Source organism: Haliotis rufescens, unplaced genomic scaffold (assembly GCF_023055435.1).
Source record: "Haliotis rufescens isolate VD_foot unplaced genomic scaffold, xgHalRufe1.0.p SCAF_17, whole genome shotgun sequence".
In the NCBI taxonomy this organism is placed as follows: domain Eukaryota; kingdom Metazoa; phylum Mollusca; class Gastropoda; order Lepetellida; family Haliotidae; genus Haliotis; species Haliotis rufescens.
Window position 1 is genome coordinate 17,663,952 of NW_025963857.1, and position 554,056 is coordinate 18,218,007.

General features: G+C 40.4%; 11 protein-coding genes and 1 long non-coding RNA gene across 33 annotated transcripts; 5 read left to right on the plus strand and 7 right to left on the minus strand.

The window, feature by feature from the left end:
* The first annotated feature begins 265 nt into the window (after positions 1-265).
* On the plus strand, positions 266-67,573 carry LOC124137979. Of its 6 annotated transcripts, none has more exons than XM_046504457.2 (15): positions 266-585; positions 13,684-13,762; positions 43,565-43,643; positions 48,250-48,433; positions 49,389-49,452; positions 49,790-49,865; positions 50,671-50,766; positions 51,170-51,313; positions 51,769-51,912; positions 54,117-54,250; positions 57,150-57,255; positions 58,777-59,362; positions 61,696-61,797; positions 63,545-63,651; positions 64,879-67,573. In XM_046504457.2, exons 2-15 carry the CDS (start codon positions 13,704-13,706, stop codon positions 64,981-64,983), a joined length of 1,986 nt encoding a protein of 661 aa, XP_046360413.2. In that variant the 5' UTR covers positions 266-585; positions 13,684-13,703; the 3' UTR covers positions 64,984-67,573. The 6 variants fall into 6 exon arrangements, with proteins under 6 accessions (XP_046360413.2, XP_046360414.2, XP_046360415.2 ...); XM_046504455.2 differs by lacking the exon at positions 266-585 and adding an exon at positions 12,829-13,032; XM_046504458.2 differs by lacking the exon at positions 13,684-13,762 and having other exon boundaries at positions 270-585.
* A 2,014-nt stretch (positions 67,574-69,587) lies between these two features.
* Positions 69,588-80,529, minus strand: LOC124137981 (39S ribosomal protein L3, mitochondrial-like). The gene is made up of 9 exons (XM_046504460.2): positions 80,430-80,529; positions 78,947-79,153; positions 78,163-78,253; positions 75,985-76,113; positions 75,023-75,122; positions 73,243-73,303; positions 72,292-72,403; positions 71,672-71,749; positions 69,588-70,044 (listed from the first exon to the last, which is right to left on the minus strand). Exons 1-9 carry the CDS (start codon positions 80,516-80,518, stop codon positions 69,781-69,783), a joined length of 1,131 nt encoding a protein of 376 aa, XP_046360416.2. The 5' UTR covers positions 80,519-80,529; the 3' UTR covers positions 69,588-69,780.
* A 369-nt stretch (positions 80,530-80,898) lies between these two features.
* On the plus strand, positions 80,899-100,274 carry LOC124137982 (unconventional prefoldin RPB5 interactor-like). Of its 2 annotated transcripts, none has more exons than XM_048397654.1 (10): positions 80,899-80,975; positions 81,974-82,088; positions 82,813-82,891; positions 84,548-84,683; positions 85,088-85,179; positions 87,770-87,833; positions 88,757-88,916; positions 89,626-89,872; positions 91,959-92,174; positions 99,612-100,274. In XM_048397654.1, the coding sequence occupies exons 2-10, from the start codon at positions 82,009-82,011 to the stop codon at positions 99,744-99,746; spliced, it is 1,209 nt and encodes a 402-aa protein (XP_048253611.1). In that variant the 5' UTR covers positions 80,899-80,975; positions 81,974-82,008; the 3' UTR covers positions 99,747-100,274. The 2 variants fall into 2 exon arrangements, with proteins under 2 accessions (XP_048253611.1, XP_048253612.1); XM_048397655.1 differs by lacking the exon at positions 80,899-80,975 and adding an exon at positions 81,193-81,211.
* Positions 100,275-129,351: 29,077 nt separating this feature from the next.
* Positions 129,352-133,548, minus strand: LOC125381128 (early nodulin-75-like). Its single transcript, XM_048397358.1, has 4 exons — positions 133,539-133,548; positions 133,156-133,187; positions 130,171-130,275; positions 129,352-130,065 (listed from the first exon to the last, which is right to left on the minus strand). The coding sequence occupies exons 1-4, from the start codon at positions 133,546-133,548 to the stop codon at positions 129,352-129,354; spliced, it is 861 nt and encodes a 286-aa protein (XP_048253315.1).
* A 48,886-nt stretch (positions 133,549-182,434) lies between these two features.
* LOC124137983 (G1/S-specific cyclin-E-like) lies at positions 182,435-197,313 on the minus strand. 10 transcript variants are annotated; one of them, XM_046504468.2, is made up of 10 exons: positions 197,217-197,313; positions 194,588-194,629; positions 194,350-194,437; positions 194,172-194,225; positions 190,212-190,229; positions 185,750-186,061; positions 185,014-185,403; positions 184,692-184,803; positions 184,415-184,572; positions 182,435-184,190 (listed from the first exon to the last, which is right to left on the minus strand). In XM_046504468.2, the coding sequence occupies exons 2-10, from the start codon at positions 194,599-194,601 to the stop codon at positions 184,047-184,049; spliced, it is 1,290 nt and encodes a 429-aa protein (XP_046360424.1). In that variant the 5' UTR covers positions 194,602-194,629; positions 197,217-197,313; the 3' UTR covers positions 182,435-184,046. The 10 variants fall into 10 exon arrangements, with proteins under 10 accessions (XP_046360424.1, XP_046360421.1, XP_046360422.1 ...); XM_046504465.2 differs by lacking the exon at positions 197,217-197,313 and adding an exon at positions 196,281-196,536; XM_046504466.2 differs by lacking the exon at positions 197,217-197,313 and adding an exon at positions 195,440-195,673.
* Positions 195,765-220,485, plus strand: LOC124137984 (uncharacterized protein F13E9.13, mitochondrial-like). Its single transcript, XM_046504474.2, has 6 exons — positions 195,765-195,859; positions 197,381-197,463; positions 198,318-198,504; positions 203,861-204,011; positions 206,814-206,941; positions 216,067-220,485. The coding sequence occupies exons 1-6, from the start codon at positions 195,772-195,774 to the stop codon at positions 216,285-216,287; spliced, it is 858 nt and encodes a 285-aa protein (XP_046360430.1). The 5' UTR covers positions 195,765-195,771; the 3' UTR covers positions 216,288-220,485.
* Positions 220,486-231,579: 11,094 nt separating this feature from the next.
* Positions 231,580-234,992, minus strand: LOC125381172. Of its 3 annotated transcripts, none has more exons than XR_007221741.1 (3): positions 234,657-234,992; positions 234,568-234,595; positions 231,580-234,489 (listed from the first exon to the last, which is right to left on the minus strand). It is a non-coding gene; the product is annotated as an uncharacterized LOC125381172 (long non-coding RNA). The 3 variants fall into 3 exon arrangements; XR_007221740.1 differs by having other exon boundaries at positions 231,580-234,266; positions 234,429-234,489; positions 234,568-234,992; XR_007221739.1 differs by having other exon boundaries at positions 234,568-234,992.
* A 27-nt stretch (positions 234,993-235,019) lies between these two features.
* Positions 235,020-438,305, minus strand: LOC124137985. 5 transcript variants are annotated; one of them, XM_046504481.2, is made up of 11 exons: positions 438,003-438,305; positions 380,026-380,134; positions 355,941-356,029; positions 308,927-308,991; positions 276,263-276,457; positions 266,718-266,900; positions 262,010-262,123; positions 256,616-256,695; positions 253,699-253,816; positions 247,796-247,845; positions 235,020-237,240 (listed from the first exon to the last, which is right to left on the minus strand). In XM_046504481.2, exons 6-11 carry the CDS (start codon positions 266,840-266,842, stop codon positions 236,558-236,560), a joined length of 1,170 nt encoding a protein of 389 aa, XP_046360437.1. In that variant the 5' UTR covers positions 266,843-266,900; positions 276,263-276,457; positions 308,927-308,991; positions 355,941-356,029; positions 380,026-380,134; positions 438,003-438,305; the 3' UTR covers positions 235,020-236,557. The 5 variants fall into 5 exon arrangements, with proteins under 5 accessions (XP_046360437.1, XP_046360431.1, XP_046360432.1 ...); XM_046504475.2 differs by having other exon boundaries at positions 256,601-256,695; positions 438,003-438,304; XM_046504476.2 differs by lacking the exon at positions 438,003-438,305 and adding an exon at positions 424,439-424,462 and having other exon boundaries at positions 256,601-256,695.
* A 69,549-nt stretch (positions 438,306-507,854) lies between these two features.
* On the minus strand, positions 507,855-515,472 carry LOC124138034. Its single transcript, XM_046504545.2, has 5 exons — positions 515,248-515,472; positions 514,473-514,542; positions 512,575-512,625; positions 511,010-511,153; positions 507,855-510,398 (listed from the first exon to the last, which is right to left on the minus strand). The coding sequence occupies exons 1-5, from the start codon at positions 515,416-515,418 to the stop codon at positions 510,349-510,351; spliced, it is 486 nt and encodes a 161-aa protein (XP_046360501.1). The 5' UTR covers positions 515,419-515,472; the 3' UTR covers positions 507,855-510,348.
* Positions 515,473-517,129: 1,657 nt separating this feature from the next.
* LOC125381129 (collagen alpha-2(IX) chain-like) lies at positions 517,130-522,481 on the plus strand. The gene is made up of 3 exons (XM_048397359.1): positions 517,130-517,167; positions 519,172-519,199; positions 519,797-522,481. The coding sequence occupies exons 1-3, from the start codon at positions 517,130-517,132 to the stop codon at positions 522,479-522,481; spliced, it is 2,751 nt and encodes a 916-aa protein (XP_048253316.1).
* On the plus strand, positions 518,923-525,943 carry LOC124137986 (E3 ubiquitin-protein ligase Midline-1-like). The gene is made up of 3 exons (XM_046504482.2): positions 518,923-519,056; positions 522,873-523,169; positions 523,526-525,943. Exons 2-3 carry the CDS (start codon positions 522,878-522,880, stop codon positions 525,175-525,177), a joined length of 1,944 nt encoding a protein of 647 aa, XP_046360438.2. The 5' UTR covers positions 518,923-519,056; positions 522,873-522,877; the 3' UTR covers positions 525,178-525,943.
* Positions 525,944-529,951: 4,008 nt separating this feature from the next.
* Positions 529,952-537,669, minus strand: LOC124137989. Its single transcript, XM_048397656.1, has 7 exons — positions 537,571-537,669; positions 536,698-536,796; positions 535,405-535,475; positions 533,342-533,482; positions 532,841-532,955; positions 531,925-531,997; positions 529,952-530,914 (listed from the first exon to the last, which is right to left on the minus strand). Exons 1-7 carry the CDS (start codon positions 537,586-537,588, stop codon positions 530,757-530,759), a joined length of 675 nt encoding a protein of 224 aa, XP_048253613.1. The 5' UTR covers positions 537,589-537,669; the 3' UTR covers positions 529,952-530,756.
* Positions 537,670-554,056: the final 16,387 nt, after the last annotated feature.

The following is a 554,056-nucleotide window of genomic DNA, read 5'->3' on the forward strand; positions in this document are numbered from 1 at the left end:
ATGATGACCAGTGGGCATTTCGGTTGCATTCTCATCTCCCTGGGGAGTATACAAAATACATAAATTTGTATATTTTGAAAGGATTTGATAGCATTTGCTGAATATTAATTCTTCCATTTATTTCTACTGGCAATGAGCCAAAGGTATTCTGAAAAATTCAAACTTCCTTTTTTTATAAGAATATCGATGTGTCATTGAAATTTCTAAAGAATTTTTATTGGGGTATCAACTTTTCACAATAAAATTCTCAAATCACCTAGATCATATTTCTGACCCAGCCGTAATTGCTTTCCCCAGATTCTGATATTTCAGGAAGATAACGTTTAAGTCTCCCGATCCGTCCCTGAATGTTATCTCAGCTTTGTTAAGTTTCGATTACAGGTAAGCAACATGGCGGACAGCCATTAGGCAAACAGTGTGCAGGAGGAGCATGTGTTGAGAGTGGCTGGGTGCACAGGATTAACTTTGATTGACAGGCTGTTTGGGAGGAACGGTGGAAGAGGTTGTTGTTTAATCTAATTGTTGATGACTGGTTTGTGGGAATGGTGTAGAGTCTCATGGTGGTGTTGGGATGGATGTTGAAGAGTAAGTACAAGCTTTGTTGTAGAAGGTGTATATTTTATGTTATTGTTGAAACTCTACTTTGGTAGAAAGAATAAAAGCTCAAGCAAAAAGGGGAAAAAGCTCACGGGCCAGCAGTTTTTCATGTGAAAAAGATCATATTAAAAACCTGTTTATGAAATTCAAAGGTAAAACCTTGGTCTTACAATTCAAAAGTAGTACCTCTCACAAGGTTTCTATGAGATAGCAGAGACCATATAATAGATTATATTATATTGTCTCTGGAGATAGTAAGACATCTACAATACAGTAGGCAAAAGTGGCACTTGGTTACAAAGGCCAGTGATCACATGCACACAATATTATCCCGTTTTGAACACAATTATCCCGTGTCACAACCTTGTGTATTTTTACATATCCAGTTAAGACAGCATGTAGTGACCACAATGTTCATTCATTCATTTATTCATTCATTCATTCATTCATTCATTCATTCATTCATTCATTCATTCATTCATTCATTCATTCATTCATAGCCCCATAATAATTCAGTTACCCTTTAAATACCATCGGTAATTGTGTGTAAGGACTAGAGAACTATGAAGCTCTTTACAAACTATTAAATAAATAATGCTGAGTATAGGACATGTACAGTTATGACAACTTAGCATTATATGAACGAGTATTTAGGGCTCGGGATCACATAGAATTGACTAGCCTTTCCAATAATTTTCCTAATCTCTATATAACATATTAATGTTTTATATTTGACTTGGTTATGAGAGCTAGTTCTTGATGACAATTATTTTCTCTCCTGTGGCAACTAAATTAGAATTGGTGCCAAGCAACAGTCTGGAGCTTGGTGACTTGGTTGATTGCGTGTCATTTTTCCCAATGGTGGTCATCATGTCACCATTTTGTCTACTCCAGACTTGATTGTTTACAGGCTGTCATCATATAGCGCGAATAAATGCTGAGTGTGGCAAACACACACACACACACACACACACACACACACACACACACACACACACACACACACACACACACACACACACACACACACACACACACACACACACACATGCACACGCTTGCACACATGCAGGCATGCACGCACGCACGCACACTCCAATTATTTTTTAGTTCTTTATGTACCATAAAATATTGTGTATTTGACATGTGATGTGTAAGGCCTATAGGTATTTTGAAGGAGTCGATTTTACTGCTGGCCTGTTGGCCCGTGGCCAGTTATAATTATGAAAGGCTTCCTGAAATGTAAAGTTGATGGCCCGTCTGGCTCGTCAAAAATTCATACCTGCTCTGTGATATTATTTTGAATGGCGGTGCTCATGAATCATGTAATTTTGATGAGAAAATATTTAGGGGGGATGAGGTCATGTGAATGGTTATCTCAAAGATGATCTCGGTAGAATGACACATACTGGCAGCCATTTTGTAATGTTCAGTACAACAACTACATGGTTTTTTGCTCATAATATCGCCACGAAATGAGGCAAATGGAAGCCAAGATTTAATCTCAGAGTGTAGGAAATAACGTTTTAGAGGTGAGGAGTTCTGAAATGTTCTGAGGCCCCCTGGGTAACTCAGTCATAGCCACCAACATTTAAATTCTTTGGGGCCAGTTAGTTGGAGAAGGGCCAGTACCCGGGTAACTTTTGAAAGGAGCCAGCCCTGCTGGTTACATATTATATATGTTATATCTACCCCTGTTGTTTTGTTATGAAGGCTTGTCCCCACTTAGAAACAACTGTCTCTTCCCTCCTATAGAAATATGAAGCTGCTTTCTCAATATTATTGCTTGATTTAACAAGTTATATCACAAAAGGACCTCCAGGTTGATGATTATTACAGAAATAAAAATACAATTTAATATCATGGCTTTGAAGTTTAAGATAATTGGGTATTTGATTAACTATTATTAAGCATGAGTCGCCACTTGACATGACTAGCCCCTACAATAATGTTCTAGCCCTTTAAATACTGAACTACTGAGTGGGTGAGTATTATTTTACGCCACTTTTAGCAATATTCCAGCAATATCAGCAATGGGTTTCACACACTAAACCCGGTATTAAAATATTAAAATGTATGAGTATGACTTGACTATGAGCTTTGGAACGTTGTTTTCGAGATGGAAAAATGAATTTATCCGAGTGAATATGCTTGATGAAAATGGTCAGGTCATTTTAAGGATAGAGTAAATAAGTGGTTAGACTAGCTTGTTAAATAACCTTTGGGATAATGGTGTGGGTGTGGCACTTGGAGCCTGAAATGTAGTCAAGGACTGATAAGGCAATAATCAATTAATTAGTAGATTTTCATCCAAACCCACCTCATTACCAAACATCCCCATGAAGACCCGGGTTGGAATAGGTCTTCAGCAACCCATGCTTGCAGTAAGAGGCGAAAATGTTTGTTGTAAGAGGCAACTAATGAGATCGGGTGGTCAGGCTCACAGATTTGGTTGATGCATGTCATCTTATCCCAACTGAGTAGATTGATGCTTGAGGTGTCAATCTTTGGATTGTCTGGTCCAGACTTGATTATTTACAGACCACCGTCATATAGCTGGAATATTGCTGAGTGCGGCGTTAAACAACACTGCTGGCCTCACTTATTGTCCCTGTCATGGACTGAATATGACATTTTATCAGGGACGAGTTGAAATTTACTACCCGGATACCCGACTCCCTACTACCCGACCCTACCCGGGTACCCACTGTAAGTCTCAAGAAATGGGTACAAAATGTCTGATTGAGAATCATTTTACCGCAGCCCTGGAAAAAAACTATGTTGATACATGTATCAAATGATCAGATCATGTGTTCACTGAAGTTGACTGAAGCTTTATCTTCACTGAAACATATAAAAGTCAAAGGAATGTGTGCATCAGAAAGAAATGAGAGCATTAGCAACTTGTAGTGTAACCACTGAACTATAGTAAGCTTTTGTCATTAAATAATATCACGTGACTAACCACGGGACTGGGTAGTCTAGTGGGTACCCAGGTCCTACTCAGTACCCACCCAACCTGAGTACCAGAGTTACCTATCCCAGCCCTACCACTTTGTTCTTTCTTCGTTTACTTGATGAAGTACACCACATACTAGTCCTACCTAACATTCATGCTTTATTGGACTCACATCCTATGGCAGTTACCTTGATGCCTTGAACATGTTGAATAGTTTGTATAAAAAAAGTAAATTATAAAAATTTAATGCCTCCAGCATCATATATTTTAAAGATATTGATGAAAATCCCAATGTGGCCAAGTGGGTTAAAGTGCTTCAGCCTGCTGTACAGAGTTAGCCAGGAACCACTGATCACTGTTCTTGGTTTGTTAGTACCAACAACCAGTAGATCCTGGCAAGGTAAGGGACTTAACTCTGTAGGTAAGTGCTGCAAGATTGTTATGGGGGGTTTCATACCTGTGACAGGCACACTGGGAAAACCATTATTCCATACAAAATAGGTTTTTAAATTTACAGGTCCATATTGCATTCAATCCAATAATTTTAGACTAAATTTTAAATATTTTTGTTGTTCTGATACTCAGTGCAATATGGGTCAACTGTTAAACTGTGACACCTTAGTTACCGGTATAATTAGAAATTGAATAGGGAAATTTATAAAACACAAATTTTCCATCATTTTAAAGTGCTAAGTCTAGTATATCCTAAAATGTTCTGATATGTCCATGACAAAGAAAAGCCATCAAAATCTAAAAATAATGACAGATTATGTTAAGTATCTATATATAGTATTCTCTACACATTCTTCCTCTTAGATACACTCTCCTATATATTCCCCAGCTACGGTTGTACTGTCTGAAAGCTAGGCACTCTATCGAGATTAAAACACTTTACAATGGTCTCTGCAAACACCAGCCAACCTCCAGCCCCTCACTACGTTTGTGGGGTGGCCCCTCTCCCACCCAGGGTAACACTCCAAGACCTTTACAAATTACAATTATCTCATAGATCACTCTCATTGGTCCCTTCAATAGCATTTCACTAACGGTAAATATGGGGATATATCCTCCAGTACATATCCTGGCGTAGTTCCTGGAAGTCTGGTTCCAATGTGTGATCGATGGAATTGGATATTTATTTGTCAGTGTAGATTAATTAAAACAATTAATGACAAAGTGAACTGGTGAACTTTATTTATTCAGCTTGTGACATATAGTCAGTGCTGTCTTGTCCGTGATTCAGTGTGTGAGTGTCGGACTCGATCTGACCAGATGATTCTGATGATCATGAGCATCATGAGGATTCGAGGATATGTCTTTGATAAAACTGACCGTTTATGTTTAGTTTTGAAGAAATCAGTACTTTCGAGCGACATTCAATGAGGATATCTTGATTAACGGTGGATGAAATTAATTGGAGGTTTCCGCCTGGCACCATTACATCGGGAAGATTAGACAGTTTACTGTAACATTCCAGGAGGAGGAATCAAAACTAACAGTTTTTACAACATGTTCTCAACGAGGTAAGATTTCAAGATTGTTTTGAGGGGATTTTGCATAAACGTCTCCTTCCTCAAAGACTGATGTTTTATTCAGTGGCACATTGCTAATCTGTATATTACAATTCTGAAAATGTCACCTGGATTACTGAAAGATTGGCCTGTAGCCTATTTTCAACATTCTCTATTTCTCTGGTCGATTTTGCCGTGATATATTCCAGCTACAATGCGAGGTCAGGAACCCCTCACCCCCACCTTATGAAAGGCTCTACATTTGACCTCTATGTAAGTAGGGATGGCAGGAATGTTTGTAAATAATTGAGTCTGGACCAGACAATCCAGTGATTGACATCATGATCATAGATCCAAAATAATTTTTTTTAAAACTCAACAAATTATGAAAATTAAATTCACTAGTTTCATAATAAATAATAATTGATCAGATAGTTATATATAGTCTCTGGTCACTGCAAACCTCTTCTGAAGAGAACCAAGACTTCACAGAAGAAAATACTTTAAACATTTTTAGTAAAATAGGTTACAAACATAAACTTGTCCAGATGTACAATGAACACTTTTTATAACCAGACAGTGTAATTACAAGATTAATTTGCGTCAACGGATTTATTGACATAGTGTTACGTGCTCACAGTAATGTCTTTGTGTTGGGGAAAAAACATGAAAACTCTGTTACCCTGTGTATAGGACAACCCCCCCTTGAAATCCCACTAATTCTCGTTATGAAAGACTGACCTTATACACAGCGATATATGATGCACAGGGTGCTGTAGAAATATTAAATCCTGCACTTTGAAGTTTCCTTCCATTTTAGGAGCGGTGGGGTAGCCTAGTGGTAAAAGCATTAGCTCATCAGGCCGAAGAACCTGGTTCGATTTCCCACATGGGTACAATGTGTGAAGCCTATTTCAGGTGTCCCCCGCCATGATATTAATGGAATATTGCTGAAAGTGGCGCACTCACTCACTCACTCACTCACTCACTCACTCACTCACTCACTCACTCACTCACTCCATTTTATATTTTCCCAATAAACCAACAAACCAAAACAATTTTATGTCAATTGAAATAAAAAATTAATAAGCTCATCAACATTATTTCTATTTTGACTGACCCAAGCTAATTGTTAGCAAATATCCATAAACAATTAATAAACAAGTGTACCCACGTGATAAACACTTGATCTTTCTACCTGCAACGGGGTGGTCAGGTAGCCTAGTGGTTTAAGCGGAAGGCCTGGGTTCGATTCCCAACATGGGTACAATTTGTGAAACCCATTTTTTGGTGTCTTCTTGCCATGATCTTTCTGGAATATTGCTAAAAAGAGGCGTAAAACTATACTCACTCACTCACTTCTACCTTCAACACAGAACTGAACAGTTACTGTCACTCAATCTGTGCAGTACAAATTCAATTTGCAGGCACCTTTTGGTGCTAAGTACAAATAGTATTGTATAGTATACAAAATGTATTGGAAGTAGTTGGGAAAGTTAACACTAAAACATCTGAATGAAAGATTTGTATTCACTGCCCTCGGCTAACTTTTGTGCACTGTTTGATTCACCCTTTCAAACTACAGACTGAGTACTGTGACCTCCCCAGTGACAAAGCTGTGACAACTGCCAGTGTAAGTAACTTGATATAGACTCCCTGTTCTACTCTCAAACTGATCTTGGCTCATGTAGATTGTTACTCAGTCCTGGATTGTTCAGTTCACTGGTGTGTCTTTGTTCCCATTTAAAGGCAATAAGATCAAATATTTAACAAAACTGTATTATTTTACAAAAATGACAACATGAAAATAAAGAATTTGAAATTATATTTTTTATTCTTATCCAAATATGCATAATATGGCATCCTAATTGCAAAAGTGAGTGAGTGAGTGAGCATGGTTTTACGCCGCTTTTACCAATATTCCAGCAATATCACGGCGGGGGACACTAGAAATGGGCTTCACACATTGTACCCATTTTGGGAATCGAACCAGGGTCTTTGGCGCGACGAGCGAACGCTTTAACCACTAGGCTACTACACCTCCCCATAATTGCAAAGGATTGGGAGTGGATCCAAATAATGTGTCCTTTGGTATGCAAATATATCATTAACACCAAAGTCTTTGTCCATGGCTGAATTTCTTTTGTCAAAACAAAAAATATAATTGAACAGTCTAATTGTATTTTGATTTTGATTTCAATCACAGGTTTTGAGACAAAAATCTATACATCACTTAATAAAACAGAAAGATAAAGTGAGGTCAGCTGGCATGAAAATCTAGATTCATAAAGCTGCCCCCAAAAATGCTTTTAATGTAATTTTAATTTTAATTCTAATTGTTTTTGTCTTATGAAACAACTGTTTAAAAAAAAAAGATTTTCCAAATTGTTGCCGTTTGAACCATAACAAATTTCAAATATATCTTTTCAAAAGATTACACAGCCTTAGTTTACAATATGGATTGAGTACTGGAACCTGTTTGACCATAACAATGACTGAATTCCAGACTTGTTTGACCTCTGCCATGAATTCAATAAAGAAAACGAATAGTGAGTGGTTGTCCGTGTACTCTGTCCTTGATGATTTACTCACAGGGTATCACACACAGTTTAAAATCTAGTTTATCATTTGTACTACCTTCACAAGACTTTTGTAACCCTATTTCGTACAATAAATACTTTTAAATCCTTGTTTATCACTTGCTACAGCCTTCTGAAGGGAGGGTTGTGATATGGTTCGCAAATGGGCTGTATGTGATAGTCTTTGTAATCTTGCTGTACAAACATTAGGCTTAGGCAATGCTTGTTTAATTTTATGGTTTACAGTTTTATTGCTAACCAAATAAATTGTTAGAAGCTCAATGTTATATTTTATTTAAAAGTTATTTGGGTTGCTCGTGTATTTGGAAAAAATTAGTTACTTGAGTGTGTTTCGGTATATGGTCTCTGGTTTCGGTATCATTAATATGTTGTTTGGAATAAAAATGTATTTTGCAAGCATTTGGCATGTTTTTGACTACTTTAAGTTTGAAGAATGATTTTGGATGATAAATAGAATCTCACACAGGTTTCTATGGACATCAAACATACCAACACAAGTTGATAAAAGTTTAAAACTCTGGGGCGATTTTTGTTTGTTCAGTTTTTGACAGGAGTAGTCGCAGGCTATGAGGGTAAGAGGTACAGCTAACAAGCTTCAGTGGCAGAGAGATTAGTGATGTCGTTTGTTTGTGATGTCATGGTAACTGATGATGTCATAGTAGTCTCCAAGCATTGTTTCAGTTTCATTGTTGCGATATCTCCTTGGAGATATATATGCCTTGATCTCACCCATATCTTATGTTGAGGCCAGTTTTGGATGTATATTAATTCTGTTTTGTGCAGATGTTTATTTCAACAGCCATGGATGTGTCTATGTTTACTTCTGTTAGAAGGCTTTGTGCTCTTAAGTTAAGAAATGAGGGGCGCAGCCCCTAGTGGTTTATGCTCCCTTTTTTATTTAAGAATTGACATTCACTTTGTTGCTCAGACATTCATACAGTTTTGCCCTCACTCTATGAAAGTTCATACTCCAATGAACTCACACAAAGTGAAAGTCAGTTTGTATAATGTTTTATATCACTATTTTGTACCTTAAAAGATCTAAATCTGGATATATACACAATACTTCATACGTGTGACTTCATGTTTACACTGACAGCCATACAACAACCAGCTGTATCGCGAAATAAAATAGTTCCTGAAAACGAGAGGTGACATGAGCTTATGTATGCTCTACAGGAACAACTTTTGTAGTTTCTTTACATCAAATGTATTCAATAATATCCTCATCAGATGAGAAATGTCTGTAAAGAACTACTTAGTAAGTCAGTCACAATGACCGCGCATCGTAATACATTACATCAAGTACAAGATGTCAAAGTGGCTGACACGATAAACGTGACGGGAGAGATTTCCGAAGTTGTTAATTAACCTGTGACAGTTACATGTTTTAGTCATCATTGATCAATTGGCCGATCATTGAAAGATAACATTGAACATAGACACTAAGGTAAATTTATATATTGCTGTAGACTGTCACTGTCAGTCTAGACACGGATTGAGTTGATAGATACTATGATAGTTTGGATGTGCATTTCTTAATTTTGTTCACTTGGATGGGCCGTCACGAGGATATTCATGAACAATCACGCTGTCAAACTCTCTGACGTTTCTCAATGTATACTGAAATGCTGGGTTCACGATTAAAGGGTCAAAATGATCTGTGTGCATTCGTGCTAGGGAATTCCCAGGGGTTTCCCCAGGAATGTGGAAGTAGTCCGACAGTGTTTATGTCATTTCAAAAACATGGTCTAGTGAAAAATGTATGAATGTAAAATTGTTTTGTTCATACACTTATGAATGTCCATTTTGCAGCAATGTGATCGACCTCTTGTCCAATGGAAAAGACGTACATCGCGTAAACTTCAAATTAAAAAATTATTGTCCTATAAACAATGACCACGAGTCATTTATTTCTCATGTAAGATATCAACAATATGTACAGCCTCTTTAAAAATCTTAATAAAATGTACAAGCTTTCAAAATATTTATCAGATTTAAATGATGATGACTCTCTGAATAGAATCAAACCTCAGAAATGTCAGACAAGTCTATTTTACGAACAGGTGGGTTAAGTTTGGTATTCTCTCAATCCTCACATCGATTATCTGTACCTTTTCTCCTAATACGGATTATCATATCTCTCCCACTTTTGGAAGTGATTATTCGGCCACTGCATTTTATCTCCGTAGCCCAGCAACATCTAAGGCGAACTACTTACTAGACACTTCCCTCTCAAAAATAATGTTGTCCAATATATGATGAGTAGTTAGTGCATATTTGAATCTCAAGAAATGATGTTAATGCTTTATCGTGAAATAAACTACACTTTTTTTTCATTGTTCTTTGCGATTTATCGTGTAGCTTTCTTATATATGTTTTTAAAAACTATACATGCTTTTGATCAATAATTAATTAGAAACTTATTTTGTATTATATTTATAGTTGTATTGTGTCTTTTGTTTTTCTAATCCATTTTGATAGAGTGTTATGGAAAATAAGAATAAGTCTAAACTATTTTCATTATTGTTCTGAATGTTGCTTTTGGTCAAATCCTAGACTGACATATACAGGTAGTCTATGAAATCTTTTGTTTCCCAAAATTTCTCTTTTAATGGTGACATTTTAGGTAGTAAAACCCGTCAAGATCCGGGGTAGAATAGGTTTTCAGGAACCCATGCTTGCTGTAAAAGGTGACTGTGCTTGTCGTAAGAGACGACTAACGGGATCGGGTGGTCAGGCTCGCTGACTTGGTGATGCATGTCATCGTATGCCAATTGCAAGGATCAATGCTCGTGGTATCAATCACTGGAGACCACCATCATATAGCTGGAATATTGCTGACTGCGGCATTAAACAACAACAAATCTTTAAATGGTTTTCAACTACTGATTTGTGTTAAGCTAGCTAAACATGTCTGTTTTTATCATCCCGAAAGTATTTTAATTATTTTTTATAGATATTCCTTAGGCATGGTGCAGGACTAGACAAATCTGTAAACCAACAAATAAAAAGGTGTTGCCTTACTTTATATTTTGTATAGCTGGGTGGATCAGGAATAGTTCATAGAAGTTGTCAATCCAATAAAGGAAGGTAGATTTGGAGAGTTCAGATTAATAATGCATGATGTAGACATAGGGACTCTTGTACCTTATATGTGTCACTGATTCTGACTCACTGTATACAGACAGAACTTTATTTTTTGTAATATCGTTGGATAGGATTTCTTGGTTGTGTAATTCAAAAGAATGTTTAATGTCTTGTCTGTAACTAACCTAAGATATTGCAGAAGGCTGTGTAAATAAGGTTCGTTTAAAGTCCAACCAATGTATTGTCTAATTTTTGGAAGGCCGTACCCTAAAGTTGAGTACATGTTACAAAAAACAGATGCTGTATTAATTGAGAAAGTCATTTTTTAATTGTATTTGTGCTAAAACTTGTATTTCAAAGATTTTCTTTTTGAAACTAACATCAAATCAGCCGAAACATATTTTATCTCGCCTCCTATCACTCAGCATATTAATTACAAAAATCTGTCATTCAAGAAATAGAATTGGTTTGGCCTAATGAATAAATCAGTAAGCGCATAAGAGGAATTAAATTTGGTGTAATACAAAACATTGATGATTCATTCTACAAGTTTCTACAAACTGTTCAGGGGTGAGGTGAAGTGGGGTTGTGTTCAAGATTGTTTCAAGTGTGTGTGGCTGCTTATACTAATCCGGAGTATTGACAGTTTTATAGTGCCAGCCCACTGAGATACTATGTTGCAGTTAAAAAGTGGATGCCCCACTTGCACTTGAATGGCGATGTGTGTGTGTGGCTGCTTGGACTAGTCCAGAACAATGCCGATTTATAGTGCTATCCCACTGAGATACCATGCCACAGTTTAACATGAATACCCCACTCAGACATAGTATACTGACTCTGAGCCGACCAGTCCTTGTTTTATCCACCTAATGCCGAGCGCCAGGCAGGGTAACAATAATTGCCATCTTTAAATATCTTTTGATTTGATGGGGCTGGTGATCAAAACTCTGACCTTCCATTCTCTGGGCAAAAGCTCTGTCCACTAGACCAGAGAGGCGGAAAGGATGTCCTGTTATGAACTTAATCTATTCATCCCTCAGCAGCAATATTAAATGAAACTGTCATTTGACTTAAAAACTGGTTGGTAAAGTCAAATCTGAGTTAATTATCAGGGAGTCTGGCTTCATCTTTAAAAAAAATAAATAAAATATAGCATCACTGTTCAGAGAAAATTGCATATCTTGAAGCAGTGACCAAAAAATATTCAGTCTCTAACAAAAATCAAAGCACCACCTGCTCAAAAGTCCAGTTTCAACTCTTGCCTAACTAGACTTGAATTTCTGGGTTCGATCGTAGCGCCATCAGTTGCTATTACAAGTTATGTCCCTTCTATGTCCCTCCTATTGACCAATCAGTTTCCACCTCTGATATCACTTACATTTGTAACAAACAAAATGGTGGCGCCCAGTAAAGATGATCTGATCGTTAATCAAGATCTATTTGTAATAGGGCATGTCTTGCTTCGCAAAGTGCATCAAATCACATGAACGCCTTGATTAAAAACAAGAAAAGATTGGGAAAACATCTGTTGACACTAAGTTGACGGCATAATTCTAGCCTAGTTCGGCAAGGGTGGAAACTTGACTTTAAAAGTCAGTTAACTCCCTTGCCTCGGGAAGATGCCACCTGCTAATATTAAATGGTGGGTTTCTTTACAATGTCAAGAGTTACCTACATTTCCATGGCTTCGCTCGTTATTCATATCAACAAACATTATTCATATCAACAAAAGATTCATATCAACGAACATTATTCATATCAACAAACATTATTCATATTAAGGAAACAAGTACACGTGTGTATTAAAAAAACACTTTAACAGCAAGTGCCCTGACTCAATCTATCACTCAAGATAAACATGACTGGTTTATGAAAGCAGTGTTTATGTTTTATAGGCTAACATTTACCTGTGTATACCTATGTGGTATCAGAGATACTTCTAATCAAGCCCCGGACACGTCAGAGTGTAAGGGGTATGTTTTCAGTGTTTTATTTGGGTGCCATGCATCTGTGTGGGTGATTTATCTCTGTCAAGCTCTTGAGCGTTGTTAATGTAGATAGACCTCTGGTTCGTGTCGTGAAAACCTAGGCCAGTTATTTGCATATTGAAAGGAAGGTGTCGTGGATTATCTCCTAAGCAATGGAACTGTGTATGCTGGGTTAACACACAATGTTGGCTGTGGTTCTCACTCCGTGTGGGTGATTATTGAAGAGTGGCTAGATTTGAATGATTATTACGTATGACATCTCTGTCCATTGACTCAGCTGTGTGTATGTAAGTGAGACATTGATTTGTGAATAGTTTATTTCAATAATTTGTCGATAAATCAAGTTTCAGCTGAATCAGGTTTTGTATTCAAATGAATTATTTGTATGTATGTAAGTGAAAAGTTGGTTTGTGAATATTTTATTTCAATAATTTGTGGACAAATCATGTTTCCCTTGAATTTGTTTTTTGTATTTATCAATTGATTGATTTGTGTGGTATGGAAATGAAAAGTTGGTTTGTGAAGAATATATTTTAATATTTTTTGATGAATCACATTTCACTTAAATGAAGTGTATTTATTGGTGACTTTTTACTTTTAACATGTAATTGTTTTAAGAATAATGGTATTATTTATTCATTAATATTTTTTATTTTTCTGTGTTTTGGTTTTGAAATGAATTGTTGAAGTATTGTGGGGGGAATGTTTGATCAACATTTATAACAATTTAGAAATAGGTAATTATGATATATATCATGAGTCATAGTAAGTTTATAGAAATTGATTTCAGCCAATAATCTAAAGGCTTTTATGACTTTAGGTGGAATAAAATCTTTGGGAAAATTTGAATTTTTTAGTCTTTTGGTTTTTACATATGCAAATGAACAGAGGACCTTCCCCGATGTGTGTTATGTTCAATTGAGTGAGTGTTTGTGTAGAGTGTCAGCCATCTTAAAAAATGGAGGAAGCGGACTACCCTTGCGATCATTCCACCAACAAACTGCTCATTGGGCAGAGGTGAGTATTCCCCGCAGTTTATTTTGGTTTGTCAGGGGTGGGGTTGGTTTAACATTGCTTTAAACATTTTTTATGTCATGTCACAGCATGTCAGCTTTTTTGTTGAAGGAAAGGCAAAAATTACACCTGTCTTAGATGTTTATAATTTTGTTGAAACAAACATGTATGATTCTTGCCAAAATCAATAATTAGTGAGGGTACACCAAATATCAGCTACCTATATGTATTCATAGGTAATGGAGGAGTGTTTATAGACTTGTAAGGGCGTTAAGGTAGCCTAGTGGTTAAAGCATTTGCTAGTCACACCGAAGACCCAGGTTTGATTCCCAACATGGGTACAATGTGTGAAGCCCATTTCTGGTGTCCCCCACTGTGTTATTGCTGGAATGTTGCTAAAAGCGGCGTAAAACCATACTCACTCACCCACTACAGACTAGTTAAGTGAAAGAAGTCAATTTTAAAATTCAGTGAAGCCTTGATTATAGCTTGGTGTAAGATTGAGTGAGTATGGTTTTAAGCCGCTTTTAGCAATGTTCCGTCAATATCACAGGCAGGGGACATCAGAAATGGACTCCACACATTGTACCCAACTGTGGAATTGAACCCAGGCCTACAGCGTGATGAGTGAACGCTTTAACCACTAGGCTACCCCACTGCCCCCTTGTTGTAAGAACTAACTAATGTGAGGCTGCTGTGGTCATGATGTCTTACCTCGTTTATTGTGTCACTTACACAATACATAGAGGATATTTCGTGCGTGTAGTGAAATATCATGTTTCTTTCGTCGGGTGACAGGAGTGAGTGAGTGAGGATGGTTTTACGCCACCTTTAGCAATATTCCAGCAATATCACGATGGGGGGACACCAAATGTGGGGAATTGAACCCAGGTCTTCGAAGTGACAAGCTAACGCTATAACCACTAAGCTACCCCACCTCCCCCCAAGTGACAGGAAGGAAGACATGCTGGTCAAGAAATGAACAGCATTGATTGACAAGTTAAATGAGAAATTATAAGTTTATGACGAAACATTTTCAAGAGAATAACAAACAGAAAGAAGTGATATTAACTCCATAAATGACCATCTGTCATTATATTTTGCCTTGTCAATGTGGAACTGACGTTAACAAGGAAGTCAGCAGTTTGTGTACGGGCCAGGCACTTTTGATAAAGGGAGACAATTTGCGGGAAGGTAACTCTTGTATGACAATAGTTCCGTCACAGTATTATGTTCACTGCAGGGAAATATCAAGTGTTATGTTCACTGCAGGGAAATATCAAGTGTTATGTTCACTGCAGGGAAATATCAAGTGTTATGCTCACTGCTATGAAATATCAAGTTTTATGTTCACTGCAGGGAAATATCAAGTGTTATGTTCACTGCAGGGAAATATCAAGTGTTATGCTCACTGCAGGGAAATATCAAGTGTTATGTTCACTGCAGGGAAATATCAAGTGTTATGTTCACTGCAGGGAAATATCAAGCGTTATGTTCACTGCAGGGAAATATCAAGTGTTATGCTCACTGCAGGGAAATATCAAGTGTTATGTTCACTACAGGGAAATATCAAGTGTTATGCTCACTGCTATGAAATATCAAGTGTTATGCTCACTCCAGGGAAATATCAAGTGTTATGTTCACTGCAGGGAAATATCAAGTGTTATGTTCACTGCAGGGAAATATCAAGTTTTATGTTCACTGCTATGAAATATCAAGTGTTATGCTCACTGCAGGGAAATATCAAGTGTTATGCTCACTGCTATGAAATATCAAGTGTTATGCTCACTGCAGGGAAATATCAAGTGTTATGTTCACTGCAGTAAAATATCAAGTGTTTTGCTCACTGCAGGGAAATATCAAGTGTTATGCTCACTGCGGGGAAATATCAAGTGTTATGCTCACTGCGGGGAAATATCAAGTGTTATGCTCACTGCTATGAAATATCAAGTGTTATGTTCACTGCTGTGAAAATATCATTTTTCTCAATTGCTTTCTTTCACTCTTAAAGTCTGTAATATTGCATAGAACTGCCATGTCTCTCTTGTTTCCTCAGTTATAAGATAATCCCACATGGCCTGCTCAGAGGCCAGTATTCAGCCTCAAAACTGCAGCAAGGTCATTAAAAAATTGAATTAAAAGGTACCCAATTTATGTTAAAAACTAATCACTAATTTTATGGCTTGTAGAAATAAACTGTATTTCACAGCTAACAGGAGATTATATTGAAAAATAAAAGTGCAAAAGATATTCTGCGACTTAGTCTTGTATTGAAGCTGCAAAACTTATTGAACGCCCCTCGTATATTGTTTAATGGCAAAAATTATCAAGAACTCTAACTATAAGTCACTAATGTTTGCATTCCTTCTGACATTTATATGTTTGAATAAAGATAAAACTTCAGTCAACTTCAGCGTATGCATGACCAGGTCGTTTAATATGTGTATCTAAATACACTTTGCCAGGGCTAAAGTCAAACTATTCCCAATCGGACAATTTGTACCTATCTCTTGAGACCTACAGTGGGTACCCGGGTAGGGTCTGGTAATAGGGGGGTGGGTACCCAGGTAGTAGATTTGGACTCGTCCCAGCCCAAGGCAACTAACAACATGTCTCAGTGATCTCTCTGCCCTGCAGTTGAAGAAGAGCTGTAAAATCCCTTTCCCACCGGCGATCAGTCTTGGATAAGGCTTGGTCCAATTCCATACCGTGTGATAGTCAATCTTCTACAAAGGGAAGAGAAAAAACATAACATGTTGCAAGCATTGTTTGAAATTAAAATTGTGACAAATTTATTCCTACTTCCTGTCACAGACAGTTGAAGATATAACACACATCAACTTTCAATGTACAACCATGTATATATACATAAGGCATTCTTGAATTTTTAAATTAACAGTATTTGTGTTTTATTAAAATTATTTATCTAATGACTGTCAAACCAAAGAAGATTCTTTATATAAATATTCCATAGAATGCTGATATTCCATAGAATATTTATTGAGTTCTTTTGCATAACTGCTCAGTGGCCTTTCTACATTTGCCTCATTGAGGCGTCATTTCCTTATGGCTCTCCCACCAAAGGGAAAGAACTCCATGTTGTCTGTCATATACTGGAGGTGGGGATATGGTATGTACATCTTTCTGTGTCGACATACGCGCAGGGTGTTGACAGATGTTGCTGATGTTGACAGATGCTGCTGCTGCTGCTGTTGACAGACATTGCTGATGTTGTCAGATGCTGCTGTTGCTGTTGACAGACATTGCTGATGTTGTCAGATGCTGCTGTTGCTGTTGACAGACATTGCTGATGTTGTCAGATGCTGCTGCTGCTGTTGACAGACATTGCTGATGTTGTCAGATGATGCTGCTGCTGTTGACAGACATTGCTGATGTTGTCAGATGCTGCTGCTGCTGTTGACAGACATTGCTGATGTTGTCAGATGCTGCTGTTGCTGTTGACAGTCATTGCTGATGTTGTCAGATGCTGTTGATGTTGACAGACATTGCTGATGTTGTCAGATGCTGTCGCTGTTGACAGACATTGCTGATATTGACAGGCGATGTTGCTGATGTCTGATGTTGCTGTTCACAGATGTTGCTGATGTCAGACAATTGTTGATGTTTATGCTGATGTTGTCAGATGCTGTTGATGTTGACAGACATTGCTGATGTTGTCAGATGCTGTTGCTTTTGACAAACATTGCTGATGTTGTCAGATGCTGTTGATGTTGACAGACATTGCTGATATTGTCAGATGCTGTTGATGTTGACAGACATTGCTGATATTGTCAGATGCTGTTGATGTTGACAGACATTGCTGATATTGTCAGATGCTGTTGATGTTGACAGGCAATGTTGCTGATGTTGTCAGATGCTGTTGCTGATGTTGTCAGATTTCCTTGATCTTACCCCAATTTTGATATCACAATTTTCTTTAATATTACAAGTTGCTGTATTCATGTCCCTGTTATTTTGACATGTGAGGACCACTGGCTGACCGATACTGGTGCCAAGCAGCGTTAAATTCCGGCTTCTCCGAAACCTTTAACGACTTGATCTGCATAATAGCGCTCTCCATCTTATGTTTTGTTAATATATCTCCAAATTTGGGCGGTTCCGACACTCTCAAAGACCCAATTTGCATAATGGTAGACTCCATCTTTGCTTCTGGGCAGTCATTGTTTCTAGGCACCTTGTGTTGTTCATTCCATCTGGCACCAGCTGTAATGGCAGAGTGGTGGGGGCTGGGCAGCGGCATTCTTGGTCCTTGGTTAGACAAAGTTCGGGAATGCCAGTATGGGTCATATTCACTAAGAACCAGGTCGGCATCTTCAGGTTCCGGAGTTTGGGCTTCTGGTTTGTCTGTGCCAACTATTTCAAAACAGTCCTCCAACAGCTTGGACTCAGTGGACGCCATGTTACTGATGCTTGCAGACAAATATATCACTGGTGGGTATTGTGTAGCTGCACTGGTGTTTATGGTGTAGTTGCTCAATACTGTTTTAGAACGTGTGTTTCTGGCATATGATGGATGTTGTACTGGGAATGTTGATAATTCCAGTGTTGAGTGACCAAGACAGTATTTGGTATTACCTCATCTGAAGGAATAAAGGTTGTAATCTGATCGTGTTTAATTGTTTCAACTGAACTGAATATGTACCACAGAGATTTGGTGTAGTGGGGTCAGTCAGTCAGTCAGAAGAAACTGGTTCACTTGTCACTGAAGAAACTGATTCACTTGTCACTGAAGAAACTGGTTCACTTGTCACTTAAAAAAACTGGTTCTCTTGTCACTGAAGAAACTGGTTCACTTGTCACTTAAAAAAACTGGTTCTCTTGTACCTGAAGAAACTGATTCACTTGTTTCTGGAGTAACTGGTTAACATGTCCCTTAAGAAACTAATCACTTGTCTCTCACAAAGCAGTTCATTCACTAAAGAAACCAAACGGTGTCACTTTTGATGAATTTGTGTGTAACAAACTTCTGGGTATATCAAGAACACACATGTCCTGTGCAGCCTCCACGAGTCAGTCATTTACACGCCATGTATGGGTGCAGGTAGTCTGCACAATGCATAGAGAGAGGTAGAACTGTCAACATGACAACACTATTCACCTCTGTAAACACACGTCTCTGTGAAATCTAATGTAAAATGATGACACAGTTACTGGTGTGACTGTGAGGCTTGTGACACAGCAGAAGATCAGCTCAAGCTCGCCCTTCACAGCAGGCCAAGCCCGAGGCTAATGATGTAACATGGGCTGAAGCTTGGACCTACTCACCCTCAACTGTTGGGAGTGAGGCTCGGCTATCTTTCAGACCCAGAGCATGTGTATAACAATCAGCAGTGTTTAAAATACCCACCTGCGGACAGTCTGAGACAGTCTATTTTGCTGATGGAAGGTCAGCTTTGAAAAGTTGCACCCAGATGGTCAGGAGTAAAAAGTTATTAAGTTGACAATCCACCAGTTTATTGTTTTTTCTGACAACTGACATTAAACAGTACTAATCTTGTTTTCCCTTTTGTTCCTTTTTTTTGTTAGTCTGGTCTGTTGCCAGTCCAGTTGTCTGACTGAACGTTTGGGGAATTTTATACACTTCAACCAGGCACTTTCCATTGTCAGCCTCTTCTCAGCACAAGCGGCCTGTAGGCCTCCTTTTCAGGTCAAGGAATTTAGAGACTTAGGGGCTCCTTTATACTCATGGGTTGCTTTGTAGAAGTTTTTTTTATATATACTTATATGTAACTTTTTTTGAGGACTAAACCCTGGTCTGGGTGTGAGTGTCTTTTAATCTGTAACAGAAAGGAGCCCAGAGTATCTATTCATTAACTGAAGAAATATAGACTTACCAAAGTACTTTAGACATGCTTGGGAGGTATCAGATATTTTTGTTCCAGGGTCTGTGACAGCCGGTAGATTTAATTACGCTGAATTTGATTTGAACCTGATGCGCTCTATAAGGTTTTTTATAAACTAGGTTATTTCTAACGTTAAGTTTGAAGGATCGGTTTATCACATCTATCACAAGCCTTTGAATGATAAAATAATTTATACAATTGAAGTGGAGTAAAATCTACACCAAACCCCACAGCCCAGTATTGTTGTCTGTAATGGCAATATTCCATTTGCAGGGGATTTGTCCCATGTTCATCGAGATCTGTAAGCATGAATATTTATGACAACTACAGGTCAGTTATAGAATCACACTTCACAGAGAATCACACTGACCCAACACCTCTTCTTCCCACTTCACCCCTCTCAGCTGACTTCCTGACAATGACTGACAGTCTTAACAGCTGATTGTCATGTATCTGGGTCAGAAACATCAGTTGCATGCTAAACACATTACAAGACAGTAAATTCTTCCATCAATTGACAGACATAACTCAGCAGACTTGATGAATCTCCTTCAGTGAGAAGGGCATGGGAGATCCATTTTCTGTACAGAGTTGCCTCCCTTAGCCAGCAAGGATATGCTTTTCATGGGTTTGAATCCTAGATTGTTTTAAGCAATCAGCTACTGTGATTAAAGCAGATGTTTTATACATGTGTGACTTCTCTCATATATGTGAGGCGTAACATTTTGCAGTGCGGAGTGATTTACCCTTGTCTGTCAGGATCATCTTCCCGAGGCAAGAGAGTTAACTGACTTTAAAAGTCCAGTTTCCACCCTTGCCCACCTAGGCTGGAATTCCTGGGCTTGATAGTAGCGCCACCAGTGGCTATTACCAGTTATGTCCCTTCTAAACCTCTCCTATGGACCAATCAGATTCCACCTCTCGTATCACTTGCGTTTGCTTCACACAAAATGGTGGCGCCCAGTCAGGACGATCTGATGGATAATCAAAGTTCTATATCGTGATAAAACGGGTCTTACATCGCGAAATGCACGTGAGCACCTTGATTATAAACATGAAAAGATTTGGAAAATATCTGCTGACAACGAGTTGGCGGTGTATATGCTTTGCAAATCCTGCAATCGACCGAAAATGCACGACAGTTTACTAACTGGATTTCGATTTCAGTGGGCGATTTTGATTGGACTATGCATAGACTCGTCCAGCCAAAATTTAACTCCATAATACCAGCCTTGTTCGGCAAGGGTGGAAACTGGACTTGTTTACTCTCCTGCCTCGGGAAGATGGTCAGGATGTGCTGATTGTGTGTCTAAATTCCAAATTTACCACATTTGTGGTCCTTGGTGTGTCATCTACCTACCTGTACCAATGGGATTCACGGAAGTGGTAATTGTCTATGACCTTATGCCAATTTGGAATTTCCTTCTACATTATTCTGACACACTGTGATAGAACTGAAATATGTCGCCCACCCACCCAGCCACACACTGAATATGAAATATGCATCACACTGTCTAGATTCCAGGAAAACAATTTCATATTACTGATGAAAAAACAATAGGGAAATAAATTGACCCATATGAAATTATATATTATTTTTATTGATGAACTGAAATAAAAGCTTTTAAGAAATATGAATGAAAAGATCTTTTTTTTTCTTTTTTTGGGTGTGTGTGTGTGGTGTGTGTGTGTGTGGGGGGGGGGGGGGGGGGGAGGGGACAAATTTAGTGGAGAAGAATTGTTTAAGTATTTTACCTATTGACTTTTGCTCAAGATAAACTAAAAAACTATGAATATAGCTTAGATGATGTAGAAATTCACATTCTGCTGTAGGCTGAAAACTGGAAAACAGCACAGTCAGAACTGACCTGACCACTAACAGTATCAGTATTAATATTTCCTTGACCTCAGCATGACCTCTCTGTGAGCCAGCAAAATATTTGACAGTGTTAAGTTACCTCATAGATCAAGCAAATGTTTGTTGTACAGTGTGTGCTCATGAAAACTATTATGGGTGTGTTTGCTCATGGTGATTAACAAAAGACGACCAGTTGGGTTATGTTTACCATGAGATGTTTTTTGGTTTTTTGTTTAACGCCATACTCAGCAATATTCCAGCTATATGACGGCTGTCTGTATATAATAATCGAGTCTCGACCAGTCGTAAGAGACGACGACTAACAGGATCGGGTGGTCAGGTTCACTGACTTGGTTGATGCATGTCATTGTATCCCAATTGGGTGGGGCGATGTCAATCACTGGATTGTCTGGTCCAGACTCAATTATTTAAAGACTGCTGTCATATAGCTGGAATATTGCAGCGATAAACAACAAATAAACAAACAGATTATCGGCTAATAAAAACTTATTGTTTTGAAGGAAATCTTTTGTACTGCAAATCTATCTCACCGGTGAAGATCCGGGTTAGAATTGGTCTTCAACAACCCATGATTGTCTCACCCATGAAGACTGACTAATGGGTGGTCAGGTTCACTCAATTGGTTGATGCATGGCATTGTATCCCAATTGCATAGATCGATGCTCATCAGTAGATGACAATTGCTGGATTTTCTGGTCCAGATTCAATTATATACAGAGCGCAATCATATGGCTGGAATATCGCTGAGTAGGACGTGTGGACTGTGAGTATGGACAGTATAGTCACTTATGGTGAAGATGAAATGGGGTTTAATGTGGTGTTCAAGACTATTGCACTTGCATGGCGATGTGTGTGTGTGGCTGCTTGGACTAGTCCAGAACAATGCCGATTTATAGTACTATCCCACTGGGATACCATGCCGCAGTTTAACATGAATACCCCACTCAGACACAGTATACTGACTCTGAGCCGACCAGTCCTTGTTTTAGCCCCTGAATGCTGAATGCTAGGCAGGGTAACAACAAGTACCATCTTTTAACATCTTTTGGTATGACACGACCAGGGATCGAACCTCCGACTTCTGCTACCCAGGCGGATGCTCTACCACTAGACCACAAAGGCGGCCCAGTCACTTATAGACATCTCATCAATTGAAATTGCAGCCAGTATTTTGAGAGCCAGATTCAAGAGTATAAACCACCCAAAAGGTATAAAAACCATGGGATAAAACCAGGGGGCGTCAGACACAAGGTTTTATCCCTTGAATTTGGGTTATAAATCTCATAAACACATGAGGGTAAGTGTTTTATCCTACACATAAATAATAACTGAATGGGTGAGCCCTGAAAACAAATGTGTCATGCAAACGGATCCAGATGCGGGGTCCAGGGCATCCAGACCCCCCTCCCTCCCTCCACCCCCTTTTAAAACCAAATGTAGTATGTTGTAGGCAGTATGATTGACTGAGAGAGAATTTTGATATTTTGGACCTCTCCCTTTTAAAAATGTTGGATCCCTTGCTACCTGAACTGGCTGGATGCACTGATAACAAATGTGTCCTGCAAAAGGAATTTGAAATGCTTTAGAGAAAAAAGTGGTGTTTCTTGGGCTGGTGACCGAGAAAAGTTTCTGTCTCACACCAAAATCTTAGGTCCCCCTCCCCCTCCCCCTCCCCCTCCCCCTACCCTACCCAGAATATTACCTTTTTGCTTTTTTGTGCTTTTATTAAAACTGAGACATTGTACAGTAGGAGTATTACTAAATATAAGAAAGCTATGTGATAAATCACAGAGCACAGTGACGAACAAAATGTGGTTTATTTCATGATAAAACATTGTTCTATCATGACGTCATTTCTGGAGATTCGAACATAGGCCCCTCATGGTTTATTCTCCTTGCATTGTTTTATAGAAGGATAAACAACGACCATGAATCGTTTATTTCTTAAATAACATATAAGACACGTTTCAGTGTATAAGTATTACTCCATACACAGAATATTACTTGTAACTCTTGGTACACTTCCCGTACTTGAGCCTGGAATTTGCTTCCAGGGAAACAGTTCAAGCATTGCTGGAGTCTTCTGCAACAACTCCTCAGTTTATTTGTAACAAGAGACGATATAAGGCTTACACAAACTAATTCCATATGACAGAAATACTGTGACAGTTGCCTTCAGGCAGAGCTTACACTATCATAGCACAGAATCATTCAAGCAACTTAACATACCGAAAACATCATTGAATATATACACATACTGAGCAGTACAGGCATAAGCTGGGAGACGCTTCTAATGGTTTATTAATGCAATTTTAGTCATTCGCCATGGAAAGGAATCTCAATCCCTGTAGACGATAAAAGCTTTTTCACAAAGAAAAGCAATTCATAGATTGTTCAGAGTGAATTTCATCTTGATTATTCTGTTGTCACCTGAACTTGTCGTGTCCTACAAGATATGGCTTACCAGGATGTCTCCGGGGAAATTTATCTCTGAGTCTGTCAATCAGGTCTGATATGGACAACTCGAGGATTGTGATTCGATGAATTTCTGATTTGGATCAAGTTGGTTCAAAGAATTTATGTGATTCTACAGACTGATTTTTGTGGTTTTTGTAATTTTGGATCTGTGGAACAAATGGACAAGGCTTATATATGTCGAGTGAAATATGTGCCTGTCAATCAACCATGGTATCTACATCTGAAGAATTTGGACAAGATTAAAACAGTGTGGATTTGGATGTGATACGAAAGAAACACACTGTTTCTCACAGAGAGATGGTCTTTCTATACAGTCGTCCAGATTGGCTTGAAGTCAGCTTTGTCTACAATCGAGCCCCATTGATACGTGAATGAAAGGTCATAAAACTACAAGTCCATTTTGAAGCCGCTATCAACAATGCCTTGTATTGAAGAGGAAATGATCCTTTCGCTTGTCAATATGGTTCTGAATAAGTTTCAGAGATCGGTTCATGTTCGGAGCGTTTGTGGAGAGAGGGAGTGAGATTGTTGTCCTCTGTTGACAGGTAGACAAGATTCATATTGATTTGGTGGCATGTACTAGACGTTTACTGTTGGCGTTTATTGCGCCGATTTGTGACCAGGATCTGTCAGAGGCATCTGTTATCTCATGGATTTATTTTGCTGAGGGGTCAGTGGGATGCTGTGTCCATTGAAGACGTAACTGATTGACAAAGAGGATATGTCCGTTATTGATTTCCCCAAAGTCTTGGTTCGCTTGGGTGTTTTTTGATGGTCCATTTTGTACTTCTTTTTATCAGTGTTTATTTCGTTTCATTAGGATTGCTGTTTTAGTTTTTAAATAGTTTGAGTAACAATAATAACGTTCTTATATCATGGTTAAGTCATTTCAATTGTTTTAAAATCTCAGTTATTACATGTTAAATCATTTACGTTTCGATCTGTATTTAAGATGATCAATTTGGAAAGTTTAGTAAGACGTTTTTTAATTTAATTTCTCATATATGAAAACTGAAAAATATTGAAGATTGATACAATTTTGATTTATCAATTTATTCTATATCATATGGATAATTATACAAATTTACATTCATCAATTTATTTTCACATCCATTTATGAATTAGTGGTTGCAATTGAGATGAGTGTAGAAATGTTTGCATAGAGTGATAGGGAAGGGCAGACTTTGAGTTCCAATCACGCCATTTGCTTGCTGATAAACCAGTCTTCAGGTGATAACATTTTCAACAATAAAGATTAATGAGGAATTTGCTTTCCCTGTACCTCCATATTTGTTCCCGCCAGCCACGTACATCGTGTTCCCATAATCTACAGTCATGTCCTAGGTAAGGATATGTCAGAAATCTACATGGCCACTGACTTATGAATGATTTCATGGATTAAACATATGAATATCGGCCTGTCAAATGTGAAATAGGTGAGATTTGTGTTCTGTCGAAGATGCAATCAGTGTAATGATAAATCGTGCCGTCTTCTTGATCCGCACCGTGTTTGCCTTGGATACTGTTCAACACAGAAGATTATGACCGATTCCAAGCTGAAAACTGCGTCATTATGGGCCAAAGCTGTGTCCAAGTCGCGAGAACGTCGGAACAGTACGGTGACACCAGGGGGCAGCATGCTGAGGACGAGGATGAGCCTCCATTCCGTTGCCACTACGCTGTTAGAAACCAAGAAATTAACTGAAAGGTATTTTGTAATGTTTCGTTTGTGTGACAATATACATTTCATGACAGCCTACCTGTAAAAGTTTTTTGTAAATGTGTGTCTTGCATGGTGATGTTTCTATTGCTTCGTTGCACCTGTCATCGTGGTCATAGATACGTGCATCCCTCACATTAAATAGTTCCGACAGATTCTGTGGAGGACCAGCACTGTGTAGTTAAAACTATTTGTAGTTCCGAGTCAGGTTTAAAGCATATCTATTTTTCATTGGTCTCTACAGAAGTTAAAACTAAAGGGCAGGAAAAGTGGGAACTACAATTTGAAAACTTAGGTTGGAACAATATTTCTAATAAGATATTCAGTACAACACACAATGTAAAACTGTGTTGGTTTCAATACCAAATTACCCATAGAATTCTTACCACTAATATTTTTCTGTATATACTTAATCATGTTCAGAATGATCTGTGCCTCTTCTGTCACAATGAACGCTTTAACCACTAGGCTACCCGACTGCCCCTATATGTAAATAAATGGCAGTTAACAAGGCTATGAAACATAAACTTGTCATAACTGCTTTATGTTATAGATACTACACATTTATTTATCTTAGATTCTAAACAAAGTGCCCCTGGCAGGCAAATTAGGATAAAACATTATGTTTTTCAAAATTGGGATTTTTTCAAGTTCTTATTTTCCTCAATTCTGAGGTATTTTAAATTGCATTCAATACAACATTGCATTACTAAGCCTTAAGCCCACTTCTCTTTAGTGGACCTGTTATCTGTGAAATACAAGTCACCTCTACAAGCTGTCACATTAGTTGTGACTGTATCAACAGGAAATGGCATTTTTCGGGGAATGGAATGTACATTTGCTGCAGACTGGGGAAGGGGGGGGGGGGGGGGGGCGGGAATCGCTGAGCAGGGTGAGATAAATCCCTGGTGTGGATCCTCTTTTTTGATGACAGTGCACAGGTAATCTAGTTGGTCACATTGCGTCAACTCGCAGTGCACAGTTGTGTCCCTTACCTGCGGGGATCCATGTCCCTGGGTTTGAATCCCATGTTTGCCCGGATTATGACTGGAGTTACCAGCTCCATGCCCTGGGATTTACGAAGTAGTCAACATCAATGACCTGCATCAATTTAGCCTTTCCTCACTGTGGTGTAATTGAGAAAATTCAGAACCTAATGCACTCTCTCGTTCTTGACGATACATTGACTCTGGCCGGCTTGACTTAAGCTTGACTCTTTTAACTGAAGGGGCTAGACCTATCTGTTTTTATATTTATGTGCTTTCTAGCCCAAAATGCAGGGGACACAGAAATATAAAGTATAAAATCTAAGAACTGGGGTGGTGGTGGAGTTGGTGGCAGTATTTGAAATGCCTATGGGCAAGTGCTTATTTCAAACACTGGGTGGAGGGGGGTTGATTGGCCGATAGTATTGTGGTAATAAACCCTAGCTATGTGATTGCAACCTGCCGTTGGTTTGGTTCACATTTTCAAACTGTGATTATCTGGTTCACATTTTCAAACTGATTATCTGGTTCACATTTTCAAACTGATTATCTGGTTCACATTTTCAAACTGTGATTATCTGGTTCACATTTTCAAACTGATTATCTGGTTCACATATCTGGTCAACATTTTCAAACTGATTATCTGGTTCACATTTTCAAACTGATTATCTGGTCAACATTTTCAAACTGTGATTATCTGGTTCACATTTTCAAACTGATTATCTGGTTCACATTTTCAAACTGTGATTATCTGGTTCACATTTTCAAACTGTGATTATCTTATACATAGAGCTCCAGATAAGTCGTGTATTGGCGAGGTGACTAACGGGATCATTTGGTCAGGCTCGCTGACTTGGTTGATGCATGTCATAGTATTCCAATTACGAAGATGGATGCTCATGATATCAATTACTGGATTGTCTGATCCAGACTTGATTATTTACAGACCACTGTCTATTGACCTTGAATATTGCTGAGTGCGGTGTCAAACAAAAAAACAACAAAGAAACAAATTTTCAGCTGACGTACCTGTATCTTTGTTTACTACAGAACAGTTAAAGCATCACAATTACATTGTGTAGTGCATAAAAGTGCTACATCTTATAATTACTATAACACAGAATAATAGCTAATGATCTGATTGGTTGAAAAACTGCTTTTTGTCATTGTTTTGAAAATAAAATAATTTTTAATTTATTATTAAACCTGTTGAAGTGAGTCATAAATTGTCACACACAGGAATAAGTGCTGTTTTACTTTTTTTGTTATGAAGGTTTTTTAAGAGTTCGAGTTTGATTAATGGCTATAGAAATCTCAAACTAACACTTTGGGAACTATGGTCCTATTGAGTGTTATAGACGAGATAGTTACAAGCATGTTTAGACATATACGCTTTGCTGGTTGTAAATATATTCTGTCAACCCTTTCTCCATTCAGTCACTGATCTCCTCATGTAGAGGCACATGGCTGGGACATTTATTGCCTAAGACCCTCTAGGGTTCAGGATCTCATTAATTTTGAATGTAATAAAAAACACTAAATAAGTTTTTTAGAGACGAGAAAAGACATTTAATTAAATCATTTTCACTTTTGAAGTGTTTAGGAAGGGAAGTGTGTACATGAGCAAGTGTTTTCACTGAGGCCTTTTGTAAAAGATACTTCAGTGTTTTAATAACTTAATGGTTATGGTTTTAGATCTGTTTTATACTTCTTTACACTGCAATGCAGGTTTGATTTTGTTAAGTTGATAAAGAAGGTAGACTTGTGTCATTAAGGAAATCTGGTTGTGACTTTGATGATTTTATCGTGTTTGGCCGGCTGGGTTGTTTTCTTGGGTGAACTCTTATGGATATATTTATATATTTTTTATACAATATAAAATATATATATTAAGTTTAGTTTCTTTCAATAGTGGTTGTCAGTCACATTCAACTGAATACCTCAGCTAGATTATGACACCATCATTGGGTTTTAGAGATGAACACACAGGATTCAAACACAGACAATGTGCATAGCAAGCTGACACCATGCCTACTGTGCCACAGTACGACACCCATATGTACTCTGACTGTAGACCCTGGCTTTTCCAGTTACTGTACAGCATTCATTCCAGTTGCCCACGTGTGTACCCTTCTGCCTTGCCCGGGTCAAACATGGGGTCCATTCTCACAACAATGTCAAGGAAACAAAGGCAACCACTTTCTTAGAATAAACGTTAAAGATGATGCTAGTAAAAGCAGAGCTGTTATAGGTTCTCCCTTCAAGTTGTTGGGGCACGTCTGGCCATCCACTTCTGAATGGGGACACGTTTTCTCAAAAACTATTTAAGTTGAGAAATGAAATTTTACACACTGATGTTACTGGTCATCATCTTAAATTAAAAATTAAAAATTGGTGTCGTAAATTCATGTTTTACAGAGTTATGGCCCTTGTTCCATGCTTTTCAAATTTGTGCATACTGCGTGAAATGAAGAACAAGTTTTTTCAAAAACAACTGAAGTTAGATGAATGAAAGTTTGCAAGATCACCTAAGTGATACTTGTCAAGACTGAGTTTAAAAATTGTTGCCATATGTTAATTTGTTTCCAGAGTTATATGCCTTGTTACATCTTTTTAGATTTTATACATCCTGTCTTCAATGGGGACAAATTTCCTGAGAAACTATACACATGTATATATATGCTTCTAAGAGATACTTATCAAGACTGAGCTATGAAATTGGTGACGTGAAATTTCTTTTTACAAAGTTACGGCCCTTGATCCATGCTATTTTAGTATAGTAGCTGCATAGTAGCTGCAACAGGGACAAGTTTTCTCAGAAAATACGGAACTTACGTAAATGATACTTTGCATACTTATCTAAGAGATACTTGTCAGGACTGAGTTTGATTGATTCCATAATTAATTTTTTCCAGATTTATTCTCCCTTTCTCCATGTATATTCACGAACAAACAAACAAAATTCTAATCTACCCCACGGCTTGGGATAGTGATACTGCTGTTTTCTTGTTTTTTCCAAATTTGAGTTCCATTAGGTAAAAAATACAAAGTTGAAATAAAGGTCAAAAGTACGCAATAATAGTCAAATGTTACAAATAAAGAATGAATGTTACAAATGAAGGTAATTATTTACATTCGAATAATGAACTCGAAATACAAAACAAATACCAATGAACGACTTGCAAAAAAAAAGATGTCATATGTATAAAAGAATAATGTGTATTAAAGAATGTCACTGCACAAAAAGGGCACTTATTTAAGGGACACATTGACGCCAGATGGTGCTGCAATTTGTAAAACATTTAGTTAAGTTAGCTTGTTCTGCCGTGCTCTTGTATATGATAATACATGCTGAAATGACCAATGTATCACGTTCTGTGCTCTCAGTGTGTGTGCGTTTTTGCGTGCGTGCGTTTTTGCGTTTTTGCGTTTTTGCGTGCGTGCCTGTGTGCATGTGCGCTTGTATATATTTCGCTTGAAACCTGAAATAACCACATGTTGAATATACGACTCAGAAGAAGTTAAAGAACACCCCATTCACAGATTAACTTAAGTAATCGGAAAGAATAGGGAGTTCCTTAACTTCTTTTGAGTAGTATATATTGGTAGCCGATAGACTGACATAATTAGTTGAAACACGATACTGAGATAACATGTGCCTGACACACCTGGGATGTCGTAATGGCTACCTGCCTCTACAGGTAAATTTGCATTGTCTCATAATCCATTAAGCAGTATAATTGCTATGGGAAGGTTGGGGAGAGTTCACAGATGCTATCGACTCCCAATGGCGGTATAAATATCTGTCTGTGGTAGTCGTGGTGCTGTGTCACAGAAGATGTGAGTATCGTATTCTGATATCATAGTACATGTATATACTTATCTCCATCAGTAAAAACTTGAACCTTTTGTATACTGATACATATATGTCTATTTTACAGGTGTAAATACAGTGTTAACTCCTTAAAACTGATAAATGTTCAGGTGGTTCTCAAGTCTCAAACCAGGACTTAAGTGGTGCCATTTGTGATTATGAATATTATTCCATTATTATTTTTGGACCAGAATTCATTTCTAAAATATTATTATTTAACAATCTTTCATAGCAAGTTTTCTAATTTATGATCAAATTGTTATGATACATATTTAATAAATAAATTTATTAATTTAATAAATATCCATGTTTTGTTGAAGTTTCTAAAGACTTCACAAAACATGTCTTTTTGCTTTACAAACTACAGCGAATGAGGCAAACAAATTGTTTAAATAGTATTTGAAATTACAACAGTCAGTGATGGGAGTTTGGTTGACAGGTACTCACGAACACAACAGTATAGACTATAGTTTGTGTTGCTTTGAAAACAACTTGCACGAAATACAGTGTTCACAATGATAGTAAACACACCCTCCCAAACAGGTAGGCGTCACTCCTACTGTAGAATTGATTGTAAATTCATGCCATTTCTCTTCTATTAAACCATACCTGATAGATCAATTCCAAATCCAGTATTCGGTAATATATATTTCGATATCAAAGATTGAAACCATTGTCAGAGGCTTGTTGCTAGCTATTCCAATCGTAAGTAGTTTTATGGAAAGTAGGATCTGGGAATAATGATATGTATTGAGGAAAGTAATATTTTACCAATGGTAGATGAATCCTTTATACAAACAGTGAATGGCATTGTGTCAGGCAAATGTATGATTCCTTTCATGTGGAGATTGGTTTTGTTGGAGTTCATATCTATCAGAAAGTTTAATAACTTTGCATATAGCAACAGAATGAGAGACTCTGTGATGTAGAAACAAGATAAACACTGACTGCATTGGTTGGCATTGACTAGAGATTTTATTGGAGGATTATCTCAGACACTGTATCAACCAATGAGCTTGTGCTGTGTACTGATATTTGCTATCATTAGAAGGCATGATAAATCAAAGTTCACTGATATACATGTGTATACTTAAATCAAACCAATTTGATATCTGTTGATTATTTGGTCAATTTGCCAAAAGGAAGTAGGCAAATTATAACAATAATTTGTGTGAGCGTTTATTTGAAATGAATTTAATATAAAATTAACATGGTAAATAAGTTTAATTATTTTTACCACAACACTCATTGAATATAAGTATATAAATCATAGAAACCACTCAATGTTACTGAAACAGAATATTTTAAGAAATGTTTGTTTGTTGTTTGACGCCGCACTGAGCAATATTCCACCTATATGACGTCAGTCTGTTACTAATTGAGTCTGGACTGGACAATCCAGTGATTGACAACGAGGACATCGATCCTTGCAATTGGGATACGTAGACATGCACCGACCAAGTCAGCAAGCCTGACCACCGGATCTGGAATCTGTTTTGTTGGATAAGTTGGAGTTATTCTCTGGCGTTGATGTTATATATTTCTAAGCCTTAAATGATGGACATTATAAAACTCGTACTATGATAATAATTTGGATGTTAACTGGTAGGGAGATTATTTCACTAAATGCTTCATGTTTCTGGTTATTGATGCTCTCTAGGGGGCACAGGTGGCCCAGTCGTCTAAGGCGCCGCGATTCGCTGTGCAGAGTTGCGTCCCTTGGGCATGCCAGAAACCTATGATTGTGGGTTCGAATCCCGGTTCGCCCTGATTATGTTTCTAGGTTTGTCAGCACCATACCCGTGCTCGTGGGTTTCACCGAAGTGGTAAACGTCTGAGACCTGCATCACTTTGGGCTTTCCTCCCACATTAAGCTGACACGCCGTGATATAACTGGAATACTGTTAAAAGCGGCGTTAAACCCAACTCACTCACTCACTCACTCACTCACTCACTCACTCAATGTTGATGCTCTCTGACGTTGATGTTTTAAGTTTACGTTTGTTTTCCTAACCCATCCTTGGGTAGGTAAAAATTAAAATAAACTTTGTTGGTCTTATAGTACTGTTAATTTTGTATACTATTTTGCGTAATGTTTTTTTAAAAAGTTTTAGTGGGCTGACTGTGTTCAATCTTTATTATTTTTGTCATAGTATGTAACTGTATTCAGTCAGAAAAGATTTTTTTCTTTTACAAGATTTGCAGTGACCAAATTATGCAACACAATTGATTCATTATCAGTTAAATTGTTGTAGTGAAATATTTTTATTTTTCAAAATCATTAAACATTGAACTCTCAGGGCAATACAAATAATTTTGCTCTATTTTTATTTGTATTTTTTTAGTGTATCTTTTGGCATTGGTTAGTCTAATCTGTAAAAAAACACATTGTTACCTTAAAAGGGTTTCACTGAATACTGTTTTCCTGGTAAAGTATATTTAAGTGTCAGTGGAAACTCCTTCAATTTTGCCCTCTGTATTCAGTGTTCTACCATAACATTGAATTCTGATTGGTTAAAATGAGGTTCCTTTTGATACCTTTAAATTAAGCCTTTGCACACATTTAAAGTGTGTATGAATACATCAATAGTGTACATTTAAAGTGTGTATGAATACATCAATAGTGTACATTTAAAGTGTGTATGAATACATCAATAGTGTACATTTAAAGTGTGTATGAATACATCAATAGTGTACATTTAAAGTGTGTATGAATACATCAATAGTGTACATTTAAAGGAAACAATTACTCACTTGTTTTGGTAATGTGATGTAATAAAACAATTTTGGGATGAAGTGTCATTGTGGATCGACCAGTGCTTTCATGTTTATAATATGACATTTTGTGCAGAATTGATACTTTTTGGAGTTAAAGAGAACATAAAAACAGATAAAGTGTTTGATTTACTTTTACTAATTGCCAAACACTATATTTATAGATGCAAATTCCAAAATACAAAACCTTATTTTCATGTTTATAAAAAGGAAGCTTTTTCACGATACAACATTGAAAAAGATATTGCTTTCAAGACAGGTAATCAACAGAAATTCTATGGTGCTTGGATGCTGTATCATCAACTTTTCGAAAATGAGGAGAAGCTTTCAATTTAATTTTAGTTTTGTACTTAAGATTTTAATGTTTGAGACCATGTACTTTCCTAAACTGCAATATGATATATAAACAAGAGTGAATGTGTGAGTGAGAAGTATGTTATTTTCTGTATAAAAAAAAACAACAAAGCAAGATGTACTGATAAGTTGTGCTTTATGTCATGGGCTTTCTGCTACCCTGGGCGGAAGCCCATTTATGTAACAGGTGTGTCTTTCTAAAAACAATAAAGGAAAAAAAAAAAAAAATAGTGTACATTTAAAGTGCTCGGTTCCAAATGAGAAATAATAGGTATCAAATCTAAGTCGACCTAAAATTTCAAAACACAGTAGGTTTTTCTCCCAGTTGACATGGGTAAAGCCAGACGTCAAGGCCCATGTTGTGTATCAGGACTAGGTGTGTCAGATGTGTGAGCAGGCACAGTGAATGTGAAATGGTTATTTGATTGCATGATTTCAAAGTTGATTGAAAGGCATGGCCTGAGGTATTTTACCTACAGATCTGTCTTTATTCATAGGTGAATCGTCTGTCATAGGCGCCGGGTGGTACCCCTTTTGAATACACTGCAGACACTTGCATGAAAAATGGGAGATCAAAGTACACAACATGCACATTATGTTTATTCCATGATTGTGCTCCGAGTACCATTAAGAAGTGAAATGAACTTTTGTCATGTTAAAGCCGGCCGTTGATGGGACTTAAGTTTACAGGTCTGGATGTTTATGACAAGTTTGTGTGCACTGAGGGTCAAGATGGGGAACCCTACTCTTAATTCCTAAATTTTAGATTGTCATGATGTTGTATTTTTGTTGTCATTTATCATTTGTATTTATTGTTTTATCAATGTTATACAGTTTTAAAATAATATTGATGAAATTTTAATATGAATTTAGAATTGTAGATTGGGTGCCCCATGGAGAGCCTCATGAGAAATAGGTAGTCACTGGTTTCAAAAGCCGACTCACATTGATAAATAAGCATGGGCTCTCGCAGAAGATTTTCCTCGTTTGATGCCTTGTCTGTATTGAAAACGGCTAAATCATGGTAAATAATTATTATGTATATTTCTCTTGAGATTCTTGAGAAATATTATTCTTATCTTTATTGCAGAATACATATCATAAAATAACTTCATCAATTCTCATGTATTTGTATTATGGTTCTACACAATGCTCTCTGATGAAATGTTGACATTGAACAAACTTTCATCCAGGATATATTTTTATCCTTGGTTATGGATGGTTTCACAGATTGTATCAGGTATATAGACCATCATGAATGTTTGTTGATATGAGATATATCAACACTCGTCCATAAATGTTTAAAACTCCGAGGCTTGGCAAGGAATTTTAAACTTTTATTGACAAATGTTGATATATTTGATATAAAAGGACATGAGGGTAAGACTCTATTTATCTTCCAAAATTGTTTTCCAACTTTTTCAGTTTGTAAACAGTAATACGCTGTGCCCTGAGTGTAAATAGGTCTGCCATTATAAACCAGCTTTATTGGCAGAGATATTAAAAGCACTCCAATCTGAGATTTTTTTCCAGTTGGCTCCTGGCAATATTTTTCTCGGTGCCATTTAAAACTTTAAGGAGACACATTAAAATTTTAGGAGCCACATTGTTTTAGTCTTACAAAGAATTAATTATTTAAGAAATTATTATTAAATAAGACAAGACAAGGTTTGAAAATATTCCAATTGTTCTAATGTGTCTGAACAACAAACTTTGAAAACTTGCTGCAATAAAGACAAGTCATTGAACAATTAACCTTGTCGAAAGACCATCACTGGAATTCTTGAGGCAATTACCTGAAACAATACTGCTGCTGCCATTTCACTTTATTCCAATGTTTGTTTTTTGTATTCGCTGGGATTTCCGATTCATTTGTTGCTATCAGACACATTCATAGCAGATGAAGTAATTATGGTAGTCTCCATCCCAATGCTAAACTGTCTGATTCCACTATGCTGACCTACATCTGCATCTAATAAAAGCCTTTAGGACTGCTGGGGGTAATGTCACCATTGATGGACAGGTTGTCTTAGCAATGGCTCTTGAAAACATGGCGAAATAGTCTTTTATGATTTGATGATGTCGCCATTTTGAAAGTAAACAGAAATGTGCACATGACCAGAAATACCTAAACTTGTAGCATTACAGACGATGTCATCAGAAGAAATAGGCTTCAGTATCGCTGTAAGGAGTTACACTACATCCTAAACAGGGAAGTCATGATGTTGATACAGGCAAGCGATGTTCTGCTCCAGTTTCTTTCAATATGTGAAATATTTTTGTTGCCAAGCTAATTTCATTAATGGGATCCAACTGGCAACCAAACAATAAATACAGGTCACAAAATGGAAAGGTCGCAATTGTGACCAAATTGGTCGCTACTTGGAGGGCTGATTTAGTGATGTCATTTGATTGTGATGTGATTGGACTGATGATAGTCTGCAAAGCATTGTTATATAATTTCATAAGAGTGATATCTCCAAGAAGATATCCCTTGACGTCACACAAGCGATATCTCCAAGAAGATATCCCTTGACGTCACCCAAGCGATATCTCCTGGGGAAGCCAGATCTGGATGATAAATGTAAATTATCGCTTGACTCAGAAATAAAAAGACACTGTTTCACTTCATATACTGTTATGTCTGATTCTTGTTTAAACAGCACTTTGCAATATTCAAGGTACATGACAGCAGCTTGTAAGTTATAAGGTCTGGACCACAGTTCAGTGATTGATATCATGAACAGCTATTCTTGTCTTCAGGGTGAGACGCCATCATCCAAGTCACCGAGTCTGATCACCCAATCCGTTAGATCACCTCAAGTTGATGGGGGGGAGTCTGACCATCCGATCCATAAGATGACCTCAACAAGCATAGGTTTGGGGGGGAGTCTGACCACCCAATCCGTTAGATCACCTCAACAAGCATAAGTTTGGGGGGGGAGTCTGACCACCCGATCCATTAGATCACCTCAACAAGCATTAGTTGGTGGGGAGTCTGATCACCCAATCCGTTAGGTGACCTCAACAAGCACAAGTTGGTGGGGAGTCTGACCACCCGATCCGTTAGGTGACCTCAAGTTGGGGGGGGGAGTCTGACCACCCGATCCGTAAGATGATCTCAACAAGCATAAGTTTGGGGGGTAGTCTGACCACCCAATCCGTTAGGTGACCTCAACAAGCATTAGTTGGTGGGGAGTCTGACCACCCGATCCGTTAGGTGACCTCAAGTTGGGGGGGGAGTCTGACCACCCGATCCGTTAGATGACCTCAACAAGCATAAGTTGGGGGGGGAGTCTGACCACCCGATCCGTTAGATCACCTCAACAAGCATAAGTTTGGGGGGGAATCTGACCACCCGATCCATTAGATGACCTCAACAAGCATAAGTTGGGGGGGGGGGAGTCTGACCACCCGATCTGAAAGATGACCTCAACAAGCATAAGTTTGGGGGGGAGTCTGACCACCCAATCCGTTAGATCACCTCAACAAGCATAAGTTTGGGGGGGAATCTGACCACCCGATCCATTAGATGACCTCAACAAGCATAAGTTGGGGGGGGGGGAGTCTGACCACCCGATCTGAAAGATGACCTCAACAAGCATAAGTTTGGGGGGGAGTCTGACCACCCGATCCGTTAGATCACCTCAACAAGCATTAGTTGGTGGGGAGTCTGACCACCCAATCCGTAAGATGATCTCAACAAGCATAAGTTTGGGGGGGAGTCTGACCACCCAATCCGTTAGGTGACCTCAACAAGCATTAGTTGGTGGGGAGTCTGACCACCCAATCCATTAGGTGACCTCAAGTTGGTGGGGAGTCTGACCACCCAATCCGTTAGGTGACCTCAACAAGCATTAGTTGGTGGGGAGTCTGACCACCCGATCCGTTAGGTGACCTCAACAAGCATTAGTTGGTGGGGAGTCTGACCACCCGATCCGTTAGGTGACCTCAAGTTGGGGGGGGAGTCTGACCACCCGATCCGTTAGATCACCTCAACAAGCATAAGTTTGGGGGGGAGTCTGACCACCCAATCCGTTAGATCACCTCAACAAGCATAAGTTTGGGGGGGGAGTCTGACCACCCAATCCGTTAGATCACCTCAACAAGCATAAGTTTGGGGGGGAGTCTGACCACCCGATCCATTAGATGACCTCAACAAGCATAAGTTGGGGGGGGGGGGGCGGGGGGAGTCTGACCACCTGATCCGAAAGATGACCTCAACAAGCATAAGTTTGGGGGGGAGTCTGACCACCCAATCCGTAAGATGATCTCAACAAGCATAAGTTTGGGGGGGAGTCTGACCACCCAATCCGTTAGGTGACCTCAACAAGCATTAGTTGGTGGGGAGTCTGATCACACAATCCATTAGGTGACCTCAACAAGCATTAGTTGGTGGGGAGTCTGACCACCCGATCCGTTAGGTGACCTCAAGTTGGGGGGGGAGTCTGACCACCCGATCCGTTAGATGACCTCAACAAGCATAAGTTTGGGGGGGAGTCTGACCACCCGATCCGTTAGATCACCTCAACAAGCATAAGTTGGGGGGGGGGGGGGAGTCTGACCACCCGATCCGAAAGATGACCTCAACAAGCATTAGTTGGTGGGCAGTCTGATCACACAATCCGTTAGGTGACCTCAACAAGCATTAGTTGGTGGGGAGTCTGACCACCCGGTCCGTTAGGTGACCTCAAGTTGGGGGGGGAGTCTGACCACCCGATCCGTAAGATGACCTCAACAAGCATAAGTTTGGGGGGGAGTCTGACCACCCAATCCGTTAGGTGACCTCAACAAGCATTAGTTGGTGGGGAGTCTGACCGCCTAATCCGTAACACCTCACTTACTCATTCCTTTCACACAAAAAATGCTGCTTATAGAAATGAAAAGCAAATCACATTTCTCAATACAAAAAAGACAAGAACAAAATAGCAGACAGTCCACACGGTCCAAGAATTAAGACAGATTTTTATGTTTTATACATTTATTTCAGACTATTAAGTGGCTAGAGTATACTGGGTATATCAGTGCAACAGCCAAATCAATTGTTTCTTTTATATTGTTTAAGGTATATAACTCCCTTTTGTTGACTCAGATAATATAGGCTTAGGCACTGGTGTGATTTAGGTATTAAAGTAAGCTATACATAGCATGTTAATCACAGTTTATTAGGCATTAGGTTCTATTCAGACCAGCCTACTCAGAGTGTTTTCTGTGATAGTGAATTATCATTATACACAGATATGCAGGTTGATCAGCATTGTGATTTTATATGATCTCCCTATTAATATTTCCCTTACACTGCACATACTGGGTAATAAGCTAATATCTTGCATTTCCTATTAAGTAAATGTGATATACACTACCTGGTCGTGTATGAAGAGCTTATAAGAAAATCCTTTCTCCTTCGCTGGACAATACTTCTTTTCACTTCATGGTGCTGGACCAAGGCTAATTGTGATAGTGTCCTGTAAGTGAATGGGCAGTGTTTATGCTGGGCCTGTTGCTCTGTGTAGGTTGTGGGGCAGTTAATGTTTATAAAGTTTTAACATAAACATTACTGTGTGGGAATAACATCCGACATTACTGGGTATTAACATAGTCAATAGATGTGTTGTAACGTAGATGGGCTGGTTTATTTGCAGTTACTGTTAATAAAACAGGGCAGAGAGAACACCCTTGCTGAACTCAGTTTGTGGATTTCTGAAGAGTTGGTCTTGGGGAATACTGGATGGATTATTTAAGTTCATTAAACAAGTTGTTTTTTAACGTTGAGTTGGACATATGTGGACCATTCACTAATGGATAAGTACACAACAGAAATGGGAAATCTCAAGTTTTCGTGCGGAGGTGAAGAATGTGTTGTATTTGTGAACTAGTTGTCCAGTTTTGTTTTGCTGACTAGATGCACTGCAGCTAAGACAATGATTTGTCTAAATCATTGTGATTTTCCTGCAAAGTATATGTTTGGTGTGAAAGTTGAAAGTTATTGACTGATAACGGACTTGGTGATAAAATTCGTCTTCTGGGTGATTTTGAACCTGGCTTATTAAAAAAAACAGTATTATTCAAGAAAATAACCCCAAAGATTTTCAAAATGTTGGGTACAAATAAATGTGTAACTCGCAAAGTCTCTCGGACACATCTACAACATCCGACAGCGGCAGAAATTGTTGCAGCAGCCAATACTGAGAGGTAAGGTGAGCTCGGGTGAAGGAGTCATGACTTTCTGTGGATGTCTATATGGAAGTTTATGTCAGTATGGTTTGTATCAAGAGCACAGAATATGAAAAGACTTACAGCTGATTGTACTGTGCTGCTATGGATTTATCAATAAATTGCAAGTGTTTCCATGGCATCTGATTGGCTAATCAAGTTAATTTGTGTGTTTATATTTCTATTAAACTAAAAATAAATTATGCCCACTCACTGACTACTATTGCCGTTTTTGTTGCATTATTGCCCTGAAAGGTGTCACTGAGTTTGTATCAGGGTCTGACTGAATTATCACTCTGTGAAGTTATTCTTGACTTATTTATTCATGAAAATTGACTTCAATATGTTTTTTTGTTTCTAGTGTTTTTTACGCTAAACCTCCATAAACACAGAAATGTATTGCAAATATTTTAGTTTTGCAATGAATGCACATTTTTTAAATTGACAATGAGTGTGTTAAGACATGTGACAATGGCCTGACTGTTACAGTTGAATGTTAAATGATTAACATTGTAAAAATACAAGTTTCTATTTCTTCAACTGTAACGTATATATATGTTGGTATATTCAATATATGTGTCAGATTAGGTTGGAATACAGTGAACTTGATTCCTTTTATTTGGAGATATACCATATATACAATGGATGATTTGTCTTGTTTGTAAATACAGTATAATGCTCGCTTGTCTTACCGCATCACATATCATATGTATATCAATTTTTATCACATATCATACGTATATCAATGTTTCTACTTGTCACAACTGGGGGCTACAGATTGACCCATTAGAAATCTCTGCCAATGTGTGCTTTAGGATTTAATAATAATAATAATAATAATAATAATAAGCCATTTATCTTGTGCATATTTCCACACCACACCGGGGAAGCTCAAAGGGCTATTATTACCCCAGTCACTGGATCAGTGTGCACTCAACAATCATTCTCAGCTTCCTGGGGAGTATTCAACCCATGCTCCCTGTTAAAGTCTGGAAAGTTAACAACCTCATCCTACAGCACACTTCTACATCTCTGATTGGCTACAAATCATAAAATATTTTTTTAAATGTCAGTACAACTTCAGGGATAGACATAAATGGTTTTTGAAGTGTATCCAGGGCAGTCGTAGAGATGTTTTCGTATGCCCTTTTGAAATTCAGTCTGCAAATAAGAATAATAATTTTGATCAATGACAAATATAGGTTATTTGAAATGTTCGTCTTTTATTTTTCCAATCAATGCTGTTCTTCACTCAAGGTCACAAATTGGTCACTATGGTAACAGAAGGACACATCAATCCATCATAACCATTTCAATTTTAAAATTTCTGGTTGTCAGCCTTTGAACTCAGTGAATGTTATCGCATCTACAGGCGAGATAAGCAGTGGTAATTTAGAAAATTTGCCTTCCTTTCCATTGAAACTGATAATACCCTTTTCAGGTTCGGAATTCCGATGTTTACTTTGTATTATTGTATTGATATGTTCCTGTTTATTCATGTCCATGCGTTTGACCAGTTTACTTGTGAGAAAGTATAGTTATCACTGTTTTCATACAATAAACATCTTAACAAGGTATAAATAAAAATGATTTCCAATAGGGCTGGGACGAGTCCAGATTCACTACCCGGGTACCCACCACCCTATTACCTGACCCTACCGACCCGTGAAGATCCGGGGTAGAATAGGTCTTCAGCAACCCATGCTTGTCGTAAAAGGCGACTAACGGGATCGGGTGGTCAGGCTCGCTGACTTGGTTGATGCATGTCATCGATCCCAATTGCGTGGATCGATGTTCATGATGTAAATCACTGGATTGTCTGGTCCAGACTCAATTATTTACAGACTGCCGTCATATAGCTGGAATATTGCTGAGTGCGGCGTAAAATAACAAACCAAACCAAACCAAAACCTGACCCTACCAGTGTACCCGCTGTAGGTCTCATGAGATAGGTACAAACTGTCTGATTGAGAAGAGTTTGACCGTAGACTGTGTCAAAATGTGATTAGGCACACATATAAAACAATCTGGTTGTGCATACACTGAAGATGACTGAAATTTTTATCTTAATTCAAACATATAAAAGTCTGAAGGATTGGGTGCATAGTCAGAAAGAAATGCAAACATTAGTGACTTGTAGTGTAACCATAGAGTTCTAGATAATTTTTGTTATTAAACAATATATCATGTGACTAACCACTGGACCAGGTAGTCCTGTGGGTACCTGGGTCCTACTCAGTACCCACCCGACCCGAGTACCCGAGTTACCCGTCCCAACCCTAGTTTCCAAGTGTGCCCTGTAGACGTGATGGACTCACCTGAACCATGCATTAATGATTGTATCTGTGCCATCCACAGTCTATTACATGGAATTGACCTTGCCAATCTCATTTACCGTATTCGACGTAATAAGCGCCCAGGGCATCTCCAAATTAGAAATAGGGGGCTCTTATTAGAATATTACTTTGAAAGAGTTGAAAGATAAATTTCGTGGTTTATGCTGACAGCCTGAACTGTTTATATACGACAGATATATTTTCCAGAATTTAATTGCCCATAATTAAGGGTGCATATAACACACGAGTGCATATTATACACAAATAAAAAAGTCTTGTGTACATTGATCAATCGGAAGGGGTGCTAATTGGGATCGTTCACTTGCCAATATATTAGCAAATAACGCTGTGGGCGCTTATTAGAGCCATGCGCTTATTACGTCGAATACGGTATATCAGATCTTAGTTCTCGCTACCACTAAACAAAGATCTGATAACATCCCATTACAGGTTATGTTGGACCAACCTTTCAAGAAACTTTGACCAACCAGTGGAATGACTGACAAGAAGTTGACTTTAGCCAATCAGAAGGCAGCTTACATCACATGTTTCAAACTGGCGACTATATGCTTTGAAACATATGTTCACAAGTTCTCATTTAAAATTTTGAAAACTGGACAAGAGAATATTCTGGAATGGCTAATAGATGGCCTAGATTGTATGGATTAAGGCGTAAAACCCATATCTGTTGTTCAGAATACCCTGTGTTAAATTTGCGAGGTTGCATGATTAGAAAACACTTTCCGAATGTCTCTTTCCTGATCTGGTAAGCAATGCTGGACAGATGAAAGGTTGGTCTGACGTGACCTGTAATTGGAGGTCCTCGAACTTTGTTAAGCGGTAGCAAGAACTAAGATCTGATTTTAATGCGATTAAAACCTTGCAATCTCTTAATCACTTTGAAATTTTCAAACTTTGAATAATGATTTTTGAACGATGAAAAACAGTTAAAAGTTAAACAAGATGGCAGCTCCCTGGCTAGTCTGTCTTACAGACCCTGATACAAATACATATCACATACAGCCCATGCAAGTCTATAATGTTTGGCAAGTCTAGATCACTGCAGTATCAGGGTCTGTACAAATCTGCTGAATTCACAAGTGAGCACAGAGCTTGTAATTATCAGTAAATCTCTAGCTGTAAATCTTCTGAAAATGAAGAGAGTCACTGGGCTCCCTTTTATTATATTTTTATTAAGATAACTGAACAACTGTTTTTTCTGTACGATATGTTCATTTCAGAGACTAGTTGTTAGTCTACTCCCAGGCCAGCACTGCTGTTAGATCTTGTTGATGTCTGTGTTGATGTGAATGTGTCTCCTTGCAGGGAGAAGGAGCTGAAGGTGAAGCAAGATGAGCTGGACAACATCAGGGGGAAGTACAACGCGGAGAGAGAGGAGAGGAAGGTAGGAGGACGTGACAGACATGTTGGACACTAAAGGACACAGGGACAAGAGGGCTGGGATGGGGCATGGGACTGTTGGATATGGGGGACACTAGGAGACAGGACTAGGGGACACCAGGACAAGAGGGCTGGGATGGGGCACGGGACTGTAGGATATGGGGGACACTAGAAGACAGGACTAGGGGACAGCAGGACACTGGAGGACACAAGGACAAGAGGGCTGGGATGGGGCACGGGACTGTTGGATATGGGGGACACTAGAAGACAGGACTAGGGGACAGCAGGACACTGGAGGACACAAGGACAAGAGGGCTGGGATGGGGCACGGGACTGTTGGATATGGGGGACACTAGAAGACAGGACTAGGGGACAGCAGGACACTGGAGGACACAAGGACAAGAGGGCTGGGATGGGGCACGGGACAGTAGGATATGGGGGACACTAGGAGACAGGACTAGGGGACACCAGGACATTGGGGGGGGGGGGGGGGGTACACTTGTACATTGGGTGACACTAGGACATTGGGGGGACACTTGGATATTGAGGGACACTAGGACATTGGGGGGACACTAGGACATTGGGGGCATTGGGGGGACACTAGGACATACGGGGACACTTGGACATTGGGGGACACTAGGACATTGGGGAAGGGACATTAGGGAACACTAGGACATTGGGTGACACTAGGACATTTGGGTCACTGGGACATTGGGGGGGACACTAGGACATTGAGGGAACACTAGGACATTGGGGGGACACTAGCACATTGGGGGACACTAGGACATTGGGGGGGACACTAGTACATTGGGTGACACTAGGACATTGGGGGGACACTTGGACATTGATGGACACTATGGCATTGGGGGGACACTAGGACATACGGGGACACTTGGACATTGATGGACACTAGGGCATTGGGGGGACACTAGGACATACGGGGACACTAGGACATTGAGGGAACACTAGGACATTGGGGGACACTAGCACATTGGGGGACACTAGGACATTGGGTGACACTAGGACATTAGGGGGACACTTGGACATTGGGGGACACTAGGACATTGGGGAAGGGACAATAGGACATTCGGGTGACACTAGGACATTGGGGGATACTAGGACATTTGGGTCACTGGGACATTGGGGGGGACACTAGGACATGGGAGAACACTTGGACAAGGGGGACATTGGGGGGGGGGGGCACTAGGACATGGGGGACATTGGGGGGGACACTAGGACATTGGGGGACACTAGGACATTGGGGGACACAAGGACATTGGGGGACACTAGGACATTCGTGGATACTTGGATATTGGGGGGGGACACTGGGTCATTGGGGAACTCTGGGACATTGGGGGACACTAGGACATTTGGGGACACAAGGACATTGGGGGACACTAGGACAATGGGGGAAAACTAGGACATTGGGGGACACTTGGACATTGGGGGAACACTAGGACATTGGTGGGACACTAGGACATTGGGGGGACACTAGGACATTGGGGGACACTAGGACATTTGGGTACACTGGGACACTAGGACATTGGGGAACACTATGACATTGGGGGGACACTTGGACATTGGGGGGACACTTGGACATTGGGGGAACACTTGGACATTGGGGGGACACTTGGACATTGGGGGGACACTAGGACATTGGGGAACACTATGACATTGGGGGGACACTTGGACATTGGGGGAACACTAGGACATTGGTAGGACACTAGGACATTGGGGGAACACTAGGACATTGGGGGACACTAGGACATTTGGGTACACTGGGACACTAGGACATTGGGGAACACTATGACATTGGGGGGACACTTGGACATTGGGGGAACACTAGGACATTGGTAGGACACTAGGACATTGGGGGACACTAGGACATTGGGGAACACTATGACATTGGGGGGACACTTGGACATTGGGGGAACACTAGGACATTGGTAGGACACTAGGACATTGGGGGACACTAGGACATTGGGGAACACTATGACATTGGGGGAACACTAGGACATTGGGGAACACTAGGACATTGGTAGGACAGTGGGGGAACACTAGGACATTGGGGAACACTAGGACATTGGGGGACACTAGGACATTGGGGAACACTAGGACATTGGGGAACACTAGGACATTGGGGGGACACTAGGACATTGGTAGGACACTAGGACATTGGGGGACACTAGGACATTGGGGAACACTAGGACATTGGGGGGACACTAGGACATTGGTAGGACACTAGGACATTGGGGGACACTAGGACATTGGGGAACACTAGGACATTGGGGAACACTAGGACATTGGGGGGACACTAGGACATTGGTAGGACACTAGGACATTGGGGGACACTAGGACATTGGGGAACACTAGGACATTGGGGGGACACTAGGACATTGGTAGGACACTAGGACATTGGGGGACACTAGGACATTGGGGAACACTAGGACATTGGGGGGACACTAGGACATTGGGGAACACTAGGACATTGGGGGGACACTAGGACATTGGGGGGACACTAGGACATGAGAACAATCTTTCTGCAATCTTACATGAACATTCTAATGTGGTCGCAGACTAAGATCACTATGTGGAACAGCGCCAAGAATATTATTTTTGTTCCAGTTCAGTGTATTATTTTGTTTCTATTTTTACCCTCCAGGGACCAGTGCAATGTCGGCTAATCCTTCTTAGGAAGCTGGACCAGCCCAGCCTGGCGTAATTAGGGTGTCTGACACTAAGACTTTGACAGGGGGGTCCTGACGGGATGGGTAACGAGGGGAGGGGGTACAAGTCAGATCCAGCCTAGGTAAGAAGCTTAGCTGGATAACCATCAGTCTCAGGTGATTTAATTCTACCTAGAACACATCCCGGTGAACAGGCTGCTGCTGACAATTACAAATATGGAGGAATCAATTATGATCACCGTGATATTACTGGAATATTGTTAAAAGCAGTGTAAACACTCGCTCACTCACTCGCTCGCTCACTCACTCACTCACTCACTCACTCACTCACTCACTCACTCACTCACTCACTCACTCACTCGTTATATACCACCCTGATGCAAGGCAGCAAAAAATTATTATGACTTTATTAAAATGCAAACAAATATGGTTTATGATAAAACAAATTTCTCCAAATGTTTAATATACATGGGCATGTTTAAAAGAATATACACATTAATGGATTCAATTCACTTGTCGTAAGAGGCGATTGGGTGGTCAGGCTCGCTCACTTGGTTGATGCATGTCAGCAATCCCAATTACATGGATCAATGCTCATGATGTCTATCACTGGATTGTCTGGTCCATACTCGATTATTTATAGACCGACGTCATAATAGCTGGAATATTGCTGAGTGTTGCGTTAAACAGCAAACAAACAAACATTATTGCTGTAAACTTTAGAACAAAGTTACTCACATGTCTGACATGGTTTTGATTAAAATAAATCATCATTTGCATAATGTTCCCCAAGTCAACAAAGGTAAACAACCCAAACAAGTGAGTATGTTTTGTTGTGATTGAGTGGGTGGTTGGTGAGTGAGTGGGTGGTTGGTTGGGTTGGTGATTGAGTTGGTGGTTGGTGATTGAATGGGTGGTTAATTGGGTTGGTTATTGAGTGAGTGGTTGGTTAGGTTGGTGATTGAGTGGGTGGTTGATTGGGTTGGTGAGTGAGTGGGTGGTTGATGATTGAATGGTTGGTTGGTTGGGTTGGTGAGTGAGTGGGTGGTTGATGATTGAATGGGTGGTTGGTTGGGTTGGTGAGTGAGTGGGTGGTTGATGATTGAATGGTTGGTTGGTTGGGTTGGTGAGTGAGTGGGTGGTTGATGATTGAATGGGTGGTTGGTTGGGTTGGTGAGTGAGTGGGTGGTTGATGATTGAATGGTTGGTTGGTTGGGTTGGTGAGTGAGTGGGTGGTTGATGATTGAATTGTTGGTTGGTTGGGTTGGTGAGTGAGTGGGTGGTTGATGATTGAATGGTTGGTTGGTTGGGTTGGTGAGTGAGTGGGTGGTTGGTGATTGAATGGTTGGTTGGTTGGGTTGGTGAGTGAGTGGGTGGTTGATGATTGAATGGGTGGTTGGTTGGGTTGGTGAGTGAGTGGGTGGTTGGTGATTGAATGGTTGGTTGGTTGGGTTGGTGAGTGAGTGGGTGGTTGGTGATTGAATGGGTGGTTGGTTGGGTTGGTGAGTGAGGTAGGTGTGTGGGCAGATGGCTGAATGAGTGGGTAGGTGAGTGAGTGAAATTTATAGTCAGTAAGTCAGACATAATGGCAGTATGTCAGCTATATCAGCTGTGTCATAGAGATGATACCGGTTGACATATAAGGTGTCTGAAAAATGGAAAATTGCACACAATCTGCACATGAGCTGACTGCCCTCCACCCCTACCCCAACCACACCTTGCACACATACACAATAACAAAGATTATCAAGGCTCTCTAGCTCCCCTGAATTATTTTGAAATAACGGTGGTCATGTTAAAATTTGAATCAGATCTAGAGCAACTTTAAGCAATACTATAAGTAGGATCATTCCTACAAAGTTTCAGTCCTAAATGTTGTAGCTAAAAGTGCTAACCAAAACAAATGTGACTTGTTGTTGACAGAAGCTGCAGCAGGACTATGACCGTCTGCTGGCCAGCCAGGGGGACGCCAGTCAGAAACTGGTCCTGGCTAACGAGTCACTGGACAAGTTACGTCTGGAAACCAAGAAGAAGAACGATCAGGCGGAGAAACAACAGCGCGCCGTGAGTGTCATGGAGGACCGAATGCGCAACCTGGAAATACGAGGTATCCACTTGAGTTTGTCAGACATACAGACCCTGAAACAAATATATCCAATAAAGCAAGTCTATATCAGTTGCCAAGTCTCGATAACTGCAAAATTGGCTCCTTTTTATTATATTTTTTAAAGATAATATAACAACTGGTTATTTTTCCGTAAGATATGTTCATTTCAGAGACTAGATGTTAATCTACACTTGAATCAATGTCACATCAAGGTCGCTAAAGTTTTAGGCGACACTTTTTTTACAAAATTTTGTGGGAACAAAATCAATTGAGAAATCACTAGTTGTTAACTTCACCATCTCTGTTATATTCATTTTCACCACACAACAAGCTGTAAGACCCTATGTACTGGACTCATAGGATAGTGATGAGTCTAGTCTGTACTGAAAACATATTACCAATGTGACCTATCAGTGAGCCCTATTAAACAGGCATTTCACTCATTGGACCAGAAAGGATATCTGTTACAGCCCTACATTTGGAGACCAGACCCTTTAGCTCGCCAACTAATAGCAGCAAAATATGTTTTTCCTGTTTTCTGGAACATAACTTATCAAATCCAAGGCCCTTCCCACTATAGAAAATTATTTTTTCCTGTATTTCCTGGAACAATTATTTTTTTAACAAAACACAGGCCTCTCCCACTAAACAGTTCAAAAGAAAAAAAAAATTCCTGTATTTTCTGGACCATTTTTTAAAACAAGTCACAGGCCCCTCATACAATAAAAATAATTTTTCCTGTATTTTCTGGAACATTTTTTTAACAAGTCACAGGCCCCTCCCACTAAAGAAAATTATTTTTTCCTGTATTTTCTGGAACATTTTTTTAACAAGTCACAGGCCCCTCCCACTAAATAAAATGGTTGGTCCTAGGTTCTCCCCAGAATGTGAACCTCACTGAGACGATAGGTTCGCTGGGTTCTAACATTATAAACATGTCTCTGACTTTCCACAGCATCTGAGGTAGAGAAGGCAGAGTTGACTCTGGAGTCTACAAGGAAGAATCTCGAGGCATCAGTGTGAGTTGGAGAAGTTTTTGTGTGTGTGTTATAAATTGTTAATTTACTTATGGCTATGTGTAAAGAGAGAAGTGAACAGCACCTTATATGTCATACTGTGTGACCTCACCCAGTTTGAGCCCACAGTCATAGATTTCTGGCATGCCGAAGGGATGCAACTCTGCACAGCAATTTGTGTTACCTTAGACAAATGGGCCACCCGTGCCCCTGAAAGATCTCTTAAAAATGTCTGAATCAATCACACATACGTCCTTGATTAAATCAGCATCTTGAATGGGGGAAAATGTCAAGTGTCTTTCATCTTCTTGTAGATTCAGTATCAAATTGTTTCTTTCAGGGCTGAATGTCGATCTAAAGACACAGAAATTAGAAAAATGGTTACCCAGTGCGAAGAAAGAGATATGAAACTGCATGTAAGTCTTTGGGAAATATGTCGTCATATATTTGATAGATTATTCAATGTATAGTCACTGATCATGATGGAATGACAAAGAGTGTAGCCTTCCTTCGGCCAGATTATTCATTTCATTAAAAATTGTATTGCTGTGTAGCATGTCACTCATGCTAGCAACCACTGAGTCAGACTCAACTATTTACAGCCAATGAAAAGATCTCACTCACACATTATTAGTTATGGTGTCTTTGGTTGCCAAATATGGTGTCATATTAGGTGAGAAGAAAAATATTTTTCTGCTAACCTAATATGACACTGTATACGGCAACTAAAGACACCATAACAAACTTATTATGCCAAAAAGCTTACACTATCTGGTATCCCTATCGCACATATCATGTCAAAATGAAAACTTAACGCTTACAACCTAAGACATTAAGGGTCAAAGGGAGACTACTCTTCAAACTTCAGAGGCCAAACCTTGATGATAATTTTAACTTTATATAATCTTTATTGAAGTCATGAACGTAGACCAAAAAATCATTAATGTCCTTGCACATCAAAATTAATGATATTAAAACACAAAAAAGTGTCGAATAACAAATTTCTGTGCCAGAATATCCAAGTGAAATATGTGAGTTGGGTGTTGGAAAATCCAAAATGGCTGTTACTGACGGTATACAGTCTCATATTAGGTCAGTAACAACCATCTTGGATTTTTACTGATGGTACACGGGCTCATATGGGGTTAGTAGTTCTGCTCTCTGATTGGTCAAACTCCCTTTGAGGCATAATAAAGTGTGATATACCACTGTGTATTTCAGACAGCTAATGAGAAGATCTCAACTCTGGAGAGGAAGATGAACGATCTCAAGCTGCAGGTCCGTCATGAACTCATGAAGAACGAGAACATAGAGAAGGTGAGGGTCTTTCAAACACATCTGAGTCATACAGCAGCATTTTGATGATTGTCACAAGGGATTTTCAGACATGTTGAAGCTGTATTATTGAAATAATAATAATAATCATCACAAATCTGCTTCCTGTAAGCGATCCATGTTTTCATGTGTAACCCATTCCGGATTTTGTATTGACACGCCACATGGCTAAAGTAAAGGAGGTCACTCTATCTTATGAGATGCCTTGTCTTATTTCATGATCTACGAGACATTATAACAGTTATTGAGTATGTTTTGATGAGTGTCACCACAGATGTACACAGACAAACAATACTACCCTCAGTGTATCATTGTATTGCCAACTGTAGATGTTGGCTGCTGAATCGCTGAAGATATAGGAGTAACTCTAACTTGTCCTATTCAGGGCCTTGAGACGATTCCACGTCTGAAGGATGATATCTTGGATCGTGACAAGCGTATCAAACAGTTGGTAAAGGAGGTGGAGGAAAAAACAGCCTTGATGACAGCAGCCAGGAAGGCTGTCCGGGACTACAAGGATAAGCTCAGGGTAAGTTGACACAGTTGTAATGACAAGGCAAGGGGAGGGAGGAAGAAAGAACAGCCTCTTTAAGGATGTTGATAAAAAGATTTATAAATTTTAACCCCTATTTAAATAATGATGACGTCCTCAATAGAATCCGACATCGGCAACGTCCAGCAAATCTATTTTATTGCATATTCTCAACATCCTCACGTCGATTACCTGTACCTTTTCTCCCAATACCGATTGTTATATCTTTTCCCACGTTTATCCTATGGGGAACAACTCACTAAACACTCCCATAACTAAACAAAAATAACGTCATCAAATTGCGAGCATATGTTCGAATCTCCAGAAATGACATCATGAGAAACACTGCTTTATCGTGAAATAAACCACTCTTTGTTCTTCATTGTTCGTTGCGATTTATTGTGTAGCTATCTTTTAAGAAAATAACACATTTATGTCTTGGCTCTGTGCAGGATGCTGACAAGAAGCTGGAGGCATCCAGGGACCTGGACCTGGAGCTGAAGCTGGCCCAGTGTGAAGTGTCCACGCTCAAGAAACTCATGTCTGGCAAAGACACCTTGGTCTTGCAGAAGTGCCAGGCTCTGGACCTAGCTAAGGTGAGTGAGGGGTGTGACGCTGTGGGTTACATATAGTACATCCTAGCATGTGGGATCAATGTTATAGTGTGTGAGTGAGTGAGGGGTTTGACGCTGTGGGTTACATCAGTTACATCCCAGCATGTCGGATCAATGTTATAGTGGGTGAGTGAGTGAGTGAATGAGTTGGGTGTGACACTGTGGGTTACATCAGTTACATCCTAACATGTCGGATCAGTGTTATAGTGTGTGAGTGAGTGAGGGTTGTGACGCTGTGGGTTACATCTGTTACATCCTAGCATGTCGGATCAGTGTTATAGTGTGTGAGGGATGTGACACTGTGGGTTACATCTGTTACATCCTAGCATGTCGGATCAGTGTTATAGTGTGTGAGTTGGGTGTGAAGCTGTGGGTTACATCTGTTACATCCTAGCATGTTGGATCAATGTTATAGTGTGTGAGTGAGTTGGGTGTGATGCTGTGGGTTACATCAGTTACATCCCAGCATGTCGGATCAATGTTATAGTGGGTGAGTGAGTGAGTGAATGAGTTGGGTGTGACACTGTGGGTTACATCAGTTACATCCTAGCATGTCGGATCAGTGTTATAGTGTGTGAGTGAGTGAGGGTTGTGACGCTGTGGGTTACATCTGTTACATCCTAGCATGTCGGATCAGTGTTATAGTGTGTGAGGGATGTGACACTGTGGGTTACATCTGTTACATCCTAGCATGTCGGATCAGTGTTATAGTGTGTGAGTTGGGTGTGAAGCTGTGGGTTACATCTGTTACATCCTAGCATGTTGGATCAATGTTATAGTGTGTGAGTGAGTTGGGTGTGATGCTGTGGGTTACATCAGTTACATACTAGCATGTCGGATCAATGTTATAGTGTGTGAGTGAGTGAGTGAGGGGTGTGACGCTGTGGGTTAAATCTGTTACATCTTAGCATGTTGGATCAATGTTATAGTGTTGAGTGAGTGAGGGGTGTGATGCTGTGGGTTACATCAGTTACATCCTAGCATGTCGGATCAATGTTATAGTGTGTGAGTGAGTGAGGGGTGTGACACTGTGGGTTACGTCAGTTACATCCTAGCATGTCGGATCAATGTTATAGTGTGTGAGTGAGTGAGGGGTGTGACACTGTGGGTTACATCAGTTACATCCTAGCATGTCGGATCAATGTTATAGTGTGTGAGTAAGTGAGTGAGTGAGGGGTGTGACGCTGTGGGTTACATCTGTTACATCTTAGCATGTTGGATCAATGTTATAGTGTTGAGTGAGTGAGGGGTGTGACGCTGTGGGTTACATCAGTTACATCCTAGCATGTCGGATCAATGTTATAATGTGTGAGTAAGTGAGTGAGTGAGGGGTGTGACGCTGTGGGTTACATCAGTTACATCCTAGCATGTCGGATCAATGTTATAGTGTGTGAGTGAGGGGTGTGATGCTGTGGGTTACATCAGTTACATCCTAGCATGTTGGATCAATGTTATAGTGTGTGAGTGAGGGGTGTGATGCTGTGGGTTACATCAGTTACATCCTAGCATATCGGATCAATGTTATAGTTTGTGAGTGAGTGAGGGGTGTGATGCTGTGGGTTACATCTGTTACATCCTAGCATATCGGATCAATGTTATAGTTTGTGAGTGAGTGAGTGAGTTGGGTGTGACGCTGTGCATTTTTCATTGACATCATGGCGTGTCAGATCAATGTGGGAGGAAATCCCGAAGCAATGGGCACTTGTGAGCACAGCTAGGGTGCTGACAAACCAAGGATTGAAATAAAGGATGTATTGGGTTTTGAGTGAGTGAGTTGGGTTTAACGCTGCTTTGAACAGTATTCCAGTTATATCACGGCATGTCGGATTAATGTGGGAGGAAAGCCCAAAGTGATGCAGGTCTCAGACGTTTACCACTTTGGTGAAACCCACGAGCACGGGTATGGTGCTGAAAAACATAGAACCATAATCAGGGCAAATCAGGATTCAAACCCACGATCATGTTTCTGGCATCCCAAGGGATGCAACTCTGCACAGCAAAATTGCAGCACCTTAGACAACTGGGCCACCCATGCTCCCTATTGGGTTTTGAACCCATTCACTCACTCACACATCTCATACCCCTCTCAAATCAAGATAGTTGGGTGGGTGTAATGCTGTGGGTACTTCAGTTACATTGTGGTGTGGGAATGACCTGAAGCTGTCATGTTGCTGACTGTGTTGCAGGAGGTGATTGACTCTCTGAACACATCCTCTGTGGACCCCGAGAAGCTGGGCAGGATACAGAAGGTGCTTGAGAGGCTGTGCAGCACTGCAAACCCCAGCAGGGAGGGGGACACGCCCAGGGAGGGGGACACCAGGTGAGGAGGGGGACACACATGCGGAGGGGGACACGCCCAGGGAGGGGGACACCAGGTGAGGAGGGGACACACATGGGGAGGGGGACACACCCAGGGAGGGGGACACCAGGTGAGGAGGGGACACCAGGTGAGGAGGGGGACACCAGCTGAGGAGGGAACACACATGGGGAGGGGGACACCAGGTGAGGAGGGAACACACATGGGGAGGGGGACACCAGGTGAGGAGGGAACACACATGGGGAGGGGGACACCAGGTGAGGAGGGGGACACACATGGGGAGGGGGACACCAGGTGAGGAGGGGACACACATGGGGAGGGGGACACCAGGTGAGGAGGGGGACACCAGGTGAGGAGGGGACACACATGGGGAGGGGGACACCAGGTGAGGAGGGGGACACCAGGTGAGGAGGGGACACACATGGGGAGGGGACACCAGGTGAGGAGGGAACACACATGGGGAGGGGGACACCAGGTGAGGAGGGGACACACATGGGGAGGGGACACCAGGTGAGGAGGGAACACACATGGGGAGGGGGACACGCCCAGGGATGGGGCTACCAGGTGAGGAGGGGACACACATGAGGAGGGGGACACCAGGTGAGGAGGGGACACACATGGGGAGGGGACACCAGGTGAGGAGGGAACACACATGGGGAGGGGGACACCAGGTGAGGAGGGAACACACATGGGGAGGGGGACACCAGGTGAGGAGGGGACACACATGGGGAGGGGGACACCAGGTGAGGAGGGGACACACATGGGGAGGGGGACACCAGGTGAGGAGGGGGACACACATGGGGAGGGGGACACCAGGTGAGGAGGGGACACACCAAGGGAAGGGGCTACCAGGTGAGGAGGGGACACACCAAGGGAAGGGGCTACCAGGTGAGGAGGGGGACACACATGGGGAGGGGGACACGCCCAGGGAGGGGGACACCAGGTGAGGAGGGAACACTCATGGGGAGGGGGACACCAGGTGAGGAGGGGACACACCCAGGGAAGGGGCTACCAGGTGAGGAGGGGGACACACATGGGGAGGGGGACACTTCCCGGGAGGGGGACACCAGGTGAGGAGGGGACACACATGGGGAGGGGGACACCAGGTGAGGAGGGGGACACCAGGTGAGGAGGGGACACACATGGGGAGGGGGACACAAGGTGAGGAGGGGACACACATGGGGAGGGGGACACAAGGTGAGGAGGGGGACACCAGGTTAGGAGGGGACACACATGGGGAGGGGAACACACATGAGGAGGGGGACACCAGGTGAGGAGGGGACACACATGAGGAGGGGGACACCAGGTGAGGAGGGGGACACACATGGGGAGGGGGACACGCCCAGGGAAGGGGCTACCAGGTGAGGAGGGGACACACATGGGGAGGGGGACACCAGGTGAGGAGGGGGACATGCCCAGGGAGGGGGCTTCCAGGTGGGGAGGGGGACACCAGGTGAGGAGGGAACACACATGGGGAGGGGGACACACCCAGGGATGGGGCTACCAGGTGAGGAGGGAACACACATGGGGAGGGGGACACCAGGTGAGGAGGGAACACACATGGGGAGGGGGACACACCCAGGGATGGGGCTACCAGGTGAGGAGGGAACACACATGGGGAGGGGGGATACTAGGTGAGGAGGGGGACTTGACCATGGAAGGGGTCAGCATTGATTTTCTGCATAAATTCTGAAGACTTAAACCAAACATTAAATTCTAATGAACAAATTGATGTCAACATTAAGAGGAACATGCCAAAGTTAATCAGTCTATCAATTCCAGAGAAGAGCTTTACAGAGCCTATTTGTCTTTGAGAGCATTTAAGAGCATGGTCACAACATCTCAAAATTTTAGTCATCGTGAATAACGGAACATACATGTTGAGCCCCACTACAAACTACCTGTATACCAAATTTCATTACTTTTATTTAACAGAAATGGCCATAAATGTTTTTAGCTTTCAGTGTGGTCAAAGTGCAAGAGTCAAATTAACCTAAAGATTCAAATATCACAACAAAACAACATACATGTTGATCACCACTACTAACTACAAATGTACCAAATTTATTATCCCCCGCCCAACAAAGTTGGCGGGGGATATAGAAACGGGCTCCGTCCATCCGTCCGTCCGTCACGTTTCGTTTCCGGAGCATAACTCATAAACCGTTCAATATTTTTTCATCAAACTTTGCAGGTCTGTCAGGTACATGCTGAACTGGTGCCTTTTGCTATTTAGAAAAAAAAAATTTTTAATTTTTTTTACGTTTCCATTGCAGCAAGATGGACTTCGGTTCCAAACTCTTCTTTTTTTTACAATTTCCATGACAAGTTCCATCTCGGTCAAAAAAGGTTAGGGTTAGTTTAGATTTAATTATGTCATAAATTCTGCAACAGGGACGGGGGATATAGCCACATTAGTGGCAAACTCTTGTTCCATTTTGGGGGCGGCCGGGTAGCCTAGTGGTTAAAGCGTTCGCTCGTCACGCCGAAGACCCGGGTTTGAATCCCCACATGGGTACAATGTGTGAAGCCCATTTCTGGTGTCCCCCGCTGTGATATTGCTGGAATATTGCTAAAAACGGCGTAAAACAAAACTCACTCACTCACTTGTTCCATTTTGAAAAAAAATGAGTAAGTCCATAAATATGTTTTTCAACATTTCTGCCATGGCGGCCATATTGAAAATCAGATTAGAACTTCTTGAACACAGTGGGGTGTCACCATTGGTTGCTCCAGTCGTTTCTGAGGAGATGGTTATGACTGATGACACGCGCTGGACAACCAGGCCACGACATAAACTGACTTGACATTCAGACACTTGAACTAACAAAAGAAGGCGTTTGAATGTGAGAAATGCAAAGTAAAATATGTAAATATAATTTAATATTTGCATTGGTTTCAGCCTCCAAGCCGAGTCCTCCATTTCCTCCAACATGGCTACGTCAGATCGCAGTGGAGGGAGCAAGTCTCGTATGGGGCTTCTGAGGCCGTCTTCCTCACCCCACATGGTGCGTATGTCCCCTGACATCTGGTTCCTTCCTGTACAATTAATGTTCCGGAGGATCATGTAAACTCCTGCTAATGAGGGGTGGTCTGGTAGCCTAGTGGTTAAAGCGTTTGCTTGTCACGCCGAAGACCCGGATTCGATTGCCGACATGGGTACAATGTGTGAAGCCCATATCTGGTGTCCCCCGCCGTGATATTGCTGGAATATTGCTAAAAGCGGCGTAAAACCATACTCACTCACTCACTCACTCCTGCCAATGATGTGAGGAAGATGGAGCAGTGTGTCTTTGTGTCGTGTAACCATGTGAACAGATGAGCCTCCACCCAGGGAGCGTTTATTTTAGACATTAATCAGGGGTGCCTTCCTCACTCAACACCTTCCTGATCCCGAGAAAAGGTCTTCAGCAACCCATGCTTGCCCTTAAAGGCAACTATGCTTGTTGTATGAGGCGATTAACAGGATCAGGTGGTCAGGCTCGCTGACTTGGTTGATACATGCCATCGTATACAGGTTGAGTGGATCGATGCTCATGATGTCAATCACTGGATTGTCTGGTCCAGATTCGATTATTTACAGATTGTCATCATATGGCTGGAATATCGCTGAACAAACAAACAAATCTTCCCTATCACAAGCAAATTTCACCTTTATATGTTCATCGTGCAAGAATTTGGTTTTATATTTCCATCTTATATCAAATGGAGGACGTTTGTGTTTACTCTTTAAACAACATGTTTATGTCATGACCTGTTGACTTTCTACTTGTGGCTGTGCTGCTCATGAAGATATCCGTTTGTTAGGTCAATTTGAAAAAGTCTTCTATTGTTACTGACGTGAAACTCAATTCACTCACTCACTCTAACATGAAACGCAACTCACTCACTCACTCTAACATGAAACCCAACTCACTCACTCACTCTAACATGAAACTCAATTCACTCACTCACTCTTACATGAAACCCAGTTCTCTCACTCACTCTTAACATGAAACGCAACTCACTCACTCACTCTAACATGAAACGCAACTCACTCACTCACTCTAACATGAAACCCAATTCTCTCACTCACTCTTAACATGAAACCAAATTCACTCACTCACTCTTACATGAAACGCAACTCACTCACTCACTCTAACATGAAACGCAACTCACTCACTCTAACATGAAACCCAATTCACTCACTCACTCTTAACATGCAACCCAATTCACTCACTCACTCTAACATGAAACCAAATTCACTCACTCACTCTTAACATGAAACCAAATTCACTCACTCTAACAAAAACCCAATTCACTCTCACTCTAACATGAAACCAAATTAACTCACACACTCTTAACATGAAACCCAATTCACTCACTCACTCTAACATGAAACCCAATTCACTCACTCACTCTAACATGAAACCCAATTCACTCACTCACTCTTAACATGAAACCCAATTCACTCACTCTTAACATGAAACCAAATTCACTCTAACATGAAACCAAATTCACTCACTCACTCACTCACTTTAACTCCACAGAGTGATTCCAACAAGGAGAATATGATCAACGTGAACGTCCCTCCATACTCCATGGACAACGGCCATGCCGATCACTCCGAGCGAACATCCCCATTCCTTGACAGACCCAAACACCACCGAGGCAACATGCCCACCCGACCAAAAACAGCCCACATCAGGAGGAGTGCTTCTTTCCACAATCCAGGGTTCCATCCCCCAAGTTCAAGGTCAACATCTTTTCGATCTTCTGCAAACACAAGCGCCGAAGGCAGGTGTAATGGACACCTATACAAATCTGAAACTCGGACTGGTTATAAGTTCCAGCCCTCACTTGACTACAGTATAGGAGTGTCGGAATCCAAGCGGAAGCAGACGCGACCATATTCGGCCATGTTGAGTTCTCCAACGGAGGATTCAGACAGTGACACGGGATGGGGTGTTCCGGACAACACAGAGCTGTTGCAGAGGTTGAGTCATGAGCAGAGGGTGGCTCTGTCCAACATGACGGCCGCGGACAAGGACAAGCTGCTGATGGAGGTCATCAGCATCGGGGACCGAGTGTCCATCAGCGTGTCGCAGAAAGCTCCCCGGTATGGCAGGAAGAAAGGTATGGGAGAAGCCTGTCATTTCATGAAATTATCATGGATTGTGTCATCGATGTGATAAACTTGGTATCATGGTCCGATATACCGTATATCGCTGTGTAAAAGGTGCGTTTTTCATACGTAGAATTAGGCGGCTTTCAAGGGGAGTCATCTTATACACAGGGTTGAAGAGTTTTGATGGTTTTTTTTTTGCAACACAAAGACATTACTGTGAATACATAAGACCGGAAATACCATGTCAACAAATCTGTACTGAAGTACGCAAACTTATCATGTAATTACACTGTGTGATTATAAAATATGTTCATTGTATATCTGGACTTATGTTTGTAATCTATTTTATTAATTTTATTATAAATTTCATTCAATATTGTTTAAATTCATTTTGGCGAAATTGATCAGAAGATGGCACAACACGCCGTTATTTACAGCAACCATGGACATATTACCGCTATTGACGCCTTGAAACATACATTAGTGGATAGAGAATGGATATATATATTAGCCATACATTGACTTGCTGAAAGTCATATTTGTCATAGTTTGACTATTATATGTCAACGTAAAGTTTTTGCTAGCACGGGAGCATCGATGGTGATTGGTCAAATTGTCCGCTATGTATATGTATATGCAAATGAGGTACCGAGTAGGAACGATTTTAATTAAAGGGGAAGTGTACACGCAAAAATCACTTTCTTTCTTTTTCTAAACAAAACGCAATTTTAGAATTAATTAGTATCTGTGTTTGAAAATATACCCTCATTTTTTTCACAGTGAACGTAGGAAGCTCACAATAGTGTGAAAATGATATGCCGTTATGAGGCCTTCGTTTTTCGAGCTAAACAGGCCTGAGTTATCCCCCTTAGATTATGACGTAATTGGTGCCAATTCAACTGGGTCCCTGTCTATTCTCAACGCAAAAGATATCAAGTACCAGTTTGCGGTAAAACAACATGGCCTACGACACACTCCGGCGCAGTGGTGACTCAGCATAACACTATGCTGGCTGGCATCTGAGACGCTAGAATCACACACCTGGACCTACACCACGTGAAGCGGCTCTAACAAAGCATGATGACGTCATAATGTTTATCAATTGGCACCAATGACGTCATATTGCAAGGGGCATAAGCCATGGTGTTTTTGTTGTGGAAATAGAACACTTGGTAAATGTGAAAAATATAAATCGTTTTAATGCGAAAAATATGTTAATTAATTGTGATATTTTTATATTTTTGTCTATGACACTTCTATGTTAACACTTTTAATGTGGAAAAAGTACAAGAAAAATAGGTTCATTTCCGTGTGAACTTGCCCTTTAAGTGCCCACTTGCTCAGTTAGCTGTTGCCAACTGCTCCCAAGTTTAGATCTGTGTTTTTCAATAAATGGATGTTTCTGTACACAAACATGGCTTAAACTCATTTGGCACTATTTGATATTAGGGGCGGTTTACTCAAGCATTTTATTCATACACAGTTTCTGTAATTACTTCAGTGAGTGAAATCAATTACCATATTTGATGTAATAAGCGCTCTGCTCTAATAAGCGCCCACGGCGATATTTGCTAATATATTGGCTAATGAACAATCCCAATTAGCACCCCTTCCGATTTATCAATGTACACAAGACTTATTTATTTGTGTATAATACGCACTCATGTGTTATATGCACCCTTAATTATGGGCAATTAAATTCAGGAAAAACATATCTGTCGTATATAAACAGTCAGGCTGTCAGCATAAACCACGAAATTTATCTTTCAACTGTTTTTTCCACAAAAATGATATCCTAATAAGAGCCCCCTATTTCTAATTTTGCCCTGGGCGCTTATTACGTTGAATACGGTATTTCAAGAATGACATTATATAATGGTAGGATTATTATTATTATAGAAACACACATGCGTAATAATCTTTTTTTCTTTACGTCTAAATTTGTTTTTCGTTTCTGTTATAAGATCTTGTAAGTATTACTGTCAGAACAATAGAGGTCAAGGATAGCCCCATCGTCTAAAGTGTAGCAATTTTGTTGTGCAGAGTTGGGTCCTCCTCTGATCGTGGGTTTGAATCCCACTTTCACCATGATTATTATTCTTGGTTTGCCACGATCATACTGTTGCTTGTCGGTTTCACAAAATGGCTGAACATCCAGGACCTGAATCATGTCTCGGCACAAATAATCAAATCCTTCCATGTCCCGAGATGGCAATAATTTCTACAACATCACAAAAGCCTGTAAAAACTTGACTCACTCTCAAATGATTGTAGGATGATTGAGTTGGAAGTTTTAATTTATGTATGCATGGTACCATAATATTACAAGTGTTGTTTGCAGTGAAGCCGATCGTGTACACCGGCATGGTCAAGTACCGAGGAAACCTGGACAAGGAGTTCTATGACGCTCGGATGTATGCTGGCCTCAAGCTGGACGAACCCAGTAAGATGTCATGTCACCTTGCCAATACTTTAAAAAAAATATAGCTTGTTGACAAACAGGTGTTGAAAATATAAAAATGGGAAACAGTTTTTTTAAACCACTATCGTATATTTGATATATGACAATATGATAATAAAGTAGTTTTTTAAAAGATAAAGGTGAAAAAGAAGTCAATTTTTGGCTCCCCTGATTAAAGTCAAGTGTAATGGTGCATCATTTTTTGTCCGGTTGTCCATGCATCTTTAACTTAAATTTTCAACATATCCTCTGAAATTACAAGCCCTCAGGAGCTGAGACTTTCTCTGAATGATCCGACCCGTGAAGATTCCGGGGTAGAATAGGTCTTCAGCAACCCATACTTGCCGTAAAAGGAGACTATGCTTGTCGTAAAAGGCGACTAACGGGATATGGTGGTCAGGCTCGCTGACTTGGTTGATACATGTCATCGATCCCAACTGCGTGGATCGATGCTCATGATGTCAATCACTGGATTTCCTGGTCCAGACTCGATTATTTACAGACCGCCGTCATATAGCTGTAATATTGCTGAGTGCTGCGTTAAACAACAAACCAACAACAAAAAATGATCCCAGGTATGGCGTCTCACAGAATTTCCATATGATTTAAACATGGCCACTATGGTAGACATATTGAAAATGTCATTTGGCCACGACTCAGCCATTTCTGCATGTATCATTATGAAATATCATATGGACCAAGTATGTGGTAGGCAGAATACCTTACAATATGTTTTTACCATACAGTTTTTATCATGCTGTGACCTTTGACCTTCAGGGACACATTTTCTTGTATTAGTACATTTTTTACATCTCTGAAGACCCATGAAAATCCGGAGTAGAATAGGTTTTCAGCAACCCATGCTTGTTATAACAGGCGACTGTGCTTGTCGTAACAGGTGACTAAAGGGATCGGGTGGTCAGGCTGGCTGACTTGGTTGATGCATGTCATCATATCCCAATTGCATGGATCGATGATCATGATATCAATCACTGGATTGTCAAGTCCAGTCTCGATTATTTACAGACCTCCATCATACAGCTGGAATATTGCTGAGTGTGGCGTTTAACAACAAGCAAACAAACAAATAAACAAACAAACAAACATCTCTGAAACTACAAAGCTTATGGAGCTGAAACTTTGATTGAATTATGCCAGCTATGGGGTCTCTAAAATGTGCTCACAGAATTCCTATACAATTTAACATGTCACTGAATATTATGGGTACAATGTGTGAAGCCCATTTCTGATGTCCGCCGCCATGATATTGCTGGAATATTTCTAAAAGCGGCGTAAAAACATACTCACTCACTCACTCACTGAATATTTTTTCATAAGGCAGGTGAGCTACTGAACCTATGCCTCTATCTTCTCTTGTTTCTTTAAAATTAAAAGTTTCCAGTTATATGTTTATCTAAATGTCATGCATAATCATAATACTATGTAAGCTGTAAATAGTATACATTGGGCCAAATCTGAAACATTATCCAGTAGACATGTGATGTATAGAGTGCCAAAGGTCACCAGACATTCATTGCAAGAGTGAGTGAGGGAGTTGTGTTTAACGCCGCTTTTAACAGTATTCCAGTCATATCACGGCGTGTCAGCTTAATGTGGGAGGAAAGCCCCAAGAGATGCAGGTCTTAGACGTTTACCGTTTCGGTGAAACCCACGAACACAAACCTAGAAACATAACATTCATTGCAAGAGTTTGTCTGCTATCTTGTAGTTGGCGATTCCGACGGAACGTACAAGGGGAAACGGTACATGTTTACTCCAGCAGAACATGGCAAGTTCATCAAGATGAGGGACATCTCATTAATTCTCAATGTTCAGGTAGGTTTTCGTCTTCACAGGTATGAGTGGTGGTATGCAGACATTAAGGTTCAGTGCAGAGTTGCCTCCCTTAAGCATGCCAGAAATCTGGGACTGTGGGCGTGAATCTGCCATGATGATGGTTCTTTTTGGTTTGTCGTGTTTCACCACCGTGGTATTGTACTGGTAGCTGGACACAGTGTTCCCGCTGGCTTTGGAAACTGACAGTCCTCATGGACTCAACTCTAAAAATTACCAGTTCCCCTTAATTGTTTTTCAGTCCCAACATATAACAAACAAAAAACGTATGAAAAAAACTCTTGTTTTTATTCTTTCAACATCATGTTCAATGCAAAGACGTCATCTCTGAGGTAACTTAGTTAGATCTACACGTCATTCACACAAAGTTCAGTCACAATTTTCTCTCTCTTTTTTTAAAAGATTCCAAGACTTAAGTTACTACAAAAATATATTTAACCTCGAAGCAAAGCCAAATGTTATTTCCTTGCACTAAAAATTGACAAGGGGACACCCTGATGGTAATGCCCAAGCTGACTTCATTCGCAAAATATGCTTATATGAATATTGTTGATGTTTTCTTCAACAACAAAGATTTATTAGGTAAAATGCATAGAATTATCATTAAACCGCCCGCACGTTATCAGAAATGAGCGGGCCACTGTAACTTGATAATGCCCTCATATTGCTTGCATTATCAAGCCCGTTGTTAGGTGACATCATAGGGTAGAGAAAGTGACGTCACGTATTATAGTGACGTCTGTTAATCACCAAGACTGGCCCCTTGATTGATCGAGTCACCTTGTCCGACAAGGATAGATTTCTCTTACCAACATGTTTTAACCTGACATTGTAACAGAATTAAAACAAATTAAAAATTATAGAAAACAGCTGTTCGATTGAACTTATGCTGTCATGTGACTTTCATTGATTTGGAAAAAGCATGCAGCGTTTTGTTTGAAGCGTGGTATAAGGAATTAATTTTGCCCCTCAGAAATCCACGTGCAGATTGTCTTGTTAGTGGTAGGGTATAAGGAATTTATTCTCCCAAAGAGAAATTATTTCCCTCTAAGGTGGGATATATAGTATTTTGTCAAGATCATGTGGACCAATCGGATCTCACATTTCTGACATGGAGGTATGATAATACTCTGTGTGAGGTACTTGGTATCAGCCTGTAGTCAGTAGACACAGTTTACACTTAGACTAAGCAGGCTGTCTGTGTTTCAGACCGGCCACTACATGCCCCTGGGCCGGATGCTGCTCCTGCACCTGGTGAAGAAAGCTCAGGAGGGCGGGGACACAGAGTCCAGTCACAGTCTCAACAGTTCCTAGAGAACAAGGAACAGGAACGCCCTCTTGGCTGACCAGGAACGGATCTGTGTGTGATGCCTGTCGGGAATACGGAACTGTGTGTGTGTGTAATGTCTTTCGAGCACCATGTATTTCTGAATATGACGTCTGCATAGGACCATGACGTCTGTGCAGGCAACAGATCTCTGGATGTTACATTGGGCTACTGAACTATGCATGTTATGTTTTTCAAGCACCATGGATTTCTGATTATTACGTCTGCATAGGACCATTGCACTCTGAATATGACGTCTGTACAGGCAACAGATCTCGGGATGTAACGTAGGACTACTGAACTATGTGTGTTATGTTTTTCTAGCACCATGGATTTCTGCCTAGGACCATTGCACTCTGAATATGACGTCTGCCTAGGACCATTGCACTCTGAATATGACATCTACCTGTAGATCTCTGAATGTAATACCTGTGCCGGACCATTGATCTGTGTGTGATGTCTGTCAGGACTACTGATTGATGTGACGTCTGTGCATCAACTCCACATGAAGCTGTGATACATATTAACTCTGTTGGATACCTCAACTGTATATATGACATCGTAAGTGGTAAACTTATACCTTGTGCTTACCATACTTACTTGGTACTTGGTAGATAACACCGATTCCTCAAAACTCCATTCCTGTGATGGGTCCATCGACACTGGTGTCATCCTGGATTACTTGTCATTTTCAAATGTTTCTCCATGACATGCGAGCGAGTTTCGTTTAATGCCACTTTGAACAGTATTCCAGTTCTATCACGCGTGTCAGTGTAATGTGGGATGAAAGCCTGCAGGTCATGGACGCTTACTACTTGTGTGAGACCATGAACAATACTATGGTGATGACAGAGAAAGAAATATAATCAGGGTGATCTCGGATTTGATGCCAAGATTATAAGTTCTGTCATGCCAAGATAAGCAATACGAATAATATCTCACAGTAGAATAAATTATACAACCGTCCAAGCCATGTGATAACTTCTGAAGGATGGAAATGATACACGGATACACAGCAGCATCTTGGCATCATGAGATCATCATGTGATGATCATTGGAACAAAAAAACATCACCGCCGTTTTTTCTTTCTTTCTAATACTCACTGTCACAGCATGCATGGTTACAGGCTAAGGTGGATGTTGCCCAAGGTATCTCCAGGTATGGATCCGTAAGCAAGGGAGTAATCATTGCTTTAGTTACGTCTTGACATATGTATTGACATACTTCTGTTACAATTGTGACAAGCGGGGTATGAAGTCTTGAAGCTACCACGAGGAATCATACAAACCTGTCTTTGGATGGGAGAGTTCAGTTTTGAAGTTCAGTCACCAAGTCTGAATGGGATAATTTATTTATTTTTGTTGTTGTTGAAATGATGTATGATAAGAAATGTGATATTTTTTTATTCCATCCAAATGTGTACACATATTTATGATATACATGTAGATCTATTATTATCTTTTACATGTACAGATTGAACAGGCCAGTTGACAAATTGGAAACTAAGCTTTAATTTCAATTTGAATTGAATATGTATTTTTTTTAAGTGCCACTAGGTATGCTCCATTGGGGACATTATTACATTGCTACACTGGCATTTCACACAGAAGAAGACTTGAACTGACCAAACACAGACTGTGTTTGGTGTTTAACACTGCACTCGGCAATATTCCAGCTATATGAACGCAGCCTGTAAATAATCAAGTCACCAAGACGACCCTTTGATCCATCAGTCAACTTATCTGACAAGGATAGATTTCTCATGACCTATTAATCCCCCCCCCCGGGATGGGATATACGATGTTGTATAATGCTGGGAATGAGGGTGTATGTGGCAATTATGCCCCAATGACCATCAAAAAGTTGCAATTTAGGCAAGAATGTATTTTACTGGACACCTTCCGTCATTTTGGTAAGGAATATGCACAAGCTCCTAAGTATCAGTTTCGAAGTTTTAAAGACACCTTGCTAATACAACACAGGGTTTTAGTGGGCATGCCCCCCACAAAAGCTTGAATTAAAAGCTTTTGCAAGTAAATTTAAATGTTAGATTTGGTAACCAAGGTTATTGAATAATATGGATGTCACAGCTTGTGTCGTCGCACGCTGTTGTGGAACATCTATTTTCGAGTACTTTTTTTCGATGTTGATGTCCCCTTTTTCGATGTTTATGCATAGCTTTGATATTCAGTTTCCAGGTTGAATGATATTAAACCATACAAATGCATGCAGTCATTTTTCTGCTTGCTTTTTTAAATAGCTATGTCGCGTGCGGCCACTTTGGTAGCATTGAACAAACATGGTGGGTTGTTGTCCGGTAAAATGCATGTGTACTGCAAAAACATCCATGTAGGAGATTCATTTGCGTGAGGGTCATTTAAGAATATTTACATTGTGTTAATATTTACACCATTCAAATGTACTACATAACAAAGTGGCAGGGTCAGTTGGAGTTATTTCCCCCTGGTAAAATGCTTACTGACCCAGTGACATGTAAATATATGTAGTTTTAACACTTGTCTTTAAACCTGTATTTTCTTCAAAACACTGCTGAATAAAATCAGTGTGAGAATTTATTTGTTGTTGTGTATTGGTGGTCAGAGGTTTAACAAAATGAGTTGAAGGTGAGGTGAGGTGAAATTGGGTTTAACTCGCGTCCGAGATTATTGCACTTATATAGCGACGTGCATGCGTGTGTGTGTGTGTGTGTGTGTGTTTTTGTTGTTGCTTGTACTAGTACAGACTGATGCCGAATTATAGTGCTAGCTCACTGAGATACCATGCCGCAGTTTAACATGAATACCCCACTCAGACACAGTATACTGACTCCGAGCCGACCAGTCCTTGTTTTAGCCCCTTAATGCCGAGTGCCAGACAGGGTAACAACAAGTACCATCTTTTAACGTCTTTTGGTATGACACGGCCGGGGATCGAACCCCGGACCTTCCGCTCTCCGAGCGGACGCTCTACCACAAGACCACGGAGGCGGCTAGTCATGTTGAAAGCCGTGAACATGACACTTAGACCCTTGAAGCATGGTGGGTCTTTTAGTGAGTGAGTGAGTTGGGTTTAATGCCGCTTTTAACATTATTCCAGTTATATCGTGGTGTGTCAGCTTAATGTGGGAGGAAAGCCCAAAGTGATGCAGGTCTCAGACGTTTACCACTTATGTGAAACCCACGAGCACGGGTATGGTGCTGACTCCATTGGAATCCACAGTCATAGGTTTCTGGCGTGCCCAAGGGACGCAACTCTGCACAGCGATGGTGGGTCTTATAAAATCACAACAAAACCATATTTATTCTGTTCTTTACTGGCTATCAATCCCCAATGTACAGCATAGCACTAATAACAGGCCTACCAAAGACAGTCAGCGGAGAGAGCAACCAAACTATTGAATAAGTACACATTGTAAATAGAAATAACCACGTAAGATACAATCCCCCCTAAAGTGTGCATAGGAATGATTAAAACTCGCCACATTTTCAATGGTTGGTTGGTTGGTTGGTTGTTTTACGCCGTACTCAGCAATATTACAGCTATATGACGGCGGTCTGTAAAATAATCGAGTCTGGACCAGACAATCCAGTGATTGATATAATGAGCATCGATCAACGCAATTGGGATCGATGACTTGCATCAACCAAGTCAGCGAGCCTGACCACCTGATCCCGTTAGTCGACTTTTACGATAAGCATAGTCGCCTTTTATGGCAACCATCGGTTGCTGAAGACCTATTCTACCCTGGAATCTTCAAGGGTCACATTTTCAATGGAACCAAACACAGAAGATCATTCAGATGCAACAAATGTGCCAGGGACTTATTCCCCTAAAGTGGACATCATAAGGATTTGTGTCTTGTTTGAAATTTGGATGGCTATTTCTGTTTAAAGTGAGTACATATTTCACAGTTTGGTTACTCTCTGCTGGTTTTCTTTGGTAGGCCTAAAATAGTTCAAAAGCAACCAACTGTCTTCAGTATGGCAGTATGACTCTCTAAGATCAGTATATGATCGTGAGTTTGTCAGAACTACTTTGACTTCCATCCAGTGAGTCTGCGGCAGGATTCATGTCATCGTCGTCGTCCTCCACTGAAGAAACATGCCCACTGTTAAATGCACCACATCTTCTTGAGGCAAGGGCGTTACCTGACTACAAAAGTCCAGTTTCCACCCTTGCCGAACTAGGCTGGAATTTCCAGGCTCGATCATAGCACCACCAGTGGCTATTATGAGTTATGTCCCTTCTTTGTCCCTCCTATTTAGCCAATATCAGATTCCACCTCTCGTATCACTTGCATTTGCTTCATACATAATGGTGGCGCCCATTCAAGACTATCTGATCGATAATCAAGACCTAAGTTGTAACAAAACGGGTCATACCTTGAGAAGTGCCTCAAATCATGTGAGCACCTTGATTAAAAACATGAAAAGATTCACAAAATATCTGTCAACGCCCACACGTCGGTACACATGCAAATCCTTCAGTCAACCGAAATCTGCACGTTGAAATCCATGTTGTTTATGAACTGGTTGTCTTGTTTGCTCTGTGATTTTGATTGGACTATGCATAGACTCGTTCATCCAGCCAAAATGTAACTCCGGAATTCCAGCCTAGTTTGACAAGGGTGGAAACTGGACTTTTAGTCAGTCAACGCCCTTGCCTCGGGAAGATGAATGCGCCACTGATACAATTAGTCCAACCGTATTAATGTTTGTACATGTTCACTTGTACCAATATCTTCATATCACATAAACACATCCACACACACACATTGAAAAGTCTATCGTTTCTTCACAACCTCTTCCTCGGGTTCATACTGTATAGAGGGTAATTTGAAGTTGAAAAGGTTGTCGTGAAAATACTCCTCCGAGATGGGTTGGTCGGAGTCCTCAGGGAACCACGTGGGCATTGGGGGCGGGGCATCCTGGCTGGGCTGACGGAGGGGCAGCACAGTATCCATGACCCTGACGAAGGTGTGGTTCTCCCCCGGGATGCAGGAGCTCTGCACGTACAAGATGTTGTACTTTGTGTTGATTCGCCATATCTGAAAAAATAAGTGTTTGTTTGTTTGCTTGTTTAAAGCCGCACTTGGCAATATTCCAGCTATATGGTGGCAGTCTGTAAAATAATCGATTCTGGACCAGACAATCCCGTGATTGATATCATGAGCCTTGATCTACACAATTGGGATACGATGACATGCATCAACCAAGTCAGCGAGCCTGACCACCTGATCCCATTAGTCGCCTCTTACGACAAGCATAGTCGCCTTTTTATGGCGAACATGAAGGAGTGGGGCTATCTAATCATCACTTCGACACAAACAGTCTCCATTTTATAATAGTTAGGATGGTTTTACACTGCTTTTAGCATATTCCAGCAATATCATGGTGGGGACACCATAAATGGGCTTCAAACATAGCACCCATGTGGGAATCTAACTTGGGTCTTTGGAATGATGAGCAAACACTTTAACCCCATCGCCCCCATTTTAATATAATAAGTGAATATAAATGTCTCAAATAACAACCAAAATATAATGTGAAACATTGTTCCAGAAAAGTGATGAAATGGAGTCCCTGATTCCAGTGGTTTTTTTTGCATGACAGGGTGGAAGAAAAAGAAATCTCACATTTTTATAATTATTTTTAAAATTCACATGGGAAACAGAGATTGTCAATGTATCATACATTTTTGAGTAAACCACATAGAGACATCCTGTGATCGTTATTGTGAGCATTGATCCACGTCATCAGGTACGAGGAAACTCTATCAACCCAGTCACAGAGCCTGACTAACGGATCCCTTTGATCACCTCATACGACGAGCATAGGTCACTGGGAACCTATTTTGTTCGTTTGTTTGTTTGTTGTTTAACGCAGCACTCAACGATATTCCAGCTACTTGACGGCGGTCTGCAAATAATCGTGTCTGGACCAGACATCATGAGCTTTGACCTACACAACTGAGATACGATGACATGCATCAACCAAGTCAGTGAGCCTGACGACCTGATCCCGTTAGTCGCCTCTTACGACAAGCATAGTCACCTTTTACGGCAAGCATGGGTTGCTGAAGACCTATTCCAACACAGAATCCCCAAAGGGTCCAGAGCTCCAGATAAGCTTTTGGTGTTGTGGGTATTTTACCGATGCATTTTAAAATCATTGGGTATCAGTAATTCTATCTGGGTATTCAAATTTCTGTTACCCACCAGTATTTACACATGTGGGTATTTAAGTTAAATATTTAAAAACACTATTCATCTAGTCCCTGCAAACTGGTGTCGTGTGGGTTCGAGAGCTTTATAGGACTCAAAAATAGTGCGATACTTCCACAAGAAAGTGTGATGGCAAATGATCATGATGTAACTGTCATCGTGGAGTTTGGCAAGGTTGACGGAATGTCCGTATATAATTTCAACATAAGCTGCTGATTTGCTAATCGAATACACAGGGTAACTTCACAATATTTTGATGATAGGCACAAGTTTTATTTTTGTAGCGTATCTGTAATCTTCTTTGCGTATTTGATATGCTTGAATTTTATTTCACTGCGTGTTTCTGCATTTCTGATGCGTATTTTACGCAGGTACGCAGCTTATCTGGAGCTCTGGGGTCATTTATAAATGAATGTCCTTCCCTGTGATGAGAGATGTTGAACAGTCTCACCCTGAGGCCCTTGAGAGCTTTCCAGTCGTTCCCCATGTGTCCCGGCATCTTCTTGCCCTTCCAGATACCTCCCTTGTCCTGGAAACAAAAACCTCCATTACTGGGCCATTCCAGACACAAGGTCACTCCATGAATGCAATTTTATCATAGTCTGCAATATCATCATAATAAGGGTTATTGACATGAGTTAACTGGCAAAAAGACCACACATTGGTGTTTATGGTAAATAACGAAGAGCTTCCTTCAATAAATCAATATTGAAAATGGATTACAATCGGAATTGGAAATTGAACCGTTCAACAAGTCAAACTAAGTAACTTTCTTGTTTTGAAGTAAACATGGTAAAGCCTACTTATATCATAAATAATATATTATGACTATTGAAAAAAAAGGTGTAGGATTCATAATTTTGTTCGCTTTTTTGTTAAGAGTTTTTTAAAAGAAATTAATCTTAAACATGTTAAACATATATAAAGTAAAAACAGGTAACATTCCGTGAAATTTATATCTCTTCCCATAAATATATCAATAAAAAAACAATTTCTACTCCCCTGTTGATATGAAAAAATGTATACCAGGACAGGCAGAATTCTGTGCATGTTTGAAACTCAGCTACCTACCCCACCACCTCCTATAGACCCCATCCGTCTGTGGGCCTTTGTGACCCCGTGGGTCTGGCTCTGTCCCTTGAAGCCCCATCTCTTCACAACCCCCTGGAACCCGTGATCCACCCTGAAACACAACCAGTGAGATACAGTAGTGCAGTGTGTGACACTTTCACCATCTTCTCAGCTCATCACTCAACGGGGAGATCTCATCAGTTCATCAATAGTTGCAATCTTGTCAGTTCACCTCTCACTGGGGTAATCTGACTCATACCACCCTCACCCACCAAAGACCAATCAGAATGCAGGATTCTAATATGTCATGGTAGAATTACCCGGAAAGCAAAATAATCTAAAGTTTAATACAGTAACTACAACTTTTTAATTTTCAAATTTTTTGGAAATATTTCTTTAACGCCGCACTCAGCAATATTCCAGCTATATGACGGCGGTCTGTAAATAATCGAGTCTGGAGTCTGATTCCAGTTGGTTTTTTTGCATGACAGGGTGGAAGAAAAAGAAATCTCACATTTTTATAATTATTTTTAAAATTCACATGGGAAACAGAGATTGTCAATGTATCATACATTATTGAGCAAACCACATAGAGACATCCTGTGATTGATATTGTGAGCATCGATCCACGTCATCGGGTACGGGGAAACTCTATCAACCCAGTCACGGAGCCTGACTAACGGATCCATTTGACCACCTCATACGATGAGCATAGGTCACTGGGAACCTCTTTTGTTCGTTTGTTTGTTGTTTAACGCAGCACTCAACGATATTCCAGCTACTTGACGGCGGTCTGCAAATAATCGTGTCTGGACCAGACAATCCAGTGATTGACATCATGAGCCTTGATCTACACAACTGGGATACGATGACATGCATCAACCAAGTCAGCGAGCCTGTTCACCCGATCCCGTTAGTCACCTCTTGCGACAAGTGTAGTTACTTGCTTACGTTTTTGCCTGGCAGTCAACATAGTCCCCAACTCGGAAGTGCATGACACTCAAGGGGGTCCCTGAAACAGACCACAAACTAAGGGTGAGTGAGTGAATAGGAATCTATATACCAGTTAGCACATGAGCCACTGTGGCACTAATACCAGGGCTGGGACAGGAACTCAGGTACTCGGATCGTATGGGTCCTGAGTAGGACCCGGACACCCACAGGACTACCCGGACCCGTGGTTAGTCACATGATAATTAATTATATTGTTCAGTGATGATAATAGTCAAACTCAATTGTTACACTACAAGTCACTAATGTTCACATTTCTTTCTGACTATGCACGCTTTCCTTCTGACTTTATATGTGAGTAAAGATACAGCTTCTGTCAACATCAGCATGTGCATGACCAGATCGTTTTATATGTGTATCCAAGTAATTTTGCAAGGGCTCCAGTGAAGCAATTCTCAATAGGACATTTGGTACCCTATTGAGACCTATGGCAGGTGCCAAGGTAGAGAAGGCTAATAGGGGATCGTTACTGGGGAAGTAAATTTGGACTTGTCCCAGCCCTTACTGATATGTAGTGATTTTCGGTTCAATGCTGCTTTGAACACTATCTCAGCTATACAAAGGTGTCAGCTCCAGAACTGAAACAGTTGGAGACATTTAACACTCTGATGAAATTTTGTTGTTGTTTGTTTGTTTGTTGTTTAACGCTGCACTCAGCAATATTCCAACTATATGACGGCAGTCTATAATAATTGAGTCTGGGCCAGACAATCCAGAGATTGACATCACGAGCATCAATCCATGCAATTAGGATACGATGAGATGCATCAACCAAGTCAGCAAAGCCTGACCACCCGATCCCGTTAGTCGCCTCATACGACAAGCATGATCACCTGTTACAGCAAGCATGGGTTGATGAAGACCCCTAATGAAATCTACAAGCAAAGGTATGGTGCTGACTGATCAGTGATCATAACTGGAATGAATCTGGAGTTCAAACCCATAATCAGCAGATCCTGGTACAGATAAGGGATGCAACTCTGCAGTAATAGGTAGGTGGTAAACAAGAAACATCTGAGAAAATTTTCCAATGCTGAGCCTTTTTTATATAGGGAAGTTTTACGCATTGAAACAATACCAAACCAAGAATAGGCTTATAGGTGTGTGCGAGTCTGCTTGTACTAGTCCGGACAGTGTCATATAGTGCTAGCCCACTGAGATACCATGCCGCAGTTTAACATGAATACACCACTCCAACACAGCATACTGACTCCGAGCCGACCATTCCTTGTTTAATCCCCTTAAGCTTACGGTTAACAGCAAGTACCATCTTTTTACGTCTCATCGTTTTACACCTCAAGGGATAGAAACACCGACCCTCCGTTTACCGGAAGACGCTCTCCACAAGACCAGGGGGTTGTATTCTATCTTAAGAACAGATCAGGTACTTACTTCCATGTTTCTTGGCCTATTGTCACCTTTAGATCATCCAACCAGGGCTGCTAGTGAGTGAGTATGGTTTTACGCCGCTTTTAGTCATATTCCAGGAATATCACGGCGGGGGACACCAGAAATGGGCTTCACACATTGTACCCATGTCGGGAATCGAACCCGGGTCTTTGGCGTGACAAGCGAACGCTTTAACCACTAGGCTACCCCACCGCCCCACCAGGGCTGCTAAATAACATTTGTAGCTCATATCAAACTTTTGAGCTTCCTCCTTGACAATATTTGTTCCTGCTCAAAACGTGTTACCATGACAAGAAGGACAATTACATACCTGGCTGAACTTTGGCATTTTCTGTAACAAGGAATCTGGTGAGTCTGCGTTTGGGTGGGACACCTGCCTCTGCGAACAGGTTGTTGTAGTCCTTTGAGAACTGAGGATAAAACAATACAGACTATTGGTCCTGCATGCTGCTTCACATGAACGAGTGACCCGTGAAGACCAGACAATTCAGTGATTGACATCATGAGTATTGATCTACCAAATTGGGCAGGCATTACAAATTTTGTAGGAGTTTCAGATTGGACAGGATTAAAGGCTATGCAGAAGTCAGATATATTCCAGCTATACCATGGCAGCCTCTAAATAAATAAGTCAGCAAACCAATGGTTGATATCATGAGCATTTGTCAACACCCTCAGGGCATGATGACTCACAGCCAGCCAGGTCACACAAACCAACCGATCCCCGATAGTCAGCAATATTCAAGATGCCGTAGTGCGTGAGTATGGATCTGTGCCGCTCTTACCAATATTCCATCAGTATCACAACAGGTGACACCAGAAATGGGCTTCACACATTGTACCTGGGCTGGGAATCCAACCCAGGCCTTTGGGTTAACACTTTAACCACTAGGCTATCCTACCACTCAAGATATGACAAAACCTACGCATCTCCTTTGGCAAGTGACTTTGTTCGAAATGTGCCTCTGTTCACCCAGCAGTGAATGGGTACCCAGGAGGATGAGATGGCAATGTGGTTGTTAACCTTCCAGCACCTCACAGGCAGCTTGGGTTGTATACTCCCCAGGGAGCTGAGAATGAATTTTGAGTGCACACTGATCCAATGACAGGGGTAAAAATAGTGCTTTGAGCATGCCCCTGAGTGGTCTGGAAATATGTGCAATATAAATGGCCTATTATTATTATTATTATTATTATTATTATATAACCATACATATATCTGACACAATACATGACACAATACTTGACAAGTGCAAATGAGACGTGCAGTACCTCACTGGGATCACAGCTGAGAGCGCCGACAACAACGACACCATACTTGTTCTTCCTCCATGGCTTCCATCCAGCGGAAACCTGGTATTTTTCTGGAGGCGTGTAGCGGATCACATGGTTGTCAAGTACCTGGTCAAATTACATACATTAAGGTTGGGACAGTACACCTAAGTCCAGACTTGCACGATACCACATGCAGAGAAATAATTTGTACATGACAATAATACAAAGATAATCCTAATGGTCAGAATGAATGGAAGGGAACATTCACCTGTGCCTAGATTGCTAAAATCAAGCAAAAACATTATTAAGTGTAAATTTTATCAACGCAAGGTGCAATATATAGAGTTCCAACTTATGTTGATAATGAATTGTCAACAAAATATTTTTGTTTCTCAATATTTGTGAGGAGGCTATTAAAGGTCTACATCTACCGAGGTGATGTGAGGTGAAATGGGGTTTAAAACCGCGTCCAAGGTTATTGCACTTATATAGCGACATGCATGTACGTGTGGCAGCTTGTACTAGTCAGGACTGATGCTGATTTATAGTGCTAGCCCACTGACCATACTGCAGTTTAACATGAATACCCCACTCAGACACATTATACTGACTCCGAGCCGACCAGTCCTTGTTTTAGTCCCTTAATGCCGAGCTCCAGAAAGGGTAACAACAAGTACAATCTTTTAACATCTTTTGGTTTAACGCGGCCGGGGATCGAACCCCGGACCTTCCTCTCTCTGGGCGGACGCTCTACCACAAGACCACAGAGGCAATCATCTACAAAGGCATAAAAATAAACCGAGTTCTGGTTCCTAATTCTCCAACACACTTTGTCTCTAACCATCATAATGACCATGTTGGCATATGAAACAAATGCTAAATCTGATTGCATGACACAAAAAATGAACCAGCCCTGAAGGTTTAGCAGAAACTGGTCGATGGAAACCTATCTCTCTTTAGCCGGTGGGCTACATGGAACACAAAAACTCTCCAACTTAATTATCACAGGACGTAATGTGACTGAAGTATCACGATATGTGTTGAGATGTGTGTCGATACGTGAGGTAGGCGTGGTGTCACAGCCCTTCTGGAAACTACTTTGTTTCCCCATGTATGACAGAGCTCCAAATAAGCTGAGTATCTGCGTAAAATACACATCAGAAATGCAGAAATACGCAGTAAAATAAAATCCAAGCGTATCAAATACGCAACGAACATTACAGATACGCTACAAAAATAAAACTTGTGCGTATCATCAAAATATTGTGAAGTAACCCTGCGTATTCGATTAGCAAATCAGCAACTTATTTTGAAATTATAAACAGACATTCCGTCGACCTTGCCAAACTCCAAGATGACAGTTACATCATGATCATTTGCCATCACACTTTCTTGTGGAAGTATCGTGGTATTTTTGAGTCCTATAAAGCCCTCGAACCCACACGACACCAGTTTGCAGGGACTAGATGAATAGTGTTTTTAAATATTTAACTTAAATACCCACATGTGTAAAAACTAGTGGGTAACAGAAATTTGAATACCCAGATAGAATAACTGATACCCAATGATTTTAAAATGCATGGGTAAAATACCCACAACACCAAAAGCTTATCTGGAGCTCTGGTATGAGCTGGTGTGAAAGCTTTAACCACTAGGCTACCCCACCGCCCAAAATCAGCTGGAGTGAATGCTTTGACCACTTGGCTACCTCACTTCCATCCGCTCTACCTTCTGACACTGGCTTGACTCCATCGAAATGCTAGAAAATGTATTTTTACAGGCCATAGGTGAGTGAGTGAGTTGGGTTTAACGCCACTTTTAACAGTATTCCAGTTATATCACGGCGTGTCAGCTTAATGTGGGAGGAAAGCCCAAGTGATGCAGGTCTCACATGTTTACCACTTCAGTGAAACCCACGAGCACGGGTATGGTGGTGACAAACCTAGACACAAAATCGGGGCGAACCAGGATTCGAACCCAAATTCATAGGTTTTTATGCATGCCCAAGGGAAGCAACTCTACACAGCGAATCGCGGTATAGGCCTCAGGGCATCCATCCACATTATTGTGTGTGCTCAGATTTAGCTTCTATTAATATTTTATGATTGTGTATTTTGTCTCCAGTTTGTTGGTAAACCAAGAAAAAGGTGTCACCTAAACACCCAAAGAGATCACCTGTAGCATGGTGGTGAATATCTTCTGTCCATCTGTAGTCCACTGGGGTACCACTCCTATCTTCAATGCCAAAACACCTGTCCGGAAAGTCCTGAAACATATGTCCACAAACTTATGGAATTGAAATAACAATTAACATTACCAATACCATCAATACAATTTAGAAGTTCCTTTCTTCAAAGTTTTGGCAAACATTGAAAAACTTTTTTTCAGCGTATCATGATGATCATGACATTGTTTTCGGCGTTAGAAATTTATGGAGTCATTGAAGCTTCCTGCCACATTAACTGAATCTGACCTCTTCATCATTACACAGTATTAACATTGTCCCGTGAAGATCCGGGTTAGAATTGGTCTTCAGCAACCCATGCTTGTTGTAAGAGGCGACTAACGGGATCGGTTGATCAGGTTGATTGTCACTGGATTGTCTGGTCCAGACTCGATTATTTACAGACTGCTGTCGTACAGCTGGAATATTGCTGAGTACAGAGTTAAACAACAAACAAAACAAAAAGTATTAACATTGGTGTAGGATTCTGACAAGGAACCCTTTGGCTTTAATGTCCATGTTTGCAGCACTCTCGCTCTGATGACCCCTGGATAACCCCTTATTAATCCTTGCTTGATATTCCAGTATCATATCCTGGTTTGTGGCATTTAACAAAGTGTTAAACATCCATGACTTGTACCATTTCCAGTTTTCCACCAACATGAAGCTGCCACATTTTGTTTTTAGTGAAACTCTGTTTCCAAGTTCACTTACTCCACTATAGATGCTATTTACCTTTTTGTGTACTCTTCCCGATCCCAGGGCTCGTCTCGGAGTGGACTTCTGCTGGTTTTGAACACATCTACAGCCAACTCTTGCAGGAAGTCCCTGTTTTCTCGGGTCAAATCTCGGCTTCGTTGTCTTGGTTCCACTTGAACAAACCAGGCTGGTGGAACGGATGTACGTTTCCGTCCTCTTGCTGGTTGATGATTCACAAGGACTCTGGCAAACACGAGAACAAATGTTATGTTTGATTTATGGTAGGATTCAGTTTGTTTGTTTAGCGAAACACTCCAAACAGATCACCAGTGATAGAAATTGGGGTACTTTTCCAATATTCTTTGCCAAACTAGTTGTAGTATCATAAGGACTAGTAGATATTTGCCACCTGTACAGGTCTTGCTATATGTAATCATCATAAGGATGAGTGGACTAAAAATGTTCACCTTGGTGACCATGTAAACAATCGACTACCAGCAAGGCAAATCAGTAACTGAAAGAATGAATGTCCTGCTCTATCGGGATACAATAACACGGATTCCGGGAATACACCAAGTCATAAAAACCAACCACGCCATAGAATTGTTTTGCCTCTAACAACAAGCATAGGTTGTTGGTGACCTATTCTAAGCCTGAATCCCCAGACAGTTTACAACTACAAAAAATATAATTGTTGCAAGGTATACATTGAAGGATTTATTACATTTATCATGTTTATTAGATTTAATATTATGTAGTATTTTGGAAGGTACTGAGGACTTATTCTAACCCGGGATCCCTATGGATTTGTGGTAGGATTCAAATGGGATAGCTAACAGAAACAAAACAACCTAAATCAATCAAATATCATCAGCCGCAAGTAATGACATACATTGATTTTAACCATACAATATTAAATCCAGGGTACCTAATCATGCTTATGTCTCTTAGAGTTATAAACATGGTAATAGTTGAACTAATGCCTAAGTGTGAGTATGTTGGTTGTCTAATGCCACACTCAGCTTGCTCAGCAATATTCCAGCTATATGGCTGTGGTCTGAAAATAATGAAGTCTGCAGACAATCCAGTGACTGACATCATGAGCATCGTTCTAGGCACTTAGGATACGATGACATGTGTTGCAGGGCGTGGAGTCATCCCAAAGATGACATCCTTACCATGTCAGATTGCTGACGGGGTGAACCTCTTTGGTCATGTGGACAAGGCGTCCGACCTCTGATCAGAAGGTCCGTGGTTCGAATCCCATCACGGGACTCGGAAATTTTATGGCCGCTACACATGCATCAACCATGTGAGCGAGCTCGATCACCCGATCCCGTAAGTCGCATCTTACGACACGCATGGGTGACTGGGTACCTATGTTCCTCCCCTGAATACCGAAAAGTGGCATGTTTTGGGTCAAGACTCAACAAAGAATCGTGTTTATCCACAAAATATCGACGGTTAAAAAAATTCCGCATCTTCAAGATGGACGGATTTATAAGACGTTGACCAATACCTTGAAATTGACACATTTTCCTTCAGAAGGCAATTATTTACACAATTTGATGCACGGCACAGTAAACTTCCATATCTTGCGGAGGCCATGCTTAAATATCGCTTATAAACAATGTCAATTCAAATTATCCTCTAAAAATTACACTATATGTGTAAACAATTTCCAATAAATGTAAAATAAAATATGTTAAACTATATTTACAAAAGAAACGTTATCTCATTGTAAATTTGACATTTGTTGATATTTGAAATGGTTGTAAGCGATAAATTCAAACGGAAATGAATATGATTTTAAAATAAGGAATAAACCGGAACATCATTGCATGTTATCATTCCATTATGTATCCGCAAATGACAATAATTTTAGGAAAGTGAAATACTTTTATATCTTATATATGCCGATATCATAAGACATTTCCACATTTTATATAAAATCACGACAACTGTCAAACAATTAAACCTGGATCTGCGCGGAATAGGTCCGTCCGTAAAATATAAGTAACCACGTGCGAATGGTACTTCCTGTTTACGATTCAGACGTGCTTTGGTGGGTAAAGGCTTTCTTTAATAAATATATGCTGACAAGCGAATATAACACAAACACCCATAGCATATGTATGTTTTCACTTGCAAACTATTGGTGAGTTCGGATTTGCAGTTGTCAATGAGATTTTGACGATCATGATTGCAGTTTCATTGACTCCTCGAGTGACCCTTTGAGGCACGGGATTTGAGTGGACGCATGGTCAGTTTTGGCTGTTGCAAAAGTCGAACTGAGGACAAGTAGGGAATCACTTTCCCTTTGAGTTTACTTTCTTAACACTCACCATTTATATCAGTGTCAGTGTGTAAATATGGAGCTGAAAAAAGATACAAAATCCACTGATAATCAAGGCACAATGTTGCCTAAACCTGTCATCAGTAAATTTTGTTTGTTTGTTCTTTAACGCCGCACTCAGCAATATTCCAGCTATATGACAACAGTCTGTAAAATAATCGAGTCTGGACCAGACAATCCAGTGATTGACATCATGAGTCTTGGCCCACGCAAGTGAGATCAATGACATGCATCAACCAAGTCAGCGAGCATGACCAACCGACCCCGTTAGTTGTCTTTTACGACAACCATAGTTGCCTTTTACGGGAAGCATGGGGGTTGCTAAAGACCTATTCTACCCCGTATCTTCACAGGTCCATCAGTAAATATAACAATGCATTCAACATCAGTAAATATAACAATGCATTGAACAAGGATTTGTGAGTCACACTTAAATCTTGTTCTTTTTGCAGTTGTACATTCTAATCATGGTCTCTAGCTCTGGTTTAATATCACTTTATGACCAATGATTGAAAGTCGTATTCATTTGAAAAATTTACATAGGGCCAATTACTTATTTTGATAATTATTGTTACTGTTTTGATTTTGATTTAGATTGCCATTTTGTCATTGGCTGTTTTGATTTCCCATTTTGATTACCATATCAACAATAACATTTGTGGTTATGAATATTTTAAGTTTACCCAAACCCTCTACCTTTTGTTCAGCATCTTCCAGCCTCCCATGACAAGATCAGTCGAGTATGGAGGCAACTCATCTGGCAAGGCTACGACAAGAGCAAGATAAAGCTATAGAGGAGACAGAGAATAAAATAGCACAATGGTAAGTGTCAAACAAGGGTATGCATGTGTTACAGTGTAAAACTCAATTTGGAAAGATTTATGAATTTTCTTTGGTGATATGCCAAGAACTGGGAGGCGAAATAATAATGAAAACAATGTTGTCATGACGAATTTGGGGTACATTTCTAAAAATCATGGTTATGGTCATGATTGATGGAGGAATTGACAGACACCCGTAACTACTCTTGATGCTCTGTAGCAGTGTATAAAATTCCCAGATTCCTAAATTCTTCAGACAAACGGACAAAGTTACCAGGTCATATGAATTGTTGCCAATCCAGAATTTGATAGACGAACGAACAAAAGTAACAAAAGCTTAAACATGAGAATAGTACTGTTTAAATGTTAGTTCTCAGAAAATAACAATAAACTGATGGATTGTCAACTTAGTAACTTTAACTCTTTGAAATTTTATTCATCAGCAATGTGTTTGAACTTTTACAGTTAAATTACCTCTTACATTGGACTGAACTAGAATGCTTAGGTTATTTAGGGAATACAATACTAGCCTGACCATCGGGCTAACAACTTTCTAAAACTGACCGTCCGTCAGCAAAATAGACCATCTCGGACTGTCGGGCAGGGGGGGTATTTTTGACATTGACCAGGTACAAAGAATATTATTGTGCATCACTCAGTATTTTCTTTGTCTGCGTCCATTCTCAACATTTGTGCGTACTGGACATGTATATTGTTATCCCTAGGCAGCAGTACCAGTCAGACTATGAAGCCCTACACCGGAGACTCAGGACTCTCCCAGACAAAGTGGAACATGACGTCATGGTATGCACAGATCCCAGTTACCATGGTTACAGGGATGTAACCTAACCTGAAACATGTACTTGCCCCAATAGTGAGAACACTATTAGGCTCGCTCTCTTTTGTGATCAAGCAACTTACTCAGGGTATTTATGACTATAGGTGAGGTGAAATGGGGTTTAACGTCGTGTCCAAGATTATTGTACTTATATAGCGACGTGCATGCACGTGTGTGTGTGTGGCTGCTTGTACTAGACCGGACTGATGCCGATTTATAGTGCTAGCACACTGAGATACCATGCTGCAGTTTAACATGAATACCCCACTCAGACACATTATACTGACTCTGAGCCGACCAGTCCTTGTTTTAGCCCCTTAATGCCGAGCGCCAGACAGGTTAACAACAAGTACCATCTTTTAACGTCTTTTGGTATGACGCAGTCAGGGATCGAACCCCGGACCTTCCACTCTACGGGCGGACGCTCTACCACTAGACCACGGAGACGGTCATTTATGACTATAGACACAGCTGCATATATGGAATTACCCATAATGCTTAAGGGTTACTTAGCTCTTTACAGGTGTTTATTATCAGGTTTACCTTGACTTACAAAAGTGGGGGTCCAGGGAACCCCCAATTATCAATTTTAAGGGTCCTTGCAGGCAATATGAAGGTCCTGTAAAGTACTGAAATGGTGTTGTGTACTGAGCATTTAGATAATTACTTTAGAGCCTGGAATGAATCAATGATCATGTGGACAGTGGTCATGAATGATGGATGAACTAACGGTGTGTTGTTGGTATAAGTAATTTTATTTTACACAATAATTTTATTCTTTGTCAATTCTCTACATTTGTGCATCTCGTAAAAACGGGATTATGACTGATTACCCCATTAATATCCATGTTAAAACGATGCTCCAAGTTTCTGAAATAAGGGACACATAATTTTAATAACTGGCAGGTCCGTCGTTTAGGGGCCCCTTGCAATCTGAATCACTTAGGATGTGCATATTTTTCAATATGTTTGATAAGTTGTTGATCAATATCACTCAGTTGTTAATGATCATTGGTTTATAGAAGATGTGGAAAGAATCAAATTGGTACTTGTTAATATGTTACAGTCATTGTTCGGTGATACAGTATGTACAAGTTGCTTGAGGAAGTGTATACATGTGTTTAGATAGCCATTGTCATGTTTCAACTGCAGAGGAGATAGACTGTCCTTTGGGACAGCCTTGTAAAAAAAAATGGGCTTCTGTGTAAGGGAGATAACTCCATGAAATGTTTTGTCAGCGTTGAATTGATGTCAGGAAAGCACTATTCCTTGCTAAGTGGATGCAGCTGATCTGATGTGTTGTTTTATTGCAGACAATGCAGACAATTGTTTAATTGTTTAATTGTTTAAATCTTAGTTTCGACTTTGGGGAAAAGTTTCATCTTTATCTTGTGTCATACAGACCCTGAAACAAAACTAACCGAAATCCCCAAGCAAGTCTACAATTCATTTGGCAAGTCTAGATTTCTTCATTTAATGAGTTGATTCTCTGGGCTCCTCCCTGTTATATATGTAAAGAAAGAAAAAAACCCAAGAGTTCTCACAATATTTTCATTTCAGAGACAACGTGTAAGTCAACCATGTTTAGGTTCACTGTTCACGAAATTGTTGAATGTTGGCAGGTGCCCTTTGGTTCCCTGGCCTTCATGCCTGGCCGACTGGTCCACACTAATGAGGTGATGGTGCTGCTTGGAGACAACTGGTTTGTGGAGAGATCGGCCAAACAAGCTGCAGAAATTGTCTCCAGGAGGATCAAAGGTAGATAACTGCACATGGAATGAATCTTTTTTTTTTACTGTATCTGTTATCTATGTGTTACGTAAAGATCCCACTAGAATCCACATATGGCCTAAAATCAGCACCATCAAACCATGAATAAATCAACATATGCTTGCGGTTTTTGAAAGGTGACTACGCTTGTCGTAAAAGGCGACTAACGGGATTGGGTGATCAGGCTCGCTGATTTGCATGTCATTGATCCCAATTGCGTGGGTCGATGATCATGATATTAATCACTGGATTGTCTGGTCCAGACTTGATTATTTACAGACCGCCGTCATATAGCTGGAATATTGCTGAGTGCAGTGTTAAACAACAAACCATCCAACCAACCATATATTAAAAAACATGAATAATGGAGTAAGAAAACACGTTTGTTGCAGCCGTGGAGGAGAACCTGGAGAAGTTGAGGGAGGAGAAGAGACTGTTGACACCACGCCAGGTGTTCACACAGGAGCTGGAGGACATGGCTCAGGTGGGATCATGTTTTCGGACATCATTCATTTTCGGACATCAAATTTTTTCGGATGGACATGGTTATCGCGATTACTCATGCTATAACAAAAGGTGTGGCGTCACACACAGACAATGTAAATACTAAAATGAAGGCATGTTTTTAAAATAATGTCGTCTTTTGTAAGTGAAAGAGAGGTTTTTCAGTTGTTCTTGTGATCAACAAGAAAATTACGAATGTTTCTTTAGTGTTGGAAAACCCATGACGGGGATACAGGTGTTCACTGGACACCACCTCTGAAGTGAAGTTGATAGAGCGTCTGTCTGGTGGTTTAATCCCCAGCCATGTCATACAAACAGACTATGACAGATGGTACTTGATGTTGTCCTGCCTGGCATTCAGCACTGAAGAATAAAACAAGAATGAATGCACCTCACTATATACGGTCGAACCCTGTTCTCTCGAACCTAGCAGGACCGTGTTGTAACTTCTAGATATCCACACAATCAAGATAACAAGGCCTGAACATCCAGACAGATCATGCAAGAGTTATTGATCCATAGCAATACGATTGCATACACCAAAAATTAAGAAAACAACACTTGAATGCGATGACAAATTGAAATGTATTTTGGCGGCAATGATTAATAAATTTATAGTTGTGACAAATTATATACAGTGTACATGTGCCTTATTAGGCATAGTGGCAATCACTATGTATTTTGTGTCTCGAATTCGAGATAAGCGGGCACAATTTATATGTATTTATATAGTGAGGCGGTCGGGACCAGAGAATAGGTCCAAGATATCGGTACATTCGAGATAATGGTGTTTGAGAAAATGAGGTTTGACTGTATGTGCACTAAACTTGCATGCAAGATTAAAAAACATTTCACCTTCGCTTATGTGGGTGTCATGTGTTTACTGGGTGCCTTGAGTCAGATTAGTGTACAGGTGTTGACTGGAGGACATGGCTCAGGTGAGTGTTCACTGAAGGACATTGCTCAGGTGAGTGAACAGGTGTTCACTGGAGGACATGGCTCAGGTGAGTGTACAGGTGTTCACTGGAGGACATGGCTCAGGTGAGTGTAGAGGTGTTCACTGGAGGACATGGCTCAGGTGAGTGAACAGGTGTTCACAGGAGGACATGGCTCAGGTGAGTGTACAGGTGTTCACTGGAGGACATGGCTCAGGTGAGTGAACAGGTGTTCACAGGAGGACATAGCTCAGGTGAGTGTACAGGTGTTCACAGGAGGACATAGCTCAGGTGAGTGTACAGGTGTTCACTGGAGGACATAGCTCAGGTGAGTGAACAGGTTTTCACAGGAGGACATAGCTCAGGTGAGTGTACAGGTGTTCACAGGAGGACATAGCTCAGGTGAGTGTACAGGTGTTCACAGGAGGACATGGCTCAGGTGAGTGTACAGGTGTTCACAGGAGGACATAGCTCAGGTGAGTGTACAGGTGTTCACAGGAGGACATAGCTCAGGTGAGTGTACAGGTGTTCACAGGAGGACATGGCTCAGGTGAGTGTACAGGTGTTCACAGGAGGACATGGCTCAGGTGAGTGTACAGGTGTTCACAGGAGGACATAGCTCAGGTGAGTGTACAGGTGTTCACTGAAGGACATAGCTCAGGTGAGTGAACAGGTGTTCACAGGAGGACATGGCTCAGGTGAGTGTACAGGTGTTCACAGGAGGACATGGCTCAGGTGAGTGTACAGGTGTTCACAGGAGGACATGGCTCAGGTGAGTGTACAGGTGTTCACTGGAGGACATGGCTCAGGTGAGTGTACAGGTGTTCACAGGAGGACATGGCTCAGGTGAGTGTACAGGTGTTCACAGGAGGACATGGCTCAGGTGAGTGTACAGGTGTTCACAGGAGGACATGGCTCAGGTGAGTGTACAGGTGTTCACTGGAGGACATGGCTCAGGTGAGTGTACAGGTGTTCACAGGAGGACATGGCTCAGGTGAGTGTACAGGTGTTCACTGGAGGACATGGCTCAGGTGAGTGTACAGGTGTTCACTGGAGGACATGGCTCAGGTGAGTGTACAGGTGTTCACTGAAGGACATAGCTCAGGTGAGTGTACAGGTGTTCACTGAAGGACATAGCTCAGGTGAGTGAACAGGTGTTCACAGGAGGACATGGCTCAGGTGAGTGTACAGGTGTTCACTGGAGGACATGGCTCAGGTGAGTGTACAGGTGTTCACTGAAGGACATAGCTCAGGTGAGTGTACAGGTGTTCACAGGAGGACATAGCTCAGGTGAGTGTACAGGTGTTCACTGAAGGACATGGCTCAGGTGAACAGGATCCTTCTTGTATGACATGATCTTTGGCTAAGAAATGTGCGTGTTGCACTCCTGCTAAGCTGTGTGGATCTAGTGTTGACTGATGCCAAGCTGATTGTAACCATGGGTTACAAAAGATCACTGCAACATTGTTTTGGTGATGATGGTTAATAGTCAATGAAATACACTTGGTGCAAAATGAAACTACTAATCTTTATTACTCATCTGTATCGTGTATTTTGTGTGAAAAATTGAAATGAAAAATGCTGGTAAAACCCTGGAATGTGAATAGTGCCAGTAATAGTTTCAACTCTTTTCAGGGCTCCTCAGACATAAAGGAAATTGTAGAAAAGTATGATTCTGACACAGAAAAAGAATGGAGAGGTAACATATGCCTTTTTTATTTACTAAGGGTGTGAGGTATTATCGGTATATTGGTAAATTGAGGTTCATTCTTTCCAAGATGGATGCGTATTTATTGACTGAGTAAACATCATATTGTACCAGCATCTTGTTTTGTTCAATTTATAAACTTCAACTCATACCTTAATGTATCAGATTGCTGCTGAATTCAAAATTTATAATTAAACAATATATTGTGATACGTATCGCGATACATCCTTGTGCATCGCAAAATATTGTGATACACTTTAAACCTCCAATATCCATCCCCATTACTTACTGTGTCTTCTATGTGTTGTATTACATTTGTGGTCACTTTCTTTTGAGGAACGGACATGTTTTTCATTGTTAGCATTGAAAGCTTGATGTATGTTCCTTAAAAAACATACTTAATGCGGCATCATTACTTGAAGAGACATAAAATGTCTGCATGCTCCCCCACTGTGTGGTCAAGGGGACATAACTCTTCACACCATGTCTCCATTGCGTGTATGTGCCTAAAGTTGAACTGTTTGTTGTTTAGTGGAATCATCTCCAGTGGCTAGTGACAGTAATGTGGTCACACACTACACATATCTTAGTTCACAAGGAGAACAATTTACGGTGGGTCCAGATTAACCATTAGGAGAGAAACAAAATCAACAAACATTCTAGATTTCAGTGCCCTTCTAAAGCCGCACTGTAATATTCCAACTAGAGGATGGTGGTCTGTAAATGTTAAGTCTGGACCAGACAAGTCAGTGATCGTCATGAACATCGATCCATGCAATTAGGATACAATGACATGCATCAACCAAGTCAGCGAGCCTAACCACCGATCCCGTTAGTCGACTCTAATGACAAGCATGGGTTGCTGAAGACCAGTTGTGTTGTATTCATGATTTTGTAATGAATTTATGTTGTAGTGCAACATAAGAAGAATGTTCGAGTTTATCGAGAAAAGTTGAAAAAGGACAAATCTACACCAAAGCCTGAGAAGAAAGATGAGCCAGTGAGTGATGAGGCGTTGTGGGCGAGGTTGGACGAACTCGAGAAGCTAGAAGCAGAACAGCATGAGTTTGACAAGTAAGCATTCTGCCTCTTTAGATGATTTTTGAACTAACAGGACTGCCATCATGGTCTAGTGGTAGAGCATCCGCCCAAAGAGGGAAGGTCCAGGGTCATACCAAAAGGCATTAAAATATGGTACTTTTTGTTACCCTGTCTGGTGCTCGGCATTAAGGGGCTAAAACAAGGACTGGTCGGCTCGGAGTCAGTATACTGTGTCTGAGTGGGGTATTCATGTTAAACCGCGGCATGGTATCTCAGTGAGCTAGCACCATAAATTGGCATCAATCCGAACTAGTACAAGCAGCCACGCACACAAACACGTGCATGCACGTCGCTATATAAGTGCAATAACCTTGGACACGACGTTAAATCCCATTTCACCTCACCTTGAGCTAACATATCTAATTGGTGTATTTTACAATGATATGACTATATCAACAAATGCTACTGCTGGAAAAGTTTCAGAAAAAAATTGCATGGACACCAGCTTTTGCGTGCAACTGAAAATCCATTGGGTCAGAGTGGAGGAGTTTTGACGTCGTGCAGAGTGTATGCTCAATGTGAAGTCATCTGTGTGCCCATGAGCAAATCTTCAACCCATTGCACGGATTATTCAGATCTGCTGGTTCAGATGTCATGCCAGGAATTTCCTAAGGTTGTTTGGCAGTTCTATAAGCGTAAATTTGTTTCTCTGTTCTACATAATCCTGAATTTGTTTCCTCAGAATGGACAACGATGTGGAAGAGGCAGGTGTCACAACCAAAGGGAGACAACCTAGTCCTCCCCCAGCAGAGCAGCAGCGTCGGGTGTCGTGGGCAGATGAAGCAAGGCATGATGGGAGTGACACGGAAAGTGACGAGGAGGAAGAGGAAGAGAGTACATCGGCTAGTGACTACGACACTGACACGGAGGAGGAGATGGCCCGGAAACAGATGTCTCGCATAACATTTACTCATTCTAGTCCACAGAAGGTATTTCTGGCAGGGTCTGTCTATATCTGAGTCTTAGGGCTCCTTTATGCCCCGGAATATTGTCACCTACCTACAACAAATATATGTCAGGCTAAGTGAAAACGTGTGATGATTAGTAATGTCTATCCTAGTACAGTTTGTTTTTGTTTGTTTGTTGTTTAACGCCACACTCAGCAATATTACAGCTATATGACGGCGGTCTGTAAATAATTGAGTCTGGACCAGACAATCCAGTGATTGACGTCATGAGCATCGATCCACGCAATTGGGATACAATGACATGCATCAACCAAGTCAGCGAGCCTGACCACCCGATCCCGTAAGTCGCCTCTTACGACAAACATAGTCGCCTTTAAAGGCAAGCATGGGTTGCTGAAGACCTATTCTACCCCGGATCTTCACGGGTCGGTCGTACAGTGCACTTCACTGACAGAAAATACAAACTAGCACACAAAAACAAGATTTATCCAGAACCTGAAAGAACATAAAGAAGCAATGAACAATGGTATAGTCTGGAAGGTAATTTAAGGTACCAACGTTTACTACAATATCTGAAAAACTATTGGACCTACTCCAGTCAAAGTTGGTATGAGATTGAGACGCCCAACGCTCATCTAGGCCATCTATAAGCCATTCCAGAATGTTGTTTTGGTCAGTTTAAAATTTTTTAATCAAGAATGCGTAAAAAGAAATATGTTTCGAAGCGTAATGGCCAGTTTGAAACTAGTGCCGTAAAGCTCGAGATAGCTGCCTTCTGATTGGCAAATGTCGATTTCTTGTCAGTCATTTTGCGAAAGGTCGTTCTGACGTGACCCGTAATGGGATGTCCTCAGATCTTTGGTTAGCGGTAGCGAAAACTAAGATCTGATTTTAATGAGTTTGAAACATGCAGGGGAAGTGTTTTTTTTCAGGTTCATAACAAATTACAAATGAAAGTTCGCATGAAGTATGTATCACAAAATATGGATTATTATTGTAATAAATTTCTATACAAGATTCAGGCCAATACCCATCACTAACCTTAACACTGCGCTGGTCTGAAGCCCTGTGCCATTGGATAATGGCAACTTTCTTGACCGAGAGAAATATCAGCAATGGACAGTCTCAAGATTCCTTGTGATTCTCATTAGAGTAGTAATGATAAATTATGTATCCTAACCTTGTGTATTTTGATCCTTGGTTTTCGTGACCAGTGTCTAATAACTGCCTGCCCGCCGGCCCATGGCTGGTGACTTTTCTGTCGGGCTGTCTGAAATTTTACTTCACCTCCCCGAATACTTTCATATTCAGTTTTATCATAACTTCTGTGTAGATTTTCTAGTAATTGTTTGCATTATTTCAGTTGAATAAAGACGTGATTTGTCTCATAATTTTTAACCCGTGAAAATTCCGGGATAGAATAGGTCCTCAGCATCCCATACTTGTCCTAAAAGGCGACTAACGGGATCGGGTGGTCAGGCTCGCTGACTTGGTTGATACAAGTCATCGGTCCAAATTAAGTGGATCGATGCTCATGATATTAATCACTGGATTGTCTGGTCCAGACTCGATTATTTACAGACCGCCGTCATATAGCTGGAATATTGCTGAGTGCGGTGTTAAACAACAAACCAACCAAATCATATTTTTCACGATTTTTCAATATTAATAATGTCTTTATGTGAGCAGGTATCTTTGATGATGGGTAGGAAACATTTATGGGTCACCTTTCCGACTGTCTTGTTGTGTTTTAAGATTATTTCAAAAACTGCCTGTGACCAAGGCTTTAACGACAGTGGTGAACGTCTGAGACATGCAAACTTCGCTTTCCTTCCATGTTAACTGTAACATTGTGATACACCCGAGGGGCGATCGGGTAGCCTAGTGGTTAAAGCGTTAGCTCGTCACGCCGAAGACCCGGGTTCGATTCCCGACATGGGTACAATGTGTGAAGCCCATTTCTGGTGTCCCCCACCTTGATATTTCTGGAATATTGCTAAAAGCGGCGTAAAACCACACTCACTCACTCACTCACTGATACACCTGAAATAGTGATCACAGTGAAATTAAACTCTACTCACAATACAATGTTGACCTTTACTTTCAGTCTTCATCCGAGGACAGAAATACCTCCAACACAGAAGACAGCGGTGAGGTCCCCGAGATTCAGAGTCCCAGTGATATCTATAAACAATTCCTAGAGACTCCGCAGCCAAAGTCAATTTTAAAGAAGAAGAAGACCAAAGACAGAACAATGCAGGAAAGAAAGGCAGCTGAGCTAGAGAGGGAGAAGGCAAAAGCCAAAGCTGCTGAAGACCTAAAGGTCAGTTTATCCCAGTCAGCAATATTACTGGTACTTCTTAGGGGTGTGGACCCGTGAAGATTCCGGGGTAGAATAGGTCTTCAGCAACCTATACTTGCCTTAAAAGGCAACTATGCTTGTCGTAAGAGGCGACTAACGGGATCGGGTGGTCAGGCTTGCTGACTTGGTTGATACATGTCATCGATCCCAGACTCAATTATTTACAGACCGCCGTCATATAGCTGGAATGTTGCTGAGTGCGGCGTTAAACAACAAACCAACCAATCTTAGGGGTGTGGGGGCACGGGTGGCCCTGTCATCTGAAGTGACGCAATTCGCTGTAAGGAGTTGCGTACCTTGAGCACACCATAAACCTATCATCCAGGGGTGGAGTCCCTGTTCACCCTGATAATCTTTCTAGCTTTCCTGTCCTCGTGGGTTTCACCAATATGGTAAGCGTCTGAGACCTGCATCACTTCATTCTTTCCTCCTGCATTTAGTTGACATGCCGTGATATTACTGGAATACTAATGGCGTTAAACACTTCTCACTCATTCACTCTTAAGAATGTGTGTGTTTTGGGGGGTGGGGGCTCCAGACATTTAAGTACAAAATGTTGTACAAAATCAAAGTTCTGACAGATTTGTCATATTTTTTTTCAGAATCTACTTTTCAAAAAAGAAAAGTCTGTATAGACATTTTAGGAACCATTCATAATTCATGAGGGGCAGTTGGCCTTGTGGTTCAAGTGTTTGCTCATCAAGTGAGTGAGTGAGTTTTAACAGTATTCCAGTTATATCACAGCGTGTCAACTTAATGTGGGAGGAAAGCCCGAAGTGAAGCAGGTCTCAGACGTTTACCGCTTCGGTGAAACCCACGAGCACAGGTATGGTGCTGAAAGACCTAGAAACATAATCGGGGCGAACTGGGATTCAAACACACAATCATAGGTTTCTGGCGTGCCCAAGGGACGCAACTCTGCACAGCGAATCACGGCGCCTTAGACGACAGGGCCACCCGTGCCCCCGCTCGTCAAGCAATTCCTGACATGGGTTTAATGTGTGAAGCCCATTTCTGGTGTCATCTTCCATGATATTGCAGGAATATTGCTAAAAGTGGCGTAAAAACACACTCACTCACTCACTCACTCACTCACTCACTCACTCACTCACTCACTCACTCACTCACTCACTCACTCACTCACTCACTCACTCACTCACTCACTCACTCACTCACTCACTCACTCACTCACTCACTCACTCACTCACTCACTCACTCACTCACTCACTCACTCACTCACTCACTCACTCACTCACTCACTCACTCACTCACTCACTCACTCACTCACTCACTCACTCACTCACTCACTCACTCACTCACTCACTCACTCACTCACTCACTCACTCACTCACTCACTCACTCACTCACTCACTCACTCACTCACTCACTCACTCACTCACTCACTCACTCACTCACTCACTCACTCACTCACTCACTCACTCACTCACTCACTCACTCACTCACTCACTCACTCACTCACTCACTCACTCACTCACTCACTCACTCACTCACTCACTCCAATGTAACATGTCAGTTACAAGCTGCCAGATGTAATCAAATAGTAAGAACAGCTCTTACCATTTGCAGTCAGAACTTCCAGAAATGGTAAATATTGCTCCAACCTTTTACGGTGTGTTCAGGTATTTTGTTGCAGAATGCACCAGAAAATCCTCACCACCGCACCTACCCTTAACTCATGACTAGACCCGTATGTTCCATGCTGTTTAATGCCATACTTATAAGTGTATGATTTGTTTGTTTGTTGTTTGACGCCGCACTCAGCAATATTTCAGCTATATGATGGCGGTCTGTAAATAATCGAGTCTGGACCAGACAGTCCAGTGATTGACATCATGATCATTCATCAACGCAATTGGGATACGATGACATGCATCAACCAAGTCAGAGAGCCTGACAACCCGATCCTGTAAGTCGCCTTTTACGGCAAGCATGGGTTGCTAAAGATCTATTCTACCCCGATTTTCTCTGACATACTGGACACGATGTACTCTCTGATGGCTGTAGGGCTGATATGGTTTTGTAGGGAGGTACCTAGGGCCTGGTAATAACATTATTCTATTTTTTAGACCTTCGTAATTACCATAATTAAGGGTGAGAATCTTCCGTGGATCCGAGAATTTCTGTGAATTTTAGTGACCACAAACTTGTTAAAAATCTGATGGCTTCTCCCAGAAACACGCCCAAGTTATGGACCACGCTCCATTGCAAGTAAGTTTTATCTGAAAAGAAAAATATCCAATCTCATCCCTGCATACTGCGACGTGATTCAGTCACACTGTCAGCCATATATGCCAGGCAAGTATTTCTCAGAATGTTTTTTCAAGGGAGACAACTCCTCAAACCAGAACTCAACCAGATTATATGAAGCGTCATAAAATCAAAATCTCTCCTTTCATGTGCACAAAGACTACCTGAAGCGTCATAAAATCAAAATCTCTCCTTTCATGTGCACGAAGACTACATAAAATCCTCCCCTTGATCTTGCAGGGAGATAACCCTTCATACCAGATTTCTTCTGACAGTACCAGATTTATCCAAACAACATGAAGTGTCATTAAATCTCACTCCTTGCCTTGCCAACCAGAATCATTTGGGTCGGACAATCTAAACTATTCCCATTTTGGTCTGCTTTTTATAATGGAGAAAACAAAATGGTAGTCAAAAGTCGGAAAAGGTTTTAGTTGTGTTTCAGTGAGGAGTAGGTGCATCCTGTTGTATTTAAAGCCTGTTTCTGACTGTAATAAACTAAGGATACCAGTTAAATATCAAGATTCCACAAATGAGGTTTATGGTAAAATCAGTTTTGAACTGATTCATGAAGTTTTCACACCTTAATAACAATCATAACTTCATTAAAGTTTTATTAAATATATATTCATATTTCATAAGTTGTCAATTGAACCACTCCACCTCTTTAATAGTGTATACTAGCATTCACATGTACTTGCATTTATCTAGTGGTGGTACAGTGGTATGGGTAGAACAATTATACATGTTTTTGCACACAGAACCCATGATAAATATTGCAGAGTTATCCCCCTTTGACCTGAATGCTGATAAAGAGTCTTTATGTGCCACCACTTTTCGATTTGAGGTTGGAATTGAATTCAGTTTCTTGGTTTTACTGATACAGAGATCTTTCTGCCTATGAAGGCTATTTTGGTACTTTCTTTAAACCAAGAATATTCTTCACTTTTTGTCTTTCCTGGGATTGGCATCAAATGTGGTTGTTGTGGGCACTGAGTCTATGAGAGATTTGTGTGTAGATGAAAGTCATTGTGATTACTTCAGTCAAACAGACTGCTGTTGAGACATCTATACCTTAGATTCAGTTTTGTTTTTATCTCTGTTTCATGTATGTCTTGTGTACATAGTAGAAAAAACCCATGGGTAAAATAGGTCTATAGCAAAACCCATGCTTCTTGTAAGTGGTGACTAACGGGATCGGGTGGTCTGGCTCACTAGCTTGGTTGATGCAGGTCATTGCTTCCCACTTGAATGGATCGATGCTCATGATGTCAATCACTAGATTGTCTGGCCCAGACTTGATTATTTACAGACCGCTGTCATATAGCTGGAATATTGCTGAATGCTGTGTTAAACAACAAACAAACAAACATAGTCGGGTAGACCTAACAAGAATTGTATTCCTGAAGCAGAGGGAGTGAGACTGGTTTTACATCACTGTTAGTAATACTCCAGCCATAGTCCCTTGGGGATTCTGGGTTTCACACATTGTACACTTGTAGGGAATTGAACCCAGGTCTTCAGCGTGAAGGGCCAACGCTTTACCAACTGGGCTACCTCACTGCCCCTGCTGAGCTGCTGCTATTTGATTGCATGGTTCTGTCCCTTTGTTGTGTCAGGATCTGCTGGTAGTAGGTTCAAAGCCTAGATTTATCCTGGTTCTTTTACTCGGTTTGACAGAATCGTACCTTTGTCACTTTCGCTTTTCTCTAACATTAATCTGCTAGCTTTAATGTCACTGAAACACTGTTCAAAGCAGTGTAAGATCAAACTCATTCAGGTGTATGTTCTGTCAGTGTATACCTTACACTATAAAACATCCTTTTATCGAAAAACAAATCTTCACATTGCTCTTCACAAGTAACTGGGGGGCACGGGTGGCCCAGTCGTCTAAGGCGCCGCGATTCGCTGTGCAGAGTTGCGTCCCTTGGGCACGCCAGAAACCTATGATTGTGGGTTTGAATCCCGGTTCGCCCCGATTATGTTTCTAGGTTTGTCAGCACCATACCCGTGCTCGTGGGTTTCACCGAAGTGGTAAACGTCTGAGACCTGCATCACTTCGGGCTTTCCTCCCACATTAAGCTGACTCGCCGTGATATGACTGGAATACTGTTAAAAGCGGCGTTAAACCCAACTCACTCACTCACTCACTCACAAGTAACTGTTTGATGGGCATTCTAGAAGTTGGTGAGTAAGTAAGAAAACATAAAACTTTATGGATAACAATTTATGGTTTATTGTAACGTGACTATGCACAATAAACCAGAAATTGTTATTCATATTTTTGTACATTTTCTTATTGCCTCACAAATAGGTATTTCATTTGGGTAAAATATATTTATTGTAACATTTATTAAACATTACACATAAGAAAAATGGCTGCAATATTGCTTATGCGGCATTATGCAATAGTCCCTCACTCAAAAACGATGCCAGTACAAAAAAACAAAACCAGCTGTGATAGAATTTGAATTTGAGGAACTCTTAGAACTCCTGTTTGGATCTAGTTTGGTCAGTTTATTTCAAAAGTCCTCAAGGCACAGACTTGCTTTTTGGACCCGTACTCTAATCCATTGTTGTCACTGTCTTAATCCTGGTATTGTAGACAGCCTGCTGCAACTTGATTGTCTAATTGCAGTCTTTATTATGAGGATTACCGCTCCTGCATGTTTACAATGCATTCACCAGCAGCTCATAATTGCCTGACAACTTCTTCTGTGTTTAATCACCTCAGGCTATAGCCTCCAATCAAACTGAGACATTTTTTTAAAAAGTTATTAATCTGTAACATTGCCTTAAGGAAAATAGCATCTTCTTTTTGTTGTGCAGATGTAGTGGTCAGACGTATGTGTTTTGAGGTGGGGAGATTTAGCCAGGTGTGACAGTGTGTTTATTGCGTGGACAGGGGGGTCATAGATGATGAATGGGGTAATGTTTTGTCTTTTTTATGTGACTGGCGGTTTTATTGGCTCCGAGGTCTGCCATCTGTGACATTAGGTAACTGTAAATGATATTTGACATTGAACTGTATCTTGAAAAGAGGGAGACAGGTTATGGTGGCAAATAGAGATTAGCCTCGGAGTGTGTGTCTGTCTGTGTGTGTGTGTGGGGGGGGGGGGATGATTGACACAGCAACATAGGGATGTTGCCAACATAAAAAAAAAAAACGTGAAAAAAATGTTACATGCAATGGGATATTCAGCAAAATATGAATATACAGTTCTAAGACCGATCCCACTGGCCCATTCACCCGTATAATAAAAGAACAGTCTGAAAAAAATATATTTTGGTCTGATATACTGCTGAATCAGCAAAAAAATAACCTTTGTGAAAAGACTTAATAGCTACTTGAGCCGACTTTGCACAAGGATAAAAATTAAATATTGACAGTATTGTTTGACATGTTTAATAGAGAATGAACTGCTTTTAAGCATCTCTGTGTTTGTCACATTATGAAATAAATTTTTATTTCAAGAGGGTATCTCGCAGGACACTAAGCTCAGGTCAGCCCTGGCAGCAATGTTTTACAGTAAGCCTCATGACCTATTGTCTGAGAACATAGTTACTAAAAAAACAAAAATAACAACTGAATTTAAGTTTTTGTACGAGTTATTTCAGAACAAGAAAGGCAACAGCCCAAAGTTCACTATACGTGGAATTTATATGACATGTTCAGTTTTGACATCTGTCATTTTTTCATAATTATTAGGTTTTTTTCCATAAATGCTTTCTTGCAAACTATACAAACAATAGAAAGTGCAAGCTTAGCATGCGGTAAAAGTCGAGGTATTCGTACATGTGATGATCATGTCATTATGTGTTGCTACTGGTGGCAATAAAATGGAATTTGTTTTGTAGATGTACAGACATTGCAGGCTCAGGTTATCTGGGAATAATTTTAACGTCTGGCATTTTTATGTTAAGAATATAATTATTTTATAGCATGTGTTCTCTTGTTCGATGAACCTGAAGCTATTTGCTGATATACATGTTGGTAATTATGCTTGAGACAAGGAGATTACCCGTAGACTGGGGCCTGTCTCATACACTGGTCATTAACTGTCTGTAGGAGAGAAAGAGCATCAGATACAAACATAACAGTTAATTAGCTATCTATTTGCCACAAGGCAAAGACGGCTTGATTGAATATAGTCTTAATTATATCTGATCATTTTGTGTTGAAGGCAGTCTGGAAAAAGAAATATGCCCACATTTGTTTATTTCCTCACAAGATGTTTGAGGTCATATTTGTTGTTTATTAAATTAACCAATTGATTTATCCCCCCCCCCCCCCCCCCCCCCAAAAAAAAGAACTAAAAAAATATATATATATATAATAAATAAATAATTCACTATTGGTATTTTTCAACTATAACAATCCAAAACTTAGGGGAGATTTAATGTATGACATTGTTTTGGCCATGTGGACTAGACCGCCTCTGCGTTCTAGTTGTAGAGTGTCTGACCCGAGAGGGGAAGGTCAGGGGTTTGATCCCCGGCCGCATCATACCAAAAGACGTTAAAAGATAGTACTTGTTGTTACTCTGTCTGGTGCTCAGTATTAAGGTGCTAAAACAAGGACTGGTCGGCTTAGAGTCAGTATACTGTGTCGTCTGTTAAACTGAGGCATGGTATCTCAGCGTGCTAGCACTATAAATCGGCATTAATCCGAACTAGTACAAGCAGCCACACACACACACACACACACACACACACACACACACACACACACACACACACACACACACACACACACACACACACACACACACACACACACACACACACACACACACACGTACATGCACATCGCTATATAAGTGCAATAATCTTGGATGCAACGTTAAACCCTATTTCACCTCACCTCACCATGTGGACCATTGTTTTCGGTCCCTTTAGCATGTTGACCAATAGCCAAATTACAATTGAAGATATTTCATGTAATATACTTGCATCTTTTACACAACTGAACCACAGATAAGCAGTGGAGATGTTTGACCTTAACAGTCCCTTTGCGAAGTGTATTTCGGATATTGTATACATGACTGACGTTGCTCAAAGACCACTAGTAAGACAGGTCTTGAATATAAGCATTCTTATTCATTTTGAAATATATCTTCTTTTTTTCAGAACGCCTTCACTGGCACAGTGGTAGAAAACCCCACTCGTGGTGCCGGTACCGCGGAAACATGCACAGCACCACCAACACGACCCGTGTCTAAGTTCCGTGCCCAGAGACAGCAGCAAGGTGGCGCCAAGAGGTAGCACACGGTCCAAGACAATCGGTGATGCTGTAACATGGGAATGTGAAAACGAACAGTGACATGTCTCAGGTACAACTTGTTGCTGATGAATAACTCGTAAGAACGTGGTGATTCTGTTCTTGATGTGGTTGTCAGTTGTTCCTATTGGATGCTTGGACACTTCAAGATGTTTCTTAAGGATTGTTGATAGAAGATAACTCCCGAAACTGAACGTGTTATAGCACTTTTGGGAAAGGAATTTATTTTACAATTACTCAGTGACTAATGAAATACCAAGGACATTCCCTTGTCCTTAATTGTTGAACAATTTGAAGAAGATTGAAGAAGTTCTTTTCTTGATACTGCTGTTGTTATCATTTATAGTTATTTTTTAATTGAATCGGATGCCGCTGCTGGGGATTCTGGGATAGAATTGGTCCCGCCACCTTTGAAACCAGCATTTGTTTGAGATTTTATGCTGTAATAGTTATTACTATGATAACATACAAATGCCCAGTATATGAAAAATGAATAAAGGAATGAAACATAAGATATGTTTGTGTTCAGTGTCATGACACTTGATGACATACGATATCAGTAAGATCTGGGATTGACACAGAATTGCAGGCCTAGTTTTTAATATATGTTGTATATACTGGTGGAAATAACTAAGGGAACAGTGTAAGGGCACGGTTTCATCTACATGACATCCTGTACCTCGGTGGTGACTGAGGCCATGCATTTAAATTTTATGTTTCACGGATGGATTCCAGCTTTTCAACAAAAGGTCAGTCGTAATAAAAATAAATATAAATAGCTATGTCAGTCATGCTAGGAGCCAGTGAGGTCTAAAGTAATGGTAAGGCACATTTATTCACTCATTTGAAAATTCATAAATAGGAATTTGTTTATAAATGCATCTTGTTAATTTCTACCATACACAGTAACTTAATTCTTCATAATTGAGGATTTGTGGCTGGTTTAGACTTGGCGCATGGAAATACACCCTAGACTTCAACTTTGCTCATAAATATTCTCATGGCCTAAAGTTATGAAAGGTATATGAAATAGTAAGCCTTCTGTTTATTTAGTGCAGTTAAGGCATTGTTTCTGTACATTTTATTGGACTATTATGTACTTAGTGCAATTTCCAGGTTTGTGTTTTAACTTACCTTATTGTTAAATGTTCATGCCTTTGTAAAGTAAACTAGCCCTACCTAGTATAATACTGCTGTATTATGAGTTATTGTGTAAATTAAGGAAATTCAAAAGCCGTATACTCAATGAAATCCTTTTTATCTGTTACAGTCAATCTAATGTTTGTACATGAGACACAAGAATAAGAAAAGAATAAAGAATCAAGATTAGTGTTTGGAACTTCATGTTGTAATCAACATAGCATGAAGGTTAACTGTCTTGTTTTGTAGGTATGGATTTCAGTAGAATACAGAAGTAACCATTCTTCAAGTTTATATTTGTAGGATAAAGCACATCTGAAGGTTTTTATGATATTTAAAACCTGCATCCTCAGGATAAAACCGAGGGGCTGACGCCCTAGGGTAAGAATTTTAAATATCATACAAATCCAAGGGGAAGTGTTTTATCTACTGACTGAGTAAGGTTTTACGCCGCTTTTAGCAATATTCCAGCAATATCACGGCGGGGGACACCAGAAATGGGCTTCACACATTGTACCCATGTCGGGAATCGAACCCGGGTCTTCGGCGTGACGAGCGAACGCTTTAACCACCAGGCTACCCGACCGCCCCTGTGTTTTATCTAACTTATGAACCAAAAAAAAAGAAACTTAAAACAACATTTATCAACATGTTTATGTTTCAAACATACTTTCCATGAACCTTTGGAAATAGGCGTAAAATATCTGTTGCTGGCGTAAGTTTCTTGAAAAAGACATTCTAAAGAGCATTGCAATGATGCAGTACAGATGGTGGTAAATATACCCTGCTTCATTAGGGTCCTAGCACCTATACTGAACCATCACACTGAAAACAGAAGTTGAATTCCCTAAGTCACATCACATAATGAGTTGGAATTGGTCTTCATCAACTCATGCTTGTGTAAGAGGCGACTAACAGGATCGGGTGGTCATTCTCGCTGACTTGGTTGATGCATGTCATCGTATCCCAATTGCATGGATCGATGCTCATGATGTCAACCACTGGATTGTCTGGTCATGACTCGATTGTTTACAGACTGTTGTCATATAGCTGGAATATTGCTGAGTGTGGTGTTAAACAAGAAACAAACAAACAAATAAGAGACTTATAATTATAGTATGGCATTAAACAGCATGGAACATACAGGTCTGGTCATGAGTTAAGGGTAGGCGCGGTGATGAGGATTTTCTGGTGCATTCTGCAACAAAATACCTGAACACACCGTAAAAGGTTGGAGCAGTATTTACCATTTCGGGAAGTTCTGACTGCAAAGTCAAGAGCTGTTCTTACTATTTGGTTACATCTGGCAGCTTGTAACTGACATGTTACATTGTAACTCTAGTTTACAGGGACCTGTCTTAACGAGTGTGGTGTTAAACAAGAAACAAATATATTAAATTGCAGAAGTTGTTGGTTTTTGATTCCTTGAAGGAAGAGTTCATGGATAAATACTTCTGTAAGTGTGACAATCTAATGTTAGAAATTAAGGGTTGTTGTGGGGTTCTTGAGGTTTGTTGCTATTATATATGACTCTAAGGACACTCTAAATATTTTACCTTTAAAATTAAGTTATTTCGAGGTTCCCAGTGCAGGCCAGCCTGTTATCAGGACAGCGGGAACCATCAAACATTCTGACTGCAGACTATGATGACAGAAGTCCTAACAAGGACAGACTGATCCCAGGTTACATCTCGTTGTGTCACATGGCAGCTGCGAGCTCCGTGGTACTGTTAGCTGAAGTGTACAGTGGTAGTGGTATTAATGCCAGCCATGTTACTGTTAGAAGGCTATAAACCTTGTATCACCTGCCACCACTAGTACTGTTATACAAGGTAGACAGATATTAATGCCAGTATTGTTACTGTTAGAAGGCTATAACCTTGTATCACCCGACACCAGTGATACTGTTATACAAGGTAGACAGATATTAACAGAGCTCCGGATAAGCTGCGTATCTGCGTAAAATATGCATCAGAAATGCAGAAATATGCAGTACCGGTAAAATAAAATCCAAGCGTATCAAATACGCAACGAACATTACAGATACGCTACAAGGTCGATAGATATTAATGCCAGTATTGTTACTGTTAGAAGGCTATTACCTTGTATCACCCGACACCAGTGATACTGTTATACAAGGTAAACAGATATTAATGCCAGTATTGTTACTGTTAGAAGACTATAACCTTGTATCACCCGACACCAGTGATACTGTTATACAAGGTAAACAGATATTAATGCCAGTATTGTTACTGTTAGAGGGCTATAACCTTGTCTTACCTGACACCAGTGTTACTGCTATACAAAGTAGACAGAAGTACCCGGTAAAGAATTTATGGATGTCTACTTTTTATTATGAGGAACATGTTTCGGAGTATATACTTACTCCTCCATCAAGTGATGAAGGAGTAAGTCTATACTCCGAATCTTGTTCCTCATAATAAAGAAGTGGACATCCGTAAATTCTCTTCCTTATGTGTATCACTTCTAAATGCCTTTCAAAGACAGAGATATCAACATCCACTTGACAGAGCTAGGAAGCTATAACCTCGTATCACCTGCCACCAGTAGTACTGTTATACAAGCTAGACAGAGATATGCCAGCCTTGATACTGTTAGGAAGCTATTAGCTTGTGTTGTACATGTATCACCTGGTAGCACCTGCCACCTCTAGTAGTGTTGTACAATGTTGCCAAGGTATTAGTGTCAGCCCAGTTCTAGGTACTGTTAGTTTCCTGTATACATCCTCCACACCTACTGATGATGTAGACTTACATACTGACGAGGTGTATGGCTGTTTAGTGCAGGATGTTTGGGTCCTGTAGAAGCTGGTTACAGGGTTTGTTTGTGATTGACACGAGACAGCTTTGTTGAAGCCGTTCACTGATTCAGTTTGTCAGAGACCATATTCCAGTATATGGTCTCTGAGTTTGTGGTGATGATTTGGTAACAGTCATAATTCGGAGGAAATAATTTCCTTGAAACAACAAGGAAAAGTGAGAACTTTTCTTATATATCAGTCTTGAGTAGACACTTTGATGTCAATCACTGGATTGTCTTGTCCAGACTCGATCATTTACCGACCGCTGTCATATATTAAATTTTATGTTTAACGGACGTATTTAAGCTTTTTCACACAAGGTTGGTCAAAATAAAAATAAATATCAATAGCTATGACAATCATTTATATATTTGTATGAAAGTCATTCTACCGTGGAGTTAAAACTGCAGGTGGCTTCTTGAATCACTGATAGTGATGTAGACTTTGAATTTATGTATAACATTTGTTATTGTATAAGAGGGTCTATATTACTAGTGGGAGACATAAAAGATAAAAATACTTTTAAGTTTCATTAATTTCTTTTCATGCTGCTGTTCAGTAGGGGCGGTGGGTCCTTTATACGAAAAATAAATAATGTGGCCTTAGCTGGAGCAGTGTTTTGTTTGAATCATTTTGATGTTTCGTCCCCCGGTGCGGATCCTGGGTTAGAATTGGTCCTCACCAACCTGTGCTTGTTGGGTTGTCAGGCTCTGTGATTTGGTTCATTGTGAGTCATCGTACCCTGCCGATGAGGATTGTGGATGATAATATCAATCACAGGATTGTCTGGTCCAGACTCAGTCAGTTACAGTCCACCGTGCAGCAAACGAAACAAAGGCTACCAGACTTTATGTATCCTGCAGAATTGTATTCAGTTGTGTCTTGGACATTCTTTCATGTAGTGTCCGAAAGGAAAATAATTTAAGATTGTTTTAATGTGTTAATAGAAAGGAGGAGAATACGGAAGAAACCTAGATTTCTTAATTATTATGGACTTAGAATTGTTTGTGTATTTTTGTTGAAGAGTCTTTTTGAGTTTTGTATAATCTAAACATGGACTTTTTGTAGCTAAAATTACTAGAACAAAGTAAACTTGACTGCTTTCAGACTTTGACTAGTGCCTCAAAGACTTCAACAGAATGTTGGTGAACATTCAGGCCACTTTGAGACAGACAGTTTTATTGCATAGTTGAAGTATTACACAGGAGAAGAAACTAAATCTGTCCATACTGAGACCAAGCTTGGACCAGACTGGAACAACAATGCATGCATGTAGACACTACCCCAGACTGCATTGTCTAACCTGACATAAGGCTAGGCTGAGAGTCGTGGGTAAAGACACCTATTGAAGAGAAAGGCCATGAAAGTGATCTAACATATGAGGCGATGTATAGGAATGAATGCATCAATTGTTAGGTTGATCTGAATACAAGAAAGCTTCCAAATCTCACACTCTGTACCTTCATGTGAGGGAGATACATAACAAGTTGGATAACATGCGACGAAGTCACTATTCAGAGATAGATGCCACAGGGTATGGCTTTGAAGAAAGGGACGGTACTGAGCGTGGATAGAACCTTTCCAGATGAATTACGTCCGTTACCCACTGTTGAACAATACCCAACATGCTTAGCACACATGGTATAACACCAGCCCCAGTCTAATCAGTTTTAATGAATCCTAATCCACAAAGGTTCTGGTGAAAATTGGCGGGAAATTTCTTTTGAGCAGACGACACATCTCAGCTGGAAATGGATGCTTTTGTGGAGAACAATGTTCTCTAGGTGTATAACACTTTGACTGTTTAATCAGCCTAATGTTTGCTAATCTACACTCAGTAGCAGTTAGGGAATCTTTTTGGCGGGAAATTCTTTTAAAGCAGACGACGTTTTTCTGAAAGAAGAGGAACACCTTTGTGAAAGATCATTGGTCTATGATGGTGGTACATAACACTAGGGACAATCTAATCAGGCTTAATCAGTTTTAATCCTTATTGGGAGGGGTAGTTTGGAAGAAATTCATTGAAGCAAATAACATTACTTTTAATTGTAGAGTCACTGTTGTGTTTACCAGTGGTTGGTCCTTGACAGTTACCATCAGTGGTCATTTGGGGAGGATGTATTGAAAATTGGGTACATTTTGAAGCAAAGTCTTTCATTATCTCACTGTGGGGACATTGTGTACAGAGTTAATGAGGATTTATCAGGATGACAGTGGGTGAACTGTCGGCCATGGATGAACATAGTCAATATGAAAGATTAAATAGTTATGTACATGAAGAAAATAAACTTTTAAGGTAATATTTAATTAACACAGATGTAACAAACAATTTACTTACCTTGGCTTCTATCCACATACTGGTAAGACTTAATGTCTTTTCTATTTTTAACCAACACACTTTTGGATAATGAAAAGAAACGTCTTCACAATATTTTTGGAATAATGGTTTGAAATCAATATTTAGCATTAGTGAGAGAATATGTCATGATGTTTTAGGTCAGACCAACTTAATCATAGATTAATTTATGAAAAGGCAGGAAACTCAGAATGTTACAGTGCTTGAGATTAATGTCCCGAAGAGATCTTCTTTACATGCAGCTTAGAACAAAAATAAGAGCAAAACAATGTTCGAGACAAGAATATTTTTTATCAAATACGGCATTTGTTTTTCATATATTTTACCATTGAAAGAATTTGGATTGGCTCATCCGTTAGACAAGAAGATGAACCGGTCTGGACTGAAGTGATATACAGGGATGTCCCTGTATGCTGTACCTTTAGGAGTACAACAACAGACTACGGACACACCCAAATACAGACAATCATAGTGGTCCCAATAGATCAATATTGCACTGATAGGGCGAGGCATTGGTTCACTTTCGTCACAAGAATCTAAAGGTCTGATTTAAACAACACCTCCTTTAATGTGTTTTACACCCTTTTACAGTTACTGGTATATGGAGACAGACATAACATAATGATTAATCAAAGGTTAGGTTTCAGTGCTTCCATCTCAGGGTGAGATTTCCCCTTGACAAGACCTGCCTGGTGCAGGATAAGGTAATATTCATTGAAATACTTTCCAGTAAAAAAACTGGCGCAGGTTAAAATCAACTTGTTTATAAGCAGACTGCACTATGAACAGGCAGTAAAATATTCCACAAAGAGTATATATACTGCTCAAAAGAAGTTAAGGATCACCCGATTCTTTCATAATGGTAAAGTTAATCTGTCATGACATGAGAGATTAACTATATGAAAGAATCAGGTGATCCTTAACTTCTTTTGAGTAGTATATATTATAGGCAATAAAAATTGCTTGCTTCCAATGTATGCCATGTATACAAGATCTAAACAAATTGAAATAAAATTACTTTTATTTCGCATGATGTTCATGTTTCCATCCTGTTCATGTACACACAGATCGCCAATCTTCTCCATACACGCGTTAGCCAAATATGTTTTATTGATAATATGGTAATAATCCTGAGTGAGTGAGTGAGTGAGTGAGTGAGTGAGTGAGTGAGGAGGGTTTTACATCACTTTTAGCAGTATTCCAGCAATATCACGGTGGGGGACACCAGAAATGGGCTTCACGCATTGTACCAATGTCGGGAATCGAAACCCGGGTCTTCAGCATGACGAGCAAACGTTTGAACCACTTGGCTACCCGACCGCCCCTTGTTGAAGTGTAAATGTACTGGTTCCAGGACAGTCACTGCTTAGTGGAATACTAAACAGATGCAGTTGAGATAAAAACACGAAATTGTATCTAGGTTTGTTTCAGTAAGAGTGACATAATATAATACCATCACATAAAGTACAATACCACGTAATATATATTCCTGTGACAAAACTAAATATTTGATTACTTCACTCGAAACTAATTTCCTGAATACCGTATTCGACATAATAAGCACCCAGGGCACTCTCAAAATTAGAAATAGGGGGCTCTTATTAGAATATTATTCTAGTGAAAAACAACAGAGTTGAAAGATCGTAAATTTCGTGGTCTATGCTGACAGCTTGAAATGTTTATATATGACTGATATATTTTTCCAGAATTTAATTTCCCATGATTAAGGATGCATATAACACATGTATTATACGAGAATAAATGAGTCTTGTGCACATTGATCAATTGGAAGGGGTGATAATGGTATTGTTCACTACCCAATATATTATCAAATATCGCCATGGGCGCTTATTAGAGCGGGGCGCTTATTACGTTGAATACGGTAAAACTAGCCCACACACCATGTGCTAATTACTACCACAGATGTGTTAATACCAAAACTAACCAAGAAGGTGGTGTAAATTCCACCTTATTGAATCGATAATCAAATGTTGACAAAATACCAAATTGCATCCACTTAAGCCATTTATCTTCAGCTAACCTGTTTGTGTATATAATTACGTGTGAATCATGCACTGTGGCTATTTATTTGTCATACATCAACAGCAAATACATACACAGACATACTAATCAGCCAGGGCGACTACGAACACGGATCTATCAATCAAATCTAACAGGGCTTGAGGGTCACTTACAACGTTTCTTACCTGGTAAGAAGGCCCATTGTCCTCTTGTTAAGGTCATCGGTGTCAAATTGGTTTGGAATGACCTGATATATACATCAAAGCCACACTGGCCAGTGGCTAGTTGTGTAAGGGGCAGTAACAGTAGGTATGGATTATTGCTTCTGAGAGAGAGGGGCTGGGAGGGCAGAGATGAAAAGGTGGATTAATTAATTGTGTTAGGTGGTGGTGAATTTTTAATCAGTTTTGCTGACACCCCACCCCCCACCCAAATTAGCATCTTTTTCATATAAAAAAATGCCAGATTGTAATATCTGGACATTTGAGATATAACAAAAACAGTTGCTTTCGTCTTTGACAAGTGACATTATTGACAATAACAACTCAGTTTCTGTACATCTAAATATTTCATAATATTTCTTCCCATTGACAATAATTCCGATTTAAGATTTATTTTTTCTTTGCCAGCCCTGATATATACCCGTCAAAATAAGTTAAAGAAAACCCAAAAGTGGATGTGGCTTTAACCTTAAAATGTGTTTAAATAGTAAATGATAATGATGATTTTTTAATTTGATTTTATATTTCCAAAAGAATGTTTTGAAAAAAAATAATTGTATTCACAATAACAGATAGAAATGTGACATGTTATGATGTCCCATCCAGACCCAGACAGTTCAGCATGTTGTATTTATGAACGTTTGAAAAGATGAAAACGACTTGCTTTTGAAATTTGCCTTCAAATAAAATACAACTTTGTGATCTACTTAATCTTGTCCAACTACTATAAAATGAAAAAAAATATCATTTGAACTGAAAATAAGAGTTTTAGAAGTCTATGAAAAAAGAAAGCATTCTGTATGACTTTGTACCTAAAGCTGTTCAATCTGAAGAGATTCTCTACCTAAAGTGATATAGGGCTACGACCTGTAGAAGTCCAGTGGTTAATTCTGCCCACTAATGCATTTTTAATGGAGTATTGAGGCCATATAGGTTTTATTTTGTAACAAAACATTTTCAAAAGTAATTAACACAAATTTAAAATTGTGTGTTTTGTTTGAAATCAACTTTTGTTTTTAACCTTGTACCAACACCATTTTGTGTGTAATTAATTAATTAATTAATTAACTCTTTTTCATAATATTTTTTATTAAGGAACTTAACCTCACATCAACTCTGTTAACATTCGGTTTTTCTTTTAGTTTGTCTGTGGCTGAAGATTCATGATGACAGGGTTAACAGTTTTTGTATAAGAACTCCTTTAAATACTGTCACAGCTACGTATTGGGGTAGATCCTTATACCATTGTCAAGGATATTTTACCGAAATATTGCTATTACAGTATTAAAGACGTTATCTATAATTGTGTCTACTTTCTCATCGGTCAACTTCTAAGAAATGTGTGTCAAACAGTTGATTCATGATGACACAAAAATATACAAAGATAAAAGAAAGAATATGTTCAACAAACAGAAATGTATGATTATGCTCTTGTTGTTTGAGCAGTTCAGTAAACATAGAGTGAGGACAGTTTGTTGTATGGGCTGACTTACATGGAACCTGTTAATTGATAAATGAGGGTTTGATTGATTGGATTAATTGGCAGTTTAGGCAAGTGCTTGAATATTGATGAGTATGTTTTTGATGGCTTAAGCAATAAGAGGGTTACATAACACCATTGCTTCAGGGAGTACATGCTGGCTGGCTGACTTGTATAGACATTGCAGTGAACATTGATGACTGGTCTTTATAGCTACAGGTGTTCCAGCTTGTAGATTTCATGTGAGGAGGACGATCGTTTGATTTGTTGATGAATTTCACTGATTGACACTCTGGACTTTGATATTGACGAGATGGTATTCGGTGCAGGGATCTCTGTCGTTGGCATGACAGGAGGGTAGCTATTGACATGGGGATGAATTTGTTCGTATTATAGGTTTAACTTGGCAGTATGGCAGAACCCATTTGAGGTGAAAGATTTAGAAACTGACTTGTGATATATTTGGTGATACAAGAAGTGATATATGATTTGAAATCAATAATACAGATTTATTAGTCTTAGACAGTCAAACAGTAGCAAGAGTATCATGTTATTTTACCAGATAAAACAATGCATTGCCATACAGTTATGTAGTGTTGTTAGAGTGAGTGAGTATGGTTTTACAACGCTTTCAGCAATATCAAGGCCAGGGGGTACACCAGAATGGGCTTCACATATTGTAGCCATGTGGGGAATCGAAACCCAGGTCTTCGGCATGACAAGCAAACGCTTTAACTGACAGGCTACACCACTGCCCCCAGTTTTGTTAGAAACAGAATACATTTACCATGTTTACTGTCAATGATTCAAGACATACTCTTTCTTTCTCTAAAATAAAGACATTTTTTCTTTTCTTTCACAACATACTTGAAATTATACAGGACTTCCTGAGGAAATTAAGTCTTTGAATGGCATTTAGAAGTGATACACGTAAGAGAGACTATGGATGTCAGCTCCTTTCTTATGAGGAACGCAGCGTTTCGAAGTATTTGCTTACTTCATCAGGTCTTCCTCATAATAAAGAAGTTGATCCATAAATTTTCTCTGAGGAAATTATTTTTGTTCAGTATTTTCTCAAAGAAGTTATCTTATAAAAGAAATGCCCAGTATATCACTGCTGAGGACCTATCTAACGTGGAATAGCCACAGTTCTATCTTACAGTGTAGGCTGGTAGAGCATCCGCATGGAGAGCGGAAGGTCTGGGGTTCGATCACCGGCCGCGTCATACCAAAAGACGTTAAAAGATGGTACTTGTTGTTAACCTGTCTGGCGCTCGGCATTAAGGGGCTAAAACAAGGACTGGTCGGCTCGGAGTCAGTTTACTGTGTCTGAGTGGGGTATTCATGTTAAACTGCGGCATGGTATCTCAGTGGGCTAGCACTATAAATCGGCATCAGTCCAGACTAGTACAAGCAGCCACACACACACACATACATGCACGTCGCTATATAAGTGCAATAATCTTGGATGCGACGTTAACCCAAATTCACCTCACCTCACCTACAGTGTAGGCATTGATGCTTATGACCCAACAAGAAGTTTGGTCTGTGCATGTTGTGTTTGGTAGATTCTACAACATGGTGAATACTTTGTCAGTCATCTGAATAATCGTGATAGACCCGGCCCAGAATTTGCTCAAATTCTTAATGAAGATTGTCCCAATCATAAAACAATTTAACATTTTATTTTGCCGGAGCATCTGTGAACCCAAGTGGCTCCAGATGCCACCATCTCTTTAGGACAAGCCCAGCTTTTCGGCATTAGAGTTACAGCCATTGATAATCCTCAGCTACAGCAAAAGAACAGGACCTAAGAAAGTACAAAAATGTCCCTAAGACAATTTCTCCGCCCATCTGATGATTTTACAACAGGAAGAGTTTAATCAAAGGACAGGGATGTTGTAAAACCTTGTACAACATTGTAAAGTTTCCTGAAACAGATGTGGTGATGTGTTCTTCAAAAGATGCTGCAAGTGTTGACCAGCCCTTTCTTACTAACAAGCCATAAACATTAATCCATCTATGGCTGTTGGGGGAGGCTGCTGTAGGCGGAACCTATCAAGTGATCCAAATGTCATGGTGACTGCTTCTTATCTTTGATCTATATGAGTATATTGGTGTGACTTGTGTTCTCCAGGTTGGGGTATTAGTGTGGGAGGGTGATGCAATTGCAGTGTGCCTGTCACAGGGTGGTCAGGTGTGATGGAGTTGTCTCCCTTTACCTATTGGCCTCCCATTCCCACTCAGTTGGGCAAGGGTGATTTTTGTTACAGACAGACAATTATTGTGGTCACTGTTTCATGGCATACAATTTCTTTTGTAAACCAAGTGAAGATATTATGGTTCCAGTGATTTCTAGAACACTTATTTCCCCTAAGAAATCAACATCTAAGGGACTGGTAATTTTTATAGGGGGTGGGATGGAAAAGGGAAATTGGTCTTAGGACTGTATGAGATTTTGTCGACACCTCTCATATGATTTTTACATGACACCATACTCCACCCTCCACCCTCCACCCCCACCCCACCCCTCTTCTCCCCATTCCCCCCCAAACATGTAACACCCCCTCTCCCCCAATTATAATGACCAATCCTAAATAATGTTCAAGTTTGTGTTTTTCTATTTGATAAAATAGGACTTTGTTACTTTTTTTCAGTTAAAAGATTATCTCCCTTTGATTGTATTGCTCACTCCAGACTTGCGCACAAACAAGTCTGACAGGTTCAACAACACGGATACAATGTTTAAAATGGTTAAATTAAAGTACTTTTTAGTATATTTGGATGTAAAATCTCAAAGACCTTCTGTTGATGAAGCTGCATATTGCATTTAGATACTATTAAAAGGTTTAGATTATTTAAATTTGTTTTCATTGTATGAACAATTGCAGTGTGTCAATAGTACCATCAATTAGGGATTTCAGTGGCACATCGCGATATTGATTCATTTTTCATGTTGTTACTGTATCAATGCAAATTTATGAATATCAATATAAAATTAATAATTTAGCACCACAGAAACGTTTACATTTGAGATTACCATGGGTAAGATGGACAAAAATAAGATGGCCGAAATTCAATTTAAGAGGTTTTATTGATCATATTTCCGGGGTAGAATAAGTCTTCACCAACCTATGCCTGCCATAAAAGACCATGCTTGTTGTAAGGGGTGGTCAGGCTCGCTGACTTGGTTGATGCATATCATCGTTTCCCAATTGTGTGGATCGATGCTCATGATATCGATCACTGGATTGTTGATTAATTGTAGGTCTCCATAGGACATTTTTATCTATACAAATGCAAAATAAAAAAATAAATTTTTATTTGATATATCAGGATACAATTGAGTTGATCGATACTGGAATTTTTAATCAGTGACACTCCTACCATTAAGTGCCACATCCCTACCAGATAGGGTGGGGTCGGGTAACTAGGGTACTCGTGGTTGGTCACGTGATATATTAATATATATATGGGATATATATATATATATGACAAAAAGTATCTAAAACTCTATGATTACACTACAAGTCACTAATGTTCCCATTTCTTTCTGACTATGCACACTTTCCTTCTGACTTTCATATGTTTGAATGAAAGACTTCATGCAGTGAACTTCAGTGTATGCATGACCATATCGTTTTATATGTGTATCTAAATACATTTTGCCAGGGCTATGGTCAAACGCTTCCCAATCGGACAGTTTGTACCTATCTCTTGATACCTACAGTTGGTACCCTCGGGTCGGGGGTCGGGTAATAGGGGGATGGGTACCCGGGTATTAATTTGGACTCGTCCCAGCCCAACTACCAGACCTGGATTTCAGTGGTCTTTCAAGAAACCTATTGTTGTAAATATAAGATTTCTACTTATTTACACTTTTGAACATGTCATTGAAGAAGACTCATTGACTTCATTTTGAAATGTTTCGTCAGGTAATGCCAGTCATAACAAGACAGATAGTATGTATAATTCCTACGAATACTAAACCTCTATTGCACCATTGACAGGAACCCTGTATTTCGTCTGTTATCACACTATAAACATATTCAGATTTTCAACAGAAGTCCTCTCCACTGTCAACTATCCATAACCAGTTGAGACACTAATAGTATCTCCCTTCCCAAGCCTCATGCATTATGTAATGTTCAACCATAACCACGCTAATATTATTTATGTGAGTTTCTGCATCAGATATTTAAGTATCATCCATCCAAATGTTACCCTTTCTATCTGGCATAAACAGACAATATTATGCAAATAAATTCATAATGTCAAGATTCCTGTTATCTAAAGATGCAGTGATACAAACAAATAATCTGATGTTGCAGAAACAATATCTGATAGTAACCATGGTAACCTTAATAAAAACACAATATTGTGCAAGATTAGGCATTTAACAGACATAATACAAATTTGTGAGTTTTTTATCCAAATGTGATGTTTGTTACATAAGACGAAATAATCAGATACTCGATGGTGCAACGTTGGAAAATCCAAGAAACTTTCTCACAGTTTACGTGAGTTTTATATATATGTTATGCATCAGTTTGTAGAGTAATGATACAGTGGTTGTTAGAGGCGGGGCATTGTGTATACTGAGTGCACTTGGATGAATCATTAATACAATAAATACGGTTGTAATTGTACACTGTAATAGTTCACAGACCCAGTAAAACGTGGTGACATTTCCAAATGAGAACTGAGAGATAGCTAGTTTCTTTGGCAGCTCTGCTCTTGGACGACAAATTACGAATCAAAATTAAAAATGTTGTTACAGGGATGGTTGTTTTCATAAAATATAGAATGTGAATGTCTGGTATAGGTGAGGTGAAATGGGGTTTAACGTAGCGTCCAAGATTATTGCACTTATATAGCGACGTGCATGTACGTGTGTGTGTTTGTGTGGCTGCTTGTACTAGTCCGGACTGATGCCGATTTATAGTGCTAGCCCACTGAGATACCATGCCGCAGTTTAACATGAATACCCCACTCAGACACAGTATACTGACTACGAGCCGACCAGTCCTTGTTTTAGCCCCTTAATGCCGAGCGCCAGACAGGGTAACAACAAGTACCATCTTTTAACGTCTTTTGGTATGATGCGGTCGGGGATCGAACCCCGGACCTTCCGCTCTCCGGGCGGACGCTCTACCACTAGACCACAGAGGCGGTCGATTGTCTGGTATATATATGAGGGGCTTGGGTAGTTCTAAGATGTCACAGTTCACTGCCCCCATGATTAGAATAGGTACCCAACCATGCTTGTTCGTAAGAGGAGAGTGGTCAGGCTAAGTGACATGGCTGATTCCGTGTCAAAGTAGCCGAACGACATGGACTGTGACTCACAATATCAGTCACTGGTTTGTCTGGTCCAGACTCGATTATTTACAGGCTGCCGTCATATTGCTGCGTTAAACAACAAACAAACAATTCACTGTGCACAGTTGCGTCTGATGGCCTTGCCGTCGTCTGTCGATCTGTCGTCTGGGTTCAAATCCCAGATTTTCCCTGATCATGATCCTTGGTTTGTCAGCACCTTACTTGTTGGTGTTAAACATCTATGAACTGAGAGGGGGCACAGGTGGCCCAGTTGTCTGTGCTGCAATTTGCTGTGCAGAGTTGCATCCGTTAGGCATGCAAGAAATCTATGATCGTAGGTTTGAATCCCGGTTCGCCCCAATTCACCAAAGTGGTAAACATCTAAGACCTGCATCACTTTGGGCTTTCCTCTCACATCAAACTGACACTCTGTGATATAACTGGAATACTGTTCACAGTGGCGTTAAACCACTTCACTCACTCATTCACTCTCTGCCCTTAGTCACATCTTCATCCCTACCTTAGGGGGCGGTCGGGTAGCCTAGTGGTTAAAGCGTTCGATCGTCACGCCGAAGACTGGGTTCAATTCCCGACATGGGCACAATGTGTGAAGCCCATTTCTGGTGTCCCCAGCCGTGATATTGCTGGAATATTGCTAAAAGCGGCGTAAAATCATACTCACTCTCACACTCACTCATCCCTACCGTAGCCTAATTGAAATGGTTTTCAAAGCAACATTAATATAAGCCACAACTCAGGAACTCACAAATTATATATTTCAACACACAGTTTTGCAGGAGAGCTAGAGTTGTGAGGTGTCTTTTATCCACCACTGAAATTAATGTCTGATAAAAAAATTAAAATTTCCATAAGGATAAATTATTAGAGTAGGAACATTTATTGCAACATTTAAGGTAAAGTCACTCTGACAAGAGACATTAATAAGTTCTACAATTATCATTCCTCAAATCTCTAGCTCTCAGCTTGATCTAGAATGTAGGTCATTGGACCAGCACTTCCAGAGAACAATGGCCTTTTGAATATTGCCGTTTATCTGACTAAGAAATTAAAATATGTTTTGTGTCATCAGATGATACAGATATTCAATTCAGTGCAGCTTACATGAAATATTTTATGTGTTACTCAATTTCAAAATAATATGACTCAAAATAAAGACAACAATTCAGATACAATGAAAGTTTGTATTTTGGACAGTCAGTGTTGCATGTTTGTTTGCCGCACTCAGCAATATTCCAGCTATATGATGCTGGTCTGTAAATAACTAGTCTGGACCAGACAATCCAGTGATTGACATTATGAGCATCGATCCAGGCAAGTGGGATACAGACCACCCGACCCCGTTAGTCGCCTCTTATGACAAGCATAGTTTCGTCTTACAACAATCATGGGTTGCTGAAGACCAATTCTAACCCAGGTCTTCATGGAGGGAGACAAGCATGGGTTGCTGAAGACCTATTCTAACCCGGGTCTTCATAGGGGGTGACAAGCATGGGTTGCTGAAGACCAATTCTTACCCGGATCTTCATGGGGGGAGACAAGCATGGGTTGCTGAAGACCTATTCTAACCCAGGTCTTCATGGGGGGAGACAAGCATGGGTTGCTGAAGACCTATTCTAACCCGGGTCTTCATGGGGGGAGACAAGCATGGGTTGCTGAAGACAGATTCTAACCCGGATCTTCATGGGGGGAGACAAGCATGGGTTGCTGAAGACCTATTCTAACCCAGGTTTTCATGGGGGGAGACAAGCATGGGTTGCTGAAGACCTATTCTAACCCGGGTCTTCATGGGGGGAGACAAGCATGGGTTGCTGAAGACCTATTCTAACCCGGGTCTTCATGGGGGGAGACAAGCATGGGTTGCTGAAGACCTATTCTAACCCAGGTCTTCATGGGGGGAGACAAGCATGGGTTGCTGAAGACCTATTCTAACCCGGGTCTTCATGGGGGGAGACAAGCATGGGTTGCTGAAGACCTATTCTAACCCGGGTCTTCATGGGGGGAGACAATCATGGGTTGCTGAAGACCAATTCTAACCCAGGTCTTCATGGAGGGAGACAAGCATGGGTTGCTGAAGACCTATTCTAACCCGGGTCTTCATAGGGGGTGACAAGCATGGGTTGCTGAAGACCAATTCTTACCCGGATCTTCATGGGGGGAGACAAGCATGGGTTGCTGAAGACAGATTCTAACCCGGATCTTCATGGGGGGAGACAAGCATGGGTTGCTGAAGACCTATTCTAACCCAGGTCTTCATGGGGGGAGACAAGCATGGGTTGCTGAAGACCTATTCTAACCCGGGTCTTCATGGGGGGAGACAAGCATGGGTTGCTGAAGACCTATTCTAACCCGGGTCTTCATGGGGGGAGACAAGCATGGGTTGCTGAAGACCTATTCTAACCCAGGTCCATGGGGGGAGACAAGCATGGGTTGCTGAAGACCTATTCTAACCCAGGTCTTCATGGGGGGAGACAAGCAGGGGTTGCTGAAAACCTATTCTAACCCGGGTCTTCATGGGGGGAGACAAGCATGGGTTGCTGAAGACCTATTCTAACCCAGGTCTTCATGGGGGGAGACAAGCATGGGTTGCTGAAGACCTATTCTAACCCAGGTCTTCATGGGGGGAGACAAGCATGGGTTGCTGAAGACCTATTCTAACCCAGGTCTTCATGGGGGGAGACAAGCATGGGTTGCTGAAGACCTATTCTAATCCAGGTCTTCATGGGGGGAGACAAGCATGGGTTGCTGAAGACCTATTCTAACCCAGGTCTTCATGGGGGGAGACAAGCATGGGTTGCTGAAGACCTATTCTAACCCAGGTCTTCATGGGGGGAGACAAGCATGGGTTGCTGAAGACCTATTCTAACCTGGGTCTTCATGGGGCCAGAGACAAGCATGGGTTGCTGAAGACCTAATCTAGCCTGGGTTTTAGAGGTTCAGTGTTAATCTGAAAAGACAGATGTTGTTATGATATTGTTTAACTTGTCATTACTTCTGTTTTAAGAGGCCTTTGGATCATGTTGTGTTGAAATGATACATGCCAGGAATATTTGTCTTCAGATGTCCAGTATACATTGATTCACTCTTTATTAGGCTGTAGGCTAGACCAGTGATTAAAATATTCACATGTCACACCTAAGACCCGAGTTTGATGCCCCACATATGTGGTGCCAATGTGAAGCCAATTGTTGGTGCTTCCCCCCCTACCAGGATACCGGTGTAAACCCCCTCCATGGTGTCGTGGGTAACGGAAGGTAAGTGGTTTGATATCTGGCTGCATCAGGCGTCAGACCGATAGATGTTGAAAGATGATACATATATATACTTTTAAGGACTTTGTGCTTTTACATGTAATCAGAAAATGTTCATGCCTCCTAGGCCATAAGACCAGATATTTTATATTATAGATGTTAATGTTTTGTTTTGAACTGTCATGTAATATATGGGGCCATGTGTGGCCCAGGCATCTATGGCGCTGCATTTCTCTGTACAGAGTTGCCTCCCTTGGGTATGCAAGAACCTATTATTCTGGGTTCAAATTCTGGTCCATGCTGAATATATTTCTAGGTTTGTCAACACCCTACTGTTACATGTGCTCATGGGTTTCACCAAAAAGAAAAACGTCTAAACCTGCTTCACTTGGGGCTTTCCTCTCACAGACTACTGACATGCCGTGATATAACTGGAATACTGTTAAAAGCGGCATTAAACCCAAATCACTCACTCATGCAATGTTTTACCCATAAATAACAATATCTGCTTCTCATCTTCTGCAGTACAGAAACTTTGTTACTACCTATACCTTATCTAATCCTTGTCTGCTAGTCCGACTTAAGACACCTCTCCCAGTATCTTTGTGTGCACAGAGTAAAGAACTGTTCCCCACCCCACACCCACACACTAATTCCCACCCCACACACACTCCCTAGTTCCCACCCTATCTATGTGTATATAATATATTATCAAGGAGTTGCCACTGATACAACCTTGTTCATCTCATTCAAAAAACAAAGGACATCAAGGGAGATAATCCCTGTTTTGACAGGGCTTTACTTAAGCTGGGATACATTTTTAATTGAAAGCACTTCTTATCACCTCTGTAATCCTTGATTGTGACAAACAATATACCTATGGTGTGTTATCCACACAAATCATCCTAAAACCGAAGATAAAGCAGTATGTATGTCAACATATTGCTTGGGTCTTTCAGATTAAAAAGCATCTGAATGAGCTTGTTGATCTTTAAGATGATGTAGTAATTAAGGATTTTCTCTTATCTTATCCCTGGGGAGCCCCAGGGGCTTCCAGTGACTGGGGTTCCCATCCCTGATGTAATGAGGGTGGGGTGTAGAGAGGAGGGGTGATGATGGCTGGGGTCTTGAGGGAGGGGGACGTATATACTTATATAACCTACAGGCAGTTTCTTGGTCAGTATGCCAAAAGAAAAATAAATATGCTTTTCACTTTTCATCTTTTTCACATGAATGTTTCAGAAAAATAAGACATTCACATGCACATTTTCAATCAACCATTTAAAAAAATAATTTTTTTAATATTTTTTATTTCTTATTTTTCAATAAAAAAAATAATATGATTAGTAAGGCCATATTACTCTTCACTATAAGGTGAACCTATTAATGTTAATTTTGACTCCAATGGCGATATAGAGGTTCAACTCTACTGAACCAGAGACCATAAACTATTTTTATCGGGAATATTTTTCGGGATATTTTTATGCAATTGTGTGCTCAAACTTTTCATGATCCTTAACTCTTTTTGTTCAGTATACAACAAAACACTGATTCTCCCTCACACATTTTGTGTACAACCATCGTAAACTTTACAACCCCTCATGTGCGTTTTACAATCTTGGGAAAGGATTCTGATGACTTTAGGAGCCATCTGAGAAAATAGATTAGCTGTTTGCAGGGCTAATTAGTCATGATAGAACTGGAATCTAATTAGAATTTATGGCCGTGGTAGTCTTGGGAAAGTTGACAAAATGTGCCTGTCCATGTTTTGGTAGACTATCTGTAATCTGAATTACAGAGCATGAAATTGACTGGATGGTGGCCAGTGTGTTAGTGTGGCCTGGCCTCAGTGGGACCAGTGGGGCCCAGCTGGGAGTCGGTAGGGGTCCATCCTGCCCCTGTCTCCACACTGGGGCTTGGCTCAGACATGTACAGAGGTGGTTAAAAGACGTTTAAAGATGGTACTTATTGTTACCCTGTCTGGTGCTCGGCATTAAGGGGCTGAAACGAGGACTGGTCGGCTCGGAGTATTCTGTGGCTGAGTGGGGTATTCATGTTAAACTCGGCATGGTTTCTCAGTGAGCTATCACTATAAATCGGCATCAGTCCGGACGTCATGCACGTCGCTATATAAGTGCAATAATCTTGGATGCGACATTAAACCCTATTTCACCTCACCTCACCATGTGGACCATTGTTTTCAGCCCCTTTAGCATGTTGACCAATAGCCAAATTAGAGTTGAAGATATTTCATGTAATATACTTGCATCTTTTACACAACTGAGCCACAGACAAGCAGTGGAGATGTTTGACCTTAACAGTCCTTGAATCTACTTGAATCAGTGGCACCAAGTGTCTAGTGGAAATAGGGGTAGATACGCCAGTCTGATAGACCCTGCTCCAACAGGTACTGGCTTACTGGGGGTGGGGGAGCAGGGTAATTACAGGAGTCGGGGGTCGACTGGGAACGTGATACATGGGGTGGGGATTTGGGGGGATCCATAATACTACCTGCCCTCAGATACACAGCCCATGTTGATAGTGTCGTAGATTAACATCTAGTTTCTGTAAAGAACATATTTTATGGATAAAAACGGTTGTTAAATTATAGTTCTGAAATATGATAAAAAGGAGTCCAGAGACTCTCTTCATTCCTGATACTGCAGTAATCTAGACTTGCGAAATATTATAGACTTGCATGGGCTGTATTGGATATATTTGTTTCAGGGTCTGTATGACAGTGAGTGAGTGAGTGAGTATGGTTTTACGCCGCTTTTAGCAATATTCCAGCAATATCACGGCCGGGGACACCAGAAATTGGCTTCACACATTGTACCCATGTCAGGAATCGAACCCAGGTCTTCAGCGTGACGAGCAAACGCTTTAACACCTAGGCTACCCGACTGCCCCCTGTATGACGGACTAGTTGTGTAGTTATAGGGGTGTTTGGTAATAAACTGACGTGGATACAGGAGTTAGGGGGAGGCCTGGTGGTACGGAGATGAGTCGGTGTTAGTTTCCTGGGGTAGGGGAGGTGAGTGAGTGAGTATGGTTTTACGCCGCTTTTAGCAATATTCCAGCAATATCACAGCGGGGGACACCAGAAATGGGAATTGAACCTGGGTCTTCGGCGTGACGAACGAACGCTGTAACCACTAGGCTACCCGACCGCCCCGTAGGGGAGGTGAGTTGGTCGATCCTGTGTCTGGGGCCCTGAGGAGGTAAACATCCAACTATATGATGGCGTTCTGTAAAAAAATCAAATCTGGACCAAACAATACTGTGATATTCATGTTATGAGCCGGTCCCAAACATTGGGCTTCATTGACAACCAAATCACCAAGTCTGATCCATTAAGTCACCTATAATAACCGACCCGTGAAGATCCCGGGTAGAATAGGTCTTCAGCAACCCATGCTTGCCGTAAGAGGCGACTATGCTTGTCGTAAGAGGCGACTAACGGGATTGGGTGGTCAGGATCACTGACTTGGTTGATGCATGTCATCGTATCCAAATTGCGTAGATTGATGCTCATGATGTCAATCTCTTGTTTGTCTGGTCCAGACTCTATCATTAACAGACTACCATCATATAGCTGGAATATTGCTGAGTGTGGTGTTCAACAACAGAAGAACAAACAAACCTCTTACAACCAGCATAGGTTGTTGGGTATCAATTATAACACAGAGCCGCCTCAGGTTTGCATGACAGTTAATGAACACGGATGCCTTGAACAGTTAGCTTAGATGAAAATATAAATAATATAACGCTTCCGCCTCACATTTGAAAAAAAATGGATTTAATTTAAGATTTAATTTACTGTGGCCTTCCTGATGCACATGTGTACTATCAGCTGGACTGAACAGTATCTGGAGTTTCTAATAACCCTGCTATACCAGATAAAAAATAAAACTTTCAGTATGGAAGGGTGACTCCATATACACTGCATTTGTGGTAAATGTCCTTATTGTTCCATGGTAAAGCATACGCTTGTCAAGTCAAAGACTGGGTTCAATTCCCCACATGGGTACAGTGCGTGAAGCCCGTTTCTGGTGTCCTTCATGATATTGCTGGACTATTGCTGAAAGCGGCGTAAAACAATACTCACTCACCTGTTCATATTGAAACCAGGGTGGTCGGGTAGCAGAGTGGTTAAAGCGTTCACTCGTCACGCCGAAGACTGAGTTCGATTCCTGACATGGGTACAATGTGTGAAGCCCATTATTGGTGTCCCCGGCCGTGATATTGCTGGAATATTGCTAAAAGCGGCGTAAAACCATACTCACTCACTCACTCATATTGAAACCAGATCCTGTATTTCCCTGTATCATGTGCCAGCATAGCCTAACTTGCTCTACAACTAGTTCAGTAGACTAACACTTAGTCTCTGAAATTATATAATTTGAGATGAAAGAAAAATCTAGATTTGCTTCGTTTAAGACTATATCATTACAGAAGGGGCTAGGCGGAAGGAAAAATAATATGATTCAGGGACTGTGAGACAGGCTACTACTTCTCACAAGGACCACGTTCACAAAGGTCTTAGTACTATACTTAGGGGGGGGGGGGGGGTCGGGTAGCCTAGTGGTTAAAGCATTCACTCGTCACGCCAAAGACCCTGGTTCGAATCCCGACATGGGTACAATGTGTGATGGAATATTGCTAAAAGCGGCATAAAACCATACTCACTCACTCACACTAGTACTACTTAGTGCAACTGCTGTGACTCCTATATTCTTTAATACTAAACTTATGATGGTTGCCAAGATTATTTTGTGGAACAAGGTCTAAGCTAAGTATCGATGTAACAATCGTCTTAACGCTAAGATCACATGTGAGTTGTTCTGCCCAAGGCCTTGTTACGAAGAACTGATTTTTTCACTACGACTGCTGTAAGAAAGTTAAACTGTGGATTTTCAACATTTGTACATCTAAAAACTTGTGAAATGAGCCCTGGTATCCTGTGGACTTAAGACAGTCTTAATGCTAAGATAGCTTTGTGAAACTGAACCTGTGTGAACTGTTCTGCTGAGGTATACTTTGGTATTTTATTAATAGTCGCAACTCCCATACACTAACAAGACTTACGATAGTTTTAGTACTAAGATAGATTTGTGAAACTGAGCCCGTGTGATCTGTTCTGCTGAGGTATACTTTGGTATTTTATTAATTGTCACAACTCCCATACACTAACAAGACTTACGATAGTTTTAGTACTAAGATAGATTTGTGAAACTGAACCCGTGTGATCTGTTCTGCTGAGGTATACTTTGGTATTTTATTAATTGTCACAACTCCCATACACTAACAGGACTTACGATAGTTTTAGTACTAAGATAGATTTGTGAAACTGAACCCGTGTGATCTGTTTTGCTGAGGTATACTTTGGTATTTTATTAATTGTCGCAACTCCCATACACTAACAGGACTTACGATAGTTTTAGTACTAAGATAGATTTGTGAAACTGAGCCCGTGTGATCTGTTCTGCTGAGGTATACTTTGGTATTTTATTAATTGTCACAACTCCCATACACTAACAAGACTTACGATAGTTTTAGTACTAAGATAGATTTTTGAAACTGAACCCGTGTGATCTGTTCTGCTGAGGTATACTTTGGTATTTTATTAATTGTCACAACTCCCATACACTAACAAGACTTACGATAGTTTTAGTACTAAGATAGATTTGTGTAACTGAACCCGTGTGATCTGTTTTGCTGAGGTATACTTTGGTATTTTATTAATTGTCGCAACTCCCATACACTAACAGGACTTACGATAGTTTTAGTACTAAGATAGATTTGTGAAACTGAGCCCGTGTGATCTGTTCTGCCGAGGTATACTTTGGTATTTTTTAATTGTCACAAATCCCATACACTAACACGACTTGCTATAGTTTTAGGGTAAGATAGATTTGTGAAACTGGGCACAGACTTCTCAATGAAGGACCCAATGGTAACAAAGATACATTGTTGTTTTGAAGATCACTTTATTCATCTGGGGATTATATGACCCTCAGTTTGGAGGCCTTAACCCTGTGGTGGGATGGGGGTGGGGCAGTGGGGTGGAAGGCAGCACTGCAGTCTTTGTCCCAGTGTCGATACAGGGAGATGCATTACCCCATGAGGTATATATTAGGGATTTAACCCACATAAGGGTTAATGTTTCCAAGGCTTCATCTTAAGTATAGAGTACAATACAGGTGGGTCTATATGGGGGCATTAATGAAGTTTGATTGGCCGAGTCATCTGAGACTGAAGTCTGATTGGCCGAGTCATCTGAGACTCCCAGTCTTGGGACTCCACCCCCTATCAGGAGTTTGGCCTGGTGTGGATATCTATGACATTGATCCTTCTTCAAAGAAGAAGCTTGAATAGGAGGAAGCTAGATCTAAAGCCTGGGTTAATCACAACAATGACAGAGTGAATGCTGCCAGTCTCATATATTTTATTTTATTTTTAGTGACTTTTGACTTTTTCATAAAGTTTAAGAAAGATAGATTCTAATATCGTTTTGTAGCCATTTAGATTCTGCAGCATCAATGAAGACGGAGGCATTGCATCTGTACCGAAACTTTGCATTGAAAAAATAAAGAAGATGAAATCCATGTCAACTCTGTTTTCAGTGAAGTCTTGTCACAGTGTAGGTAGGGTGAGGTGAAATTGGGTTTAACGTCGTGCCCAGGATTATTGCACTTATATAGTGACGTGCATGCACGTGTTTGCGTGGCTGCTTGTACTAGTCTGGACTGATGCCAATTTATAGTGCTAGCTCACTGAGATACCATGCCGCAGTTTAACATGAATACCCTACTCAGACACAGTATACTGAATCCGAGCGGACCAGTCCTTGTTTTAGCCCCTTAATACCGAGCGCCAGACAGGGTAACAACAAGTACCATCTTTTAACATCTTTTGGTATGACGTGGCTGGGGATCGAACCCCGGACATTCCGCTCTCCGGGCGGACGCTCTACCACAAGACCACGGAGGCAGACGTGTAGGTCGGACTCAGAGCATGACTAAACGATTGACCTGTTTTAGATGAAGGTCAAGAGAGAAAATAATTGGATCACCTGCATTAGAGTTAAATCAGGACCAAAGGGAGATGTGAAACACTCAAAGAAAAACGGATGGCCTTGAACCATAATTAATAAATTATTAGATTTTCAACCCTGTCCCCCTGTCTACCAAACACCTTACCTCATATAGTTTTATTGTTTCAAAGTACCTACAGAGGGAAGACATTTTGTTCTTTCTGTACTTCATGAGATACGATAGAGACCTATCACATAGACCCGTGAAGATTCTGGGGTAGAATAGGTCTTCAGCAACCCATGCTTGCCTTAAAAGGTGACTATGCTTGTCGTAAGAGGCGACTAACGGGATCGGGTGGTCAGGCTCGCTGACTGGGTTGATGCATGTCATCGATCCCAATTGCATGGATTGATGCTCATGATATTAATAACTGGATTGTCTGGTCCAGTGGCTCTACCACCGGACCACGGAGACCATCTCTATAACTAGGTCTGACAACCCCAGGCGCTCTACCACTGGACCACGGTGGCGGTCACAAAGCGACCTTGATGTAACCTCTGTACTTTAACATTGGTTTATGGTAGTCATGGTGCTAGGATCTCTTAGAACAGGGCCCGGATGTTTTGGCCAAAGCCCTAAAGAACATTGAGAAAGATGATGGTGAACAGTGATCAACAATTTAATTAACTATGTGTCTCTGATCCCGACACCTATAAATCTATATGGTCATTTTGTAAACAGAACTGTCCAGTCTAACAGGATCCACACTACATCATTAACTGTAACTGTTAATACACTTCAGTCTTCCAAATGTTACAAGAAATGAAGAGATCTGAGTTTGTAAAACAAATAAACCGCACCCAACAGGAATGGCGATATTTTACAAGAATTCTATGAAAGAGAAGTCCGAAGGTCCAATTCATCATTCCCTTAAACCAGTAGCCAGCACAGTTCGGACAGAATCCATCCATAAATGGTGTCTCAGATAAACAAATTAGTGTAAAGTTGAAAACTATAGGAACATCTAAGCAAGCATCTTCTCTTTAACCCCGATTTCAATTAATCCCAAGACAATCTCCTATCTTAATTAAGGAGGACAATTCCCCCCAGATTCTGATCAAAGCTGAATAATTGTCTGGACAAGTATTTGATGGTGTGACGTAACCATTGCACCATGTCTCAGATAGAGTGTGGCGGCTCAATTAGCTGTGAAATGACTTCATCAGCTTCTCCAGCAGCATCAAGAGGAGCTGAGGATGTGGACGGCAATCTGATGCAACGGGGGATAATAAACTCCCGGATTCATTAGACCGGCGGCCATCACATCCTCCCTGGACCTGATACACGAGATATGTGGTTATCATGATCTATTGGGTATAAGCCCGTGGGAGAAGGTGTTGTCTGTATATAAGCCTTTATGTGAAGCTGGTCATGGAGTGATTGGTATTTCGGGGATTTATCTGGACCTGCTCAGAGGCCGATATTCGGACCCATGCCTGAAACAAATGTCAGTAAAAAGTCACAAATAGGAATACAAAAATTGCAAAGTTGTGTTATTATAGTAATACTTAATGGTATTGCTTTGCAGACAGTTTTAAAAAAGAACGCCTGCCCACAGGCCAGTGGCAGGTAAATTTTGTGTCAGGCCTGCAGTTTCTAAGTTATGCGAGTCCTTATGGCCTGCAGTAAATTTCTGTGTCAATTGATTTGTCTCTATAAGCTGTAGTTTTTCGAATGAGGGCCTGAAGAGTTTAGTCAGGCCCTGGAGTTTCTTAAGTATGTGGGTCCTGATGGCAGCCTGGTAATTTGTATTGTTTCAAACACGAAATACAGAGGTGACTTGCATTTCAGTGACAACAGGACCAATAAACAAGAAGAGGCTTTACTGTTTTATATTTTTTTATTGAATGAAATATTAAAATACCCCTTAATTTAAGAAAATAAGGTCTTTTATAAAAGTCCCAATTTAAGTCCTCAGCAATATACCAGCTATATGTATGCATGACCAGATTGTTTTATACGTGTATCTAAATAGTATTTGACGGGGTTCCAGTAAAACAATTCCTAATCGGACATTTTGTACCCAACTTTGATGCCCAGAAAATTCCATTTGGAATCGGCATTCCCATAAACCAATTTTATCATCAGAGGATTTGGAAGAATTTGTAGATGCATAAGGTAGCATCATTCTCAAGAACCCGACATGGGTACAATGTGTGAAGCCCATTACTGGTGTCCCCCGCCATGATATTGCTGGAATATTGCTAAAAGCGGCGTAAAACAAAATTCACTCACTCATTCTCAAGAAAACATATTATTCTAAGGAATATTCCCATGTAAGGAGCCATCTGAAGATTCTTGGTTGGGATGGAAGCCAACTTAATAACATTTTTTGTAATCACAATGGCTGCAGATTATGCACTAGGTCTGCAAACACCAAATTATTGTCTTTAGTGGAAGACGTAGAGCAGGACATTGCTTTGTGTCCATCAGTAACTAGTGAGATACCATCAGCGGCCACCTGTTGGCGGGGGGGGGGGGGGGAGAGAGCCAGGGAGGCTGTGGAACACTGGCCATCATAATAGACAGTGATGCAACCCAAATCATTAAGTCATAAATCTGTGAAAGGATTAGCCCCATGTCTCTCAGCGGTGCAATTGGGCAGAACACCAACTTGATGTGGTTTGGTTGTCCTTGTGAAGTGATGTGATGGGAGGATGTGTTGTGGGATACCAGGATGTATGGATGAGATATGAGATAGAACCAGGGATGTGCGTGTGTGTGTGTGTGTGTGTGTGTGTGTGTGTGTGTGTGTGTGTGTGTGTGTGTGTGTGTGTGTGTGTGTGTGTGTGTGTGTGTGTGTGTGTGCATGTGTGTGTGTGCATGTGTGTGTGTGTTTGTGTTGTGTAATATCTGTCTGAAATGTGGCTGAAGACAAATGCTGACCATGCTAGGAAATATTATTTGTCACATATACAATCTCACACTGTTTCTGTTTTGTAAGTATAATATATTTACTCACTCACTTGCTCACTCACTCGCCCACTCACTCACTCACTCACTCACTCATATGGCCCACTCACTCACTCACTCACTCACTCACTCACTCACTCACTCACTCATGGCTGTAGTTACAGTACTGATGTTGGTCCAACACAATTCTGTCCCTCATCTTGGCAGATCCAACTTTGTCTCCTCGCACTTGTAGGCTTAGACTAACACTTACTCAATGAAATCATTTCTTTACAACAATTATAATTGTTGTCCTCAAAAGAACTTTTTCTCTTCTGCTGTTTTGGTTTAGTTTGATCTAGACTTGCCTAGCCTTTGAGTAAAAGCAAATATCTAAAAAATCTATGTTCCACAGTCATGGCGCAGGACTATGGTAAGCTGTGTGAGCCCACTGTCTATGTCCATTACTATAATATGAAATCAATATTGTTTAAAACTGGCATAAAGTGTCTAGTTACATAGCTGATCAAGTGGAACAAACAGATTGAAGACGATGAATGTTTCAGAACTCACACAAAATTCTGACCTTTCCCATGTTCATCAAATCATGTCCTCTGTGGAAGAATTTCCAGTTTTCATCATCAAAGAGTCCAGCTAAGCGATGACATCATAGAACAACGAGGCAACCAGGGAGTGAATCTTGCAATCAACCTGTTACATACTATCCATGTCCCCACCATTAAAATATCTCACCCCACAAACTGAGATGCTGGCACTTGTTTACACTTGGACCACTTCAAAGACATACTTGTGGAGAGATGGAACTCCCGGAGGATGAGGGTAACAGTTTCTGGCAGCCCCCAACATTCCTCCACCCTTGTCCTGGTGGGGTGGGGAGAGGGGGTGATGTAATCAGATGCAAATCCAACACTGATGTTGTCAGCAGGTCATCCTCATCCTTGGATGCTTTTAATGCTTGAATTTATTTTGAGGGGGGACACAGGTGGAGGGGTGGGTGAGAACTTTCTTGTGGAGACCTGGGAAGGGGTGGGGGAGGTATTCAAGGAGAGCCTTCTTCTTGAGGTGCTCGGAAGGTGGGAATTCTTCTTGAGGTGCTGGGAAGGTGGGATTTCTTCTTGAGGTGCTCGAAAGGTGGGAATTCTTCTTGAGGTGCTCTGAAGGTGGGAATTCTTCTTGAGGTGCACGGAGGGGGGGAATTCTTCTCCTTGAGGTGCTCGGAGGGGGGGAATTCTTCTCCTTGAGGTGCTGGGAAGGTGGGAATTCTTCTTGAGGTGCTCGGAAGGTGGGAATTCTTCTTGAGGTGCTGGGAAGGTGGGATTTCTTCTTGAGGTGCCCGAAAGGTGGGAATTCTTCTTGAGGTGCTCGGAAGGTGGGAATTCTTCTGAGGTGCACGGAGGGGGGGAATTCTTCTCCTTGAGGTGCTCGGAGGGGGGGAATTCTTCTCCTTGAGGTGCTGGGAAGGTGGGAATTCTTCTTGAGGTGCTGGGAAGGTGGGAATTCTTCTTGAGGTGCTGGGAAGGTGGGAATTCTTCTTGAGGTGCTCGAAAGGTGGGAATTCTTCTTGAGGTGCTCAGAGGGGGGGAATTCTTCTCCTTGAGGTGCTCGGAGGGGGGGAATTCTTCTCCTTGAGGTGCTGGGAAGGTGGAAATTCTTCTTGAGGTGCTGGGAAGGTGGGAATTCTTCTTGAGGTGCTGGGAAGATGGGGATTCTTCTTGAGGTGCTGGGAAGGTGGGGATTCTTCTTCTTGAGGTGTTAGTTAGGGGATACACAGATTGAGGTGTGGGTGAGAACTTTCTTCTGGAGACCCTGGGACAGGGGGGAGTATTCAAGGAGAGCCTTCTTCTTGAGGTATTGGTTAATGGGGGACACAGGCTGAGGAAGAGTTGAATGGTGGTCAGGTGAAAATGTTCTTGAAATGCTGAAAGAATTTAATTTGTTTTTGGTCTGTGGTGACCCTTGGGCCCCAAATTCATGTCTGTGAACCCCAAACAGCAAAACTGAGAATCCCCATGACTTCAAAATAGAAGGTAGCCCCAGGTAAATCTGCATTATGTAACATTGGCCATTTCTAGGAATTGACCTTAGCTCAATCAATTCATTGTCTCATGTTCGTGAAACACTGACTTTCAGATTCATCACTTTTTATCTCACATTTTTTCATTTCATGACTTGATGGACTGAAACGTAGTTTGATCCCAATTTACGAGGTATGCTACCCTCTTTAACTTGGATTCCTTGTTTTATTCACTGCTCAAAATACAAATTGGGACAACCCTTTTTCCACGGTTTCTGAAATGGTTTCACTTCCAGGCCATCATGCATAATTCATAACTTGAACTGATGAAACAATCCTTAATTGAAACTATTTCTTGTTAGATGTAACATACTCCTCTCGAAGCACAATTAAAGAACAGTTGCCGGGGTCTCATCTACTCATTGCACCCCTAGGGGTAGTGTGACCTCGAGGTCAAGGTGGTGAGGGATGTCGACTAAACCAATTGACTTTTAATCAGGAATGATGCAAGTAAGGAAATCCCGGTGATCTCTTGCTGCTGAGAAAAAGACTGTTTGGTTTGGATAGTGTATCATTTCGCCTCTAGGTGTCGCCACTTGTCATGCCCCCATCTTTAATTTTCTGCTTCATTATGACTCGATGATGTCATCCAGTATCTCCCACTTTGATCTCAGTTAAGCAACATCATGCCTTCCGACAAAACGAATCCTTGAATGGGGTCAACACCGACAATTTCAGGGGTCGGTTTTCAATGACGTATTATGAGACATCACCTCAAGTGTTAAGTAGTTGAGGTGGTTAAAGTGTTACAGTGTTGACGATCATGGATCTGAATCAGAAATAACATCGTCCCAATTTTCGGGGTCAGACTAGGGGTCACTCGGTCCCTAAGTTAACCTAATTCTTTGTTATTGTAGAGGACCCTGTTTGTAGCTATAGGATTAGATCAGACATAACACAATTTCAGTGTTGAAGGTCTCATACAGGCTCACCGGACTATTACAAACCAGATTTGTTCCATATGTAATCGTTTCAAGCTGTAATAGAAGTTTAATCTCAGAATTGCATAGCCCAATTTACTAGGCTTGCTTTCCTCTTTGACAAGGATTTGTTCAGTTTTCTTCACTGCTTAAATTGGGAATTGGGATAACCCAATTTCCATGGTATCTGAAATCTTGAAACTACCAGGCCATCATTGCCTTAAAGATGGCTCCCACTTCTCATTACTCAAGTTAAAGTAGTGTAGTCCCTGTTTTATAGTTCATAAGAAGGTTTATCTAAATTAATCGCGTCATCTCATATTTCATCATTCAACCTTTGAAGTTTTCATTTTTCTACTAGATCACATTCTGTGTAGTGTTTCCATTATTGGTAGGATTAGAACATTGTTGTAAGCTTTGTTATCGGGAGATGTGACAATGGGGTAATTTCTTGTTTGAACTTCTGTTAATCCCATGCTCCTTGGTGTATTGAAGGCCGGGAAGCCATCTTGCCATCTCTGTGTTCAGTAATTGACTTCCCTCAGATACAGAAGGAGATATACCATCAACAGAGGGACTGTTATCCCATCTTAAGAAAAAAACAATTTACGTTTACTTAAAAAGATATTGAGAATGTCAACAATAATGTATTCAGGTTGACATGTAGTGACCTCCTCTCTATCTTTTTTGGTTTGTTACATGTCATATAAAAATCTTGAAGAAATAATGACCAACCATGTGATAAGGGACCTTATGGGTGAAAAATCACATTTTGACTTTTCATTATATTTTAGAACTACAGAATACAAAAATACAAATCACAAGGTTCAATTCATATTTATTACAGAGATACATGACATCGCACATGGCTATCTTCACTGAAGAAGGTGACGTCAAATGTCTTTATGCCATGACAGTACAATTGTATCCTAGCACCCATTTTCTCCAGGTGGGTCACAAGTTAATTATTCAGCAAATAATCTACGACCTACAAGGATTATCGGTAAATATTGAGTTCCAAGCCTTCTGTGGAATTAACAATGAAATATATATCATTATCAAACCTAATAGTTAATTCATTTATTAATGGAGATATTTGTAATTTATTTTAGTATGTTCTTCTAAACATTGAACTTATGTGTGATTTGGTTACTTTTCAATAAAAGTGACTGTTTTGTTGATGAGCTGTGTTTGCTCATTACTGGTCCATCGACATAGGGGAGTGATATTTAGGTAATTTAAGATGTGCTTCTGTGTTGGTCCTACATGAATTGTGTTCCAACCCAAGACATTTCATATCCTGAGTTGCCAGTGAGCAATTAGTCCTGTGCTGTCCTGTGGGATGGATGGATGGATGGATGATAGATATTTATTCACTAAAAATCTAGGCTAGTCTAGATTAAACTAAACTAAGTCTAGTTTCTTTGATTCCACTATGAAAACTGCAGAAGAGGAAAGGTTCTTTTGAAGAAAAAAAAATACAATTATTCTAAAGAAATTTTTTCATAGTCCAAGCATTGGTGTGATTAGCGATGTTGACATGCAAAAGGCTCGGGATCAATCTTTGGGTGCAGTCCTAGGTAAGTGTCTCACATTTGAGCATGGAGTCGTTTAGTTACATTAACACAGATTGCTTTGTGCATCTTTGTCCTGCTCAGTTGTATGACATCATGTTCACAGACAAAAAAGATCTTTCTGTGTCCAATGGCAGATTAATTACCAATTACCTCATTTGATTTAAGGACCTTCCCTATCTACTGCTTCATCAGCCATCATGACCTTAAACTGATCTGAGAACATCACAATGCAACATTATACAACATTACAGTTTCCTAAACATCAGATCATTGCTGGATCAAGCACCCACCCTTACCCACAGAACCCAAAATACCAAACCATTTTAATAACCCCTACCCCAAAATAAATATACACTTGCTAATTTCAGTCCATTACCTTACCATTGTACCATAAATTAATCCAATTTCAGAGGGAGAGTGTGCCATCTTACTACCTATCTAGCTCCCTTCCTACATGGTGGTCTTTGGTCTAGGGATACGCTGTTATCCCTGCTTACAAATTATCCCTCTTTTAGGGGTCAATTTGAGGGTCAATTACCAGCTACCTATCTCCTCCTAACTTACCTGGGCTCATCATGACCTTTGATCTCCCACTGATGACTCTGCTAGTTCTGATGTCATTGGTCCACCTTTTACAGTTAGATGCGTTATGTCCTGTTATATCATAGGTCAACATTCAATGGTGATCACTTGACCCCTGGTGTAATCCCACCCTTACAAAACAACCGAACGGAAGGTGTTGATTGTCTTTCATCTTGTATGTACTAAATACACGTATCCACCCACAACACATTTATGACCTTGAAGTCACCTCCAAGACGCTTGGTGTTTGGAATCTGGGTGTGTGATGTGATTACAGATGTAACGATATACTGGAGCAGTGTTAGTGACTGGGACTTTTCAGCAAGACATTTTATAAAATTGGATTAAATCAGTTCTTTGGGCTACACATCCAAATAACATATCAGTAGGCGAAAGTAGAAAATGCTAGAGACTGACTGACCAATTAATTCCTTTGGGGTGTGTGTGGGGGTGTGGGGTGTGCATGTGTGTGAAGGGGGACCCTTTGTGCATTTCTAAGTGAATTTTTCAGAAAGCACTTCAAAACATATTTTTGTTCTATGAAAGGAGCAAATCAGTTTGTTTGGACCTATTATACATTATTTTTCATAACTTAATGTTGTTACGATTAATTAATTCCCATTTTTTAATGAATAATATTTTTCTTGCATTTATAGAAACAGATAATTTATTGTTCAAAAACAAATCCCAGGTCACACCTCAGAAAATAAAGGTCAGCCCCTAACTTAAATACATTTTTCCCACCTTCTTACCTGCGTCTATACAACCTGGTTGAACCTTTTCTTTTAGCTTGTTTGTTATGAAGGAAGTTCGTTGTTTCAGGCCACCAGAAGATTTGTCAGTTCATGTATTGTCATTGAAGTGTGGTCGGCCTGTATGGATGTTTCTAGCTGCACTTGGTTATTTCATGCATGCTCACAAGTACAGGGGGCATTGTGGGAAATATTATTTCAGTGACAACTCGTCACTTCCTGTGCGCTTGTCCTGGAGCAAGCAGCTGACGGCGTGCCACGGGAACATAGAACCCTGCAAGAATAGGACCATTCAATACATTCTTGTGGATTACAAGAGGAGACCTGTCATCTCTTGTGGTGGGTGGGCTTGTGAGAATAGGCAAAAACCATGGCAGGCTTTCAGGCATGGGGTTTTATTATTTACTGTCCGTCGTGCTACAGTGCTACATATTTGAATTATGTGACATTAAACAACAAAAAACAAAACAAAACAAAACAACAAAATTTTTCCAAATGTATAAATATTAAGGTTTTCTCCACACCCACAGCCACACCCACACCCACAACCACAACCACACCCAAATGGTTCTCATTTACTCACATCAATACTCATCTCACTCACTCACTCACTCACTCACTCACTCACTCACTCACTCACTCACTCACTCACTCACCCACCCACCCACCCACTCACTCACTTACTCACTCACCCACCCACCCACCCAGTCACTCACTCACTCACTCACCCACCCACCCACTCACTCACTCACTCACTGTTGAAAGACAAGACAGATTAATTATAGTCATATAAAAAAATCAGGTGTTCTTAAACTTCTGTTGAGTAGTATATTTACCCTACATGTTAAACATTGACACATATTCCACCAGGACTATACACACCATCCATCCATCCTCCTCATCTCTATGAAACATCCACACATGTTCCAGATGACCACAGAACCCCAACACCATCATTTACTCCATAACAATTAATTCTAAGCCCCTATTCTCACAAGTGTGACATCTTATCTCTCAGTTGTCCCGTGCAAGGTACCCCCTCAGATCTACTGACCACCCCCAGAGACATATCCTGGTGTAACAAGTGCCCAACTTAACCGTGACAGCCCAACTGTTTCCCCCGGGGCATCTACTCGCCTCATTTCTCCGGGGTAGTCTTCAATTGATGTCCAATCGCTTGTAAGACAAATGGGATTTATATCCCCTCCGATAACTCTGTACGTACCAATGATCACTCGACTTCCTGTCCTTTGAATTGCAGGTGAAGTATAGATCTCATTGTATTTCTAGTTATGGTGGAATTTGTGCTTGTAGGTGCCTAGATTGGAGTCGGGCAACCATTGGAACATTGCATCAACATCAACATTGCATGGTGTTCATATTGATGTTGTAGGCATATGGGCTAGACTAACATTTAGCCTATGAAATCTTATATCACACAATACTCTTCAAGCCTGTAAAATTAAAGGGGTGGTGGGGTAGCCTTGTGGTCAAAGCAGTTGCTCGTCACGTCCAAGACCCAGGTTCGATTACCCACATGGGTGAAGCCCATTTCTGGTGTCTGCCGCCATAATATTGCTGGAATATTGCTAAAAGCAGCATTAAACTGTACTTACTCACTCCAAGTGTGGGACCTGTGAAGATCCGGGTTAGAATAGGCCTTCAACAATCCATGCTTACCGTAATAGGCGACAATGCTTGTCGTAAGAGACGACTTACGGGATCAGGTTGTCAGGCTCGCTGGCTTGGTTGATGCATGTCATCGATCCCAATTGCATAGATCGAAGCTCATGATATCAATCACTGGATTGTCTGGTCCAGACTCGATTAATTACAGATCGCCGTCATATAGCTGGAATATTGCTGAGTGCGGCATTAAACAATAAACAAACAAACAAACAACAAACAAAACAAGCATGAGATACTGGGGAACTATTCATGGAAAAGGTAAAGAGTTAAAGTCATTTTCTTTCACAAAAACTCTTTGTCAGTTTTAGAAGGTAATCTGTATATGCAGGTAGGCAGTGTCATCATTAGACTAACAGTTGTTTAATTATCTCAATAAAATGTAATAAAAAGACGACCAGAGACTCTCTTGATTTATGTTCGAGCCCTCCTTGAGGTAACTAAGAGGATGGCTGATCTAGTCTTGGGCTATATTGGATATATTTGTTTCAGGGTCTGCATAACGGACTGTTATCACAGCAGTCTGTAAAATTTATTCTTTGGCGAGTCAGACCGACAGTTGCAAGCAGTGATTCCTACCATCAGGGTACAAAGCCACACACTGAGACAGATCACAATGTGCGGGACCCGTGAAGATCCGGGGTAGAATAGGTCTTCAACAACTCATGCTTGTCGTAAAAGGCGACTATGCTTGTCGTATGCGACGACTAAAGGGATCGGGTTGTCAGGCTCGCTGACTTGGTTGATGCATGTCATCGATCCCAATCGCGTGGATCGATGCTCATGATATTAATCACTGGATTTTCTGGTCCAGACTTGATTATTTACAGACCGCCGTCATAAAGCTGGAATATTGCTGAGTGAGGCGTTAAACAACAAACAAACAAACAAAACCTGTTTCCTGATTATAGTCGTCACTTAGGACAAGAAGGATGAACTGGGACATTTTCTGACCAGGAATCCCCACCAGTCAGTAACTGATGCATAGAAATCTTCATTAGTATACTGGTCAGACCTAGTTATAGAGCAGCCTCCGTGCTCTAGTGGAAGAGCGTCCGCCCAGAGAGAGGAAGGTCCAGGATTCGATCCCCGGCCGGGGAACTATTCATGGAAAAGGTAAAGAGTTAAAGTCATTTTCTTTCACAAAAACTCTTTGTCAGTTTTAGAAGGTAATCTGTATATGCAGGTAGGCAGTGTCATCATTAGACTAACAGTTGTTTAATTATCTCAATAAAATGTAATAAAAAGACGACCAGAGACTCTCTTGATTTATGTTCGAGCCCTCCTTGAGGTAACTAAGAGGATGGCTGATCTAGTCTTGGGCTATATTGGATATATTTGTTTCAGGGTCTGCATAACGGACTGTTATCACAGCAGTCTGTAAAATTTATTCTTTGGCGAGTCAGACCGACAGTTGCAAGCAGTGATTCCTACCATCAGGGTACAAAGCCACACACTGAGACAGATCACAATGTGCGGGACCCGTGAAGATCCGGGGTAGAATAGGTCTTCAACAACTCATGCTTGTCGTAAAAGGCGACTATGCTTGTCGTATGCGACGACTAAAGGGATCGGGTTGTCAGGCTCGCTGACTTGGTTGATGCATGTCATCGATCCCAATCGCGTGGATCGATGCTCATGATATTAATCACTGGATTTTCTGGTCCAGACTTGATTATTTACAGACCGCCGTCATAAAGCTGGAAGGATGAACTGGGACATTTTCTGACCAGGAATCCCCACCAGTCAGTAACTGATGCATAGAAATCTTCATTTGTATACTGGTCAGACCTAGTTATAGAGCAGCCTCCGTGCTCTAGTGGAAGAGCGTCCGCCCAGAGAGAGGAAGGTCCAGGATTCGATCCCCGGCCGCGTCATACCCAACGGCGTTAAAAGATGGTACTTGTTGTTACCTTCCCTGTCTGGCACTTGGCATTAAGGTCGGCTTGGAGTCAGTATACTGTGTCTGAGTGGGGTATCTATGTTAAACTGCGGCATGATATCTCAGTGGGCTAGCACTATAAAATTGACCTTAGTCCAGACTAGTACAAGCAGAGACACACACACACACATAACATCACATGATAAGTGCAATAATCTTGGACGCAACGTTAAACCCCTTTAATCTGACCTCACCTCACGTGGTTATAGAAACTCATTTCACAAAAGATTTAAATAAAATATTCAAATTTTAAAGAACAATTCAAGACAATTTTTTCCTTTCAAAAGAGTTGCCAAACAACTATTCTTTAGCTCAATACACATTAGTCGTCTCTCAGATCGAATGGATGTTTTGACCAGTAATCATCACAGGGTCATGGAGGTCATTGTTCATGCATAGAAATCTTCATTGATATACATGTGAAACCTAATTAAAGAAACCCAGTTTACGATTTTTTTAAAACAAGACAGGCAGGTTTCTATTACTATCAGTCATTCTGACTGGGATATTGCTGAGTGTGGCGTTCAACCATTCAACCAGTCACATAAATACATTTGTTCAAGACAAATACGCTTGCCTTAACCTGACCTCTCCAAGTCATGTGACCTGAAAAGGTTAAAGTTTGATGAGCATCTCATTACACAATGCCCATAAATGGATGTTACATCATCACTATGGGGAGTGTGGAGGTAGAGACTTTGATAAGTCCTCCATCTACTCCGGTGATGCAAGTCAGTATTGTCACAGAGAGAAGGTAAACAAGACCCGTCCTAGAGCATCCCTTAAGGATGTCCCCCCAAGGAGGTCCCCCTCACCCCTAACTCAATATGAGGGTGGGGTCAATATGTGGGACAATCAGCCTTCCTATATGCAAACAGTGCTAGAAGATACTGATCTTGTGGTCAGAACATGGGTTAGTCCTGGAAGGACACATTACTGGGGAAAACCAGCACCATACAAAATATTAAAAATTGTAGTGACTGGAATATAAGTAAGGTAAACTACAGTTAAAACGAACTCAAAGGGACCACTAATTTAAGTTCATAATAACCGTAGTTCGTTATAAGCATGTAACAGCATATATACAACAAATGGCTGGGACTACAAAATAAGCTTGTTATATCGGTCAGTTCATTATAAGCGTGTTTGTTATAAACGTAGTTTACTGTATATATAAAAAAAAATTACTAAAAGCCTAGGCAAGACTAGATCAAACTAAACCAAGTCTAGTTCCTTGATAAAACTTTTGAAGAGGAAAGGTTCTTTTGAAGAAAATACATCGTAATTATTTAAAAAAAATGTTTTCATTGACTTAATGTTAGTCTATAAATTTAGGTATAAATGTATGTAAATTTATATCTGCATTTATTGACAATTATTTATATTTGGGCATTGATTAAGTTCAATTAGGACGATCTAAAACATTGAGGAACAAAGGTTATGACAATCTTAATCATTGTGAAGAAAGGGTTGTGACAATATAAGACAATCTCAGGTGAGGAATGGTTTATGACAATATAAGACAATCTCAGGTGAGAAATAGGTTATGACAATCTCGGGTGAGAAATAGGTTATGACAATCTCAGATGAGAAATAGGTTATGACAATCTCAGACAATCTCAGATGAGAAACGGGTTATGACAATATCAGACAATCTCAGATGAGAAACAGGTTATGACAATATCAGACAATCTCAGATGAGAAACGGGTTATGACAATATCAGACAATCTCAGATGAGAAACGGGTTATGACAATATCAGACAATCTCAGATGAGAACAAGTTATGACAATATAAGACAATATCAGATGAGAAACAGGTTATGACAATATCAGACAATTTCAGATGAGAAACAGGTTATGACAATGTAAGACAATCTCATATGAGAAACGGGTTATGACAATATCAGACAATCTCAGATGAGAAACGGGTTATGACAATATCAGACAATCTCAGATGAGAAACGGGTTATGACAATATCAGACAATTTCAGATGAGAAACGGGTTATGACAATATCAGACAATCTCAGATGAGAAATGGGTTTTGACAATAGAGGACAATCTCAGGTGAGAAATGGGTTACAACAATTTTAAATTGAGAAGCAATGGTCATGACAGTATCAGATTGAGATAAAATTATAGTGATCTCAGATTGGGAAATGTGTTTATATGAAATCTGTCAGGACAATCTAAGGGATGGATGCAAGATTTGTGATGATTCGAAACTAAGAAACAGGTTATAACAATCTAAGATCAGGAAACAAGGGCCATAAATAACAATCTCATATTGAGAAACAAGGGTTATTGGGTATTTTCAAATTTTACATGTTATAAAATATTTTGTGAAACAATACTTCTCGGTATAGAATAAAGTGTTGTAATTCGGAGATTGAGATCGCAGTGCATCGCTGAATTGTTTCAGCTGTGATAGTTTACCGCTACATTCGCTCTTATCATGCTATAGCCTATAGCTCCACAGTATAAGGGGACTATCAGCTGAACAATCATGGGAGGGTGCTCCTCGTAGGGGCCTGTATGTACACAACTGATCAACGACAAGGTATTATAAGGGCCCTTTATGACTCACAGCCTCGGCAAAAATTTAAAGAAATTTGCAAAACATTTTGCAATTGTTATAAACATGTCGTTGATATGTTCTTAAGAATGAGAAACTAGTCTTTGTTTCTTTCGCCTGCATGTTGTGAACATATAACACTACAAGAATCAAGAATATTTGAGTGTACAAAAACGCCCACTTGGGACCTGGTACAAAAATAGAGTATTTATATGGTGTAGAGATGAGAACATGATATTTAAACACGACATAAATGCATGAAAACATGATGGAAATAGAAATACAGATGATAGAACCCTATCCATGTGTATGATTAAAACAAGTTTTTAAGTTATTGGCAACGTTCATCAGGGTATATTTGGGAGATAAACGTATCTGATTATGCTTTGGGCACAGATTTTAAGGGCAGATACAGACTTATCCAATTTGGGGCCTAATGTTGGTTTTACCTGAAACATGGCCCAGTTGTCTAAGGTGCCGCGATTCGCTGTGCAGAGATGCGTCCCTTGGCACGCCAGAAACCTATGATTGTGGGTTCGAATCCCGGTTCGCCCCGATTATGTTTCTAGCACCATACCCATGCTCGTGGGTTTCACCAAGTGGTAAACGTCTGAGGCCTGCATCACTTCGGGCTTTCCTCCCACATCAAGCTGACACGCCGTGATATAACTGGAATACTGTTAAAAGCGGCGTTAAACCCAACTCACTCACTCACTTACTTTCCTGAAACATGTGAAATACAGTGCCACCCCTGCCCCGCATTCTTTTGGAAGGTTCATGATTTGTTTTTACATGTATATGTAAGATCGCAATGGCTGGTTTTAGAGGTTTTCAAGAAGCTGTTTTTAATGTACTATACAAGAATAGCAAAGGACCACCAAGATCTTACATTTTACAATAGTTCATCTGTCACGTCATGAAAGAATAGGGTCGTCCTTATCTCTTTTTTAGTAGTATATATGAATGTATCAAACGTTTGACCCAAACTGATTTTCATTGGAGGTGTTGATAAAGACAACAGACATGAGTAAAACAATCTTCTTGGTTCAAAAGTGGTTGACGGGTAGCCTAGTGGTTAAAGCATTTGCTCGTCATGCCAAAGACCCGGGTTCGATTCCCAACATGGGTACAATGTGTGAAGCCAATTTCTGGTGTCCCCTGCTGTGATATTGCTGAAATATTGCTAAAAGCGGCATAAAAATACCCGCACACTCACTCTTGGGTCAAAAGATTTTCTGATAATATGGACATAATCATCTTCTTCGTCATACTGGTTTCCTTGAACATACCCGAAGTGAAAAAGTAAGGGAAAAAATGCCCTTTGTCAACCATCTGAACATGTCTGATAAGTTTCATTATCCATATTACAAAATGTTCCGCAATTCCCTGCTGTGATATTGCTGAAATATTGCTAAAAGCGGCGTAAAAATACCCACCCACTCACTCTTGGGTCAAAAGATTTTCTGATAATATGGACATAATCATCTTCTTCGTCATACTGGTTTCCTTGAACATACCCGAAGTGAAAAAGTAAGGGAAAAAATGCCCTTTGTCAACCATCTGAACATGTCTGATAAGTTTCATTATCCATATTACAAAATGTTCCGCAATTTTAAAATTTCCAGCTGACCAAAAAGGGCCCTTACCCCACCTGATACCATGATAAAACTCTGGCATTTCTTGTACCTCGTCCCCGCCCTCTCACCTCACACAGGTAAACATGTATCTGGGTCATGCCAACATGTTACGTAACGGGACAGCCATCTTGTCCCAGGAAGGGCTCAGTTAAATCAGGTGTAGTCCAGATAGGGATCTGTCATAATAGGGACCTACCCTCATACCGCTTGACCTAATTTGTAAGGTAAACATAATAAATCTATACCTCTGACCTGGCTGAAAGTGTAAACATTGGACAGCTCTGTTCTGTCCACCTTAGGGCATTTGGCTTAACTGACATTCCTGCGTCTCTGTACATTTCCTATTTTCCCACGAATCTGCAATTTATGCCTGTAATCCTTTTACTTTGATGCTTTTGGGCCTTCATTAAGATTTGAGCTGGAGTTAGGGACCAACCCTTTGTTATTCTTGGGGGTGGGGGAATTATTCGAAAAACTTATCTGTTTTCAAAAATGCTACGGAAAAAATATAGTGTTACAGATAATTAGGAGATAAACCTACTGTGTTTTGAAATTTGATGTAGTCCCACTGTAGAATAGAAACCTCTTTTTAATCAATCAGAATCAAGCATTCAACAATGTCATGGTAGAATGTAAATTGTTCAATGAACATGTTGGATATTCTGAAACAAAGACCAACTCTGTGGTCTTGTGGATGGAGCATCTTGCCTTGAGAATGGAGGGTCAGGGGTTTCATCCCTGGCAGCATACTACCATATGGGTAAATATGGTACTTGTTGTTTCCCTGCCTGGCACTCGGCATTACGGGTATTGGTCAGCTCGGAGTCAGTATATTGTGTCTGAGTTGGATATTCATTTCAACTGCAGCACGGTATCAGTGATAACACTGTAAAATTGGCATTAGTCTGGTCTAGTACAAGCAGCCACACATACACACATGCATGCATGTTGCTATAGAAGTGCAATAATCTTGACCTCGTTATTAAACTCGATTTCACCTCACCTCTAAAAAATAATGTTCAGATTGAAAAAAGATTGTCCCATACAAAAATCTTTAATTGTTGGTCCATTACTTGGAGGAGAATGAGGTGGAGGAGTAAAAACTTGAAGATGATTGTGGTCATGTTCTTTAGTCTGCAGTACATGTGACATTGCACCAAGACATGCCAATCATCAGAAACACCTATGGGGATCCTGGGTTAGAATGGTCCCTGTAATGTTTTGTTTGTTTGTTAGTTCTTTAACACCACACTCAGTAATATTCCAGCTATATGACAGTGGTCTGTAAATAATCAAGTCTGGACCAGACAAACCAGTGATTGATATCATGAGCATCGATCCCTGCAATTGGGATACGATGACATGCATCAACCAAGTCAGCGAGCCTGACCACTCGATCCCGTTAGTTGCCTCATACGACAAGCATTGTCGCCTTTTACGGCAAGCATGGGTTGCTGAAAACCTATTTTACCCCGGATCTTCACCCCCTGTAATGTATGCTTGTCTAAAGAACTGACTCAATGTATTGGTGGTCAGACTAGGTGACTTGCTTCATAGTGCGTCATCATGACGGCAGAGAAGTTGCTCATGCAATTTGTCATTGGTTTGCCTCATCCAGACTCAGGTATTCGAGGACCGCCTCCGTGGTCTAGTTGTAGAGCGTCCGCCTGGAGGATGGAAGGCCCGGGGTTCGATCCCCGGCTGCGTCATACCAAAAGACGTTAAAAGATGATACTTGTCGTTACCCTGTCTGGCGCTCGGCATTAAGGGGCTAAAACAAGGACTGGTCGGCTCGGAGTCAGTATACACCTCACTTCAGGTATTCGAAGGCTGCCATCATTTCTGTCGGGCAGAAGAAAGTATGCACCCATTTTTCATGGTGGCTAAAAATGAAACAAACAAGAAATGGTTATTCGATGATGAAGTATTTGATATGGGTATCATAGTTTGCAGTGTTTCAGCAACTGTTTTCAACCTAGTAACGGCATGATAGCATTAAGACATTTGGTCAAATCCAATTTTCAAGTGTATATTTTCTTTTGCTCGTCTGTATATGTGGAATATTCAAATTCAAACATCTAGAATACCTGGTTGTATAGGTGTTCTTCAGTGTGTCCTTAAGTAGTTAACAACCAACGAGCTTCTTGGACTTGCAGATTAAATTAATTATTCTCACGCCTCAGGCAGTCATTTGAAATCAAACCAACCATTCATAATGTATGACAGTGTTTTTGAATATCCCTATTTTTGTAATATAGTGAAGATTTCTCCCTAAACAAGTGTTGTCTTATAAATACCAAAATAATGATCCTAAAGATAACCCCAAACAACTTCAAAAATTGCAATAATGGCATCCCCATATCTTGCTAGACAAATTCAGAGACCGTAAATAAAATTATTTATGGCCTCTGATAAGATAAATCTCATCATCACCCTCCAAGCATAAATAACGAATGATCCCTTTTGACCTCCATTTTGCTCCCAAAAGCATCTTCAGTGACAACCTACAACCTGAATACCCCCCAACTTAACCTAGAGGTTCACAGGCTCTTTACCCCAACTGACAAACAAGTTTTCTTAACAGGGATTTTCCCATGGGTGCCATCTTGGGCTGCAGGTGAATGGTGGAACCTCCCTCAAGGTCACAGGTGTCGGACCTGTGGTCTCGGTCCCGCGAGGGGTCAGCCAGTTGTAAGGGCCGCATTGTTGGCACAGACAAAAGGGGCAGGTAATCCACGTTTGTCTTCAATGGGTGACATAACACCTCCCATCCTTTTCATGTGTGCAAGAAATATGGCGGGGATGTGCAGTACTCGGTTGTATTCCTCTGTAATGTTGCTGACTGTCACTGGCCGATCTTGATCCGTCCGCGGTGATTTAGTTTCGTGTTTGGTCTGATTGTTAGGGTTGTTTTGGAGGGGTTTTGAGCTTGTTTAGAATGCTGGATACTGCTTGTGAGGTTTGTTGGCATTTTAATGGGTTTGTGAGTCAGGAGAATAACATGGTATTCAGATGTTGGCATAATCCCTTTGATCTTTAATCACAGAACAGAAGATCTGGATTGTCGGCAGTACTCACAGATTCAGTTGGTACCTGGCTCCGAGATTGGAGAAGTGGAATAAAGATGTATTTTTACTTGTGTTTAAGGTTTTGTCAGTTGGGAAGTTTTATAGGGGGCAATTGTAAATAAGGATGATATATCTGGGTGATACAGCTGGGACGAGTCCAAATTTACTACCCAGGTACCCACCCCACTATTACCCAACCCGACCCTACCAGATACCAGCTGTAGGTCTCAAGAGGTATCTACAAAGTGTCCAATTGGGAACAGTTTGACCACAGCCCTGGCAAAATGTATATAGATACACCTATAAAACAATCTGGTCATGCATACACTGAAGTTGACTGAAGTTTTATCTTTATTCGAACATATATAAGTCAGAAGGTTTGTATGCATAGTCAAGAAATGCTGACATTAGTGACTTGTAGTGTAACCATAGAGTTCTAGATATTTTTTGTCATTGAACAATATATTACGTGACTAACCATGGGTCCAGGTAGTCCAGTGATTGACATCATGAGCATTGATCCATGCAATTGGGATACGATGACATGTTTCAACCAAGTCAGCGAGTCTGACCACCCGATCCTGTTAGTCGTCCCATACGACAAGCATAGTCACCTTTTATGGCAAACTGAAGACCTGTTCTACCCCGGATCTTCATGGTTCTTGGAGGAAGTAGGATGGTGAGGACATTTTAGTCATGCGTAGGTCACCAGTTCAAGGAATAACCAATGTCCTTCAGTCACTCATAATCACTATAGACAGTACATGGGTACAATTTGTGAAGCCCATTTCTTGTGTCTCCGCCATGATATTGCTGGAATATTGCTAAAAGCGGCGTAAAACCATACTCACTCACTCACTCACTCTATTGTAACTGTTTCCTGTATAATGCAGGCGTGATATGCAGGATTGACCCTAGTACCACTTTATCACCACCAACCCGGCATTTGTGTATAGCACATCATCACACGTGTATATCACGTCACATGAGTATATCACATCCTCTAGTGGGTGTGTGTAATTATCACCTGGTAGTGCCAGATTGTTGAACACACATGTGACACCTCTGTAGTGTATGCACACCATCTCTGTCAATGATACCAGGAATACCTACCCGGATACTTCTCTAATTTGCTTCTTATCTGTTATCTCACCTCAGTCTCCCATGATGCATTGTGTCTGTTTCCTGTGTGGAGATATGTTGTGCTTGTAACAATAAAACTATCAATACAATACATAAGTCAATGTCGGATAAAAAATTATCAATAACTGGTTAATGATATTCACCTTAATAAGCACCTGGGCACTTAGAAAAATGACAAAAGGGATGTTTCTTAAATCCACACACAATGAGAGAATTTTATAGTCAAAGGTCGAGAGATAGAAAATAAACTTATTTCAAATTTTGATAACAGTTACTAGGCAGTCATATACCCCTCTATAGGACTGGGACGAGTCCAAATGGCCTACCCGTGCACCCGACCACCTATTGCCCAACCCTACCCGGGTAGGTCTCAAGTTGATTACAAAATGTTCATTTGGGAATTGTTTTACCGGTACTCTGGTAAAAAGTATTTAGATATAGTATAAAATGATCTGATCATGCATACACTGAAATTGACTGAAGCTTTGTCTTTGCTCAAACATATAAAGTTAGAAGGAATGTGTGCATTGTCAAAAAGAAATGGGAACCAGTGTATTTTGTTACCATGGAAGTTGATTGTTTTGTCTTTAAACAATATATCACGTGACTTACCACGGTCCGTTTAGTCCTGTGGGTACCTGGGTCCAACTCAGTACCCACCCGCCCCGAGTAACCGAGTTACCTGTCCAAGCCCTACCCTCATACACTGCAAAACTAACTGAAATAGTCGTACAACAGTTGCATTATTATCCCAATAGTTAAAAAGATAGTTAAAAGGATATGGTACATCTGTGTGTCAAAGGAAAAGTATTTTATGTAGCTGCCTGTCAGCTTCTGTTATTGTTCTGCATGCTAAATACCATATTCGACGTAATAAGCGCCCAGGGCGCTTTCAAAATTAGAAATAGGGTGCTCTTATCAGAATATTATTTTGGTGGAAAAAACAGAGTTGAAAGATAAATTTTGTGGCTTATGCTGATGGCCTGACTGTTTATACGACAGATAGATTTTTCCAGGATTTAATTGCCCATAATTAAGAGTGCATATAACACACGAGTGCGTATTATACACGAATAAATAGGTCTTGTGTACATTGATCAGTCGGAAGGGGTGCTAATTGGGATTGTTTACTTGCCAATATATTAGCAAATATCGCCGCGGGTGCTTATTAGAGCGGGGCGCTTATTACGTCGAATATGGTCTGTCTGTCAGTCCTACTTGTCACATATGTTTGTGGCCTCCTGGTGCTATCTTACATATCTGTCACATGTGTGCGTCACACGATACATATCTAACATCCTGCTGTACTGAGTGTGGTACATGCGTGTTTATACAGGCCTTGGTGTTGTCACACATTGTGTCACGCCTGCTTTTCACACGCTATATATCTAACATCCTGCTCTTGTTGGCCAAACACATGTTATCCTGACAGACAGATTATCACGGGTTGTCTCGGCATAGTGTTCCTCCAACATCTGTGAATACATGCAGTCGTTGTGATGCATGTCTTTTTTCACTCTAGTAATGAAATGAGGACGTGTATAACTCAAAGAAGTAAGTGCAGGAACTTGGTGCGAACCCTACCATTGCCTGATATTGAAGCTATGTATATATTTAGTTAGTTTGTTGTTTAACACTGCACTCAGCAATATTCCGGCTATATGACAGTGGTCTGTAAATAATCGAGTCTGGACCAGACAATCCAGTGGTTGACATCATGAGCATCAATCCACACAACTGGGATACGATAACATGCATAAACCAAGCCAGCGAGCCCGACCACCCGATCCTGTTAGTTGCCTGTTAAGACAAGCATAGTCGCCTTTTTCGGCAAGCATGGGTTGCAGAAGACCTATTCTACCCCACATCTTCATGGATTCCCCCTTGCTGGAATCACATGACATACCATCCCAAACTCGGGGATGGTGCTCTGACACATTGAATACCCTGGCTAGAGATGATTGGGATTCTCCTTCCAATCATCCAAGGATGTTTTGGCAAGCGAGAACCACTCACACTGTAGGCCCATTCATGATGTTCCACGCGCATCAATCCCCTGGTTCATACGTGGCCTGGAGCCGTGAAGATCCGGGGTAGAATAGGTCTTCAGCAACCCATGCTTGCCGTAAAAGGCGACTATGCTTGTCGTAAAAGGTGACTAACGGGATCGGCTCGCTGACTTGGTTGATGCATGTCATCGATCCCAATTGCGTGGATTGATGCTCATGATATTAATCACTGGATTGTCTGGTCCAGACTCGATTATTTACAGACCGCTGTCTTATAGCTGGAATATTGCTGAGTGCGGCGTTAAACAACAAACAAACCAACCAACCATACGTGGCCTGACTTTGATGTATTGTTACCTTTGGTTGATGCATTTGGTCATTGTTGTGTTTTCATGATCCAACAACGACATTTTTTATTTGGTACCAAATGACATCATAAGCATATTCACATATGTAAATGATTTTTGTTTACATTATAATACCCCATGGTTTCACATAATCTCTGTGAGTAAGTGAGTGGGTGAGTGAGTATGGTTTTACGCTGCTTTTAGCAATATTCCAGCAATATCATGATGGGGGACACCTGAAATGGGCGTCACACATTGAACCCATGTTGGGATTCGAACCCGGGGCTTCGGTGGACAAGCGAAAGCTTTAACCACCAGGCTGCCCCTTCTCCCCACATAGTTAGGAGATACAGGGATATGTATGTATATTATTATTACCTTTTCTTTCTTTGAGGTTTCTACATTCAAGCCTTGATTCTTTAACAGTCTGAAAGGTTTTTCTTAGAACCGAGACCCGTGAAGATCCCAGGTAGAATAGGTCTTCAGTTACCCATTCTTGCCGTAAAAGGCGACTATGCTTGTTGGAAGAGGCGACTAACGGGATCGGATGTTCAGGCTCACTGACTTGGTTGATGCATGTAATCGTATCCCAATTGTGTGGATCGATGCTCATGATATCAGTCACTGGATCGTCTGGTCCAGATTGGATTATATACAGACCGCCGCCATATTGGAATATTGCTGAGTGTGGCGTTAAACAACAAACGAACAAAGTCTTAGAACGAACTGTGACCAAGCTCTTGCCATGACCACCTGCTCAACAAGTAGAGTGAGTGAGTGAGTATGGTTTTACGCCGCTTTTAGCAATATTCCAGCAATATCACGGCGGAGGACACCAGAAATGGGCTTCACACATTGTACCCATGTCCGGAATCGAACCCGGGTCTTAGGTGTGACGAGCGAACGCTTTAACCACTAGGCTACCCGACCGCCCCTCAACAAGTAGATGCCCTACATCCAGACAGTGAGTGTTCCCAGAGCTGTCACCACTCGCCCCTTTCCGTAACCTGCAAGAAGACTCGTCCACCTATCGATGCAGATTATGTGCGAAAATGCGACAAACCAATCAGAATGCACGTTTGATTTCAAGTTGTTCATCAAAGAATCCCTCAGAAATAATTTTTGATTTTACATATGTCTTGCATCTAAAAATATACCCAAGACACAGTTAAATGTGTTCAATCATACTGTATATTTCCGCATGTCCAGATGTGCTTTAAATTGCATCTGAAATATATGTAATATATGGGGAAATATATGTGAACCATTACGCAACGAGTTGACAATTGTTTTAGGTATGCCCGTTTGTGCTAAGACGGAACCCGGTTGCAAAAATGGCTATGAGAGGGGCATGAGTCGCTATTCGGCTTGTCCCTTCAAGAACCTGCTTCCCATCCAGACTTTGTCCAGAACCTCACAGATAAGAACATTCTCAGAGGAATTGCTGCCAGATATGCAAATGAAGCACCTATTCCTGGGCTACTCCTGATTGACTCAGATAGCTAAGTAATTGCCCTGCGTTACAAGAGGGCTCAAGTTTAAAGAGCACATTAGACCCATTCTTCCTGCAATTATTGGCATTTATCTACTGCTTTATCTACAGCCAGGATTTGGCCTCTGGGTCTGATGGGACAACAAAATTTGGTGTTGTCTTAGTCATTGTCATTTTGGTCAGATGATGTCGGGTTTTTGAATGGGCATTTTTATTTGGTGTGTGATCTTTGGTCTTGTTAGGGTACCCTTTAGAAGACGGATTATGCTTTGATATATGTGGTGTGGAAGATATTATGTAAGGTTATTCAGTTTGAATAGTAGTCCAATTGTAGGTTTGAGGCTGATATGGGTAAAGATTGGCATCACATTTTGAGTCATTTTGGCAATAATATATGTTCAGGTGAAATGTTGGCTTTGAACTTTGAGAATGTTTGAATTATGAATGTCATTGTATTATTTTGGAAAAGCAGGAAATATGGGATTTTTTAATAGCAATTCAAATTAATTATGATGAGGAAAAATATGGTATTCATTATGGGAAACATGTAGCATTCATGATGAGAAATATGTAGTATTCATGATGAGAAATATGTAGTATTCATGATGAGAAATATGTAGTATTCATGATGAGAAATATGTAGTATTCATGGCGAGAAACACGATGTGGAGTGCGTTGTGAAACACAAGCAGGCAATTGTTTTGTCTTGGAAATGATACATTTAGACCCACATTAAGACTGTACCCTTCATTCACCTCACCCTCTACCCTTCACACCCCTTCCCATACCCCCCGCTTTGGTTTTCTGTTACAGTATTAGAATAAAATGAATATATTTCCTCCCAGACAGTGTTATGCAATCAATATCATAATCATATATATCATGTATCGCGATGCTATTCTTATCATGAACACACAATACCATTTAGAAAGCGGTCAATGTATCAAATGTTGTATTTGGGATAACAAATCCCGGACGGGACTCAACCCCCCAAAAGTACGAGAATCTGTACTTTACTAAGAAAGTTTTTACCAATATATAACATTTGTTATATTCTTGTCAGGACAATTTATTATTTCGGCCTATTCTGTATGTTACAGATTTTAACATTAAACTGATTAGGTGGAGCTATTAGCTAGCACAGACACAAACACAGACTGTTATGTAAGGCTATATCAGTGAAGAGATTTTAACCGAGACTGCAATTGCCTACTATAATTGCGTTACCTTTAAATTCAGCTTGTCAGGCATAAAGATGAAAGATGGTATGTTTTTCTTACATCGAGTTACACCGCAGTCAAGTTCCGGATGCTGTTTGGCAGTTATTGATAGATCTGTGCTGTAACCATGTAACTAAGAATAACAGGTAGGTCTCTAAGAAAATAAGATCTTGTAATTGCAATTGATTTTTCCTGAAATAAGTTGGTTTCAAAATAAAAAATCAGTGAATTCAATTCGTGGGTCAAATGTTTCTCCAGTAATTGCAATTAATGTTTGTATAAAATTTGATGTTTATCAAGCCAGGATGATTTGTATTTGAGATCAAATTCTCACTTCAATTTTTGTACGCTTATGTAACATTACAGTGAAGCTCAAAATAACTTTACCTGAAATTGCAATTAATGCTGAATTTGAATTCACCAATGTTCGGTGATGTGTTGAGCTGATTCAGAATAGATGTGATGTTTAATGAGGTATTTTGCAAGAGCTTACCTGTACATACAGCAGGAGTGAAAGCAGAGATTAGGATGGCAATTGCAATTAATGGCTGTCGGGTCCCACCTAGGGGAACGGAGGGTCAAGGCAATTGTTCATGTGGCAGGTGAAAAAGGTTGACATTTCCTGAGTAAGTGTGAGAAAATGTTAGAGAATTCTCCTTTTCATTAAGAGGTTGTATTAAAACTGAAAAAGCCTTGGTGGAGTTTTGTGACCTTAGCAACGGCAGTAAGGTTAGGTTATATTTTTGCGATGAGATAATAGCAATATCAATTAAAAGTGATTTTAAGAAAAATCATGGTTCATTCTTTTTCTATTTCTATGGCAAATTGTTGAAATGATTTCACTGATTAAATACAAGTTACATGTTGGTATGTAGGTTTTGTGGCAATGGGTCATATGCCATGATGCAGGAAGCCAAATGAATGTTGTGAAGGTTGATTTGAGGTCATTTTGAAAATCAAGACTTTTGAGGTATTACTTTAAAAGATATAAACAGAAAGTGTTTATTAAAGCATATTCTTATTCAAATATTGAAATGCCCCCACCCACCCCAGCACCCCCACCCCCGAAAAAAATCAAACTATTAAAATGTATTATTGGTCGGTGGCTGCACATTGAATCTGCACATGCGGACTCTACAAAAATATGTTATTTTTCTGCCATTAGTTCATAATGTAATAAAAACATTATTTCAAAACCTTCAAGCATACATGTCCACCTACAATTCATCAGACATTATCATCTCATGGCTGGTCACAAATTTAATTAAATTGCCTTTTAAAAGGAGACCAATGAATCTCTTCATATCTGAAGAAATCTAGACTTGCCAAAGTAATGTAGCCTGATAGTTTGTTTCATGCTCTGTATAAGAGACTAATGCTTAGTTTCTGATATATCTGATATATAACGATATAATTTTAATAGAAACAAACAAGTATATTTTAATAATACATCATAAACTGAACAGGGGCACTGGGTGAGATTGGACATCTAGACTAGGACCAAACATTACGTCAAGGGCTGTGCAGAAGTGACTATGAGACAGGCTAGAGAGACAACAGGTGTTTCAAGATCTGGTTGTAATGGCAGACAGTTTGGGACCCTCATCAGCAATAGAAACTAACCTTTTCAGTCCACTAGTTTTGTTTGTTTGTTTGTTGTTTAACGCCGCACTCAGCAATATTCCAGCTATATGACGGCGGTCTGTAAATAATCGAGTCTGGACCCCACAACCCAGTGATTGACATCATGAGCATCGATCCACGCAATTGGGAAATGATGACATGCATCAACCAAGTCAGCGAGCCTGACCACCCGATCCTGTTAGTCGCCTCTTACGACAAGAATAGTCATCTTTTACTGCAAGTATGTGTTGCTGGAGACCTATTCAACCCCGGATCTTCACAGGTCTAGTCCACAAGTCATTTTAATGATAACATAGTGCAAAACCCTTAAAAATGGCAAATTTCTACTAGTCCTCATGATACCATAACTATTGGGCAGTTTGGCAAGGGCTACAGGACTAGTGCCAATTTCTACCGCTGCTCATGAAGTAGGACAGACAGGATTCCCAGCCATGCTATAACACCCTGGGGCCGGCTGCTGCAGTGGCTGTTGATGGCTGCGGATGATCCCGGCTGACGTTTATGTGGAACAGTCCCCGCCATATCAGCGTTGGTCATCTTCATGTGGGCAATGGTCAGTGTCGACAAGATTACAGCCACCTCCGTAGCCTGCATACATCATCGGGTCCTTATAATTATTGTCAAGACATGCTTCACTTGGGCAGCCATTGATAGGGATAATAAAGTGGACCAGTAATTACGAGATATAGTCTGGAAGGTAATTTAAGGTACTGACGTATTCTACAATATCTGAAAAACTATTGGACCTACTCCAGTCAAAGTTGGTATGAGATTATTAAACAGTCATACATAACTGGATATTACATTTAAAGACAATCGGTCAATCGGTGCATGAATAAAAAATCTGTCTATTTAGCTATCACTATATTTCATCAACAACCAGACCTGTTCGTCACGGGTGGAACGAGCATTCATTGTAACAGCCATCTGAATAATGCTACCCCTGTGTCACAGGGCCATATGACACAGTTGAACCAATCAACTCAACTCGAAAGGTTGCGCGGGAATCATGCACGTTGAGACGCCCAACGCTAACACCGTATTCATGCGTGCGTGATTCCCGTGCAACCTTTCGAGTTGAGTTGATTGGTCCAACTGTGTCATATGGCCCTGTGACACAGGGGTAGCATTATGCAGATGGCTGTTACAATGAATGCTCGTTCCACCAGATTGTACCCATGTCGGAAGAGAATGAACAGAATTTAAGATCAACAAAAAAAACTTTATCGATAGAGTTTATTTATGAAAAATGATTGCAATACTATACATGAAGGCTGGACATTTGCAATGATATGTATAGGTTAGCGCCCTCCTCATGGGTGTGATGGACTTTGATTGATTTCGTGTCATAGTGCCTCGTTGGTTCGGATTGTTGACCACAATATTGCTCACTGGATTGTTTGGTCCAGATTTGATTATTTCAGGCCGCCGTCATTTAGCTGGAATATTGCTGTGTACAGCATGAGTTAAATGTGTCAGTAGAGGGTGTACAGGATTTTACGAGTTGAATAGACTTGGATTCTAATGTATCTTGGTCTAATGTAAACAAGGTCAGTTATGGATTTGAACCCACAGCCATAAGTTCCTGGCATGACAAAGGGATGCAACTCTGCACGGAAAATTACAGTGCCTTAAACTGCAACAGCCATTGTTTTTTATCACAGACTTTTAAGACTTTTGTGAGGATTTCTGGTGCAGACAAGCCCAGGCCGATGTTCCATCTTTGTTCTACAGGGAGTTTTATTTAACATGCCAAGAGACAGCAGGAAATGTAATAAAACAGTTTTTTGTTTTGATATCATTTAAAAATAATGTTTTTCAATTGTGAAAGCTGAATTGGCACATTAACACTGGAAGGGAAATAAAGAGTTTTCCTCTTATTGTGTCCATTGTTAGTTTGAAAAATCTTCCTTCCACGTTCTCAGCAGTTTTATACAGAATAATGATGTCTCATTTCCTGTACAATTAAGATGAATTACGCTGGATCTGGGCAGGGCTCTGACAGGTGATTATTACTGTAGTGGGCCAGAGTTGATTGGCACAGGTATAACATTGATCATAATACACGTCCAGGTAGATCTTTATGGTGACGAATGACCACTGACCTGGAACTCACTTAAGCCGTGGATTAATGTGGATTAATGATGGCACCGCCACAAAGGCAAATCCTTGTTTTTGTGATTTTTTTCTGTGATTGTAGGTCATCAGTAAATACCTGTCACAGCGTCCTGTAAGATATAGTCTCTCTTATCGGCTCTGGAACAAAAGTATACCTAACTCCTAACCCAGTTTACAATCTTTCTAAAAGACTGCCCAGAGAGAAGAAAGTCGGGGGTTCGATCCCCGGTTGTGTCATACCAAAATATGTTAAAAGATGGTAACAGGTCTTCAGCAACCCATGCTTGTCGTAAAAGGTGACTATGCTTGTCGTAACAGGTGACTAACGGGATCGGGTGGTCAGGCTTGCTGACTTGGTTGATATAAGGGTAACGCTATTTTTCAGGGCATTATCATTTGCAGAAGCCTGAGGTCTTCCAGTTGAAAAGACCGAGGGCTTCTGCAAATGATAATGTCCTGAAAAATAGCGTTACCGTTATAATAGCTAAAATGGATGGAATTTGTTATCAAATAAAAAGAAACAACAATATAGAAGTCATAGAACAAACCAGATGACGTCACTATTGAATGTGACGTCACCTATCCCTATCCTATGACGTCACCTAACAATGGGTGTGATAATGGCCCGTCGTCAAGCAATATGAGGGCATTATCAAGTTACAGTGGCCTGCTCATTTTTGATAACATGCAGGCGGTTTAATGATAATTCTATCTATTTTAGGTATAATGCATGTCATTGTATCCCAAGTGTGTGTTTTGATGCTCATGATGTCAGTCACTGGATTGTCTGGTCCAGACTCGATTATTTACAGACCGCCATCATATAGCTAGAATATTGCCGAGTATGGCGTTCAACAACAAACAAACAAACAAACTTGTTGTTACCCTGCCTCGTGCTCGGCATTAAGGGGCTAAAACAAGGACAGGTCGGCTCGGAGTCAGTATATTGTGTCTGAGAAGGATATTCATGTTAAACTGTGGCATGGTATTTCAGTGGACTAATACAAGCAGTCACACACACACGTGCATGCACATCACTATATAAGTGTAGTAGTTTTAGTCACAACATTAAACCCCATTTCACCTCACCTACAATGCTTAAGCAAGTCTATATTTCTTACCTTTCAAGCACGGCTCTTTATATTATATAATATATGACATTTTTACCATGAAAAAAAAAATGTTCAGAGACTTAAGGTTAGTCTATGTAACTTGTAAATCATGCTTATTGTATGCAGCATCAGCTGTGGCGTCGGGTGGCCAAGTGGATCAAGTGCTTGCTGGTCACACTTGGTCCAGGGTTTGATTCCATATGGGAAATATATGAAGCCGATGCATGGAGTGCACAAAATATCTGCCTGCCCGCTAGCCTGTGTCATGAAACAAAATCGATGAGGCTAAATATTCTAAAATGTCCTGAAATTATAATGGTGATTTTTTTGGGTACACCTGTTAGGTCATCAAAATAGTAGAGTTCTCCCATTTCTCTAGATAAAAAAAATAAAACAAAACGAAACATTGATATCCATAAGAATCGAGCTGTGAGGTGAAAGTTACCACCCTTTATGTTGTTTGAGTGACTGGAACACTGTGTATGACATGTTTTGATTGGTTGTAGATCGTAGTTTCACCATAACAAGCAGTGTCACGTAACAATCTTTGACTGACCACATCAAATATTGCGAGAAGATGGTTAATTTTGCCTCTGTTTTGACTAAATGTCAACAACGCAACATGCATACCTTTTTTAAAGGCGGGAAACCTGCCCCTATCTTACGCGAAATATGAAGAGAAATGGGAGCTGGCAACATGTTGATACTATTTCCCACACTACATGCTTGGTGTCCCCTGCACAGATGGCTGGATTATGCTGTTCAACATTTAGTTTTGAAAATTAGGTGACTGGTCATTTATCAAAGGGGAGGTGTGGATTGGTGAGATGAAGATCGGTCATTAAAAAATGACGCAGCGAAAGAGGGAGGGGTTGCCAAAATTCATCACAACTATGAAGGGGGGAGGGAAAATGAAAAAATGACTTCTAATTTTTAAAATAAAAATATTATTAATTTGCACATTATTTAGGGACTGGTTATTTATTATAAGGGGGGTTATGAAAGAATCTCTAATGGAGGTCCTTGGTTAAGGTTTGCTGCTGATCCATAAAACAATACTCATTCACTTTATTCCTCATGACAGATCACCATCTGAAAAATACTATCATGAAAGTGTATCCCGGGGATAAGCCGACCCCTTTCCACCGATTTTTTTTTCTGGTCCTCAAAATTCGGCATATCTGCGGACATATACGGTACAAGGCAGATGACAGTCTTATTTAATGGGGGACTTTCCTCCTGGTCTGTGATCACTCACTATAGCTGTTAGATCCTTCACTCCTTCACGCCACCCGTGAAGATCCGGGGTAGAACAGGTCTTCAGCAACCCACGCTTGCCTTAAAAGGCGTCTATGCTTGTCGTAAGAGGCGACTAACAGGATCGGTGGTAAGGCTCAGTGACATGGTTGATACATGTCATCTATCCCAACATTGTAGATTGATGCTCATGTCAGTGACTGGATTGTCTGGTCCAGATTCAACTATTTACGGATCCCCTGTCATATAGCTGGAATATTGCTGGGTGCGGCATTAAACAAAGAAACAAAAAACATCCTTTACTCAAACACCCACGTTGTGATATATATAGCTGTTGTACATATAGCTGTTATCTCCTTCCCTCACCCATGTGATACAGCTATTATATCCTTCACTCACTCACTCACTCACACATCCACCCACCCCTATCAGTAGCGCTCTGACATGAGAAATGTACACGCTCATCAATAACACTGACAGAACCAGTTTCAAGTGTGATGAACGACTTCACACCAGTGTTGATAGCACCGAGCATGTTATGTGCAAGCTTGATATGCTCGGTCAGGATAATGATAGATTGTACGGCCACAATAATGTAATCATTAGATTTTCATTCGAGTCGAGAGGCTTTTTATTTTGTATAAGAAACATTTGTATAAATAAATGTGGCTGCTGTAATTTACATGGTTTGTTTGTTTGTTTGTTTGTTTGTTTGTTTGTTGTTTAAAGCCACAATACAGTATTCCAGCTATACGTCGGTGGTCTGTAAATAATCAAGTCGTCGTGATGCATGTCTTTTTTAACTCGAGTAATGAAATGAGGTCGTGTACACCTCATGGAAGTCAATGGAGTCCAACTTCGTGCATGAACTTTGTGCGAACCCTGCCATTGCCTTATATTGAAGTTATGTATATATTTAGTTTGTTTTTTGTTTAACACTGCACTCAGCAATATTCCAGCTACATGACGGCAGTCTGTAGATAATAGAGTCTGGACCAGACAATGCAGTGATTGACATCATGAGCATCGATCTACGCAATTGTGATATGATGACATGCATCAACCAAGTCAGCGAACCTGACCACCTGATCCTGTTTGTCACCTCTTACGGCATACATAGTCACCTTTTACGGCAAGAATGGGTGGCTGAAGACCTATTCTACCCCAGATCTTCACGGGTCGTGATTTACATGAAGCATGGAAGTCTGGGAGTAGTGTATTCTGTATTTCATCAAGTGAAGTAAGACGGGATTTTTTTCATCTGTAGGTTCTTTTGGACACTAATATAATGTTCGGTGTTGGTGGGGTGGGGAAGGGAGGTGTGTGAGGTGTTGGTGGGGTGGGGAAGGTAGGTGTGTGAGGTGTTGGTGGGGTGGGGAAGGGAGGTGTTGGTGGGGTGGGGAAGGGAGGTGTGCGAGGTGTTGATGGGGTGGGGAAGGGAGGTGTGTGAGGTGTTGGTGGGGTGGGGAAGGGAGATGTGTGAGGTGTTGGTGGGGTGGGGAAGGTAGGTGTGTGAGGTGTTGGTGGGGTGGGGAAGGGAGGTGTTGGTGGGGTGGGGAAGGGAGGTGTGCGAGGTGTTGATGGGGTTTGGGAAGGGAGGTGTGTGAGGTGTTGGTGGGGTGGGGAAGGGAGGTGTGTGAGGTGTTGGTGGGGTGGGGAAGGGAGTAGTGTGAGGTGTTGGTGGGGTGGGGAAGGGAGGTGTGTGAGGTGTTGGTGGGGTGGAGGGAGGTGTTGGTAGGGTGGGGAAGGGAGGTGTGTGAGGTGTTGGTGGGGTGGGGAAGGGAGGTGTGTGAGGTGTTGGTGGGGTGGGGAAGGGAGGTGTGTGAGGTGTTGGTGGGGTGGGGAAGGGAGGTGTTGGTAGGGTGGGGAAGGGAGGTGTTGGTGGGGTGGGGAAGGGAGGTGTGTGAGGTGTTGGTGGGGTGGGGAAGCGAGGTGTTGGTGGGGTGGGGAAGGGAGGTGTGTGAGGTGTTGGTGGGGTGGGGAAGGGAGGTGTGTGAGGTGTTGGTGGGGTGGGGAAGGGAGGTGTGTGAGGTGTTGGTGGGGTGGGAAGGGAGGTGTGTGAGGTGTTGGTGCGGTGTAGGGAGGTGTTGGTGGGGTGGGGAAGGGAGGTGTGTGAGGTGTTGGTGGGGTGGGGAAGGGAGGTGTTGGTAGGGTGGGGAAGGGAGGTGTTGGTGGGGTGGGGAAGGGAGGTGTGTGAGGTGTTGGTGGGGTGGGGAAGCGAGGTGTTGGTGGGGTGGGGAAGGGAGGTGTGTGAGGTGTTGGTGGGGTGGGGAAGGGAGGTGTGTGAGGTGTTGGTGGGGTGGGGAAGGGAGGTGTGTGAGGTGTTGGTGCGGTGTAGGGAGGTGTTGGTAGGGTGGGGAAGGGAGGTGTGTGAGGTGTTGGTGGGGTGGGGAAGGGAGGTGTGTGAGGTGTTGGTGGGGTGGGGAAGGGAGGTGTGTGAGGTGTTGGTGGGGTGGGGAAGGGAGGTGTGTGAGGTGTTGGTGGGGTGGAGGGAGGTGTTGGTAGGGTGGGGAAGGGAGGTGTGTGAGGTGTTGGTGGGGTGGAGGGAGGTATTGGTGGGATGGGGAAGGGAGGTGTGTGAGGTGTTGGTGGGGTGGGGAAGGTAGGTGTGTGAGGTGTTGGTGGGGTGGGGAAGGGAGGTGTGTGAGGTGATTGGTGGGGTGGGGAAGGGAGGTGTTGGTGGGGTGGGGAAGGGAGGTGTTGGTGGGGTGGGGAAGGGAGGTGTGTGAGGTGTTGGTGGGGTGGGGAAGGTAGGTGTGTGAGGTGTTGGTGGGGTGGGGAAGGGAGGTGTGTGAGGTGATTGGTGGGGTGGGGAAGGGAGGTGTTGGTGGGATGGGGAAGGGAGGTGTGTGAGGTGTTGGTGGGATGGGGAAGGGAGGTGTGTGAGGTGTTGGTGGGGTGGGGAAGGTAGGTGTGTGAGGTGTTGGTGGGATGGGGAAGGGAGGTGTGTGAGGTGTTGGTAGGGTGGGGAAGGGAGGTGTGTGAGGTGTTGGTGGGGTGGAGGGAGGTATTGGTGGGATGGGGAAGGGAGGTGTGTGAGGTGTTGGTGGGGTGGGGAAGGTAGGTGTGTGAGGTGTTGGTGGGGTGGGGAAGGGAGGTGTGTGAGGTGATTGGTGGGGTGGGGAAGGGAGGTGTTGGTGGGGTGGGGAAGGGAGGTGTTGGTGGGGTGGGGAAGGGAGGTGTTGGTGGGGTGGGGAAGGGAGGTGTTGGTGGGGTGGGGAAGTGAGGTGGGGGTAGATAATACTCCCCTTAGATTGAGGGCTTTTATTTTTCTGACATCAGAAAGGAGCTAAACCTGATACCCTGGAACATTCAAAGATGTCAAGTTTTGTCCATATCAGTTTCATATCTTTTTTGACATATCTTTTTAGTCAAGACCGGTATGACAAGAGGCTGGAGTATTGTTGTCAGCTTTGAACTGAGATTCATTCTTGAAAAAATCTAGCCTAGGACAGGTTTGTGGCAACACGACTTGATGGAGTAAGCATATACTCCGATACATTGTGTTCCTCATAATTAGGGCTGGGATGAGTCCAAATTTACCACCCGGGTACCCGACCCCCTATTACCCTATGCTACCCGGGTACCCGCTGTAGGTCTCAAAAGTTGGGAACAAAATGTCTGATTGGGAATTGTTTTGCTGCAGCCCTGGCAAAAACTATTAGATACATGTATCAAACAATCAGAACATGCATATCTGAAGTTGACTGAAGCTCTATCTTTTCTCAGGCATATTCAAGTCAAAAAGAAATGCAATCATTAGTGACTTGCAGTGTAACCACTGAACTATAGTGAGTTTTTGGTATTAAATAATATCACGTGACTAACCATGGTGGGGTTGTAATTGTGGGTACAGGGGTCCCACTCAGTACCCACCTGACCTGAGTTACCCTTCCCAGCCCTAATATCCATTACTTCTCTCTAACTTAACATGGTGTGTGTCTTGGTGTATGGGGGGCGGTCGGGTAGCCTAGTGGTTACAGCATTCGCTCGTCACGCCGAAGACCCGGGTTCGATTCCCGACATGGGTACAATGTGTGAAGCCCATTTCTGGTGTCCACCGCCGTGATATTGCTGGAATATTGCTAAAAGCGGCGTAAAACCATACTCACTCACTCACTCACTTGGTGTATGGTGGAATCGGCAAAACTGAGCCCAGACTTTTCTGCATCGTTTCCAATAATAGGCCAAATTTACGGTCACAAATTTACTTAGTTTAACATAAAATAAACTCGGACTAATCCTTTAGTTCTGATTCCAGACAGACCTTGTGGAACAAAGGACCAATAAATATATGATGGAGTTGAAGTTCCTTAATCCGGATTAACTTCTCACACAACTCACTTGTACGCAGGAATGCTGTTTCATCAGTCAGTGATTGTGTCCTAAGAGTTTGGGCCAAATAACTTTGTACTGTGTTACGTAACACAACTCAAAACCTTACAATCCTTCCGGTTGACTTGATTCGCTGGACCAAAATGGTGGGAGACTTCAATTTTAAATCACTAGAAAGCTCATTTTCATCTCCAATATGCAAATTTAATTCTATTTTGTACAGGCACTGATACTAAAGTTCCCAGTATGTTATTACACGGTTTACCATAACAACCAGAAGTACGGCACCTAGGGTGAGGGAGCTCATTACAGCACACATCAGACATATTGCTCCATCTCAGTAAACCCCTGTCATGTCTGCGTTAGACAGAAGTAGTTGTGTAGGTAGCATCAGTTTTACTGTTATAGGAACATTAGTTGGCAGGGTATTACTCCTGACTGTGTTGCAAATAGCGGGGTAGACACAGGGTGCCGTTCTGGGGCCATAATTATTTCATTTGTTAGATTATAGATCCAAAGGTGCTTTTTTTTACCAAAATGGATTTTTCCTTCCAAAATTTACATTTATTCTTTTCAGCTGACTCATCAGACTTCAAAATTATTTGGTGATTACTCAGTGTTTTGGGGAAAAATTCAACAACACTAAGACAATCCTTGATATATGTCATATCTTGCTACATTGACAGATCCACATGCAAACATATTGTGTATTCATAGCTTTCGGCCATGGGAGCCGTGCCAATTTACACTTGTCTGAGGGGTACTCAAAGTACGTGATCTAGACTACCAGTTGTCGGATTTTCATATTTGTGGAAGCCTCGGTAGCTGAGTGGGTTAGATCGCTGACTTTGTGTGCTGGCGATTAGGTGCCTCACTCTGGCAAGTGTGGGTTCGAATCCCGTACGGGACTCAACCCATAAAAGTACGAGAATCTGTACTTTACTAAGAAAGTGTTAACCCAAATATAACATTTGTTACGTTAAACGCATTTTGGTTGTAACAGATTCCATTCATAATAATATATTTCTGCACTTTAACTTTGATACACAGAGTCAGCTGAACTTAATTCCTGAACTGAAACAACAGTTTGCACACTTATGTAGTTTGAAAATGGAAGGGCCGCCTCCGTGGTCTTGTGGTAGAGCGTCCTCCCAGAGAGCGGAAGGTCCGGGGTTCGATCCCCGGCCTCGTCATACCAAAAGCCGTTAAAAGATGGTACTTGTTGTTACCCTGTCTGGCGCTCGGCATAAAGGGGCTAAAACAAGGACTGGTCGGCTCGTAGTCAGTATACTGTGTCTGAGTGGGGTATTCATGTTAAACTGCGGCATGGTATCTCAGTGAGCTAGCACTATAAATCGGCAACAGTCCGGACTAGTACAAGCAGCCACGCAAACACGTGCATGCACGGCGCTATATACGTGCAATAATCTTGGACGTGACGTGCCACCCAATTTCACCTCACCTCACCTTGAAAATAGAAGTTCCGTGACTGCCACTTTGTTCTTCTTCCTCGGACAACAGCTGTCTTGACAATCCACCCAGCTAAAATGAAACCTGGAACTTGTCATCAGTTGAATGTTAGGAAAGCTTTGTCAAGAAAAGTTGTTATCATGAGTTTAAAAAAATATGTCTTCATTGTAAAATGAATGGGAATGTTTACCAGCCGAGAAATCTTTTTTATTAAAAACATGAACAGAATTCTTATTCTTTTATCAACCTTTTGTAAATTTTTAAATGAGATTCACATGTATACATATATACTGATACGCATGCTTAGTTTGTTTGTTGTTTAACGCCGCACTCAGCAATATTCCAGCTATATGATGGTGGTCTGTACATAATCGAGTCTGGACCAGACAATCCAGTGATTGACATCATGAGCATCGATCTACACATGATGACATGCATCAGCCAAGTCAGCGAGGCTGACCGGCCGCCTCTTACTATATGCATGCGTGTGGTTGAAGCCCAGAAATCATATTTATTCACTACATGAAACACAGAATTCTTATTCTTTTATTAAACTTTTGTAAATTTTAGATGAGATTGACATATACAGATACATAGTCATGTGCATGTATGTATGCAGATTGGGTGAGTCGTGGCCAGGGATCGAACCACTGACCTCCCGCTCTCCAGGCAGACACACTGTGCACCAGTCCCTTCTTCAGAACTGAATGTGAGGCAATGAGCTAACTGTAGTGTGGGTGGCAAGCTATTAATGGGGGAGGAGCATGGAATGGCCATGAAATTGACACTTTATGAGCTTAATGGACAGCTTGATGATGAAATATACGTGTCTGATGAGAGCAGTAGGGCTCCTACTGTCCATCGCTTGACAGGGCTTGCTCTTTGATTAAAGTGTTGGAAAAACAAAAAGTATTGGTTCAGTTGGGGGAAATTTGGAAAGGGAGACTACTCAGATTACTACCTGATAACTTAGATGAGTTTTATTTAGAGTTTTAAATGTTTTATTTCTGTTTTATGTTCTATTTGTCTCTTGGAATGTGATTAGAAGGAGATTGCAGTTTTTATAATGGGACAAAAGTAGAGATGAAAGAAACTCAAATACCAGCACTCATACAATGGTTTGTTCAAGAGAAAACTGCAAAAGAAATGATGTTATGAGATAGATATTAAGATCTTTATACACTTTGGAATACTATTAAGATCCCTTGTTTATATTTTAAAGGAAACATGCTTCCTTTTAGGGCGATCAATATGTTAGTTTTTCTCATCTATCGACAGGCCTAAATTAACGTCTCACTGAAAAATGTATGTACCGTATACGACATAATAAGCGCCCATGGCGATATTTGTTTCTATATTGGCTAGTGAACAATCCCAGTTAGCACCCCTTCCGATTGATCAATGTACACAATACTTATTTATTCGTGTATAATATGCACTGGTGTGTTATATGCACCCTTAATTATGGGCAATTTAATTCTGGAAAAATAGAACTGTTTCAGGCTGTCAGCATAAACCATGAAATTTATCTTTCAACTCTGTTGTTTTTCACCAAAATAATATTCTAATAAGAGCCCCCTATTTCAAATGTTTTGCATACTCCTATTTGTCATCTACACCTTGCCCTGGAAGCAGAATTAACAAACTTTGCGTTTCGTAAAAAGATCCGTGCTGTAGTTAGTCCTAAAGGAAATTTAATGAATGGAACTGACCCAATCTGGACCCTCGACCTTTTTCTCGAGTTGGACCAAAGCCACCATGATTGTCTCTGTTTTATGCCACAAGCATAACTTTGTTGCACTTCACAAACGATAAAACAGTCATCTTCATTTGAAAGCAGTGTTTTTGTCGACATACTGCAAATTACTGTTTTTTTAAAGAAAAGAAACAATACTTTTAAAAAACACAAACAATGATCACCCTAGATCTATTTGTAGATAGGCTGACATTGGAAGAGCATATAAATTGATTTTTTCTGGCCTAATCTGGATAATGCTAAAAGGTAATGTACTAAGTGTTGTTTTTCTGAAATGTTTTTTAACCATTGTTTCTTCTTTTTAAAGTTTATTTCAAGAGTATGTTTATATGGAAAATATTCTCAAATCAACCCTCCTATCATTTGTAATTCTATTCATTTTGCTTGATGCCTACTGGCATTTATACCAAAAAGAGCCATAATGGGCGAAAAGTATATTAATAAAAAATGTTTTATTTATTCACATAATGCATACATAATTATACATGCCTCCAAGCTTATTTCACAATAAAAGTTAACAATGAGAATTAATCTTTGTTATTCCCGTCCTCATAACCACACAATTGGACATTAACCCTTAACGTGACGGCTATAATTAATTTCTTAATATAAAACTTGGCACTGACAACTTCACACAACAATTAATTATGCATTCTCCACTCAAATAATCAAAATTAAAATCTGACACCGATGCCCTCATATAGCCATAACCTAAATAACCTTAAACTGTCATGCTCAAAATGATCACCAATCAGTGACTGCTCCCTTCACCCCAGGCCAGTCCCCCCGAATATCTCCACATGGTCCAAAATGTACGACTGACATGCTGCCAGTCAACATAACTCCACACCCAAAATACCCGAACACTAAACTGGGCCAGCAACCCTGCTATTTGCGGGTGGACAATATATGGTTTCCTGCTTAAATTAAATGGCCGTCAGTTTGATTCAAGACCATTGAGACTGTAATTATTTCTCTATTATGGCCTTGGACGGTCATTCTGAGCGGAGCTGGCCTGTCCTGACCACCGTGGCTGTTGAAGATCGTTGACCCCACCCCACCTGTGCTAGGTGAGGGAGAGACAGCTGCAGCAGCTGATTAGAATACAGCTTTAACGGAGAAATATAATTGGAATCATTATCCGAAATAATCTTAGAAATTTACTGTTAGAGAGATGCCATGAATATATAATTAGGGACATTTAACGGATTGATGAATTTTGACGTGGATCAGTTTGATTGAATTTCAGTTTGTAAAGGTCTTAAGGAATACGGACTGTGTATGTTAATCAATGTTCAAAATGTGAAGATTGGGTTTCAACTTTTTAAAAATAAAGCATGGATTATGGGAATACAAATTTAAAGTATATTCAAAATGTCAGGATTTAGAAAAGCCTTTTGTATGTGACTATTGCACGTTCCTTGAAATTGTTTTGATAGTAGCTAAAGACAAATTTAATTTCTTGTTAAAAAAAACCCAACAAAGTAACAACGAAGAAAATATGCTCCTTTTGAACTTTTTTTTTGTCTTGTGTTTTTATTATAAGTTATATTTAAAGAGAAATTTAAACTTTAAATCAACAGGACAACATTGTTTTCTGTTTCAATTTGTATCTGGGCCCCTTGACAGACAATCTGTACAACAAAACGTTACTTGGCTGAAAAGAGTCCCGAAACACTGCAAACTTAAGTTCCAAAAAACAAAAATGATATCAAATACATCACCATAGAATAACCAATTGTTACTTGTTTCCTTTTAGCCACCATTAGATATGGGTATGTACTTTCTTTTGCCTGGCAGTTCATAACTGAGCCGGCCTAATTGATAACTTCACTCGTCAGTTAGAAGACTTCTTTCTTCTGTATTGTTCTCATTTAGAAATATTTCACGAAAGATTTAATGAGGAAAATATATAATTATCTTTTTCTAAGCCAGTATCTTTATCGCCATCAACCAGTGTTCCGGTTGAGTGGTTGTGTCAAAATGCAATAATGACCCACATATCGATCATCACTTATTCATTGTTGGGTTTCAGCAATAGTTTTGTGTTTTATTTTCAAAGCCAGCTGGAAAACCTTTAGAAACTTTCAGCACATCCTGAACGGAAAGTAGCTGTCATAAAAATTTAAAGACTTCTCAGTTTCGAATTTATACAACCATTAATGTGCCATTGTTGACACCTCTTGAATACTTTCCAAAATCACAACAAGAAATACAGTTCTCAGAAAGTGTTGTGTTTTCTGTAAAATATATATACATGTATAATATCAGATTTCTCTCACCTGTGTATCACCTGTTCCTCAGACATACCTGTACAAGCACACTTTGCCTGTCTGTCAAGTAATGTGACCCACATTCTATTTACCTGTGATGTGAACATTATTTATTTATGAATAAATTAGCCTAATAATGAGTTTGGTTAAAAGGCTTCTGAATGCATGACACCTTTCCAGTATTAAATATGGATGTAGTTCAGTTGAAGATAAAAAGATAATGGTTGACTTCTTTGATAGGCATTTAGAAGTTGGAGTACTAAGTAAGGATAAGAATTTATGGATAAACAACTTCTTTATTACAATTACCGTATTCGACGTAATAAGCGCCCAGGGCGCTCTCAAAATTAGAAATAGCAGGCTCTTATTAGAATATTATTTTGGTGGAAAAAACAGAGTTGAAAGATAAATTTTGTGGTTTATGCTGACGGCCTGAACTGTTTATATACGACAGATATATTTTTCCAGAATTTAATTGCCCATATTTAAGGGTTCATATAACACACGAGTGCGTATTACACACGAATGAATAAGTCGTGTGTACATTGATCAATCGGAAGGGGTGCTAATTTGGATTGTTCACTTGCCAATATATAAGTAAATATCGCCGCGGGCGCTTATTACGTCGAATACGGTAAGAGCGACGTTTCGGTATAGGTTCTAATCTCAACCATCAACCCACTCAACAACCTTGAGTTATTTCCAACTTCATAGATAAGCCGAGGATAAGCCTCAATGGTGATTTGTCAAATTGTTCCCTGCGAAAAAGGACAATTCACAAAAGTGCTACCGCATAACCCTGGTTTGGGTTATAATTATTTTGAAGTTATATAGTAAAACCTGCAATTAAAATAACACAATATCACAATATATTTTTCGTTGTAAAAAGTAATTTAAGACACTTTTTTTTCTGATCATTGAATGAAAATTCTTTTCCGCCAATTATTGCGTATTTTTAACGTAATCACCGGTAGATTGGGAGAATATGTGTGTACAGCTGATTGCTACTTCCAGGTTAGTTTATGAGACAGTGTACACACAGTGTTCTTTATCCCTGCACATAAAACAATGCTTAGCATAACAAGAAATACAATCGTAATGTTAAATCATCATGTCTAGTGATGTTTAATAGCTAATTTCACATTTTCATTGACAAAGTTTGTTATAGCGTTGTTCATTCACCTGAAGCGATACGATGTAGTTTTTTAACCAGCAGAAAAAGAGTTTGATGAAAGTGTAACCAATACATAAGCCCCTTTCTACAGAATCATTTTTCTGATACTCAAAATTCAGCTTATCTACAGTCATATATGGTAGTTTATCTCCCTATTTAACGTAGTGTAAGCTATGCTATTGTAACCTGAGGCACAATCTTTTTATGCCGACATGTAAGTTTGCATTTATAGTGATAAAAACTATACTGTTTTCCTCTATTTTTAATAGGGCCACCGGGGCGGTTGGGTAGCCTAGTGGTTAAAGCGTTTGCTCGTCACGCCGAAGACCCGGGTTTGATTCCCGACGTGGGTACAATGTGTGAAGCCCATTTCCGGTCTCCGTGATATTGCTGGAATATTGCTAAAAGCGGCATAAAACCATACTCACTCACTAGTAGGGCCACCAGATCAAAATGTTGAATACTTATTACCTGGTACTGTTCTACAGTTTTAGGGCGGACTGAAGCAGAAATAGTTTAATATATGCAATATTACCGGATGTCTGTACAATGCTGTCGGTGCACATGGCTTTGAGTTCAGAATGTTAAAATCAGCCATGTGATAACAACAGTGAGGTAGTGTTACAATACACAGAGATTACCGTATTCGACGTAATAAGCGCCCAGGGCGCACTCAAAATTAGAAATAGGGGGCTCTTATTAGAATATTATTTTGGTTGAAAAAAGAGAGTTGAACGATAAATTTCGTGGTTTATGCTGACACACTGAAATGTTTATATGCGACAGATACATTTTTCCAGAATTTAACTGCCCATAATTAAGAATGCATATAACACACGAGTGCGTGTTATACGCGAATAAATAAGTCTTGTGTACATTGATCAATCCGAAGGGGTGCTAATTGGGATTGTTCACTAGCCAATAATATATTAGCAAATATCGCTGTGGGCGCTTATTAGAACGTGGCACTTATTACGTCTAATACGGTAATATATGAGCATGTGTGTCATATTGATTTTACGAAACGAGTGTCAGAATGGTTGTATTTCCCAAGTGAAAGCAAGGCTTATACCTGAATTCTTACAAAAGTTTCGTAAAATCAGCATGACACACAGGCACGTGTAATAATTTCTTTATTTCTGTTTTTTAAAATCCTTTTGAGCTCCCTTTTCGAAAAAAGCACTGATCACGGCCACCGTTTTAGAAAACCACATTTGTCGAATGACATCCACAATCTTTATGTACGACTTAGTTTCTAGTCTGTCGTCAAATCGACCTTATATCACAATACGATTTGAATTATGTCAACAATGACATCTGGGTGACAAATATAATACTGATCCTCGTAAGAGATACTTGCACTAGTGCACATGCAAGTGTTATGAACTGGGTTATTTCTAACCCTATGTAATAAAAATAAATATTTGACACAAATAGGAAATGAACTTTAATATAACTATCCAGAAATGATTTACACATATTTAGGAGTTCTCATCACTGAAATAAAGAATAGTAACAATTATCCAACTTGGCAACCCGTTAATCTGATGTTTCTATAACAATGAACTATAACTGAAGGTAGGTATTTAATTACTGAACTGCTCCAGGCTGTGCGTGTACACTAAATAGCCCTGCATCTTAATGGAGTTTTAATGACGCAATCCGTCTCAGACATTACCTGTGTAAGAAGTCTACACAACATGTCTCATTTCCTGTGACCAAAGAAATGTAATCATAACTGTAATTTAATTAAATTTGCCTGAAAGCCAATTCCGATTTAATAGTGACTTGTTTGTATGTGGCTGCCCCTTTCATGTTAAAACTGTTGATGTTTTATTGGAGTGTCTGTAGGTAGTGAAGCAGTTACGTCATCAGTAATTATTTCTTCATGTGTCAATAACTGTAATGAAATGTAAATCTTAAACAGACAACTGGGCAATCAGTGAGGTGGGTTATGTAATGTACAATAGCAAGTCGTGTAGTTCTCTGATAGGGGAGCAAGATCCACTTTTCTGGGAGTAGGAAATGGGAAAATAAGTTTTTGATAATTTCAAGGGTTACAAGATTGGGGTTTTGACAATTTGAAACCTATATTGACATGCTTTTTGACAATTTAAGAGCTGTATTAGCATACTTTTTCATAATTTGAAACCTATATTGACATACCTTTTCATAATTTGAAACCTATATTGACATTCCTTTTCATCATTTGAAACCTATATTGACATACTTTTTCATAATTTGAAACCTATATTGACATACTTTTTCATAATTTGAAACCTATATTGACATACTTTTTCATAATTTGAAACCTATATTGATACTTACTTTGATAATTTCCAGGGTAGATCAGGGTTTTGATAATTTGAAAGCTATATGACGTGCTCTTTGACAATTTAAAAGTATATTGGCACACTTTTTGATAATTTGAAAGCTGTATTGGCATACTTTGATTATTTGAAACCTATATTGGCATACTTTGATAATTTGAAACCTATATTGACATACTTTGATAATTTGAAACCTATATGACGAGCTCTTTGACAATTTAAAAGTATATTGGCATACTTTGATTATTTGAAACCTATATTGGCATACTTTGATAATTTGAAACCCATATTGGCATACTTTGATATTTTGAAAGCTGTATTGGCATACTTTGAAACCTATATTGGCATACTTTGATAATTTGAAACCTACATTGACATACTTTGATAATTTGAAACCTATATTGGCTTAATTTGATCATTTGAAATGTATATTAGCATATTTTGATAATTTGAAACCTACATTGACATACTTTGATAATTTGAAACCTATATTGGCATACATTTTAATTTATTCAAAACTAGTCAGCGCTACAGCAACTATATGAAATCAGCATCGGAATAACTATAAAAAAAATAATTATTAAGTAATAAAATGATTTAATAGATCATATGTTTGTCAAACTTTACGCTTATGACTCTAATCCAGGTTCCACTTTAACATAGACTTACGTAATTATGCTAAGATCATTTGTGAAGCAAGACCAACATGGTTGTTCTCCAGAGAGTGATGTCTTATTGCTAAGATCACTTTGTGGTGTGTTACCCTTTGCATGCATCATGAGGATCTGGGAACCTGGAACTGGGAACTGGGAAATAAGTTGGTTTGGTTTGTTGTTTAACGCCACAGCAATCTTCCAGCAGTATGACAGTGGTCTGTAAATAATCAAGTCTGGACCAGACAATCCAGTGATTCACATTATAAGCATGGATGCCCGTTACTGGGATACGATGTCATGTATCAACCAAGTCAGCGTGCCTGACCACCCGATCCTGTAAGTCACTTCTTACGACATAGTTGCCTCTTACGGCAAGCATGGGTTGCTGAAGGACTATTCTACCCCAGATCTTCAATTACGTGTTTTGATGCTCATGATGTCAGTCACTGGATTGTCTAGTCCAGATTTGATTATTTACAGACCGCCGTCATATAGCTTGAATATTGCAGAGTGCAGCGTTATACAATAAACAAGTCAGCAAGTATTTATGATGGCTTTATAGTTCTAGCCCACTGAGATACCAGGCTGCAGTTTAACATGAACAGCCCACTCAGAAACAGTTTACTAATTCCGAGCCAACGAGTGTTTTATCCCCTTATTCGGAGTGCCAGGCAGGGTAATAACAAGTACCATCTTTTAACGCCTTTTGAAATGAGGAATCGAACCTACGACCTTGAATTGCTCTCCCAGCAGACACTCTATCCACTAGACCACAGAGGTGTTGAAAATGATAAAGAACATAATAATATATGTATATCAGGACACAGGAGCAAATGTGACTCAATAGGCTTAGGACATTTTTTTATGTTAACATTAAAAATTGTAAATGTGAAGATTCCGGGGTAGAATGGGTCTTCATCAACCCATGCTTGCCGTAAAAGGCGACTGTGCTTGTCGTAAAAGGCGACTAACGGGATCGGGTGGTCAGGCTCGCTGACTTGGTTGATACATGTCATCGATCTCAATTGCGTGGATTGATGCTCATGATGTCAATCACTGGATTGTCTGGTCCAGACTCGATTATTTTACAGACTGACGTCATATAGTTGGAACATTGCTGAGTGCAGTGTTAAACAAACAAACAAACAAACCAGAAAATAAATAAATTACACAATTACATGAGCGTTTTCCCAGAACCGATTTCACCAAAATGCCAAACTTCATATCCAAGCTTAAATCATTAATCACCTTTTCATTGTATATATCAAACTATTACATAGTAATTATCAGCTTACATAGCAAACAAAGGATTAAGTCCACATCATCACATGTGTGATACCATGTCGAGGAGTGTCAACATTGCCTGGTGTTTTCACACTAATGGGCCCAGTGTTGTCACAACAATAACTCACCTTTGTCAGTAATTAAAAGAGTTATCAGCGAGGCGGTGTTGACAAGATGTTTTGTTAACAAAGGAGGTGTTGCATATGGGGTGGTATCTTTGTGTGGTACTACAGCTGATGATGGTGCTAATGGGAGATTTGGGATCGTCTTTTGATGTTAGTTGCTGATTTTGATAAGGTGTTACTCAAGTTGTTTCAGCTAAATTGTTATATATACATTGATAATGGATACTTGAGGCTGTGGCAACTTGGAATAATTTATGGAAATTGTTTTCAGGCTAATTAATTGATATAAAATCTCTATTATGAGAAGAAAATTTAAAAAAAATAACTCACAAAACTATAAAGCACTAGACATTTTTCTAATAGAAAAACAGGCCTACTCGGCCATATTTAAAAAACAAAAATACAAAAACAACACAACAAACAAGCTACCATTAAAACATAAATCATAAATCTATAAAAACACCTCACAAACCCCTTTAGTTCCCTCCTGAATTAACATGGCATATTTCAAAATTCCAAATTTCCGTCAAAATGAATTAACCGATCATAAAACTCCTCCAGGTTGCTGTACCTTGCGTACATACCCTTCTTGACCACATCACTAAATGGCCTGGCCCGTGCACGAAATACGCATATGTCGGGAAGCACATGTTAAAACTCAAACTAAGTGAGAAAACTAAAGAAAAAATTGGTTCAAAAAGTTGTTTGGCCAGGTGATCTGATATAGTTTGTGAGTGGTGAGTGTTTCAGTATTCCGGTTGTATCATGGCAACTGTAAACAAGTTTATGTTGAACAACCAGTGGTTGATATAGTGAGCCATGTTCTTGTTTGTTCTGTTTATAGGGGATTACCGTGGCCAGAGGCTGCAGACAGTACAGTTAATAAATTTTTATTACAAAAATGTAGTTTTTAGATTTTTATAATTTAAATCCTTCAAAGATTGTCAGGAAGATAAATCTAAATAATTTTTATTTTATCTTCTGTTTCTTTTTTGCCTTAACCCATTCATTTATGTGAATAAGGGCCGAGTTCATGATTTTATTTTTAATTTATTTATTTTTATAAAATGAAGTAGGAGGGATTTTTAAAATTTATTTTTTAAACAGACTGTACAAGGCATGTGTTTACAGTGTCTGTATGTCCAGCTGAACTTACAATATATATCCATATGAAATAATCATTTTTTTTAAATCATTATCTTTTATTATTAATGACCAGTTTGTATTTTTGTTTAAATAATGCAGGAAAACCCACCATGTTCTTGTACCAATGCCAGAGGCAGTGTTTAAAACATCTGCCTGCCCGACAGTCCGAGACAATCTACTTTGTTGTCGGACGGTCAGTTTTGAAAAGTTGCATGCCCGATTGTCTGGCGAGTGATATATTCCCTAAATTACCTAAGCATTCAATGCTATGTTTTAATGCTATGTAAGAGGTAAATTTACTGTTAACATTAAACACATTATTGATGAATAAAATTTCAGTGAGTTGAAGTTACTATGGGTATGTTGACAATCCACCAGTTTATTGTTTTTTTCTGAGAACTAACATTAAACAGGACTAGTCTTGTTTACCCTTTTGTTACTTTTGTTTTGTTAGGCTAGAAAAATCTGGACTGACAACATTTTATCTGGTCTGGTAACTTTGCAAAGTATTTTATACATTGCAGTGAGGTATGTTGGTAGCACTTTGTTCAAAATGAGATCAATGTTAATGTAGATTCAGTAAACTATGTTTAAAATAAACACGCTTATATTGAACTTACGAATATATAACAAACTAGTTTTGGGTCCATTTGCTGTATATGCTTTTAATGAACGTTGGGTATAAAGAACTAAAATTTGTGGTCCCTTTTAGTTTATAACCGTAGTCTCCTGTATTCCCAAAAGATGCATGGACGTTCAGGACATATTACAATATAGAAGGGATGCTTTATAGTCCAGGTGTAGCTGCTTGCAGTTGGTCCCCCTGGGTACATCTCTATACAGGGTCATCAGGAATGTATAATAATAAAAAATTTAAAAAAATAAAATAAAATAAAATAATAATAATAATAAAAAAATAAAAAAATAAATAAATAAAAAATAAAAAAAAATAAAAAAAGGCTTCATATTATGCATTTTTCAACACCTCTCAGGGGCATGCTCAAAGCACTATTATTACCCTGGTCACTGGATCAGTGTGCACTCAAGAATCATTCTCAGCTCCCTGGGGAGTATACAACCCAATCTGCCTGTTAGGTGATAGAAGGTTATCAACCACATTGCCATCTCATCCTACCGGGTACCCATTCACAGCTGGGTGAACAGAGGCACATTTTGAACAAAGTCACTGGCCCAAGCAGATGCCACTTGTGTTACATGTGCTTCAGTGAGGGGCAGGACTGAAGCCCTAGAAACTCTCAGGAGCCAGTGCCAGTGCCTTTTTCAAGCCAGCTCTTGACTCAACTCTTGCCTTTATTGATACTACAGTTTAATGCTTTCTCACAGTCCCTGGACCATATTATACTCATTTCCTCCCAGCCCTTTCTGTAATGCTACAGAGCTACATTAAGCAAGTCTAGATTTTCCCTGGGTTCTGAATCTCTCATCTCACTAGGGTGCCTAGTCTGTCATACAGACCCTGAAACAAATATATCCAATAGAGCCCATGCAAGTCTATAATATTCACCAAGTCTAGGTTACTGCAGTGTCTGAAAATGAAGAGAGTCTCTGGGCTCCTTTTTATTATATTTCATAACTATAATTTAAAAACTGTTTTTATGTGTACAATATGTTCATTTCAGAGACTAGATGTTAGTCTATGGGACTCCTTTTGAATTTAAATGGAGTTATTTTGCTATCAAAATTATATATTTTCAGAGACTACATAAAGATAAAGAATATTCTGCACTATTCTGTTTGTCATGAGCCACAGGTAAGAATATAAGCTGTTGCATGCCCACATAGTTTATACATTTGAGACGCTTATAGTTTTCTTGTACAGTTATGGTCAATAAATCCCACCCTGCCTACATGTATAATAAGTGATATCCACAACATATTAATACTTTGTTAATTTTCTGTTTGTTTTTGTTAGGTCTGGACCGCCTCCGTGGTCTAGTGATAGAGCATCCGCCCAGAGAGCGGAAGGTCCGGGGTTCAATCCCTGACCGCATCATACCAAAAGACGTTAAAAGATGGTACTTGTTGTTACCCTGTCTGGCGTTTGGCACTAAGGGTCTAAAACAAGGACTGGTCGGATCGGAGTCAGTATACTGTGTCTGAGTGGGGTATTCATGTTAAACTACGGCATGGTATCTTAGTGAGCTAGCACTATAAATCGGCATCAGTCCGGACAAGTACAAGCAACCACGCACGCACACATGCTTTTTGGTTCATGCTCTAAATACATAGAGATGTAATTTTGAAGGTGATGCAGAACCATTGAATTTTGATTAAGTACCTTTACAATCAAATTTATCACATTTTCAACGTCTCAGGAAACTATGTTAAGCCCATGAAATTCTTCAGCGACTGTGTCCTTAGAAATTGATTCACATTCTTTCATAAGGTTTCTTGGGTCATTCAAATATTCATTCAACAGCCAATGAATGTGCAATGCCATTTTCTACCATAAAACCTTAAATCAAAATCATGTCAAGCTTAATCTCCCTTTAAATCCACCCATACACAGTAAAAACCAGAAAAATTAATGAAAATACAATCATTTCCATGTAAATCACAACTGGGTCAAGTCGACCCTTATACCAGCCAGAGAGTTAATCCCCACTCTATTTTCTCAAGTAAAAGTGACCACAACTACAATGGTCTATCTCTGAGAATCTCAACTGACCACTGTGTATAGCCAGCCTACCCTATCTTGACCATAGAGACCTCTGGCCGGAGTGGTCAAACAATACAGACATGATGGTCAGCCTCGACCCTTGCATACAAAAGTAAGGGCCGAGTTTCATCATGGCTTGACATCATGTGACCTCTGACCCATTGACCATGACCAGGGGTCATTCAGCCTCCACAAGACCAGTCGCAAATCCTAAAATGGGATGGTTGTTTTCTTTTTCAATGAAGTGTGAAGGGTCGGACCTGGTGACTTTCAGTGCAAGATTCTCGTTAGAAACTCTAGATGCCTGGCTTTAAGGCTTTGAAGCTTTAATATATATCTAAATTTCTTTGTCTGTGACTGCTTTTGTTAAAGGGCTATTTGTTATTGTGTAAGGTGTCACTTATGTAAAGACGATGATTTATGCTTAATGCTCTGAAAAGTATGAAAGGAAAATGGATCATTTCAAACTGATTGAGATTAAAAGTTTGGACACAGTAGCATCCGTCTTTAGAGAATGATTAAAAGACATTTAGAACAAGTTGAACTGGTTGTTGTTGAAAACTTATCCAAGAGTGCATTTTAAATTAGGTAATTATTTCCTTGTAGCCTTCATTCAGAGGGTCCAACAAATCTATGTTTTTGTGGCCAACGATACCAATGTCACAGAATTTCACTGGTTCTGACATGAGTAATGGGTAAAAAATAGCAATGTTCTCGCTTTTGTATTGCAGATATTTCATTAGTCTCTGTTCTTTCAATCTGTCTAAGATTAACAAGCACAGAACCAGTCTACAGGCGTTGAGTGAATGTTGTTTTAGGCAGGTGTCGGCAGCTTCTGTAACATGGCAGCTTGTACAACACTCAAGTCTGGGCCAGACAATCCAGTGATAGGGACTGACCATGTGATATTTGACCTGAGGTTACGGTTGATGTTGCGTTGTGCAGTGGGTGATGGCGTGTGGTGTGGCATGGCGTGGCGTGGTGCCGTGTGGTATAAGAGTTGTTTTAGAGAAAATATTATAACTCCCCACCCCCAGTGTGATCTTGACCACTCCCTCCAATGTAGTCATGGAATGTCGGAGAAACCATTCTAAACCAGGTTCCCCATCCCTCAGTGTTAGAACATGACCAGACAAGCCAAACATTACTTCAACTAACATCTGCTTAATGTGAAAGACATCTCTCAGTGAGATCTGTAAAAAACATTTGAATAATACCAACATTGTGTCAGCTTCGACTTCACTTCCCCACATCATGATCCCAAGATGAACAAGATTTACAACCCCCCATACCCAACTCTCAAACAGCCAAGATGCTGCCACCAAGCTCAGTATAAACAGATTTTCAACCAACCTTGAAACTATCTTGATGAAATCAGAATCAGAGCTAATTAATTTAGTTAATTACCAAATTACATCTCTACAGATGCAAACCATATGTTAGAAACACAAGGATTGTCATGATATCCACTCCCAGCATCCGACCAATCATTGCCCCATTACAATCAGGCAACGATAAGCAAATGGACCTAATGTTTCCGTGCAACTTGTTGTGTCATGAGTAGTAGGAGACAAAGTCGTCATGGACAGCGTGTTTGTTCAAGGGCAGGGAGATGGTTGAAGGTCAACATTACAGACAGAGCATCCTGTCTAGTGGTCAGTTGTGAGTTTGTTCTTCATTGTTACCGACAATACTTTTAACTCAGTTGGTAATGTTCGTTTACGGTCAAAGTCCCTTGTAAACATTTCAAGAAAAACAAGAATGTTTCTGACTTAGGGGATATTCTGGAAAAACGGGAATGCTGGTTTATGTAACAGGGTATGGTGGCTGGAGCTGGGGTCCATTCTTCACAGACTGGTGATGCTGCAACAGACTGGACAAGAAGTCTATCCAGTGTCCATTGTGTTTGTCTAAGACTCTCCTGGTAAACAAACACATCCTCAGAGCAAAACTTGGAGCGGATACGAAAAAAGGAAAGAATACAATCATCAGCATCAGAGAATAACCAGTTTTGATTTTCTGTTGAAGTGGATTCCATTGGGGTTCAAAGGCAAAATAGCAGCGAAAATTATGTGAATGGATCAGAAAATCCAGGTGTTTGCCAAAAACAATTAGCAAACGCAGCCTGGCTTTTAAGGAAACACATAAACTCCTGGCTACTTGAATCTTTTTTCTTACTTATTCAGCTGGAATTATGTGGTTTGGGTTTGTCATTAGGGGTTTGTTTGTTGTTTAATGCCTCGCTCAGCAATATTCCAGCAGTCTGTAAGTAATCGAGTCTGGACCAGACAATCCAGTGATTGACATCATGAGTATCGATCCACGCAATTGGGATACAATGACATGCATCAACCAAGTAAGCAACCTGACCACCCAATCCCGTTATTTGCCTCTTACTACAAGCATAGTCGACCTTTAACGGTAAGCATGGGTTGCTGAAGACCTATTCTACCCCGGATCTTCACAGGTCTGCACAGGGGTGCGCAGGTTGATGCGAGGCATCTCGGTTGTCCATGACCTGAAGGCAATACCTCTGTGATATGTTGAGATATCAATAGTTTAACTCCATACCACACTACACTATCCATACTAACCATAGACATCAGGGCTGGGATTAGTCCAATTTACTACCTGGGTACCTGACCCTACGTATACGTGCTGTAGGTCTCAAGAGTTTGGTACAAAATGTCAGATTAGGAATTGTTTTACCGTACCCCTGGCAAAAATGTATTTGGATACATCTATGAAATGATCTGGTCATGCATACACTGAAGTTGACGGAAGGTGTGTCTTAACTCAAAACATAAAATAGTCAGAAAGTTATCCGAACACTAAAGATTTGTAGGTAGCCATGATTTTTTCCTATTAAACAATCCTGTGACTAACCACGGGTCAGGGTAGTCCTGTGGGTACCCAGGTCCTACTCAGTACCCACCTGATCCAAGTACCTGAGCTACCTGTCCCAGGCCTGATAGACATAATAAAATGTAAAAAGCATTGATAATAATTTGCTTTTTCGGTATTGGAACGCACCCCACTTTTTTAAGCATAAAATTTATCCATATTGTACGCTAATAGTATATGTCTAACAATGCAATGACTATCTCATTTGGTGATACAAAATTTCAACAAAATCAATGTGAATGTGAATTGCCCAATCACAAAATGAAGGTCCTCTTCTTTAAAAATAACCTCTATCCGCACTTGTGTTTGAAACTATCTCCCGTACTTTATTGGGAAAAACATCAAGAGTTGCCTCTATTTCTTTTACTTGACAATAACGAATCTAGCCTTGCTTCAAGGTCCATGGATGTGTAGTAATTCCAACCTCCCAACAGGCAAGTCTAGATGTGTGGACAGTACAAGGACTCTATTATTTACATGATCTATAAATTTTGATTTAAACTAATAATTATTGCCTGAGAGACTTGTGCAAGTCTATAATGAATGCTAGACACAATCCTCTTCCAGATATTCTTGTGTGCCCAACCTGTACTGTTTGAGGACTTTAAGCAGACGGTACACTACATGACCTTTAGTTTAAAGCAAATTATTGTCAGATATTTTTTCTTCACTTCATATTCTTGGGAAGTGGATCAGTGATCAAAGTGATAAAAAGTTGACAAGAAAACGCCTTGGAAGCACTTGTCACATGATCACAAGGGTTGTGTGCAGCCGTCTCTGACCAATGTGTCAGAAGTCATTGGGAACCTTTCTTTCATATTGCAGGCGTGCTTGTACCCCGTTTGTTTGGTGCACTGGTCAGCACTGGTCAGCCTTGTGTGGACTCTGTATGTGGACTGTAGTACAAGCTGAGAGATACACATCAATGATCGAGAATGTGATTAAATAAAATAGTTTCTAATTTGTTGTATGCTTGAATTATTTTCACCCATGCGTCTTTGGTTACAACTAACACATTAATAGCCATAAACTGTAATGTCAGAACCCAGGAACATTTTGAGGGCTATTGCAGATTTGATGCAACTGCCTTACAAATTGTTCTAATTCATTAAAAAATTCACTGAATAAAAGAACATCAGTATTTAATGTTTTACCAACTTACATCATTTATTTTACAGCTGTAAAAGGATGCGGTAGGATAAACACCCTTAACTAGTGTTTTCTCTCTCTACCTTGCACTTGTTTGGCCTTCGGACTTGATCCAGTACATAAGAATGGCTAAACATTAGGGTCAAAACGATACATTAGGAGCAGGTGCTTCCTGAGTTTTCATGCGACGATACGATACACCATACATATCGATACAAGACGATACACTTGCTAAAATAAATTATTTACAACTCATTTTTGTCCCCCAAACGTTTTTGTCAGTCGAATACTGCAAAATGTGTTGTAATTAGCTTTCAAAATCGACTACTAAAAATAGCCACTACGAACATGTGTCTACACCTTGCCTTTCCCTTTGAACCTGCTCTGAATTTTTTATAGTCAAGAAGTTTCCATGAGATATTTAAAAAAAAGATTCACAGCTATTCAATACAATTACTGAGCCTTGAAATAATTTAAGAAACAGGTTAATACACGTACAACAGAAGAAATACAAGTTTCATGTGTGAACATCTTTAAAAAAGATAATTCACATGGGTCTCAATTCCATGCTGTAATGGATGTTTTGCTAACATCTTAAGCCAACACAACCTGTGACTTTAATTATGGCACTTTTATCACCAGGTAGAGTAAACACAATTTATGCAATAATTGCATTTGGATGACTTCAAGAACAAGAGCATTTATGTAACAAAACCTGCCATCATTAAAATGTGTTACACAACAATGCAACTCTACCCCAGTATCGCAATGTTTGAACACATAGATGGTTTGATGGAGATTAAGAAATTACTAGATTCCCTCAAGACTCATCCGGATGTTCCAGATTAAATTTCTAAGCATTTTCTCCATGTGTCCTCTTGTCCTAATGTGAAGACTTGCTGGGAGGATGGCGTAACAAGATTGGAGGATGGACATCAGACTGGGGTGGTCATATCACCATGGTAACTCACCCCCTACAGGGAGGCACAACCAAGGGCTCTTTGTCCAGAGACAACTGATGGCTAGCCAAGGCTGGGAGAAACATTGCTGTGGCATGTGAGGGAATAAGGCCATGTTGGATAGATTTATGAGTTCAGGACCTTGAGAAGGAAGTGGTGATTGTCACAAAGAAAACCCAAGTCTGAAGCTGTTCATACAGTCATTTCTCCATGACAAAAAAATGTCTTTGCTAAAATGTTATTTCAGGGTTGGAGTTCAGGGGGTCAGACTAAAAACAGTTTTAAAAAATCATCTTTGTTCTTTGACAGGCTTTGGCTCATATTCATGAGCCTACAGTGTTACAGAATGAAGAGTGTAAGTTATGAGGTCCTTTCAGAAAGTTCAAAGAGTACTAGTCCTGGCGAGTTTTCACTTGTCACGGACCTGTGGACAATAAGTGACAATGGCGATATGCATCATCAGAATCCCAGATAAGAAGCACAAGGACTCCCTCAGTTTCTTACACTGTGCGAAACTGAACCTTGCATATTGTTTCATTCGGAGTCATGTGAAGGGACAGTCCTCTGAATCATTCATCCATAGCTTGACGAAGCCATAGCTACAGGGTACAGATTAATGCAAGACAAACAAGCAGATTATAAATTATTCACTTTTATTTCATCTGATAAATTTACATAGCTTACATCCTTGGTTGAAATCTTTAAAATAAGTCATTTAAAATAAGTAACATATAAATTCATTCCAGAAATGCATTTATGACTTATGATAAAGACAACACCTTGCGGCTGCAACTAAAATAACAATTAACTAGTATGTACATGACACATGTTTGTAACACTGAAGAAATACTTGCCTTTATGCTTTGGTAAGCTTTTACACACATAAAACTGGTGCAACCCTAAATATGCTATTACGTAAAATGTTCACATGGGCTGACCATCAACAAAATAATCTTTTTTCATGAATAAAAAGAAGTGATTTCTTCATTTGATCAACAGTATGGGATGATGGATGTTGTAGGCACCAGTATCTCATCATATTTATAATTATGCAAAACGAAAATCTATCCTCAGTCGTGGAGTGTTTCATAAACAAAATTAATTTTTATGCATTTGCAAAATAAATTTCATTTTGCCACAAAGACCTGATATTTTTAAAAAAATTTGAGATACAAGAATTATGAATCATTTGAATGCATCCTTGCAAAGATTGAGATCATATTTATTTGTGATACTTTCACAGAAAGATACTACTTTCCATGCTAACATGGCTAATGTTTTTGGAAAAAACAATAAAAACTTTTATATTTTTTTTCTCCCTTTTAGTATTACTATACAATAGTATCAGTACTATTATGTACAGTGAATAATTCATCATGAACTATTCATGAAATTAAGTTAATTCATGTATAATAATATCCGACTTAAATACTTCATCATAGCATACAGTCACTATCTAAGATGTTAAATAGTTGAAAAAAAATAAATAACTTTATTTAAGTTAATCCCTCTATTTGGTGTTGTAGGTATATAATCACACATGAAGAAAACATATTGCAGTATTGAGTTCATGCTGCTTGGCAGTGGTTTGATGGTAATGAATGATTTTTTTCGTTGACACAAAAATAACATTGAAGTAGAAAAATATTGAGCACTATTGCATTTTGCGAGTCAAAATGGAAAATTATCTTTTTGGTCATATTCTGAACACATTGGAAATGTCAAGATTTGTATTCAAACTGCCCTAGCTTCTGACTAGTTCATGCGCGTTTATTGCGTAGGTTTGAACACGCCATGCCTGAAGTTGTCAGGCAGTAGAACCAGTTATTACTGGCGGAGACTAGTTGAACGTTCATTGCGTTCATTTTCACACTGAACACTGTCCATTCACATTTGACACTCGTTCATATCATAACATCCTCTGCTTCATCAAGTCAATATCTTGAAGTGCATCATCATTAATCTCCACACGATGTGGAGAACCCATGATTGCATATACCCCATAACCCCATCTCGGGGCGTTTCACAGAATCTGGCGCTGTTGTCACGAAGGAAACAGTCGTCTGTGGCAGTCAATCACACCGGTTTGCCACGAGCCGACATGCAGGAGGCAATGCCGGCGTAGCTGTGAGTTTGGACTAACGTCTTTGTTAGTTGTGGTTCACATTAGCTGTTAGGGAAACAGCATCAGTTTATGCACTGTTAGGGAAACAGCATCAGTTTGTACACAATGTAGATGGTGTTGTTCTCATGCTACATCCCCCTGTTTGTGGAGAGGTAGAGGCTTCTCATCACTGTTAGGGGGCGTCAGTAGCGTAATAACTTGAGATGTTATGTCTGGCGATCTACGGGCTGCATTCATTACCTCTTCCTGGCGACTTTGAGCTTTTTCCTGAAATATGAACATCAATATTAACTCAAAGTCTGTATAAAATCTAAGCAAAATAATACTAATTGTTTTAAGCTGAAAAAATAAAAAATTTTTTTTATCCTTATTGTTGTTCATCACACTGACATACAGTAGATTCTAGAAGCTTTCTTTATGTACTGAAATGTCTTATTGAGGCAACAGCGACTATTTTTGCAAGACTTGTACATTGTAAACACTATACTAACCAGTAATGTGAGATCTATGTTGTGAATCTGGATATTATGACAGTCTTCAGACGGGACTGTGGGAAAGAACTTGATTTCGACAGGCCCATCTTCCCTGACTGTGACAGCGAAAGGCGACATCCACTGCACACAGGGCAGAATATCCTGCCAGCTCAAGCCTGGAACACAAAAATGCCAAAACCATAAATAAAACGCTTCCAATGCAGAGTTAATACATTTCAGTTGCAGCATCCGCGCTATATGAATATTTAGATGTTGATATTTAATATGTACACACCTGAGACGGCAAGAGCAACATCTTGTGAGGTCATGTGATAGAGGGCTGATGCAGCAAGAACGCTGTACGTGAACTGCAAACAACCGAGGTCCAACATGCACACGTCCAACAGCTGAAATAAATAAAGACCTTTCATTAACTACATGTCCAAAAGAAATACACCTGAAGACATGAAACTCAACCTAAAAATATTTAATAAGAATTAAAAAATGACATTAAATTTTGGTTGATCATCATATCTTGAAACTGTTTGATATTGTTAGGAAGGGTCATTGCTGATATATCACAAATATATCCTACGCTTGAACGCTTGAACACTTACCCTTGCAATTTGGACGAAGGCATGGCCTGAGAACTGAGGGAAGACAAAGCCATCTTCTGCCTTGACTATCTGTTCCATGTTAGCGACCTGTAGGTACACAGACAGCCATGCGTTGCAGGTCATGGGGGACAGGTCCCAATTCAGGGCCTTCAGCATGATCAACTCCTGGTCAAGGATCTCCTCCTCCGTGCATGCACCGTCCGTAACATAGGCAAACTCGGTCAGTTTGGGTGGGTAGATCTCCTCTAGCTTGGCAGCGATGAAGAGAGATGTGATTCCCAATAACTGGAGGTTGTGTTTCATGACATTACGCTTCTGGGAGAGGTAGCGGTCGATGAAGTCAATGGCGAGGTAGAATGTCTCACGGTGAAGCCTGTACACCTCACACACCTGAAATATACAACAGCTGTTGTAAAATCTGAACTGAGTTTCCGAACAGTTTAATTCCATAAGGCCTAAATTCCTTTAATGATTCATTGATTATCTGAAGCAAATTTCTCATCCATCACATGTTTCAAACCATTTCTTAAACATGACCAAGAATGTAGCCACTAGACCAAAGCCTGTATATAGTAAAACTGTTTTCAGTCAGGCAAGTACAGCTAAGGTCAATGTTTAGGATCCAGAAGAATATCAAGTTTGCCATGTTATTAACTTTTCAAAAATGTTAATGTAAACACAATTCTTTACATGTCTAGTAACTAGACAAATGAACAAGATGAGAACGAAAGCTCACCTCAACTAGCCAGTCGAGCAGGATGGCCCTCATCCTTGGCTGCAGAGCTGGATGCCTGTCGAACATGTTCTGGTCTCGGACGTACAGAACCTCTTTCTTAAGCATCAACTGCCACACCTCCTTTGAATCCGCCCATGTGAACTTGGGAAGGGGAGATGATCGTGACGACACTGGTGTAAAATAGTTCTGGAACCGGAATTGTGTTCCGATGAATTTTGCCGGCGTAATTTCCGGTTCTGGTGTGACTGTTGTGCTGGGGATGATGGTGCATGACGTCACGGACGAATCCTCTGAGATGGGAATCCACTGATTCTAAAACAGCAATGGAAATAATTTTGAATCATAATGCATAATTAACTTTCAGACAGTCCTAATTCTCGTTACAATGGCGAAATATTTGCAGGATGACACAGAACAGATCACACAGAGACCCTGTTTCAATGGCCACAGTATTTCATCACAATTTGACCAGTGCATCGCTCACCATATGGTCAGTATCTAAGAAGTCAGTGGCTATCGCTTGAGGGCAGCCTCCCTACTACTGAGCTGGCCAACCTGAGACGACCACCTGCTGCAGGCTGACCAGCTTGCCTCGCTGACCAGGTGGTGGACAAGAAACAATGGCAGCTTGAGGGGGATGGGTAGCATGTCAGACCAGGAGGCCAAATCATTTCATAAAATCAAGTCTCTAACCTTTCCTATGATAACAAAATCAATTGGCACTTGTCCTTGCCCCAATAGTTAAGGCATCATATTGATGGTTTGCTATGTTATAATTTTAAGGGCTAGTGGTCTAAAATGGGATGTTGTGACTGAAATTGAAAACCATCTTGAGAAAGAAATGGTTCATTTTCCTCCCGAGGATTCATCCTTGAAAGTTTCAACGAAGTTTACTTGATGATTCACATCTATGCACATAAAACCCATGGCATGATTATATTTTATCAAAGAACAGAATAAATATAATTCAGCAAGCTCAACATTTCTGGAGAACATGATTCAATGCATCAGTAGAGAAAAAACATTAATGTTACAAATGAATTTGGTGATGTTTGAGCCTCCTGCCCAGCCATGCATGACAAGAATGTTCCTAGTCGTGGGAAACGCAGTGTGAGATATAATGTGGGTACTGTGTCCCATTGATGACTAACTGTACCCTAACCCAGTAAATACACCGACACCGATCTCATGACGTTGTGCTCTTCATAACAGAGATATAGGCATGGCTTACACAGGAGGGTGTTGAATTCGACTTTGCTGTGTTCATGAGAACTGGATAAAAAAATTTGACCTAAAATTTCATCCTTGACCAGGTTCTCGAACAGGAAATATTTACACACTGATATTGATCAAACGAAGAAAAGGTAATAAGTACTACTAATTTTAAGAACACCTGATCCTTTGATTTTTCTATGGCGTGCCATGTAATATATACTACTAAGAAAAAGAACACCCGGTTAGTAATATGAAAGAATTGAGTGTAACTTATTTCTTGAGAAGTTCATAATATAGAAACTGACAATGAAAATTGATGTAAATGTCTCAACAAAAAACAAACCATTTGAAAACTTGACCAGATAACTAGCACACCTATGAGTAACTCCTGTTTAATGCAAGGCATGTGCACACCTATAAACCACATGTGACATGAAATCAAAGACCAACCTCATCTGGGGTATCTGCACAGGGGCAGGATGTGGCTGTGTAGTAAACCATGGTCCTTGTGAAGGTATTTGTAATCCACTGCTAGATTTGGAACTTGAGAGACTACCTCTCACAACTGAAGCTCAGTCACAACTGACCACTGACCTAGGTCCCAGCCCCTTTATACCCCTCCAGACCACATGGTCAAAGAATGCCCTGACACTAATAACAATTGATGGGGGGAGAGGACAGCCCTGCAGTGCTCAAGTCTCCCGCTGTGTAGACCTGCTGACCACCTGCTGATGAGGCCAGGGATTGGATCAGTCACACTTCACTGACCCTGGTCACACTTCACTGACCAGTGGCTAGGCAGGTGCTTGTGGAGGCGGAGCTTGGGAAGTGGTCAAAGAGGATGTAATGTGAACCAATAGGATGCTAACATGATGAGGAAATTGGAGGAAGAATATTTGGTAATAGTGAGAAAAGGGGCGGAGTTTGAGATACAGACATGGGCATGTGGGGGCTGAGGCTAGAGGCTTTGTTTATCTAGTTGGGGATAAGCTGATGAGAATGGGATGGATGAGGTGTAGTATGAATAACTGTACACTTCCTGCTGCTGGGGACTGCTGGTTCCTCACCTGGGATGTGGGACATTGTTGAGTAATAACACAAGTGTGACTTGCACTGCATGGTGACAGCACATGCTTGGTGACAATCATTACTAATAATTTGGGGCATAATGCATTTCAACACTTTGATTATCACAACTTTATTGAAATAGATCAATATTGTGGCAGTGTTGGAAATTGTGTCATAGATCATCACCTATGCTTCTAGCAGTAAGTGATGGCAGTTAACACAATCATCTCACGGATGTAATAAAGGTCACAGTAGGGAATTTGTAACAGGACTTGGTAAAATATAATGTCACCAATGGCTTACATTTTTATTGATCATAAATGATAAAAACAAAGCATTAAGTGAAATTGTTGATTAAATATTTGGAATATTAAAATATAAAGAAATGTTTAGTGCTACACCAAAACAGTCAAGCCCTGAAGTATACAAATTAGACCTAGTATTCCTGTATACATTTTTATTAGCAAAACTAGATAGAAAGTGTTTTATTAGACTAGGGGCTATGACCTGATTATAAAATTATTCAAATTGATAGAATGGGAACTAGCTATAGCCTATTTTACATAAAAAGAATACAGTAAGGACAAAGCAAATGAATTTTACACTTCACAAAGACCAACACAGAAAAACAGAAGTTGAAGCAACAGCTGTCTGATACTGGATTACATCTACATCCTACTCCTCCCAGACAACGACCACAGCAATAAAACAGATCTACCCTTGGAAGATCAAAGGCCAGACAATCATTGTTACCTAACATTGTCTAGAGGGCCAAGTGGATGTTGTCAGTGGGTACACTGGGATGAGGACTTTATTGATAATGTCTATGTACATGAAGTAGGTAAGGAGGGGAAGTTGGCTGGACACAGGGGTCGGACAGATTGGTCAGCTACTGGACAGGTGGGGCAGGCTGATTGTCATGCTTCGCTGAGTTCACTTCAAAGGAATTCTGGAGTAATTTACAAGATAAAAGTACTGTTAGGCACCCCTTTATACTGTTATATGGTATATTTGGTGAGATTTCAGGGTAGTCTTTAACAGTAGATGCTGATATCAGGAGATTGAAGGCTACACAAAGGAATAGCTTATTGTTTCAGTTTAATGTGTGGGTACCAGGGAAGACTTCCTTCTGATGTAAAACTATATCTTAAAAAGGAGTTTGTTATGCTTGAAAGTAAACAGATATTTACAAATAGAGAAAATCAACAAACATCTAAAAATGATAGTTGAAATTATTGTCACATTAATGATTCAATGACCCAAATCTAATGTTGATTTTGTAAGTGTACATGACTATGATAGGAAGACTTCCTCATCCCTAAACTAGGCCAAAGAAAATCTGAAATGGGGTGTTGGGGTAAGATTGTATTCTCTAGGACAGCCTGGTTCCAAACTGGGATTAACAAATAATTATCCAATGTGGAGCTCTAGAAAATAACATGAATGTCAACTGTCATACCATGAATGTTAAGAAATGTAATATTCAAGTGGTCCGTAGATTCAATACTGTAAGAACAGCAAGGAACTAAAGATGTTTTTATGTTCAAACTCGGTTGTACTTTGTCAATGACCAGCAGCAATATTATACTAAGGAAACTGTGACAATGACTCAGCATCCAATTATTTCTCTCAAGGCAGAAATTATTTCTCATTCATTTCTGTATTTCCTGAGGCTATAAAACAACTGTAGCAGACCCGTTCTACTGCAAACACAATTACAAGGTACATGGGACATTGTCTACAAGATGACCTCAAGTGACCACTACAGGGGTCAGAAAGACTAACAATAAGAAACATGCATTTTCTTGTATACAATAGGTCAACATTGTAACAGAACTGCTACGATTTAAGGGATTAGGAAAAGACGAATGTTTTATTTGTGCAGGATTTAAGCTTTGTAGCATTTGTCACAAAACAGTGAATTTATTTTCAAAAGAAATATAGTAGCAGAGACAGGTTAATGCAAGCATGGTGTCAAAATGGTGCAAATAAGTTGCATAAAATGAACTTATCCAAATCACAGAAAAGTGCTCTATTATAAAACCATTGGTTTCTTGAAAAGCAGGTTAGTCAAACTTGCAATGTGTCGAGAAAATGAAAATGAAAATGAACTGAATCAAGGCAGAGGCAAATATTTCATATATTTCTCAAACTAAAGTATAAACAGCCTAGTTAATACCTCATTGGCATGATCATTCTGAAATAAAATTAATTCCTTATAGAAAATTGTCTGAAACATTTCATTAAATGTGCGGATACCACAATAAAGTGCCTTGTCAGCATTTATCATCCATTAACACAAACCAATAAAACTTTATTAAACAGTGACAAGTTTGGTCCAAGGCGCCAACTGTCACCATGCTGGACACAGCTGGAGCCGACACTCTACCCTTCCTGTTTGATTACCCCCCAACTGGAGCCAGAGACCCCCCTCCCTCATCCCCCAGACCTCCTATGGAGACTCCTCCTATTCCCTCTAGTCTTAACCGTAAGCTGTAGTGTCATAATCCTTTATTCCTTATTAGCCAACAACAACAAGCCTCGGTGTGTGACAGGGAAGATAATCCTCTCATTAACAGTACAGTTAATTGACCTCAGCTAGCAAATTAAAGATAGCAGTTTATATGGAGTGTCACTGTGCCTTGAATGAATCAGTGCCACAAGATAGAGCAGTGTCGATTACTACTGTTATGGGAGCAGGCTGAGGTAATATGGATGAAGTTGCGATTAATTACTCAAACAGCATCTTCTTGTTAGTTGACTGGACTGGTTGATGGTGACGTAGCATTTGTCTTCATACTGATTTATTCCAATGATGGTCTCTTTCTTTTAATATGATCAATTGCCATGCAATGGACAAGGTAAAACATTAGTCTATTAGAAAATGGAAGCAGAGGTAAGTTAAATTCATTAAGGACATTCTTTAAGGACTGTTATTATTAGGTACATCACAACTCATTTTTAATGACTAGTGAAGATAAAAATTAATTTTAAAACCTAAAAACAAAAAGGGGAGGCTGATGTAAAATTTGAAATGTTAATTTTCTTAGGCATTGATTTGAATGCCATCCTTTTGTTTCAAATTCATTGTCCAACATAAAGTCGATAATAAGTCATTGAAAGTTCTAAAGCTCTTTCAAAATCACTGGTCCATGAGATTATTCTGCCTTATTTCAATTTAGGGATACATGTTCCGTGTTAGGGATATGAACCCTTTGCAGGTTTAGAACTAAATTTAAAGCTTTACTAGCCCAGGTAAAGATGTCAAAACAATGGGGAAAATTGTAAATTTGTTCTAGCCCACAGGAATTGTTCTAGCGTTAATTTCTAACCCTGCTTAGATTTCAAAATGAATCCCACTGGTACAGTTGTCACAATTTCAGAATTGTTGAATGTAATGTTTTGAAAAGTACAATTCTTAAGAAGACAGTGCAGGTGATTGATGGAGTCGACTGACTGTGTAGAGCAACCAATCTGTTTGACAAGACTTGTGTTCCACATTTCCTCCTTGAACTACTTAAACATAGAAACCTAATCCCAACTCCAAAAACATGTACACAGAAATGTCATCTACCCCCAACAGTTTCTTCCACTGACAGAATAAAGAAACCCCCATTTTCCCCATTGATGCTTGCCTAGACCAGACTGTAATTGACACATCCCAAACTAAAAGCATCATCTATCTCCACCCAACTTCAATCACTGTCACAGCCAGATGGAAGACGCACATTACCAATGAAATAGACAACAGTGACATCTGATATTCACAACCAACAACCTGTAATTAACAACAGGGAATAAAGAGAAATAAATGTTGGCTCTCATTACTTGAGGTGGGATAACAAAGTTATGTCACCTCCGGCCAGTGGCCAGTGATTGGTCAGTGTAATGGTCAAGGAATTCAGGAGTCAATCATGTGGTGGACGTGACCCGGTGTTATGTCACTGACCTACTGACACTGGGGTTAAAGATCCTGACTGCAAAGACAACATTAACATCCCCGATGCAATAAAGACATGGCCATGCTCTTAAAGCTAAGAAACTTAAGACTTCCAACCTGTCTTTTATTAGAGAAATAGCAAGCAAAATGACATTAGATATCTTACAGCATGTTTTAAATGGGAAACAACAATGAAAGGAAATGTGTTTGGTGCAACAATGATCGATTCTCTTACATCATAACGGCTCATCAGTGACCCTGAGCTGAGAAAAACAAGTTTATGAGAACTCTCATAAATATTTTACACTTTGCAGAACTTAAAACTGTAATACAACAATCCAAAACACAAGTCCTGTTTTAAAACGCTGACACTTGAATTAAAAAGGAAATCAAACTAAATTATTAATCAACTACCACAAAACACCATTGCTGACAACCCACTCAAACAAAGCCAATATTCCAGGTGTTAAATATGCATGAACTCCAGTGACGGTCCACCCCACCACCACAAACCCCCTGCACCTGGTTGTCGGGGTACCAACCTTTACCACTACATCAGATGCTGATGAGCAGATGACTGTATAGAAATGTGGCCAATATCCAGTAAACTATCCTATATCTAACAATACCAGGAGTGTGTGCCGGCTACCTCAAAGGCTGACGAGGGGGGAGGGCCACAATGCAATGGGGGTATGGAAATGACAACACCTGTTCCTTGACCAAAGTTTTTCCTTCCAGAGTTCAGAGCTTTATGATAAAAGATCAAACTAAATAAAAGAAAGATCAAATTCCCTCAGTCTGAGCAGACAGCAGAGCCACGCGCCATCTAATTTTCAATGAAAAGATTATAATACAGGGAGGCTGTACCGTTGAGCCGAGTAGGGGCAGGTAATGGCTCATTTGCATACAGCTGGGGTCAGGCAGATGTAGAGGAATGCCCTACCCCCACCCCCTCAGCTGTGGCGTGTGCTAACAAAGCTAAATCAATGAACCGTAAACAGTCAATTCAGCAAAAAAATACATCAAACAGATATTTTTATGGCATTATAAATCCCATTTGATGGTTTGGAGCCATATTGTAACCAAAATTATGATTAGGAATTATACACTTTTTACTAAAGTCCAGAAGAGGCTGCATTTTTTTAGTTACCAGAATGAAAACAGTGTCTTGTGGTGACGGAATGCCACCATGAGAAATATAAACGCAAGTTCTTTACTTTTACATCAAGTTGACAAACAGATAATATATATATGTATAAACCTACCCTTTAAATATATTGACATTTTCATTAGGCCTAGATCTAACTGTATTCCATGTCATAATATAATTTGCATATCAAAAACAGTATTTACCTTTGAAGAAATCATTAATGTTAAAATATTCAAACTGCGTTCCTAATAAATATATATTTGTTTTGTTACATGGAAAATAGTGACATTGAAAAAATGAACTTTCATGCTTCTGTAAAATGTAATGAGGTCATAATAATGACAAAAACAGTTATCAACCTGTATTAGCCAAAATCTTGTGTAAGGGATATTAGATTACCATAAATGATTTGAAATTAATTGAAATTTCCAACAATATACAACAGCAACTGATTGCTATTTGTGTTCCTTCACTTGGTTGCAATTGACAAGTGTGTGAGATCCCCTGAAGATGATATCAACACGTCGCTAAACAGCTGTTGAAACTGACAGTCCGTGATACGCGATGACATTTCGCGCCTTACATACCAGGAACCTTCAAGATGAATACATTCTCAGTCTCCAAGTATTTTTATCATTTACACGATATACATATAGATACAAGATATGTGCACTATCTGTTTACAGTTGTTATTGACATGCATGCTTATTTCGCGGGATGTTGGATCTGATTGGATGATGCTGTGTCAACTAAGGACTCATGAATATTCATCAGTAACAAAGATGGAGGACAAGTTTTCTAATGAATGAACCAGGGAAAAAATATTCAGAAAAAATAGAAGAAACGTTGCACAAAATGAGAGCATAAAACAAAAGATAACTGTGCATATAATCTAAAACATATAGAAATTTCACTCCTCAAATGTTCACACGAAAAATATCCCCGCGAAATTTTGCGCGGGGGTCTAAAGGGAGGATATGGCGCGAATCTGTCACTTCTGCCTTTCGATTGAGTCGAAGTTTAGATCAATTTCACAACATGCAACTCACCTGAATCCTAAACTGTTGTCTCCGTTTGTTCACAGCTATATCCCTATCATCGTCCTGCAACATAAGTTAAAACTGGGGGTTCTAAAGGGTCTAAAACTTAGCGTAAACTGGGTCACCTCAAACAAAGAGGGGTGAAAAGGAGAAGTTTCAAGTCCATCATAAAATGTTATAAACATACCTCCATAGCTTTCCTTTTCCTACAGATGTTGGGTTTTGACACTACACTCTCGTTATCCTGTGTTTTTGGTCGATTTTGGAGTCTTGCACTGCAAATAAAAGACATATGAAGTTGACTTCTGCTTCGATGTGCGACCGGTGTCGGACAGCTCACAACATCCCAGTCCTACGTCACGATCAGTAGGTCTTATTGTCAATATCCGAAGGATGAAATACAATATTACAAAAATAATTCTTACCTTTTTCTAGACATTTTCTAAGCCTCAGATATCTGATGTTATCTGAAATGACAGAAAATATGAAGTATATTCTCCGAGCACTTTATCAACGAAGTCCAAGTTGTCATTTCGTAACTTCAACGAATCCATTTTTTTTGTTCACACATTATGATCATTCTGGTAAAATACGACTGCACATAAATTACACGAATTTATAATATAACTGTATCAAAAGGATCTTGTCCAATGATGAGAAGGCGGGCTCGCTGAAAGAAATGAACTCCATGCCCTATTTCGACATTAGGCTACAAAACACACGTTCGACGTACCGGCCCTCCTGCATAAAATAAAACCCCATTGATGGAAATTTTACCCAGATAGGTATACGTAATCCTGATTGATGTTGTCTTAGCTGAGGGACCAATCACCCTTGTTAATTACACTATAGCTTAAAATTGAGGAGCTACCTACAACACGTCTGGCTCTCCTGCCAGCTTGCATTGACTGAGGTGTCACGTCCCGCGCAAACCCATGTTACCACGCAGGGACATTGCGCATGCATCTTTCCCACACAAACAAAACTTTCATTAAATATGTTAAAAATATAGGCCTGATTTGTTTTGACATCAATCTATATGTGATACTGACCAATAAATGGGCCAGTCTTTGAGTTTGTAGAAAGAAATTCGATGATAACTTTTCCACCCTCCGACGAGAAAAATGAACTTCCGAGAGACAACGGCGCGAAAAACAAGATTCACAACTTAACGAAGTTAAAATAACGAAGTTCATGAGATAGGAAATCTTAGATATACCTGTAGTAAACTTCCAGTGGTCTGGAAAGACAAAACAAGACTCGAAACACAAGCTTACATGGATTTCATTCATTCACCACATGGCCACAGAAAGTTGTAAACAAATCGACTCGATGAGGAAAAAAGTTTCATAATTTCTTTATAAACGGGGTAAATGTGGCTTTATGTATATCAATTTGTAGCTAATGACGAGAGGAAGTTAATGGAATAAGTGAAACATGTAAGCGGTATTCAAAATCATGACTTTCGGAGGAAAATTTAGACATAAACACGCTAATGTCATCGAAGAGAGAAATGTGCTTCCGCTCAGTTACGCATGCGTGGGTATTTGAGCATCTTGATTGGTTGATGGGGACGCCACCTCCCTGACAACGTCACATGTTTGAGAAAATGGCGACGTGTATGGAAAAATTTGTCGGCGTTTTCAAGCAGAAATCTACTGCTATTATTGGCATGATTCATCTAAAGCCTTTGCCAGGTGTCTTGAGAGTATATGTTTATTTATGCATGCTGAAATAAATGCACTTTATTGCACGCGTCACCAAAGCATGTGCAGGTGCCCGTTTCGATTCACACCTACTCACTCTGCAGTTCTGTCAAATAGAATGATAGCTGGTGACAAGCCAGTTCTTGTCCATATCAAGGACTGTGATAGGTCCAATAGTGTAATCAATACATTCCACTCTCAACTGCTGAATGGTGTTGACCCACACATAGGACATTTTGAACGTTACAATGTCCCGTTTGAAGCAGACATTTTGTAATAAAACCAAGAACGACCCACCTAACAATCTAATGCAAGGGTGTAAGGGCGAATAATGTAATGTATATATATTAACAATACCATTGAAACATAAACCTACCAAAGTCATTATGATGTATGAAAAGATAATTCTTACCTTGCACAGTCTTAGTAATGTACGTATAGGTAAATCCAATCAAACCAGGTAAGCCTAAATTCTTAGTAGATCTAAATGAAATGCAGAGCTATGTACACCTCCTAGCCAAGTTGTCCACATGTGGTCTGTCAAAGTATTTGGCGGATTTTCTGCTTTAGGTACATATGATTGGCTCAGAAATAATTCATGCAAATGTAGTCAAACATTGTGTCACATGGGGTCTATTTTTACCTATGCCCATTGTAGATCATGTGGGCAGGGCCTGTGTTCATAGAGTAAAAATCTCATTGAGAAGATCTTTTCAATATTGACCAGCTGATTGGTTGTCTTTTCCAGTCTCCAATGTGGCATGCACCATTAATTATATCCCATAAATACTTAGCAGTGCTAGATTGGATATTCCCGCTATATGTTTGGCATGCCCAGGCTTGCTGCTATGTGTTTATTGATGTGATATTGCTTGATCGTCTCCATGTGGTTTTGCTATTTATAAACTGTAAACAGGAGTGAAATTGCTTCATTGATTTACAAATACGTTGACGTGCGGTAGATTTGATATCACGGTGTGAATGAGCCATGAATGTTTGGAAAATGTAATACAATTCTCTTCACACATTTGTGCATGTAATTTTTAGTATGGAGAAGGATGTCAGCATTAATTTGTTATGGAATAAAGCCATATTCATGTAGGTGAATTTACACTTAACAGTATTTTATTTAGGCTGATATCTCAGGTGATTTGAACAGTATGACCAGAATTAAAATAAGATGCAGTTTAAGAAGATGCAAAATTTAATTAAAACCTTGTATTGCATAAGGTGAAATGGAGGATTTCAAATCCAAACATTAATGCATAATACATTTACAATTCAAAACTGACCATTGAATATTCTCAAAAAAGTCCAATAAGATGAGAAATCCCATTTTGTGTCTTACCTATACGACTGTGTACCTGTGTGACTGTATGGCCGTACGACTAGGATGTTTCTGAGGAAGTCACCTTCTGCTCCTTATATTGTACACTGTTAGAATGAGATCAGCCTCTTCCCTGTGATGTCTGAGTGTGTTTATCCATGGACTTACTGCCACTGTCTTTATAGGAACCCCCAGATACCAGTACTCAATGAAGGAGATCCTTAACTCGGCCCTAAATGAGGCAAAGCTTTACAAGGATGTGGGAGTGGTAAGCTGGTGTTTTCTTTGTCCATTGTTTTAAACACTCTGGTTAATCCTGCTTGAGGCTATGTTCAATTAAAAGAGTTACATATGTCTCAGGTTAAACAAATATTTATGCATGGGAAGACATTTGAAAATGTTGATTTCCAATGTTTTCATTGCTTAAAGACTCAGAGTGTGAAAGTTAAAACTCTGTGTGGAGATGCAAACTTTGATGTGTCACTATTTGCAGGTTTCTAAGATTTATTCACAATTCATAATGGCAATGACACTAGTCAATGTCCTGTTTATCTAATGTGTACTGTTTGACTAATGTGTACTGTTTGACCAATTTTATATTTAATACTTTGTGTTAATGTTTTAAGATTTATTTTGAAGGTATTTTCTCGTGTGTACTTACATATGATTATATGCTAACTGTATGTTTTTATGTAAAAGAACCTTATAAATTACACTGAATTCATGAAAAAAATGGGAATTATCTAGAATTCCAAAATAATTCCCTTGGCCGGCAAACTTGGACAAAACGTTTTGTTCAAAATTGGAATATGTTTATAGTTCTTGTGTTTAAATAAATTCAGAGATTGTTTAAATTTTGCATTCAATGTGGTAATGAAAAACTGAACATGAACCCCTACTTCTTTATTTGCCATACAAAAGTTTCTCTGCTGAACCATAGCATTAGGAAAAACTGTAGCAACTTGAATTGAGAAATTTGTAATTGCCAGTTAAGAATTTTAACTGACAGCTCCTGTAGACTTGGAGCCGAATATCGGTCACCATATGTCTTTCCTACCTTCTGACTTCTTAGTACAACTCAGGTGTTAATCATGGTCTGTACGTGATTACTGAATATTACAGGACGGTATAATGCTGGAGAACATGCATGATGTTCCGTATATGCATACAAGTCAGGTGGGGCCAGAGATCACCGCTGCCATGTCGGTCATCTGTGCGGAGGTGAGGAGGGTGTTCTACCCCGGTCCTGTGGGGGTGCAGGTCTTGGCTGGCGCCAACAAGCAGGCTCTTGCTATAGCTAAAGCAGCAGGTAGGTCTACTTTTCAAAGAATTGTGAAAGATTATTTTCGTTAGAATATATATGTGTTGATAATTTATGATGAATAAGATCTCAAACATATTCAGAACATTGAACCCTTGTTAATCCAGATCATACAGTTGCCAATAAAATTGTCTAGACAAAATGTTCCTGGATGAATGAAATATTGTTACAGAAGAACGTCCTTTGTGTACAAGAAGACATTCTTAGGGAAATCATCTGACAAATGGGATTTCCGAACTAACCAGATCCGGACTAAAGTAGTCCGTTTCACTGTTCCTGTTTGTGATATTTCTTTCACATATGTCTTGACACATATGTTTTTTTAAGCACAGATGAGCAGGATTTACTGTTTTTCTTTAAGCCAGAGTGGGTTTTAGTTCACTGGACTGAAATAATTATAAACTTTCTTTTTTCTTCTGTAATTAGCCTGTCATATGACGGGAGTATAGGTTTTGTGACTTGTGGTCAAAGGGAGATAATTCTATTCCTATTTGCTATGACAGGAGCAGGGTACGGGTCCATATTTACTACCTGGGTACCCCACCCAGGTAACCACTGTAGGTCTCAAAAGATGGGTACACAATGTCTGATTGGGAAGTGTTTTTAGCCGCAGCTCTTGCAAACACTATTTAGATACATGTAATAAACGTTACCTGCACATTCAGGTTGGCTGAAGCCTTATAATTACTCTCTTATATATAAGAGTCAGAAGGAATGTGTGCATTGTCAGAAAGAAATGCAAACATTAGTGACTTGTAGTGTAACAATGGAGTTTTTTTCTTATTATCATTAAACAATATATCACATGACTAACCACGGGTCTGGGTAGTCCTGTGGGTACCCGGGTCATACTCCAGATTGACCTGAGTACCCGAGTCACCCATCCCAGCCCCAGACTTAGAGTAGGGGCCTTGTGACTGGTGGTCAAAGGGAGGTAATTCATGTTTTTGTTCTTATTTGCGTTCAGCAAATTCATTGTTCATTTTTCCATTCTTTTTGTGTAAGAATAAGATGTTCAGAAGTTTTACACTACTGATGAGGTTGTACTTAAAATGATATGTAGATAATTGAAATATGATACCCTTGTCTGCATGATCTTTCCAATGCCTCATGGTGTAAGGGAGACAACTCTGTGATTTGGTTAATAGGCTTATGATTTTTTATCAGGTTTCAGAGAAATTTGAAAACTCAACACTTCCCAGGAGCCCCATATATATCATGTGTACGGCTACCCACCCTTTTGGCACCCTTGATTCAGGGTATATTTAAAGGGTATTTTTGACTTAACAGTGTGGTAAGCGGGATGCCAATAAAATCATATTGATAACGCAGATTCAGCATGTTAACAAATAATAATAGTGTATGTAACACTTATTTTTTTATGAAATGTTTTCAGTAATTTAACTTTAAATTGCACCCTTTCCTCAATGTTGTTCAGATTTGTCTGAAGTAGCATTTTGTGTTCATGGGAGGGTGGGTTGACATCCTCATGAATCATCCCTCATCCTCATTATCTATCATTTTGATCTATACATGACCTTACAATACTGGGGCGGTCGGGTAGCTTAGTGGTTAATGCATTTGCTCTTCATGCCGAAGACCCGGGTTCGATTCCCCACATGGGTACAATGTGTGAAGCTCATTTCCGGTGTCCCCTGCCACGACATTGCTGGAATATTGCTATAAGCGGCGTAAAACCATACCCACTCATTTCACTCACCCTTATAAATACAATACCCCTTTTTCGTACACCGGATGCCACAGTGCAGTAGGCCGGATGCCGAGCCCTGTTGAGTGGTATTCAAGATGCTGCAGTGCTGTAAGCGTGTTGCCATGACATGAGACCCGTGAAGATTCGGGGTAGAATAGGTCTTCAGCAACCCCTGCTTGCCGTAAAAGGTGACTATGCTTGTCGTAAAAGGCGACTAACGGGATCGGGTGGTCAGGCTTCCTGACTGGGTTGATGCATGTCATCGATCCCAATTGCGTGGATCGATGCTCATGATATCAATCACTGGATTGTCTGATCCAGACTCGATTATTTACAGACCGCCGTCATATAGCTGGAATAGTGCTGAGTGCAGCGTTAAACAACAAACCAACCAACCAACCAAACCAAGGCATGACATGCTTATCTTGTATGCAGATGCCAATATTTCAAGGATATAATATATTTGTTCTTGCAAAGAGTAAAAGTCATGAACATATTTAGCACTAAGCTTATTACCAAGCATGGTCATGCATTCTATGTGTACATCCCAGTCTAATTTACTTGTTTTGTTGTTTGTTTGTTTGTTGTTTAACGCCGCGCTCTGGACCAAGTCTGGACCAGATGATCTAGTGATTGACATCATGAGCATCGATCCACTCAATTGGGATATAATGACATGCATCAACCAAGTCAGCGAGCCTGACCACCCGATCCTATCAGTCGCCTCTAACGACAAGCATAGTCACCATTTACGGCAAGCATGGGCTACTGAAGCCCGATGCTACCCTGGCTCATCACGTACACTGATATAGAGTTCTTCTTAAATTCAATGCGGAGACAAAATAAGTGGTATGCTGGGTTGCCTTGGGAAGGGGGATAGACACCCTCAATACTTGCCTCAGAGAGGTAAATACTTGTTGCATTCATCCTTTGAACTTTGAACAAGACAGAGCAGCCACTGAGCGCATGGTCAAAGGGAGGTAATCCACTGCTAGATACATCTTGGGTGTGAATAAATCTTTCAATGAACTAAGCTCGCTATTTATAAATTCTTCCTTTCAGAGTAACATCTTGGGATAACATTAGCATCTAGCCTTGATGTTTCCACAGATTAATGTGATGTCTTAATATAAAGTAAATATATACTGTAAAGATTGCAGTGCTATACAGCAGTACATTATTGAAAGAAATATGAGTACCTATAGTATTTGTATTTGTAACACTTGAGTAAAATACGGAATAATGTAGGTTACTATTTGACATTTTTTGAGATTTTTATTTTGTGAATAGTTTTATATTGTGTTTCCTGTTCACAGCATCAGAAAAGCAAACACTCAGTTGAGGAGGTTGCGAATTGAAGCACTCATAAAATATCCCCATATTTGTGTTGAGGCTGGTAAAAATACCTGCTGTGTTTTAGCAATACTCCAGCACAGATCTCAAAGTTACCCCCCTTTCATAGCTGTCCCTCTATCTGCCCTGTGATTATAAGCCATTGTATAGTCTGGAAGGGAATTTAAGGTACCAACGTTTACTACAATATCTGAAAAACTATCGGACCTACTCCAGTCAAAGTTGGTATGAGATTACTAAACAGTCATACATAACTGGATATTACATTTAAAGACAATCGGTCAATCGGTGCATGAATAAAAAATCTGTCTATTTAGCTATCACTATATTTCATCAACAACCAGACCTGTTCGTCATGGGTGGAACGAGCATTCATTGAAACAGCCATCTGCATAATGCTACCCCTGCGTCACAGGGTCATATGACGCCCATATGACAGTCGAAAGGTTGCACGGGAATCACGCACGCACGAATACGGTGTTAGCGTTGGGCGTCTCAACGTGTGTTACCTTTACCAAATTACCCTCCAGACTATACTTCCCGGTATAAAGAAGAGGTGGCGAGATGTTTGTTACCATGCAAAGGCTTATGAAATAATCCTCTTTGTTTCTTGCCCCTAATATTGCGCTTCTCTCTAAAATATTTTACATGTTTTTAAGCACTATTTAAGAAATGGCTTTGTTCAACTTTTTCACTTTTTTCATGTTCTTTTTCATCATTCCTGGCTTGAGTGGTGCCCACTTTCAACAATGCTCATCTCTCTTAAGTTGGGGATGATTTTTTGAGCGTTTTAAGACAATCACGTACACTATTAAGTTCTTTCCTGGCATGGTAAAAAGTACAAGAATGTTTTTTTTAAAGTGTAATTGGTAGATTGTAGTGCACATTTATGACCTGTAATTATCAAGTGGAACATATGCCCCAAATTGTTTTGCCATGTTTATAAGTAGCAGGAAGAGTGACGGTACTTTATTGGGATATAAACATCAAAGTGTGAGAACAAAGGGTGAGGTGAAGTTGAGAGTTGTTGTTCTTGCAACTGTTTTATGCTGATAATGCATTGTCATGAGGTCTCTATCTGTCTAGTGGTAGAGCGTGCGCCCGGAGAGCGGAGGTCTGCAGTTTGATCCCCGGCCGCGCCATACCAAAGGATGTTAAAAGATGGTACTTGTTGTTACCCTGTCTGGTGCTCGGCATTAAGGGGCTAAAACAAGGACTGGTCGGCTCGGAGTCAGTATACTGTGTCTTAGTGGGGTATTCATGTTAAACTGCGGGTGGTATCTCAGTGTGCTAGCACCATGAATTGGCATCGGTCCGGACTATTTCAAGCATCTTTCATCTTTCCTCCTACATTAGTGAGTGAGTGAGTGAGTTTGGTTTTTACGCCGCTTTTAGCAATATTCCAGCAATATCACGGCAGGGGACACCAGAAATGGGCTTCACACATTGTACCCATGTCAGGATTTGAACCCGGGTCTTCGGCGTGACAAGCGAACGCTTTAACCACTAGGCTACCCGACCGCCCCTCCTCCTACATTAGGCTGTATGCCATGATATATATGAAATACTACACTCGTCATGCTGAAGATTGGGTTTGATTCCCCACATGGGTACAATGTGTGAAGCCTATTTCTGGTGTCACCAACCATGATATTGCTGGAATATTGCTAAAAGCGGAGTAAAGCCATACTCATTCACTCACTCTCTTTTGTACCATACCCGGGCTCATTGGTTTCACCAAATTGGTAAACGCCTAAGTCCTGCATAACTTTGCGCTTTCCTCCCACATTAAGTTGACACGCTGTGATATAAATAGAATACTGACAAAAGTGGCATTAAAGCCAACTCAGACTTGGAATCAGGTTGTCAGACTCGGTGACTTTGTGGAATACATGTCATCGTGCCCCAGTGGTGTGTGATTGTCTCATCACTGGATTGTCTGATCCAGATGCAGATTATTTACATGCCGCCCTGAAATAGCTGGAATATTGTTGTCTGTGGCATTAATCACCATTCCCTCAGTCAGGATAAGGGGCGTTGGGGTAGCCTCGTGGTTTAAGCGTTTGCTCGTAACACTGAAGACCCGGGTTCGATTCCCCACATGGGTACAATGTGTGAAGCCCATTTCACTTCACTTCACTTCACTTCACTCACTCACTCACTCACTCACTCACTCACTCACTCACTCACTCACTCACTCACTCACTCACTCACTCACTCACTCACTCACTCACTCATGCAGATAGTTGTTCTGTACTCATCATCTTTAAACTTTCTCAGAGTTGCAGTTTGTGAGAGCTGAGGGTTTTGTTTTCTCGCACGTCGCTGACGAGGGCCTGATGAACGCTTGTGCAGGGGAAGTGCTCCGATATCGCAAACATATCGACGCCGACAATGTCCTTGTGTTCACAGACATCAAGAAGAAACATAGGTAAAATCTGCCATCTTTTCCCACATCACATCATAATAGTAGGTAAACTTTCTCTTGAAATGTTTTATGGTTGAAAGTCTGCTGAAAGTATGACTTGATTTCTTGTCCAGATGGTAGATTACAGACATGCAAGCCATTAAAATCCATTCTGAAAAAATGAAGACAATCAGTTTCTGAAGAATGACTTCTGAAAAATAGCTTTAGGCAGCAACATTTTTTAGTGGTTAAACTATATTTTGCCTGGTGTGAGAGTTGTCCTTCTTTGTCTTATGCAGAAATGTGTAGCTGATGTGAAGTGTACAGAGTAGTGTTGCATGTAGGCAGTTTTCCTTCAGTATTTTAAATATCAGATGTCAAGAATGGATATCAGTGTCGGTATTCTTATTCCTTTTCAAAGTATATGCGACATGAAAATGTGCTGTTTCCCTTTTGTGTTTCATCAGTCACCATAAAATAGAAACACTCTGGTTTTCATTGAGATGAAAGTTAAAACCAGTCTGATACTTGGCCAGTAAAGAGAAGCTGTGCTCAACTGGTTTACTAGGATGTTAGTTATAAAAAAAACTTTAAGAGGGCTTTTTGTACAAATTAAACTAAAGGCCACACATATATTTAGGTTTAAAAATGAAATGTATACGAAAAAGCATATTGTCTTTTTTTATTGTCAAAAAAAGCAGTTGAAATTTGTTTAAGACTTGCTAGACATTGTCGAGTTGACTTTTTGGTGAGTGTCAGAGTATGAGATGCCATATTTTTATTCAGTTTTAATGATATTAAATGTCTGTTTTCTATTTACAAATCATTAGGTGATATAAATTAATAACTGGTTTCTCATTCCTGTCCGGGGGGCACAGGTGGCCCAGTCGTCTAAGGCGCCGCGATTTGCTGTACAGAGTTGCGTCCCTTGGGCACGCCAGAAACCTATGATTGTGGGTTTGAATCCCGGTTCGCCCCGATTATGGTTCTAGGTTTGTCAGCACCATACCCGTGCTCGTGGGTTTCACCGAAGTGGTAAACGTCTGAGACCTGCATCACTTCGGGCTTTTCTCCCACATTAAGCTGACACGCCGTGATATAACTGGAATAATGTTAAAAGCGGCATTAAACCCAACCCACTCACTCACTCATTCCTGTCCGACTTTCTCAAAACTCCTTGACTCAGCACATTTTATTTTGTCTTTGTCCTACTCAGATTATCACCCACAAAACTGGACACTTACATTCTTGTGTACAACTTTGAATATTCAGAACAGGAGGACGACCCATCAACATCTGGGGTAGAATAGGTCTTCAGCAACTCATGCTTGCAGTAAAAGGCGACTTTGCTTGTCGTAAAAGGCGACTAACGGGATTGGATGGTCAGACTTGCTGACTTGGTTGCGTGGATCGATGCTCATGATATCAATCACTGGATTGTCTGGTCCAGACTCAATTACTTACAGACCGCCGTCATATAGCTGGAATATTGCTCAATGCGGCTAACAAACAACAGCTACAACAACAACAACAACAACAACAACAGAACAGGAGAACAGATTTTTTCGAGTATTACGCACAGCAAAAACTACATTGCACTGCATCAGGTGAACTAACAGAAGATGACAAACTTGGTCAATAAAAACGTGACATTTGCAATAAAACATCACATGATGATTTACAATTTCAATTATACTTCCAGTTCTGTTCGGCATTGTTTATATGCAGAGATTAAGATCACTGTGTGCATATATCTCCTAAACCAAGCTAGAAAAAGCAATCAGCTGTTCACACATTTTCTCCCAGATCTACTGGTGATTCAATAAAAAAAATCCAATAAAATAACTTAAAAGTACTTTGATGCAATGATTGGAAGAGATTGTATGTGATGCTATTATTTCACCTGGAATAACACATTCCAATACCATGTTATGTTAGTTGTAGAGATTGTTACGCATATTTAAACTGATATTTTAACCATAGGCTTAGCACTTTGTATGTAGCCACATATGTTTTATGTTTGGACAAAAGCAGCAATGATGAAGCCCTGTCTGAATGATGACATTATGGCCTGAGTGTAATTAAATCCCCAGCCTAATGTGTACAATGGGTGGAAGGTGACCAGACTAACCCTTGTCCATCAGCCAGGCTGTTATTCAGGAAAGCTTTTACACGCCAATCATCCATGGAAGTGGCCATTTGTAGCTGCAATGTGTCATGACAAGAGTTCACTCAGAAAGCAAGTGAAGAAGATATGGAATATGAGTCCCCTGTGTCTATTAACTTTGCATACATTTCATCGTCGTTCATCTAGGCAAATCTTGGGGGTGGTTATTGGTAACAGGAGATGAAGAAAATCCGATCTCCCAACTATCTATACTCCGACAATATTAGACATAGTGGCAGATTGGATGTCTATTTAAAGATATTTACTCCAATATTGGCCAGTGATTATGTGGGTATCAATGAGACATAAGATGTGTCAAGCCCAAATCTAGTCTTCCCTGCCTTGATATTGCTGGAATATTGTTAAAAACTCACTCACTCACTCACTCACTCACTCACTCACTCACTCACCCACTCACTCTCTCACTCACCCACCCACCCACCCACTCACTCACTCACTCACTCACTCACTCAGGGATCAAATGCACATGGTTACAATGTGTAACCTGATTGTGTGTCATCATGCCCTGATGACACGAATCTTTGCTCATGGTATCACTCACTCACTTTGTCCATCACGTATTGAAGATGAACACCACTGTTGTATTGTTGAGAGGAACGTATGACAACACTGACCCACTGTGTGTGTCCCTATTCCAGTGCCCATGCTATCACTGATGATGTCAGCATTGTCGAGACGGCCAAGGCAGCGGAGTTCTTCCTCAGCGATGGCGTCGTGGTTACAGGCGGCGCTACAGGAATGGCTGCCAGCACTCAGGAAGTGGCAGGTGGGATACAGACACATTTTGTATTGTTGGTCAATATTTGTGGAGGTTATATTTGCAGTCGTGTTGTTAAATGTACATATTTACATTAGTTCCATGTTAAGTGACCACCTCCATGGTGTAGTGGATAGAGTGTCTGCCTGGAGAGAGGAAGGGAAGTGGTTCCATCCCCAGATTCGTCATACCAAAATAAATGAAAAGATGGTACTTGTTGTGATCCTGATCCTGCCTGGCGCTCAGCATTAGGAGGCTAAAGCAAGGGGTATACTTTAAAGCCCACTGGGAATGACAAGTTTTAAAGTGTGTGAGAAACATTTAGTTGATTTCACATTTTTCATCTTTCCGCTACTTGCAAGTTTTTGAACAGGATCAATGCTGGAAGGAAGTCGAAAATGAGTGCAGACAATTCGGATTTTGGAGAAAACCTGACATTGAACTAGTCTTTAACCCGTGATGCATCTTCCCTCATATATCCTTGCCTACATTTCAACTATACAAAGGGGCGGTCGGGTAGCCTAGTGGTTAAAGCGTTCGCTTGTCACGCCGAATTCCCGACATGGGTACAATGTGTGAAGCCCATTTCTGGTGTACCCCGCCGTGATATTGCAGGAATATACTCACTCACTCATTCAACTATACAAAAATAAGAATTTGTGTCAAAGATTTTCTCATTGTCAAATGTCGGGGAATACATCTTCTCGAGGCAAGGGAGGTAACTGTCTATTAAAGTCCAGTTTCAACCCTTGCCGAACTCAGCTGGAATTATGGTGTTATAGTTTGGTTAGACTAACGAGGATATGCATAGTCCAATCAAAGTCATGTAACAAAATCGACATCCGGTTCGTAAACTGCCCAGCAGATTTCAGTCAATTGCAGTATTTGCAAAACATGTGTACAATCAACTCGGCGTCGACAGATATTTTTAATCAAGGTGCTCACCTGATTTGATGTACTTCGTGAAGTAAGAACGGTTTTATCACAATATAGATTTTGATTATCGATTTGATCCTCTTGACTGGCCCTGCCATTTTGTTTGAAGCAAGTGCAAGCGATATGAGAGATGGTATCTTATTGGTCAATAGGAGGGACATAGAAGAGACACATCTCGTAATAGCCACTGGTGGCGCTATGATTGAGCCATGAAATTCCAGCCTAGTTCGGCAAGTGTGGAAACTGGACAGTTATAGTCAGTTAACGCCCTTGCCTCAGGAAGATGTGTTTTCTCGAATATGCAACGATATTGACAATTGTAGGCACAACACAAGCTACAGATAAATGTTTTTGGCTCACAGTTTTACCATCTACATGATAAGATTAACAAAAGTTTCATGAAGTAATGGACCAAACCCCTTAAAACTTGAAATGGAAAGCGTTTCTGAGAATTTGTAGAACTGACAAATTGTAATTGGGACAAAAGGCTGTACCCAGTGGGACACACTACCTCATTTCTGAGGGGTCAACCGTATAACACTTGCAGAATACCCACAGCATCTTGCTGTGGGACTTGTAATGAAATACCGGGAAGTAGCCAGGTAATTTATTCATAGCTCTTTCTCCATGTGTGATTTTGTCTATATTACTAGTACTTCACACTACAAAACTGGGTCCAATCTTGATATTAATTTATTGTTTTGAAACCGTAGGGTAAGTAATTAACATCAAAATTAAATTTCAAAAGCATATTTTGGTAAGTGATATGTTGGGCCCTAAAAATTAATCAGGTTTTCATAACATTATTTATTTCAAATATGTGTTGGAAGGCATTATATTTTTTATACTGTTATTTTTTATGTAAATTGTTCAGGGTAAAAAACTGAAGAAGCTTTGCCAACTCTGATGTTCATTAAGAATTGACTTTCACTTTGTGTGAGTTCATTGGAGTATGAGCCTTCATAGAGTGAGGGCCAAACTGTATGAACGTCGGAGCTTGGCCCTCACTCTCTTAAGGTTTATACTCCAATGAACTGACACAAAGTGAAAGTCAATTCTTATAATTTTTTATCACAATTTCTTACCTCAGAGGTTGTAGGCCGAGATGTATACACAATTTTATTTGGTACGTGTGACTTCAGGTTTACAGACAGCCATACAACAACCAGTTCTATCCCGGAATAAAATAGTTCCTTAAAAAGAGAGGTGACATGAGCGTATGTATGCACAACTTGCTCTTCAGAAACATCTTATACAACACGTCTTCAAATAATATCACCATCAGATGAGAAAGGTCTGTTAAGAACTACCTCAGTAAGTCAGTCACAATGACAGCACGTCGTAATACATTTACATCAAGTTCAAGACGTCAAAATGGCTGACACGATAAATGTGACGGGAGAGATTTCCGAAGTTGTTAATGAACCTGTGGCGGTTACATATTTTAAGTCATCATTGATCAATTGGCTGATCATTGAAAGGTGATTAAAGATGTGTCAAATAGATACTAAGGTAAATTCATAGATTGCATTAGACTGTCACTGTCAGCCAAGACGCGGATCGAGTCGATACTATGATAGTTTGGATGTGCATTTCTTTGTTTTGTTCACTAGAATGGGTCGAAGCGAGGATATTCGTGAACGATCATGCAGTCAAACTCTCTGACATTTCTCAATGTATACTGAAATGTTGAGTTCACGATTAAAGCGTCTAAATGATCAGAAACAACGCTTCTGTTTGTATCCGTGTGGAAGAAGTCCGTCAGTGTTTACATCATTTCAAGAATACAGTATTATGAAAAACATATGAACGTCAAATTGTGTCGTTCATACACTTATGAATGTAAATTAGGCGGTCATGTGACTGTCCTCTTGTCCAATGGGATAGACGTATTTCGTGTAAACACATGAAAATGTAATAACAGTTTGACCTTCACTCTATGAAGGCTCATGCTCTAATGGACTCACAATATATCAAAATCAATCCTTAAATATTAATTCGTTCGCTTGTCGGTTTACATAATTGAATATATTTATAAGTCGAGCTTCAGTGGCTGAATATTAATGGCTGTGAATCAAGCTGTTTTAATTACATTAGGATGGCCTTTTTTAAAGTATTAGCATAAGAATTTTAATATGAATTTATGTAACTGTCATCTTTCACCATATTAGCTTAATTTCAAATAGTCGTAAATTTCAAAATTATCAATTAAATTGATAGAATTTTCATTTATGACCTATTGAATACAAACAGATGTTGATAAGATGATCTATTCTTTGAGATCATATTTATGCAAATTGCACATCAGGACTGGAAATTCTATGCATTTATGAAATTGCTTGTACCTCACTTAAAAGTGTACTTGATTGTGTTGAATTTTTCCCAAAGCAACACGTTATTGTTCCTGCATGAAGTGAAAATAATTTGCATAATATTTTATAGTATAGCCCATGCTTGTCCCCCATGAAGATCCGGATAAGAATAGGACTTCAGCAACCCATGCTTGTCCCCCCCCCGATCCGGGTTAGAATAGGGCTTCAGCAACCCATGCTTATCCCCAGTGAAGATTGGGGTTAGCATAGGAATTCAGCAACCCATGCTTGTCCCCCATGAAGATCGGGGTTAGCCTTAGGCTTCAGCAGCCCATGCTTGTCCCCTGTGAAGATCCAGGTTAGAATAGGGCTTCAGCAGCCCATGCTTGTCCCCCATGAAGATCGGGGTTAGCATCGGGCTTCAGCAGCCCATGCTTGCTGTAAAAGGCGACTATGCTTGTTGTAAAAGGCAAATTACGGGATCAGGTGGTCGGGCTTGCTGACTAGGTTGATGCATGTCATCTTTTCCCAGTTGCATAGATCGATAATCATGATATCAATCACTTGATTGCCTGGTCCAGACTCAATTATTTACAGACCGCCCTCATATACCATATTGCTGACTGCAGCATTAAATAACAACAACAACACTACCTAGTCCACTTTTATCCCAATAAAATCAGGTCCGACTGAAACCTTACTCATTCAAGACTGATAAACCTTAGGAAGCAATTCTTCTAGTCATGTCGTACATGGTAAACTTGTGTCATATATGAAGTGACGCATGAACCTTTAGTTGCAAATATGTTGCAGTGTGATACTGTTTCAGGCATTTTCAAAGACTTGTGTTGTTTACCATTTCTGTTTATTTCTTATTCACTGGGGACCGCCTCCGTGGTCTAGTGGTAGAGCGTCCACCCGGAGAGCGGAAGGTCCGGAGTTCGATCCCCGGCCGAGTCATACCAAAAGACGTTAAAAGATGGTACTTGTTGTTACCCTCTCTGGCGCTCAGCATTAAGGGGCTAAAACAAGCATTGCTCGGCTCGGAGTCAGTATACTGTGTCTGAGTGGGTATTCATGTTAAACTGCGGCATGGTATCTCAGTGAGCTAGCACTATAAATCGGCATCAGTCCGGACTAGTACAAGCAGCTACACACACACACACGAACATGCAAGTCGCTATATAAGTGCGATAATCTTGGACGCGACGTTAAACCCCATTTCACCTCACCTTATTCACTGGGTGTTTCAGAGTCGTATTGGTTTCAGTTGGAGTAGTAACACAAAGCTCTCTTTAGTTCTGCTGATCTAGAACTTGACGTCAGTTTGTCTACTTGCATGTTGTTAATTTAATTTCTCATCTGACCCGTGAAGATCCAGGGTTGAATAGGTCTTCAGCAACCCATGCTTGCCGTAAAAGGCGACTATGCTTGTCGTAGGAGGCGACTAACGGGATCAGGTGGTCAGACTCACTGACTTGGTTGATGCATGTCATTCTATCCCAGTTGCGTAGATTGATAACCATGATGTCAATCACTCAACTGTCTAGTCCAGACTCGATTATTTATTGACCACAGTCATATAGCTGGAATATTGCAGCATTAAACAATAAACAAACTACTTCAGATTTTCATATAGCAGCTTCGGTAATCATTTTCAGTGATAGAAACAAACTGTTTTAGTCCACTAGTTCTTATAATGATAACATGTAGCAAAACCCTTAAAGTGGGCAAATGTCTACTAGTCCTTATGATACTTCAACTATTGGGCAGTTTGGCAAGGACTATAGGACTAGCTACAATTTCTAACACTGATTGTTCTTGTTTAAATTCAAACCTTATTTTACCATTGTTCTGCATCAAAGAGATACTGAACTATTTTGGGTCCGGTCATATGAGATGCTCTTGCTGTCTGCTCCTTGGTAATTGGCTCCTGCTGTGACAAAATCTGATAATAGATGTAACGACGTTCACACTGTTAAGTTCTTTGACATGTATTGCGTTTAATCTCTTAATTCAAGCAGTGAATTATTCAGAATGTGCTTCAGTTATTTGAAAATAGATGTGCGATTGGTTCACTGACTGTCTAAGTGAGCGTTATCATCGGTTTTGATGGTGTCAGAATCAGTATCTGGAAATAACTGCTTGCAGCCATTATCCTCAGCATCTGGGTTACAGGAACTCTTCTGACTAATGAGTCTGCTATTAAATATGGAATCTAAGTAGATCTTAATTGTCTCGCACGCATGAGGCCTTGTAACATTAACAGGTAGATTTATGTTGGATGACTAGTCTAGATGCTGTACCTACAGGAGATATTGTTATAGATCTTGGGGTAAACGATGTAACAAATGTTGTTGGTATGGAAACAGCGTATAATGTATTAATGGAGTTTTGTTTTGAAATCTATGTTTGATTATTTAGATTATAAATCATTAGGGTAATTTGATTTCATCATGGACGAAAACTAACTTCCTAAAAGCGATTGTGTTTCCCTGCTGCTGTCAACTATTTTCAAGATATATTGACTGGTGTATCTTGAAACACTCAAGATTTTCCTGAATATGCAAAAAGTCAACTCAGATGACATCATTTGATAGTTTGGCTGATCTCGATGAGGTAGTTTCACGAATGCAGTCAGCAAAACGAGGACAGATCAAAATCCCAGACTACACATCTTCCCACATGTGAAATGCTTTTTACATATTTGATAAACAAGTGCTAAAATAGTTATGAATTAAATGTTCTTAAATGAATGTTATCAAATGTTATTAATTGAATGCTATGAAGTGCTCACCGCTAAAAGAAATCAATGCTGCAAGTTACGTGTATTGTATTTTGTGTTTTCCAAGATGGCGGACGTTTCAGAGCGCAAACATATTTAGTGAACAACATATATAACAAAATGATTTCTCGGGTCACTTGTAGTTCATTATATCCATGTTATACTGTATTCCAGGTGTATAGTGAATTGTTTATACAGTAGAACATGGATATTACAAGGGAGAAATTGGTTCGTTAGATACGCTGTTCGTTATATACTTTTTCGCTTGGAAACTTCCGCCATCTTGGCTAAAACAAAACACAATACACTACATGTATATAATATACTGAGCCGCAAAAAAAACGTCACCATGGATAGATATATGAGAAACCTTATTTGTCCAAACATTGTAAACATACTTTGAGAATGAAACTTGGCAAAACTGATCATTAAAGTGCCAAATGTTCTTAAAGTGAAACACAACACTAGTCTCTGAGGAAAGGGTATCACAAGTCAGTATCTCGTGTGTCCGTCATGTGCATTGATGACTGCCGTGTAACGTTGATACATGGAATGGATGAGGCGGTTGATGAAGGCCATAGGCACTTGAGCCCACACTCTGAGGAACGCCTGACGCAGTTCAACTTGCAGTTGTCGGCCTTGGTCGGACGTCATGCAGCAGTCTTTGAATCTCGTCCCACAGGTTCTCAATGGGATTGAAATCGGGACTGAGGGCAGGCCACTGCATGGTTCTGATGCCATTCTGCTGGAGGGAGTCTCTTGATGCTCTCGCAGTGTGGGCACGGGCATTATCATGCTGAAACTCATGGTTGCGGCGACGTGCCAAATGAGGTATGGCATGTGTTCTCAAGACTTGATCAATGTACCGAGCTGCAGTGACACCATTGCCTCTCCCTGGACCGATGTTCTGGAAGACCACAGGGCTGACCCTCTGTGCAAGGCCAATTCCACCCCACACCATGATGCTTGGACCACCGCACGAGTCTCTCTCAACAACACAAGCATCCGAATAATGTTCCCCACGGCGTCGCCAGACTCTCTCTCTCTGCAATCTGCTGTTGAAAAACAGTAATGGCTCTAGTCTGAGAAGAGGACTCTTCTCCACTGCTGGTGGCACCAATGCTGGTGCTGTGTTGCCCACTGAAGACGGTCCTGACGATGACGTGGTGTCAGAATGGGTCCTCGATATGGCCTGTGACAGTCGAGGTGTCTGCTCGTTAATCGTTGCTGGTGTGTCCCCATGGTCTGTCGAGCAGTTTCCGCAGCAGTAACAATGCGATCTTGAAGATGCTGTCGCACAATCTGACAATCCTTGGTCTTCCACTACGTGGTCGGTCATCTGTAGTTTTGGTGGTCTGGTACTGTTGCTGGAGCCTTTTATATGGTCCTTACGTGGACTTGAAATACATTGGCTACTTGCCGGGCGGTTTGTCCAGCTTGCAATCGTCCAAGGGCTTGGTGTCGCTGATTTCTTGTCAATCTTGGCATGTGGTAGCGATTCAATAACGAATGAATGTTATCCGATCTGGGTGGATTTATATAGGGAAAAGAACGGGGGAACGCATGTGCATTTCAATTTGTATGCAACTCACGTGCATCAGGTTACGATGGCCATTGCTTTGATGCGTTTGGGTGATCGGTTTTATTGTCATCCGCTTTTTTTTTTATCATCTAATTTCATTTTTCTGGACAAGGTAATGTTAAATTTTAGAAACTTTGACAAAAATTACCCAGATATTAAAATGACAACTTTGCATGCATTGTTACTTGGGGTGACATTTCTTTTGCGGTTCAGTACATATTCCTACATGCACAATTCAAATACAGTAGAACATGGATATAACAAACTACAAGGGATTGGAGAAATCAGTTTGTTATATATGTTGTTTGTTACATACATTTTCACTCGGAAACGTCCGCGATCTTGGCTGAAACAAAACATGCTACACATACATGTTTGTACACGTTTCCTCCCCCATCTACTGGTGATTCAGTTAAGAAGTACCCAATGATACAACATTTTGATGCAATGGTCAGAAGAAATTGTATCTGAAATTATTATTTTATCAGAGTAATATATTCCAATATCGTGTTATTTTAGTTACAGCTTTCACTATATATATTTCAGTTTATAAGAACCATAAGCGTAGCACTTTGGTGCAGGTGATTGCTATTGCCGGATATTGCTACGTATGGAACAATTTGACCAGTCACAGTAGGGACTTCCCGCGCTCCATGTATTTCGATTGCGAAAATGTCATGTTAACATTGAATAGTCAAACTGCCTCAAATATGACTTTTAACGAGTCAAAGTATGGTATTAATGATATATGTATCCATTCTCTTGCAACTAAAGTTTGTTTCAAGGCATTTAAGGTTTCATGAGTCCAATTTCTTGGACAGGTAAGAGTAACATAATACAAGTTTATCAAGGTTGAATCGTGACTAGTGATTGTGTTGATTCGCCGCTGATTGCGTACAGCCAATTGTCAGTGACACTTGACACTGAGAGATTTCTCAGTTCGCTATACACGTCACTAATTAGTGGTAGATGGGCTTGTTGGTGATCAGATATCAGTTCACTGTATACGTTTGTTTGCTGTAGAGAGTTTGTTATGTACGTAAATTTTATATGATATTATTTAGGTGATAAATCGGGATTTTTTAATAGTTTGTTGTATCCGTTTGTTCACTCTATCCATGTTCATTATATCCATGTCTACTTTATTTCAGGTGTACAGTGTATTGTTTATATTACAGGTGTGTTGATTGGTGTATAGTGTATTGTGTATATTCCAGATGTATAGTGTATTGTTTATATTCCAGGTGTATGGTGTATTGTTTATATCCCAGGTGTATAGTGTATTGTTTATATTCCAGGTGTATAGTGTATTGTTTATATTCCAGGTGTATAGTGTATTGTTTATATCCCAGGTGTATAGTGTATTGTTTATATTCCAGGTGTATAGTGTATTGTTTATATTCCAGGTGTGCTGATTGGTGGTGTATAGTGTATTGTTTATATTCCAGGTGTATAGTGTATTGTTTATATTCCAGGTGTGCTGACTGATGGCGTATATAGTGTATTGTTTATATTCCAGGTGTGCTGACTGGTGTCGACATCCCAGTGCTCGTGGGTTCAGGAGTGACAACCGCCAACATTGCACAGTACAAGTCAGCTCACGGGCTGATCGTCGGTTCGCACTTTAAACGAGATGGACACTGGGCCAATGAAATTGATCAAGAGCGATTGAAAAAATTCATGGAACAAGTGAAAGCTGTTCGAGAAAACAAGTTACTTCAGTCTACCATGATTATTTGAAAACAATTCCAACCATGTTTATTGGATTGCACACGGTGAGGAATGATCTTCAGGGATCTTCAGGGATTGCAAGTTGGGATCACGCGGATAGTCATTATCAGCAAGCCTATTAGTACGCCTCCATGTGGAGCAGTAGATGCTTGTCAGACGCTGTTAGCAGTAGCAAGTTAATCACATTTTTTATTGGTGCAGCATTCATCTATCATGAAGATCTCACAAAATAATGTCACTGATCTATATCTTGTTTCTATTATCATTCATATGCACACATGTTTAAACCCTCACTTCTGAGGGATTTGTGGGTGAATGAAGCCCCAGTCTGTTGCAAATTAAAATAGATACTGCTTGTCACTTATTTCCAACTTTTATGGTCGTCGGATCTTTAAAATAGTTTTTTTTTTAAATATCTCGCCTGGGGTTGGGGCGGGATGGTGATGATGAGTGAGTGAGTGGGAGTATGGGTGGGTGTTTGGGTGAATGAGTGAGTTAGTGTGTTTGGTTTAACATGGCTTTGACCAGTAGTTCAGTGATATCACAGTGTGTCAGCTTGATGTTGGAGGAAGGCCTAAAGGTGACTGTCAGGACACCAACACACAGCTACTGCTGATTGCCACCTCATGAAAATCCGATCTTTCACTCCCATAGGACACCTCCCTGTGCCAGGATGTGAGGACGCTGCCATAGAAGGTCACTCGAGGGGAACCCTGAGTGACCTTTGACCATCCAATCTAAATTAAGGAGGATTGGGTTCAATCTAGGTGTCAGCTTTCTCAAATAATTCGCATTCACCACCTCCATTGAGAAATTATTTATTTGTTACAACAGAAAGACCCCACACAACACAGATTCTCCTTTGATGTTGTTCCCTGGGGGGTGCAGATGCCAGGGTGCAGCCCCTGATGTAATCCGCGGCCGAAAATTCAAAATAATGTGGGCAATTTTTCTAGATTCTGAAACCAAATTTTGATAATTCAGCACACAATTCTACAAACTTTAAAGCTTAATTTTCGTGAATTTCATAGTTTTGCACCCGTTTCACTTGTGACACTCATTTTTATGATAAACTTATCCGCGGCAGGAATAGCTTGTTGAAGTAAATCTGGAGATCACTATTATTAACTTAGAGACTTTTGGCAAGCAATAATGCAAAAGTCAACTTCACTTTAAAACAAAATTAGGAGTTAAATATCTGACTGAGATTGTTGCTGTGACCAGAACAGCAACATGGAACTTAGATCTAATAAATCATAAGATTCTGTGAATAGCTTTAATATTGCTGACAATAGATTAAATCTGCAAACACTCATTCGCTTCAGAAGTTCTGAACCAGAAAAACTAGTGACTGAGAGCATGATCATCGAACAATCATCAGGGCATGGTGACACTGAGCCTGACCACCCAATCCTCTTATGGTCAGTTGTTACGACAAGTAAAGAAGTTTTTTCATCCCAGAATATGGAGCACGGGTGGCAAAGTTGCGGGGGCGCCACATTACGGTGTGAAGAGTTGCGTCCCTTGGGCATGCCACAAACCTGGGATCATGGGTTCGAATCCCGGTTCGTCCGATTTTGTTTCTAGGTTTGTCAGCACCATATCCATGCTTGTGGGTTTCACCAAAGTGGTAAACATCTGAGACCTGCATCACTTCAGTCTTTCCTCCCACATTAAGCTGACACGCCGTGATATAACTGGAACACTTCAAAGCGGCCTTAAACCCAACTCACTCATCCCAGAATTCCCATGTTCTTTTCAGGAGCTTCAGTATTTCTTCACTAGAAAAAATTCACAATATTGAAACCAGTGACAAAGCGGCACATCTTACAAATTAGGTACTTTGATATTAGTTCTGTTATTTACAGGCATCACACGTTGAATCTGCTATAGTTTGGATTTCTGAACTATTTTGAAAGTCACTTCAATGTATCTTCACAAGTCTATTTAAAAGTCACTTCAATGTATCTTCACAAGTCTATTTAAAAATCACTTCAATATGTCTTCTCAAGACTGTTTAAAAGTCACTTCAATGTGTCTTCACAAGACTGTTTAAAAGTCACTTCAATGTGTCTTCACAAGACTGTTTAAAAGTCACTTCAATGTATCTTTACAAGATTGTTTAAAAGTCACTTCAATATGTCTTCACAAGACAGGGCAAGATATGCCAAAGGGACTCTTTTTTAATCAAATTATCCAGTTTGTCAACATCCCCTTGTCCACAATATTCTGTAGTCACTTCCTATCTTTCTTAATTCAATTCTAAATCTTTTGAACCTTTGTTAACAAGCTTAAATTTCATCATTTATGAACATTGCCCCTTTGACAAACATACAATACATCTTTAACAATGGCTGTCCCAGCTATTTCTTGTAATGAGATCTGTCATATTTGTGATCATGATTATTCAGAGTAATTACACAGATAGTTATTTATGTCCATTGTTCATAATTCATGATGTTCAGATTGATGCTGTTTGTGACATAAATGAAGCTGGGAATTTATTGCTCAATAACATGTAGCCATTAGCGCTGACGAGACCTCGGCACTGAATGAATCCCAAATTGGAACGTTGCAGTTAAGTTAGCCTGGAAATGCCACTCGTGTTCTTTTATTAAGAATATCATTGTTGAGGAAAGGTTTCATGCATGGTTTATCTGTTAAGATACAATAGAACTTTAATGTGGACCTCACCGATCAGGAAGTGTTGTATTGGGTATGTTATTGCAGTCAGACCACACAGGCCCTGGACTGTATTCATGCAGGAACGGGAATACGGTGATTCCACTGTGGAATAATATTCGGTGCACAGATTCACTGACATATTTTATTTGTTAGTATCTTAGAAATATCTTCAACCACACTGATCATGCTGATACAAATTAGGTGACAAACATGGGTTTTCAGATTTGCCGGCTGGGTGTAGCCAAGTTATGCTTGATATTTTGTGCAATTGATCACTCATAACTGTTCTGACATGGATACTTTGATGACATTTAACTCCCATCGTCTTCTAAGAAAGGCTGGCATTTTAACTGAGTATCGTCTTCGTAAGTCAAATGAAGCATGGGATTTTATAAGGAATTGTTTTTCAAGTTAAGGTTACAACTTTTCACACTATTTTCTGCAACATATTCACTCACTCGCTCACCTTGCTTGCTCGCTCACCTAACTCACTCACTCACTCACTCACTCACTCACTCACTCACTCACTCTCTTACTTGGCTGTAGTTACAGTACTGGTGTTGGTCAAACACAGTTCTGTCCCTCATCTTGGCTGAGATATCAGCAGATGGATATCCAAATTCGTCTCCTCATATTGGCAGGCTGTGTGAACCCAACTCATTGTAGTCACTGTCAGGAGGTTGGTATTTTTCTGGACTGTATGCCAATAACATGCATACAGTAATGTCATACAATTTTACTGCCAGCTGAAATTAATGCCAGATGCCTCTCTCAAGGTCTGTTGGATCTTGTAATTAAGTTTTGTGTAATTTGTTCCCCAAACAAAAGACATATGGTTTAATTGGTATGACGGTATACCAATCAATGGACCTGCACTGAGCAGAACATATTAATTGAACAGCGCCAGGCAACTGATAGCTTACGTTAAAATTTACATCGTTATTGCCGAATACCTAACATGGGCCCTGTTGCTATTACACAGACTTTGTGTTGATAATAACTTTGTCCGTTTTGTCAATATTCCTGATGAAACTATAGAATTGTCTTGTTGAAAGCTATTTTCCTACTCAAAATTCATTAGTGGATTGTATGACATTGCATGATAGGTCACAATGCTTTGAATACCCAGTTGAGCTGGGTACAATGTTCCTTGTGACTAGTTATCAGATTGAGATCAACAAGGGGAATATTTTAATAGCTGTGTGCTTAACAAACTAAATCAATTGTAAGAGAATATTTCTCATTCGCACTGACATCAAATGGCTGTTTTATTTTAGTATCAATTATTATTCTTGTTGATTTTTGTGACATTTTTAACTTATGTTTTGATATGTTGTAAGGATCAGCTGAAAATGTTCACTGTTTACAATCTGTGTTTTATATATGACAGTTGTAATATCTAAACATTATACATGTAGTCCTTTTATGAACTATGTACATCTTTACACAGGTCGTTTTGTTAAGAATATTGATGTCATATTCTGTGATTTTTCATCTTACCATATTTGTAATAAATTGTCATGACAAACTGTTTTGTTGGTGTTATGACAAACAGATCGGTGACAGGTCTGTAGATGTATGTCTGGTTCTATCCGAGCTGTATCCAGAGAACCTGTAAACTTAAATCCATTCTGCAAAGCCAGTGATTTTTTGCTTGTGCAAGGACTTTGGTTTTCTGATTATTGAACTACCAAAAGGTCCATATGACCAAGCAATCGAACTAGGGCTGGGTTCAAAGTTCAAATTTACTACCCTGGTACCTGACACCTATTTCCCAGCCCTACCTGGGTACCCACTATAGGTCAAGAGTTGGGGGGCGGTTGGGTAGCCTAGTGGTTAAAGCGTTCGCTCGTCACTGCGAAGACCCGGGTTTGATTCCTGACATGGGTACAATGTGTGAAGCCCATTTCTGGTGTCCCCCGCCGGGATATTGCTGGAATATTGCTAAAAGCGGCGTAAAACCATACTCACTGACTCACTCAAGAGTTGTGTTCAAAATTTCCGAATGGGAATTGTTTTTCCACAGCCCTGGTAAAAACTATTTTGATATTTGTTTAAAACGATCTGATCATGCATACACTGAGGTTGATAGACGCTTTATCCTTACTCGAACATGTAAAAGTCAGAATGAATGCTTGCATATTTAGAATGAAATGTAAACATTAGCTATACTTGTAGTGTAGCCATGGGGTTTTATTGTTAATGTCATTAAACAGTATATCACGTGACTAACCACTAAAGGACATTAAAAGATGGTACTTGCTGTTAACCTGTCTGGTGTTCGGCATTGAGGGGCTAAAACAAGGACTGGTCGGCTCGGAGTCCGTATACTGTATCTGAGTGGGGTATTCATGTTAAACTGTGGCATGGTATCTCAGTGGGCTAGCACTATAATCAGCATCAGTCCGGACTAGTACAAGCAGCCACACAAACACACGTGCATGCATATCACTATAGAAGTGCAATAATCTTGGACATGACGTTAAACTCAATTTCACCTCACCTCACCTCACCTCACCTCATATGACTTGGAGAAAAACATAATAGGAGTGAGGCCAGTGTTTGAAAAATAAAGTGCAGAAGTAAGCATTTGTGTTTGTTAGGTGTGAGCTAGTTTTATTGAACTTATCATTGAAAGACAACATTCCAGCTAAGGCCGGCGATCTGTAAATAATCGAATCTGGACCAGACAATCCAGTGATTGACATCATGAGCATCGATCTATGCATTTGAAATTGGGATACCATGACATACATCAACCAAAACAGCAAGTCTGACCACCCGATCCTGTTAGTCGCCTCTTACGACAAGCACGGGTTGCTGAAGATTAATTATAACTTGGATCAGGGTGTAAATGTATGTTAGTATATCACAACGCATGTCCGGGAGTGATTATCAGCAGGTGTTATAGTGGACTTAGTCAGGTTATATTAATTATTTATGGTTGGGTTGGTGATCACTTTAAAAATAGGATATCCTGACGAATCATTTTGAGCATTTTAAAAAAAAATGTAATCACTCTTAGTCTTAATGGTATTGGAGAAATTCATGGCCCTCGTTGGGATTTTTTAAGAAAATTAATTATCTCCTCAAAATCATCATCAGCCTGTATCATCAATCATGACAATTGCCCGGAGGGAATGAGAGAGCTGGGTAAGTATGATTATATTGCCGTGGAAATAACACCTTGCATGAAGGAAGCGGGAATGAGATTGTACATCATGACATGCAATATTACAGCCGACACATTGTGACCTCTTTGTAACTGGGGGGCATGGGTGGCCCAGTCGTCTAAGGCGCGCAGTTCGTTGTGCAGGGTTGCATTCTTTTGGCACGCCAGACACCTATGATTGTGGGTTCGAATCCCAGTTTGTCCCAATTATGTTTCTCATACACCATACCCACATGATATTATATAAGCGCAAGGGTGTTGAACACGACATGAAACCCCATTTCACCTCTTCCGCCGCCTTCCACATCAAGCTGGCACTCAATAGTCTGACATCAGAAATGGGTCCTCAAACTTCAAGTAATAAAATAGTAATGTCGCATTTGTGGCCAACCTGCACAAGCACAGCAGTAGTAAGTGGTATAAAGAGAGACTGTGTGTAATAATTATTACATGTACTAGAGAGCTGTGATGAGCCGGGGTAGAAAAGGTCTTCAGCAGCCAGGCTTGTCCCCCGTGAAGATCCGGGGTAGAACAGGTCTTCAGCAGCCCATGCTTGTCCCTAGTGAAGATCCGGGGTAGAACAGGTCTTCAGCAGCCCATGCTTGTCCCTAGTGAAGATCCGGGTTAGAATAGGTCTCGAGTAGCCCAGGCTTGTCCCCATTTAAGATCCGGGTTAGAATAGGTCTCCAGTAGCCCAGGCTTGTCCCCAGTGAAGATCCAGGGTGGAATAGGTCTCCAGTAGCCCAGGCTTGTCCCCAGTGAAGATCCATGGTGGAATAGGTCTCCAGTAGCCCAGGCTTGTCCCCAGTGAAGATCCGGGTTAGAATAGGTCTCGAGTAGCCCAGGCTTGTCCCCAGTGAAGACCTGGGGTAGAATAGATCTTCAGCAGCCCGGGCTTGTCCCCAGTGAAGATCCGGGGTAGAATAGGTCTTCAGCAGCCCATGCTTGTCCCCCGTGAAGATACGGGTTATCATAGGCCTTCAGCAGCCCATGCTTGTCCACCGTGAAGATACGGGTTAGAATAGGTTTTCAGCAACCCAGGCTTGTCACCAGTGAAGACCTGGGGTAGAATAGGTCTTCAGCAGCCCGGGCTTGTCCCCAGTGAAGATCCGGGGTAGAATAGGTCTTCAGCAGCCCATGTTTGTCCCCAGTGAAGATCCTGGGTGGAATAGGTCTCCAGTAGCCCAGGCTTGTCCCCAGTGAAGATCCGGGTTAGAATAGGTCTCGAGTAGCCCAGGCTTGTCCCCAGTGAAGACCTGGGGTAGAATAGATCTTCAGCAGCCCGGGCTTGTCCCCAGTGAAGATCCGGGGTAGAATAGGTCTTCAGCAGGCCATGCTTGTCCCCCGTGAAGATACGGGTTATCATAGGCCTTCAGCAGCCCATGCTTGTCCACCGTGAAGATACGGGTTAGAATAGGTCTTCAGCAACCCAGGCTTGTCACCAGTGAAGACCTGGGGTAGAATAGGTCTTCAGCAGCCCGGGCTTGTCCCCAGTGAAGATCCGGGGTAGAATAGGTCTTCAGCAGCCCATGTTTGTCCCCAGTGAAGATCCTGGGTGGAATAGGTCTCCAGTAGCCCAGGCTTGTCCCCAGTGAAGATCCGGGTTAGAATAGGTCTCGAGTAGCCCAGGCTTGTCCCCAGTGAAGACCTGGGGTAGAATAGATCTTCAGCAGCCCGGGCTTGTCCCCAGTGAAGATCCGGGGTAGAATAGGTCTTCAGCAGCCCATGCTTGTCCCCCGTGAAGATACGGGTTATCATAGGCCTTCAGCAGCCCATGCTTGTCCACCGTGAAGATACGGGTTAGAATAGGTCTTCAGCAACCCAGGCTTGTCACCAGTGAAGACCTGGGGTAGAATAGGTCTTCAGCAGCCCGGGCTTGTCCCCAGTGAAGATCCGGGGTAGAATAGGTCTTCAGCAGCCCATGTTTGTCCCCAGTGAAGATCCTGGGTGGAATAGGTCTCCAGTAGCCCAGGCTTGTCCCCAGTGAAGATCCGGGTTAGAATAGGTCTCGAGTAGCGCAGGCTTGTCCCCAGTGAAGACCTGGGGTAGAATAGATCTTCAGCAGCCCGGGCTTGCCCCCAGTGAAGATCCGGGGTAGAATAGGTCTTCAGCAGCCCATGCTTGTCCCCCGTGAAGATACGGGTTATCATAGGCCTTCAGCAGCCCATGCTTGTCCACCGTGAAGATACGGGTTAGAATAGGTCTTCAGCAACCCAGGCTTGTCACCAGTGAAGACCTGGGGTAGAATAGGTCTTCAGCAGCCCGGGCTTGTCCCCAGTGAAGATCCGGGGTAGAATAGGCCTTCAGCAGCCCATGCTTGTCCACCGTGAAGATACGGGTTAGAATAGGTCTTCAGCAACCCATGTTTGTCCCCAGTGAAGATCCGAGTTAGAATAGGTCTTCAGCAGCCCAGGCCGTAAAAGGCGACTATGCTTGTTGTAAGTGACGACTAATAGGATCGGGTGGTCAGGCTCGCTGACTTGGTTAATGACATGGTTAATGCTCATGATGTCAATCACTGGATTGTCTGTTCCAGTCTTGATTATTTACAGACTGCCATCATATAGCTGGAATATTGCTGAGGGCAGTGTTCAACAACAAACAAACAAAACATGTTCTATTTGGTGGGGAAGATGGTGTTAGTACGCCCAGACTTTTGACAAATAAATCAGGTAGTCCACATGGGCCAGTATGTGGCACTACAGTAATGAAATATATCAACAACTCGTTAACAAGCCACTATCCTTCGTAACCAGAATTCCAAATGTGAGCATTTCCGTCTGAATATTGGCGTTAATGTTCATGTATGAGAACAACACTGTTTCTCTCAGCTGATCATAGATTAATTGTTAGAGAAGGAAGCATGAATGTGTTTTCTATAGATATCATGTTAGGTATTACTTTCAGACTGCTTTTCAGCCATTTTCATGTTGTAATACAATGAGAGCTGTCTTTCTGCAACAAAGGCCATCAGTTCCGCGAACAAGAAGACTGTCGGAATCAATAGCAAGTCAGCGTTGGGTGAAATTAGAATCGGGCTTAATTCCAAACTAGTCAAGGATGAAAAGGATAGAGGAGCAATAGTATAGTCTTCAGGAACAGCCATGATAAAACAAGGCCGCTTGATTGGCTTAAAACTTTATTAACCTGGCAGGACAATGGGTCTACGATCAGTGTTCCAGAGAATTGGCCAGTAAAACAGGTGTCACGATATCATATCATATGATAGCGAGGTGATGTAGAATATGTGTATGGTGGTGATTAATGGGTTTTGTGCATGATTTTATTGATTGGTATTGACTAACTAACAATGAAACTCTAAGTTGGGCTTTTATTCTGGTTTGAAGTCATCTATATGTTTGAAAGCTGTTAACTGTTATTGAACCAGGAGATAAATTGATTTACGGTAATTGGATGCTCTGGTGAATATTTACGATATTTATTGCAACTACAATTTATCTCTATAATTATTTGGCTTGTAAATATTATACCTTATAAAAGGTTTAAATAATTATTCCTGTTGTTGCGATATTGGTTTGCAAGAGTGGTTCGTCTAGTGCTCTCTGTTTGTATAGGGTTATAAGAGTGTTTGTTTGTAACACTTTGTGTTTACACTGACATAAAGTGTGTCAAAACTATAACATTGTCTTGTACCTTGGCACTATGCTTCTGTATTTGGATTTAAAACGGTGTACATATTTCATTACCTTGGCATATGGAAGATTTAATAATTGTATTAGTCAGACAATTTTTTGTTATTGAGAACCGGGGCGATCAGGTAGCCAAGTGGTTAAAGCTTTCGCTCATCACGCCATAGACCCTGGTTCGATTTCCGACATGGGTACAATGTGTGAAGCCCATTTCTGGTGTTCCCCACCATGATATTGCTGGAATATTGCTAAAAGCGGCGTAAAACCACACTCACTTATTAGGTACCAGTATTGAGGTAAGCTTTGTTTTATTTAATTGATACTTATATTGTCAATACTGCATGACATTGAAGGAAGCACTATGATTCACCAGGATTTCCGTGCAGCTTAACTGGATTTTTCTGTCATTATGAAGTTATCTTAAATATATATTAGACAAGAGCTATTTAAATTGGTTTTAGTGATCTTAACATACCTGAAGGCAGGAGGGAAAAAATAAATCTAAAGCTCAATAGTAACAAATGTTATATTTGGGATAACACTTTCTTTGTAAAGTACAGATTCTCGTACTTTTTTTGGTTTGAGTCCCGTCCGGGATTCGAACCCACCCTTGCCAGAGTGAGGCACCTAATTGCCAGCACACAAAGTCAGCGATCTAACCCACTCAGCCATAATTAAGTAATAATTATAACACACATAGTCTCTTTTTATACCATTTACTACAGCAATATTCTAACTATATTACATCAGTCTGTAAATAATTGAGTCTGGACCAGACAACCCAGAGATTGACATCATGAGCATAGGTCAATGCAATTGGGATACAATGATATGCATCGACCTAGTCAGCGAGCCTGACCACCCGATCCTGTTAGTCGCCTCTTCCGACAAGCTGAAGACCTATTCTACTCGGATCTTCGGATCTTCATGGTTTGCCAGTTTGTTGTTTAACTGTTGCAACACTGCAGTTTTTACACAACAGACATCCACACTGCTTGGTCATCAACTTACACATTGCATGCATAGCTGGCTGATGGAGTGAGTGAGTGAGTGAGTGAGTTTGATTTTACGCCGCTTTTAGCAATATTCCAGCAATATCACGGAAGGGGACACCAGAAATGGGCTTCACACATTGTACCCATGTCGGGAATCAAACCCGTGTCTTCGGCGTGACGAGCGAACGCTTTAACCACTAGGCTACCCGACCGCCCCGCTGGCTGATGGAGGGCAAACATTACATGTTAAAGATGTTGGCAAATACCATGTTATTCCTCATGCCAACATCTTACTGCATATGAAATATAATACAGAAATTATAAAGTAGTGAGCAAATTTCCAAATACAGTTGCTGAATTATTCAGTTTTCACATTCGTAAAATGTTTCGAAAATTCAAAACATCACTTTTAAATGATTAATAAAAAGTTGCAGAAATTATAAAGTAGTGAGCAAATTTCCAAATACAGTTGCTGATTTATTCAGGTTTCACATTCGTAAAATGTTTCGAAAATTCAAAACATCACTTTTCAATGATTAATAAAAGGTTAAAACGACTCAATTTAGTTCCAGATCAAGAAAAAGAAACTCCTCCCCACACCAATACATGCTGTGGATCCACTCCTTCACAAGTAAAAAAAACAAAAAAACACAAATTTCTGGTTCAGTTGTACGTTCATGTTAGCTCAATTATACTGACATAACCCATGTTCAGTCAACACTGAATTTCATACAATATTTAGTGTATGAAATGGCCGATCAGAAAAAACAACCGACAACCCTTCCCAAGAGAGCTTCTCTATAATATTCTCCAGCATTTGAGCATATTAAAACAAAATTAAACATTGGAAAATCCTTTTATGTTATCATTGGTTCCTTCATGCAGTCACCTGGGAAAGCTTTCATTATTTTATACAATGTAGGCATCCCTGAAAGTTCTCTATAGAAATCAATACTATCTTGTCGGGGCCATTGTGTCTGGCACAATAGAAGGCTGTTATGAGGTTGTGCTATGTCTGTGGTGGAGGGCTGTATATTATTTTGATATGGATTTCAAGTAGATCCTCTCTCTGCACATATTTTCAATCCCGTGGGAGTCAAGTTCGAGTAAATATGATTCCTTTGTATACTGACAATATAAAAGGAGATTGAAAGCAGATCTTGTCAAGTAATCAATACACTAATTGTCGTCTAAATTGAACACATTTTTTTTAATTAAGGTTGTGACAGTTTCTTACAAACTTATATTGTAAAGAGACAGTTTTTCTTTTTTTACATTACAACTGTTCATTTGCTGTTTGAAACAACTTTATCTTTGCTATTAGTGCTGGTGAAATTGTCAGCCCTGCTCTAATCTAAAAGCAACCACATCTTTTCGACTTGTCAAATGGACAAGAGTAAGATATACGGCCTTGGAATAAAAAATGTCAAAAAAAGAGAAAAAAGAAAAGAAAAAAAGAAAGATATACAGCCTTGTCGTACATTTGAGTGCAACTTTAAAACAATCTCATTAAAATGAGATCTTTTAAAAGTTAAAGATCCAATTTTAGGCCTGATAGGTATTTTAAGTTGGATTACGAGAGTGACCTGAGAGTTGAAAAAAATAAAATGACTTTTGTCAAATATTTTTGGCCGGCGCTGTGTCACAATTAGGTGAAACAGAATTTGTGAATAATATGTATAAAAATCTATATTTGAACAATAGACACAATCAATGATCGCTTGGTATTGTTTTGCAATCATACGGTGATGATGTCGGCACCATACCTGTGCTCATGGGTTTCACCAAAGTGATAAGTGTCTGAAACCTGTATCACTTTGGCCTTTCCTTCCAGATTAAGTTGACACTCTGAGACAAAACTGGAATACTATTTAAAGTGGCATGAAACCCAAGTCCTTATTCACGCAAAGGGATAATGTCAAATTTGTTCATATGTCGGCCTGCAAGCACTTCCTTTGTGTAAAGCTCTCCACCCCAACCAAATTTGAAGTGGTGAATGTGGTTTGTTTGTTTGTTTGTTGTTTACCGCCGCACTCAGCAATGTTCCAGCTATATGATGGCGGGCTGAAAAATATTCGAGTCTCGAACAGACAGTCCAGTGATTGACATCATGAGCATCAATCCAAGTAATTGGGATACGATGACATGCATCAACAAAGTCAGCAAGCCTGACCACCTGATCCCGTTTCGACAAGCATAGTCGTCTTTTACAGCAAGCATGGGTTGCTGATGGTGAATGTGGTAGGAACCCTTTATATCTATATACAAAAACCTTAGGTCACTACCCATATCAACCAGTGAAGTGAGTTAGTGAGTTTGATCCAGCAATATCACGGCGGGGTACACCAGAAATTGGCTTCACACATTGTACCCATGTCGGGAATCGAACCCGGTTCTTCAGCGTGACGATAGAACGCTTTAACCACCAGGGTACCCGACTGCCCCTAACCCGTGAAGATCCGGGGTAGGATAGCTCTTCAGCAACCTATGCTTGCCGTAAAAGGCGACTATGCTTGTCATATTAAGAGGCGACTAACGGGATCGGGTGGTCAGGCTTGCTGACTTGGTTGATGTATGTCATCGATGCAAATTGCGTGAATCGATGCTCATGATATCAATCACTGGATTGACTCGATTATTTACAGTCCGCTGTCATATAGCTGGAATATTGCTGAGTGCGGCGTTAAAAAACACAAACCAACCAACCAACTACCATTATCACGTTAACCCAGTGCAATGAGTGGGGAATGGAAGATTAAGAGGGCATTGAGAGAGAAATTCTTATTTTCAATCGGCTTTGGCTATATATGGGAACAACTGCATTAAAGTCATGCAATTTTTACTGGTATCAAAATTACGGTCTTAAACATTCGTATTAACAGAAGTGGCATGATCAATTTAAAAAACTATTGTCATATTCAATGTTCACGACATCTTCATGTACAGAAATATATTGTTTAACAATAACGAAATATATAAGTGGTTCTTGACCAGTTTGTATGTTTTTCCTACCAACTATGTGTAAAACCCTTAAAGAACACTTCATATAGATCAAAGTATAAGACTATGTAAGACATGTTATATTGGTTACATAAAAAAGTACAAAGTTATTTGGTAGTGCTTACAATCGTTAAGTAGATACCGGTACCTATTAAATATTCTGTAAAACCCATAAAGTACAAATGTAGTACATGCATTATAATGTCAACAAAGAGTGTAATTTTATCCAAAAACACATTGCACATCTATCATGCAGTATCTCTGCGCTGCTTCGTGATAAAAATGTGTATAATTGATACTATCTTTTGCTGTTACGATACATCACAGGTCAGCACATGTAGCAAGGGCCCTTGGCCTCACTCTTCATGAAATAAAGAATTGATTGATGGGGTGATGGATTTTTTATATATCTGTGCTGATGGATTTGTGTTTAGCGATGTTAATGATGGGTAGTACAGCGTATCGGTTGGGATGTCATCAATCATTTGACATTAAGGACTCTGTCCCGAACCAATCAATCATAGACTACTGTTTGCTGTAGATTCAATGAAAGGACCTGTTCTGAAAAAATAATAATTTAAATTCTAAGACTCTTGGTCCTAAATGTAAAATAGTTGATTGGTTGCTCATTGCTGATTGTTTTTGTGTAGTTGTGTACAAACACAGGGAATTAACTGTTGACATGTTTTGTTTGTTTGTTGTTTATTGGCACATTCAGCTATATTCTAGCTATATGACGGCGGTTTGTAAATATCAAGTCTGGACCAGACAATCAAGTGATTGACATGAGCATCGATCCACGCAATTGTGAGTCAGCAAGCCTGACCACCCGATACCGTAAGTCGCCTTTTGCGACAAGCGTAGTTGACCATTTTGAATATACATTTGATAACCACTTGGCATTTTTCTCAATAATTGATCATGTAGTTACAATTAATCTGTGCATTAGTGCATGATGGTACTCATCAATTATAATCTATTTTTGAAACATCACAGTTTTGGGAGTGCCATTTTGTTTAATGTCCAATATATTCACACAGTGAATGCATAACTATTTGTATCATAACATATTGATATAGTCGGAAAGCGAACAGACACTGCCTTCAGTAGAGATTTCTTATGATAATTGGGGCGGTCGGGTAGCCTAGTGGTTAAAGCGTTCGCTCGTCACGCCGAAGACCCAGGTTCGATTCCCGACATGGGTACAATGTGTGAAGCCCATTTCTGGTGTGCCCCGCCGTGATATTGATGGAATATTGCTAAAAGCGGCGTAAAACCATACTCACTCACTCTTATGATAATTATCCCTTCTATTTGTACTAAACAAGACTTTTCCGCATTCTATCAAATTTGACACGATCTGAATGTATTGGTGTCTGTTATGGAAATCTCAATTTCAAACCAGTTCACCATAGCAACATCATAACTACCTTGTTCAATGTTTAACCTGGAATAAAAACCATTTTAGCTTTAACCCCTTTGTTTGTAGTGACCATGATGATTTGAAGTACTTGGGACAAAACATTCTTACATTTGGTCCACAGTGTTGTTTTAGGGAACATGAGATCAATTTACAAACTAAATGCTGAAGAACCTTATCTGGGTAAATCCATCCAAGCTTTAAAACAAGTTTTCAGCAAAGATGTCAACAGCGTTATTGATAAGGTTGCTGGAGTGGAATGACTTGCAAGGAAGTCTCCATAATGACCATGTAGGATGTTCTGTCAGCGGCTCCAAGGTGTATTAACACAAGAACATTGAGAATCTGAGGAAGAATAAATCAAAGCAACTCAATGAAGTGATAAAACACTGCACCTTTAATGATTTTTAAAGCCGATCAGTACAAAGATAGGCAGTTTGCAGATTAAATATTTAATCAACATGATCAATTGCACAGGAAAAGATATTGCACGAGATCTTACTGTGACCTTAGAGGTCAAAGATCCAAAAGTAATTAACATGATGAACACATGCACAGTTGTCAAGATGAAAAGAAACAAAATAAACGATCGCATTGTAGTTCAGTCGAGTCATTGCATACCCTTTGTCACAAATAATATCCAGTTTAACAGGATTATAATTTAAGGGTCCATCTTCTGATACAGTTCCAGTATGCAACAGAAAACATAGTATTCACTACATACCTGCATTTATTTATTAATTTTGTAAAATATATTTCGGTTGACAAGCTGAGAGAATTTATTAGGAATGATGTTATGTGTACATGGTGTGATGTTTAGAATTTATGGAAATATTAAAACATTAATATGTTACTCAAAAAGCACCTTTGTGACATAACACTTAAAATTAAATTTTCCTTCATCAGCTGTGTCTAAAACAGATATGCAAAAATAATGCCATGGTACTGTAGCTCACCTGGATATGTCATCTTCAGTTAACAATGACAGCCACGAAACAACAGTAGCTGTCTGCTTTGCTATTCAAATATTTTCTGCAGAAATTCAAAGGCCAAAAGAATTAACAAATATGAAACAAGGAACCAAATTTCCACAATGCAAACAGGATGAATGAATGTACTATTTTAAAGCCTTATTTTCCTTTTAAGGAGATTACTTTCAATACGAATTATTTCACAAAAACACAGCGAAATCCCAATGATATGAACACCATATGATTTTTATTACTTTTTAAACCCACAACTAACTACATACATACCAAATTTCTGTACATTTAGATAAGAAATAGCCGAGAAATGGAGATAAACAGGTTTTACAATATGGCTGCAGTGGCGGCCATGTAGAAAATCGGATTAAAACCTTTTGAACAAATTGAGGCGTCATCATTGGTGGGTACAAGTAGGTGAAGTTTCAGCTTCATTGGTCCAGTGGTTTATGATAAAATGTTTACACTGCCCGACAGACGACCGAGGCTGGGTGCCAGACAAACAGGTCAGGACATAAGATCACTGGACTTTCAGTCAGGTGAGCTAAAAACTAAGAAAGAGTAAGATGAAAAATGGATATGAACAAAGAAACATACGAATGGAATCAACTGTACTTCAATGGTTCTGTAGATGATGTTTTCGTTAAAATCAAAGGCAATTTTACCCAAATATGTTGATCAATTCACCTGGAATGTTTGTGTTTTTATACACACATATTTGGGCTCTCTGTCACCATGTGCAACAGCCACACACATTTGTTCAAAGATCATGCACACTTTGAATGATTAGCCTTGGTGCGCCATCATGACTGCGTGTCATTTAATTCCATGTCCAGTTGAACATTCTCAAGGTAACAATTCAACATTGATGATAGTTTCATTTCAAATTACAGTGAAACAACATTACAGTCCTCCCTCAATGAATGAAATGCAAAAATAAACCAATAAATATCACATCCTTGTGGTAACCATGGTAACAATGTAAACACAAACCTATCATCATCATCATCATCATCATCAATGAAGTAAAGAATGTTTTGCTGTTTCATAAATACAAATGAAATAAATACATAGTTTTTTTTTATACATTATCACATTGTGTGGCATATTTTTCTTTAAAGATCCTCAAGAAAGGTTTCAGCTGAATAAGTATACCGTTGTTTTTTTCAAAACTAACAATCTAACAAATAAATCTTTAACAAGAGATTTGCTTGTAACAAAATAACACAAATGTTTTCTGTTCTACAAATGATATATCTAACAATACCTATCACTACTAATGTACAACAAATTCTATGATGAGCAAAAAAATAATTTTTTTTGCAACAGAAGCATATCAGTAGTATAAAATATCGAGAACTTCAGCATTGGCAATCATATCTGATCACAGTTCTCCACCGCACTGCAGGACATCCCTGCACGGAATATGTCGGTAGGCACCTAGGGCTGGTTTCCATAGTTACAGTCGCATCATGGTACAGTTCACTTTCACAATGCTTTCTTAATAAACACATCAGTAACTTGAAATCATTCATCATGTGGTCCAGATACATTTTCAGGTGAGGGTTGAGTATCTGCTTGTGTAATGAAAAATTCTGGAGTAGACAAGCGGAAGATCCATCGGATGCTATAGGTCATAAATGACCTGTACAGTCACTGACACAGTCGTCATCACCTGCAGTCACTGACACAGTCATCATCACCTGCACAGTCACTGACAGTTGTCATCACCTGCAGTCACTGACACAGTCGTCATCAACTGTAGTCACTGACAGTCATTATCACCTGCAGTCACTGACAGTCGTCATCACCTGCACAGTCACTGACAGTCGTCATCACCTGCAGTCACTGACACAGTCGTCATCAACTGTAGTCACTGACAGTCGTTATCACCTGCAGTCACTGACAGTCGTCATCACCTGCACAGTCACTGACAGTTGTCATCACCTGCAGTCACTGACACAGTCATCATCAACTGTAGTCACTGACAGTCGTTATCACCTGCAGTCACTGACAGTCGTCATCACCTGCACAGTCACTGACAGTCGTCATCACTTGCACAGTCACTGACAGTTGTCATCACCTGTAGTCACTGACAGTCGTTATCACCTGCAGTCACTGACAGTTGTCATCACCTGCACAGTCACTGACAGTCGTCATCACCTGTAGTCACTGACAGTCGTCATCACCTGCAGTCACTAACACAGTCGTCATTACCTGCACAGTCACTGACAGTTGTCATCACCTGCAGTCACTGACACAGTGGTCATCACCTGCACGGATAATGATGACACAGTCATCATCACCTTCACAGCTGTCATCACCTGCACAGTCACTGACACAGCCGTCATCACCTGCACAGTCACTGACACAGTCGTCATCACCTGCACAGTCACTGACAGTCGTCATCACCTGTACAGTCACTGACAGTGGTTATCACCTGCACGGATAATGATGACACAGTCGTTATCACCTGCACAGTCACTGACACAGTCGTCATCACCTGCAGTCACTGACAGTCGTCATCACCTGCAGTCACTGACAGTCGTTATCACCTGCACAGTCAATGACACAGTCATCATCACCTGCACGGATAATGATGACACAGTCGTCATCACCTGCACAGTCACTGACACAGTCGTCATCACCTGCACGGATAATGAAGACACAGTCGTTATCACCTGCACAGTAACTGACACAGTCGTCATCACCTGCACAGTCACTGACAGTCGTCACCATCTGCACAATCACTGACACAGTCGTCATCACCTGCACGGATAATGATGACACAGTTGTGATCTCCCTCACAAGAAATGACACACTTCGAAGTCTAGAATCTTACTTTCAGCTATGATGTGACATCTGCAGTACGCACACGGCATCATATCATACTACCAAGCTGTGACAAACATTTTCCCTATTTGGCAAAACTGAACAAATAAATAAGATTTTTGGCTTTTCATGCTGTATTACAAGGAAAGATTCTGTTTAGAAACAAAACATTTATGGATTGCATTTACTTTTAAGCAGACTTCTAATCGAATGAATACAGTCAAAAGATTGAGAGGCTCATAGCAGCTTAAAACAGTAGATTGGTTAAGAACCCACGACCAGCGTATCCTCACACCAACAAGGGATGCAACTCTGCAAATAAATGTGACACCTTAGACCACTGGGCCATCTATGATTAGGAAGAAAATGAGAAATGTTATACGGTTATTAATCCTTCTTGGCATGAATGCTAAGGAAGGAGTTATTTCTTCTGTTAACGTGTAAAAATAGATTACAGTACTAAAATCAAATGCCTTGCAACATTTTGTTGCTTCTGTCACAAACGTATGCAGGTGCTCTTGGACTCCTATGTACATCAAGACTTCCTGAAGGTTCGAAAAACATGTAACTTACAAACAGAATACAAACCAATAAAAGCACAGATACACTTGAATTCTGCATACAGATGATAAAATAAATCTATACACTCAGCAGAAGTCTTTCTCTTCAGAATCATGGCACATGGTGTCACCATGTAGAGCATACATCCTATCTGGGAGAGGCAAGGAGTGGATACATTCACCATGCTGTGATGCTGTATAGATGATAGTCATGGTGTAATGCGTCTTGAAGTATATATACAGATTCCAAGATGGAAGGGAGACTCTTGGACATGTGATAGAGATGGTGTCATTATGTTCATTGGAAGAGGAAGAGCTGCCATCTCTTGCTGAATAAGCTTGGAATTCATTTTATTATTTTAATGACAAGAATTGATAACACATTTCGTCAGAGTGATTTTGCTGGAGGCCATTTTTTATGATTTTTAACAACTTTTGACAAGGCATTTTTCAATATTATGCTACCAAATTTGAAAATAAATGAGTCAATCACTCGTATAATGAACTGTCCGGGAGTCCTATTTCACTGAACAGAATTTTCATTTTGTGAGGTATTCAATTATGGAAATCATCTGAGTGACTATGAATATAATTTGCATCAGAATGACAATATTATTGATATTTGTACATCTAAGTACATCAAGTAGCTGATAATGTATAAAAAGCCATGACACCACTTCCCAAAGCTACAGGATCACAATTTCAGATAATGATCACAGGTCTGTTGAAGAACCTTGGTGATAATTGATGACAGTCACTTCCTCACAGTGAGACAGACATTGTGCACCATGACTATCGAACTACAGAAGTCTATGATACAATATACACATGGGCAGCCCTTGCTCCCAGCTCATTAGGTATTAGTGCCTATTCCTGATGACTACATAGGGGCTACGGTGGCTGAGGAAGGACTGTACATAGAGTTACAGTGATCAGTACCTTTCAACATATTCACACATCTCACAGCGCCTACACCCCAGGGCTAGCAGCTCTGTGCCTCGAGGTGTCCGTTCATTGTCACTTGGGTTTGGCTAGGCTCTACTATACACTTGTCGTTAGCATTCGCATTCTGTGAAGCAGCTTCTGATAAGTCCACAAGTTTCTGATACTCATGACAGTCCACATCACTGAGAGTGTCTGGTTCAATAAGCTGATCATAATTTGAGCAATCAGTGTTTGATTTGCAGTCAGAACTAGCACAAACTGTTTCCGGCCCAGTAGGCACACTAGCACCCTCTTCACATGGCCCACTTTCTTGCATATCCACACTGTCCTTCTCAGGGGCAATGTTATAATAAATCCTATCACTATCTTCCACAGTGCACTGTAAAGTGTCTGTCTCCGTGACAAGAATTTTGGCAGTGCCACTCAGCACTTCCTGTACATCACAGTGCTGGGACACGAAATCAGGGTCCTCACTAGTTAGCGGGGGTGCTGTGGCTCGGTTAAATGCATCTCCTGCACAAGGGGGGTCTACTCCCAATTCTTGAGCACGTTTTATCTTTTCACTAAAGAGATCAGCGTATCTTGGGAGACCATCACTGTCTTTCCCCAATTCGCGCTTACAGTCACGGATTTCCTCGTACTCTGATTCGCAGACCTTGTTGTTGGTCTCGTCTACACACGTCCCTCTGTTGCCCTGGAGCTCTGCTGCCTCATCAATATCTAAAACAGAGATCATTGAAAATTAAGTTTGGGTATGGTTTGCTCCAAGAGAAAGGCAATGAATCTTCTGAGAGGGAACAGATGGTCAGGAGGAAGGGAAAGAAAACAGACAGTACGCAAAGGTGAAGCAAAACCTAAATTCCAGTCACCATTACAAAAGAAATTCAAGGCCATCTTGGATTATTGTCAAGACACCATTTTTTTTACTGATTTGAGACAACTTATTTCTTTTCAACGTTTCAATCTAGCTCATGCTAAAAATTCAAGGCCATCTTGGGTTGTTTTCAAGACACCATTTTTTTTATTGATTTGAGATAACTTATTTCTTTTCAACGTTTCGATCTAGCTCATGCCAAACAGTGGCTTAAACTAAGTCTGCAAATGTTAAAATGATACATTATCGGTTCCTTAGATGAATGTACTGAAGGAAACACACTTAGGATCCAAGGACCCCTTTATCACTAACGGTGCTAAATATACACAAACTTTTATGTAACTTCTAGAGGTAATTGTAACTGTACATTTACATCATTTTGAAATTGTTATTTATGAAGGGCTTTTTCATGCCATCTAGTCTTTATTCAATGACTTTTCAAAGTATTTTCAAATTTATGGCCCTTTTAAACAAAAATTCTAAGTCAAGGGCTTTCCCTTGCAAGATGCTTTGCTTAATGGAACCTCCTCATACATCAGAAGAAGGCTGTTAATGCAAACGTAAGAGGACATCTTAGCAATAACACACAGTCTGAATACATGACACATTTTTGTGGATAGCAACTTCTTTTATTTTATATAGTTATCTTTGTACCCTAATCCTATATCTATGTCATTGGCTTTGTCATTATGCTGTTATCTGTACATTCATCCCACCTGGTGTTGTCATAATATATATATATATAATACTCTATGCACTTACTAAGCATTCACCTGATGAAGGAGCAACAAGTAGCTCTGAAACGTCATATAAAGAATAAAAGAAGTTCTTATCCATAAAAAAGCATAATGTATTCATGCTCTACCAACTTCTATATGCCTATCAAAGACAACATACAGTCTGTTGGCAATCTTAATTTCAAAGGACTAAATTATAGTCTGATTCGTACTCCTTCCATGTGTTCAAAATTATGAAAGTAAAGGGATCCTTGTCAAAAGCCCTAGTGTTAACCTCCCTTATTTACGAACACTGTCTAAAGCTGATGGAGATAGATTATCTAGTGTTAACCTCCTATATTTTCAAACACTGTCTAAAGTTGATGGGGTAGAACATCTAGTGTTAACTTCCCTTATTTGCAAACACTGTCTAAAGTTGATGGAGGTAGAACATTTAGTGTTAACCTCCCTTATTTTTTAACACTGTCTAAAGCTGATGGAGGTAGATTATCTAGTGTTTACCTCCCTTATGTTCGAACACTGTCTAAAGTTGATGGAGGTAGAACATCTAGTGTTAACCTCCCTTATTTACGAACACTGTCTAAAGTTGATGGAGGTAGAACATCTAGTGTTAACCTCCCTTATTTACGAACACTGTCTAAAGTTGATGGAGGTAGAACATCTAGTGTTAACCTCCCTTATTTATGAACACTGTCTAAAGTTGATGGAGGTAGAACATCTAGTGTTAACCTCCCTTATTTTCGAACACTGTCTAAAGTTGATGGAGGTCGAACACCTAGTGTTAACCTCCCTTATTTTCGAACACTGTCTAAAGTTGATGGAGGTAGAACACCTAGTGTTAATCTCCCTTATTTTTTTAACACTGTCTAAAGCTGATGGAGGTCGAACACCTAGTGTTAACCTCCCTTATTTTCTGAACACTGTCTAAAGCTGATGGAGGTCGAACACCTAGTGTTAACCTCCCTTATTTTCTGAACACTGTCTAAAGTTGATGGAGGTAGAACATCTAGTGTTAATCTCCCTTATTTTTTTAACACTGTCTAAAGTTGATGGAGGCAGAACACCTAGTGTTAACCTCCCTTATTTTCTGAACACTGTCTAAAGTTGATGGAGGTAGAACATCTAGTGTTAATCTCCCTTATTTTTTTAACACTGTCTAAAGTTGATGGAGGCAGAACATCTAGTGTTAACCTCCCTTATATTCGAACACTGTCTAAAGTTGATGGAGGTAGAACATCTTCCATGATCTTCCTTTCAAGTTGAAACAAACATCAGATAGTACATCACAGAATCAAAAAGATTCTCAGGAATTCTCTGTCAGGATAAAGGAAGCAGATCATTTTGCCATCCAAAATCAGCCATTCTGTCAGCTGAGCTACAGAGTTACACTGTAACCAGTGATATATATAAAGGATTATTTTACTCTGAATTAAAAAGTTTCACAACAAGGCTCAAACTATCAATGATATCTTGTATTTGAATTTTTTTTAAAAACTATTATTTATGAGTGAAATGTCCACAAAATATGGGAAAAGCAGAATTATCAGTCGATTGTGTACATACTTATTACTTTCTCCATTGAATATGTGACGTTCCAGTGCTCAGAAAAACACCAGTAAGCAACACCTCATTGACTGCCATACTGAGTGAGTGAGTGAGTGAGTGAGTGAGTGAGTGAGTGAGTTGGGTTTAACGCCGCTTTTAACAGTATTCTAGTTACATCACGCTGTGTCAGCTTAATGTGGGAGGAAAGCCCTAAATGATGCGGGTCTCAGACGTTTACCACTTCGGTGAAACCCATGTGCCCGGGTATGGTGCTGACAAACCTAGAAACATAATCGGGGCGAACCGGGATTCGAACCCACAATCATAGGTTTCTGGCGTGCCCAAGGGACACAACTCTGCACAGCGAATCGCGGCGCCTCAGACGACTGGGCCACCCGTACCCCTACTGCCATACTGAGAGCTACACACACACTAGAGGCAAAATATCTACATGTGTGTTGACCAACAGAAGCCTAACATCAAGATAAGTCAACACTTGGGTCATTTCGCTATAAATACTCCACATGTTTCTTTTTTTTAATGACCTATTGGAAATGGTTTTGAACTTTTTAGCAAGGAAAGCCAACCCTGCCGCTATTGCTGAGGGTGCTTCACTGGTACTGTTTTTGTGAACACCCAGCCTCACAGACAGATCTGTTAATGAAGTCTCGTTTAAGAGATATCCCAAATTGCAGTTTTCAGGACACTCAATGCAATCCAGATGCTAAGATATGCAGCCTTAACTTTAGCCACTACTCCCAAGCCTTAGTCATGTAAGATATCTTTCTGACTTTTAAACCCAGCTGATAAAAGACAATTAATTTATATCAAATTAAGGACAATGTTTTTTGTTCGCTGCACTCAACAACATTCCAGCTATATGACGCTTTGTAAATAATCGAGCCTGGACCGGACAATCCAATGATTGATATCATCTATGCATTTGGGACACAATGACATGCATCAACCATGTCACTGAGCCTAACCACCCGATCCCGTTATTCGCCTCTTACAACAAGCATGGGTTGCTATATTCTTATCCGGAATCCCCACTTATAGTAACAAGAATGATGCCAGGGTACAATTTCAGGCTGGTAGTGAGTGAAGGACTAATGGTTTCACGCCACTTTTTGCAATATTCCAGCAATATCACGGCAGGGGACACCAGAAATGGGCTTCACACGTTGTATCCATGTGGGGAATCAAACCCGAGTATTTGGCATGATGAGCGAACGCTTTTACCACTAGGCTACCCCAAGGTCCCCTCAGGCTGGTAGTAGTTAGTAGTACACAGTAGTGTTAGTACAGACTGAATATGTGTACAATGTCTACAAATAAATGTGTTTCATAGTTTTTATGACAAAGACTAAGAAAAGTGTGGACATTTTGTGCATTTTTTTTTATCAATACACGACATTTCTTTGATGGGCCTGAAAGGTTTGACTGAACATGCCAATCACAATACCATTATCATGTAATTAAATTAGGAATAGCATCCAGCAACCTTCTGTCCTATCACAGTGTTAGTAACAGACTGAACTAAATGACTCAAGCTAGACATCAACTATATCAACGAACACTGCATCTTTCCCTATAATAACACCCCAAGAGTAAATGCTGCAACAAGATTCTCATTTAAATCACCAGCGTTAAACTAGATTCTGTTGATGGCGAACAAGGCTTTCCTCATGTTTCAAATAGACCAATCACATTGGTATCAAAGAATATGGCAAAATGCAGAACATATAACATGTATAAAAACTGCAGGAATAGCAGAGGGTTCTGTTTGGTGAACAAGAATCAATCAAAATTTCATTTCCTTTGAGAAGCGGATCACAAATCAATCAACAGTTTAAACATGGCTTTTCGACACAGATCACGCAAAAAAGACTCCCACTAGACATCTGCAGGATTTGATGTGCTATTCCTGAAAGATGGATCTTCAGTGAATGCCCATGGCTTTGTCGTGTTTGACTTCATCAGGTAACATTCATACTCAATCCTATTACAGCATGTACATCACAAGTATCTATGCCAGAGCTGTAAGCCGCCATTGACTGATATCTCTTGGGCAAGAATCACATCATCTACATAGGCAACAATCATCCAGTTGCGTAATTCAATTTGAGCAAGTATTGGTTAATTTTTTCTGCTTTATAATTTTATCATTTTGTAATCAAATAAGAAATGATGTAGATGCTGTAAATGTGATGTATTTGTTGAAGGTAAAACAAAAATGTTTCACAAGTTTTGAAACCATCACTAGAGTGCCAATTCAAGAATAGTGAAAAGCTAAAAGTATGTTTTTCAAACATGTAGAAAGACAAATTGGATTTAGATCATAGTATCTTTCCATGCTTTAGTAAATATATTATCCAACAAATGGTTGAATAATTCACTGGTTTTCTGTCAATCTTAATCACCTATGACATTATGAAACGATAATTACATTTAAATAATTTGTTCAAAATCAAAAGTTCCTGCTTACACAAGATGACTTAAGCATGAAAAAGAAAACAACTACAAAGGTGACTAGGGCTGGGAAGGGTTACTCGGTAACTCGGGTACTCAGGTACTCAGGTACTCAGGTCGGATGGGTACTGAGTAGGACCTGGGTACCCCCAGGACAACCCAGACCTGTGGTTAGTCACCTGATGTATTTTTATGATTGGTTGGTTGGTTTGTTGTTTAACGCCACACTCAGCAATATTCCAGCTATATGACGGTGGTCTGTAAATAATCGAGTCTGGAACAGACAATCCAGTGATTAATATCATGAGCATCGATCCACGCAATTGGGATCGATGACATGCATCAACCAAGTCAGCGAGCCTGACCACCCGATCCCGTTAGTCGCCTTTTACGACATGCAGAGAAAACTTGACTACTATAACTTCATGGTCAACTGCAAGTAGCTTTTATTCGGATATCTTCCATAGTGTAGGCACATTCCATCTGACTTTTATGTTTAGAGTAAAGATACAGCTTCAGCCAACTTCAATGTATGCATGACCAGATCGTTTCATACATGTATCTAAATACATTTTTCCAGGATCCTGGTAAAGCAGTTCCTAATGGGACATTTTGTACCAAACTCTTCAAACCTACAACCAGTACCGGGGTAGGGTCAGGTAATAGGGGGTTGGGTTCCCAGGTAGTAAATTCGGACTGGCCCTAAAGGTGACATCATATTATTCTTTCCCAATGAATATTGTTACAAAAAAGGGGGACGTAGGGATCCCCTTTTTTCTTTCTTACTTTGATAACAGTATAACAAGGTTCCCTTGTCTTACATGCTTAATTTCGAACCCTGTCATGTACAGAAACATAATGGTCAGTGATGGTAGAGAAAAGAATAGCAACAATGTTTACAAAAGGAAGCTTGTAAAACCACTTTGGAACTACTTTTCATTCCCTTCTGTACGTAGCTGATCTCTATGAAATCTTAAGTGCATTAAAGTATTTTCTTACCACAAATAGCTCTAGCCAGTCAAACTACACCTGTTTAAAAATCTCTCTAAAAGAAATGTCAATTGGAGAAAAAATGCTGGCTTTTTTATGAATTCATAACCAACATCAAAGAAATTGCTTTAACTTCGTACCCCTGCCAAATTTGGTTTAGGAAGCAGATGTATAGATTTTTCATGCGATGTTTTTTTTTTATTTTTTAAAGCACAAGCCATATTGGCATGTTATGAAAAAAAGCTCTGTACATGATGAATCAAACATAGAAAGGCTACATGTTTTTTTAAGTCAGTATTGGGAACAAAAATGCACTTTAGCCTAATGGTCCTTATCCTTAGATCATTCTTTCTTCTTATCACTATGATCACTTCTTGAAGAAAGTAGAATTGAACTTCTAAATACATGGGGCTTGGATCAAGTGACTGAGGTTTGGTGGTCACGAACAATATCACAAATCAGCCACAATAAAAACTTGCAGAGACAGATTTGTCTCCAAACGTTATTTCTATCAAATCATTATTACTAGGCCAGACAAACTTTGAAGGATTTTAATGCCTTATGTCAACATACTGAGGGCCCATATGCCTGTTGGCAGTTATTGATTACATGGAAATAATCGAATGTACCAGCAAAGAATTCTGGGTCTATTGAAAGTGTATGCTGACTATTTGCTTTTTAAAAGAAATACTTTATTCGCTGTACTAAGATAATAATTAATGATGTGAACTACCCCTTACTGAAGGTAAAAATGTATAATACAGTATATATATGAAATACAAAACATGTACCCCTCCTATTATATGTTTTAAGTATTCTGGATCATCCTTTGTGTTCATTGTAATTCCTGCATTCTGATTGGCTGAATTGGTCACATGTTACTGCATTCATTTCCCAATGAATATAAAAAATGAAGCCACGCCCAACGAAGCAGACTACTTTTATTAGGGCGGAATGTTGGGGAATCCCAATATTACAGTCGAGGGAATTTCCTTTCTGCTCACGTGTATCGTCATGCACAGGACATTTAGCGAAATTCATGCATATTCATTGTCCAAACTACCATTTAATATTCGAAGGCCACGAAGGAATGAAACAGCAAGCATGCAGGCACGCAGGCCTGTTTTTTCCACCTGCCTGGGTTCCACAGATTTCATGTCTTCGGGTTACATTTCTAACTCGTATTTTTCCAACTGTGTCTTCCTGTTCGGAGGGAACTAATGTTTAAATCTGGCGGTAACTGACCATGTCATTTGAAACAGCCACTTTCTCCCGGACATATTTGTTTCGGTTTGTTACAGTCTGATTGTTGCAGTTCTTCTCACCTCTCGCCTTGATTGACAGGTCCTATGAACTTTGCTTTGATCCCACTCTCAGTTGATTGGCTCCTGACTTTGTGGTCGTGTCATGTTAAGTGCATAAATTAAACAATCACCTGATTCATGTCACGCCACAGTATGTATTCCTACACCTGGAAGGTTTATCAATCTTGTCCTTTTTGTCTGCTTTGATATATACAACTTTTCGGTTAAACTGTTGTAGTTAACAAATGTTTTCGTTATCATTCTGTCAATATGAAATAAATTTGTCAGCACATATTTCTTTCACTTAAGGATTTTTTGGGGGGGTTCATTGAGGTATAAATTGAAAAAACAAAACAGCCAGCAATCTTTTGTAAAAATCTGCTACGTGGATTCATACAGTTTCACTTTGTTTTTTCGATTCATACCTCAATGAACCGGGAAAAAATGGACAGTCAATTCTTAAGTGAAAGAAATATGTACTGACAAATTAATTTCATATTGACAGAACGATAAATTATTAGAGATCGTAATGTATGTTCCAAATCCATAGTTTTCAATGAAACAGCTTGAAATACTTGAAATCCATTTTATAATGTGGTTTGTGCATAAAATACTTTGTTCCATGCTTGTGCATGGTGGGATAATGCCAATAATTTTTCAGTTATAATCAGTACAATATATTACTGTCACATCATTCTTTTTTCAGTATTTGGAAATGTTTCACTCTTACCAAGTACACTATTTTATCTGACCAAAAAAAAAGAAAAAAGAATTATATCAGAATATATAAGAATTTTCAATCTAAAAAGTGATGATATTAACAGCGTGTAAATCTCAAATGGTTTACATTACATCAAGTGATTACGTCCAGTTTGCTATGACAAGGATCAGATACATATATCATAAATGACATACTTTGACTCGTTAAAAGTCATATTTGTTTTTGTTTGACGATTCTATGTCAACATGAAATTCCCGCGATCACGTGATCACGTGCGCGTGAGCCTTGACGGTGACTGGTGAGACATGTTCCATGTAAAAAATAATACCCGGGAATAACGATCAGCTGCTTCGCTTAGGGTTATTATTATTTTAAATATGTTTAGTAAAGGTTGCATATAATTAAGAAAATAATGGAATATATTATTCCTGATAAATAAAATAGTTTCAGATACAATTGTTGCCGATCCTTGCATTAAAAATCTTATAAAGTTATATCATTGGGTGTGTCTTGACCGAATCACCGGTCGATTCCAAGAAAACGTGTGTACAGCTGATTGCTGTTTCCAGCTTAGTTTACGAGAAAATACGCAAGGTAATCTTAATCCCTAAATATAAAACAATGCCTAGCAGAACAATAAATACTATTTAAACGGTAAATAAACATGTCTGGTGATTTTTTATCTCAAATTTTCCAATTTGTACTGACAAAGTTTCTCAGCACCCGTTCGTTTGCCGGACTTCGCTGAAAGGGTACGGTGTAAAAATTTTCTGCGCATAATATTCAAATTTCATTTTTTTCCAAAATATTGAACCCGCTAGAGGGGGGTGCGCATTATACATGGGTGCGCACTATACTCAAGACAATACGGTAATTACAAAAGATAAAGGTTGTTTTGAATTTAACTCGACCTTGGAGCTTTTTGTTTTCATGATTATTACTTTTCAAATTCGAACACAAACATAAATAACAATGTCATTAATTTTTTTCAACGTACTTGTTGCGGCACACATTGAGCCAGGAAGAAAGGTACGAAGTGATATCATTTAAAAAATTTCTTCATATAATTTTCTTCCGTTATTTTCCATTGTGTCAGTTCTTCATATTCTACTTGGGGACTGAACAAAATAAGCCTGATAATAAGTAGCAAACAATAGTTTTTTAATAAAAGGGAATCAGGAAACAATCGAAAGCGTCAACGTTTGGCTCAATAGCAACATGTCCAAGGTTTTTGCTTCATGGATTGAGCTGGGAAGAACAGTATGAAGTAGGTGGGACCGTTGTGTACATTATTGAAAAAAAAGCTGCAAAAATATCCCCTATTTCACTTTGAACTAGACTGTTGATCTTCAGGCTTGGACTAACTGATCGAATTTGTGTTCAGCAAACTGTTATAATGTGATAAATGTTATACACTGATATCACTGTTTTAATGCAAAAAAGGCTTGATAGTTTGAAATATCAAATACAGAATATCATTACAATGTTACCCTTTGCTCTTCTCAGCTCCAGCTGAAGCTATTACATGACATATCATGCATGAAAACATACAGTTCACATTACACAGGAGTCAGTTATCATGACTCATGAATCTCACACATGCATCTTACGATTCGCTTGAGTGATGACACAATTCGCTTGAGTGACGACATATGCACATTACATTTCTCAGGTCACTCATTAATCCTTTTATTATATTTTTTATTAAGATAACTGAACAACTGTTTTTTTCTGTACGATATGTTCATTTCAGAGACTAGATGTTAGTCTAGTCACTCATTAATCCCGCAATTCAAATATATGGAGAGGATCAGTGTTTGTTGTACATTTGAAAGTAATAGAAGTAATTAAATGACAAATGATATCATTTTTACATCTTTCTTATGATGAACCACTACCATGCAATAAGTGTCTAAGGCTCTGTTATTGAAAGCATTTGTGTTTCTCTGTCTCATCATATTGTTGGTCAAGCTCCTTCCCAGCGCGTGACACCTTCGTTACAAACTCGGTAACATTGCTGCCACCAAAAGTGTGGGCGCGGCCATTACAAGAATCTTGAAATTTGCCCTCTAACCCCAAATATAGTGACGTTTATACTTTTGTTTATGTCTTTGGGAATGCCATTATTACTCTTTTGTTTGTATAATCAGTTTGGTTCGAGAATGCAGACTAATGGAAAATCACTTTACATTCTTACTATACCAATTACATAATACTTGGAATGAAATAGAAATTCAAATTGGCATACAATGAAAATAATTAAGCTGGGGTAAGACTAAGAGTATTCGACATCATGACAGTCATCATTTGTTTGTAAACATAACAGTCATTCTGTTGCGAGTTCAACTTGAAGCATGGTTGTGGTCACCTATCACAGTGGGGAGTTTTGACTGGTGACAGAGATAGTATAGAGAGCTCCACAAACGGGCTATCGCTGTGAGGAGCTTAATTGTTGGTCTACAGGCTTGTAGAACTAGACGAATTACAATAGACATTTCCCAAAACATTATTGTCTACTAGCTGCTAAGTTCTTTTACAGAATTTAGTTGTAAGATATAAGCTAAAATATTTTTGACTAAACTCTGACTTTGGACAAGTGTCTAAAGTTGAAGACTGAAAATTGGGTAATTACCTTCAGCAGTTTCATAAATGTGGCTGCCACTATCACACATCACAGGGCACCTGCAAGAAAAAGACATAGTTGTACATATATGACAACTTGTTACATGCGGTATTAGCCTGCGTGTGGAACCTGTTCACATACATTCCACATTTAAACTGTCTATAGATACAAAAAAACATACAAAGTATATCAATTTTCATGAAAATCACCCATACACAAATGTTTACACACACCCAGTACAGTAAATATATGTAAACTTACAAAACCCCACAGTACAGTTTCCAACAAGCTCTCCAATCAAAGACTGCAAACATTTCCAACACATGCAAACTCAATCCTTGTGATGAACACCTCCAGATTAGGCACCGAAACACTACAATAAACCAAGGCAGAGGCAACAGTAATGGGCCTGGGCAGCCACAAATACCGGTGCTGCCTTACACAAAATCCAACCAAGCTTACGAATACAGAACCTTGGAGATTGGATTAGACCAATTTGTCATCACTATCCTCTCCTATCCACACCTTAACCTCCTTCAAGAAGCATCATTAGTTGTGTCTCGGTCTTCAATTTGTCTTCACCTATTTGTCAGAGAAAATCCACTTCACAAATACTTGAAAATTCAAGTCAGCTCTCGAAGTAATTTCAATACAACAAAGTCAGATTAACTACATCAGCTTTGGAAGAGAATGTCTGCACTTGAATTCGGGGTGGTTGAATTAAGTCCTGCAACTGTTTGGTTTACTCGGACAGCAGGAAACAAAACATTTCCTGGTGGCGTGTACCTGACAACTTCTCAGTTGATGTTTCGTGTTGTGCATGAAGGTACTCAAATAAAGGCATTTGTGCAAATGAATATTGGATTCTTCAAAGCGGGAACAGTGAGTTGGGTTAAACACCACTATGAACAGTAGTATTTCAGTTATATCACAGCATGTCAGCTTGATGTGGGAGGAAAGCCCCAAGTGATTCAGGTCTTTATCCATGAAAAACCCATGAGTATGGTTCTGGTTCAGACCTAGACACATTCCCAGGCCAATCTGGGATTCAAACCCATGATCATAGACACACCTTATATACTGGGCTACCTATGCCCCCTACAGCTGCAACAATACACTGAAGTTGTGATGTATCATAATTATCTATGTGAAGAAGCCACGTGTCTAGGGACCCGTGAAGATCTGGGGTAGAATAGGTCTTCAGCAACCCATGCTTGTCTCCCTCCATGAAGATCTGGGTTAGAATAGGTGTTCAACAATCCATGCTTGTCTTCACCCAGTGAAGATCTGGGGTAGAATTGGTGTTCAGTAACCCATGCTTGCCATAAAAGGCGACTACGCAGTAAGAGGTGACTAACGGGATCGGGTAGTCAGGCTCGCTGACTTAGGTTGATGCATGTCATTGTATTCCAATTTGCGTGGATCAATGCTCATGATGTTAATCACTGTATATTCTGGTCCAGACTCGATTATTTACAGACCGACGTCATATTACTGGAATATTATTGAATATTGGAGTGCGGTGTTAAACAACAAACGAACAAACATGTCTTGGGCTCCAGATAATACTTTCAACAAATGAGCATTTACTCACAAGCCATCACTCACATTGGGTATTGATGGTTTTCATCATATATTTACTCCCTAGGAGTCTGTTTATATCAATAATTTATAAAATAATTCTGCTTAAAATGCTGTTTTGGTGACCTCTACTATGTATCTGTTCGTGCATTGCCCCAAGTGTGTAATATGTTGCATAAACTCGCAAGGGTGATATACATCCCTAATTAATATTAAGTGAGGCGTAGAGCTTTTTGTGTGTATTATTCACTGAGTGTATGTGTGCGTGATGCCTGCATTTGATCAATATACAAATCTGTAAAGTAATATAAGTATGCAATTTGAAACAGATATACTGGGTAATTAAGAAGTGTGTTGTCAAATTGCAGTTTTTTAAAAATGGTTCAAGCATATTTGTACGCAAGCAACTCACATTAATTGGTAATGATGTTTAATTTTGCGTATTTTATGCAGATACACAGCTTATCTGGAGCTCCATGTGTCAATACTAAATGATACAAGGATATACATTGTATATAAGGAGAACATAGAAATGGTATGAACATGAACTGTAACCATGGTAACATTTGATGGAATGCACTGTTAAAGTTTGTGCCAAAACCTTTTGTGTCTACAAACCCAATGGGCGGTGGGGTAGCCTAGGCTTAATGCGCCATGATATTGCTGGAATATTGCTAAAAGCGGCATAAAACCATACTCACACACTCACTACAAGCCCAACTTTGGCTCTTAGTCTTAGCATCTTAGTTGAGTTTAGTAGGGATGGGTATTGGAGGTTTGAAGTGTATCACAATATTTTGCGATGCACAAGGCCTTATTGCGATAAGTATCATGATATATTGAATAATTATAAATTTTGAGGTGGTGAAATGGAGTTTAACGTCGCGTTCAAGATTATTGCACTTATAAAGCGACGTGCATGTACGTGTGTGTGTGTGTGGCTGCTTGTACTAGTCTGGACTGATGCCGATTTATAGTGCTAGCTCACTGAGATACCATGCCGCAGTTTAACATGAATACCCCACTCAGACACAGTATACTGACTCCAAGCCGACCAGTCCTTGTTTTAGCCCCTTAATGCCGAGCGCCAGACAGGGTAACAACAAGTACCATCTTTTAACGTCTTTTGGTATGACGCGGCCGGGGATCGAACCCCGGACCTTCCGCTCTCCGGGCGGACGCTCTACCACTAGACCACGGAGGCGGTCTATAATCTGATAGTGATACATTAAGGTACGAAATGAAGTTCTAAATGGAACAAAACAAGATGCTGTTACAACACGATGTGTACTCAGTCAATAAATACGCAGCCATCTTGCAGCCCCAGATGCATGCTGCCGGGCAGCAAAAGCATTTGGCAAGAAAATAAAATTAAAAACTTGCTAATTGACATCACCCAATAAATCGAGCATGAAAAAATGATATTGTGATACGTATCGTGGAAAGAATGAACCTCATTTTCCCGATAATACCACACACCCTTAAAGTTTAGTGTTATAATATGGACTATTATTAGCTGTGCCAAACAGAAGTTTCCTGAGAGACCAGTGGCTGAAGTCACAGCCTGCTTTTAGTTTCATTAAGAAGGATAAAAGTTTCTTCTCTACTTTCTGGTTTCCTTTACTCAAGATTCCTTAATACGTTTCAGTTGTGTCACTACAACCAGTGACACTCCTCAAGCCATTCTTACTTGACAGACTCAGGTTCACAAGATACATTTTGGTTGGTCTCTATTGTCATTTTCTTGGATGATGGAATACGACTGCTTAACAAAACTAGTACATGTATCACGTTTTCATGTATCATATTTGTTAGAGAATTGTGATGTTGCTATAGCGATTTGAATGTATTGCAACGAAGTATATCGTTACTGTCACAGAAAGTATGACAGGAACAGATGTTATACTTAAATATGTATGATTTATACACAGAAACAACACTGTCATCTGACATTTCTGAGGGATTGACAATAAAGTAACAGAAAATAACTTTCATGAACGAAAGAAAATCATTGGTTTTTGAAGCGATTTCTGCTGTACACATATCCATTTATCTCATAAATTTTTCGAAGGGAGTGGGTTGATGTTTGATCTGAGCAGTTATTTATCTGAAGTATTTGATAGACCACACTCTTGAGTAACCTGCATTAAGTTCAACCACGATATCCTTTATGTCCCTTGTCCTCTGTATTGATTTTCCAATGGTAGAAGATCAAATAATTCAAAACGAGCTAATGCACTCCTGAGTCATATTCACTGCCTAAGATCTTAGTGATAGAAACTAAGAAGTGACAGAGGTTTAACTTTCATCATATAATAACTTTCAAATGTTCAAAATTAATTTTCAGAATGAAAAACAGCTATGGTGGACCAAAGCATCAATCTGGAACCTATGTCTGAATTCAGATGATGACATTATGGCCTGAGTGTAATTAAATCCCCAGCCTAATGTGTACAATGGGTGGAAGGTGACCAGACTAACCCTTGTCCATCAGCCAGGCTGTTATTCAGGAAAGCTTTTACACGCCAATCATCCATGGAAGTGGCCATTTGTAGCTGCAATGTGTCTTGACAAGAGTTCACTCAGAAAGCAAGTGAAGAAGATATGGAATATGAGTCCCCTGTGTCTATTAACTTTGCATACATTTCATCAGTCGTTCATCTAGGCAAATCTTGGGGGTGGTTACTGGTAACAGGAGATGAAGAAAATCCGATCTCCCAACTATCTATACTCCGACAATATTAGACATAGTGGCAGATTGGATGTCTATTTAAAGATATTTACTCAAATATTGGCCAGTGATTATGTGGGTATCAGTGAGACATCAGATATGTGAGAAGGAGGAATTATAGATAATGCCTTATATATTCCATGGTTCATAGATCTTTGAATTAACAATGTTGAGCCTAGGCCAACATCTTGTCAGAAGAGTCCAGTGTGTAGACATAACACAGAACTCACAACAAATCTTCGCTGTAGGAAGGTAACCTTCTCATCTTGCTATAACCTATTACTAACACATTTGTGTTTTTAACTATCGAAACAGTCAAAATTCACCCCGAGTGAGAGCAAATCCAAGGAAAGCAACATATTAGTCTCAGCAAAACCTGTAACATCTTACATCATAACATCTCTTGTGTGGCAGTTCCATCAGTCAATTCTTTTGTGTGTGCATGTGTCAATTATATTTCAGATACCGGTAAATGACAGATGCCTGCAAATAATCGAGTCTGGACCACACAATCCTGTGATTGATACTGTGGACAACCATCATCGGGGTACTGAGATACACTTTCAACCAAACCAACTGAGCCAGACCACACGATCCACTAAGTCGAATCTTACAACAATCATAGGTTGCTGGGGACCGAGCCCAAAAAGTATTTAGCCCAACCATAATTATTACTGTCCTTTTGACAAACAGGTTCCAGACTAATGATGTTTCACTGTATAGTGGTAACTTGAACAGATTGGTTTGTTGTTTTACACCGCACTCAGCAATATTCCAGCTATATGACGGCGGTCTGTAAATAATAGAGTCTGGTCCAGACAATCCAGTAGTTGATATCATGAGCATCGATCCACGCAATTGGGATCGATGACCTGCATTAACCAAGTCAGCCAGCCTGACCACCCAATCCCGTTAGTCACCTTTTACGACAAGCATAGTCCCCTTTTACGGCAAGCATGGGTTGCTGAAGACCTATTCTACCCCGGATCTTAACGTGAACAGAAGTGGTATAAATTAATAAGGGTGAACTTTGACCACAGGAAAAGCCAATGTGTGCCCAGGGTTTTACCTTCACTTCCAAAAGTGGAGATCCAAGGGACACCCAATAATTAATTTTGAGGCTCCTTGCAGGCAATATGAGGGTCCTGTAAAGTACTGAAATGGTGTATCGTACTGTACATGTATATTTAGATAATAACTTTAGAGCCTGGAATGAATCAATGATCATGTGGACAGTGGTCATGATTGATGGCTGAACTAACACTACAGACACCCGTAACTGCTCTTGATGTGCTGTAGGTACAATGGTAATTATTGTGAGTCCCTTGGGACGCAGTATATTTCTTTCTGCATCCATTCTCTACATTTGTGAGTACTGGACGCACATATGCAGTGGTAGAAAATAAAATTTTTAGCCCACTAGTCCTTATAATGATAACATATAGCAAAACTCTTAAAAATGGCAAATTTCTACTAGTCCTCATGATACCTTCACCATTGGGTAGTTTGGCAAGGACGACAGGACTAGTGCCAATTTCTAACACTGCATTTGTGCTTCGTGTAAAACCCTGTGTGTCAATAAATGTCAGTTGATACCAACCTTAGTTGTCTCCTCTTGTGGCAGAGGCTGATGGTGATGATAAGCACAAGGATGAGCAGGGCGGCGGCAGTAGAGCCCAGGATGATGGCGAGGAACTTCTCATCTGATGTCACTAAACCTGCACACAGACACATAGAGAACCCCTTAACACAACAGTTCGGGAGTCAGGTAGATCACATACAACAGCACAGCTCTAGTGACCATTAGTGCAATAATGAGCCAGGTAGTCACACATTAGTCCACCAGCCCTGAACATGTATCTTGGCATCGGTTTCGCAAGATATTAGTGTTATAAAGTTCATTTGTTTCAAGAAACCTTTTGCCTTAGAGACTAAACCGCTTTCACTCTTCTTGGACTCCTTTGTAACAGTGCCGCTGAGCACCTCTCAAGTGGAAGCCAGGCACGTAACTGATATACTTTCACTGTTTTATAGTGAGTGTGAGTGAGTTTGATTTTACGCCGCTTTTAGCAATATTCCAGCAATATCACGGCGGGGGACACCAGAAATGGGCTTCACACATTGTACCCATGTCGGGAATCAAACCTGGGTCTTTGGCGTGAAGAGCGAACGCTTTAACCACTAGGCTACCTGACCGTCCCCAATGTCTTATAGGCCAAAATGATGAAAACAAGAACTGGCCTAAAAAATAGTCAAGTCACAACTCTGGAGGTTTTTCTAGTAGTCATAGTCATAGTAGTCAAAGAATATCAAATTTTTAAAAACGACTGTCTTTGCTATATATATATATATTGGTTCATTTTGGTAATATTGGTCTACATGATGGTCATAATCTCAATACACAGTTGCTTATATGAATAATATATTTACAAGTGATGTTTCACAACTAAAACTATGGTTTGTAAATTCAACATTCACCCAAACATCCTGCAAGTATGACCATTTTTTTACCGATACCCAGGACCAGAATGGACTTTTTTCTGTATTAATAGTGTGTATACTTTAGTAGACATATAACCTTTAACCACAAAGCCCGACTTTGTCTGCAGCTTCCCAGCAACGTGACGGTACCTTCTCTAATAGGCAGTTTTATGCCAGCAGCCTCTGTTAGAAGATTTTACAGTTTTTATACATAAACCTTTGCAGATGGTTGTCCATACAACTGACTTTATGGAGTTTTCCATGGCAACTTGAAAGTTAATTATCTTAAAAAGTATTGTTCTAATCACTGTCATAATTAAACACATGGACATTTGAATTTCTTCTCAGTGGTCGCTTGTATAATGTTTCCTTTGAAAAAAAAAATCAAATTCTTGAGAAAATTCAGAGGGTTCTCTTTTTTAATTTCTGGAATGGTCCAGACAAATTTATTTTATTCTTTTATGGCAAAGCTATCTCATAATTTTCAAGGAAAACAAATTTTCACTCACAATGCAATGTTTGAAAATGTGCTTTTGTCAAAAAGAATTGATTTAGAAATTAAATAAACCAAATTAAATAACATTTTACTTTATTTTACTTCTGTTTCCAGGCATTATATTCCAAGAGTGTTAAACAAGAAATTGCTCTGGCCTAAGCATGCTGAGTATTGGACTACACAAACTTCCAGTTCCTCAAGTGTGAAGCACTCATGTAGACAAACAGACTAAGCCTCAGCCTCAGCTATACAATACACTGATAAGAGTGTACTGTAAGAAGTATACAAATCACATCTCATACAATCAATATTGTCTTGAAAAAACACCAGGTCAATTGTGCTCATATAACAAAGTAAATGTTGCAAGAGATAGATCACTGCCGATTTCGGTCCATTAATGGTCAATTTGACGTTTTCTGAACAGATATGTCTGCCCTGAATGAACACTTTGTCTGAGTGGTTTAATGAAACAATAGATGTACTGGTACTTAATCAAGGATTTGGGGTATATCTTGTCAAAGTCTTTCCAGACTCTGGAGTCCTGCATGTTTGATGCAACAGGACATAAGGACAATTCAAAATAACAACCCTTCACGTTAAGTTTGCTGTGCTCAGAAACGTGAAGTGTTTAATAATTGATTTGCAAACAGTTATCATTTGTATTGATAGAAGCTCGGTGGGGTAAATGCTCTTAATACATCAAATAGAGTCAATCAGGCTGTTTAATGTTTATATGTAATTTCAATTGATTTGTGATACATAATCTCGGTAGTTATCATGACTCATATCAAATGGCTTCGGAAAACCCTACCTTGGCACTTTAGGCTGATATCATCACTTTATGATGCGTATTCGACGTAATACGCGCCCAGGGCGCTCTCAAAATTAGAAATAGGGGGGCTCTTATTAGAATGGTATTTTGGTGAGAGAAAAAAACAGAGTTGAAAGATAAATTTCGTGGTTTATGCTGACAGCCTGAAAATGTTTGTATAGGACAGATATATTTTTCCAGAATTTAATTGCCCATAATTAAAGGTGCATATAACACACGAGTGCGTATTATATACGAATAAATAAGTCTTGTGTACATTGATCAATCGGAAGGGGTGCTGATTGGGATTGTTCAATAGCCAATATATTAGCAAATATCGGCGTGGGCGCTTATACGAGTGGGGCGCTTATTGTTATATGAATTGTCTATTCTGTTAAAATCGGCAAAGAGCAAGACAAAGACAAGTGTTCTTGGTGTTATCTTAATTCTGAAAATTATACAGAGATGTTAAGCATTTGTTTAGATGCAAAAGCATGACATTGACACTTGATTTCATGATAAATCCAAAATTTACAAGACAAATTCAATGTCTTTTATAAAACTGACCCAAATGCATCACAACCTAAAATTAATTTCACAATAAAATCAGGACTTCCAGTCTCTGAATTCATAGCAATGAGAACTTAGAAATGAGACAAATATCATTTATCCAGTATTTGCCGACTAACCCTTGTCATTGTATGTGCACCTCACCTTTATCCGACTCACACTTGGTATCTCCCGCACAGCACGCATATTCTATCCTGTACGTCACTGCTTCCCTCGGAGGCACCGTCACATAATCTAATCTGAAAATGTAAAACCAACAACATTTGAACAATGATTAAACTATTCCAACAGCTCTAGCATTATTTCGACTCAGGCGACATCTAATTGAATGTTGAAGATCTCTGGCATCTACTGAGATTTCTCCATCTTGTATTTCCGAAAGTCCACTATTGGTCTGTAAGCAATGGCCATGTAGTTGGAACAGGGTCTCTTACGTTTTGCAGACGCACTGTCACTAAATCATCCACTGATAAGCATCAGATTTAGGGATTCTCTCTTAGAATTCTTCCTTCTCTCATTCAAATATTTACCAGTTAAGAAGTGTCATGAAAATCACATTGGTCAATTTATTGTCAATATTATATCTTTTTGCAAACACCTGGGCCCACTTGCACAAAGCGATCTTAGCGCTAAGATGATCGTAACTCCCACTAACTCCCACACTTTAACAAAGGCTTACAATAGTCGTAGTGCTAAGATTGCTTTGTGCAAGTGGGCCCTGGTGTCATCACTATTTGACATTGCTTATAATACACGATTATGACGTATCAGAATCGTACAATGGACTCTGCTTTTACCAGAGATTTCTCATGATTATGAAAAGGATTCTGAATCATCTGTTTGTAAACTTCAGAGATCGAAGTTGGGCTTTTGTAGGGTACAAACATACAGGCTAGAGGGCGCTGTTAATGTTCTGCTTTTTATAGCCAACCGGGGACTACAAGAGAATCTGCGTAAGCGGGTTCTTGAACATTTTCGCTTAGTACGTTAAATATGTTATTACTCACATGTTTTTGTACCAATGTAACATTAAATTTAACGTCTCCTATGTATTGCGACACAGGGTTTGTAAATAGATGTATTAAATGTCCTTTTGTTCATTTCGAACCATGTCCTTGATTTACATGCTTAATTTCGATATTGCTAGACCCAAACTGCACCTATTAGCTGTCACTCATGTAGATACTCTTCATGGTATATCTCTAAACCTAGCAACACTCACCTTGTACAATGTTGTAGTCTTAGGGACAGCTATGACTGTCGTACATCCACACTGAAGTACATAACTTTCAACAATCACAGCACCAATTTTGCCAGTCACAAGTAAAAATTCCCTGTATTTGTATTTTGCAATATCTGAAGGGAGACTGTTTGCATAATGTACTCGCCTGCAAGAAGATACTGAAATAGGGTTTGTGCATGCAGTAACAGTACAGGGTGATTATCTGTGTCGTACATCCACACTGAAGGGTGATTATGACTGCCATACACCCACACTGAACACTCATGTTGTACAATGTTGTAGTCTTAGGGACAGCTATGACTGCCGTACACCCACACTGAAGTACATAACTTTCAACACTCACAGCACCAATATCTGTGTCGTACCTCCACACTGAAGGGTGATTATGACTGCCATACACCCACACTGAAGTACCTAACTTTCAACCATCATGGCACTTATTTTGCCAAGGTCACAAGTAAAAATTCCCTGTATTTGTATTTTGCAATATCTGAAGGGAGACTGTTTGCATAATGTACTCGCCTGCAAGAAGATACTGAAATAGGGTTTGTGCATGCAGTAACAGTACAGGGTGATTATCTGTGTCGTACATCCACACTGAAGGGTGATTATGACTGCCATACACCCACACTGAACACTCATGTTGTACAATGTTGTAGTCTTAGGGACAGCTATGACTGCCGTACACCCACACTGAAGTACATAACTTTCAACACTCACAGCACCAATATCTGTGTCGTACCTCCACACTGAAGGGTGATTATGACTGCCATACACCCACACTGAAGTACCTAACTTTCAACCATCATGGCACTTATTTTGCCAAGGTCACAAGTAAAAATTCCCTGTATTTGTATTTTGCAATATCTGAAGGGAAACTATTTGCATAATGTACTCGCCTGCGAGAAGATACTGAAATAGGGTTTGTGGATGCAGAAACAGTACAGGGTGATTATCTGGCGAAAGATCATTAATCCATCATGATTAGCAGATACACAAACGTAATCAAGAGTATTCTGTCCATTTGCTAGAATCACTTAAGTAATATTCTGATTAAGCATATTCATGCATAATTCAATAAAAACATGATCATTATAAGAGATCAACTCTTATTAACAGCACACGCAAAAGTGATATCAGTGCATCCTTACCCACAATGCAGTTCTTATGACTCACTAGTACAAACAAGGTCATTATACGGCAGAAGCTTGCTGAAGTAGCTGCGTAAATGGAAGCGAAGGACAGAAAGACCTATAAAGCCAGCTATGAATGCCACACAATGTTCGGCCAAAGCACCTTGTATTCATTGTCGTAAGTGCCAAGGGAGTTTCAAATATCTGTTCTTTGGATTCATCAATTCATCATGATTAGAGTACAAATCCCACAGTTACTTTTCTGTTTTCCTGACATAAAAATTCATGGATTTTGAGGAAGGTTCCTCAACGATTGAAAATAAAATAGAATTTGTTGCAGAATAAATCTGACTACTCTCAGCCTATGACGACCCCTGTACTTACCATTGAGAGTTGAAGACATGACAACTCTCTTCAAGTGTTCAACCTGGTGCACATTTTTCAAATTATGGGGTTGCAAGAACGTGAATAGCATTGACCTTATTGAAAATTTGTACACTGTTTATCACATAGAGATAACCTCCACTGGCGCCATGGCTACTTGTGGCTTGAACGTTATTCATTATGTTTTATAGCATGTTTGTTCATATTGATTCTAACCAAAGGAAACATCTTAGATAATTTAGAGTATTCAGTCTGACTTGATAATGTAGAAAGTGTGCATGTGTTAGTAGATATGTAAGGCCACTGCACTGCCTTAATCAAGGCGATAAGTACACTGACTGTTTGCTTTAATGTGATTTTATCAACATCAACAAATTATATTTTGACGTACATATTACTCTAACCAAATATTCAGCAACATTATTACAAACTATAAATAATTAGAACTAGGTGATGCAAACAATGGGAAAACAATTTCAAGTTCTTAACTCCGCAAATGTGAACGGATTGTCAATATAACACTACAAATTTGCAACACAATATTGTCTCAGCAAAACACCTGTGAAATACTGCATAAAAGCTAATCCTTTTCCCTATAATCAATGTGTAGTCATTACTGTGCATGTCCACAAATCCATTAGTCAAATGATTAATTAACAATCTGCTGCAGCCGGTTTTTAGCAAATGACATTTCAGAACCTGTCTGCAGTGAAAAAGAGATGGTGAGAACATATTTGCAAATTAATAGTGATTGAAGACTGCTCTTGATTGTACTGTATTGGAGCAATTAAACTCTCTCAAATTATCAACAATTCTTCAGCATCGTTTTATCCAAATGACCATGCTTCTTTGTGCCTGTTGTATCAACACGCCACAGATGCAACAAAATAACATCCAGCTCCTAATGACTTCCTGTATTTCCATCCCCAGTTGCTTCAAATCACCTTCCCCAGGGCAATGAATAATTATTGATCCACATGAATAGCTGATAAATATTGATTTGTGTATGATATGTATTACTCGACAATACACAAAAAGGTTGGCTGGTTGGCAAATGTTCACCACAACTCCCCAAGGAGTTGAAAAGTGGAAGGGCCTAGACTTGGCCAAATCTTGCTGTGGAGTGCCATAGCCAGGCCATGAGACCAGCACATTATAACAGCCAGCCAAAACAATTATGTTTTGATGTCGTATTTGTCTCATGAGGGACCCAGTGAAACAAAGATAACTGTGCTGCCATGTTTATGAGCTGCATAAAAGCTGAAGGCTGAGAAGCCAGGGCCTGGTTATTACTTCATATATCTGAGACAGTAAGTCTGAATATTGATTCCAATAAACTCCCCTGCTTTCAAACAACCCTTTTATGTTGGCATGAAATGATTCAGCCAACATGTATGATAACACAAAGTCTTTCTCTTGCTTCTGAAACTTAAACACTGTTGTGCATGTCTATTAATGCTACCATTTTTATTACAACTAGATTTGATTATTTAAGTTAAGTTAAAAAGTTTATTTAGGAATAAATAAATTGCAAGTGATTCTGTGGCAATTGATTGACTAACCAGGCAATTGTTTCTGGTGTATTCTGGTGTATATTTTTTCATTAATAAAAAAAATATACATTTAGGCCATGCCCACTAACGGACAACTTTTTCCAAATTGGTTGATTATTTTGAATTGGCAGGGCTTGTGTTGCATTATTGTGGTGAACGATGTCACTGATTTTGCATCTTTTTTTAGTTTGTTTGTTGTTTAATGCCACACTCAACAATATTCCAGCTATATGGTGGAGGGGCGGTCAGGTAGCCAAGTGGTTAAAGCGTTCGCTCGTCATGCCGAAGACCCGGGTTCGATTCCCGACATGGGTACAATGTGTGAAGCCCATTTCTGGTGTCCCCCGCTGTGATATTGCTGGAATATTGCTAAAAGTGGCGTAAAACCATACTCACTCACTCACTACATGGCGGCTGTCTAGGCCAGACAATTCATGGATTGATGTCATGAGCATCGATCCACGCAATTTGGATACGATAACATGCATCAACCAAGTCAGCGAGCTTTTGACCACCCGATCCCATTAGTCGTCTCTTACAACAAGCATAGACGCCTCTGACAAGCATGCTGGGATGCTGAAGACCTACTCTAACCTGGATCTTCATGGGGAACAAGCATGGGTTGCTGGAGACCTATTCTAACACCGATCTTCACGGGGGTTGTGTTGTTGTTGACAGCATTTTTGAGCTAATGATAATAAGCAGTCTATGAAGTTAAATCACTGTTGAAGCATTAACTTAAAAGAACTGACTTCAGTATGTTTTCGCGTTTTAAGGAGATATAAACTACACTACACAGATTTACACAGTGTGCACACATTTATATCTCCATAAATGCAAAACATGTTGAGGTCAATTCTTAATCAATAAACAATGACTCTTAATCAAGAAATTGAAAAAAATACAAACAATAATATCCTCAAGTGGATTTGAGAAGCCTCAGTATCATAGTACCATAGACACGTTTCAACATGTTTGACTAAGAAAGTTTTCCTTCAATATAGGTGTGTTGGGATACATAATATACACTAGAGCATTCCTTATGCCATATTCTACTTAATCAGTGACCCACTCTCATGAGAGCTCTCCATTTCAAATGTCGAGAGATTTGACCTTAATCCTCCCCTTTTGGATTTTGTGGTGGTGAAAACTGATGTCAGCATGGTGGCACATAAACTATAAACTATATACACCAAATACACTCTAGTTGAAGCAAGTGTCCCAATAACAATCTACTTACCTATATTTTGTCCCACAGTCTACTTTAGTGAGCCATGCCCAAGATTTATCCCAGTTGGAACACGCTGCAGGGAGACGTCGTAGGACATGCACCTTCTTCGACTCTCTCTGGACACTGAAACAAAATGTTTATACTCCAAGATACACAATGAGTGACATATTTTGTACTGCAACAAACTGTTTACCTGACACACTTTAAAATGGTACACACTACAATGACTGACATTATGCATCACATAGGATACGGTCCAGTGGTACGAAAAGTAATAAGGGCCCCCGGCCATACATTTGTATTTGCTAATATATTGGCTAGTGAACAATACCAATTAGCACCCCTTCCGATTGATGGAAAAATGTATCTCTCGTATATAAACATTTCAGGCTGTCAGCATAAACCACGAAATTAATCTTTCAACTCTGTTTTTTTCACCAAAATAACATTCTAATAAGAGTCCCCTATTTCTAATTTTGAGAGCGCCCTGGGCGCTTATTACGTCGAAAACAGTACCATTTTCTTAGGGTGTGGTGACAAGAGTTGTCAAGCATCATCATTACCAGACTGTGGTTAATAAAGGTTTGACCTGGATTTGGACAAGTGGCAAAGTTGCAGACTCCAGAAATGATTTCCAAGACTTCTTTCACATTGTCATCGCACATATCTATAGACATTTTCTTGTGTTTCTGACAATGCTGAGTATTCATTAAACTTATATGTACCTCCTTTTGGCTGATTTGTCTCATTCATTTACCGGTAGCTTCAAGGAAACATTAGTAGTCTGATGCAAGATTCAGGAACATTCAGGAAGTAAACAACACATACTTGACATCACTCTTTAAACATCTGCAGGAACAGTCTGACTTATGGGAGACCTGACAAAAAGTGCTGAACTTGCTGCAATGCCCTGGGTTTAACTGTTATCGTAAACACTGCATCATGTGCATGTCTGCTGTTACCTTGTGGCTACAGAATTTGTGAACTCTGAACTTGGATATTATTTACAATCTGTGCCAAACGATTTTGAGTCTACTAGCCTGAACCTGACTCTTTAATAGCATCATTTTCAGTAGATTCTAGTGTATACTGATATTAGCTGTGCTTACTTATTGTTTCACCTAATTACAGATGCAGGGTTTTACATGACGCAGAAAGGTGCGTCCTGTTAAAAATTCTCACAATGTATAGTTTGTTTGTTGTTTAATGCCGCACTCTGCATTATTCCAGGTATATGACGGCAGTCTGTGAATAATGGAGTATGGACCAGACATTCCAGTCATTGACATCATGAGCATCGATACTAGCAATTGGGATACAATAACATGCATCAACCAAGTCAGCGAGCCCAATCATCCGATCCTGTTAGTCGCCTTTTACGACAGACATTGGTTGCTGAAGACCTATTCTACCCCGGATCTTCATGGGTCACAAATGTATAGAATGGATAGAAAACAAATAATGTGTCCTGAGGGATGCACAATAATATTCATTGTATCAAATTTTTGGCAATATATATACAGTACTTACAGTACAGTACACTACGTCATTTCATTACTTTACAGGACCATTGTATTCCCTGTAAGACCCTTGAAATTACATTTGGGGAGTCATCTCGACCCCTAGTTTTGTAAGTCAAAGTAAAACCCTGTAGATGATGCATCTAACCTAACATCGGGAGAATGTGTCTACAATTCCACTTTAAAAACAAGCATTACCAACCAAACATCATTAACATGCCAGACACAGCTTTTTGCTGAAAACATCTACCTTTCCTGTCGACAATACGAATGTATTCAGTTCGTTTTATTGTTGGCTTGTGATCCAGTGTTATTTTGAACATTGATCAAACTAGTGCTATATAATGTATTGCTACAAAGTATATTGTTACAGTGCTACAGACTATGTATCTCATATCAAGTTCAGTTTAAAAGAAGGAATATCAAAGAATGTGTCATTTCTAAAAGAAACAGCTTCTCTATATATATCAAGACATATGATCCGGGACCAAGCCTTTACCTGGTTTAAGTAGTCTAATGATATATAGAAATATTGTAAAATGAATGAGAGTTAATGCTGAAATCTGATTGTTTGAAAATGTAACAAGAAGGAGCATTTCATTAAGAATGATGCCTTTTGCCATTTATGAATCTTCAGGTTTACTTTGCTAATTATACTTTTCAATGAGTCATCATTTGACATGTATTCCCAAATGACACCACAAAACTTTGTTTGTTTGTTGTTTAATGCTGCACTCTGCAATATTCCAGCTATGTGATGGCGGTCTGTAAAGAATTGAGTCTGGACCAGACAATCAGTGATTAATATCATGAGCATCGATCTACGCAGCGTTAGAAATTGGCACTAGTCCTATAGTCCTTGCCAAACAGGACAATAGTTAAAGTATCATAAGGACTAGTAGAAATTTGCCCTTTTTAAGGGTTTGCTATACGTTATGTATTAAGAGGTCAGTGTGACAAGTCGATACCAGAATTCTCTAAAAGATCTTTGATAGAAGTTAGTTACAAACAAATAAATATGTCAACGCCAGTTAAGCATGGCCAAACCATACATCCTCAGGCTCGAGAATTGGTCTATAATGTCATAAATTACATGCAGAAAGAATGCACAAATGAATCTCAAACATTGTCCAAAGCTAGTCTTGCCACAGGTCTGTCTGTATCTACACAAAAGCACATCAATGCAGAAGGTATTGCTCGTGACAAAGGGAAGAGTGTTTCATTAGATCAAATTTGAAGTTGATGATTTTGACCAGTGCGCTGTTCGCAAATTTGTATACAATTTGTATATAGTGCGAAAACAACTTCCAACTCTTGCCAGATTCTATGTATTGGAGAAAACACGCTTACGAGGTTTTGGTAGACAGAGCATGCCTTAGGGAGAGGGAAAAAACAAGGGGGCGAAGCCCCCGCGGTTTTTCCCGACCCCCAGGGCATGCACTGTCTACCAAAACTGAGGGAAAGTGTTTTACCATACTTATAAACCGTCTAAATAGATTAAATGTTATAACGAGCATCTATAAATGAGGCGCTTCATTATACAGCTTCCTTGAAGACGTGATATCATAACTTGCACGTGAAATTTGCTGACTTGCCAGGCGTTCAAGAGCACTTACTTTTAAATGAATGTGAAATCTTCAGTTTCTAAATGTCTTTTAAACTTTTCAAAAAGAAAATTCGCAAATTTTAAAGGTGTTTTTTGCTTTACAAGATTTTCGACTTTAAACAATCCAACTGTTACATAGAGGTAGTTGTGACGTAACGGCTAGCAGAACGAAAATAAAACCTCTTAATAGGTTTTACTTTAAAAGTAAAACCTCACAATAGGTTTTAATGCCTATAGAAAGAACTCTCTTACTTAATAGAGATCCCAATGAATATGTTAATAAGACATGATCAAAACTGACTTGAATTCCCTTCATTGTTACGATATTTCTCATTTGTTCTTATCTATGCAAATTTGCTGTTACCATTTTCACAGTCATCGGTTACCTCACATCAGCACATACTGTTATGTGCTATTGAACTTGCCACAAGAACTTGTTGTAAGCCAAGACAGGACACAGACCTATCCATCGTACAACTTGTACGATGCCAGTGGGGGGACCTCATACATAATCATACAGGGATAATTGTCAGGTCACAACTCAACTTATCCTGGTTTACCAGAAGTGTCACTTAGAATGACAGTTATCATGCCGTGTTAATCTTTGAGATGATTATTTATCAACTAGAGTTGTTTGATCTTGGATCCTGTTGGGTTCAGGGGTAGAATGTGACCCCAGCATTCCATTGATGGTCGTAAGAAGCAACTAAATTGGGAATCCATGGGGTTCAGGGTTAGAATCGGTCCCTTAATGGATTGGGTGGTCAGACTCGGTGGCTTGGATGATGGCATATCAATGTGACCCAACAGCGTCGATCTTAGAGTTTTTTATCTAGGCTAATTATGGAAAAAAAATATTTCAGAGAGTGAGCATGCTGCTTTTCGCTCAAATCGACAAAATTCCAGCAATATCTCAGTGACAGCCTGTAAATGGTGCTGTTAATAGTGGGCACCAGGTAAACAAGTTGCACTGTAGGTACTGAAACACAATCAGCCAGGTCACACACTTAAACCACCCAATCCTCAATGAAGTTGTGTCAAACATAAGGACAAGAAGGACGCACTGGGGCCTGTTATACCTAGGATCCTACAGGTCGAATTAGAAGTGAGAGCTGCAGACAAAACAAATTACACCTATATTTTCTAAGCTGTATACTAAATAACACTATGACTTAAACAAACTATTACACATAAGTATGTTTTATTGCCTTAAGGATACTCTATAGGGATTAAGCAGGACTTTCTACATGATGCCTGCAGCATAATGACTAGAAACATTGGTTGTCTCGGTTAAAATGAGGAATTAATGTCCTTCAAAAATCATATTTTTACAGAAGTAAATTCAGTTCTCTGTACTGAAATTCACCATAAGAAGTTCAATCAATTGGCACACAAAATAGTAAGAAATTTCATCCAAAGGATTCTGACTTTTAAGCATCTTACTAACGGTGTCCAAAATCCTTTCCAAATGATATTAGGCTTAGAGATAGCCTACATTAATCCCTGCTTAAACATAGGGCAGATTGCTTCATGCAAGTGGCTGATCCCGCCCTGCAGGCATAATGCGTACATCTCAGAACACTAGACTTACGCGACAGCTTTAGAGCAGAGCCCCCCTACTCCCAGCACAGACAGCACATTGAAACTCTGGAATATGACGAGCTGCAAGGCAATGCACAGGGACCGCTGGGCCCTCCAAAACGGAATCTGCAACATCTTGCGTCACAACACCAACGGCAGCACACCAACTGAAGTAGAACCAGCTAGAAGTCCCCTGAAAAACAAATGTCAAGTATATTAGATAGATTGTTAGTGATTTATCAGTGCAGTCACTGAAGAATATGACATTTACTTCAGCCTCACTCAAACTGGTAAAAATGTGTGCTGAGGGACTTAAATATATGGATCAATAAGTGCACACACAAGTTATAATTGGCTTTCTCTCATATCTAGTCTAGTAGGATGAATACATATAGGTACTGGTGTACACTAAATAACATCAGAAGAGTTTATCTTGTTTATCATTATTATCTTCATTGTTAAAACTGAGCATGCTGAGGGTAGTGATGTTCTATGGTATTTGAATCTAAAGACCCCTAAATCTTCAACTTTTAACATTAAGGTATTTGACATTCATTCTTAATTTTGAAGAAAGTATATACACAGCATTAGAAATTGGCACTAGTCCTTACAAAACTGCCCAATGGTTAAGGTATCATAAGGACTAGTAGAAATTTGCATTTTTTAAGGGATTTATTATACGTTATCATTAAAAGGGCTAGTGGACTAAAACTGTTAGCAGGGGGCTCTCCCGTCTCGCGTACAAGTGACCACCTGAGAGGGGTTAGTCTCTATTGCTGAATACACATATATATGTATCATGTATTGTATATATATATATATACATGATATATGCAGCGTTAGAAATTGGCACTAGTCCTATAGTCCTTGCCAAACTGCCCAATGGTAAAGGTATCATAAGGACTAGTCGAAATTTGCCCTTTTTAGGGTTTTTGCTATATGTTATCATTATAAGGACAAGTGGACGAAAACTGTTAGTTTCTAACCCTGATATGTACAGCAGTGTTTGAAGTAAAGAATGTAAGTAGTATTAACTTAATCAGTGGGTTTGTTCATAGTCCTTCATACTGAGGGTACTTTGGAACACTCAGCAATATTACAGCTATACAACAGTGGTCTGTAAATAAACAAGTCTGGACCAAATAATCCAGTGATTGATATCATAAGCAACACTCATACAAATAAGATACAATGACTGCAATCAATCAAGTCATCGATCTGCTCACCCGATCCATTTACCGGATGTAGTTGCCTCTTACAACAAGCATAAGTTGCTGGAGACCTATATCTTTACCAGGAATCCCCATGTATCTTGATCTGTGTATGACGTCAGGGTTAGAAATTGGCACTAGTCTTATAGTCCTTGCCAAACTGCCCAATAGCTAAGGTATCATAAGGACGAGTAGAAATTTGCTATTTTTAAGGGTTTTACTATATGTTATAAATATCATTATAAGAACTAGTGGACTAAAACTGTTAGTTTCTACCACTGGACTTGATAGTATATCACTCTTGCTGAATGCTTGTCTATTTGTTTCATGATACAGCCCTCCCCGATTTACTTATGGAGAGCTTCAATGAGTATTTCTAAAGCCTGTGACATTCATCAATTTCAATTTCCTATTTCGTGAACTTCAAATACAAGCATCAATTTCACACAATCATTTATCATATTTGCAAGTAATTATGTCACACGATGTAAAGAGATTGGTATTTATGTCTATCCAGATTGTTCAAAATGTTATCAACCTAGTCATACACCATTTATTTGTATTTAACAGCACTGTCTTTCCGACAATCCTAAAAAGCATATTGTAGCAACACCTAAATGTCTACGACCTTGTCATACACCATTTACCGGTATTTGATTCTAACAGCATTGTCGGTCTGAACATCTGAAAAAAACACATTGCATTACTCTCGTATTCCTACAAAACCATGCCATTCAGTCAACTGGCCTTGGCTATTTTGGTCCTCTTACATTGGTTCTAACACAACTGGGGGCTGTTTTCAAACTCAGCCCTGTCACATGTGTCTGTCCTTATCCCATGATGTCACTTCCCCAGCACACATAAAGACTTGTTTGTTACAGAAGGAAATTATGATTCACAAGTCTATTTCAAACTATGTTCTATGCTTCTAAAACAGGTAATAAATTTCATGTTTAGTTCAACAATGTTCTGACCTGTGAAGTTCCGGGGTAGAATAGGTCTTCAGCAACCCATGTTTGCCATAAAAGGCGACTATGCTTGTCGTGAGAGGCGACTAACGGGATCGGGTGGTCAGGCTCGCTGACTTGGTTGAAGCATGTCATCGTATCCCAATTGGGTGGATTGATGCTCATAATGTCAGTCACTGGATTGTCTGTTCCAGATTCGATTATTTACAGACCGCTGTCATATAGCTGGAATATTGCTGAGTGCAGCGTTAAACAACAAACAAACAAAACAAACAAACATCAATGTGATGTATCACATCAGATCCAAAAACTCATTTCTGCAGCGCTCTCCATTATAACTGTAATTATACCTTATAAAAAATAAGAACTTTCGAATCATTAAAAGGATACCTTTAAAGTGATTGCTTCAGGTGAGTGGCTATTAATTCACCTGTCAACTTTATTTTCTCAGCACTCGGCTGAATAATAATATCAATTAGAAATTGATTCAAGGCTTTGGTTCCTTGAGGTTTCTGTTAGAATCTAGGGACCTCTCGTCTTTAATCATAAAGCCTAAACACTGGATACAACATAGGCTAAATATCAAATGTATTTGCACTTGCCTTGCCTAGAGGATTCAGGAGGGTACATATTCTTCCTTTCAGGACAAAAGACCCTCATTTTCTAAGCCAGCGTTAGAAATTGGCACTAGTCGAGTTGACCTTGCCAAACCACCCAATAGTTAAGGTATCATAAGGACTAGTAGAAATTTGCACTTTTAAGGGTTTTGAACTATGTTATCATTATAAGGAATAGTGGACTAAACATGTTAGTTTCTACCGCTGTCAGAACTTGTCAAATTAATTATAACAGGAAATCATCAAGTCTTTATTTTCCATATGCCCATAGGATATTTCTGATGAGTATTGTGTGTGGCAGTTTCAGGCAGATTCCTTTGGGTATCAACTAGTAAGTGTCTAATATTTCACTTGTAACATGCCATACTTGTACAAGTTGTAGGGACCAAGCATCGCAAGACACTGGTAGGATGCAAATTATTGCTTGAGGTTTCAATGCAGACATGCCAGGTGAGATCCCTTGTTTCTTAACATATTTCAAACAGCTGTTTAATCATACTGAAAGTATACGTATATGGTGATACAAGGCATGTGCCAAGAAATGTTAGCCTGTACCTCATGTGGCATTCATTAATCCACACCCCCTTGGCAACCTTCTTGCCAAGCATACAGATGGTATTCATTGCATATGATAAATAATTTATGTGAAAAATAATCATCCAACCTAAAATTATGTTTTCCAAATAGGTTCGTAACATCTATGTAAATGAAAACCTTAAATCATGATGATCATTAATCAGAGGGATAAAAAATAAAGAAACGCTTCTTGGGAATACTGCTTCATACTCACTTTAAATACACCGCTTCACACGCTTAGTCATTCACATTGCCAATAAAAAATGTTTTTATAATTTTCACGTCATATGAAGTATATTCTCTTAAAAAGAAATGTTTGATAACTGACATTGTGTTCACATGGTTAAAAATCTGTGTTTCTCGATATTCTTGGTGGGAACAAATTTAAACTTTTCATTATGCATCACTTTTGTTTTCAATAAAATAAATCATGAAGTCCTACCTCTCTCCTCACTTTTGAGAAAAATGTGCCGAAGAAGACTTCTTCTTTTAATGCAACCTTAGTTGTTTACTATTACTACCGATAATCATTGTATACTTCAGTGTGAAAGACTGAGTTTTCTGGAGTTGAGAAAAGTGATATTTTCATTGCAGTGAACAAAACACTTTGAAGTAACTATTGTCATACAAGAGTTACCTCCCCTCAAATTGTCTCCCTTTATTGTAAGTGTCTAGCCCATACAGATGACCAATGGACATTTATGAAGTTAATATCTTTCTTGCCGTTTGTTTTTTATTCTCTTGAAAATGTTTTGTTATCAACTGTAAATTTCTCACTTAAATCGTCAGTCGAGACTGTTCGTTTTTGAAAGCACCATTTTTGTTGTATTCTTTCACTTCCAACAGCGGTCTCATAGTTTTAAAAAACATTTTTTGTTAAAATTGATTTTGTATATATATATATAAAATCATATCTAAATGTATGATAGAATTTTCGTGACAGTAAATATTTTTTTATACTTTTGGTTATATTTCATAAGATTTTGCAAACACGAAACTACTTTTTAAGTTGCAAATACAGGGGTTGGTGAACCATCCCTGTGTCAGTTAGGGAGAATTTACGTTTCAAGGTTTTACATTTGTAATGAAATAATTTAATTTTCCAGTAAACAACTACACAAAATGTATATAACAAATAGGTTATTCCATGTGTCTTGTGAAATTTTATGTTTCTCTCATCTTGTGACAGGGGGGAGAAAAGGAGATTTTTTCACTTGTTAATATATCTCCTTTACCCCCTTCACTTAATGGGTTGGTAAGTGAGTGGTTTGATTTGGGAGAGATCATGTTGTCAAAATCAACAACACTACCCCAGATTTATCATAGAGGCTGGGACAATATATCATCAGCTGGTCATAATATGATTTATCATGATAGAGATTTATCATGATAAAGAAAGAATAAATAATTAATGTAAACAAAAATATATTTGATACAGAATCCATGTATTATTATTATGATTAACTTTGGATTAGTGACCTAAGTAGGAGGCGGTAACACTAACAGCAAACCCCAAGGACTCAAGAAACTGCTTAAATTGAAACACAACCAAGCCTTCTGAAACAGCACATCATTTGGAACTTGCGTCATTTCAGAAACCTACAGTATAAATAATCCTAGCTAAATCCTACATCCAATATCCTACATTGGTTGACTTAAATTTCAACACAGTGACTGAAAGAGTGATATTCATCATTGCTGTGAAAACAACTTCAGTAGAACGGGCCACTAAATTTCACTGGAGAGTGCTTCAAAGCTGACACAACCACTTTCAGTATTCCCTGATATCCAGAACAACTACCTAGGATAGCATTCACGTTTGTGATAGATTTAATAAAACATGCCTGGAGCCCTACTTGATATAGTGATAGCATACGGAGAGCTACGAACAAGTTAAAAACCTCCAATCTTGAATCAAACCCGGCATACAGTCTCCGAACTACAGATTTCCAATAAAGTAGCAAATCCATGTGATAATGCGAAAAAACTAGTGATTTAGCCTGGCAATGTCCTGCTAAGGCTGGTATTTTCTTCCATCAAATACTGAACTGGAACTGATGGAAGTCTTGTACAAAGTTCCAGAAAAAACTTGCAGCTTAGTCCTTTTATCGTCGTGTACATCACTCAAAACACAAACAGAGTGTGCAGCTTATTGTGCATTAAAATAGATGCCTGATATCACATTTATCCCTTGACTGAGATTACAAGACATTTTTCTTCAGCGTAATTATTTAACATTAGCTGAACAAATTACATGATACACTAGTTTTTTTGTTTTAGTTCTTAACTCTAAAATTTAAGTTAAGAATACCTCTACTGATAAAACAGACCAACATAAAAGCTGTCTTTTTTTATACAGTTTTGTAATGATCAAGCCATGAGTCAGAAACTGAAGGAAATTCTTTGCCAAAGCTCATTACCATTTCATCAGTATTTTAATGAGGTCTTTTGAATTAAATACTCAGGTCTGTCACATTACAGTCATAAATCATTGAGCCAAACTTCCCTCCCAACAAAACAACTGTGCTTGATACCTTTTTACTCTCTGTGAAGTACAAAGATGGAAGGTACAATGCCACAATGAGTCGCTAATCATAAGATGACATGATACTACTCATAGACTTGGTTTCCTAAAGCTTCAGATGTCTGAACATTAGATGGAGATTAAATTGTTTCCAGGACAAGTCAGAAAAAAACGTCCAACACAGGAAGGTGGTAGGGATCAAAACATTATGCTTGAAAAACATAATCCTCAGCTCAAAGAGACAAAGGTTATGAAAACATATATCAGAAAAATATTCCTATGGTAAGAACGGGCCAAAAATACCACTTAATCAACATTCTAATGACTAGATGCTCACAGGTCGATAAATAATCAGTATCAGACACATAAACATATTGATATAGCTCATAAAGAAAATAAGGCTTTTATCATATTGGAGTTTCCTTTGTACATGAGGACCAGAGAATTTCAATAATATGTGAAATAAGAAGCAGTGTGTTTGAAAATAATGATTTCATCATATTTTATTGGAATACTGTACCAAGGTTATTTGAACATGATAAATGAAAAAGAGACTTTGTTCTGTTTCAACGACTGACTGAAGTCTTTTCATTCTGTTTATAATACAGTATTTCAAATCTGTTCATTTTCCAGGACACTGACTGAATGTCATTCAAAATGCTCTGAACATACATGATATTTTGTAATGATATAGAGTGGATAAATCATGAAAATGCCCTATTGCCAATTTGTCTGTAGCAAAATCACTGTGATACACATTTTTTCATGCAAATGACAAATACATTATATGATGTATATTTCACCAAGTGACACTAAATTTTAATGCATGGAAATGAAGACTTAATGCTATTCTGAATTTACAGATGTCATGATCATGTTAATGATTATTCCACTTGTCTGGAATAGAATATGATTAGTTCGCTGACTTTGATAATTGATTACATTATCTTTATCACAAGAAACAAAATGAGAGAATGTCACTATACTTGAGAGAAGAAACTTGCAAAAGAACTTGGAACTATTACCCACCAACTAGTGGTCTTGCCAAAATATTTGGCAGCGGTTGAACAAATTTCAAAATACTGACTGGATAAAATATCTAAATTCACTTACTCCAATTTTATTATTGCAATTTCCTTCATATAAATGTTTTGACAACACAAATCAGAAGGTTCTTTAATACTTCTTTATATAACATAAGCCCAATTTATTCAATGTTCAAGTAAAAGAGACTGGGAATAGAAGATTTTAGATGCCTTATTGTTACAGTGTTAGAAATTAAGAGGTAAACATGTTCAAGGGGCCTTGAGATTTTCCACTACAGTATTTTAATATCAGGAAGCTCTTAAATCTTGTAGTCTCAATATAAACCTTAGGATCCTCATTGTAAGTATGACAAAGATCCTTGGCTTTCATACATTATTTCAAACTCTGTTTTCATATGACAGCTGTACGAAATTAAGGGGTCTTGGGGTTCTTGAGGTTTGCTGTTAAAAGTGTTTGAAATTAAGCATGTAAATACATATCGTAAATGAGTCCTTGTCATATACCAAAATAATAAAATCTAAAGATTTAGGGGGTTCCTAGAATCATACCCTATAGCATCAGCATGATCAACTCTAAGGAAACCTTAATTTCAACACTGCGCTAATATTTCAATCCAAGAGCTATTATTTCAATCTACGGATCCCCTAAAATACATTTTTTAACATAAGGGTTATGACAAGATTCCATTACTTTCAGCCTTATTTTCAAGCACTAATAATGACCATGCTGACAGGTAGAACTCTCATAAACACACTGTCCAGTGCAGCAGGTTGTCTGACTTGTTATTAATAAACATAGTAAAGGTTACTCAATACTGCCCTCCGACATTGGCCACTTAGCCCCTGTATGATGTATCCATTGGCTTTAAACAGCTGGAAATGATATTTAATGCCTGGTTACCCCCAGTGAGTGTTGACATCAATTATAGTTTATCAATTTGTAGTGGCATGGATATTGCTTATCAGTATCAAGTGCATTTAGGAATACTGCCTTGCTCAGCCTTACGATGGTGTATTAAAAAACATTCCAGAAAAGTAAAATAAAAACTTTAAAGATTTATACACTGGATTACCAGAAACACTGGCAGTCTGTGACTTTAGTGATAAGTCCAGTAAAATCTAGCTACTTCTGTACTGCACAATGTAGTGTGCTCAACAACAGTCCATACAGTGTCCAAAATAAAGCATGGTCGAGGGGACCTTGTGGTAACCCTAATGTTAGCGTTAAGAGGTTTGGGGTACCCTAAATTCAAATAGTACAGGGGGAAACTTCAAAGACAACATCCCCTCCTTCCCAATTGATGCTACACTGAGGCAAGAATACTAGTATTCATAACTGCACAATAGCACCCTTGTACGTGTGGGACAGCTGGGTGCTTAATGCTCTAGTGATTTGACCATAGAGTCCAGTTAGGCACTATAGTCCTAAGATGTTTCCCTTGCCCTTTTAATCACAAACTGCATCAACCCTTAGGCTTTGAAATACACTTAGAATATCCTTATTATTGTGACTGAAAGAATGCATTTGATATTGCTTGATTATAACTCAGAGATGAGTAAAAAATGAGAAATGAAAATTGCCACATATTTTTTTGACTTCATATCTCTAAAATATATATAGTTTACTGTTTAAAATCTTTATATATATATATATATATATATATATATATATATATATATATATATATATATATATATATAATGTAAGTGCATGTGTCTGTCTATTACCATCAGAAAATGATTATTCAATGCACAAGCTTATTAATTGTTATTGTGAACATGGCAAAAAGACTTCAGTTTTTTTTCAAGTAACAGTTTAAACTGCTCTTGCAGACAAAATATTGGGGGAAATGTGCTTTAATAACATTCACAAACAGATGTGAAACTATAAAAATTTTTTTTTACATATTTGTAATATTTCTTTATATAGTCGAGGATTGTCTATCCTAGGTTTGGAAGTAATATATAATTGTTAATGAATCATAAATTCAACTGAGCAACAGCTGTACAGAATAATCATGATGACGTTTTTGTGGAGTTTTTCCTTCAGCAGCATTGATATTAGATCTAGGCTCAAATGGATGAAAAAAATCTATCCCAACATTTACTGCAAATTACGAGACCTGCAATTTTCCGATCATGTATGAAGTGTTAGGTGAAATGGGCCTTAGTACTCAGGTACTGGAGTACATGTACTTGTAAGCCCGGCAAGCCTTGGCCACCATGCGTGGATGTTATTCCTAACTCTGCTCTGACATCGAAAATAAGGTAGCCTAAATACTGTGTTAGTAGACGCAGCTCACATTCGGGTACGTTTAATGGGAATGTAGATCTATAGATCTACGTGTAGAGCAAAGTTACAAAATAAGACCAATTCTTTTCATTATCATGAAGGTCTGAACAAGATCGCACCAACACAAGACGACCTCTTCTCTTGAACACTGTGAGAGCAGGTGTGTCTGAACGCTGATCTTGCCTGGTCGAATCTAATAGTGCCCATAATTAGAACAATGTTTACGAATCTTAATCGTCCGTTTTCCTTCCACGTTAAGGATGATACAAACCACTAATCATCAACAGACGCACATATTCACAACGAGTAGAGAATCCTACCTGTACTAGCACCAGGCCGCGGCCGACACAACATCGCTGTATTTACAAATTCCACCGCTGCTCGCATTCCCACTTCTGTCGTCTGCTTCCAAACGAATCCCCTCGCCTGACCTCACACGTTTTATGAAAAGCTCTTGCTCCAATGTCAAAACGTATCCATTCCCGCGTGTTCAATTCTGGCACTGTAGGCCAAATCTGCGACAAAGGAAACGAAAATCATTAGTTCTGACAAAGCTTTACCATGCTTACCATTCCTACACAACTACAAGACAGGTGCGAGGTGTACACCCAAATTGCACCCCGTAAATATTTATACCCTTTCGGTAGCGCTGCATTTGAATCAACGCACATCACTGCAATAAATGTAGAAGCATCGTAGAAAACCATGAGCTTTCCACAATAAAACGAGAGCCTTGAATCAACATCGCCGACCGATGTGAATGAATGAACGGATGGAGCGACTGTGCCGTCGGTCACAAGGGCGGAACAATTTTACACAGATCAATAAGAGCATTGCAACATGCGTTAGGATGGTGCGCACGGGAGCATCTCGGTTTACGCTGTGGATGCGAGATGTGGAGGGGAGGTAAACGGCTTTGGAAGTAGCAATGGAAGCACAAATAGACATAGCTTAAGAAAATTTGCCTAATTACAGAAATATTAGGTCTGGTAACTCTGGTTTCGTGATTTTCTCCGCCGCTTCAGTTACGAAGATATTGCAGCTATAATATGTTGAATAGCGTTAAGGAATCGGCCCAGCTATAGATATCATATCCGTTACACATCCTATAGAAATTGCTGCTTGGTATAAATGTTGATCTATCTATTGTTTATGCATTAAAAAATGATATCGCATTATCGATTTTCAGTGTTTTCGTACGAAACTGAAAGTTTGATATTTTAAATATCGGCTCTATTGAGCAATGTTTGTGGTTATTGTACATGCACATATTTATTCGTGTCAAACTGTGTGGATTAACTAATGTGCCTCAATCACATATTACCACTACAATAATTAAACTACCACTAGACTCTACTACTATTTTTACAGGCCCCGTGAAGATCCGGGTTAGAAAAGGTCTTCAGCAACCCATACTATGTGTGAGGCGACTAACGGGATCGGGGGGGGGGGGGGGGGGGGGGGGGGGGGGGGGGGGGGGGGGGGGGGTCAGGCTCGCTGACTTGATTGATGCATGTCATCGTATCCCAATTGCCTGGATCGATGCTCAAGGTGTCAATCACTGGGTTGTCTGGTCCAGACTCGATTATTTACAGACGACCGTCATATAGCTAGAATATTGCTGAGTCCGGCGTTAACCAACAAACATCATCATCACATCACATAATCGTACATAGAGTCAACTTGTAACGTCAGTATGGTGTCAGGCAATTTCATGCACAACACGATAAAGGACAGCCAATATTCGTTACATTCAGTGAATGAGTGAATTAGTTGATCGGTATTGTTTTACACCGCTTTTAGCAACATTCCAGTAATATCATGGCGGGGACACCAGAAATGGGCTTCACACATTGTACCCATGTTGGGAATCGAACCCAGGACTTCGGCGTGGCGAGCGAACGCTTTAACCACTAGGCTACACCACCGCCCCTTCTTTCTTTCTATTCAGGTTTCTGGTAAAATATAAATATAAACCTAAAGGAGAAAACGTGAAAAATCAAATAGTCAAGATGTCACTTTTATCCGCTATTATGAATTCATTTAAAGGCTTTAGCATGTGTAAAGTCGTAGACATCCTACATTTCAAAGAGTAAAAATTCACAAAGACTTCCATATCCTTCTCTTTGTCGACACAGACATTGCTGGTCGTATCACAGGTCATATGGACCCGTGAAGATTCCGGGGTAGAATAGGTCTTCAGCAACCCATACTTGTCGTAAAATGCGACTAACGGGATCGGGTGGTCTTGGCTCGCTGACTTGGTTGATGCATGTCATCGATCCCAATTGCGTGGATCGATGCTCATGATGTCAATCACTGGATTGTCTGGTCCAGACTCGATTATTTACAGACCGCCGTCATATAGCTGGAATATTGCTGAGTGTGGCGTTAAACAACAAACCAACCAACCAACCAACCAACCACAGGTCATATGCATGTGACACGATTTGACACGAATAAACTGATTGAAATACTATCTGACAGTGATGCCCATCAGTTACATCAGAGTTAAAGTATTCATAATTTCTAGTTTCTTTATTTTATGTAAATTTATTCCATATTTCATTTGAAAGTTTAAAAATAATATGATTTGTATATACTTTTATTCTCTATAATAACTCCAAAATGAGTGACTCATTTTATATCACATTATAGTGTTTTCTTTTTAAAGTGAGGTGAGACTCAAATAGCCCTCCAATTTTAATTGCATGCATAAACAAACCCTCCACAAGACTGTATGACAAGAGGAACGACTTCAACTTTCCGCTAAGACTATTTAATAATAGTTTTATTGAAAACGACTAAAGACGTTTAATTATTCATCAAAGGTAAAAATTAAACTTGATATATCTCATCCCATATCAAAAATCATAATGCAGTTATTTCCTTTACAACATATATATTACTATAACAAATCAGAGGCTACCAGTTTCCGTGACTTAACCAACAGCTACGACCAACTGTAGGCTGAAGTAATTGCAGCACATTATCTGTGTTTCTTCTACAGTTTCCGCAACCTGACGATAATTACCCGGTAATCACGATAATCATGGGCATTTTATAGACCACCAGGGCAGTAAACAACAATTAGATCCCCGCTCCCGTCATTCCAGCCTTGTGTCATTTTATCGTTAACAATAAGACTTAACTTGCTGCAATATGTAATTGGGGAATTATCTAGTCTCCACTGAACTTCGAGGCAGCATATGGAATACTGTAACGGGAGATTACAGAGGCTGGTTCAGCTGCATGTATGATCAAGTTTATAGCGCTGCGTTATTCTATTAGGAGTAAATTTGTTTCCCCCCCCCCCACAAATTATGAAACTGATAGTTAACAAATTATCTATTAAATAAAATGACCCCTCCTAGGTCCTAACATGGTGGGGTCTACACCAATAAAATCAGTGCTTAGCCTTCCTATCGGGAACTATACACATTCTACTCGAAATACATACACAGAAAGGTTCGAGCGAATGGCAGGCAATGCACATCTGCAATTCTGATCACCCGTGAACATACTGTACAGCAATTGCCAGACCACAGAGACATTAAGTAGACAGTATTTTTATTCGTTAACGAGGGCAATATCAGATTTTATGACGACTGTCGTTATCATATAAATGTGAATATGATGATCTGGTATACAGTATCATAGATTTTTTTCGATTTGAACACTAAATTGGTAAATAAAGCAGAACAATAAGTTAGTCCCGCTGTATTCCGCTACCCCCCCCCCCCCCCTCATATTTCTTATGTAGATAAATCCAAAACCAAAAGAAACATTGAATTCGGGACATATGAAAATAAGTAGTACCTTTTCTCACGTGTATATATGTTTGTTTGTTTGTTTGTTGTTAGCGCCGCACTCAGCAATCTTCCAGCTATATGACGGCAGTCTGTAAATAATCTAGTCTGGACCAGACAATCCAGTGATTGACATCATGACCGTGTATATATGGAATGGAGGATCAATATTATTTTTTCAGAGACGAACGTCATATCCGTACCCTGAATCTGACGAAGTATTAATATATATTTCCCATCAGTTATCTTTGCAAGAATATAATATATCATGTTTTTTAACCTAAATCACAATGTCGTTTCACATGCATTCATCGTTCTCTCAACGTGATGTATACATTAATACCACGTCATCAATAACTCGCAACGTTGCACACGGCAACATATGTAGTTTATTGATGTGGCAATTTCACCATTGTAGGTTCTAAATTATCATATTTACCTGCCGTTTGTCATTTCTATATACAAATATATGTCTTGAAGAATTCGAAGTAATATATTATGTCCACAGCAGACACAATCGACAGCTGGGTTATTTTCGACGACCTTGTGATTCATTTCAGTTCATATCGACGACCCTTCAGCCTAAGAGCAAGATTTCATATATTTCATTATAAATGTACTCAAAGAGCTATCCACGCTGACATAACCTTTTAAATACATGTGTAAAAGGCTCCGATAAGCGCGGGTTAAATGTTCACGAATAAGTGTATACCGCTCTGGCGCCAACGTAAATGGAAATGGTGATGATTTTTTTAGGATATTGCTATTTAATACACTGTGAAACAGAAAATAACTCAACTACAGCTATGTTCATATATTATCACCCGATCAATAAAAACAGGATGTGCAGTACTATCAATTATGTAGTTATAATTCTTAGCCATAGATATATATTAAAAAATCACGTTACCACAACGTGTGTCCAATTGTTAAAATTCGAGCCAAATGAGTCAACCTGTGTTACCATTTAGCTGGAATATTGCTGAGTGCGGCGTTAAAACAACAAACAAACAAACAAAAACAAAACAACATGTCTGGCAAGCAGGGCTGACAAGATTCAGCCTGAGTTAACCAGTGTTAACTAAGCATACCCAAGGTCAGGATACGAAATAAAACATATAAAATGCAACCTCGTATATATTACAAAATGGCGGCCAGGAGACAGGTAAAACACATGACCTATATGTGTATTGCTATATTACACAGCTATAAGAGGTTAACAAGCATTACATTTCTTGAAAAAGCTGCCATTGTTCCTGTTCTACTTAATTATTCATGTGAAACAAAAAGGTTCAAAATAACGCGATGAACATAAACGGACATGCATAATCATTCCCAAAGTTTTATTATTCATGGGCGGATACAGCGAGTGGGGTGGGGTGGGGGTGGGGGGTGCGCACCAATCACCCCCCCCCTTTTTTATTTCGAAACAAATCTTTATTTCTGTATAAATTACCACCAAAGACAATAAATAGATCTTAATTGTGCACCCCCCTTTTCAAAAAAGCTGTATCCGCCCATGTTATTGCTTCTAAAAGATTAATATAAACAATTGACATTTACCGTATCCTGACGCTTATCAGTATACACATATAATATTAATACCTAGTTAAAGGTATTCATTAAAATGCTTTAGTTCAGGACTGAATCAATAAATGAAAAGAATTAGCTTTAACGATGACGTCACTTGGGGGATGCTACCGGGGTATCGCACCCAAGGGGTTCAGTAGGTATATGGACAACTTAGGTCAACCGAAGTATGACGTGAATCGGTTAACATGAGCCAACAATCAAAGTTAGAACCGTGAAGATCCGGGGTAGAACAGGTCTTCAACAACTCATGCTTGCCGTAAAAAGCGACTATGCTTGTCGTAAGAGGCGACTAACGGGATCGGCTGGTCAGGTTCGCTGACTTGGTTGATGCATGTCATCGCATCCGGATTGCGTAGAACGATGCTCAGAGTGTTAATCCCTGGATTGTCTGGTCCAGACCGCCGTCATATATACGTTGAAGCGTTGTCATCAATCCTGTCATATGGCCCCGTTTCAATATAGGACAAATCCGAAATTGCAACTAGCATCGTGAAGACTATTTTATTATAACCATTAATTCAGATTTAGAACTATAGGTATCAAATCAAGACCATGTTATTATTTATCCTGGTTACTGAACGTAAGATATAGAAGATGTACAACACTAACAGTACCTGGAATCAAAGCATTCACGTCGGAATCTGAATCAAGGGGCATAACTCTTCATACACTCAGTTGTGACGTGTGCTAGCATGTGGCGATGTCACGTCGGTGCAAAAACCAATTCAGGGCCAATTCTACGTCAACGGAGACCAGCGTGAATGCACGATACCTTTCGGCCCAATATTTCATAATTCTTCTGGCTTGGGGCGTTTGAGAAGCCGCGTAGTTAAAGCGTTCACAGTTGACAGCGACAAGATACGCCATATTGGTACAATTCCTTTGTATCATGTTGTGACCTACGGCTAGAATGTTGTTTTCGGGGGTCATAAGGAAACGAGATATACTCTACAAGCAAAGACCCGCCATGAAACGCTCTATAAACAAACGTTATATGCCGCTCCAAGAACTACCAAATAAAAACTTCTTTATAGCTTCAGATACTCATCGCGCGGAAATGAAATTGAAGGTCTATAAAAAATGCTACACTTTTTCCATCTGTTCTAAATAAAACTAGGTAATGCACAAAACAGCCCGAAAATACTTTCAAGAGATACGGAAAATTCCTGAACACGAATCTTCCATCAAGGGCTGTAAACTCGAGTTGACGTTTTACATAAAGTAAACACGCTGTAACGAATCATGTATACGAACGCCTTTGGCGTCAAGTGGTGGGATTAATTAAAACCAGAACCCTCTTTTACTGTGCATAAACACGAGCAGGACCCGGATGTAAGGTGACAGTGTGAAGTGTGGTAATTAGTGATGCTCGTTGTGTTGACAGACAGTTGTCAGTTCAAAATAAATTCACGTTGTGAATTTCATCAACAGGGCAGCAGAACTTCATTACGCTTTAGTAACCATAGAAACGATGGTTAGCGTTGCGATCTGAGGTGAAACGTGGATTAATCAGTCCAAATTAATACATATAATAATTACAAGCGACATATCCATGCACGTTCGGGGATTTATACGGGAAGTGGCATTAAGACGTTCTTCAAGCCTTAAACCACCAATGCTTTCGCCAGGCGGAATGGTGGCTGTATCTTATTTGGATAAAACCCGAGAACAATCTCATCCCAAGAGAGATACACACAAGACTGATATATATATCTGATAAGAGCAACCTCAGACAGACAGTTGTACTTTCATATCGGTATTGCAATAAAGTACGAATATTATTTTCTATATCCTGTTTGACAGGAGTACAAAAGTATAATAAGACTCACAGTAAGTGGCAAATTCCTTATTCTGTTTACATTTACAACGTCAGTGTCACTGGTACCTGATCAATATCATGAGCAGAATTGTTTAAAAAAATTATATACTATTTTGAAAACTAATCATTACATCATAATTTTATTCTATTTACATTATGAGTGAAAATAGTTTGTGTGGTTGAACCAGACGTCTAAGTCTGCACACATACCATGAACCCTCGATGATCCAATATATTATTTCTCTATTCTTTTAGGATAAATACATTCGGCCTATTCGCCGCCCTCGCCTCGGCTTTCCTGTCTCTAAGCTCAAAATGTTTCTCGCTCATTAGAGTAGTTTCATTGGATGGCTATTTTTAGCGTGACACTATGACAGACGTCTCACCCCCGGTCTTTTAGGACATAATAGAGAGGAACCAAGAGAATCATTTTCATGGCATGAGAGCCTTGCCAAAGTACAGGAGTCTTGCTTGGCAGATTTCGGATATGTTGGCGTCCGAGTCTGTTTGAGAAACTATATATAAAAGTAAACACGGATAATTGATGTGTATTTAATTCACATGGGCTACTTATCCCAAGAATAGCTGCAGGGTTGCTGATGCGGTTTAGCAATAATCGCTCACTGTTACTTATCAATAAATTACCGTCGATGTCACGTATACCTAGAAACCCAGCATCAATAGGGATTATGTGTGCTTATGTGTATCTACCATGATAATGGACAGTTTTACTGAAATAATACTTTTCAAACAGTTTACACACTTGACACTTTACAGACACCATGCAATCTTATGAGCACTTAACACACAGAACACACTAACAAATCCATGATTAGAGTAAACATACAAAGTCGACATGAAAACACTGCTTCCAAAGAACTCCGCCCTGCCTTCATATTATTGGAAACGATCTGATAATTACGATCTTCACACCTTGGTACAACGCACGTGCAACATAGTTTTTACACATCGCACGTGCATGAAGTTATAGCGCCACCTATAGCGTTACGACGTGTTGTTATCGTCTAGTTAAAACGCACACTTGAGACCTTTTCAATTCGAAGTCTTGCAATCATTTCCTGCAAATAATGTAACGGCGTGTTCCTCTGTACTAACCTAATATAAGAAATACTTGAGGATGTGTCTTCGCAAACATACGGTATTGACGAAGACTTGGGATGAGCCGAACGGAAGATATAAATCGATTTCTTGGGTAGTTTCTTTATGTTCTCTTACGAGTCTGAATTCGTCAAGAAACAGAACACGCGGGATTATTCTCCTGGGTTCGTGACTGCGATATTTGGTTATTGCAGTGGCTTGAGGCAATTTCTCTGGGTGTCGCGGAAATTAGCATTCTCCATTGGTGTGGAAAACACGAAATAAATTTGGAATGGTATCTACATTCCACGTTCCATAAAAGCAAAATTGACTTTTCTGTTTTGATACATCACAACGGGTGCCAAAGGGGTTCAAAATGGCTGTCGGTAGTCTCGTACTTCAAGTCTCGCGGGAACCTCAAACCGGATTCCAAGTCTCGCGTGGCCAGGTCTCTCCGTGTGTGGAATTTGGAATTCGCTTTCACGCGACAACCCAATTCCCTGTCGGGAAACTTACTTAAAGTTTCGATTTTCATGTAAGCTACAGGGTCTTGTGAGACACGTGTAACATTAGGATTACCATGCTAATTACAACAAGAAGAGAGTGAACGCGACAGCAAAATGCCACTGGTTCGGCGAGCCGTCCCTCGCGGCAATGGAACTATCGAGTTATGTTAGCTGTTATCATTATTACTCTAAGTTGGTATTAAGCGCCGCGTCTTATCTCTCGTTACTAGACCATAAGCATTGTCATCTCAGCTCCGAGTCAGGAATTTGGAAAGGGGATCAGCAATATCTTAATAGCTTGCTCAAGTCCAATCCTATTGTTCCGACCAACGTCAATAGGACCGTGGCGTCGAAACTAGTAGATTTTTTACGCTTTTGCTGCAAATGTTACGGGAGGGATAATACAGAGGATTGAATTTTATCCAAATAATATGAAAGGAACTAGCTTTCAGTAAAAAGGACGTCAACATAATTAGGATTCCTCTTATGGTGTTTGATGTCATTGGCGAACCGGTTTTCTTGGAAGAAATGCTTTTAAGATATAGGGTAACAGTATTATAGTGTATTCTGTAATAGCCCGCAGCACGTGGGTCGACTCAAGTTCAGGAAGCCCTTTCAGTCGTTATTGTACCTTGTGGTACGTAAATGGCGGGAGATGATATTCAGTTCTCGTGTAAACTGAATAATTAAGTGCATTATATTTAGTTGATGAAGTGAACTTCTAGCCACGTAACAAATATCTCATTTGATTTAAATATAGCAGATACAAAATGGAATACTGGAAAATGTTATAGTGCAACGTCCGGTTTGCATATTCAAGGGGAGGGTAAACAACGTTAACACCGATTTAGAATCACCCCGAGGGAATTTGAATTCGGATTTTCTGCGTAACGAGCAAACGCACAACCTGCTGTTCTATACTGGCCCAACATGAAACGTACAATATTATTGCTTCAAAATAGTTTTTTTTATTGATATGAATCATACGAAGTGCCAAGCGACACTTTATTACAAGTCGAACGAACATTTACATATTATTCTTTACCGAATTATGAGCACCGGCCAACCCCGCACCCCCCACTATCCCGAACGACTTACACAATCTCATTAAAATCCGATCTTGGTGCTCGCTACCGCTTCACATAGCAACAGCCAGAACTAGGATCTGATTTTAATGAGATTGTACTGTACCAATTTTCAATACATTAAATAGTATTTTAGAAAATATTAAGTTACCGATATTTCTTTTTATGCCTGTAACATACATTAAATAATAGTTTAGAAAACATCAAGTTACCATACTTCCAACAATCTTTACAACATAAAAATAATTTGTTGCCTTGCGCATTCTATAAAAATGTGCCTGGTGACGTAGTGTTTTACAAAACGCGAAATTTACATCGGACCTCAGATCACACGTTGCATAATAAAAACTCAAGAAGCGTTCAAACTTGCCCTTTATCATACCCAGAAACCTTTTCTATTCTCTGTTGCTCACCTACTCACTCGGCATAGTGTAACAACTACCCCACTAAGTAGAGATGGGGGCCCACGTGTCTCCTCCCAGCTTCATCACTTAAATGTCACCTGACTACAATAGGCCGGACGGGAGATGTACAGTGCTCATTATTTGCTTATACATGCCCGTGACCATGGGAAGTTTCGTCTTATATACTACACGCGCATAAGGTCATATTTATGTGTATGAAACACGCGCACCTGCATATGGGCTCTATTACACACATGTGGCCTTTCGTTAGGAAGAACCCGTGAAGATCCGAGTTAGAATAGGTCTTCAGCAACCATTGCTTGTCGTAATAGGCGACTAAGGGGATCGGGTGGTCAGGCTAGCTGCCGTGGTGGAAGCATGTCATCGTATTCCGGTTGCGTAGATCACTGGATTGTCTGGTCCAAACTCGATTACTTACAGACCGCCATCAGATAGCTTAAGTTTGGCGTTTAACAACAAACAAAAAAACAAATCATGAGAAGATATTCAAACATCAAATGGACGAGTACTTTTAACTGGGCTCACTGAAAATGGAAAATGTCAAAGACAGGGGAATGTTTGTTTATCAATGTTGTCGAATTTGTTCTGACTAGAATTTTGTACTTTTTTGAACTGATAACAAGTATAACAAAAACTTTAATTATTGAGCAAAAAGGTTTGATCTGACCACAGGAGGAATCTTTGGTCTCCGATGAACGTTTCACAATACCTGTAAAATCTTAACCGATAAAGCCCCCAATGAAGAAAAATAACTTGGGTCCAGACCTGCTCTTAGTTAACTTGACGAAAACCTTTTGTCGACATATGTAAGCCCTTCCTCCGTGTTGTAAATCATTTGAGTGAGTTAGTGAGTTAGTGAGTGAGATGGGCTTAATGCCGCTTTTATCAGTATTCCAGTTATATGTGGGAGGAAAGCCCGAAGTGGTGCAGGTCTCAACGTTTACCACTTTGGTCAAACCGAGAAGCCTAGGTATGGAGCTGACAAACATAGTTACATAATCGGGGCGAACCAGGATTCGAACAGTCTAAAATTCCTGGCGTGCCCAAGGGACGCAACTCTGAATAGGACACCCGTGCTCCCACTTACAAATGGCTTCTCGCATTTAATAAATCATAAATAATGAATCATTTCTATTCTTTTCTTTTATAATCAATTCAAATAGACATATAACATCAAATTCAAATATTAAAATGTTATATTATACATTACAGAAGACACCAGATTTGTCATATTCCCGCATGGAGGAAGAAAAAGGAGTTCGTGGTTAACACGAAACTCACTGTTTTTAACATAAAAAATGACAGCGCTCTAACGGAAGCACGTTCTTGTATACTCTTACATTTAGCTATATACACAGAATGCTGCTACTCTAAACAAAGGCAAGTCATATCAGCGTGGTCCGAGATTGATGATAAGAATAAGTAAATAAACACGTGTAGATATGTAAGATACATCTGTTCTCCCCTAAAGGGTAACACATTCTGCATGTCGACAGGCACTCGCTACACCGCAACAAGACCTTAAAATTCAGTTTTTAACCTTTCGCCCTGCTTTTGTTGCATTTTGACAGACAATATCAGTTTCGGCACGTGCCTCGCAGCAAGGCTAAGCCTTGATTCCGAGAGGGAGTATTTGAGTGGTCACTTTTTGCATGGAACGCTCTCCTTTTAAGATCCTTAAGAAACGCAAGGCCGTTATGACCTCTCCTACTCCAGGAACTTACTTCGAGAGAATGTCGCGGAGGGAGATAAAAGAGAGTTGATGGCGAGATAAGAGGAAAGGGCATAATAACCATATTCCAATTTCTGGTCTTTTCAGCGAATTACTTCTTTACGACTCTACCTTTGCTTCAAAATGTTTTTTTTATTAGGGCTTATGGTTTCTGTCAGTGTTGCAATATATAAACCATTCTGCGAAATTACTATCACGTGTGTGCCAATAATACGTACATTGTATGTTAATTTTGAAAATTCCTTTAAATTCTCCCCCACATATTGGAACAAAAATAGCGCTTCTTGGAGCCATTTTTTACAAGGAACGATTTACACCTCCTTTGTGAGCTGCGGACTTAAATATCAATTTAAGGTCGTGCGAGAACATAGCCAAAACAGTTTACCATCCAATTTAAAATGAATCGGGGCAGCAGAAAGGGGGGGGGGGGGGGGGGGGGGGGGGGGGGGGGGAAAGGAAGGGAGCTTAAGATAAACATAATCTGGGCTTTAGAGTGTAAGTATGTCTGTACAGCAAGCCTTTTCAAACGGCTTAAAGACACCCATAAACATAATGGAAGTTTTCAATTTCCATACAGATCAGATACCACTGAGCGAACATATTTGTAACCGTGTGTAGAAGGATGGCCTTAGACTAACACTTAGTCAATGAAAAACATGTCTTTAAAATAGGTAAAAATATTTTTTCTTATTTTCTCTCTTTATTCTTCTGCTGTTTCATTGCGAAATCAAGCAAACTAGACTTGGTTAGTTTTATCTAGACTTGCCTAGGACTTTTAGTAAAATTTTTTACTTAAAACATATAAATTCCACAGTCATGGTGCAGGAGTATGATGGCCTCTGCTTATGTCATATAGCAATGTTGAACGTCGATTTATGGAGTTCTCAAGTTGTGCTTCATTTTCTGGTATTGGTTTGGTCAGACACCATGGAGGAGAGCCCCCGAGCTTCGAGGCAGGGGGTCCACTGTCTCGCGAGACAATAACGTGGTTTGGGAGAAATCACGAGATTCAAATGTTCATTTCACTGGCGGGTGAATATAATGACCACATTTTCTGTCTACATTTATTTCGTCTCTTGCGTTTATTAACGATGTATTCTTTAATGTCTAGGTCATTTAAACTGACAAAGATTCATTATGTTGGGTCGGGCGCTCTTCCCAAGTTTGTTTAAGTTGTTCGATAAATACTTTTTTCTGTCTGCTAACCCACATTGATGCTGCAGATAGTTCTCTAATTTAAGGTTACCCTAATCTAAAGAGACCATATTGCACCAATTGCTAAGTCTTGACGTTGACTGCATAAGATACCGTGTCTAACACCTGTGTCGTCGGACCGCCTCCGTGGTCTAGTGGTAGAGCGTCCGCCCGGAGAGCGGAAGGTCCGGGGTTCGATTCCCGGCCGCGTCATACCAAAAGACGTTAAAAAATGGTACTTGTTGTTACCCTGTCTGGCGCTCGGCATTAAGGGGCTAATACAAGGACTAGCCGACTCGGAGTCAGTATACTGTGTCTGAGTGGGGTATTCATGTTAAACTGCGGCATGGTATCTCAGTGATCTAGCACTATAAATCGGCAACAGTCCGGTCTAGTACAAGCAGCCACACACAGACACACACACACACACACACACGTGCATGCACGTCGCTATATAAGTGCAATAATCTTGGACGCGACGTTAAACCCCATTTCACCTTACCTCACTAGACTAACATTTAGTCTCTGAAATCTTATATTACACAATATCCTTCTTGACTCTAAAAATAATTTAAAAAATCCCTATGCTGTGGAATAGAGCTAGCTTGAGCTGGCTAGACTTGCTTTTGTATGAATTTCTAGATTATTATTTTTTCATAAAATGGTAAATAAATATATTCCACGGTCATGATGCAGGACTACTCACCTCACCTATGATTGTGGAAGGGGTTTTCGCGCTTACATTGAAAGTGGATCATAATGTGGACCATATAGGGATCATGGTCCTTCTTTATGATATCAACATATGGAGGTACTGGTCCAGTTGTACGCATAATCTCTGAAGTGACATATCGGTGTGCTACATACTCTCTGCTGGTCACCGACAAACCGTTCACGGCCAGACACCTCGAAGGCACCTCGCTGTCTCCATCACGCTAACACAAGGCCGAAATCATTAATATCGCTCAATGTGAAGGAGGGCGAGTTTGGGGAGTCATGCCACGTGACTGGAGTCCAAACACCACCCATGTACCACTCCGCCATGTTTTCCACCACGTGACCATTAATACAAACAGCGCCCTCCATGCAGCTCGGCCATGTTTTTGCCTTGTCGCAGGCAGGGAAGAGACATAGAGCCGTATCCCTAGGGAGACAGTAATTGATCCGAGCATAAGAGTGGACTTAGGACGCAGGGAGCGCGTCCTTGAGTCTGGTGGTTGAGATAATCTCAGCTGGGCTGGTCTGGATTATGTAACGCCGCCATTAAAATGATGACGTCATCGTGACGGCTGGGTTATGGGGCTGATGGAACACTGCTTGTGTGGTTGGGGTGTATTGGCATGCAATATAATATCAGGCTGGACATATGGATTGGGACGGTCTTTGAGTGTAGTCAGAGACCATATAATAATATAATCTATTATATGGTCTCTGGTGTAGTATAATCGATGCTAATATTTGCTAACGTGACGAAATTGTAAGTTTCTATATCAAATATCACTACCACCACCATGACAGATGTTTCATTATAATACGGAAGACTTTCAAATTCAGATTTCAGATTTCTTTTTTGATGACAATACATTTCTTTGACAGTTTCATACGCATGAAAATTATGTTTGGACACAAGAAACAATTCTAGTATTAATTACGAACATGCGTTGCGATTTGTTTTGGCAAAATTGTTGACTTTGTTCAATCGCCATCAGAAAATGCAAACTGTGACAAAAAAACAACAACAAATAAGCCAGTTTTATCACTGAAACAAATCCCTTGCATTAGTGTATTTGCCTTTACGAATGGCATAGATTAACTGCAGAACAAACACAGGTACTGTGCGCTATTTGAGTACGACTGCAAATTACCCAATTATGTAAGCTATTGATCATGATAAACGCCATTGCATTATTTGTTATTTATTTTACACAAATAAATAATTCACGTCATTGGCGAGAACTTGTTTCTTTGAGTTGACGTTGACGGTTAACGATTCATACTCAAATATTATGAAACAGGAAAGTCGTAAGAATACAATAATCAAATTTAGAGACAGAAACGAAAAAATATAACTGCCCCCCCCCCCCCCCCCCCCCCCCCGATCAAATAACGCGGAGAAATGTCAACAGTGTCAGCCTTCCACGCCCTGGCTTGGCCCCCTGTCATCATCCGCGCAGCTCCTAATGCTTGTTATAGAATAACGTCCAAACTTATCAAAGCCATATTTGAAAACCTGCTTCACTGTCAATCAAATTCCAATTCGAAGTGTCAGTTTCTCACGAGGTATATTTTAATCAATTTAGTTCCAACACTCAAGCAATACCACTTCTAAACTTCTGTTTAACCGTCTTCGAGGCCATTGCTAGCAACGTCTGCATACTGCTACAGTCCCGCCATGGTAATCAAACGGAAACATTCTATACTTAAAATGTTGTATCTCTGAGCAAAATGCAGTAATTGAGACACTACGAATTCCTTACGTTTGTAGAAGCTGGGGATGGTGCTCGGAATGAAACATTTACCATCCAAAAAGATATTCAAAGGCCATGTCAAAGGACTTCCGCATTTTTGAAAGTATTCAAGTGCGATATTCCTTCAAGGGGAAATATCAACCATCGCCCCGGTACTGCTGTGTTATGGCCAATCAATTTAGATCCAAACACTAAAGGGTTCTCCACTTTCCACTTCTCTACATCTCTGCTATATCGCTTTTCATTCGAAACCTCTTACAAGCATAATAGTTTTCTACCTCCATAGAAATTGAAACTTTAAAATGGGCTCATAAAAAATGCAATATTTTAATATTTTCACACCGCCACACCTTACATCATTTGATTGTCTCCAAGTACCTACAGACAAGGAAAGCTGTTATAAAAGACAGTTTCTTCTATTACTTCATGAAATACACATCAATGCTTCATGTGAATCAAAATCGCCGACTGTCAATATGGATTCTTGAACAGTTTGATTACAAAATATATAAAATACCCCTCCATTATTTTGAAAAACAACTTTGTTTGTAAATTGAATAATCATTTATAGGTGGCCTAATCTTTAAAGAACACCTCTTTGAAACTTCAGCCTTATCTACCATTTGCTATATTCAGACAATACGCACCCGCAGATACGTTCAGTATATTAATGTCTAAGTAAGTAAACGTGACGCTCAAAGAATAAACACTAAGATGCAAAATATTCCTTTCGTTGTATATAAACTTGACTTTCAAATATTCATCTGATTTTGATTCAAAAGACAAAACACTAAAATGCCAGCCATTCTTTCGTTATATGTATTAACCTTCAACGCCAGAGAACAACCAGACTCGATTACCCGCCGAAAGAGATTCCACTTGGCGCAAAAGGCAAAACAGCTTTTTTATTAAACAGCTGGTGTGGTCGCAAAAACGAAAGAATTAAATGAAAAACATTCACAAATCTCACATGTAAACTCTTTAATATTCAATCGATGAAGTCCTATGGTCGAAAGAATGAAATAACAAACATATTCAAAAACATAAATAGCCAACTGATATATTTTAACAGAGGAAACGCCCATCAAGTGACTTCATAACTCTTGTATGTTCAACTAATACATTTCGAAAGACCAAACACTTCAAATGTCAAACATAATAAATTTTTAAACCAACTTCCAAAATTTAACTGATCTATTTCAAATTACCACACAAAAAGCCAAACATACCATCGTTCAAAAACAACCCTCCAAGATTCAATTGATGAAATTCAATAAACAGTTACATGACCAATGTATTTTCACAAGCTCTGCAATGGTAATGTGTTTGAACAGAGGGGACACTAACATGATAGACTATTCTAACGACTGTACACACGACAAAACACATAAATGCCAAACATTTCCATTTGTCTACACAAACCCCCCAACACAAAATTGACATTGAAACACCGAACATTCCAAATTTGTACACGAACTGATCAATATGTAAGTGATATAGTTCAAGGGCGAAACACTTAATTGCCAAACATTTCTAACTTTCTGCATGAACTCGCCAATATTTGTAAGCGATACACTTCAAAAGACGCAACACTAGAACTCAAATAACCAACAGGCCATCTTTATGCATGAAGTCTCTGACAATCGATTCCTGGAGCTCTCAGAAGAACCCGGGACCAAGGCTTTTACCTATACCTATCGTAAACCAGTATCCAGCAGCGGGACCCTCAAGCACCATCAGGTCCAACCTTTACCTACCTTAAACCCAAATCCAGTTCCCAGTGTGTGGCTGGTCCGAGCGGAACAACTGCCTGTAATTAATGAAGCTACAGTAGAGACTCCGCGCCTTCCAAGCCACCAGCTGACGGCACGCGACTTTATTGGCTAATCATTTTGTAATTTACACGGATCTATTTCATCGTCAGTGGCAGCGATGGTGCAACGTGTTCTTGTTGTCATAAAGTCTATTAGGACATGAAAGTGAGTCGGACGTCCAGAAATTGAGAATAGTAACAGTTGGGTTTCACGATGGATGATTAATTAATGACCACTTTGTTTCGACGGGTCGTCTCGCTGGGCAGGGCTATATACTCAGGTGGACTTTCAAAGTTTACAGCACCACAGATAGATGGGCATATGGGCATGGGTTTTGATTCAGACAAATCCGGAGCGAGGCTTTACCTTTGGTTTAACCTGTTACCCCATCCTCGATAATCTAGTGTATTATATCGCCATCCTCTTTTTGTATATACTCTGGACACATTCGCTGCCATAGATTTGTTTTGGAACCTGATACAAAATAGCCATCCAATTAAATTACTCTCTTGGGCTAGAGAAATCATGTGCTAAGTTAGAGGTAGGACAGACGGTGGCGAATGAGCCCAGGCATTAATTACAGTTGAATATAAAGACACTGGTAGACTAACATCTAGTCTCTGAAATGAATATATCGTACAGAAAAAAACAGTTGTTCAGTTATCTTAATAAAAATATAATAAAACGGAGACCAGTGACTCTCATACTGCAGTAATCAAGACTTGCCAAACATTATAGACTTGCATGGGCTGTATTTGATATATATATTTGTATCAGGGTCTGTAAGACAGACTCAGACACTGGGTAATCGAGGTTGATGTACATCACTAAACCCCAAGTTTTTCTTCCTTGTCATGTTATGCAAAGCAGTGAATGAGCCCTGGTCACGTGATACATAGCACTGTCGAAGAACCGTGGGGCTACCGAGGAGAGACCGTCTCAAGTAGTGGAACATTATCAGCGGTGCCGGAGTATGATTACGAATGGAATTTTCGCTTTTCTGATGACATGACGATTAACCTTTTGCAATTGTGTTATAAAACAATAAAAACAATAATTTTAGCTTACGCTCACTTTTTCGGAAACAAACGGAACAAACACATGCTTATGATATAATCGAACACCGGACTCTGCTTTTAGCATTGTTGTTCAGTATTATCAATAATGGTGATATACAAGACTCTTTATCAATTTCAGACTGCATCTCAATCCATTAAGATCCATTCATTTGATACCCAAACATATGAAGAATCAAATTTATTCATTTGACGGCGGCTAAGATATCACACTTCATACATTATATACGGAATCTAAACTGATAGCATTACCCTTTAAATTTTAAGTAGTGATAATAAAGACTAATTATTTCTTATAAAATATTCAAAATATCACTTTTACCAGTTTGAAAAGTAATTACAATATACCAAGCGTTATGGGCCCATCCTAGTCGGATCCTAGTAATGTTATCCCAATCATGCCTTATATAAATACATGTATGTGTCAGCGTCTATCTCCGAGGCGGTTAAACATTGTTTTCCCCAGCATATCAGCTATCAACCATAATACTTTCGACCCACTAGCAAAATAAAGCTACTTTTTATGGAAATAACACATGGTCAAATATATTTGCCGACATGTTTTGAATATAAACAAAACTAACAGCGGACATCGATTAACAGAATTAATTACCTTTCGACAGAAGAGCGTTGTTATTCAAGTTTCGTTCAGCAACACGGTCAAACTGTATTCATGTGCATTTTGAGCTGTAGCGTCGGCGTCCATATCATAACAGCGCCGGGGTCTTAATAAAGTGTAAAATCGGGTTCTATATTTACCTCTGACCGCCATCTTGGATATTCTGAGAGTCCGACGTAATGTTAAAGAGTTGTCTCCCTTGGTCGTTGCGCGTAAATGTACGTTTACGTAGAGGATTGACGTTTTATATACGGAAAGTCTTCAGGCTGCTCTTATGACGATTCAATGGAGCTTCCCCGTCCATTAAAACCTAGTTTCCAGAGTGCGTGGCTATTGCAGTCGCCTTTTACGAGACGAGATCAAAGTGTGCCAGCACGAATGGCGCATCGGAGGTCAGATATAATATCCATAATTGCCCAAACAGACAGCCATATTTTAACAAGCTGTGCTTCACGCGACGGGTCTTTCCCGCCACCTCATCTCACGTCTGTGTGCTTAGTGTGTCCACTTATTACCTGCTTACGCGCTGGTGTGAAAGGGGACACAAAATGATATTGTCCGTGGGCTTCTTACCAGAAGTAATTACATGGTTGTATGTCTTAGTGGTTATTGTTGTTTCTATTGGGTGATGTGTGTCGTTTAGCGTCCACGTCGCACGTTTGTTTGTCGTTTAACGCTGCACTCAGCATGTTGAAGCTATATGACGGTGGCCTGTAGATAGTCGAGTCTGGACCAGAAAAGCCTGTGATCAATATTGTGAACAGCGATCCGTCGGCTAGGCCGTAGTTAACTTTTTTTGACAAGGGGGGGGGCAAACAAGATTATTCATTTCTTATTCAAGTTATAATTAGCTTTCACAAGGAAAAATGATGTTTTCTATAAAAAAATCCAACTACACCCCCCCCCCCCCCCCCCCCCCCCAACCTCCGGCTGGCTGGCTACGGCACTGGTCGGGCTACGGAGATCTGCCAACAACCAAGTCACCGAGTCCGACCATCCGATCCCCTTAATCTCCTTTTACGACCAGCATAGGTTGCTGAGGACCTCTTCTCACCCGGTATCCGCACGTGGTGTACATTCACAGACGAACTACATGCGTCGGCGTTACACGGCTAACAGTGAATTCATGCAATGTCTCTACTCCATTGCTGCCTCAGGTATTATGAATGATGCGGAATACCCCGAGTTGATCCGAATGATCCAATAGGTTTCACCCTTTAGCTCGTTTGTATCCCTCCGCTTGTCGCCTCGCATGTGTGTTGGTGTTGGCGTTAATACTGCACACAGGCGTCCACTGATGTACTGAACACGGTTATATGGAAATAGTTCGCCGTGATACGTTCAGCGATGTGGCGTAAAAGAAAAGTTCAAAGATATTTTAGTTAGGTCAGTCATATTAGGGCTACGTTTAACACCGCTTTTAAGACGAAGCGAATATCTACGAAATTTATATAGCGCTGTGATTGTCCGTAGGTTTACGAGGGGAGTTTCGAACGTCGTAGCCCTAAGATCGCTTTGTGGAACTTCGCCCAGGTGGCCGGCTGTCGTAACTGTCGCAGTACTTCAACCTAGAATTACGCTTGTCGAGCGCTAAGATCGCTTTTGAAACCTGGGGTCCGTTTCACAAAGCGACCGTAGCGCTGCGACAAGCGTAAGTAAATTGTTCGGGAGCTACGACAGCCGTAACTCTACGATCGCTTTGTGGAACTTCGCCCAGGTGGCCGGCTGTCGTAACTGTCGCAGTACTTGAACCTAGAATTACGCCTGTCGTGCGCTAAGATCGCTTTTGAAACCTGGGGTCCGTTTCACAAAGCGATCGTAGCGCTGCGACAAGCGTAAGTAAATTGTTCGGGAGCTACGACAGCCGTAACTCTACGATCGCTTTGTAAAAAGGGGACCATGGTCACCGTTACACAAGCTATAGCACTGAATGAGTTTTACTCCAGCAATATCACTGCTGCGGACACTAGAAATAAGCTTCACACATTCTACCCATGTGGGCAACGAACCTTCGACGTAATAAGCGAACGATTTAACCATTAGGCTACCTCACCGCCAAGAATATCGATACCACATCTTTGTAAATGGAGCGGCAAGACAGCATGGTAGTGAGCTCGCCACGTCCGAGTCCTGGGTTTGATTGTACCACGTGTGAAGCTCATTTCTGGTGTCCCCCACTGTGACATTCCATGGATACTGCTAACGCCTGACCATCACTTGTTGAGTTGCTACATTCATATCCCTAACACCCATCTGCAAATTGAGGTGTTATGATCTAGATCAATACCTGATTACCCTAATTACACAGAAACAACGCATCAAATCAATACAAAGCAGTAATGTCCACATCTCCTTTGACCTGACTGGGCGGTGGGGTCTTCTTGCCGAGGCAAAGGAGTTCACTGACTATAAAAGTCCAGTTTCCACCCTTGCCGAACTTGGCTGGAATTCCGGAATTTTGGCTGGACTAACGAGTCTATGCATAGTCCAATCAAAATCGCCTAACGAACTAGACGTCCGGTTCGTAAACAACACGGATTTCAACGTGCAAATCTCCTTCGACTGCAGGATTTGCAAAGCTTTTGTACCGTCAACTCGGCGTCGACCTTTATTTTCCAAATAATTTCATGTTTTTTAATCAAGGTGCTCAAGTGATTTGATGCACTTCGCGAGGTAAGAACCGTTTTATTGCAATATAGATCTTGATTATAGATCATAGAGCTATTTTGTTGGAAGCAAATACAATTCATGTGAGAGGTGGAATCTGATTGGTCAATAGGAGGGGCATAGAAGGGGTAGCAGTAATAGCTACTGGTGGCACTATCGAGCCACGAAATACCAGACTAGTTGGGCAAGGGTGGAATCAGGCGTTTTATTGTCAGTTAACTCCCTTGCCTCGGGAGGACGCGGCGGGGTAGACTACAGGCGTCACGCAGAAGGCCCGGGTTCGATTCCCTACGGGAACAATGCGCGGAGCCCATTTCTGGTGTCACTCGCCTGTTAAAGAGGCGTAGGACCAAACTCACTCACTGAAACTTTATCATTGGAAATATGGCCCGTGGTAGACAACGACCCAACGCATGCTCAATTTTCAAAAACGTCCGGAGATATTCCTCTGTGTCTTACACTACCCGAAATTCGTCGTATATATATATATATCCTGTATGTGCATAGGTCAAAATGGCCCATCCAAAGGATGCGCGTGCGTGCGTGCGTGCGTGTGTGGTGTACCAAGGTACCAAGGTCTACCTGGTAGGTTGTAGTATGGGTGAGTTGGTGTAACCTTCGCTATACTCTAGATACATGTATACCAAGGTGGTGCTAACTCGTGTGCGATACATATCATACTGCTTAAAGAACCCACTTAAACAAAAAAGCGTTTAACTGCCACTTTTCCACGCAAACATAGGCTTTTCTATTTAAAAAAATAAACAAATTATTTTCGTGTTCATTTAAAAATTCTCTGGCTGTCAAACGTATATTTGTACCTTTCATATTTACAGCGTAGTTCTGGCAATTAAGTATTGCAGCTCTTGACAAGTTATATGAAACAGCAATAAATGCTAGATTTTATTGCAAAGCTAGACTAGATGCTTTGCTTTACGTCGAATATGACAGTTGAAAGACACCGCAGGTGGCGAGAGCCTGGTAAATGTACCGTTAACTCAAAGCGTAGTTTGTGCGGTGTAACGTGCCTAGCGTAACACGTTATTATATAACTCTCTCTTCCTATGTTCCCTGAACTTGTCTAAATCCTGGAAACGTATGTGTAATTACTTGTTTACGGATGTTTTAAAAAAGTGGTCCATCGAAAATGTTGTTTCGGTTTTATTGAAGAAAGTTCCAAGATTTAGCGAGAGGAAAGGACTTCTTAAAATTTTATATTATATTTTCCATTTAAACCAGGTAATTTCGCCTTAAGCGCCTACGGAATAGCATCTTTCATTATGAAATCATTGGCTGTTTTTTTGGGGGGGGTTTGACAGTCGCCGAGGTAGGTGTTTTACGTTCATACCTATTCATTCTCGATCGACATTTGCGTATATACCAAAACGTTTGTCAGTTATCTTCCTCGGGAACTATGACGTCCCTCCTAGAAATACTCAATCCCTATCATGCCGAGGGACACCAATGAAGGCTTAACATAACACCAATGTATGGAATCGAACCCAGTTTTCAGCGTGACGAGCCAACTCTTTAACCACAAGGCCACTTCCGTTGGAATTTAATGACGATATTATATCATTTATTGCTGCGGAGCGGTGAGGTCGGGCTGCCAAGTTGTTATAGCATCAACTCGTCATTCCGAAAATCCAGGTTCGATTCCAAAAATGGGAACAATGTGTGATGGGCAAACTTTCAAATTCCCTGAAATGACTTATTGATAAACGTGACTCACTGATATCAGCTGTTGTTGCAACTGAACAAGCAATGATCCAACCATTGTTTAAGATTAAACAGTACTTATTAAATTTGGCATAGAATCAAAAGCGAAAACTGGAAAATCACAACTCATCCTACTCGATTGAAAGTCCGAAACAACTACATCAAATACAGCCCATGCAAGTCTATAATATTTAGCAAGTCTGGATTGCTGAAATTTCTGAAAATGAAGAAAGTCTATCGGCTCCCTTTTATTATATTTTGTAAGATAATTAACTGGTTATTTCGGAGACGAGATGCCCAGCTGTGGGAGGAGTTCAAGGAGAGGGGAATGTCCGCGTTATTCTCCACTCCTTAAATATAATTGAGCCCTATTTTTACACTTTGACAAAACATTCCCTTGTGGTAAATATTTGTAAAATATACCAGAATTCTTTGTAGACTGTATTTTCGCCCTTGCGTGATGCACGAGGAATACGTTCTCTGTCGCTGTTGCACGTGCACCAAGCTCCGTCGCGAGCTGATATTTACAATACATGGTACCCGGCTCTTCATAACTTCGTGCGGTCCTAAACTAGTATTTATCAATCGCTCGCACGTTGTAAATACATGCTGACTGGGATTATAGGAAACATAGAGCCCTGAAGATTGTTATATGTAACCTGCTGTAACACATACATATTTTTTTTTATCTGTTAAGGATAATGCAAAAGTTTAAAAATGTTTAATAGTTAATTTCGCCGTAGCTGAGATCGACTATTAGACGTACTCAAATAAAAAAAATCGGGTTTGAACTTCGCTGCCAACGCATGTTTTCTGACAAAATGTGTTGTTCACTTGTCAAAATAAAACAAAATAGTTCCCGCTATTCCAGGTGTAAATGAATTGAAATGTTGGATCAAGATAACGTATAAGTGACAAACAACTCTCCATTCCTGAAAAAATAACGGACGTTTTAAACAACAGAATGACGTCACAGATGTTTTAACAACACCTCCGGGGGACGGGTCACTCGATACCATGCTCCACGCGCACCGCACTGTAAAAAACAGTCATATCTGCCACAATATATAAACACGTTAATATGATACCAGAGTCTGGTGTTTAACACAGTAATTAATGCCAAACCTTGTTTGACGGTATGTTAAAACTATATACCCGATGGCGGGGTTTTGGAAGGAGCGCATATATACATATATATTTGATTGAAGGAGAAACTAGATGCGATACGCAGCGGTTATCTATACTAGTTTTACCGTTGCTCCAGTGATAAGCATGACATCTCATTTGAAAATACACATTCACAGAGTGAGTGAGGGAGTATGGTTTTACGCCGCTTTAAGCAAGATTCCAGCAATATCACGGCGGGGGACACCAGAAATGGGTTCACACATTGTACCCATGTCGGGAATCGAACCCGAGTCTTCTGCGTGACGAGCGGACGCTTTAACCACTAGGCTACCCGACCGCCCCTCACATTCACAAAGAAGAATGGGTGAGTGAGTGAGCCTGGCCACCTGTTCTATTTTGGATGACTTTTGTATAGACGAGGAAACAAGGAAGACACAAACAGAAATTTGAGTTAGTGAGTGAGTGAGTATGGTTTTACGCCGCTTTTAGCAATATTCCAGCAATATCACGGCGGGGGACACCAGCAATGGGCTTCACACATTGTACCCACGTCGGGAATCGAACCCGGGTCTTCGGCGTGACGAGCAAACGTTTTAACCACTAGGCTACCCGACCGCCCCTGAAACAATTTGAAGGAGAATCAGAAATCTTTACTTTTTCGCTATGTTCTGTATAGATGTCTTGTGGTTTACATTTTGATATTCATTTCTCGGTTGTCTGAAAGTATACATGAATGACTAAACCATCTAATCATCGGAAAATGATATAGCCAGTTGTTTTGAATATAGCTTTAACGAACCAAGCATTTAGCAAGTTGTTCCAAAAATAGTTTTAACGAACAAAGAAATTAGCCAGTGGTTATGAATATACCTTTAACGAACCAATCAGCATAACTCGATGGCGGAGAAATATGACGCTCGCATAAGGATGGTCGCCCAACCAAATACCCTGTATATAATTGGTAAATTGTACACCGCAACTTGGCTATATTATCACTTTACCATCATCAGATATTTTAATTACTGATGAGGAAACTGCGTATTACCTAACCTACATGGTTGAAGAAATCGGACAGATGGCGCACAAACCATGGCTACCTACACCAGTTACCTCCCTTCTGATGACGATTATCAAAGTGGATTATCAAAGTTCTTGGTATAAAAAATTGGCTCTTACTCACGATAGGTTTCGTTTACCAATTTTATCCGAAAATTAAATAACGGTAAACATTCACCATGGTTCCGGCAGATGTCGCGGGACTGATAATTAAGGTTAATATGTCCGGTCTCGCCTTAACGGGAGGAATAATATTATTTATCGTCTATACGTGAGGCTAATTGTGCTTCATTGTGCAAACTTCGTCCATTGCATTCCGACACTGAACAGAAGCGATTACAATGATGTTTAACAGAACATGTTTTTTCTCTGGCGATTTCTATCTATATAATCTCTTCACGCATCGAATCATTTACATACGCCTGGACGAATCAATTTGAATATTTTTGCAAAGAACAAATGGTTGCGTTGAAATTTGATAAAAACCTGTTGGCAAATTATAGATGTAAATAGATGTGTGACATCTGTGAATTGTAAAGGCAGTGTAGTTAGTTCTACTCATAGATTAGTAACGGAAACAAATTGTTGATTACAGATCTGTTTCAATCTATCGGTATAATTATCAATTATTTCATACAAGTTGTCTGAGGCGGTTATTGTGAAAATGAAATGAAATGTAGAAATATTGTTAAATTTGCCATGAAATTAATCATTTGTTTTTCCGGAGTTTCCGGTAAATGAAAAAACACGGGCGATTTAATTATTTTCATTGAATTTTAACATGAACTGTTTTCGAACATTGAAAGGAATTTGATATGCTCTCTTGGAGATATACAATATTTTTAGCCGATGAAAGATATAGGTTGATCAGATATAACTGAAGTTTAGCAGTCTGTTTCTCTATATTAGAGAAACCTTGGCCTCACTCATTAATTACTTTGCAATCTGCTGTGAGACAAGATAACTATGTAGCTAAATACCAAAGATGAAGATGGAAGTGAAAGAGACGGCCTGGACAAGCAGGATCCTGTACATGGTCCGCAGCGTGGTTGTTTGTTTGTTGTTTGTTTGTTGTTGAATGCCGCACTCAGCAATATCTCAGCTACATGACGGTGGTCTGTAAATAATCGAGTCTGGACCAGACAATCCAGTGAATGATATCATGAGCATCGATCAACGCAAGTGGGAAACGATGACATGCATCAACCAAGTTAGTGAGCCTGACCACCCGATCCCATTTGTCGCCTCTTACGACAAGCATAGTCGCCTGTTACGGCAAGAATGGGTTGCTGAAGACCTATTCTACCCCGGATCTTCACGGGTCCCGCAGTTTGGTATTACAGTGGAACAGGATAGACATCGAGAAGGATTATCGAGTCTCGATCACGACAATGGGGTTTCTAACTCGGCCATTAAGATTAAATGGGGCAGGCTTCAGCATATAGGCTGTCCCAGCAAGTTTGAGTGAAGTCGATCAAACACCACCGTGTTTGTCTGCCAGCCCAGATGTCATGATGTATTCAACTGAATTTCAACATACAGTAAACTACGGTTATAACGAACTCAAAGGGACTACTAATTTTAGTTCGTTATTACCGTAGTTCGTAGTAAGTACATATACAGCATGACTACAGCAAGTAGTCGGGACCAAAAAGTAAGTTCGTTATATCCGTCAGTTCGTTATAAGCGTGTTCGTTATAACCGTAGTTTACTGTCAGTATAAATGATAATCTTAATTCCACAAAGACGGTGTCATATAGTTTCACACAAGACATGCACCACTTACAACTTCAAAGTCTACGGTTGTTGGTTGATTTGTTGTTTAACGCCGCACTCAGCAATATTCCAGCTATATGACGGCGGTCTGTAAATAATCGAGTCTGGACCAGACAATCAAGTGATTGAAATCATGAGCATCGATCAACACAATTGGGATCAATGCAAAGTCTATGGACCCGTGAAGATCCGGGGTAGACTAGGTCTTCAGCAACCCATGCTTGCCGTCAAAGGCGACTATGCTTGTCGGGTGGTCGTTGACTTGGTTGATGCATGTCATCGTATCCCAATTGGGTCGATCGATGCTGATGATCCCAATCAGTGGATTGTCTGGTCCAGACTCGATTATTTACAGACCGCCGTCATATGGCTGGAATATTGCTGAGTGCGGCGTTAAACAAACAAATGGGTCAAGTACACGAAATAACGGAACATATTTTTACTTGTACATCCAAAGTATATGCTAAAAACGGGCAGTCCACAGTGGAGCACAGCCCACCCTTAGCTGCATACAATTCACGCTGATCATCCACTAAGATTAATCCCTGCTCCCAGCATCCTCGATAATCCAGGCATTCATATCCCCATGATCTTCTGTAAATACCCTGAACCCATTCGCTACATTAGCTTCGTTTTGAGCGTTGTTCGTATGACACGACGCTATAAATAGCTGTCCAATCACATTACTCTCACGAGCAGAGGGCGCAAGAGTGATTATTGCTTAATGCCGCATCGGCAATCTTGAAGCTCTTCGCGGCCATCACAGATAGGCGCGATGGACGCGGTGATTTGAACTAACATCTAGTCTCTGAAATAGGAAGATGTTTAATCATAGTTATAAAAAATATAATAAAAAGGAGCCAAGAAATTTTCTCCATATTCAGATACTGCAGTAATCTAGACTTTCCAAATATTATAGACGTGCATGGGCTGTATTTGATATATTTGTTTCAGGGTCTGTATGACATACTAGTGGTGACCTAACGCCGGAAACAACCTTCTATGCCGTCTATAGTAGCAGGTCAATGGTATCCATGCGGGAACGCTAAAAACGAGCAATGGCAGACACAGAACTGTACTCAGAGTTTAGGTTGTCCTTGGTGCCGTCATCCACTTTGAAGAAGCCCGGTACAGAGAGGCAGTCAAATTAATAATTATCCGTATTTTGTACACGAATGGCGACATTGTATTCAGCTAATACAGAATTATGAAAATGCAAGTCAGACCGCGCCCTCCTCCAAATGTAAACATTAGAAGAGCAGAGCTAGTGGATGTTAAAGGAATTTGTTCTGCATATCGACAATCCTGTAAAGCTAACCCCTGAAACACACAAAACATTACATATATACAGTTAACGCGACCTGACAATTTACTATTTGTATTTCACCCTCGGCTATGTAGCCAATACACCGGATAGTCGAGGGTGTCCAATCTCTGAATAGTGATCGAATTTGTTAGAGTTGTTCTACATTTTAGTTCAAGCTTAAGATACATCACCAGCTCAGTACTTACAGAGGACCAAATCAACTGGCAGGCCTAACGCAATAACAGTGCTAAGTTGTATTCTAACGCCCTAAAAAATAAAATTGTTTTCAGTGCAATAATAACGTCATTAAAGATGGCGTTTCTGGTGCTCTGCAAAAAGACATACAAATAATCAAAACCATTTGTTAAAAAACAAACATATATCGAATGTTGAAGCGTTTATATCTATCACCAGAATAAATATTTGCTCCCCGAGTTATGAATCAAGTCACATGTGGTCTGACGTCGGAGGTAAACACCAGTAACTCGATATTGTTGTTTTCCCAAGCGACAACCAATCATCAATACATGGGGAAATTGATAATTATAAACACAAGTGCGCAAATGACGATATCGCTGAAGGTTTGCGTATCATCTACACGAGCAATTATGCCCCGCTCCCCCCGGGGATTAACGCGCGCATCGAAACCCCAATTAGCACGTGCATTCTTGCGGGACACCATCATCACACTCATCCCACGTAGGCTGTGGCTGCTGTGAAGGATGTTGATGCCCATTAAGGCTTCGTGGGAAGCGATGCACACTAAGGGGAGATAATGCAGACTAAGGGGAGATAATGCAGACTAAGGGGAGACAATGCAGACTAAGGGGAGATAATGCAGACTAAGGGAGACAATGCAGAGTAAGGGTGACAATGTAGACTAATGGTAGCAATGCAGACTAAGGGGAGATAATGCAGGTTTAGTTCCTGGTGTATGTTTTGATGTTATATGTCCATTCAACACCGCTCGCCCATTTCATAAACAGAGTGATATCTGTTGAATAATGCTGACTGTAGGTTATGCTAACAATCTTCCGTCACCTGCCAATGGATCTCCTTTCTCTCTCTCTCTCACACACACACAAACACACATACAAGCTAACAACAAACAATTCATCACAGCCAAACCAAGCCAACATGTAAAGGTGATGCGGAGGTATCTCGATGCAGGGGAGGTAATCTATGTCCCGAATCCCCGAAGGTCAGGTGGCTATCTAACGGCCATAACTCCATAAAAGAGTCAGTTTGTATCCATTATTTAGACCGAAACACGGCACTAATATCCCTCTGTGGCGCAAAGCCAAGGCACAAGATCAATCAAGTCAACTTATCTAACGTCTCCATCGGGTTATTTCTTATCTCAAAGTCGAGATCAATTTTGACTGCACATTTATGTCGCTCCGTCTACCTGGTTGTCTCGTCGGAACATGTAAATAAATCTGAAAGTAACACAGGGTTACCTTTTATTTCCATTCATGATCTCACAACCGATCCCAATATACTGCCGACCCAAAATATATGACCCCTTCCTTTGCCTCCTCGCTATGACTGGTTCCACTGTTCGCGCAGCATGCTTAGCGCTTTTACCCGTTTAGGTAGACAGGAGCCCAGTCAATTCTCGCGATACCTATCGGGAACACATACGACCTCGGACGATGTGCTAATTAAAACTAAACCTGTATACCACACGTTAAGGTATGTTTCTCTGAATAATAATAAAAGCTACAAAAACCTTCCCATATTCATAAGAAGACTCAGCCTAAAGAGTCCACTGAACGAGTCCGACTATATCATAAGCATGAGTTTACAACTCGCTATCAAATAGTGATGATACCAGGTGTTCGCGGAGAGGTGGGCGTATTTTCTGTCCTACCGATGGCATCTATTACAAACACATGAAAAGGCGAGTCAATTTTTCACCTGTAAAACACGGGAACATATGGCTCAAGTCAAAACAGGGAATTGCATCGGATATCATTTTTGTTAGTGATGGGTCTAATTGGAAATGTGTCTACCACAAAACGTTTTGAAAGCTTTACTGAGAATTTGAATGTTGTAACCTTGATCAAACAACTTCTGAGCAAGAGACGTATGACGCTCTTTGAAATCTTTGTAGAAAGAGCACACTCGTTTGTACCTCAAAAGTTATGAAATGTAGACACCAAAGGCTGGAGCTGCAGGAAAATTGCTCGACATAAAGGCAAAGTCATATTAAAAAAAATGCTACCGTCAAAAGTACAAATCATTGAGTTTAACAGCCTCCCAGTCCCATGTTTCAACCAGCGTGAAATAACACAACGAGAAGTAGCCACGATGTAACTTCTCGGGCCCATCTCGCAGGATGGTCGGTGCCCCTAAGCACAAAGCGATCTTAGCACTAAGATGATCATATTAAACTCTCATACTTTAACATAGACATAGACAGTCGTGGCGCTAAGGTGGATTGCTGAACGGGGCCCGATAGCAGCACTTCGCTTGTCTCGAACTACGAATAACACGATACATAACCGATGATCCCGGAACTTCGGCTAAAGGAGTCTCCATTATACTAATGACTTGCAAATCTTCCATACTCTGCCATCTCCAATCTTTGTTGAGAAATATCTCGGCATGATAATTGTTTGCCTGATAAATTAAGTAACTGTCATTATTAAGACATATCGCCAAGTTTTAGAGATACATTCTCATTTAATGTTTAGACCGTTACAAAGTCGTAAAACACATGAAAATATACATGATGCAGAGATGATGATATTCCGAGTATATGATCTCCCACCTTTAATAAGGCACTGAATATGCTTTGGTAATTATTTAATTAGACCATGATATGGTACACCAAACAAATTTCACTCAAGTGTATGCGTGGCAAAATACCTAAACAATAGGAAAAGGTTCGTCTTGCTTCACATGATGCCATCGCACGTTCTGGTAAAGAATTATCTGACAGCACGTGTTATTAATTATTCACTACACAATTGACTACAGGCATTGGTTCGAGCAACTGTTTGTTTTTTGGCTTTTTGTTTTGTTTGGCGTTGAAACGAACCATGCTTGCCCTTTAGCTTAAGGTAACATGCGAGCTGTATTTAAATCAATCGATTACCTCTATATTGTATTGTATAACGTATTATATTCCCGGTTAAGTTTAAAGGTGAAGGCGATGAGGGATAAAGCGGATCAGTGGGCTGTTTAAGGTGTAACATTATTCAATTAGACATGTGAGTAAGGGTATATGACGCATTGCTAAAAACAACCTGAAGCTGCGTGGGATGTCAAACAGGCGCATACGTGTGAGTTCAGTGTGCGGAACTGAAACCTGACCTTTAGTGGGCGAGTGGGGTTTACGCCGCTTTGAGCAATATTCCAGCAATATCACAGTAGCAACGGAGTTCTCATTCCATCCTCTGCATAATTCCCATACTACATTAATATTCTCGTGTTTTCAGTGTCTTTGGTAGTTATAACATCGCTGTCGTGTACAGAAAGGGAATTCAATAGTGACGTATTTAGGTCACGTGATATTTTAGGTCTTCCAGCCCTTGAGTGTCGGTCGCTGGCTTCCTTTTGCTCTCTAAAGCCATGCCACAGTTTCATGTTTCGCCACGTTTCGTTCGTTAGAGTGATTGAGTATGGTTATACGCCTGCTTTTAGCAATATTCCAGGGGTAGCCTTGTGGTTAAAGCGTTCGCTCGTCACGCCGAAGACCCGGGTTCGATTCCCCACATAGGTACAATGTGTGAAGCCCATTTCTGGTGTACATCGCCGTGATACTGCTGGAATAGCGCTCAAAGAGGCGTAAAACCATACTCACTCACTCACTCCCAGGAACCTGGTCGTAAGAGGCGACTAAATGGATCGGGTGGTGTAGCTCGGTGACTTGATTGACGGCGTGTCATCGTACCCCACGGCGTGGATCGTTGCGGACAATATCAATCACTGGGTTGTCTGGTTCAGACTCAATTACATAAAGGCCGCCGTCATACGGCTGGAATAATCCCGGTTGTGGCGTTAGGCAAATAACACAAATAGTCATACTGATAACTCACTCACTCACTGAATATGGATGGGGGTGCATAAAAGAAAGTTTTGCTTACCGTCTTCACTGAGAGCCAGCCCACGAGGCAATAGGTATCCAATATGACGTCAGTGTGGTCGTCCCCTGCAACAGATGACATACAGATTAAACATCTGATATTTGACTAATCATTTTGAGAAACGTGTAAATCGATATACCCATAAACATCACCATTTTCGTTTATATACTGTCGGGGGAAAAACAAAAAAACAAACATCCATGTTTGATGGTGGCAAAAAATGAAACAAACGAGAAATGGTTCGATTGTGATGTATTTGATACGGGTTTCATATGTATTATTTGGGCCTTAGTTTGCAGTGTTTCGGGACCAGCAATCTCATTAAAATCAGACCTTAGTTCTCGCTACCGCTAAACAAAGATCCGAGGACATCCCAGTAGGGGTCACGTCAGAACGACCTTTCATCCGACCAATCAAAGCGTCGCTCACCAGATCATGAAAGTGACAGTCGGAATGTGCTTTCTAATCATGCATCCTCGAAAACTTTAACACGAGTATTCCGAACGATAGTTACGGGTTTAACGACTGAATCCATACAATCTAGACCATCTATTAGCCATTCCAGAATGTTTTTTTGTTCAGGTTTCAAATCTTTAATCGAGAATTTGTCAAAATATGTTTCGAAACGTAGTGGCCAGTTTGAAATTAGTGCCGTAAAGCACGGGAAAGCTGCCTTCTGATTGGTCATTCCATTGGTCGATCAAAGTTCGAGCAAGGTCGGCCTGACGTGACCCGTAATGGGATGTCCTCACATCTTTGTTTAGCGGTAGCGAGGACTAAGATCTGATTTTAATGAGATTGGGAGACCAGTAACATTTTGATAACGTCTGTATTTTTTTGGTCACATCCGATTTTCAAGTGTATACTTTCTTTTACCCGGCAGTATAGTAACAGTAAATGTATGTTATTTAAATTAAAGGTGCATGAAGTCTTTCACAAACCAAGCGACATATTTTTGTACGTCTTGTAACAAAATACAAATTATTTGGACATATTGAACGACAGAATTCCATTGCTAACGTTTTGGTTCCATCATTAGACGCTGATTCCTAGCTCCCATTAAAAAAATGTCTCGGAAATTCTTCAAATTTCGAAACACTGTGTAGTTTGAAATATAAGATGCATTAACACAACATAAAGGTTGTATTAACTTAACCCTGTCTAAGAGATCAGAGTAGCAAGAAATAACATAAAACACTCTGATACACTTGGATAATATTTTTTCAACACAAAAATTCTACCTGCCAACAGAGAAGAACAAGCAAAGCTGTAATTCTGGACACCTTGAAAACAACTTGCAAACACAAATGAAACATCTTCAAACTTTGAGAAAAACGCGAAAACTTTCAAAACAAAGGCAAACAGTACACGTGGGAATATAAGGAACGTGTCAGAAACCCGATCTCCGCTGTTTCAAGTCTTTATATGTTTCCAATAGTGAACGTCTATTTGCGACGTTGGGCTTTAGAGCACATGGTATCGTAACAAGGCCCGGATTTAACCTCGTTCTGACGAGAAATCTGTCCGAGCGGAACCGAGTTATTCATTCGGTCAACATCGGAAGATGGGGTGGACCATACGGTGTGATCGGAAAGACAACGTCCGGTTCTGCTGTGGTGAATCACAACACACTGTCCATCACTTTCTGTCTGGTCAAACAAGAAGCTTTCATGCACCTGGCTCTCGTTTGTTGTTAAAAAGGGATGTTTGTTTCACGCTGCCTCTTGGAAACATAAATTATCCCTTTGAATGCAACATGGGCAGATATCCACATTGAAAATACTGAGAAAATCTAAGTCTGGTTTTAGAGTTTATCGAGAAGATGTTTCTATGATAACGGAGCTTATTTTCTTTTCCGTGATTATTTCGTTGTTTGTGTCACCCGGAAGTAAACGTATAAATACACATAGAACAATGCGTTTTCCTGACGCGGTCCAAAAGTTATAATCGTCAATGTCTTTGCAAGTGCTGGATGAATCCAAGTATACCGCAAAACAATTTGTGTTTTGTCATCTTCCTTTTTGATAAGTTATAAAAAGTGAGTGCGTACAAGACTTGTATGGACTCCCTGGTTATACAATGTTAATAGATCTAAAAGACTCATACAATTTGCTGATGCAAAATGTTTTGTTTGTTTGTTGTTTAACGCCGCATCCAGCAATATTCAAGCTGTATGACGGCGGTCTGTAAATAATCGAGTCTGGACCAGACAATCCAGTGATTGACATCATGAACATCGATCGACGAAATTGGGATACGATGACTTATATCAACCAAGTCAGCGAGCCTGACCACCCGATTCCGTTACGTTAGTCTCCTCTTATGACAAGCATTGTCGCCTATTACGACAAGCACAAATGGATTAGCTTGGGGAAGGGAGGGGCGTGCAGAGAAATTAGAGTCATTTGAGTTGGCTAGACCCGGGTGTCTGGGTGTAATGTGTGAAATCAGTTTCTGGTGTCCTCCGCCGGAATATGGCTTGCGTTTTGCATAATAGGCGTTAAACAAAATTCTCTCACTCCCGCGAAAACTGGAGACGAGTAGGGAAGTGACACATATAAGAACAAGCACTAACAAGTCATATTTAAGTTAGTGATGACACCAGGTGCTCACAAACGGACAAGCTTGTGCCATTCTACCAGCAACACCCCTCAGTGGTTTTCAGGTAATCAAGATCCCGAAAAAAAATGTAATAAAAAAAAATGTCACGCCTGGTTGCGCCACACACGAAAAGATCAACTTTGTCAGGTCAAGAGAGGACAAATATCTTCGAAATATTCACAGTGCAAGAACGTGGTTATATCGCTTTCATTTTAAACAAATGTGTTATTTCACGCCCTTTTGTTTAGACTTTGAAGGTTCCAAGATAACACAACATCACCAAAACAGCGATAAAACAACGAGGTTAATTAAATTCGAAGGATTTCTGTAGAAACTGCCTCATGCAAACTTGATAAGATAATGGAAACTGTTACTGTAGTCTAACTAAGTCTCCAAACAACGCCAGAACTAACACATTCCGCACTCAACAAACGCTGGTACACGAAGCTGGCGTTATACACAGACATCTCCCGAACCGCGACCTTACACCAAAATCTGTCTGTGGCAGATTAATTAGTTTATATTCCAGTGTGATCGTCGACAAAATTGATCGCCAGGCTTCTCCGACGTGCCAGAGGTACACCGGAAGTAGCGCCGAGCATGATTGATTTATGCGCATGCTCAGGTGTACACCGTTTTGAACTTCGAAGAATAACACACGAAGGGATTATTTTATACACATTCTACTTGCATATGGCGCTGGGGGACGAACCGTTGACCTCGAAACGTTCACCTCAGTATTTTTTGACGGCACATGTTGAACTGATGAATAGCATTCATTGTCAGGTGTGAGTTTGAATGTTAATAGGGAAATATACATGCGTGAGTGAGTGAGTGAGTGAGTGAGTGAGTGAGTGAGTGAGTGAGTGAGAACAGTTTCGATCGAATCGGTCCGCATATGATCGATTTAAGATCAAACAAACCAGTGGTTGATAGTGTGAACAACAGTCGGCTACGATGACAACACAGTTTGCAAGGTTACACATTGCAAACCCGCCTCCGTGGTCCAGTGGAAATAGCGTCTGCCTGGGCCCACTTGCACAAAGCGATCTTAGCGCGAAGACTATTGTAAGCCTATACTAAAGTATGGGAGTTACGATCATCTTAGCGTTAAGATCGCTTTGTGCAAGTGGGCCCTGGAGAGCGGAAGGTGATGGGTTCGATCCCCGTCCGCGTCATTAAAAAAAATGTTAAAAGATGGTACTTGTTGTTACCCTGACTGGCGCTCGGAATTTAGGGGATAGACAAGGACTGGTCGGCTCGGAGTCAGTGCACTATATCTATCTGGGGTATCAATGTTGTACTGTGGCATGGTATCTCGGTGGGCCAGCACTTTAAATCGGCATCAGTAGTACAAGCAGCAACACACACACGCACGCACGCACGCACGCACGCACGCACGCACGCACACACACACACACATGCACGTCGCTATATAACAGCAATAATCTTGGACGCGACGCTAAACCCCATTTCACCTCACCTCACCTCACAAGTGGAACTCTTTGCGTCTGTCTCCCGGCAATACTGCTTCCATTGTGGTAATGCGACTAATCTTATATATACCGAAACTGAGCGACCGGGAGCTGAAGCTAATTATTAAAATCCCACTCGGCACGTAAGTGTTTTATTTCCTGGAGTGGACATCAGCATATGTATCCGAAGTACGTGTTTGCATTGATTGTCTCAGTGCAATTGGAAGTGATAACTGATTTGATTTATCTGACACGGTGACGTTTAAACCCCGGTTCAAACGACGGGTGGGTTTATAATGAAATCAGAAGTCAGCTTGTCAAAGTGTGAGCGCAGTGGCGTTGGAAGAGGTGTCGTTGACGGTGATGGTGCTGAGGGAAGATAAAGTGATGGTAGTGGTAGCTGGAACAACAGCAGCGGTAACACTTAATGTCTAGGGATAACGCTTCACCCTTCTTTGAAAGGCACTAGGGCAATTTTACTGTTACAAGTGTGAGTTTGAGTTTTTGAACAATATATCACGACGTGTTAGGTTGATGTGTAGGAAAGCCAGCGAAGCAAGTCTTTTCATGTGAACAATTGACTTGCCTTTGCATGTGTTTGTGACGGGTATCACCGGTGGGGCAGGATCCCCTTTTCGCGAACACCTGGTATCATCACTATTTGATAATGAATCATAAACATATGCTCGTGATATAGTCGGAATCATACAATCGGCTCTGCTGTAAGCAGAGATTTCTATTGGATATGGAAAGGGTTTTGTCGCTTTACTTATTTTGACTTTTACAACTTTGATGAAACCAACGAACAGGGGTATGGTGCTGACCAAGAAACTCAGTCAGGGCGATTCGGGGTTCGAACCTCCGATCACAGGTTTCTGACATCTACGGCGCCTTACACCACTGGGACACCCGTGTTCCCCTTTTGCAATAGTGTGGAAATAGTAGAAACATGAATTGCCATACTATTGCAAAAACGGCATTGCCATTGCGTTAGTACCGTGATGAGCAAGTACCTGTACCGCCCTTCGGTGTAGATTTCCTGGCAGTTTCGCCCTGATGCCAAACACAAGTCGAGTCCTAGCATAATCAGATTGTTGCGCAGGTTGTTAGTGTCTGAAGAGAGGAACCTCTGCTTATTGTCGGTTATAAAATTATGAACATTTTCTGAATTGATGCCAACGTTCCGCAAGGTATGTTTTGAATTAAAAGCAATAGAGTGAGTGAGTGAGTTGGGTTCAACGCCGCTTAATTTGATCTGTTCAGTTTTCCCGATATATCACGGCGTGTCAGCTTAATGTTGGAGGAAAGCCGAGGAGGATTCAAACCCACGATCGTAGGCTCCTGGTGTGCCTAAAGGACGCAACTCTGCACAATTAGACGACTTGGCCATCCGTGCCCCGAAAAACAAAACAAATGGAAAGGGTACAATGTATATTATTGTGTGGTATTACGTCCATCAATATTATGGATATTGCGGCGCGGCAACAGCTGTAACTATTGGTATCTCAAGTTGTCATCGATGTATTGCCACAGGCTGTGGACAGTTGCGATTCATCGTCACGCCCCTATCAGGCACACAGTATATTGGAAACCTGAAACAGGCCCACACATTTAAGCAGTAAATACTTCCCTAGTATACACGCACATAGCATCAGCAGCAGCAGCAGTAGCAGTAGCAGTAGTAGTCGTAGCAGCACTAGTAGTAGTAGCAGCAGCAGCAGCAGTAATAATAGTAGTAGCAGTAGTGGCAGGAGTAGTAGTAGTAGTAGTAGTAGTAGTGGTAGCAGTAGTAGTAGTTTTTGTTTGTTTGTTGTTTAACGCCGCACTCAGCAATATTCCAGCTATATGACGGCGGTCTGTAAATAATCGAGTCTGACATTCCAGTGATTGACATCATGAGCATCGTTCTGCGCAATTTGGTTCGATGACATGCATCAACCAAATCAGCAAGGTCGACCACCAGATTCCGTTAGTCGCCTCTTACGACAAGCATAGTCGCCTTTTACGGCAAGCATGGGTTGCTGAAGACCTATTCTACCACGGATCTCCAAGGGTCAGTAGTAGTAGTAGTAGTAGTAGTGTAACGACGCAAAATGGGGTTTAACGTCGCGTTCCAGATTATTGCACTATTTCTATTACAGCGACCACCTTTTCACGTTAGTAGTAGTAGTAGTAGTAACGCCAGAGGTGACATCATGTCGCTGTAGTGCAGGTGATAAACATCTCAGCAGCGGCAGCGCACAAGAACCCATTCACAAGCAGGAGTCATGAATGAAGAGACACAGTGCATTAAGACATACCGAGTCGTCTGTCATGTTTTTCCCCGTAGCACAACACAGATTGTAGATACATCATGCACTTGACTACTGACATAGTCGGTGGGGGGCGCCATTCCGACACAAGCCCAGTCAACGAAACGCTGAAGGCACGTGACATTAACCCAGTATTTGACGGGCCTGTTATCACCTCGTCAGTGTAGGTAATTAGGAGCGAATGTAAGTGACAAGGATATTATTGCATGTGTGAAGGTATACATGGCTCTTCACGTGACGTAACATACCGCTATCTACCACACAACACTACTGCTATGTTGTTGCTATTCGGTAAACAAGTAATTTGTTTGTTGTTTAACGCCGCACTTAGCAGTATGCCAGCTGGGCGGAGGGGTAGCCTAGTGGTTAAATCGTTCACTCGTCACGCCGAACGCCTCGGTTCGATTCTACATATGGGTAAATTTGGTGAAGCTTATTTTAGTGTCCTTCGCTGTTATTTTGCTGGAAAATGGTTAAAACGTCGAAAATCAATGTTCGCTTGCTCACTGAGTTTACCAGCTATATGACTGCGGTCTGTAAGAAATCGAGTCTCGACCAGACAAACAAGTGGTTGTTATAATGAGCAACGTTCCAACGTCATCGGGCTACGGTGCCACGTCATGATCACCTAGCCTGGCAATCTGATCTTTTCAGTCACCAGAGCTCCAGATAAGCTTTTGGTGTTGTGGGTATTTTACCCATGCATTTTAAAATCGTTGGGTATCAGTTATTCTATCTGGGTATTCAAATTTCTGTTACCCACTAGTTTTTACCACATGTGGGTATTAAAGTTAAATATTTAAAAACACTAATCATCTAGTCCCTGCAAACTGGTGTCGTGTGGGTTCGAGAGCTTTGTAGGACTCAAAAATACCACGATACTTCCACAAGAAAGTGTGATGGCAAATGATCATGATGTAACTGTCATCTAGGAGTTTGGCAAGGTTGACGGAATGCCCGTTTTTAATTTCAAAATAAGTTGCTGATTTGCTAATCGAATACGCAGGGTTACTTCACAATATTTTGATGATACGCACAAGTTATATTTTTGTAGTGTATCTGTAATGTTCGTTGCGTATTTGATACGCCTGGATTTTATTTTACTGCGTATTTCTGCATTTCTGATGCGTATTTTACACAGATCCGCAGCTTATCTGGAGCTCTGAGTCACCCTTTATGACAAGCATAGGTTACTGCGGATATATTCAAACCCGGGATCTCCATTGCAGAATACCATAGGTGTGCGTGACTGAGTGAGTTTTAACGCAGCTTTGAACAGTATTCCAGTTATATGACGGCGTGTCAGCTTATGTTGGAGGAAAGCCCGAAGTGATGCAGGCCTTAGTCGTTTACCGCTTCGGTGAAACCCACGAGCAAGATATGGTGCTGCAAACCTAGAAATACAATCAGGGAGAACCGAGATTCGAACCCACAATCATAGGTTTCTGGCGTGCCCAAGGGACGCAACTCTGCACAGCTAGTTGTGGTGCCTTACATGACTCTGGTGAGTATAGTCTAATGTATGGATCATATTCTTTGTCTATTTTAGAGTTCATGCAATGTTTATATATCCCGTAAATATGCGGAGATGTATGATAATATATGACAACTTTATATTGATTTTGAAATACACTAACAGTAAACCTTGAAGAGTTAAACACTATAAACAACCTCTGGATACTTTTACCACACACAAAAAGCTGCAAAAACACGGCACATGCCTCAAGAGAACGATTTCACGCTTCAAAAGTAATACCTAAAGACGATGTCATTTAAATCTCTCTGTTCTACCATCATCCAACCCTGCCTTCCGGTAATGGCTTCCAAAGAGCTTCCGGGCCCCGACCGGATCCCGGAGACACTGACGGTGGGTGTTTGCTCATTTGACCGTTAATGAAGTCGGGTCTCTGCAGGCCATCCGCGGATCTGAACCCGCAATCCGTGAAAACACTGCCCGCGAACTGTACCTGGGGGCGTCAGGCACGTATCTTGTGAGGATTACTGTCCGCTTTGATCCTTTGTGAAAGACCGTATGTTGAAAGGGGTTGAAAAGTGTTTTTTTCGTAATGGAAGCTTTTTACATTTGATACTTAATCAGAATAAGTCAATTTCTATTTTGGGTAATACGTTTTACTACTTCGATGTTCATTGCAGTGTGCTGGCTTCAAGTTCCTTTCATCTGTCTGTTAGCTGGTCTGCCCGGCTGTATCTATCTGTGCACCTGTCTGTTAACTGTCTGTGCATCTGTCTGTTCATGTCTATTAACTGTCTGTACATGTATGTCAACTGTCTGTTAAAAGGCTGTACACGTCTGTTAACTGCCTGTTTATCTCTGTGTGCATCTATTAACTGTGTGTGCATCTTTCTGTACACGTCTGTTAACTGCCTGTTTATCTCTGTGTGCATCTATTAACTGTGTGTGCATCTTTCTGTACACGTCTGTTAACTGCCTGTTTATCTCTCTGTGCATGTGTCTGTTAACTGTTTATGCATATGTCTGTTGACTGCCTGTTTAACTGTCTGTACATGTCTGTTAACTGCCTGTTTATAAGTCTGTTAACTGTCTGTACATCTGTCTGTTCACTGCCTGTTTATCTGTCTGTTAACTCTCCGTGCATGTGTCTGTTAACTGTCTGTGCAATGTCTGTTAACTGTCTGTGCATCTGTCTGTTAACTGTCTGTGCATGTGTCTGTGCATGTCTATTAACTGTCTGTACATGTATGTTAACTGCCTGTTAACTGTCTGTACATCTATCTGTTAACTGTCTGTACATCTGTCTGTTAACTGTCTGTGAATCTATCTGTTAACTGTCTGCATCAGCGATTACACACCACTGCCTGCATCACCGACTACAAACCACTGTCTACGTCACCGACTACACACCACTGTCTGCATCACCAACTACACACCACTGCCTGCATCACCGACTACACACCACTGTCTGCATCACCGACTACACATCACTGTCTACGTCACCGACTACACACCACTGTCTGCATCGCCGACTACACACCACTGTCTGCATCACCGACTACACATCACTGTCTACGTCACCGACTACACACCACTGTCTGCATCGCCGACTACACACCACTGTCTGCATCACCGACTACAAACCACTGTCTGCATCACCGACTACACACCACTGTCTGCATCACCGACTACACACCACTGTCTACGTCACCGACTATACACCACTGTCTGCATCACCGACTACAAACCGGAACCTACATCCCACATGTGTAATGCCAACGCCATCTACCACACGACACGTCCACACAGATCTGCAACAACATCTTGATTGACAGCTGCACGTGTCCCCCACTGGCGTCACGTGTCGTGGCGGTGGGTGCGCCAGGACTTGAGGAGCGACTGCCATGTACCGGGTAATTAGCTCTCTCATACTGTAACTGCAGTCTCACACTGTTTTTGCATTTGCCCCATTGACGGTAATGTCTTGTACCTGCAGAGACGCTTTCTGGGATGTCCGGGTATAACGGTGTTTACATACACGCTGACATCGATTTCACGTATGGGCGGAATTAACAGCTTTGCATTGCGGAGTATCAATACTGCGGATAGCACAGACAATACATTGCGTGACGTGTCCAATTTCGTCTATAACGAATCTAGTTGACATTAACTATGGTTGTTCATAAATCTGGTCACTTCGAGGTCTTAAATATCGTCTTATTCTTGGAACTGGTAGTGGGGGTGATGGGGTGGCTTAGTAGCTAGCGTTCGATCGGGGTTTAATGAGATTGATATGTCAAAAAAGACAGCCGCTTAACAAACGTTACTCCAAGCATTACTATTCGAATATTTTCCGCCTAAATATTGAGGCCTTAGACAAACACTAAATGCATTAAAATCAATAAAAACAGAAACATACATGCCAAAGTTGCATTTGAAAGAATAAATTGGCCCAAACACAAAGGTCAAAACAAAGTCGACGGAATATGCGACATAACTGTATTTGTTGAGTCCCAGTACCAACTGAATGTTCGCCAGATGTTACCCGTGAATATCCGGGGTATTATAGGTCTTCAGCAGTCCATGCTTGCCGTAAAAGGTGACTATGCTTGTCGTAAGAGGCGACTAACGGGATCGGTGGTCAGGATCGCTGACATGGTTGATGCATGTCATCGTATCCCAATTGCGTGGATCGATACTCATGATGTCAATGACTGGATTGTCTGGTCCAGACTCGATTATTTACAGACCGCTGTCATATAGCTGGAATATCGCTCAGTGCGGCGTTAATCAACAAACAAACACCAGATGTATTTACATATTGAACATAAATGGCTGAGTACTTGTCATTAATAGCTTTTCAATAAAATGTCGTTTCGGCCATATTGAAAAATGGATTCTAACCTTCAAAATCAGGTGAGCTATGGAAAGGAAAGTCAAATATTACTTCATTAAGAACAGTTACAAAAAGATGTCATTGTCGTAGTCCATTTCTGATTCCGTTTATCAATATATGCATGTTATTTTGTGTTTTGTCAGAAAAAATCAGGATACGATTATTAGAAATAGTTATTTTATATGGAAATATGTCTTTAACAGTGATTACTTATTCCCCAAGGCCCCGTTTCACAAAGCGAGTGTAACACTTATTTGTTTGTTGTTTAACGCTGCACTCAGCAATCTTCCAGCTGTATGACGGCGGTCTGTAAATAATCGAGTCTGGGCCAGACAATCCAGTGATTGACAAAATGAGCATCGGTCCACGCAATCAGGATCGATGCGAGTGTAACAATGCGACTGACGTTTCCTATGCTAAAGCAGCTTTGAGAAACTGGGCCTGGGTCTATAGCAAAGGCATGGTCCACGCAGTCTCGTTTATGAAGCTCATTTTCCAAACTGACATGGATTTCAGTGAATCCTGCCTCACCCCACACAGAGGACAAGAGTTCATTTTCAATCTTAACTGTCAGGGTATCGAATTACACTCGAAGCGTGAAGACATTCAATCTGTGTTTGATTGCGAACTGACAGGAAACATGCCCGCTACTTGAAGAATTTAGATTGAGCGAGTTTTGTAATTAACGCATACTTGTTCAAATGCATGTTGGGGTGCGCAGACAACGTGCCTATACGCAGATTAAGGTCTGGTAATTTGGGACTTAGGACGAGGAAGCGGTACATTTAATGATGCCGTATTTCTAAGATACTGAAAAATTTGATTGATGGTCATTTTATTTATGATACAATTTAAATACACCATCACTACTGTACTGATAATAATGATAAATGTTCTATATCTTAAAACTAATAAATTTGATATACGGCTTAATCATAATAAATCAAGATTAATATGATAATACTGATAACTGCTTATTCACAATGCGTATTAATCTCATAACACGCTCTCATAATTAAGATAAATCTGATATTTCATAATTAGGATAATTGCATTGTGGATTAATGCGGCGGATTGTCAATTGTGTGTGTGTGTGTGTGTGTGTGTGTGTGTGTGTGTGTGGCTAAGGAACAAGTGTGAAAGGGGCGGTGTAGTAGCCTCGTGGTTAAAGCGTTCGCTCGTCACGCCGAAAACCCGGGTTCGATTCCCAACATGGGAACAATGTGTGAAGCCCATTTCTAGTGTTCCCAGTCGCGATACTGCTGGAATATTGCCATAAGCGTCGCAAAACAATACTCACTTACTCAGGTTATCTGCCCTTGTCTACTCCGTTGTGACGAAACATGTCTGCAGCAACTTACACTACAACGAACATTACAACGAATCGATCTGATGTGCAGGGACAACAGGTGTTCAGACAATGGGTTAGATAATCGTGTTGTTGTTTGTTTCATGGTCTGTATGGGTGTCTAAATAGACAGCCAAGAGACGGAGCCTAGTTTAATGGGTCCCCATGAATCACCGGTCATGGCGTTCTTAGTTATCGATCTGTATAGGGGGTAGGGACTGGTAGGGCACTGCCATGGAGCCCATCGGATGAAGGTGAGCCTCTGAAAATATCTAAGACTATAAATGATAACTTGACCATATAAGCTATTAATACACCTCAATATCATCCATTATTCAGAAGACCATATATCTATTCCCTTTTTCAATATCTGAAATGTTTATTTCTAACATAGATTCAACATTCTGCGGATTTATGGCTCGCATCAGACAGAGAAATATATATTTTATTTATGTATTGAAAATATACGTGAAAATATGCCAATATAGAAATATACATATTTTATCCCAATAGTGAAAAATACTAAATCTATCGACATTTTAGGGTAGCGAAATGTCGAGATCAATATTTTTGTTCATTTCCCAAAGTGGTTCTGTTCATGCAACTGATTTCTTATGTACGACTCCTGAAGACATCAATACGCGAACTGCCGTGAATACCGTCCCTCTGTGAGCATGTGCCGCATCATGAATACTTGAGGTAACCGCGGAATTTTTATAAAATGTCAAATGTAAAACCCCTTCAACAATAGAGAGAGCCGACTCCTGCAGGTTCGGCGCTGTGGACGAGCGATTAGATTGCCTCAGCATGGTGTTTCCACATATATATCATTTACAATGCATCTTTAGCTCTTAGTATCTGTCCATGTGTCGCGTTATTGGATAAAAGGGAAAGCTTTTAGCCTCGATTTATGTCTTTTATCTTATTAAGGAGCATCTAATTTACTTTACGCACGTTATCAGTTTCGTAAACAGCGGGCTCAAATAAATATACACACACCAGGAGCACAATACAAAAATGGTCGTGAAAAATAATGAAATTATCTCCCTTTAAGACTGATATCACAAGCTCACTCCAACGCGTGCCACTTTCTTTAGCTTTCCGAGGCATCGCTGTGGGGAGCTTGTTGACATCGTGACATAGTCATCTGTCGTTATGTCCATGTGGCGTTTCCGCTCAGAGTAATTAGCGCATTCGTTCTGGCATTGCGAAAACATTAGCACCTGTTTATATGGATAATAAGTCATTATCGGGTTATCTGCAGAATTTGAGCAGCTAATGGACGTTGTTATTTCATGTAACTTTGTTATCTATAGGCCTGTCGTTGTTGTGCATCTTAATCAGTATTGTTAGCGGTTAGGCTTCCCTTGCCGGGCGGATGAATTACATAAACCTAATAAGCATGCTGCAAAATGCATGTAACTTCATTAAGCTTTTTTTGGACACTTTTTACCAGTATATAATCCTGAACATGTGATGAAGATCTGCGAGGGAAATGCATTTTTACGAATATTCCAAGGTCAACACGCCCCCGCAAACAGTGGGGTGTGTTTTTCGTCAATATAGAATTTCGTTCGTATACTTCCATTTGTGATGAAAGATATTAATTATGCTTAAAGTGAAAGTGACACGAGGATTACATTCAGTTAGGGGAGAGGTGCTAGTCCCAGATAATAACTGGCATAGAGATGTGTTAAAAAACAACAACCCCCAAATCCAAAAGAACCACTAGGCTATCCCACAACCCCTCTGTATATGAGCGTTACGGCCAACGTAAGTCTAAGTGTTAACGCTGCAGTTTCCAAAGCGGTCTTAGCATTGTATTTGTCGTAACTTTAATATGGACTTACGACAATCGTAACGATAAGATCTTGCTATGCGGTGAGTGGGTGAGTGAGTGAGTGAGTTTTGGAATAGTTTTCGAAACGGTTCACTAGCTATGTTCAACAAACACTACTTAAAACTGATTCAGTTGTAGCGTTAGTATTGAACGTATTGGCATACGATAACTTTAACCGCCCTTCTCTGAGGGGGCCTTGATTGTACCTCTAGGCACGTTAACATTTAAAGTATTTGTCTTGCAGTATCAACCGCAGTGAACGGATAATTAAGTTTATGGATTATCGAGGTGCTGAGTCACGTGACACCGGGGAGACACCGCGCAACCCTACACTCATTGAAGGTCAAGAAGGTCATTTTTTAGTCACACCGTTTAATGTTTCGCTATTCGTACGCAACGACCTCAATCGCTAATACATATTACCGTGCAAGGAAGGACAAAAATGTATAAATGTAATTGTTTTCACACGCCATTTCCTAGAATAACAGGCAGGGAAGCAAGGCATATTGAAGGTGAGCGGACTCGCGGAATTGTAGGTGTTGCTACACTTGTGATTAAAGAGTATGCATGGGTGATATTGATCAGCTGGTGCACTAGCTGCACGGTGATTACATGTATAAACTCTGCTTCTCAAATGGCCGACTCGGCAGATAATCATGGGTAAACATGCAGCCGGGTGAAAAGTCCTCAGCGTTAGAGAGGATGATAAATCTGGGTAATTACTGGTGATCGTGGAAGCCTGGTCATGCCGTGTGTGAACACGGCTCTCTGTAGTGTGTAAATGTGTGTTTTGGAGCGTCATTGACTATATACTTCTGCGTTCGTTAGGCACAGGTGGTCCTCTAGAACACGGGGTTGGCGGGAGGCTTTCATCATGGCCATGAAGTGAACGGAATTGATAGTGAAAACGTAGGGTCAGTACCACGTAGCGCCATCGAACAGGGAGGGTGGTGAGTGTAGGAATGGTTGGTTTTTGTGTTTGTTTGTTAGTTTGATTGTTGTTTAACGCCACACACAAAAATATTCCAGCTTTATGACGGCGGTCTGTAAATAATCGAGTTTTGACCAGACAATCCAGTGATTGACATCATGAGCATCGACCCGCGTAATTGGGATAAGAAGACATGCATCAAACAAGTCAGCGAGCCTGAGCACCCGATCCCGTTGGTCGCCTCTTACGACAAGCATGGTCGCCTTTTCACGGCAAGCATGGGTTGCTGAAGACCTATTCTATCCCGGATATGTTTGGGTGAGTGAGTGTGAAAGTGTAAGGACACTACGACACAGCGCCATCATCAGGGATCGTGGTGAGCGGGTTGGTCGATATAAGAGTGAGTGAAAGTGTGAGGGAGGTTCAATACATTCCAGTGACATCACGACAACAAATAAATAAGTAAATTATCGAGCCTTGGCCAGTCAAATCACTGGTTAGTAAAATGAGCAAAGTCGACCAACACCATCATCCTGGTTTGTCAAGAATATAATATCTCCATTCTGTTACGATCCATCTTTTTGTTAAACAGAAGCACGCTAAAGGTTTTTAACCATAAAACATCTTGTACATTTTTCGTTTTTCGTTTTAGATGTTTAGGGATTTTGAAGAAACCACGACTTGTAAGCCGCTTGCCAGCTTCAGAAATATACCTGATCACTCGCAGAGCTGTCTTCCGAGTTTTTGTACGATGAATATTGGGAATTAAGGTTTGGAAACTCTGAGAAAAAATGCTCTTTGCATGACGCCAGGATTTCTGACATTTTTTATCCAATATCAAAACAACCTGAAGTCTTCGAGTTCTCTGAATTTGGTATTGGATGTTGTAACGCTGTAAGGAGCTTACACGCCTGGCTAACTTCACCGATGATGATAGGTAAACACCACCGGGGAGATTATGAACTCCTCACAGCGCAGACCTACCCCCTTCAAAGCTTCCCAAAGGATTTAAACTCACCATCTGCCGCTTAATCTTCAGATCTGAAGTATCAAGATGCAGTTTAAACTTCCTAAAGTATACAACACGCTACCAAATACAAGAGCAGTCGTCTGGTCTGTTAATTTCTTCTTTCATTCTCACCTGCCTAAACATTTCCAGTTATCCTCTGTCAGGCAGACGTCAATTGCATGTAAATATGCACTCGTCTGCACCAGTAATTAGTCGAGATTGATCGAGGAGGAGAAAAGGCCGTTGGTCTATAAACACTGGAGCGCGTGATGAATTGTAAGTAGCCAGGGAGGGCCATGTTGCCATATATCATGATGGCGACGTTAATTAATTCTCGGGTCAGTTGGGTATTTAGGAATTTAGACGAAATATTATTACGGTCGCAGAGGGGTATTTACTTTTCCAGATGATATACATTTGAACCAGGGAACCCCGAAGCAAATGTTCCTGACTAATTTCTGTTCACAACAGCTAATTGCTTTGATGGCTTATGAGTTTTCTCTTGAGAACGAACATCCTTTCTTGTTTGGAAGCATAACATTTTGCCTTCTCGTAACAAAAAGAACATGCTCTTAGAATTTCAAAACAAACAGACAATAAAAACAACTGGTACATCAGTCGTTATTTATATAAATAAATGGCTTTTCTTCCAATTTAACAAGCATATTAAACACCCTAGCGTCAATACATCATGCTACGTTATCAGGGTATGAGCACATGAAAGAAATAAAGCCGATATAATATTATTTTCATGAAATATAGTCGACAGCAATAACCCTTACTCAGTTTCCCGCCATTTTCACAGTCGAGCAGACGATGTTGACTTTGAATGACACAATCTATCAATCTGGACCGCTAATTATCGGGCAAGTGCTTCGGCAAACGTCTCTAAAACCTTATAGGGTGTTGATCTGCAAACATTCCAGGGGGAATTATAGCTGTAGGGCAGAGCAGTAATATTTCATGCATGATCCTTTTAAAAAGCCATCTGTCGCACAACTGGTTATCACTGGTGGCGCGGAAGAACACCTAGTCCGGAAGTCGTGAAGCGGTGTTAAGCGGAGTGATATTTAATTACCCGACTGATGGTTGGTACAGGCGGCAGCATGCTTGTAAGTGTTTTATTAATGATAATGGAGAGATTAGGTAATTCATTTGATTCACGATGATAGCCATCTGCCGTCTATATCACCAATGAGACAGATCACCTACTGAATGATTTATAGGGTTTATCATTATATTGAGGTGGGGGTGAAGTGGTAGTGGGTATGTGGGAAGGGGGCACCTATGGTCCAGTACGACGCCACAATTCGCAGAACATAATCATGGCGAAAGAGTGCACACCATAGTCAGAAACCTATGATTATGTTTCTAGGTTTGGCAGCACCACAGCTGTGTTCGTGGTTAACGGCTATACCCCCCCCCCCCCCCCCCCCCCCTAAAAATAAGTAAATAAATTAAATAAAGAAGAAAAAAAAATGGCCGAAGGGTTTGGGCTTACTCCAATCATCTAGGTTGTCGTTTCCTTTATATCCACGGTGTGGAGAAATTTATATCCACGGTGTTCCCTGTGTGTTTAAATGTTTTGCGAAACCTATGTATTGACAGTTTGACAGCAAGTTGGCCTCTCGAGTGAGTAAATAATTATCTTATTATCATTCCAAGAAAGAAAATTAAGAAATACATACATGTCAACCCCACAGAAAAAGGTCACAGAAGTTATACTAGTTCCGGGTCAGGTGACGTTCTGTAATGTTTTTGTGACTTCATGCATAATGGATGACGTCATACGTTTATCAACCATTAAAGAATGTGACGTCCATCGCTTTACTGACCATTCAACATTGAGAATCGTTGAAATGTGCAAAAATCGAGACGTTATTACACTCGATCTTTCTACCCTCGTGGGTAATATTACATTTAGCAAAATATTTAAACAGACCTGCAACCTGTTTCCTATCACCTAGGATAACATACAACCACGCTCGTCCTGACGAACAGGCTTTATCTTCGCACATCCTCACCACGTTAGCAGCGCCATCTCACCACATCTACGTCGACATAAACACCTGCAGTACGTTTAGGAAACCATGCAAAATACGCCTTTCTTGTGTTTGAAGCTTACATGCTGATAATAGAGTAAAGATGGCGGAAACGCCGTTTTTTCAACCCAACCGGAGACAGAGAAAGTTGTGTGGCTTCAACGTTGCACAATTAAGGAATCTATGGCGTGTTTTTAATCACAAGACGTGTAGGAAATGTCATTTGAGGTTATTAGACGCTTGATCCAGTCTGCGCCAAGCCTCCCGGTTACAGGGAAAGCAGTACCGGGTCGGCAAAAAAGGCATTGGCAGCAGTGTGAGGGGGATCGGGGAGGTAGCGGTATTTCCTTCGCTGATAAACGCATTGTGAATAGAAGATAAAATATCGCTTTGATTCATGAGACGCGCGTTGGAACATGCAGGGATGTGTTGCATACTGCCGGGTAACATTGGAGGAATGTGCATCGACATGTACATGCCCGCGGGAGGAGGAAAATGTCGACCATGGCATGATCAACGGGTGTTGCATACTTGTGTAACAGCTCCGCCCTGACTCTTAACCATTCATACTGCATCCCCGATGCCCAGGGGGACTTTTGGTCTCATTCTTAGTCCCTGCATGAAGATGCTTATGTACTGGATTTGGTCTTCAATCGCTCCCCGATCAAGCTGACCCATATGCCCACGTCTGCGGACCTCCCACGTCGGAGCCAAAACGGCCACGTACGAGTTTTAATAGGGTTAATAGCAACATCTTTTTTAAAATTTTGATGTGCTCATGCCCGATAATAGCTTAATAGTGACGCTTTTAAGAAAGGACGTGGATTACGTAACGCATGTGACCTTTGCAAGTAGTTGAAAAGAGCAAGTTTCACAGAACACGGTAACACCTTAAGAATACCACGCGATTGCGACATGGTACCTCATATACAATAGGTTTAACGATATGAGGCAATAGTAAAGAGGCTTTACGACAGTCGCATTGAAACGATCAGTTTGTGGCAATCCCTGGTCGTTCGACCAGTGACGTCCTGTTTGAGATGATGGGAACGGAGACTAAAATGGATCTGAAATCCAAGAAATATTCATCCATGCTTTAAATTGAATCTTGACAGAACACTCAATCTTACACCATTTCGCAACATCTTCAACATTTGGGGAGCGTGGTTCCTGCATCATCACCCTCATCAAAATGTCGTATCTTGAGTGATTGCGAGCAGCAGACGACAATTCTCTTCGATCCGTGGAAAATGGCGCTCTCCATTTTTGACAGGAGTAAATGTCGCAATGTGCATCTGTTTGAAGAACAAAGTCTGTCTGTAATTACCTAAAGCAAGTGCGTAGCATCTTAAAAGCCGAAAATGATGTAGAGCTGAGATAATTATTTCAAATCGTGCAATCAAGGAGCCTTGAGTGGCTAATAGGGCAGAAAAAAAAGATCTATTGCCGTTGCATGAAGTAGAATATTGAACAAAAAACTCTTCTGAGGTGAAAGTGAAATGTATTTCCTAGGTTCGTCACGTGAGATGTTTTACTTCGGAACACAAGTTGTTGGTGGTGTATGTTCCACGCAGCTTTATAGGAATAATCCAGCAATATCAATGCGGAGGACACCAGAAATGGGTTTCATACATTGTACCCGTTTGGGCAATCGAATCCGGGTCTCCGGCGTGACGAGCGAACGCTTTAATCATTTGGCTACCAACCGACCCACACACGTTGTAACACCGACAAGAAACACTAGATAGTCTTGGACACATTCACAAAGCACTGACCCGTGAAGATCCGGGTTAGAATTGGTCTTCAACAACCCATGCTTGACGTGAGAAGTGATTATGCTTGTCGTAAGAGACGACTAACGGGATCGGGTGGTCAGGCTCGCTGACTTGGTTGATGCCTGTCATCGTATCCCAATTGCGTGGATCGATGCCCATGACATTAATCACTGGATTGTCTGGTCCAGACTCGATTACTTACAGACCGCCGTCATTTAGTTGGAGTAATGCTAAGTGCCGCGTTAAACAAAAAAACAAACAAACGCAAAGCATCGAGGAACTTTAGACAGGCACGGGTCGTCACCGTAGAAATGCCATGTCTAACTTTTCCTAATTTTCCTTCTCAGATTAAAACATGACATCAAAATTTCAATAATAATCTGAACGTAACTTTCATTTTGAATGCAATAAACCGCAAACAGGGACCACTTTCTTGTAATCCCAGGACCCAGTAATGGCGGGATGTAACTGTTGATAAAATGACTTCCCTTGGCTTAACGGCCCTCGAGATGACCCCTGCTTGGCGTTAATTACTTTGATACAACAAATACGAGACGACAGAATCTACTACAACCCAAATCAATCCCCTCTTCATGGCTTTTAAGGAGGGGACCCTCGCTTTATTACCAAGAACTTAATTTGAAAGTTAGAATTTATGATTTGGTGTTATGGTAACATTTCTATTCCGCTGTAGAAGTAAACTGGGTTTCTACTGATAACGCGCAACGGTGAATGTTCTTAAGAACGTTTATCTTTGAAGCCAGTTGCCAAGTCAAGAAAGTTTGGATGAGAATGAAAAAGTCTTACTCGTTTATTGTGTAATCGGAGATATTACAATATTTTAAAAATATGTTTTTTAAAACATAATTGATTATCCCACGCGACACATTATGGAACAATAGACTGGGAGTTTAAAACAATAGAAGGTTATGTACTACTAAAATAGTATATCGTCCTGATCCCTGTGACTCAGGTCAACGAAGTTGGCTTGTAGTCAGTGAAGACTTCTATACCATGTGCACAAGGAACTAATATTGCTGTCATTTTCTACCGCTCACGTAAAGGCAAGCTGATTTCATTAAAGCACCATGAACAGAAAAAAGGCATTCTTCATTTAACAATTTTACATCACCAATTAAAATCCCTTTCTAAAATTTGGTAAATTAGGTAACACATATGTAGGCAACCAGATGCCTGGTACTCTTGTAATTTTGGAGCTGTATACATCACACCTGATTCTGCAGCCCAGGACATGGGACACGGGTGGCCCAGTCGTCTACGGCGCCGCAATAGGCGATATTGGGTTCTAATCCCAGATTCGCCATGATAATGTTTTTAGGTTTGTCAGCACCATAACTGGGCTCGTTGGTTTCCTCCACCACCACGCTGACACGCTGTGATGTAACTGAAATATTATTCAAAGCGGCGATAAACCAAATTCCCTTTAAGAAAACGTTAAGAACAAAAACATTTCACTTCATCACACTTTCAATACTGAAAAACAAAAACATTACCACTCATCATTATTGATAGCTAAATCGCAAATACACTTTTTATCTGCTCAACTGGTCGAAAATTTAATATTGATAAAGTAGTGAGTCACACTGCTTCAATAAACTGGCCAACTTGCCTACCTGAAACTCATTCTGTGTAAAGATCAATATTTACAAACACACGAAGTTCACATGACGGACACTTTAGCGATGAGTCAGCATGGCTTCAGAATACTGCAAGCAACCTGTATCACGATGGGGCAACCAATGAGCTTCGCACAGTGTAACTATGTGTGAATCGAACCGGGTCTTCGACGTGACGAGCAAACGCTTTTACCACTAGGCTACTTATATGAGCAAGCCAACGAATATTTAAGTTTAGAAACAAGGGAGAGAACCTTCATAACACAGAGTCAGTAATAATAATGGTGATGATGATGATGATGATGATGATGATGATGATTAATCTGTATATCGCCAAATATCCATCTGCTGGTTGCTCACGGGCGCTTGAACATAGGGTCATTTTTTTAAGATTTCGTTCAACAGGAATATTATGTACAGAAACTTTAATGATATTTCTGCTTGAATAAGCTGCATGTCTTTTAAAGGCTTCTCGAGATTGATTTGTCGCAATTGGTCGGTCTTTAAGCAGCATTGGTGCTGTCCCCAACAATGCCTTGTCTCCCGTGCTGCTGGTTGTTTCAATGAGTGAGTGAGTGAGTTGGGTTTAACGCCGCTTTTAACAGTATTTCAGTTACATCGCGGTGTGTCAGCTTAATGTTTGAGGAAGGCCCGAGGTGATGCAGGTCTCAGTCGTTTACCACTTCGGTGAAACCCACGAGCACGGGTATGGTGCCGAAAAACCTAGAAACATAATCGGGGCGAACCAGGATTCGAACCCACAATCATACGTTTCTGGCGTGCCCAAGGGACGCAACTCTGCATAGAGAATCGCGGCGCCTAAGACGACTGGGCCACCCGTGCCCCTTTGTTCGAATGAGGTTGAGAGGAGATGGTGGAGCGGGGAAGAAGCACCCAGTGATTGATGCCTGTATGCCTCCTCCTCATCCTCAGTGCACATCACCCTCAATGTACAGTTATATAACACACGTTTCTCTCCTGCCTCGTAACATATGGGTTGGTTTAGACCCATCCTTATTATATTAATCCCCCACGCAGGTGCGCGGACCGCGTTGATGAAAATCTGACACGTGCTTGACTGTTTTTGTGAATTGTAGACTATTTGATTATGAAGTTAATTATAATTACGTAGTGGAAACTGTGTACCGTAAATACACATACGCGCACATTCGCTGTCGGCCATCTTGATGTAATAACTTAAAGTTGAGAAATGGGAGGCGCTCGGTCTAATTTTCATCTGTGAATGTTTTAGATTAAATTCAAAATAGTTTGCAGAGAATTTAACATGTTTTGAAAAGCTGTCACACTCAATCCAAAATATCTCATATTTGCAAAAAGTAAACGTTTTAACAATACCACAGATTTTAAAAGCATGTTCTGTAGTTTTTAAACATCCCGATCAATAACCATACAGCCATTTCATATTTTTCGTTGCATGAACGTTTTTACCGCGGCCGCTGTCAGTTATTAAGCTTTTGATGGATACACACAATCGCAGGGAATGGTTTTAAAGAATTACAAATCAGCGGTACTCGCGATTACCGCAAGTCAATATTTACCGCAAGTGTTGACGCGAATTCCGCAAAACACGTGTTGTGCCATTGCATAACGGATTTGGCACGGAACCATTTGTAACATGAGGGAACCTACAAAACCAGAAACCTAAATTCCGACAATCACTTGATCCTGACAGTGAACCTGTTTCACACCTTCACCCTTTCAAACAAATGAGCGCTTCTCGGCTGCATAGTCCAACACACTGACGAGCACACCTGGGTCGGGATGACAAGACATGGCCAGCTGTTTCCTCAGATCACGTGACCCCGAGGAACACTGCGTTGGAATCTCCCAACACATGCTACCTACATTTCTCTGTTATTACAACAATGTCGGCATGGCCGCGGTAAGACAACGCGAGATCTCGTGTTTAACGAGACTGCGAAAATAGAACCCTCCCCCGAAGCGTGGATACTTCCTGTTCTCTTCACTAAAACAACGAAGGAGATTGTCAACAACGGAGAGGGTAACAGAGTGTTTGATTTTCGCATCGAGATGTATACTTTGGCATAGATTGTGAGTGAGTTGGGATTAACGCCGCTTTGAACAATATTTCAGTTATATCACGGCGTGCCAGCATAATGATGGAGGAAAGCTCAAATTATATCAGTTCTTACAACTTAAGTTAAATCCATCAGTATGGGTACGATGCAAATAAACCTATAAACATAATCAGGTCGAAACTGGCATTCAAACCCACGATCACATAGGTTGAGAATGTTTGTAAGCGTTCAGTCTGTCGGGGAATAACAGTGACAGAAATATTATTGAATGCATGTATAACGCATGATTATTCCCTAGGGTGAGTTAATAGGTTGGTTTAAAGGGGGACTGTTGGCAATCCCAGCAATATAAAAGAAAAACTGATTCACATTCTATTTTGTTTGCATGTACACTCATATGTGGTCTACTTTTAGTGATGAAAGTGAGGTTTTTAAGATGGTTTTATCCCGGCTAGTTCCAGTGGTGTAAGCAACAGTGCAAAAACCTGCACAGCTATTTCAAAAGTGCGCAAGAACATTTTATTTCAGAGCCCACGTGTTCACATTTCCCCGTTTACTTTGTAATTCATGAAAAATATTCTGTGTTTTTTTTAATAGATTGTTTTTTAATTATATTTGTACATACCTTTAGTCTCTCATAACTTCAAAAGGGGTGGCGCGTTTTATACCACATTAAATAATGTTTTTTAAAGTAAAAAATCAAGCGAGACTCAAATATAATATCTGCCTGTCTGTCTCAAATGTTATGTTTATCTAGGACTTAATGTTTATGAACTAATTACTAAACCGAAAGTATCAGCCTGACACAAATCCCTAATTTCAACATCTGGACCTGGACTAGGAATGGCCCCTCTAAGGTGCAGGATGGTCTCCCTATAGAAAGTACACCCGCATCATCATCACAAGATAATCCAACCCAGCACCACGGCCCCTACCTAGCGAACGCACCGCATAATAATCTTTATGTCAAAACGCATGATCTAAAAAATGCGGCACCCAATATAACCCCATAATTCTCTTAATAAAATACCAATGTAGTATCGGCGATTGAACATATATGTCTTTAAATCAGCATTCCTATTACTGTCCAAATATATAAAACAGATGTAACGAACTACAAAAAATGCAACACATGGTACGATGATCAAGGAAAATGGAAGCTTTATCTAAATTGTCACACAGAAAAACAAAACAAATGTGGGCACAGAAATATCCCAAATGTCTTCCAGTGATTTCTAATTAATTGCGAGTACTTGTTTTTGTGTGCAATGTTTCTTTCCGCTGACAAAGAAACAGATGACCACGGCAGGCTGTGTTCATTTCTCTTGGCTTCCAATTGAGTTTAAAGTCCCTCAACATGGATACGTACACATGTATGGCCCATCGTCGTAGATTAATCAGGGCATGAAACATGAAACAGCGCCCCCTTCAGGCAAGACATACTACCTCCGGTATTTCAGTCATTAATCAAACCATAAGTTTAACGTACTTCGTAGTTCTAAATGGAGTCTGTATAATGGAATGGTTCTATTGTTTGCATCTTGGAGTAAAAGGGGGATAAATACTGGTGGTCGGAATTGTGGTGGGTAAATATCTCCCGTCCTATCTGTCTGAGAGTAAAAGGCAATCACACAGCTTTGATAAATTGGCACAATTGCCTCTTTGCCTACCTGAAACTAATTCTGTATGTAAAGATCGAGATTTACAAACACACGAATTCAACATGCCGGACGCTTTAGATGAAAAATCGTTCCGAGTCGATAATATCGTTTACATTCCGTGCTCTTCAATCAGTGGAGACCGAAAAACAGTTACGCGTGACGCCATTTTGAAAAATTGGACCCGTCTACTTGAGAGGTTGTTCTGGAGAATAGAACTAATGAAATTGAAGAGTAAAGAATATTGATTCCTCAAAGAACTATCTTCATTTCAAGACATCCTGGGTCTTATATCAAGATAGGTCTATATAGATCCGATAGTGAGGGTTCTTGAACGACTCCGATTCGAAACCGTCACGTTACGAGGACCTTTGGATAGTGTTGAATTTTACGACACATACAGTTAGAGAGCTCTCAGCACTCTGTACACAGTCCCTATGCCAAGCGTGATTCGACTTCAACGGAATGGAATTCTTTCTCTAACTGCTGTGATATTTTTAAAGCCGACAGCCAAAGACTTAAATGCCGACATTAAGTAGCTGTGGAGTCATTATGTTGTTTTGAAGTCATGTGATCAAAGCACTCCCCCAAGCCTCTTAATCTAAACACATTGATAACCGCCCTGCTACGTTTTTCCGTTTTTCGAAAATAATTCTGAAAACAGTGGATGATCTATCAACAGTTTTTTTCTCCAATAGAATTGAAATTGTACCCAGATTAGTCGATTCTTTCTGATTGAAATGCTCATTGTCAATTAGACTCCTTTGGAAGCGACATTTGTGTACATAATACCGCAAGGGTATCTTAAATACATACATTCAAATGAGAAAAAGGAAACATTCAGCTTAAATTTGAACCATTCAGGGAGATGGTGAGTTTGCACTGTAAAACAGTTTGGTAAACCGAAAGTTTGAGCTTGATTTTGTTCAAAATCTTCGTCTTTTCTGCAAGATGGTTCTCTATTGCATTCGGCGACAAATCCATATTGTCCATATTGTAGGAAATCAGTTCCTATCTTAAGTCACGTGATTGGTATTGAACAAAACCGCGCTTCCTTTGATGACATCTTATCTGAACTATCTCTAGGGGTCTCAGCTAGGCTATTTCCACTCCTTGTTAAACTTCAAAGTCCTGTCTCCACACAATCTTAACTCACACTTCTAGTACCAAACTTAACCAGACCCATCGTAAAGCTGTGACTCAGACTAAAGGCAAATAAAATCGCCCGTAGCGGTATGAGGGTTGAACGTAAGGTTTCACCCTACAGCCCTCATATCATGTACGTGAAACCTTATTAAGGATCGCTGGCCAACCTTTGAACAGTTAACTGAATAAACATCTCGAAAAAATGATGAATTTGTTAGATCTACATGACTTATTGCGGCGCCATATTGGATTGATCGTCTGCGGATAACTTTCTGACTGTCAATTTTTTTTTTCAAAATTGATGTGGCCAAATAACAAGTCTTCATTTATTACATAAAGATCTGCTTGGAGGTCAATGGCCGTAAAAGATGTTACATTATCGAATACGAAAAATTCTGCTTCTCACTTTTATAAGATTTGAATCTTAACCTTTTCAATTCTAAAAAATCTAATATAGATGCCATGTTTCAATTCAAATGTAGATGTGTAGAAAGTGGAAGGGAAATACAATATCGATTAAAATACTTCTGCATTATAGTATATATGATCTCGAGAAAACATAACCGACACCAGAATTTGATACACGCAAATACCACCGTTTAGATATTCAATCTTCCTCCTCGCCGCAATGGAGTCGAATAGTTGATGAATAGTTGTATTCTAACAGTCCCCGAGTCCTACAGACTTTCTTGCACACGGTAATTGAATAAAGAACAAACTCATGCGGGGCAATGATCAACTACCCATTCACTTCCCGGGAAGTCAATGTTAACGCATTTGTACGCATGTCTGCTAATCCGCAGCAGGACCATCGAGAGGTGATGGAGTCTGAATGTATCCGGTACCGCAACAGGTCCTCCGAAAAGTTAGTTTCATAACTTTTCACAATTTCATTGTCTAAATAGCCCGGAGCACTGTTGTATTTATCGACAGGGCAGTGAATCGAAAAATTGGAGACGTGAAAAAACGTAATGTAGAGACTTAAGCTATGATCAGCAAGGACGAAAACGACGTTCAAAGCCTCTTTGTCGATCATCCACGTCGAGTTCCATCTAGGCCTGCCTTGCCGTGAAATCGCATCACAGGCCTTGTGCTCAGCACGCCAACTTTGTGATGTAAATTCTAAGCCAAACTAACACGAGTCAATATTTATAGTGTCAGTTCCCGTGTAATCTGAACCATGCCATGTACTTCTGATCAGCCGTAGAGCATCGACATCCACATTGAATTGACGTCTATTAATTACATTGAAACTCATATTTCTCCGATAAAGGCTAAAGCCGTTCTTGCAATAGACCACTCAGCTGATGAAATGCTTTTCAAACGCTTTATAGGACTGCCGTTTTGAATTCTGATAAATGACGTTTTGAATTTTAGAACCTTTTGAAACTGATTAGTGAATGAAAATCATTAAAGTAGGGTAATGGCACTTTAATTTTTCATAGCTTTCTAATTTACTGTTCAAGTCATAATGGACTAAGCGGTTGTGTGCTTTAAAGAAGACATTTAGAAGTTATGATAACGTTTTGAAGTTATTAAATTTTTTATTCATATCAAAACATTATTCTGATGCATGACATCACAAAACGGACATCATGCATCAGAATAATGTTTTGATATGAAAATACGGACACTCCCGTGAAGATTCCGGGGTAGAATAGGTCTTCAGCAACCCATGCTTGCCGTAAAAGGTGACTATGCTTGTCGTAAAAGGCGACTAACGGGATCGGGTGGTCAGGCTCGCTGACTTGGTTGATCCATGTCATCGATCCCAATTGCATGGATCGATGCTCATGATATTAATCACTGGATTGTCTGGCCCAGACTCGATTATTTACAGACCGCCGTCATATAGCTGAAATATTGCTGAGTGCGGCGTTAAACACCAAACCACCCAACCAACCAAAACGGACATCGTTCCTGGAGGTCGGTCAGTACTATAAAAGAGGACCAGGGAGATGTAAGGTTCATGGCAGCAACATCGAGATAGGTGTGTCAACATGACGGACAGACATTGTAGGCTGCTGGAACACTGATTCAAATTTAGATGCTCTGGACCAAATTGTCCATGGCAGCATCATCGAGATAGGTGTGTCAACATGACAGACAGACCCTGTAGGCTGCTGGAACACTGATTCAAATTTAGAAGCTCTGGACCAAAATGTCCATGGCAGCAACATCGAGATAGGTGTGTCAACATGACAGACAGACATTGTAGGCTGCTGGAACACTGATTCAAATTTAGAAGCTCTGGACCAAAATGTCCATGGCAGCAACATCAAGATAGGTGTGTCAACATGACAGACAGACATTGTAGGCTGCTGGAACACTGATTCAAATTTAGAAGCTCTGGACCGAAATGTCCATGGCAGCAACATCGAGATAGGTGTGTCAACATGACAGACAGACATTGTAGGCTGCTGGAACACTGATTCAAATTTAGAAGCTCTGGACCAAATTGTCCATGGCAGCAACATCGAGAAAGGTGTGTCAACATGACGGACAGACATTGTAGGCTGCTGGAACACTGATTCAAATTTAGAAGCTCTGGACCAAATTGTCCATGGCAGCAACATCGAGAAAGGTGTGTCAACATGACGGACAGACATTGTAGGCTGCTGGAACACTGATTCAAATTTAGAAGCTCTGGACCAAATTGTCCATGGCAGCAACATCGAGAAAGGTGTGTCAACATGACGGACAGACATTGTAGGCTGCTGGAACACTGATTCAAATTTAGAAGCTCTGGACCAAATTGTCCATGGCAGCAACATCGAGATAGGTGTTTCAACATGACAGACAGACATTGTAGGCTGCTGGAACACTGATTCAAATTTAGAAGCTCTGGACCAAATTGTCCATGGCAGCAACATCGAGATAGGTGTGTCAACATGACAGACAGACATTGTAGGCTGCTGGAACACTGATTCAAATTTAGATTCTCTGGACCAAATTGTCCATGGCAGCAACATCGAGATAGGTGTGTCAACATGACGGACAGACATTGTAGGCTGCTGGAACACTGATTCAAATTTAGAAGCTCTGGACCAAATTGTCCGGACACTTTAAATGACATAGTAGGGCTTCAACCATCGATTTCCGTCTTGTGTCAAAATCAGGTTACACCGAACAAAGGATGAAGAGAATTTGAGCTAAAAACTGTTGAGGAGAATTTAAATTCGATCTCAGCTGAGGTACACGTTTGAAGTTTAAAATGACATGGATGAAATGTGTTGGTTTCTGAAGTGACTCGGGGCGAGACTCTTGAGAAAACTCGACATTTTCAGATCATCACATCTCTGTTAAATCATATAAAAAACACGAAAATCTCATCTCGCTGTTGCGAGATTTAAGGTAACCCTACAGCAATTTCCAAAACGAAAAACAGCCGCTTGGAGAGTATTTCATGGGCTGTCAGAGCATGCGCGCTTTGAGGACTCTCGACTTGAGTCCGATCTCAGCACTTTCGCAAATCAAACGAGAAAAAATATCCTAAAAGACTCCGACTGCCACCAAGCCCAAGGTTTAAAATTCTTCATTTCCTCCATGACTGTTTTGTTATCCTTTCGCGACCACATAAAATGTTCTAGAACTGTCTTCACCTATCAACTGAAACCTGCTAAATGCAGAAGCGACAGGATTCTCGCCTAAGTAAACGCGAGTATTTGTCCTCTTCATCAAAATGGCGGGAAATTGCACGCGCTGATGGAAATATGATCGATAGAGGAACACAGAGAGTTAAGCTCGGGGGTCCCCGAGTGGACATTTTGAGTAGCGATTGCTATAATCTCCCCTATTTTAGTGTGTATTAACACAACACAATTGTAGGGGGTCGAAGAGAGGGCAAATGAACGTCTTGTACCATTGTAACGCTATATGTCCAAGGAACTGATGGACCCAAGCGGTAAGCATATATGAACTGTGAAACCTCCATGCTTAAGAAATATTATTCTCATTTGGGTCAGCTTTTCATGTTGAATTGTCTTTGGAAATCGCGTCTCAAGAGCCTAAATTTAAATTTAGACAGTTCTACCAATTTGAATTTCTTGTTTCTGCTGTTTGCTCTTGGCACATATATTCGTACAAATTTGGCTGGCCGTTGAAGCCAGAGTCAATTGAATGACTCTTTGATTTTAAATTAGTGTTTATTACATCTTGATAACCTATTTGTCGCTGACTCAAGGGTCGCTTGTGGAACAATGACTCAAGATACGACCAAAATGACCAATCATGTATAGAATGTTGTGCAACATTTTTCATGACTTCCGGTTGTCCCGCACTGAATATTTAGTAGAAATTCGTAAAAGAAATACCAAATAACATCGTGATGTTAACCAGAGTTTTCTATAATGAAAGCATGTCTTGGAACATGATTAGCCATTTGGTTAGATAATTAACAACAGTTATAATTTCATTAGAGGCTGAGCCAAAGAACCCCGGTCGTAGGAAGGATCGAGCCAGTATGCATGCATAGTAATGCGTTATCGCAAAGTTCATGAAACTTTCCGGCTATGATAATTCACATGTCATGTTGCAAATAGAAGAGCGGTTGTATTCAAAACAGAAAATGTGTCTTTGAAGTGGTAGATAAATAGATATACGCTTCCTGTGAGGGGAATCGAACCCGCGCCTTCAACGTGGCGAAAGAACGCTTAAACAACTTGGCTAAAAGATAGAAAACAGCTCAGGATAAAAAATGCATTCCAAAGCAACCCTCTATCAGAAATTTGCCGCCGAGCTTAGCGTAAATGAAGCGAAAATATAATTAGGTCTAATAAGGAACAGAATATATGGATGTCAACTTCTTTATTATGAGGAACACAACGTTTCGGAGTATATGCTTACTCTTACATCTGCTACAGTTTTCTTCCAGGTACGCGCTGCTTTAAAAAAACATTTTGCATTATAAATTTATATTGAAATTATGAAAACAATTGTAACCTAAACTGACATTTCAGACAGTTAACATTTCCGAGGTGATCAAATAACAATAACTTCGAATGGATGTTGTCTGGGAAAATGATTCATTAAAGAAATATGTCATTGAGTAGAATTCTTGTTTTTGGTTTGTCTTTCTTGTTACTTTGGGGGACACGGGTGGCCCAGTCGTCTAAGGCGCCGCGATTCGCTGTGCAGAGTTGCGTCCCTTGGGCACGCCAGAAACCTATAATTGTGGTTTCGAATACCTGTTCGCCTGATTATGTTTCTAGGTTTGTCAGCACCATACCCGTGCTCGTGAGTTTTACCGAAGTGGTAAAAGTCTAAGACCTGCATCACTTCGGGCTTTCCTCCCAAATTAAGCTGACACGCCGTGATATAACTGGAATATATTAAAAGCGGCGCTAAACCCAACTCACTCACTCACTCTTGTTACTTTGTCGAACGACGTCTGGTTTTCTGAAGTTACACTCGAATCAATCAACCAACGGACCAGCCATACAGCCAATCATTAGAATCAATCAAACGACTCAATTAATCAGTCAATCAGCCAATCAGTCAAATTGTACACAGACACACATTTGGTCAATAACGGTTCGGTTTCGATATGTGCAGTAATTAATAGAGCAATGCCGTCGCGTATGTCCATCTACATACTTATATTAGGTTTCAGTAACTAAAGTATGCCCTTCGTGGATCTAATTTATGGAATTATGATACAAAGAGAATCTCACCCTCGTGTTTTAAAAAATAATATCATACATCCATCTTTTCAGCTTGTAAACAGTGATGAGCAGTGTCCTGTGTGTGGAACGTACATCTAATCAGCTTTAGTGCAAGATAGATTGGTGATGTGAATTGATTGTGTCGTCATTCAACGATGACGTCACAATGGTCTGCAAAGATTTGTGATGCAATTTCATTGCAATGGTATCTCCAAGGAGGTATCGCTTGATCCTTTGATCTCACCCAAGGGTTATCTCCTGTGCAAGCCTGTTTTGGATGATAGAAATGTAAGGCCCCTATCGGTAGCGACGTAAAAGTACCAAACTACAGCCTTTACCGCCAACTTCAACAACAATACGTCCATGACCTATTCGGCCATCATTTGTAGTATTAAATATCATGTAAACTGCTTTCTTTATAAGAAAATTGGTATTATTTTTTAATGTTTCAAAAAGGACCCATCTGCCACAAGGTCTGATGCTCATACAACATCAGATCACCTCTACACACATCATCTCGACTTCCAATGCGACTAAACCAGAAGGCTAGCGCCAAACCTAACAGAGTTTGGCTAGCGATATGGTAGTCTCCCGCAAGGATGGGCCTGAAATACGCATCTTCAAATTGAAATGTGCTTCTCTGGACCAGAGTTCCGACTGTGCTAACAGATGTGAAACGAGCGGTGTGCAAGTGTAATCGACGCCGAACAAACTGCAACTGACAGCAGTTTTTGTAAAATCTAGAATCTCACGCTAAAACGGAACGAAGCGTTTGATTAACTGTACCGGTCTCTCATACCAAGGGGTCTTTAAGCATGGCTAGATACACCGACAGGTAATCAAATGTAACAGTCGGCTAACGGAACAAATTTGCTTGCCCCCATTCACGCCACGCCATCGAGAAGACCTTTACCATTGATTGGGCAGCTGACAAGATTGGAGGCTTAATTAAAGGCATGGACTCGTTTGTAAGCCCCATACAGTGTTTCTGGCATTTGTCATGTGTAAATGAACCTGCGGACATTTCGGTGACTTCGTTTGTCTGCCAGTTTAGCAATTTACAGGTATGTTTATCGTCAAATTGATAACGCGACCAATATACTCATCTTGTTATTCTTAACGGTTGACCTAACCAACTCAATAAACAAGCCTTGTCTCCATTCTAATGTATCCCAGAATTCCTTATTAGAACCGTCCAGAGGGTATCGTAGTGTAATCGTGTTTCTACCACTGTTACGCAAATAAGGGGAGAATTAAGATTAGGTAGATTTAATTAACGAAAATTTGAACTTTTCCAGGTTTAATCGGTCGAAAGGATAGAGATGATTCATTTCATTGTCATGAACTCATCGAACTGTATTCTCCTCGATTTGTACTACATGTCAGCCTTAGATGTGAATACACTAAGGTGGAATTATCGCCAGATAGTGCGTGCACACTTTGTGATGGTCGAACAACTGAATTCAACACAAGCACTCACGCATACAACAGGCATTCTAATCTGTGAAACGTTGAGTACATTGCAATAGGACAGATCGGTGAACCATTGCCTGGTCTTTCAAATCGTAATTCTCGTTTAATTGCATGTAGCCATTGTGAAATGACATGTGTGAATAGTGAGATCTGATGAAATATCTAACAACTTGTTACAGTGCAAGCAATTGCTATTGTTTTTTAAGGAATCCCCAAACATTACATTTATTGTTACGCCTTTGCGAACACATTCCAGCGAGGTAGTGTTTGTTTCTGTTTGTTTGCTGTTTAACGCCGCACTCAGCAATATTCCAGCTATATGACGGCGGTCTGAAAATAATCGAGTATGGACCAGACAATCCAGTGATTGACATCATGAGCATAGATCCACGAAATTGGGATACGATGACATGCATCAACTACGTCAGCGAGCCTGACCACCCGATCCCGTTAGTCGCCTCTTACGACAAGCATAGTCGCTACACTAGGTTTCACATAGGTTACGCAATGCATATTTAATCTTTATTGAAGGGTCTTGATATTAACGCGTGTCACATTCGTCCGCTATCTGTAGTTGTTTGCGCTTTTCAGTGGATGGTCTCTGCTAAGCCCGCGCTCTTTAGACATCGGTGAAGTACACGGAATAACGGAATATATTTTTAAAACTTTAACAACTGTAAACAATATGAGATACTGACATATCATGCAAGAACCAAGCATTTTACAGTGTGCATCTTACATACGGGCAAGCATTGTTTGATGATTTGACCTGACCACACTGTCGTTTTGTGGTGGTTATTTGAGTTGGTCTGACCACTGCGTTGTCATGAAGATGTGAGATGGTCTGTTTCTCATATTGTCACACAGATTTGAGGGGTCATGTGTCTCATATTGTCATACAGATTTGAGGGGGCAGTGGTGGCCCAGTTGTCTAAGGTAACTCAATTAGCTGTGCAGAGTTGCGTCTTTAATACAGGTTTAAATCCAAGATTCGTCTTGATAGTTTCTATATTTATCAGCACAATGCAGTGGTGACCGTCTTAGAACTGCTTTACTTCAGGTTCCTTCCCAATTTAGCAGACACGCTGTGACATAACTGGATTGCTGTTCACATCAGTGCTGAACCAAACTCACGCAGATCTGACATTGTTGCTGCGGTGTCCCCGCTGCTACTGTTCGAGCGCCCCCAGTACGTTATCCATCACTAGACCGACAAGAAGATTTAATCAAGAGTGAAAGACGACACACGTTCAACAATGAAATGTCAACTCCTTCAATGTGAACATACACTCAACAGTGAAACAAAATGCAGTAAACCTCGATTTGTCTGCAAGCTATGCGTCATATACAATGCTCACTTTTACAGCTCGTCTGAAGTGGGTATCCTTTTTATAATCAAATCGACGTATGATATAGTATTCATTAGAGTATACTTAATATTTTACTTGTTTCCATAGAAACGAGAAATGTAATTGATATTTAATGTGTAAGACAATGGTTTATTGTCGTTTTAAACCAAGCAATGATGATACCTGGGGTGTTTCTCGATCCTAATTGTGGTTATAATATATTGTTTGTGTCATGTTTGACATTTGTAGTCTAATATTATTATTTTTCAAATAGATAATTAATATCGCATACAATTGTGTACTGTTTTACAACATCTCGATGAAGATTGTAGAACTAGTGGACCATAAAACAAATAAGTTTACTTCTTACACAATATACTCACCGCCAAAAGAAACGCAAACCATAGAAACATATAGAGAAGTATGTACGTTAAGAAGTGATGTTTCCAATGTGAACCAAAACAAAATGTCAATACTAACAATCAGTCAAGTGTTACCCCAGATTGTCTATATTCTTTTCACGATATGCTGTACGTGATTTCCAAAATTTACACGCTAATCCTACACCAGACGAATGATGTATCTCGAGTCCAGGATCTATGACGTCACATGTGATGCATTCATGAACATCGGTTCACACAACATAACAGTATGTTCGTTTGTGCATCGAATTAATCTAATAACTCTTAAATATGAATATTCTTTTTATATATTTACCAACATGTATGGTTTTCGCGTTTCTTTTGGCGGTGAGTATACGAAACGCCAAATAGAGTGAGTGAGTGAGTAACGTCGCTTTTAACAGTATTCCAGTTATACCGCTGCGTGATGCTTGTCTCAGACGTTTACCACTTCGGTGGAACCCACGAGCACGGGTGCTGACAAACCTAGAAACATAATCGGGGCGAACCGGGGTTCAAACCCACAATCTGGCCCAAGGGACGCAACTCTGCACATCGAATTACTTCGCCTTAGACAATTGGGCCACCCTCGCCCCCTGAAATGTAAAGAAACCACCCGTAGTTTACGACTGAGATACTTCTTCAAAAACTTTTGTGTATCTATGAATACCAACTATTCTGAAGCCATTCAAAATATCAGGACAAACCGTTTAATGTCCGTTTCCTCCTGCATAACATGACAGATGTATAAAGAATAATCAGTCGCGAGTATCTGCCGGTACAGATTCCATTGGGCGTTAAAGGTAAATCAGTGATGAACATTATGTCAATGGATCACTGGAAATCAGTGATGAACATTATGTCAATGGATCACGGTAAATCAGTGATGAACATTATGTCAATGGATCACGGGAAATCAGTGATGAACATTATGTCAATGGATCACGGTAAATCAGTGATGAACATTATGTCAATGGATCACGGGAAATCAGTGATGAACATTATGTCAATGGATCACGGTAAATCAGTGATGAACATTATGTCAATGGATCACGGGAAATCAGTGATTATACCAGGTGTTTGCGAAAAGGGTTGGTATGTCCTGGTCAACAGACACCAGCCGCCCCTCACACAATTTGCATTACAAAGTAAGAGTTTGATATATTCTGTTCATAATCAACTATCCACACAACCCACTAGTTGTAATACAGATCTTTATTCAGTACAGTACAGGCCACAGGCCCTTTGTACAAAATGTATGGCATATTTATGGCGACAATCACAATGATAAAATACGTGTTCTCTCTTCTTTACTGTGATACAGATATTTAGCGATATTAATAATCAGCTTTGTGTTGGTTGTAGATAAAAGAATATTAAACTTATGGACATTTGGGTGTAAATAATATTTTGAAGGAATATAGAGATGGCGTAGGTGAGTGTATGCAGGGCACACTAGCAGGAAATGAAACTCGTTTTCTATTAGGCCAACTTGACATAGTTTGCAAAATCTTTTTTCGCGAGGGATATTAAGTTTTCCTCCAGTTTCTATTTCCAGTTGTAATACAGGACGTGAAGATCCGAGTTAGAATAGAATGGACTGTCTGGTCCAGACTCGATTATTTACAGACCGCCGTCACACAGCTGGAATATTGCTGCGTGCAGCGTTAATGAACAAACGAACAATTGAATGCAGGACGCAATTTAAGTTGTACAACCCTATCAATTTTTTTTAAATCGATCATTTATCACTTTGTCGCCTAATAATTAGAAAAGCACTAAAGCTAATATCCTGATTTGAAAATGTCATCATATATTTTATTAATATATAAATCGTGGGGCAAAATAAAACAAACACCCTCGTTTGATGGAGGCAAATAATGAAACAAATAAGAAATGGTTATTCGATGGTGATGTATTTGATAAGGGTGTCACAGTTGTGTTTTGGACCTAACGTTTGAAGTGTTTCGGCGACTGTTTTCGATCTAGTAACGTTTTGATAACGTTTGTAGTGATGTGGTCAAATCCATTTTTCAAGTGCATACTTCCTTTTTGCCCGGTTTTGTAATTTGAAAATGTCCACAATTCGGAACATCCGTCAGTAAATGTTAAAATTAACACAAAAAATAACGAAAATATTTTCATGGCAGGAGACAATAGCGCATTGCCCTATAGTGACTGTATTGTTTAAAACAATAGATGTCAATTTCGTCTAATGATTGACGTATCATTAATTTGCAAGTTAATGACAGCCATGAACCTGATATTAACACCTTACACATGAGATAAAGGGATCAGGTTTATACGGTCAGTAACTGAAACCAACAACCAGCTGTTGACATAACATCAAGCCTCATTCAGGCACATTGTGATAAATGGCACATCTGACCTGTAGGACATACTTCATATTCAGTTTGATTGTTTCAGAATATTCTGTCCACAAGTCATCATCTTGTTTGTGTGTTGTTTAACGCCACACTCAGCACTATTCCAGCTATATGACGGCGGTCTGTTAAAAACGAGTCTGGACCAGACAATTTGGTGATTGACCATGTCAGCGAGCCTGACCACCCAATCCCGTTACTCGCCTCTTACGATTAGCATAGTCGCCTTTTACGACAAGCATGGGTTGCTGAAGACCTATTCCACCCCGGATCGCACCATCTGGCCATTTTGTATGGTTATATTCATACTCAGTAGACATGCATTACAATGTTGTGCGTGGAATTAGTGTCAAATGACTAACTGCATTATTATTTTTGGGAAATAGAGCCTAAAAGAATAAAACTTTGGTCACATATTGGACGTGTAATGCCCTTTTTCAAACTTTCTGGTTAAAGTTCAAAACATTTAAAGGGTATAAGGCTTGAAACTTAAGAACTTGAATATTTAATCTCAAAATTAAACTTGAGATTTTTTAAGTGGCATTTTAGAAGCTATAGTATCAAAAAAGAATTAGATTGCTTGATAAAGACACTAGCTCCCGTACTGTAACGTCACGTTGAAAGAATAAAGACGTTGACCCCCACACCACATCACCAACATACCCAAACAATAACAACAACAAACCAAAGCGAACAGAAACCTGCATTTTAGTTATTTACTCGAATGGGTTTCACGCCACTCACAACAATATTCCAGCAACATCACAGCAATGGGACATCAGAAATGGGCTTCAAACGTCATAATACCTATATTGGAAACGAGTGAGTACCGTTTTACGCCGCTTTTAGCAATATTGACGCAATATCACGGACAGTAGTTATGGACTTGACGCATTATAAACCATGTGGGAAATCGAACCATTGTTTTCTACGTGACGAGCCAACGCTTTAATCACCGCCCCACTTTAATTAATACATCATGCTGACAAAGTGCATTGAATTGGCAACACTATCTTGGTACCTATAATATGCCCATCCGGAGTTTTCGGATCAACGGTTTCAATATATTACAAAGAAAAACCGAAATCATGTGGTTCTAATAATTCCCAAATAAATTTGAATTTTGCATAAAGTAAACATTACTAGTGTTTATATTTATGTTTATATTTATCTTTTTGGTCGTGATTATGAAATATATCACAGAACATAATACAAGACATACCGCGTCATACTACAAGACGTTTAAAGATGGAACTTCTTGTTACCCTGCCTGCCGCTCGGCATAAAGGGGATGAATGGGATATTCGGGGTATTCATGTTAAAACTGCGGCATGGTATCTTAGTGGGCTAGTACTATGAAACCGGAATAAGTCTCGACTAGTATACGCACAAAATTGTTTATCGACTACCACATACGGTCCCTCCGCAGAACATTTAAAAAAATCCGCCCATCGCAAGCTCTGCTATATCGTCTCATGTAACAAATTATTTCATCTCACGATAGAAGCCACACTGTGCGGAGCCCTAAACTAGTCCCGTCCATGTAGCCAAACACATTGAGAATTTGATGGGCGAATGTAAAATTACCTGCTATTTGTCCTTATAATAATCAACCTCGGCAATTCTATCAACCAGACCCCATTATCGACTTCAGAAGCCCTAGGAATCTTGCCGGACTTGTCAAGAGAAAGGGTTGGAGTAAAATACACCTTCCCAGACGGATCACACAATAGGAAGTCATTTCAGTAGAACATTAGTAAAGTGAGACCTATTTTCTGTTTATGACGGTGTAAATTGGAAGCGTTGACGGAGTTCAGTGATGATGAACATCTTGAGAGATGTAAAAGAGGGTTATACAACACTGGGGCCATGTCTGCTTGGAAGGTTGTGGAAGACAATCGCAATGTACGTCATGATTGATTAATCGAGTTTCGATCATGATTGATATACCCCTCTTGACATCAATCCCATGTCAATCGTTTTCTTTTTTAACAGGTGAGCTTACCCCTAACATTTGAAAACAAGCGAGATGCGGCGTTCATTTGAAAGTATGTCGTTTGTAAAGTTAATCCAAGAACTTTCTTGAGGAAAGTAAATTAGTAAATAAACTTATAATCAATATCGATTTTAAAAAATTCTAAATTTTGAAATTAGATTGTAATTTCCTTAATATTAATAGTCAGACACTTTTGATTCAATTTCAATTCCATAATACAAGAAATATATTTGATCTAGCCTTAACTTCTCTCTAAAAAACATACTTCAGACTCTGATAAGAATTTTTACAGCAGCTAATCGATATCTTATATTGGGGCTAGTGTTTATTCTAGAGGGTAGTGGACGGGGCATTCCATCTACAGGCGTACTGAAACCCTCTACAAATATACGCCTCATCTTTGCGAACTTTCTTAAGTGTTTGTCCATTTCTAAACGAACTCGTCCTTCATCAACTATTTCACTGTATTTCGACTTGATTAAAAGTTGAAGGAGGGTGACTTGGCATCGACAGACCGCTGTTATATATTAAATGATACAGAACGCGGGGAATGACAGCTAAGCTCATCTTATCATTAGAACGACTTCTGTGGGATAACCGTTTAATACAGTAACTGTATACTGATGATAAACGATCGTATGATAATTTGATTTGAGCGAAGTTTCAAATAGCAATTAAATATATGCTCAAGCTTCATAGACAATGGTAATGGTTAATGTTTGGATTCAGATATTTTTGGAGTTTGTAATAAAATGTATTTCGCGGATACGTTGCCACAGAGTTAATATATGAACTTTATGGCACCATGAAAAGATACAGATATGTTATTTGATAGCGTTAGCCTATTTTGGGATTTATTAAAACAGTTGTATAATCATAAAATTTAAAAAAAGAATCCTGTGTATATAATACCCAATCCATCTGTATCTTGATCAGCAGCGACGTCATACTGACTTTATTGTCCCATCACATGAGGCAGACGTCTTCTAACAACTAGATATTTGCACTGCAATTTTCGTAATAGAAATATAAAACTTCAACGCCAGAGAATAACCAGTGTCGATTATCCACAGAAACAAACATAATTTACTGCTGATTTCAAGATAAAAACCATCAAAACACCCCCCTCCTCCTTTCTCTTTCCGTTTTTCACAGAGTTAATATACATTCCTCTTTCATTAAAACTTAAAAAAACAAAACATATATAACTTGAAACCAAAGTAAACACCCCAAATCAATATTTTCCGTTTGTTCAAAACTCTAAATGCCGGTCCTTCATTGTACTGGTAATAAAATGGCGACCTGTATGTCTTCTGTTGATGATAAATTGACATAAACATGGCTATTATTCCAGGTAAACGCGAGCAAACCACCTGGGACATGCCCTTTTTTGAAACGTTCCCAAACACGACTACTAAATACATCTAAAAATGTTCGATGATGATGATATGCACGTTTATTTTATCAATATTTCTTCATCCGCCCTGCATTAATCATTACAGTAATGGGTCTGAATAATGATTGGCAAGATGTGACCGACCTATCCAACACTCGTTATTAGCACTGGCGTCAGTGTCATATGAAGTCAAGAACTGGCTTTACAGTAAATGGCAAGTTTGTTTGAACATGAGAATTAATTTTCGTAGTATTGTGGTTTGTTTTGATGTATAAAGAAACAAACAGAGCATTTTTATCAAAATTCCACGTTTCTTGTATATTTTCATTAAGAAACTTTGTTTAATGCTTTGAAACTGTGAGACATTTTAGTTACACAATTCATCACGGTAACAAAGAATCCTGACAGTTTACATTATTCATGAATATTAATGTAATTAAACTTTGAACAATTTTAAATTGCGATTGAACAGAAAGAAGAACTATAGTTCCAAGTTGTTCAACCCATGCTGACATACTGTTCTTCAATGGTTATAAGAATTCGTTAAAATGAATCAAGACGCCATTTTCCTTTAACCGAATATTCAGATCCTTATCCTCATCAATTACATCACCGAATCTCGCATCATGTCAGAGCGTAATCCAATTACTTTCATAATATAACCTCGTTTTATGAAGATGATATTCACTCAGCAACACCTGCTCCGCTTGATCGCTGCTGGCAAGAGAAAACGACAAGTGACATAGTGGACAATATTTATGGATTATTGAACCTTTTTCTAAACCACACATCATTAATCAAACATTTTCATGAAAATTAAACTTCTCGTAATTTCAATAAGTTACCTTCAGTTTCGATGACGCGCACATGGGACACAATAATGACCTTCGAGTAGACATTTTGTTATGTAAAATATGTCACTAACTATTTTCATCTCCTTAGTAACGTGAAATATGACTAATCGATTGTAAAAGGCCCATAAACTCATTGCAAGCCATCACTAATAAACGTCAAAGCATGACTTGCCAGGGTTTTATATTTATGCGTCGAACATCTGGTATACCACTAGTTTTATAGGACCTTTCAGAGATGATAATATAGTCTCCTCATCAATAAAACGACAATAGCTATTTGATTAAATTGGTATTAATTTCAATATGGTTATTATCTTCCTTGAAAATAATACTCTTGCATGATAGATAAGAATATATACAGGTTTTAGTATCGCTTCTAAAAAGTCAATTTATTGATAAAAAAATGTGTTTTAATTTTAAGACGTGGATCAAGGTTGTGTGGTATTTGATGGCTTTGAGACGATATTAGTAGTAGTGTTCCATTGTATATTTGAAACGCGTTATGAAATATTTAATACAACATGGCGGTAAGTCACCATATTCACACAAGACTAAATCCCTGACTGTAAATTATATTCACAGACCCGTTCGAGTGCACGGTATTAGCCCGTGGGCGTATTAGTACATACATGTAAATTAACTATTTGACACTCGGGCCCAGTTCTCATGGTCTCAAAACACTAAATTTTTATACAAGCAAATTAACCTGATGTAAATATCTTCCAGTAGTGAATAACATTCACGAATTCATTTAGACATAATTTAATTAAATTTAACATTTTTAGACATGTATATTTATTAATGTGTAAATGTGTGCATGCGAATAGGGTATCTTCAGCATGAAATACTTTAATACTAGGGCTAATACATAATTTTATTTATGGGAGATGACGCCATGGCTGGTTCTCACCAACTTTAACGTGAAACACAACCCAACAAAATATATAGTTTGCTGTAGACATACATCACAGCCATAGATATTTACTACCGGTATACAGTAAACTACGGTTATAACAAACTCAAAGGGACTACTAGTTTTAGTTCGTTATAACCGTAATTCGTTATAGGCATATATACAGTATAACTACAGCAAATAGTCGGAACTAAAAGTTAGATCGTTATATCCGTTTGTTCGTTATAAGCATGTTCGTTATAAACGTAGTTTACTGTATTTATTTATGCCGGGTTCCTTCAAATATATACAACGTAACCACGACACTGGCACAATATTAAACTCAAATGATATTACAAAACATACCAATACACATGAAACGTTTTATGGTAGATATGTGGTGGACATTTCCAAATCGGACGCATCATTGACAAATATGATGTCCTGCCATCCCAATGTGCTCAGGTCAACAATTGACTTCTGCATGTGTTTGTGATGGGTGTCACCGTTGGGGCAGGATACGGTCACCCTTTCGCGAACACCTGGGATCACCACTGTTTAATAGTGATTCATAAACATATGCTTATGATATGGTTAAAATCGTACCATGGAGTGGATATTTCTTAGGATCATCGAAATGGTTTTGTTGCTTTCATTTATATACATGTGAAATCTCGTAGCGTTTCTACATGTCGTGTCAACTTACTAATAGCTGCAGGTCTAGTCTTTGTAATGATCTATACAAACTTGTACGAGACAAAAAAAAAACCTTATCGATTTGATTTCATGTGACATTTACATTTGCTTTAAATATTAATATCTAGAAGTTTAATTGTTCAAATAGCAAGGACATAATATATTGTGTTTGAAGCCGATCCATTTCATATTGAACAAAACAGGTTTCATAGCCTCCTTTACGGCAGAGAGATTTAAACCTCGATAACTCACTCAGCACAAAATCACCTGCACGCCCGTGAAAACTTGTTGTCTTATGTATAAAGTTCGAGCAAATTTGACCATGTAATTTTTAAACACAATAGAAAATCAGTTTAATCAAAGTGTTACATCTAAAAAGTTCGCAAAGCCCCCAATAGTGCCGTGCCCGATTTAAAACAGGCATTAGCGTCTAACATCCCCATATAGATAACCATCAGTGTGAGAATCGATCCAATAACAACACTGTATCGATGGAATCTGAAAATCATCATTAGCTCGCAGAAGCCAAAGTCGGAAAATGGCCAATTTAAAACTGCACCAACCTCGCCTATATTTATCAACTACAGCGTCGTTTGGCTAACAAGCTATACTAATAAACTACCAATTTATGAGCAAACAAACTAATTCTTCAATAAACGGGGTCGCCTGTGCCCTATAAGAAGGGTTCGCCTGTCGTCCGCCACAGAATCATTCATACTGGGAGGGTATTGATTTCCTTAACTGTTTTCTCAATAAATCAATATTGTTGTTACTGAAGTAATTACATTCTTTCTAGCCAGTAACGGAAAGCGGTGTTTGTATGTAAAGGGAGATAATCGCCTATGTCGTGAATAATAGGCTTGATTTATGATGAGAAGGGATTGGGTGGACTACGAATTCCTATTTGTGGAGTATTATTTCGTTATGATGATTCAGCGAAAAACAGCACTTACCTAAAATGTTATGTGTGGGAAAGATGAGTTTTCGGGAAACTTTTCAGACACAATTTTCCTGTCTTCACTAGCCATGCATTTAATGACACAGACAAACTCAAAGCGTCTATTTGAGAAATGGTCTTTGGGTAATTCCAACATACTATATTACACAAGGTCGGCTCTGGTCAACTGGTAATCCCTGCTATATAAACGTCGGGCATTATCATGTGTACAAATCATTACTGGGGTGAAGGGTCACAATACAAGTACGAAGCGACTTGAATAAGGGAAATGGTTTGAGAAATTGGGTTTTTAAGCAATGTTGAGTTTTGTTCCGTTTCCGATTTTTAGGGTGAAGGGTGCAGTTGTCGATTTCAATCTGATTCAGGACAAATACAGTGGTCTATTTCGTCTTATAAAACTTGAGGCGTGACAAGAATATTTGTCAATTTCATCTTTTGAAACTGGTGGCGGGACAACTGGGTGATTAATTTCATCTTATGATTTAAAACCAGCTGATTTAAGCATTCCAAACCAGAACATTATTGCCAAATCAACCAATGATCAAGTCTACATTTCGTCAAAAGAAACCAAACAGAACAATATAATAATTAATTCTAATTGGTATTCATACTTCATAAATCATAATTTGTCTAGCTGCAAATAAAATCCATACCCATCACGAGGTATTTAAAAGACATCTTAAAACTCCAAGGAATCTACACAATAATATTACGAAGTATCAAAAGGTAAAAGGGAAATCCAAACTAGCTTTTCAGTCACATAAGTGTGTTTTGTTGAAATTATTTACTTTTAATTTAGGAATATATTTGATCATTTTTAAGAATTAAGGAATTTTAAGTATCATTACCAAATTACTATACCACATACTTATATATTATCATAATGTTCAATATATTTGCTATTATAGCTGACGAATCGTAAATCAAAACTACAGGTTCTCTCCCAAAATGAAACGTCCCAGATTAAGTTTACTGCAGATGTGTCTCTCAAAGAAAACCCAGCAATTTTCTCGCGATGGCAGCAGGTAGATTGCTGCCTGTCGATGTAAACACGGTTTAACGATAGACTCACTCCAACGCTATCACATAATTATTCCACGATTAATCTACTTAGTCCTTTTTATGCCGTGACACCAACCACAAACCAAATACGCCCAATGTAAACCACAAACGACTACGCCCATGCTATCGCAAGCCATTGAAGCAAAACGAATAGTTGTGCCAGCGCAACGGATGTATAGGTTTCTGAGCATCCCCTCCTTGTCATGCCTACCATCTCCCAGCTTCGCTGCTCACCCAGCGCTCCAGAAATTGATTACCCGGTCATTACTGATATAATTGAAGAAATTGGATCGCCCCATTCACTAAAGGACTGAGACGCGGGCACCTAGAGCCCTTCTCTGGCCTGTTGCTGGGTAGATAAAGCCAGTGAAAACTATGCCTAACCTACTTGCTGTCATTGTAACAAGTCGATAAACTGTCGAGAGGATGAGCCAGTTAGGCCCTACAAGGCACGCGTGGTGCAGTGGTAGTGTGGTCATTTTAAATGGCACAGGAAACCCTTTTGGGCACAAGATGTGTGAAAGGTCCGGAGAATTGATGTGTGAAGATAAAAATAATCTAGGTGGTGAGAAACCATGTAACCTATACAATACAGTGGAATATCGTTAGGCCGGAACCCATTAATCCGGAAACCTCGCATTCCGGACGTTTAGTGTGGTGACCTTATTTCTATCTGTACATTGTGTGAAGCCCATTTCTGGTGTCCCCCGCCGTGATATTGTTGGAATATTGCTAAAAGCGGCGTAAAACCATACTCACTCACTCACTCACTCACTCTATCTGTGATTAAAATCACCTTATTCCCACAATTCGTCAATCCGGATCGTCCGGATTAAAGAGGTGTCACTGTATTTTTTTCTCTTATTTTTAAAATTCAGATAAAAAAGGGGCTTGGCTCCAGCTAGATGTCAGTGCTAGCAAGATTGATGTAAATCCTTTAAATACCACTTTGTTTTCTAAGTTAGTATTCATACCCTCTGTTTAGGTTGACGAGAGACTCATACAGGATAATACCACTGTTACCACTTTGCATCCATAGTGCTACGCACAGAATTAATAGCTATTTAGAAGCTATAGTTACGATTCATATGGAACGTATATCTACACGTAGACGTTCGTATCAATCTCGGAATAATCATATCACGTATTGGAACACACTTCATCCATAAAGCAATATAAATGTAAAATTGTACATAAATGCATAAAATTATCAAAGATATTTACTTGTGTTAGGTTGTATAAACTACAATACTTGTTTGGTATGACCAACCCGCCCTCATTCTAGTATATTTTAAAAACTTTTAAGAACCAACGTTTTTAATCGAAATTTCCTATTTCGCTATTCCGACTTTTTGCATACACCATGATTTCCATGGTGCGTTAGATTCACAGGGGAACCTGATCTCGCAGGCTCCTCTCTCCACCCTCTAAATCTCATTTCATAGTATCCTGAGGTATCTTTCATGCAGATCGCCAATTCAGTGGCTTGAAGGAGAGCACAATTAAACGCACATTGCAACGTATTTTGCCTGTAGCAAGCATTAATGTATTGCAATACCGGCGTTAGATACACGAGGGAGAAGGAGGCTGTGCTGTTCACCCCACAACTGTCTCTGCATCTGCACCGGTTCATCCCGGGAAATGGTAAAACAGACTCCGGCTAAATTACAGGTGTTGAAGTCTTACCTGTCGATTCCGTGGAGGAGTACTATCCGTTTTTTCTCCCCAGGGTGGCGGGCGGGCAGGATTAGGGGGTAGTGTGTTTTCAGCACGATCTGAAGACAGAAGTAACAAGAGAGGTTTTATACAAGATTCTGCAGTGCCTTCCCCAAGCGATTTCTAGACTTACTGAGGTTCTCTGATTCATTGATGGTCTCGGTGTGTCTGAGAGTTGAGCATTTGAAGGGAAGAACAGTGTTATGTTGTTGTTACCAGTGGTTGAATTGTTTAATATACTGCTCAAAAGAAGTTAAGGACACCTGATTTTACTATAGTTAATCTGCCATGGTTTTCATCACTTTCTCACTTTTCTCCTTGGTGCATTTATTATAATATTTACGTTTATATTTAATGTCAGTTGGTCAAACTGCTTCGCATGTTCTGTGGGTTACACAACTATCTTTATTTCGCCAAGTCTTGTAAGCTACCGAAATTGCAGCGCAGAGTTACGCCCCTTAGGCTTGACTCATATACTCGTGGGTTCAAATCCCAGATTCACGTACTCTGGTTAGAATCCGATTAATACTGAGTACTGTCTAACCTCAATACGTTTTCCCCGAATGACCTCGGTTCAGACAGAATCTGCTAGTTCCGTTTATGACATAGCATGTTTGACATATTTTATTCATTATCCTTGATGCAGTTGGCGTAGCCCACCGGCCAGTGGCAACATACAAAACACAAGTATCAGCTAACACGTCTCAACAAGTACATGTAGATGCCAGCATTTGGAAATTCAGTTGGGTATATTTTGATAATATTAGTAGTATCTCGTTCAATATGTAATATTGGGACGGTGGAGTAGCAGAGTGGTTAACGTCAAAAAAAAGGAATGCGATTCCTCACACGAACACAATGTTTGAAGCCCATTTTTGGTCTCCCCGCTGTTATATGGCTGGATATACCAAAAGCGGCGTAAAACTCACTCACTCAGTATGTAATAAAGACAATACTGTATTTTTATGAAGGCGTGATAAACAAGCAAATACATGAAATCATAGTGTGATGTCATACAGGCTAGCGATATACATGGTATAAAAGGTTATACTGCATACGGAAATCTGTTTTATGAACAAAAACGTACGCGCGCTTACGTCATTCTAATGAACAATTCATTGTATTGTCAGTAAATTATGAGGTTGAAAAAAAGTCTCATATGAAATTAGAAACAAATCAGTTACCCATTAAGGGTGAGTGAGTGAGTTGGGTTTAACGCCGCTTTTAACAGTATTCCAGTTATATCACGGCGTGTCAGCTTAATGTGGGAGGAAGGCCCGAAGTGATGCAGGTTTCAGACGTTTACCACTTCGGTGAAACCCACGAGCACGGGTTTGGTGCTGACAAACCTAGAAACATAATCGGGGCGAACAGGGATTCAAACCCACAATCATAGGTTTAAGGAGTGAAGAGAGGAGTATTAGAAATGCTGATTGGTGTAAGAACATTGAAGGAGGGTTGAGCATGTTAAGTAAAGTTCAGTTATATCTAACACGTGATGAAAAAAGTACCCAAGAGCTTAGCCTTTAAGAGACAAACGTTCGTCAGCTCTGAGCTGGGAGATAACCTCAGAAAGCTAACCTACTTAACTTAGGTAGTTATCTCGTTGCATGAACCCTTCTAATAGCGCCAGAAGCAAGTCTAGGTGGACATTCTGAGGTAATCAACCTACAAACCTATAGATCCCACGATATATGAACTTACTATACACAATAGCATCAGGAGCAAGTCGATGTGGACATTCTGACGTAAGCACCCTACAAACCTATAGTGACCACGATATATGAACCTCCTATACACAATAGCATCAGGAGCAAGTCGATGTGGACATTCTGACGTAAGCACCCTACAAACCTATAGTTACCACGATATATGGACCTCCTATACACAATAGCATCAGGAGCAAGTCGATGTGGACATTCTGACGTAAGCACCCTACAAACCTATAGTTACCACGATATATGAACCTCCTATACACAATACCACCAGAAGCAAGTCTAGGTGGCCATTCTGGGGTAATCAACCTATAGTTACCGCGACACATGAACCTACTATACAGACTAGGACCAGAAGCAAGTCTAGGTGGACATTCTGGGGTAATCAACCTACAAACCTATAGTTACCGCGACACATGAACCTACTATACAGACTAGGACCAGAAGCAAGTCTAGGTGGACATTCTGGGGTAATCAACCTACAAACCTATAGTTACCACTATATATGAACCTACTATACAGACTAGGACCAGAAGCAAGTCTAGGTGGACATTTTGGGGTAATCAACCTATAGTTACCGCGACACATGAACCTACTATACAGACTAGGACCAGAAGCAAGTCTAGATGGACATTCTGGGGTAATCAACCTATAGTTACCGCGACACATGAACCAACTATACAGACTAGGACCAGAAGCAAGTCTAGGTGGACATTCTGGGGTAATCAACCTATAGTTACCGCGACACATGAACCTACTATACAGACTAGGACCAGAAGCAAGTCTAGGTGGCCATTCTGGGGTAATCAACCTATAGTTACCGCGACACATGAACCTACTATACAGACTAGGACCAGAAGCAAGTCTAGGTGGACATTCTGGGGTAATCAACCTACAAACCTATAGTTACCGCGACACATGAACCTACTATACAGACTAGGACCAGAAGCAAGTCTAGGTGGACATTCTGGGGTAATCAACCTACAAACCTATAGTTACCACTATATATGAACCTACTATACAGACTAGGACCAGAAGCAAGTCTAGGTGGACATTTTGGGGTAATCAACCTATAGTTACCGCGACACATGAACCTACTATACAGACTAGGACCAGAAGCAAGTCTAGATGGACATTCTGGGGTAATCAACCTATAGTTACCGCGACACATGAACCAACTATACAGACTAGGACCAGAAGCAAGTCTAGGTGGACATTCTGGGGTAATCAACCTATAGTTACCGCGACACATGAACCTACTATACAGACTAGGACCAGAAGCAAGTCTAGGTGGACATTCTGGGGTAATCAACCTATAGTTACCGCGACACATGAACCTACTATACAGACTAGGACCAGAAGCAAGTCTAGGTGGACATTCTGGGGTAATCAACCTATAGTTACCGCGACACTTGAACCTACTATACAGACTAGGACCAGAAGCAAGTCTAGGTGGACATTCTGGGGTAATCAACCTATAGTTACCGCGACACATGAACCTACTATACAGACTAGGACCAGAAGCAAGTCTAGATGGACATTCTGGGGTAATCAACCTATAGTTACCGCGACACATGAACCTACTATACAGACTAGGACCAGAAGCAAGTCTAGGTGGACATTCTGGGGTAATCAACCTATAGTTACCGCGACACATGAACCTACTATACAGACTAGGACCAGAAGCAAGTCTAGGTGGACATTCTGGGGTAATCAACCTATAGTTACCGCGACACTTGAACCTACTATACAGACTAGGACCAGAAGCAAGTCTAGGTGGACATTCTGGGGTAATCAACCTATAGTTACCGCGACACATGAACCTACTATACAGACTAGGACCAGAAGCAAGTCTAGGTGGACATTCTGGGGTAATCAACCTATAGTTACCGCGACACATGAACCTACTATACAGACTAGGACTAGAAGCAAGTCTAGGTGGACATTCTGGGGTAATCAACCTACAAACCTATAGTTACCACGATATATGAACCTACTATACAGACTAGGACCAGAAGCAAGTCTAGGTGGACATTCTGGGGTAATCAACCTATAGTTACCGCGACACATGAACCTACTATACAGACTAGGACCAGAAGCAAGTCTAGGTGGACATTCTGGGGTAATCAACCTACAAACCTATAGTTACCACGATACATGAACCTACTATACAGACTAGGACCAGAAGCAAGTCTAGGTGGACATTCTAGGGTAATCAACCTACAAACCTATAGTTACCACGATATATGAACCTACTATACAGACTAGGACCAGAAGCAAGTCTAGGTGGACATTCAGGGGTAATCAACCTACAAACCTATACAGTTACCGCTCAACGCGTCGCTAGCCAGATGAAGAAGCTCCGCCAGACCAAGCTGCATCGTGAGCGCCAGATACTCCCGTGAGTACAGGTGAGACATGCCACACCCCAACACAACGCCAAGGTGAAAACCCCCACAGGTAGATAGCAAATCTTGTGATAGTGAACAGATTGGGGGCAACACAGGCACGAAAACCTATTATATAAAATGTCAGAGAGATAGGTTCAGCATGCCTGCACTTGGCATAAGGCTACATCACAATCTGTTCCAAGTCTGTTTCGCGAATTAGCTGTGCCAGTATCTTATTCAGGTTCTTTGTCCATCTCCCCTCGAATAAAATGCGATCTCATTAAAATACGATCTTGTTCTCCGAAACGGTGAGGTGAAATTAGGTTTAACGTCTCGTTCAAAATTATCGTACTTATATAGCAACATGCATGCACATGTGTGTATGCGTGTGTGGCTGCTTGTACTAGTCCGGACTGATGCCGATTTATAGTCATATAGCTGGAATAGTGCTGAGTGCGGCGTCAAGCAACAAACAAAAACCATTAAATCTCCTCGAGGTGAGCTGAAATGGGGTTTAACGTCGTTCAAGATTATTGCACTTACATAGCAACATGCATGCACGCGCGTGTGTGTGTGGCTGCTTGTACTAGTCCGGACTAATGTCGGTTTTATAGTGCTAGCCTACTGAGATATCATGCCGCAGTTTAACATGAATACCCAACTCAGACACAGTATACTAACCCCGAGCCGACCAGTCCTTGCTTTAGGCCCTTAATGCCGAGCGCCAGGCAGGGTAACAACAAGTACCATATTTTAACGTCTCTTGGTATGACGTGGCCGGGGATCGAGGGATATAAAAAAATGGATTTTAATGAGATTGGAATGAAATCTTTCTCAGTATGGGAACCAAAGTCATATTTTGCTCCATTTCAACACAGAAGGGTTGTTCTGGTAGCATGTACCATTATAATAAATTGGGGGTAGACATCGAGCGTTCATTACAAGAGCTGCTTAATCACCAAAATGATTAAAGCGAGAGGTTTGTGGATTTTGTTCTACAACTTGTTAGCACAAGGTCACGTGGTCACGTGTTCCTTTAGGTCTTCCAACCTTTGGGTATCGTTTGATGGCTTTTTGTAATGGCGGAAAACAAGACTTGTTTTTTTCGAACAGCTTCATGGTGTCATCAGCTGATGTTCACATTCCGCTTTGAAGGAGTGAGTGAGTTCTGAGTGTCAGCTTTACGTTGGAGGAAAGTCCATCCTCGATTATCCAGTGTATCATATATCCATTTTATAATGATAAACACACTGGAAACATTCAGTTCTATAGCTTCGCTCTGAACCCGATTGAAATTTCATGACGCTAAAAACAGCCGTCCAATTAAAATATTCCCACGAGCGATAGGAATTCTGTGTCAGGTTACAGCAGGGAGGCTATACAAAGACTATAACAATCTAGTGAGAGCGTATATTTCTCACCACAGGTCAAAGCTTTCTGACACTACCGCGCCTGCGCATACATTTTAACGAAATTAACCTAAAATCACCGAGTGCCAGTTCCCTCTGTATGGACTCCCTGGTAACAGATAGGAGCGATGAAATTTGTTTCGTCATTTCCGAAACGAAGCTATTTGATCCAGGGTTTTAAATGGAATAACGGTGTAATACCCTGGATAACGGAGGATGAGTAATCCCAAAGGGATTCAGGTCGTAGACGTTTAAAAACTTTGATGAATCCCATGAAAACAGGTTTAGTCGTGAAGGACCGATTACAGTTTAAATATAAATATATAAATATTTGCCCCGTCTAAAATGTTACAAGGGTATACTTAGATACCGTATTAACGGAAGATGTCCGACGTTACGCATACACTCGCACACACTTAAGGGTTCAAGATAAGCATCAGCATAGCTAAAAAACACAGGGAACGCATATGCTTGCGATACATAGTAACGTAAACATTTTTTAGGCTTTATAAACAATGACATAGTTTGTTCAGGGTAAACCGCTTTGTCCGACATTACATGCGGAAGCTATAGCCGGCACGGCGTTTGTTTTTAGGGGAAACACTGCCCCTCCTTGGAGGCGCACTAAGCTTCTCTTAGGGAGAGAAAGGTCATGCAATTATCTTTATTAAAAATACATTCTAAATATTTCTTACAGACAACAATATTTGTCTTAAGATATATTTATTTTCTTAACAATGATGTAGGACTTATAAGCATATTCTTAACATCGTTTTTGAAAGGTGAAACTGTTTATGTAATAAGAAAAAGATAACATAAACTGATATGGCTATATAGACAACCTTTTATGTGAAACGAAAATGATAGTGTATACTGATATGTCTGTAGCCATTTGTGTGTAAACCACCGGGGAAATGAAAGTATACACTTGAAAATTGGATTTGACTGAAAAAATACAAACGTTATCAAAATGTGACTTGGCTTAAAACAGTCGCCGAAACACTGCAAACTTGAGGTCCAAAACACAACTATGATACCCATATTAAATACATCACCATCGAATTACCATTTCTTGTTTGTTTCATTTTAGGCACCAACAAACAAGGCTGTGTACTTTCTTTTCCCCGGCAGTTTATGATCTCATTTCAAAACGGCGTGATTAGCTTCAGGCCTGTTCTCAGAGATAGGATTTGTCTAAGGTTTGTCAAAGGTCTGTGATGACTGTGTCTAATGGGTTATTAGACTTAATGTATGATACTGTACTTGATTACATGAACAACGTGGATCATATTCATAATGAGTGTATAGAAAAATAAATCACATTATAACTGGCAACATTTAGAATGACATTTAGAACGCAGTTTATTATTCATACGTACGTCGAATCAAATGTGAAAACTGAATTAATAATAACAGATTCGTTTTTGATTTCCGTCACGCGACTGTTTATACTCTGGAGGCCAAATACCATATGGGGTGCGGTAGCCCAGTTTTCTAAGACGCCTCAAGTTGCTTTGGAAGGTTGCGTCCCGTAGCAATGCCAGGATCTCAGATTCGTACTGACTATGATCCTTGGTCTGTATCAGCACCACATACATTGTTGAGTGAGTAGGGTTTTACGCCGCTTTAACAATATTCCAGCAATATCGCTTTCAGTTTTACACATTTTACCCATGTGGGGAATCGAACCCGGGACTTCAACGTGACGGCCAATACACCACCGCCCCTAAACATCCATGATCTATGATCCCCAGGATGAAGCTGACACTCTGAGATAAAACTGACAATTGTTCAAAGCGGCGTTAAAACCAACTCACTCACAAATTCTTCCCAGATTCGCAATAGGCAGAGACGCGTGGTGGAAATAGTGCCACTTGAACCGAACCGGTCGGCTGGAAAGATATTAATTTTGTTGTCAAATGAAAAGATTCTGTTCGATATTTCATATTTCATAATTACATAATGATTCAGTTCCATCGACGACATTTTCTGACATCACGTTTCACGCTTAACATGTTTTTTCCTTGCACGCTCACATCTGCCCAATGTTCACGCATCTGATGTCATGTGGCATCAGGAACCCGCCATACTTACGTATTATATTATCCAATAAGGAAGCATATAATTAGCCAACGGCAATTTACGATCCTATTATTCTACCCGCGCCGTCCAGAGTTACATAATCCTGACCATTCCATATGATGGCGCCATGATACATAACAGACCGTTAATCGTCCCTAGTGGTCGCGTAGTAATACACCAAGGGCAGTTAACTCGGTAACAACCGTTATTCAGTTTGAGGTGGTGATTGGGGCTGATTGGGACGGCTTGACTGGCGATTATACTGAGCTGTTGTTAATTATGTATCCGCGCTATAACTGAGCCGTTTGATCGCCATACTTGATGAATGTTTCACGACGGACAAGGGTTTGTTCAGTCAACCGGCTGATGTTGTTTCTCGGACTAAGGTGTGGGTCTCGCTCAGTGCGTTGAGCGATTATTCCATTACCAAGTGAAGGACGGAAGGTTGAATACTAATGTAATTTCCACGCAATTGAAGTGTGAAAGTACCACACATGTTATGCAGGAGGAAACGGACATTAAACGGTTTGTCCTGATATTTTGAATGGCTTCAGAATAGTTGGGATTTATAGATCCACAAACGTTTTTGAAGAAGTATCTCAGTCATAACCTACGGGTGGTTTCTTTACATTTCAGGGGGCACAGATGGCCCAGTTGTCTAAGGCGAAGTAATTCGTTGTGCAGAGTTGCGTCCCTTGGGCACGCCAGAAACCTATGATTGCGGGTTCGAATCCCGGTTCGCACTGATTATGTTTCTAGGTTTGTCAGCACCATAGCCGTCCCTGTGAGTTTCACCCATCTCTCTCTCTCTCTCTCTCTCTCTCTCTCTCTCTCTCTCTCTCTCTCTCTCTCTCTCTCTCTCTCTCTCTCTCTGTTCTGGTTAGCCTGGCTGAACATTATTTACACGCCTCCGTGATATGGCTAGAATGCTGCTTACTCACTGCAGGGTTAGACTTGGTCTTCAGCAACGTATGTTTAGCGCAAGAGGCGACAAACGATCATCGTATCCCAAATTAGTGGATCGATGCTCAGGTTGTCAATCACTGGATAGTCGGGTCCAGACTCGATTATTTACAGACCGCCGTCATGTACCTGGAATATTGCTGAGTGCAGCGTTAACCAACAAACAAACAAACAAAACTCACTCAGACATCACTCTAACAAAACTGACCCTCCAGTCATTCCCCGTGCAAATATATTTCGTAATCAGTTTGTGATCTACACATTCTTGGCCGTCTATTATTGAAAATGTCGTTATTCCAAGCGTATTGTAGCTTAAGCAAATACAAGCATACATTGCCAACGTTTAACGTTGTTGCCAGTGAAAACACTGAAACTAAACAGCATCTACTTGCGTCGTGTAGTCTTGGCAGACTGGCGGTGTTCTTGGTGTTTATTTACTGATGTAAACATACATGTTATCAGTCATAATGAATTACAGACTACCATTGCAAAACTAGTAGAATGAATCCACGTTAATTTTCCGCACGTTGGCGAAATAGGGTTTAACGTCGCGTTTAAGATTATTGCAATTATATAGCAACGTGCACGTGTGTGACTGACTATTAGTGCGAGTGTGGCTGCTTGTACAAGTCAGGATTAATGCCGGTTATATCAAACTCGTCCACTAATATACCATGACGCAGTTTTAACATTAATACCCCACTCAGATACAGTATAGAATACCAGTCCTTTCATCTCCTTGATGCCGAGAGCCAGGCAGGGTAACAACAAATACCATCTTTTAACGTCGTTTGGTATGACGCGGCCGGGGATCGAACCCCCGACCTTCCTCTCTCCTGGCAAACGCTCTATCCACTAGACCACGGAGGTGGTATGCAATATTTCTCAAGACTCTTCTTGGACATTCTGCGTAAGACAGTGGGAATTCCGGGTTAAACTTGATCCCCGTTAACCAATGCTCGAGGAGACTTGGAAGGCCTCCGTGGTCCAGTGGTAGAGGATTCCACCCGAAGAAGCGGAAGCTTCGGGGTTCGATCCCCGGCCGCGTCATACCGAAAGACGTATAAAGATGGCACTTGTTGTTACCCTGCCTGGCGCTCGGCATTAAGGGGCTAAAACAAGGACTGGTCGGCTCGGTGTCAGTATACTGTGTCTGAGTGGGGTTTTCATGTTAAACTGCGGCATGATATCTCAGTAGGCTAGCACTATAAAACCGACATCAGTCCGGACTAGTACAAGCAGCCACACACACACAAGCGTGCATGCATGTTGCTATGTAAGTGCAATAATCTTGAACGACATTAAACCCTATTTCAGCTCACCTCGAGGAGACTTAATGGTTTTTGCTTGTTGTTTAACGCCGCACTCAGCAATATTCCAGTTACATGACGTCGGTCTGTAAATAATCGAGGCTGGACCAGACAATCCAGTGATTGACATCATGAGCATCGATCCACGCAATTAGGATACGACAATATGCATCAACCAAGTCAGCGAGCCTGACAATCTGGTGATTTACCAAGTCAGCGAGCCCGACCACCCGATCCCGTTAGTCGCCTCTTACAACAAGCATAGTTGCCTGTGACGGCAAGCATGGGTTGCAGTAGACCTATTCTAACCCGGATCTTCACGGGTCTGGATTCAGATTCGATTATTTACAGGCTGTTGTAGTATAGCTGGGATAATGTTGAGTGGGGCGTTAAACAAAAAATTCGTTCAATAGAAGCTGCTACACGAGTGGGCGAGTTGGATCTACCGCCGCATTAAAGATATTTCTATCACCGTACTATCACCGTACGGCAGTTTAATGTGCGAGGAAAGCCCGAAAGGCGTATACCGTAGAGGTTCTCAACTACTGAAACACACGATAAGACCGAATAACATAATAGGGGACAATCTGTGTTGCGAATCCACGACCAGCAGATCGTGCTACGGCAAAGGGAGGCAACCCAGCGAATTACAGGACGAATGAGCCACAGTTTTCTGGTTAGCGTAACAACTTACACATGTGTAAACAGGTCTATGTAATCTCTTTAGAAACTCAAATCCGATCCAGCTTTTCATTTAGAGATGCTCGCAGACGAGGTGACCCATTTCAGGAAAGCCGCCATTTTCGTCACCAATAACATTGTCAGGGGAGGGACTGTCCAACTCCACACGTTGTGTAGACTGATAAATCGACCCTACGTCGCAAGCGACACAATGACAGTAGCATCACCCATGCCGCACCGGGGTCAGAGATAGAGTTTAATATGGATCATTTGCTTGTGTATATGCTACAATACTGACCAGCTGACCTGTCGGACAGACTGGGTGTAGCCAATCGTATTCCGATGAAGAACCTTAATTTTGTTTGTTTGTTGTTAAACGCCGCACTCAGCAATATTCCACCTATATGACGGCGGTCTGTAAATAATCGAGTCTGGACCAGACAATCCAGTTATTGACATCATGAGCATTGATCTACGCAATTGGGATACGATGACATTCATCAACCAAGTCAGCGAGCCTGACCACCCGATCCTGTAAGTCGCCTCTTACGACAAGGATAGTCGCCTTTTACGGCAAGCATGGGTTGCTAAAGACCTATTCCACCCCGGATCTTCACGGGTAGAAGAACCTTAAATAAATACTGCCAAGTTCTCAAACTGTCCAGATACGAAGTATATCTCCCTTCTTTCTCCGACACAGTAGATGACCTGACTGTACCGACACATCCGGTGATGACAATCCTTAATACTGCCCAGTTCTCGAACAGTCGAGATATGAAACATAGCGTCCGTCTCAGACACTGTAGGGTGACCTGGAGATATTTAATTCACCAGAGCTGAGAATGATCATCAAACTTTCATTCTCAAACAGTCTAGATACAGAGTACATGCAATTTCTCTCGCATTATTCTCCGATAATGAAGATTTTATAAGACTTTCCCGCCCTCGATACGACTCAAAATATCTTCATCTTGTTGATGTAACTACTCATGCGATGACTGTCGCTGCGGATACAGGCAAACAGCGTTGTGTCGAAGATGTTGGGACCTACGTAAATTATTCGATTTATCCGAGGCTCCACACAACCGGAGATGATGAATACGAAGGGATTCGCAGAGCCCAAGCTTTTACTTCGAGGTAAGCGTAAGTTTGACACATCGAAGTGTTTAACTGTAGGTACTTTGGTCTACACAACAACCTAGGGACGATATAGGGTTAAGTATTGAACATCTTCGTCCACTATCATATACAAAATCAGCAGAGTACCCACCACTTTACTTCTTTGTACTTGCCTTGTCGCTGACTAAGACAAACGATAAAATATATAATTGGATTCTTGGTTGCATAAATAATTGATTGTAACTAGGAATATACCAGAGGAAGAATATTGTGTCTTTATACAGGCACTTAAGAAATTTGTAATGAGCCTGGTTGTATATTTCGCGTCTGGAGTAGCATGTGAAATGATGTAATTGTCCACGAGATGAATGTCATTACGCCTGTCGCTGAACCTATAGACGTCATGTCAACTACACATGCAATATCAGACGTTGTAGTTATTAGGTCTTTCAAAGGACGGAGCAATGACATTTGCATGTCGGACTGAATTGGTTTTTATAACATTTTGTCACAAGTGGACAAACGTTTTGCACGATACTTGAAAGAGTGGATAATGTTTTTAGAAAAAAGAAACTATATTTAGTCGCGGTGAATGTCGTGGGAATTGGCTACAGGTTTGGCTCGGGACGGATTGGTGGAACGCCACATCTTCCTATGTAGCAGTATCACCACGTTCAGTAAGTGAGTGAGTTCGCTCGTGAGTGAGACCTGGGTTCGATTCTCCAAATGGGTACAAAACCCATCCCCGACGTGATATTGCTGGAATATAGCTATAGGCAGCATAAAACCATACTCACTCACTCTGCATAATTCTTATACCAAATTTAACGACAAATGAAAAAAATCATTCCAAACTTTTCAACAATGAATTAAATGTTAACAATGACATATTAAAGCGTATCAAAGTCTTTTCTCGAAGTTACAGACTGAAAACTGACTACCATCAAAACAAGTTCGTCATTTAATGTCCTTGTCCGTACCCTTTCTTTCCTCGTGATAAACATCTCTCATCACACAATAGCTGGAAAGAAATCTCATATTGCTGAATAAGCTCTTGGTAATATTTTGATCTGACTCCCGCTTGGGTTTATCAAAATTCGACCCGGGGGAGCGGGGAAGCTGAAAAGGACACGGAATGTTCGTTTCGTTCATTTGAATTCTGATTAATCAGTCGGGAAATCATTATTTCACCGAAAACAAAATTGATACACGAAACCATTCCATATATAAAGGCCAATTCTCCGGTCCATATTCCAATTTCAGAGATGGGTTAGACTTTTGGTTGTTACCGACATCACGCAATTCGATACTCAGCGGGATGGGTAAGTCGAAAAGCCGTCAGATTTGATTAACGGAAAAGGATTCGATCTTCTATTAAATTTGAAATCAAGAGTCCCTGGGAGGCCCCGATGGCGGGCGAGCTAACGTCCGTGAAATTGTCCAGACCCCTTTTATGGTCATTTGGGGGCAGCTACCGTAGAAACCCTGGCCAGTGATTAGATCTTGCCGATATCAATTTCGTTTTGGTAATGCGATATTTTGTCTGCAACACGTAAAGAAAATCGAGTGTCGCGGAGGTCAAAATTAACTTAAACTAAGCTTTGTAGTTTGGAACAAGGTTTGACAACATGATATATGGGTAAAGAGCTTGTGACAAGAAGATCCCCGGCGGTGGACGTTTCAGATCATTGGACACTCGAGAGACCGGTTGTAGAGGAGTTTGACGAAACTGTCTGAGAATGTGATTAAAATCTGAACATGGACGTAACTTGCACTGACGGTAATGAATGTTCCACGCTCGTAACTAGAGGAGTAGAGGTAGATACCTGATAATTATATCGGTCTCATGACGAATGAGCTGAGGACGTTGCTGACCTTTTTCTGAATGCCATGCGCATTGGTTTAACACCGAACCTGAAATCTTTTTTCAACATTTGTCCCATTTAAACCTCAGAATTGTGAACCGTTATTTGTTTGACAATGAATAAACATTGCAAATATATTTTTTTATATTTTTAAACAGTTAATTTAAGAAAAAAGTATATTTCAAATTTGAGCTATGAAACTATTCTTGGACACATCCAAGGGACGGTATGCGGCTAAAATACAAAACTGTTCCTGTCCTTCCCTCTGAAAAAAAATACCCGCACCGTCACCCCAATCTCCAAACAGTCCCTTCAAACCACACTTCTACCCCTATCCACATCGAATCCCTTTCCCTCCTTTAAATTCTCGCCTCTCACCAAATGATAACCGCTCCCTCTTTTTCTCAGCGCCACCCTCCGCCCCCCTCCCCGACCCCCTCCGCCCCTTAAAGTAACCGCATCAGCACCGATATGATACATCATCGTGATTTAAGACAAACTGCCGTTTGGTTGAAATAGGCATTCACTTTGCATAATGGTTATACTTAAACTGAGCATGGCTGTTTGGCTGAACATTATGCACGTGGAAGTGATCAGTTTATGAAGACATACCCGCTTGGCCCAGCCACTGCTCCCCGACAGCATGAAACATTACACAGGAACTAATTACGAGGAAGAGGGTTGTAAACTCTAATATAAATGTCTACGAAATGATTAAAGAAATGTGTTCCAATTTAAGTGGATATTGCAAACGATTTTTTTTCTGTGATGAATAACGTTTGTTTCAGGATTTGGTAACTGTCTTTCCTGCCGACAGACGCTGTACAACCGTAGAACACAGATCCACAACAGTTTGATCCATGCGTACATGCCCTAACAACAGAATCAACAGAGAGCCACAACAGTTTCATCCATGCCTACACGCCCTAACAAAAGACTCAACAGAGATCCACAACAGTTTGATCCATGCCTACATGCCCTGACAACAGAATCAACAGAGATCCACAACAGTTTGATCCATGCCGACATGCCCTAGCAACAGACTCAACAGAGATCCACAACAGTTTAATCCAAGCCAACACGCCCTAACAACAGACTCAACAGAGATCCACAACAGTTTGATCCATGCCTACATGCCCTAACAACAGACCCAACAGAGATCCACAACAGTATGATCCATGCCTACATGCCCTAACGACAGACTCAACAGAGATCCACAACAGTTTGGTCCTTGCCCACACGCCCTAACAACAGACTCAACAGAGACCCACAAAGGTTTGATCCATGTCTAGACTCCCTTACAACAGACTCAACAGAGATCCACAACAGTTTGATCCATGCCTACATGCCCTAACAACAGACTCAACAGAGATCCACAACAGTTTGGTCCTTGCCCACACGCCCTAACAACAGACTCAACAGAGACCCACAACAGTATGATCCATGTCTACATGCCCTAACAACAGACTCAACAGAGATCCACAACAGTTTGGTCCATGCATACACGCCCTAACAACAGACTCAACAGAGATCCACAACAGTTTGGTCCTTGCCCACACACCCTAACAACAGACTCAACAGAGATCCACAACAGTTTGGTCCATGCCTACATGCCCTAACAACAGACTCAACAGAGATCAACAACAGTTTGGTCCTTGCCCACACGTCCTATTGCATAATAAATCAAACCCAAAATTGAATTTTATGAGATTAATATACAAATGTGTCGTGTTAGCCTTTAAACGAGTGTCTGGGGAATGAAACATTTATATATCACAATTACGTATTGATAAAACACGATTAATGACATGATAGCGATGAATTCTTAAAGACACTTTCTCGTCAACTGATTAAAACTCGTATTTATGAAGATAGCCAGGAAATGTTTAATAGCGGAAACGAGGATATGAGCCAGTATTGCAGGGATTAAAATGAATAAATAATGTGTTGACAACATTTTGACATTATCTGACAACCTACAACATCCTGTCATCCCAATCCGGAAAATCGTGCCAATCTTGTTTTTTAAACACACTGTACACACATATATCACGTGTCAATAGTCTACCGGAAGTCCAACAACGGCCATTTTGTGTGTTTGGAGGGAAATGAGTTTTGTAGACTCATCAGCAGATACGGAAATTAACATCGTCTTCTGTTGACGTAGGGTCGAGATTATCTTGTAGCAAACATTCCGCAAGAATCTCCTATTTTGTTAATTGTCCTGGGAAACAAACTCCCGACAAATGTAGAAATGCGTGTGATGGAATATGTTGGCATTGTGATTCACTGTCTGGCGTTAAATAATTCAGACTTGTTTCCGTCTTGTTTTTCTGATTGCGCCACTTTTCTTTATCCGTGGAGATTAAGATTTACGTTTACGCCTCAGTGACGTTCATTGTGGTGAACATGGGGGGTCGCGGGATTAAATATTAAAATGTTTCGTAATTAAATCAACACGAATGGGTTGAATATGTTTTAGTTCAGTTAAATCAAGAATAGATATCGACGAATGCTAACACTAAATAATAAAGTACAGCCTCTAGGTTTTAGTTGTCTAGATAAAGTCAGTAATGTATATTTTATTGTTTTGTATTTTGCTTTAATTTGATTTTAAATCTCGATGTAATGCATGTCTATAGTATAAAGTATACAGCGATTACACATCGGTGTATTCCACTAAACATATCTTTCTGTGTAAAGCTGCATTTTCACATCAAAGTCGGGTCGAGATCATGAGTTTATCTGTATGCTGAAATGCCTATTTCTCAGCTGTAATCTGTTTATGGATATTTCTGGTTCCATTGAACCTTGAAAGGATGAAATAATGGCGTTAGAACGGCAAACATTTACCGACTGTGTCGACTAGTAGGTCAAAGGTCGGACATGAAAAAGTAAAATTGCCGGAAACTGGCTCTAGGGCGTTAATTCAACCATTAGATGTCGTAAAAATAATGTTCTCGCGGTGCTTGCAAAATCGATTACATAATGCGGAGAGTTTTCGAGTTTATTTGATTACGACTGTTATGGATGAATAATTTGGTTAATGAGAGAATAATCCCATTTCGACACGGCACAATCCAAACGGAAAACAGCCATGGAAGTTGTTGATTTGTTTAAAAATAAAATAAAGTATGGTGAAGGGGTTGGGAGGGGAAAGCATTGAGATCACGTTTCGATCGAAATATAACGAACGATGAAGCCTTTTGTCCCACTAAAAACACATTTTTCACTTAGAAGTGGAGTTTATGAACGTCTGAATACAAATATTGAACCGTCATTGTAAGCCCGTCGATTTTGCCTGGAAGTGATGAGGCCTTGTTAGGGTTGCAGAAAACAGATAATTTCGATTGCTTTGTTTCACCCTCCAGTTGCTTCATCGAACCAGATCTGTGGGATGTCTACGTGGACACGTGTATTGGCTTAGTGGCTATGTGTAGTGTTATTCTTAATTTCGGGATTGATTGAAGAAAATCATTGATTCCTAAACAAACACAAGCATTACAGGACAATACCAGAAGTGCAAGATGACGGGCCATCATTGCCATCGTAGCCAATACTCCGTTGTTTTAGCTTTGCTCATATGGATTATGTGCACGTTGTTACGTCGACTGTGACATGAACGACAACTTCAATGCCAGTGAGTGAGTGAGTATGGTTGATGAGCCGCTTTGAGCAATATACCAGCATTGCCGGCTGACAACAACGATATGACACTAACATGGGATTGGAACGTGACGAACCAGTGAGTTTTGGTTTTACGCCGCTTTTAGCAGTATTCCAGCAATATCACGGCGGGGGACACCAGAAATGGGCTTCACACATTGTACCCATGTCGGGATTCGAACCCGGGTCTTCGGCGTGACGAGCGAACGCTTTAACCACTAAGCTACCCGACCGCCCCTACGAACCAACGCCCACCACTTTACGATCGATAATGTTGTTTGTTAAACTTATTGATTAATATTAATGAAGTTACATACAATTTCTGGACAGATGTTACCTCGGTACAAAACATTAACTCCTGGTAACATGTGTTCACGCAATATATATCTCCTATTGCGCCGTGAAAGGGGACGTTGTTTACCGTTCTCTTCCACATGCTCTAAATATTCCACAGCTTGCATGTAGCATGATCAATACCGTGGAGTATATTCCTGCGAACATCATGACATATTCTAGCAGGAAATGATTGAGTGAGTATAGTTTTACGCCGCTTTTAGCAATATTTCAGCACTATCACGGCGGAGGACACCACAGATGGGCTTCACACATTGTACCCATGCGGGGACCGGTATTTTAATAATATTTATAATAATATTTATAATAATATTTATAATAATATTTATAATAATATTTATAATAATATTTAAACTATAATAAACTGATTGAGCATGTTTCAGTCTAGACACATTCCTAGATACGGTATAACCTCGTTAACTCGAAATCCTCGTGCCATGGAACATATATGGACCGGGTGCAGAGAAGGACACGGTCAGGACCTAACTATCGGGGGTTTCGGGATCAGGGGTACAACCTAATGTCTCTTTGTATATAAACAGACGCGGGGATTCCGGGCAAGAATATAGACCCCAGCAACCTATAATAGTCGTGAGAGGCAACCCAATTACGTAGATCAAAGTTCATTGTGTCAATCCCTGGATTGTCTGGTCCAGACTCGATCATTTACGCAATGCCATCATATAGCTGAAATATTGCTCAAAGCGGCGCTAAACAACAATCAAACTTATTAACAGTCATCGCCCGATAAGCGAGGTTTCCAGTCTATCGAGGTCCGGACTACGGAATCATTGTATGTGGCTGTAGGGATGTTAGCTGCTGTTATTGTACGCCTAAGTTTCTCAATCGTCCATTAGAAGAGTCTGCCAATGTGAGCTGTAGGATTTACAGCTCACTTCTACAACTCCGATTGGCATCAAGTCACAGAACATGTTTTAACCATGTACACCAATCTCTTCCTTAATCGCTTACTTAAAATATGTTTAGTTCATTTTATCGAAATTGAATATGAATACCAGATCAAAAACATGTTTCATGCCCTGACACGGGACATATCTCTATTTAATTAGGCTGTTATGATATAATCTTGAAAGAATGCTTCTAATCATCAACACAGCACGTGCAAAATAATCACATAACACATGTCATTTAATAACAACAACAACAACCTTGTTAGCATTATATCCTGCATGTTAAGATGATTGATTCGACACAACCACAACATAAAATAATTAATTAGTACAAAAAAAACCCCAACACTTCCAACATTTATTTCAAGAAGTGTACCGTACCCTCCCTGCTAAAATTTCATATTTAAAATACGATATTAAACTCTTAAATTGACCGGTAGCCATCGAACGTATATTCCCAACTTTGTTTATGTCAAAATTGTTGTACTGTTGTTAAACTGGTTCCCGGCTCTCTATGCGCGTCGTCACGTTGTGACATACTTATATTGCGATATGAGTAATATCATTAAAATCAGACCTTTGTTTTTTCGCTACCGCTAAATAAAGATCTGAGGACATCCGATTAGGGGTTACGTCAGAACGAACTTTCATCCGACCAATCAGAGCGTCGTTTACCAAATCATGAAAGTGACAGTCGGAATGTGATTTCTAATCTTGCAACCTCGAAAACTTTAACACGGGGTATTCCGAACGATATTTACGGGCTTAACGACTGAATCCATTCAATCTAGATCATCTATTAGCCATTCCAGAATGTGTTTTTATTCAGGTTTCAAATTTTTATCGAGAATTTGTCAAAATATGTTTCGAAGCGTGGTCGCCAATTTGAAAATAAGTGCCGTGAAGCACGAAAAAGCTGCCTTCTGGTTGGCTTATGTGAACTTCTTGTCAGTCATTTCATTGGTCGGTCAAAGTTCGCGCAAGGTCGGTCTGACGTGACCCGTAATGGGATGTCCTCAGATCTTTGTTTAGCGGTAGCGAGAACCTCAGATCTGATTTTAATGAGATTGCGATATGAGAGACGCATCTTCCCGAGGCAAGGGCGTTAACTGACTATAAAAGTCCAGTTTCCACCCTTGCCGAACTGGGCTGGAAATTTCAGGCTCGATCATAGCGCCACCAGTGCCTATTACGAGCTATGTCCCTTCTGTGTCCCTCGTATGACCAATCATTTTCCACCTCTCATATCACTTGCAATTGCTTCAACTAAAATGGTGGATCGGTAATCAAGATCTACATTGTAATAAAACGGGAACTACGTCGCGCAGTGCATCAAATAAAGTTGAGCCACCTTGTTTACAACGTAATAAGATTTGCAAAATATCCAAGTTGAGAGTACACATGCAAATCCTTCAATCGACCGAAATCCATGTTGTTAGCGAACCGGATGTTGATTTCGTTACGCGATTTGATTGGACCATGCATAAACTCGTTAGTCCAGCCAAAATGTAACTTCGGAATTCCAACCTAGTTCGGCAAGGGTGGAAACTTACTGCTGTTGGTGTCTTTTACCCATAAGTTCATGTTTTGCGAGATACGGTCAGGCAAGGTAGCTATGAAGGAAAAACTGTGACATACTTGGGTCACATGACACATTAGGTCTTCCAGTCTAAGTATCGCCCGATGGCTTCCTTTAAAGAGTGGGGCGGTCGGGTAGCCTAGTGGTTAAAGCGTTCGCTCGTCACGCCGAAGACCCGGGTTCGATTCCCGACATGGGTACAATGTGTGAAGCCAATTTGTGGTGTCCCCCGCCGTGATATTGCTGGAATATTGCTTAATGCGGCGTAAAACCTCACTCACTCACTCACTCCTATAAAGAGTTTTGCGAACCGGTTGGCAGCCATAGTAAACGACAATGCCAAAATGATATACAAAATAAAGAAATTAGCAAAACTTGTAATTGTGAAATTTATCAGATATGTTCATGTGAATGAGAACAGGATTTTGTTTATTTAAACACGTGCATGATTTGGTCCTAGCAACACAAAATTGTGTGAAAAGAGCTGATTTGGAGGTTTTCGGGTAGCAGATGTTAGATACTTGACCCAAACTGATTGTCTTAGAAGATGAGGATAAAAAAAGAACAAACATATGGTAAAAATCAACTTGTGTCATGGACGTTTTCACTGCAGCATTCGGGTCAACACTAGGCAATACCCGACCATAAAGAATACTTTGAAATTTCGGACACATATTCCGCAAAAACAGAAACCTATGCAGAGCCTCGTGGGTTCTCTCATCGACGAAGTTGCCTCACCGGGAAAAAAATGGCTATCTTTCATAAAGGTTGTAGGCCTCCCAGCTATTGAAATGTGCTCGCTTCACATCGAAATTTTCCACAGTCCCCGGAGGGGTGACTAAACCGAGAATCGAAAATTACTTGCCACAGGCACTAGGCATCAGCCGTATTGTCTGAAACCCAACATGGCGTTAACACTTGACAAATAGGCGGCGATAACGCAGAGAATATGACCAAAAATCCGCGATATTTATCCGATGGAATTCTCAATCTAAAATCTCATTCTCCAGCCTTTCTGAATCAATTGAGAGAATCGGGGCGCGATATGGTTCTAGAAGTCTTGGAGAAACCATAAGGGTAATCCTTGGCTTCCAGGAATCAATGGCACCATCGTTTGGCGGGCGCGTGTCAAAAGAAGGGTCATATCAATATTAGGTTAAAGATGGGTCGCGGCAAACAAATATCGTTATATGGTCCCCACGTTTAATCACATCGGAGCTTCTAACGACCCTGTACCATTGTCGGGGAAACATAGGGAAAATATTTATTCGGTTTTATTAGAAATTCGACATCTTTCCGGGTTCAGAGGGAACGCAGCTCTTTGTTCACTTCACGCTTGTAATGGCAGCACCGGATGGACGGCCGTAAATGGGAATTGATGTCGTGAAATTTCAGGATGAACTTGCGATTATGCACCAAATGATGATACAGGTTAGAACGGTTTACGACAATGATTATACGCCACTGTATACATGAAGGGGAAATGTGTAAATATTGATCAACCTCCTCGAATCCACATCATACTTACAGAGAACTTCACGACATGAGCTACAAAGCATTGAAACGACGTTAGCTTTTGATCGTCGACAGACAACCCTCATTGTATGACTGTGTGGACGGGGCTGATCTTGTACACACATTATATCATCACAATGGAATCCCCTTCTGGGACTCCGTGATAACACACATCGACACGATCTACAGCTTACCGCTGCGCTCTGCTAACAAACAGAGTGGGTGTCGGATTCATTCAAGATGCAGGACATTTTCAGTTTCAGCAGGAATCAATGTTGTTTACGTTACTTTTTACATAAGAAGTCAGTTATTTGGACCAAGTAGGATATGAATCATTTTTCCGTCAAAAATTGATCAGGAAAAAGGCAAGATGTTTTGTTGGAAGGTTCTAAACCTGTGCTGTGTTTGGAGGTTGTTTGTTATTTTGTCTGCAATAGCTCAACCGCTAATTTTAATTCCATTAGGGACGGTCGGGTAGCCTTGTGGTTAAATCGTTTGCTCGTCACGCCGAAGACCCGGGTTCGATTCCCGACATGGGTACAATGTGTGAAGCCCATTTCTGGTGTCCCCCGCCGTGATATTGCTGGAATATTGCTAACTCACTCACTCATTTAATTCCATTACGGGACAAAAAATATATATGGAACAAAGGCAAGCAAAATCCACGGCAACGTGATCGGCAGTCAAGATGGTATCAGTAATGGAGTGAGTGAGTGGATGGAGATGGACGCCGGAATAAGACATGAAGAAGGAATCACACACTTGAGCTTCAGTAGGGAGTGTGCTCCACGGACAACCATTCTGGGTAATACCAGAAGACAAATAACTAAAAGTGAGAAAAACCCCCAAAACACTCCCATACAGACCCCTCTTTCTGTCCCCATTTATCGCAAGTGCCATAATCGAATCTGAGATTTCTGTGTGACAAGCTGACGCAGTTTGACTATCATGAAGCTCCCGACGTCCACGCAAGATCAACAAGTGCAGATCGATACTACCACATCTACTACTACTACTACTACTACTACTACTACTACCACTACTACTACTACTACTTCTACTACTACAAAACGATAAATTAATAAATACTAACAGATCATTATTATAAGCAAGACTAGTTGTTAGGCAAACAGTACATGAGGCACACTACATCGATCACGGCCTTCCTTGACACAAACAAAATCAAAAACCACGCGCTTATTTTCCACGACAAATTGTCATTCATGAGACTTCAAAGCAACGCAGACAAAGTACCACAACAGCCACTTCTGTCCCAGACAACACAGGCTCTATCAATTTACAACTTTGGGCGACACAATAATGTGTAGGAATTCCGTCTGAGGACAAACACGGTAAACAAAGAGGTACCAGTATTATCATTGTCTTAATTGAGGACATAACAAGAACGGCAGCATCTCGATATTTTCATCATGGCTTTTGACGTGAGATCAAAGGAATGATCAAATAGAGGAGTATGGATTTCCGGTGTCCACTCGTCTTCCGTCTCTACACCCTCGTTTTCGATCTCACTTAAGTGCCCGGATAGATAGATTTTAATCAACTGAATGACCCGTGTTCGCGTTTTTCGTCATTCATTACTTAAAAGCCGACAGGGCCATTTGCGGTGTCTATTTTGCTCGTGTTTACGATCTAATATACTCAACTGGAATATCTAGTACACGTATATTCGTATATTATTTTATTGCCTTTAAATCAATTTTCAGATAAAACCAAACATCACGCTCAGACTATCAAATTTCGTTTTCATAGGTTTACACGTGAAAACATATGAATCATATTAATATTGCATCTACTTACATACAGTATGTACTAAAGTTATTAATAATATATTTATAGCTCAAAACGCCATAAGTTCTGTGATATGATAGACGTAGTCAAGCCTATGTATTGCTACACTCCCTTCATCCATTGCAAGGGGCATGATTGGCCCAGTCGTCTAAGGCGCCGCGATTCGCTGTGTAGAGTTTACGCCAGAAACCTATGATTGTGGTTCCGATTCCCGGTTCGCCCCGATTGTGTTTGTAGGTTTGTTAGCACCATACCCGTCCTTTCACCGAAGTGGTAAACATCTGAGACCTGAATCACTTCGGGCTTTCCTCCCACATGAAGCTGACACGCCGTGATATAACTAGAATACTGTGAGACCTGCATCACTTCGGGCTTTCCTCCCACATGAAGCTGACACGCCGTGATATAACGAGAATACTGTTAAAGCGGCTTTAAATCCAACTCACTCACTCATACATTTTAAGTTTTATATCTTTAATGCTAATACCAGGTGATCTAATACATTATCACGATCTTAATGCTCACCTTTCGCAAACATCTGCATCATCACTGTTGGAATCGTTTTGACTCTTTTACGAGACGTTTGTTTATGGTTATGAAAAGAGTATTGTCTCGTTTCACATAATGATATTATTGTTTTGCATACAATTAATGTAGTTCTCGTTGTAACAAAGTTGGTTTTCTTACCTTGTTTTATGCAGTTAATCCACCGTCATTCACATCCCGTTTCGTGCCAAACGCCTTTTTATCCACCTCCGTTTTCTTCTTAGTAGACGAGATTCACAATCCCTCAGCCCTGCAAGGTCAAGAACGTAGAGCAATGAAATTTCCCCAGATTGTCTTAAGTGTCGTGTTACAGGGTTTTCCCCAAACCGCTCAATACCCTATAATTTATTCATTTACCTCTTATTGATCACGTGATCTATCGTCCAGTGCCTGCCACAAACCGAGGCCGACATGTTTTGATGGTCCGATGACAGCTAGAGTGATATCGACAACATCAGAGGATAGCTACAACGCCTAGAGAAATGTTTGTTCAGTGAAATAGAATATATGATTGGCTTGGGATTGAAGTCATTAATCATCTTTACTTTATCCCTTAATAGGTTTATTGAAATGAAATAAAAATAATTCTCTTCACAATTAGATTTTCACATAAAACAGCGAGCATCATGATAATTTTGATTGGAGAAAGTTTTCCTTATATTCTTGTAAGCGGATACCGATCTCGAATCTTAGCAATGCTTTATTTATATATATATTATTTTTTTTATTAACGCCCAACTCAGCAATATTCCAGCTTTATGACGGCGGTCTGTAAATAATCGATACTGGACAAGACAATCCAGTGATTGACATCATGAGCATCGATCAACGCAATTGGGATACGATGACATGCATCAACGAAGTCAGCGAGCCTCACCACTCGATCCCGTTACTCGCCTCTTACGACAAGCATAGTCGCCTTGTACGACAAGCATGGGTTGCTGAAGACCTGTTCCACCCCGGATCGCACCATCTGGCCATTTTGTATGGTTATATTCATACTCAGTAGACATGCATTACAATGTTGTGCGTGGAATTAGTGTCAAATGACTAACCCCGGATCTTCACGGGTCTCTAGCAATGAATGTCTACGTTATATTAATATAATCAAGGTGAGACTAACAGCAGGTTTTATCTAGATTACATCATATTATTCTATATATCTACACCTATGTTAATGTTATTCAAACATAGACGCCAATGGTGTTCATTAACAGCTTCTTTTGCAGAGATGCGTCCCTTAACTGACAGAATCGCTGGCCGTCTTTTCGAATCCAAGATTCAGCCCGATTTGGATACTTGATTTGTTCTCACATATATGTCCTGGGATTCGTCAAGGAGGTAAATGTATAGTGTAACACTGTGAATCCACACCAAGCCGATTTTGAGAAAGGCTGTTTTATAGATCGGTTCGTTTCCCATCACCCACCGCCCCTTATAATGTATTAGTTTTAAGCAATGTTAACAAGCGACGTTTTAGCTCCATTTTCGTTTTTATACCGGGCCGACTTTTTTGTACCTAAAGTCGAAGGTGGCGAAGCTTAAATATGTCACGTGGAAAATTAGAACTTTTCAGTAATATATATTTGAAGCAACTAAAGAAGTAAAAAGACATAAAATTCTCCCCACCCAGTCAGTTTTAAAAACGTCATGAGAAGCTCAAGTATATTTTACCTGATCTTTATAGAAATAAGTCAATAATCACCATACAATTTGATATGGACATTTGATGTCGCGTCCGCCGTCAGATTTTGTTGCTTGATGTGATAGTCACGTGAAGGTGTGAAATAAGTGTATAATCCAATATGGATTCGTCCAAATGCTGGCGGATATCCTATGGACTGAGTGAGTACGTTAGTTGGGTTTAATGCCGCGTTTAACACTATACCAGTCATATCACGGCGTGTCAGCTAATGTGTGAGGAAAGCCTGAAGTGATGCAGGTCTCAAACCTTTACCCCTTTGGTGAACCCCACGAGCACAGGTATGGTAATGACGAACCTAGAAACATAATCGGGGCGAACCCATCTTCCCGAGGCAAAGGAGTTAACTGACTATAAAAGTCCAGTTTCCCCCCTTGCCGAACTAGGCTGGTATTATGGAGTTACGTTTTGTCTGGACTAACGTGTCTATGCATAGTCCAATCAAAATCGCGCACCGAAATCAAAATCCGGTTCGTAAACTGTCGTGCAGATTTCGATCGATTGCAGGGTTTGCAAAGCATGTGCATCGCCAATTCGTTGTCAGCAGATATTTTCCTAATCCTTTCATGTTTTTAATCAAGGTGCTCACGTTATTTGATGCATTTCGCGATGTAAGACCCGTTTTATCACAATATAGATCTTTATTATCAATCAGATCGTCCTGACTGGGCGCCACCATTTTGTGTGAAGCAAACGCAAGTGATACGAGAGGTGGAATCTGATTGGTCCATAGGAGAGGCTTAGAAGGGACATCGTTGGTAATAGCCACTGTTGGCGCAACGATCGAGCCCAGTAATTCCAGCCTAGTTCGGCAAGGGTGGAAACTGGACTTTTAAAGTCAGATAACTCCCTTGCCTCGGGAAGATGGGGCGAACCCACACTAATAGGTTCATGGCATGCCCAAGGGACGCAACTCTGCCAAGCGAATTGCGGCGTCCTGGTCGACAGGGCCACCAGTGCCCTATACTATGTAATTGAGATGTGCTGTAGCCTTAGGTTCATGTTGTTGGATATGATGGATAAATAACATCATGAAAATTCAAAACACTTAATACGTGTGTTTTCCCCCTAACATCCAGACCCGCATGTTCTGTTCCCCATAGGGGCATAACTCCTTAAACATAGTGACTCAGTCGTCGTGACGACTATTTGATAACGTTATTCAGTCTGCGGAAATGGTTATTTTATTTCTGACTTAATCAGCTTAGAGGTCAGTCGGGTCTGGAGACCGACGACAGCACGTATAGGTCTCGGTGTATATGTTCCAGTGATGAATTGACTCCTTGCATGCAATACATTCAGATTAGTCTTAAGGAAGATAGGATATTACCGCAAGGCATGATGTCGGACAGTTAGTCGTAGGCTTAGTCCCGCCATGGAACTGACAAAAGCATATGTCGCTGAAGCTGGCGAGTAATTGGCACACGGCAATGTGATCCATGGGTGGACTCTTAGCAAATTAATCAGATTTATTCTACGACTGTGTAAATATAATTAATTAGAGGATGGTATTACCTACATCTTATATCTTTATAAGAAGGGATTTTTGAAAGTAGAAGTTATTTATGTAATTAAAGTTTTACATCGATCAGGCAATACTCCTGCGTTCGACAACGTGTCCGTGCACAGCCCTGGGATGATTGGATCTTTGGCAGTTTCTTTTACACAACTATCAGAACTGAAACATAGTTATTTAATATACTACACTAAGTGTTATTCTCAGTATTTATAAACCTAAACCTTTAAAACTCAGACTGTAAGGTGGCATGGGTGTCCTAGTCGACTACTAAGGTGCTGCAATTCGGGGCAGAGTTCGATCCTTTGGGCACACCAGCAACCCACGGTCGTGGGTTCGAATCCCGAATCTCCCCGATTATGTTTCTCGGTTTGTTATCACCATACCCCTGCTTGTGGGTTTCACCAAAGTTGTAAACGTCTGAGACTTCGGGCTTTCTTCCACATTAAGCTGACACGCCTTCAGATGACTGGAATACTGTTCAAAGTGGCGTTTACCCCAACTCACTCACTCACTCGAACTGGAAGGAACATTGGTAATATATCTAGTTACCCAGTGTACGAGACAAGCCGATCAATTATATACGTTAAGTTCTCTCAAACGATATATCGAGATAATAAAATTCGATATAGCGAGGTTTCGTGATTCAAATAAGCAGTTCCTTATTGTCGATATCTTACTACGGTACGTTGCTTTAAAATGAGTCTAAACAACGCACGTCATAAACAGACTTTGAATCAAAACAATTTATTAATACACACTTGAAGTGAGTTGACGTGTGTCGCATTGTGTCGTATAAAGTGAGGTTTGTATGTATTAAACAAAACCCAGAACATTAAAATACCAAAAGGTATTACAACCTGAATAACACTTCACATCAACAGACAATCTGTTAACATTAGCAGACGGAGGATGTTGCATTAATCAATATGATCACCAGACCGTGCATCTAAAACGCTACATGATTTGATCTGTTTGTTATTTAGATGTATAGTTAACTCTTTTGTCCTTGAATAAACTCAAAGTTGAATGACTTCTTCTCACAGCACTTTTAGAACACCGCAACATCGACGGAGTCGAATTGTTTTGAATAATGGTCCATGAAATCGATTACAAATCGATGCTACAAAAAAACCTGGTGTATTCTTCAAGGAAAGGTCTGGCATTGATTCTTTCATTTCGCCAGCTTCTCTTGAAGATAAAATTCAAAAGCATATTGTAGTAATATTTAAATCCACAGCGGATTATCAATAATACTAAAACCAAAATGATGTCGTCAGTAGAAATTATGCAATAGATGACAGCAGGACGCCAAAGACGGCAGTAATTGCGATATATTCGCCCATTAGCAGTCCACATTGACGCCATCTTGGAATTTGGTTGACGATCCTAGTTTTGCATAATGTATGGAAGGACTGCAGCGTTATGGGGGAATAAAACACGACTCGCTATGTCGGGGCAATAAACGGAATAGGAGCAAGACATTAATGTCGCGATTGCACGCATATTGGTCACATAATCGCCATTTAAATCAAAGTAACTCAACATCTGAACACATGCAACAACACTTCCTGTTGCGCGACAGTTACATCGAAAAACCGGATATTGTAAATACTGTTTTCGCAGCCGAAGTTCCGTAATCCCGTAGCGTTCTCCTGACATTGTTTCATGAGCTGATAATACCGAAAAGTTAGTTTGTTAATTGGTTTAAAAATACATCTAATTGAAGGGCCATCACAGTGCATTTCTATATTAGCTTGCTAAACCCAATTTGCTGATGTTGCGATAAGAAGGCGTACTTGAAGACAGCGAGAAGTGGAATTGATTTGTTTTCGCCGAAATGCAGGTTAATTTCACGGCCCCTTACTCACCAGCATAACAGATGGCTTAAATAAAAAATAAAAAAAGATGAAAACTTGTCAAATAATTCAAAAATATTTCCCCCTAAAGTCAAATGACACAACATGCCAAAAAATGAAAAATATAACTTTAGCCTTCATCAGCCGCCGTTTCAAAATTAGCTGGTGCCTTGCATGTTTCGACCTTTTGATTAGGTTAGACACAATCATGATCATGGCCGAGTGATGAGGAAGGCAAACCTTAAACATGGATAACAAACGCGTAACTAAATTAAACGACTGAAATACCAGACCATATTAGTGGGCCTGTATCGGCTTGTTAATAATACATTCACTAAACCGTTGGTTCGTGTGTGTGTGTACACAACGAGTATAGCGCGAGTCTATATATACTGAGGGATATAAAAAAGGGAACGCGTAGAAATTCACCCGGAAAAAATTGTTTCTGTTTGTCACACGAATTCGTTATATCAAAAGAAGGAATTGTATGAAATGTTGATAATGGGTTCTTTCATCAAAACACTGGTCACTTTGAGTGTGTCAGTAACTTTGGTTTAACACCGCTTTGGCCAGTATTCTACGGTGCGTCAGGGTTAGGATGGAGGAAGGCCCGAAGCGATGCAAGTTTTATATATTTATCACTCTGGTGAAACACACGGGTATAGTGTTACCGTTAGTCCTGCACCGTGACCGTGGAATATATTTATTTTATGAAATTTATTTTCTAGAAATGCATGCAAAAGCAAGTCTAGCCAGCTCAAGCTAGCTCTATTCTGAAATCAGCATAGGGAATTTTTTATATATTTTTAGAGTCAAGAAGGATATTGTGTAATATAAGATTTCAGAGACTAAATGTTAGTCTATGTTACCGTTAGTCTATACATATATAAATAGTGTGGCGTGTGAAGGCCAATGTTCCCTAATTTATCACAGTTAGTATATACGAGTATTTTCCGTACGGGGATCAGTGAGTGAGTGAGTGAGTATGGTTTTACGCCGCTTTTAGCAATATTCCAGCAATATCACGGCGGGGGACACCAGAAATGGGCTTCACACATTGTACCCATGTCGGGAATCGAACCCTGGTCTTCAGCTTTAACCACTAGGCTACCCGACCGCCCCTACGGGGATCAGTTGTGCGATCATCCATGTATTATGATAATAGTGACGACAAAGGTGTTTTTCTTTGAATGTCTTGAAACACATTCGCTCCTTGACCGAAGGTATCTCAAACTCATGTATGTCGAAATTAAGGTTCTCTTAAACATTTAAATTATACATCATGCCTGTATATGGTATTCCTTACAAGTTACATCGTTAAATTAACAGTACACTCTATATCGAATTCTTGTTTTTCCAACTCCGATGTGTCGAAACCAGGGATTAATCAAACCATGTACATTAGTACATTTGTACATTTGTACATTTGTACATACATACATACATACATACATACATATATATATATATATATATATATATATATATATATATATATATATATATATATATATATATATATATATATTGCACATAAACAGTCTAAGTCTCAAACATATCTAAATCCACAGTATCTGGAGATCCGGGTTACCGTAACAGGCCTCCATTTAACATCACTTCGAGTGAGTCAGGGAACTTGTCTAAAATTTCATGGCGAGATCCGGTTAATAAAGTTGCAAATTTTTGGAATAACGTGTTTTTTAATTGTCATCAGCGTTTTAGGTGACGTACGTTGTTTAGCTTGATAGGAACCTCTTCTGTTGTGTAGTGGGTAGAGAGGCGTCACACCAGAAGACAGTACTGGTCGGCGCTCGGTAGTAAGGGGATAAAACAAGGACTGGTCGGCTGGGAGTGGGGTATCCATGTTAAACTGCGCATGGTATCTCGGTGGGCTATATTGTTGTTCTCAGCCAGGCAAATGTATGCAAAAATGTCGCCATAGAAGGGAATAATCTTGAACGCGACATTAATTCTCAATTCACCTCACCCCACCTTGGACTACATGTTTGTTTGTTTGTTTGTTGTTTAACGCCGCACTCAGCAATATTCCAGCTATATGACGGCGGTCTGTAAATAATCGAGTCTGGACCAGACAATCCAGTGATTGACATCATGAGCATCGATCCGCGCAATTGGGATCGATGACATGTATCAACCAAGTCAGCGAGCCTGACCACCCGATCCCGTTAGTCGCCTCCTACGACAAGCATAGTCGCCTTTTACGGCCATCATGGGTTGCTGAAGACCTATTCTAACCCGGAATCTTCAGGGTTCTGGACTACATGTATATAACAAATTGAATGCTATTTTCTTGTTGTCTAAGTTTTACAAATTACCATGTTTAGAAATGGCATTGACAAATAAATGGGATATTTATCAAATACGGATGTGAGTGAGTACTGTTTTACGCCACGATAAGCACCATTCAATCACCGCACGGCGAGGGACGCCAAACATAGACTACAGACGGGTAGAATTGAACCTGGGTTGTCGGCGTGACGAGCGGACACTGTAACCACTTCCCCATCGCCGATAATTTCGATATAACGGGACTCGATGTACATCTGAATACTGTGATACACCATGCTAAACCATGCCATGACAACCACAAAACCAATTAAATAAATTGGCAGAAACATGCCCAAAAAGTAGGATGCTTGATAACAATGAATGTGTATGAAACTAGCTGCAAATTTAATACTGTTACTGATTATTTCTACGCGGATTTAACTAATTGACAGGCAGCCATCACCACCTGACGGCCATGTTGTCATCCAAGTCACGTGGCATTCAACTCACGGACAAGTTAACACGTAGCATCGCTTATTCCGAGATTTTGTCAATAATCCGGATTCAATTGAACTTCCCGATAATAGATTTTTCCAGGAGTTTGATATGCAGCCTCCGTGCTAGTAAGAAGTCACGCAAACAGTTTGGGACAGAAATCATTCAATGAGGACAAAAAATATCTAACATACTGGAAATTTGTTTAACAGCCCTTGAATAGAAGACGCAACCGCGTCAGTCACGATGGAATTTAGTTTGAAAGGTTACAGAAAAACGTCGCAAAATATTAACTGCGTCAGTTTTTTTAGCCGCCGTGTTAGTTCCATGTCAAAAGATTTTAAAATATAATTGAATTACATTTTTTTAAATGCTGACATTCTGAGTTGACATCATTTGGTTATGCCATTCTAAACGTTTCAGTTTTGATTAAAGTTGACATTTAATTTTAATAACTTTGTATTTTTAAATTCCAATCATTAAACTGCCAACGAATTATTAATGTCAGATTTCAACTACATAATTCACTACACAGTGAAAAGGGAATTACTAGACAGCGACACCCCCCCCCCCCCCCCCCCCCACCCCCCCTCCCTTTCACTCACTCACTCACTCACTCGAGTGAACCCGACCGGACTTGTCACAAAGAGCCCCACCGTCCCATATCCTCAGATGTGCTAAAAATGTTCTCCAGTCTTCATTAACGTGTACGTCTGTACTGGCATGGCTGTGGCATTACAGCGAAAACGGCATTGCAACGCACATAAGTCAAGAGATTCGTTATACAACCATCCCACTATAACGCAATTTCAAATTGCTTTAATTCTTTAATTTGCAACGGCGTTTTATAGCGGGATTAATTTCCTTATAAGCATTAACGCAATTTGTGATGGCGTTATAATGGGGTGGTTGTATAACGGAGTTTGAAAAGAACGCATTTATTAAGATGGCTTTCCAGAAAAGTCTTGTCAGAATGAACATGTTTATTCATGGATATTAATATCTTGTGACGAAGAGATGTGGAATTGAAACGGAAGACTCCTAGATTTTTTCATGTTCATTTGTCATGTTGCTCGTTAATTTGCACTGCGCTACATGTCATGCTATTTCTTGATTTGCATCATGGACCCTATAATAAACGGGATCACACGACTCACTCTAACAGAAAGATAAATGAAAAATCGAAAATCGTGAAAATAAAAATAAATTCATTCCATGGAAATGGTTAGAAAATGAGAAAATATAATTGAATATTCCAAAATAAGCCCAGCTCGGTTTGATCGAACCCGCGAAAGAAACCAATTAAAATCCCGTCTTCCACTGCTACTCCTTGTCAGAAAGGCAACTTTGAGGCAACCGTAACAGTAAACCCGAAGTAATTAAAGACATTTTTTGAAATATTTGACCGATCATAGCAAATGGCACATCCGATCTTAGCCTTCGGTATAATGAAATTGAAAGTAGGCCTTGTCATCATTATACTCTCTGAGATGAGATTGACAAGGACACGTGCTTTTATAGTTTGACAGATGAGCACTGGTGTGTGTGTGTGTGTGTGTGTGTGTGTGTGTGTGTGTGTGTGTGTGTGTGTGTGTGTGTGTGAGAAACGTTGTATGGTTGAACGGACCCTCGTAAAACCGCACCAACGATTACTGTCTGTAAATAATGGGAGCCTGGACTTGACAGTCCTGTGTTTGACATCATAAGCATCGATCTGCGCATTTGGGATACGATGACATGTATCAACAAAGTCAGCCAGCGAACATTATACTTCTGTTCGGGAAATCAACATTTAAAAAAACATGACGCATTGCGTAAACAAACAAAACAACCCTTTCCACTTACATTGAGTCAATCTACGCCAACGCTACATATATATGGGAGATTTACATATAAATAGAGTTTACATACTTATTCAAACGGGCATCTATTGTGTATAAACTGAAGCTCTTGTATGGAATGCTTTAAGGGACATTTCGCGTTCTCATCCAAATGCCTTCAAGCTATTGTTTTAAAGATAATAATACAATTTCCCCACGTTCTAAACAGTGCCAACACCGCGTCTTCGCCCGGCCAAGTTTGTTTTATCGGAATCCGTTGATCTAATTAATCTTAGAAGCTGTGAGAAAAAACACTGTTGGTCGGACTCCGCCACAGCCGTCAATTTAGTTTGCATGCAGGGAGACACATCACGCAATATTCAAATCATGTCTTAGATTGGGATGAGTTTGTAGAGTACGGGGGCCCCCTTGAGACAGACCAACTAACTTAACTGAGATGTTAAGTGGGCGAACGCGGGATGAGGATGCAGAGGCCGACCTGGGTTTGTATTGAACGATCTACATCGGGCTTTTAGTTTCTGCGTAATTGGAGACTTTACAGGAAACAAAGAAGACGGTGCAGTGACACGATGCCAGAGATTTCTGGAACCGGTGCTTCTGGTAATGAAGCGATTCCACCTTGTGATTGACACGGGATGATGCATTCTTGAAATGGCTGCTTAAAATGTTGAAGGGAGTGAATTGGAAGAGATGGGATTTAGTTTAAGAGCTTGGCATGGGAAGGGTGACCAATTCCCTTGTATTGTATGGACCAGATAGTGACCGACCACACATTGACCAGATAGTGACCGACCACTCCTTGATCAGATAGTAACTGACCACTCATTGACCAGGTAGTTCAGTTAAATGAATAGGTTTGACAGATGTTGACAAAAAAACAAACCCGACGACAAATAATGAAGAAGGGGGTCGAACCTGGTCCGCCTGCGCAACAAGCTAACACCCGTTCGACTGAGCTACGCCGCATCCTAAGCGGGGGAGGGGGGTACATACTCCTTAATAACTTCTGTCCCAACATCATATTCTCTAAATATCATGTGACACGATCAACTCAAGAGAGGAGCTAATACAGCGAACACTGCTGTGATATTCTATTCAAGAGCGCTATCACATACACTGTGTCGCTTTGTTTACCAAACCAGGACGTTTTCAACGAAATAATCAATAAAATACGTTTACTCAATATCATCGCCGACACGGTGCAGTATGTTAGATTTAATCTCAATTCTACTCAGAGTAGTGTCACGTGTGTCACATTGCCCTTCCTCTTGAAAGCACTTCTACATAACGTCATGCCCTTATTTTGACGTCACGTCAGCGAGAGATGCGACCCTTTAAATTCTTGTGGTTCTGTTTGTTTATCTTTTCAATATTTTATCATATTCTGTCGCCTCCTCAGATTCGTGTTCAAAGTATGGTAACTCATACACAGTGAAACCTCGTTATTCAGGAAACCTCGTCAAACGAGTACTGTTAAGAACGTCTGTATTTATCCCCATTGTGGCCCTCCGTGTATTTTAGGTTATATAAATGTATAATGACTTTGTCCGCAAAGAGAGCCCATATCGTTGTGTAAGTGTAAATATGTACACACCGGATTTTTAGCTAAGTGTGTTCAACTCAAAAGTGTACTTTAGATTTAACTTACCAATTAGATTTGTGAATTTAAACCCCGTTAATCCGGCCAATTGCGTCTCCTGTGAAATTATCCGGATTAACCAATACTGGGTGTGGATGTCGTTTTGTATACATGGAAGCGTTAACAGCAGTACCTTCGGAGATCCGGATGGGAATTGGTCTTCAGCAACCTATGCTTGTCGTAAGAGGTGACTGCGCTTACCATAGGAGGCGACTAACGGGATCGGGTGGTCAGGCTTTGTGACGTGGTTGATGCATGTCATCGTATCCCAATTGCTTAGATCGATGCTCATGATGTCATTCACTATTTCATCTATTTCAGATTCGATTATTTTGCAGAATATTTAAAAATTATTTACACTGTTTACAATAGCTGGAACAACGGACAAAAAAGCATCATTGTGTCATTATTATCCACTTAATATTTGTTAATCAGGAAAATTGTAAATCCGGACGATTTTACCAGGTTCCGTCCAGATTAACGAGGTGCCAGTGTATATATCCACTAGCATATACTTGTCGCCAGTCCGCGCAAAATCATCTTGGCTAAAAGCTCCAGGAATCCCCACGGGCACAGACTTGGAATTAAAGACAAACTTTATGGAGAGTACATTTCACTAAATTCTAATAACTCACACAACTCAGGAGTCCACAAACCATTGTTTTATTTTCTGCTTTTGGTAACTCTTTACTCACGTTCGAGAAAGTTTATTTGGAATGTAATCGTTTTGTTTGGACCACAAAGACGTGACGTCACCCCTTGTGTTTCTTTGTGGTATTTCTCGCTTGGCTAGAAGAAGGATTTACCCAAAGGATCTTTCAGATCTGGCTAGATTTTCACCCGGGCAGAATAAAAAGAAATATCGGTGGACATTAATTGATAGCTACGTCTGTCAAAAAAAACAAGGAAAGTATGACGTTCAGCTTTCGTTCAAATCTCGTAGACAGCGTGGAAGCGGGAGAATAAGGATAAACTGCTCAACAGGGGGCGCTGTCACTGGTGGAGACTGTTAATACTGATAAGTCTGAAACGTTTTCGAATTTATATTCTATTTTTTTTTTAATTTGAAGCGTTAAAGCGCAAACATACAAACAAACATTGGTTCGCGTCTCTAATTGTTTGAGGGGCGATGGGAGAGATTAAGTGTTCGCTAACGGTATCTGTCTGGATTTGTCTTTGACAAGAGCTGCAGCCATTAACGTTTTATGTCTGTCACAAGGTCCCACACGCCTAAAGCAGAACCAGAAACACTACTACCTGTATTTCAAGGGGAAGTAACTGATGCATAACGCTTTCCCACGGTGCACGTTAACTCACTCGCTTATTATTTCACATTTCTCGTGAATAATCAAGAAAGTATAATCAGGACTACATACATCATTGTTTGGGAGTCGTCGTCAAACGGGTAAATATAGTCACTGTGAATGGGTACCCGGTAGGATGATGGGATTGTAAAAAAGGACCTCTTTTAGTGCCAAACAAGCAGTTGTTTCCTCACCTGTGATGCAAACTGAATGATCCGTTGAATAACGGAATAATTATACTCGTTGTTAGCATGCATTGCGTGGGATAAGTCAATGCAAGTGTCGTGTATTAATCATTTAGTCAATTATATTAGGTTAACCGTTTTGCTATGGATTGATCCAAGCTGCAGTTTCGTGCTTTCTTGAATACCCAGTGTCCATTAAAACATACACATGTTGTCCAATGTCAGGTGAGATGAAATGGGGTTGAACGTCGCGTTCAAGATTACTGCACTGTTTCAGCGACGTGCATATGTGTGCGTGCGCGCGCGCGTGCGCGCTTATACTAGTCCGGACTATCCACAAGACCACGAAGGCAGTCCTGTAGCCCAATGGATGAGCATACTTTAGAAACAGTATCTGTACAACTTTGGCGATTGATCATGGTGGACGTGATAGTCACGTACTCAAATCCATAGTCACCATACCCATGCTCGTGGGTTTCACCAAAGTGTTAAACGTCTGAGACCTGCATCACTTCGGGCTTTCCTCCCACATTAAGCTGTCACGCCGTGATATAACTGGAATACTGTTCAAAGCGACGTTAAACCAAACTCCCCCACTCTCACATTCACCGTTATTCTGTGTAAAGATGAGGGGATATATCCAGCGAATATAAACTACATCAGTACCATTTCCAGACCTTGGAAACGGGGGAGTATCAGTCTTTATCACATGTTCGTGTGAAAAAAACCTGCGACTTAATTTATTACCCACAGATCATACTTCCGGAGAACTTAGATTACAATGAAACCAAAGGAAGAAGCTATTCAAGTCATTAAAATGTAAAAAAGACTTTGTATGTCTGCCAGTTTATCACTGAGAGAAGGAAGCCGACAGAAGAAGCCTAAAAAAGTCATATTGATGGATGGGAGAGGTTTTGCCCTGAGCTCCAAACAGACTTCCTTGTGCTTTCGGCAGCCAGTATATTAACATGCCATTCTGCTGTGCTAACAGATCGCAGGGTTAAAACATTGCACTGACATTGGTAAAGTAATAAATCTACTAAGTTGAAAGAATCTTGTTTACTAAGTCTATTACATATCAGCACGCATGTTGTTTTTTCTATGAACCCTTCTTCGGGTCATCTTTTGAAGATGGAAATTGTAAATATTTATTGCAAATTACTGCAACAATGGATTTCGTCTGGAATTCGTGTATTCAAACGTCCGTAAAAAATGAAACTCATTAGTGAAACCATTTTTTGGTAAAAGAAATTTTGGGAGACGTTATGATCAACAATCTACATTTTGTGTGTTGATTGAGTTAAATGAGAAAATGTTGCATGTACTTGACAAGGAGAATCTATCTTAAAATAGTATCGTGCCAATATTAGCATAAACAAAAAGTGCCAGTTATATGTCTGACTGAGTAATTCTGGATTAACACCGCTTTGGGCAGTATTCCAGTTATATCACGGCGTCTAAGTTTAATGTGGGAGGAATGCCCGAAGTAGTGCAGGTCTAATATGTATTCCACTTTGGCGCAACCCACGACCGCAGTATGGTGTTAAAATACTAAGGATCCTGGCATTACAAAGGGGCGAAACTCTGCAAAGAGCAAATGAAAAGGCACATAAGACACGTGTTTATTTCACGAACGTCATTTCCAGCTGTTTGAGCGACACGTGCGCAAATTAACTTCAGTAACTGTCATTCACTAACCATGCTTCAAAGATTCAGTAAATCAGCGTGGCAAAGATGACGACACAGATATACTACTTTCACTACAAGGGCGCTGATCTAGGCAACACGTCAGTAATATCCTTTACTGCTAGGCACTTGAAGACATTGAGCCCCAGTCGAGGATACCGCAACTTCTAAATAAGTATTCCCATTGTACCTTCAACAACGCAGAGGTTTCCGCAATTCTTGACATTTTGAAATCTTCTCTGACGTAATCGGAGCCTGAAGAATACTTTACGATCTTCACGTACTAAAGAGCACTTTAGTGAAATTATCTCCCTTGGCATCAAAGGAAACGCTCCATTGCCCTCATCGTATAAGATTGGCGTTTCATATCAGGATGTTTATTTGAGTAAGGAGACATGTTGTAACTCCAGTTTGAAAGTAGCATCATAATGTGTAGGGAAGTTGATGTCTGGGTTTGCTAGAAAGACTAATGTAATTTCTTCTTGATCGTACCATGACCAAATGGTTTACAGAACACGACCCCGCAGTGATTCTGGTGTAGATTAGGCCTTTGGCACCTAATGCACAGCTTACTTGATGAGGATACGGGCTTGGGTAACTTGACGGTGTGGATTGCTGCTCATGCTATCCATCACCAGTTTGACTGCTCCAGGCTAGATGTTTTACAGATTGGCGTTAAATAGCGTGATATAAACGACTCTCTGGAAACAACAATAATTCCGTGTGGATCACTTGTTTAAACTGTACATGTATTCATGACCATATACATGTCACAGACCAGAGGACCAGATCAGACACAGTCGCAACCCCCCTCCCCCCTCCCACCCCTTTCCGATGTTATCAGTTCCATTAAAAACAATAGTAGTATTTACAGTGCTTTTATTTTCAGTTGTTTAAGACATAAACGCTACATATGATCTTTTTTCAGTTACTCACGTGTCCAGCTACAATAGGTAGTTTGGCTTAAATTAGAAAAAATGAATTATATCGTTTAAGCTGCCATCTTGTTATCCTACTGTTCCGGCAGAGGTACAAGGTGTGAAGCTACCCCTGCACACCTTTCATAGCTTGCTAATCACGTTGTTGCATTAGAAAAAATAACGAAATCGAACTCAAAGTCATCCGCATTATCTCTATTCATTTTTAAACATTTTAAGTGCACCCGACTTTATAAAATATGTACCCCCTTTTCCCAATTGCTGTATCCGCACTTCCTGGCCATTCGATCCACTCAACATTTGGTATTTGAATGAGTGAGGGAGTTGGGTTCAACGCTGCTTTGTAGTGAGTGAGTGAGTATGGGTTTACGCCGCTTTTAGCAATATTCCAGCAATATCACGGCGGGGGACACCAGAAATGGGCTTCACACATTGTACCCATGTCGGGAATCGAACCCGGGTCTTCGGCGTGACGAGCGAACGCTTTAACCACAAAGCTACCCGACCGCTCGCGCTGCTTTGTAATTCTTGAAAGTAATAGATACTATTAATTATCGTTATCGATGATTAAACAGACACTTTGCATGTAACACAAGAATCCTAGCCAGCTACACTAGCCTGGTATTTAAGACAGTGTAAGCTTCAGCAATAATGGTGATGTGGTATTTCCCTCCTCAGACTGTGATTATCATTGTTATGATATGACTGGACTCGGGAAAAGTTCAATATAATCTATATTCACGCATTGAAAGGCCAGGTACTTAACGTGCCCAATTCAGTGTTTAATCATAATAGTTCCAGTCTCGCATGTTCGCGTTGCCGTGAGATCTAACATTTACAACAAGTGGTGATATCTCTATCACATCAAGTGTCACACACGAGATGCTATAAGTTAATATAAAACCCCTCGGTTACAAACCCTCGTGTCAGCAGACGACAGTTAGAGAGTTTGGTACCACTCGGAGCGCGGGAAAACTACAGATGGCAAGAAATCATATCCGGAGGCGTGACGTTGTGCGCATGCCAGCTCTCCCACCATGCCTACTATCAGTTGTACACGATAAAGCCCTTATCGTTAATAGCGGGTACAGAATGGGCGGAATCAATTGGACAAACTCGTCCAATTTGTTGAGTGTGACATAATTGATAAAAAAAACTCCTCGAAATTCGTCGATGGCCAAACTGCAAACTGCGCAGGAGCCTTGTTCAAACGCTGTCAATGGCGCATCAATTGATGCGTGTTTGATGTGTTATTGATACGTCCAGCATCGATCCTGTGATTGCGAGAGCTGCAGCAGCAACAGCATCAGACATCAACAGAGTCGGGAACTGCATTGTGGGGGCAAGGTGGCGGATATTTCCGCTGACAGGCCAATCTTGGCAAGGTGACACTTCCCCAGCTTTTATGTGACAGCTATCTGAACGGCCAGGATCCGACGCCTCTCGAGACCAGCTCTGTCAGGTACGAGTGACTCCTACCGACGCCGATTCTCTCTCGTTCCCTCATCCATCTTGCCTGCCACCACCATTGATTTTTCTATGAATCCATCAAAACCAGTAAGCTACACTGATACCGAAAAGTGTATACAAACGGACCTGCTCCTCAATCACATCTGACCCTCTGAGAAGCGCAGCCTTCCGCGAGAGCACGTGCCACGTGGTGCACGAGCTCTACAAAAAGTCGTCTGCTTCTCAACATGTGATGTCACTTCCCTTTAAACCGCGTGTCACTTTGACTCCAAGCTGATGATATGACCATTAACATCCAGCGCGCGGGATCTCAAGAAAACACGGTAAGCGTGGCCGTGTTCCAACGCGTGCGTGACTAGTGCCTGTCGAAAGCTCTTGCCCATAATCCTTGTAATGTTTGATCTTTAAGACTGACTGGTCCAAGGAATATGTGTTTGCGGCCTGCAGTAGGCCTTGGAGGACAGCATCATTGCCATCAATTGTTGTCGGGTTTCACTGCAATAAAATTCTTTTTTTTTGCTCTTGACGTAGTTATGCAAGATACATCTGCGACTGAACTCAGTTGAGAGAAATCGCAGCCTGAGAAAATATGTTCATGAATATTTATGGCTTCAGTCCTAAACGTCTGCCAAGAAGTCACGCACACAGGTTTTGTGTATATTTCATGTTCTAAAGCTGGTTTGTCAGTAGGTGTGCTTGGCCGACACTCTCTCTGGCTTGTAGATATGCAATCTCACATATATTTCCTCTGACAGGGTAACGAAGATGGATGTTTGGAAACACTGGGGTTAATAATTCAAGTTTAACTCCTGACATCTGTTATCAAACTCTTTGTTTCTATGAACGGCGAATTTTGGCTCGTTAACTTGTACTCTTTCTTTCTTGATAAATCATTTAAGAGGATGTAACGTTGTGATCCAAACATCACCCTTTGCACTTTGGTTTAATATCGATTGTCTCGAAATATGGACAACTCGACTTCGACAACTCGCTGACTTCGAGTTAAAGGGGTTACCATATATTCTGACCTCCCACAAAAAACGAGATTCACATAAAATCATGTTCAAACTGTGTGAGGATGCACCAAGATTGCATAAACAAAACAACCAAACTGAAGGTTAAAACATTTTGATAAGTAATAATAATAAATAATAATTTATTTATATAGCTCTGTATTCCATGCATAAGCATGCCTTAAGGGCTAAAACTGTATTACCCCTGGATCAGTGAGCACTCGATACTAGTATTCTTTCTCAGCTCCCAGGGGAGTATTCAACACATGTTGCCCGTACGACGCTAGGAGATTAACAGTCACATTACCATCTCATCCTGTTGGGTAATAGGCTCATATTTGAAGAATCCGTCCGGAAAACGGGGTGTACGGGCTAATGAGATTTGACTTTATACGACTTTATGCAGTATGACCTTTAGTACAAACCGAAAACAAATACAATACGGATAAAGCAAGGTATACGTATGTGTGGCAATCCATAATGCGTTTATTATGGCGGTGAGTATAGCGGCACAGATTATCGTACTCAATTTGACAGATGCACTCCCCCCCCCACCCCCAACCCCCGCTCCCCGAGACACAAATGTACACTAACTAAATGTACACCCCGATTTCTACTTAAAACTGTCAGCATGGTGTCAGTTTAAGTCCTAGTTCAGACATAGTAAACAATGCCTCCCGTGTGTACACGATTTGAAAAAAAATATCGATATACGTCATGTTGCCTTCTGCAGGAAAATACAGCATTGGGACATGGTGTGAAGCTATGTTTCTAACGATGTAGTTTGTTCATTAGAGTTCTTCCAGACAAGCCAATTGTTTCCTGGTAGTGCTTGTGGATTATCTATAGATAAGAATATCTGAGAACGCGCCAGCTCCGTACACACTCTCGCGACTCCGCGGCAGCGCTATGAATCCCAAGAAGCTCAACTCCGGCGAATGACGCTAAGAAAAATGCCCATAAGTCTCTCGTGGAACTCGCAACAGATAATTCGGAGCATCCCGTCTCGAAGTTCCGGATAATTCCTGGGCAAATATTATTGAACGGCGCTAAACAATGGAAGATAGGAAGCACTGTGCAGCTTAGCAGCAGACGATATTTGGCTTTCCAATTAATTACCCAGAACGTTTACTGAGGCCGGAAATGACCTAGTGGGTTAGAGAGATTCCGTGTTTCCCCTCCAAGATTAAATATTGTACTACCTTGAATGAGGTCCTGCTCCCGTCTTTAAAGCTGATCTAACAATTGTCAGACGATGTGTGAAATTTAGAAGAGGCGCCTTCAATAGCAACGATTTGAATAGAGGAAGGAGGAATCGTATATTGTGTAACGGTGTTGCAAGACTCGCTCAGTGCGTGCCAATAAAACTCATTGTACAGGACACAGTTCATACAGGTGCGTAGGGGCGGTCGGGTAGCCTAGTGGTTAAAGCGTTCGCTCGTCACGCCGAAGACCCGGGTTCGATTCCCGACATGGGTACAATGTGTGAAGCCCATTTCTGGTGTCCCCCGCCGTGATATTGCTGGAATATTGCTAAAAGCGGCGTAAAACCATACTCACTCACTACAGGTGCGTAATTTTTCTGTGCAGGACTCTGTGATCTAGTGGATATAGCGTCTGCCCAGAGAATGCAAGGTCGGGGGTGTCAATCCCGGCCGCGTCATATCGAAAGTAGTTAAAAGATGGAACTTGTTGTTGCCCTGCCTGGCGGACTGGACTGATTGCCCAGGACTGGGCGGCTCGGAGTGTTAAACAGCGACGTCGTTCCTCAGTGGGATAGCACTGTAGACTCTGCATTAGTCCGGACGAGTACAAGCAGCCACGCACGCACGTACGCACACTTCGCCATAATCTTGAATTCGGGATTCGAACCCGGGTCTTCGGCGTGGCGAGCGAACGCTTTAACCACTAGGCTACCCGACTGCGACGTTAAACCCCCGTTTAAACCACCTACTTCGCCTTCTATGTATGCAAGTAACACATCATGAAGGGTGAAATATATAATCCTTCTGCAATACACTTGTGAAATACACTCATATTGGCCATGGCAATACAAGTTATCTGAATAACTAAAGAGCTAAACATACTCAAAATATCCACTGACCACAAAATATGAAGAACTTTGGGCTTCCCAGGCTGTTTAATTAAAAATATTCGAATAGTTTTTCTTTATTATTTTCAGACCAACACTATGTTGTCTTTTTCAGAGTGTGTCCAAATTAAATTCACATCGGCTTAAAAGTTCAGCCTTCGAATACATGCATGTTCAGCGAAACTGAATATTGGAACATTCCCCGTGATCAAATGTACGATGGTTTTGTTTGTTTGTTTCTTGTTTAACGCCGCACAAAATTCCAGCTATATGAGGGCGGTCAGTACATAATCGAGTATGGACCAGACAATCCAGGGATTGACATCATGAACATCGATCCACGCAATTGAGATACGATTGTATATATATCTTCAAAGGTTACAGATACGGTGTCATGAAACATTTTTTACGTGGACATGGTTCTATCTCGTTATATAAAGTTGCATATTTATATGGCGAAAGTGGGAATCGACCCCACCATCATAGGATAGGCTTGCACACCGAAGGGAGGGAACTCTGCACATCGAAATAGGCGCTTTGACATCTGGGCCACCCACGTTCCCTCTTCAGGTAATGTCTCCTTGAGACAACACATATAATTTGATACTTTTGTTAACACATATTGCACCGATTCTCATTTGAAACCCCTAATTGCAATTGGTACATGATTATTATGAGAGTAATATTACAAACTGTGCGTGCAAAGTTACATACACTTTTAGCGAAAGTGCTTGAGACGCATTAGAACATTTCCATGATATCATCTAATTTTGTTTGGAATTATATTTGACAAAATATCTTGAGGACATTTTGATGACAATTAGTCAATGTTCTCGAAAATGAATCGATCTGAAACCCTGATTTTCCTTTTCAGTGTTAAAGTCTTCAGTTGTTAGCTATACGGCGTTAAAAACATTGACTCACTCACGCACCCACTCACTCACACACCCATCTACTCAGTTGTTAGCTATGAGGCATTGAACAATACTCACCCACTCACTCACCTACCAACTCAGTCACCCACACACCCATTTACTCAGTTGTTAGCTATGAGGCATTGAAGAATACTCACCACTTCACTCACCCACCCACTCACTCACAAACACACCCATTTACACAGTTGTTAGCTATGAGGAATTGAACAATACTCACCCACTCACTCACACACCCATTCACACAGTTGTTAACTATGGGGCATTGAACAACTCACTCACACACCCATTCACACAGTTGTTAGCTATGGGGCATTGAACAATACTCACCACTTCACTCACTCACCCACACACCCATTTACACAGTTGTTAGCTATGGGACATTGAACAATACTCACCCACTCACCCATTCACACAGTTGTTAGCTATGGGGCATTGAACAATACACACCCACTCACCCATTCACACAGTTGTTAGCTATGAGGCATTGAACAATACTCACTCACTCACTCACCCATTCACACAGTTGTTAGCTATGAGGCATTGAACAATACTCACTCACTCACTCACTCACTGAGTTGTGAGCTGTTGTCGACAAATGGTAACTATGATGGGTCTTGTTCATAGGAAACAAAGCCCAGCAACTTATTGATTATTGGGCGAGTGTGGATGCAATCTAGACACAACATATCGATTTGTGACGGTTCTTGATATGAACCATATAACATTGTCATCAATGTTAATTTAGTTGCCATTACACTCTCTATATCAGGCATAAATAATGTTCCATACAGACCAGTAGGGTGAGTCATGACGCATTTATTATTTCATAAAACGATGACAAGACGCTAATGGCTAGCATACATCAACCATACTTAGAACATTGAGAGGAGTAATTAATTATATAGACAAGTAATTAATATAATCCTGTAAATGGTCAAATATGTCTCTGAAGAACTTAGCGATTTTGTACGTATACCTGGAAATAAATGGACGTGGGTATACCCTGTATTGCCCCCGTGGCAACAGGTAAACTGCTGTGATTTATCTGTTATATTGGGCTTAACGCCACTCATTCAGATTTAGGGGTGTTATTGAGTAATTGATCCCTGAACCAAAGACGTTATCGACAGTGTAAAATAGAAACGTTATCGGTACTTTTCCGTATCACATTCTTTCTATGTGAACTGTCACTGCTGTGAGCCATGACGTCACAATTACAACCCGGGGCGTCCAATTTTTAGAGCTTCACTACGCCTGGGTTGTCTAACCATGCATGAGTGGTTTCACCATGGCTCAGTACAGACCCGTATAATCTGTTTGGGAGAGACTATCAGTGGGCATGGGGGTGTTTGGGAAGAGACAAGTTGAAATGGAGATTAATAAAGCAGTGTATTTATTCAAATTCTTAGTAATGGAATATGATTAATAAAAGTTTTATTTTTCAATCAAGAAATGTAACTACAATAACATCGTTTGACAATATAGAAATAAATAGCAGATAATAGAAAAAGGTTTTCTTAGAACTCATTGTAACTGAAATACTTCAAACCACAGTCAGGTAGATCGGTAGTTACTTGATATTTCAATGGCACCTGTCTGTGGAACATTTGATCTTGTTTTAACGTGCAAAAAGCATTCTTCTAAGATTTCCGACAGTACAGTTGAATCTTATGCTTTTCGTGAACAGTGAAGTGTCTATTTGGAATAATTGTTAAAAGGTATGTTTGTTGTGAACAGTGAAGTGTCCATATGGAATAATTGTTGAATCTTGTGCTTGTGAACGGTGAAGTGTCCATATGGAATAATTGTTGATTCTTTTGCTTGTTGTGAACAGTGAAGTGTCCATGTGGAATAATTGTTGATTCTTATGCTTGTTGTGAACAGTGAAGTGTCTATGTGGAACAATTGTTGATTCTTATGCTTGTTGTGAGCAGTGAAGTGTCTGTGTGGAACAATTGTTGATTCTTATGCTTGTTGTGAACAGTGAAGTGTCTATGTGGAATAATTGTTGATTCTTATGCTTGTTGTGAACAGTGAAGTGTCTATGTGGAATAATTGTTGATTCTTATGCTTGTTGTGAACGGTGAAGTGTCTATGTGGAATAATTGTTGATTCTTATGCTTGTTGTGAACAGTGAAGTGTCTATGTGGAACAATTGTCGATTCTTATGCTTGTTGTGAACGGTGAAGTGTCTATGTGGAATAATTGTTGATTCTTATGCTTGTTGTGAACAGTGAAGTGTCTATGTGGAATAATTGTTGATTCTTATGCTTGTTGTGAACAGTGAAGTGTCTATGTGGAATAATTGTTGATTCTTATGCTTGTTGTGAACAGTGAAGTGTCTATGTGGAATAATTGTTGATTCTTATGCTTGTTGTGAACGGTGAAGTGTCTATGTGGAACAATTGTTGGTTCTTATGCTTGTTGTGAACAGTGAAGTGTCTATGTGGAATAATTGTTGATTCTTATGCTTGTTGTGAACAGTGAAGTGTCTATGTGGAATAATTGTTGATTCTTATGCTTGTTGTGAACGGTGAAGTGTCTATGTGGAATAATTGTTGGTTCTTATGCTCGTTGTGAACAGTGAAGTGTCTATGTGGAATAATTGTTGAATCTTGTGCTTGGCGTGAACGGTGAAGTGTCTATGTGGAATAATTGTTGACAACATTATGCTTGTGGCTTCTTTTTAAGAGCTAAGATCGATAAATAAATGATGCAAGAACATTTGTTCTTTTGTTTTAATTTCGTGCTACGCTCTTCACAATACAATGGGTTGATCCACATGCCTTTGTCTAACCAGCAAAGTCACTCATCCCTGACTACACCTGGGACCCATGAAGATCCGGGATAGAATAGATCTTCAGCAACCCATGCTTGCCGTACAAGGTGACTATGCTTGTCGTAAGAGGCGACAAACGGGATCGGGTGGTCAGACTTGCTGACTTTGTTGATACATATCATCGTATCCAATTGCATGGATCGATGCTCATGAAGTCAATCACTGGGTTGTCCGGTCCAGACTTGATTATTTACAGACCGCTGTCATATAGGTGGAATATTGCTGAGTGCAGCGTTAAACAACAAACAAACAAAATATACCTGGGTTGTCTAATAGCTACTTTTAACCTGTTCACAAAATAGACGAACGGGTTGACACCGACGTCACCTTGGAATAATATGATGTTATTAAACAATACATGACTGCATGGAATGAACTTCAATTACAACTGAGTCCGCCAGCTTAAACGTAGTTGTGATTTTTAAAATGAAAATTAATGGAAGTTACGAGGCAAAAGAAGGCATACACTAATGTTTGATGGTGACTAATACTGAAACAAACAGGACATGCTTATTCGATGGTGATGTATTTGATACGAGTATCATAGTTGCGTTTTTGACTTCAAGTTTGAACCGTTTTGGGGAATGCTTTCAGCCATGTACCGTTTTAATAACGTTCGTAATTTTTGGGTCAAATCCAATTTTCAAGTGTATAATTTCTTTTGCTCGGCAGTATATAATAACCGCGGTGTCCTCTTTTTGCCAAGCTAAATGCTATGTTTTTTTCAAATTGTGTGATATTTAGAAACAATTACCATTCGTAAAAGGAACGTATTCAACCGCAGTATTAAGACCAGAAGATTTCCGTTTTGTTTGTTGTGTAACGCTGCGCGGAGCAATATTCCAGTAATATGATGGGTTCATTGTGAGTCGGTGTACAATCATACACAATCAACCAAGTTACCGAGCCTGATTACATGATCCATTTGGTCGCCTCTTTGAACCCGCAATCAACATGTATTTCCTTGTTCCAATCTTAAACGCTTATTCACCAGTCAGTTTGCAGGATACACTCCTCATTTTAAAATAAGGTTTTATACCACTGTACATGTTTCATATCACGGCGAGAGAATGGAAAAAAACCATTTCGTCGGGGAGAACTCCAATCCTCTGCGTGATGAGCCAGGCTTTTACGACAAGGCTGCCAAGAGGCGTAAGGTCGTGAAGATCCGGGTTAGAATTGGGCTTCAGCAACCCATGCTTGTCGTGAAAGGCGACTTACGTGATCGGATGGTAGGGTCCGTTGATTGTGTTGATGCATGTAATCGTATCCCAATTGCGTGGATCGATGCTCATGATATCAATCACTGGATTATTTATAGACCGCCGTCATATAGCTGGAATATTGCCGGCGTAAAAGGCAAAATAGTGGTGAAAAAAATGTAGGAATAGGTCACTGAAAATCAGCGATGACATCTTCCTTATGACTAAACTGTCCACAGCCTTGTTAAACTTCGACCGATCCAAGTACCTCTTCAAGTGGATATCCCAAGATATCGACGAAGATATACAAGGGCGGAGGAACAACCATCATCAGAATAATAGCAAACATCTTATTTCAGATACAATCATGTATTATCTCGTCCCATTGACAATTATCCCCTCGACAAAACATCTCTATTCAATTTGATGTTATGAAGCGTATTCAGAATTGTGTTTTAAACTTTGAACACAACATCCGCAAAACCTACCACGGACTATTCCAGCCACTTAATTCTCATACAAGGCATTTATGTTGGTCACATACAGGCTAGACCGAGCCATCGGTCTGAATTTTTAGCTCCCGCGCACTTCAGATTGACATGTCATTGGAACACATGTGTTCTCTACGTGAAACTAATGGCTCTTGCATATCGACAGCGTCGCCAGGAATATCCTAGACTTGCAGAAGTCTCTGAGGCAATAATTATAAGATTAAATCATAAGTTCTAGATTATGTAAATAACAAGAACAAGTTGTCCCTTTAAGAGACAGGAGTCCTTGCAAAGCCTCTCAGGCAATAATATTTAGCTTAAATCATAAGTTCTGGAATATGTAAATAATGAGAACAAGTTGTCCCTACAAGAGACTGTCCACACATCTAGACTTGCCTATTTGGAGGATAGAATTACTTCACATCCATGGATTTTTCTTTCAGTACAGCCTTGGAGCAAGGATAGGAATATACAAATCCTGCCAAGAATGGTCCACAACTCTACAGTCCCTCCAAACCAATATGACCCTTTCCCAGACTGAGAATAGATACCCATGCTGCCGCCAATCCCTGGTGGACCTTCTTGAGTCGCCATCTTGTAATGGCTGACATTGATTTACGACCGCTGATTGGCTGAGCAGGTGGGCGATGTGTAGTTACTTCCGTTTCCGTTTAAAAAAGTTTGTCACTTTTTCATGTCATTTTTATGAGCACAATTAGAAGATGACGAGGCCGGAGAATGGATATTAATGTGTTCGGGTATATTGGTCCCTTACTAAAGTCACGTTGCCTAATGTGGACGAGTTTAATGAACACGGGAAATGAAGGATTCCCTTGAGATGTTCCTGACTGTCTGGAACACATGCATGACAGGACAGCCTTGACAGAATGACTTCTGGGCCGGTGCTAGACGTCCTTGGTTATCTACAGAGTCCATGAAGATTTGATTGAAGCCTTGTCACCTCAATTATGAGGTTTCAACGGTCCGTATGTGGTCATGTCAAAATGACAATGCGACTATTCTGCCTTTGTGATTCATTGCCGATAAGTTCATACAGGAACTCGTACAGTCGACGTACACGTCCTTCATTACCGTATAGGGTACAGTCGACGTATACATCCGTCATTACCGTATAGGGTACAGACGACGTACACGTCCTTCAGTACCGTATATGATACAGGCGACGTATACGTCCTTCATTACCGTATAGGGTACAGTCGACGTACACGTCCGTCATTACCGTATAGGGTACAGACGACGTACACGTCCTTCAGTACCGTATATGATACAGGCGACGTACACGTCCTTCATTACCGTATATGGTACAGGCGACGTACACGTCCGTCATTACCGTATATGATACAGGCGACGTACACGTCCGTCATTACCGTATATGGTACAGGCGACGTACACGTCCGTCATTACCGTATATGATACAGGCGACGTACACGTCCGTCATTACCGTATATGGTACAGGCGACGTATACGTCAATCATTAGTGAAAATCCTCCAAACTGGGTTCAAACGTAATTTCATACCATAATGCATTAGGGGCTGGTCACATGACCCCTTTTGGAAAAGTAACTACATGTGTTATATTAATGGAACATGTTAGAAATGTGCATTCGACAGTATCACTAAAATATATCAAAACCTCCAAAATAAACACTTTATAGCCATATGAAGTTATGAAAATAATCAAACTTTTCGCTGAATTCTAACTGCCTATCAGTAACCCCTTACATCAAGACCATTGTCGAAAATCCCTAACAGTATGGTATCTGATGAACAGCAGGCCCTGGGCAGTACTCGCAATTCAGAAGGGGCGGTCGGGTGTTATTTAAATTCGTCGTTGTGACATTGAACGCTGGCAACCATGTATAATTCAAGCAAGATACATCTCGTTATTTCACTTTCAACTCATTTAAGCTTCCAGTATTCTTGCTATATGTGTCACACAAACCACGTCAGCAAACAGTCTGTGGACGAGTACTTTCAACGAATTTAATATTCTTCCGTCAGAGATTCAGAGCAAAGCTTATCGGGGAAAATGTAGTTTTTTTTGTTATATCTGTTTTGCTACTTTAGACTGACTATTTTCCTCCTTGAAGTCGCCTGATTTAGTTTTTGTTCAAAGAGAACAATTTCGTATAAAAATAGCGTCGTGTGACTTTTTATCACAACACTTAAATAAGTCTGTCTGGCATAACATTTTTTATCTTTATGTCACACTTTTTTGTGTCTCGGGGCGGAAAGGACGAAGTGATGCAGGTCTCAGACTTTTTTCCACTTCTGTAAAACCCACGAGCACAGTATGGTGTTGACAAACCTTGAAACAGAATCGGGGCGAACCGGGATTCGTACCCACGATCATAGGTTTCTGGCGTGCCCAAGGGACGCAACTCTGCACAGCGAATCGCGGCGCCTTAGACGACTGGCCCCAACTGCCCCACGTTAAGTAAGAACACTTTATTGTATGATAACATTTCGTAAGGCAAACGGTATAGTTCTAACAAAACGAAATAAGATTTGTTTCTGCGGCACCAAGTTTTGCCATTGTTCATCACAATCTCCTGACAGAGCTTCTGCACTTTGAACGTAAGGTCGGTGGTTCGATTCCCGGTCACGTTAAATCAAAATATGTAAATATATGATACTTGTTGTTACTTGATGGGAATAAAACAAAAACTCGAATTATCCAGTTCGCGGTCATTTCTGTTTCATGGTATCTCAGTGGGCTATAAAATCCGGCATAAGTCCGGACTAGTACAAGCATACACACACGCACAAGCACACGCACGCACGCACGCACACACACACACACACACACACACACACACACACACACACACACACACACACACACACACACACACACACACACACACACACACACACACACACACACACGAACGCACACACACACACACACACGCGCGCGCGCGCAGATGCACAAGTTTCTATACAAGTACAATAATCTTAAAAACGCAGGGTTTGTTGGGTAGTTTATTGGTTAAAGCATTCGCTCGTCACGCCTAAGACCCGAAATCCATTCCCCACATGGGTACAATGTGTGAAGCCCTTTTCTGGTGTCCCCCGTCGTGATAATCTGGAATATTGCTGAAAGCGGCGTAAAACAATACTTACTCACCCACACTTAACATAACGTTGAACCACATTTCACCTTACAATCATCACATCAGTTTTGTAGATCAAATATCAGTCCGGCACATGACATGTATGCAATACAGATGCAAAGTAACATTTGAGCACTATGTTTAATGTCATGCTCTTTCTAATCGACCCTTCTCTGTTTCTAAATCATTAATCCGATTATAAGAACGACAAACTTGATATTTCTGCTCAAAGTGCTGTTTATGATAATCGAGATCACTATCGGGAATATGGTGTACATTTTCAAACGGAAATTAAGATTACGTAAACATGCATGCTGGGTAATGGTTCAAAACGAGGTTGTTTACGATCGAGAAGTTTGGACCTGCACATGTGTTTAGAAAATGCTGACGTCTCAGTCTCCGTACAGTCTCGAAGGGTGTCGTGTTCATGGGGTATGTATATTGACCTGTAAGAATGGAGATGGACGCTGTTATGATATCTCAGAGATTATAGATTTGGTTGGCTGGTTTGTTGTTTAACGCCGCACTCAGCAATATTCCAGCTATATGACGGCGGTCGGTAAATAATCGAGTCTGGACCAGACAATCCCGTGTTTAATATCACGAGCACCGATCCACGCAATTGGGATCGATCACATGCTTCAACCAAGTCAGCGAGCCTGACCACCCGATCCCGTTAGTCGCTTCTTACGACAAGCATAGTCGCCTTTTACAGCATGCATGGGTTGCTGAAGACCTATTCTACCCCGGATCTTCACGGGTCAAGAGATTATAGAGTATGATGCAAACGGGCGTTTCAATAGCACCGTGACACATTTGTTTACAAGACCTGACAGTTTCAAGGGATAGAACCTTGCTACGTTTGTTGTACGGAGTTGTTTCTATACGCTGAGGGGCGGTGGGAAAAGCGGTCGATCGTCACGCCAAAGACCCGAGTTCGATTCTCCAAATGGGTACGAGATGTGAAGCCCTTTTCTGGTTTACTCCGCCGTCATATTGCTGGAATATTGCTAAAAGCGGCGTAAAACCATAATCACTCACTTGAAAGGCCCGGGGTAGACTAGGTCTTCAGCAACCTATGCTTGCTGTGACATGCGACTATGCTTGTCGTAAAAGGCGACTAACGGGTGGTCAGGCTCGCTGACTTGGATGATGCGTGCCATCGTATCCAAATTGTGTTGATCGATGCTCATGATGTCAATCACTGGATTCAAAGGCTAAATCTGCAACACGGGGCCCCCGGATGCTAAGAGGTAATCATTACGTACACAATGCCCGGACTATCGAGGATGATCCCGCCTTAGAACAATACTTTATTCGAAATGGGATCAGATGTTCTGAATAGGTGAATAAGAAGTGAACTAGTTTTTTCCTGGAATTCCCCAAAAAGTTACAATTTTTTTTTTCATAATCATAAGAAGTTTCTACTAAAAGCAGAGTCCATTGTACGAATCCAACTATATCATGACCTTGTTTTTATGAATCACTATCAAATAGTGAAGACACCAGGTTTTCGAGAAATGGTATCTTGCTCCACTTGTGGCACCGGCCAAAAACCATTAACTCTAAAACAGTCCGATTGTTGCAAGAATCCATATCCAGAATATCACTAGAATATATGTTTTTATGGAAAAATCTTTCAGATTTCTTGTGGTAGATTTCTGATTTGTAATCTACATTAATACTGTACGTGATTACTTAAAAATAACTTACATGGAAATATCCACGACACTTTTGCTGGTTGTTCCTTATAGAAATACGAAGTATGAGGAAGCTCGTGAATAAACAATAAGAACACGCTTAATTATATTATTCTTTTTAAGAACAAGGTCGCCAGCGCATAGGTATGTGTTGCTTAGAAACCATGAATGTTTATGTACGAATTCTGACTCCAACCCTCCACTAATTGATATGTACAACAGACGTATGTAACGTTATCTACCGATAGTTCTATCTCTTCATCTGTACGCCTACAAACCATCACGCTCAACCATTCGACACCACTTTCAACTTTACGGAACCTTCTGTGCATTAATCCGCTGTAACGAAATCCTCAGAGATGGGCACGAGTTGGTTTTCGGCTTGTTCCGGAATGGCACGAGTGGTCACGAATCAGCGTCTGAATCCGAGACCGTCGGCCATTTTCAATGACGTCACTCGTAATCATGTTGGCCCTTGGTTCAAATGGTTCAGCTGTTCGGAGTGCGCTTCCGCTTTTACCAGAAGTCGGTAGACAGGTTACTAGTCTAAAATTTCAAGACGAGTTCTTGTTACAAACAACAGTTCCAAACTGTCGGACCTTCTCAGAATAACGTCTTTACAGTTTACAATCATTGAGAGGTGTGTTGAGTCCCAGCGTTGTGCATGGCATGATATGTTTGTTGGTTTGTTGTTTAACGCCGCACTCAGCAATATAACACATATAACGTTATATAGGTCCATGATACAACCTACCAATCGCAACAAGTACGAATGGTAGGTAATGAAATAAATAAAGTGATAATTTATTCCAACAATTTCTCTTAAACAAGTGACGTTACAAACATGCTGAGAACATTTCGTAGTTCTGTAAACTCTTTGCATCACTTGGGTTTTTCACTACTCTTTGCAGCGAATGTAGTTGTCTAACTCTGACATCCTCTGATGTTCTGTTTATTGTGCTACGCTCCCATCTGACTTGCGTCAACATCTGCATTTCCCATCAACATGTACAAATGCATGTAAAATAATAAATTTTAAACCCAATTTGAACACGTCATGGCATGAAGACAGGTTGATTGATCGTTTTGTTTACGTCAGTCATGTTTCGCTTGTTAAGATTTGTGGATGCAATAAAGCGTTATCAACAATAGATCTAGATTCATATTTTGATTTATGCCTGAGGTACTCAAAATACATAACTCATTTGCAGAACGAATTATCGTAAATAACGGTAGGCGAGAACAGGTGTTACTTCCGTCTACTGTTTCTGATATATTCGGAAACCTTTGTTTGATAGGGTCATGTGTCTTTCACAAAACGAATAGATTAATCCGATAAGCTTAGTATCAAGGTTGATGAATATGCAAATGAGGTAACCGAACAGGAACTATGTTTAATAAGCTCCATACATCGATGTGATACGTCAATAAACTCTTGCCTGGTGTTATTAATAACTTCAGAAAGGTGCTTCCGAAACGCGAAGGCTTCTGCAAACAAACATAGCAGAAAATGATGTGGCACTATATGATACATGGGCGGTTCACCCCTGCGTTGTATTCATACGAGGTTCCTGAAGTAATTTCAGCGAGTGAAAATACTTCTGACACAATACACACACACACACACACACACACACACGCACGCACGCACGCTGGCACGCACGCACACGCGCACGCGCACACACACACACACACACTGTGTATATAAATACTGTGCTCGAAATTGAATGAAAAAAGATTGTGGAATGGGTGTGGTCAGATGATTTTGTGGATTTGAAGTTTAAAGGTTCAAAGTGTTGTACCAGGGAAATAATAGCCACAAGAACCACAAACATGTCTTTAGAGCTGATGAACCCGTGCAGATCCGAGTTAGCACAGGTCTTCAGCAACCCATGCTGGTCGTAAGAGGCGACTAACGAGATCGGGTGGTCAGGCTCGCTGACTTTGTTAATGCCTGTCTTGTGTGGATCGATGCTCATGATGTCAATCACTGGATTGCCAGGTCCACACTCCATTATTTACAGACCGCCGTCATATAGCTGGAATATTGCTGACTGCGACGTTAACAGCAAACAAACAAATCTTTAGAGCTGACCAAAGACGAGTATTTGGTGACCACAATGTGCGACAATGTATCACATAAGTAAATAATAATTAAATCCGATTCCACCTTTAACTGTTCACTGATTCACCAATAACTTTAACTTTTCACTGATATTTTGGTCAACAGACGCTGTACAGCAATCCAAAACCCAAGCTTTTTGTAAAGATTTTTTAACAATTAATGTCCTTGCAATCACCACTGGCCATGATAACATTTACTCAGCTCCAGACATCAGTACGCCAGTACGTATATGTTTCCCTATGTTCGTTAATTCTGGGGACAGTATCCAAATATGACCAAAACGAAAGTCATCTGTCCTGACGGATGCCGTAGCATCTCTATCGTGTCAGCTGGCAGCTTTCGCCATGTAGACGTGTTTTTGTATTGTTATCGGACAATGAACCGTTTCAAAAGGTAACATCGATTTTTTTCTGAATGTTTATCTTGCGTATCACTATTAAATCAAGTCTGTGTAATCTCATTGCGACGGCGTGACTTCATCACCGCCAACTCCAAATAACTCCATCAATGAGGGTGTCTGCAAAGTCTTGCGCACTCCATCAACTACAGAAAGCGGACGAACCATTTTATTCCAAAATCGGAAAAAAGAAGTCAAATAAGGGAAAAATTCAATTTCTTCTTCAAGGTAGCCGTTACCAAGAAGACTGAAAAAAATCAATAAAATTCAATTATCGAAATAGACCAGCTAAACGTTTTAACGCGTTTCATGAGGACATGATTGTCAAATGCATGTTTTTAAGTGTGTTTTTGTCAGTCAAATTGAATGATGGTGTTTTCTCTTTGAGAGAAATGACAATGTGATTGAAATAAACTGGAAGTAATATTTTAATTGATTTTTGATTTTGTAAAGTGAACATATTTGTGTGTCAGAAACACGCTGTGTTGACAAGGCAAGAAAAACGGACTTCGGGAAATGGATTATGGACAGGCCACGTTTCTTTTGCAGTAATCTGATGAGCCATCAGTGTGTGGGCGGTTGGGGTGGGGTTGTGTGGGGTGGGATAGGGTGGGAGGGTGGGGGTTGAGATTTATGGTGTGGCGTGTTAGGTGATGGGTGTGAAATGCGGTGTTGATGGCGAGGTGTTGGGTGTGGGGTATTGGGTGCGCGGTCTGGGTCGGTCTGGGTGGGAGGGGAGGGGAGGGGAGGGGTTTGGGATAACATGTTGGATGTGTGTATGTGGGGTTGGGGTGGGGTGGGGGTGGGGTGGCGTGTTGGGTGAAGGGTGTGCGGTGTGAGATGGGGTGGGGGGTGTTGATGGTGAGATGTTTGGTGTGGGGAAGGGGGTGGGGTGTGGTGTGATGGTTGGGGTGCTGGTGTTGGGTGTGGGATGGGATGTGAGGGGCGGGGGCTTGGATATTGGGTGTGGGGTGTGGAGATCTCCAATAAAAAATATATATATTAACTTTCATAGGATATTCATCTCAATCCAATTTACTGTCACTAGAGAATAACCAGCTTCGGTTATCCACGCAAACAGATTACATCGGGCGTAAATGTCTGGATCATTGAAAATCAGTGATGACACCAGGTGTTCGCGAGAAGGGTGGGCATGTCTTGCCACCCCTGCCATACTAGTAGCATCCGCCACTCGCACATATTGCACACAGACAGTAACCAGTAGCTGAGTAAGTAAATTAACCGATGGGAACACCTGAATTAAATGGACATAAGCCTCCCATGATTGTCTCATAGTGCTTTGTAAACTGGAAATAGTAATCAGTGTTGTACAGTATATGTAATTACACCACTGTGAACGAATGCACAAACTACACGTATAAACCCCGGCCCGCGGCCTAACGCGCAGTAACCTGATTATTATTATCTTGTAAAACCCTGACGGGTCAAGCAGACAAAACACCCGTTGAAAAAAAATAAAATAATAATATCTCAGATGACGTATCCCTTTTTTCATGTCTTTGTGATAGAATTGGCTGACAATATGAACAGTCAATATTAATATAAATATTGATATAAAATTGTCTGAATATACTAGTATATTGTTATGTTAAACCGTGACACAAAGGATTCCACAGAGCAAGGAGCATCAATAACAAAGATAAAAGTACGTGTATACATAAATATAGAATTTATGATATTGTATGAAAAATATCAATAATATCTGTATTGTCATCCATATTCCCATAACCCCGGAATGACACAATATAGATAAAAAGATAAAAGAAACAATATATATATATATAGAGAGAGAGAGAGAGAGAGAGAGAGAGAGAGAGAAAGGGAGAGCGAGAGAGAGAGAGAGAGAGAGAGAGAGAGAGAGAGAGAGAGAGAGAGAGAGAAGAGAGACTTTACCCCATCTTTACTTTTCATGCTAATCTTTTACTGAAATAAGATGCAGTTTGTGAGAGGTCTAGGGTATAAAAGATGCAGTTTATGTCGGGCCTAGTGTATAAAAGTATGCATGCTTCATAAATCTTATTGATAAAAGTATGAAGCTTCAGTACTGAAAAAACCCGAATTCCTACAATATTGGTAAATGGCGTGAAGTGTAAAAACGGTCGTTATTCTGTTTGAATATCGGAGACATGTTTACACATGTAACTACACATTTGTTCTGACATATAGTTCATGCATATTGGTCAATAAATGCTATGATCAGACATGTCGGACGTGTTGATTTACAGGTATTCCAATACATCCTTGGAAGGCCTACAATTGTGCGCTCTGAAACGCTGACTCATCATTTGTTTGTTTCAAATGGAGATTCCTGGTAAGAATAAAGGTCCCCAGCAATGCTTGCTATTAGAGGCGACTAACGGGATTGAGTTGTCAGGCACGCTCACTTGGTTGATGCACGCCATCGTATCCCAGTTGCGACTATCACTGGCTTGTCTGGCCCAGACTCGATTTACAGACCACCAATATATAGCTGGAATATTGCTGAATGCGGCGTAAAAGAGTGAGTGAGTGAGTGAGTGAGTGAGTGAGTGAGTGAGAGAGTTCGGTTTAACGCCGCTTTTAACAGTATTCCAGTTATATCGCGGCGTGTCAGCTTAATGTGGGAGGAAAGCCCGAAGTGATGCAGGTCTCAGACGTTTACCACTTCGGTGAAACCCACGAGCACGGGCATGGTGCTGACAAACCTAGAAACATAATCGGGTCGAACCGGGATTCGAACCCACAATCATAGGTTTCTGGCGTGCCCAAGGGACGCAACTCTACACAGGGGCGCCTTAGACGACTGGGCCACCCGTGCCCCCGGCGTAAAAAGAAACACAAAAAGAGAAAACAAATATTTTTCAAAACGACGTTACAACCACAGTCAAGCACAGCTCGTCTGATACTCCTCTCTCATAATTTCCAACTGAATCAAATTTAAATATATATTTCAAACATTATTTTTACACAAGATATATCTCATTCGCCCCTTTCCGTAACCTGCAAGAGGACTCCTCCCCCTATCGATGAATGTTATGTGCGAAATACGACAAACCAATCCGAATGCGCGTATGATTTCAAGTTCTTCGTCAAAGAATCCCTCAGAAATAATTTTTGATTTTACATGTCTTACATCTAAAAATATACCCAAGACACAGTTAAATGTGTTCAATCATACTGTATAATTCCGCACGTCCCGATGTGCTTTAAATTGCATCTAAAATATATATAATATATGAGAAATATATGTGAACCATTACGCAACGAGTTTACAATTGATTTTAGGTATGCCCGTTTGCGCTAAGACGGAACTCGGTCGCAAAAATGGCCATGAGAGGGGCACGCGTCGCTATTCGGCTTGTCCCGGAATATCACGAGTTGGTCACGAATGGATATATCTGAGTCATCTGAAATCCTTGAACCAGGCTTCCTACACTCTGAATACAGCAAGTATATGCCGAATATGATTTAGCACCAATCGAGCAATATCACGGCGGATGCCAGTAATGATACATTTGGCGTCAGAGACGGACGTTTAACCAACAACGTACATCACCGCCCTGCAAGAGTAGAGCAGATCTAACGACACTGGAGCAGGTTCAAGTAGGGCTTCACACAAATGCAGCTAAGCTTTCCAACAATCGTGTTTTCTCGGGATCACTGACTGTTTAGCTTTCGCGTTGCGAAATAATCACCAAATTCTTCAAATACATTATGTGCTTCTGACGCCAGCGAAAGCACAGCTCCATAAAGCTGGTCTGGATTGAACCGTAATGTGGTTCCTCCCGGCCGCTAATGAGTTTCTCAATCTACATCTTCAGAATTAATCACAAGTGAAACAAGGCCTGATGAAAACTTGACCGAATAAGCTGGTCAGGCAGGGGTCGAGCGGCTGTATCGTAAATTTTTCCGGAACGCCGAAGAAACGGATTGGGAATTGGTGAGTGACGTGGTGTTATAGGCACGATGAAGCCATGACGGGAAACGACGTCTTGTGGCAATTTCTGTTATTGGTTTTGGAAATAGGATAATTTGGGGCCCGTTATAGGAGCGGAGAGGTATCATACATCAAGTAGACTGTTCGCAAATGGGTTGTATAGAAATAGAATTCCAGAATCAGATCAAACATGGAAAATGGGTGCCGGTGCCATCTGCCATGATATGGACTGATCGTATCAATCATAACGCTGAGCTGACACTATATAACGATCTTGGGAAAGCGCTCAGTGTTGTCGATATGGCGAGATTTTTATCAACACTGAGCATTATTTTAAATTGAGATCAACTACATTTTGAGATCGACAGCTCGTCGACTGTGTGTTCCATCAATTGATCTACGAATGTTGTGAATCGAATTTAAATATATATATGTATGGGGTTAAGAGCCGTAGTCTTGTGAGACGATCCCTGTTTTTTTAAATCATGTATGCATACATACATAATTTAATAACTTCCTTACTGTAGATGATCTACTAAACGCCCTGGCAAAAATAAACACCGACTTCTACAAAGTGCGAAGTCGAATGATTTTTTTTGACAGACGGGTCTCTTATCAACCTCCCGTAACACAACCAGCTACGGCCTCTACAAACAGTTTTACATACAGTTACGGCCCCCTACCAACAGTTCGACACAGTTACGGGCCCCTACCAACAGTTTGACACAGTTACGGCCTCTACCAACAGTTTGACACAATTACGGTCTCTACCAACAGTTTGACAAAGTTACGGCCTCAACCAACAGTTCGACACAGTTACGGTCCCCTACCAACAGTTTGACACAGTTACGGCCTCTACCAACAGTTTGACACAATTACGGTCTCTACCAACAGTTTGACACAGTTACGGCATCTACCAACATTTTGACACAGTTACGGCCTCTACCAACAGTTTGACACAGTTACGGCATCTACCAACAGTTGTGGACCCGTGAAGATCCGGGGTAGGATAGGTCTTAAGCAACCCATGATTGCCGTAAAAGGCGACTATGCTTGTCGTAAGAGGCGATTAATGGGATCGAGTGCTCAGGCTCGCTGACTTGGTTGATGCATGTCATCGTATCCCAATTGCTTGCATCGATGCTCATGATATTAAACACTGGATTTCTGGTACAGACTCGATTATTTTAAGACCGCCGTCATATAGCTGGAATATTGCTGAGTGCGGCCTTAAACAACAAACAAACAAACAAACAAACAGTTGTGGCCTGGTTGGCCCTTTGGTGACGTAATCAGTCGTCTGTGTTACAAGTTACAGTTACTCCATGTCGTACCTGTTGAAATGTAACAATTAACAAAACTGTACTGTGCATACTTTCAAATGTAAAAAGGAGAATGCTTCAAAACTAATTCCAAGCACATTAGTTGGGTCGATTACCATCGGACACACACTGAACACTTGCATCCAAGAAACTATCGCTGAGATTTGAAGATTGCCTTGGAAGAAACACGGTATTTGACACGCGTCAGATATTGTCAGTCTCCAGCTATCATAAATTCTCATGTTTTAGTGTAGGAGAGAAGGATCGAACACACACAACCGTCACTCGGTAAAACACCATTAGTCCCTGCCAAACAAATTAAAGAAACATCACGAACTGACAATTGTACGGAAGCCTTTTAGGGCAATTTTTTCTTCTTGAAATTTCAAGATACTAAGTTGAAATCTTAAGATACTAAGCTGAAATTTCAAGATACATAAGGTGAAATTCCAAGATACATAAGTTGAAATTTCAAGATACTAACATCAAGCATCAAGATAATAAGTTGAAATGTCAAGATTCTAAGTTTAAATTTCAAGTTATAATCTTATTATCTGGAAATTTCAAGATAATTTAAGTCGAAATTTCAACGTAGTATGTATCTTGAAATTTCAACTTGAAACCCCCCAAAAAACAAATTGCCCTTACAGGCTTCCGTACAATTGTCCAGCAGGCCTGCACCAATGCCTTCTGTCCAAAAACGCGGCGTTCACACCGATAGCTCTGTTTGGACTGATACTGACAACCAGAGGCCATGTTGGTGTGTGATCTCCGTGAAAACACAACAAACTCACGATGTAACATAATGTTGTTAAGTGGTTTGCGACATACACCCGAGCAGAACAGGATCTCAAATGTTCCCGTGGCGGAAGACTCGTTCTATTCGGTTCCTGTTTATGTTTGGTAACGTGACGAGTAGGAATACATATTGGCAAGGGAGATAACTCTGAATCCATTGATCCGTGTATTTTTCTACGTTGTTGTCATAACAAACAATTATCCAAGCTTTGTTTTCCGACATTTCATCGTTATTTCCCCGGCTCCGCTACACTATTCCATCAACAAATCAACCAAAGCTGAATAATGCCCCTTTTCACCCACCCACTCAACGCTTCGTTCAAGATGGCCGAGAAATAAAAAAAATCAAGAACTATATAAAAACGGACTTCGATTCCTAGAGAGGTCCACCGCTAGAAAACAACGCGAGCTTCAGAAACACCGTTCACTTATTGATGACAATTTGTATGACCAAAGCAATGCAATGTGCTTCCCCGAGTCAGGGTGTTCATTGATCGTTCTTCAAGCAAGAGAAACCAGCGGTTTGACGCGGCCTGTACCCACCGGGGGGCTTGTCGTTACTTGTTGAATTAACTAAACCTGACTTGGATGTCGTAAACATCGTCGTAATAGTGTCGTCGTTAAAAGCGACGTGTCGTCGTCAGCGATAATGCGCTTAAGTAGGCGACACGGCTTCAGATTGAGCTCTCTACCAGATTATTTAATGGTGTAGCCAAGAGTGTACCTCCTCCAGAGCAAGGCTGTCTTTGTGAGGTATAAAGCCAGCCTGCAGAGTACGATGCGTGTGATTCAGTCAATTGTCTGAATTGCAATTGAAGCTGATGAAGTGTTGGGCTGACAGCGAATGATTGGACAAAATGAGTATCACGTGACACTTATTGCATCATTTGGGAGAAAATTGACGCATAAAAATAAGCAATAGGTAAACAAATTATTTCTCTGTAAATACACAACAGTGAAAGCTCATTAGTCAGGAAACCCCTCCTTCCGGGCTATTTATAGTTGTACACATCTTTGTATAATTAAGGAGCAATAAGTATGAGTGAGTGAGTGAGTATGGGTTTACGCCGCTTTTAGCAAAATTCCAGCAATATCACGAAGGGGGACACTGGAAATGGTCTTCAAACTATACACCCATGTGGGGCAATAATTATGTCCACTGAATAAATTTACAGATCTCTGTCCACGATTCGTTTATTCTGAAATTTCGTAATAAATATATTGTTCATGATTCTCTAATTCTGAAATTTCATAAAACCGACCGATTTCACAGATGTTCGGTTCAGATAAACAAGGTTTCGTTATATACAGGTTGCTGCAGTAGCAGTGGGGTAACTATAGGAAGTTAGTATGGGTTGACCAGCTTGGTACGTCCCGACGAGATTCGGCTGGAATACTATGAGAACCTCTCTCTAATTCTTGCTTCCAAAACTGAATAGAGTATATTGATGCTTGGAGCCTTTAAAAAGTTAATCTTGCTTGGTGACGTCATTTGCTATATTTTTCAGACCGTAATACCAAGTCTATCGGATTAGTGTATCACATCGTTGACACTATCCACAGATGATAAACAAACATCACTACCTCCGTGTCCTGTAACAACACTTTACATTTAGCATATTTTAACATATAAAAGAAAGGAGCCCAGAGAATCTCGTTATAAACTGATAAAATCTAGACTTGCCAAAGCACAGCAGACTTGCTGGGTAAGTTCAGATGTTTGATTTTCAAGGTCTGTATAAGAGTCTACGTGTACCAATGTCAGGGATTCTTTGGCTTGAAGTTCACAATAAATCAGCAATGTAAAACAACATGAAGTCAGCGACGTCTACTTGGATTCTGACACCACGACTGTTGCATTTGTCTGCACTTAATACAATCCATGTAAAATACTGCTACTGTCACTGCGACCGGGACCCATGTTTGTTTGTTTGTTGTTTAACGCCGCACTCAGCAATTTTCCAGCCATGTGACGGCGGTCTGTATATTATCGAGCCTGGACCAGACAATCCAGTGATTGACATCATGAGCATCGATCCATGCAATTGGGATACGATGCCATGCATCACCTAAGTCAGCGAGCCTGACCACTTGATCCCGTTAATCGCCCCTTACGACAAGCATAGTCGCCTTTTATGGCAAGCATGGGTTGCTGAAGACCTATTCTAACCCGGATCTTCACGGGTCACGAAACCCATGTCAAACACTGCTACTGTTACTGCGACCGAAACCCATGCTACTGTTGCTACTGCTAGCTCAGATACACTTTAGATAATGTCAAAAATGCTTCTAACAAAGATAATCTAAAAAAACATATAATGTGTTTTTATTTCGCTGCCTCATTAGCTCTATGAATGTTTTATAGATATAACTAGCCGGAAACGCCAGATTGTATCACAACACGAAGCTACCCCGATCTGATTTGGAAATCGTTTTTGTGTACGTACAGATGGATGCTGTATCAATCTATAAGTGAGTGAGTGAGTGAGTGAGTGAGTGAGTGAGTGAGTAGGCCGTATCAGTCTATCCAGCCACATTGCCCGTATCAGTCTATCAAGCCACATAGCCCGTATCAGTCTATCAAGCCACAGAACCCGTATCAGTCTATCGAGCCATATAGCCCGCATTATCATTATTACTAAGTACTACTTTCAGTTCATCAATAAATGCACAAGACCACACTTTAGCATCTGAGTATAGTCTTCGTTGATAGCATCGCTAAAGCATATCCATCAACACAGACACGAGATGAAGCGACCAGAACCATCTCACCTACCGACCACCGCCGACTTGTTTAAACAAGGAAGTATTAATGCTTTATTGTGCCAGGCAGTGGCATGTTCCATTAGCAAGTGAGATTCATCTTCTTCTTGACCCCGCATCTACTCACGTACCCATCTAAACGAGCTGCACATTTAGGTAATGGCTATATCATAGAGATGTCCTTCTTGATGCCTGGTTTGACAGGCGTTCGATTTCGGTATGGTATACTGTGAGGGCCATAATCACAGTCTCGTGTTTGCATTCTTTGCAGCGATCGTTGAATTTATAAAGTGAGGGAGTTAAGATTTAACGTCGCATCGGCATCATTTCAGCCATATAGTGACAAGATGACTTTATATAAGGGAAATCAGAAAGGATGATACAATTTTCCGTTTTTGTCCCAATTGCATGTGTTACATGTGGTTGAATCTGTATAGAGGGGAGGCTACTTTCTGAGGTATCAAATTACAGTAAACTACGGTTATAACGAACACGCTTATAACGAACTGACGGATATAACGAACTTACTTTTTTAAAGTACGGTTACAGCGAACTCAAAGGGACAACTAATTTTAGTTCGTTATAACCGTAGTTCGTTATAAGCACATATACAGCATAACTACAGCAAATAGTCGGGACCAAAAAAGTAAGTTCGTTATATCCGTCAGTTCGTTGTAAGCGTGTTCGTTATAACCGCAGTAATCTGCTTTGAGATATATATAACGTACCGGGCAAAAGAAAGCATATACTGCAAAATTGGATTTGACAAAACATAACAAACTTTATCAAAATGTTACGAGGCTAAAACAGTCGCCGAAATACAAATTTCCTTTGCCCGGGGGAAAAGTTTTTATGATGCTATTCAGATTCTATAAGTTTTTCTGAGGGAAACAAACCTGCTGTACTTATGACGCTCATCCCCGTTGTCAAAAGCCAATTAGTTTTCATATAGGATACTATATACGATCAAATTTCATCCCGTATAATTTTACGTCTGAGGGTTATCAATAAATACAGTCTGAGACCTTTAAAACACGGAAATGTTCCATACGGTATTCCATATATTTTAAATGTCGCCGAGGTTGACGTTCCTCATTGTCAGCTGTAACTGACGCCGTCACAGCTACAGCTGAGATGTGAATGTCGCGCGGTGACGTCTGCAATATTAACACAAATACCAGACACACGGACGTAACATTTAACGAGGGGGTTATAGCCGACTTCGTGACAGTCTCTGTCCAGTGACTGAAGAGTGACGCTCTATTAATGGTGTACGTGATGTCTATTTTACACCGTCACCAGAGACCACCTGCCTCCACGGAGGGGTGGGGATGAGAGTCAGGTAGGGGTAGGGGTAGGGGTGGTGTTGGGCGATCTATGTACTATTGATATTCGTGAGTATGAATCTTACGTACAGTTTTGTTTATGTGGAAATACCAGTCAACATGACAACACAAAAGTTGGAGCGGTGATTGACTATAGCCCAGTCTTATGATGGAACTCATCGAACAACACAGTGTCAAATTAAACCCGTTAACCCGTACGATGCATTAACGAATCATGGGACGTACATAGATGAGTAAAATGTTTTATATGTGTTCGGGCAACTCGGCCCATTTACACCTTGCCCATAATAAAGGTTTGCTAAGTACCTAGATATTTTATAAAGTATCAAAACTGCCACACGCTTTAATATAAGCGGGAATGACATTCTGAACACAGTGTTCGAAATACCTGCCTGTCCGACCGTCCGAGACGGGTTGATTTCAACTCGGGCTGCCAGATTTTCAAATCCCCCTGCCCGACGGTCGGGTTATATTTCATATGTGAAAATATTCAAAATATTTCCCGATGATAAGCATTAATTCACATGTAAAGATGTATGATAAAATGTAACCAAAAAGAAACCCCGTTAGCTTATCCTGAGAAACATATGATTATAGTGGGCAGGCAGGCAGGTTTTGGTCAGGGCTGGCAAGTATTTCAGCTAGCCAGTCCTGTGGTCTGGCTGAAATTTTTGGGAGTTTCATACCCTGCTGAACATCATGGTAAACAATATTCCTGGAACATAAAATACCAGACAATGAGCAGTCAATATTGAGAACTGTTAGTCTCCACCATTGCCTTACGCTGATTAACATACTTTTGGCAATGCAATAAAAAATGAGCTACATTATCAAGCTGATTGCACACTGTGCAATGTGCAGAAATGTCTTACATCCCTTTATTACCTACGAGGGTAAACATATCGGGGTGTGTCCAAAGGTAATATCACGTCACGAGACAACAGTGTATTGTTCCCGTCATCCGGATGGCATTGGAATATTATTGTGACGTGAGGTCGGAATGACGTCACACTAGAAATGACGTCGTAACTGAGGATTGTTGACGTCATTCGACAAATTGTGGTTCTGCTGCTGTTGCGACTTGCTGTCCTTATAGGTAAATACTTAAATTCATCTCTGTTTGTAGACATCCTCTTCGGTAATAAATAGAACATTATATTCGTGTTCATGTCATTCTATGTTTACGACACTCGTGCCTAAGTTCAAGTATTTCCACTGCTCTCACTTGGGAAATACCAGAATTTAGACACTCGTTTCGTAAACATAGTATGACATGAACCCTCATATAATATCCTCTATACAAGTCACATAGAAACATTCCAGAAAGTGAGTTTCCGAACCAACTGGATTAACTGAGTTTGGGAAAGAGGCTAGATCAAAATATTTTCGGATTCTGAACTCGAAAATTAAATACATACATGACAAAAAATTGTTTTACAACTTACGGGCACCTCATACTTGCCAACCCGTCTGCTATTGAGATGCAACAAACAACATAACCCATATTTGTGTAAATTACACTAAAACACTCACAATTATCACGCCACTTAGCATCCTCCCCAATTCATTCCCAGCCACGTCCAGGCTTGTTACAATGAAGACTCTGACTGTCTATTTTTACTTCTGTTTCAGCAGCAATAAAAAGCGAATTAATAACGCTAAAATTGATTACATTTAACCCTATACTGCGGTGCTTGACACGACTTAACCCTCTACCTTGTACATGAGAGAGTCTGACAGGAGGCTTGAAAGGCAAGATGTGGGGGAGGTTCGGTAAAGGCTGATGGGCCTCCATGTTTTGGCATGTTCCTGACAACGGTAATCTAATAATGACGTGCGGGTAAAACTCAATTAAGTGCACTCGTTGTGGTTGCCCCATTGATGGCGCAACAATGATGGAATGAACGGCTAAGTCGGTGTGATGGTTCACGAAGGATGAGTAATATATAGCGGAATAGATAGCGTCATGTACCAAGTCATAATTAAACGTAATTGCGCGTATTAAGGATTTTAGAATGCGGAATGATGTTTGGGGGATGTGGTTGCTTTGGGATGTTCTAGAGTCGGAGTTTGGCACTTCCGTGAAAGTGAGTGAGTGAGTGAGTTTTGTGTGGTGAGTGAGTGAGTGGGTTTTGGGTGGGTGAGTGAGTGAGTTTCACCTTTATGTGTGAGGAAAGCACGAACTGACGAAGATCATAGACGTAATAAATTACCATTTAGCTGAATCGCTATGATCAGGTCCCGAAATTGAATCCCCTTTATTGGAATACTGAATACTGAAAAATGCGTAAACAGTTCGTCAGCCTTTGCCCTTTCGGTATACCATACAACATCACCGATAGAAGAAACTCTATTGAGCTCTATTTAACTGTACAGAAAATGGCGTGTAGTGACGAATGCATCTCAGACTACAATTGTCGAAGCTCCTCTATTTAACATAGAAAATAGTTGCACTTGCGTCATGTGTGATAAGCAACAATACTACAGTCACTCTTTCCTTCAGTCGACCCTTAGTTTCAAGCATAAATCGTACTCACCCCAATACCGCTGCCAATCCCCCCCCCCCCCCCCTCCCCCCAACCCTCCAAACAACAACAACAACAACAACAACAAAACAAACAACCCAGACATTCATGACAATTAAACGACAGTATCAAGAAGGAATATATATGGATCAGAACAGGAGATCGCCACAAAGCTTTCATGTGTCATTTATGCTGTTGATAAATTGCACTTGATATATAGAAATAGCACACGCGAGTCGTTTCCATGCCAAGTGCATGCACATACGTCGCATTCTGTTTTAAATATGGCACGTGTAATCTACTGTAATGTTTACAGGAATTTACCGTCACATGAGACGAACAAACCCTATGACACCCCAGCACGGTATTTAAAGATGAAGAATTTCTTGGGGTTTATGTGCACACTGACTAGACTCGAATCTGTTACATCTCCATGTTGGGAAGGAATCGTTTAAACTTTGAAACATGAACCATGTGTAGTGTCTAGTTTCAGTTCACATTTGGTGTCTTGAGGAGGAACTGAATATAACGCTGATTTTGAGCATGTATGTGGGGTGAGGTGAACCAGGTTTTAATGTGGCGTTCAAGATTGTTGCACCATGCAGCGGCGTGCATGCCCGTGCGTGCGTATGTGTGTGTGTGTGCTTGTACTAGTCCGAACTAATGCCGATTCCATAGTGCCAGCCCACTGAGATATCATACCACAGGTTAACATGGATACCCCACAGTTATTTTATCCCCGTAGTGCCGAGTGTCAGACAGGGTACACCAAGTACCTTCTTTTAACGTATTTTTTTGCTGTAAAAGGCGACTATGCTTGTCGTAAGTGGCGACTAACGGGATCGGGTGGTTAGGCTCGCTGACTTGGTTGATGCATGCCATCGTATCCCAATTGTGTGGATCGATGCTCATGTTGTCAATCACTGGATTGTCTGGTTCGGATTCGATTATTTTCAGACCGACGTCATATAGCTGGAATATTGCTGAGTGCGGCGTTAAACAACAAACGAACAAACAAACAAATAGCGTATTTTTGGATCCATGGAGGCGGTCAATCATAGCGTGTTACCTTGTGAAGAGGGGGGAACCTGATGTGATGAAGATATAAGACGTTTACAGTTGCTGCATGACAAAGATGATCCAGACAAAGGATCACAGTATAGGCGAAATTGGGATTCGAACCCATGACCAGCGGATCCTCGAAGGTCTAGGGGACATCACTCAGTCACAGCATATGAAGTGCCTTCACTCGTCTGAAACGATTCATCTCGGTACTAAAGTCAAAGATGTTAAGACAATTTAAGGGGCTTGATTCTGTTTTTGCGTAAATTTTACTTTTTCTTCTGTTGTTCTTTTACTTGTCAGTGAAGTCCTGCTTTCAAATGAGCCAGTGACTGGTTTTATGTGTACTGAAGCACTACACATGACGCTAGTGGCATTAAAACACCAGGATGGTGACCCAACGTATGTGCAACTCGACAAAATAAAGGAGAAAAAACAAATTTTAGGGTAGATCAGAAAACAGAAAACAGCTTTTTGGCCATAACATTTGGCATCAACAAGGGATTGTTTATTATTATTAACTACCCGAAATCTTAATCGTGGTACGTATCCTAAACAAAGTACCGCGATACATTGTATCCCAATTTCCAACATACCAGCGAGTGTATGATATAACCCTGTATAAATACCGACTTTAATTATTACATAAAAGTCATATCCGGGAGGGCAGGATAGGTTGGGTCTCATTTCCTGTATTAGAAGATAGTATCTGTGAATGAGAAATTACGTGACGCTGTGCCCCCGCCACGGCGGACATAGAATTGATATTGATGAGTTAATTACAGTTAATTACTTTTCGTAATTATATTAAACAGGGGCATTGGGAAAAGCCGCGTTCAAGAAGTGCAGGTAATCTGGGTATTCAAATATCAGCATAACCTCTGGTACTAATAGGGTTGGTTATCCGAGTCCTCGGTGAACATTTCAAAGGAATTGAATCCTTGCATCGTCTTCTTGTCGTTTTTTTAAAGGGGGTCTTTGAGTATCCATAAAATACTTCCAGTTTTAAAAAGATAAATAATGACTGGTAACTCATTTATAAATATAGCGTCATGCATTCATCCATTGAAACGGCCCTTACTTAAAGGTGGTCTTCGAATATCTATAAAATATTTCCAGTTTTAAAAAGGTATATACTGTTTGGAAGCTCATGTACATACTTAGCCTTATGCAAGTCAAGTACAGTGAACTACGGTTATAACGAACATGCTTATAACGAACTAACGGATATAACGAACTAACTTTTTAGTCCCGACTATTTGCTGTAGCTATACTGTATATATGCTTATAACGAATTACGGTTATAACGAACTCAAATTAGTAGTCCCTTTGAGTTCGTTATAACCGTAGTTTACTGTATAACATTTCAGGTGTTTTCAACAACGTATGTAATGTACATGAGGAACACATAACACTCACTCAAAGAACCCCTTTAATTCCCTAACGTATTTATAAAGTGGAAAATATCGATTTCATTCATGCAAAACGTAAAAAGTCTGTCTTTAGTATCGTCGTATTTCTCGGAAAACTAACGGATTTAATTATCTTGAGTGAGTGAGTGACTTGGGGTTAATAATCGGTCGGAGAGTATTTCAGGTAAAAGTATATCTCAATGTGTCACATAAATGTGGGAGGAGCGTCCAAACTGGGTTAACTACCTCAGCCATATTCAACTTTTGATGCCAGAGAATAACCAGTTTCGATTATCTGCCGAAAATATCCCATAGGACGGAAAGGCAAAGTCATGATAAAATGACATGAATGGATAACTGAAAATCAGTGATGACAACATATGTCCGCGAAACGGATAAAAACACGGTACCATTGTGGACTGACAAAGAAAAGATAATAAACTTGGCAATATGGCTTTCGTTCTCATGATAGCGTATCCTGACATGGTTAAGGGACTCAACTCTGATCCGCCAGTAACACTACTCGTGTACGTGCAGTGCACACAACATGACCCGATACAATCATTTTTTAACCCCCCCCCCCCTCCACAACGTGTTTATTCCAGAAATTCAATAACACAATCCAACGTGTTGCAATTCACATCTGCTTGTAAATATTGATGCCTTGAAATGATTCTCAAATATTCGAAATAAACGTTGTGTGGCATAATACTCGGATGCCTCACGTAGACTGAACGATCATTGTGCAAACCACTTTAAGAAGTCGACTCTTTCAGTACACAAGAAGATCGCCCTCTGTGGAGCCAATTCTGTCCAGATGGGTACAGTTATTCTCTTAGATAGGATCCGAGGTCTGTGTCAGTTTGGCCGTCTGCTTCGCTCAAGGAAAATCACGTTCGTCTCAATAGCGGAAGTTGGCGGTTGTCGGCAAATGGCGGAACATCGCCCTATTGTCACGTCTGCGCCATTGACAGGGTAACGAAAGGAACGTTGGTGATATGAGAGAGATTGACTCTTCCTTGCTCCATCCGTGCCCTGGTTATCGCCTATGGGGGAAACACGGCCATTATATTGGGCACTTCCGGTGCTGACCACTTCAGTATTAACAGACACGGGCCACAAGCACGAGCTCCCTTGGGACGGGAGTGTCTGGTTTGGACAGAGCCAATCTAACATTGCGGGCAGAAAAGAACAGATTTACGACTGTACAATTCTGATTAAGTATAGTTCTCTTGGCTGAAATGTCAGAGAGAACGAGATACGGTCATATCTCTATAAACGAGGATTAACATCACTATCCTCCATTCAGCTTCAAACGTAAAGCTTTGGAGGAAGAATCATTCAGAGTTCTTGCAACGATTCGAAATGATGTTTTAAAGTGGTTACAATTGTTCCAAGTTGCAATTATGGATAATCTTTTTTCAGATTATTGAGAAAATAATGCATTAATCGTTCTTATCGCATGAGATACAACTGGTGAAAAAGGTTTTGCTGTTATTGATTGTTGCAATATTTGCCATTAATAATATTTATGCTAGTTCGTAGAACAATTTCACATTTTGACATAAACCATCAACGCTTCCCAGACAATCGCAATGGCCATCTGATCATCAATTCTCAAACATTTTGGCACCGTACCAAAGGCCACCAAACCTCTACTACAGTCGTAATTGCTATACTTCAACATAGACACGACCATCTCAGCGCTAAACTGTCTTTGCCAAACGGGACCTTGAGAAGTAAGAAATTATGTCTAAACCAAGAATAAAACACTTTGACCTGCAAAGTAGCTTAATGATAAAATGACTTGTCAGACAAAAATCTAAACCAACTTTTTTTAAGGCCCATTGGATGTTGGTTTACAGGCAGTTCGCTGTACGGGCCTGGGTTTCTTCTACTCTGACAAAGTGCCATTAATTCAAAATATGGAGAAAAACGGTATCAGGTAAGAAGGCAAATTGCATATGCGCTTGCAGCAAGTCAGCTGGGTCGTTAATAATGCATCGGACAGACTCCCGACTGCGTCAGCAATAGCATGACCACGTTTACACCCAGGCCATAGAACGCTGCCAGGAAAATGGTAATCTCGACTCACAGAAAACCTACGCCTCTATTACATTATTCAGAAACACGCTGCAGCAGAGTTGATGGGTGACTTCACAGAAGATATCAAATCGTAGAATGTCATTATCGAGATGGGAACTGGGCGACAATATACGCCGGCAGGGCTTGATTGTGTAATATCGGACTATTGACAACCCCAACACCTCCTCATCAGGAGTAATTAGGATCAAAGGTTACACAACTATTTTATTGAATATGCTGGAAAATACTTTTAAAGTAGGTTGGACGGGTTTCAATGGATTGTAACCTGCAAAGATTATTATGCCTCTATAATGTTGCCTTTAGTATCGACTGGCTACAGGTTCTCGCATCATCTTAGACATGTAGGCACTGTAAAATCGAGGACCTTTAAGATACTCCACATGGTTATCAATGATTCTAGCTGTATGACGGCAGGTCTGTTGTTTTTTAAGGTATCCCCAAACATTCCATTTATGTTTATGCCCTCGCGAACACATTCCAGTGAGGTAGTGTTTATTTCTGTTTCTTTGTTGTTTAACGCCGCACTCAGCAATATTCCAGCTATATGACGGCGGTCTGTAAATAATCGAGTCTGGACCAGACAATTAAGTGATTGACATCATGAGCATCGATCCACGCAATTGGGACACGATGACATGCATCAACCAAGTTAGCGAGTCTGAGCTCCCAATCCCGTTAGTCGCCTCTTACAACAAGCATGGGTTGCCGAAGACTAATATACATGGGTCCATCCATCCATCCACACACGCACGCACGCACGCACGCACGCACGCACGCACATCCATACACACACACACATACATACATACATACGTACATACATACATACATACATACATACATACTGTTCTATTACATGTTAGATTCTTATCGTTTAACAATCATAATACAACCAGACACCCTTGCTACCATAACAAAATAATATAACATATTGAAATTGTTACCTAACACTCCCTCCACAATAATCACCCTGCGTGTAGTGCACATATGTAATAATGGCCCCAACAACATCAAGCTCAACCCACAAAGGTTTTAATCAACTGAGACGCCACTGAAACGTAAAACCCGTTATTACAAATGGTCTCCATTTGCACAATTCGATGCAATGAAACACGCACTGTATGCACTTGCTCAGGTGGCCTTGCAGTTGGTAGTATTACACTGGGATAAAGCTTTATTGATTTGTAAAGAAAAAACGTGAACACATCGATATACATCACGCTATCGCCCTGGCCGAGCACACATTTCAGCATTGTGGTGGCCGGGTTTAATTAATCTTACTACCAAGGAATACCTGGCAGGTCATCTTTTAATGCCATCCAAAGCTGCAGGGGCGATTTTTGAGATGCGGCGGTTTGTTTCCGAAATTCGCCATGCCACGCAATTCTAGATCGAAGAATTCTATGAAGGGGGTCCTTGCATCGTTGGTTTAATTTCCTTTCCACAACGTAAGACCGACTATAGTTAATTAGCTACATTAACTAACATTATCGCAAAACAACTATAGGAGCTTCTTGACCTGTGTTTCGCTGTGGCGTAATGCATGTTGAGCTCCTGGTCTTGGTAGTATTTAGGCGTGGACAGCTTTGGTTGATGAGTTACTCGGTTGGATGTTTTCAATATGCTGGTTGATGCGGTTTTCGGTGATGCCAGGAATGAGATGGTTTGGCGGTTTATCAGTTAATCAAACGATAAGTGATTTTAGATGTTCCATTTCGTATCGACATCTCTCATTTATACTCAATAGAGGAAGAGGTGACCCGGATTAACTACGTCAGATCATCTATAGATGCTGTGCTCCACGCTGACAGGCGTTAATGGTAAAAGGCTATTTGTTGTGGGTTTTATGTAAAAATCGCATACAGATGATACATGTGGTTGCATGTGGGAGAGGAAGGGGAGGTCTCAATAATATACAGGACACGAAGTTCTCGGAGTCAAGATAGGTTTCACGTTTCGAGACAAGTATAGTACCGATATAGTATAGTTATATATATATCGGTATTATACTTGTCTCGAAACGTGAAACACAATTCAGCCTAGATCATGGTATAAAATCGAATTACACGTTAAATCGAGTTAACGACGTATCCCTGTAAATGCAAAGAATACTTGTTATTCGATGCTAACGTCGTTTTATTGCAGATTCGTACGCCTTTGGAATTGCTATGCGATCACCTGTGTCATCACTGATTCCAAGTGATCCTTTATCCGCTATTTTCGCAATGGAATCCTTTCGGCGGGCGGATAATCGAGACTGGTTATTCTCTGGCTTTGACGGTATATATTTAATACATAGACGTATTCATAGAAGATTGAGATGTACATGCAAGTCGTCATAATACACACAACTCAGTGAGTGAGTGAATGACTATGGTTTTACGCCGCTTTTAGCAATATTCCAGCAATATCACGGCGGGGGACACCAGAAATGGGCTTCACACATTGAACCCATGACGGGATTCGAACCCGGGTTTTCGGCGTGACGAGCGAACGCTTTAACCACTAGGCTACCCGACCGCCCCCACACAACTCAGTCACAATGCAATGTATATTGTGTGCGAGGGGAACAGGAATCATGCACTGAAAGAAGTCTTTTCATCGTCGATGATGTTTAACCTAACGGGGCTCAACGATTAACCTAACACGCCCTAACCATGGATTTGTATCGTTACAAGGACGTTGCTCTTCTCAATGAAGTATAACATTGGACTGAAGGCGATCCGGATATCACCATGTGACACGGCTCTCAGTGAATGTTGCTCCAACTTCCAGCAAAGCCCCGCAGCTTACAGTAACTGAGATGGATATACGGTGTAGCCATGGCAGAGGAGTACCGGAAGTGGCGGAGGGGCTAGAATCAACACCAACATGGCTCCGCGCCATCGGTGTGTAAACGTGCTTTGTCTTCATTTACAGGTGAAATGGGGTTTAACGTCGCGTCCAAGGTTATTGCACTCATATAGCGACGTGCATGTACGTGTGTGTGTGTGGCTGCTTATACTAGTCCGGACTGATGCCGATTTATAGTGCTAGCTCACTAAGGTACCATACCGCAGGTCAACTTGAATACCCCACTCAGACCCGCTAACTGACTCCGAGCCGACCAGTCCTTGTTTAAGCCCTGTTTTAGTGCCAGACAGGGTAACAACAAGTACCATCTTTTAACGTCTTTTGGTATGACGCGGCCGGGAATCGAACCCCGGACTGGGCGGACGCTCTACCACTAGACCACGGAGGCGGTCCTCTTCATTTATATCGACATATGCCAGTGGTGGAGAGGACACCTTCCTCAACACCTGGTGTCATCTCAGCTAAGAAACACCTGGTGTCATCCGATTTACATGGTTTTTATGAGTATCATACATTCATTATTAGATTTTGAGAATCTCCTTACCAGGTTTTGTAGATGGCTTAGAAAGGCACAGGGGCAAATTAAATTTTCTTAGTCTCAGAGGAAGGACTATTTTGTTTGTTTGTTGTTTAAAGCCACTTTCTGCAATTTTCCAGCTGTATGGCGGCGGCCTGTATATCATCGAGTCTAGGCCAGACCATCCAGTGACTGATTCAATGAACAGCGTTCCACGCTGTCGGGTACGATGGAAGGCAATCACCGAGCCTGACCATCCGATCCATTTGGACGCCAGCATAGACAGAGGGGAACTATTCTAACGCGGGGTCGTCACTTACAGTTTGTTTGTTTGTTTCTTGTTTAACGCCGCACTCAGCAATATTTCAGCTATATGACGGCAGTCTGTAAAATAATTGAGTCTGGACCAGACAATCCAGTGATTGACATCATGAGCATCGATCCACGAAATTGGGATACGATGACTTATATCAGCCAAGTCAGCGAGACCGACCACCCGATCCCGTTAGTCGCCGTTTGTCAGTTATTTACAGACCGCCGCCATATAGATGGAATATTGCTGAGTGCGGTGTTACACAACAAACAAACAAACAAACTTGTAATCGGGCATCCTAGTCCTAGACCGTGGAATGTCTGCATTTCATGTCATCGAGCCGATTTAGATGATAGATATAGGCGCGCCTAACTAGCTGTATCCCGTGAAATCAGTGTTACAGTGGTTATCACTGGACAGAAATGTATCGTGTTATGAGTGAGTGAGTGAGTGAGTATGGTTTTACGCCGCTTTTAGCAACATTCCAGCAATATCACGGCGGGGGACACCACAAATGGGCTTCACACATTTTACCCATGTCGGGAATCGAACCCGGGTCTTCGGCGTGACGAGCGAACGCTTTAACCACTAGGCTACCCGACCGCCCCATCGTGTTATGAAGGAGACAGTATATCAGTATACTGTCTCGCGTACAATGAAGTGTGAAACTTGTATCTCGATTCTTTAGATGTACTATTTTAGCATTCCATTTTATAAAGCCCTAATAGTGCGCCAACATGTGTATGTACCATAGAACCCACTCCATCAAAGGTTAACCGAGGGAGATAAATCCATGTTCTAAGTTATGAAATTCATATTCAAAATGACAGTAAACACGACTGTTCATTTGAAACCTCCCTACAAACTTGCATTTGGGGAGGCTGGCTTTAGCGGTTTAAGTCAAAAGGTATACACTCTCGTTTCAAATGCATCGAAAGCTGGGTTTGTTCGGAAGTGTCACCACGTATGTAACCACCTTCGTTCTTGATGCGTTTCTCGTCATCAAATAGTCAGCGATACATGTTAGAATTGGCTGTCGATGTGAATGCAGATGTGAATGTAAAATGTCCACGTCAGAAAATGTCCCGTCTCGATTATCCTCCGAAATAGATTCTAGTGGGCGCAAAAGTCAAAATAGCGGTGAAAATTATAATTATGAATAGTGGTTAGTTTAACACCGCTTTTAGCAGTATTCCAGCAATATCACGGCGGGGGCCACCAGAAATGGGCTTCACACATTGTACCCATGTCGGGAATCGAACCCGGGTCTTCGGCGTGACGAGCGAATGCTTTAACCCCTAGGCTACTTATATGAATAGAAAATCAGTGATGACACCAGGTGTTCGCGAAATTGGTAAGGACTACCGGAAGTACACCCAGTCATGGTATTTGGTTGATACTCGTTAGGGAGCTGAAAATGAACTGATGCACTGACTACGGTCATGCTGCTGCGTCAGGTTGAGTTTGTCCATCTGTAATGTGGAGTTGTGTACGAAAAGAATAAATATCTTTGTTAGTATCATCATCATCATCATGCTTCTTTTCTCATTATGATTTCACTGTTTGTGTATTAAAGCGGTGTATGGTTTAAACATTTGGTTTATTTTTGATGATATGTTGACCTGAGAAACTAAAGACACGGCAAACAGCCGGAGATGATTATACTCAATAGGGGCCTTAGTTTAAATCTGATAAGCCCAGACCGTGGATCAGTTGCAGACTTTAGACAAACTGCAGTGTATGATTTAAGATGAAATCGATGAAGAGACTCCGGAGTGACATTTCAATGTAACCTTTGTCTGAACAAGAGAAACAGAATTTGAAATGCAAAGAAAAGAATGGTGCTTTCATATCCAGATTGTGCTGGCCATTATCGGAGACCAGCAATTGCATGAATATTGGACTACTTCAAAATGCCATAAATATATCCCGGATCAAACTGATATAAAACAGTCATATACAAATATGTTAGAACTATAAACTCAGAACAATCGAAAAACCATCGAGTTAATCTGAGCTCGATATAAGCGACCGAGTGAATATGGTTTTACGCCTCTTATAGCACTATTCCAGGAATATCTAGTAGGGGACACTAGACATGGGCTTCACACATTGTACCCATGTGGGGACTTGAACCCGGGTCTTCGGTGTGACGAGCAAACGCTTTAACCACTAGGCTACCCACCGTCCCTCGAGGTATGAAAAGTGAATATATAATACTGTAGTGGCAATACATACATGTGCCAAGTCCATAACATTAAATGTGGATGATATCTCGAGGATGCAAGAGCCGTGAGTGAGTGAGTGAGTTGGGTTCAACACCTTTCTGAACAGTATTTCAGTCATGTCAAGCAATGTTAAAACCAATTCCCTCACTTACCCAAGTTTAAATGTGTGTGTATTGGTAGTTATATCCAGAAATATCCTGGATGTAAGAATATAAAAACGTAAAGCAATGTTAAGGGCGTCTTTCTTAATATTCGAGTCTTGGTCAGGCAAACCAGAGGTTGATAACGCGAGCAATTGCAACACACAATCAATTTAGTGATAGATCGTGACACACGAACATCTAGCTCTTAAAGAAAACAATATAGTCCCCGAAAATTCTTGAAAAATATAACTATGCTTCATATTGATGGAAAAAAATGCCACTAAAATAACATTGTTGCAATGGATCTATTAAATTTGTTTTAATAAATATATATAAATAATATAAATAGAAAATACACACACACACCCTCCTTACCCCTAGAATATCAAATGGTCATGGCTACAGGGCCCTGTTAACAAGGAATCAAAGGGGCGGTCGGGTAGCCTAGTGGTTAAAGCGTTCGCTCGTCACGCCGCACACTCGGGTTCGAATCCCGACATGGGTACAATGTGTGAAGCCCATTTCTGGTGTCCCCCGCCGTGACATTGCTGGAATATTGCTATTAGCGGCGTAAAAAAATACTCACTCACTCACAAGGAACCCACACTGGTTGTGTTCTTTATGAAGCGTCGACAGGAAATACCTAATGTTACTACTTCACGCAATCGTCATGTCGACAGGTTATGAACCCATTAAGTGCTATTGCGTCTGGTAATGTCCTACAATGGGTCAGTTGGTCAGTGACTGGCCATATAGTACGTACCGGGAACATACCGGTCTAACGCAGCTCACAAGAAAACATATAACGCGAACTCGCTCAGCCATCAAGTACGATCTTATCAATTCTGCTGAAAATAGCATCGTTGTTTTCAGTCGAGACAATACAACAACCATTCGTTAGATGGGGGAAACAGAAAACTCATCCAAGTCTTACAAACCCCAAACTTTTTAGGAGCTCAGTCATGATAACAACGTGTATTGCCTCACGGCCTTCAAGAGGAAAAGCTAAACAACAAATCTGAGCAATGGTCTCTTCGTGACATCATCATCTCCCGGTTCCGTCTTTCATTGAATAATTGATATTTTGCCCTTTCACGCACATGCTGAATAAACAAGGCCCTGTCTCTTGGTGATAATGTACAACTAAATTGATGTAATTCCCTAAAATGTGAAGCCTCCCTTGAAGGGGGTACAATTACATGGAGTGGCTTGGAATAACGTTTGCTTGCAGTGACCTGAATACCGGAGCAAGGGCCAAGCTGCGACCTAGTTCCAATGTTTCAAAAATCGTTATTTCAACATCTGCTACAGCACATTATGCTCCGACATTTGAGTCCCGAGATACAAAAAAACATCACTCTGCTACTGCTTCTGGAGGATTGGGGCCAACTGGCCACAGGGGACACAGTTGACCACTGCATGTTGGGCAAGGGTTTGCAGCCTCTGCGTCTAGTATTGGTCATTGCGGAAGAATCGGTGCCTTCGAGGACAGAGAGACTGTATTATCAAATCAAACAGTGGATGTTTGCATTGTTAGAACTTAACGAGGAATGGCGCGTATGAGAACGACCTGCCAATGAGTATGTTATTCCATGCTTCCAATTAGAAACATGCTGTTTGGGGAGATTGTTGGCAAGGTAACCAAAACAGTATATTCGATAAGGTTATATCGCCATAAACAATAATGGTCAAATTTTGGTTCGATGTTATTTTGAGTGACCGTTTATCGGCACGGTGCAACCGGAGCGATAACAAATAGGAATCAAGTGATACAGGCTTGGATGATGCTGTACAAGGATAATTATCTGACAACGACGAGGATCCCCATATGGGCGAGTTGTCCGGAGCAGGCAGGATGCAAGTAATCACAGCCCACACGCGCCACACTCGTGTTACAGCGGCCCACAAAACAAAAGCAGAGCGAAAATACGAACTTACCTCCAATATACAGCGAGATGATAGCGGGAGCCACGCTTCTGATGCTAGAATCCCGCGGCTTGGAGCTCGTTCAGCCTTGTTAAAGAGCTGGCCGAAGCAGTGCTCGCTCGAACCTCTCGCTGTTTATATCAAATTAAGAAAATTTGATTCTCATCTACTACTGCCTGTTTAGCACACAGGCGAGTCCGGCAACTGTCTATTGATTTTGCCCCTCGCTCATGTCCAAACGTTTAAGGTAATGCAATTCCATTGTACGGAGCCCAAGACCATTATGCAGACGACATGCAGTGTGGGTAATACAGCGCTTGGCCTCGCACTAGTTACCTCCCTTCCATTACCGACAGCCATTACGCAACATGCGCACCAGGGGTGGTAATGAATTATCAATATGTTATTCAAGTTCAACAAACGTCCAACCGAGATAGGAATCGGGGAAGTTCGGAAAACGTCGGTTCTGAATCGGAATATTTCGGAAATCTTCGGTGTTTGGGTCGTAACACAATGAAGGGACCATCGCAAACAGCTGACATTTCATTACCGTTATTTTCATACAACCACAAGTTCTCGATTGATCCTCTTATAAAGTAATTAGCTAGGGAAGCGGGCGATTGGCATTTGCATTAGTTTTCAATTTCCTATCCATAGAAAGTGTTATGGGGCGAAGGAGCTGGACCCAAGCTGAAGTGGCGTAATCTAGTCTTTTCAAGAGGGGACTTTCTGCTCCAGTGCCAGATTTTCGCCGAGATGTCCCGATGGCGAGTCGGACCCATTTAATCGATTCAAACCGATGCAGTGAATATTTGGCGGCAAAGGGGTCCTACAAGTTGGTGGAAGTTGAAAGGCAGGCTTGATGTAGTGTTTGCCGCCAAATAATTGCTTCACCCCGCGCCATAGTTGTCTCACCCTATCACTCTTATAGTGGAAGACGATTGGCAGCTATCTGCGTGGGGCACGGCCCGTGGCAGTTTGTTTAAGCCTTTAGTTCCCTTAAATGAATTTGATTACTTTGCTGTGTCTGGATCGTATTTTTCAGAATGTCATCAAGTTTGTTTGATTTCCGTATGTTTTAGGTTTGGACTTAAAATTATTGACAATCTTTTTTTTATATTTCAATCAAAAATGGCTCTATATATTTGCGTGAAAGCAGTGCACATAGGAGATTCGGGTTAATTTTCCAACATCGGTACAATGTGTAAGCCCCATTCTTGGCGTCCTCCGCCGTAATATTGTTTGAATATTACTAAAAGCGGTGTAAAACAAGACTCACTCTTGGCTAATATCATACATTCCGAGAAATGGCGCTCAACCAGTCCGGTCCTTATCGTGTGAAGGTTCTTGTGACTGTCGACCGCCTCCGTGGTCTAATGGTAGAGTGTCCGCCCGGAGAGCGGAAGGTCCGGGGTTCGATCCCATGCCGCGTCATACCAAAAGACGTTAAAAGATGGTACTTGTTGTTACCCTGTCTGGCGCTCGGCATTAAGGTGCTAAAACAAGGACTGGTCGGCTCGGAGTCAGTTTACTGTGTCTGAGTGGGGTATTCATGTTAAACTGCGGCATGGTATCTCAGTGAGCTTGCACTATAAATCGGCATCAGTCCGGACTAGTACAAGCAGCCGCACACGCACACACACACACACATATATACACGTGCATGTACGTCGCTATATAATTAATCAATAATCTTGGACGCGACTTTAAACCCCATTTCACCTCACCTCAACTTGTGACTGTCTTTTGTCAGTGGGGCTAGTCCTCCTGGGTCCACAAACGAGAATAATCGGTCAGTGATTTGGTTTGTTTATTTGTTGTTAAACGCTGCACTCAGCAATATTCCAGCTATCGGGCGCGGCCTGTATATAATCAAGTCTGGAACAGAAAACTCAGTTATTGATATCATGAGGACCGTTCAACGCTGTCCGGGCTCTGTCGATCATCCAAGCCACCGAACCTGACCACCCGATCCATTACGTCTCCTCTTACGACAAGCATGGGTTGCTGGGGACAAATTCTGTCCCTGAATTTCCAAGCTATAACTTAGACATAATATCATACAATTTAAACCTTAACACATCATTCTTTGACAGTAAGGACTTATCTGTCAGCTTGAACCTCAGACATTCGACCGGGGAACATAACTCACAACACATTGTTTGCACGAATTACATGCACGGCTGCTACCCGTGAAGATCCCGGTTAGAATAGGTCTTCAGGAACCCATGCTTGTAATAAAAGGCGACCATGCTTGTCGTTAGAGGCGACTTACGGGATCGGACGGTCAGACAAACAAACAAACGAGGCACGGTGGCAATCCTAGTCTAACATACAGTCTCTGAAAATATTTTATTACACAGGACAGGAACATTAAATATTGCATTGCACATAAAATATAGACATTATTTTTGTGGCGTTTACATAGGAACAAGACACATGTAACTGTGAAGAGTATTTGAGCAACATTTGCGTCTTAATGACCACGAGCCACCTGTCACAGTCAGGGAGGGAAACAATATAGAAACAATCAAGAATAGAACTTCAGCAACCCATGCTTGCCCTAAAAGGCGACTATGCTTGTTGTAAGAGGCGACGAACGGGATCGGGTGGTTAGGCTCTGTGACTTGGTTGATGCATATCATCGTATCCCAATTGCATGGATCGATGCTCATGATATCAATCACTGGATTGTCTGTTCCAGACTCGATTATTGACAGACTGCCGTCATATAGCTGGAATATTGCTGAGTATGGCGTTAAACAACAAACAAACAAACAAAATAATTATCCGTCTCGGCTTTTGTAAATTAGCAGTGAACTAGAATTTACTTCTTCCACTAACCTGATGATGCTTAGGGTCGATTTGCAATTTCTATTGTCTTTGTGTACCACCCACAATCGTCATTTTCTTCTACATTACCTTGTTAACCCCGTTATCAAGCGTTAGTGGATGAATGTTATTTGATGCCGCTGAAAGTAGTTTCCAGCTCTATCACAGCAGTCCCGACAAGAAACCAGGGTCTGCTTCCATGAACAACGACCCATTCCATTGACCCCGCCTCTTTCAACGATCAGGAAATATCATAAATCTATTCTGCTTCGGAACCCGCAAGGGGGCAATTATCAAAGGGAATGACTATACAGACCAAACGAAAAAATATTCAGTTAACTTTGGTATAATTGCCACAGAATTCTTATATATTCCTCCGACAATAAACTATCGAGCCAAAGAACGTTACACCCATGTATAAAGGTAGCTAAAATGAAACAAACAAGAAATGGTTATTTGATGGTGATGTATTTGATACGGGTATCACAGTTGTGTTTTGGGCCTTCCGTTTGTTGTGTTTCGGCGACTGTTTTCAGCCTTGTAATTTTGTTGTCGAATCCATTTTTTATGTGTATACTTTCTTTGCCTGGCAGTTTAGTATATTAAAACAAACAATATTCGTACCCTACACCGTGTCCTTCTGATATACCAGTGTTCGAAATACCTGCCTGCCCGACCGTCCGAGACGGGCTGATTTCAACTCGGGCTGCCAGATTTTCAAATCCCCCTGCCCGACGGTCGGGTTATATTTCATATGTAAAAATATTCTAAATATTTCCGGATGATAAGCATTATTTACATGATGTATTCTAGGATATTAAATACAAATCTAACCTAAAAAGAGTTTGCTATTTCTTTTCTTGCATTACTTCATGTTCAATGAATTCGATTTAAAGTTTTAATTAAATTATCCTTAGAAACATATGATTATAGTGGGCAGGCAGGTTTTGGTCAGGGCTGACAAGTATTTCAGCTAGCCAGTCCTGTGGTCTGGCTGAAATTTATTGGAGTTTCATACCCTGGATATACACAGGCCATATCGGCGATAGTGAGATACTATAGCAGCATCATGACAAAAAGTATGACGGTGCAGCCATATGTCTGCGAATCGTTACAAGGCCATTCCCGGCACCGCGAAGAGCTGGCGTTATTTGGGTTAAATTAGATGGTATTACGCTGACCTGCAAGATTAACCCGTTTTCAGCTCTAATGCGTGTTCGATAGGATGAAGGGCGGACCAGTGTTGGTCAATCCTTTTTGTCAATGTTTGTCCATGGACGCCTCTAGCACTTCCGTGGTCATCCATTGACAAAAGTATCCGTTATCTACAATTTAAGTCTTATATCTACACACAAAATACTTGTCAGATGTATATATGCGTACATGTGTATATCTGCAGCTCAGTTCAGATGTGGCTCTTATGAACCCTCTTCTGGAACGTGACGTTGTATAAGAGTGAGTGAGTGAGTATGGGTTTACGCCGCTTTTAGCAATATTCCAGCAATATCACGGCGGGGGGCACCAGAAATGGGCTTCACACATTGTACCCATGTCGGGAATCAAACCCGAGTCGTCCGCGCGTTGTATAAGAACTGATAGAAAAAACAAATCATATACATTATGTAACTTGAATATAATTGAAGATGAAGTCTGTTTCTTTCCTGGGTGTAAATAATATTCAGTTTTGAGAATTAAATATATGAAACAATATTTCCATTTTTTTTCACAAATATTCAAAAGTTTAAACCTTCAATGGCCACCGACAACATGTGTACACTTGGTTCCTTATAAAGAACTATCCAGCATGTAATGATGAAAGACTTGTCCTGTTAGGTAGCTATAGTCTGTCACAACAACTTGTCACCGTGTACCATGGGTCGACTTTTTGATATCCGGGATTGGGTCTCTGGAATTTGGGGAAGAAAACAAATTGTCCTCATTTTTACCCATGCTGAAAAAGTTGTCACCATTAAGTCCTCGAGTGTTTTTAAATTGTACGTGTCCTTCTTTCAGAGAAAAGAATTGGTTGTTTTGATGCAGAGACTGAATAAAATATCCTGTCTGTATCAAATATCCCAGGACCCCCTACCCCACCCTCACACACAGAATTTAAAAAAAAGATGGTCCCATAATAAGTTTCAAAGGACAAACGGTACTTGAATACATCTGTGAAAAGAATGGATCTTGTTTCCGCAGATTACACGTCGCAAGTGTCTTTTAAAACTTAAATGATTAAACTGGATTAACGGGTTTCCACTTTAATATATTGTTTACAAAGACATAGATATACAATAAAGTGCATTCATCCAAACAGCCACGTAATGATCCATCTACATGCATCTCCCTATCTATATGTACATATATTGATGCATTATTTGATTGGAGGAAATTAAATCAGTGATATCACACGCCTCGTTCGACAAAGCAGTGGATAAAAATCAATATTGAACCCCGCACTGAGAACGAACACAATTGTTGGTACTGAGTTATGTCCCTTTAGGCTGATGCTTTATCGGACGATTACTCACTGTACACCAATGCACAATTCCACATGCATTTTATTCCGAAAAAAAAACGAACAAAAGGAAAAAAAGTTAGTACATTCACATAATGAATTATCCCTCACAAGATGATATTGCTGTTGCTAAATAAGGCACGGCCTCGTAAAATTTAACTTGTTCACTGAAGGTATTAAACTGATAATGGGGCTTGTAAATAAGACGATTACTTCATGTAGCTACTCTCACGTCAAATTCGAAACGTACTTAATGTTAAATCCATCTTACATAGTATTTAAGGGGGAAAATATGAAAATGGACAATGTAACGAGAGTAAGGGATAATTATGGTTGACAGCAAATCGTTTCTTTATTAAATATGCCCGAAAATTCAATAACAGTTATGTTGAAGAAAAACTATGAGTTTCTCATAAATCCGACATTCGAAATGAATATTCACTGACGGTGAAATAAAGCATTCAGCAACTTGAGGATCACAGTAAAATGGATTTCTGCGTTTCTCGCTCGATTTCAAAGAAAAAACGACCGTCGTTTTGTCTCAAAACCCGCGAAGCCTGAAACGGAATATTTCAAGATCCTTTCGACAACAGCTATTTTCATGAATTGAAACAAGGAATATTTTCTTTGCACTTAAGAGGAGAAAACCCCAATGGATTTTCCATTTTAATAAACCGCTTCCAGTTATTGTCATTCACAAGGGGTTTCTACAAGCGATGGTGGCGTAAGAAATACCGAATTTCGGCTGTCGTTTACCAGATATATTGATTGGAATGTATCGTCCTATTCTTCCCGCTCAGGCTGTTAGAGCTCTCCAGTTTCTGAACTTCTTCATTCTATAATTATAGCTGACAACGGGGGGTTTAAGTGGTCTCTTGCGTTTGCTGAGTAATGGCACATGAGCATTGGAAAATGCTAATTTATACCGCCACTTTCTTTTAGGTGGATCAACGTTTCGAACCGGAAGTAGGTGGCGCGCGAACATGCACATGCTATTTCCGTAACGACGCGTGCATGTTCTTTACACGGTAAATCGCATCATTGTCAATCGAGAGAGGAATTACGATAGAATGATTTGGAAAGATAGCAAATACACTTATGCGAATTCTTTTGAATGTGAATAGCAATTCTGGGCGGTTTGCGTTCCAGTTAACATTGGATTCTGGTAAAAGTGAGAATCGTTCGTGAAGAAGCATTCACATCATAATGGCTTGCCGGAGGGCAAGGTCGCAGAGAAGACTGACTGAATAGCGCGGAAGATTTGCCGGTTGTTAGCCATTGTGGGATTCTCTGGTTTGGGGGAAAGATGCTTTATCGGCAAGGTCCAACAGACATGGCTCTCAGGATTGTGCTGAATAAGAATCAATTTAAAGACTGTTTTCACAATTGCACAAACTATGTAAAAAGATAAAAGCATGACATTATTTGGTTGTCATAACAGAAATTTGACGCATTCCAATCTTATAAATAATATTATTTGATTTAAGTTGTATGAGATGTTGCATCTAAAGGACATACAATTTTTTCAACGGCATCCTGTTCGATCATGCTCCAATTCAACTGAAAAAAGCGGGTTTCTGTTTTGTAGAAGATAAAGAGCGCGGCTCCTGAGATCGTTTCCATGCCAGAAAATAATCTTAAACCAAGCACCCAAAATGCGAACACTTAAAAAGCACTGGGGGGCACGGGTGGCGCAGTTGTGTGAAGCGCCGTTATTCGCTGTGCCAGAAACATATGATCGTGGGTTCGAATCCCGGTTCGCCCCAATTATTTATCTAGGTTTGTCAGCACCATACCCGTGCTCGTGGGTTTCACCGAAGTGGTAAACATCTAGGAACTGCATCACTTCGGGATTTCCTCCCACATTAAGCTGACACGCCGTGATATGATTGGAATACTGTACAAAGCGGCGTTAAACACAACTCACTCACTCACTCACCAATAAGCACTGGTCTGTCTGAAAAAATAGTTCTGCCTGCTTTTCAATGCGATTTACTACTTAAAATGTTATTAGATAAATTATGGTACCGTTGGAACAACATGTGAGCTATTCCTGTGTTCCATGAGATTGCCTTTTTGGAATGCTTTTGAAATAGTGATTGGCAACGACTTAGCCTATGTTTCGGATATTTGAAAACATTAATCGATAATTAAGAGAAAAAATTAACAATTAAAATGTATTAAGATAATAACGACATATGTTACAATGTACATGGAACCTCATTACTCCGGACTACGCTAATGCGGAACCCCCACAATGTGGACGAATATTGTTGAGAATGTGTTAATCATGTTACTACATACCAATGATGTGTTAATCCTGAACTCTGTTAATCGGGACGATTTCATTGGGAGGACAGTCTCGTTAAACACAGAAGCAAATCAGGTGCCCCGCCCAGTCTATATATCTGTCAGCTTTCTAAAACGATTCGGCTTAATTTCTTTACCACCCCGATTCTGTAATTCGCATCTTAGGATGATGCCATGGCGCTCAGAAACGACTGGATGCATAAAACATTCACAACAATAAAAAGCGCAGCTTTGTGTTCTTGCAATCGGAACTCAATCTTTCAAATTCGTTTTCGAGATACGGAAGTCGGATATGCTTGTTTGAGAATGTATCTATATAGTTTTAGATAGATGCTGTAGCGTTATGTGTACTTTGCAAATGGACACAGTTAACGTCGACCAATAACACTGGCTACTGTCTATATGAAACACCACCACCCCAAAAAAAATAAAAAATAAAATGTGAAAGGTTCGCGCATTGGCTGCAACCGTAGGGAGTTTCATGCTCAATGGTTGCCTGTGCGTATTTTGGGTTAAGGTGGATAAACGTTGTTTTTGTCATGATCCTGGCTTATATATGATAAGTTTGGTTTTACATGTACTTGAACACGTAACTGGTCATACGAGATATTGGATCACGCCACATCAAGTTATTAGGTATTCAGGAGTATCTACTTTCGTCCCGCGAAGATCCGAGGTAGAATAGGTATTCAGCAACCCATGCTTGCCCTTAAAGGCAGCTATGCTTGTCGGAAGAGGCGACTTACGGGATCGGGTAGCCAGGCTAATGCATGCCATCAATCCCAATTGCGTGGATCGATCCTCATGATGTCAATGACTGGATTGTCTGGTCCAGACTCGATTATTGACAGACCGCCGTCATATAGCTGGAATATTGCTGAGTGCGGCGTTAAACAACAAACAAACAAACAAACATTTAATTTCGAACCTAGATGTATATTCACAGCTATCTATAGCTACCGCCTGATTGAAATGCGCCTCCGCAAATGACAACACACGTGTATTCTCCTGCCATTGCAGATCACGTCTATAACGTTTTAGTATTCGTGTCGTCATTCAATGAGAATAAATAGGGAAACCTGCCAAGCAAGTCATCAATGACTAATCACTGTAGCAACTGAAGCAGATTAACGGCCTCATCTCCATCCATATCCGTATCTCCCTTACGAGTCTAAACAAATGAAAAATAATTTAAAAATACTCCTCACGTGTCTTTGCAAGGATATAGTGATACACCTGGTGTTCGTTAGACAGGAGACACTCTATATTTGTTTCAGTTAAGAAAAACGATTTACAATTAACTTTGAAACGTCTCCCCTGAAAAGGATAACAAATGACATCGGCTCTCTCAAATCATTCATCATCCTCTTGTAGTCTTGTAGCAGCACCCGTGGTGGTAAGTGTAAAAGGAAAGAATGATTGCTTGGTAAAGTCAGTCGCGTGTTGATCATCATCTGGTCATCACTTGGTCATCAACTGGCCATTTACTTGATCATTTCAATTACATGATGGTCGCGTGGTCATCACCTGATCATCACCTGATCAGCACGTGGTTGCCTCCTGATTATTACCTGGTCATCACTTGATTATCACCTGTTCTTCACTTGATCAGCACCTGGTCATTACATGATTATCACCTGGTCATTAAATGATGATCACCTGGTCATCACTTGATAAGCACCTGGCCATCACCTGATTATTTCCTGGTCGTCACTTGATCAGCACCTGGTCCTCACTTGATAAGCACCTGGTCATTACATGATTATCATCTGGTCATTAAATGATTATCACCTAGTCATCACCTGATTATCACCTGGTCATCACTTGATCAGCACCTGGTCATTAAATGATTATCGCCTGGTCATCACCTGATTATCACCTGGTCATCACTTGATCAGCACCTAGCCATTAAATGATTATCACCTGGTCATCACCTGATCAGCACCTGGTCATTAAATGATTATCACCTGATCATCACCTGATCAGCACCTGTTCATCGATGGTCATCACCTGATCATCACACGATTATCTCCCCTGCACCCTGTGTTGTGAGTGAGTGAGTGAATGGAGAATTTACGTCACTTGTAACAAAACTCAAGCAAGATGGGTGTGGGGACACGAAGAATGAATTCTAAACACTTTAACCATGTGGAGAATCGAATCGAGAATCGATATTCTGCGCGTTACGTATCAGAGTCAACGGATAATAAACGCTGCGAATTCGAACCCACAGTAAGCGGATCAAACCACGACTATGAGACGCAACTCCTAAAACTATCTCGTGAACAGATCACAAGTTTAAGTAATGTTGACATAAAGTGAATACCCCCGCCACCACCTTCCCCACACACCACCTTAAATACATCATCATCATTACGAGCGATATGTAAAACATCCACATCCCTACTTTAGAAGAGTTTACCGTGGAATATATGAATACGTGTTCAGTAAACTCACCTGGTATTTGCTGCGGAAGAGTTATAAACTGAACTAAATTACTCTCATTTAACTTTACACTCCTGAAAATATTTTTTTAACCGGAATTTTGTGTGTATGTGGACAAGTGCACGCACGTGCAGACAATCTTCACAGCGGGGGGTCTCGGGCTCAGGCAAAGTCTTAAATGGAGTCTTGGAAGAAATTAGTGATTGAGGTAATCGCCGGGTTATTATTTATATTTATATACCATGCACTGGTTCAACGTTTATGTGGCAACTCAAATCGCCCACAGCTCATAAGACATAATTTTGACTGTACCGCATTAATAACTTTTAAAAGAGTTTATAATCCTGTCTGAAAGTGTGTGAAAGGCTGCGATTTTAATGTATTTTAAGTGTTAAAAGAGTAGTACGTATGCTATTTGAAGGATTGTGTGTTCGAGAAAAAAATAAAAAATCTGTTACATGTGTTTTGTTTTTGAACTAGCGGAGTGAGGGGATGAATCAGTGTGGTTTTATATTAAAATATTCCAGTAATACTACTACAAGGAGCTCTAGCATTTGGCTTCACGCATAATTTAAATCCTTTCAGGATTCGAACCTGGTTCTTCAACCCGATAAGCGAACGCTATAACCACTGAGCTATCCCACATTCTCCTTTAAGCCAGGGCTTGGAGTTAACAACGTTTTTATGAAAATAATCATAAGCGTCATTCGTTTAACTCTTGAAAATGCGTTCGAGAGTAACATTTACATGCTAGTCATAAAACAATGTGTTTTTTACAAACCAACTTTACTTTAAAATAAATTAAACCTTTGAGTGACGTAACATTAATGACCATGCTGAATAAACCTCTAACACAATCAAATTATTGCCTCAACTGAAAACGTTCGATGTCAGACAAAACACCCTATGAGAGTATATGTTTGTTTGTTTGTTTGTTGTTTAACGCCGCACTCAGCAATATTCCAGCTATATGACGGCGGTCTGTAAACAATTAAGTCTGGACCAGACAATCCGCTGATTTGTATAATGAGCATCGATCCACGCAATTAGGATACGATGACATGCATCAACCAAGTCAGCGAGCCTGACCACCCTATCCCGTTAGTCGCTTCTTACAAAGAGTCGCCTTTTTCGGCAAGCATGGGTTCCTGAAGACCTATTCTACCCCGGATCTTCACGGGTATGAGAGTATGTGTATAAAGACCCAACTGTTAACAGAGGTAACATTAAAAACTAGAAGCTGAATGAGCGGCAATGTGTCTGACGTAGCCAAGAACCCCCTTTACAAAACTTGAACATTTGCGGATAAATGTAACGACACTTTATGATACCAACTCACTCCGCCAGACGTATTTCGACAATCTTAGAACCTTTGGCCCAAACTCGAGACACGTTTACAGAGCTATGAAGACTCCGGGAAAAAGGTTATATGCCTTTAGTTAGATAATGGCAGACGTTAGTACCCGACTTTCCGATATATAAGTACCGCTTGTGCTCACTTATCGCGCGACATAGCAATCCATTGAAACCCCTTTCTACTCCAATAATGGTAGATGTCTAATACCGCACGCTCAAATCGTTTCGCGTCCTATCTTCAACAATCGCGTCTTCCTGTCTTGACTCCGACCGCTGTTACTGTAAATCGATGCTGAAGTTTGGCCAAAGAAAAACTAATAGACACACGTGGTATTATAGTCCTCAGAATGGTGTATCAAGCAAGTCAATTATTGGGTCTTTGGCAGGCCAATCTATCAAGTACGTTATTACATAAACGCCCCAGTAAAGACGGAGGATCTACCCAATCTATACGTGTCAAAGCCGCCGAAAAGGAACGCCGAAATTCATCGTTGTTGGGCAGCCATATCTATCAGAGAATGGTCCTAGTTTAGAAAGTGTTCGGAACTTTGATGTGAGTGATGGACGAAGCGTCAGAGGTCTTGCGCAGGGTTAATAGTTTTTATTTGCTTGTTAAATACAACGGATAAACGCTTGAAACCAGTTTGGCAATAGCGTCAATTTTTGACGTATTAAACTTCTTCCGGGGGTTCGGAAGTAAGGGTGATTCCAATTTTCCGGTCATCAATCAAAAACATATTTGTACATTTCACCAATATCGAAAGATTTTTTAATTTTCATGGCCTTCACTTTCGATGTAACCTGTTCCTCGAATATACTCATGATTTATGACTTGGATAATTAAAAACTATTGGCAAATAGCTGTCTAGCTGTGTCGATCTCGGTGAGATATTCAAGATGCCTTCAAGATGAGGGTTGATAACCGAATGTGATGCAATAAAAGATACAGATTTATTTGGGACTGAAAAATAATCCTATACAGTGAAACCTCGTTATACCGGACGGTACAGATCACTATGGATTTGTCCGGATTATAAAATTTCCGGATTATTGAATAAAGGAAAGTGTGTAAAGTTGCCATGATTGTCCGGAGTGTAAGGTTTCCTGTTTAACGTAGTTCTGACTAACAAACTTTTTCTGTTACAGTTTTCGTATAGACTTAATTGAGTTTGTCGGGCACGGGGAGGCGGTCGTCTGATTTGCAATGCAGAGTTGCGCCTCTTAGGCGTGCCAGAAAACTTTGATCATTAGTTCGAATCCCAGTTCGCCCTGATTATTTTTCTTGGTTTGTCAGCACCATATTGTGCCCGTGGGTTTCAAGAGATTAACATCTAAGACCTGCATCATTTCGGGCTTTTCTCTATACCAAGCTGACAGGCCGTGATATAACTGAAACAGCGTTAGGCCCAACTCACTCACTCTCATGCTGGTGACTTCAGTGACATCATCCAGGCAACAGAATAGTGACTGCAGCTACATCTAATCTATATCTGCATCCTCTTTCAAACTACCTAGCTGATTAGAGAGAACACATAAACATCTGTGGGATCCGACTGTGGGAAATTCATTTAAAATTAATAATATATTCAATATAAGTTTGATGAATAACAATAATATTTCTGATCACTCCTCAAAGCAGTTAGCACGGTAACAGTCCCATATCTTGACATAGAGTAACGGTATTTTCGGATTGCTCAGCGAACGGGGCCCGGGCGATGTTATATCTCCGAATGTCATAGTGAATGACTATTGTTTTACGCCGCTTTATTCCAGCAATATCAAGGCGAGTATGTCCAGAAATGGGCTTCACACATTGTACCCATGTGGGGGAATCGAACCCGGAAGCAAACTCTTTAACCCCCAATATCACGTCATATTGTGGAAATGTTGAAGTTGCGATCTCCTTAGAGCTAAGATCAATTTCTGGGTTTGAATTTGGAAGTATATAAGCTATAAGTAATGAATCAACACACTGCAATATCCACGTATACATGATATAAGCTCTCTTTTTTAAAGTACTTTTTACGGATATTTCCCCCCTGAAATTGTATATTATTGTTCTAAAAATGATCTCTTAAAAGTTCTGGTGCAATCAAGAAACCGTGAAATAGAAGAAAACGTGTTTTTCTTGACATGGATAAGTTTCCTTCCCGACTTATATTATTTCAATGATCTAAAATTACTTAACATAGTTACAGAGGGGAAATGAATAATACTCAAACTTTTGATTTGATTCCACATTTGTAAGATTTTAATTTCGGTGGATGCGTAAACCAAGTAATTATTATAATTAATTTTTAGTAGATTGGTTCTTGAAGTTTAAGAAAAGACTGCGTGTCTATGCCTTATGAAAGTGACGCAACGGTGAGACATGCTGAGAACCAGTCTATAGCAAAAGGTGTCATGATGGCGGCGAATGTCACATTCGCTGCGCTATAAGTTGGGAGCGAAATATGACCAAAGTTTGGCAAATGTTGGAGAGTGGCACAGGACAATAAAAGAAGCTTCACGTTGAATTACCATGTATTCTTGTTGTATAAAGGCTAAACTTTGAGAATAACAGACGGAAATGAACGTTAATTTGGCATTGGAGGACAGAGAAGCGGGCACCCACAATCGGAATCACCTGAAGTGATCATGATGGACAACTCGTGTGTTTTTCTACTTGATGTGTCATACAGAAATATATATGCCTCTCGTCAAAAGACACAATACAATTATTTCAAAAGCAGGAAAAGATGAAGATCAACAAAGAAAATGCCTCATGCCTTCTTTAATTGATGTAACATATCTGAAGCCATAAATACAAATCTCTATCGGAACAAATCTAATTGACATAGCGTGTGTCGTATTTGCGGCAAATACTCTTCCATTTGGCTCCTTGTAGCTTCAAAGACACTTGATTTATGCGTCTCATTACGTAGAAGATTTAAAAATCCGGACCATACGTCTCCAACATTTTAACCGGGCGCGTTCGAGAGTTTGTGAAGGATCAGCGATCCCGGAGATTATAATGAATGATTAAAGATACACTTGCCTTTGCCTGAGATTGGTCTTATAAATGTACGAGTATTTTAATAGAACTTCACTAATTGTCTGATTAGACAGTACGTCAAGTATAAGTACAAGTCTCAGGGAATCTATATTGTAAGATTTTGAATGCAGTTTTGAATGCTGGGGTGTTGGTTTTGGAGGAGAGGTGGTATGGGGTTGGGAAGTGAAGTGGAGGTCAATCTCACACAGAAGCAAAGTAACAAGGGGCTTACTGATGGATTGTTGTTTATTTTAACGTTCATGCGCTTTTCAATAACACAAAACGGTTTATGTTTATTTCACCGGTGTACATCACGTGAGTTTCAAACGGATCTGATACACAGAGGAGGCGAGACTTTGATTGAAATAATACATAATACTAATTCAATTATTACAAAATATCTTGACTAACACAAATCTGATAGTTCGCCGTATGAGCACGAGTTTGACATCATTATAGCCAATTGGGGTAACCAATCGTGGTCACATAAATGATAATGTATTTGAGAGTTCGAAACCAAACGTTGCGTGAAAGTGGGTAGAATGTGAACACATCTTTCGCAAACTCGCATCCTCGTATTTATAATAATAATAATAATAATAATAATAATAATAATAATAATAATAATAAAAAAAAATAAAAAAAAAATAAAAAAAAATAATTGTGACTTGGGCGGTACTCCTACAATGATCGTTGATCATGCTATCGATCACTGGTTTGTAGGAGTCACGCAGATTATTACACGATGATGTGACGTACTGCTTTATCCCAAATGTAAATGTATGGTAGCAGGAGTGGTGTGTACAGCTACAGGCAACAGACACTGACATTTGATGCATATTGTGAGAGCACCTGGTGTCATCACTGCTTTTCAGTGACCTGTTCATACAATTCTCACCGCTATGTTGCATTTTACGACCAGTGGAACCTGTTTTGATGGATAAATCGAGACTGATTATTCTCTGGCGTTGACAGTTTATATTTACTCTACGGTGACATGGATATCGCAGACTATAAAACTGAAAAATAACGCTAGAAAGAATATAAACAATCCAATAAATATTTAGATAGATATCAAATAAAAACTGAAAATAAAACTAAATTATGATTGCACATTTAGCACAAAGACTGTACACAGGGTTATATTACACCCCGTCGAAGCTTCAAAGACAGAGTTGCATTTCTCATTGAACATGACAAACATAAAGTCGTTGTTTCATTCTGACAAAAAAACCCGGAAAATTGTGATTACTAGTTTTGTTGGCCATACTTATATTCCAGCTCTGCTCTCATCACAGAAGTAATTCAGTCTGGAGAGTTCCTGATTAGACTATCGCATTCGTTTCTGTTTTCTTAATTAAAATGTCAATGGTTTTCATAATGCGGCAGTATTAAAGTGTCAGTATCGTATTGGCTTATTTCTCTCTCCGACACAAGATGGGTTCTACTGTGATTGAATAAATAATGTTGAAGTTTTAATTTGAGCGTGTTTTTTTATGTTCTTGTCACTTTTATGACTTTTCCGTTGCATTCGCGGATCCAAAATTGAAATGGGGATAGGGGTGATGGTGGTGGTGTGTGTGTGTGTGTGTGTGTGTGTGTGTGTGTGTGTGTGTTGTGGGGTTGTGGGAGGGTAGGAGGGTCTTGTTGTTGTTGGTGGTTGTTGTGGCGGGTAGGTTCTAACCCCTCCTCTAAGCACACTATATTCCTGTTAAAGTATTAAATAACACACGACTGAATAATTTGGTGACATGTTTCACAAAAAAATAATGGTTATTTTGACTTGGTATTGACACAATCCGCTTCCCGTATTAAATATTTGTAGTCATGCAGCTTTTCTTAATTTGAAGTCAACACTCTTTTCCAAACAGCAGCATCGTTTTGTGTTTAATATCTCCCTATGTGGATAACGCTGGTATGCAGATACAAGGAAATGATTTCTATTTTTTTTAAACTTTAATTTATAATTTTATCCTGATGTTATTTCATTATTTTCGACTTGTTTCCTTTGTTAGTTCTCGCGCTCTCAGATTTTGAAATATATTGTTGCATTATTGCCAATTATCGACAGAAGTGAAGCGTTTTCAACCGTTATGATAAGACTAACAAAGCTATTAACATTGTTTAAGTTATTAATCTCTTTTTGAATAATAATGCTGTAAACAGATTTTACTGAGGCGTATTCTCGTATTGGGCAACAACACAAAAAACTTTGAAAGTATTGAAATATGGATGGCTCTTTTCATCACGGATTCAGTATTTTCTTGTTGGACTATAATCTCGATTGGTCCGTAGCCCAGGTTGTCGGGTCGCTGTAGACTAACATCTAGTCTCTGAAATGAACACATCTTACATAAAAAAACAGTTGTTCAGTTATCTTAATAAAAATATATTATTAATAAAAAGGAGCCCAGTGACTCTCTTCAATTTCAGATACTGATACTGCAGTGATCTAGACTTGCCAAACATTATAGACTTGAATGGGCTGTATTTGATATATATTTGTATCAGGGTCTGTAAGACAGACTAGGGTCGCTGAGGCTAACTGGCATCTGGTGATTACGCGGGCTAATTACAGAGGCGCCCTCGAAGCGACTGAGAGTTGCGTGTTGTTGTCCTTTAACTCGCAATGGGCAATGGGGTAGCATTGTGGTTAAGGCGTTCGTTCGTCATGCCGAAGACTCCGTTTTCGATTCCCGACATGGGTACAATGTGTGAAGAACATATCTTGTGTCCCCCGCCGTGACATTGCAGGAATATTGCTAAGAGCGGCGAAAATTCATATTCACTCACTTACTCACTCAATCACTTCAACACTTTAACTCGTAAAGCAAATCCACTGTCCAAACAATCAAATTCTAGATCGATGCTCATAAGGTCACTCACTGGATAGTCTGGTACAGTCTCGATTATTTACAGACCGCCGTCATATAACTGGAATATTGCTGAGTGCGGCGTAAACATCAAATGAACAAACAAAAAATGTGCGCCGCTACACTGGTGTTGCAGATTGACGGCACATCACTACTAAATACATGTAGACGGTATCCCAGTTTACATGTCCCTGCACGGCGCCCTAGGAACAGAATGTTCAGGCTAATTTATACATACGATGCCTACGAACCAAATGAACACATACTCACTAACGGAATCTTCATGCCAAACTTGCTGGGACTGCCAACTGTGAAGAAGTATGCCAGTAACGTCAATGTTGACAGTTCTCACCGCTAGGGGGCCATTTCGTCTACCTCGGGATTCATTAAGACACGGCAGTAACCTCCCCTTAACGAGGAAATCAGTTGATTTTGACGGTTATTCAGCAATGATGCACGTTGACGGTGATTGGGCTCAACGTCACGTGTACAGAAATATGCGTCGTAATGTAATAGGAGGTTCTGATGAACATGGCCGGTTTGGGTGATTTTTTTTATCACATGTCCAGACATATTAGTGCAAATAAAAAATTCCTTGAATGCCATCATAAGTGATGTTTTCCGTTATGATGAAATTATTTTATGCTTGTTTTTCATGATTGCATTTAGCTGCTTTTCGGGGATGAAATTCATGTACTACTTACGTAAATCTATGGAGGAGGATGTTTCCGGGCGTTCGGCCTGAAACTACATGTCTGTGTCTGTGTCTGTGTCTGTGTATGTCTCTCTGCCTGTATCTGTGTCTGTGCCTATGTCTGTAACTTTGTCTGTCTGTGTCTGTGACTGTGTCTGTCTGTGCCTGTATCTGTACCTGCGCCTGTGTCTATGTCTGTGACTGTGCCTGTGTCTGTACCTGCGCCTGTGCCTGTGCCTGTGTCTGTGCCCATATCTATGCCTTTGTCTGAGCCTGTGTCTGTGTCTGTGTATGTCTCTCTGCCTGTGTCTGTGTCTGTGCCTATGTCTGTAACTGTGTCTGTCTGTGCCTGTGTCTGTACCTGCGCCTGTGTCTATGTCTGTGACTGTGCCTGTGTCTGTACATGCGCCTGTGTCTGTGCCCATATCTATGCCTGTGTCTGAGCCTGTGTCTGTGACTGTGAATGTCTATCTGCCTGTGTCTGTGTCTGTGCCTGTGCCTATGTCTGTGACTGTGCCTGTGTCTGTACCTGCGCCTGTGTCTGTGCCTGTGTCCTTTTCTATGCCTGTGTCTGTGTCTGTGCCTATATCTGTGTCTGTGCCCTTATCTATGCCTGTGTCTGTACCTGCGCCTGTGTCTGTGCCTGTGTCCTTTTCTATGCCTGTGTCTGTGCCTATATCTGTGTTTGTGCCCTTATCTATGCCTGTGTCTGTGCCTGTGTCTGTGTCCTTTTCTATGCCTGTGTCTGTGCCTATATCTGTGTCTGTGCCCTTATCTATGCCTGTGTCTGTGCCCTTATCTATGCCTGTGTCTGTACCTGTGTCTGTGCCCTTATCTATGCCTGTGTTTGTGCCTATATCTGTGCCCTTATCTATGCCTGTGTCTGTACCTGTGTCTGTGCCTGTGCCTGTGCCCTTATCTATGCCTGTGTCTGTGCCCTTATCTATGCCTGTGTCTGTGCCTGTGTCTGTGCCTATGTCTGTGTATGTGCCCTTATCTATGCCTGTGTCTGTGTCTGTGTCTGTGAGTGTCTGTGCCTGTGTCTTTATTAATGGCTTTGTCAAAGACAGCAACAGGTTGCCATAGGGTAACAGACAGATTCACGGAAATGAGAGATGTTACTGTTTTAAAAAGACGTCTTAAATTTTATAGAAAATCTAAATAACAATATCTTGAAATGATTAAACGTGTCACATTGATTCAACGTCCAAGGGAGATAAGGTTGTAGTGTAGTGGTTAAAACGTTGGGACAATTTGTAAACCCCATTGTTGGTGTCCCTCGATACATTTTATCTTGACTCACTCACACGCGCACTGAATGACGATTTACTTGCTCGTTACATCATCTGTCTGTGAAATAATATATCATTTGTTTTGTATTCTGAGCTGACATCAATCGTCACAAAAATACCCAAACAACAACAATGAGGTATAAATGAAGACTTTCGTCTCCTTTAAATGTTCTTTTAAAAACCTCTATCACTTTCAGTAATATTATGAATCACCACTCCCGGAGGAGAATGGAAGTGGATATATTTTTTAATAAATTACATCAACAGCAGGGCCGTGTCGGGGCACAGAGATTATCACGTGATATACAGGACATGGGGACATAACTATGATAACACGGCATCAGGTTTACAAAACCAGCTGCAGAATAAACACGTGAATATCTCCCCCGGCTAACATTCCATGTGTACTGTACATCTAACTTGTAAAATACTTTTTTCTTCTCCCAAAACACGTTTTTTCTCGCTTATTTCTAAGCTGCAGACGGATATCAACCTGGACTACATCCATCAGCCTGTCTTTATCACGACCTCACACTTTGTGGGCTTGCGCGTAATGAGAAATAAATTCAGCAAAATAGTTCTTGGTTATTGAAGAAGATGAGGACAGCAGGTTTGATAAAGTGTTTTCTTACACAGAAATAGTTTCTGCCGCAGAAGTTTCGTAATAGAATAATACGGTTTTCGATGAAAACAAGTTTGAATAATAATAGCTGCCTTTAGCTGGAATTGATATACAAATATCAAATATGTGTTTGATGGAGATGCCGCTTGTTATATGTTAACCAAAACCTGTAGTCTAAGCAATTTAGAAACTAAATACAATGTTTTCTTATTATCTTAATCGTGTATTAAAATAGACCATACTGGCGTGGTTCCAGCTTACATTTCCTTAAAGAAATAAGACCGAAGAAGATTTGAGTGTCACTTACAATTATTTTTGCTATGTTTTAAGCAGATGCATTTCCATTTCGTTAAATTTTCTTGGTCATCGACAATATATCGAGATATTTGTTGTTCGAGACAAGCCGTTTGTTTGTTTGCTTGTTTATTTGTTTGTTGTTTAACGCCCCTCACAGCAACATTCTAGCTATATGACGGCGGTCTGTGAATAATCTTGTCCAATCCAGTGATTGGCATCACGAACATCGATCTACGCAATTGAGATACGATACACGCATCAACCAAGTCAGCGAGCCTGACCACCGTTGCTCATAATATCAATCACTAGATTGTGTGGTCCAGTCGGATATTTACAGGCCGCTTTCATATAGCTGGAATAATGCTGCGATGTTCAACAACAAACACAACAAACTCAACAACAACGGTTTAATGTATCATTACTGCTTTATGACCACACATCTCAAGAACCTTAACCATCAACTTTTCAAAAAAGTGTTTCCGTGTTTTCAGGTAGGACACTTCAGGCTGACTTAGTACTAATTGCCTTCAATGTAGTTCTTAATAGATGCCATTGTTCCAACAAGAAGTCAGCCTTCAGCTCCTTAATCACGAGTTAGCGACATGCCCAAGGTTTTGTTGTGGGCATTAATGCTGACTTTGATGGACAGACAACGCATGCTCAGCTAACCCAAGTAGCGTGTTTGCACCTGCTGTTCGCGGTGTTTCAAAGCCGTCCACCCTCTGTGACATTGGTCGGGAACAAAAGACATACTTACCATTCGTTGTCACTGTCAGTTCAAAGAATAAACACGCTCTAACCAACGGACACTAATATATCTAAGAGTTGCCGAGCCCAATCAAGTATTCGAATAATGGCTTCGAATCATTATTTATCTCAGAGTCCAGCAAAACATCATGTGACATCGGCTTTGTGAACAGGAAACGGGTCCTCAATTTTGTTCGACAACTTCCGCTACTGATGTATGGTACACGATATAACCAGTAAGTCATTGGCTTCCCACAGCTATACAATGATCCTTGGACAATACAAATCCAAAGGGTCCTGACAAACTTTGACAGATTAAATCACTTTGCTACACGATTCCCTCAGATTTCAATCAAGCCGAGCCCTACTAAGGAAATTAATTTTTAGTTTTAGCTCCATGGTGGTTATCGACCTTTGAAATATTAATCCGCAGAAAGAAGTAGTTCCTTTAGCGTCCACACCTAATGAAATTATACAGGTAAAAACTAATCTCATATTGTAGGGAAACAAGCGAAATACTAAGTTTTGGAAACACGCGACGTGGGTGATTTGTGAAAAGGGAGTAGTTTATTTCCATCCAGCGCCGTGCAGTTGACTCTATACATCGCACTAATTTCCGTCGCGGATCAATAAATTAAGCCTTAGGGAGCAGGCCAGGTGTTTGTCAGACTTCATAATATAAATCAGGTAATTCACAGTGTTATGTTCATGTGAGACGCCACGGGAAGCTGTAATTTGTACAAGAACCTCCAATTTATTACACAGTTACAGATTGTCGTACTGATATGGGCGCTGTTGACGGGCCAGGAAAGGCTGCATCTCACCAAGACGTCAGCGGCTCAACAATTGGTTATACATTTAATTATTGGATTCTGTCTTAATCTACAGGGTATATATTATTTCCATATTTTCTAAAGGTTAAAGGACGTTTTCAAACTGTTTTTCCAGAAAATATTTTCGATGATGGCCACTATTATGTTGTCTGAAATATGTTGTCTCAGAATAATAATAATCATTACCATACCTCCATGTCTGAATGATGAGATCTGATTGGTCCAGGTGATCTTGATAACATACTGTGTAACCCGCCTTGGAGGGTAATAAATTTCTCAGCGGGGGAATAAATCTCTTATACCCCACCACGAGCACTACAGCTGCACGTGCATTTCTGAGAGACGGAATAAATCCTTTATACCCCGCTTCAAAGCAAAAAGCCGCAAGCTTTTTTCGAGCCAATGGATGGCACGTGACATTGCGCAAGCTAACCACAGTTCAGTCGAGCAGCTGTTTTTTATCAATTTGGAATTTATTTGAATAATTTTAAGCTGTTATATTAAAACATGTCGGTAAAATAAATTCGTTGCAGCAGGACCACTCGGGCCGATGGGATTTTATGCGTCCCTCGTTAGGTTTTATAAATAAAACCATGTACCTCTCATGGTCCTTCTACAACTTTGTCAGGAAAACGTAAAAGTGATTTGTGTCCTCGAGATTATTATTATTATGCGCATATACTGAACCGCAAAAGAAACGTCGCCATGGATATATATATGAGAAATATTATTTGTCCAAACACTGTTAACATACTTTGAGACATGTTAAAAAGATGTTACTTGGCAAAACTGACCATCAAGGATGATCGTTCAGATAAAGTGTCAAATGTTCTTAAAGTGAAACACAACACTAGTCTCTGAGAAAAGGGCATCACAAGTCAGTATCTCGTGTGTCCGCCATGTACATTGATGGCTGCCGTGCAACGTCGATACGTGGAATGGATGAGGCGGTTGATGAAGGCCATAGACACTTGAGCCCACACTCTGAGGAACGCCTGACCCAGTTCAACTGCAGTTGTCGACCTTGGTCGGACGTCATTCAGCCGTCTTTGAATCTCGTCCCACAGGTGCTCAATGGGATTTAAATAGGGACTTAGGGCAGGCCACTGCATGGTTCTGATGCCATTCTGCTGGAGGATGTCTCTTGTTGCTCTCTCAGTGTGGGCACGGGCGTCATCGTGCTGAATCTCGTGGTTGCGGCGACGTGCCAAATGAGGTATGGCGTGTGGTCTCAAGACTTGATCAATGTACCGAGCTGCTGTGACACCATTGCCTCTCCCTGGACCGATCTTCTGGAAGACCACAGGGCCGACCCTCTGTGCGAGACCAATTCCATCCAACACCATGATGTTCGGACCACCGCACGAGACAACAACACAAGCATCCGAATAACGTTCCCTACGTCGTCGCCAGACGCTATCTCTGCCATCTGCTGTTGAGATACAGTAACGGCTCTCCTCTGAGAAGAGGACTCTTCTCCACTGCAGGTGGCGCCAATGCTGGTGCTATGTTGCCCACTGAAGACGGCCCCGGCGATGACATGGTGTCAGAATGGGTCCTCGGTGTGGCCTGTGACAGTGGAGGTGTCTGCTCGTCAATCGTCGATGCACGGTGTCCACACTAATGTGTCGCTGGTGTGTCCCCATGGTCTGTCGAGCAGTTTCCGCAGCAGTAACAAAGCGATCTTGAAGATGCTGTCGCACAATCTGACGATCCTGACGTCGGGTGGTAACCCTTGGTGTTCCACTACGTGGTCGGTCATCTGTAGTGGTGGTCTGGTACCGTTGCTGGAACCTGTATATGGTCCTTACGTGGACTGGAAATGCATTGGCTACTTGCCGGGCGTTTTTTTCCAGCTTGCAATCGTCCAAGGGCTTGGTGTCGATGATTTCTTGTCAATCTTGGAATGTGGTAGCAATTCAATAACGAATGAATGTTATCCGATCTTGCCATGATTTTTATAGAGCAAGAAATGGGGGAACGCATGTGCATTTTCAATTTGCACGGAACTCACGTGCATCGGGTTACCATGGCCATTGCCGTGATGCGTTTTGGCAATCGATTTTATTGTCATCTGCTTTGTTTTTTATCGTCAAATTTCATTTTTCCAGACAAGGTAATGTTAAAATTTAGACACTTTGACAAAAATTACCCAGTTATATAAATGACAACTTTTCATGCAATGTTACTTGGGGAGACGTTTCTTTTGCCGTTCAGTATATTAAAATAAAAAAATGCAGCAAAGAGGGTTTGGGTGATCCTGGCACAGTCAGGCTAGGTTAGGCTCATCATCAGCTCAGGGCCCTTGCCCCCTCAACACGCAGCCCAGACAGCGAATGGGACTTCTCCCAGGAAGCGCTGCCTAGTAAAACCAGAACCTTTCGGAGAAGGTGAAGACTCCCCAACACTGCAGCCGACTGGATTACCCAGATTGTCAGAAGGGCTGTATTCCTGGTAGCAAACCCGGGTACTCTCCCAATGTCAGTCAACAGATTGGGAGGTACCGAACCTAAGGCACCGAGAACAATGGAGAGTCGGACAACTTGGTACTTGGGATGCAAGCGTGACATTTCGAAAGCGAGATCCGCATATTTGCCATGTTATTCCTCAGTCTTGTCAATCACATCAGTGTCAAATAGGGACAGAAAATTCAATGATATAAATGATTTCATTGCATTTATCAAAAAGGACAGGATCAGGTTTGTTGATCTGGATACGTCTAAGGCTGTAAATGGGCCTATTGCAAAGAATTTTGTATTTATCATTTTTCCTGACGCCCTCTACATATTCCGGGTCGTACCATGTGTCAAAACCACAAGCATGGCGAAGACGGTAATAAAATGATCGAGCTACACCATCATGTCGTTTAAGATACTGTGTTTGTGCCAAAGCTGGGCATCCACTGACAATGTGTTTGACAGTCTCATTAAATTCCTTACAAAATCCACATTTCATATTCACATTGTGATTTAAAATCACACATTGACGGTTTCGAGTTAGAAGTGACTGGTCCTGAGCAGCAAACAGAAAGCCTTCTGTTTCACTTTTCAGGCCAGACGACTTCATCCAAGTGAAGAACTCTGCAGGATTGCTGCTCTTCTCAACACTCTGCACATAAACTCGATGCTGTGGTCGTTCAGAAAGCCTCTCCCAGAAAAACTGAGTCTGGGCCGATTTGATATGGCACTTCGATTGGTTGACACTCATTTCTGTACCGTCCAGCAGTACAGAACCATCAACAAAATCAACACCGACATTGACATTATGTCCCACATCCTTGGCTCGTTTTAGAAAATTGAGGAATGCCTTGTTTTCTTCATGAGTCTTGACATGCTTCACAAGAAGATCATCAGACAAATAAATGTGTGCAAAAGTGCACAAAACAATTCTATCATGAAGAGCCTCCACATTAATCAAACCACGCCCTCCCATCATAATTGCTAAATATAAGCGATTGAGGGAAGAGCGAGGGTGGTGGGATCTATTGTCTGACATGATTCTTCGTGTGAGGGTGTCAATACCCTGAATTTCTTGTTTTGTCCAATCAACAACACCAAAAGAATACGAAAGGACGGGCACAGCATACGTATTTGTGGCTTTGACTTTATTGCGAGCGTTCAGCTCTGAACTCCAGATTTTCTTTAGTCTATATTTGTACTCTACCCGAAGTTTGCCCTTGATATGGGCATTCTGGAGTTTGTTCCTAATCTGCATCCCTAAGTACGTATAGGCCTGACCTTCCACAAGATGGTCAATAACTCCTCCAAATAAACGGAATGATCCTCCCTCTTCTACCTTGCCACGTTTCAAATAAAGAATGTTGCATTTGTATTTGTATTATTATTATTATTATTTTTATTAAACCAATGATGTTTCTTTGCAGCTGACATGGCGACAGCGTCAGTGTCATAGTGTTGGGTATATTTACGAGCGCTTCTAGCAATGTTAAATTCTCACGCATAACCTTTCTTATCTCTCACCCATGTACTCGCTCTCTCATCGTCAAACAAGTCACCATTTGCAACCTCAGATTACAAGATGCGTGTCTCTCAGACAGTTACACCATAATGCCTAAACATTTTAGCCTGCTACTTTAGCTTTTCAGCTCTATTCTCTAACATTTCAGATCTCTACATTAGCTCTTCGGCCCTCTTCTTTAACATTTCAGTCCCCAACTTAAGCATTTCAACCAACATGGATATCAACTATTTTGATTTTTAAGCCAAATGGATCCTGTTTCAGGAGGTAATCGAAACTAATTATTCTCTTTCGTTTATATTCCCTGTACATCAACATTTTGTTCTGTCCTCAAAGATGCTCTCGTTGGTTATCATATCAATATTGATGTTAGATTCTTGAAGACACTATTTTATCATCATTATGTTATCTCGTGGAAAACAGGAACACAGTATGTCAATCTTGCTACGGTCTTTAATCACTTTTTTTTAATGTTACATTATTTTACAAGTTGATCGATTGCCAGAATATCCACCACTTTTAACGATTTGATTGATAGGCGAAATGACAACGATTATTCTTTTCTGGACTGAAACATTATCATTGTTCAACCGACACTTTAACAATTGATGTCATCATGTTTAAGAAAACATGCACACGGACCATGTAATCTTCACTTCGTAGAAATTTAAAACCAAATACTTGCAAAATAATAACAGTCATCGTCATTTGAACTTGCATGCTGTTGTGTAAGAAGTCGAAATTCTAAACGGAACGCTCAAATAATAACATATCCTTCAGGACACATCTTACTTAAACCAGACAAAAAGTATTTTGACTGACACGATTTCTTCAGTGAAGTGTCACTTACCATCGTTCCCATGCTTTTCTCGGATGTTTTAATCGCCGAGAAGGCTGAATAAAAAGGGGCCACCTAACAACCTTTAATTCGAATCTTATGCTATTCCCCCTAGGGTAGACACGATGGATAAATTTATCTCTTAAACCAAGCACACACAAAACACTATATAACTGATGACGATCGACTTTGAATTTATTAAGCGCAGTGTTGGAACTTTTACAACACGAATGGAGGCCATGTTAAATACGAAACTAAACAGGTGTGGCGTTCGAAGTTTCGTATCGAGTAAAGCCGGATTGCGCGACTGAAGAACATCGATTTTAATTAAGGCTTTACGGCAAAGCTTCCTTATCGGCGTAATGCGCTTATCTTTTGGAAAGGGTGTTGGGTTGATAGTGTCGGAATAAGCCGATTTCTTCGCAGGTTTTGATAAGAAAGTCGTTAAATAAGATGAATTATATTTTAATCTCCTCGCTGTGGCGGAATTGTAGACACATAAAGGATTTCTTCAGTGAAGGTTGAATGAGAATTATATTATTTCATTTTGATAAAGACAGTGGTGATTACTTGTTAAGGCATGTTGAGCGAGGTGTGGCAGAGAGGCAACTGTTGTAAATTAACGGACAAAAAACAAACCCCACCACAAACAAGAATCTGGTCTAAAACAAAACAGACGCAAAATTTAGTAACAGTTGATGTTTTCTTATAAAAAAACAAGATGCCACCCCAGACCATCTCCACACTACCATCTCCAAAAAGCTCCAGTTCTTGGACGCAACAACGTCGTCGGTAGAAGATTCGAACGCGCCTATCAGACTTGAAGAGCCGGCACCTACTCTCGTCGCTGAAGAGCACTCTTCGCTAATTTCTCTGCTGCGACTGCTGTACAGGCCTCGCCCATCTCAGTCTGTGACGTCGGTGTAGAAACGTTAACGTCATGCCCTTGAAAACAGGACAGGACATAAGATGAAGCACTCGTAAATACCGGACTTCCTGTTAGGTCGTGACCTTGGGTCTTCCACTCATCGGCCTGTCTGCAGTTCTGCCAGTTTGCCTGTGACGTGTGACAGGTTTGGCGACGGTGCACTTGAAGCAGCCCAGGATCCTGGGAACGTGCTCCTGCGTCGCTCTCATTTGCAACATACCGATGGCTCTCTCCTTCTGCTCTGCAGTTGGTCGCTTTACGTTGGTTGTTTTAAACGGTTTCGTGTGATGAAAGAGTGCATTCCTGCTCATGTTTTATACCTGAATTTCATACGGGTAACTTTGTGCACATTTTGCATTTTTTAGTGATTAAATTCACTTTTCTAACAAATCGCGTGAAACACGTGCACATGTTTACAGGAAATAGGTAAGTTGCATTTCAGCTATGTGTTCCCAACTGTTTTCGTGCTGTTTGGCAAATTTGTTGAAAACTGACGACCATTATTTATTTTGTGGCCTTTCTTTTCCCGGCAAGTTTAGATACATTGGACGGTAATAGCTGTACTGGGGAAGAGCTTAATGTAATGTAAGTAGGATGTAAGTAGGGTGTATGTAGGGTGGAAGTTATGTGTATGTAGGGTGGAAGTAAGGTGTATGTAGGGTGGAAGTTAGGTGTATGTAGGGCGGAAGTAAGGTGTATGTAGGGTGGAAGTTAGTTGTATGTAGGGTGGAAGTAAGGTGTATGTAGGGTGGAAGTAAGGTGTATGTAGGGTGGAAGTAAGGTGTATGTAGGGTGGAAGTAACGTGTATGTAGGGTGGAAGTAAGGTGTATGTAGGGTGGAAGTAAGGTGTATGTAGGATGGAAGTTATGTGTATGTAGAGTGGAAGTAAGGTGTATGTAGGGTGGAAGTAACGTGTATGTGGGGTGGAAGTTATGTGTATGTAGGGTGGAAGTAACGTGTATGTGGGGTGGAAGTTATGTGTATGTAGGGTGGAAGTAACGTGTATGTAGGGCGGAAGTAAGGTGTATGTAGGGTGGAAGTTATGTGTATGTAGAGTGGAAGTAAGGTGTATGTAGGGTGGAGGTAAGGTGTATGTAGGGTGGAAGTAAGGTGTATGTAGGGTGGAAGTAAGGTGTATGTAGGATGGAAGTAAGGTGTATGTAGGGCGGAAGTAAGGTGTATGTAGAGTGGAAGTTATGTGTATGTAGGGTGGAAGTAAGGTGTATGTAGGGTGGAAGTAAGGTGTATGTAGGGTGGAAGTAAGGTGTATGTAGGGTGGAAGTAAGGTGTATGTAGGGTGGAATTTGATTGTAAATAGGTTGTAAATAAAGTTGTGTGGTGTGGTCTGGTGCAGGTAAGGTGTATTTCGGGTGTATTTAAGGCGTAAGTAGGGCGTAAGTAGTGTGTAAGTAGGATGTAAGTAGGGCGTAAGTAGGGTGTAAGTAGGACGTAAGTAGGGTGTAAGTAGGGCGTAAGTAGTGTGTAAGTAGGATGTATGTAGGGTGTAAGTAGGATGTAAGTAGGGTGTAAGTAGGACGTAAGTAGGGTGTAAGTAGGATGTAAGTAGGGTGTAAGTAGGGTGTAAGTAGGATGTAAGTAGGGTGTAAGTAGGGTGTAAGTAGGGTGTAAGTAGGGTGTATGTTGGGTGGAAGTAGGGTGTAAGTAGGGTGTAAGTAGGGTGTAAGTAGGGTGTGAGTAGGATGTAAGTAGGGTGGAAGTAGGGTGGAAGTAGGGTGTAAGTAGGACGTAAGTAGGGTGTAAGTAGGATGTAAGTAGGGTGGACGTAGGATGTAAGTAGGGTGTAAGTAGGATGTAAGTAGGGTGTATGTTGGGTGGAAGTAGGGTGTATGTTGGGTGGAAGTAGGGTGTAAGTAGGACGTAAGTAGGGTGTAAGTAGGATGTAAGTAGGGTGGACGTAGGATGTAAGTAGGGTGTAAGTAGGGTGTAAGTAGGGTGTATGTTGGGTGGAAGTAGGGTGGAAGTAGGGTGTAAGTAGGACGTAAGTAGGGTGTAAGTAGGATGTAAGTAGGGTGGACGTAGGATGTAAGTAGGGTGTAAGTAGGATGTAAGTAGGGTGTATGTTGGGTGGAAGTAGGGTGGAAGTAGGGTGTAAGTAGGATGTAAGTAGGGTGTAAGTAGTAATGTCTTGTCATGGCGGTGAAGATAAGTAATGGTCATCACAGATTATATCAATCTAACAAGGTCCACGGTGTGACGATCCGAAGTTTGAACCTCAAGTCTATTCAAAATCACACAGATAGGAACTTGCATGTAGAGGGGTGGACTATCACTGTAAGACCAGGGCCATGTTCCACACTCCCAGGTGACAGTCGTCGCGCTAAGATCGCTTTGTGCAACTGGTCACACTGGACCCACAAATCAATCTCAGCGCTACTGAAGGTTCGTGTAAGACTTTGTAAAGGTATTGGAGTTATGACGGTCTTAGCGGTAAGATCGCTTTGTGCAACTGCGCCCAGGAGTCTGAAGAGGTATTATAATTCATTTTTCTTAAGGAGTCAAATTTACTGTAGGTCCAATTATACCGCTTTCAAGAAGCACACAGTTAACATTATCTAATGCCGAGTTAACAATGCAATAACACTCGCCGAGACAGCGTAATGGAGCGTAAATGATCAACCCCTTCTCGAGACACGTAAGCGGGGCATCGCGTGCAGACAATTTTCAATTACATTGTGGTGCATCTGGCTTGGGCGTGTTGTAGTCCCGGGACCAGTCTAATCGGTCTGCACGGAGGCACCACACCTACAGGTGCAACATTCCTGTGGGGCATCAACTTTTCCAAAAGTTCTATCTACAAGAACATTCCCTATCCCTTATACCCCCTGTTGCCATGCAACAGTTAAATTGAAGTTCATACCCACCGGACCCGTTAAAGATCCGGGTGGAATAGGTCTTCAGCAACCCATGCTTGCCCTAAAAGGCGACTATGCTTGTTGTAAGAGGCGATTAACGGGATCGGGTGGTCAGGCTCGCAGACTTGGTTAATGCACCGCATCGTATCCCAATTACGTAGATCGATGCTCATGATGTCAATCACTGGATTGTCTTGTCCAGACTCAATTATTCACAGACCGCCGGCATAAAGATGGAATATTGCTGAGTGCGGCGTTTAACAACAAACAAACAAAATCATACCCACCGAGAGGGCACGGGTAGCCCAGTCGTCTAAGGTGCCACAATTCGCTGTGCAGAGTTGCGTCCCTTGACACGCCAGAAACCTATGATCGTAGGTTTGAATCCCTGTTCGCCCCGATTATGTTTCTATGTTTGTCAGCACCACACCGTGCTCGTAGGCTTAGACGTTTACCACTACCCCCAAATTAGTAAACGTCTGAGACCTGCATCACTTCGGGCTTTCCTCCCACATTAAACTGACACGCCGTGATGTAACTGGAATACTGTTCAAAGCCGCGTTAAATCCAACTCATTCACTTAACTGAAGCTAGAAATTCGAATACTTGTCTCACGGGCAATGATATCAAGGGAGAACTATTACACAGGAATATTTACGTGGTACCTGTCAATGACATTTTAAACTAAATTCATCACACATTACATTTTTTAAAATAAAACTTATTAGTATAATTTATTTGAATGGTATATTGCATGGTAAATAGGGTTCTTTTAAGTCTGTGTGTGACCTGTTGATTCAGAGTAAAGGCTATCATTGATTGCTGTTGTGTCCTTTGCTGGGCTCATAATTTCTATTTCAGTGAGTCGGAATTGGCTGACAGGAATATACCAGTGTCTGGGGCTCCATGGTAGACACCAGTATGGGGTTTCTTAACAGATATACGGGTTAATCATACATAAAGGGTCTGTTGCAGTTATAGCGAGAAATTAACCAAAGGGAAATTAGGCGAGACAAGCGTCAGTCTCTAGATCCAATGCCAATAGGATATTGTTCAACTATTCATCATAATTTTGCGCTTCAAGAACAACAGAGAGGGATGGTCCGTCCTTCTCGTAAAGGTTCAGTTGAAGGACACGATTATTCTTTCATGTATTTAACACACTTGCCTCGGGAAGATGGGGTTAACTGTACGCGGACAAAGGTACTTACAGAAACAGCCCAAAGATAAGAACTCATTTTGTATCAAATATTACGTTCTTACATTTCTTAAACTATTTATTTTTCAAGGTTGATTTCAGATTACAAATAATTATTATTTTAATATTCTGAAGCTTATTCATTTGGGGGCAGAAATGGTTGCGAGGGTCACTCGAGAGCAATCTCCGTGTATGTGGTGGTCATCACCATTCGTCACGTAATGACCTCGAACTTCCATGTACATGTATCTGCCATCTTCCCGAGGCAAGAGTGTTAACTGACTTTAAAAGTCAAGTTTCCTCCCTTGCCGAACTAGGCTGGAATTCCTGGGCTCGACCGTAGCGCCACGAGTCCCTTCTATGCCTCTCATATGGACCTATCAGATTCCACCTCTCGTATCACTTGCGTTTGCTTCAAACAAAATGGTGGCGCCAAGTCAAGACGATCTGATCGACAGTCAAGATCTATATTGTGAGAAAACGGGTCTTAAATCGCGAAGTGCATCAAATCGCGTGAGCACCTTGATTAAAATCTTGAAAAGATTTGGAAAATATCTGCTGACAACGAGTTGGCGGTGCACATGCTGTGCAAATCCTGCAATCGACCGAAACTGCATGACAGTTTACGAACCGGGTTTCGATTTCAGTGCGCGATTTCGATTGGACTATGCATAGACTCGTTAGTCCAGCCAACATCTAACTCCATAATACCAGCCTAGTTCGACAAGGGTTGAAACTGGACATTTATAGTCAGTTAACGCCCTTGCCTCGGGAAGATTGTTTCTGCAGGAACTGTTTCTAACTCCATCCCCTTTCTCCAGTAGGTAACCTGGACAATTTTTACACAATTTGTTGTCACTTTGTTTCATCAAATAATTTGTAAAGTTGTTTTCTTGTAATAGACTTGGACAACGTGCACGATCACATTAACACAAGTGATCATCTTTTTGTGGAACTGTATTTTGGTAGCAAATTCTTCAAAAACATAGCTTCCACCCTCAAATGACTGTTACGGTTGTGTGAGAATGTAATGAAGCCCTTCACAGTATGGTAGACCGCCTCCGTGGTCTAGTGGTGGAGCGTCCGCCCGGAGAGCGGAAGGTCCGGGGTTCGATCCCCGACCGCGTCATACAAAAAGACGTTAAAAGATGGTACTTGTTGTTACCCTGCCTGGCGCTCGGCATTAAGGAGCTAAAACAAGGACTGGTCGGCTCGGAGTCAGTATACTGTGTCTGAGTGAGGTATTCGTGTTAAACTGCGGCATGGTATCTCAGTGGGCTAGCACTATAAATCCGCATCAGTCAGGACTAGTACGAGCAGCCACACAAACAGACACACACACGTACACGCACGTCGCTATATAAGTGCAATAATCTTGGACGCGACGTTAAACCCCATTTCACCTCACCTCACAGTATGGTTCTCAGCAGGAATGGCGCTGCGACACCTATTGATGAGTATGTAGTTCGCCATTTCTGTCGGTTTTGGTCTCTTGTTTAGCGGCCCCTATATTTTCACATTATATCAATTACAACTTCCATATCAGTCCATTAAAAACAATGTTCGAGGGTGAACGCTGACGGATGTTACAGGAATGCATCTACACAGATCTATGACTCTTAACACGTAATACATTCGGTTACATTCGGTTACTATAGCGACACAAGGGTGGCAAACATGATATCAGTGGAATAGTTTCATATATTTCATTTGTGTTTTAAATGAAAAATAATATAACTTTTTGTTATATTGTGAAAAAATATCCCTGATGCGTAATGAGACCATGTAAAACCTATAAATCATTATTTTTTAATCTGAGTAACATTTCAAAACAATGCACAACTTAAAAACTAAATTCATTCTATGTTGCTGACATTTGGCTGCAGTTTTCCTTGTTGTAAGGTTCCTTGTTGTTAGGTTCATTGTTGTCGAACGATTTATGTCAGGAGAATTTCAAAAGCAGCATTGCAACAAAGGAACGGTGTTTTTATGTGAAAATAGCATTAATCAAACAAGGCCTAAAAAATCCAGTGTATTGCAGCTTGACGTATATTTTAAGTCTGAGACGCCGTTAAGTTCACTTTGCTTGACACGATAATCTGCACTTTTCGATTGTTGAAAGTTCATGGTGCGTTTAGGCACCTATGGCATCAGTTTGGACGGATAACGCTCTGAAATCTTGCATCTTCCATCGTGGTGCACAAACCTACTGTATGCCAGGCCACAACAAATTAATTGTTCGAGTTTAGGCCTCATTTTTCAAAGACGCGGAGGGAGGCATTCTGTTTTTGTTTTACATCTGTGTACATTAACTGTCGACAGATGTGATTTACATGAATCGTCAGTGTTTGGTAGGACTCGTCACTACGTACATAACTGAGTATTTTATCAAGGCTTTGTTGTTTGTTGTTTAACGCCGCACTCAGCAATACCCCAGCTATATGACGGCGGTCTGTAAATAATCGAGTCTGGACCAGACAATCCAGTGACATGAGCATCAATCTCCGCAATTGCGATACGATGACATGTATCAGCCAAGTCAACGAGCCCCACCATCTAATCCCGTAAGGCCCATTTTACGACAAGCTTGGTTTGCTGAAGATCAAGTCTAGCCCGGATCTTCATGTGTGTAGTGTGTGTAGTACGTGCGTGTGTGTGTGTGTGGTGCGCGTGTGTCTGTAATGAGTGTGTGTGTAATGTGTGTGTTTGTAGTGTGTGTACTGTGTGTGAAGTGTGTGCGCGTGTGTGTGGTGTACGTGCGTGTGTCTGTAATGAGTGTGTGTATAAAGTGTGTAGTGTGTGTATATGGTTGTACTTCGCTTCAGCAATAATCCAGCTATATCACGGTGGGGGACATCAGAAATCAGCGTGTGTGTGTAGTGTGTGTGTGTGTAGTGTAGTGCGTGTGGGTGTAGTGTAGTGCGTGTGTGTGTGTGTGTGTGTGGTGTAGTGCGTGTGTGTGTAGTGTGTGTGTAATGTGCGTGTGTGATGTATATGTCTAATGTGTGGTGTGTAGTGTAGTGCGTGTGTAGGGTATATGTCTAATGTGTGGTGTGTAGTGTAGTGCGTGTGTGTGCAGTGTGTGTAATGTGCGTGTGTGGTGTATATGTCTAATGTGTGGTGTGTAGTGTAGTGCGCGTGTGTGTAGTGCGCGTGTAATGTGCGTGTGTGGTGTATATGTCTAATGCGTGGTGTGTAGTGTGTGTAGTGTAGTGCGTATGTGTGTAGTGTGTGTAATGTGCGTGTGTGGTGTATATGTCTAATGTGTGGTGTGTAGTGTACTGTAGTGCGTGTGTAGTGTACTGTAGTGTGTGTGTAATGTGCATGTGTGGTGTATATGTCTAATGTGTGGTGTGTAGCGTGTGTAGTGTAGTGCGTGTGTGTGTAGTGTGTGTGTAGTGTAGTGCGTGTGTGTGTAGTGTAGTGTGTGTAGTGTAGTGCGTGTGTGTGCAGTGTGTGGTGTATATGTCTAATGTGTGGTGTATAGTGTGTAGTGTGTGTGTAGAATGTGTGTATTTGGTGTGTGTGCAGTGTGTGGTGTATATGTCTAATGTGTGGTGTATAGTGTGTAGTGTGTGTGTAGAATGTGTGTATTTGGTATGTGTGCAGTGTGTGTGTAATGTGTGTGTAGTATGTATGACTAATATGTAGTGTGTGTGTAATATGTGTGCTTAGTGTGTGGGTAATGAGCGTGTGTCGTGAATATGTCTTATATGGGATGTATAGTGTGTAGTGTGTGTGTAATGTATGTGTATGCGTGTGATGTGTAGTGTGTGTAATGTGTGTGTGTATGTATGTGTGAAACGGTAGGAATGAAAATATAATAAACTCATTTAATCAAAGGCATAATCCTTAATCTAAGCATTAGAAAATGTTGAAAAACAAATATTCAAGGAAAATCTCATACGAAAACATTACGGAACCTGTTATTTGGTTGTATGTCCCGTCAGTATTTTCCATGAGTATATGACAGAAGTGAAACGATGTAATTAAAAGTCGTAAAGGAAACTGAAAGTGAAGTTATGATAGGATTACTTGTATGCCTGCAGTATAGACTGTAATGTGACCCACGTTCTCATCACGGGGAGCGAGGATTAAAGCGGCTAGCCAATGTTCTGCCAGATACGACGTATAAGCTGGACATGATGACAATGGCATCAGTGGCAGCCGCATCTGTGACAAAGGTGGGGCTCACAATTACAACGGAAATGATATTTCCCGAAGGATCTAAATCACCATGAGATCGAGTTGTAATTTTTGGTTATTCATGAGAACAATGTTGCAGAACTAGACAAGGAATTGTATAACCGCATCAAATAATGTCATGTAAAGAGTGGTCTCCCCTTTCATGAAAAGAGCCACAGTCTTGAGCACAATAACATGTTCTATTTTTATCTGTCTGTGCTGTCAGATGTCTATCTGTTCGAAATGTGCACTTACACTGGTCTGGGCGCATTAAAACAGACGTTGACATTCTTGGTAATAATTGTTTGTTTGTTTGTTTATTTGTCATTTAAGGCCGCACTCAGCAATATTCCAGCTATATGACGGCGGTCTGTAATTAATCGAGTCTGGACCAGACAATCCATTGATTGACATCATGAGCATCGATCCACGCAATGCATCAACGATGACTCGATGACAATCATCAACCAAGTCAGCGAGCCTGACCACCCGGTTCCGTTAGTCGCCTCTTACGACAAGCATAGTCGCCTGTTACGGCAAGCATGGGTTGCTGAAGACCTATTCCAACCCGGATCTTGACGGGTCTGGGAATAATTGAATTGATGATCTCCGGCATTTCTTTAAGAATTATTCCATCAGTAAACATACCTGTACATGTAAGCGTGCATCAGCGCTCAAAGGGACATCTATATCTGTTAACCAAAGTTTTAAAACGTTTACACTCTGCGTATTGTCCATTGCCCACAACATTTAGCTGACGTCAGCATTTCAAGTCCATTTTGCAAATTAAATATTTCCTCTTCCCTGTCCGAGACACGGGCGTTTTAATAAGGTATCGCTGTTAAAATATATAAGGTAGGTCATAACCTTTCCTAAACGTATAAAAAATTAAATAACGGATAACAGCAACGCCTAACTGTATATGCAGGTGACAACATTCACATGTACTCAAGCTTATCGATATTTGGAGTTTAAACGATCTGGCGGATCTGTTTACATCATCATGTCAATATTAAAAACGTTAAGTAATGTTCTACCACGTGGCGGAGTTTAAACAAATTCTGTATTTTCAAGTTGCACAGATGTGATGAAACTTGTTAAGTATCTTAACTGTCTTTAACACTTTTAATGTTTGGCTAAAATTCTATGCAAATGCCCTGTTTTGACCCTACTTATATGGAAACAGTCTCAGATTAAAATATTTTCGGTAAAAAAGCTCTGTTATTTTATGGTATAAATAACGTACATTTGCAGAGAACTAAGCCAATTACTGATGAGTTTATTCAACAAAAAATACACAATTCATGCAGTTGAAAATATAAACAAGTTCATCATTAAGGCTAATGAGATAGCCTTTAAAGCGTTTGGTCTGATTAAATAGGAACCCGTTTCAGATAATTAGGCACTGATGCTTTCTAGTATTTCTCGAGGTAAAAAAGGTGAACCGCTCGATGTCGCAGAGTTCAAAAGGAAATCACGTTACATCCTGGACATTTTGAAATGCGTAAGATGTTCCAACAAACAACCCGGAAACATCAAAGCGCCTTTAAATATCACGTAAGAAATCAACGAAGTAATAGCTTTCAGATTTGATTATTTGACGTGAAACTTTTATGTGTACATATATTCTCTCGTTGTACACATCTATAATTATATCATTAATATCACCATATACCAGGTTTAATATGCTCATTCTTTGTTCCCAGATCTTCTATAATTAAATAATTAATATCATAACATACAATGTTTATTAAAAACGTTTTTTCCCCATTCCTTTCTCTTCCTTATCAAAGAAATGCGTTCTTTGTCATATGTCTGTAACACAAATGACGAAAAGCTGCTTTGAAAAGATGAGGATGCTCTAGTGAGGGCCCGGATGTAATATTTACATCTATTGTGATCAAGACCAAGCGACTGCTTGATCGTACTTCGAGCTTTTGTCAAAAGGGAATTTGTTTTAATGACACAATCGTTTTTAAGGTAAAAAGACTTTGATATTTACAGCCTTATGTCAACTGATGGAATATTAATTTGATGATTAGATAATATATTTGGAAAGTTTAATATATAATTGTCCTATTGCTGGTGAGAGGGTACATTAGACATACCCGAACTGCTTCCGGGACAGATCAGGCGGGTGCACGGCAAAACGGACCGATTGATTATGGTTAAAACGGACCGATTGCTTTTGGTCAAAACGGACCGATTTATTATGATGGCCAAAGCGCACCAGCTGAAAAGGGTCAAAACGGACCAGTGCAAAATTATTGTTTACAATGGATATGGATATAAGATTATTGTGTGAATGTGTATGTACATGTCTTCGTGATTGCATACAAAATGTGTTCGTATGTAAATAGACAATAAAAAAAAATAATACTATGAGTGTAAAACATAATTTATATCAATATGAATGCGTGTATATAAGTGTGTATGTGTTCGAATGTAGATCTACAGGCACATAATTCATACGCAATTTATGTGTAGCTATGTGTGTGAATGTGCATCTCTAAAGTAAATGCCGATGCGATGTAAACTCCCTCACTCAATACATGCTTGTCGTAAGAGGCGACTAACGGGATCGGGTGTTCAGGCTCGCTGACTTGGTTGAAGCATGTCCTCAATCCCAATTGCGTGGATCGATGCTCATGTTAGTTATCACTGGAGAGTCTGATCCAGACTCGATTTTTTACAGACCGCCGCCATATAGCTGGAATATTTCTGAGTGCGGCGTTATACAACAAACCAAACCAAATCAATACATGAGTAAACAGGATAATGAATATGCAACGAATAAAACACTTCCATCTTGTATCCACTTCATAATTATTTTGTATTTAACCAACACCAAGTCTTTGTTTACACCGGCAACTTGTACCATACGTTCTCGTGCTTTTTCAGGTGAACAATTTACTTGCCTGTGCATGTATTTGTGACAGGTGCCACCGGTGGGGAGGATGGGCTCACCCTTTTGCGAACACCTGGTATATATCATAATACTGTATTGTAGCTATTTATTAACACGTGTTTATGATATAGCCAGGATCGTACAATAGACTTAGATTTTAGCAAAGTAAGTAAGAGATTTCTAAACGAATTTATTGAAATGTTACTTTCGCTTTTATTTCCAATCTGATATTTCACTGTCGTCTTAGCCAAACTAACAGGTCCGCACTCGAGTTTTTCTTTTTTTATTACAATTTTAGTAATGATGTACATCTGTATTGAACACCTAAAAAAGTACATGCACAATGCAATATACATGTTTATAGTGCTGTCTATAAGCGTCTCGCTTTTTAAACACATGAGACATGACTAGTTGTTTTTATACTGATGTCGTTTCCGGAAAAGGAATTTTACAGTGATGGATTCAGGTCACGTGCTACTGCATGATTGTCTTGCAGCCTTTGAGTATCACTCGATGGCTTCCTTCACACAGCCGAGGATAATAATACGTTCCTAATCAATAAAGCACTTTTTCAGATTGAAAAGATTCCGAAAAAATCGTTTTTTTATCGGCTAAAGTATGTTTTCACAAAAATACTTAAAATGTCATTTTACTCATAAATGGAACTGGAGTTGATATTTAATCACAAGAACTTTTGTAGTTCAATAATTTATTTCAAACGTTTATACTCGTAATTACTATTGTATTTCAATAACCTATCGTAACATCATCATCAAAAACATTTAAATTGTTGAATTATGACATTGTCTTGTTCATTCTGAAAATCAAACATGAGGCATATTTGTCTTAAACATGCATGTGTATTCTTCAACGAGTATTTCTAAAACGGTGCCATTGTCATCTGTACCATGAACCGATTCCTCAGAAGATGATTACGGCGAAATTTACAAACCTTTAAAAGATGATCAAAATGTTACAAATCTCTTTCGGTACAGTAAAATCTTGGACCCGTAAAGATACTGGCAGAGAATAGGTCTTCAGCAACCCTTGCTTGCCGTAACAGGCGACTAACGGTCAGGCTTGCTGACTTTGTTAATGCATGTCATCGTATCCCAATTGCGTAGATCGATGCTCATGATGTCAATCACTGGATAGTGTGGTCCAGACTCGTTATTTACAGACCGCCGTCATATTGCTGGAACTTTGCTGAGTGCGGCGTTAAACAACGCAAAAAAACCAAAAAAAACCCAGTAAATTAATGCGCACGTGCAAGCCGTCAGGGGAAGATCTATTATTGCTATTTTAGTTCAGTTTATTTCCTATGTTGACAGTCAGCCGCCATTGTGGCTGAAGCCAGGGGTATAGCTGTCTCATTCAGCGATGCGGAGTTGTGTTTCTCTCACATCCGTAATGATCATCACATCACACAGGCTATTTACTGCAATGTGCCGACAGTGGAGGTAATCGACACTGATTAATTGGCTCCGATTTCACACCAGACTTGCCATCGCCTTCAAAAACTTGACGGAGAGTTAGTTGAAATAAAACATACCCCGAATAACGAGTAGCGAGTCATTGTTTGGAGGTAGGTAGAAAACAGCGAGAATGAACAAATGAATTATTGCAATACTGACTGACTGAACGAGCGGGTGAATGAAAGAGCAAGTCATTGAATAGTGAGCAATTTGAATGAATAAATGAAAATATTTTGAACGATTTTATACGACACCGAAAGTCATTTTAATTCAATGATTCTATTTTATTTTATTTCCAGAACCCGAGTGTTTACACTTTTAACCAAAACGGAGAAGGTCAAATCAAATTTCGCTTTTAACTGGATTCCGACTTTTTGAACACGCCATAGCATTCATGGTCAGATTCGTCGGGGAAATCACAGTGTCATCGTCCCGAGTCTTATTGGGAGTATGCGATAATTTAGGTTTCTCTGCTTACAAAAATATAATAAACCCATGAGTCCCAAACACATCTGAATCAGTAAAAAATAAACAAATTGGCTTGGGTATCGTTGAATGAAAAAGATGGCAACTCGAAGCCGTGGCTAAAAACATCATGCTGCATGTGCAAAACTGATCAAACGCCGGTCCGCCGTCATTCGTCACCACACGCATGTTTCCGTAACCTACGTTCGGCTTGTCCCGGAATGGGACGAGTTGGTCACGAATGGTCCACTATGTGTAAAATCATGATGAAACTGACACCTCGCGGCAAGTTCAGTTTCGAAAACAAACTTCGTCGTGTTATCAAAGGTTTTAGAACACTTTCGTTAGGTTATCAAGGACATGATATAAAATTGCCGTAAGAATAATCCAAACTAACGTCAGCCCACATTTTGAAAAATCGTTTGAACACATCATCTGGTAAGTATTTGGTTTAAGCCACAGCTAATATATCGCAGATAATCAAACAAATTATCATGAAATATGAATCCTACTTTTGATGAAAGCAGCTGATGGAAGCACCACGTCCTGGCTCCGCGCACCACACCTGGAACATGTGGCCTATCCTATGTAATGTATACATGTTGATAGGTGTGTGGAGTTCTCGGACAGTATATCAGGGCTATCAATGACGATAGATTATTTACAGGCATATTTTTAGTCTTGTTCGTGTAGTCACGCCACTTCTCAGTTTCACAGTTTTGAAGACAGATGGGATAAAATATATTAGGCGGATAACTTGGGTGATTCACCTACATTTTGCGATATCTTAATTAATTAAATTCATTAAATGGATTATACAGTGAAGTCTCGTTAATCCGACATTGTTAGTTGCATATGATTGTGTCGGATTAACGAGAATGTCGGATTAACGAAATTAGGTGATTTGTGATCGAAAATCGGACGTCTTCACGATAGATAATAACCATGTGTACCTTGTAATAAAATCATTAAAAACGAAATATTTATATTGTTATGTTGTTTATTCATTCATTCCTTAATTTATAATTAATGACATTGCAACAATAATAATAATTTTCCCATTTATACATAACAATAGAGACATTACTCACTGAATTTATCAAATCATCGACACACATTTCTACGTGTACATGCAAGTGCTACTGTCTTAACAACTTGCTTCATCTACTTAAAATAGTCTTTCAGTGTTTTCTGTTTTTCATAATATTATTGTTTGATTTCTGCAAACTATGTATTCTATAAGTGGAATTTGGTACTTTTAAAAACTGAGTTGACTTACGGACTGTTAATCTCTGTATGCATAACTCTTAAGTATGTAACCATGTCCTATCCAGTGCTTGATCACCTTCTTGCAAATGTTTTTGTTTGTTTGTTGTTTCACGACATACTTAGCAATATTCCAACTATATGATGGCGGTTTGACAATCCAGTGATTTACACCGTGAGCATTGATCTGCCCAATTCGATTGATCTTAGGGCTGTATCATATTTTGGTGACCACCCCATTTAATATATAATTTTATGTTTTAATGTTAACATTGTGAATCATCGTTATCAAATTAACAGACAACAAGGATTGTGTTAAGTCTCATCCACACCTCTGATGTATACTTGTCATCTTCTCAAGAATTGCGTAAACCAAACACCTAAACACGTTGACAAACTCTCGTTTTTTCAGAACTACAAATTCCGGCAGATGGAAATTAGAACCTTAAAGCCTGAACATATTATATTCCACACATGAATAAAACTGAACCGTTCGGATTGGGGAAATATGTTTTTCGCGCGAAGTTAGGAACTTGAAATGTCCCGGTATTTCTACTGGCGTCGGGTTGGCCGTTGGTCATGCTATCTATCACGGGTTTACCGGGTCCAGGCTCGATGCCGACGTCACTGTGACATAAAACAACATTCACATACTCACTCTAACCCTGTCACCACGACGATGACGTATGCACGATCACATTCCATTATAAACTGGAAAAAGAAAGTATACACTTCAAAACTGGATTTGACCCCAAAATTACTAACGTTATCAAAACAATACAAACGTAAGGTCCAAAACACAACCACGATACCCGTATGAAATACATCACTATCCCAATAACCATTCTTGTTTTGTTTTATTTTTAGCCACCATAAAAAATTCATCATTATTTTGCCAGGTAGTGTGTATATGATCTGAAGTGAGGTGAGGTGAAATTGGGTTTAACGCCACGTCCAAGATTATTGCAGTTATACAGCGACGTGCATGCACGTGTGTGTGTGTGGCTGCTGTACTAGTCCTAGTCTGTCTTACAGACCCTGATACAAATATATATCAAATACAGCTCATGCAAGTCTATAATGTTTGGCAAGTCTAGATCACTGCAGTATCAGGAAGAGAGTCACTGGGCTCCTTTTTATTATATTTTTATTAAGATAACTGAACAACTGTTTTTTTTATGTACGATATGTTCATTTCAGAGACTAGATGTTAGTCTATACTAGTCCGGACTGATGCCGATGTGTAGTGCTAGCTCACTGAGATACCATGCCGTAGTTTAACATGAATACCCCACTCAGACACAGTATACTGACTCCGAGCCGACCAGTCCTTGTTTCAGCCCCTTAATGCCGAGCGACAGACAGGGTAAGAACAAGTACCATCTTTTAACGTCTTTTGGGATGACGCGGCCGCTCTCCGGGCGGACGCTCTACCACTAGACCACGGAGGCGGTCGTATATGATTTGAAAACAAACGACGAAATAAGACATTTATGTCGAAAATTTGTACTTACTAAACTCTTGATGTAATCCATTTTCTGTAATAGTTTGTATATTACAATCTAGCATCTCCGCCAGCGGCACACAGTTTCCACTTGTATGAAACAAACATCTCACTCACGTAAAGTATAAAACACTCGTCCCAATCATGTGCAATATAACAAACTAATCGTTTTCACGTGCAATTTAGCAAACGCGCGTTCTCGCACGTGTTGTCGTTTGGAACTAATGGCGTCTTGACTGCTTCGAGTGCCGGAGATGATAAAATGTAAATAAACCTCAACTGGGATGTTTATTTCAACAAAGTTGTGGATTGACAGCTGCGGTGGTGTTTTGTCACACGCCATGACAGTGAGCATTGGTATAGCGAGGATCAACTCGCTGGTATGTAAATATACACATTTCTGATTTTTAAGACCTTCTCCAGTTTTTGTACAGCTGATGTGACACTTTGATCCGTTTAAAGGGTATCTCAGGCGATTTGATATCTGTCGTCTCGAAATTACTGTACCAAATACAAATTAATTAAAATATAAGAAAAGAACAACCCATAATAACTACGAAATATACAAAAGGGTTTATATGTTTGCAGATACAAATGTCAACATCTACCTGTCTACAGATAGATCTCCAGCTGATTTGAGTTGATATTGATTAATAATTTCTTTCAACATTTTCCCTCTTGTTCCATAAAACGTTTCAATCGCTATGATAAAATAACCTCATTACATTTTGCCTTGATTAGTTATTCATTTTTTCTCAAAATATAACCTTTCATTTATATCACGGAAGCGTGTAAGATGTAGTTTATTATCCTTAAATATGGTTTTCTTTGTTAATCTATGTCCTCTGTCTCCTAGTTACAATAACCTCAGGGACCCGATGCCACATGACACTGCGACGCGCCTCCAAATGAGTCTGCCTAAGCTATTGTAATGTCATGTCCCCTTTACGAGATATGATAAACATGTTTAATAACCAGATAAGAGGCAAAGGAAAGTATACCATGTTTGATGATGGTTAAATATGAAACAAACAAGAAATCATTCGATGGTGATGTATTTTATACAGGATTCATAGTTGGGGTTTAGATCTTAAGTTTGCAGTATTTCGGAGACTGTTTCAGCCTAGTAACGTTTTGATAACGTTTGTATTTTTTTTCGGTTGTGGGGTGAAATCAAATTTTAAAGTGTATATTTTTGCCTGGCAATTTAATTTGAAATAATAGTTTAAGCTTTCTATGCTTTTTTAATGAAATAAACTATGTATTACTGTTATTTTTGACATCATGTCAATGCAGCTTCTCTGTGTGCTGTGAATTATAATTTACTTATTTGGCGACACGTTTGATCTCGCGTTCAGTCTTCAATGAGATATCAATTATAGCATCGACTGATTACTAGTAACAATAACAGGGCAAAACGGTAGCTGGACTCACTAATACCCCCGACTTCGACGCCCACATATTTCTTAGTTCAAAACATGAAAAAAATATATTTTCTCAGAAAATCCCAATATCAAAATCAAACTTTTCACTGCACCTCTTCTATTAGTATGGTAACTATTCCCTGACTTTGTAAAGAATACACGCAGTAGTTTTCAAGTTAAAGGTCGCACAAACGTTTAAGTTAAAACATTCTAACATGATTGCAAATAGTTGTATTTTTTCATAAACTCCAAATACTGTATCAAACTTCGCACTGCACCCTTCTTTTAGTATAGAAAGGGGTTAACCAAGTTTGAAAAAATCTGTGCAGTAGGTCGCACACAAAAACTGTCCTAGGAAGGACGGACGGACTTAATTCCTTGGTATAACTATTTACACCTCCCTTTTTTGGTCGAGGGTATAATAAACACCCAGAAAAGCTTTATTCGGGATTTTGATAAAAATGCTCATTACATAGGAAATACATTTTTTCTACTGAAATCGCCCGAAAGGAAATGTGTCCGACGGTAACGGTTTATATGAACTGCACCGACAGTCTACGCGAACTACAGTAAACTAAGGTTATAATGAACTCAAAGGAACCACTTATATTAGTTCGTTATAACCGTAGTTCGTTATAAGCATATATACAATATATATATTATCTATCTATCTACAGCAAATGGCCGGGACAAAAAAAAAGGTTCGTCATATCCGTCAGTTCGTTATAAACGTGTTCGTTATAAACAGTATGAACTGAAGATTCAGTATAATCAGAAGAAATGTAATTACAGTAAACTACGGTTATAACGAACACGCTTATAACGAACTGACGGATATAACGAATTAACTTTAAGTCCCGACTATTTGCTGTAGTTATGTTGTATATATGCTTATAACGAACTACGGTTATAACGAACTAAAAATAGTAGTCCCTTTGAGTTCGTTATAACCGTAGTTTACTGTATCAGAGAAACAGTAATGCACGTTTATATGAATTAATTCAAGCAAGATAGTAATCTGACGCGGTAAACACTTAAGTCACCAAGTACACATACCTTTCCCAGCTCTGGATAAAGTAAACTAATATTCTACGTGTTCTATAAATGTTAAACGTATTATATCTAATACCATAACTTTCCAGTTGACCTCTTTTGTATTGTTGATGACCTCTCAGTATAATTCACTTTATATATTTATTCTGAATGTTCGCTCAATATTAATTTTATCCACTATGCACAAAACATGAATTCATTTTTTTCATTTTTCAAGCTTCATATGATAGATGGGAAATTGGAGTGTCCTTTTATGTTAGAAACCCGTCCACGCTGTTGAAGCGAACATCATGGTAACAGGTCGCTGAATAAATCTGATGTGAAAAACGATCCTGCAACGAGAAATTTGTAATCCATTGTAATATCTCATTTCTTTAACTCATCCCTTGTGATTTCTTTAATCTTCACATACGGACAGTCCGGTGATGTAATTTATTGAGTCGTTTCCTCAATGGGAAATCATTCTCTTTAAGTTTGCGACAAAGGGATGATTTTCCCAGCATCCTGGTTACGACTACCGTGTTGGGAGTTGTTCGTGACTGGCGATGTGAATGTTATCCAACATTTAAAAGACCGTTTCAATTTGTAAATGTACCACGGATAGTCTAATGCGATAAATATTTCACGACAGATTTAATCACTTGATAAATGTACACTCAGCTCTAAAGACTTTATAACACGGAAATGGGTACACGTAAGCGCTCGGGGAATATGCATTACAATTGGGGATGGTTAACGTAACAATGATTTCTCCCGTGGTGTGGTCTTTCGCGTTAATTCGTTCCTGGCTAGCAAAATCCCTATTAAACCGTATTATTAATGAAAGCAAGGAACCGATCACTCGCAGTGTGATATATCAGTCGATGCAAAACTGCTCCTAACCTTTGTAAATGCCCTTAAGTGAGACCATCGTCAGCATCCATGTTCAGCTCTCACGCAATCCAGCGAGAAGGTCGTCAAGTGAAGAAGAGCCTTCATCCCAAAACTAACAGATATCTATTTTTCCATATTGGAAAAATATATAACTAAAGTATGAGACGAAGTAAACTTATTTTTAAGTGCTGTGTTTAACTGAAAAAGCTGTTTATTTTCCGGTTCTGTTAAGTCCTATGAGTAAGTGAGTATGGTTTTACGCCGCTTGTAACACTATTCCAGCAATATCAAGGCGGGGGACACCAGAAATCAAACCCGGGTCTTCGGCGTGAGGAGCGAACGCTTCAACCACTAGGCTACCTCACTTCCCCTAAGTTATACGAGGTCAACCAACATTAAATTAAGCCAACAACAAACAAACATCAGGTACCAGAATCATATGAATGTCTGGTATTTGTTTTCATGACGAGGTTCTAGAGCTTTTGATAATACCTCTGCAGTGTGTTCGCAAACCGTATTGGTGTTATAACGGATTTATTGAAAAGCCCAAAGAGAATAAGTGTCGTTTGGATGATAAATAATATGGCTGTATATATATTCAGCGTCTCACGTTTGCGCTCTCCAAATGAAAAAATACATTAGTTTCGATCGAATAAATGCAAAATGCTGGATTAATACGTCTGTGTTCAATCACATACATGTACTAGTGTGTGATGTGTGTGAAAACATCCAACTTCCAATTACATAGCTTCGTCTTACTGATGTGATTAAACAAATGACTTGACGGATTCATGACGTATGTTATATTTTTTTCTCTTGGGTCTGCCTCAGAACTCACGTTGTGTCTACACAAAAATATGGATAAAAAGAAACTTGAGAATAAATCGATTCATTATTTCTACAGCGAAATTTATGAATGTTTGACATTTCGGAAACAGCTCCAGGTTGTCTCCCAACACTGAATGTACATATGACTGTAACAGCCAAACAGACATTACTAACGTTATAAGTTTCAAATCACATTAACATGTTTCTGATTAAGATGCTGCAACATTCACTGTACGGTTAGTAGCTTATGTAACATTAATATCAAAATGACAGTTTGAAACCTTGCTTTTACGCGTCCGGTTTTAAATCTAATTTAGCGTTATCAATTCTAAAGGTAGCATGCGTAAGGGTCTACATTGAAATCCCAATGAGTTTATCTAATGATATACACTCGCGTTGAAATCAAGTTAAACCACCGACACAATGCTGTTTAAAGTACTAGTATTCCTTCGACAGGAACATTATTTCCAACATACTTATTGACATATTTGTAGATAATAAATACCAACTGTCATAGGTTGTCTGCGATATATCATCTTGCATAGGCTGTCTACGATCTATCCTCATGCATAGACAGTCTACGATCTATTAGCTTGCATAGGCTTTCTACGAGGTATCTTGCATAGATTATCTCGATCCATCATCTTGCATAGCCTGTCTACGATATGTTAGCTTGCATAGACTTCTACGATGGGTTGAAAAAACATTGGATTGAAATGTTGAATATTTCCAATTTCGTCAAAAAACAACCTTGTAAGTGATTGTATTTACACACAGGTGTAAACATAGATTGCATTAAATAATAGTTTTCAAGGGTTAAATTAACTGATCATGTTCTCATTTCATCATATTAAAATTTAGACTCAAATAACAGTTAGAATAAGCGGAAGGTCCGGGCTTCGATTCCCGGTCGCATCGAACACAAAGACGTTAAAACACGGTACAATTTTGTGTGCACTTCAGTGTTTTGTGTATGAAAATGACCGTCCGGTTCCGGAAACTGAATTTCCGGATATACGGGTAAATTTATATACTAGTAATTATTTCGTTTTGAATGAAAATCGTCCGGGAACCGAGGTTTCCGGATATCTGAAGTCCGTATAAGCGGGGCAAGACTGTACTTACTGTTACCCCGTCTAGCGCTCTCCATTAAAGAGATAAAACAAGGACCGGTTGGTTCGGAGTCAGTACACTGTGTCTGAGTTGGGTACCCATGTTAAACTGTGGTATAGCATCTCTCGCCCAGTACAAGCAGCCATACGTGCTTGCACGTCTCAATATAACTGAAATAATCTTCAACGCGACGTTAAACTCCGTTTAATCTCACCTCACCTCTTTGACACTGTAAGTGTATATTGGTGTTTATTTGGAGCGTAGTCCTAAAATTCAAAATTTTAAATAATTATTCAATTTCTGGCTAACTCATCTTTCATTTTCAATAATTAGTACAATGAATATTAAACTACCACGCAAAATATAGTAAATTTGAAAACATTACCAGGCTGAAAATAGTCGCCGAAACACAACAAACTTGGGTCCAAAACACAACTATGATACCCGTATCAAATACAGCACCATGAATAACCATTTCTTGTGTGTTTCATATTTAGCACCATCAAACATGTGTGTATATATTCTTTTTCTAGGCAGTTTATTTGAATGGACAGTATGATTAAATTTGAGTTGTATTGTGGATTTCAACTTCTTCAATGTTATCAGTCCCTTGCTCAATAAAGCAGCAGTTGTCTTTATCACTCTTTTGATAAAGGTAAAAGTAAAAGACTCTACTGCACTGAAAGAAAAAATAAGAAAATAAAATCTATGCCATACATTTTTCACTACATTTGTAAGATCATGTTATCATTGCCCTTGAGAACATTACACATATTCTTGAAGTTTGAGGTATTTGTTTGTTATTTTACGCCGCAGTCAGCATCATTCCTAGTATATGAAGGCGGTCTGTAAATAATCGAGTATGGACCAAACAATTCAGTGATTATCAGGAACGATCGTCGGGGTGCGATGGCAGACAGTCAACCAGGTCACGGGCCTCGCCACCCAAATGGTCGCCTCCTATGACCAGCACCTTTCCTGGGGGTCAATGCTGACCCGGAATCCCCATGGGGCACATTTTCTTAAAAGTTTTCAGAACTATTTGCCCATTTTGTATCTTTGAAGACAGGCCGACTGGAATTCATTTTTTTTATTCTTGCATGTGCCAGTACTTTTATCAAGTAAGGGATCAACAACTGGGTAGGAATGGTTGTATTAAATGATTAAATTTACATTGAAAGATAAAAGAAGTTGAAATCCAAACATTTGTTCGTTAACCCCGCCGTCATTAATACCAATAGATGCAACTGATAGATACATACGCGAACACTCGTATCATCCCAGGGCTGCTTCTTACGGGTCACTGAAAAGGGCGAGTGGTTTTCGAATGTTAAAGATACACTTTTTATATGTTTGACCATCTCCCCACCCTCTCTCCTCCCCAACTCATGCCGCCCCCCTCTTACGCTCTGTAAACTGCGTCAGTTAATCAGGTAACATCGTTCCTCATCATACACGAATGGAAGCAATTTTCCACCTCCCGCGCATGACCATAGTCGTTATATGTTTACCGGGTCTCTCCGACAGCAGAGTAATACGTTCCCCACTTGTAGAAGCTCTGTAGAAGTCGCGTTCACGACCATGCAACGTTAGCGGTCCGTTAGATCAATCATCCGGTAGTTCTGCAGAGAATACGACATGCGTCTTTGTTGTGATTGACTCTCAAATTATTTACATGAATACCTACATAAGTCAAATGCATCAAAGCTCAAATAGCTTAATATTCTTAACAATGACGTTTAACCGCATCAGGGATCTTTCGTTAAACCAGCTGAACATAAACATGGCTTATGCACAGAGTAATTTAGCATAGACGCGATGCAAAGATAAACAACAGAAAATGTTGGTTTTCGTTTTAAATTATATTCACCATTTGGAACACACTAGCAGACCTCTACTACCTTTTTGATAACTCGGAAAAAATATCAATTTGGTTAAATGCAAATGCTCTTAAAACCTTTCTGTTTGTTTGTTTTGTGTTTAAAGCCGCACTCAACAATATTCCAGCTATATGACGGCGGTCTGTAAATAATCGAGCCTGGACCAGACAATCCATTGATTGACATCATGAGCATCGATCCACGCAATTGGGATACGATGACATGCATCAACCAAGTCAGCGATCCCGTTAGTCGCCTCTTACGAGATCGGGTGGTCAGACTCGCTGACTTGGTTGATGCATGTCATTGTAACCCAATTGCGTGGATCGATGCTCATGATGTCAATCACTGGACTGAGTTTCTTGGGATCTGTGATATCTTCAAAATTTGTTATAATGTCTATTTCATTAAACCAAGCAAACAGATTGTGTTGAGGGAAGCAAACTCCTGCACTGTTTTGTGTTCTCTACTGCATATCATGTTACCGAACAAATACAGGTAGTATAATATCAATATTGATTACATTGATTTTATTAATCGTATGTTGATTTTATTTTGGTCGTATCAATAGTTAATGGATCGTATTGATCGTAACGATATTAAATTGACCATGTTTATTATATACGGCTCGCATTGATTGAATTAATAGATATTGATTGTGTTGATTGAATTAATAGATACTGGTTGACTTAATAGATATTGATTGTATTAATAGATACTAATACTGATTGCATTGATGGTATTAATTTTGATCGCATCGATTTGATTGTTTTAACAGATATTGATCGCATTGATTGTATTAATATATATTGATTGTATTGATTACAATGATCGTTATAATAACATATTGAGCGTATTTATTGCATTGATGGTAATACTTTATTAATCGTATTGATATATGATTTTTTCAGACTTTGAATGCTTACTGGTACAGTTGTGAATGTTTCAAAGGCAATTTAAGAAATCTTTTATTTTGGAAGCTGAATAAAGTGGCTGTCAAAATCACCATGAAAATGCTAGGGGAAAAGAAGAAAGCTTTGCAAGAAGTTATAATTCGTTGTGACTTAACGCAGACATCGAAATGGGAATGTTCATATTATTTCCAATACATAACTTAGGATAAGCGGCGTAAACAGCGCTATTCCAACGTTGTAGGAAATAAAATGATGTCGAATCTGGATTTATCTCCGACAGACGCGGAACATTTCAAACGAAAAGGAAAAACAACTCCCAATCTCTCCACATTTACAGAAAAAAATCAAGACGTTTCGAGGCTCGACAAACCACGCAAGAATGGAAAAGCTTTAGTTTAACACCTGATAAAGACTAAACGAAGTAATATAACAGTTTTTACTAAAGAGAAGTTAAAAGTTTTACAAGCGAAGGGATGTATGGTGAACACGTTACGTCACGCGAACGGCATCAATATGAGTGAAACGCATCGCTGGGTTACATTCTCATTACAAAGAAAAGCTTCAAATACCGACAGAAGAAAATATTTCTCCAAAATATGTTTTAATACGAGTTTTCGGTGATTGATGTTTGATTGTTATTTTCCTTCTGAATATATTCATGTTTTTTAGGTAAAACTGGTACACAAATTACGTTTTTGTTTAATGTTTATGCATGTTAAACCTGGGGAAATAATTTAGTGTCAGATATGTTCCAGCAATAACACAGAGGTGTTGTAAAATTACCTTCCATGTTTTAACCCCCAACATTGATCTAACTAAAGACTTTACAAGTAGCATTCCATGTCAAACAGAAAGTGCTATTGTTCCCAAACTATATACAGTAACCTTGCATTTTATATAGTCATTTTAAATTAAATTAAATTTGGGGCGGTCGGGTAGCCTAGTGGTTAAAGCGTTCGCTCGTCACGCCGAAGATCCGGGTTCGATTCCCGACATTGGTACAATGTGTGAAGCCTATTTCTGGTGTCCCCCGGCGTGATATTGCTGGAATATTGCTAAAAGAGGCGTAAAACCATACTCACTCAATCACTCAAATTAATTAAAGGTGATCATCGATCACTGTTCCCAAGATCTGCTTAATCCCAGAACGGAGCTTTCATCAAAGTGTTATTTTTTACCGCCACGGGTGTTTCTAACATATAACCAGGAGAATAACACTGGTGTCGTGTGCAGAATGGGGACTCACTGTGACGCTTTATCGCAGCGTCCCCGAAATAATCTAGGCTAAACCTTGCAAAACGATGGTTGATAGCATGACCACTGCTCCACGATGTCAACGTCGATGACACAACCGATCCCTAAAAACTCTTTTATGACAAGCATTGCTGAGGATCTACGTGTTAAAAGCGTCTCAACACCCTGTGCCCAATTGCACAAACTGATCTTAGCTATACAACTATTGTCTTTGTTTGTTGTGTGACGCCGCGATATGGCAGCTATATGCCGGTGGTATGTAAATAATCGGGACTGGACCAGACAATCAAAAGACTGACATATGAGCGTTGATCTACTCAAATGGGATACGATGATATGCATCAATCGAGCCACCTAGTCGGACCACCTTATCCCGGTACTCGACTTTCACTTGTTGCTGAAGGCCAATTCTAACCCGGAATTCCGGGTTGTCTAAATGTTAAGTATAGGGATAACAATAGTCACAGCTCCACAAGCGTGGTGATTGACGGATAAATCTTTATGTTAAAGGCAACAAAACTTTCATGGAACAGGTTAGATGAGTGAGTGAGTGAGTGAGTGAGTGAGTGAGTGGGGTCGGTTTCACCAAAGTTGGAAACGTGTACGACATGCGTCATATCAGGCTTTCCCCTCACATCAAGCTGACACGTGAAGAACTGTAGGACCGTAAAGGACTGAAGGACTGTGTGAAGAACTAAAGGCCCGTAAAGGAGTGAAGCACTGTGTGAAGAACTAAAGGCCCGTAAAGGAGTGAACACTGTCTGAAGAACTAAAGGCCCGTAAAGGAGTGAAGCACTGTGTGAAGAACTAAAGGCCCGTAAAGGAGTGAAACACTGTGTGAAGAACTGAAGGCCCGTAAAGAAGTGAAGGACTGTGTGAAGAACTAAAGGCCCGTAAAGGAGTGAAGCACTGTGTGAAGAACTGAAGGCCCGTAAAGAAGTGAAGGACTGTGTGAAGAACTGAAGGCCCGTAAAGAAGTGAAGGACTGTGTGAAGAACTGAAGGCCCGCAAAGAAGTGAAGGACTGTGTGAAGAACTAAAGGCTCGTAAAGGAGTGAAGCACTGTGTGAAGAACTGAAGGCCCGTAAAGAAGTGAAGGACTGTGTGAAGAACTAAAGGCTCGTAAAGGAGTGAAGCACTGTGTGAAGAACTGAAGGCCCGTAACGAAGTGAAGGACTGTGTGAAGAACTAAAGGCCCGTAAAGGAGTGAAGCACTGTGTGAAGAACTGAAGGCCCGTAAAGAAGTGAAGGACTGTGTGAAGAACTGAAGGCCCGCAAAGAAGTGAAGGACTGTGTGAAGAACTAAAGGCCCGTAAAGGAGTGAAGCACTGTGTGAAGAACTGAAGGCCCGTAAAGAAGTGAAGGACTGTGTGAAGAACTAAAGGCTCGTAAAGGAGTGAAGCACTGTGTGAAGAACTGAAGGCCCGTAAAGAAGTGAAGGACTGTGTGAAGAACTGAAGGCCCGTAAAGAAGTGAAGGACTGTGTGAAGAACTAAAGGCCCGTAAAGGAGTGAAGCACTGTGTGAAGAACTAAAGGCCCGTAAAGGAGTGAAGCACTGTGTGAAGAACTGAAGGCCCGTAAAGAAGTGAAGGACTGTGTGAAGAACTAAAGGCCCGTAAAGGAGTGAAGCACTGTGTGAAGAAGTGAAGGACCGTAAAGAAGTGAAGGACTGTGTGAAGAACTGAAGGCCCGTAAAGAACTGAAGGACTGTGTGAAGAACTGGAACACTGTGAAAAAAGGGAACACTGTGAAGAACTCAAGGATTGTGTGAAGAACTAAAGTACTGTGTGAAGAACTGGAGGACTGTGTGAAGAACTGGAACACTGTGAAAAAAGGGAACGCTGTGAAGAAGTCAAGGATTGTGTGAAGAACTGGAGGCCCGTAAAGAACTGGAGGACTGTGTGAAGAACTGGAACACTGTGAAAGAAGGGAACACTGTGAAGAACTCAAGGATTGTGTGAAGAACTAAAGGACTGTGTGAAGAACTGGAGGACTGTGTGAAGAACTGGAACACTGTGAAGAAAGGGAACACTGTGAAGAACTCAAGGATTGCGTGAAGAACTAAAGGACTGTGTGAAGAACTGGAGGACTGTGTGAAGAACTGGAACACTGTGAAGAAAGGGAACACTGTGAAGAACTCAAGCATTGTGTGAAGAACTGAATGACTGTGTGAAGAACTGGAGGACTGTGTGAAGAACCGAAGCACGAGAAGAACTGGAGGACCATTAAGAACTGGAGAAACGTGAAGGACTTTGCATAGCCGCATTAAGCCAAATTCACTCACTCACTCCTTTGAAGTCGCTTCACATACTGAACCCCCGACTGATTTGACCGTCGCCTATACAGTTCTAAAGAAAGAGATGTTAAATAAAGGCAACTCTAAGAAACCACCGGCTCCTAAATGATTGATGGTTTGACTGAGTCAATGTAAATATCAAGTTGTAGGTAAAGTCTGAAGTGACACATGTGGGCAATACCACTTTGGTAAAACCAGCTAGCAAACGGGCATGGTTCGGACAAACCAGGATCAATGCCATCTCCCTCGCGCGTTTTTATTATTTCTTTACTTCCTGGGGGCACGGGTGGCCCAGTCGTCTAAGGCGCCGCGATTCGCTCTGCAGAGTTGCGTCCCTTGGGCACGCCAGAAACCTAATAGTATAATTGTGGGTTCGAATCCCGGTTCGCCCCAATTATGTTTCTATGTTTGTCAGCACCATACCCGTGCTCGTGGGTTTCACCGAAGTTGTAAACGTCTGAGACCTGCATCACTTCGGGCTTTCCTCCCACATTAAGCTGACACGCCGTGATATAACTGGAATACTGTTAAAAGCGGCGTTAAACCCACTCACTCACTCACTCTTTTCTTCCTTTGGGATTTGAAATGATGTCGTTGTCACTTCCTGGGGGCACGGGTGATACAGTCATCTAAGACACCGCATTCCGCTGTGCAAAGTTGCGTCCCTTGGGCGTTCCAGAAACCTACGATCATGGGTTCGAGTCACGGTTCGTCCTGCTATTTTTATCAGGACCATACTCGTGCTGCGGGTTTCACCAATGTAATAAACGCGCGTCTAGGCCTACATCACTTTATCATTTCTCCCACATCGAGCTGACACGCCGTCATATGACTGATATACTCTTACTCATGTTGTTGTTGTAACCCGTGAAGATCCGGGGTAGAATAGGTCTTCAGAAACCCATGCTTGCCGTAAAAGGCGACTATGCTTGTCACAAGAGGCGACTAACGGGATCGGGTGGTCAGGCTCGCTGACTGGGTTGAAGCATGTCATCGTATCCCAGCTGCGTGGATCGATGCTGATGATATCAATCACTGGATTGTGTGGTCCAGACTCGATTATTTACACACCGCCGTTATATAGCATGAATATATCTGAGTGCGGCGTTAAACAACAAACAAACAAATAAATCATGTTATAACCAACTCTATTTTTAATCAACAACCCTCATGGGGATTCCGGGTAAGAATATAGCCCCGACTTACCAGAACGTTTATACACTCTGTCGCTGTCATACAGCTGGAATAATGCTGAGTGCTGCGTTAAAAACCCGCGCATGCACGCACGCACCCTCACAGTATTTATATGTATCAGTGTGATACACTTTCGAGATAACAATGATAAACGGAACAGACAGACAAAACAACTTTATTACAGAACTCGCGCATTGTGCACGCGTTGTCGATCAACATACCTATAATAACTATACATACAGTGTGTAGCTATCCTATAAACAGTCTACTATTTTTACCCATCTCATCCTACGCTTATCTCAAGACAGACGAAGCTTGAATAAAATTTACATCAACAAAAGTGTTAAATGTCGAAACATTCCACAAAGAAATTTCTTCAAAGTTCACTTGCGGAAAGTTATTTTCCAAGTTGATTAAATTTACTTCCACCAGCTCACAACGCCATCACATTTTTCATCCGATTTTTCATACAGAGAGATTATTGTCTCCTAAAGGGACATAACTCGACTCGTTAATGTTTCTTGTAACTCCCATTCCGCCAGTTGAGAGATGGAACACATTTATAGCCGATGCCCGGCATTGCGTCTGTAATCTGATGGGGACACTCTACGAGCATTCCACCGACTCTCTGTGATGCCATTGCAATGGAAGGGTCGCATAGGTTCACATTATGATGTACTGCTCCCAGTGAAATCGTGTAAAAAAGCCAGTCGCTTCTGGCAGTGTACTCTCTGCGCCATGAACATTTTCCCTTCAATAAGTGAAAGGTATTTTTTGCAATGTTTCTCGGGAAGAATGGCGTCTTTAGAAAATCTATAAACTGCAGTTTAATATCGAAGATTTTATCTTGCCAGTTCGTAGCATTTAAACCAGTGTGTGTGTTTGAACGTATCTTGAATGTTTGATAACACCATGTTAAATTTCCGACATGTGTTTGTAACACATTTCGAGGATGTTATTTTTCTAGTTTATGTAGCATTTAACCGCTTTTTATATTTATCATCCCCTACTCGTTGCTTTCACCAAAGCGATAAACGTCTCGGGTCTGTATCATTTCGGGCATTCCTCCCGTACTGTAATGTCACTGTTCAAAGCGGCGTAAAACCCAGTTCATTCGCTTCATTAATGCTTTGTTTGATTGTTGTTTAACGCCGCACTCAGCAATCTTACGGCGGTCTGTAAATAATCAATTCTGGACCAGGCAGTCCGGTGATTGACATCATGAGCTGAACTGGGATACGATACGCATCAACCAACTCAGCGAGCCTGACCACCTTCCGTAGGTCACCTCTTAATACGGCAAGCGTGGGTAGCTGACGAGCAATTGTAACACGGATCACGGGGGACGATGCATAAGTATAGTCAGAAAAATGTACGTATGTAATATGGGTAGATGTGTGATTCGACGTTTTATTCTTATGTTATTTTTTCCATGATTTCCTGTACATTGTTTTAATGATTTCTGCTCTTGGTGCTGGTAAACGGACTTAAACGGAAAGCAAAACTCAGAGATGAAATTTCAGACGACGAAAGCCAGGTTTATTGTTAACGTTGGAAAACGGTGGTGCAATGTTCATTACATGAAGTTATATACTCTGTATATTTATTGATCTGTGATCAATGAAGGACGTATCTTCAAATTGGATTATACACACGTATTTATACATGTCTATGCTTCCACTCGCACAAACATATTACAGAACAGGGGCGGTCGGGTCGCCTAGTGGTTAAAGCGTTCGCTCGTCACGCCGAAGACCCGGGTTCAATTCCCGATATGGGTACAGTGTGTGAAACCTATTTCTGGTGTCCCCCGCAGTGGTATTGCTAGAATATTGCCAAAAGAGGCGTAAAATCAAATTCACTCACTCACTTTTACAGAACAATCAATATCCACAAACAAAATGCATATCAAATATCACAATCTATTTTAAAGAATATAATCCATATCAGATATCACACTCCATATAAAAAAACCATTATCCATATCAACTAACATAATCAATTTCAAGAAAGGATAGAACATGCACAGCAGTCTTGACACCACCATGTTCATTTCATACCATGTCTATATCAGTTTATTTGCAATACAAACCAATAGGCTTAACCTTCTCCCTGCTGTGGGCGAAGGAATACACCAAATCCTCTCAACTGTCAAGCACGCACTGAGACTACCGATCCTATCCATCTGCATTGTGTGGTGCTTTGTGTTGTAATTAGACGCTGTGTTTGCCTAGAATAGATGATGTCAGACAGCCAAACGGCAGATAAACAAACCATATTTCTCCAAGTAAGACGTTTCATTAGTCCCAGTACAAGAGATTGACATATATGGGAAAACGGGCACTTGTGAAGCACCCCTGCGTGCGCCGGATAGAAAGTAATGGCCTCCCTGTTTGCGATCTTAATTGCTACATTTCAATTTAGATCTGAATATTTCTTGTTTATGGTCATTTTGTAGCCAAACGACATCGATCTATGCCAAGTTTTGAGTCGCAGAGATCTGATAATAATGTTTAACTAGGAAATATGACGGGCCATTGATGGCGGGCGAACTTTGGGAGTGACTTGGATAGCCTACATTGTGATAAGCTTTATGTCGCGATTGTAACATTCATTATTCGTGATTGCATTCATCGAGAAATTCCTGTGATGATGTTGTTTTCACTGGTTATAGGTCAAAGTTGAAATATTCAAATTGTTTTTCTATTTTAAAGTTAAGACGCACATGTACCCTTGTGAATAAAATTGTGGCGTGGGGATTAAACTATTGAGGATTTATAATATTTCGTTTAAGAAATATTAAACTAGATTTGATTCAATGAATCACGGGGGTAATTTGGTATACCATTTACTTAATGCAGTAATTTTCAACACTCTTATGATTCAAAAACTAAACAGCAGAATCGAGAAATCTTAAAGTGCTTAAACTGATGTGATTTTAGTATAAATGCTAATTCGAAATTATTTCAATTTTCTATTGAAACACGAACATAATATCAATGAATTTGTCATGAATATTTAATATCGTTGCCTTATTTTGGTTCCTTCCTTTTGATCAAAGACTACCGAAAGACGAAAATGGATGAAAATGTCTATGATTTTATAAACATATAAAATCTCTTTGGTCTTACACGTCACATTAATATATACGGAGACAGTGGCCATTTCTCCCACCGGCGAGTCCTGCATATCAATATGCTTCTCATAAATCATTCATAACATGCACTTTCGTGATAGTGAAAATTATACTTAACAAAATCTAATTCTTACGATGCCAATTTCGTTTCCATCGATGTCTCCTATACCCAATTTTGTATATACCCTCGTGAACCGAGGATCAATCAAACGGGATCCATCCTTCACAAGAAGGCAAAGTCAATTAAATACCGTGACACGTGTAGCCGCGAGGTCGCTACTGTACCCAAATCACTTAAAAACCTGAACCGTGGTCCACCTCGAAACGAAAATTGCGATTGACAGTCGGTTAAAGAATTTTTCTCTTGAACCAATCCGGCAACTCAGAACCACCGAGATGAGACTTTGACATTGTTAAAGGTCTGAGGGTATCGCAACTGGAAGTGAATCAGTTTAGGTTAATAGACAGTGTTTCGTGTTTGGAGCACCTAATGCTAGTTTCAGCGATGGATTCCGTTTTAGGAGATTGACAAGTGTTTAGATGAAATTGATAGCGAGGTTATTTAATTCTGTGGATAGAAGGACATTGGCTTGAAATTACCCCTCCGTCTGAGAGCTCGGATCTGTTATTTGCACGTCTTTTCGCCCATTTGTATTTTTTGTCTTGATAGGAAATGGTTCTGAGATGAATTTAATGCCATTTGATCTGAGCGTTTTCGTGAAGATATTTATATTTCCTTTCAAACCGTTATGAATAGTTATGTAAGAAGACACAGGTCACCCTTGATAGTGCTCGGGTCATTCCTTTGCTTGGATTGCACGTTAATTTAAAACCCTCAGATTCCGTCTGAGAGATTTTCTCTAACTGATTTAAATCTTTGTGGAAAGAGTCCCGCTGATGACACTACTTTATTTCAAGCTAATGATAACATTTGTCTGTTATTTTAAATAAATTCTCAAAGACTGAAGCAGTTTTGCTGCAAATAACACATTAGCATAATCTCAACAACGAACTTTCAAACCATATGTTTCAAAAGATAATAAATAAAAAAAACGTCTATTCGTTAAACCTAGTTTAAAATGTTTTGAACGGAAACCTGACTGGCGTTATTACCGCTAACACAGTGGGACTGATATTTATGTCTATTTCGTTTCTAATATATTGACGACATATTCGTTGTCTGTTTCAGTTAACACTGCTTTTAGTTGTTCCTAATTCTACAACATGGCGGAAGTCCCATTGGGAGCTGCATAACGATTTATCCCCCGACAGCATCACACGTCCCCTGAATCATCATCTGACACTGTAATGGTAATATACCCCTGGTTCTGCGTCGGTAAATAGCTTTTGCCACATTGACAAGACAGCCGGTCGCGTTGCTGATATATAATGCCGGACCACACGAAACTCGAGATGGTCTACAGCTGATTGCAATAGTCACGTACACAAAGTCATTTAAACCATTGGGCTTTATAATGTAGCTCTGTAATGTGTTTTTTTCGAAAGAAATCCCAATTACTCCAACCTCTGCCGTTCCACCTGCCCGATGAATTTTTTTCAGAGCACACACACACACACACACACACACACACACACACACACACACACACATACATACATACTGTTCTATTACATGTTAGATGCTTAACGTTTAACAATCATAATACAACCAGACACCCTTGCTACCATAACAAAATAATATAACATATTGAAATTGTTACCTAACACTCCCTCCACAATAATCACCCCGCGTGTAGTGCACAAAAAAACCCCCCAAAACCCAACCAAACACATAACATATACTCATCGACAAAAGAAACGCGAATACCATACACGTTGGTTAATACATGAATAATTACTCATATTCAAGAGATATTGGATTGGTTCGACACACAAACGAAAACACTGTATGCTGTGTGAATCGAATCCCATGAACGCATCCCATGTGACGTCATAGACCTATGACGTCGAAGTGCACCATTTGTCTCGTGCAGGATTAGCATGTAAAGTTTGGAAATCACATGCGGCATATCGTGATAAAGAGTAAAAACACTGTGGAAACACTTGACTGATTGTTAGTTTTGTCATTAATTAGTACACATAGGAAACATCTCTTCTTAAGGTACATACTTCTCTATATGTTTCTATGGTTCGCGACCCGTGATGATCCGGGGTAGAATAGGTCTTTAGCAACACATGCTTGTAGGTAGAGGTGACTAACGGGATCGGGTGGTCAGGCGCGCTGACTTGGTTGATGCATGTCATCGTATCCTTATTGTGTAGATCGATGCTCACGATGTCAATCACTGGATTGTCTGGTCCAGACTCGATTATTTATAGAACGTCGTCATATAGCTGGAATATTGCTGAGTGCGGCGTGAAACAACAAACAAACAAATATATGCAACAATGTTTGTTTTCAACCCATTAGGTTATACATATTCCATGGTTATACATATTCCCTGGTTATAAATATTTCCTGGTCATACATGTTCCCTGGTTATACACTTCTCTGGTTATACATGTTTATCGGATCCTTTAATGAGTGCATTGTGCCATTCTATGCTATCCGAAATATGTTTTTGCCGGAATACTGTATTAATCTCCAACTCTGGGGACAATAAAAAAAAAAAAAAAAAAAATGGTTCGCGTTACTTTTGGCGGTGAGTATATACCAGTATACTATACCGCATGTTCTTAAGGAACCTTGTTTCCCTTCCTTAATTACAATGTTCAGACATGGCAGCGAGACCCGCGCGACCACATACATTGTATTGTTTCTGTGACTTTCATTTGTTTCCTTCTCCAATAAAGGCATTGACGATAGTCTCTATAAATCAACACATAAATTCATCGTTTTGTGATAAATTTGTCATAGTATAGGATAGCTCTAGCACAATTTCGCTGTAGCTCCCATAAATTACTGATTGAATTTTGGAGACATACACATACTTAGGGATAGGAATATCTTTGAACGATATTATGTAACTTGAATGCAATTGAGGATGAATATCATATCCATCAGGTTGAGATGAATATGACCATGTAAGAAGTTAATATAGAAGTTGGTAGTTTTATATAAATCCTATTTTAGATAAATGTATATCCCTAGTGCCCTCTGTACAATAGGTGTGTACGAATTTAGGCATGTGTATATATCCTGGTTTGTTGTTTAAAATATTATGTATAAGTTAACCACTTCGAAAACCATCTGTACGTGGGTCTGCGTCCTTACAGTATTGAAATAAACACTTCCCCCTCCTTCATTCATTAATAGTCTTCAGCAACCAATGCTTGCCGTAAAAGGCGACTATGCTTGTCATAAAAGGCGACTAACGGGATCGGGTGGTCAGGCTCGCTGACTTTGTTGATGCAGGTCATCGATCCCAATTGCGTGGATCGATGCTCATGATAACAATCACTGGATTGTCTGGTCCAGACTCGATTATTTACAGACCGCCGTCATATAGCTGGAATATTGCTGAGTGCGGCGTTAAACAAAAAACCAACCAACCAACTAACCCTACAGTATTGAAATAAACCCTTCCTTCCTTCCTTCATTAAGCTATAGGATGTCATTGGGAGGGCTGAGCGAAGTATTCATGTCAGTTAAAATGATAATTATCTTAAACATAATTATCTATCTATTATTTAGTTGTATGCCAGGGAAGTAATGATCCTGTAGTTTATATTAGGAAACGACTTCAATGAAATTCTTACCCATTTTTTCTAGGATATACAGTATCAATACGTACATGTATACGGAGAAATAATAAGATGTGTGTGACACAAACTAAATGTAAAATTGGTTTTTATTGTAATGAAAACGTAAAGGAGGCAAGACACGTTATCAAAAAAAGGAAAAATAATTGTTTTAGGTTAAGAAAAATAAATGCGATTTATAAATGATTTTATGTCAAATGGTATGAATCGTTATGGCGGGTAAAAGAAAGAATACACCTATATTTGATGTAGGCTATGCGTGAAACAACCAAGAAATAGTTATTTGATGGTGATATATTTGATACGGATATTATAGGCGATATCAGATACATCATATCAATGAGTATCTCACAACAGGTGACTAACAAGTGACGTACACATGACGTCTCGAGGAACACGGGGGTATCAATTTCAAATCCATTTTTCACATTTATACTCTCTTTTGCCTGGCATTGTATATCTACATCGGAGTATGCCTGACATTAAGCCGCTTCACAGACGCTGAAAATACAGTGTCTTCAAATATCATATATCATCATGAAATATATCTTAATTTAATATTATTATTGCAGGACAGACAGAAGGATCATCCGCTGCATCTATCATAGGACTTCCCAGCACTTAAATTAATTAATATTTCCTCTTTCTGACGAGAGAAAAGCCCCAAGACGACAGGTGCGATCAAGTTTGTTGAATAAAATTTGATTGTAGTACCGAGAATACACAGGTATAATGCAAACAAAGAACGATGGTATTTAAGTTTTCAGTCACTCAAAAAATATTTTCCGGTCGATTCCCCTGGGTTTAAATTAACCGTGAAGAAAATCGATAACAGAGTATTGGTCACCGGTGGTACACGCTGTCGGTTGTGTTTTCTTAAGTTCAAGGCAGTGGGGCATAGAAACTCTATAGTGTAGGCAAATAGGGGCCGTGTTTACGGAGAGGAATTCGCGTCTAAAACTGTGCATTTGTCACCCAGCTATTTAGCTGAACGATTTTAAGTTTCTAAATGTAATTGTCGGGTTTGAACGGACAGATGTCATGTCTGTGCTCTGGGGGAAAGGAATAGATTTATACAATGCGGAAAAGGTAATTACTGAAAAAATATTTTCTTCGGGGAGCGAGCAATTTGCCCGTGGAGAAGTGTTTAACTAAAGAAGACGAAGTTTTTGAAAAAGTCATTTTAGAATCTAAGGAAAAAAAGAAAAGAAAAACAACCTTGCTTCTTGACTTGATTGAATGGCGTCCAGTGGAGTAGACACTTGTGACCGCATGAACGCTTTTTACAATTTTACATACTTTTAGACCTTAAAAAAGGTATTTGCTCCACAATTCCTGAAAATTCCCAACAACATGTCCACAACTCTGATCTCGAATGCGTCCTGGGTCTTGTTTGTTCCGTCAAAACAAATAATACAAAGTTTTGTAATCACTACTATTAATATTATCAGGGCAGTGTATAATATTACGCTAATGCTGCAACCAAATCAAGTTATTGTTCGAAGGGTTGATATTACAGTTTGTTATCACATAACTATTCTTGTGCAAATAAAACTCTAAAATTTAAAATGATCGAAGGCGATTATTTTCTGTATTTTGTTTTCTGTATTTTGTATTTTGTTTTAATTCATGCCCTCAGGTGAATATCCGATCAAACACAATTACTCAGTCACAATCTGTTTTAAGCGGTGGGTTTTCTTTTCATTCGTTAAACTAATATCATTTTTTCAACTACGAATCGGACTGCCCTTGTTAAAAAATGTTATTGTGAAAAAAGAAACCGTACAAAATGCCATGCGTTGATTACAAGACGTTGTATTACGTCTCGTTTCGTGATACAGCCATATAACATAAGCAATTACTGGTTTAAACTGTTTATCCGACATACTGTGGCTTCATCATACAAGATTGTGATGCTGCCAATTTCAACAAGTGTTGGTTTGTATCCAAGGCGCCTCGAGGGGGATGAAGATGAAACTGTCCTGGTCTGTATATATAATATGTTTTGTTTATTTGTTTGTTTGTTATTTAACGCCGCACTCAGCAATATCCAGCTACATGGCGGCGGTCTGTAAATATTCGAGTTTGGACCAGACAGTCCAGTGACTGATATCATGAGCATCGATCCACGCAATTGGGATACGATGACGCATCAACCAGATCAGCGAGCCTGACCACCCGATCCCGTATGTTACCTCTTAAACAAGCATAGTCGCCTTTTACTTCAAGCATGGGTTGCTGAAGACCTGTTCTACCCCGCATCTTCACGGGGTTATGCAAAATTTAAATGTAATATTGCCTTACACGGCAGAACATTTTTCCGTTCAGTGCATATAGACTTACACCATTAATTTGATATTAAATGTAAAAGTCAGTGATGAAAATTAACGAACATCTACTTTGGGTTCCCATGTATGCACGGGTGTGGTGATGGGGGTGTTTGCGTTGGGAGGGGCTGAATATAGAGTACTGGTAATAAATGGTTTTATTGTCGGTGAGTGAGTTAGTGAGTAAGAGAGTGAGTGTTTGTTTGATTGCTTGTTTGTTGTTTAACGCAAAGCATAGTCAAGAAAGAAGCATAGTCGCCTCTTAGGACAAGCATGGGATGTTGAAGATACATTCTAACCCGGGTCTTCACGGGTGGAGAGAGTGTTTGAGGTGAGTGACTATTTGCCATTACTTCATGTGCATATCAGTGAGTGAGTGAGTGAGTGAGTGAGTGAGTGTCATTTCATTATAGTGAATATTAGTGAGTGAGTTTGCTTTACGGCAAGGAGCGGAGGCAAACACGTGTTCGTGCATGTTGAGTGCTCAATTTCCCCTCTTTGGTACAATGTCTGAAACCCATTTGATGTTGCTGGAATATTGCTAAAAGCGGCATAAAACTTCACTCACTAATGTAGTAATTATGCTGTGAGGGGGTGGATGGGTGAGTGTTTGTTTGTTTGTTGTTTAACTCCGCACTCAGCAATATTCCAACTATATGACGCCGGTCTGAAAAATAATCGAGTGTGGACCAGACAATCCAACGATTGATATCATGAGCACCGATCCACGCAATTGAGATCGATGACATACTTCGCTTTTTACGGCAAGCATGGGTTGTTAAGACCTATTCTACCCCGGATCTTCACGGGTGAGTGAGTGAGAGAAATAACAGAAGTAGAAGCGGTGTGATATTGTAACAGCATAGATGGAGTATCTCCCAGTGCATTATACAGCCAATATATTACTACGTACCCACCACTACGCATAAAAACCTAACAGTTAAAGAGAGATTTTGGCCGATTTTGCTGCAATAATTGTGTTGAAAATGAACTTCCCGTTTTAATTTACTGTCCTGTGTATTGAGACCTATGTTTTAATCAAGATTGTTTAGCAATATATTTTAATGACGAATATGGTGTTTTGTATGATGTAAACAGGTTCTGTTTTTAATGTCAAACAGGGATATACTTGTTATTACTGCCCAAACCCTTATCACATGTCGGCTAGACGTCGACCATTGTTATGTTGTTAATCCCCATGCATGTTAATATTTTATTTTATGATTTATATACATCGTCTCTCGTAGTGCTACATGGAACAGTTTGTGTACTACTCATACTCTGAACGTTGAAATAAGCGACGCTGAAAGTAGCCATCATATCTGAGTACACAGGTGAGCGAGAGAAAATCTGTGCCTAGTTATTGATAGGACAGACGGAGAAATGGGACATAATACTTAGTTTGGTTAATGGAGTCATCGAATGTGTACTTTAATAGCAAAGTGTACAAATACAGGGTATCAGAGGAGTGTCTTCACCATGGTAACGACGAGTGTGACTGATGTCTGGTATTTCCCCGGTGACAACTAGGGGTGAAACGAACAATCGGCGCAACGCGACACCCCCCCCCCCCCCCCCCCCGTTCCACGATACGAGTATCGTATCACAAGATTATGTATCGATACAAACCGAACACGTTTTTATAAGGTCGACATGTGAAGCGGTATGAACATGAATGATAAAATACTGTTTTCTGCTTGTACCAAAAGACGTTAAAAGATGGAACTTGTTACCCTGTCTGGCGCTTGGCACAAGGGGCTAAAACAAGGACTGGTCGGCTCGGAGTCAGTATACTGTGTCTGAGTGGGGTATTCATGTTAAACTGCGGCATGGTATCTCAGTGAGCTAGCACTATAAATCGGCAACAGTCCGGACTAGTACAAGCAGCCACGCAAGCACGTGCATGCACGTCGCTATATAAGTGCAATAATCTTGGACGCGACGTTAACCCAATTTCACCTCACCTCACTGCTTGTATTGTACAGGAGAAAATGAGTGAGTTGGGTTTAACCCCGCTTTGAACAGTATTCCAGTTACATCACGGCGTGTCAGCTTAATGTGGGAGAAAAGCCAGAAAGGTGCAGGTATCAGTTTACCACTTTTGGGAACCCAAGAGCACAGGTATGGGGCTAACAAACCAAGAAACATGACCAGGCCAAATACCGGGATTCGAACCCATGATCATAGGTTTCTTGCGTGCCCAAGGGACCAAACTCTGCAGCGAAGTGTGGTACCTTAGACGATTGGGCCATCCGTTCCCAAAAATTGTACAAGAGGTCTTATGTGATGTGTGTTAATTGACTCAAAAGTACAAAACATTTGTTTGTTTGTTTGTTGTTTAACGCCGCACTCAGCAATATTCCAGCAATTTGAGGGCGGCCTGTGAATAATCGAGTCTGGAACAGACAAATCAAGTGATTGACATCATGGGCATCGATCCACGCAAATGGGATAAGATGACATGCCATTAACCAAATGCAAATCACTGAGCCTGACCACCTGATCCATATAGTCGCCTCTTACGACAAGCACAGGTTGCAGGGTAGTTATAGTTTTACCCGGAATGTCCTGGGTGAATATACAAAATATGTTTTAGTTGGGCTTCTATTGACTCCTACCAATGATGGATATGTTTCTTTTACAAAATAAATGTCGAGTATTTTATGTATCGTACCGTGATATATATCGTCTGGAGGTACGAGTATATCGTATCGCAACTATGTTATCGTTACAGGTTAGTGGGCGCTGATGCTCCGTCTCCAAAATTACCACTTAGTGTAGGATTAACGATACTAAATAATCTTACAAGCAATATTAAACATTATCAAGTTCTGACAGCTGCTACCATATCCTTGTCGGGGTCAATGCCACCTTCCGACCAAATCGTACACATCAAATACAGTAAACTAAAACAAACAAACAAATCTGGCCTTATTTAAAACAATAAGTAAGGAAGCTATTGGTATTTCTTATTACATATACTAACAAAATTTATCAAACTGAAAAGTAAGTTTTGAAAACACCGTCTCATTTAACGACGAGACAGCTACTTCACGTACATGTCCGTTATCGATCGGCGTGAATGAGCTTAATACAATATATTTACCAGAAGCCTCTTTGGCTAGCCAGTCGACTTCGGTTTGATGCGAGGGATCTATAGAACTTCAGAAAAACGTGGCACTGAACGTGCCGACATTCTACATCATAATACTCTTCTCAGTGTTTAGTAAATCTTTCCATTTATACCATATCATTAAATCATTTCATCGTGAACATGGCGAATGTCGACGTCGGCACTGCTGCAGTCTGTAGCGATCGCACGGAGTTACGTAGTCCTATTTTGACAATAGACATGAACCTCACACATCCCTTAAAGATTTATAGCTTTGTTCTAAAGCAGTTATAAATAAACTGGACGATAAGCAAACAGATGCGACACTAATAGGCTAATTAAAGGTAAATCTTACCTCGGTTATTGAGAATGGTAAATACCGATCGTGTCAGTGATAGTCTCGCACATTATTTTAATATACTTACCCTTTTGTATAATGCAAAACAGAAGTTATATGACGTGTTGCTGAACGGTTAAGGGGAAGTAACTCTTATATCCTCTGTTGCGTTACTGCATTGTTGCAAGCGAGCCAGTTCTTCCAACTTTGGTTTTGACAAAAGTCCAAAACATGAGACTAATTTAATTCCCGATATGTCATCGTTAGTTAGTGTACCATGAAAGGGCTAACTTGAAGCATGTTTTCCACATATCGTACAGATTTGGGGAATAGAAGCAGGACCTTCGATTGTTAACCAAAACGCTTTCACGTCGTCTACATTGTCAAATTGTAGTATTAGTCCTCCAGGAGTTACCTCCCTTCTATTAGCTGTCGCCGATGACTCGCGGATCCACTCGGCTTTTTTCGGTGTGAGGAGAGTGGAGGTCGCGTAGTGAGTCAATAGATGCAAGTAATCGAGTAATTCCTCATCATAATATAATCATCCCTGATGTACCATACGCATGCGATACTTCTGTCTCGGAGAAAACACACCATGGCTTGTACCGACAAACACGCACAAAACACACACACACACACATATGCACAAAACAACACACACAGAAACGCAAACGCACAAACAGACGCACAAAACATAACAACACACACACACCCACACACCCACACCCACACACACACCCTCTAGTTTTACGCCGCTTTTAGCAACATTCCAGCAATACTACGGCAGGGGACATTCGGAAACGGGCTTCACACATTGTACCCATGTGGGGAATCGAACCGGTCGAACGCTGTAACTACTAGGCTACCCCTGCGGTCTCACACTGTCAAGTACAACTCATGATACAACGAGGCGTGGGAGAGGTGGGTTTTACAAGTTTATTTATTGACATCAGAAAATACATAAACTCATTACGAACACCGCGAATAGGGCTGGAACGATCCAAATTGTGTAGTTATATAACAAAAGATTATAATGCTAATTTGGCTCTTTTAAAATCGCTATTTGATGAGATCTCAAGATACCCAAAATACTGTAGGCACAAGTGGCAGGAGGATTACAAGTAAACAACGTACGGCAACATCACACGTGTGTGATCATATTGAAAAGTGGACTTAGATCGCTGAGACAAGATGATAATCATCCTTTTTTAAACCGACTGATGATCGATACAATTTGTGAAATGATGCTCATCGAGTGAGTGAGTGGGTGAGTGAGTACGGTTTTACGCCGCTTTTAGCATTATTCCAGCAAGATCACGGCGGGGGACACCAGAAATGGGCTTCACACATTGTACCCATGTCGGGAATCGAACCCGGGTCTTCGGTGTGACGAGCGAACGCTTTAACCACTAGGCTACCCGACCGCCCCCGATGCTCATCGATGCACCGGTGTATTGATGAACGTAACAACCTAAAAAACATGCAAGTATTTATCCTGAATACTACACCATGCCAAGCACAGTGAGCCTGCTGAGTCACGTTTCTTGACCGAATATAATATACAAACCCACAACACCGGGATATACAAAAGCGAAAAGTTTGACATCACTTCACATTTATCATCATAATATTCATCATCATCATCATAAAGCTAAACATCCAGATTCGTACAGTCAAACACCGTTGTGTGGAACTTTGACGTGTCGAACTTACGGTTATCTCGAAGTAAAAACTTGGTCCCTGCATATTCTTTCTTTATTCGTCATTTTCTGTTATGTCGAACCTTGGATAACTCGAGGTATTTACGTAGGTTCCTTCAATTTCGACACACGGGTGTTTGACTGTAGAGGAATCTGGATGTTTAGCTTATGATGATGATGAATATGGTGAATATTATGATGATGATGATGATGATGATGATGATGATGAATGTGAAGTGATGTCAAACAGTTCGCTCATGTATATCCCCGTGTTATGGGTTTTTGGGCGCTAAAGAAACATTCGTAGTTTTCTCGCTAATCACATGATCAACTGTAAAACATTTCACTCACTTATGAAAGACAACCTTATCTTGAAAACAAACCATCATCTGAGTATTTACTATGTGACACCACAACCCTCGTTATAACACGGCCGTCCGAAAACGTTGGCTGTCCATAACATATGATCCGACGAAACAGTGTGTTGTCACCCCCTTGCTGTGGTCATTATAACTGAAAGCTCGTCATTTTGATCATAAACTCACCACAGCTCGCACAGCAGACTCACTGCAAGGACAATAATTTTAAGGCCAAACTTCAATACGTGATTACACTCTTGAAAATATATAAAATTAATTAATGATATTGAGTGCTTCACAAAATACCATGTTGTTTGTATGATCTGGGATATAAAAAAGGTAAAACGAAAATTAATATATGATTACTTGATAGAAAAATAGATTAATATATGACTGTATAATAGATTCATAAATTAATATATGATTACATGATAGATTAATAAATTAATAGATGATTGCATGATAGATTAATAATTTAAAAATTATTGCATGATAGATTAATAAATTAATAGATTATTGCATGATAGATTAATAAATTAATAGATGAATGCATGATAGATTAATAGATGAATAGATGATTGCATGGTCAATTAATAAATTAATAGATTATTGCATGATAGATTAATACGTAATTAGATGATTGCATGATAGATTGAAAAAATAAAAGATGATTGCATGGTAAATTAATAAATTAATAGATTATTGCATGATAGATTAATAAGTAAATAGATGATTGCATGATAGATTGAAAAAATAATAGATGATTGCATGGTAAATCAATAAATTAATAGATGATTATGTAATAGGTGAAAATGTAATGTTGACATCATTAAAAAAAACCCAACCAAAATATTACAGTGAAGAAATGAAACTCATGATTAAGTCAATCAAAGATAATAGCAGGATAGTGTATGATTCAAATGGTTTCAGTTTATATCGATGGAAATTCTACGTATAATACAAATACAAAAAAAAAGATAATAATATTAATAATAATAATCACATCTCATCTCATTTCAGCTGCGCTGCTCAGCATGAACATCGCACAGTACAGAAACATTGATTTTGTCATAAACTGGTTTAAGAGAAATATATTTGAAACGGAAATAAAAAGTGTATAATTTGATGCACAAGAACACTGAACATCGTTATTACATGATCGACATTGATCAAAATCAACGAATTTATGGATCAAGAACACGAACATCATCTTAAATTAGCAAAGTATATAATAACTGAATAATATACGAAACACGATCAGAAAGTATGCAAGCCTAGACGTATATCTATAGAAAACAGTTGGAGCAAACTTTTTCGCATAAATTAGACATCTTATTTATTTTTAGGTATATTAGATGCCTCTTCTCTACTCTATCCCAGCCGCTGGCTTGTACTTCGGGGGTTTTACGCAGGGCACTGAAACAAGAAATGGACGTGTGTATTGCTTTGATAGGTCCATATTTATGAGAGCCAGTTGTGTTTTAAAATACTTCATCCATCACGGCGTGTCAAATTAATTTGCATGGGGAGCCAGAGATGACGCACGTGGAGGGTATGGAGCCTGGTACATCTAAGGGGCGTAACTCTACAGCGAATAGCAACGCCTTAAATGATATACCCCGAAAGAAAGAATTTAGAAATGCTAAACGAAAACCTATGACAACGAAGAATATAGAAGTACTTAAGTAAGACGACAAAGACTACGGAAGCACGTTAAGTAGGAAGACAAACACCCACCGGGGGCACGGGTGGCCCAGTCGTCTAAGGCGCCCCGATTCGCTGTGCAGAGTTGCGTCCCTTAGGCACGCCAGAAACCTATGATTGTGGGTTCGAATCCGGTTCGCCCCAATTATGTTTCTAGGTTTGTCAGCACCATACCCGTGCTCGTGGGTTTCACCGAAGTGGTAAACGTCTGAGACCTGCATCACTTCGGGCTTTCCTCCCACATTAAGCTGACACGCCGCGATATAACTGGAATATTGTTCAAAGCGGCGTTAAACCCAACTCACTCACTCACAAACACCCACCAATTCCTCTGATCGGTTTAGACTGTGGCGAGTAGCCATTTCTGGTCGTCTTCATGTGGTCCCGGAGGTTGGTGTAACGCTTAGGGTCCTTGTAGCTGATGCGTGATATTGTCGACTCGGTGTAGATGATGTTCGGGGGCCTCCCTGTAGCACGACATGCAAGTTTTCAGGGTATATTAAACGGCATGTTTCCAACATGAACTCAAGAAATAATATGAAAAATCGGATATATTTTATTCCGCTTCTCTGTGTTCGGAATGCATCAAAACTTTTAGAGACATTACCATTTTGTAACAGTGTTTCAAATAATGACTTTGTTGTTGCATTTTGTTTGTGTCTACTTGTTTAAGGTTATTTGAGACAATATTTACATTACATGCAATGGAGCAGTCTAAGGCTATGCTATGCTTGTTTAATAATGAAACGTAACAGGCAAGGTAAACAATGTAGTGTATAGGACTGGTTCGGTTATTGAAATCTATACACGATAAAGATATTTAAAGTCTGTACTCAGATTCTAATGATATCATATTATATCATGTTATTGTTGCTGTTTAACGCCGCACTCAGCAATATTCCAGCTATATGACGGCGGTCTGTAAATAATCGAGTCTGGACCAGACAATCCAGTGATTGACATCATGAGCATTGAGCCAAGCAGTTAGGATCGATGATATGCATCAACCACGTCAGCGAGCCTGACCACCCGATCCCGTTAGTCTCCTCTTACTGCTAATGATATCATTTCCGTAAACTTAGAATTGTCTTCCTGATTTGATCAGTCATAACCGAATTGTCTTCAAATCCACGTTGTTCTCATGTGTCGAAAGTTTGCCAACAATCAATGAAAACCGTCAAAGACTTTCTCTGTTTATTAGGCCTTGCAATTTATTGCCTGGTTAAAAGATCTGTCGACCTTAAAAATCGAAAAAGAAGAAAAAATCAGAATGAGAAGATTTTTTTAAATTTTTTTTTTTATATCACTGACGGTAAATATCGCTCTGACAATAAAAATGACAATGGAAGCAGCTGTAAGATTTCAGATTTCTAAATATATATGCAGACCCAAACAAACCGACAATCCAAATAAAACTTTAAGATGGTAAAAAATGATCATATACACTGCTTTTCTTTTCGACCTACCGACCACGGCCCCGTTACACAAAGCTATCTTAACGCTAAGGTGATCATAAGTCCTATACTTTAACATAGGTTTACGATAGGAGTAGCGCTAACATCGCTTTCTGCAACGGGACCCAGATCAAGAAGTCTAGCCTGACATTGTTTTGTTTATTTGTTGTTAAACCGCCGCACGCAGCAATATTATAGCTACTAGTATATGACGGAGGTCTGGACCAGACAATCCGGTGATCCGGCGCGTCGATCAACGCAATTGGGATACGATGACATGCATCAACCATTTCGGCGAGCCTGACGACCCGATCCCGTTAGTCGCCTTTTACGGCAAGCACGGGTTTCTAAAGTCCTATAGTCTAACCCGAATCTTCAATGGTCGTTGAACAGTAGATTTTAGTTTGTTGATACTTTCACGCCGAATGACGCACCTCTTTCCTTGGGCGAAATCACAATAGGGCCACAGGTGAAATTCTCCAATCCTGCGACAGATTCGAAGAGGAATGTTTTTAGTAGGTTGTAAATAACAGGTTGTGAGTGGGAGATTGGTCAGTTTGTGAGTCAAGTCGAGTTTTCACCATCAGCAATATATCAAAGCTATAGTAGGTGGCCTCTGAAAAAACTGATTTGGCATATTCAAATCAGTTATTTATCGATGGCTATCCACCAACATCCTCGCTTGGTGCGATGGTATCTCCGTGTCAACCGAAAGCGGCAACTTGTTTGTTTGTTGTTTAACGCCGCTCTCAGCAATATTCCAGCTGTATGAGGCGGTCTGTAAATAATCGAGTCTGGACCAGACAATCCAGTGATTGATATCATGAGCATCGATCCACGTAATTTGGATACGATGCGATGCATCAACCAAGTCAGCGAGCCTGACTTTTTGATCCCTTTAGTTGCCTCTGACAACAAGCATAGTCGCCTCTTACGGCAAGCATGGGTTGCTGAAGACCTATTGTAACCTGGATCTTCACGGGTCCCAGTTTGGCCACTTCTTCCAATGCATTTAAACACAGAGATAAACATCATCATACACTGTCTATACCACTCAAAAGAAGTTTAGTTATATGAAAGAATCAGGAACTTCTCTTCAGTGGTCATATTATGCCTGATGAATATCGAAGACCTAACACAAAGGTGACTGTCATTTGTTCAATAATCAAATTAAAAAAAAGGGATGCTTTTAACATGGAAGCAAAATTTTTTTGTGAGGAAACAAAGCATTTTTACATTTATTTCTGAAATTACATTTTAAAATAAATTTTGTTTTCGAAATATTTGGCTATTTCCACTTTGCCGATGGGAATGTTATATTTGCAAGATGACGTTCAGGTTAATACCCAAACACAGAAATACGTCAAAATCAAAGGAGAGGACGTTCCGCAAAACAGTTCAATCATATGTTGTTGCCTAACCTAAATGGAATAGGGGCAAGCGTCCTGGTGCTTCAATATCAACAATATATAGATAATACCTGGTGCTACAATATCAACAATATATAGATAATACCTGGTGCTTCAATATCAACAATATATAAATAATACCTGGTGCTACAATATCAACAATATATAGATTATACCTGGTGCTTCAATATCAACAATATATAAAAAAAATCCCTGGTGCTACAATATCAACAATATATAGATAATACCTGGTGCTACAATATCAACAATATATAGATAATACCTGGTGCTACAATATCAACACTATATAGATAATACCTGGTGCTACAATATCAACAATATATAGATAATACCTGGTGCTACAATATCAACACTATTTAAAAAAACACCTGGTGCTACAATATCAACAATATATAGATAATACCTGGTGCTACAATATCAACACTATATAAAAAAAACCCTGGTGCTACAATATCAACAATATATAGGTGATACCTGGTGCTACAATATCAACAATATATAGATAATACCTGGTGCTACACTATCAACACTATATAGATAATACCTGGTGCTACAATATCAACACTATTTAAAAAAACAAACCCGGTGCTACAAAATCAACAATATATAGATAATACCTGGTGCTACAATATCAACAATATATAAATAATACCTGGTGCTACAATATCAACACTATATAAAAAAACCCTGGTGCTACAATATCAGCAATATATATAAAATACTAATGATGGAAAAAACAACTATATTTTATTATTAGTAGATGTACCCCGAAGACGACTATAAACTGTCAGGCCGGTCCATACAATGTCATGACTAATTATGTCATATCGCCCGACCTGCCATTTTATAGTCGACTCTTGGGTACATGTAATTGTGCCCGAAAACTGACACTGTCTACTTACTGAGAACATTAAATACGTCTGGTCGTGCCTGTGATAAGCGGTAGAAGTTTGGGTTCCAGACAGTGTAGGTCTGAAGCAGAAAGCACAGGACGTATTAAAACCACAGGTAAAAAAATTCACTCCCAACCGTGAACACACATAAATAGTGCCACGGACTTCTTTTCATAATGTTTTGGTCGAGTCAAATGCATTTTAGTTGGACATCGTTGGTGGCGATACAGATTCATTAGCAAGGGTAAAACTTGGGATATGTCAAGGATGAAAGATAAATTGTGAAATTCGGATATTTCGGACTTCTGTAGCAGGTCACATTGAGTTCCACTTGCACCTGGAGGTCACCTCATATTAAAAATAAAATTAAAAAAAAAGGCCCGCACGTCCACACCTCAACACGCCGTACAGCGTACAGGTGAAATACCCGGTCCGGAGGTATGTTTATACAATAAACATAAATATTTAAATTACACATATATGTCGGATATAAAATATTTACATGAAACACATTATTAACACCGTGTACAAAAATAACGATTCTTTCGTGTGCACTTTTACAAAATATAATCCAAAATGTTGACCCTATAAACGATTTAATCACCGTCAAAGTAAGCTCTTGATTGGAATTTAAAAGTTCGAAAAAACATGAAGATATGAAACAACAAAGTAGCTGATATTCATAAAATCTTCATGTCTTTTGACATTCGCCGCCATATGGCTGGCATATTGCGTTAAACAACAAACAACAAAGCAAACAATCTTAATGTCAAAGTACAAATACCGATTTCCCCTTGTCGCATTGGTGCACGTGGCCCTGGGGGTGAGGGCTGGATATGCGGGTAGGGGAGCAGATCTCAGGTAGGGCGATACCCTGCGTCAGATCTTGCCCCCCAAAGTCCCTCAGGGTCGTTATCCGGGGACGGTGGTATTTCTTGGTAAAGACGTTCGCCATGTTGTTGCCGTCGAGGGTAGATCCGACAACTGTTTCCCCTGACGTGCTCACGCTAGCAGCAATATGACGAAGATGCCTTTCTGTGACGTCATAATACTGTGACGTCACTAGTCTCTGTGACGTCATCTGATTTTAACATTATTGAGCGGCTCAATTTTCTTTATACTCGCGCATAAATGTTTTCTAGACAAGAAGTAGGTTTACTTTATTTTTCCAAAATACATTAATGACACTTTCATTCATCTCTGGTCAGTGGTGTCTCCTGAACTTATGAAAAGTAGATGGAGTCCCTGTGACCAAAACAATGTTGTTGCGGAGAATTTGTTTGTTTGGATAATAAGGAGATAAACCTACTGTGTTTTAAAAATTGATGTAATCCCACTGTTAGATACCGCTTATTTTAATTTAAAATCAAGCTCTTTAGCGCGAGGTTTCAATTGTATAAATAAAAGGAAATTTGAAATGTGAAATGCATACTGAACTAGCAATATGATTCTCAGTCATTCGCCGGTCGGTCATCACCATATCATGGATTCCCTGGATTATTTCTGGTGTTGCTGACGTCCCAGGCTTTCCTGGACGGGGGTCGTCTTCAGGGCTCTTCCTGCCACGCTTAACCCGCGGGATGCCGAGTTTTTTTCTGACATACATTTTACCGGTTTGAAAAAAGACACTGCTATGTGTTGTTAGAGAATTTATCTGCGTTAAAAAACAGCAAATGTCTCCGATTTTTATCGTACACCGAGTACTGTGCGACGATTTAAAAAAAATAATTAGCAGTTTTACGGAAACTGTGAGCAAAAACATACTTATATCTGAACGACATAAATATATATCAAATGGATTTAAATGCTTATGTATAACGTTATACATTCAATTAAAAAATAGCCTGCCGTAAATGACGAAAACTGTGGATAAGGACAATATATTTTCGTTGTGATTTGTTCACGAGGAACCAAACTATTCCAACACAAATATCGATATTGACACTGTATACGTTTAGGTATAAACAAACCCATAAGAAATAATGAAATCGTACTTTATAAAAAAGGAAATAATAGCGAAATGGATGGCCCTATCTAACGTATAAATTAGTCCTTAGATTCCAATATTCTCCCGATCGTGCAAGTTTAATTTGAATAATCATGTTTCACCATTATTGATTAAACACTAGCCTTATTATAAAATGTTGGGTACAATGTGTGAAGCCCATTTCTGGTGTCTCCCGCCGTGATATCGCTGGAATATAGCTAAAAGCGGCGTAAAACCATACTCACTCACTCACTATTATAAAATGTAATGAATTCATGGCTGGTTTTATGACATTGACAACAGCGAAAGATTTGCTCTATTGACAAAAGTTTTTCTCGATATACGTCTAAGACATCATGTAATGTCCACACTTAATGTTTTCACTAATACGCAATTCCTTCTGTGTGAAGCTCAGAACGTATCGGTCAACCGACAACTTTCGTGTTCTAGTTGATAGAGCATCTGCCCGGAGAGTGGAAGGTCCGGGATCCGATCTTTCGCCGCGTCATACAAAAAGACGTTAAAAGATGGTACTTGATGTACCCTGCTTGGCGCTCGGCATTAAGGGGCTGAAACAAGGACTGGTGGGCTTGGATGTCAGTATGTAGCGGCCACAAAATTTCCGAATCCCGTATTCGAAGCAGGGACCTTCTGATCCGAGGTCGGACACCTTGTCCACATGACCAAAGAGGTTAACTCCGTCAGAAAGCTGATAAGGTAAGGATGCCATCTGTGGGATGACTGCACGCCCTGCTACAGGTATACTGTGTCTGAGTAGGGGATCCAGGGTGAAACTGCGGCAAGTTATCTCAGTGAGGAAGGACAATTAAAAAACCCTAAATAGTGAAGGATAGTACAATCACACACGCACACACGCACGTAAACACACACATACACCGAAACACACACGCTAGCACATGTGCTCGACAATTGGATGGAGCTAGATGTCAAGTACGAATAGCAAATAGCACACAGGTAAGGAAGGCAATATTCAGTAAGGATTCAAAAGTAGCAACGTTTAAGAGCTTGTAATAGGCGACTAAAGGGATCGGGTGGTCGGGATCGCAGACTTGGTTAATGCATGTCATCATATCCAAACTGCGTAGATCGATGCTCTTGATATCAATCACTGAATTGTATGGTCCAGACTCGACTATTTACAGACCGCCGCAATATGGCGGGATATTGCTGAGTGCAGCGTTAAACAAACAAGCAAACAAGCAAACATTATGCCGGGGTCATCGCGTGCAAATTATTCCCACGCGATGTGAAGCGGCCATAAAATCGGAAAGTGGATATCGTTCATTCACCACTTATAATTTAGTAAAAATAACCAGTGAAATCAGATCGTCCTTCAATGTCATGGAAGAATATGATAATTCATTGTATTCAGGGGCGCAACTAGGCTGATTTTAAGTGAAAGCAAATCCAATCGTCTGGGGGCGAAATCTTAAAAGATTAGAAGCTCTTAAACACCATTTCCTTCATTTTGGGACCGTTTATTTTAGATTTTATATCTAACAATTATTGGTAATTTATTTATTATATTTTTTATTAGACATATATATACGTGTTTCACCATCACATTTCTGACACAACAATGAAAGAAACATTAAATATAAAGGCACCATGTCATCGTCAGAATCGCAGAATTTTGGCTTTGAATTAACGTTGAAATGTTTGTGAGAAATATGTTATAATTCAAAGATTAGGGCAATTCGGCGGTTTTCTTCGTCCAGAAAAGTCGTCAATCACTTTGTCAATATCCTTGTGGATGTGGAGGAGTGCCACAGACCTCATTCTCTCGTTGGTCAGTGTTGACGTGAGGTATGTCTTGATCGGCTGAACGTGGCAGAACTCACTGGCATTGTGACCATTGTTTTCACAGGTATAATGAACCATCTACAATTAAAATTCTGATGTGCGTAAAGATTCCGCTTTTCAAGTTGGACAATATAAATCATGTTCGACCGTGTAGAGTTTGAATTAATAATTTACTGCATAGATTGTAAATTTAGGTTAACTTATATTTACTTATTTACTTATTAAGTGTTAGCAATTGTTTTTCTATTAAAAGGGAAGTTTCGCCCCTGGTATTAACCGCGACCTTCAAACTGCAGATTGACGAACGTGGTGTTGACAGATCGTTAGCTAACAAAACAAAACAAAAAACAACGACAAAACAAACAACAACAACAAACAAACAAAACAAAACAAACACATGTGAGAACAAACCGTCACACAGGAGCCTTTCGTATTGATACAGTGGAAACACGTTATCTTTCTTGGCAGTCCATGGACTATATATAGCTGTATTTGTAGCAGATATTTATTTCACCTGGTCGTGGAGATTCTTTACAGGAGAAAATGATTTCCTGGGTAAAATATTCCAGTGGAAATTTCCACAACCAGTACCCTACTAACACCGGACTATTTTCCCATATGGATAATTATTATTTCCTCCGGAAACTTTTTACCCCAAAAACATTGATCGCGACGGGACATGAAGTTGCGATGAGTTGCCTCCCTTGATAAACGCGAAAGTCGATAAAACCAACACAAACAGACCGTCAGGAGTGTGTGGTGTGGCGAGCCGACTGTCTCGGGTAAGTGTGTGTTTTCTGGTATTTGGCTGTCGTCACCTTGTAACACTCCAAGGTCGTCATAGTGTGTGTGTTTGATACCACCACATGTGTCATTGTACATGAAAACACATTTCAGGCATAGTCACCTCATCCAGAGCCCCGTGGTTAGTCAAATATTGAATGCAGCATCTCTCGCTGCCATTTCATAACATTTACTGGTATAATTATTGTGAGATTCTGTCTGGCTCATTTGTATAACCAGTAGCATATGTTTATTATATCACTGGCCGCGAGATAGTCAAATCTGTCAGAAATACATCCTCTATCTGTGGAGTGACGATAAACTGATGTCTCTGTCGAGGTACCATATGTAGTCACTGGTCAAAGTTCAAGGCCATTTGTCGTGTTTCACGGTCAGGATCGCAGAAACCGTACAGACACATATATAATGGCTTGAAGATACACGTTGGGGTTGGTACAAGAAGTTTGGTATTTGATAATTGGCAGTTGTCATGGTAGTAGGTACTGCACTTTTCAGGGCGCACTTTTTCGGATTTCAATTCGCACCGCATTCCCAGTTTGAAGTTAATGAGTTAATCTAATCAGCCACCAACACACCACGGGACCACGGGCGTTATCCCAAACAGTTAGTGCTCGTTTTCCAAGTCATCAGCACCCGAGTAGACATTTTGTTTCAGCGAAACTCGTAATTCTTTATATGAGATAGCTAACCTTTACCCTACCTGACAACTAATCCTAAGGATATTGAAGGGGTGTTTGATCGGAAAGGGGTGCCCAACCCTAAGGATATTGAAGGGGTGTTTGATCGGAAAGGGGTGCCCAACTCTAAGGATATTGAAGGGGTGTTTGCTCGGAAAGGGGTACCCAACCCTAAGGATATTGAAGGGGTGTTTGATCGGAAAGGGGTGCCCAACCCTAAGGATATTGAAGGGGTGTTTGATCGGAAAGGGGTGCCCAACTCTAAGGATATTGAAGGGGTGTTTGATCGGAAAGGGGTACCCAACCCTAAGGATATTGAAGGGGTGTTTGATCGGAAAGGGGTGCCCAACCCTAAGGATATTGAAGGGGTGTTTGATCGGAAAGGGGTGCCCAACCCTAAGGATATTGAAGGAGTGTTTGATCGGAAAGGGGTACCCAACCCTAAGGATATTGAAGGGGTGTTTGATCGGAAAGGGGTACCCAACCCTAAGAATATTGAAGGGGTGTTTGATCGGAAAGGGGTACCCAACCCTAAGGATATTGAAGGGGCGTTTGATCGGAAAGGGGTACCCAACCCTAAGGATATTGAAGGAGTGTTTGATCGGAAAGGGGTACCCAACCCTATGGATATTGAAGGGGTGTTTGATCGGAAAGGGGTACCCAACCCTAAGGATATTGAAGGGGTGTTTGATCGGAAAGGGGTGCCCAACCCTAAGGATATTGAAGGGGTGTTTGATCGGAAAGGGGTGCCCAACTCTAAGGATATTGAAGGAGTGTTTGATCGGAAAGGGGTACCCAACCCTGAGGATATTGAAGGGGTGTTTGACCGGAAAGGGGTGCCCAACCCTAAGGATATTGAAGGGGTGTTTGATCGGAAAGGGGTACCCAACCCTAAGGATATTGAAGGGGTGTTTGATCGGAAAGGGGTGCCCAACCCAAAGGATATTGAAGGGGTGTTTGATCGGAAAGGGGTACCCAACCCTAAGGATATTGAAGGGGTGTTTGATCGGAAAGGGGTGCCCAACCCTAAGGATATTGAAGGGGTGTTTGATCGGAAAGGGGTGCCCAACCCTAAGGATATTGAAGGAGTGTTTGATCGGAAAGGGGTACCCAACCCTAAGAATATTGAAGGGGTGTTTGATCGGCAAGTGGTGCCCAACCCTAAGGATATTGAAGGGGTGTTTGATCGGAAAGGGGTGCCCAACCCTAAGGATATTGAAGGGGTGTTTGATCGGAAAGGGGTGCCCAACCCTAAGGATATTGAAGGGGTGTTTGATCGGAAAGGGGTGCCCAACCCTAAGGATATTGAAGGAGTGTTTGATCGGAAAGGGGTACCCAACCCTAAGCATATTGAAGGGGTGTTTGATCGGAAAGGGGTGCCCAACCCTAAGGATATTGAAGGAGTGTTTGATCGGAAAGGGGTACCCAACCCTAAGGATACTGAAGGGGTGTTTGATCGGAAAGGGGTACCCAACCCTAAGGATATTGAAGGAGTGTTTGATCGGAAAGGGGTACCCAACCCTAAGGATATTGAAGGGGTGTTTGATCGGAAAGGGGTGCCCAACCCTAAGGATATTGAAGGAGTGTTTGATCGGAAAGGGGTGCCCAACTCTAAGGATATTGAAGAGATGTTGGATCGGAAAGGGGTGCCCAACCCTAAGGATTATGAAGGGGTGTTTGATCGGAAAGGGGTACCCAACCCTAAGGATATTGAAGGGGCGTTTGATCGGAAAGGGGTGCCCAACCCTATGGATATTGAAGGGGTGTTTGATCGGAAAGGGGTGCCCAACCCTAAGGATATTGAAGGAGTGTTTGATCGGAAAGGGGTACCCAACCCTAAGGATATTGAAGGGGTGTTTGATCGTAAAGGGGTGCCCAACCCTAAGGATATTGAAGGAGTGTTTGATCGGAAAGGGGTACCCAACCCTAAGGATACTGAAGGGGTGTTTGATCGGAAAGGGGTACCCAACCCTAAGGATATTGAAGGAGTGTTTGATCGGAAAGGGGTGCCCAACCCTAAGGATATTGAAGGAGTGTTTAATCGAAAAGGGGTACCCAACCCTAAGGATATTGAAGGGGTGTTTGATCAGAAAGGGGTGCCCAACCCTAAGGATATTGAAGGAGTGTTTGATCGGAAAGGGGTACCCGACCCTAAGGATATTGAAGGGGTGTTTGATCGGAAAGGGGTACCCGACCCTAAGGATATTGAAGGAGTGTTTGATCGGAAAGGGGTGCCCAACCCTAAGGATATTGAAGGGGTGTTTGATCGGAAAGGGGTACCCGACCCTAAGGATATTGAAGGGGTGTTTGATCGGAAAGGGGTGCCCAACCCTAAGGATATTGAAGGGGTGTTTGATCGGGAAGTGGTACCCAACCCAAAGGATATTGAAGGGGAGTTTGATCGGAAAGGGGTGCCCAACCCTAAGGATATTGAAGGGGTGTTTGATCGGCAAGTGGTGCCCAACTCGAATAATCGTAAAGGGGTGCTTGATCGAAAGGCGATTCAAAGGCTAAGGATAGATTTGGGGGTAACCTCCCCTAACCTCAACACAACTAACCCTAAGGATGGGAGAGGCACACGAGATCTGTGTGGCAAGTGTCACTTTCGGCAGCCCGAGCCAATTAGCGCCGGCACACTGCGCCCTGTAACCTCCATTGTAACCGTTGTCTGTCCTGTTTGTGCGTTTCTAAACATTCAAGTTCTGTGGATTTTGTTGTCAGTTTAGTTACTTCTCTGTCAATGAAGAACACTGAATGTTTACAAGGGGCTGATCAACACTCTTTCAATACAGTATGACTCCGCGATAACGGCTGCCGATTATTGTAATCATATTTCATCCCAGCACTTGAGAACGATATTCGTCAGCACGCTGGTTGCATCAAATTGCTTTCATGAGGTATTCTACTGTAAGAACTTGTGAATGTAATGGGAGGTTATGTTAATTTACATTGGTGCATGTATAGCAGCGTTACACCACTGTTTCACACGCCTAATAGATAATATTACTTCAAGTATGAGATCATTTTACATATCGGTATATTGGTATATTGGTATATTATCTTACCTACAATATCCACGAGCATGAGAAATGCAACAGCTGACATTTCTTTTTGTAGGCAACATGGCAACTTCACAGAAGTTAACAGAACACTTCCTGACATGCACTATATGCACAGAGGTGTTTGGTAATCCTTGCACCCTTGTGTGTTATCACACCTTCTGTCGGAAATGTGTCGTCAACTACACCAAAACCAGACCAGAAGCCATGACTGCCAAGTCACTCATGTGTCCATTCTGCAAAATGATGACGAAAGTGTCTGCCCCTGAGAGACCAGTGGAGGAGTGGACTGATGACATCAAGCCTAGCTTTGTCATCCAGGGACTCTTGGATTCGTTTGGCCCGGGAGCTAAAGGTGAGTGTCTTTAGACTTGGCAGGACTTTTAAAGGATGTACTCTATTACGTTGTTTTGGTCAGTGTACATACAATATATACACCCCCCTCCTCCTCCCCCCCCCCCCCCCCCCCACACACACACACACACACCTCCGGGCATATAATTTAGGGTTGATGGGTTGATATAGTCACCACTTGAAAAACCTTCAAAGATATTTTTTCCAAACTTGATACATACATTTACCAGGGGCTGGAGTGGTGCCTTTTGCTAGTGTGGGTGCGGGGGATTTGGCCTCTTCTGATGATGCTTGTTTAACAATTTTCAATGTTCATTTGTAAGTAAAATGTTTTCAAAAGTACTATTACGTTTGCAGATACAACATACTGCCTTAGTTGTCGAAAGGAAGGGGAGACAACTCCAGCCACAGCTTGGTGCCCTGTCTGTGATGATGCTCTCTGTGACAAGTGTACGAGACAGCACAACAGCAGCCCAGCAACTCGTCACCATGGTGTCACTGACTTTATTGGAGAGGACAAAGTTGTAAACAGGCGAAAGGTCATGTGTAAAGAACATAAAGGCGAAAATATAAAATTTATATGTAGAGATTGCAAGAAAGCAGTTTGTCCAATATGTTGCACTCTCTACCACAGGAAGTGTCACTCGGTTATCACCATCGAGTCCGATCCGGAGATGCTGATAATTAAAGAGGAACTGACAAATACGAAGGGAAATTTATACAGGAGAAAGGCGGAAATGCAATTAGAGATGGAGAAAAAGAAATCAAAACTGAATGACGAAATAACCAGGTACTCACAAATGGAGACTGACATCAAGTCTACAAGTATCAAAGCTATAGAAGAGATCAAACAGAAGGAGGAGACACTTCTAAACCAACTGAAGGAGATGTCGGCCAAACACACTGGCCACCTGAAAGCTGACATAGAGTCCGACGAAATGTCAGTACAGATGTACCAACAACAGGCTGGACTGATAGAACAGATTCTACTGTCTGAGTGTGACATGGATGTGTATGAGATGTATCAAGGATGTGAGGTCGGAGATGGGGAGACTGTTGGAGACGCAGGGTTGAAGAAGAGCGGACGAATAGCCAAGATCAATTTGAGACAAGACATGGAAAAACTGACTAGAGCACTAGACGATCTACAGCTGGGTGAGATAGACGTGCAGTATGAGAGTGAGCTGGACCTAAAATTGACTCCTGAATTACAGGACACTATTAAAGTCAGAGTACCAAGTGATTCGGGTAATGCATACCCCGTTGACATGACGGTTCTGGTGGTCAATAGAACAGACACAGTGGTAGTCACGGACAACAACAATAAGAGTGTGAAGTCCTTCTACACCAGAAACAAGAAGCAAGGTCACAGTAAGCTCAGTCTGATCAGTAAACCGTGGGGCGTAACAAGGATGAAACACAACCAGGTGGCGGTCACTCTGCCAGATACCAGACAGATTGTAACAGTTGAAGTCAACCCTGACCTGGAGCTGCTGTCAACCGTCACAACCAGCAAACAGTACTGGGGTATAACGTCTCCGACACCATCAACACTAGCAGCAGGTTCCCAGTCCCCTCCCTGTGTTGATATCCTGGATATGTCAGGACACATGCTGAGGTCAATCACCCCAGTACACCACGGTAACAACATTTTAAGATATCCCAACTTCCTCTCCACCACGGGGACAGGAAATATCCTTGTGTCTGACAGTGGAACCGCGTGTGTTATGTGCCTGACCCCCGGGGGAGATGTGGTGTTCACCTACAGCCCTACAGGAGACACACTGACGGTGCCACGTGGTATCTCAAGTACCAGCACAGGCGACATCCTTGTTACATACGACGCTCTTGACAGAGTGATCCATCTGACTGAGTCAGGACAGTTTGTCCGAAACATATTGACATCACGGGACGGTGTTTGGTATCCGTATGGTTTGTGTATATCTGAACAGCAAATATACGTTTGTCATGTTATGACACGCGAGATCAAGGTATTTAAGTTTGGTTGATGATTTCACGATATATTCAACATGGTCAACATTCACTGGATATACGTAACTGTGTAAGGCGGAACCTGAACATTAGACAGGAATGTATATTTGAAAGATACGAATTGTTGTCATCCCATGATTGTGAACATCAACACAGACATACGTATTGAACTGTTGTTGAAATCATACATACTTCTTATGCCAGTGAGCTTGTCAGAAACATAGGCAACTGCAACAATGATAGGTGTATAGTGTAAATGCGTTTCACGAATTCTTACACCCTCGAAGATCCGGGGTAGAATAGGTCTTCAGCAACCCGTAAGAAGCGACGAACGGGATCGGGTGGTCAGGCTCGCTGACTTGGTTGATGCGTGTCATCGTATCCCAATTGTATAAACAACAAAAAAACAAACAAACAAACAAGCAAACAAATACTAGTTCTAAATGTTAGTCCATCACGTCCGTGAAAAATTAAAATAACTTGAACAGAAAGAATATTCCGGATGTCAGGTTATTTGTTCTCGTCAATATTTCACTTTCCAAATTTCCGACTTAAGATAGATAACAAAGATGTCCAATATGTGACGGAAGGATATGTTGAAGATGACTCACTCACTTGATCGGTATGAAATACAAATCCTTAAGAAATCGTTGTACATCCAACACAATGCAATATTTATATGCTACTGGCATTTACTGAAGTTAATTAAATTACTCCGCTAGCAATGTTTATTTATAACGTTGAGTGTATGAGCATGTATGTGATTAAAGTATATAGCAATAATCCTTAACGTTTATACATCCTTTATTTTGATTCTGACCAACACTCTACCATGTTTGTGAACATTCTTCATGAATGAAGCTAGTTGGATTTTGACATATTAAGATGAGTGGCTGTATATGACTATTTATAAATATGGCTATTCATCAGTTCTACCTATCTGCGTTCCTTTCTGTATAGAGTAACGATGTACAGCTTTGCATGTGGTTTACTTGTAAATAAGGATTATAAGTTATCCTGGGGCACGGAGGCCCAGCTGTGTAAGGCGCCGCATTTCGCCTGCAGGGTTGTGTCCCCTAGATGTGCTGGATACCTATCATCGTTTGTTTGAATCCTTGATTATATTTTGTCCGCACCATTCTTTGCCTGTGGGTTTAATTAAAAGTGTAAACGTCTGAAACCAGCGTTACTCAAGGCTTTCTTGGCACAGCAGGCTGAAAATGGCTTTTAACTAAACTCACTCAATGCTAGATTATCTTGCCCCAATCATGGATTATGATGCAATGTAGCATCTTGGACGATGGCCTTCACATCGCAAAAGACTATACATAGGTTAACTCAGTGCACTGTATAGTCTGTTACGGTTAAGGATGAAACAAAGTTATTGTACCACTGTCAGACAGACAGATGGGTCAATATCTTACCTCTGTTGCATAATTTCCTTCAATGATGCATAACGAATGAAGGTAAAAGCATCTCGCCCAACATTTTATACACTTAAATATATTTACTTCATTAATTCAAACCGCCTCCGTGGTCTAGCGGTAGAGCGTCCGCCCGGAGAGCGGAAGGTCCGGGGTTCGATCCCCGACCGCGTCATACAAAAAGACGTTAAAAGATGGTACTTGTTGTTACCCTGTCTGGCGCTCGGCATTAAGGACTGGTCGGTTCGGAGTCAGTTTACTGTGTCTGAGCGGGGAATTCATGTTAAACTGCGGCATGGTATCTCAGTGAGCTAGCACTATAATGGCATCAGTCCGGACTAGTACAAGCAGCCACACAAACACACACACGTACATGCACGTCGCTATATAAGTGCAATAATCTTGGACGCGACGTTAAACACCATTTCACCTCACCTCATTACTTCAATCACATCACACTGACACGAGAGACATGACTTCACGAGCCCTCTTGCTCAAAAGCATCGGCAAAAACTTTCAAAAGTTATAACTGTTTGGTTGTGATTCATTTAAACGTTGACTATGTTTTCGGTTCATTGAGGTATGAATCGGAAAAGCGATGCACAAAGTCAGTAACCAGTCAACGGAGAGTAACATCAAACCAAGTCCATAGAACCTGGCAATCAAGGCACGAGACGAGAAGAACAAATAGATCAGGGAGACGGTTGTTTCAAATGACACGGTCAGTAACCACCAGAACACGTGACTAATTCAAGTAATCAGAATGCAGGAATTGCAATGAACACAACGAAAAAAATTGGTTATTAACAAATGCTTATGATATAGTCGGAATCGTACAGTATTATCCGCTTTTTGTAGTAACATAATTAAGCACACAATTAACACGGTAAAAGATTTAAATGATATGGAATGAAAAAGTTTTGTAACTTGTTTTCAACCGCAGTATTCACTGAAATATCTCAAAATCATTTTCACAGTATCAATTGTTACATGACCATAACGTTTATAAAGCCAGCGGACAGAGTGCTGAATCTGCACACAAAAAATGATTCGACGTTATAAGCGCCCCGCTCTAATAAGCGCCCACGGCGATATTTGCAAATATATTGGCTAGTGAACAATCCCAAATCAGCACCCCTTCCGATTGATCAATGTACACAGGACTTATTTATTCGTGTATAATACGCACTCGTGTGTTATATGCACCCTCAATTATGGGCAATTAAATTATGGAAAAATATATCTGTCGTATGTAAACATTTCAGGCTGTCAGCATAAACCACGAAATTTACGATCTTCCAACTCTGTTTTTTCCCCACCAAAATAATGTTCTAATTAAAGCCCCTTATTTCTAATTTTGAGAGCGCCCTGAGCGTTTATTACGTCGAATACGGTATTACATTACCGCAATTGATAACTGGTCTATTAGCTATGAGAGGTATTGGCAACAAGGTAGAGTGTGGATTATTGTCAAACATTTATCTATTCCGCTAGGAAAAGAGGGGCCACAACTTTGTACATGAGTGTTCGAATGTGTTTGTACAGTCCTATATAACTATCCCATTTCTAAGTGACCCATGAAGATCCAGGGTAGAATAAATCTTCAGCAACCCATTTGTGCCGTAGGATCGGTGCTCATGATATCAAACACTGGATTGTTGCTTTTAGAAGTAAATTTTTTTATGCCTGGAATACTTGAACGCCTTCACTATCTTGTCATCTTTGAGCAGAAGACTACAAGGTTTACAATAATACCTTTGTAACTTTGAAATGAGATGCCACTGTCCACCACGTCCATCGCAGTTACGGCGGGATGAGGATCACGTGAGAACAGGACTGACAACAGATTGTGTGTCGTCATGCCAACGAGGTGGACATTGCTCATGCTATCAACCACTGGTCTGCCATCTCGTGACTCCAGCGGTAAACAACATGCACTCACTGATGTCAGACTGTTTGGGTGATGAACGACCCCAAGGTGTCGGGGAATTTACTTCATCATGTCGGGAGTTTACTTCATCATGTTAGGGAGTTAACTTCATGTCAGGGAGTTTATTTCATCATGTCGAGGAGTTTACTCATGTCAGGGAGTTTACTTCATCATGTCAGGGAGTTTATTTCATCGTGTCGGGGAATTTACTTCATCATGTCGGGAGTTTACTTCATCATGTCGGTGAGTTTACTTCATCATGTTAGGGAGTTAACTTCATGTCAGGGAGTTTATTTTATCGTGTCGGGGAATTTACTTCATCATGTCGGGAGTTTACTTCATCATGTCGGGGAGTTTACTTCATCATGTCGGGAGTTTGCTCATGTCAGGGAGTTTACTTCATCGTGTCGGGGAGTTCATACAGGGAAGTATACGAGAAACCCTTATTTTTGTAGCATGTATGTCGACATGTTAGTTTATTTGAAATTTCAAGCCACGCATTTACCGAAACGAAACATAAAAATCATGTGCGTGGAATGTTGATGCTATTCTTTTCCAGCAATAAGAGATACTTTAAAATCGTCTTGCTATTCTGAGACTTAGTCACGTTTCGTAATGCAGATAGCCCATGACATTCCAGGGTGGAATTTGGGTCAAGCCTGTCACGCGCAGTCTTTCAACTTCACATTGCTGTTACAATATATTGTTCAACACGATTAAATATGAGGCTTCTATAAAGTATGACTTTGCCCAATAAACAACACATGTAAAACAACGGGTTTGATATGAGAAATTTGTAATTAGTTGTCTTCATAATCACATCTATGACCCTTGCTGGGCATAGTTGAGCCCAGTATTGTTTCAAATAGTTCACTGTATGTAATGTATGATTCATACCGTTTCATGCGGCGGTTTACGGTTCTACATGGTCTATTTCTTTGACAGAAGTTTTTCAGCTTCCGGCATGGATTATACACCCGTATATGTTCTTTGCTTCTGGATACATTGGAATCAACAGGTTGGTCTGTAGTTTGCAATTATTTTCCTAAAAGATAATACGGTTCCATGATATCTTCACGATGTTTGGGTTGACCATAGCAACATTCTCCGAAACATACTTCAAATCTAAACTGGAAGCAATCACAACACAAACCCAGATAACCAAACGGAACCGTACACAAGAGTGAGTGAGGGAGTTGGGTTCAACGCCGTTTTGAATAGTGTTCCGTGTCAGCTTGATGTGGGAGGAAAGCCCGAAGTGATGCAGGTCTTAGACCGAACAGGGGTTTTGTGCTGAAAACAAAATCGGGGCGAACCGGGATTCAAACACATAGGTTTCTGGCGTGCCCAAGGGACACAACTCTGCAAAACGAATTAGAGTGCCTTAGGCGACCTTGCCTCCGTACACAACTGTAAGTAACTATCATACAACAAAGATGTTTTAGATGAGATATGTATTGCGGAACATTCCATGAAGAAACAGTGGCAATATTACACAATATATCACAAACTACAAAATACATGCACAATAAACGACAATTAAAAAACAAAGGTACCTTCAACATACAAAGGAGGTACATTATAACAATTTTTATGAAAATAAGTGTATCACAATGATATGGAAACAATATGAGAAGTGAGCAAAACTATTGTAATGTTGTACATACAAGGAATTTGTTTGTAATTGTTGATATGATAACAGATCTTTGAAGTTGTTTCTGGATAGCTGTTGATAAAATTATTAAGAAGTGTTCTTTATCATGATTGAGGATTATTTGTGATCCTCTTTCTTGGTTGTATTTTATACAAGACAGTGCGTGATGTTGCTCATCTTCTAAGACATCACATGTTTCACAGAGACGCTGTTCCAATGGGGTTGGTGGTTTTGTATATCTACCAAATTTTCAACATTTAGTTTGTGATGACTTAAACGAAGTTTTGAGAAAAGTGACCTATGACCTTTATTTTTACAATATGTAAGATAATTCTCAATATTTATAGATGACTTGACCAAACTGTGTGTTCTTAACTTGCTTGCTTAATAATTGCGTGAATTTTTACATTTGAACTGAAGTTTATTAACAGTGTTTCTTTTATTGTGCTTTCCAAAGATAACTACGTTAATAACAACAAATTTGTACTTTTCACCAATTCTCTCCTCCCATAGCTTACACTTCCTTCCTCTGCACATAACATTATATTGCAGGGAACAAGTGATGCTCTGCAGCAACTCCTTGTTTCATCATGTCGAGGAGTTTACTTCATCCTCGGAGAGTTCATCAGGTGCATCTGCTACTCGCTCAGCCGAGTACATGACGTCTGTCCTGACCGCGTACTTCCGTCCCTCCATCACCTCCGACCCCTCGTGGAGAATGTCGTGTTGGAATATCAGCGCTGACCCTGTGGAGGAGGGTCGCAGGGCAAGGTCAAACATCAACATACAGGGCAAGGTCAAACATTGGCAGGGCAAGGTCAAATATCAAAATACAGGGCAAGGTCAAACATCAAAATACAGGGCAAGGTCAAACATTGGCAGGGAAAGGTCAAACATCAAAATACAGCAACACATTTAACAGCAATTTAACATTTAATAGTTTAACAGCAATATGCACTGATCTGTTCTTACTTCTTTCTACACAATATGGACGAATCCCATAATGTTTTCAAATCTGCGTCTAAGGGCTACAGCAATATTAGGCGTAGAACACTGAACTAATTGCACCAGAGGTCTACAATCGCCTTTCTTCGGTGATATAAAAGCTTGAGTGACGAGGATGTGATACCCCAGCGAGTGATAACCCAGCTCGTCTTACAGTGACTGTTCCATTAGGATACAATTAATATTTATTTGAACACCTTCTTGTACCTTTTTACACCGTTTAGGAGATTTTTACAAAGACTGAAAGATGGACCTGCATGAATGTTTCTTAATGTAATGTTCAGGAACAAAAGCAACTCTTTCACACCTGATGTGCGCTTCGGCCAGTGGATATTTTTAATACATGTCGAATACATTCAGATGAAGCAAATGAAATTGAGAGTCAGGGACCATTCTGGCGTGGAAGGGGTGGGATTTCTATAAGAGACACGGTATTTCCTTCTGTCACTGCTTCAAAACACGCAAATATATGGGGGGTAACAATATTGTTTCACTGTATTTTTCAACGTGTTATGTTGTGTTGTGGTTTGGTTTGGTTTGGTTTGGTGGCGTGTGCTGGCGTGGCGTGGCGTGGCGTGGCGTGGGGTGTGCTGGCGTGGCGTTGCGTTGCGTGGCGTTGCGTGGCGTTGCGTTGCGTTGCGTGGCGTGGTAATTATATATTGATATGTTTAGTCATTTTGAAGAAGAGGGGGTTTCTACGTTTATCGCTAACTAATGGATGGAATATTCTGTAAATATTGTACAACGGTACCTTGCCTGGGTACAATTGGCACCTTCTGAACAGCATCACTGGAAAAGAAAGTTGTGCATCCTCCCTGAAAGCCCTGTAAATATATAACTGCAATGCTAGACAATAACCAGTCTCGGATTTCCACAGTCAGTATGTCAATAGCAGTAAAGTCTCCTGTATCTGAATCTGAGCGTAATCTACACACGCTGTGAGCTTCTTAAAAACAGGGGTTTAACAGAACATTTCGAAAATGATGCAGCCACCCCACCTTATTCAGATGCAGCTGTACAGTGATGTAGCCACTCCGGCCTCACCTCATTCAGATACAACTGTACAGTGATGTAGCCACTCCGGCCTCACCTCATTCAGATACAGCTGTACAGTGATGTAGCCACCCCACCTCATTCAGGTACAGCTGTACAGTGATGTAGCCACCCCACCCTCACCTCATTCAGATACAGCTGTACAGTGATGTAGCCACCCCACCCTCACCTCATTCAGATACAGCTGTACAGTGATGTAGCCACCCCACCCCACCTCATTCAGGTACAGCTGTAGTGATGTAGCCACCCCACCCTCACCTCATTCAGATGCAGCTGTACAGTGATGTAGCCACTCCGGCCTCACCTCATTCAGGTACAGCTGTACAGTGATGTAGCCACCCCACCCTCACCTCATTCAGATGCAGCTGTACAGTGATGTAGCCACTCCGGCCTCACCTCATTCAGGTACAGCTGTACAGTGATGTAGCCACCCCACCCTCACCTCATTCAGATACAGCTGTACAGTGATGTAGCCACCCCACCTCATTCAGGTACAGCTGTACAGTGATGTAGCCACCCCACCCTCACCTCATTCAGATACAGCTGTACAGTGATGTAGCCACCCCACCCTCACCTCATTCAGATACACCCGAACAGTGATGTAGCCACCTCACCTCATTCAGATACAGCTGTACAGTGATGTAGCTTCGCTCCATGTTTTTCTTGGTGTAGATCCCATCCTTGTGAATCCTGAAATATTCTCCAGGTTCGTAGCGGAGGAAGCGAAGTCTGAAGACATAGATGCTTATTACTCGTTAGAAGAAAACATAAATCACAAAAATGTGGGTCAGCGTGTCAACTCAGGACCCTATCATAAGACTGTGTTATCATAGGAAAAATAAGAAATTGCCTGCCAAAAAGATTACATTGTTGAAGGGTTTTTCTATTTAAAAATCAGGCTCAAATTCTGAAATAAACAAATATCTGGTTTTGCAGCTGCAGCTGAAACACATCGAAATACCCCAAACCAGGTCTCTCCCCCCCCCTCCCCCACCCCCCACCCCACCCCCCACCTCCCCGAATTTTCAAAGTGTCGGTCCTTTAGTAACCACCAGATGGATAACACTGATGCAGTCAAAGTACATTTATGTGGAAGACACACAGCAGCAATCTACCTTTCATTCAGACCCAAAGCCTTCCTCCCGTTAAACACCTCGGGGATATATGTCTTCACCCTGTTCCATAGTTTCTCCGACTCCTTCGTCGACTCCCACATATATCGGGAACTGTTTCTCAATTCCGGTTTCGATTCCTGCCTGGAGAAAGCACAGAATTAACTTCCATCTAAAACATTTCCGTCATATAATGCATGTCACCTTCAACATCTCATGATACAACATATATCAGACTTCTCTCACATCATATATGTGTTGTATCTGATATATCTACCACCTGCAGTACAATGAATTGTCACATGTTTCCTTAGTGATGTGTATTTTATCTATTTCCTTAGTGGTGTGTGTTGTATCTAATATATCTCCCACCAACAGTACACGGAATTGTCACATGTTTCCTTAGTGACGTGTGTTATCTTTTTCCTCAGTGGTGTGTGTTGTATCTAATATATCTCAAGCCAACAGTACAAGGAATTGTCACATGTTTCCTTAGTGACGTGTGTTATCTTTTTCCTCAGTGGTGTGTGTTGTATCTAATATATCTCAAGCCAACAGTACAAGGAATTGTCACATGTTTCCTTAGTGACGTGTGTTATCTGTTTCCTTAGTGGTGTGTGTGTTTTGTATCTAATATATCGACCATCTACAGTACAAGGAATTGTCACATGTTTCCTTAGTGACGTGTGTTATCTGTTTCCTTAGTGGTGTGTGTTGTATCTAATATATCTCAAGCCAACAGTACAAGGAATTGTCACATGTTTCCTTAGTGACGTGTGTTATCTGTTTCCTTAGTGGTGTGTGTGTTGTATCTAATATATCGACCACCTACAGTACAAGGAATCGTCACGTGTTTCCTGAGTGACGTGTGTTATCTGTTTCCTTAGTTGTGTGTGTGTTGTATCTAATATATCGACCACCTACAGTACAAGGAATTGTCACATGTTTCCTTAGTGACGTGTGTTATCTGTTTCCTTAGTGGTGTATGTGTTGTATCTAATATATCGACCATCTACAGTACAAGGAATTGTCACATGTTTCCTTAGTGACGTGTGTTATCTGTTTCCTTAGTGGTGTGTGTGTGTTGTATCTAATATATCGACCATCTACAGTACAAGGAATTGTCACATGTTTCCTTAGTGACGTGTGTTATCTGTTTCCTTAGCGGTGTGTGTTGTATCTAATATATCTCCCACCAACAGTACAAGAAATTGTCACATGTTTCCTTAGTGATGTGTATTTTATCTATTTCCTTAGTGGTGTGTGTTGTATCTAATATATCTCCCACCAACAGTACAAGGAATTGTCAAATGTTTCCTTAGTGACGTGTGTTATCTTTTTCCTCAGTGGTGTGTGTTGTATCTAATATATCTCCAACCAACAGTACAAGGAATTGTCACATGTTTCCTTAGTGACGTGTGTTATCTGTTTCCTTAGTTGTGTATGTGTTGTATCTAATATATCGACCACCTACAGTACAAGGAATTGTCACATGTTTCCTTAGTGACGTGTGTTATCTGTTTCCTTAGTGGTATGTGTGTTTTGTATCTAATATATCGACCATCTACAGTACAAGGAATTGTCACATGTTTCCTTAGTGACGTGTGTTATCTGTTTCCTTAGTGGTGTGTGTTGTATCTAATATATCTCAAGCCAACAGTACAAGGAATTGTCACATGTTTCCTTAGTGACGTGTGTTATCTGTTTCCTTAGTTGTGTGTGTGTTGTATCTAATATATCGACCACCTACAGTACAAGGAATCGTCACGTGTTTCCTGAGTGACGTGTGTTATCTGTTTCCTTAGTTGTGTGTGTGTTGTATCTAATATATCGACCACCTACAGTACACGGAATTGTCACATGTTTCCTTAGTGACGTGTGTTATCTGTTTCCTTAGTGGTGTGTGTGTGTTGTATCTAATATATCGACCATCTACAGTACAAGGAATTGTCACATGTTTCCTTAGTGACGTGTGTTATCTGTTTTCTTAGTGGTGTGTCTTGTATCTGATATATTTTCCATCGATAATACAGTACAAAAAGGAACTTGTGTTGCATGTTACATACCGATCGCCAAGAGTGACCAGAGCTCTTTTATACCCTTTCTGCTCGGTCTTCTCGATGAACCACTGACATTCCTGCAGAAATAATTAATCTGAGTATATTGAAGCGACACGAGGTGGGATGGAGTGTAGGGAAGGGAAGAATTGAGACGGGAAGGAATGGAGTGTGATGGGGAAGGGTAGAGGTGAAACAGGGAGGGGTGTATTGTATTGGGGAAGGGTAGAGGTGAAACAGGGAGGGGTGTATTGTAGTGGGTAAGGGTAGAGGTGAAACAGGGAGGGGTGGAGGTGAAACAGGGAGGGGTGGAGTGTAGTGGGGAAGGGTAGAGGTGAAACAGGGAGGGGTGGAGCGTAGTGGGGAAGGGTAGAGGTGAAACAGGGAGGGGTGTAGTGTAGTGGGGAAGGGTAGAGATGAAACAGGGAGGGGTGTATTGCAGTGGGGAAGGGTACAGGTGAAACAGGGAGGGGTGTAGTGTAGTGGGGAAGGGTAGAGGTGAAACAGGGAGGGTGTAGTGTAGTGGGGAAGGGTAGAGGTTAAACAGGGAGGGTGTAGTGTAGTGGAGAAGGGTAGAGGTGAAACAGGGAGGGGTGTAGTGTAGTGGGGAAGGGTAGAGGTTAAACAGGGAGGGGTGTAGTGTAGTGGAGAAGGGTAGAGGTGAAACAGGGAGGGGTGTAGTGTAGTGGGGAAGGATAGAGGTGAAACAGGGAGGGTGTAGTGTAGTGGGGAAGGATAGAGGTGAAACAGGGAGGGGTGTAGTGTAGTGGGGAAGGATAGAGGTGAAACAGGGAGGGTGTAGTGTAGTGGGGAAGGGTACAGGTGAAACAGGGAGGGGTGGAGCGCAGTGGGGAAGGGTAGAGGTGAAACAGGGAGGGTGTAGTGTAGTGGGGAAGGGTAGAGGTGAAACAGGGAGGGGTGGAGCGCAGTGGGGAAGGGTACAGGTGAAACAGAGTGAGGTAGAGAGTAGTGGGGAAGGGTAGAGGTGAAACGGGGAAGGTGGAGAGTAGTGGGGAAGGGTAGAGGTGAAACAGGGAGGGATGGAGAGTAGTGGGGAAGAGTAGAGGTGAAACGGAGATGGATAGAGGTGTAGTGGATTGGACAGAGTTACAGTAGGGATAGGTGACGAATACTCGTTATAGATACGATGTGTTTTATTTATATTGGTTGTGACAAATACTCTCTAAGTATAGTTAAGGTGATAAGTTTTGGTAGTGGTTATAAAAAAAATACTCTTTAGGTATTGTTTCGGTGGCTCTCTGATCCTCAATGTTATATTCGACACTGTTGTATTTTTCTCACCTCTGGTGACAGGACATTTTCCAAAACAAACGCAAGTTTGTGTTTAGAGTCCTCTGGAAGATCGACTTTCTTGTACACAATATCTGGCTTGTCACTGATCTGGATATCAAGAAAATATACTGTGAACTAGAAATGAAGTTAGTATTTAACTGTACCGATATACTGATTTTCCTATACTTTTTAGGATTTTTTTATATTCACAGAAAGTATTTGAAATGAGTAGAATTAATACCATGTGAATATTCAAAGGAATTGCTTGAATTTTGCAATGTATGAAAAGAGCCAAGTACAGTTATGGCTTGTGTTTTTTTCAACCGTCTACACCATTCTGCCACACGAGAAACCTATCAACGGTGCATTTGTCCCTGAACGTGGTCCTCATAGATAACAAACATGTGAAAATTAGAGATCAGACAGTTATGTTAGAAGTAGGCGTCCCAATGGGCACCAATGTTTGCTCCTACACTTTTCACTTGATACAGGAGCTCACTGACATCGATATCATGGTCATCGATCCACGCAATTGGGATACGATGACATGCATCAAAGAGCCTGACCACGTCACTCGATCTCGTTTGTCGCCCAAAACGACAAGCATAGTCGCCTTTTACGGCAAGCATGGGTTGCTGATGACCAACTCTACCCCGACTCGCGGATCTTATGTCTCTCAGACGTGTGAGACATTGTAATAATGAACTGAAGCAATGGAAACGAACATCCTCTAGACAGATTGAACCTGATGCCGAACACTCACAGACAACTCGACCTGATCTAGACAGATGGGACCTACTGCCGAACACTCACAGACAACTAGACTCAACCAGAGGAACACACAACAATAGATCTAGACAGATGGAACAGCTGAACACTCACAGACTGTTTCGCGCCCATGCTCCGGTGATTCAGCCGATGATCAGTATTTTCCAAATTTCTCTCTCCTGTCTTTCTTCTGGGAAATCCCTTTTTCCTAATTATAGCAGCAACTGCGCAGAATATTTGCCACCATTTGATTGGTTGCCGCGGTTTCGTACAAATATGCTGATGGTTCGTGTACTCTATCGATTAGTTTGCTTCACATTCTCCTTTCTGTGCCTGGTGTGTGTGTTTGTGTGTGTGTTTGTGTGTGTGTGTGTGTGTTTGTGTGTGTGTGTGTGTGTGTGTGTGTGTGTGTGTGTGTGTGTGTGTGTGCTTATACTATATATATATATATATATGTTACGACCGGCAGTAGCGCGAACTGACAGAAAAAAACGGTGCACAGGTATAGTATCTAAAGCGCTGTTGACTTAGTTCGAGATGCACACAATGCTAAATATGACGGCTAGTCGTCCCCTGTGCCCATTAACCGAAAAATAGGCCATTTACCCACTAAAGGGTGTCACCGACTTTTTATTGTTGTCCACAGAGTTTGTGTCAAATATTAAATTAGCAGTCTGTGAATGTATTATTGTTGACATATTTATTTTTAAGAATTGACTTCAATATGTTTTGCGTTTATGGTGTTACAGACGTAAAACTAAGTGTACACACCTGTTTAACCCCCCTCCCCACAAGAACAAATATTGAAGTCAATTCTTAATACCAGGTCATTCTCAGTGGGATTTCGCGTGACTTGGTTTGTGTATATATTACATATTACGTGTTATTTGTGAGTATATAATAATATTAGTTTATAAATTCCACAGTCATGGCGCAATACTGCACTCACTCATACACTTGATTATATATCCACTAATCAGGAAAATAATTAGTAAAATGATAATATTTTGATTGGTTTAAGTTTTGCAACTGCTTCACCCACAGGATTTTGTAAAGCGAAATTCGAGTATCAAACGACCCTTAAATTGGAAACCTCGTCCTGTGGTGTATCAGTTCTAAGGACGGCAAGCATGGACATAATTTCATCTGTCATCGTCTGTTGGTGTGACATGCCGAACTGTCCATGTGTATGCAGTCTGTCAGTACAATCTCCCCTAAAAATATTATAATCCATATTATCACTGGTAAACGAAGAATAATTAATTAATTTGTGTTTCGGTGTAGTAATGTCCTATTTTGTTTAAAAAATAAATCTATACGATTAACTCCGTCGCATCCATCCTCTGACGTTTAACACGCGCAATGATATCACCATTGACCAATCAAATGGCCTAAAATATTTTTGGCGTATGATAATGAAAATAGATTCTCGGATTTCCTCGCCAAATAGGAAGTAATGACAGGCATAAATTGACAGTAGACGTATTTTCCCGACTCAGTAGACAGTGACACACAACTAGTGAGTATGTGTTTGTATGTTCTGCGGTAAACTGACACAGACATCACAAGGCATGACACAATCCCCAGGTTGAGGTATGATTTCATGTTTCACGTCTTGACCTGTCAACATTCAAGGTTCTGCCACCGTTGGACTGTTTGGCGATGTGTAATGAAACGGTGACTGGACAATCCGTACACAAACGTTTTGGGCGGACTCGTACCCAACTGTTAGATACCCGTACCCACTCCTGCCTAATCAACTTGTTGGATCGTACCCAAGTGTTGGATACGCGTACCCACTCCTACCTAATCAACTTGTTGACTCGTACCCAAATGCTGGATACCCGTACCCACTCCTACCTAATCAACTTGTTGACTCGTACCCAAGTGTTGGATACCCGTACCCACACCCACCTAATCAACTTGTTGACTCGTACCCAAAAAGCGAATCCGTACCCAGTGAAAATATTTAATTTAAAACATTAAACATTATTCGGATTAAACAAGTTTTCAATGAATATTGTAGACTTTGATTGATTTGTGTTTCTTATAACGACACATCGCCGACTGTGTAAACTTCTTGTAACGATTAGGGGCGGTCGGGTAGTCTAGTGGTTAAAGCGTTCGCTCGTCACGCCGAAAACCCGGGTTCGATTCCCGACATGGGTACAATGTGTGAAGCCCATTTCTGGTGTCCCCCGCCGCGATATTGCTGGAATATTGCTAAAAGCGGCGTAAAAAACCATACTCACTCACTCTTGTAACGATTCCTTGACCTGTGCCTAACTGCAGATCTATCCCAGAAACTCGCTGGCCTATAAAGGTCACGCTAACACTGGTAATATATGTAGAGAATATTATATGAGTGTTCATGTCATACCATGTTGACGACACGAGTGTCTAAATACCGGAATTTAGGCACGAGTGTCGTAAACATAGTATGATAGGAACACGAATATAATGTTCTATTTATTACCGAAGAAGATGTCTACATACAGACACGAAGTTTAGTGTTTACCTGTGAGGAGAGCAAGTCGAAACAGCAGCGGAACCACAATTCAATCTTAAGCAATGACATCGTTTCTAGTGTGACGTCATTCCGACCTCACGTCACAATAAAATTCGAATGACATCAACAATATCGTCCGGATGACGGAAACAATCCACTGTTGTCTCGTGACGTGATATGACCCTGGGGCACCTATGATTTTTATGAACCCCGATAAGTTTGCCCTCGTAGTTAACAAATAAGCTTTATTGTAGTGTTTTAAATGAAAGAGCGACTCCTAGTCCGAGAGCAACAATATTATTTGTGATGAACCAAATTATTTTTTCACCGAGGGCTCTCAACGGCTAGTCGACCACGCTAGCTCGTTAACCAGCATCACAGACACCAGAAAGCTGCAGAGGAAACACGTACTGTTTTATAAAGAGAGAGATGATGTGCGTCAATCAATCAGCGTTTATTCAGAATGTAGACCATCCAGTCCATTGTTCACAAAATGCATTGTGTTATTACATAACAATTCAAGTTACAACAATGGTCATAGTATGTCCCTAAAAATAATAGTAACCATACCTATCAATACACACAGTCCATAACACCTCTACATTAAACTAAAATATAGATATGCCCCCACTTTCCAAGCTTCAACGTCACTGTTACACACAGTATTAATACATAGATGATCTTCAACTCCACGAAGATATGTATTGAGAGAGATGTTGCGAGATGTATTTGCATGAGATGGATCATCACAGGGAACACATCTTTGCTTGCACTTTATATACTGTAAATCTTGAAATTGCGTCTCCAAATTAATACGACTGCTGAACCCTAGCCAAAAATGGTACTCAATATCAATGCAACTCCCCGCCCCCCTCCAAAGTGGAATAATACATATCCTTAACTAAATCCAACGAAACAGCAAATAGCACCGCTTATTAGCGCTGAGTAGAGCACTTCACTGAAAGCAACACACAGTTTCTATGTTTATTCTGTTGACTGGCATTAAGGAAGGTCAAAGACAATAAAATAGTTGAACCAACAACAGTTCACTGATTGGTCTGCAGTGAGGGGAGCGTGAACATGACAGTCAAATAGAGCACCACTCACAGTGTACCTTACATACGTCGTTTGGGTTGTTGCCTGTTACTAAAAACTTAAAATACCCAAAATAGACACAACACTAGCTAGCCAAATAAATAAACAAACCGACCCAAACATAGCTAAAACTACCACACTAGCATACATACACGAAAATTGGCCAAATTGGTGTCACATTTACACGGACGGATCCTCAGATCCGACCTCCAAACACACAGGTTTCGGAGTCCATACCACACAACCAACTAAAACCACACAATCCTTCCGACTCCCAAACAACCAATCAATATTCACGGCAGAACTAATGGGCATGGCCTCAGCCCTCCATAATCAACAATCCAAAAACCACAAAAAAATCCTAATACTTACCGACTCCCTAAGTGGACTGCAAGCCCTCCAAAACAAAAATACCAAAAACCGACCTAAATTAATAAATCAAATACTTAAAAGCTCCAACGACCTAACTAAGGCAGGCAAACAAATAACCTTCTTGTGGATACCCGCCCACGTAGGAATATACGGTAATGAAAACGCCGATAAAGCAGCTAAACTATCCCTCAAAATCCCAGAAATAAGCTTAAACTTACCCATCTCAAAATCAGAAATTAAAAGTGTAAACAAGCAAAAAATCACCCAAAAATGGCATAACCTATATCTAAACTCAAATAGCCAAATCAAAAAAGTGCTCAGCAAACCACTAACCAAACCAAAAATTCTCCATCCATCCAAAAAAATCGACAGAGTAATCACTAAACTCCAAACAGGACACACCAACCTAAATAACCACCTAAAAAAATTTAAAAAACACACTACAGGTAACTGCCCACACTGCAAACAACCAGAAACCCCAGAACACGCACTCATCCACTGCACACACTACCTAACACATCGAACCGCATTACAAACCACCCTCAATCTAAACAAGGCTCTAACTCTAGAAGCAATACTAAACCCACAAAATAAACTAGAAAACTTCAAGGCCTTAGGCGTATTCTTAATCAAAACGGAACTAATAAAACGCATCTAAAAACACAATAACTCACCAAATCAAAATCACATAAACAAACAAACATCCACCATACCCAGCTCCCTTAGTTCTCCTCCCCAATCCCATCGGCATCTATTCCAAATCTCAAAATTCCCAAATTCTATATAAGCAACCCCTAAAACCCCCCTCTTGGGTTGCACAGACCACCTTCGCCCCTTTCGGACACACATTAAATGGCCTGGCCGGGCCCGTGTGCGAAATACGCATCAGTCGGAAAGCGCACGTTAAATCTCCAAAGTAAGTAAGTAAGTAAGTGCCTGTTATCGGCTGTGCTCCGTCTCTACGCCTCGCACATAATCGCAGAGCCTATGCAGCCTGTAACCATATTAACATCGACGTGTAATTCCATCGCTCCAGTTTAGAAATACTACATAAAAAACATCAACATGTATTCATATACAACTAAATTTTGTAAAGTAGGAATGAACTGTTATATATTCTTTCAAGAGTTGCCAATGAGAAAAAAAAACATTATTCGCAACAAATCCGGGCCGCTTGGGCATGACCTTCACCTTTCCTTTCTCATCCAGTATAAGCGCTCCGTCAGTCCAAGCGTAAGGCGTTTTATACATATTGTTCGGCTATGCACAATAATGTTCTTCTTATTGTTGCCTAACTGTTTTTAGTTTTGATTTATTATATCGCAGAATAGTATCCCCAATCTCAATGTTAGGGCCTAATGTCATCTCACCATGTCTACAGATTTACTGTCGCCCACGCGGCAATTACTAATTTAGCTTATTTTACTGGAAAACGTGTTTCAACTTTAATCTAGTCGCGTATGAAGACAATAAATTGTTTCAGTGCAAATCATGTGAAACGTGAAGGACCAGTAAGGCATATTTCATTCAAAATACGTTTGCACATTCTGCATGTTTATTTATATTATAAATATTAAAACTCTTCGCACCTGGATTGGAAGAATTGAACATTATAAAGAAAACTGCTATGTTCCTTTTCAGCTGACAGGCTGTTTGTGGAAGATGTATATAGTCAAGTGCTAAGGCCCCCTGTTTAGTTTAGACCTACATTGTAAATGTTGTGCACTAGACCATGGAGCCTGGTCACTACAGGCTTTACCCAAGCCTCTTAAAACTGGGGACAAATTTAATTTCTAATCTTAATAATATCATCTTGTTTCTCTAATCATACTGTTAAAATTATGTTTTACGTACTTATCTACTCTCTGTGGAATTCCTAACATATTAAATAGTAATGTCCAATATTTTTTAATTATATTTGCAGATAACCAATTGCTATAGAATATTGAGGCAACTGCTATATTATATTCTAACTCTTTACATGATAATGGGACTCACCAGACTCTGCACTGGACACAATGAAGTATCAACGTCTTTTCATTTCGGAATTGAAGTAGCAAGCGATAGCCTGTTGTCTGGTACCTTAAAGTATACTATAATGCATGTACTAATTCTTTTTACTGTAAACATATAACATGTTTTGCTTGAGCAATTCCTCCTGAAAAGCCCCCAAGTTTGAAACGCAAGTCTAGTAATATTGTGCTCTATGTAGTAAGTCCAATTAATAATAGTCACTATGACAACACTAAAATCCTGTTCGGACTAGTTGACCCATCATTTTTGGGCACAGACTGCTCATGTAATTCAATATATGGTGACAATGTTGCACGAGGTTCTGTGCTGTGTATTTCAATAACTTGCACATTTATGAACTTTAACCTTAATGTAATCCTTTAATCCAGTGATGCTCTATTTTTACATTTCTTTAATAACCTACAATTGTTATGAAGCTGTCATTTTTTGTGTGATCCCAGGAATAAAATCACCAGAAATGCATTCAAATTTTTTATCTGATTTTGAGCATGACCAACATGGAAGATATTTTTAAAATGTTGTTTTCTTCCACTACTCAGACATGTAAGTTATTGTACAGTAAGTCGTCTCTAGTGTAAAAACATGTCGATTCTTTTGTTTGCATATTTAGCTATTCCAGAACTGTTAGATGATATTAAATTGCCGTAGAAGGTATTTATTTCCATCTATAATGTCATTATGGTATACCAGTGTGTATGACAATTGTTTTGAAATTCATCAATAGCTTCAAATATGATCTATTGTATCCAGTGACTGACATGTAAGAAAGAAGAAAGTTAGGCAGCACCCAATCAGAGAGCGTACCATTAGACCCATGTGATCAAGTCCAATTCAACACATTGCCCTTGCGTATAATGGTCTCTGTCCAACGTTTTTCACGGATCTCTGTGGTTGAAAGCCAACTCATCATAACAGGTTTCTGATTATATTGCCTATTCACTTACACAAGATACACATTTTTGAGTAATAAACAGTTGAATGTAGAAATCTGTTAATGTTGACAGGAAGAGAACAATCATTATCTTAGGGTTATGTTAAATATCATTAAGGCTTTAATGACTTGTTGACAAATAAGGAATATACGCATTTATTCACATAGATATTCTGCCTTATGTTCAGACATTGCCACTTTATTCTGTTAACTTTATCATTCGAATCGACACTTTAACAACATGAAGAACGCATAACAGATTTAACGTCAGAAATATCGTTAATTGCAATAGTGAACCACTTAACTATCGAATCGATAGCTAAAAGTAGGAGTACTACTCCCACCGGACTCAATGCTGAAAGAAGTGTGAAACAACATACCATTTTGCTAATCAAGGGAAGGATAAATAGAGGTTATCACGCGAGTGTGTTTGGGGATGGTAAATATCCTGTATTAGGAATAAACATTGAATTTAGCGAGCCCGAAGTGATGCAGGTCTCAGACGTTTACCACTTCGGTGAAACCCACGAGCACGGGTATGGTGCTGACCAACCTAGAAACATATTCGGGGCGAACCGAGATTCGAACCCACAATCATAGGTTTCTGGCGTGCCCAAGGTACGCAACTCTGCACAGCGAATCGCGGCGCCTTAGACGACTGGGCCACCCGTGCCCCCTGTGAAGCAAAGAAGCGATTATACGCTTGTTGTTGCAGTGCGACGTATAACAATAACTTGGCAACTGAGCGGTCTAAGAGGGATAAATTGTGATGGGATCTTTTGTGAAGCGCAATAATGTAACCGGGGTTTGTGATGGCAAATACAAGGTCCAACACAGGCTACGGGTGTGAGTCTTTATTGCCTTATTAGTAGATAACAATGACACAAACATAGACCAACCCAACCACCCTCTACATTATAAGTAAACTAATCCAGAAGCCCATAATAGATATTGAACTAAGAACCTCCTTTCCTAACAACTTAAAATAATATTACAAACCTAAAGGACCTCAAATAGATAAAACATATATACAACAAAACTGTATGTTAATACTTGTGTCTGCCACATACTTCCCCCCACAGGAAAATGATGTCTCATCATTTGACCTTGCCGCTAACAAGATCGAGAAGAGTATCAGCCACTCGGTGTCGCTGATCCCGGAATCTATCATCAGCTAGCAGAGAATTGAGATAGTTGGCTCTGGCAAGCCATTCTGGATTTCCAGGATCACTTATGGCAGAAAGAACATATTCTCCACTTCTCATCCAGTTGGGCTGTGACCTGGTTCTGGTTGACCGCCGTGGCTGAGAAGCATCTTCTGGCTGCAAATTGGGTTGTTCTTCTCTGTCATCCTCACTACCTGTGGCCCCAGTCTCAGATCTGTCTTCATCTTGCTCGTTCTGGTGAACAGTATTATCAGTTGGCTCTTCTTCTTCCCTCCCTTCTTCAGTAGGAGTCTCATCTCCTTCTAAAGCTTCTTCTGACTCTCCTTCAGTTGGCCTTTCCACTGTGATCTCAGTAGGAACTGAAGGTTCTGAAGAACGGGTATAGCCAATTGCTGATTCCTCATCAGACAGATCTTCACTTGTTTCGACAGCCGTGTTCTTCCTCGGCTTAGGCACAGGTATTGGTACTTGTCGTCGTCTGGGTTTAATGGCTGGTGGCATTTTGACTGGCAAAGAACTAACTGGCAGCAAGAGGTTACGATGTAGCACTCTATTTCTTCCCTCTCCATTCTCCTTTCCAACCTCAAAGACAGGTATCGATGGATTGGGATGGCGCAGCACAACATATACATCTTCCTCCCATCTGTTAGCTAATTTATGTCTTCCATCAAAGGCCACAATCTTTACAAGGACTCGATCTCCTGGTTCCAACATTGCAGCTCTGGCCCTCTGGTCATAGTAAGTCTTCTGCTTGGCCTGAGATTTCTGAGATGCTGTTGAAGCTATGTCATAGGCTTGCCTCAAACGGTCCTTCAAGGATTTGGTGTACTCTGTTATGGACTTGCTTTCCTGAATTTCCATGTCCAATCCAAAAATAAGATCAACTGGTAGTCTTGGATGTCTTCCAAACATCAAGAAGAAGGGAGCTACAGATGTTGACTCATGGCGGGTACAGTTGTAGGCGTGGACGAGTGGACCTACATGCGCCTTCCAGTTCTTCTTTTCATTTGGTTCCAAAGTACCAAGCATGTTACAAAGAGTACGGTTGAACCGTTCTGTCATCCCATTGCCCATTGGATGGTATGGCGTTGTCCGGGACTTTTCTATTTTCAGAAGCTGGCACAATTCCTGCATCACCTTCCCTGTAAAATTGGCTCCTTGATCAGAATGGATTCTTTTTGGAAGACCATAATGGATGACAAAATTGCTGAAAAAGGCTTCTGCTGTTGTTTTTGCTGACATGTTCTTGGTTGGGTATGCTTGGGCGTAGCGAGTGAAGTGATCTGTCACAACCAAGACATGTTCTATTCCTCCTTTAGAGGGTTCTAGGGAAAGGAAGTCCATGCATACAAGCTCTAGTGGCTCGGAAGTCTTGATGCTGATTAAGGGAGCTTTGATGTTGGTTGGAGTTTTCCTCCTTAGACAACGCTCACAATGTTTTAGGTGGGTCTCCACGTCACGTGTTATCCCTGGCCAGTAGAATCTGTCCTGTAGAAGTGATACAGTCCCGTCTCTTCCAGGGTGTCCAACATTGTCATGGAGGCTCCTCATTGCCGCAGTTCTTAATCGAGAGGGTAGAACTAGCTGTTCCCGGTCTACGCCATTAACATTGGCGAATCTGTATAGAACTCCTCGCTTGAGTTTGAACTGACTGTAGTTCTTCATCAATGATGTCATTTCAGGATCCTTCAGGTAGTTCATCCGGTCTGGTCTTGCTCCATTCCTCAAGTGTGTGATAATTTCTACAAGGGCTTGATCTTTAGCCTGTGATCGTCTCCAGTCTCTGGCATTCTGTTCACATCTGTCCTCAGTTAAGTCAAGGTCTTCATCTTCAACCACATCTGCAGAGAGGCACAAACTTTCCACAAGATTCGTCACATGGGTTGAATGACAAATAGCTGTGACATAATCTTTGGCAATCTCACCCATGTCATCAGGGTCTTCCTTGACTGGTAACCTAGACAGAGCATCGGCATCACTGTTGGATTTCCCTGGGCTGTACTTAATGCTGAAATTATAGCTGGAGAGAGCAGCAAGCCATCTATGACCTGTGGCGTCTAATCGAGCACTTGTCAGCACATACGTCAATGGATTGTTGTCGGTAATAACCACAAAGTCATGACCCCACAAGTAGTCATGAAACTTCTCTGAGATAGACCATTTCAGACACAAAAACTCCAGCTTGTGTGCTGAATAATTTCTCTCAGAACGACTGAGTCCTCTACTTGCATAAGCTATTACTCGTGGCTGTCCGTCCTGCACCTGGTAGAGTACTGCACCTAATCCATGACCACTGGCATCTGTATGTAGTTCAAAGGGCTTGGTACAGTCAGCATATCCCAGAATTGGTGGCATGGAGAGTCGCTGCTTTAGTTCGTTGAAAGCACTCTGTTGGGCTTCCCCCCACATCCAGTTAACGTCCTTGGGTTGCTTTGACTTCTTTGAAGCTGACTTTGGCATTAACTCTGAAAGTGGTTTGGCAATTTTGGCAAAATCTTTGATGAATTTTCTGTAATAGCCAGCGAATCCTAGAAATTTCCTGACTTGTTCCGGGCTGGAAGGAGTTGGCCAATGTTGCACTTTGTCAATTTTCTCAGGGTCAGCTTCAATTCCATGTTCGGAAACAATGTACCCCACATACCGAACTTTTCTTTTGAAGAACTTGCACTTCTTGGTGGCTAGTTTGAGCCCACATTCTTGTATCCGCTGGAAAACTTGTTTGAGTCGTTCAATATGTTCTTCATACGTGTTAGAGAATATGATCAAATCATCGAGATAGATCAAACAGATGTTAAGGTGTAGGCCTTCAAGGATCGTTCCATGAGACGCTGGTAAGTGGCTGGGGCGTTGGTAAGTCCAAATGGCATACGATTGTACTCGTAGAATCCTAGAGGTCCTACAGTGAAGGCAGTTCTTTCTTTATGAGCTTCCTCGATCTCCACCTGGTGATAACCACTTTTCATGTCAAGGACTGAGAAGAACTTGTTTCCACCCAAACAATCCAGTAAGTCTTCAATCCTCGGTAGAGCGTAGGAATCTTTAATGGTTCGGTCATTAAGCTGGCGAAAATCTGCACACATCCTGAGACGCCCATCTTTCCTTCTGGCAAGTACAATATTGGATGCCCAAGGACTGTGTGACTTCCTGATTACTTCAGCTGAGAGTAGTGTTTGAAGATGGTTCCGAACTTCATCATACATTGCAGGTGGTATTCGGCGATGTCTCTGTTTGAAGGGAATTTCATCAACAATATCTATCCGATGATGCACCATGTTGCTACATCCAATGTCATCATCATGTTTGGAGAAGATGTCTGTGAACTTCATGATGATGTCAAGTCCCATCTGTATCTCTTCCCTTGTCAGGTCAGTGTCATCAACATCGACTTGGTTGATGATGTCATCTGGGTCACCTTGTTCTCCAGTGGGTAGCTCCGGAATAGATACAGGCTGAATCTCACACAACAGAGCTCTAGGAGGGACAACTACTGTTCTAGTTGTAATGTTAGAGATGTGCACATCCACTGGGTTCCGACTGTCATAGTTGTAAGATATAAGCGTAGGTGCTATGTCCAAATCCCGTGGTAATGAAGCAAAGCTGGTAGGTTGGAGTAAAGCACATATGACTGGTGAATTGAACCCCTTGGTTACTTGTCCTTTGATAACCATGTTGGTGTTGGGTGGAATGATGAGGTTCTTGTTCTCTGTGCTGCGAACAAATCCAAGGCAGTGTCCTCGTCGCTCCAGTTCTTTATCCCGTAATGCTAAAGTCCTGTAGGCTAAGTACCAAGGAGTGTGGAGATTGGCCTTCTGAAGAAAACGTGCTCCGTGTTGTAACTTACACTCATTCAAGAAATGCTGCAACACATTAGTTCCAAGTAAAGCGGGTACCTTGGCATTGTATCTTGTTTCAGGAACAATTAACATGAGGCACGAATCCGAAGTTTTGCTTATTCCTCCACCAATGATATTGAGTCTTACACTCACATATCCAAGATATGGAAGCTGTTCCCCTCCGGCACACTCAATATCCAAGATATCACTGATTGGTTCCAAGGGCAAAGTCTGTAAATGATTCTTGTAAAATGTCTCAGATATGATAGAGACTGTAGCACCAGTGTCCAACAGAGCACGAACAGGAAATCCTTCAATGCTGATCTCAACTTCTGTGGCATCTCCTACTAGTCCGTCTGGAATCTCTTTATACTTGGGGCGCCCAATAAAGCCTAATGGTTGCCCCCTCCCATAGGCCTGGCCAAGTTTAAAGGGCGTCGAAGATGGTCCAGTCTCACTCTACACCCAACTGCAATATGTCCAGGGTATCCACAGCGGTAACAATAGATGGGTTCCTGTGGTTCTGGCTGCAATCCATACCCATGCACTTGAGGTGGTTGCGGTGGTGGAATATGCTGGGGCATATATGGCGCTTGTGGCATTGGAGGCGCAGGCTGACTGTAAGAAGGCTGTTGCTGAGGCATAACCGATCGCATCTGGGACTGGAACGAGCTTGTCTGATGTGATGGTCCATTCCGTTTCCCATAGTGTCTGCTGTTCCTCCTCCATGAAGTCTGAGGAGTACCTGGAGAGGCTGGTGATGGTTGATGAGGCTGTTGAAGAAATACTTGAGCTGAATGTTGACGTTGCTCCTTTAGGTCAGCTAGCTCTGTCTGGATATCCCTCATCATGGCTTTAAGATCCATCACTTCTTCCTTAGTAGCAACAGCAGTAGAAGAGTCAGAGGTAGAGGCCATCTTTATGGTAGCTGTCTTCTTTCCTGTGCTGTGACTTTGATCCCGCTTCATGTCAAACTCAACTTCCCTTAAACATAGTCGAAGCTCATCAAAGTTGAAGATGTTATCATACTTGTGGGCAGCAAGGCTCTTCAGTTCAGGCTTAAGGCCATCCCACATCTTGCTTCGGAGCATTTCATCCTGTTCCTCAAAGTTCATCTGACGTTGGGAGGCTATCTGGTACATGAGGTTCTCCAGCCGGCAACCCCATGCTGTAACATCTTCCTTGTCTCCTTGGAAAGTACCATAAAACTGTGACATCAGGGTCTCCTTCCTTCTCAAAGTTCCAAAAGCAGAATGGATCTTGAACAAGAGGTCCTCTACTGTGGCAGTGTGTCCAAGCTTCATGGCAACCAGTGCGGCTTCTCCCTTCAAAGATTTTCTGATAACCTGGAGTATAACATCTAGAGAATGAGTCTTTGACTGTAGAAGACAGTCAACTTCATATTTCCACAAGTCATATGGAGTGTCCTTTCCAGTCTCTCCGCTAAAGAATGGTATCTTGGGAAAGTGGTGATATGTTACGCCAGAGGTTGAAGGTGGAGCAGCAAGTTCAGGATTAGTGGCTGAGAAGGCGCCTTTGACATCAGGCTCTGTCTTTACAATAGGTCCTTCCTGTTGTGCCATTCCTTGAATCCAGGCTTTAAAGTCATCCGGATTCTCAACCTTTGGAGACAGTCCCATCTTTGTAAATATTGTTAACAAACTTTTCATCTCCTCTTCTTCAAGATTCATGATGTAAGAGTATGATGCAGTCGAGTGGAAGGATTACAAAATCCAAATAAAGATCACAAAAGCCTGTGAAGAAGATGTGCAACGACTATAAAAAGTCACAGAAGTTTTGAAAGATGTTGATGACTGAAATCTAAAAATTAATAGTGATGATCACAGAGTCACAACTGCAATCAGAAAGAAAAACAGCTGCAATGGAATATAAAAAAATGGATTGCAACACTATTGCCTAGAAACAAAAAATAACCTCAGTGAAAAATAAAAGTAGATACTAAAATGCTACATAATGAAATAAAGTACCTAAGATAACTAATACCTGGTGTGAATATAAGACCCACAAAACAACACGAAGGAATAGATCAAGGCATGCTGTTATGTAAATGTGAAAAAAAAAGAAGAAGTGCAGATTGGGAAAATGATTTTCAAACTAAGTCAGTCTGTGGTAGGGCAGTCAGGAAAATACCCAAACTAATTCTTCCCTGATTATTATTATTATTTAATACCTATCCAAGTTTATTTGCATACATGTAGAAAGGTGAAATAAGCAAATAGAACTGATTCAAACACACACACACACTCACGTGGTTATAATTAAATATGATACTTTATTGAAACTAACTAAACAGCTAATCTAAAAGTCTAACTAAATACTAACTAAACCAATCTAAGTAAACCAAGTCTATGTAAGGTAGGCAAATATTTCAAACTTTATTGAAACTAGCAAAACAGTTAATCCAATAGTCCAACTAAACTAAGCTAAACTAAACTAAACTAAACTAAACTAAACTAAACTAAACTTAAACTTAAACTAACCTAAACTAAACTAAATTATGCAAACATGCCGTAAGCAAATATACACAATACCAAAGTATACAAACTGGGTGATCACCGAAAAAATGTTTTCACAAGTTGTGAAATGCTACATAACAAGGTTTACTGGCCAGATAAATATCTTTAATTACAAAAATAGAGAAAGGTTGAATGTAATTACAATTTCGAAAACCTTACATAAATGCAGATAATTGAAATATATGTACAATAATGAAAAACTTAAGCCGGCAAAGACAAATAGATACTATGAAGTAAAATATATTACATGATTGATGGCAAAGGGAAGTAATTTACAAATTACCAGATATGAGAAATATACTACGTGTACGAGAATAACGTAAAGTTACATTTACTACATAGGAAACAAAATACACAAAGTTGTATCCACAAATGTCACTACACAGAAGTCAGTCACAGATACCGTGAAAGTGAAGGGAATCACATGGCTTGGCAGATCACATGGCTTGGCAGATCTAAGTACATGTGCATGTACACAGAATAGAAAGGGAGCTGTCTATCCCACGAAGAGGCTGGCTGACATTTCTTAGGCAAAAATCCTCACTGGGGGCTCCATTTTGTAACCGGGGTTTGTGATGGCAAATACAAGGTCCAACACAGGCTACGGGTGTGAGTCTTTATTGCCTTATTAGTAGATAACAATGACACAAACATAGACCAACCCAACCACCCTCTACATTATAAGTAAACTAATCCAGAAGCCCATAATAGATATTGAACTAAAAACCTCCTTTCCTAACAACTTAAAATAATATTACAAACCTAAAGGACCTCAAATAGATAAAACATATATACAACAAAACTGTATGTTAATACTTGTGTCTGCCACAATAACATACACGCGTGAACCAGTCACACAATGTATGTGAAAACCTGAAAGTCATGAATCTTTTATCACAGATGGTGATGTTTGTGTTATTGCAAATAAATGAACCCACTGTACAAGTGTATGTTTGATATTTAACCGAACATTCAATATTCCAGTACAAAAAACATAGATTACTGAGGAACTATTCTAACCCGGAACTACAACGGAGAGACAACCATAAGTTGCTCAGGACGTCTTTTTATCCGGAATCCCAATGGGGAGACAATCGTTGGTTGCTGGGGTATACTCGAATCCCCATTGGGCATACAACTATGCGTTATAACGCTGGATGTACAAAACCACCCGTTTGTCTAATCACGACATTATTTACATGTAAACCTGACTCTTCCCAGCGTTCCGAGGAGGTGGTATCGAAAACAACTCGCCATGTGAACATGTTGTATTTGTGAAATGGCCACCCAAAGAGGTCAACTGAGCATCGGATCAGTACAGCATTAGACAAATGGAATGTAAAACGTTAAACGTGAAACGTCAGAGAAGAGCCAGCCCCCATTACCCCCGAAACCGATTCTATTGGGTGCAAAAGCGGTTAAAATTAAATTAATGGATCATCTTGTGTGTGTGTGTGCTCACTAGTGAACAGGGGCGGTGGGGTAGCCTAGTGGTTAAGGCGTTCGCTCGTCACGCCGAAGACCCGGGTTCGATTCCCGACATGGGTACAATGTGTGAAGCCCATGTCTGGTGTCCCCCGCCGTGATATTGCTGGAATATTGCTAAAAGCGGCGTAAAATCAAACTCACTCACTCACTCACTACTGGTGAACACCCAGGCAGGTGTCATTGTATGATGTCAACTTCTGTCATAATTTCAGCCTTGATCCTACTGTCATGTCTGTCCTCAACTTCTGTCATAATGTCACACGCTGACCCTACTATCATGTTTTATGTCGTCAACTTATGTCCCTCGACTGTACATCAATTCATATTGATGCTATTGATTTCTTTATAGTTAGCTATTCAATAGAATGCTAGTAGGTTACGCGATCGTGGAATCTAAATCACAAATGTAATCAATTTTGAATAACCTACTCGGTCAAAAGGCATTGCGTTGCACGAAATTACTAATTCAAACACTAAGTTAAAGCACCATCTGGTGAGTAAGATTGCGAGTGAAAGGTATGTTTTGTCTCGCTACAGCCGAGGGAAGACCTTCCTCCCTCGACCGAACATCACTTCATATTAAAGTGAGTGAGGGAGTATGGTTTTATGCCGCTTTTAGCAATATTCCAGCAATA

Excerpts from the sequence above, each read along its gene's own strand:
- LOC125381129 (XM_048397359.1), top strand. The coding sequence starts at position 517,130 with ATGACCAAAGAGGTTAACTCCGTCAGAAAGCTGATAAG. Across the intron at positions 517,168-519,171 it reads TCCGTCAGAAAGCTGATAAG|GCATAGTCACCTCATCCAGA; the intron begins GTAAGGATGCCA and ends AACACATTTCAG. Across the intron at positions 519,200-519,796 it reads ACCTCATCCAGAGCCCCGTG|GATATTGAAGGGGTGTTTGA; the intron begins GTTAGTCAAATA and ends ACTAATCCTAAG.
- LOC125381128 (XM_048397358.1), bottom strand. Across the intron at positions 130,276-133,155 it reads TCATGATGGCTGATGAAGCA|CCTGTGTCCCCCATTAACCA; the intron begins GTAGATAGGGAA and ends ACTCTTCCTCAG. Across the intron at positions 130,066-130,170 it reads TCACCCACACCTCAATCTGT|CACCTCAAGAAGAATTTCCA; the intron begins GTATCCCCTAAC and ends CCACCTTCCCAG.
- LOC124137982 (XM_048397654.1), top strand. The coding sequence starts at position 82,009 with ATGGAGGCAACTCATCTGGCAAGGCTACGACAAGAGCAAGATAAAGCT. Across the intron at positions 87,834-88,756 it reads CACAGAAAAAGAATGGAGAG|TGCAACATAAGAAGAATGTT; the intron begins GTAACATATGCC and ends TTTATGTTGTAG. Across the intron at positions 88,917-89,625 it reads GAACAGCATGAGTTTGACAA|AATGGACAACGATGTGGAAG; the intron begins GTAAGCATTCTG and ends TTGTTTCCTCAG.
- LOC124137979 (XM_046504454.2), top strand. The coding sequence starts at position 25,522 with ATGACCGATTCCAAGCTGAAAACTGCGTCATTATGGGCCAAAGCTGTG. Across the intron at positions 49,453-49,789 it reads AAGAATCTCGAGGCATCAGT|GGCTGAATGTCGATCTAAAG; the intron begins GTGAGTTGGAGA and ends TGTTTCTTTCAG. Across the intron at positions 49,866-50,670 it reads AAAGAGATATGAAACTGCAT|ACAGCTAATGAGAAGATCTC; the intron begins GTAAGTCTTTGG and ends TGTGTATTTCAG.
- LOC124137984 (XM_046504474.2), top strand. The coding sequence starts at position 195,772 with ATGGCGACGTGTATGGAAAAATTTGTCGGCGTTTTCAAGCAGAAATCT. Across the intron at positions 198,505-203,860 it reads TGCTATAGCTAAAGCAGCAG|AGTTGCAGTTTGTGAGAGCT; the intron begins GTAGGTCTACTT and ends AAACTTTCTCAG. Across the intron at positions 204,012-206,813 it reads GACATCAAGAAGAAACATAG|TGCCCATGCTATCACTGATG; the intron begins GTAAAATCTGCC and ends TCCCTATTCCAG.
- LOC124137986 (XM_046504482.2), top strand. The coding sequence starts at position 522,878 with ATGGCAACTTCACAGAAGTTAACAGAACACTTCCTGACATGCACTATA. Across the intron at positions 523,170-523,525 it reads GTTTGGCCCGGGAGCTAAAG|ATACAACATACTGCCTTAGT; the intron begins GTGAGTGTCTTT and ends TTACGTTTGCAG.
- LOC124137981 (XM_046504460.2), bottom strand. The coding sequence starts at position 80,518 with ATGGCCTCCGCAAGATATGGAAGTTTACTGTGCCGTGCATCAAATTGT. Across the intron at positions 75,123-75,984 it reads TCAGCTGTGATCCCAGTGAG|TTCTCAAAGGACTACAACAA; the intron begins GTACTGCACGTC and ends TTTTATCCTCAG. Across the intron at positions 71,750-72,291 it reads GGTCTATAGGAGGTGGTGGG|GACAAGGGAGGTATCTGGAA; the intron begins GTAGGTAGCTGA and ends TTTTGTTTCCAG.
- LOC124138034 (XM_046504545.2), bottom strand. The coding sequence starts at position 515,418 with ATGGCGAACGTCTTTACCAAGAAATACCACCGTCCCCGGATAACGACC. Across the intron at positions 514,543-515,247 it reads AATGCGACAAGGGGAAATCG|ACCTACACTGTCTGGAACCC; the intron begins GTATTTGTACTT and ends TTTCTGCTTCAG. Across the intron at positions 512,626-514,472 it reads AGACGTATTTAATGTTCTCA|GATTGGAGAATTTCACCTGT; the intron begins GTAAGTAGACAG and ends AATCTGTCGCAG.
- LOC124137983 (XM_046504468.2), bottom strand. Across the intron at positions 194,226-194,349 it reads GGAAAAGGAAAGCTATGGAG|GACGATGATAGGGATATAGC; the intron begins GTATGTTTATAA and ends CTTATGTTGCAG. Across the intron at positions 184,573-184,691 it reads TGTTGCTCTTGCCGTCTCAG|GCTTGAGCTGGCAGGATATT; the intron begins GTGTGTACATAT and ends TTTGTGTTCCAG.
- LOC124137985 (XM_046504475.2), bottom strand. The coding sequence starts at position 266,842 with ATGTTGCAGATTCCGTTTTGGAGGGCCCAGCGGTCCCTGTGCATTGCC. Across the intron at positions 253,817-256,600 it reads CAAGTGTGAGTCGGATAAAG|GTTTAGTGACATCAGATGAG; the intron begins GTGAGGTGCACA and ends GTCTGTGTGCAG. Across the intron at positions 247,846-253,698 it reads CACAAGAGGAGACAACTAAG|GTGCCCTGTGATGTGTGATA; the intron begins GTTGGTATCAAC and ends TTTTTCTTGCAG.
- LOC124137989 (XM_048397656.1), bottom strand. Across the intron at positions 535,476-536,697 it reads AAAATGTCCTGTCACCAGAG|GAATGTCAGTGGTTCATCGA; the intron begins GTGAGAAAAATA and ends TTATTTCTGCAG. Across the intron at positions 531,998-532,840 it reads TACAGCTGTATCTGAATGAG|GGCTTTCAGGGAGGATGCAC; the intron begins GTGAGGTGGCTA and ends ATATATTTACAG.